Source organism: Solea solea, chromosome 14 (assembly GCF_958295425.1).
Source record: "Solea solea chromosome 14, fSolSol10.1, whole genome shotgun sequence".
Taxonomy (NCBI): Eukaryota; Metazoa; Chordata; class Actinopteri; order Pleuronectiformes; family Soleidae; genus Solea; species Solea solea.
In genome coordinates, this window is record NC_081147.1 from 10,880,171 (window position 1) to 11,415,170 (window position 535,000).

A 535,000-nucleotide genomic window follows, 5' to 3' on the forward strand; every position below is an offset into this window, starting at 1 on the left:
GGTTATGAACTGCAGCTAAACACAAAGTGAGGGTTTCTTATCTGTTTGGATAAAGGCGCACAATCTTTTCTCACCGAAACAATGCTGTGAAACATGTACAGTATAGAAATGCAGGTACAATTTTTTGATAACCAGAAAGACAGATTTACTGTCTAATAGTGTGCTACTGGCTTACTAATATTCACAACATCTCCAGAAAACTGCAACCTGATCTGAAGCAATTAGTCATTGATCTTAGTCTGCTATCAAGTGCTCTTCTCCACATTACACAATACTATAATATACACAGGGGAACAGCAAAAGCATGCACACAGAGGTCTATTGGTATGACAGCTGACTCGACATGATTTAATAGATGCCTATAATCAGTTTTGTTTAAGTCCGCTTAAGCAAGTGTGTTTAGTATTAGTACAAAATTTAACTGACGGAGAGAGCCAACGGGAGGTCCAGAAAATGGTTTTCTGCCATTTTAATGATCATTTGTGAAAGAAGAAGAATTTATTTCTACCTGTGGATGGAGAGCTGTTGCTCCGACAACTTGGCATGATCCAGAAGTGTCAAGTTGACTTTAATGTAACCAAAGATGATCCCAGCTTGAATATGCTACACGGTTCACCTTAAGTGACGGAGATCAATTTCGTTTATATACCATTGTGTATTTATTTTTGGACAGCTATTAACTTCTCCTGAATCATTCTGTTTAATGATTACCAGTTGAATATTAGTGAACAAGTGGTTTATTGTTCTCACCTATCATATATGTTGACTGTCAATCTTACTCGCACAGAAGAAGGAAATTCAATCCCTAACAGCAGTCTGTGTTGAAATGGAGAGATAGTTCAATGCCGGCTTCTAGCCCTGCATCAGATTGTATGGAGCAAAGGGGTGAGGGGACGATGTAGATAAGGTTGAGTGGAGGGGGATGGTGGTAATGAAATCTCTTCATGTATCCCCCTGGGAAGGTCACTGCACAGCACAAGTCCCACTCCATGAGTCTGCTGTCTGACAGGTCTGTGCAATTTATCTGTGTGCTCTCCTCTTCCACTGCTGCCTTAAAGTGACATTGCCTCACTGGAGAGGTGGCTGTTCTCATGCGCACTGAAGCTTGCCCCTCCAGTGCTTGTTTAGGTGAAATACGGTAATGCACTCTGCAGTCACTCAGCACAGCCAGAAAAACGGCTTCTCATTCCTGCCTCAGATGTTGTCAGAGCAGTCTGTGAGGAGGTGTGTGTGTGCGTGGAGGTGGTGCATCCACCTTGACCACTGCTTGTCCTGGAGTACTGAGTCTCTATAGCTGGAGAGGGAGGCTGTTTCACCCAAGCCTCAGTCAGATGCTGAATCATGGGCTGTTCTGGCAGCAGAGCATGCCTTAGTGCTCCCTGCGCTGCAGAGAGGGTAACTGGCTTCTACACTGTTATATTCTGCAGTGACTTGAGATGCACATCTGGTGACAAGTAGGACATGGTGTAATATATTTTCTTTTGTAAACTGAATAGTGTATGGTGTTTGACTTTTGTGTGGTTGTTTTGTTTTTTTGTTTAAAATTTGAATGTTGCATGCTATAGTGTATGATGTATGCTGAGTATGATATTGTAGGTGTGAATCAGTGTAGTTTGAAGAAAGGTGCTAGACCAGAATGAAACAATTTCTAGAAAGACTATGCATCAGTGTCAAGTCTAGCAAGAGCACTGCAGCCTCTTGTTTACTACAAAAATGAGACAGTAAAGAGATTTGGCGACCAGAATGTATGTGGTGTAACTGAAACAGGAATTTGAATGTCAAGTTTTCCTTTTAATTCGATTCTCCTTATCCCTCCTAACGTTTTCTTTGCTAGCTGCTGCTTTGCCTTCAGAGTATTTACACAATATGCTAGTTGGAAAACTGGAATTAAGTAATGAATATTTGTTTAGGGTGTTCCTCAAACTTCCAGTTCACACTGCTGTAATGTTGACTGATGATTGGGGTATGAAAAAAAACAAATATTTAAAGAAAAAAAAAAAAGAAAAATTATGTATGAATGAAATCTACAGATACTACCAATAATTAGGGAAGGTAAGGTTGTTGTTTTCTGATATGACATGTGTAAGATTCATAGGAAACATCTGACTGTAGGTTTGCTGGCTTGCTTTGGGCCATATCTTAAACCAGTCGCACAATTGTCATTCCATTGTATCTGTAATCCGCAGAAAAATGTTTTTTCTTACTCACTGGCAGTCTGCCAAGATGTAAGCACTCCTGGCTTTGAAAGAGAATAGGATATTGATCTTTTGCATGTTTTGCCTATACAACACGCACATGATTAATTAAGAGACTAATGACAACCGTTTTTAACCATGCACTGTGTGCCAGTGACCTATTGTCTGCCATTAGATTAACAAATCTGGATTTTGACACACCCTAGTAAAAAGAGTTCATTAGCTTTTAGTTTGATTAACTACATAATTTAATTATTTAAAGAGAAAAGGCTCGAGGGATCTCTTAGGTTTTCAGGGACATTAGGAATGTTTGACTGGTAAATGCAAAAGTTGTTTGTCTGGTCATTTTACTAAAAGTTACTAGACAAATTTTAGTAGACACTTTTTAAAGGTTCCTAGTTTTCAGTTTTTACTGATACTGTATATTGGGATTTTTTACACCTTCTGTGTGGCTTAAAACACCTGAGGGAGAGATTTTTTTTCCCTCCCCATCAATGAATACCAGGTGAGGGAATGACTATTGCAAGAGCAGTGTTGGTCTCACCAGTAGAACAGAGTGGACATGGAACACCGAAGATGTTCTTGGAGGCCTGTGGTGTAACACCACTTTATCAAAGTCTTTGGGGGTTTATGTCTTTTAATTTGTCCCCCATCTGTTTATGACATTTTACATTTTTTACTGCAGCGAGATGAAGCCACGCGACAATGCAGGGAGCTGTCCCAGGAGCTGGTCAGCCTTCGGGGAGATCTGGGTAAGTAAGGTCACCTTCGTCTCACTGGTTTTGTTTACAGTGGTTATCACCAAAGTACAAACTCCTGGCTGACGATTTGAGTCAAATGTTTCTTTCATGGTTTTGTCTTTGAGAATTATTCTGTTTGAACATTGTGGATTTCACTAATATAGACTAGTGTTTCCAAAACTTTGTTTATGGAGACCCACTTTTTTAAAGATGGCAGAAGTATTGTGATCAAAATCATGAGAAGAGTAGATTTGTGCATAGTGTAGAGACTTTTTTACAGTCTGAAAAAATCTAAAATAATTTTGAATTGTATACAAATATTTGGAAGAGATGATTGATAAATGAATTACAACTTAACTTTATGCATGTCATTTAAAGCATATACATGTACATATAAACTGAAAGGTTGGGAAAATGTTGCAAAAATATTTGAGGACCCAAAAAATTGTCTCATGACACATCTGTGGGTCACAAACCACAGGGAATCACTACTGTAGACAATTAGGGAAAGAAAGTTTATCTGTTGTAGCTGTTGGTCTTTTTGTCACTTATATCTGGCTTTGTGCTTGATGCATGTAATAGCTACTGTGGTCTAGTGCAGTTATTTTTCATTCATTGCTTTATTGGTAACTCTTATGATGATAATAATAATAATATTTATTTTATTGATTGAGTGTATCCCAAAACAATGGACAAAATGATTTAATAATGCAAAAAAATAAATCCTTGACAAAATATAGGAACAATAAAATCAAATAAAAAAACAGTCAAGAGAGGTAAAATTGGCAGCCAGCTAAGTAAAACTCTTGCAAGAAACCAGACACTATTTAATCCGATAAAATGTGAATAAGCTAGTGTGTTTTAAAGCGGAACTTAAAAGAAGACACTGACTCAGACAGCCGTATTTCCTCAGACAGGTCATTCCAGATCCTCACAGCCCTTGTAGCAAAGGCTCCGTCTTCCTTGGTTTTAAACCAGGTATGACAGGAAGGCTGGTGCCAGAGGATCTCAAAATGTGCAAGTGTATGAGGAATTCAAAGGTCTAAAATATAGTTAGGAGCCAGACCATGGAGATCTTTAAAATCAAATTGGGAGCAATGGAAGGAGGCTAAAAGCATAGATAAGCGTTTTCCACAATGAAAATGTTCAACTAATATTGAAATCATTAAATTTAAGAAATCTAGATTGATATTCTTGCTTTTCAGTTTGTTTTATTCAATACTAATTAACTAGTCATCCCTTTGAAAGATTCAGTGTCTGATTAAATAGAAATGTTGTCAACATTACATCATAAATGTTATAATTTCAATTTGCAGTGTCACTTTGCAGATGACTCTTGTTTGCTTTTCTTCCTTTTTTTCTTTTTCCTGTTAATTGCTTTGTGTTTGACAGAAAATGAGACATGAACGTGTGTGCGCGCGCGCGTGCACGCGTGTTTTTCTTAATCATTGCTGTGTGAGTGTTGTTGGCCTGTTCCCAAGGGGGTGGCAGGCTGATCTCTGACCCCACACAGGAGGGGCTCCCCCTGGTAGAATGCCACACCACCTGAGGCCTCACAAAGGCTTAGAGATGGTGACCCATGTTTTATGTGACGCCTAAGTGCTGTCACAGAGGCGCATGTACTCACAAAGGAACTTTCGTTTTTTTCTTAAGCACAGTAGTAATGTGACTCCTCCCCTCACGTACAGCCTCGGAACTTCCACATGACTGCTCTTACATGCTGAGCTGGGTTATATCTGCTTTTCAACACATTCTTCTCCTCAGGCAGGCTGCAAAAATAGTGTCCTCAGATGGACCTTTTGTATTTAACATTTTACTTACAAGTATCAGAATGTCCAGAGGCTTTCTTAGAAGTCTGTTGTTTGTTTCCTCCTCAGACGTATTCCTTCATTCATCTACCGCTCATTCAGCAATTAACTCAAGGCTTTGGCCACAGCCAAACATATGATTCAACAACAGTCCTTGGTTATCGTCTTCAAAAATAAAGTTACTCCCCAGGATCCTGTTTGAGCATCTGTATCATGAAATGTCTTCAAATCTCATCGCCCTGCTGACTCTGGGCCAAAGTGCAGCCAACTTTATATCAACTAGACGCTCCTTTTTTGTGGGTGGATTTGGACTAGAAAGGCTCATATGACCAGATTTCTGTTACACATGGTTGTGGAATGTTGAACTCAGTTTGTTGAGCTGTACATGCCAACGTATGATGGATAGTCCCTATGTTAGCTTGGCCTCTGTTCCTGGATCTGCTACTGTTATTCCACTCTGGGTAAGGTTAATCTTATTGTTGTTCACTCATACTGCAGCTCTGTATGTAACTGTGCAAAGGAAGACACAGAAGAGACCAAACATCAACAGGGATTGTCATTTTGACAAATTAGTAAGAATTTTAACTATTTTTCAAGCTGTGTTTCTAATTTTTTGTCAAGCATTTCTAATGCTGCATGTGGCCGTCATACACATGGGTCTGAACAATACCTTTTATTGTTTCCTGACTATTTGTGAGAGGGATGAATGAGAAAATTTACAGATCATTTAAGCTGCAGCATTCCAAAGCTGCATCTGTATTTGGTATAGAATGAACGCAATTGAACTTCAAAGTTTCAAGTTCTAAACAGTTGTGGTTTGCTGTCGAACCCTGCATTTGATATCAACTTTTTTCACGGAGAGTCACCTGTTAAACACATGAGTTTCTCGTCTCTCTGACTGTGGACCATCACTTTGTCTTCACGGCTGAGCTGAGGTCCAATGCCAGCTGCTGGGTGTATCTAGTGTTTGTGCAGAGCCATTTTAAGTGGAGGCATGTTATGGAGTTAGTCACCATCACATACTTCAGAGCAGATATAAACACTTAGGAAATGGTCAGACCAGTTCACAGAACAGAAAGCACAAAAAGATTTTAAAAGAAATTCTGATGGTTTTAAGAGATGTTAACTATGCTACCGCTTACAAAATATTGGGAAAGAATTGAAGGTTGTTAGTGCCGTCTTAATTTGTCTATAAATAGCTGTGTTGTAGTTGTGTTTAAGTGCAGGAGGCGCGTCACCTTGAAAAGTTTTCCATTACTTTTGGTAGTGCGTTGTCTCACACATACTCATAGACACTTGCTTCAAGAATGACTTTGCTTAACAGATGTTCTTCACTTGACAGATTCCCTACAGAGGTGGCTACTAATATACTTTTTTTAAATTCAAAATGCTGTTCTCCATGGCCGGTTACACTCACTTAACACCTTCTAAGATAAAATTATTTCTCTTTGTTTTTATTTCTAGTTTCCTACATCAATTCATCTGAGCGTTTGGAGAAAGAGAAGGAGCTGCGTGTTTCTCTGGAGGCTTCTCTGCAGAAACTACAGGAGCAGCACCAGAAGGATGTGTCTGAGCTGGAGCAGAGGTTGCAGGCCTTCTACCAGGCTGAGTGGGACAAGGTCCACCTCACCTACCAAGAGGAGGCAGACAAGTGCAACACTCTCATGCAACAGCAGGTGTGTATGCAGCAAGATATCACATATTCTACATTTATTCATTGCATTGCTATTTTCTATAAGGATCTGAACCTTACGTTTTGTTTACAGCATTTATCATTTAGTTTGAATTTCAACATAAATTCTTCCTGCAAAATATCTAAATGTGAAAGTATATCATCCTATTTCTAAAGATGGGGGAGCTCAGAGATAATCATGAAGCCTTGAAGCTGGAACTACAGAGCAGCCATGAAGAACAGCTGCAGTGTGTGAAACAGCAGTATGAAGAGTCACTGGAAGGTGAGTGAACAGCACAAACGGCAACTATTCAAAACACAGAACTTCCATCTCATGAAGCGCCTTTATGAGCTTATTAGAAATGGACTTGGCTAAGGTTGCTTCACTTATTCTGCCTTGGTTAACAAAAGTATGCACATTGTAAACATGTTTTATTGCATTGAAATATGAAGTTGTGATTAGCCTTTTACAGGTTTGCATTTTTTAATGTTTCAACATGTGTATATTTGTTAGAACTCACAAAAGTTCACCATCAGGAGCTGCAGTCTTTGGACAAAATGTTGAAAGACGCAGAATCTTCTCTATTGGTAAATACAATTTCCTTTTTGTGTAATGAATTGAAATATTCTTGTGATTTGATGACTTAATGTAGAACTTCACAAATTGACCCTGTGTGCAATCACAGGGACAGATTCAGGAGCTGACAGTAGAGAACAATGCCCTCATAGAGAAGCTAACGGCAGAGGAGAAGAGGAGGAAGGCGTTGGCTGACAAGAGTCAGGTACTCTTATCTGTGTGCTTATTTTAGCAGAGATCCACTTGGAAACATCTCATGACTCTGAGGGTGTTAAACCCCGAGGTGGGAAAACCATGACACCAGTGATAACCAAGCAGATGTAAATCAATAAAAGCAAAAATCAATATGTTTACTTGAAAGACTTCATTCTTAAGTGGTCCATAGTTTTCTATAATGCCAGTCAGCCATTAACCATTCTTTAACAGCCTCTTTGTTGAGGTTGTATCATTTAATTTTCCCAGAGTGCTTTTGTACAGTGAGGCTGCCACTGCTCATCAGTGTGAAGTGGCTGCCACATGTACTCAGCAGTCTGGCCTGAAACAGTGGAGTCATTAACTGCCTCACATTACTCTGCCACTCCGTGTCTGTTATTCATAGATAATTGATAAGCATTAGCAGCAGATCAGCAATATATATTGATCATGTATAGACTTTGATCAGTTCAACTGTCTTAATGCAGAACACATCATTTTCATGATAGTAATGAGTCATGTTATGACTCATTACTCAGTCATGTTATGACTCCCCTTGAGTCTCAAGCAGTAAAAATCTTGTGTGTGATGCATGGCGCCCTCTGTTGTGTGGTCCTGGATTTAGGGCAGCACGATATTTATGTGGCTAACGGTATAAATTATTTTGACAGTCATAATAGTTCCTGAACACGTTGACATCACTCATTTGCCCCTGCAGAAGGACTCCCACAGCTTGTACCTGGAGCAGGAGCTGGACAGCCTCAAAGTGGTGCTGGATATCAAAAACAAACAGCTCCACCAGCAGGAGAAAAAGCTGATGGAGATAGAAAAACTGGTGAGACCCAAGGAAGATCAACATTAATTCTGGGCATGAAGACAATCAAGGTTTTGGAATTAAAAAAAACAGCATGTCAATCATTCTGTTTTTTTTCTCTTCCAGATGGAGAAAAATGTTAAGTTGGATGAGAACCTTAAGAAGGTCCAGCAGGAGAATGAGGACCTCAAAGCTCGCATGGAACGACATGCTGCCGTGTCAAGGTAAGACTTCATCTCTGAGCTCCTGTGAAGTCATGGAAACTCATCTTCATGCATTTTATAGACTTGATAAACTGCTGGTAAAGTGAATGCTCCTGCATGACAGTCATTGATTTCCATAAAACAAATATTCATATTACATATTATATTATTATTCATATTATATGTATTCAGTTCCTGCTGCATTGAATACTCACTAAACCTGCAAAGGTGTATGAATTCATGCCAGAGAATAGTCCCCAACAAATGACAACAATGTTGTGATACAGTATATTGTTCACTTATTGTGCTTTGAACAAGGTAGCACTTTGAACACACGCTTTACACTGTACATTCCTGTGTCACATTTCTTAAAACCTACAATTTGTCGCTGTTATCCAAATCATTTCTAAATTAAACTTTTTTTTTTTTTTTTAAATAATTTAATTGTTAGCAAGAACCATTGGGTTTAGGGCGCAGTTTCATCCTTTAAGCTTTTTAAATAAAGACTTGTATGATGTCAGCTTTATTTGAAAAAGATAACCATGTGCAAATAGTTTGATAAACAATATGAACACACAGTTTGTTTGACATTTTAGCTGTCGGTCATTTCTGAGCTGTTTGTTGTGTTGACGCTCCACAGACAACTGTCCACAGAGCAGGCCATGCTGCAGGAGTCTCTTCAGAAAGAATCCAAGGTGAACAAGCGTTTGTCCATGGAGAACGAGGAGCTGCTGTGGAAGCTTCATAACGGAGACCTGAGTAGCCCCCGCAAGGTGTCGCCCACCTCCACCTCCACCTCCCCCTCCCACTCCTTCAACTTCCAGTCACCTCGCAGCTCCGGCCTCTTCTCCAGTCCTCCTCTCTCACCAAGATAACGATAGGCCCCTGCTTCCGGGAAGCAGAGCGTCACATTTGAGTTATCCCTCCAGAACATGGAGCCATGTTTGCTTCCTGTTTGCTTAGCCACACAGCAGTCTGACTTTGGCTCCTGCAGGATAAGTTGAACTCTGACAATTTCTGTACAGAAGCGAGAGACTTGAAAATTGTTGCACAGAAGCACTTATAAGCAAGGCCACCACGTTTGTTTGCCTTTCACATCTGAAACTTTGGGTGAGGGGAAAAAGAAAACTCAGGACTTCTATGAAATAAATCACTATTTTTGTCACTTTTGTTTGTTGGAGGAGGCTTTTTTTTTTCCCTGAAGCTCACATACAATATATGCTGTAAAGAAATGCATGCACATGTATACACCTGTGCAGATTCAGCACTGCAGTGAGAAAGGACTTCTGTGTGTCTCCACAGATCACAGCTGAGAAAGGTCTGATTTAGTACAGCTTTGAATGCAGAGGACTCTGTCCCTCCTCAGGGTGTGTTTTTATTTTAAATGTGTTGAATTCCTGCACCATTTCTCACAGCTAAGTGCCGTCATATTACCAACATCCCACTGCTACTCGGTCATTAAACCAGTTTTGCTCAAAAGGGAATTTTCATACTGAGTCAAGTTCAGAAATCTTTAATCTCAGTATTTGTTCATACCAACAGTTAAAATCCTCTTTGGCCTCAGGTTCATTCATTTGTGTGTTTGACTGATTGACAAAGGGACCAGTCCAAGTCTTTGTGCATGTGTTTGAGTCTATCATCTTTCACTGAACCCTCCTTTACATTGCAGCTTTAAATGTGGGGTCTTTGCAAAGATTTGACCAGAAGAAGCCTTGCTTTCACAGGTCAGATACACTGCATCTTGGAATTGTCTCAAAAAGAGTATTTTGTGTGGAACTGATAATATTGGTGTGTTGGCCCTGTTTGAAATATGCAATTAAAGTCTTGTATTAAAATATGTTAGTTACATATGAATTTATTCAGGTATAATGCTACAAAGGAACCAGATTTTTCTGGAACAATTACATGTTCTTTTTTCCCCTCTGATGTTAATATTCCCCATCAGTCCAGTCTTGTTACTGTTGTTCAAGTCAAAAAGCCTTGAACATTTTTTTTTTTAACCACACAACAGTTTAAGCCAAAATCACAACAACCAGCAACTATTCAGCAAAGTGGAAACTGCAGCAAGTGTTGCATTGGACCAAAATAAGTTCTGGGCCGGCCCATCACATTCCACATATGGAGCACATTAGGACACCGGCCTGGTGCACTGCTAAGCTTCAAACCAGGTTCTGACTTGTTTTTGTGCAAGTCTCACTGCTCCACTAAAAGTTAATTTTTAGCTTCAACCTTGTAATTGTAAAAGACAAAAAGAACTCTTCAGTCAAGAACATAACAAATCTTTATTCTTGTCAACGTTTGTCATCTAAAAAATACATCCATTTTAAGTACATGTGGATTTGATTTGCTCCCACTGGTCTGTGTGTTAGAGTTGCATATTAATATGTGAAAAGCTCTGGAATATACCACGGGGCCTGTTGTTGGACTACTGAATGTTGATTCTAACGACTGTTTCACCATTTGGGTTTTTGGCTTTACAGACGTAGGCTCCAAAGTCAATGGTCTCCATGTCCTCTACAGTCAGGACACTGTGGGTGAGCCGCGTGGTGTGACCCATTCCTCTGTTAACCAGCCGCCACGAAGTTTGGATGTGAACAGGACGGAGATCCTACACAGTAAAACAAAACATAGATACTGTTTTTTATGTTCCTACAGATGTGACTGGTCATTTATCACGTATCATCGTATTTATTTCTGAGACTTTGTGAGCGCTTCTTTGTGTTTTCAGTCATACTCCAAACTGATCTGAAATCTGTCTTGACAAGAAACAAATGACTTCCTGCATGCAGAGCAGCAGATATCGCGGGGTGACAACAACTAAACACCACTATCCTGAGAAATACAGAGTCGTGTGGCGCTGAAAGCCTTAATCAGCACTGTGAGAACAATGGTCTGAATGTATCAGACATTTGTTCATATGTAAGAGTTTTGCACTACAGTTTTAATATCAAGTAATAACTTGATGCTAATCTAAAAATAATAAAAAAGCTTAAAATCCTTTAATAACTAATAAACAAATCGCAGATTTAAGTGTGAATTTGACCTTGTTTTATTCCTCTTACCTGACCAGGATAAGACCACATGAAGCTCACGTCCACGTCCGGCTCTCCCAGCACGGTGCACGTGACATTCAGGTTGTCTCCTCCTCTCAACGACTCTGGAGACGAGTGCAGGCTCACAAACGGTGGACCACTGGGAACTAACAACACGAGAAAGGCTAAGAATGATTTTTGGAATATCTCTTTATATTCATGTTAATATCTGTTGGTGTAGTCAACAAGCTCAGGCTCACAAATGTAAGTCATTTTGAGTTGTCAAACATGATGCTGATGCCGTCAAACATGCGCTGACAACTTAATTTAACGCTCCACTTTGGAACTTCTTTTGCCCCCTCCCAGTTTTCGCCTCCCCTTGACCACCCTCTCTTGGTGTGTGAGAGACAGAACATTTATTCTGCAGTATTTCGGTAATTCATGTTGTATATCTTTCTTTTAATGAGTGTTTACTTGTTTAGACTGTGTCCAGGAAACTTAATTGGAGCTGCGTGGTGAAGGGAACAGCAGCAGCTGTGTTTGAACGTGCAGGCACATATTCAGGCAGGTGTTCGAGGAGTGGTTGATTGCGGTTCGCAGAGGACGTATTTTCAATATTGCATAATCGTGTTCGTGTGAAGCCAACATCGTGAATAAGGTACGATTGTGAAGTCCTAGTCAATGTTCTGGTTTATTTTTAGCAGTGGAATCCACTTCTAAAACTTCTTATAGGCAGTTTCGTCCATAGTGCCGTTGTATAAAGCTGTTTCCTTCCGCTGTGTGCTTTGTCTGCCTCGCCTGCTCAGTTTTCCTTCAGATATTCCTACATATTTAAATGTTACAAACTGCAGCTTTAAGCTAAAATATTCAAATTAAATGTTATAATGTTATATCATCCAGATCGTATGTTTTTTTCAACTCAAATGACAAGCCTCTGACTCTGAAATACAACCTTCTTCTAAGGAGCTGACGAGGCAAAGCCGGCACTTGATTCATGACTTTGTGAAAATGCTTCTCATGGCGGTTCTTCCCTTTTTGTGAGTAATTTCAGTGACGTGCTCTGTGGTCATGTTGAAATTGAATGAGCAGCCTGTCACGCCTTTTACTCTATTTCTAGCCATAATGATGTGTTGTGTGATTGCCGTGTCCGTACCCTCCACGTAGAGCAGCTGGTACTTTATGGAGATCTGAGGTGTGCTCTTGGCCACGGCCTTGCAGTAGAAGACTCCCTGCCGATCTTTAGTGGGGCTCTGGAAGACGAAGCCTTTCGTGGGGTCGTAGGTGACCAGGGTCTCATTGGTGAGGATCTCCTCAGCAGGAACTTCTCTGTGCAGGCTCACTTTGGCCTGTGGGTCAGTGACACGACACGGCAGCACAGCAGATCTGTCAGGCCGCAGGTACACGATCTCAAAGTGGATGGCAGAGGGGACGAAGAGGTTGTCCTTGTCTGGTGAGACAGAGGAAATACAACCAGTTGGTTCTCTTTCACTAGAATAGTGACTGTATTTATATACTGATAATTCAGGTTTTTGGCTTCTATTTATGTATCTTCAAAATGTTTCATTTTATAATAAAAATGGTCAAACATTATGGCAAACTTTCTTCAGAGCTGGAAACCCTTAAAGTTAGTTTACCAAACAGTAAAAAACAGTTTAAAACTAATAGCAGAATAGCTACTGCTGGTGCAGTGTCTGTACTGTGAGATATTTAAATCAACATCAGCTGTGAGTTCTACAAAACATGACATGAAACCTATGACTCATTTTAAAGCATAGCACAACCTTTCAGTTGATATGAGGGGTTTTAAAAAGACACCGATGCTGATCAACCAAGCCTGCATTTTTCTTTCATTCCAGTAACTAAAGATTGTGCAACTCCTTGATGTTTGTTGTTAACGTAAGCTAGAATGTATATTGTCACTATATGAACCTAATAGAGCTAAAGGAATAATACACTTGCATCTGTCAACACAGAACCTTTGCTTGTCTCCAATATTCACTCTGGTTTTGGTCTCTTCACAAATCTGCTCTCTAAGTATGTGTGCGTGCGGCTTGGTGTTGGGCAGGTATTGCATACTTGAGCTTTTTCAGAGGTTTGAGGTTTCAGTGACCCATTAAAATTCTATTGAAACTCTTATATGAAGTAAAAAAAACAAAAAAAACAAAGTTGCATGGTGTGACTTTTAAGAAGCTGAATAACTGAAGAACTGAGCTAATGTGTCACCATGATCAACACAGGCAGCAAAGGCCACTGTACAAACATGGTGGTACGATATAGAAAGGCTCATTCCACACTAACACTTCTCAATTTTCAGGACATAATAAACTAATGAAACCATCATTATAAATATGCTCTCCGATTTCTGATGATCGAACCCCACTAAATCTTGCACACTGGTCCTTTAATCACCTGTGAAATAGATGTATGAGTCATAGGAGCGTTCGTGGTCCTTCTCACAGTCGGTGCCATCACACACAATCACCCAGCAGCTGTAGGGCCCGGTGTCAGCCGCAGACGGTGACGTCAGGATCAGCTGACTGTACTTGTCACTCTGCTTGATGCTGGAGACGGAGGAGACGAAATGTAACACCTTCACATTCACATCAGCTAATGGTTAGATGTTAAGAAAACAACGGATGAGTATAACCTGAGGCGTGAGTCGTTGAAGGTGTCCAGGTAGGCCGGGTAGGACCATCCGATGCTGTTGCCTTTGCAGCGCAGCTCCATGTTCTTCCCAGGAGTCAGAGTTGTGCTCTGGCCCAGGCGAAGGAAGCGGCCCTTATCCAGCACCTGGGTCAGAAGGGACTGGCCTTTCCCGCCTACATCCTTGGGTTTGGGTTGTCGCAGCTTCACCCGTTTTCCCCCTGGCCTGATACGATTCTCTCCTGTGTCTTTTCTTCGCTTGACTTGCTGGCAGTCGCCTGAATTAATAATAATAATAATAATTGATCAGAACGTCTGTGACTGCACTTGTACAGGAAGTGTGAACTCCTTGTTATTGGTACAAAGTGTGAAGAATCCATACTTTGTTTGGACAGACTGTTTTTTTTTTTTTTTTTCTCAGTGGGCAAAGAAACCAAGAAGAGAAAGTGACATGTGTGTTGTTTTATTCCTCAGATCAGCACTAAGGCCAGTTAATTACAAACACCTGTCTGTTTCAAACAGGCCTCTTACAAACGCATACATCTTAATGCAAATCTTAAGCAAAGTGACCAGTTTACACACGTTGTATATAATTCAAATGTGACAGACTGATGGTATTTTTTCTGCCTGGGGACAAAGAAACTGCTGACAGTGTTTATCGTTGTCGTTTATGGCTAAGAATGACCTCACTGTGAATTCACCTCCCACTCCACAGCCTGGTCCCCCTCCACCCCCACCCAGACAGTATTTAAACAAGCCTCTCATACTTCCAGGTTGCACACCATGTCCTCATGGTGAAATCCGCAGCAACTTCGCTTCACTCAGAAATCTACTCGGCACAGATGTGGAGACTTTACTCACCGCCATGGAGCTCGAACCAAAGCAGTGCCAGGCAAAGCACAACCCAGAACTTCATGGTATGTGTCGATGTGAAGATTAATGCAGGGGCTGCTCCGAAGGGTCAGAGAGGTGAGAGCTCCGGAGGAGAGAGGGTCAGGCTCGGAGCTTCGCTGGAACTCTGCAGGCTCCAGCTGCTCTGTTTAGATTTGCAGCTCCATCCTCGTCACAGACGCAGAGGAAAAAAGAAAAGAACTATTTAAGAGCCACTCTGTTCTTGCTCTCTCTCTCTCTCTCTCTCTCTTTCTCTCTCTCTCTCTGTCCTCAGATACCAAGAGAGGAGATGCATAATCTAGAGCCCTCTGCTGGAATAAATGTGAAGCATACTGTGCTTTAAAGGGCCATTCCACTAAGCCCACAGCTGAACTGTGGGGGTTTCACATGTGCTGCACATCTGGCATCCTGGTTTGTGATGTAACAGCAGGTGTTTGCATCCAAATACTCCTTGAAAGCACATGACATCATGTAAAATGATTGCAAGATGGTCAATTTTCTTTATTTTTTCTTTATACAGTATAGGGAATTAAGAGTCTTGTGGTTATAAAACATAGCATTGTATCTCAATTAAGAATATTCTTCTTTTGTTTTACTGCAGTGCTAATTCTATTCATATTTTGATATATATTATTTTATTCTATTTTGTTCCCATAGTGTACCTCTGACCCTTTTGATACAGTAAACTCCCCTAGCGTGGGCTCAACCAAGTTAAATCTAGTCTAATAATTGGCCACATGGTGGCAGCACTGTCTTGAAAAATAATCATCAGCTCTTCATCGACAGTTTTTCTACTAACGTTCAGTCTAGCATAAACAAAACATGTGTATGATAAAAAAGGAAACATGTCAGTCTCTCTTTGAAAATAAATGTATTGTATTTGTCTTTTTATTGCAGTTGGAAACAAGTGACACTTTTATGAGTTTAATTCTGCAACTTCACGGGAAGTTGAACCTTTAGTCTGGTACATGTAGAGCACCCACCTCACTCCTCACTGCTGACTTCATCATTTAGACTCCTGCACTGCACACACACACACACACACATTTATGTATCCTTATAATTTTAATCATAACCGTCACCAGAAATGAGGTTCTGCCTCATTAGGAGGAGGTTTTGGTCTCCATGAGGACTAGCGGTCCTGACAAGGTCAGAGTTTATGCCAGAAAAGGTCATAAAAAGATACACACACACACACACACATACACACCAATCAGCGCGTCATATCAGCTGCAGTGTCTGATCTCTCCAAAAATGTGTCTCCACTTCAAATGGAGTAAAACCTTATCAGTCAGGTTCTTCTGTAAACCAGAGCTGAGTCTTTCTCTTCATAGTACCAGAAAAACATGGATGGATTTTTTCAAACTGGTTAAGAGGCAACGCAGACGGTGGTCATAGAGGAGAAAGAGAAAAAAACAAGCATTTTTCTTTTCTCCATTAATACTTCAATTTGAAACAGGTTGTTTTGCATCGTGTTAGGTGGTAAACAAACAGATATAATAACAGCTCTCATAATGATATCAACAGCCAGTCTGTCACTGTTTCCAAACAGCCTGAACGTATGACACACATGAAAATACAGCGTGATATAGAAAGAAACTACAAATACTGTCTGAGCAGAGTTCTGACTCTGTAACAGATGCTACCAGTTCATAGATGTAACACGTGTAAAAAAACAAACAGCCAAGCTGAATAAAACCAGCACTTAATACTTAATAACTACAGTAAATATTGTTGTGATTTGTTAGATTATACAGTATCTACTGAAGCCTGAATATCGCTACACTTTCAGGTCACTGACAGTCGAATGCCTACAAGAATATTTGACATATTGTACACTGGTCTAAATATGTCAGTGTTTTTAGAATCATGTTATATTATATATCTCAATTTCACATTAATGCATGTATCATAGACCGACTCTGAATGTGTGAACATCGCTGCCATCTTAGGAACATCACTTATTTCAAACACAATCTTATGGAATTAGTAGCCTACTGCTCGTATACAATATAAAAACAATTAATCAGAACGAGTTAAATGTCAACGTTAGTGTGTTTTATTCGGAAGTTTCCATGTCTGCGTGTATTGGTTTACACGGTGGACCTGCCCAAACCAAGATGGCAGAAACGCTGACGTATTTATGTCTATAATAATTCCACCTCTTACACTCATGTAAGAGAACAAGTGCTTTTTTTTTTTTTTATATGCCACAAACCAACATTACTAATAATACAAACACATTAACTGATGTATCAAAGTCTAATGATGTTCTGGACACACAGAGAAAGACATAAAAACATATGATTCAAAAAAACAAAACAAAACAAAACTGGAGTTCATACTGAAACAGGAATTCCTTGCTTCAGTGTTCGAGGAAGTGAGCCTCACTCTCCAGTGTTACCGTTCTGTTCACTTCTGCCTCAATGCTGTCCATGAAGTACAATGAGACGTAACAGGACCAATCACGGTGACGGAGCATCTCTCCATCATACAGAATACTGACTTTGCCTCTTGCTGGCTGAATGTGCTTGTGACTGAAGCACATGCGGTGAAACAGTGGATTGAAGTGCATGGAGGCAGAGCTGCAGTGTGCTTTTAAATGCAGAGTCTGTTGCCTCACAGAGTCTGTAGCTGAGCCGGTAAACTCTAACACCGGCTCGTCTTCTCTGGGATGATGAATTGCTCCTGGTCTTTTCCTTCTGTGCCCACACCGACCTGCTTCTCCTTGCTGCTGTTGCTCTTTTCCTGGGTGGTGTTGCTGCTGCTGCTGGTGTTTTGGGGATTCTGGAGTAGGCGCTGGCGCTCAACACTGTGCCATATGCCATAGCCAAAGTAGATCAGGAAGCCTGAGAAGGGGAAGTGATGGGAAAGATGCTGACAAACACACAGGCTGCACATTCAGGGAAATGTTAACCTTCTAGTCTGTGAAGATTCTCATTTATCCAGGTCATGTGATTCTCAGAACAAGGGCCTGTCTGCATGGACTATGCATGTTCTCCCCGTGTGTGTGGGTTTTCTCCAGTTTCTCCAGTTTCCAATCATCCAATGTTGATATTTAGCTCTTGTGTGGGTGATCATGGGTAAAAAAATAAGTATCCAATGCGTCCATTAATGGGATCACTGACTTTTACATTATCTGACCTGGTCTGGCTCTCGACCTGGAGACAGTTTTTAATGTTGTCCCCCTCTGTAACTGAGTTTAACACCTCTGCAATACAGTATCTACACTCCTGGGGATTTGCTTTTTAATTTAGTTGGTGTGATTAGAAAATAAATATCAGTCTCAAATGTTTGGATTCACCAACCATACCAGTATCTCCTCATTTATTACTTGCTCATATTGTTTATGTTTTCATTTTTCTTAACATTTTTAAACGTTCCTTATATCTTCTCTATGAGCCCTTGATTTGTCTAGGAGAACCAGTTCTGCAGTTCTGCAGTTGTATTTGTTTGACATCATTATGATGTTAAACATATTTGTGTTATTGTTAATAAAAGGTTTGTGAATGTGGTTCTACAATGTGGACTGGAGTGGAACAGCTTGTCACGATTGTGGTTTCATTTTCACGTCATGATGTTAATGTTCCTATTGTAACCTGGTCTTTCACCATGGTGGACATACAGACAACAGTGGTCTTCAGGTCCCTGGTGGTTTCTGGTCCCTGGTGGTTTAATTCCCTAATATGTTGCAGCGGAAAAGCTTTGTATGTTTGAAATATAAACATGACAGGAATCATAATTGTTTGGACCTGTAATGAAAAGACACTCACCCACAGCCATCCACACAGAGAAACGTATCCAGGTATCTCCACTCAGCTGAACCATGAGGTAAATATTCACAAATATACTCAGAATGGGCAGAAATGGCAGAAGAGGCACCTGTGATGACAACAAGTAAACAAGAGTACTTGTTGAGAAGCTGAATCAACGCCATTCCTTGCTGCAGGATTGGGTGTAAACAGGAGAAGACATATTGAGTGTGTACACACCATGAAGGAGACCTTCTTGTTAGTCTGAGGCTGCCTGCACACCATGAAGGTGCAGCCGCTGAAGATGAGGAGACACACGCACAACAACGCCAGGATCCACACTTCCATACCAAGGATGGAGCTGATGTGGTATGTGGTGAGGTAGCTGATCACGCACACGACCAGCACTGCGACAGGTTATCAAATATTTAGCAGGCTGCACTCTTTCAATACGTTATTAACATAAATGCATGAAATAAGCCAATAAGCTTGTCTACCAAGGACACTGATGGACATGTTGACCACACTGGAGGAATGCTCTGAAGGTGAGACAGGAGGGTGAAGGACAGTCTGCAGGGTGGAGCTGCCGCTCTTCAGCATGTGGAGGTGGGACTCTGACTCTGTCAGCTCTGACTCGCCCTCTTCAGAGGACAGGTAATCCCTCTCTCCGGTACCTGCACGCGGCACCAGAGCGTCTGGCTGATACCTGCAGGAGAGACGCAGCGAAGGTTAAAGGTGGGTAAGTAGCTGCTGTTTCTTTAAATGCTGCATCCCAAACATCCCACAAGTCAAGATTTCCTACATATCTATAAGATTATGAGATGTACAACTGAAATGTTACACAACTGCATTCCATTACTTGTTAGAGTTAACACTTTTACACACATTTCTGTGAGAAAAGAGGCTGTTTTCTAACTGTTGTCTAATCACTGCTCTGCTTCCAGGGTTTAGTTGTTGTTTTTGTTGTTGTGTTTGTTGTGTTTGCCATAAATAGTTTTGGGCAGATTTTAAACTTTTCAAAACAAGTGAGGCCTGAAAATCTAGTTCAAACCAGAAAATGAACACTGTGCCAGTGTCTGCCTTGGCTGTGGTGATGAGTTAAGCAAGTACACGCACCTTAGTAAACATGTTCATACAATGTGAGCATTCAGAGCTCTTACATCACCAGTATGATGCCACGACCTGATGTGTACATTTCATAAACCGAGAATCATACCTGTGGGCTCATAGAGAGGCAGCCAGGAAAGCTGTTTCCAAATACTGCACAGATTTATGTCTTTACATAGTGACTTTTAATAAATGTACCCACCTGAGAATGAGAACACACGCAGCAACCAGCGAGTAGGCCAGCAGAGTTCCAATGGACATCATGTCAACAAGGGCTTTGAGGTCAAACAGGAAAGCCATGATGGCTACAGCAAGCAAAAAAAATAAGGAAACTGGTAAAATATCAGCATTGACGATTACAAGAGCAATCATATTACATTCCAAAACAATTACACACACATCCATAAGTGCAACAATAATATTCTTACAATTACAAATGGAGACATTAACACGATCAGGAGCAGATTAAACGTCATGCAGTAATGTTCTCACAAGGAAGGACAGGCAAGAGCCGACAGCTGTGATCATCTCCATAGCATGTGTCGTTTGATGTGAGATACACTGTGGTGCTGACGCTCTTGTATCTCAGCACCTGACTCCAGTGTGGAGCTGATCTCAGCGGTGCAGCTCAGACTAAGAGCAGTGGTATGTCCGCTGCTCCTCACAATAACATGAATTAACAACAACAATAACAGAGAAAGATTGCCTGGACAGTAATGCCAGGTGTTCAGCACATGTGATACAGCCACTACAGCAGGTCATGAACCCCCCGCTGAGTACAGTGAGTACTGCGCACCTGGGTCCTACTGAGCAGGTAAGCTTTATGGGCACGTATGTTTGTACAAGTGTATGATTGCTTTTGAGATAAGCTTTGGGCCTGGGCCTTGCTTCACAGAGGCCGCCATCTTGTGCCAACAAGTTCCCACAACAGCTCAAATGGGCAAACCAGCTGCATGTTGCTTTTCCTGCTGTGAAGCAACTCTACTACACAAATGAGAGAAAACAGCTCCACCCTCTAAACCAGATGCCAGAGGGAAAGTTGAAGAGTTGGGAGAATTCAAAGAATTCAAAGGGAAATAAGTCCCTTCTGGTATGTGAGGGCCACTGTAGTTGCCTGGCATGCTTTCCTGCATTTGATGTCACTAATTCTTTAACACCTTTAAAGTATCAACTTCAAAATACCTTGCAATCAAAATGAATGTAATAGAACTCCAGTCGCTAACATCACACAACCACGCTGTTCTAATCCATAGATTTATATACTAGGTACACGGTGAAGGCTCTTGTGCTCCGAGATACAAAGTGAAGGTTTGACAGTAATCAAGTCAATCACAAGCACAACTGTCAGCAACTCAAATCTATTATGCTACCATTAGCTCCTGGTTGTTTACTGAGGCGAGTATAGCTCACCAACCACACAGTGCATATGGTGATGTACTTTCCAGTTGTTAACTTTTTCTTGAACTAAAATAACATTCTTGGACGTTTCTTGGAGGTTGTCGCACCACGATGAGCTCAATGAGGTTTATTTGAAATGTTGATTTATTTGATTTAAAATGAATAATGAGTGTAATGTTTTGCGGCATGCTTTGAGAAACACCATCACTGAGATTTACATGCAGCCATCACCACCTGACGACATGTGCAAAGATACAAATTAAAAACCCAGAGCAAGGCCACGCACCACAACCCCAACGACAGACGGGACCTTGTCACGGCAGCTTACCCGCAGTGGTACCTGCTGCCATGGTGGCAGCCACAGGCGACTGGCGCTTACTCACTTGGGACATAAATTTGAACAGAATACCATCTCGTGCCATGGCAAAGAGAATGCGTGGCAGAGGGAACATGGAGCCCAACAGGCTACAGGGAGAAGAGGGTTCATGGTTAAGTTGAGAGCATTCTGGGATATAAAACATGACCTGTATGACTGTGAAAGACCAACGCGTCAGTGACTGGAAAAACTCCAACAAAGTGGTTCAATTAAGGCAGAACATTTGATAATGATTTTGTTTGTTGGTTTTTTCCAGAAAATATTTAACAGGCAGAGAAAAAAGCAAATGATTTATGTGCAAACTTGACTGCGTCTTTCACAGTTTATCGGTGGGGAAAAAAAATAAGCATTAGTGATCTCACTTGGACGCTCCCCTGGCTCTCACCTGCTACTACACCGGAGCTCATAGTGGCAATAAGTGGGGTCTTCGTCTTAGGATTGATTCGGGCTAAGGCTTTGAAAAGCACCCCATCCTCTGCCATAGCATAGATTACACGAGGCATAGGGAAAATGGAGCCCAGCAGGCTGCGTGAAACAGCAGAGACATGCAAGGCCAACACATTAGTCCAGAGTCACAGAGAGAGAGAGTCACATATCTTTAAAGCTTCAGAGCATGATTACATTCATTCAATCACAGTGTCTTTCTTTCCTGTGGTATCATCATTCCCTTACATCCATTCAAAACTGTATATGTGCCACTTAATCTAGTGTTTATGTCTAAAAGTAGGTTTCCAGGACGTTTTTCTCAGGATTCTGACAAAAGACGATGTTTTTGCACAACACTTTGCAGCAACATCAACTGCAGAAATGGATTATCTGAAATCGAACTGATTTGATGTGTTGTGAAATTTGATAATACGCATGAGGGAAGATCATGGGATGAGTTAGTCAACGACATCCAGCAGAATTTGTTGACTGAAATCTGAGCCCGCGCTGAAACCCTCAGGAAAGAAAGACTAAGATTAAGATACACCAGACACAAACTTACCCACTGTGTTTATGATATTTGAATTATAAATAATGCATTAAAAAGACATGCCGGTATGTCCAAAGAGAGCGAACGAAGCACTGCACACGCTACACCTCATTAAGCAACAGGAATCAATCCAGTTACAAGACAATGACAGAAATATGGTCACATTTTTGACCAGATCTCATTGCCATTTTCACACATCGCTTGTATGAATTAAAGTAACAATCTGCTGACTGTAATACGGTAAATCTAACATGAATATGAGTTAATCTGTCGTGAATACTGATGTGCTGTCTCAACGTAAACATATCTTGTTAGAACACTTACCTGGTAGAAAGGGCACAGAGTGAACCCACAGCCACTACGTATTTGGCGGGGGACCATCCCACATATTCAAAGGCCATGGGCAGAGGGCTCTTCTCATCCAGCAGGTAATAGGGCATCATGAGGGTGAGTGCGGCAGACACACCAAAGTACGCCAGGAAACACACGGTCAGTGACACGACGATGCCAATGGGAATGGCCCTCTGCGGGTTTTTAACCTCCTCACCTGTCACACGGACACGCAGAAACATTTACATTAAGCTCATGAGGGATAAATAAAACCACCCTCACTCTAAGACTCACCTGTTGTCGCAATGCAGTCAAAACCAACAAAAGCATAGAAGCAGGTGGCGGCTCCAGCTAAAGTGCCACTGAAGCCATAGGGCATGAATCCACCGACGCCATAATCGCTGCTCACGTTTGCTGTGACTGACAAGTTCCTGAAACATGTGCACTGGTATTTAAAAACAACACGGGGATGAAGAATGTGGATGATTAAAACAATGCTAAGCTCAGCTAAGCTTCCACTTCCACTACCACGTCACTGTAGAACATGGTGGATTTAAATCAATTCAGAATTGCATTAATATACCTGCTTCTTATCAGTTACACACATATATTATATATCTATATACCTGAGTGTGTTGTTATAAGTAGATGAAATGAATTACCTTGTAACGATGGTGACATTTATGAGAGATTCTTCAGTTATCTTCCAGTTGTACGTGTCTCCTTTGACAAAGCCAGAGATGATGACAAACAAGAGCACGAGCACATTGACTGAGGTGAAGACTTTATTGACCCAGGCTGATTCCTTCACCCCAAACGACAGGAGCCCTGGACAAGCACAAAGACAACGGTCATGCTGAGGATGAGCAGTAGTGCTGTACACGAGACTGGTCTCAAGACTGGACTCAAGACCACTGACCCGTCTTTACTCTTAGACTGATTTATTTATAACTGGATGGGAAACATCCATGTTTAAATGAAACCAACAACATTATTAGTTTTCAGTGCAAACATTAAATGGAGGAACATTAGGTTCATGGAAACAAGAGAGGGTTTCATCATAACATTCTGACCATTAGATGAAAAAGTCTATTAAAAATCATTGTAATAAAATAACTATCAATGCAATGTTACGGTTATTATGAGTCATTTGATGTAAATCATTAGAAAATATGCTTTGTGGAAGTGAATTTAAGGTCTTCCATAAATCCTTGTCTTCTTGGGTCACAATTATCTAGTTAGATAATGTGTGTGGTCACAAATCTGACCATGAGTAATGAAAATGATGCACTCTGGGTCATTAACAGCTAACCCTAAATGACATGAACTTGCCATTCCCACTTGTGACTGTGGGAAAGAGGGTGCTGCTATGACCATAAAAATGATTAAGGGATTTTTATTTTTATTAAAGGATGGGGGTGAATGTGTTCTCCCAGTGGACTGACAAATCTGTAGCCTCCAGGGAGCATGTGCCCCGCTCCATAAACCTCATACTCAACCATCTTTTTTTGCTTTGAGCTTATCAAAGTCGGCTTTTTAAAAATAAAATGCACTCACTCTAATTCCCATTCTTTCCCTTAAGGTTTTTTTTCTCATGTCAGGCTAAGTTGTATTATTCATTATTTGCTGCCTTACCAGAGAGAAGCAGAATCAGACAGACGGCAAAGAAGTCAGGGTACTGAGCCAGACCAGGGGAGTTCATGCTGAAGTAGGTTTTACAGAAGGTCTCTATGTGTCCTCCTATCATTTCATCAAATGTGCCACTCCAGGCTCTGGCAACTGAGGAGGTGCCTGTGAGGAAAATGAACAACAGTCTCCATGAAGACACATTTCCATCATCTGGAAAATAAGGTGTGAATCGGCCACTTTTCAGAAACTCACCAATCACATAGGACAGAATCAGATTCCACCCAGTGATGAAGGCCCAGATCTCGCCCACAGTTACATAACTGTAAAGGTAAGCAGAGCCTGTTTTGGGGACACGGGCCCCAAACTCAGCGTAACACAAACCCGCCATGACAGAGGCCAGGGCAGCAATTAGAAAAGAGATGACAATGCTGGGGCCAGAATTTCCCTTTGCAACCTCACCGGCCAGCACATAAACGCCGGCGCCCAGGGTGCTGCCCACTCCCAGAGCGATGAGGTCGACGGTTCCCAGGCAGCGGCAGAGCTTAGAGTCCTCCAGGCTGTTCAGGTCGACCACTTTCCTGCGCACCAGGGAGCGGCCAAATGACAGAACTTGCTCCAGCATGTTGACTCTGAAGAGGGAGAGCCCAAAGAACTGAAAATACTTGCGGTGCAGTTCACCTGCTCATTTTAGTCTACAAACTGGTTTACCCACACATGCTGTTTCTTGCATTCCACAATTAAGTGGTGAATTTGGCTTGGTGTGTGTGTTTGTGTAGGTGCAAAGACTGCTTTACTGTCATCAATATTTGCACGTTTTCTAGCATTCACTAGAAGGTGCAAGGTCAGTAAAAATCAAAGCTGTGTGAGTGTCGTGTGTTCGCCCCAATGTATAATTTCAGCAGCTTTTGCAGATTGTTCAGAAAAGTCAGTTGCACAATGTGTTAAGATGAAACAGAGGTGGGGTTAGAACTGTTGACAGACATGTTAAACCTACACATTATGACATTTAGGAATGCCACACTGCAGCGTGGTGAAGTTCACAGTGTAAGAATTGTATTTGAATCTATTGTTTGGTGTTACGGTGCAATTCTAAGTAATCAAAGGCCTGCATTCATAAGCGGACCATGAATGCACCGACACGGCACAATAAAGACATTCCAGTAGCTTTCTCTCCTAATTACATATTCAAAAAAGGATTCATAAAGGGAAACAAATGCAGTTTTGATTGTCTTGATTATAAAATGTTCCTTCTTCTGGAGACTGAGGGGCCAGCATGAATTGCATGATTATAATGTCATTATATGATAAAATGTGTCTGTCGTAATAGTTTCTAGCTTGATTTTGAAGCCAAGGCTCCATCTTTGAACTGAAACTTTGATTTTCTTTATCCCAAATTTGCACTGACAACCGTCCAAATCTGCACTGATCTCCATTTAAGTGTGAATTTTTCGACCCAAGGGAAATGACAGCTCATTAACATGACAATGTGGACTGAATTACAGCATCTGACAGCAACACAGCGTATTAAAAACTGGATCTCTCATAGACCTGGATAAAATTCAAATGAAAATCACGTTTTGGAAAAAGCTACATTTATACAAATTGCTAAAGTCATTCAGTTTGTCAGGTATGATCATGTCAGACAGTCATGTACAGTACCCTGAATATTCTACACTGTACAGTCATAGCAACAGAAAGCACTCTGCATCTACTGCAAATGCCTCACTGTTAAATTAATTATTCTGAAAGTATATGTAGATTAATTGTAGCAAAGGTATTTTCTGTTTCATTGGAGACATGCACCTACCTGTTAGACTGGCTCTGTGTGGATATGACACTGAAACAAGAAAGCTGTCAGAAGAGCTTCTCTTCCTGCTTTCTCCTGCAGGGAGTCCTTCAGAAGATCAGCTGCACATGTAGCGCAGGTAAAAGTCAAATTACATGCACTGATCCCATGAACTGCAGCAGTAAAACTCCACTTGTCCGGTCAACTCTAATTCACTATGCTGGCATGCACAAGCACAGTGTGCAGAGCAGTATTTTTACTCCTCCCCTCTATGTCCCCACTGTTCCTTCATAGGAGCTCCAGTCCCGCCTCAGCCAGGGGAGTGACGTGCCCCAGGGAGGGACACAAGGGGGCAATAGGGTGGTGGTGGTGGTAGTAGTAGTGGTGGGGTGATGAGGGAGTATTTCACCTCCATGCTTGTGGCTTTGGTGCAGTTTTACCCCGTGGAGACAACAGTGCACCATGAGCTCTTGCTGTGGTATTACACAACAGAACAGAGAGGAGGAAAGGCAGAAACTGGAACTTCTAATGTTCACTCAGGTCAAATAGATCCCAGCTGCCCAGATGCTTACTGCACACTGATAAATGGTTAGGCAACTGGCGTAGACAAACATTGAGGCAGAACAGTGTTTACCCAGTGCAGTGCCGAGGAGTGCTGCTAAAAGCATGGGTGCTGATTGGTCAATGAAGGGTGGACAAGCTACAGTACTGGGGGTTAAGTCCCCTTAATGGAAGACAGATATTGCTCAATTTTCCCTGAACTATTGGAGCCATGGACATAACAAAATCAATACCCCAGCTTTCTGTGGTAGAACACCAAAAGCCCACATTCTCTATAGCAACCTCTGTTCCAGGTTTGAGCTCCTGGAGTCACATTTTTCAGGCAAGTCACAACTGAGGCTGAGTGTGCAGCAGACAGTGTTTCTGCCAAAACCAGCTCAAACCAGCTTCAGACCTCAGTGGGAAGGTGGCAGCTGAGCCATAGAAACACCATCCAACTCACTGACCAGAGAAGTAACAGCATGACAACAGTCAGTCCTCTCTGTTTGTCCATCCAGACGGCCAGCCAAATATCATGGCCGATCGCCCACCAAAGCTTGGCTGCAGGGGCTGATTATCTGACCTGCATGCTGATGGGAAAGCAAATGCATTCTTTAATGGTGGGCTGACTGGAGACACAAACACACACACACACACACACACACTCTACTGTACTTTATTGTATTAAAACAGCCAAGGGTTTGTACACACAGGAGAATATGGCTACCATGAAAGCCAGAAAACGTTTAAAATGTCACATTGGAGGTTTAAGTGTAGTCATATTTTGCTTCTATACCTAAGTATGCTAAAAATTAATGAATTCATACATTCATTCATTATCTACTGCTTTATCCTCCACGTGAGGGCTGCGGGGAACTGGAACCAATCCCAGCTGACATCGGACAAAAGGCGGGTTACACCGTGGACAGGTCACCAGTCTATCGCAGGTACAACATACAGAGACGAACAACCATTCTCTCTCACCTATGGTCAGTTGCAGCTATTGTGGATGGAAAAACAGTTGGTCAGTGGTCAGTGATGGTGAATCAGTTAATCCAATTGTGAAGCTAATATAGTTGAGCATATTTCACACATATTTGCACTATTTGGACAAAACGAACAACATAAAACATTCACTTTGTTCCAATGACACCATTATATCCTTACTTTCGGAATGGGCATTAAGTGTCTTCACATTCAGGTCGTCACTGTAACCATGGTGAGGGTGGAAAGGAATCACCGGCTCACCGTATTTCTTTGTTGACCTGCACTAATTGTGTGAAGCCAATTGAATGCATTTGCCCTCCAATGGTTGAGTGACCTAGCTCCAAAAACGTGGATATGGTCAACAGATTGAGTGTTGTTTGCCTTACGGACAGCAGCACTGCTCGCTCCAGTTAACACTGGTGTCACCAGGAAATGTTAGAGTGAACAATTACAGATAAGACAGACAACAGCCAGAGTGGACACTGGCTCAAAAACAGCAGCAATGGTTTGGCCTGGAGGACACTTCAAAACAGCAAGTGATGAACAAGATGAACTAAGGTCAGAGATGACTTGCAATGATGAACCAAAATCCCTTTTGTGGAATAATAATGAAAATACAGACTAATAAACATGAGATAAGAGACAAAAAGCAGCGTATAATCCACATGACATGGCCAAACTGGATATGTAAACCAAATCAACTTTATCATCAAAGATCTATGTAAACATAAGCAGCTCTCTATATTGTGTGTTTTATGATGTCAGTATGAGCCACAGTTTAAATGCTGTACCTCTTGAATTTAATATAATGATACAAAGCCTCTTCATATTACATTTTAATAACAGTCTGGAGACTGAGCCTGAAGACATTACCTGTTCTTAGTTTGACTTAATTCTCTTTTTATTAGGTAGGAGGATGAAGCATTATCTTTGGATGTATTGATTGTCATTAGGTAAAACCCTCCCTCCTACCTGTTCATCCAGAAGTGATTTCCTGTCAGGTCACTGCAGGTTTCTGTGTGGAGGGTCTGTTTACATTCAGGTCAGTAGCATTAATGTTGCAGTCACTGTGTGTTCAGAGCTTTCCATCTTTTGTTGCGACACATCTGGGAACAGAAACAGATTCCTTTACATATGATCTGATCTGTCCAAGTATCTGTTGGGCTGTTGATTAATTATGACCATTTATGGCCACATGTGCTTCTAGTCCCTCGGGATACAACTCCTCTTTCTCCTTTTACTAAGAAAGATAAAGTGTGGAGTACAGTAAAGCTGTATGACCACAGGACATTTCTCAGATTTACAACTCTAAATAAATATTTGCTTTCAAAACTTCCTCTTACACTGTCTAGCTCATTTCATATCTCTTTCTAGCCCTTTATACGAGGTAATTACTGTAGCTATGTACCAGTGATAAAACATACAATCTTGTAAGGATGATAGGATTTCTCCTCTCAGCTAGGCCAAGTGATTTTATAGAATTTAGGGTTCCTCATATGTGAATACGGCACAGTAGGAGTGTGAGTGTGTACGGCAGAGCTGCCAGGCGTCAGTAAGTCAATCACTTCTGCTTAGTTTAACTAACCACTTTTTATTGTTTTCTTTCTGTCAACTTGCCTGCAGCAGATGGCTGCTCTGCTCAGTGATGAACAAAATATTGCAGAATATATTCAATCATAACTTCTCTTTATGTCACTCACCAAAACAATGGACCTTTTTCACAGCAAGCATATCGACAGCTTTTAGCAATGAGAGCACAGATGAAAATAACAATGGCTCTGTTCAGTTCCAGTAAATCAGGACAGTGTGAGCCAACATGTACACCAAAACTGACAAAGCTAAATGGAACCCAGCCATTTTTCATTTGATTATTTACACTTGTTATTTTCCTACTGTGACCTGTCAAAAAATGTTTAAAAAGTTTTATGAACTTGAGAAACACTAAAACATGTTGGGGGTGGAGTGGCTCAGTGGTTAAGACATCGTGGTCACAAGGGTCACAAGTTCAACACCACCCCTGGCTGATTGTACTCAATGCCATTGTAAGTCGCTTTGGATAAAAGCGTCTGCTAAATGACATGTAATGTTACATACAAGTGACGCATGTTAAAAGTTAAATGTGTGTGTGCCCATATGGGATTCTCATGTGTTAACAAATGACAGCAATATTGACAAGTGTACTGTTAAAATGTCTCAATATAACGTGGGAATCTGCTACAAGATGAAAAACGGCTTTAAAATTAATTTCATGTCATGTACCTGCTCTGTTTTTCTAGAGTGACAGCAATATGTTTTTAAAATAACTGTCTTAGTCCATAAAATGTCCATAAACAAGTGTTAGCCATGTTTTTACAAGGACATTTATGACAAAATGGGTAAACGGTCCACTCACAGCAACAAGCTCATTTGACTCACAGGACATACTCAGTCTGGGTTATTTAATCAATTTAATAGAAAGTGAAACCAGAGGTCAAACCTTGTGGTGGTGCAGTGGTTAGTGTGGTTGCCTTATAGCAAGAAGTTGTAGGACAGAGCGCTACCGAAAGTCCTTCATCCCCACTGCCGTTCGGATATTTAACTCCTCGTAAATGTCCACTCACTTTCCCTGATAATACTCTATATTAGAGTGTAATTTTATCTTTTTTACTTTTTATCTTTTGGTAATTGTCTTACTATTGTATTGTATTGTATTGTATTTTTATTTTATCTTATTTTTATTTTTATTCTATATTTTTATTCTTATTTTTACTTTTATTCTATTCTCACCTTTCTTAACTGAGCTGTTGTAAATGTGTGTTTCCCCCCTGGGGGAGGAATAAAGTCATTCAATTCAATTCAATTCAATTCAAGTTTTCTGGTTCAGATCCAGGTTTGACCGAAGGCTTTTCCTTTTGCATGTTCTACAGGGCAGAGGCGCACTGATCGGACAGGCATACCAGGCAACTGGTACACCAACCCCCCGGGGCAGCTGATGGCAGCCTTTGCTCCAAAAGTTGCTAAAGCAGCACATTTAGATTCACTGTTTCTGGTCAGCAACAGAGTTAAGACCAACCCAACAACTGTGTTTTATTTGCGTGTGTATGTGGTATAGAGAATATTTCATTATTTCATATGTGAAAGTGTATATAGTTTTAAGGTATTCATATTTTTATGAGGGCTTAAGCCTTAGGGTGTACAGGTGATGAGGGTGGGGAGGGATGGTGAAGGGCCCCAATTAGCTTCTTTGCCTGGGGCCTCCCAGAGTCTAGGATCGCCTCAGTTACCTGTCCAGGGTCTACCCTGCCTTTTGCCCTATGTCAGCTGGAATTGGCTCCATGCTGCATGAAAACAGACAGGGAGTCAAACAAACACGACCACAACCACGAATGTGCTATGAAGCCTTTTCTCTTAAATGATCCGAGTTAAATGAAAGCTTTGGTCTTAGTTTTCTGTGAAGAACCAGTCAAACCTGCAGGTTAGCTGCCTGAAATGCCCTTAAACATTTGGTTCAGGCCCCGACTTGGGTACGAGGCGGGCATTAGGACCCCGCGGTGCTGCTGTGAAGACAGGCAGTTGAGCCCAGAGCAATGTTATGGTGACGGTCTGGACACGGTCTAACCTGAGCTGAGCGTCACTGACCAACAACCACAACCCGAACCAGTGAACCTGAGCCCGGACACAGCGAAGCACGGCTGCCCGCTCACATGCGGTAGTGTTTGTGCTCTGTGGGAGGTTCGGTGGCTCTTCTCTCTGCTGCTGATGGAGCACATCCGTCTACCAAAGGTAACCAAAGCGGAACTGTTAGCACTGATTAACGACGACGTTTCACAGTCAGTCCCGACACAAACCTGCTCATAATACACGCTGAATGTGGACAATGAAGCAAACACACAGGTTTAATGGGAATATGTTGTGTGTGTGTGTGTGTGTGTGTGAGCCACGTAGGCAGTCAGCGTTCCTGCTGTTATCAGCCACATCACAGCAGGGTGTGTGCCCTCATAATGTTGTGGTATCAGTGCAGTTATGTCTCAGCTGCCATGTAAACAGATGTTCATGTGCTGAGGATGATGAGGATGATGATGATGATGATGATGATACTCTCCATCTTCCTCCTGCCTCCAGGTGGAGAATGTCAAGCTTCTGGACAGAGTCTCATCCAGGAGGAGGAGGGTGGGCACCCTCTACCTGACAGCCACACACTCCATCTTTGTGGAGAGTGAGGCTGGAGTGCGCAATGAAACATGGGTAAGCCCCAGCACACTTCACTGATGTGGAACAATTTTTTGAAAGAGGGTCCTGGATTTATTACCAGGGGACAGGGTGAAAACATGGACAGCACTATCAATAAAATCTCTGATTTCACAATATTACAAATGTTGGGCTGGTTTGCCTTCAGAATTGCCTTAAGCTGGGGACACACTACACCAGTCGTTCAGTCATCATAAACAAATCTGCTGAAACCAGTGGGTTAGTGTGAACTCCAAGTCTTTTCAAAATCAACTGGGAAAGTTGTGTATTGTGTCCTCAGCATTAGGGGCCGTTCACATGCAGTGTCTTTTACGTGCACCAATACATACAAACAAGAGTTACACCGTCACACCGAACGTGCATCCCTCGACGTGCACCTGAGTTTCTGGGCTCATCCCTATCGCACCAAGATGAAAATATCATCATTTTTGTAATGTACTGGGTGTTTTCAGCGTCTCTTTTGATATTTGGGCTAAAACAATTGGTCAAATTGTTTCTTTTTTCCCCTCCACACATGCATCTGACAGCAAAACTGGTGTTTAACATGGTCTTTGTTATTATTTATTTTCCTTCACTCATTAATGCAGCTCCCAGGTTCTTTTTACTCAGTAAATGACAGACATGAAAGAATCCCAACCCCATAAGCACCTTGGATAAAACACCTCTCGCGTCCTCTATGTGTTTTTTGCCAACCATTTTAGATGCTGTGTGTATCTAGTGACATCTAATATACTACTTGTTATTCTGCAGATTGCAACAAATGGATGACTCCTCCACTTGACCACACCCCTCTCTTACCTAAGCTAATCAGGGAACAACTATGACCCTTTGTATACCATAAAGGATCATTATATTCATTTTGGTAGTTGGCTTTCCCTTCAAAATGGAAGTGAAAGGTTTGGCAGAAACCAGACGCCCCTTCCTTCCCCTTCCATATAAAGAGCTTATGTCGTAAAGCTATGAAAACTAAACCATTTTTTATATTTCCTTTGGAGTAAATAAACCCTTAAACCTTTAATGTGTATGGTATTGACTGAATAGGATGTTGGAAATGTATTCCTCAGAGATTTTGGTGCATACTGACATGATAGCATTACAGAGTTGCTGCAGATTTGTGGGCTGCACATCCATGATGCCAATCTCACATTCCACCACGTCCCAAAGCTGGTTCTGGATGAAGATCCAGTGACTTTAGAGGCCATTTGAGAACTCATTTTCATGTTTGGGATGTTTTCAGCTTCGTGACATGGGATCTGAACCCACTGGAAGTAGCCTTTGAAAGACTGGAACACTGTGATCAAAAAGGAGTAAACATGGTCAGCAACAATGCTCAAGTGGGTTGTAGCATTTAAATTATTCTCTGTTGGTACTAAGGGCCCAAAAACTGCAAATATCCCCCCGCATCACACCACATCACCACCACCATAAGTCTGCCGACAGAATAACTCTGTTATATATAAGTTATGGTCATCCAGGGATCACATTTTCAATGTCAACATGGTAAATAATCCCATATTATTGTCTTCCATTCATCTGTAGGTGCTTCACAGTTTGGTGTGCAGTGTGGAGAAACAAGCTGCCACAGCCTCAGGGTGTTCTCTGCTCATTCGCTGTAAGAACTTCCAGGTTCTTCATCTTGTCATTCCTCGAGAGCAGGAGTGCCAGGATGTCCTTCTGTCCCTGCAGCGTCTCTCTCAGCCAGGTCAGCTGTGGTGTGAATAGTACTGATTTGGTGATGTAATTTACAATAGAGCACAGCCGGTATATTAGAGGGTTATAATGTCCATTTTACAACTACATACATATCAGTGCTGGATTAAACATGATCTCCTGATATGACATTATGAGAAATTGTGTCAAAATTGAGTCCAGTTCAGGTTCCACTTTTCCTCTCTTTTGTTTTGTTACACCATGGTTGATTTAACTCATGCTAACTGGAGTTTATTCCCCAAACCTTAGCTGTAAGCTTGTACTGTGCTTTGCAGAGAGTTATGCTGAGCTGTATTGCTTCTCCTACAAGCCAAACATTGATGAAGAGGAGCGGCGCCAGGAATGGGACTTTTTGGACCTCAAGGCTGATTACAGCAGAATGGGACTCCCAAACTCCCTGTGGAAGCTCTCCCCCATCAATCGACACTACAAGGTCAGTGAGCTGACATCTACAACCAGTTTCAGCTTTTCATCCAAATAAGGACATCACTGTAGCTTAGACTTTTGTATTGTCTGTTTTTTTTAAGGTGAGCGACACATATCCTGCTGACCTCTTTGTCCCCGAGTCTGCCACACCTCCAGTCATTGTGGGGAGCTCCAAGTTCAGAAGTAGAGGCAGATTCCCCACTCTCTCCTACTACTCCAAAGAAAATCAGGTATGTTAACTCCAGTCCATTGTCTCCGTTTTCCATATGCTTCCTGTGATAACCAATGTTAACAATGACAAAGTACACACTGATAGAAGCAGCCTCTCTGACTTTGCACAGGAATGGTATGATCTGCCACTTTTTGTTTCCTCATCAAACATCTAAATGTTTTTGTTTCAGAGTAGGATAGAAGTTGGATTTTATCATCACAAATCTGTGCTGTTGACTCACTGATGCTGCCTGCAAATGTTTGCTGGACTTTTTTAAGCATTAAGAGAGAATGAAAGGAAAATAAACATAGATGTGAACCTCACACACAAAGACTAGGGTGTCTCTCCAATGACCACTGTTCCACTGTCACACTGACAGTCATAGAACATGAAGTGTACACATAGAAATAGTGCCCTGTTGTTGTTAGCATGTGGGTAGTAAAGGCCTGTTAATTCTCCATTCTATTTTCCGCCTGTACATCTGATATAAACACTAAGCCCTAAATGTAAATGGGCTATATGTATGTAGTGCTCTATGCAGTTCAGCAACGTTCATTCACAATCATCCATGCAGCCCCTCTGTATGCATCACTGCTCTCACATTAACATCAGAATTGGATTTCAGTACGTTACACAGACTGATGCTGCTGTGATGCAACAGAAGTAGCACAAATACTCTAATTTCTCATTATGAAGACGGGCTATTCCAAGTAATATTCTACTGTTTTATGGAAGCATAAGAAAAGGTTGTTAATACATTTGTTCTCCAGAAGCAGTGAAGTTCAATGTCTTTTCATCTAAAAATGATCATCTCTAATATTGCACCTCTGATACAAGATAGCAGAGGTACATGACAATGATGGTAATAATAATATCAAATACTAGATTAAAAAAGTGAAAGCTATTTGAATAAAGAATTGGCCTGAACCTCCATTATTCCTCCCATTAATCCCTGACTGGACAATTGGGAGAGCATTATGAATGTGAGGTCAAATTCCCAGGGTGGATTGTCTTTTGTGTGGATATGGGCTCTGACTGAGGAGGCTCAGAAGAGAGAATCCTTAATGACCTCTGGTTCCTTCCCTCATGGCTCTTAAATGGAAATATAGGGGGTTAAAAATACTGTGAATTTGCATTTGTCCTGATTCTCATGCAGATTTTTTTTAATGTTCTAAATGTCATGCAAAGTAATAATTGACTAAAAATGTGTGCGTGAAATGTCCTCCCAGGCTGCCATCTGCCGCAGCAGCCAGCCGCTGTCAGGTTTCAGCGCTCGCTGCCTAGAGGACGAACAGATGCTGGAGGCCATATTGAGGTCCAATCCCCGCAGTGACTTCATGTATGTGGTGGACACCAGGCCTAAGGTGAGCCCTCTGTGCCTAAAGAACGCTCTGCAAAAATACAACTTGTCCAGTTCTGGGCTGTATGTTCAGGTGTGCTTTATTTTTCACACTGCGTTTTGCCAGCTGGACGTGTTCCAGCAATGTATTTCAAAACATCCTGCCTCTGCAAGAGCTGAACCATGATCACAATTATATAACGGCAAAGTTGTATTAAACTACATGATTTCATTTTATTTATTGTTTGTGGTTCACTGACAGTCATTTGTGTTTCCAGCTGAATGCGATTGCAAACCGAGCTGCAGGAAAAGGATATGAAAATGAAGACAACTATAACAACATCAAATTTCAGTTTATGGGCATCGAGAACATCCATGTCATGAGAAACAGCCAACAAAAAATGCTGGAAGGTAATTATCATGTCCCATTAAGACAATTTATCCCCCTTATTTAAAATTGATGTACTGTAGAAACAGTTTGCTGACCGCATTAGTTTTTATGGAGCAAAAACTATATTTTTTGGCATTGTCTGTTTAAATTCCCTGCTTCTTCCGTTACTACAGCCGGGCGGAACCCTGCGCTACCCCTGCAGCGTTCATAATGTACTCATGCAGACTAGACTCTGCTGCAATCAGACCTCAAATGAGGCCACATGATAATTTCTGGGTATTATACTGGGGTGCTCCTAGGAAGACTTTGAATCCATCTGGATTTTATTTCAGAGCTATTTTGGCTTCCCAGAGTGGACAATCCAGGACCTTATCCCCCAAAGAGAGACCGGGGGCGTGAGAATGATGTGATTTTGAGTTTGAAAAGTTATAGCTGTTCTTAGTTGTGATAACTCTTTGCCCCCTGGCAGCACTAGGAAAGTCTTTAAATCCTGGAAACAGCACCTACCCTTTGGAGCTTGCTGCGCTCCCTCTTCCCCATTGTACACTTCAATGAGATTTAGAGGACCACCTGCCTGGCAGCATTAGTTCAAATATTTCTTCCAAGAGGTAGTACACTCCTCTAAGTGTTGCAAAACCAAAGGTTTGAACCTGTTCACCTGCACGCTCTCCTATCAGTGGCCTCACGGTGCTTTTACGGGTCAGCAAACTGATGCAGTGTCAGCAAAATACACTTTGTCACCTCTGAGAGCGCCTTAATGAGAGAGGGCGGAGCAGATGTTTTCATCCAAGAGTCTGAATTATGAGTGTTTATGTGATAAATTGCCCTCTGCAAATAGAATGTCAGCCGTGGAGAAATGGGCTCATGTCACTCTGCCTCTCCGTGACCTTGCAGATATTTATGTTGAACCATGAAGATGGAAAGAAAGATAAATGTTTGTCTCTGTTTTACAAGATAAACAAACATAATGCAGGAAGCTTCATGCAGCAGGAACGGGGCTTTTTCAGTTGTCCCTTTTGTGTTCTTGCATTTGATATGACTTTGTCTTGTGTTAATATTCAAAATTGCACAATAACAGAATTAAGCCAAGTTTGTGGGACTGCATCGGGGGCCTGTTGCACAAAAGTAGAGTTAAGAGATCCAGGGTATCTGAGAAAGCTGGCCTTAATAGCTACTAAATTCATCCTGGCTTAGAAAGTACATTGAATGTTCTACTTCAGATGAGTGAAAGGTTTTTAAAAAGGTGTTTTCTGTGTATAAATAAGCCTAAAACCACGTCACATGTTTCTTTGGCTTACTATTACGAGTCACAAACTATCCATTCATCACACTAATTATAGGTATCGACTAATACTCATGTTTCTCTGATGAAAACCCTTTTTGTCCAGACTGATATTAATATGCATACCTAAGCAGACATGGTATTTATTTGGTTCTGTGATGATAGATCTTTTTAGCACAATGGGCAGTATTTAGCACTGGTAGTGGTTAGCACTGATACCTCACAGCAAGAAGGTGCTGGATTCCCTTTTTGTGTGGAGTTTGCATGTTCTTTTCAAGCCTGTATAACATTCACACAGACACATTTAATCACATTTAGTTAGAGGGTAGCTCTGATCAACCCTCTATCTGACACTGCTATTTTGGTTGTATAATGATAACAATTCTTTCCTTACAAATGATTGATTAACACTTAACTCCAAGTACAACTGAGGCTGATGGTTATGTCATCAATTTTGCTGGTAATTTGGTCATAAATCCAAGAATTGGACAAATTAGCATCTCGATAACAGCATTGACAGGGGTATAGTGAAAGAATTATCCTGATAAAGGAAACATAGTCTCTGAATCGACAAGTGTTTGTACCAAATGTCATGACAATCTGTCACTGAAAAGATCTTTTACTAAGAAATCAACCTAAATTTAGTAGGAGCTATTCTCTAGTGACCATTATTGTTTCTACAATGGTTAATGGCAAAATACATCCAAGGTTCTGTTGGGATATTTCAGTCTAGAGTGAATGCTAGTGTGACTAAAATCACTGACAGGGTCCTAGCTGTCACACAAGAATCTGAAGGAAGAAGGAAAAAAAAAAGTGCCCCCATGACCCACATTTTCCATTCCATGCACAGATTCCCCTCAGTCATGGATGGTTTCTTTATAATGAAAGTGAATGTGAGGTTTAATTAAGTTCTGTGATCAGGTATGCTCCATGTTTCCTGCCAGTCAGACAGCTGTGTTGTGGTTACAGTGTGTGAGCTGCGTTCTCCCTCCATGTCGGACTTCCTGGAGGGTCTGGAGAGCTCAGGCTGGCTGAAACACATCAAAGCTGTTTTGGATGCAGGTATCTTCATCGCCAAGGTCAGTCTGGAGGTCAATCCCTGCTGTCTGCCTCACTCAATATTATCTTAGTTGTGTGTGTGTGAACTTGTATTTGTTACCTCTGTAGGACCTTTAGTGACATAAACACTGACTTTGTCAGGACCAGTTGTTCTCAAAACCTAATCATAATGAGGCAGGACCTCATTTCTGAGGAACTGGTTAATATTAGAGTGAAGATTTGAATTGTGGTTAGGTTAAGATTAGGTTTAGATATCATGTCCTACATATGATGTGAGATGGTGTCTTTGCAAATACAATTAGAATACTGTATATGATAGGTTTAAATCTTGTGCTGACATAAATAATTAATAAGTAAATAGTTATAGTCACGATTTTTAACAGTTACAAACAGGAAAAACTGCAACATCTCACAGCATCATCTCAAATATGATAAAATGTATGTTTATTTTAGTATGTTTATTTGCTTGCTTAGTCCTCGTTTTACCCTTATATTTGTAGGAAAGTCACTGCCTCCGGCTTCATCAGTGGAATAGCGTGAAATGAGCAGTGGAGGAAATTTGGCATCACAAGAGTGTGTTGGGGCAAAATTGGGACTCAGTCTCTCTTAAAATGTTGCTCTGGAAAATCATGTGGAGACAGAAACTGTCCACACTTGGGTAACAAACCCTTAGGATTTCAAGGATGAATTCTACTTCAAAGCACTGAGACTGTTGGTGTTCTATCTACTACAAATTATTTACATGGATATAGGGCCAAAAAAAAAGTTGACATTTTTAAATAATTAGACACGGACAAACTATAATCCATCAGAGGCAGCAGAGCTGGTTTTTTCAGAGATTTTCCAGTTTTAAAGAACAAGGACTTGGTCTGTGTTCATGTTTGCTCTTACAATATCTGAATAATGACAATGTGTGGTTTTCTTGTTACAATTCACAACCTTGTCTGACATGAATGATGAGTAGTGTTCGTGTGTGTACAGGCTGTTGCAGAGGAGGGTGTCAGTGTCCTTGTTCACTGTTCAGACGGTTGGGATCGCACGGCTCAGGTGTGTTCAGTGGCCTGTGTGCTGCTGGATCCCTACTACAGGACGCTCCGAGGACTCATGGTAGATATGGAGTCTTGTCCTGTGTATGTCTGTGTATGTGTATGTATAAATAGGACTGTGAATGTCACATAACCTCTGTAGCATATTAATATATCTCGTTACACTCTGGCTCTGGCTGGCAAGAGTCCATGCTGGGCCCTCCAGGCGTGTTCCTTTGATCAGAAAGATTTGCAGAGGATTACTTAGAATCTGATGTTAAATAAATATGACACAGAGGCATGTTTTGTGAATTTGAAGCGATTAGAGAATGACTCCACTCACTGTGTCTGATCCTTTTAATCATGGTGTACTGGGTTTACATATTTAGATAGCTATAGCTAACTTTGTGTTTTTTGTGTGTGTGTCTTCAGTATCTCATCGAAAGAGAGTGGATCTCATTTGGACACAAGTTCTCTCATAGGTTTGTCTTGTGAAACGTAACTTTCAAGGCACCTGTGATTCAGAGGCAGTATTTTGATCGAAATGCACTCCCCTCTTCTCCAGGTGCAACCACCGGGTTGGAGACCCTAAGGAGGTGTCTCCCATCCTCGACCAGTTCCTGGAGTGTGTGTGGCAGCTGATGGAGCAGTTCCCATGTGCCTTTGAGTTCAGTGAGAGGTTCCTCTGCACCATTCACAGCCACATCTACTCCTGCCAGTATGGCAACTTCATTGGCAACAACCAGCGGGAGAGGATCGAGCTGGGGTGAGATTTAAACCTGCTGCTACCATCAGTTCTCTTTTCCTTTTCACAGAACAGACATGTGAGAAGACTGAGGAGAAGTGATGGTCAGTAATGTATTAGATCACTGGTCTTATGTAACATCTTGTTTGGACAACTATGTGCTAGAAACAAAACAAAAAGAACTGATGATTGTTTGTCTTTATCTGCCGTTTGACACAGACTGCGTGAGAGAACTCACTCTTTGTGGAATTATCTATGGACGAATCGTTCAGACTTCATCAACCCTCTGTACAGACCAGACCACAGCCAGACTCAGGGGCTCCTCCGGCCGTCTACTGCCCCCTATTGCTTTAAGTAGGTCTTCACCAGCAGCAGTTTGTTTGTCAGAGAAATGCTCAGACAAAAGTGAAGCCATTATAGGTTATTATTGCATCATGGGTTATTTCTCACTTTGTATAGATTTTGGAGTGGCCTGTACAACCATTTTGACCGAGGAATTCATCCGCGACAGTCTGTAGAGGATTACCTGCGCGTCATCCAAGATGAGACACAACAGCTGGAGGAGCAGCTGGCATCACACAAGCAGGTAGGACAAGCACTGTCAAAAATGCAACTCCTGTATATTTCCTGGTTTTGATCAACAAATGTGGTCTTAATGGCTTATATTATCAACAGAAAATTGAGCATCTAGTGCAGCAGCAGGAGTGGAGAGACACCCAGAAGGCAACCAACTTTGATAAAAGCCCCACAGCATGGGTACTCAGCCATGACCTCACTGTGGCCAACACTCCTCAGGACTACACTGGGGATTTCCTCACCAGCAGCCCCTGTCAGCCCAAAGCAGCGGACGACAGCCTGATCCTTCCGCAGCAAGACTTGAACAAAACATCTGAAGCCAACCTCTCCAACGGCAGCGACCAGGAGTCAGGGATCGCAGACCTGAGCTGTCGCTCACCTCTCAGTGAGGACAGCATCAGGGATCCAGACTCGGATGAAGCTGCCTACTCTGCCGCCTGAGCAAATGTAATGGGGGACACCACAGCATGGCCACAGAACAAACTCCACCTGTACACTATAGTCACCTGTCTGCTGACTAACTTTGTTGAAAAGGTTCATATTGTGCTGTGGTCCCTCCTTCTTGCTACATACATATTTACTTGTCTGTTGTAGCTAAGGGATTTTTATTTTTACCCCAGTGAAAAAAGGTCTGAAAGGCTTAGTGATGTTGAACACACAATCATTTACTTGTTAACTGTAACACTTCCATCTTCCGTACATTTCATTTAGCCATTAAGCTTTTAGCTTTGCAATATGAACAATTTAAAAAAAGGAAAACGCTGCTATAAGATTAGATCACAACAGCTTTATTCCCAAAACGAAAAGCATCGTCAGGTATAAAACAAATATGTGACAGGACATTTAATCTAACAACAAACACATCACCAGTTCTACTTGTAGGCTACTTTTCCATAAATAATAATAATCTGAATATGAAAAACTGTTTTTGCTGATGACCAATGCTACTCGCAGACAGTCAGGGTTCAGGATTTCAGTCTGGCCTGCAGAAGCAATAATCCAATTCTTTATATCATGAACTAGGCCACAGTGACCTCAGCTGGGTTTTGGAGTCATTACACTGTTAGTTGTGCTTGATTGACACTGTGTGATCTACACCTGTGTATTCTAACTCGGTACATGATACCAAATGATATTAACTCTAAATAAGCTTTTAGATTTTATTGTAGACAAAACAACTTTATACATTCCTGCACACAATATCTCAGTGCTGATTTATTGGGATTTACCAAAGGGAATCATGAACCAGCAGACGAGCATGAGAACACACATATTTAAGAAAGCAATTTACTGACTGACCTTTTTATTATTTTGTGCCATCTTAAGTGTGAAATTAGGATTTGAACTGAATTAGTGTAGTAGGCATTACTGTATAGATGCACTCTAGTACTGCAAAGGAACAATGTACAGATTATTCAGGAAAGCATGTTAACATATTTTTGTAATTTTTTCTTTTGATGCATGTTTTTATTTGTATCACAGGGCTTAAAATGTCTGGTCATACGGACGTTTGAAAATGTGTAAAAGAGAGCTTTATTTTGCCGAGTTTGTTTTTTCTGTCCGAAAGATTTCTCCAAAACTGTGTCAACATTCTTGTGAAATAAATAAATAGACGAATAAATAATGAAATACACTGCTGTCAGTCATATATTCCAATAAATATTGATTGTGTTATTGTTTGACCTTTGAGGAGTCTGTTTATTCAGTTGAATTGATATCTATCTTTGCAGATCATTTGACCTTTTTGGATAATCTATAAATACTTGAATGAGTGTACCCTTTAAAGCAATTCTCACCACTTGTATTTTTTGTCAACAACAGGCAAAATATAGACTGTTGTGTATAATTCAACAGTTCTTATCAAATGAGTAAATGTATTATCTCAAAATAAGCTTGAGCCTCCATTTTGATGTACTTCTTTATGTGTAAAATGCTGCTATTTAATTTATAAGAATGCTGAGTCAACACAAATGTATCTGCATTCATTAATGTATACCTGCGACTGGAATTACTAATTCAAAATCAGCAGAGATTAATCCCATCTGCAAAACAAACCTGTTTCCCTTTGTTCACCTTACATTTGCCTTCATACATAAAAGAGGCAACTTATAGGACTGACCTAACTGTATATACTGTGTTATTATTTGTAACTGGTATATAATGTGAAGTATCAGTTATTATGGACGTGATTTGACTAAACACAGTGGAAAAGTTTACATTCACTTGACTAGAACAACATAAAAGCACTGATTTTTATAGTTTGTTGTGGTTTTTTGGTGCGTGCGTGTGGGTTTTTTTTTACGCACATACGTAAGTGACCCTGCGTCTTCAGTTGTACGTGATGACGTCGCGTTGGAGGCTCAGCTATCATGGCAGCCGTAGGTTGACATCGATGCAATTCTCCATATAAACTCTTCAAAAGTTAGCGGAACAGCCCCGACACAGTAACGTGCAGCACAGTAACAGTTTTCAGATAGCACACGCTTTAAACACACACACCCGCCCCGGCTGGCAACGGTAAGTTTACCAGGCTACAGGAGCTTTGCCCGGTGCTCACTCACACATGTATACACATGTATGTGTGTGTTGTGCTGCTAGTTGCTTTGACTCTATGGTTTGCACACTGATGAGCCGCATGTCTGCTGCCGCTGCTGGACTCAGCTGAACCGAGACACTTTCACTGTTGTGCTTGTGTGAAACACAGCTGAGCCTGAAGCCTGCTAATGTGGCTACAGGCGACTGAAGCTAACACCCAGAGCTGCTGCTGGAAGCTGTCTGTGACGGTGTTAGCTTCAACAGTCTGCGAATGCTGCTGTTTCCCACGCCGGTTTAGCAAATAATAACTCAATCTGACCATGTTTAATTAATATAAAAAGGTGTCAGCATCTGAATTGTCACTAGTCGTTATTATATTTGGACTAGTCACAATGACCAGACTTTAACTAGGCAGAATCTCCAATTAGATTTATCCAATCCTAATTATTTTTAATAGAAATGTATAGTCGATATAGATAAACTATACGTATAGTATCCAATATCAATTAAATATTTACAACTTAATTGTGACTACTCACAATCCCAGATCAAGGTATCTACAATCAAGTTATTGAATTTGGATATCTACAAAGGACAAAATACCTTTTTAATTAAGAGGAATTAATCTAATCATGAACTGGAATAATGACAAGGCAGTATTGAGTTGTAGATATTGCATACTGGAATCATGGATATGATTTATTTTTATTTAAATAATCTGCAGAACCACCTTCATTCCTCATGGAATAGATCCAGCAAGGTGCTGGAAACATATTGCTCCACATTGACATGATGGCATCATGTAGTTGTTGCAGATGTGTTGGCTGCACTGCTTTGATGCAAATCGTCCTTTATTGAATTGAGATCTGGTGAGTCATATTAGCCAGTTGCATGACACTAGTCTGAGGAGTCTTGAGCTTTGTTGTCCTGGCATCAGTTGTCATCAGTTCAGAGTTGAGTCCACTCTGGTCATAAAAGAATGGATATGATCAGCAACTAGAGCTGCAACTAACGATTATTTCCAAAACCAATTAATCTGTTGATTATGTTCTCGAATAATCGTTTGGTCCATAAAATATCCGAAAACCTTAAAAAATGTTGATCGTTGTTCGTCAAACCTGGAAATGATGATGTTCTCAAATGTCATGTTTTGTCCACAAACCAAAATGATTGACTTTTAATGATTTCTTTGTTATCCAGAGCAAAGAAATGAAACAAATATTCACATTTAAGAACCTTAAACGATCGGAAATCTTGTTTTAATCATGAAAAAAGGTTCAAACCAATTCATCGATTATCAAAATAGTTGTCGACTAATTTAGTCATCGATTAATAATCGATTCATCAATTAATCGTTTCAGCTCTATCAGCAACAATATGAACCAAATGATGGCAAGCAGACTAAAGTGAGCAAAGAAAATGTCCCTCCAAACTATAACACCACCACCAGCATGAGCACTGTGACACCATCATTCCAAACATTGCAGTAGGCTCATCAGACCTGGCAACATTTTCTAATCTTCTGTCATCCAACATGTTGAGTCTATTAGAACTGTAGCTTCAGTTTCCTGTTCTTAACTGACATGAATAGAACCTGGTGAGGTCTTCTACTATGACTTCTACTGGTTGTAAGAAGTGGTTATTTGAGTTACTGTTCTCTTTCTGTCATCTCAAACCAGTTTGATCATTCTCTGACCTCTGGCATCAACAATGTACACTGCCATTGGATATTTTCTTTTTCTTTCTGACAATTTTCTGTGACCTTGATGGATTAGTGTGAAAATCCCAGCAGCAGTTTCCTAAATGAGACCATCCTGTCTGTCGGCATCAACCACGCCACTTCATAGTCACTTAAATCACCTGTCTTCTCTATTCTAAAGCCTGGTTTGAACTTCAGCAGGTCATCTCAACGTTGTCCATATATGCAATGAGTTGCTGCCAAGTGATATTTGTGTTAACAAGCAGTTGAGGTGCACATAATAACGTAGCTGGTCAGCAGGCATTGCTGCGGTTTGTTAAAAACATGTATGAGAAACAGGGTCGTGTCTCTGTCAACTGTCTTCTTGATGCTTCTCAGGATTCATTCATCATCCGTCCATCTTCTGCCGCCTTATCAAGTTTCCTTTATTTTAATTTTTCTCTGTCTACTTCCATACATTAGAGAACGCAATTTGGTTCCCTTTAAGAGACACAATCCATTAATTCATTCATCGTCTACCACTTTTTCCTCCACATGAGGGTCGCAGGGCTGCTGGTGCCAATCCCAGCTGGTTGCCAGTCCATCACAGGGCAAGAGACACAATTAAGTAGTGCAAATAAAAATGTAGTAATAGCAATTAAATGGATGGACTTAGATAAAAAGCAGTCCTAATTAAAAGGATGTCATAAATTGCAAGGAAAACCATACAGTGCAATGTGAAAGACCTCTGTCATGTGTCCATTTAAAGAGCAAACAGTGAAGGTTGGATTGAGGTTAGTAGGGCAAGGCATGCATATGTTAAGGAATCTAACAGTCTGTCTTCTTCCTGGTGCATGGTGAAGTGGCACTATGCCCGCAGCTACTGTGGATCACAGTCAAAGAATATGTGAGGTTTGGGCCAACAACCTGGAGGAGGAGCTGAAGAGGATCCGACATGTCATTCGCAAATACAACTACATCGCTATGGTGAGTGGTGCTCATAGAAAAAACTGCCAATTCATGTTTGATTGAGTATATCAAACTCCTTAGAGCGGAACCAAAATATCAAATTTATAGGCTGATGTGGACCAGGTTCAGGTTTTTACGTAGATGATGTCATTTCCATAATAAATGGACCGACCAACAACCTGTCAATCCACAATCGAAGATTATTGGTTCAAGATTTTTACTTCTAAAATCAGCTCCTTGTTCGTGGTCCAGTTCCCACTGTGCGTACTTACTTGTGTTCTTGCAGGACACAGAGTTTCCAGGTGTCGTAGCCAGACCAATCGGAGAGTTCAGAAGCAACGCGGACTATCAGTACCAGCTACTGCGCTGCAATGTGGATTTGCTCAAGATCATCCAGCTGGGCCTCACGTTTATGAACGAACAAGGGGAATACCCTCCAGGAACATCAACGTGGCAGTTCAATTTTAAGTTTAACCTCACGTAAGTGTTCACATTCAAATGTAATCCGAACTTCAATATAAAATTGGTAGAAATAGTGATGGGGATCAGTTTCAGCAGACTTTTTTATTTACCAGAGTAGGGACATTTCACATTAATGAACATCAACATATTATAGCTTTTGGCTGATTTACATCTGTAGTTACTTGGCAGATTGATGGAACAAGACAAAGTACTCCAGTACGTTCACCAAAAAGTAGGGTAAGGCAATAATTCAATAACAGAATATATTGCAGTATAATTTTCTTCTTTATCGATCTAATGAAGGTTCAGTATATATCAATATAATGTTTATGCACTGTGTAAACATATCTCCAGACAGAACATTTTTCTGAATGTTTTGCCTTTCTCTGCTTAATAAGTGTTTTCTGTCCATAAATAATTTAAATTTGGTCTTCAACTTTCCCCTAATTTTTTATTATCTATCATTTATTGTGATAATTATCTATATCAACTGATTAGAAGTTAAACTGCCTGGCCAAAAAAAAGTTGCCACCTGGATTTAACTAGTGAAGTGATGCACCCATCATGCCTAGTGCCTACTGTACAAGCCTGTGGGGGCAGTGCTAGTGCTATGATCTGGGGTTGCTGCAGTTGGTCAGGTCTAGGTTCAGCAACATTTATGTGCCCAAAGAATGAGGTCAGCTGGATAACTGAATATACTGAATGACCAGATTATTCCGTCAATGGATTTTTTTCTTCCCTGATGACACGGGCATATTCCAAGATGACAATGCCAGGATTCATTGGGCTCAAATTGTGAAAGAGTGGTTCAGGGAGCATGAGACATCATTTTCACACATGGATTGGCCACCACAGAGTCCAGACACTAAACCCCATTGAGAATCTTTGGGATGTGCTGGAGAAGGCTTGGTCCCAATCTCCCATCATCAATACAAGATATTTGTGAAAAATGAATGCAACACTGGACGGAAATAAATTTTGAGATCGAAACAATTCCACAGTGAATGAGTGCCGTAATCAAAGCTAAAGGCGGTCCAATGAAATAGAGCGTGTGACCCTTTTTCTTTTTAGCCAGGCAGTGTATATTGATGTTTTTGGACATATTGGCCCACTAAAAGTAACAAAAAACATGTATATGTATGTATAAACATGACAATCTCAGTAAGTAAGCAGCATAGGCTGTGTTCCCGTAGTAACGATATAACATTTGCGATGTAGCGTGGTAAACCATGAAGTAAGGATGACAAACTTTGATTCAACTTTTCAAATTGAAATGCACTAAAGTAAATATGTGTGTGTGTCCTCAGAGAGGACATGTACGCACAGGACTCCATTGAGCTCCTGACCACTTCAGGGATTCAATTCAAGAAGCACGAGGACGAAGGCATCGAGACGCTGTACTTTGCAGAGCTGCTGATGACGTCAGGAGTGGTGCTCTGTGATGGGGTGAAGTGGCTGTCTTTTCACAGGTATTCTGCTTTTATTGTGGTTTGTTTTTGTAGAATCTCTAATTAAGTTGGATGCAAAACATTTTTCCCTCTTTGTAATGAAAGGTAAAGATGTTACGCAGAGCGACGATTGTTGTGCTACAAACAAATAACCTGTTACATTTACTATAAAAATGGCTGAAGTGAAACTATTGGTGGCAAAGCAACACTTAACCCCCAGTGTCTACAATCTGCTGCTTAACATCTTCATTTTGTACTCAGTTTCCCACTGTGTCTCCATGGCAAACTAAGGCTAAAGATAACCAGGCTCTGGATATTAAACAAAGCTTGTTTAATATCCAGGTTTGAAACTTCACTGTCATCTTCTTCAGGTATTTAGATCACACACTAAAAAGGCTTACATGTCATTGTTATATACTGTATATTCTTGTTGTTTTTGCTGTTTTCTTTCATAATATAAATTTGAAGCCCATTGTATATTGTATGTCTTGTGAATTTATCTTAGTGGAAAAACCTTTTGTCTCTGCTTTTATTAGCTACACTGTAGTTGTAATCGTTTTTGAGCACAATGCATTGGCTTTGTGTAGTTATTTGCCCTTGTGTGTATGTGATGTATGGACATAATGGAGGCTCCAGGCAGAAGAAAAATGTCGTTACCTTTTGGCCTCTTTATATCTGAGATTGACCTCTGTTCTCTTTTTGGTGTTTCTGAATGCACCCAATTTGTCCTGAATCCATCTTTAGATCTGATCACTGTAACTCATTTTTACAGTGCATTTCACACAACTTTCTCAGTTTCATAGTGAATTGAGTGAATGTTTTACACTTGTAAGAGCTTCTGTTGATTTAAATGATCCATATTTACACTCAACAACACATAATTTGTTAAAACAAACATTTGTGTTACAGCAGCATGAGAAGGGCTTTTGATTCATCAGTTCCTCTATTCTCTCTCTCTCTCTCTCTCTTTCTTCCTTCCTCTCTCTACCTGTCACTACTGCAGATATTCACACACACACAAACACGGTGACATCTGCACAAACCCATGAAAAACATAATTTTGTCCTCATGATTCTTTCGTCTTACATGCAAACACATAATTATGATCATTCAGACGAACATCATTACAATACATTAATTTACATGTCATTTAGCAGACGCTTTTATCCAAAGCGACTTACATCACATCACAGTCCACTTGTGATCGAATTACACCTAACCTCTTGATTTGTGTGTTTTTTGTGTGCGTGCGTGCGCGTGTGTGTGTGTGTGTGTGTTGCAGCGGCTATGACTTTGGATACCTGATCAAGATTTTGTCCAACGCTAACCTGCCCGAGGAGGAGGTGGACTTTTTTGAGATTCTTCGCTTGTACTTTCCCATCATCTATGACGTGAAGTACCTGATGAAGAGCTGTAAAAACCTCAAGGTACTTTGACAAAATGTCCCAGCAGGTTGTAATTCGAACCGTCTGATTTATTTATTTAAAGTTTCACAGCTGAGCTGCTTTTAGGATTGATTTTTGCCTGGTTTTCAGGGCGGCCTGCAGGAAGTAGCTGAACAGCTGGAGCTGGAGAGGATTGGACCACAGCATCAGGCCGGCTCTGACTCTTTACTCACAGGCATGGCTTTCTTCAAGATGAGGGAGGTAGGCACCTGGAGTCAATGAAAGGATTTATGTTTTATTAACATGGTGAAACTTGCACCACACAAAGCCAGCTCAAAGTATTGCCAATGATCCCTCATTACTTTTAAACCTTTAGTTTGATCTACTAGAAATGTACAATGTTTGTATCATGGGAAAAAACACTGAAGCTGAAAGTGTTAACAGAGCTTGTTGTTCACAGCTGACTGTCGACATATGGATGATGAATACCACTCCAATTCATTTTCTGTCCATGCAGATTAAAATACAGACCCAGTTTTAAAGAATAATGCGTTTTCAAACGTAGCGTGGCTCAGTCCTCTCTTAACAAGCACTTTTCAGTTCTTTCCATCTGTCGTTTTGTTTGTTGCTCACACACAGCACTGAGAATGAAACGCTGGCGCAGAGTTGACAAATTAGCATACTCCACTGAAAAAATATAATTAGTAGTTTGATTTTCTTATTATGAATGTGTTAATAGATGCTTTGATTGACGGGATTATCACTGCACTAGTCAATTAGGAACCAGTCACGCCTCAAATTTTAGTTTTGTAAAACATAAGTGCGCGCACACACACACTCGTGGGTTTGCACAGCTATTCCTCTTAGGACACTACATTGACCTCCATTCCAATCTTAACCTAACCACAATTCAAATCTTAGTCCTATACTTAACCAGTTCCTCAGAAATGAGGTTCTGCCTCTTGAGGACCAGGTTTTGGTCTCCATGAGGACTATTGGTCCTGACAAGGTCAGTGTTTCAAACCTAAAACAGCTCCTAAAGGTCCTAACCTTTAATTATTTAACTTGACATTTAATAATATGACAAGAAAAGAACATGCCACGTGTCATTTTCAGAGTGTCTTTTGCTTTAATCTTTTCTCCTGCAGATGTTCTTTGAAGACCATATCGATGATGCAAAGTACTGTGGTCACTTGTACGGTCTGGGCTCGGGCTCCGCCTACGTCCAGAACGGAACAGGAAATGCTTACGAAGAGGAAGCAAACAAACAGCAGTCATGACGTCTCTGAAAAGTCTCCCACCCTACAGTTCACCTCCACAATCACACAGCTGGATGACAATTGCATTGGACGAACAAGAAGCATATCCACATCTTTCAGTAACCTGTTTCTCATTGGCTCTGCTCACCTTAGACAACGGAGTATGATGGTCAAAAAAAAAAAATGTCACAACTGCCCTCACACATGTCACTGCTGCATGTGTGTGAGTTCAGTGTTTTTGGTTCAGTTACATCTGACATGCTTGAAAAGTTGGGATTTTAGTTTTCCTCAAGTGTTCTGTAGAAATGTTTTGCACTTTAAAGCTCTAACCTGATTTTATAAGGAAAGCTGAAATGTTCCTGGTGTGTCTCTCTCCTCTTTGTTGCCTTCGCCATGTTCCCGTTTTACATTTCGCAATCATTGAACTCTTTATTATCACAACAACTGCTTCCACCATGCTCGGCCTTAACATTAGCTGCATTCTTATATTTTAAACTTTTATTTATTGTGCTAATTAGCCGACAACATAGAGTCGCCCCGTTCAACACTACAGCAGTAAAGGTCTTTGTGCTCACTGGGGTTCTCCTCGGAGTGTTTACGTGCACATGAAAGCCCAATTGTTTTTCATTTGTTCATAGAAGTATGTTTATATTGTCCTTGAATAAGCTCTATTCCAACTGTGTGGAGCCTCTAAAGCTGGTGTATTGTGGATGGGATGCTGAAGCAAAAGAACACTGTGTCCTCTGTATTAGTTGCTGTTTTTGTTTGTTTGTTTGTATTCATATTAATGTTTCGAATAGTTGCATACAAGGATATTTATAGTATGTACCGAGGTGCATACAACTGGTTTTCATTGTGAGAAAGTGTTGTATGTGTATGTAAACGCTCTCATTGACACAAGCACATACAAGAACAGGAAATCATCTCTCAACATGGTCATCGACTACAAAAAAAAAGAAAAAGAATGAAACCCTGACCTGCTTCAGGACATGCAGACAAGAGGCTTCCTTAAACTACTCTGTTGAGTGTCATTTTTCATTTTTAATTGAATTTAAGCATTTGTAGAGTTTTAGTGTTGTGATAAAATTAGAGAAACATAACTTTTACTCATTGGTGGGAAAAATAACGTTGCTTTTTAACATTTCCTCTCCAGTGCAGTTGATTTCACATGTAGTTCTGGCCTTTGACCTTTGTGCTGTTTTTGTTTTCCTTATTGCCTTCCATAGTCATGCTGCTTAGATCAGTCGCATGTACTAAGATGTTTGAATAAATGCTGTTTAATAGTATCCTTGAACTTCCATAGGTTTGTGTTGAAGTGTAGGTCCATGACTCCTCCCCCTTTCAACGCTAAAACATGTTTCATTTCACATCTTACACTGCAAAATGAGAAAGACAAGTATGCAATATAAAAGAGAATTGTTTTTAGATTATTTTGTTAATAAAGGCTTGAAACTTTTCTACCGTCAAACACTCTCCGCCGTTACATGACTCCGTAAAGAGGTGAACGAGAACAGCAACTGATGAGCTCTTTTTATTCTCATAAGGCATCACAACAGTACAGTACTTGGCCTCACACGTCAGGTTTGTCTCAACAGACAGAATAAAAAAATATAAATTGACACCAGCAATCACCATGAAGCTTTTTTTTTCTCCTTTTTTTTTTAAACAGGCATAGATTCTTTACATAAATGTACAGTTCATTTCCAGCACTAGACGAGAATAGACAAATTCCTCAGAAGGTGAAAATAGAGTACAAAGTGGGTGGAACTGACTTTTTTTTTTTTTTTTGGGGGGGGGTATTACATTCACAACATAACATTTCTTAACAAAAACACTCAACGTTATCAGCATTACGCCAAGGTTTCTTTTTGATGGTGGCCAGTGAGCTGAACCTCCACTCCGGGAGTCATGGTCATGCTATAACCAGTCAGAAGAGCCCTTATTCAAAAAACATGATTACTAATATTATACTTTCAAGCAAAGGAGAGAACGTCATGTACAGTTCACTACAGCAAGGTTGTGACATCCTGAGATGAGAGCATGCATCATTTGACCTTCCACAACACAACAAAACAAAACGAAAAAAAAAAAAGAAAAAGCAAATACTGAAGGAATGTAATTTACACCACATTAACACCATCACTAATTTATTTACTCCATGTGCAAATGTTTGGCAGCCATAGCTACATTTGCTGATGCGCTAAGCTACGCATGTGGTGTCAGTCGTGGAAAACTCAGTGCAATAACGAAAACAACAGACGACGATGATGATGATGATGATGACATCAGCGCCATGTCACGTCCTGATAGGCACGATCAATGAGGAGACCTGTGAGGTGAGACACACACGCGCGTTAACTTTAAATCTTGAGATATCTTCCATGATTGTAAACATACTCACCTGGATTAGAGATGTCACTTCTAACTGTGGTTACGCCTCATTTTCTATGGTCAGGCCATCATTGTTAGCACCTGAAAAAAATACACACAGGTTTAAAAATAATAATAATAAAGAAATCCTTAATTTACATCTTTTTTTAAAGATAGATAAATGAAGACTTGGTAATGGTCTGTATTTACAGTATGTTGTGCTTTTCTGTCTTGATGAGCTTGATCTTTCATACCCATTCACACGCTGTAACATGGGGTTAAGTGTCTTGCTCAAGGACACATATAGACTAACAAAGCCAGGAATTGAACCCACAACTTTCAAGTTGAAAGAGAATTCACCCTACCACTGAGCCACCATGGCTCAATCCTAAATCTGCTTCAAAACAAGTACATTTTATATCAGAAAATGACTTTTGATACTTAAGTACTGTAAATGTCATATACTTTAAGACTTTTATTTAAGTAATATCATTAAAAAGTCACTTCAACTTCAACCAAAGTCATTTTCTGGTAAGATACTTGTACTTTTACCGAAGTAACCCTTTCAGGTACTTTATACACGACTGATATATAGATGGATAAAAAGCCTATCAGCTTCACACAAATCTCTCTGTGTTTTGATCTCATGTCACCCAGCGGCATTCCCATGCTGCACACAGGAAGTGACTCGTTTCACATCAAGAAGCACCAACAACAAAAGGTTTCTGAAGTAAATTCTACTCAAAAAACATTCATCAGTTCTTGTCTCTGTGCTGATTTTTAGATGAAGGCTGCAGCATAAAAGTAATCACCAAAATGCTTTAAATCTTTAAACGTGTCTTGTACTCAAGCATCTGAAGAAGAACCTTTAGCTCACCTTTCTTGTTTTTCTCTGTTGCACTGTCATTCTCTGTCCAGGAGGGGGTGCTGGTGAGCAGTCGACTCTGACTCTCTCTCAGTGGCTTGGAGGGGAACTGGCGACCCTCTGCTGCACTGCAAACACACACAAAACCACCAGGAGGGTTTTCATCACTACATCTGTCTTTTAACATAAACATATCTTAACTACTGTAAATCAATGATCACAGAACAATCACTGCCAGGAACTGGATTGTGGAAGATTTTATTTTGGGTTGCCAAATCAGTTTGCGAAATTCTCATGACTCATGATGCTTTGTCATCTTTGGAAAGTGGGTCACCATAATAAAAAGTCTGGGAAACACGAGTCCAAAAGGATTCACGTTAACCTGCAACTGATTTTCCTGCATACTAAGCACCACTCTCATTTTAATGTCTGTATCTTCTATTTTTCACTCACCCTTTGTTGACAAGGTTGGAGCCAGAGGGTGAAGAAGGCTGTTCAGGGTCCAGATTCACCAGACAGGATGGGAATGAGCAACCGTCACCTAAACTGTAAACCAAAGGATATTATAAACATCAGATTATTATCAGATTATTATGTTATGAATCAAAGCCAATGTATTCTCCTTTTCTTATTTGTTACTTATTCTGTACTGATGTGTGGAAGGTTGTGTGACCACTCACAGACGGATATGCTATGGGTGGAGCATTTTTTTATTTAAGTTCATCATTAAAGGTTTGAAAGGAGATGAAGTTAATTGTTGAATTAATGAATTGTGATGCTGAGTGAGAGTGTGCTGTTGCTGAAATATGAACCTGTACTGTACCACAGAGACAAATGAAGCTACAAGAGGCAAATGCTGAATCATCTCAATGTCTGCATGTAATTGTAGAACAGCTGTAAATTCTAACATCATTAATTCTAACAAAATGAATGAGTCATTAATGGAGAAGTGGAGTTTCGACATTAAACCTCAGTTCTGACGGTGATGACTGTTATGTCATATGACTGATGACTTTTATCAGGGTTCACCAAACTGAAGGGAAATACGCGTTCACCACGAGCAAAAACCAAAAACCTAAAAACTGCATGTCATCTGTGAGTAACACAACCAAGAAAAACAATTACAAATACAACAATTCTAATTATGACACTTACAAAACAGAAAGGTCACTTTAACCGTTTACAACATTATTTATAATCGCTAAATAAATATATTTAGTCAAATATAAATTCTTTGAAATCGACAACCATAAAAAGTGTGAAATCGGTAGTTCTCTCTTGTGTGTGGTTTTAAATATGCAACAAATGAATTTGTTAAATCATATTGAACATTAATAGATTGGCCTCACATAGATAGATTAATAGAACCAAAGCAATGAAACTAGTGGCACTGGGCCCAGTTTGGGGATTTTCACCCATGTGTCATGGCCGTCTCCTAAAGCCAATCATTAAAATTTAAGGAGGTTCTTCTAAAGTTTTGTTGCTATGGACTAATGTAATGAAAAATAACTCTCTGGCCTCTGGTGTCCTTTCTCAGCTCAGGGCTGCAGGCCGTTACTTGCTTTGCTTCCCCTGTTCCAATGTCCTTGAAGACAAAATATAGTTCAAATACAAGCAACTCCACTGCTTACAAGTTGGATTTCAGTGTTTACAGATCTAAAATTAGCCACACTGAAGAGCTGTGGCTCACGGAGCAGAATCTCAAGTTTTTTTGACCTATAACTGTCCTTCAGTCTAGACTTAAAATTATACTGAAGTAAAAAATAATCTGCCTGGGGAAAACAAATGATTCCTTCATTATTTCTGTAAACACTGACTTGTTTTATTGGGACTGTTACCTTTAATTTAAGGACCTTTCTTTTAAACCTAAGGCTTTTTTTATTTGACTTTTGAAACACCTCAGACAAGATGAACACACCTGGAGAATATGGGAACAGGCCAGTATTTCACTTCATCACCAAAGACCTGATGGAAGTTCTTACTGAAGCCCAGACTGAAACCGTTCTTGTCTGTGCCGTGACGGAACACCGGAGCACGTACAGCCTCTGAGGAGAAGAAGAAGAAGAAGAATGCTGTCTAGTAAATAAATAAATAAATAAATACACACCTTCATCATTCAGATCATAGACTAACACATGAATGTGAACGTCTGCATCAATGAAACAACACTGAATCAAAGTGCCTTTTGTCGTGCAGGAAAAGCAGTCCACAAACGGCTCCACCAGGTGTGACTTCTCTTCCTGCCAGTGTCTGTTACTAAGCCGATTAATGCTGCGAGCCTTGTGTCTTTGCATTACATTGTAACATACTCTGGATAATCCACTCCCCTCAACACACACAGACAAGTGTACCAGTGTGCACACATAATGAGAAAGTGCTCCGTCTGATTACAGCCCAGAGAGGCTCATCATGGTGACCGGCGGCGGGAGAAAACACATCCTTCATCATTAGTGCGGAGATGACGACGTGTCAACAATGAACACACTGAAAACGTACTCTCGATGCACAAAAGAAAAGAGTGAGCTGCTGTCCAGGTAAACACTGCAGCTACTGACACAACACACACACACACACACACACTCGGAGGTTTGATGTGCGCCACCTACCGAGTGTTGATCTGTTCTTGCAGACGAGCCAGCAGTGATAGATGAAGAGCGAGGCGAGGCTGACTGAGAACATGGAGGCCGAGAAGAAGAGGAACAGGATGTGGAACTTGGCCTGAGTGTCTGGGAGGCCGTTCTGATGGAAAACAACACGTCAACACACCTGCACAAGCACAGAGTGGACACTAAGATCTGGACACGAAGGAGGCGCTGAGAGATGTCTACTCTGCTTTTCTTTTCTAGAGGGACGCTTTCTATTTCCGTGCCACTAACTAGTTGGCTGATTCGTACCAGGTATTCTTTCAGACGGAAGTGTGCTCTACCTCCAGCCTTGAGGGAGAAAAAGAATCAAATACCAAACACGACATGTGCCATGTTGTATCGCACGTCCGTTAACATTTCTTCAGAGATATTCTGTGCAAATAATACAACATGAAAGTTATATTTACCGTCCAGAATTTTATGAAGTATTGAAGATCTGTCGCAGTTATAAAAAGGCAATAGAGGAGCGAATATGCCAAGAACAGCATGAAATGTTTGTAGTTGGAGAATCCCACACAGTTGTTCACCCTGTGACAAGAAGGAAAAAGAACAAGGCCCAGGAATCACAATCGGAATATTCTTTTTTTTCCCTCATAACTGAGTGCAATAAAATACATGTGACAATGTTTTTCTTTTCTATTAAACAAGTTGAAGTTAAGAGTTATCTTCAACTTTCAGCAGCAACGTACATTATAGTACAGTAACAATGTGGTAATGATGTAGTAGTGAAATATTAAAAAAAAAATGAAAGTTAGTATATTTTAACACTAGCTTATTTCTATAGTAATATCAGAGTGATAGCTTTTGAAACATATTTGTTTTGTGCAGATCTGAACCAACATCACGCCATAATCATTTCATAGGTTTTTTCAATGAAAATGAGAATAATTCCCTCTAATAATGTGAATCATATAATCATTCGCAATTTCAATCAAAATAATCGCAATTACATATTTATTCAGCCTTATCTCACAGTCCGTCATTTTTTCTTCCTGGTTCCTCCTTGGTTAAAAAGACAAAAGGAAACACAGAGTAGAAAAAAAGAACAAAAAGGACTATGTTTGGCAGAAAGAATGAGGACTGGATTTAGATTTGTTTTGTCTCCCTCTGCTGCCAAAATCTGTCGTTTGGCAAAGTGAGATGTTCAGTTGTGTCCAGTGAACGAGTTATTTATGCATCTACACAATGTCTGTGTACAAATCATCCTGTTGTAAAAGATTGTTAAGAGAAAAACACTGTTTTACACTGATTCTGTATAAAATAACATATAGAACTAGAAAATTTCGCAGCGAAATTTCGAGCGTGCCTGCTGTGTCTAAATACTTGAAGTATTTAGACAAAGTGGATTTTGGTGGAATCACCCTTTAAAAGAGACTAACTCTTAACTGTGAGGATCCAAACTGGGCTGGGTTGTTGCTCGAGGCGCTTAGAAAAGTAATAGCCCGCCATTCTCGATCAAACTGCATGTTTTGACATAGGATGTGTAGGGGTTTTCTCAAAACTGTTAAACTATGACATTTTTGTCAAATTTTGCACAGCATACTATTTGTACATATTTAGTCAAGACTTACTAACTACTATGCCACAATGCCACTCAGGTCTTACAGTAAAATGTCATAGTTTAGTATGTCGTCCAAAATGTGACAAAAATTTCATAGTTTAGTATGTTGTCCAAAGTTTAGTATGTCGTCCAAAATTTGACAGAGATGTCATAATTTAGTATGTCGTCCGATATTTGAAAAAAAAAGTCATAGGTAAGTATGTTGTCCGAAATATGACAAAAAAGTCATAGTACAGTATGTCGTCGAAACATTTGACCAAAATGTCATAGTTTAGTATGTCGTCCAAAATTGATCAAAATGTCATAGTTTAGTATGTCGTCCAAAATTTAAAAAAAATGTCATAGTTTAGTGTGTCGTCCAAAATATGACAAAAAAAGTTAATGGTTAGTATGTCGTCCAAAATTTGGCAAAAATGTCATAGGTTAGTATGTCGTCCGATATTTGAAAAAAAAAGTCATAGGTAAGTATGTTGTCCGAAATATGACAAAAAAGTCATAGTACAGTATGTCGTCGAAAAATTTGACCAAAATGTCATAGTTTAGTATGTAGTCCAAAATTGATCAAAATGTCATAGTTTAGTATGTCGTCCAAAATTTAAAAAAAATGTCATAGTTTAGTGTGTCGTCCAAAATATGACAAAAAAAGTTAATGGTTAGTATGTCGTCCAAAATTTGGCAAAAATGTCATAGTTAACTATGTCGTCCAAAATCTGACAAAAATATCATAGGTTAGTATGTCGTCCAAAATATGACAAAAATATCATAGGTTAGTATGTCGTCCAAAATATGACAAAAATGTCATAGGTTAGTATGTCGTCCAAAATATGACAAAAATATCATAGTTTAGTATGTCGTCCAAAATATGACAAAAATGTCATAGTTTAGTATGTTGTCCAAATTGTGACAAAAAAGTCATAGTTTACTATGTCGTCCAAAATCTGACAAAAATATCATAGGTTAGTATGTCGTCCAAAATATGACAAAAATGTCATAGGTTAGTATGTCGTCCAAAATCTGACAAAAATGTCATAGGTTAGTATGTCGTCCAAAATCTGACAAAAATGTCATAGGTTAGTATGTCGTCCAAAATCTGACAAAAATGTCATAGGTTAGTATGTCGTCCAAAATATGACAAAAATGTCATAGGTTAGTATGTCGTCCAAAATATGACAAAAATGTCATAGTTTAGTATGTTGTCCAAAATTAGTCAAAAAAGTCATAGGTTTGTATGTCGTCCAAAATATGACAAAAAGTCATTGGTTAGTATGTCACCCAAAATGTGAAAATAAACTCATAGTTTAGTATGTCGTCCAAAATCTAACAAAAATGTCATAGTTTACTTTGTCGTCCAAAATCTGACAAAAACATCATAGGTTAGTATGTTGTCCAAAATACAACAAAAAAGTCATAGGTTAGTATGTTGTCCGAAATGTGACAAAAAAGTCATAGATTAGTATGTCGACTGAAATGTGACAAATAAGTCATAGTAAAGTATGCCCTCTAAAATATGACAAAAAGTCATCTGTAAGTTTGTCGACCGAAATGTGACAAAAAAGTCATAGGTTAGTATGTCGTCCAAAATGAGTCAAAAAAGTCATCGGTAAGTAAGTCGACCGAAATATGACAAAAAAGTCATAGGTTAGTATGTCGTCCAAAATATGACAAAAAAGTCATAGGTTAGTCTGTCGACCGAAATATGACAAAAAAGTCATAGGTTAGTATGTCGTCCAAAATATGACAAAAAAGTCATAGGTTAGTATGTCGTCCAAAATATGACAAAAAAGTCATAGGTTAGTATGTCGTCCAAAATATGACAAAAAAGTCATAGGTTAGTATGTCGTCCAAAATATGACAAAAAAGTCATAGGTTTGTATGTCGTCCAAAATATGACAAAAAGTCATTGGTTAGTATGTCACCCAAAATGTGAAAATAAAGTCATAGTATAGTATGTTGTCCAAAATGTGACAAATAGTCATTAGTATGTCGTCCAAAATGAGTCAAAAAAGTCATAGGTTAGTATGTCGACCAAAATATGACAAAAAAAGTCATAGGTTAGTATGTCGTCCAAAATGAGTCAAAAAAGTCATAGGTTAGTATGTCGTCCAAAATATGACAAAAAAAGTCATAGGTTAGTATGTCGTCCAAAATATGACAAAAAAGTCATAGGTAAGTATGTCGTCCAAAATATGACAAAAAAGTCATAGGTTAGTCTGTCGACCGAAATATGACAAAAAAGTCATAGGTTAGTATGTCGTCCAAAATATGACAAAAAAGTCATAGGTTAGTATGTCGTCCAAAATATGACAAAAAAGTCATAGGTTAGTATGTCTTCCAAAATATGACAAAAAAAGTAAATGGTTAGTATGTCATCCAAAATGTGAAAAAAAAGTCAATGGTTAGTATGTCATCCGAAATGTGACAAAAAAGTTATAGGTTAGTGTGTCGTCCAAAATATGACAAAAAAGTCACAGGTTAGTAAGTTGCCCGAAATGTGACAAAAAAGTAATCGGTAAGTATGTCGCCCAAAATGTGAAAAAAAAGTCATAGTATAGTATGTTGTCCAAAATGTGACAAAAAAAGTTATTAGTATGTCATCCAAAATGAGTCAAAAAAGTCATAGGTTAGTATGTCGACCGAAATGTGTCAAAAAAGTCATAGGTTAGTATGTCGTCCAAAATGAGTCAAAAAAGTCATCGGTAAGTATGTCGACCGAAATATGACAAAAAAGTCATAGGTTAGTATGTCGACCGAAATATGACAAAAAGTCATAGGTTAGTATGTCGTCCAAAATGAGTCAAAAAAGTCATCGGTAAGTATGTCGACCGAAATATGACAAAAAAGTCATAGGTTAGTATGTCGACCGAAATATGACAAAAAGTCATAGGTTAGTATGTCGTCCAAAATTAGTCAAAAAAGTCATAGGTTAGTATGTCGACCGAAATATGACAAAAAGTCATAGGTTAGTATGTCGTCCAAAATGAGTCAAAAAATCATAGGTTAGTATGTCGTCCAAAATGAGTCAAAAAAGTCATAGGTTAGTATGTCGACCGAAATGTGACAAAAAAGTCATAGGTTAGTATGTCGACCAAAATGAGTCAAAAAAGTCATAGGTTAGTATGTCGTCCAAAATGAGTCAAAAAAGTCATCGGTAAGTATGTCGACCGAAATATGACAAAAAGTCATAGGTAAGTATGTCGACCGAAATATGACAAAAAAGTCATAGTTTAGTATGTTGTCCAAATTGTGACAAAAAAGTCAATGGTTAGTATGTCGTCCGAAATGTGACAAAAAAGTAATCAGTTAGTATGTCGCCCGAAATGTGAAAAAAAGTCATAGTATAGTATGTCGTCCAAAATGAGTCAAAAAGGTCATAGGTCAAACACGTCATAATGACAAAAATGAAATAACCTAACCTATGACAAAAAAGTTATAGCTTAGTATGTCGTCCATTTGGGACGACATACTAAACTATGACATTTTTGTCACATTTTGGACGACGTACTAAACTATGACATTTTTGTCACATTTTGGACGACATACTAAACTATGACATTTTTGTCACATTTTGGACGACGTACTAAACTATGACATTTTTGTCACATTTTGGACGATTTTGGACGACGTACTAAACTATGACATTTTTGTCACATTTTGGACAACATACTAAACTATGACATTTTTGTCACATTTTGGACGACGTACTAAACTATGACATTTTTGTCACATTTTGGACGACATACTAAACTATGACATTTTTGTCACATTTTGGACGACATACTAAACTATGACATTTTTGTCACATTTTGGACAAGATAGTAAACTATGACATTTTTGTCAAATTTTGGATGACATACTTAATTTTGGGCAACATACTAAACTATGACATTTTGTCGCCATGGTCACTCAAAATGCTTAGAAAAGTCATAGAACACCATTTCCCATCAAGCCACACTTTTTGGTATAACATGTGTGAGGGTCTTCTCAAAACTGTGGGAGGAGTTACGCGGCAAACTTTTGGCGGAAGAGGAAACAGAATAAACGTGTAGAATAACAATTGATGCTTGCGCTGCAAGGTATGCCTTACAGCAGCAGGCACTAATTACAGACCATGTGAGTGAGCTGATACACACTGACTAAGTAAACTCCACTTTTTAAAACAGAAGTGTCACTAGTACGTACCATGGGCAGTGATGATCCATCTTCAGGATGCATCTGTAACACGGCAGAGTCAGATGTCAGAGCTATCAAACCTCCCTCTGCCTGACACAGTGCAACACAATATATACAGTATGGTGTTGACTTTCCTCTGCAGGTGAATGAGCACAGAGACGTACCTATCACAGACTGAACAATGGTGACATCGATCAGGCTTCAGCAGCTGGCAGCGGTCACAGAAGCGGATTGCTGAGGAGACACAGTCCGAGACACAGTCCGAGTCAGTCACACAGACAAAGACATCATCATCGTAATCATCTTCATCAGCTGCAGCAGCCTCTCCAAACACCTGACCACAAACTTGGGGTGACGAGTCCAACTCTTACACTTGTAAAAATGTTTGGGTTTTTTTATGTTCATGTGTGGATTCATAGTAGTGAGAGTTCAAGTCATTTAAAGTCTGTCTTGTAAGTGTGGCTGGACCACTAACAAATATTCAAATATTCAATAACTAATCATGGCAAAGAATAGCATTTTTGCTTGAAATGCCCATCCCTATTCGACATGTGTTGTTTGGTATCTTATTTGGACACTGAATGAGTCACATGATCAGAAAACTTAGGTAAAGAGGATTTGTGGGTCAGAGTCACACTCATTGTCCCTGAAAACAAACAAAATAACCAAACTTATTCATTAATTTAAGCTAATTTTAGTTAATACAAATAAATTACATCAGATTTGTATATGAATTTACACATGAAATAAAATGTTACTGTGATGTTATAATGTTTTGGGACTTTGCATGGGCACTATGGTACTTGTTTTCTGTTTTGCTCATAGTTCTGTTGCTCTACTCTAATGGAGACTTTGAAAACTGGAAACTAAAACTTGAATACTTATTTTTATTGTTTTGCAGTTTTCAGAGAGATAAATACACGTTCAAAGACGTCATTTTGAAGCAAGGGCCATTATTTCATTGGACCTGTGGATTTATAACAAGGATGAAATGAACTGTGAAGTCTGCACTTCAGTCAAGACCAACCGTTCCCAAACTTAACACTGAAGTGCGTAACTTTGTTGATTTTGGTTGTTGTTGATGTTATTATGCCTCCTCTGTCTGGTCGTCTTGAACAGAAAGAATAAACGATATAGCAACAAATTGCTGAACGGCTGCAAGTGATGGAATTCACATCTGGACACTTCATTGTGTTTTCAGTCATACTCCAACCTGTTTGTAGCCGTCTCTGTCTTTCCTGACAAAACGAATCACTTCCTGTGTGTGCAACATGGGAGTATTACTGGGCGACATGAGCTCTAAACACAGCGATACCGAGAAACACAGTCAGTCGTGTGTTGCTGACAGACTTCATCAGCGTTGTGAGAACTTTGAATGTAACATACATTTGTTTATATTTAAAAGTTCCACATTGGTTATCCCAATATTGTCATTAAGAATACATACGACTGTAACTAGCCACTTTTAACAATATTTTGAAGCCAAGTTAGAAATCTGAATAGTGCAGTGATGTACCTCCAGAGTTGGTGCGGGTGTAGATGGGAAGATCCTTGGCTATTCTCCTCAGGATCTCCTGCTGAGACTCTCCCCGGTCTTCACGCTCCAGCAGCTCCTTGTCAGAGTAGGACAGGTGAAACTATGTAGGGCAGAAACAAAGAGAGGAAAGACAAATAACATGTGAGATTTTAAAAAAAAGAAGAAAGGAGAACAGATCAGAGAGCAGTATTTTTCATTTCTAACAAATCATATCTTTCCATTGATCAAAACAATCACATATGATGTTTATTTTGTGTTTGTTGTGAATCTGCAGCTCAGTGGTGAAGAGAGTCTGTTTCTGATTCTTCCACTTGTTTCTTCAGCGCTTTCTGCATCACCAAGCACACGGGGGCAAAGCGGCACAGAGCTGAGATATTACATTCAGCCATTCAGGCGATTTATGAAACAAATAACTGTAATGATGACAAGCGGTACAGCACCTATGAAACCTGACTCTTATCTTTCACAATCACACAACCTCAAGTGATCCAGAGATCACATTTAATAAAGGATACGCTTTCAGTGTGATACGTGTGCGTCCTCATACAAGATGTATGCATGTGTGCATTCGCCCTGCAGAATTGTGCGCTGTGGCCAAATACAGAGCCATTAGAGTGCAGCTTCAGGCCTCTCGACTGGAAAGTGTTATTAGTCTAAATGCAGCGCTCAATCATACGGTGAAGGCTGCACTTGCCTCATCATCTCAGCCGAGTGGAGCGCCGTGTCGCAGACACACTCACCTCCTTCAGGGGGTTCATGGGCCTGGTGAAGATGGTTTGCCAGTATGCCCACACAAACATGATGAAAACAGCATGGTACACCAGCAGGTACACCACTGGAATAAGAAAGATGAAACAAACAATTTGTCGTCATCGTCCTCTGCGTTCTGTGCAAATAACAATATGAGGAGAGGAAGATGGGATTTCGCTCCATAAGTGTTTGTTACAAAATGTATAAAAGTGAGCGATAGCATCTCTATATCTAGAAACTGGATAAAAGCCTGACTCTCAACATAAAGCTGCTTTAGTTGAACAAAAATGTGATGACACACTTCCTGTGTGCAGATGCAAGCTGAGTGTAGTGTTTTCGAGTGTTTTCGAGCCACCTCTGCTCAGGTCCTCCCCCCTCTGACCCAAACCTCTGCTCAGCACTGACAGTCATAAAAGAGCAGGACACACAGAAATGAAGTGAAGACAAGTTCACAAAACACTCACCCTTTTGTCCCGTGTCTTCAATGGACTCTGAAAAATGACAAATGAAAAGACACACATGGTCACGTCTGTGCTGAATTACAAAAAGTGAAACACACTGTGTTCCAGTATGTGTGTATATATACATATGTATATATATATACATATGTATATATATATATACATATATATATATATATATAGGTCAGTGAAGAGGATGAAGGTTTTATTTTACTTTTAAATCACTCACACACAGAGAGCAGTGTCTGACAGTCTGTGCAAATTCAAATCAGCAAATATGAAAAATGCTGAGAGTGTAAACTTACACATAGTGGTCAGTACCACAACATCCACAAAATAAATACACAGCACACTACCAGTCAAAGGCGTGTGTGCGTGTGTTTGTATCAATGTGGGGAGGTTTTTGAGGGTTAAGACCTGCTTTTAAGGTTAGGGTTAGGCACTTAGTTGTGATGGTTAAGGTTAAAGTGTCTATGAGGTTTCCTAATGGAGATGGAAAAACGAATGTGTATGTACATGCCTTCTTGTTCCTCCTTCTATATCAAATCAATTACTACTATTATCATAGAACTGTGACTCAGTCTGACTCGCCATTCAAGCATTTCTGCACAATCTTTCAAATTCTAACCCAAAATCAATCAAATGTGTAACATATAAAACACACACACATATAAACAAGCGTTATAGATCACCTATGAGGACACTACATTGACAAGACTCACCTTAACTATAATATTAACCTCTGACCCAAGTAGGATGTAGCGTCTTCAAGTAGGATTTGACAAGCTGTCCCTATAATTACCTGATCTTCAGTATGAAATGTGTACCCAGAGGTAGCTAACAACACACACACACGCACACTTAAAGCAGGTACTGACGAAAGGTGAGCCAAGAAGATACGGCCAAAAATCACGTACTTTACCTTGCCAGCAGTGTGGACACATACATGTGCACGAGTGTGTGTGTGTGTGTGTGTGTGTGTAAAATGTCTGTGAGAGTCAACAACCATGCATCCAACGTTGCTCTTTGCATTCTTACCACAAAGAGGTAAAAGTCTGACAACGCAGGAAGACAAAGGTCACCTGATTTCACATTTTTAAGATGAGAATCAGTTGTTGGGTGCTTAAAAGACAAAAAAGTAGGTCAATCACAGATTGCTTGGGGTGAATTATATGAGCCAGACAATGGGATTAAACAAAGCTGCTGAACAGGAGGAATATCAGCTGATGATACTTTCATACAGCTGTCTCTGTGTCTGTGAGCAGAGCACATGCTGACTCTCCCGCCCTACTGCTGCTGCTGCTGCTGCTGCTGCTGCTGCTGCTGTTTTCATACCATGTGACTGAGACCATCACAATGTCTTTCTTGTTCTGCAGCCTGTAAAACAGGGAGCTCCATAAAAACCATGACCAGACGCTGTTTTTGCTTTTCTCTTTTTGAACGATGGGTCAGACTGAGCCACAGTTCCATAGAAGGAGGACTCACAGTTATACTTAACATGCATTACATTGTTTTCAGTGTAACAAGTCAGTTATCAAAATAAAACTATGCTGATATAAAATAACATTAACATTCTCCCTGAACAAGGGATCGTACAGATTGACTGGTGTCACTTTGTGGTCATTTCCCATGCTTTTATAACATTTGTCTCCAGATCTGTCTCCATATAATGTAATTAACATTGTAAATGTTTTCCACATACTTTTCTTTTATCTCTGTGGTATTTCAGCATCTTGATTTACATCTGTTTATGGTAGTTTCTTGATCGTTTTTGATTGTCTTGAATCTCTTAGTCAATATTTGTCTCTGTGGTTGTTTTGTCTTTTCTTTCTTGGGTCTTTCTGTGTATCTCTAGCAGTTTTCTCGTAGTAGTTTTTGGGTCACTGTGGTAATTTTAGTTTTCAGACCCATTTGTCTGTCTGTCTGTCACATCTCTTTTAGTCTGCTTTTGGTGTTTTTCAACTTTGTATTGTTTTACATCTCTTTGACATTAATATTATTTATTTGCTGTTGTTTAACTCATACAGAGGATCCAGTCCAGGTCTAGCTGACTATATGATAATAATGATACTACATATGGTATCACATTTGTTAAGATATATGGGAGATACAGTAATTCCACCCATGTGACCTGAACTGACCCCACTGGTGATAGTGCACCCAATAAAGTTGCACCATTTGACTTTGCACCATTTGACTGCATATGTGGCTTAATCTAAAGAAAAGGGTAAAAAAAAACAGGACATTCCTCACTATCCAGGTCAACCCAACTCTGTTCACCATCCAGTGAGGAGGTTCACTGTCTGTGGACGCTACATCCAACCTTCAGCAGCCAGAGTGAGTGTGAAGGGAGGAGGCAGGCCTGTCTCAAAATCCATTACAGTCAGACGTGTTGCCAAAAGATAATGCTGGTCATGCTGTGGTAGTGGATATAAATTAAGATAATGAAGATCAGCCACTACATGAGCTTGAAGCCATTACAGTAAGTCTAGAGAGTGCTGAGAGAGTGGTAGTGGTGGAGTCAGATAATTCATGTGAGACACATGGTCTAATCCCATATTCTGTCCATATCCTGTGATGCTGTGTCATGAAAATGCAACTAATGTGCCTTCACAATAAAATCAGTCTGTCAAAATCTGTCTGATCCTGTTGTGACCTAAAATAATTAGATTCCATTCACAAATGCACGTTATATATCCCTCTGTCCCCAAATATACAAACAGTCTGGTTTCACACACACACACGCACACACACACGCGCACACACACACTGCGTAAACAACAAGACAGTCTTCTGCAGAAATAAATAATAACAATCAGCCTGGATCACCATCTGCTAAAGCGCGCGCGCGCACACACACACACACACGCGCGCGCGCGCGGTGTCCTCACACTACCCAGACAGCTGGTCTCTTACCAATGCAAAGCTGTAAAACATAGGCGTAGTATGACCACGCCACTATGAGGGCGATGAAGAGAACTGGGATCCAGTACAAAACTCTCTGACAGCCCCGCTTGATACTACGCGAGCCCGACGGTGCCATAGTCTAGGAGAGGAGCATTTCTCGTGCGCATTCGTGTGTGACTCTGCCTCCCCACGCGCTGCTCAGTCAGTCAGTGTGTGTGTCTTCCTGTGTAGACTGTCACTGCATCGTAGCTCCGGCTGTGATCAGTCTAAATAATAGGCAGCTCAGACGCAACATGGTACAACCAGCCGTCCTCCTCCTCCTCCTCCTCTTCTTCTGCTGCTGCTGCTGCTGCTGCTCTGATCGTCCTGCTCAGCCTCTGGCACAGACTATCACATAATATCAGACAGCTCACACACACTTGTGCAAATACACTGGGAGAGAGCGAGAGAGAGAGAGAGAGATTTGCGCAGCTTGTTGGGACACTGCACGGATTTCCATTCATTAAGACGCCCTAAACGAGACCATTTCCCTTAACTTAACTATGACCAGGACTTAACCAAACCTTATGCAATGCACACCTTACTCCTCACTTAAACCACAGTAGAAATGAGATTCTACCTCATGAGGATGACATGTCCTTACAAGGTCAGTATTTATACAGGAGAAGGTCCTAAAGAGGTACAAAAACCAGAATACACACACTATTCTTCTTCTTAAGACACTGCATTGACGTCCATTCATTTTAACAAAGCATTATCTCTAACCTTAACCATGAGCAGTTAATACCTAACCCTGATCTTATAACCTAACCACAATTCAAATCTTTGCACAAAACTTATCCAGTTCCTCAGAAATTAGGTTTTTGTCTCATTAGGACCAGGTTTTGGTCTCCATGAGGACTTCTGGTCCTGACAAGGTCAGTGTTTAATTCAGAAAATGTCCTAAAGAGGTAATTAAACACAAACACACACACACACACACCATAGAGTCAGCAGCACCTCTCTGCTGCTTCCCCACAGGTTGCCATGACGTCCGTGGATGCTGCAAGCCTGGCACATTTTTCACCACGAGCAGATGGGTTCAATAAGTTCATACTCACCAGTGTTCAAACAGGGTTCTCTCTCTCTCTCTCCCTCTCTCTCTCGCACTCTCTCTCTCCCCCTCTCTCTCGCTCTCTCACACACATACTGCAGATACACATTTGTTATTGGAGCACTGAGTTCAGCTCAAGATTTTTTCAAGTTTGAGTGTTTTATTCTAATCTCTCTCCTTTATCCTGGTAGCTATAGTGTGTGCCTTAAAGGAATAGTTTGTGAGTCAGCACTGCGCCAAAAATCTGCCATGAGACGCAGACATTAGCTCTGTCAGCAGGGACACGAGGAAAAACAGGTCGTAGCCACTTAACAAAAGACTCACCTAATACAATCCACCCTCGCTTAAGTCTGTGATGTCTTACGGTTATCCAGTTCACCTCTGAAGTCAGGCTCACTCCATGTACCAAAGTCCATAGAAAAAATCAGTGATTTTACATCCTGCCACACAGGAGTCGTTGATCCACTTGTGCTTCCACAGTGAAATCTTGTGACTTAGGTGTGTGAAATCCTTTGTTTGGATTTTCCAAGGTGACACAGACATACAGTATCAAAGTAGGCAGCGGTAGAGCAGCAGCTCATGTGTTTTAAACAGCTAAATATGTTGAGAATTAGCGGCTGACAAATTACAGTTTGTAAATAATGTTTTTTTGTCGTGTGACATCACTGGAAGCCTTGTCTTTAGTGAAAGTGAGTGTCCATGTCTTAGGCTAGTTCTGAACGACAGTGTTGCACTGATTGCATGCACTGTAAAGTCAGTGTCAGTATGTAGACTGTTTTCTCTTGCTTTATGTGGTTTATAAAGTGCTAGTGTGAGAGGAGAATGTGGCATTTTATCATTACCTGACAGTAGCTGGAGGTCTGCACAATCCACCTGCTTCTGCTGTTTCACACCCAAGTGCACCTGCCATCCTGCGGTTCATCCTGCAGTCTGAAGCTGCTGTAACCATTATATTCTGTAGCTTTTATACTCGTTTGCTGTTTGTATGTGGGAAAGAATCAAACTGGGATTAAGCACATGTCGTCTGTTGGTGTTTGTGTGTGGGTGCCATGCTGCAGCACACGGGCAGTATGCACTTCATGTAAGGATAGACGGAAATGGTTTCCATGTTAGTTTAAAGCCTTATACGAGCAACAGTCTTATCTTAAGTGATCAAAACGGACAATAAAATACAACTCACTTCAGACAATCTTCATTCTGATTACGTTCTCTAACACATCTGAAAAAAAGAGCTAAGCTTCTGATAAATAATGAGTAAAAAAAATAATTTATACAATAATGCATTTACAAATAAACACATAGCAGCTTCATGCCCTTGTTGCCACCTCTCAAACCTCTCAAACCAATTAAAGACTGCAGAAAAAAAGAAATCAGAAAACCTATTCACTGTATCACATCCACAATCAAACCAAATCTGTATAAAAGCCATTAAAGAGCTCATGTGACCGTGTTTCCTGAAGGAGGTAAAACTCGATGCCTTCATGGAAGCTCATTAAAATCATCGTGCAGAGGGTGCGAGGAGTCCAGCGGGACAACCGGAGATTTCTGTGAGTCTCAGACTTCACACACAAGCCAAAGATAATTAAAACTGCCACGAGTGTCTTCACAGATTGATTTACTTGTCATTAAAGGTTCCATTCAACCTGTATAATGTTCTCAGAGGGAGCTCTTACCCCAGTGATCTCATGAAAAAAAACTGATGTGTTGAGGTATTGAGCAGGGAGGATTAAAGGAAAAGCAAAACAGGGAATTGTAGGATCTGGTTTCTGAGTTTACCCCATAGGAACAAAAATAGCTGGGGTGTCTTTGTCTTTGTTCTCCTGCTTCAAATTTGAGCAGCTCTTTTATCTTGTGCTAAATCCAGTGGATTATTCATATTGTAATCCTGGTAACAGACATTTTAGATCATTTAGGGCAGGCACACAAATTCTCCTCCTGTAATAATGAACATTCTCTGTCTTCAGTTATCCAGATCATGATGTTTCATCAAATAAAATCAGCTCAAAGATCATGAAACTGAACATCTACAGAACCTCTATGAAAAGTGGCTAACAACATTGTCTGAGGGCATAATAATCAATTCTGAATATGAGTTTCTATGAGTTATAAAGTCATAGATTCAGGGTCTCACAATGTAATATAATCAGAAAGACACTTTTGTGCATTAGTCCGTCCTAAAATGACAAACTTAAATCAAACAAGGTGAATGCATTTATCTCTCTTTGCTGCGATTGTTCTGTGTGTTTAATTATAATAGGTGGGCAATAATGTGGGCAAACCTATTCTGCAATTAATTGCGTTATAATGTCTTTGAATGTGTTTTGTGTGATATTGCTAATGAAGCTGAAGTGGCATTTGTCCAAATATTTAAGTGTTTATTTAACCCTCAATCCCTAATTATTTATAAATAAAGTTGGATCAAAAATAAATGTGAAAGAGGATGTAAGTCTCAAAACCTCAGGCTAAACTAAATATACTAACTCAAACAGAGACACTTTCACCTCATTTCATTTCCTATTATAACTGTGTTTATGCCAAGTAGTTCCTGATTTAATACATGCAACAAAAGAATGTTGATCATTAATAATTATATATATATATATATATATATATGTATATATATATATATATATATGTATATATATATATATATATATACATATATATATATATATATATACAGTTCCTCAATAGATCTGAGAGAGAAATAGAAATAAATCTCATATTACAACACAAGCATGAAAGTGAAACCTATGAAAACAGGGTAGACCTTGACCACAGTGGCTGACAGCTCTCCATAATATTGACTGATGTTACCAATGTGTGAACATGGTGAGTAAACAAGTGCAGGTTTGTAGGTTTTTCTTTAACTGAGCTGAAAAAAGAAAAAACTTCCCCCTAAATCACAAACAAATAGTGCCAATTCATAAAATAATGCTGCGTCACTTAAAAAAAACAAGATTCCTCATTATAGACATGGTAAAAGTCTAAAGTCTGGACCCACTGTTGTGCAACAGATGGAGCAAAAAGCAGCGTATATTTCTCTGTGTGCACCAGATAAACCAGATTGCCACATTGAACAGATTAACACTGAAATTAAACTTTCTTTAGTTTTCAGGGATCTGTTCAGTAGGTGCTGACTGCAGATTATTACCCTGCTGAATTAATAATTTAAAGATAAGAAAGAAAAGCTCCTGATTAGAGTGTGGGACACCCACACAGCCGCAGGTTCCCAGTGATTAATACTGTTAATGATTTGCTTTCTGGTTGAGGATAAAACAGCTCATTTATTCCACAGTGGACCTGCCATCAGCCTTAGTTAAAGGACAGAGGATCAGCTGACATTTGTGAACAAAATGATTTCTGATATGATACTGACACAGAGCAAAAAAATAACCACGAAGACAAATATTTTGTCTCATATTTATTGCACCATGTCATAATAAACGTAACATCAGAAGGCGAGGCCTACTTTTAAACATGGGGAGTAGCTTCCAAAACGTCCCAAAACGAGGTAGACTAATCTAAACGATCAATATTTAAACAGAAAGTGGTGTGGAACATAAATGCACTGGGTCTGGTTAATATTAGAGTCTGTAACATGTTGATCTTCAGACTATTTCAGCACATAATTCCACCCAAAGCAAACATCACACCAGGAAACAACAGTCACGGAGAATTCCTCAGGATTTCTGTGGAGGAGATTTGTAAACTCCTCCTCACAGAGTCTAAAGGGAAGGTCAGTTTAATCCACTGCTCATTAAAATCAACACTAATTTAAATTGAGTGTCCCGAGAGTGGAAACAAACATATGGCTTTGCTTTGATATATATATATGTGTATATATATATATATATATATATATATATATATACACATATATATATATATGTACATTACATTTTTTTGCATATACTTATAAAGAGGTCATCTCTGCCAGTGGCATAAAAATAGCACTTGGGTTTTACTCGCCAACAAATGATTAACACAGTTAGCTGCCTGTAGTTAAACAGTGAAAATGCACCAGACTTGAGTGCGTGCTTTCAGGCCTGTAAGCTCTGGGGACCCTGGAAGATTTTAGCTGCAGAGCTTTTGGGGGAGGAGGAGAGGAGGAAGTGGAGGAGGAAGGGAAGGGGACTACACTGATCTGTGCAGGCGGCTGCAGAGCCAACAAACAATTCAAGAACATATAAATATCAGTTAACAAGCTTTTATGGATAAATATATTCACAAGTAGATAAATCAATAAATAGTTCTGAGCAGGCGGAGGAGGTTACACATACGGATCAGTGCAATTTAGAGTCCTGCAACCTGGTTGAGTGCATTTTCTTGGTGAGTTCCTAATGGGTCACTTGTTTTTTTGTTTAAACACTTGCAAGAGCTTCGTGTTAGTTTGACTACTTCCTGTTCGCGCCACATCCTGTTTATTTTGAACTTGTAGCATTAAGACGCTGCTGCAGCATGCATTAACCCTTCTGCCCCGGTGGAGAGAACACAGCAGGCAGAACTCGTCCAGGTTGTGCAGACATGCAGTGACGGGGCCGTCTTCGCCTGGAGACAGAAACACAAGAGAATATTATGTAAAGTACGTCCAGTGTGATTAAATGTAAACAAACAGAGACTGACAAATATGACTGTTGTAGACCCAACTAAAGCATTCCTGAACAGAAGACTGGAGAGAAACTGTTTTCAACCTTTTACTCCACAGTTCTTAACATCACTTTTGTTTTTCACATGTAACATATATATAGTGAGTGAAGAGGAGAAACTTTGCATTTGCTTTACTCGTTCTTTACAGATGAGACCGTTGGGAATGTCAGGCATAAGCAGTTATAAAAAGATGAAGAAAACCTTCGTCATTATGTCACCATAACTATGAATTGTTTTATACTTCAGGTTATCATCGTCTCCATATGACATACAGATTTCTCCATCCATTTTGAAACATCACAAGTGTTACCTCTGATCAGAGGAAGGCTCGCTTTCACACTGCTTCCATTCTACTAACACTATGAAAACAAAAGTGATTCCCAAAACATAACTGCTGACATGGTTATATAAAGTCCAATAACTCTATTTTCTAACAAAACAGAGATATTGTTCACGTTGCCACGTGATTTAATCAAATCCTTCCCCAAGTTTGTTATGTGGAATGATGGAGCCCTCGCTCCACAGAGAGGAGCATTTCCTTTGAAACATTTATACAGCTTTAAACTGCACTGCTCACTGTTCATGGGTGCAGGCTTAAGCTGGTATCTGGTGACAGTTAATATTACAGTGTAACTCAATGCTGGGTGCCAGGAGAGAAGAGTGTGGGCCTCAGATAACACATGAGAAGACTGGCTGTGTACCACTGCAGGAGAAGAACGCTGCATGTTTGACTGTGCAACACATCAAGACATCTCATCGATCACATGAGTGAGGAAAGACTTTTACCTATTTGTTTGAAAGCTCCTTCTTCAGGCAGGACTTGAAGCAGGTGAACTTCTCCTCCGCTCGTACGCCCTGCCAGTGTGTGTGCATGTGAGAGACAGGGAGAGAGCGAGAGAGAGAGAGGATGAAAAACATTGATGAGGCCACTTTCCTGATGTCTCACTAGATGGCACTAGAACCTCACACAGCCACTAATCAAAGACAAAGAGGTGAAATGTGTTTCAGTAATGAAAAGTGGCAGCAGTGTAATTTGGACATGATGGCACGGAGGTGTTTTAAGTGTACAATTACCTAAAGAAAAAAAAAGATTCAAATTAGTGCTAACTTGACAGTGTAATTAAAGTGGAAAGCTGGTGTTTGTGTTGATAATAGTCCTTAAGCAGGACTAATTGTGTTTAAACACCCTGTTTTGAAAATAAACATGGATTTCTGAGCTCAGCATATACCCATATTTGCCTGTTTGTCTTTCAGATTAAATGTGACTTTGCATTAATGTGTTCATATCTGAGCTTTTCATTGAGCCTGTGCTGCTCTGGAGTCTGGCATTTTTCCGTGGCTGTCACAAGAGGAGGAGAGTGGACACATCTTAACTGTCACGGTGTCATAGAGTGTTTCAATGATCTGTGGCGTCTCACCCCGTTACCGCGGTGCAGACGGTCCTTCATGACGCCAATGAACTCCTTATGGCTGAGTTTGCCGTCGTGATCCTCGTCGAAGATCTTGAAGACGGTGTTGACCAAATGGTGGGTCAGCTTGATGCCCGTAGCCACATAGACAGCTCGGGCAAACTCCTCTGGATATGACAAAAATCTTTTTAATGTCGCTGCATGCAGCCACATGATGAGTTTTACTCTGTTCATGGATATCTTTGAGTTCAACAAGCTCGTCTTTCCTTCTTTGGTGATTAACTTTCAAATTAAAACCACCGGATCATGAACTGTGTCCCCTCAGACTTCAGAAATGAAGACCAGCCAAGGTCAAGGTTGAGAGGAGAGACAGATGACATTAAAAACAAAACTGTTTAACTGTATTTTCACTGAGTAAAGTATATCAAATCCTCATTGGCGTGACAAGAGAAGCAAAGTAAGTACAGTTTTGACAGTTCACATTCTTAACCACGAGTATTGAAGCGGAAGATACGTAAGATAATTCAAGATAAGATCATATGTACCTCTCTTGATTTACTATGGGGAAATTCAGAAACTGAATCCATCACAGAGAATCTCTGAGTGAGATTTGGCTCGAGAGGATGACATTTTATCCTCCATTGATAATTGATTTTTTCTCCACAGTGCAGGTCACTGATGTCAACACTGGATTGTGATAATTGACATTAATATCAACAAGCTGCTATTTACAGGACGAGAACAGTCACAGGAACCAAACAGTGTTCCTGAGTGACCAACAGCTTCTGGAATACAAAGAGGGCTTTAACAAATAAAGTGGCACTCCATTGATTAGTGGGGGTCAAGGAGGTCAGAGCTCCACTCAGACTGTGAGAAGAACTGCGTAATGTCTCCTGCAACCCATCTACAAAGGTTGAAAAATTGACCTTATTGGTTTTGTGAAATTTTACCTCTATGGTGGACAAAGCCAGTGCCAGAGGTGTTCAATATGTGAGACGCCCTGCTACTCAGAGAACTAATGTTTTTGAGCAATAAAATTCACTTCTGTAACTTTTTGTGAGCAAACTTTCCGTCAATGTTGCCTCCGTCTGTCTTGATGTAAAATAAATCACTTCCTAAGTGCAGGAACTCTTGTGTGAGGACACCTGACAATGGTTTGGATGTCATGGACATGCATCAATATGATGACTAGATATTTGATGTTCAATGTACCATATTACAATATTTTTGTTCTATCAAATGAAGCACCTATCCATGAACTTAACTGACGTCAGTGCAAACAAAAGTCAAATGTATGTTGTTGTACAGCGAGTATGTGACCGAGTCCTTACCCTGACCAACGGAGCGGTTTGCAAAGTTGTACATCTGCATGGCGATGGTGAAATCCTCCAGGTTGTTTAAGAACTGGAAGAAGGACCTGAACTCATCAAAGGTGATTCCCTGCAACATTCAAACTTTATTAATGAAACATGGACCTTGTGAAACATAACATAAGGAAATGTAAAACGCCATGTGACAACACTCCCGCTAAGGCTACTGCTACAATAGAATCAGCTTCCTTTCATCCTGTGGGGAAATCCTTTAGTGTGTGTGTGGGACCTTGAAGGCATCAGATAGATAACACACCCAAACAGACAAAGTATACACTGCTGGATTTTCCCTGCGCAGTATGGACACGCTGAGCTGTCAGCAGTGGGGGGAGGACGGCAGCTTTTGGGAAGAGGTCAGGCCGTTTGCAAACGTTTTCTAAGGCAGATTAACCTGATACCTGCATAAACAAAAACAAAAGTGATGAATCCCCAAACATCTCAGGCTTGGCTGATGACTCAAACACTGAGCCTATTGATGTCCACTCAACCATCGCGCGGCTACTAGTTCCTCCTCTCGCCAGGGCCCCCGTCGAACAGGCAACACACACAGCCTGACAAGGAGTAATGACTAATCTGTGACGCTTTGCTGTTTTAACAAGGCGAGGGCCATAAAATATCTCTTAGGCTAATGATGAGACCCACTTGATTATCAATGGAGATCTAGCAACAGGCTACTCGAGGTGGCTGAGGAGCTGCCGGCGCCTTTTCATGCGGGTCAGCGTGCCAAGAGCAAAAACAAATTAAAGCTCAAATGAGGATGCTTCACTCAACAGTTAACTCACACAGCGCTACTGAAAAGAAACAGGGACATAAAATACTACAAATGAAGCACATGTGCAGGAGCCAAATGCCTCCTCAGAATAAGACTTTGGCGACATGGCTGAACATCTATAACAATTCTATCTTACAAATAAACATTTAACAATTTAATAGTGATTTTTTTTTTGCTTCTGATTAATTCTGGATTTCAAACTTTCCTCTTTTTGAGGAAAAAGTTTCAAAATTATTTTATGTGGTTACATCTCAAAGTGTGTAATACATAAATATTATATCCATATATACTGGACATTTGTGATGCTATTAAAGAAGATTATACTGCAGTAGTATATATGTGTACATAGATGTTTATACATGAGTGTGTGTATGAGGGAGAGAGAGAGAGAGCCTTCTCGTGTTTAAAAGCTATACTGTATAGCCAGCATGCACATTCATCAAGTTACCTCAAATGAAATGTGGACTTTGAAAACACAGAGCGGGAACCAGAGGGGGGTTATAAGGGGGCTCAGTCCCTCATTTGTATTTGGATCTAGTAAAAACTATTGAGTACAGCAAATTATTGGCTCAGTACTTATTATTGTACATGTGACTATAGGCCTGTTTGTGCTGTTCTACTGAAATACTGAAATCAGGCAAAACGGATGGAAATGGTCAATGGAAAATCTTTTGTTTGGAAGTTGTTGTTATTTGACCTCCTCTGGCCCTCGACTTGGACACTGTTTTTAATTTGACCCCCTCTGTTACTGAGTTTAGACATCCCTGGTCTAAAATCTCAATATTTAACAGAGGAGTCGGGTATATTCAGTGACAGCACTGCCGAAAGCCAGGGTCTTACAACAATGAAGAAATGGCAGCTGTGAGTTGTACCGTGATGATAAAAACTGCACCTTTTCATCCGGCATTGTGTGTCGCACGTTGTCCAAGTAACCGCTGACGTCGTCTACGTTGGTGTAACGGAGGAGGATGCGGGCAAAGTCTTCCTCGCTGATGGTGGACATGCCTTTGGAGGAGGAGAGGAACTCTATCTCAAGCACCTCTGTCTGCAGGTTGTCCATGAACCTGGAGGAGTGAGACGGCAGCTGCTGACAAGAACCACCAGGAACTCACACGCACAAAGAAACACTTAGTCACTACTGAAGGTTTAGCTGCTGCAGGTTCAACAAGGGAAGGAAATGATTAACGATAATACAGTGTTAGATAAGAATTTTCTGAGGGGCATCGTGATTGATTTCAGGGCAAACAAAACACCTCTCAACTCACTTGTAAAATTCTTCAAATTTCAATTCAGCTTTGCCCCTTTTCCCAAAGAAATGCACCAGCAGAGTAGTTTCTGTTTTTTCACCCACGTGCTATGAAGAGGATAAAGAGTTAACGCGTGTATCTTATTACAGATTTGTAAAAGCAACAGCACATACATCCACAAAGCACAGTCTATTACTGCAACACGTCTGCCCAAACGCCGTCTACATTTGCACAACGTCTCGGTCACAGCAGCCAGGATAAGCTGCTCTGTCACACAGGCTACACGGGCTGTGTCATGGCAACAGCAGGTAAACATTAACAATGACATTTATTTAACCATGTTGAAAGTTTAAGTAAAGATGTTAGTTAATAGCCATACCCAGATTGTGCTTTTCAATAATTACTCAGAGTTAATGGTTAATTTTCACTGTGCCTGAAACCAAACAGTGGGCCAGCATTTCTCATTTCGTCATGATACAAACACAGAACATGCAACAGACTGAGTAAACATGCTACACCCCTTTGTTACAGATGCTGCTTCTGTTTGAGGAAACATTAGAGGAGCTCTCTGAGGATTTACTCCACTGTTCCACTGTAAACACAGTCAGCAGCACCGGCTGAGAAGTATGTCAGGGTAAATATAATAGTCAGCGGTGAGGAAGCATCTTAATGACTGCTCACTACCTCAGTTAGATCGGAAAACAGAACTTGACTTGTGCCATGTCTGAGAACATCCCACATGCCCCGGGCCTCGACATGCTCACTGTCTTTTTCACGAACCTGTGGTAGCAAGTGAAGCAGAGCTATTAGAAGACAAAATACATTTGGCACATGTTAGGAAGCTTAGAGATATGAACATGGATGAAAAAAACACAAACACACACATGCACAGGTTAGAAACAGGATGAGGAGTCAGACAGGTACACTCACCAGACACTTTATGAGTCTATTCTATTCTGACCTCTGGCATCTAGGAGGTATTGTCTCCCAGTGAACTGCTGCTCACTGGATATTTTCTCTTTAGAAAACCATTCTCTGTAAAGCCTACACATTTATCAGCAGTTGTTTCTGAACCACTCAAACTGGCACCATCAACCACACCACATTCAAAATCACTTAAATCAACTTTGTCCATCATTCTGATGCTCGGTGTGAACTTCAGCAGGTCGTCTTTCCCATGTCTACATGCCTAAAATCACTGTGGTGCTCTCATGTGATTCAGCTGACTACATATTTGCATTGAGAAGCAGTTGAACAATTGTTGTTCCTAATAAAGTTGCTGGTGAGTGTATAACAGAGGACAGACAGACAGACAGACAGACAGACAGACAGACAGACAGGTGAGCGTGCGATGCACAGACTTACAATCTGACATCCATCCGTACTCAAAGAGGCAGAGACAGAGCGTGGCTGACAGCAGTGTATCTGAGGCCCTGACATGAGTCTGCTCTGCAGCCATGCATGCAGCTTCTTGGCAGGACACTGAGCCGACACTGCTAACACATGTCCAAAAGCATGCAGGTCGTAAGACCTGGGGCGTGATTCATGCCAGGTTAACAACGTAACCAATCCCTCCGACTACATCACCATTTCATAATAAGCTGTAAGGTAAACACAAGTTATCAGACGCCTGCCATTCACCTTCACAGCGCTGCTCCTGCTGCTGTAATAAAAGAGCTTCAGACTTTTTATTTGACACGGCACATTTTCAGGAAAGTGTTTTGCCCGAGTCACGTTTGCTGCTTGACGTTGTTTGGAACAAAACTACTCTTTTACTTTCTTACTGAAAGCACACACACACACACACACACACACACACACTTGTTTCTCCAGTTTCCAATGCTGCTTTCCCTTTCTCCTTCACTGTGGGACGAAATAACTAACACACTGAATCACACATGTCAACAACATTTTCTTGTAATCAGTGCTGTGCACATTAAAATAACAACAGCAAATCTGTCATCCAGGTAGTTAAGAAGCACTTCTTCTCACTCCCAGTTATAACCCAACCCATGTTTGTGTCTCACTCTTATCCTGCTTCGTAAACCAATCATTGCCAGTCAAGTCTCGACATCACCTCACCGAAAAGCACACAGCCAACCAGAAACCACCAGCTGCCATTGACACGTGTTCTCATGTATGGCTTGACTCGTTTCATAATATTTATTTATCTTATTCCTTTCTTTTTTCTGTCTGGAACCCGAGGGGGAATGTGAGACAGCTGATAAAACAGCTTCTCCTCTCAGCCTCGCTGCTTTGCACCAGTGAGGGAGATTTACGACGTGGTCCCACCTCTAATTAGTGAACAACTCTTTAATGCGCCGCGCTTGTCTCATGTCATTCCATGAAAAGATCCCGTACGACAAAAATCGGGGAAAGTCCGACCGCAGCGCTGATGACACGTCTGTTGTGTTTTTTAACTTTGTGCTGGAACAGTACCTACAGTGCAGCAGCAGCAGCAGCAGGAATCAAAACAAAACAGACACACCTAAAGGTAAAGTCTTCAAACAGTGCACTGAAAAGAAAAGGAAGCTCTGTCCCTGTGTGTGTGCGTGTGTTGTCGAGTGCTGCTTCTCCTGTCTAACTGGCATCTTCATGGTCAAACCCACCTCAAAAGGTAACCTGAGCCCAAATACCACTACTCAAGAAACTGTAAAAATAAAACATGAGGGTCTGGGTGAAAAAGTTGTCAGTCTTCAGCTAAGTGGAATCTCTCACCAGCACTAACATAAGACACGTACATAAATCATCTGCACTGCTCTGCCTCCACTGCCTCACACACACACACACACAAAATCAATTTGTCAGACAATACACAGTAATGTGTTTCAATCCAGTGAATGTGAACGAGGTGATGTGGTGTTAACGGTGGTGTCAGCCCGTGGGATGCTTGTGTTTTCTGTGCTGAGTGTTGTTTCAGGGAGACTGCGTGCCAGAAGGACATGCACCGAGCAGAACTGAGAAAAGAACAATACGTACATTGTGCGGATGGTATCTGCGGTGACCGTAAAGCTGCAGGATCTGAAACGCAAGAGAGAGAAGGTGCATGCATGACAGAAGACCCATTCATAAATAACACACTACCATAGAATAGGAAAACGAGTTTGGAAACTATCAATTTATCTGTGTGTGACATTTAAAAGGGATTACGGGTGAATAATTGCTTTAAAATAAAACGTGCTTGGTTTTCGTAGCCTTAGAATAAGCCTTTCATATGTACTGAAGGGAAGGGCCGTGTTTCATGGAGGAAACTTGTGCTGCCATGTTTCTACATCAGCTCAACCACACGTGCATTTTTATGTTTTGAAGCAGAAGCTTGCAACACAAACAAAGAAGATCAACATCCTCTCTGAAAGGTGTTTCCATCATTTCTGTAGTTCTCTGACACAGTTGGAAAAGGGAAGATCGAGTGGACGAGTTCTCTGTTTGTTGCAGATGTGACAAATGTTTACTCACTGGACCTTCATGTCAAAATTGTCCTGTTTAATGCAAGACTCCTCCTCTTTTCCTGAAGCCTTGATGAATGCACCCAGTCTTAAAGCTCAACTTTGTCTTCTTGCAAGGCATCATTATACTTCCACATCTAGAGTACCCATTCTGATGATCTTTTTGATGGTTATACGGGCGTCAGATTAATTCAAGACTGTCCAGAGATGCTAACGTCTGTCCCAGCGGAGTAAGCTCCTCCATGTTGTGTTTGTGTGATAAGACCTCAAAGAGTCGCTCTTATCGCTCAGCTAAGCTCTGCATGTTTACATCCACCTGCATGCGGCACAAGACAGCTCTGAAGAGATGAAAGCGTCAGGCATGTTTCACCTTGTACGACCACATTCACCTATGTGCACTTCTCTCGAGGAACACTGCAAGTGCTGCAAGCAAAAACCCTCCATGTTGCATTTTGAGATTCAGTTTGATGTCACAGAGTTGTTTTTTGGGGCTAATGAGAGTGACAGGATTTTACCAATTTTTCTTTTTGTTGGTTTTCTCTAAATGAGTTCTTTGCTGGCTAGTTGTTATCACTGTCAGACAATTCTTAGTCAAACATTCATTATATTTCCATGCCATTCAATTGGACGTCTGTCCTTGTCTCAGTGTACAAGCACTAGTGGGAAATGACATCTCCACTCAGCTAAGTGACAATATGTCAGCTTCTATCTTTCTAGTTGGTTTCCAGTTTAGCAAGCAGCCAGCACGTCAAGCACCGTTCCAATTCTTCCAACCATCCATACCCTTTAAAATATTCAATTATTTAACATGATACAGCATAAAATCAGTCTCCACATCACTCCAAAAAATGTACCAGCCTGATTTTCACCACGTTTTTCTCACTGTTGTTATTTTTCTGTGCATTAGCTTCTTTTGGCGGAATAGGGCACATGTATGGGGCCAGCATGAGTTTGACTAAACATACACGTAAATAGTAATTTGACTCCCACTTGCAATATCTGAGTGTGTTAGTCCAACTTTGGGCCATTTCAGTTGGACTGACACGTACAAGTAAAAGTACAGTTTGCTCTTCTTCGTTCTCACTTGCCATAATGTAAGTTCACGATATCTGTCACCTCATTCTGGCAAGTTTAAACTGAATTTAGAATATGTAAAAAGGCCGATCTCTTGTTCTGAGGAGTTCTGATATATGCACATACCCACAGAATGTCATGGATATCTGCAACTGCATTTTACATATATATATATATATATATATATATATATATATATATATATATATATACATATATATATATATATATATATATATATATATATAATATGAAACCCCATACACATGAACAGCAATGCCTCATAAAACGTGGTTAAGGATGTCTTTAAGCTTCATACTGCTTTATCAAAATAAACTTACAGATATCTTGAATAATAGCATTGCTGTTAGCAGAATGATGTTGTATATATCAGTATGTTGATGAGAGAACCCTGCAGACTGGAAATCCAAAAACAACTAAGTTAAAAGATGCTAAAGAGACTCCATAAAGCTGAGAGGAAATGAACAACGAGGTGAAAATCAAGCACGGCCATGTGGTCCACCAATACATACACGGTACACTCTTACCTCCTGCTCCAGTCTTTGAACATCGTCACTGATGTCTTTTCTGTCCTTTTTCTTGCGGAATATTTCTTCCAGCTGTAGAGGACGACATGTTATCACACAGAATGCAACATGTGATCAAATGCATTCCATTAAATCACATTATTAAGATGTGCGACACAGTTCATACCACCAAGAACTCTCTTTTGTCCACCATTTCATTCCCGTCTGCATCAAACATGTTGAAAGCAATCCTGAAGCCTGCATGAGGCTCTGAAATCAAATAAAGGTGAAAAACACTCTACAGTCTCTGATCAATTTCAAAATAAGTCAGTAGCAGTCAGTTAAAATATCGACCTACTTGTTAAAATGCAGAGCAGGAAAAGATACTCTGTGTAACTGATGACACCTGGGAAAAAGAAAAAAACAAAGCTGAGAAACAAAAAACCAAAAATGTCCTTTTCCATACAAGACAGCATCAAATAACATTAACGACAAGGTGTTTACAGATGTTCAAAGTCACGCGGCCGAGGTGAATAAGCCATCCACAGAAACAGAGCATGCCTTTAGACAAGAGTAATCTTCTCGCGCTCACTGATAACATCTTAAAAGGTGCCTTTTACTTCATGCTTGGTGTTCCTCTCACACAAACACGGGCTTTACAACTGAGCTGACCTATCTGGACACAAACCCAAACAAATTTAAAGCCTACGGCTTCTGATCGTGTTTGGGTAACAAGGTGTAATACATTCTCAAGTGATCTGTCACTGATTGAGAAAGGCTGATTCAGGTTTTTGTGTCCCTGTCCTTCAGCTCCCTTTGTTGTGAGACACGGAGAAGGGAAGAGTAAGTGTTGGGCGACATCTCAGCCGACTCTGGAGTCTTCTCCCCTCTGACTCTGAAAGCATTCCCAAGCCTTTGTTTGCCCGGGGAGATAGAGAATTGAGCTCAGATAGTTCTGGGTGACTGCTCTGGATGTTCTGGGAAAAGAACTCAGGTACAGGATTTGCTGCAGGGAGATATATTCAGAAAGAGGGAACAAACTGAGGCAGAATTTTTAGTCTAACTTACATTTCCCTTAAAGAGAAGAGAAGTATGGCACAAAAAAAAACAACAACTGAAAAACATGTACAAGCTGAGGTGTGAAAAGAGAATTAGTGATGCGTGCCATTAGACAAAGATCATTGAAAAAGTCCCCATGACAAAGTGAGAACATGTTCTCACTCTAGGTCTCACAGTTTGGCAGGTACGGCCTTATAATGACAACAGATCACAGCTTCAAAGCCTTTTAAGCTTAAATGGGTTGAGGAGGGAGAAAAAAAAACTTTTAAGATTCCAGCCATGTTTCACCAATACCACACACCTTCACTCCTGGAGGGAGAGCCCCCCCCCCCCCCCGCAGCTCAGCCTCTGAGCTCAAGTAGATGTTGTTAGACAATACAAAGAATTCCACAGAAACACTTCATACAGAGTGGCAGTCCCACAGATGTAATCCAATGCCATTCTTAGGCTTCATAATGTCCGCGGTGATCAGGGGGGTGGCCAGTGGGACATGTCTCAACATAGTTGGGTTCAAACAGCTCCCTCACTCTCTAAAGCGACGCTTTGTTCACAGATCAATCCGGTGCTTTTTTCCCCTGACAAAGCCGCAAAGTTTAACAGCAGGATTAAAAGCCTCAAATCCCAGCACTGGCACTTAGCTAAAGCAACAGAGGAGAGAGCAGAACAGTGAGATCTGATGCTCCACTGGCTCGCCTGACCCACGGAGCACGAGAATGTATGTGAGAATGTCCAGGTGGGAAAATGAGAGAGAGACATGCGCTCAAAAGATTGTTAGTGTGAGCTGAGGTTTAAGAGAGCGATCATTTCACGGTCGAGTCAAATCAGATTCTCCTTTAAAACACACCAATGAGGATCACATGTGCTAATATAATATAATATAATATAATATAATATTCACATATATATGTATATATATATATATACATATGTAGATATATAGATATATCAAGTGTTTGAAGTCTTCAGTGTTGCTGATGCGTCCCAATTTGCAGATATATAGACATATCTATATTAACCAAAACGAAGAAGTTGCAAATGACTCCAAAAGAGACCAGCTTTAATTGTCTTTGAAAATATTCAATGCTTAGAATTACAGGGAAAATAGAGAAGGCAATTGGTAACGTTTATTAAATTACTTTGGCACAGTCATTAAACAGCATGACAGCTAAAAAGCCTAAAGTATTATTTATGATTCATCTACTTATTTTTTAAAGGAAATTCCAAAAGTGCCTACATTTCTATTCTGTCGAGTATTTTTGTTATTTGATTCTTTATTGGACAAACAAGGCGGATGTTTCTGTATATTATAATGGACAAGGCCCATCTACAAAGGTTACCTGAGACTAAATCTACAACATGTTACCAGGCTGATGGAGAGATAAGATAGCATTCACAGCACACCCTTTCTGCTCACACATGCACGACAAAGCACGCTCTGAGCACACATGGAAGGCCTTAATATGACAGCTTAAAGAACCACAGCATTACGGGGAATTACGTATATTCAAGGGATTTACAGTATGTGCACATCTCTAATACATCTGTGGAGTGGGCTCCTTACCTCCTTCACGAAGATTCCTAAACAAATTAGATGATCCTTTCCAAACAGGCGGGGTATCAGCCAGCATCTTGTCTAATTCCTGAGAGTGTGCAGAAAAATCCCAAATCACTCGTTCATTTCTAAATACTCACAGCAGAACACAATGTTTGCTGTCATTGCAGGAATTACAGAGGTAAGGTGGAGATTCATCCTTAAACAAGCATGAAAGATTGTAATAAACAGCATTTATTACAATCACTTATTGTCGAGTGTAAAGCAGCAGTAGGTGCACTGACAAGAGAAGAACTCACCTTTTTTGTAAGTGACCTCCAAACTCTTCTTCCTAAAACACACGATTAACTGTTAGCAACTTTGAATTGTCTGTTGAAACTGTGTCCAATAAACGTCAGTAAAACGATTTGAATCAAACAGTTAGCAGCTGATATGTCTGTGGGTTCTGCATCTATTCTGTGATACATATAAAACTGCTGTTTACGTGGAAGGCAACACAAGCTGCGTATCACCATGAGCACATTCCGATGGTCAATAAAGCAGAAGATAAGACGGGTGCATCATAAAAAACACTTGGCAGGGGAATCACATCAATAGCAGTGACAATAACCCTCCAATGACACATTTTAATGCCGGGATTATTATTTCAAAGTAATGGCTTGCACTCAAAATAAAAGACCACTATCCTCAATGCAGACGAGCGTCTGATGCTTTCAATTAATGTTTCATGACCTGCAACATGTCTGGATGTCATATGAATAATTTACATAACAGCACATTAGGTTTTGACTCAGACCGTTCACTGCTAAGAGAAGTCCCTTTTTTGCTGCGTCTGAAATCAAACCTCAGCTATGATGCGTCACATTCATGGCCAAGGTCGACCTAGACAACCACAGGAATGGCAAAACTCTCTTTTAGAGCCACAATAAAACCATAAATCACCATGATTGCCATTTTGCAACACATTAGCCATTATCAACCAGCCGGTAATGTCAGGTGCCATTCCACTGGTGCTTCTTGTTTATCTTCCTCATTAGATGATCAGTGAAACCATGTTGAAAACATTACATCGGGCCACACACACCACATCATAATCAATCACTGTAATCACAGCGTGTTATCATTGCACCGATGAAATCCACGGGAGGTCGTTTGGTCTCTCAGGGTCTCTGTGTGTTTGTTGCCACATAAATGAGCCATAAAAGTGGGGTTGCTGGTAAAGATGTCTATCTTTATGCAGGTGTTATGACTGAAGCACTTCAAGCTGCAACTTATTGTCTGATGACACTTCCCAGGCCCTCAGCAACAAGGTTCCAGGAAACAGTGAGGGAGAAAAAAACGGGGAGTAATGGTAAGATGAAGTTGGCAGGATTTATCTGATGGCTTGATGGAAGGGCAATTAAGCAAATGGCCACTGACAAATGAAGCTGTTTCACCACAGAGCTGCATCGAGGCTGGGCTGCATCTGCAGTGCAGCATCTAACTACAGCAAAGAGAGAATATGCTTCCACTTCATATGAAATAATAACAGGTTGATAAATTAGCCACATTATTAGTCTTTTTCCTAAAGAAAATGATAATAACCTGACATTTTTTGTTGGTTGGTTTGGACTTTTGGCTGCACATTTTTACCACACAGTATGTCATTTCTGCCACTAGGGGGCTCTCAAGCAAATCAGAAACAAAAGTTTGATGATGTCGGGAAGCAGCGGGATCATGGGAAATGTTGTCTTGTCTGGTCAGAACGGACAGCTAATGGCAATGAGTAGTGACAAACACACACACAATAAAATGAACAATAAAAACAACTCACCGGCTAAGTACAATAAAAGACACATTTTGAGGAGTGCTGGAAACATGTAAGTACACTAATCAACAAAATAAAGAACATCGGTCTTGTAATTTTCAGATATTCAAACGCAGAAATGCAGAAATCTTAAAATAATATTATCAAAGTTGGTCTCAGTGAGTGTAGTTTAACAGCTCTATATTCTGGAGTTATTGCCGATCTATAGGCTACATCCATCAATTCAGCCAATACTCATTCTTCTAAAGGTCCAAGATGTAAAATTTAGGTGAAACTATTTTTCATTGAATATTTATTTCACTTAAAGGTGTACAATCACATTATTGTATGATATTATTTTTTTTTCATTAGCCAGAATTAACCTTTTATATTCATATCAGTAGCTGGGTCAGCTTGGATCAGCTGCATCACGTGACCATTCAGGTACCACGACACTGCTAAAAACAGTTTTGAATAAAAATATTTCACTGATAACAGCTTTAATGAGTTGATTATCCGTTTTATGACTCACTAATATTTTTTTAGTTGGAGTCAAAGATCATCCACTGCTCTAAGAACCTCTCATGTGTTAACAGAAGAAGTGAACTCACTTTTTTGGTCATTCAGAGTGACCGACTCAATAAAGTTGAGTGGAGTCATGTAGAGCTGGCCCTCGTACTCCACTGAGCTGAACTGGCGAAATCTGTTCTCATTGGACGACATGTACACGTCTCCATCATCCAGACCATACGTCCTGCCCTGTGAACACACACACACACACACACACACACACACACACACACGGTGTGGTTTCCACATTACATTGATTTATTGACATTCATTTCCTGGAGACATAATGACTACTAGCCTAACCTCAACCTCAACCTAACCATACAACATGTCTTCACTTAAAAATGTAATAATTTACATGATGAGGACTTGCTTTTTGTCCCCATAAGGAAGGCAAGTCCTAATAATGTGATCTATGTCCCCACAACATGAGTAATACCTGGAAGACACACACACGTCACCATGAATTCTGTAAATCACATCAACAGCGATAATACTGTCTGAAAGATGCTTTTCATGAAATCCACGGAACTTTTCTTGTCACGAAAAGCCGTGCGCTCTCATGAAACAACAAAGAGGCCCGTGCTTTAATTCAGTAATGGGGCACATGTTATGTCAGTCCTATTTTTCATCCCTGTTCACCAGATAATGTCCCGACAACTGTTCAGACCCAGTCAGATAAGGAGGCCGGATTGGTGAAGACAGAGTCGATCTCTCCGTCCCATGGCACAGTGCCAGGTCCACTGGGCACAGAGCAAAACACCCAGGGAATGTGTGCCCCCCTCTGCTTAACCATTAAACCCCCTCTATCTGCCCCCACCTCTCATCGAATGTCAGGTCCAGGGTCCAGTTTCCTGTGTCCCTGAATTCCTGCTGCCTGTGGACACCAGTTAGGTTACCCCCCCCCCCCCCCCCACCTGCAGATATCAAACAAGGAATCTTCTGTAGCAAGAGAGGTGCACGAGCCTCTAAGGTTATTATTTACATGTATGTTTAAAGGGAGACAAAATATTTAAAAAAGCATCTCCTCAGGAAATTGTGCTAAATGTGCTAATCAAAGGTTGATTAACTGTCAGAATATCTTCTTTTGATGCCAATATCCAAAAAGCATTGATCTCACAATAGAGTCTGGACTACTTAATATAATTGAATTCCTGCACCTGGACGTTTCCTGCTTTGTGTTTTTTACTGGTTTAATCTTAAAATGTACTCATTTACTGTATATTTCAGTAAATTAAGATTACTAATGAATTGAGACGTGTCCACCAGGTTCTGATTAAGGTAAATGTCAAATTATTTAATTATTTGAATAAACAATTTAAAGTCAAGTTTTCATCTACTCATTTAAGTGAGAGTAGAACCGAGTTTGGTTTAACCTCCTGAATGTGACCCTGATATCAAAGATCTACGAGTTGAGTGCACAATAAACTGTTATTTATTGTTTTTATTCCATTTACCCTCCTTGTCTCTGAGAACATCTATCCATCAACAACACAAATACTTGGCCGTGTATTCATAATAATGATTTGATAACAAAGCAGGTAAGACTTATAACTATGTCAGCCATTATGTCATGAGCCTTTTGCCACTTCAGCACCAAAGGTCGCGGATAGCTCCTGACGGTGACGACACATCATCATCATCATCATTACTAACAGGCTTGTACTGTAGTTTCACGCGTCCCCATGACAACAGGGATGTCATCTCTGACAACAAACACAGACACTAAAGTTTAAGCTCTTTTTTTTGGTTTGTTTACCTTCTCGGTGGCAGACACTGATGGAAGCACCAGATGCGAGAGTCGAGCCTCGACATGGCTCCTCAGACCTGAGCTGCCGCGGCAGTTATGATGATAATAAAAATAATAACAATAAGCGGCTGCACCGGCGGCGGTGACACACGCTCCAGCTGCGACAACTTTCAGGAGAGACGTCCGCTGCTGCCGCGCAGTGAAAAACGCCCCTGCTGTCGTGGAGACACCGCGAAATGAACGGATGAGCCTGCGCACGGCAGCCATGACTGTTGATGAATGCACACGGCACATGCAAGAGAGAGCGAGAGAGAGAGGGAAAGAGAGGGAGAGAGGGAGAGAGAGAGAGAGAGACGATGCTTCAAGCTCGCGAGAAAAGCCGCGGTTACAGCTCTGCACAGTCTGCAGAGATCAAATTAGTGAGAGTGAAGACAAATGTTACAATAAAGATGGAAACTGATGTAATCATGATCAGCCATGACCTGCTTCATTCATTAGTGTTTCAGGTCCTTTTTGAATTAATTTTCTACATTAAACATTTAACATGCAGACAAAGACAAAAGACACAAATGAATATCTTTGATTGAACTTGTTTATTTCTGTATAAGACAATGGCAACTTTGAATTATTGTATCGTGAAGCCAATGTACCAAACCTGAAATGGATGAGATTGTGTCTGTGTAATAATTCTAATAATATATTTCCAGTTTGCATTTGTACTTAACTACTCTCAGCTGAGGGTGTCACCCTGTATGACCTGCCCAATGATGGGCTCCATTCTATATTTAATATCTGTCCATATATTAGTAAAAAAAATGCAACCAGAGCCAGCAAATGGAATCTTAAAGCCACAGTTTTAGCAACATTGGTAAAGTTGTATGTTGCAGGTGAATCTCACCTCACCCTGCAAGTTCAAGTGCTTTTGGAGAATTGATGTAGCATTCAGTAAGCATCAAGACGCAAAATGTGTTTCATTTGTCTATTGTGGGCTATTGTAAAAACATATGATGGTCCAAAATGTCCTGAGTTGTCCTGAAAAGCATCATCTGGATTGTGTTTCCTTATGACTTATTAGCACAAAATTGAAGGTCAGCCAATACTTAGGTTGATGGTCAAACACTGGTAGAAGAGGGGGCACTTAGCCAAGGCTGACATAGGGCGAAAGGCGGGGTACACCCTGGACAGATCGCCCATCCATCACAGGGCCACCTAGAGACAAACAACCATCCACGCTCACACTCACTTCAAGAGTCCAATTTACCTAGCAAACGTTAACAAACAGTAGAAATGAAACTATGTTAAAGGTACAGTGTGTAAAATGTGGCAACATGTACTGGTGAAGTTGCATGTTGTAGCTGAATATCCCTCACCTCACATTTCCCTTTCAAGTGTTTCTGAGGACATAACCATCGATGCTCAAAATGTGTTTATTAATTTGTTTATTGTGGGCTATTATAAAAACAAAACATGGTGGTCCAAAATGTCAGGCTCTATAGAGCTTACTCATGTCCTGATATAATATAAAAGGTTCATTCTGGGTTAATGAAAAAAAAAATAAAAAATTCATATGAAAAATGAAGTCTAATTATTTTTATCTTCAATTTTTCTTTGCCTAATGAAACAATTTTAACCTAAATGTTACACATTGTACCTTTAATATCGTTGCAGTCGAAGTCCACTAAACCTCCAACATATTCCACGTGGATACAAAGTGTTATGGCACAAAAAATGACACAAGAAAGTCAAATCTCTGTGTGTGTGTGTCTCTCTCTCTCTCTCTCTCTCTCTCTCTCTCTCTCAGCGGAGGAGGAAAAAAAAATCGTGCCGGGGCACGTCTGAACTGTGACAGCCCCGCCCATTTCTAGTCCTGTGGTTTTGCACCTGCACACTGCCACTTAGAGCGCAAAACCCTCCTGGAGAAGCTGCTGTACCTGCACTGCAGCAGCGCGCGACCCCTCTGCTCCTCCGAGGCATCACCATCCATCCATCCATCCCTCCCTCCGCCGGGAACAGGTATATGCACTGTGAGGACTCTGTGATAGTGAAGCGCAGCTGCAGGCAGAGCACCTCCAACTGATGAAGACGCAGCGCCAGGACGAGAGAGATCAGGAAGAAATCGGTGCAGCGCACAATTTGCTGAGTGTTTGATGAAAGCTGAGCGGAGAGGAAACCCGTGCGTCAGCGTGTCCTTGCACCGCGGGGACGTGCGCTAAGTAACGGGGGAGGAGGTGGACGGAAACATGCAACATAAGTGACAGTGGAAAGCAGGTAGTCTACTACGCAAGAGCGCGCTCCCTCCGGACCTCCTCACTGAACTTTACCCGCTGAGCTCTGACGCGATGGCTGCTGCTGCTGCCGCCGCCGCCGCTGGTGGTGTTAGTACTCTGGGAGAAGTTGGAGGCGTCTTGCACGGCATCGATGGTGTCGCACACGTCGGGTCCCATTTCCTGCTGAGCCCACTTGGGGACAGTCCGACGCTGCTGGGAGGAGAGCACCTCATACTTGGGGACAGACTCTCCCGCAGCACCGCGGCGGATTTAACGCACCTGAAGGGGATTCTGAGGAGAAGACAGCTGTACTGCAGGACTGGATTTCATCTAGAAATACTTCCGGATGGCACGGTGCAAGGGACGAGGAAAGACCACAGTCGATTTGGTAAAACATTCACCTTTTTTCAATTATTAATATTATAAGAAAATAAAGTATTGTGAAGTGATGATAAAACACGTAGACTATGCATAAAAAGCAGCAGTGGAAGAAAGTAAGTGTAAATAAAGTGTAAATAAAATCCTCTAACCATAACTGGACCAACACCAAAATTGAACATTTGCATCTAAATCCGTTACTTTTACTTTTTAAGTTATGCTGCTCACAAACAAACGCGCTTACAAACGTGTCAGAGGTAATAACACAGTGAGAGTGGGCTGGACAATAATTCAATGACATTATTTATAGTGATGCAAACACTTTGAGATGAAACACATAATTGTTATTTTGCCTCACATTTGTAAAAGTATTTTTTTTTTTACATATTTGTTGTTTTCTGTCAAATAATACATAAAAAAAACCCACTTATTTTAACATTTTTGGCTCCATCCCACTGCCCCATAAGTGAGATTATGTATTATATTTATATGTATTAGAATGCATTGATTGTTATATGTAGTGTTGTGCCAATAGGGTTGAATCTGGACTTTTAAAGAAAGTGTACTGAACAACTGTGTTATTCTTCTCCAGGTATTTTGGAATTCATAAGCCTTGCTGTTGGCTTGATAAGCATTCGAGGAGTGGACAGTGGACTCTACCTGGGGATGAACAACAAGGGAGAGTTGTATGGCTCTGTAAGTACCATCTTTGCTTGTTCATGTTGCCACAAATCCTCATTTTATAACACCAGACTTCATATATTTGGACAATTTAATTTCCAGGAAGATACAAAAAGTAATGCTGACACGTGTCATCTCTTCTTTCCTTCTCTTCACATATTGTCTTTTTGTTTTCAGGAGAAGCTCTCGGCAGAATGTGTCTTCAGGGAGCAGTTTGAGGAGAACTGGTACAACACATACTCGTCCAACCTCTACAAACACGGAGACAAAGGGACACGTTATTTTGTGGCATTAAATAAAGACGGGACGCCAAGGGATGGGACTAAATCGAGGCGGCACCAAAAATTTACACACTTCTTGCCCAGACCCGTGGATCCTGACCGTGTTCCAGAACTGTACAGAGACATCCTGGGACACAGTTGAGACCTGGGAAGCCTGCTGCAGATCAGGAATAGCTGCTAAAACCCTGGCAAGCAGGGAGCAGAGAAGAGAAAGAGGGACGCATGCAGGGATGTGGCCGATGCAGGCTGGTGGACAGCAGTCCGCCCAGCGGGGATAAAGGTGCCGGGGCCTCTTGTAGGAATGCATGGTTCATCTCTCAGCAGCCAGGAAGACAGGTTAGAATGTCTGCACGCTTGGCATGAGGGGGTCATTTGTTTCAGTGGCCGGACGACCCTCAAACTTACCTGCGCGAGGACAGGAGACGGATCAGAAACAGAGCTGAATGGTCAGGGAGCATCTCCTCTGTTGTCTGTTGGACAGATGTGGATGTGGAGTCTGTGGGAGTCTGTAGTATCACATGGTACTGGTACTTTTTATTTGGGTACTGTGTCAGAAAAGCCACAGTTTGTTCAGAAGGACTTTGAAGGAAATCTGTTTTGGTTTTTTTGTTGTTTTTTTCATATCAGCGTTTGAACCTTTTTAAAAAGAGCAAAGTGTATCAATTTATTTATTCCTTTTAGATACATATATTTATGTTATATATATATTTATTTATTTGAGAATATATTTTTACACTTAGATACATGAACTATAGAAAAACCACTAGAAATTGTATCGATTACATAAAGACTGAGACACTGTACCGTTCAATCTTTTATTTTGAAAAATGCCCAGACAGTGATATACTGTAACATGGCCAAAAATATAAAACATATAAGCAACATTTGGAAATCATCCCCTCACCTGAAATGTATTTTATTACAATAAGATAACTATGAATCCATTAAAAGATATTATTTGTCTGTTTGACACAGTGATTACAACCATACTACTGTTACATGTGTTATAATCAGCATCTGAAGTTGACATACTGGCAATACAAACAATAAATCTTTTTAAAAATGACCGAAAGCCTGTTTTTGTCCGCCTGTACGAGCGGAGACGATACTTTCTTGGTTTGCTGTTTGTGTGTCCGCTCATAACCAACATTCCTTTAAATAACTTGAACTTTAAAGAGCACAATATTTGTAAAGACATACTTTACTGGTTGCCCTTATCTTCTCGAGTTTGAACGTATAAACCTGCTTACGAGATCAGTGTTGTCTTTCTTTATTGACGCCATTATACCAAGGGATGAGTCGTAGAATTGATGCACGCATAAAACTTCAAAGCGTCTCTCCTCAGTGCTGCAAGGCTGCAAAACGACGCGATCAGGGCCAAATAAAATCTGACCTTTTGCTCAGGCCCTGTGACTTTAGCAGCTGTGTAAAAGTGGAGGTCAGAATGATAAGGTTTAAGTAACCTCTGCTGACAGTTTGTGGTTTGCTGGTTGTTCAAATGTCTTATTAAACTATTGAACACAAAGGTGACCGAGGCATCTTTAAGTGTATGAGTGTGATATTTCCTTCTACTTTGTATTGAAAAACATTATTTCACCGTCCCATCTTTGTATAGTTGGGTCTTGGAGACACAAAGCAGCTGAATGTCTGAGAGCCACTATCATATGTGTGCACAGTTTCCTCCACGGTTGGGAGCAGATCTGTGTTGAAGCATGAAAGCTGCAGTCTGTGATCTCAGTGACTGTGTGTGATGGTGAGCCAGTGGGGGAGTCTCGATACGGGGAGTCAACTCTGCTGCCAACTCTCTCCCGTCTGCAGCGAGACATAGAGGGACTTTCCCACCTGCACACCTTGAACATCAACACATTTCTGTCGTCGATTAATGACAGCATCCCAGAGTGTATTATAACCTGCGTGCACGCGGACATCCCCTGTCCACTGGGTAAACACACGCAACCCTATTACAAAATGAAAAAGGATCCTGATGCTTTTTTTTTGTTGTTTTTTGTTTTTTTTGAAAGATGCTGTCACTGCTCGTCTTTCTCTAGCTTCTCAGGAAAGTTAACAAGCATGAAAATGATGGACGGGGTGTGCTCCATTCCTGTCTTGTCCCATCTTTCCATGCTAAAGAATGTGTTGCCATAATAGTTTATCCATGACTGTGACCTGCAGACTTTTTTGTGGCAATAGAGACTAATGTTTCAGCACAGGGCTCATCCCCATTACCTTTGTGGCCATGAAAAGCAGACTTTGTGCAAGTCTAAAAGCATAACCTCCTCTGCTCCCCCCTTGACATTTTGAAGGTCATGTCTCTGAACAGGCTGGAAATCCTGGCTTGTGATACCTGATGCCCAGAAGTGCTCTTTGGCACTTGTTTAACTGATGTTTCTGTCTCCCTTGCCCTTAGACAGGTGCTTTTGTTGCAGCTACTCTGCCTGCTCCAGGTGGTCTATGAGTCCCCTGCTGAAGACACTTCAACCCCTCGTCCAAACCCACTCTGCATGAGCGTCTGACACGTTTAATGGACACTCCTTGACTTTCACCACCTTCTCAGCAGCAGCAGCAGCCTTAAAGGGCTCTCAGGGAAACCCAGTCAAGTGTGTGTGTGTTTGTGTGTGAGTGTGTGTGGCAGGTGTGGAAGTCAGTGATCTTCCACGTCTATCTTCACAGTCCAGTCAGACAGTGCAGGTGCTCCCTCAGCACTCAAGCTCACACACTCTGATCTCGGTCCTGCTGTTTAACAGCTGGGGATGTAACTTACCAGCACCAGGACGGAGAGGAGGAGGAGAAGGAGGAGGAGGGTGGAAATATGGCTGGCTTTGTTGTTTGGCCCCAATTATCAGAGAGCATAATTTCTATATTTAGAAGGCTGCATTGGTGAAGACAAGGGAGGTGCCGAGAAACTCACCTGTTGCTGTAAAGCTGAGGCCTGTTTGCGTAGGGTTGGTGCCTGCAGCTTTGTGTCATTTGAATCCTGCAACTATTGATTTCAGGCTCTTTGTTGTTTGTTTATTCCTTAGTAAATTGCCGTGCGCACAAATTATGAGCTGCATGCGTGTTTATAGGGATTACAGCAGAAGTGTAAGTATAGCGTTATCCACTTGATACTTTTGGGCTTTCATCTGAGTCCAGAGCGAGAGAGAGAGAGAGACAGTGAGTGAGAGAGAGACACTTTGGACAAATATGCAGCTGGTGGTCCCACTCATCTATCCCTCCATCATTCATGTATTGTGGCCTGACAAAAATATAATCCTTCACACCTGATGCATAATACCCAATTTTACTTCAGTAATTTAGTGTTATGGCTAAGAAGATTTTGTGTTGCACTTTTTTTTTTTGCAAGCAGCATTTAGCTGAACATACCTGATTTACTGACACTTCACATGTCAGGCTGTCATCTCCAGCTCGGAAAATATGCTTCTGTGTTTCCATCTCCATGGAGACGTTAACAGCCATGTTTAGGTGTTGTGCCGTCCGCATAGTGAGCGCCACTGTTCCACCTTTTCAGTGACTGACAGTGTTTTGTTTTGCTAAAGGAGATGTGAACACACAGAGCTGTGGCTGGAGGAAAGTGAGCAGACGAATCTTCACTAACTGTTACAACAAACACGCCGCTGCCAAGTGTAGATATGTATACATTAATATAATATCAAACAGTTAGAGTTAAGAAAACACTTTTGGTAGCAGTTGGAAAGTTGTACTTTTTACTCATCACATTTTGACAGCTTTACTTTTAAACTTTACAAAATATAATGAAATATTATATGTATATTAAAAAAATCCAGCAGTAAGTTACACTAGACTCATGTAAATGACGTGACGTCCACCATGTTCACCATTGATGGTCCAAAAGCTCCATTTGGGCTGTGTAGTGTTTGAGCTAAACGTTAGACATAATTTGATTGGATAGCACCTGTGCTGGAATATTTGCATAACGCCTGGAAAGTTGAAAGTTTCTCGACTTGAGCAAAGCAAGAAGAACTGAAGTTAGGGGAAGGTGACGCAAAGTGAATGAGAAGTGTCTCAGTTAGGGGTGTGTCAAAATATATAATTTTTGGTGATATATCGTCATCCTACGATAATCATACGCCAGCGCAGATATCGATATTTAGACTAAGAAATGAAGGAGCTCTAAAGTAAACAGTCACTGCCAGTTTCACTCGCTGGGCAATGCTAGCGGCGCTGCTCAAATGAATGAGGGAAACTTTAGTAGAAGAGGGAGTTTACAGCAGGATAATGGTGGAGAAAGCTACCATCCGCATAAGAGATGCCCCATCCACGTTCAACACATAGACATTATGCACTTTGTTCTCCATGTTGTGAATAAATAGACTGCACTTTTAACTTTTCATTTTCTTTTCTTCAGTTAGACAGATATGGTGATGTATCGCTATATGATTGTCTTGCAATATATTGATTATCAGAGAATCATCGTATCGTGATATTATTGGTATCGTTGACCATGTATCGTGTATCATATTGTGATTCCCCACTGTGAGTTCAGGCAACAGAGAACTTTCATGCAGTTCCTATTTTTCACTGTCTTAAAGACACAGCAATAGCAGGATGCTGGTAAAGACACTGGTACTTTTCCTCAAAGCCAGTGATTAATTCTGTCATAATAAACAGTCCTGTGTGAAAAACATGATAGATACTGAGTAAACACTATTCTTTTCATTTTTTGGAATACAGCATATAAGAGAATAACAGCGTGAAAGCCAAGCTGATGGGTGGATGGTGTCATTTTTTGTTGCCATTACACTGTGCAATCAGTTTTATCGCCATAATGACACGTTTAAGACAAACGTTTTCCATTTCACTTGTAAGTTATTTGCATTTACGTGCCTATTAGTCTCCTTCCACAGAGTTTGATCTCTTCCAACCTCTGGGTTTAGCTCCCACTCACATCTGCTGACCAAAGCAGTGCCTGAGCTGCTGCTGTGTCACCCCATCCCCTGGCCCATGGCTCCACATTACAGAGTCACAAATTAGGTCTTGACATTTGGGAGCTGTAATTGCCCCCTGAAAAGCATGAGGCATCAATTAGGCTCTCAGCGCCATGACAAGTTATCCCTACAGGACATAATCGCTGTGCTGGACGGCCCAACAGGGCACACACACACACACACACACGCACACACATCACACCCTCATAGACCGTTTGCTGGTGGACTTTTGGGGAGGAAATGTACCAACATGGTCTATAAATAGTTTGTCATTGTCAATATGAAATTAAATCCTGGTGTTTGCTGTGTGTGTGTGTGTGTGTGTGTGTAGGCCATGCTGGAGGAGTGGCAGTAGGTCTCACGGTGCTGCTGCTGCACTAATAACAGCATAGATCCCTTTGATTTCCCGACTCTGGTGCCGCCTGACAGTTTCTGCTCCCACGGGGCGTGGAGCTCTTTAGGGTCAGAAAAAGGGTCAATTGGTTCATTTCCATAGCTTCCACTTTAAACATTCTTGTTGGCTTTGGAAGCAATTCAATCAGCAGTGAAAACACTGGTTAGCAGAGAGGAATGACCAGCCGACGCTAACGATTCAGCACACTCGTAAACAAGATGGATGTATCCCACGAAGAAATACGACGTAAACTGTGTGTGATGATTTTCGGTGGTGGAACCTGTGAGACATGATGAGAATACTGTGCACCACGGAATAAAAAAGCTTTAAAAACTGAGCATCAGTTTAAAGACGAACATTCATACATTCATGTATTAATGATTCATATGCTGACTGAAAAAAGAAAAACTGACGGACAAGCCGATGCTAAGTAATCATTTAAAAAAAACTGAAATTGAAGAAGGTATCATACAAAAACAGTATTATTTGTTCATAAAAAAAAATATATATGATGATTTTCCAATCCAAAGAATTTTGAAATGAATCAAAGAAATGGCTTACTTGAATAAATACTGACGCATTAGACCTTATAACAAAAGCTCAGTCGTGTAATTGATGCAGATTTGTGACAAACAGTTAGAGAAAAGAGAAAAGACGTACTGTAATGTTGTACGTTAGATAGCAAAGGCTACTTAAATAGAGAAATATTTAGATTAAACGGAAACACTTTGTACTCTCTCGATCAACAGTGATGTGTAACACTGTCATTGTCTGCTTAAAGAGCATGACAGAGAAAGACTGTACTCTTTCTTCTTACAGGTGAAAGTGGAAATGTGCTTTGTTGCCCCTCAATCAGGCGGAAAATTGCAATCCCATTTGTCATTGTGTGCCAAGATGCAGAGGTCAGTCAATAGATTCCTTCATGACAAGCTTACGGAATCGAATGTTTTTCCACGGCCTCACCCTTTCACACCTGCACCTTCAGGTAAAATAACAAAACAAGGAGAGAAAGAGAGAAAAGAGGGCTTAGCGCGAGCGACTTAAAGACAGGAGGGAGAAAAACGATATGTGAGAAGAATGTGCCGTGAAACCCTTGCACGTCTATTGGCCATTTCAGCTCATTTGAACCCAATATACATTTAGCTCACAGTGGCGGATGAAATGCCAGGTTTTGGCTTACGTCCAAACCTGGAGAATATCGTTAATTATTCCTGCCTGTGACTTCAGAACATTCTTACAGGCTCAAAGGGATGTTGTTTCTTATCTTCTTGGGCTGAACAGAAACTGCTTGATTTGGAGAAATAACTCAACTTTTCCACTCCTTGAGTGACTGCTGAAGTCTGCAGAGGTTCCAGGCTGCAGCGGTGATTCCCAAACATCTGATGCACAAAAGCACTCAAGACAGGGTTGTTGTTTTTTAAATGATCCTGCATTCATGTGATTCCGAAGGCATCAGTCACTTTGACATGTTTAACAGTTTGAGTTGTGTGAGTCTCAATGTGTGGAACAGGTGAACAATGAAAATCAGTATCAAAATCAAATAGTAGAGAACTGAGTGCAACAGAAGTCATACTTACAACTTTTTATGCTTCTTGATGCTGTGATTTTGAATGAAGAGTCAATTTAAGATTACTTTCTTGTAACAGTGATCTATGTGACCAAAAGTGGTAAATATTAAATTCTCCTTCTCTCCAAGCCATCAGTTTTGGTAAAACAAACAAAAAAAAAAACGGACATATTTATTCAAAGTGACCACAAGTAGGATTAGCAAGATCACAGCAGGAATTCATTCATGCAGCTGGTCATTGAGTGTAGTGGCAATTAGTTCTCTGTATTTCTTTCTGTCCATGTTCTTAATGAAGCCACATTTGTGTGTGGCAGTGTATCTACTTTACACTGCTCATTGAATCTAACTGAAGGTCTGTTGTTCTCGTTATTGTTTAGAAAAAATGGTAAAGAGCGGAGCGACCATGGTTGTTACCACTCCATTATCTCGAGATCACAAGGCTTGTTTACTCGTGATAACGATATAAATGAATGCATTATCATCGGGATAATAATGCTGGTTTTCTCATAATAGCGACATAATACTGTGGAGACTGAATAGTGTCAGGTTCATAATCACATGGTCTGGCCCCTAAAGTACTGCTAACTTGTAAACAGCCCGAATTTGATAATCAGAGTGGTTTCGGTAACAGGAAAGGACGTCCGGTAATCACGCTACTACCTACTACTAATAACTGCACAGTTCTCTGAGCGCAAAAACATCCATGACGTACAGGTGGCAAGACACACAGATTCATCTCCACCAAAAATATAGTAGCAATCATGGCTGCTCTTGGCTTCCGTTCAAAAGCCTTCAGCTTCCAAAACTCTTTGCAAACACCAATCATAAAAGAAATCCCCAAGATTTGACCCTTTAGATCAGAGGTGTCAAAACTCAAATGACCTGGGGGCCAATGAGCGTCTAGTCTGGTCTGAAGAACAAAGCGGGGGGGAAAACAACAACTGTTCAGTAGCACAAGCGTAAAATTAAAACACAATATTGCATCATGACATCACACTTATGTCCGACGCAAATGTCCCCCATGCAAATCAGGGAGTGGAGCAGTTCCCTCACCTCGACAATTTTCGACTTTGATGTGTCTCGCTCATTTAAGTGCAAATCACCATAATGGATGTCAAAATTCAATTAGGCAGACTTCCTGTGGAGTTGAGGCCATGGTTACTATAACATCTTCCCACCAAGTTTTGGGAAATTTGGTGGAACTCAATGTATGCCGAAGTTATAGGGCACTTCCTGTTTCGTGGCGAATGGTCGTAATTCAGGAAAGCGCAGAGGGTTGCCATGGCCACACCGTTTTGAATCCACAAAAAAACCTTTCCACAACTATTCACCTTTGATGTGTCAAGTACAAAGTTGGCTCATTTACATGACCGGAAAGCCACGGATATAATAATAATCTGAAGGATAACAATAGCTTCCTCACACAAATTTGTGCCAGGAGCCATTTAAGCTCATTTATATATGTAATTGAATGTTGTATGTAATGCATTTAGTATTGTGATAATTATGACCGAATATCTTATTATTACTGTTATGAAAACATTGCAAACATATATTATATTATATTCTATCACTGTCATAGCTGTGCCTCAGCTACACAATGTGTTTAAAAGAAGGTGAGGTTGTGGACAATGTTTTTATTATAACAGGATATTAAGTGTGTGTGTTAAGTTTTCCCTTTAAGGTACTAAGACTGCACCAGAGTCATCAATGTAGAGTCTGATTGGGAAACATACTATCTATGAAGTATATGGTATACTAACAATAACAGACCATCACACCACTGGAACACATACATCAACATATGAATGAAACTGAAAAAATAGGATTATGCGAGATACATTCATTCATCTCAAGCAGTAAAATATTTATATGTCTCATTGTGATGTAAGATATTAACTTTTGTTTAAATTTTTCCATAATAACATGTTTATTTGTGACATGCTCAAGTGTTTACCAAGTATAAACAAATGGATACAACTCCTGTGTATTGAGAGAAATGATCTACACTTCTTTAAAAAACAATCCATTTTAATTTGTGGTATTTCTTCCCTCCAGTGGTGAACTAATCCTTAAATTAAACTAAATCAATTTTCCTTTCCATTCCCGTGTGTTTAGTAGCTGTAAATAGGATATCTCTTAAGATAGTAACATGCAGAACGTTTAAACAGGGCTTTGCCCAATAGTACATTAATCTGTAGTTCTTACAAAGTCAACTTGTATAAATCACAGGGCTAAACATGAACAAGTCCCAGCTAGTTCCAAAGCGCGAGTGATCCAAGAGTGCCGCTCGATTCCCAGTTGTTTTTGAGAACTGAAAGGAACCTGAGCCAACACATGAAACCACTTCAGAGGAATCAATGTGAATCAATAGACCTGTAATCAGTTGCTTTCTAAACGCTACATTCAATCCATAATTACATCATTTATACACATACAGTAGATGTGTCTATGATATAAAAGGTGCATGACAGGGAACTCAAACAGTTTATACAACTGTCATTAGGATTGTTACCTCAGACCGCATTAAATTAGACTTATATGAAGAGTAAAAAAGACATTATTGACTTCCCAGTGTGAGCTCAGTGCTGCTGTGGCTACTCTCGCTGTGATCTCTGGGAGTGTTAACAGTGCACAGTGTTGTGGGGGGGACTTCAAACAGACACATCCTCCTCCACAGTAATAACTTTGAGTGCTTCTGGAAGGAGGAAATCCCCTGGCCAGGAAAGACACATCACTCCACTACAGAGGCAACGAGCCGAGAGGTTTAACACAGCCAACCCACAGAAACCACCCTGAAATAACAACACACAAGACATCTGGACGGGACAAAAAACGTTCTTCTGGTGATGCAGTACAGGGTAACTCACGCATCATGCTCCCAAATTGAAACAATGTAAATCAAAACACAAAGCTGTATACATTTAATACAGCTTACATTATCTACACAGCTAAACTTGACCAAATGATATTCACCTGCTGGCCACTATATAAGGTACACCTGTTCAGGTGCTCATTAATGCAAATATCTAACCAGCCAATCACATGGCAGCAACTAAGAGGATTAGGGAACGTAAACATGGTTACAAGATTACCTGCTGAAGTTCAAATCAAACATCAGATTGAGGAAGAAAGGAGATTTAAGTGACTTTTTGTTTATATGGCATGGTTGTTGGACCCACACAGTCTGAGTATTTCAGAAACTGTTGATCTACTGGGATTTATATGTGCAACCATCGCCAGGGTTTAGAGAGATTTGTCCAAAAAAGAGGTCAGAGGTCGGTGGAGATTGACCAGCTTGTTTCGGAGAAGACCATCTCCGAACACAAGACAAAAATTCAAATTGTGGGCTACATCAGCAAGAGACCACACCAGGTGCCACTCCACTTTATTGGATGTCCTTTGTACCTAATAAAGTGAAGTGGGGCAAAGTAACCGATGAGGTTAAGCAACAGAATTTGTAGCAAACCTCTTCCAGTCCCATATCAATCGGAATGTGCTGATTCCTGCATCTTATCACAGATTCAGAGGTTAATCAGTATAGACTGGAGTGGTACGTTATTTTGCTAAAGCCTGCATTTCACCCAGAATCAAAGGCTTCATGAAAAACCTGAGCTCGGTGAACAGGAGCAGATAATATGCTGCTTCTTCCACAGAATGAAATACATTGTCCCTTTTTAGACACCGTCACATCTGTTTATCACACATTAATACATACAGATCCATTAGACCACAATGCAGTGGGAAGTTTTGATTTTAGAACAAATGGGAGATGAAAATAATTATATTTGACTCTTATAAGTGTACAATCAAACCTTGTATTCATTGTTTTTTACTGACCAGAATGAGCTTTTTATATTTATTTTAGGAGCTGGTTCAGCTCTGTAGAGGCTGTCATTTTGGACCACCATGTTATTACAATAGACCACAATAAACATATTTTGAGTTTTGATGCCGATTGAAGGCTACATATGTTATCAGAAACACTTGAAGTGAAGTGTGAGGTGAAGGATATTCAGCTGCAACATGCAAACCTTTATCATTGTTTAATTTGTATAGACATCACTTAGACTACCAGTGTTTGATCATAAACCAAAATAATGGATGACCTTTAATTTTGTGCTAAAAATCATCTGATGCTTTTCAAGACCACTCAGAAACATCATATTTGAAGAGAAATCACTAAAATGTCAGCAGACTTTTGAGGGCCAAACATTCCATATCATTCACTTAAAAGTTGTTGAATATATTATTTGTTGAAATTGACAAAGTGTCATTGCATTTGATATGAGGTCTTCTTGAAAGTCACAGACGTTTGAATGGAAAGTAACATTTCCTATCACTGGATGATGAATCATTTTTAGTACCCTGAAGAGCAACATCCATAACCTTTATTCTTGTGCTTAAATATTTTCTGATACAAGGTTGATGATGATTTGGCCTCCTCCTCTTCCTCCTGCTCATAAGCCATGCATACCTTTCCACGTCCCAGTAACTAATCATCATGCAGATCTGGCCAAGAATAGAGTGGCTGGACACAGGAAATATCATATTCATGCTTGCTAGAGTTTCAGTAGTGTTTAAGTTCATTTCCCATGCCTTTACCAAGAAGATAGCACTATTGTCTGCTTCAGTGGGCAGAAGTGAGACTTCAAAGCCTCGAGACCAAGAGAATAGTTTGTGGAGTTGTTCAAATGTTCCAGTGTTGGAGTGGAGAGCCCTTTATTTCCTCTCAATAATGGTTACTTTGCAGGCTCACATTATTCTGTCTGGTTGGCTCCAGTCCTTCACTAACCCAGGTGTGTTTTCACTGGGTTCAGACTTATCAGCGAGGTGATCAGAGACGTGTTGCCAACTAAGCAGTGCAACCTCTTTGTGTTATGAAACCAGAAACATTTGTGGGCGAAAAGAAGGATATGACTACGACAAGATGTGCTTAGTAAGAAGTATAAAGTATAGTCAAAGGTATAGAGTGTAAAATGAGTGCCATATATGACATTTGAAGCTTCAGTCGTAGTTTAATGTGACAAAGTTGCCTTTAAGAGAAATGAGTCAGAGCGAGCCGTGGCCCCCGTCTCTCAGATAGCTGACACCCACCTGCTCGGGAGGATCAAAGTGCTTCTTTGAGCACATTAGGAAAATACAAGGGACTCATTTCGGGCCCTCAGAGCACCACGTAGATGCTTAGCAACACATTCCCGCTGTCAGAGACAAACAAAGACAGTTTTCTGAGAGGAGAAAGGCATGTTGTATCCCCAACATGCCTCACCTGTGGTGACCAATCACAAAATACGTTACAATCCCAAGCCCCGAAGGAAGATAGGTGAGGGTTTATGTTGTCATTCGTGGATGCTTTACAATTGGTGTGGAATACATCTCGCAGTTAATGTTTATTTTCACAGGGACAAGCTCATTCCTTTGGTCTGACCCAGAAAGACGTAGTGTGTAATCATAACAGCATTGATAGGAGCATGTTAAAATGTCTGCAGACGTTACGCATTTCGAGCTTCTGCTGTGTCAACAAGCAAGCTGTCATGCAGGAGATGTAAAATGTTAAAGTAAAACACAGAATGGTCGACTGCAAGTAAATGTCCCGCATTCACAACACCACTAATGACAGGCCACAGGAGGGAAAACACATGTGAAAGGATTTCAAACTTTCAAAATAAATTTGGACCATAAAATTAATGATGGCTGAGTTCCATTGTGCTTCCTTGGTGTTTAGGTGCATGCTGGATCACTGAGCCGTTAAAAATATGATTAGTAATAATACCTGTGAAAATGTCCACCATGAAAAAAGACCACGTCTTTGAGACACTTCACTGTGTACTGCAGAAATGGCACCACTATTGTAACAACATAACATAAAAATGGGTTAGTTAACATCACAAGGATTGTGTTTAAGGTTGGAGAGAGTAAATCCACTGGCTGCTGCCCTGGCATTGCTGCTCGGGACGTCACTGCAACTCACAAATCACAGCCAGCTTGGAACTCAGGGCCTCGTGGAATCAGCCGAAATCTGACAGAGCAGATGATCAATGGTAAAATATTAGACTTTCAGCCTTAAACTATGAGCTGTCCAGTGGCCGTATAATAGTTGATGATTGTGCACATACACACATGGTTGGAATGGATCTGACAATGAGATTAGCCAATGAGGTCAATAAATATGGGAGCAGACGTCTGCATAGCCTGAGTGAAACATCATACTTCCTCAATAAAGCCGCTGTGACTCTGTTTTGGCCCTGAAAAGCCGTAACATCCACAAGTATCGTCAGTGCACTGTGTTGTGATGTTGTTGGGCACAAAAGAGGAGAAGAAAAAAGCTGATGACAGGGCACTTTCATGTTACTTATCATGACACACTATCAGGCTGATCAAGATGGGCCAGACAAAGTACCACCAGGTCCCGTAGCTTTGAGCTGAATTTCATCTGTTTCATCATATCTCTCTGTCTTTACTCCTCGGGGGAGATGAGGTTGGTGGTCCATGCGTTTAGACCACAGTGAAAAAAGAGAGGGAGCCTGAATGACAGATAAGTCTAAGGCATCTGTGTTGTAAGAAGAACATACAAATATGGAGCTGGATGAAAAGAGAGCGAGAAACGCTCTGATAAACTACACACACATCATCTCACGCAACACTTGTCAAGAGGTGATGTCCCAGAACAAACGCTCCCTTTGAGAGTTTAGATCCAATTGGATTCAAAAGTTTAAAAAAAAAAAATGTAGATGTTATGCATAGATGTTTTGATGTATATTGTTTGCACAATAACAATAAACAGCAACATGGCACCACCACAACTAGACATGTAATTAATGCAGATACTCAGACTGGGGTAGTTTCTTATGAGGGTCTGTCTATCTCTGACTGTGACGTAAAACAGTCAATCAGCATATGCTGTGTAGTTTCCACACGTCACGTTGATATCAAATACAGACAGGGAGGCATTAACGCAGGAAAGTGTGCAGGCCTTTCTTCACGTTGGAACAAGCCACTGTGGAGGATTTTAAAAGATATCTTAATATTCACCTGTAAATTAAATCTAAAATCCATTTTGGTCAGTGGGATTTCTATGTGAGAACTGTGGACATTTTCTGTGTTTGATCGACCCAGGTCATCCTGAATATCCTTAGCAAGAATCTGGTGATACGATACATAAAACCGTGGGATATACAAGATGCAAGACCAAAATAACATCGGTGGTGCCGTGTATAAGTACAGTGCTAATGCAGAACACCGTACAAGGTCCTTGCTTCACTTTGTTATTTCTGTTCAAAGTGGCACCACTGAAATCCTAACAGTGATAATGACTACCAGCTCAGAAGGGTGCAGGTATTGGCAATGAAGGTATATAATTTCCTCTTATAGCTCTTGTTCAGTGCTTGTTCCTGCATGGAGCTGCGGTGGGAAAACCCAGCTCCCCCGGACAGAGTACACTGCTCATCTGGAACAAGGCTGCCAGGTGTTAGCCTGTGACACCACGATGATAAAAAAAAAAACATGATAATCTACTGTGGTAATGTCTATAAATAACTTGCTCGCTGGCTTGATTTGTTTGTTCTTTCATTGTTGGGAGTCTATTCTAAAAGAAGGTCAGTGTGTGTGATGTGTCCTGCAGTGATAGATTTGGAGCGATTTAGACACATCTTCAGAACCTGTCATCTTTTATCACACCTCTTTACAGTTAAATATAGCATGGTGGTTGTAAATTCAGCTTCACAGAGTCAGACGCAACAGTAAATAAGGCACATTTTTAGACATTTCTTAGATTCAAAAGCTTTAGACACTGCAGAGGAGGAATTCTTCTAGAGATAAGGACAGGCTGCTCTATTTGTCAGTGCATGGGGCCCCTTAAGAGCCCAGAGACTCTGATGTCCACATAATCTTTCTCTTGCACTCTGATATTTTCTCAGCAGTATGAGGTTACATATGAAGGAAAAGACATCGACATCCTCAAGCTCTGTTTTCTGCAAACAGAACAGCCTCTCACTTCTGGTCCCGCTGACACTGGGACCAAATGTTAAAAGTTCCTAAAAGATTGTGAGTGAAACTAAATATTCTCCATTGAGAATGGACCGGAGCCAGCATTTTTAGATGACCTATCAGTGGCTATTTTTATCCACAGCTTCAGTTTGGTGCCCTGACCTGTGACCTGTTAGGGTCTGACTGAATTTTAGGAAAGGGCAAAGAGCACAAAGTGTACTGAAGTACATCCCCAGGATTACAAGCGTTTCAGGGTGAGGTTTTGCAGCCTGTGGTGGCTGCAGGCTAGTGGGGTCACAGCCCACCCATGGGGGGAGGGAAGACACGGTCACAAAGGCTGAGGAGGATGCAGTTCCCAGACACAAACTCCAGCGCCTAATCGCTGAACAGGAAAACACTGGCAGATACCATTCAGCAAGAACACGTACATAGGCTTCATTAGATTCAAGTTTTAAAATAGAAATACAATAAATGTTACAACATGATGAAACCAAACTCGGGTCAGATCAAGTTGCTGATGAATTGTGAGTGTTTGAAAGTGCTTGAGCAGTGATGAAAATATAAACATGGGATAGTACAAGCAAAAAGAAAAAGCAACCACAACAATAATCTCTTATACTTGAATGTAGCAAGGCCCCTCGAGAAGAAAGCGTTATTGGAGCTCTAAAAAGGCGGCCATTGTTCATCATTTCCAGCAAAATGACTTAGTAAAATTGAGAGGAAGAAAGGCACACCACTGCACCACGGTGATAGCAGCCTCTGAAAGTGGAGAGCACTGATGCATGAGTGAAAAGCACCTTATGTCAAATATAATTGTCCTGCTCTGAAAAACACACTCGCTAGTGATGTCTGATTTGATTCCCTCCTGTTTGGCTCAAGTTACTTCCTGTCTGCTTTAACCATGACAATGAAGCTTCTGAGGGGATTTGGGCATTTTATGATTTCTTTGTCCACCAAGGCTAACTTTATTGACCTGTCCGCTTTTTGTTTGATTTAAAGGCCCAGTGAGTGAAATTACGAGGGTTTACTGGCAAAAATCAAACATGTTTACATGTTTCGATGTATGCCAAGTATGTTTGTTTGCGTGTATTTTTTTATTTACTATAAAAAACAAGCCTTTTTTAAGTACCTAAGTGCTGTGCTCTAACACGGTCCGCCATCTCATGAGCATGCATTTCCTGTAGAAGCACATGTTTCCTGCACAAATGAAGAGCAGCTCTGTCTTCCATGACTCTGGATCTTTACAAATTAAATGAATAGTTCACTAGTGTTAATAAATGAATACTTTAAAGCCTCAGTCTCTATGGGAACCTCATCCATGTGGAGGCCACCATACTGTAGTTCCATGAAAGGGGGGGTGAGCAGCTGACCAGGCCTGTGTTACAATCTGCTGTCTCACCATTAGATGTCAGTAATTTGTTCACACTGGAGCTTTAAGTCCATAAAAATAGTTTTGTAGTTTCTTTTGCAAAATTTAAAAGTAAACACTATGAAATGATCAGCAGACAAAACAGCTTACATGGTTCTGTCCGAGGATAATTTGCCTGGTAGCGTCTCTCAAGCAAACACATTACATGTTTTGATTGTCTGAAGAGTGAAAAAAGAGCAGATATAATGTGTTACTTTTATTAGTGAACAGCAACAGATCTGTCGTTGCCTCTGTCTTTGTGCTGCGCTAATTGAAAATTGCTTAATATTTGCCATATGGGAGTGGTGGCAGTTTCAGTCTTTGCAATCACATTTAATTAGGAGAGACTTGTGTCGACGTCCAGAAAAATAATGGGATCATCAAGGCTTTTGGCACTTGGACCCCTTGCAATATCAGTGTGAGAACAGAAGGGTTAAAGGCTGTGTGTAGACAAGGAAACCCACCTTAAAGCTGAAATAAACAACTTTTAAAGTGTAATGTGACAGAAAAAAATAAGCCATCATTAGTGTCAATTGGTGACAATTCCCTTTAATGTTACTTTTGCAATGTTATTCTTCCAGTCACCATGATGGGGTTTTGCAAAACAATTATGATTTACTATTTACGACACAAAGGAACTGCACTTTGCTGTATGTAAAGTAAGGAATAATAATAATTCATCACCCAGACACTAGCATGTTTTTCACAAAGGGGGCTTTATGAATATCATATTACACTAATTCTGGATATTATTAAAGCTGTAGTGCATAGCTTTGCTGATCAATCAGCTGCACATTACTCTGTGAACCCAGCACACAGTGAAGCATTCTACATCACAACAAAGTAAGCTAAGTGTACCAGGTGGATTCCACTGCTAAAATAAATAACTTGGACTTTAATTAGGACTTCACAATCACATTTTAGTCTCAATCACAATTTTTGCTTCTCACTAATGTGAAAATGAAAGGCTGAAAATGTGTGCTGGGCAAAGAAGAACATCAAATCAAGCCCTTCCCTGAAAACAGCTTGCATGTGCCAAACACAACACACCTGCTACTGTTCACTGCACCATGCAGCTCCAACTTTACAGTATGACGTCTGTATGTGAGTCATGCTACTTTAAAAAACAGACATACAGCGCACAATCTGTGGAAGCAGTGAAGAAATGAAAATCTGATGCGTTTCCCAAAGCCACAATGAGGTTTAGACACAATAACTTTAGTCTGACGCAAATCCCAGAAGGTGTAATCCAGTTAAAAACGTTTAAAAAAGAAAACAAAGTTCAAATTACACAGTAGAAAAACTAAGTGCTCCCTTACCTGATGCACTGACTGCACACTGTAAAAAGTAAAAAGTGTTGCAGTGTGTAGTAAAGCCCAAGTTACATTACCCTCTCACATCTTTTATGTTGTTCATGTTAACATAAAACTATAAAATAATAATTATGCATGCAATTTAACTATACTTAAATGTTACTAAATGTGTGAAATAGAAGTTACACACTGGACCTTTAAGATACAATATCAGCTCTGAGGAAAGGTGCGTGTGTTTTTACTGGAGTCTTACTACGATTGCTACTCTTTACGTTACACTCTAACATCAAGTGGACACGTCGATGTTTAGCTGGTATAATTTAATAATGTTCACCAAAATAGTCGGAGTCCTCCAGTTGCAAATCGAACTTGAAGTTAATTGAAGGTGACTGAGACCATTAACACTGATGCTATAAATCAAGTGGGAAATAGGCCAATTTTCCCATAGACTTTCATTCAAATTGTTCTTTTTGGAACCCAAAGAGACAAAAGACTTTATTACCTTTGCAGCTATTTGAGGATTAACTGAATTGTTGTTCGTCTCTGTGTGCTTGCCCTGTGATGGACTGGTGTCAGCTGGGATTGGCTCTGGAGCCCCCTGTGACCCTCATATGGAGGATAGAGTAGTAGACAATGAATTAGTGAATGAATTAATTAATTAAATTGTTGGATAAAGTGACATTGTTTCTCTTTTTTGAGGATAATGGTTTTAATATGTATTTGTTTATTTTATTTCTTCAGTGTGGACTGAGGTTGTACATCAACCTACCAACTAAAAATGCTCCATAGAGCTATGAATATTTTATGTCACAGAGAGCTCAGTGACTCAGATGCAGTTAAGGTGAAAGAGGTGGACTTTTCCTGTGGGACTTGTCGCTCTCCGTTCTTCTCAGGCCCTGCTGTCCTTGCTGCTGGCTTGTTGGCTGTGTTATGGGATGTTTGCAGTGTCCCTTCTCCTGGCTTTTCTTTTTGCCCCTTGCTGCTGCCCTGGAAGTATGTCCAGCTGTCCCATCATTCTGTCAGCACCACTGTCTCCCTCAGCCTCAGATTAAAAATGCAAAAGGGGCCGCCAGGAAAAGTGGCTTGCCCTCGTCTCTCAGGACTTATGTCAAAAATGTTTCAGTCCTCAGGTAATTTGCTACAGTCTGGGATCCTTTCACTATTTACTTCAAAGAACCTCGCAAAGAGAAGAGAGCGAGAGAGAGAGAGAAATGAAAGGGAGGAAAAATGATATTTAGTTGTGGGTAGTGACAGATCTACATTCTTGAGTATTGACATGTCGTGAGGATTCTGACTGAGTCTGCAGTAGCCCTTAAATCTGCCTGATAAAAGCAATGAATCCACGGATTGTCTTCCAAAATAGAGCTAAGTCAAACAAATTGACTCAACTCCAAAAGAATGCACAGTCACTCCTTCACAAACAGACAAGTTAGCAGGCACTTTAAAGTTCAAGGTTTCAAAAATCACCCAAAGCATCGCATGCAAATTGCAGTGATTTGCTTTTGTTACCCACATGTTAGGAGTCACACTTTAGATTGTAATCTCGCCCCGAGACACAGCTATCTTAATCTGGAACTTGCCCAAATCTGAAATGGTGTTGTAAAAATGCACTATTCCTCTTTATTCAAATGTCAAGAAGTTCTGCCCTCGGTGTAAGATTATCTCCTGCTTTTCGACTTACATGCAAACTGGTTAAGACCTTTGGAATGAGGAAGGGAAACCAGAAAATGTCAATTTCATTACTCCAACTTGGAAAAGCTCACAGAATTTTTATTTAATATAAAAGATCCCACTCAGAAAAAGAATGTTTGCATTTCTTAGTTCACTGTTGTCTTGTTCTTTTAATACAGAGTTTGTTTTTTCTTTGTTTCTTTGTTTGTCGGTCTTTTGCTTGTTTAGTAATAATAGTCGTCTTCATCTTGTTGTTATCATTTTTATTATGACGATGATGACCTACAAATCATACTCCTTTGAACAAGTTTGCTTCATTGTACCATGTTTTTCTGGCCTGAATACATACTATACTTTACAGCTTGAGAATGGGACATGTCATTTTTTAAAAGGTTTCGCAAAAAGGTGAAGAGGACCATGTAGATCTGTCTAAGTAATGATGACAACTGTTGGATCTGAGCATTTTAGATCTGGCTTAACGGAATACAACAACAGTTTACTAGCACGCAGCCCTGACAAGGATGTCATTTCAGGACCAGCCATGATAACCACCTGTCCTGCACATACCAGCACAGAACAATATGCTCTCTTGCGACTTGCGTGTGTACTTTCAAGCCATACAAGTGTGCACATGTGCGATGAAAAGGTTTGACACCTATCCCGTCCTCAGCATTTAGAGATTTTGAACGAAAGAATTCACAGCTCCTCAAACCCGTGACATCTCCGCAGAACAACATCTTGGGTTTTCAAGTCCAAATCAGGAATGCATGGGCTCATTCATGGCAAACAAAAACAGTGATTAAAGAGGGTAACAGGATCAGCTCTAATCAGCGTGTCCTGAGAAAATGCCAAGGAGTTTTCAACCATTGTCAGGTCATTCCAAGAGGTGATCTCTTTCCCTATTAATTATGTGCCGTGCCGCAGCAGTCATCCTCTCCAGCAGGAGCGACCTTCTCTGCTTTCATACGTCTGTGCAGAATGATCAAAACATGCAGAGGCAGTGGGGAGAATCAAGCTTCCCCATGATGTGCCTGCCCTCTCATTTCTCTGACAAAGAATAATGGCCACCTCATAACTAATGGCCCTCTAACACAGAGAGAGAGAGAGATAGAGAGAGAGAGAGAGATAGAGAGAGCAAAAGAGGAGAAAAGAGGGGGCGAAATAATCATTATCCAAAGACATGTTCTATCATGTGATAAATTCTGTTTTCTCGAGTCAAATCCTCTTGTGTCTTTCTGCTGAAGATGTTCAGGGCTTGTAATAGACACGTAATCGTCAGATAAATAATGGGTTCTTCCTGGAAGGCAGAAGGCGAGAAGAAGAATGATCGTGCATCACGGGCTCATCGATGATGGAATAGTTCAATAACATCCTTTATTTGACAGCCTCACTTCTCTAATCCTCAGTGTGAAAGGTCAGGGAGGGATGGAGTCCACCAAACTATACACCATGTCAATGCTGCCCCCTGCTGAGCACAAGTCAGAACATCTTCACTGAGCTGACTTAACATGACCCTACAAATCAACTCAATATTCTTAAGGACACCATGGTAACAGTATTGACTTTGTAAACCTGAATAATAAAGAGTTCTTGTAAGTCTGTTGATTTAATTTAATTTCTGCTGAAATCCCTTGGATAACCATGTGTTTGGGTGTTCTGGTCTCACAGCTGCAAAGGAAGTTCTGAAGTGGGATTGTTGGAGTAGATCACTCATTGTGGGGCTATGGGGGGAGTGGAGGGGGGGGGGTCATAGTTCATGGCTGACATTGTGTGTCCGCATGTTTCCATGCAAGATGAAGAATTATGAATTATAAACTATTTAAATGTACTCATTGTTTGTACTTTGTGTATTTTCACACAGTTTATTTGTATCCTTTGTTTTTAGGTATATGACATAAACAATGACATAGTTTGATCTGGAATGTGTCTATCAGGGTTTTTTTTCCCCTTCCTATTACAACACACTCCTCATTCATTCCCATTAAGTCATTAACAAGACAATGAAACAAATACAACCATTGTTTTCAGGAGTCACAGTCTATACACACTGACAACGCAACACAACAAATACTACAGCATATCTGGCAGATGAATCTCATTAAGTGCTGTACAAAGTCACAGATTCTTTTTGACATCAGGGCAGAATATATAGCTACTGTGAGATTTTCACTGTGTTTACTTGATTTGCTCATGAGTGGGGGCCTAATTCCAGGCAAATCCTACTGAATCATGTAGTCCCCTAATTACCTTACCTTATCTTTTACAGGCCTTAACATGTTGCCTGCAGCCTTCAAAAATAACAATAATCAAAGCTGTGTAGGTTTAATTATAGCTCATAACTCTTACTTTGGTTAAAAAATCTACACCAAATTTATAAGCACTGAGTTCATGCATTCAGAGTTTACTGCCTTTCACTTTCACATATTATCCTTAATTATACAGGATTCCATTTCATAACAAGACATCCAGTGATATACGCTCATCAGCTATTTCATTATGTACAGAGGACACTTAATAAAGTCTGTCTGATCATTCACCTCTGACCTCTGGCATCCACATTATTTTTCGGACCATTCTCTGTGAACTCTGTGAAAATCCCACTATATCAGCACTTTCTGAAATTCTCAGAACAGCCCATCTAGCACCAACCACCAGAGTTTCTTAAATCACCTTTCTTCTTTATTCCGATGCTCTGTTTAAACCTCAGCTATAATGTGATTAACTGATTAGATATTTGCTTTAAAAAAAGCAGTTGACCCCTCATCCCTGTTCATGTGCATATACAGACTTTAAAGCACACAACTGAGTTGTATTTTGTAGAGGGAACATTAAGAAGAACACTGTTTGGCAACAAATAATGTGTTAACACATGAAATAAAGCAAAGCAGTGCACAATTCTACTCAAAATGCTATGCGGCACATTCTCCACAGTTGTGATGCTAATGTTCAGTGTTTGTGTTTTATTATCTACAGCGCAGAGGATGGTGGATGTTCCCAGTTATAAGCTGCTCAGAGGAAGCGTTTGGTCTTTTCTAAAGGCTGGAGCAGTGAGATTCATTCACCAGCTGCAGTGTTTACAACAGGACATAGATATGGGCTGCTTGTGAAAGTTACACTTAAACTACATGTATATCCAGGAGTGGAAAGTAATGAATTGCATTTACTTGTGTTACTGTAATTGACTAGGTTTTTTGTGTATTTGTACTTTTAAAAGTATTTGTACTTTTTAAAATGTTGACCTGAGTTTAAAAAATAAATAAAAAATCACGCACGGGGAAAGGAGAAAGGAGGAAGTTGAAGCATTTGTGACCTTTGACCCATTTTGACTGATACATTGTGTGTTTACATATTATATTTTCACTTAGGCACTTTAATTTGTAAAAGTTTGCCTTTAATTAAAAACAATTCATATGAGATTTGTGTCCCCTTGTCCTTTTTGCACAACACAAGAAAGAACCCTAACCTTGTTAAAAATGTAACTAATAAACAAGCTACTTTTTATTACTTTAATTGGGTACATTTTTAGACCAGTACTTTTACTTGTACTTAAGTAAAATGTTATCAAAAATAGTGGCACTTTTACTTTTGCTTACTGTCAACATAACAGTGTGGAGAGAGAATGAGTAAATAAAAATGATACGATGCCTCAGCTGACATTAACCTAACATGAAACCATCGTTTGTCATATGGAAATAATGTCTACATTATTAGGGCCCGAGCCACGAACAACCTATTGTTAGCCTTCAGATTATATTACTAAATCCGTGGCTTTCCGGTCATTTTTGAGGCGGTTAACATGCATAAAAACTCCTGAATCTTGGTATGGAGGTCAGCTCTGGTTTATAGTTTGTTTCGAGTTTTCATCAAATATTAAAAAAAAATCAATTCAGTCCAAACCACAGACATCCTTTTTTTTACCCCTCACATTCTTGTTCACAGTGAAGCTTCACTGTCTCACATCTTCAGGTGTAGTTATGAGCGTCAAGCATAGACGAGGAGTCAGTATAAACCTGCAGTTCGACCCATGCTGACTCAAGGCTGACATCACTGAAGGCAATGTATCCGTCTTAACACTGCTTCACTGAGGCTTGTGGGAGGAGCTGGAGGCAATCCTCACTGATGTTGGACAAGAGGCAGGTTACATCATTAACAGGTCACTAACACAGGACCCACATACTGAGAGAAACAACCATTCACACTCGCATTCACACCTACGATCAACCTCGCGTCAACAATCAACCTAATTCCAATGTGAATGTCTTTGGACTGTGGGAACAAGTCGAAGTAACGGAGAAAACACACAAATACACATGGGGAGTTCAAACCAGTGACCTTTTCTTGCTCTGAGGCTGTAAACAGACTCTTATAAAAAGATTAAAAAAAATTGTAATATCAATGCATAATTAAAGGCATTTTTGCCTCCACATTCCAGAGGTAATGAAATTAAGATTACCTATCTTAATTTCTCCAGAATCTGATTCTAATCAGCTTTATTGACCAAGTATGAGTGCACACCCTAGGAATAAGGCATTTAACACATTTGTCCAACTTAATTGTTTAAATGCTTACCTGGAAAAACATCTTAAAAGGCTTTTATTGTATAAGACATACTATATAAAGGCAGATCTGACCGTTAGTGAGCTGCTATAGAGCAGAGCCATCAGTGCTGTAATTATTTATTTAATTTATTATTATAGTGGAGTGAACATAAAACGTGAAATGTGAAGTGTGTTTAAGCCGCAGTCAAACAATGCAGAGACTGAGGCTTTGTAAGGTTTAAGAACATATTTATTTATAAGACAAATACAAAATATAAGACAATTTATATCATATATACACTGTACATTGTAGGAGAGTCATTCCTCTCCTATAGGTAGAGTTTGAGCCCACGTGGCTCTGCTGTTTTCAGTTTTTCAGTCTCTGCACAATCTCGTCAAAACCAAGGTCTCCACATGGTCGAAGAAGAGTTTGGTTGTGACGCCTCCCTCGGTGCAAGGTGTGGAGAGGATCTCAGGGAAGTTGCTGGGGGGAAGTGGAGGCCGGGAGGGCCAGTGTGAGGGGCTGTGGGCGAGAAACTGAAGAAGGAGTTGTTGGAAGACGGAGGTGACAGGCTGGGGGGGAAGGAGAAGTGAGAGGCAAATGACGGGAAAGGAGGCGACGAGGCATATGTGGAGAAAGAAGGAGAGAACCAGGGGGAGGAGGGAGGGGAGAGGTAGTCATGGCAGGGTGTGGAGCAAGACTGAGGCTGAAACGGGGAATGGGATGGAAACAGAAGCTTGGACGAGTCGTCTTTTGTGTCAGATGTTGAGACTGCATCCGCACATGCTGTACCAGGGACTCGCAGGTTGAAGTCTGATATGAGCTGCTGTGTCTCCGTGTGATGCTTCAGTCCATCGATCAGGCTGCTTCTCTGTGCCGGTGTTATTTTGTGCATGTAGTTGGTGAGCTGAGCCATGCACTGCTGAAAACCTGCACTCTGAATGGTGAAGAGAGGAGGACTTGACTCTGGGTGATGAAGGCTTACCACAGAAGCATGAGTCTTCGTTTGACTATTAGTAGAATCTGCAACAGGAGGTAGGGAGACATGAGGGCGAGAGACAAAGGCACAAGTGTGAGATTTCAACACAAGCAGGATTATGTCACATTTAAATGGCTAATAAACTATTTTGTTTAATTTACCATCACTCAGTGTCTTTCCATCTGTCCACTTTTGAAGATATTCCACAGCCAAGTCCAGAATTTCCGCTTTCTCTATTTTGGGATTCTGTAGCCGCTTTAAATGAGAACAGGGAAACATGGGAGAAATTAACATCACCATTATAAAGTTACAATATTTAGACAAACATCCATGTGTGTGATTGTTTTAACAAGACTCACTGCATCCGACGTGTGATTCAACAGCAAACTTCTCAGTTCAGCAAGACTTTGGTTTATTCGATCTCTTCTCTTCTTCTCAACAACTGGCTTCAAAATCTAAAAAGACAAGATAATAAAATTGGGTTCATCAAAATGTTTTTGCAGCTTCTTTGAAATCATTTTGCTTTTGATATTGTATATGGAATGAAATGGCTCATAAAGCATCACCATTGAAACCCATTATTGTAAACCTATTCATTCATCATCATTTTCCGCTGTTTGGCATTGATGTAAATGTCCTGGTAATCCCACAGGTTGCTAGATTAATGCAAATTGTATAATAAATGGCCAGTGGAAATATTCAGAAAATACTGAAAATAAATGTAATCAGTGGCATATTGCAGGCCATGTTATCCATGCTTGACCCTTTTAGGAGGGTCAATCATTGACTCAATATTAATTATGTATTAATTATTATTCATCATTTAGCAATGTTTTATATGAGCAGTTATAAGACACTAATAACAACAATGTTAGTGTTTGATGATTTTAGGTTCTCGTGCACACATTTTTTAGAGAAAAAAGTAAATGATAAAAGTCACTGTTTCTTTCTGCTTTATTTATTTATTTACCTTTAAAGCCTTTGCTTAGTTTTAAAAAGTCAAAAATGAAATGAGGCTCACTGTTGACCTCAGGAGAATTAAAAAGACAAACTTTGATGCTAATAGAAAGTGCTCATGAGTCTACATTTGCATAAATGAGTATATTGCCACTTATCAACCACAAGAATGTAAAGCGGTGGAATAAAAAAAGAAATAGATCCATGTTCTTACCCTCTTTCTACTCTTGGCATCATCCAGAGTGGGGTTCTGTAGTTTCCTGGTCATGTTGCTTGGTGTCTTTAAGTCCAAATGTCGTGACTCTGAGCTGCAGCTGCTGTTAAAAAGGCCTCTGATGCACGAGGATTTCATTGGACCTGTTGTTGCTTCTGATTGGCTGACAGGTGCCAGTGACGTCACTTCACTGGACGATGTTTGATTGGTTCAGATTGAAAGTCACAATTTACTATCTTTACCTACATAAATAAATATATAAACATCACTAAAAGATGTACCAAGTAAGTTTCTATTTTAGGCAGCCTGCATTTAGAGGAGGAGCTCAATACGTTTCTAAACGTTTTACTTCTTTTTAGCTTTTGTTTACTTCCAAAAACAAATCACACACAATTGTCATTTTATTTTAATGTTCTACATGAATCACAATAACAAACATGAGCCGCATTCCTGATCAACACTCCTCTAATTTTATCAGTATGTGACACATGTGAAGTGAGACCATGGGAACCTTGCGATTTTCTCGTGGGAACAGAAACGAAGTGAGAGAGTGGGCAGCTATGAGGACTTTTATGACGTGTGAGATATCGACACTTTGCACTAAAAAGCCATGAAAAGAACCAAATGAGAGGTGACGGTCACGATACACAAGTGACCTCGGTTTGTTTACATTTGGAGTTTGTTTATGTGGGTTTAAAATGGGCATTTAAGATGTTTTTAAGTTGTTGTAAATAAGAATTGTGTTTTGTAATCATTCTTATTTTCTTATTTTATAGCAAATATGCTTTGTTTATTAAAAAACATTGGACAAAAGGAAGAAGAGCGGGTTTGTCTGCTGCTGTGATGAAGTGTGAGGTGATCATTACACATGAGTGTTAAGTGTGCGCTGCGTCAGGCCAGCTTCACACACTCACACACACACACTCAGTATACGCAACCTCAGTATAAAACATGTCCACCTTAAAATGTAACTTATATTATGGGACTTTTTTATCCCATAAGGAAGAGATAAAGATAAAGTGACTGCGTAAACAAATGTAGGTCAACATAAGGAATACACACACCCTCCTCTCTCTCTTTCTTCTTCTTCTTGGTGTGTGGCTGATTCACCCGAGGAGCCTCAATATTACAAGTGAACGCTCTGTTTCTCTCCTTCCAAAAGGCGCATTTCAAACTAATTAGTTTCTGTCCAAAGCTCAACACAGTTATTTATGGGGCGAGTCCACGTGTCCTAAATCCTTGTATCTACTCATGAACCACCGTGGGTGTGTGGTTCCTATAACTACCTTTACTATTATTGTCATATATAATACTTAAAAAAAAAAGTTTATACTGGGTATTCATTAATTCATCGTTGCCGTGGTTGCCATGGTGACCCCTGGGCCTCCATTGATCACCCTCTCTTTGATTTTAAACGGAAGTTTCATTGCCTCTGAAAAGCCTCCTAATCTCTCTGGGATCCCCGTGATCCGATCATCCCTGTGTTATCTCCACACTTTAGCCAATTATGGGGATCAGCATTCAGTGGTGACCATAAATCCAGTCCCCATAAAGCTACCCCCGCCCCCCACCACATACACACTATTTAAAAATAAAAAAAGTCCCACTCTGACCCCACTCTGTGAAAGGAGAGAGACAGTGGACATGAGGCAGCTGAGGTGAGCTGTGGAGGACACACCCACTGAAGATTAAACACGAGCGCTGAGGTGTGAAGCAGGCAATTTGGCTCCACGACACCAGGCGAACTGCTGCTGTAACGAGCCAGGAGTGTGTGTGTGTGTGTGTGTGTGAGAGAGAGAGAGAGAGAGAGAACGTGTGTGAGAGTGTTAGGTGGATGGAGGGTGAGGAGGAGGAAAAATGGACTCAACACTCAAATCTGTCAATATAATAAAAATAATTGGGGGAAAAAATGAACTTTGAAAATGTTCACATGAAAAAATAGCTAGAACGAAAGAAAGAGCCCCAAGCTCCAGTCTAAGTTCAGTCTAGATAAAACAAAAGCTATAACATGACATCAAATATTAGCACTGACTCTAAGAACATACACCACAACCAGAAATACAATAAATAATAGAATTAGACTGCAACGGTGTATCAATGAAGGTTTACTTTAAAAGAACGAACACACCTTTTAATTATTGGAAAGAACTGACCCTTTAACAGACAAGGAAACTAACCATATCAGGTAAAACATGGGACACTGTTTTAATTTTAAGCTACACTTTGTTCTCTGGTCTCTTTATGTTCACTTTACAGAGTGCGAAATAAATAATACCAAGTCTTTCAGGGAATTCAGTTCAATTCTCCTCATTGTCACAGTCGCTGGTTGATTGGAAAGGCGTGGGTGTGGGCGTGTCCAACCGGGGTGTGGTCGTGTGCAAAGAAATCAACAAATTCTAACAAGAACGCAAACGTGTGCCATGTTCACTTTGGATCCACAGTGAGGACAAACAGACATCATGAAGGCTTTATCTTCACCAGAGTCTCCCAGGAAGAGATCCATGAGAAAGGTAAGATGCTGCTGCTGCTGCTGAACTCTGGATGTGAGGATCAGTTTTATGAAGAAAATACAGTTTATATTCTAATGTTGTATTCCTATAAGGTGCCCAAACCTCTGATGGAGAAGCGCAGACGGGAGCGCATCAACCACAGTCTGGAGACACTGAGACGTCTGATGATGGAGAACACTCGCAATGAGGTATCTATCTATCTATCTATCTATCTATCTATCTATCTATTATTGACGAGTTTAGGTATTGAAGATAGTAGGATTAAATTATAGGTACATTAAATGTGAAATAGTCATATCAAAATATCTTTAATGACAAACCTTATACATGTGAATGGACAATAGTATGGTCTGTACGTGCAATACATAACATACAGTAATGTGAAATGTCCAAGGCTGGAATAATATGAATTCTGGTTTCCTTGATGTAGAAGCTGAAAAACCCAAAGGTGGAGAAGGCAGAGATTCTGGAGAGCGTGGTCCAGTTCCTGCAAACTGAGAAGGAGGTTCTGTCCAGGGATCAGACATGTGTCCGGCAGAACAACTACCATGACGGGATGAGGTCGTGTCTGCTGAGGGTCAGCCATTTCATAGCCAAGAGCCAGGACTTGGAGGAAACTGGTGCAGAGATGGTCCAGGGTTCTGCTGCTTCTCCTGAGCCTCTTAATCAAACTTCCTCCCTCGGACACATGCACAACAAGGCACTGATCCCCGCACCTTCTCGTGACTCTGCTCCTCTGGCTGCTCAACATCTGCCCCGCCAGCACCGCCGGCACGGTATCTCTCACCCGTACCTCAGCCAGAGAACTGGCCTCCACACCTGTGAGACCAGGAAGCTGCTCTCCAGTCCCTCATCGTGCACGCACATCACTGATCCAGTGTGGAGGCCATGGCCTCAGTAAGACACACCTGGACACATGCGGACTGTGTAAATATCTGTTTCATTGTACAGCCTGAAATCTCTTGTACAGTTAGAGAACATTTTCTATGAAATATGTCACGTGTAAGATGATATTTTCCACTTTACTGTGGTGCCCCCCCCCCCCCCCCCCATACCTTTTAAGATCGTGCTTTTAGCGCGCATCACGTGTTATCCCTTTTAGATTTTACGTGTAAATATTACATTTTTCAGACAGACTCTTTAAGGTCTATTTTTCTTTTTTCTTTTTTAGATTTTACGTGTACATATTAGATGTTTTAGACGCCGCATTTAAAGGACATATGGTGATTAACGCGTCCATAGGCGTGCGTAAAATCTGCCTTGAATTGGATTGATCAGGAGCGCTCTTCGTTTTTTTGCCTCGTTTTGAGATGTAAATTAAGCTTTCTGAAATCCTGTTTCCAATCTACAATAAAGGTACAATTTCCCGATCTCCAGTTCAATGAAGTGGCCTATTTGCTGTGTGAATAGCTTGTACTTGAGCAGACTTTGGAGCTGTCCTTTATGTCAGAAAATGGGGCAACTGCAGGACCGTTAGCACATACTCTATCCAGTCTGGACAGCAGTTATGGCACATTCTGCCTATTGAAATGTTGATGCTTTGGAGATGCTTCTTTGAGACTGATAGAAGTTTTTCAAATGTAGAAAAGAAAGCAAAGAGATCATTCACACTCTGTGAACACAGCCTCCAGACTACATCCAATATACAAAGCACATGGACGCTTTATTTATCTTACAGTAGGGTCACGTAAATCAGTCGCATTAAAAAATGACTCCAGGCCAGAGATGTGTGGGACACATCACAGATGCTTGTTGAAAGCACACACTTCGGTTTACAGGCTGTGGCTACAGTTTCAGACGTTGTGTCAGGTGGCTTTGTGTATTAGATGAAAAGTGCATGGCTTTTACAGATGTGCAGAAATTATTCACTGTCACGTGCTTCTGTATTTGAAAGAAACAGGATTAATCACTATGGATTATGCCCTCACTGTTGTTCTCTGTCCTGTTTATTTTTTGTGTGTTATCATTTATGTTTTCAAATGTTTGAAAATGAAAATGAAGCCTGGTTCTGATCTTTTTCTTATTTTTTTGTCTGGGCAATTATAGCAACCTTGCTGATAAGACCAATAAAAGCAATTGACGAATGAAAGCACATGTTTCGCTCTTTAAATAAAGCTACATAGTTCAAGCCTTTTATTGTGATAAACTGCATTCATCTATTGGTTTGGTCCAGCCTGCACATTCCCTCAGAGTCACTATCAAAGGAGGTGTTAGTCCCGCTGAGCTGATCCTGGTCAGGATGCTTCTATTGTGTGCCTTTAAGTTAAAGCACCCAGGTGAAAAGGCTACAGGACTAAGTAAATCAATTAAAGTTGGAATCAGATTAGGGTTCATCCGTCTCAATGAGGTTTAATCTGGCATATAGTGGCATATTAGTATTGTCAGTTTAAAATGGATGCTTAGTTCGGTGCGGATGTGTCTGCTTAGCTTTCCAGTTTGTTTACTATAAACAAAAGCACGCGGTCTGGGTCTCAGGGTGACTGAAGACTGACCTTTAACATCACCAAATTTTTCAACCCGCAGTGTTTTCTTTTACCACATCAGCGCGAACACACCGTGGACGCACTTAAATCACCGTTTGGCCTCATCGATAAACATTTGATCACTTCCCACGAGCCAAATCACGATATGGTATCCACGTTGTTCCCATTTACACCTGTAGTTATTTAAAGTTTGTGTGAACAGTATCAGTCTCTGGTTTGGTCAGTCAATGAAAACTACACATTAACCGTGGTGCTTTCATATGACTTCCGCTGAACTTTGTAAATTTAAACTCATGTTGTTTTGTTTTGTTTTAAAGAAAACGTGTGGCCACGTGTCGGACAGTTTTACGATAGCAGCTGGTCTTTACTGTAAAAACACTGCACCTCAGGGTGTTAATGGTTTTGCTGCCTCGTACCCACGCGCCAGAGGTGACAGGTTCGCGCGCTGCAGGTCCACATCACTGGTTATAAAACATTTCCAGGTGACCTACTGACCTAGGCATGTGACTACAGCACTGTTTTCGTTTTTATCTCAATGGTGTGTTGATTTCATGTTATTCTAAAAGAAAATGACCTGCTTAAACTACAACCTTATTTGAAACACCTGCAGCTATAACATTGTACTTTATAAATTTACCAACACAAAACCCCCAGAAAAAACAGCAAATTGCCAAATAAATAACATTTGTAGGTTTAAACACATTTTTGAAAAAAATATTCATGTCTTCTCAAAAATGTGTTCACAATTAAGGTTTAAAGACTTGTGCTAAGAATTACAAGTAAAGCATTCACCAATTCCCCTTAAACACCTCAATTAAATGCATAACTACAATCAAGCCTGCATGCCTCTACTCTTGTCAGTCAGATATCAACCGTGTACCCTAACATTTGTTAATTTGTTCTCATGTATTACTTTACAGTGTAAGAAACTTATTTGCCTCCAAAATTGTCAGCAAACATAAGCTGCTTCCAGTGAATGTAAATTTAACAATTAGGTTAAGTAAGTTTCCATTCTTAGAAGACTTTGTTTTTGATTATTCATGTTGCCTAAATCCTCCACTGGTGGTAAATGGCAGGGAAATTCATTTAAGTGAACAATGCTCCACTGCTGAGCCTCTTTTCACTGCTGAGCTGTGGGGCGGGTCTGTGATAGAACAACATCTGCTCTGGTGGTCACAGGGCCTGCCTCGGTGATTAAAGCAAATGTTAAACAGTAGGACACACACACACACACGCACACGCTCTCAGTTCAAAATAACTGCTACTCACAATTAAAACTAAAAGAAAACTTTTGACCTTTAATGAAAAACATTTTTTAATTAATAACAAGAGAAAGGTCACAGTAAACTGCAAAGCAATGAAAGGATAGAAGCAGAATTCACCCGATGAAGTAGATTTACACTAAAAGTCTGACTATTCTCTTCTACTTTCTGCAGTGTGTGGGAGCATGTGTGCGGCTTCATCACTCGGTCAGGCTTTGCCGGCAGCGATGCCCTGAGCTTTCTGAAACTCCTGCTGTAAACTGGACAAGAGTTCTCGCTGTTGTTCAGATTTCTTCTCCAAGTCTTTCAGGAGTGTCTCATACCTGTGACTGAATACAGAAGCAAAAACAACACATTGTTAATTTCACATTGTTAAAGACAGATCTGAATACACACAAGTTGTGTAGACGTCTATTTCTAATATTTATATCATAGTTTGATTCAATGATAATCCATTTTTTTTCATGAATGACAACGAATCAATTGCACAAACAAATCTACATAATGGGACTTTTGTGAAAAATACAACAAGGCACCACATAAAGCTGATAAATGTCAGAAAATAAAAGACCGCTCTTAAGTGAAAATTGAGAAAACTGTTCATTGCAGTATACAATTTCATCATGAGCAGAAAACAACAAACACTGTTGTGTGTTTATGCAATGCAGATACATTCTAACAATATACATATTCAACATTTATTATATCAATAAAGAAGAATATTATATTGCAATATAATATGTAGTTATTGAATTATTGCCAACTGCCAAGACTTAGTACCACAAATTAACCATAACATTCACTCAAATTTGTCTTTCTCATTGTCCATAATTGTGGTGTAAAACACAAAATAAAAGACATTAAGGTCATGTGTCCAGAATAAAACCTGTGTATATAAACACCTGATCTGAGCACAGTAACAAAACTGTGGTCTGTCCCATTTAGCACATCAGAGCTATTGATAAGTATTCAACTATGAGAATGTATACTTGAGTTTCTCTTAATAATTCTCTCTTTACCTATGTTTTCAGAACACAGTGATTCACAATTTTTCATTCAAGGTCAAACTCCAACCAGGACTTTTTTGGCCATTTCTGATGTAATCTATATATAATAGATGTTGAGTTGGATATCCTAGAATTAGGTCACAATATCTGAATCTGAGTTGAACAACTGTGCATGGAGCACAGGATATTATATTGCATGTTGACAATCTTAAGAACCTGGAGATACTATATTGCTTTCTTCTTTGCCTGATGGCAAGGGAAGAACCGCATAATGATAACTTGTGACTCATAACTGCAGTCTAGTTACACAATATATACCAGCAAACGTATCTTCTCATAGCCAAAAAATATAATTATCCATTTTATGTTCCAGTTTTTATGAGTCTGTTGTCTCATAACTCTCACCTTGGGCTGAACACATTCATTTTCAAATCAAAATCACAATTTGAAGCAAGAATAAGTCTCAGGCAACACCAGCTTTGTTATTTTTATAACTGTCAAAGTCAGTGATCATGGACATTGATGTGAATGAAAGTTGGTCTTATATATTAGCAATCTGTCAATGAGTTGAATTCATACATTAGGGGTGGGAATAACAGGCTACCTCATGATATGATACGAGACACATGGTCCACGATACCAATGATATCATGATAAGATTCTGTGATATTCAATATATTGCAAGACAATCATATAGCGTGTAACACATCACAATATCTGTCTAACTGAAAAAAAAAACACATCTGTGAAAAGTGCAGAATTTCTCTATTTATTCACAACATGAGAACAAAGTGCATGATTTTTTTAAATATATATATATATATATATACACGGTATATATATATATATATATATATACACACATATATATTTATACTATAAATATATATACTTTATTAATCCACTAGGGAAATTATTTCTCTGCATTTGACCCATCCTAGAATTAGGAGCAGTGGGCAGCCACACTGAGTAGCGCCCAGGGAGCAATGGGGGTTGGGTACCTTGCTCAGGGGTACCCCAGCTCTTTTGGCCTGGTGGTGCAACCCTCCGGTTACAAGCCAAGTTCCCTTTCCACTTGGTCACGGGCTGCCCTAACCCTGAAGTCTATGTATTGAACGTGGATGGAGCACCTCTAAACATATCTTAACATAGCTTTCTCCACCATTATCGCTGTAAATGCTCTCTTCTTCGATCAGGTAACTTCCACCAGTTTCCCTCATGAAATTGAGCAGCGCCACAGCGAGGAAACATGACGTAGTGATGCCCGGTGAGTGAAACTGGCAGGGCTGGTTACTGTAGAACGCCTTCATTTATTAATTAAAATATCGAAATTTGGGCTGGTGTATCGAGTATCATATTGCACAAGGAAGAACAACGATATATCACCAAATTGATATTTTGACCCACCCCTATAGAACCTGAATATACCTGATGTAGGGAACCTTTGTCACAGCAGATATTTGTCAATGTATTATATGGTCATTATAGCATTTCTAAAACAACAAACCTAATGGTTAGCTACATTTATTACTACCACTCTTTGCGATGTGTAAATGTACTGCAAGTCTTGTATTATTAGTACTACCGTGTAGGCTGATATCACAGGGGAGATACATTTTTCCTGTCCAATACCGCTATCCCAAACTCGAGCATCTGCTGATACGGATATCAATCATTTTAGACCTTTTAAACTATGAAGCCGTTACCGAAATCAACAGGTATTTAAACCCATTTCAAAAACATAATTTTCCAACTGTGTAAAAAATATTCTTCTCCCATGAAGAACAAATAAACAGTCCACAGCATGACTCAGCTAAAATGCTATTGCTGATTTTCATTTACTGTTTACCTTTATGTAGGATTTTGGGACTGTATTCGATTTCAGATTTCAGACTTTGCCCGTATCAGACCTATACCAATACAGAGTATCATAACGGCTCATCCCTAATACATTTTCAACATATTGTGCATTCTAATATGTAATGTTATGTAAAGACATTTTGATGATGACTATGATCAACAGTGGGAAGCCCAAAAGGAAAATCCTTCCACTTATCATACAACTTTGAAAGCATGAGGACGTAAACATACAGAATTTATATTTACAGCGAATATGGACATATATCTATATACTAATGCTATTCTCATGAATATCAAAGTTGTCTTATCTATAGCTCATTAAAAGTATACCATACACATTTCGGAGATCAACAATGCAAAATGGGTTTTATGAGACTACAGATATGAACGTAACTTAAGTGACTCACATTTCTCCGTTAATATACTCCAGTCTTTTGGCAACTGTGGCTTTGGCCTCATCTGGATCTTGCTTCACTAATACAGGACCAATAAGTTTATAAACTGTGTTTGCACTGTCCAGAATATCCAGCTCCTAGAAAGTGGGAAAGAGAATAAGATCATATGTTTAACACTACCGTAATGCGACATTTAATGATCCAAAAACAAGGAAAACGGCAAAAAAAATAATAATAATAGTAACGAGATTTCAAATTACCTCTTTAACAATGTTGTTCTCTGTCAGCTGCGTCTCCAGCTTCTGTCTCGCGCCCATGCTCTTGCTAACATCTGAACAAAATACATGTCATATGATAAACAATTCAAGGTACACACTGATGTAAACATAAATAAACATATTAATACATATTAATACAGGAAATATTAAACTCTGTATGTACGGCTAGCTGTCCTTATGTGGTCATGTGCACGTTCAGCCCAACATGGCACGATATCATTAAAAAAAACCTACCTTTCTGCATTTGTGTATATTTTTCTAATTCCGCCTTTAGTTTCTTTTGAATGGCTTCTGCCATGTTTGTATTCGCTCAAGTAGAAACTATTAAATGGGTAAATATAACCAAGAGTAGTTAGCTGAGGGCGGTTGCACATGAATCGCTACTTTAGCTAACCGGAAAGGACCGCGGAAAGAGCGGAAGTTTGCTGGTAACTTCAAAGTAAGAGCCCTCACTTCTTTCACAGGGTCTGTTGTGGACATTTCTTTATCCATTACAGGAACAATAACAATCGTAATAACAATAATTATTTCAACCAGAAGTCACAATTAACACACATGTTTTATCCTGCTGTCTTCCTTCTTGAGGTGTTATGCCCTGCTTTTTTCATTCTTCTTGTTTAGTTTTTATTAATTTATGTTTTTACTTTATTATTAATCAATTTTAATATTTGTATTATAAGTTAGTACAATTAATAATAATTAAGAAATTAGTGCAACTCAAATGTCAAAATTTGGAGAAAAAAAAAAGTTAGCAGGTCTCTGAATATGATTCACAAAACACAACAAAAAAAACACTCGGTGTGTAAATCTAAATTAAATATGTTGTAAATATTCGCCAGTTGGTGATGAATTCTGACAGTCACGGTTGCGGCTGTTTACGACACTGTTTTACGGCAGTGCACTCAGTTCCTCATCGCTCTGGTGCAAGATGGCCTCGTCGTTTTGGAAAGGTGTTGTCGGCGTCGGACTGTTTGCTTTAGCTCACGCAGCTTTCTCAGCGGCACAGCGTGAGTATTAGAACGCGGGCTCAATGCAGCTCTGTGTCAGTTATTTTCATCCCGGGCGGAGACTTTGCTCTCTCCTAATATTTTAATAAAACGGCTAAATGGGCCTTTCGGCTACACAGGAAGCTAACCATATGCTATCGCCTTTTTGCTCAGCTGACAAAGCTTCTGTTGTGTCCGGACTTGCTGTCAGAACAGCAGATATATTAGTATGTCAAGGTGTTTGCAAACAGTATAATCTGAAGCCGTGTCACTTCAATCCATTTTATTTGTCCCCATCAGATCGAGCGTACATGCGACTCACAGAGAAGGAGAACGAGACACTACCTATTGATGTGAGTGACTTTCATCGTGGAAATGCACATTTTCTGCATTTCTGTTGAAACTATGTTCAGTTAGTGTTTATCTACCCCATTTCTTTCTTGGAAATTTCTAATATTTACCTCCACCCCCATTTTATCTAATCATCTCTAGTATTTATTCTGTCAAATAATTTCCTCCATTCATCTTTACAGATTATCTCTATTTACCTGGCCCCTTTTCCACGTCAACTAACTCTGCTACATTTTAATTGTGTATAAAAAATTTCAATTCAATTCAGGTACTATTCATATTACATTAAAATCAAAATTCAAGATATTATACTTAACATCCCAAAAGCAAAAACAATTATTTTTATAGAGAGGTACCAAACTGATAGATTTTACTTCTGTGCTTTTATTTTTTAGCTTTTGCTATTATTGCATCTCAAGTCTTCTCATAAACAGCATGTTCTTGATGTCTATATGTACATATTTGCACTGTATATTTGTGTGTGTGTACATTTGTTTATATGCTTGCTTTATATACACTTTTGAACCCACTCATTCTCACTCATCTTCTAACGCTTTATCCTCCACATGAGGGTCACGTGGGCACTGGTGCCAATCCGAGCTGACATAGGGTTTGACCTGACAGGTCACCAGTCCATCTTAGGGCCACATAGAGACAAACAACTATTCACTCTCACACTCACACCTACATTCAATTTAGAGTCTCTAATTTGCCTAATCCCTAAATCTGCATGTTTTGGGGCTGTTAATGGTATTTTTAATGTTTGAACGTTGGAAAGCATTTTGCATATATGCTGAAATTGCTCTATTAATACGTATTATAATTTTTTATCTTTCATTCTATTGCAGATTGTATTACAGACTCTGTTATCATTTGTGATGACCTGTTATGGTATTGCCCACATTGCTGGAGAGTTCAAAGACATGGATGCTTCCTCAGAGCTGAAAAACAAGTAGGTTAAATTTGCCTGCAGCACCTGAAACTCCCCTGATGCAGTGGTTGTTTGTTACCTGTGCCACAGAGGGAAATATGCAGTTCACCTCATGCACAGTGTTTATGACAATGTTAGACACACAATCATCCCCCAGAGGCTGGTATGCTGTGGCGTGATTGTCGTGATCAGCAGCTTCTCCAATAGTGTTATTGTTTAACATGCAAGTTAATGTTTGATGGATTGCTGTATCATTTTGTACACAGGTTAATATAAACAAACGGGTAAATAGTGTTAACAGTTTCTCAGAAGACACAATAGTGTCTGATTTGTTGCAGTTCAATGTGTACAGTATGCTCAACCAACGCACAACAATACAACAAGGAGGCACTTTCCTTACTGCAAAACCAGGCCAAAAAATGCTACACGTCTGCCCAACCTAACAAGAACAAACAAGCTCAATCATTCAGAGATGACATGTATGAACACTAAATAAACACAGAGTACCCACAACTTATTCAGCAGTAACTTAACATTCTGGCAATCAGAATTTAAAACAATACAGATAAGAAAACAACACAGTCAAGACCCATTTTATGCAGTAAAAGATTGTAACACATCACCCAAACCTTTGTGTTTAATTCATATACGAATTATAATACATGTTTTAGAAGCTAAAAATTAGAAAATGAGGTGACATATTCAGTGTATTGTAGAAATGTTTACTCAAATGACAATAAGATATTTTTCTCTGTATTACTTTCACAAAGGCCACACGGTTTGAGTTCCAGGTTTCACCACTTTCTTTCTGCTATGTAGTTTTTGTATTTTCTAAACGTCACCTGTGTTTCAAATGGGTTCCATGTGAAATCACAAATGTAGGAAGTCAGTTCCTTAGAACATCTTAGAGTGCAGTACGAGATAAATGACTGTGTCATAACATGAAGCTATTTACCTGCTACTGGTAAAAACTAATGTTCAGATCTTATGGTCTATAACAAATTGTATTTGCTTAAGTTGCACAGGGTTCTGAGCGATGTTTTATGACGAGCAGATGTTGCATTTACTGCCAAGATTAAAATGTTTGTGGGCGTAACATGCAGTATAATACACCTGCTTCAGTCAGTGTCTAACATGTCATAACTGGCTTGCCATCTTTCTGAAAGCAGCACCATATTTGTGTCCTACCACTCTTTCACAACGTGCGTCTTAATTTTTTTTTTCCAGAACATTTGATACACTGAGGAACCACCCATCCTTTTACCTTTTCAATCACCGGGGTCGGGTGCTTTTCCGCTCGCCGGAGGAGGAACCCTCCTCTGCACGCAACCAGCAAGCTCTTCCCAACCCCATACGACTACGCAAGCTGGAGCATTTGCACTGAGACTGGCCTTTTCCCTCTTGTAACACTATCTACGTCAGATAAGATTTGTTTTTGTTAGACAGAGGGGGGAAAGTGAGAATCCATCTTCCTCTTCTTTTCTATGTTATTAACTCATGCTGTCCAAACTTGCATCTGCCCATAGAAGCGGTCACTACCATGTTCAACACTGACTGTGCCAACCCTTCAGTTTTTCAAGCAGATTTGTTTGTATATACAGTATGACAATGCTTTGGAGTCTTAAGATACTCAGACATGTTCCTCTTCTGTCTCCTCTGAACTGAAGTGGGATATTGCTGTTGTTTGTATATCCTACATGTGAGGGGCATAAAAGCGCCTGTTGAATTTCTGTTTCATTTCAACCACGTGTCAGAATCGTTTAACTAAAAAAAGTGTTTTGATGTAGGAACTGAGGACACGTTTACTTCCTTGTTGATTTCCTAGAAGCATAAAGGCTCATCTGTACAACCTGTATGCAATAAAAAGGTTTGCCACAGGAAATCAGCCTAAGTTTAGAGACGTGAACAGAAACCATCAGACAGCCGTTCTTCTGATACTGTGAACAACGAGGCAAAGCTGAACATAAATGGTACATTCGTTTGGGTGAAGTTCATTTTTTCTCTTCATTTTGCATTTTGTTAGGATTTAAGAGATCATTTTTAATTTAATAAAAAGGCGTACTGATTTTACAAGCTGTGTCGGTATCCGTTTTGTTATTTTACCCCTGAGCTCATCATCGGGGTGAAATTATGGCTTTTCAGACCAGTAATTAAAGGTCCAATATGTGAAAATGAGTGGCATCCAATGGTGAGACTGCAGATGGTATCAAATGGAGAATTTCACTCACTTCTGCTTTACCCAAGACTGTCAAGGTTACTACGGTGGCCTGCACATACCAGAAAGGATCTTGTTCTTAGTTTGCACAGTAAGTTTCTGCTTCAAATTGTGAAACACTCGCCCGAGCTGGTTTGTCCATTCAGGCTGCTGCACCAAAAGCAAGGCCTTCGTCTGCTGTACATAGACAATAGGTTGGTATTTGTATTCCAAGGGTATGTGTAAAGCTGTGTGCAGTATATTCAGTTTCTGCTAATAAACCCTCTAAAATGTTACACACTGGATCTTTAAATGCCTGGACCACAAACTGTAGGGCTGTTAATAGGGAAAAAAAACAATGCATCGAATTCACTCATTAACTTCTGGCATCTTGTTTCAGTTAATGTTCAATATTTTGACAGAAATACCAACGGTATCACATGAAAGCACTAAAAACTGTAAGGGTCACCTTGCAGCTTTAGTGCTGCATCACTAAGAAAAAAAATCCATCTAATCAAAAGACATGCAGTGGTTCATGTTGGCCTGTAGGCGTCAGCAGAGACTGAACTTTGGTTCTGAGAATTTAGGAGGCCTCACATGCTTGTTACAAAAAACAGTATGAAAGTACACTTTCTGTCCACATCAGCTTTCTGTTGGATTTCATGGATATATTTGTGGTTAGTTCTAGATAGAAGTTATTTCTGGTGGATTTATATGAAAGTTAAAATGCTGCCTTTAGTACACGGTGGTTAATGTTTTCTAGATTGTGCAGAATACAGAGAAAGTCTTCTGTTATTGAGGTTGGAAGGTTTAGGAAATTGGTTGTACTTGATCGTGTGGTTCCAGTTAGTCACAGGGTTAATCAGAGGCAGTCATCAGATTAGTATAACTGTTTGTTTGTTGTTTTCTTGGGAGAACTGATGACGTTTCCTTCTCATCTGAGACGACGTACACTTGCACTGCAGTACCCGGGTATACAAACCTGCACCAACACTGCAGGCGGTGACCGTGGGCTGTAGACACACACAGCTGTCGTTGATGCAGTCATAGTCTGTGCACTCACAAAACCACTACAGGTGTGTCTGACACACAAGGTTAATTATAAAAACTGTATATCATCAGATTCAGTAAACACATCTGTAGATAAACCTAATTGATCAATTTTTAGACGATAAATATTTTAAATAAAGTGAGGAAGCAGGTTGCATGGAATTAGATTTGTGTCAATATTTTCAAACAAATAAAATACAATATTTTTGAATGATTAAATCGATATTTTATTTGTGTATTCTGATTTTGTGGTTCATTTTTGTTTGCTCAATTCATAAAGTGTTGCTTGCTTCGTGAAAAGTGTTGTTTGAAAATATTGACACAAATCTATTTCCATATAAAGGCTGCTGTGTGGAAATAAACACAGTGACACGCTGACAGATCCCATTCTATGTGGGGGGGGTTTTTGTAGAAAAAAAAGGAGCAGGTTCATAAAATTTTACACTTTGTATACATATTTAACAGCTTACAAAATTGGCTTTAAACATGTTTTCCAAAATAGTTCTTATACTCTGAAATAAACAAATTCACAAAAATAGTCTATCTTCCTTATCAACATTAAAAAGTAGTGTACAGCTGTCGTAAAAACAATGAGAACAGAGGAGGAGGCTCACTGTAGAGCAGCAGAGGGCAGAGAATCAAAATGTTGCACATCAACAATGCATGATCGTCCACTGGGCACCGACACATGCAGAAACTCCTCTGAATCAAGTTTTGATTGTGGGAGACAATGGAGTGTTTGTTGTGCTGAGAGGAGGAAGAGATGTTGTGTGTGTGAGTGTGTGTGTGGTTGCAGCTGCATTCACTGAACCCATGTTGTATTGCTTTACGGCAGGTACTGACGGAGGACGCTGATGCTCAGTCACTACACCAGTAAACACATCTGCCATCTGCGTTTTCAGGGATGTGATGAGTCCATTTACAGTCCAACACACTGATGCATAACAAAGACACGTAATACTTCTATATTCTATATCACTTTCAGTTTTACAAAGCTCTGTCTGTGTGACCTCGATACAACTGTGATTTAGAGACAAAATGGGCCCAGTGTGAAAGTGACTTAACCAGAAGGCAGGTGTGTGAGTGTGTGTGTGTGAAGACTCACACACACACACTCACACACACGCCTGTATTTAAGGGTGGGCAACATGGCAGTTGTGGTGTGAGGTGAGAGAAGTTTGACAACCGCTCAACACTTAGCTTTACAGTTTATAAAGGGATCATTGTAGATACAGTAATTATGTATCATCTTTTTCTCCTTGTTGGTTTTGACGTCATGCAAGGCCACTGCTGCATACGACCACAGCTAAACCTGGACGTGGAGTCAGTTTTTAAGGACATTTCCACTGATAGCTGCCTTTGAACCCACTCTCTCAAAGCTTTCTGTCTCGTGTGCCATTGTTTGTACTTAAGTATTATTGTTCTCCTGCTGTTGTTTGTGCATTGTTTGTCATTACTCTTGCTCTCTTCCCTCACGCTGTTATTGTGTGATAGACTGCATGTAGTTTACAAAATGTCCCATGTTATGCTTTTATGCTTTGACTGTGTTTTTTTTTTCTCTCCCTTTTTTGGATATGTGCTGCTGTTCTTGATGCTCTACTGTAAATGTGAATGACTAGTTAAATAAAGGTTCATTCACATCTGGGAACACACATTTGCACCAGGATAATTTGTCAGAAAAGTGACAGTATATCACAATAAACAGTAAACTGCTACTGCAACATAAAAGGACATACTCACAGCCTGAATCCATGTTGCCCACCTTCAATATTAATGAATACAAACATTATCCTATGAGAACAGGATTATCCCAGTGAACATATCAGGTAACACTATCAACATCTGTGCATTATCTATGCAGATATAACACTAAAATCAGAGGGGTAACCGACTGAACAGGTTACTCCTGTCAGCCTTTCAGCAACATTAACTTATTTACTGTATAAAAAAGGTTTTCAGTCTTACACTTTTCAGACCAGCTGAACAAATGTCTGTCTTTGAAGAATATAGGAATCATCCATCCTTTGCTCTGCCATTAACTGAGCAGTCAGCTTATTGTGTGTCTGTTTAACATAGTGATTGTGTGAGTGTGTGTGTGTGCATGTCTTTTGAACAATGTGCTGATACAGACAAAAGCCATATATGGTTTAAGGCATCAGTCAATATGAAGAGGATTATTTTTTAAGTCTCTTTAGTCGTCGGCACTGGATCTACACTGAAGGCCCCTCCTCCAGCTAAACCCCTTATGCTCCACCTCTAACAGGATGTGATGTAAGAGCACGGGGACTGTAGGAGCATCTGCTTTCAGTGCATTCTTCTTTTTTATGCCTCAACTTCCTCAGTTAGTCTTTTTTGAGGCTGCACAATGTGGACATCTCTGTTTCCAGTGGTGATATTCAGCAGGGAATGACACACACTTCAGTCACAAATCAAAGATGCCTTTGTCACTATCTGCCATGATCGTTGGGGAGCTGCAGGGACGTTGCATGTTTCAGCTCCAAGTCAGCAAGGGCCAACTCCAGCTGCTCGATCAGTACCCTCTTCTTGAACCTGGCACAGATGCAAAAGAAATTAGAGGAAGCAGGGACTAAAATAGGTAACAGTAAAAGTAATTATGCTTAAGTCAAGGGAACAAGCTTGCGGAAATAAGTCAGGGGAGATTTATCAAGGTGAACCTGCTTTAAGAAGCAAAAGAGATCATACTGTAAATCTGAGTCAAAGACAGGATGGCTGCAGTACTTTAAAAAAAATCACACACTTCCATTTCCACTTAATCCTATAAGGAAACTCTGGAACCTGGATCTACAACATATTTGATCTGCTCATAGATAATAATATGCCAGACTTTTGTAACTATTGTAATTATCTTGAGTAATTAACAGAAATGCTCCATCTTGCTATGTTGCCACTGTAAAAGTTAATGGGTTCTTTCTTGGGTCATGCATTTCCCACACTGCAACCAAATTTCACAAAATTCAGTTCAATAGTTATTGCATAAAAACATCACAAAACAGACACACGTGACAGAAAAAACCTCCTTGGCAGAAGCTTCTTACCTGATGGCCTCTTTGATAGCGTGTTGGATGAAGTACCTTTGAACGTTAAGTGGCCCTTTCACCTGCTGCAGTAGTGACAGTATGGCCTCATAATCTGAGAGAAAGCACAGACACAGATATGTTTCCAACATATCTAGCATACAAGACTTACTAACACTGCAATGCATAACTGTTAAATATAAACAAGGGTTAGGGAATGTTTAGATCTTGTGTCGCCTGGCAACATTCCTGCGCTGCACACAGGCAGTGATTAGTTTTAAGTCAAGACAGATTAAGGAAACAGCGACACTGTGCTAATAACGATAATATTCCATCATATCCATTCACATGCACGAAACAGGGGCAGAATAATAACATTAACGACAAAAGAAATCACCGATAGTTACACACTGCAGCTTTAAATCTGCAACGTAATACACTGCATCTGCTCACACTCACTTCGCCCAGGCTTGCGGACCTCCTTTATGACCCGCGTCCTCAGCTCGGCTTGGCTTCCATCTAGTGGTGCTATGAAAATGGTCTCAAGCATGGCATCGTCGGCCTCAGAGCCGTCGAGCTGGCTCTGCGGACTGAGCCGTTCACAGTTGTGTTTCTCCTCCTGCGGCTGCTCGTTCAGACAGTCCTCCACTAGTCTCTCCTCCGTCATGTTGACATCCTCTCCCCCGTCCACTGGTCCCATGCTGGCTTGCTCCTCAAGGGTCAGCGAAGCTGGGTTTCCAACTACAGAGTCCATCTCAGTGGGCCAGACTTCCCCAGATTCAGGCTCAAGAACCCCATCACCATTACTGTCAGGGACAGCCACATTGTTTTCATCCACTACTGCAGGGGAAACAACAACAGCAGCAATCAGAGTCAGATTAACGTTGTTAGGAAGTGGCCACCCATTACTGACACAGATTCCTAATGAATTTGATTTGCAGAATCAACAGCCAGAAAAGAGAGGAAAAAGGACACCATCAACATCACCACTGTTCTTTCTTCAACACTGCCATGTTTCACTAAAGTTCTGTGTAATACAGTAATATCTCAGGAACAAGGGCCCGCAACCCTCATGTGGAGGATAAAGCAGTAGACAATGGATGTATATGAACTCAACAAGTGCATCACAAGCAGGACATTGTCCAGTTTTTGTTGTCAAACACACAAAACTGGCAAAAGAACAGTACTACACACTCTTAGGAACATGTGCATCAAAGGTCCAGTGTGTAACTGCATATACTACGCATAAATATGTTTGCAACAGCCTACAAATCGCTTTACAATGATAACAATTCGATTATTACAGAATATGAAATAATATTAGAATGGGGCTTGAATCAGCCATTTTGCACCGACATGTTTCTACAGCAGCCCAAACAGACAAACTAATGTGAGTTCTGCATTTCTGCTTACAACACGTACAACATAGAAAATGTGCTTGTTGCTGAGTTCATCCTTTTTGGTATGTGAAGGCCACCGTAGTTCCTTGATACATGGAGTTGATGTCATGTGGTGGTGACGGCACAGCAATAACAGTGGACTGCTTACTTCCTGTACTTTGCAGGATTTGTGTATAGTCTCACCTTTGTTCACTGGAATGGGTTTGATGAGGTTCTGCTGCCCCTGAACCCCGGCTGGAATCTTTCCCACTGGCACATGGTTGGTGTTTCCTGGTGGAGTCTGTGGCCGCCGCAGCAGCGGGGACATACTTCGCCTTCTCTTCACAGTAGAACCCGAGTTGGAATCACTGGAATTTCCTCTCTTCTTGTTTTGAGGACCTGCGACAAACTCATCAGCCTCATCGATCATCATGCCCTAAAACAAACAAGCCACATATCAGGAGGGATACAAGATGCTGATTAATGAGTGAAAAACATTGTGTATGGTATTATTTTTGGACCAGCCAGCGTTATTGTTACCTTCTTATCCTGTTTGAAAGGATTCCCAAACGTGTGCAGACGTTTTGGTTGGTCTGGGTCAATTTCCCTCAGAGGAGATGGCTTCATTTTTAGGTACTCCTGGTAGTTTCCCATCTGAGCTACTGGAATGCTGTGTAGATAGTCTAACAACCACAGGATGTTTAATAAATTACTGACCTTAATGTTGGTGTTTTGGTTAAGTATCATTAGTGTAGTCATACACACTACAGTGTGTTCTTGAAGACATAATTAAAAATGTACTGTATATATTTTTACACTGTGTTATGATAGCAATGCAAACTGTCAAACTCAAACATATCCCACCTTCATCTTGTCCTCGAATCAGTTTCTGCGACGTCCGTAATATATTAGAGCGCATGCGGGTGAGCTGATCCAGAAGGTTCCGTCTTGGGATGTCATAGGCATTTCGATAAGCTTGAGGTTTTAAATCCTGTGAACATATTAGTATATGAAGTCAGAGGAAAACATTGCAAAACTTCTCCATCGCCATTAAGTGTGTCACCGTTTTCAGTGTCCTAAATCTACCTTGTTGGGCAGAGCAATCTGGAAGCCAGCAAACTCTTTGAAATTGATGTCAACCGGTCGAAGAGGCCCTTCCCCAGTGATTCCCTGCAGCAACTGCTTGAAATCGCGTCGATGGGCCAGTGAGAGAGAACTGGAGTGGTTCTTCACCTTTATGCCAGTTTCTTGTGGAGCCTTTTTCCCCACAGACACTATAAAACGGTCTGATTCAATCTTCGCCTTCATTGCAATAAAAAAAGAAGACAAAAAACACACATTTACTTATGTCAGTAGGAGAAACTGAAAATATGAAGTGTCACTTCTCTAGCCATGACAGAAAAAACATTGTCTTCAGTCAAATCAATTACAACTGATGGAAACACTAAGTGTGTATCACAGCTTGAGCTTTTTTCCATTCTGCCTGGAACAGTCCTTACCTGTTGACTGAGCTTCTTTAAATATGAGATGACACTGTAACTCAGGCCACAGTCCATTGTGTCTGCTATGAGATTAGGTGCGCCCATCATCCTCAATGCCTTTTTTAAGGGCTGTTAGATAATAGCAAGGACAAAAATTAGACCATAATTGCAAGTGCAACAACAAAATAGTATAGTAGTAATAGAGTAGTCAAACATTTAGTAACATAGCTTTAGTTTACCAAGAGGAAGTATGGCGGCATTGTCTTCAGGTACATCTCTAAGGCCTGTCGCCACTTGAGGTTTGGTTTTAGTTTGTGCACTTTAAACAAATCATCTGAGAGAAGAAAAAGAAGAGAAGGGCGTCTGAGGAAAAACAAATATTTCTGTGACAGTGACCAGTCAGCTGTCCATCTGCAGCTCCTGCTGCTGCTGCTGCTGCTGCACTGCTAACACACAACATACAAACAGCCCAGAAAAGGCACTGAAAATATTCATCCTTGTTAATATATCATTATCAAAAAATGTTCTGCATGATATAAATAAAGAAAAATAAAGTGAGACAGTGGCTGCAAACAGACTGGAGCATGAAAGAAGCAACCACAAAAATGGTTCACAAGTTCCACTGCTCAAAAAAAACCTCATCATTCAACAGTTTCACTGGATAAATGCTTTTTTAACATCAACAGCAACAACAATCACCAAACGTTATGCACAGCAAATATTGCAGAAGATGGAAAGCTGTAGATGAAATGAGGTTTGACAAACGGAGGCCTTATGGAACAGTAAACTGCCATACGTCTTACCGAGGAGTGGGAGAAGGACTGGGTAGTTGTAAGGCATGACAAACAGGTTGACACAGGTGAGAGAGGTGCTGGCTTTAAGGTAGCCAAATGGATGTCCCAGGTCATTTTGCTTCGCGCTGCTGTTAACAAACACCTAAAGACAACAAAGGAAAATGCAGCTTGTAGAACTGCCAAACACAAGTGACAGTGGAAACAGGTCGAGCTCAGAGGTGTGTGAACATGTGACCTACCTGCCAGCACATGTGGGGAGATTTCCTTTCTAGAATGAATTGGGTGAGTGGAGAGGGCTCCAGCTCATACTTGTCAAAGGGAAGTTTGTCAATCACCATGGGCTCACAGTCCACACAAGAGAAACGCACCATTGGATGAGCAGAGCGAGGTGGCTGAGAACAGAAGATGGAGATTGTCAGACGTCACTATTCGTGGTAGAGACCCATGTAATAACTGTGGAACAGCAACACATACATGAAGATCTACAGTATATGATTGTCTTTGAGTTGAAAACTTGACAAAAGAAGAATAATGACGTTGTGACAGTTAAATTGATGTATGTATTCAGGCAGCACTGAACAGGTGAGGTTTTTCTAAGAGTCTGTCAGCTCACCAGCGTCGGAGAATTCTGGTCCGGCCAGAAGGACTCTGGTATGGGCCAGTGTCCGACTGGCACTCCTGTCTTTGGGTTCGGCCGCACGTAGATGAGTTTGTGACAACTGTGCCACGGCTGAAGACTGAAGGAGGACACGGGACGACTTGATTCCACTGCAATATCTGTAAAACAAAAGAAGATTATAAATAAAATACAGATAAATGAATGTAACTATAAGGGAAACAACTGTTGAACAAGGTGAGCACCATGTATTTCTTTGTGTCTAAAAAGCACCCATTAAAATCCTACTTTTCAAATAGAAATTAATGACCTTTACAATCAAGCCATTGCCACATATCTCTCAGTATTTCTCAATCTCAAAATAGCAGTGTTTGGTTAACCCAGCAACATTTGCTCTGCACACTGGAAGCGATGACAGATGGAGGCGATAACAGCAACAAAGCACTAGTAAAGAGCAAATGGTTGACATACCTAGACGTACGCCATGTAGAGATACCAGCAGTGTTTCGGTTTTTACTCACAATTCCTCATGGGGCTGACAGATGTTACGCACTGGGACTTAAAGAAACACAATATGCTGTCTGTCCTTTCACAACTTAAATGATGTGCAACTAATCTCAGTGCTTTTCTTTTCATAGCTTTGTTTGTTTTATGCCTCTCTATACGCACTCGGTTCTGCTTTCAATGTGGTGATCCTCTCCTGCTAATACTGCTTATAATGCCCCATGTCTTACCTCCGACTGTATGAAATGTAATGAGATGATGCACTCAGAAAAACTGCAAAAATATACTTGACTTCTTTCAGACGGCCTACGTGGATTTATTCATGTTTGATTCACTGTGCTCAAGAGTTTTTAAAACATTTTGTGTATACCAGGCACGAAAATATGAATGAAGAGTGTCAAAGCGGTTATTTGCAGTCACTTACCTTCCCCAGTGAGAGGCGGATCTGGCCCTGTCTTCTCAAAATTAATCACCACGCCGCTTTGAACTTTTTGGACCAGAGATTCCAGACACTGGTTCAACATCCTCTGTGTCCGTACACAGTATGATCGCCCTGAGAAGAAAAGGAAGCACATGTATAGTGGGATGAATATAACAGAATGATTCAGTGATTGATGACTTAAAGAGTATAGACACACAGAGAAAATGTTCTGGTGCCAAAATAAAGGAAAATGTCAAACCTCCAGTGACTTCACACATCTGGGTGATAGCAGACTCATCCGTGGGGACGCTACCGAGCTGCTCAGTATCTGGTGCTGCTGCTCCTGGCAGCCTCAGCACCAAAGCAAACAGACGCTGGTCCCAACGAAAAGGCTCTTTGGTTAGTTCACTGCCTGACAGAGGGGAGTTCAGAGGCAGGTGCAGCTGGACAACAGACAGGAGAGCAGTTAACATTCCATTAAACCAACTAACTCATTAAACGACAGGAAATACTTAGATAATCATAGATAATAAAACAGCTGACAGTATCAGTGGGTGCAGTACATAGTGGTGCTAACATATTTTTAATGGTCTCACCTCATCTGGCACCCCAGAGCTGTGTGTTAGCTTGTTCCCATCAGTGATAGTGATGATCAAAGATGGCTCGAGGAAGAAGGGGTTACGTCCCTGAGTGGGGAATGATAACAGTCAGTAATTAAATCCCAGTGCGAGCAAACAGTGACCCTATTTCTCTCTCACAAGCACAACTTCCTTTCTCTATGCTCAAGAGAGCTCATGTTTACTCTGGTGTCTCAGAAAACATGCACAGTTAAACACAACATGTGAGGATAAAAAAAAGCAGGATACTATATTGTTAAATCACCACAGTAATAAGCATCACGTTCAAGAGCCACTGGATATTTTGACAGGTATTGCAATTACTGATTTTTTAAAAGCATTACCACAAAACACCGTAACAACATTAAAGGACCAGTGTGTAGGATTTAGTGGCATCTAGGGGTGAAGTTTCTATTCTGAAACCCACTGAATGAATCCCTGTACAAAATAGCAGACTTCATCAAAGAGATGCCCCTCAAATATACACAGCGACCGGTCTTCTAATGAAAGGTTGAGAACCTGGACATGTAAAATACTTCCAACATGTAAACATTTGTAGAGAAAACATACAACAATCAAATATTGACTGATTGATTTGCAGGGCGAAGCTGAAAGAAGAAGCAATTTTCTAATTGTGTTGTTTTAAATTGCAATTTAGCTTTGAAAACAATTAATACATTCCTTTTCCTCCCTAAACCTAAATTAAATGATACATTTCTTGAGAAAATAACCCACAAGTCATATTTCCAAAATCAATACACATCACATGTAGGTCAATCTGACATTGATCAAAATTGAATGTGACAGTGGTGTATAATATGATCAACAGAATGCTTTTTAAAGTGAACTGCTACAGCTGTTAATAATGAAATAAAAACAATCAAGCCAAATAGGAAATCAAGTGTTTTTTTGTTTTAGTTTTGCCAGCTCAGTGTTCACTGAGCTAGTGCTGCAATAAAATAAAATAAACATGCTGAGCCAAAATGAATAGAGCCTCTAAAAATAGGACACAGCAAAAATGCGAGTTTTCATATTAACATGCTTGAAACTGAAACTGAAACAGGTCTATTCAAAACTGGATTACAGAAAACACAGACGCCCAATTCTTTCTAAAAAAAAATCCCATTTTTTTCTGATTCGATTTTTCTCCCACCCCTAAAGCACAGTGTTCTTTTTTTCTTCTACAAATTACACACAGAGGCCCCTCTCATTGTAGTGTAAGGGTCAGCATCATCTAATTCAAGTACACAACAAATGATATAGTAGATTCAGAAAGTGGCTGTTTGTACTGTAAACTATCTCTGTGTTCAAACATGGCTTTGGGGAAAAGAGTGTGAGGAGGGAATGAAAGTGATTGCAGAGCTGAGATGTGGTGGATTAAGCTGCCATTAACTCAGTCCTACAGCGCACTGGTGATGGAACATTCAGAACATTTAAGATAACATTTACCACACATTTTAATCACCTTAGCAGCATGTATCCAATGTTACTGTATGCAATACATAAGTTCATAGGTTTTTTCGACATTTTAAGTAACACAAATCTTTCAAACATACACTATTGTGCAAAAATCTTGGGCCATCATTAGATTTGTTGTTTCAGCAACGCTGTAATGATTCAAATGGAAAACGTCTTGCACATTCTAACGCCATAGGCATACATTTGTACTGAAAGTGATTATATCACAATCACAACAATTAACTCCCACCTGTTAGAAGGGAGCTATCAATCAAGGGTAAAAATAGAATACAGCAATACAAAAAATATTTCTAATAGAAGTACAGGAAAGGTTAGTTAGAAACCTAGTTTTTAAAATAACACCAAAAACCCAGCTTCTACAAGTTTACGTGTTTAGTATTTAGTGTGACCTACGCTTATACTTGAACAATAATTAATGTTAGTGGTAAAACCTACTGTATGTTTGTCCAACTGTTTCATGTCAACAAATATCTGCTGTGAAACAGGTTCACTTAACACATGCTTGAGCATTACGTACACATGTTGTATGAGTTTGAATGACTAATATATTAGACCAACTTGAGTCGCATCATTCCGATCCAAATACCGATGATCGCAGAATTTGACAGACATAAAAACAACAAAGCTCTGGGTGCCCTAAGACCTCTGCACAGCACTGTATATTAAAATATTCTACAAAAATTCTACTATTCTCTCATAGCAACAGGTGAGACTGCTGCCAGAGTAATACATAATAGGATTCCAGGGTCAAATACCTGTCCATAGTTGTCAATGCCTGAGACGAGGCGGTTGAGGTTAAGCAGGTCAAAGGCTGTGCGAAGTGCGTGACCTAGAGTGGTCAGACCAAATGCCTGCAAGTTCTTTAGCTCACACATGAAGGTTGCATGGTTCTCCTTCCAGCCTGCCTGAAATACACATGTCAACAGATGGATGAATACAAAGCACAGCAAATAAACGTCCAGCACAGTGGCAGAGGAGGCGAAAAGCCACAAACCAAAACAGCTCCAGTAACCAGTTACACAGAAAAACAGACAAGGTTTAGTTCAGTGACAAGGACAAACAAGATTGTTGTCAAACATATGCCTGCCACATTTTGGTAAGTGGAATTTAAAGAAATTAAATTCCACTTAATACCACTAAATTAATGATTCTGGGCCATATTCCATAAAACTATTAAATGAGTTACCCACATTTGAGCTGCATCATGCTGTTATTGTAAGTCGCTTAGAATAAAAGTGTCTGCTAAATGACACGTAATAATAATGTCTTCTGTGATGGAGACCTCCTCCCACAGGAGAGGATGTGGGCGTGTATCTGCTCAGACTTTTCTCTAGTGAGGTCAAGTATCTTACTGCTGCAGCTTCATGCTTAATCTAAGGATGAACTGCAAGCTTACCACTTCCTTTACTGGGAGGGGTTGGAGGACTGAATACACAGAATGAGAAAAGATGGAGTGGAAGGTGCAGGGTGTTCAATGAATGACATCAGAAAAAAAATGTGATGCACTCGTACGGACAAACTCTCTGAGCAGCTGAAGCAAAAACTCAAGTAGAAACACACACTCATGGGGGCAGTAGCAAAGACACAAACCAGACAGACTCTTGTGTAGGCAAGCAGAAATGTAAGGCTTAGCTTGCATTCAATAATTCAGTCGACAGAACATTTGTGTTTTCTTCCTGCCTAACCTCTTATCTCTCCCTCTACATCAACATTTTACAGCCTGTGTAAATGTGCAATCAGAGTATCCCCATTCAGTATAACCTTGTCCTTTCATCATAATCCTCAGTTCACAAAGCAGGCAGAGACAACAAAGGAGAAGCCAATGAGGACAAAGAGAGGAAGAGCAGGAGGAAGAGAAGTTAATGACAGAATTTACAACAAGGAAAAAACATTTTTTTATTTAAAAAAAAATAATAATAATTTTGCATTATTTGGCAAAGTTGTTAAGCACATGACAGACGGACGCATGTGTGGTGAATACCAAAAGATCAGTGACTAAATTAGAAAACATTTACATTCTTCAAGAACCACTCATCACCATCTGTTTTACTAATATAATAAAAAATCAGAATACAATGAAAATGACATAGATCTTTTAAGGAAGTGCTGAGACTCGGAGATGCCAGCTGTTCTTTTTCCCTTTTTAATATAAAGGTCAATAAAAAGTCAGATATAGCCTGTGTTTGTTTGTTTTTATTCCTGCACAGATTTTAACATCTGCACTAAGCAAGACTGTACATTTACTAATCAATAATTAACACATTATATAATGTAGATTAAGTTAAAGATATACTGTGTATGAGGCCTCAGAAATAAGAAATAACACTAACAACAGACCGGTTTAATGATCCACATAAATCATAGCAATATGATTATGTGTACACAAGCACACACATACACAAACACAGATACAGATTATATAGATTTAATAATTTCCCATTTTCTTAAGTGGGTGTAAGATAAAAGAATTGCATTCATAATGCAAGGGCATATAACTGTATATTATGTGTTATTATTTCATATTATCATTACATCATCATATACTATTGCAATTCATAGTCTCGGGCTCTTTAAAAGCTGCAGCAGATGTGTAGGTGCAGCAAAGTACTGAACGTGAAATGTCAAGGTTACAAAAAACAAAACAAATAGGAACTATGGGATACACAAGTGATTACAAGTAACTTTTTACTTGCACTGTACCTTCAGACATACGTTATACCTCTGTATATTCAAAACCTCATCACTTTACATTGATGAAATAAAAAAATAAAAAAATATGAAAGGCAAGCAAAGTGATTTCTATGCATAAAGAGTCTTATTCATATGGGGCAAAGGAAAGTACTGGGTATTGTTGTTTGTAGACATTGTTAGGCAAACCAGGACGTTTGTAATTCTGACAAGAGCATCATCCTCTGAGGCAGATCTAAGACTTCAGGTGATCACATGATTTAATTTTATTGGGTAAGATGAGCTCAGAGAGAGAGAGAGATGTGTGTGTATCTGGTCACACAACATGTCAACAGATTAGTAAAGTATCTTGTTGACTTGAAGCCCATGAAAAACAAATATTGCAGTGATTCACATTGTGCCTGGATGTGTGTGTGTGGTATATTTTATTATATTGTATTTCATATTTTGTATAGTATCGTCATGGAAAATAAATATATTATTGATAAATTCTAATTTATTCCAGCAAACTCACATAAATATATGTAAAAAAATCTGGGCGACTAGAGCTTATCAACTTTCAGACCTGATTGACCAATAGTAACACGGGGATGTCATTGGGGGCGGAGTATAAAATGATTGACAGGTTCTTTGACCAATCGTGACGCCGTATGGTCGAAAAAAGGGCGACGACATTGGTGATAATAAATCTCTCCGCCTCCATCTCAACGCCCGAGACTTTTCTCAACACAAAAGCAAAATGTCCGCTGGATGTTCGGAGGTCGTACATCTCCGGGTCTGCGGGTATTTGGAGCAAAAAGATACCGTTTTTCCGCCACGGAGAAGCCGCCCAACACTGACTACACACCAGAAGGATAATAAAATCTCCCTGACAGAGAAAAACGTTCGTTCCTGTCAAATGTAAAAATGGTATCATTTGCTAATTACCTTCACTCCGTATGGTGGATCATCGAATGTAACTAGCATGTACCTGTCGCCTCTACTAGCCGGGTCTCGGGCACGCAGCTGTCAAAAAAAGAAAACCAAAACAACATATATTAATTTCGACCGACCGTGCTCAAGGAGCCCTATGCACGCCAAGGGTGCATATTTCTCTTAATAAGTCGGGGTAAAATCATTCTTTACCTTCATAAAGACCTCAACCGCGCCTTTAGCAACGTCCAGATACGTCGTACCCAAATAAGTGCGCTGATTCATAGAGGCGGACGTGTCTAACAGGAAAAGTAAAATAGGCATTTTAGATGTAAAGCCGCGGTGGTATGCTTTACTAAAATAACCGTTATCCACATATGACCTATAGTGCGGCCAAACAGCTCACACATGTGTGTGTATATTTGTTATAATAAGCCCCCCCCCCTCCAGAAGAGGGCCGTTGCCTCTGCCCTCTCTCCGTCTGCCTATCTAGAGCTCTGCCCGGACTCGCGCTCTTCAACTTCTGCTCCTAACACCGAATACCGCCCCTCTGCCTCAGCTGCAACGCCATTGGCTGAAAATCATTAGTGTTTCCCCCCCCCCCCCCCCTCATTTAAATGAATATATAATGAGGTCGCGGTGGCTCGCGCATGCTGTGTGTACGTCTACTCCGCCAACCCTGCACACTTGTGATGATAGTGATGACTTCTGCAGGTATTATAGGAAGTCTTTTGCTGGTGTTGTTAATGGAGACACCGATATTGCTTTAAGACGAAGACGGGGAGCCACAGAGAGCAGCTTGTCACAGGTTTGTGATTGCGGTTCTGTATGTGCATAATCAGCTTCATGATGTTGCATTACTGCCATCGTCCTGACTTAGAAAACTCCTGCACCCCCACATTCACACCGTGTGAGGTACTTTATACTGACAGAGGGTATGGTGGAGCAAGTTGTCTCCTTTCATATTAATGTGACGTCATTAAAGTGATTTGGAATCAACGTCTTTCACGAGAAGAGCAATAAACCCTCAGGAACAAAGACGAAGAAGGAATACAGGAAGACTAAGAGTGGCCGGGGACAAAAATCATATTTATACAAGGTCACTGACATTAAGGTATGGCGTTTCCATCACATATTCAACCTTACATTGTGTATTTTAGCTGTAACCAAACTGTATTCAATTAATTTTGTGATTTAAAATGGTCTTCGGCAGACTTTGATCATAACAAGTGGTTACTTTTGCAACTGGATATTTTCATTATTCGATCATTCTAAATATTTTGGATGAACAGGAAAACCTAAAGAAGTGTCAAAGAAGGCACACAGTGCATAAATGCATGCATACATGCTTGGACCCCAAAGGAAGGGTCCTCAAATTAATGGCAATTTTGAAAATATATGGTTGTCATGTATTTCAACTTCAAGGTGAACACATTAACACATTAACACATTACATTACTGTGTACTGGGACGACTGTAGTGCATGATGGCTGCATCTGTATGACTTACATATATAGTCATAAAAAGAGTAGCAGTAAATAGGACATTGTCAAATTTCTGAAACATTGATTGAAATAGCATATTTATAGGCACCTGTGATGATTGTCTATTGCGTTCTATACCATTGTTCATCTATGGCCTGTTTCTACCTGTTTGCTTCAACTCCATTAACATCTAAAAAGTGAAAAATGAAGAGCTGAATGATAATTCAGTCTAAAGTACTAAGTATACTGTTGTGTTACCATTGTGTTTTCATATTATTGACATTTAATACACTATAGCATCCATTTTTGGCTTGAAGTGAGACAATATTATGACAATGTGATATTTATAGCTGCTTTTAGACCATAGAGTGTGAACATCCTTGCAAATTCAACCACCCACACACACCTGTTAAATACACATCCTATCTCATCAGCACACACATACAAAACCTTTGAGGTCAGGTTCCTCCCATGACGCTCTTGCTGCATTCATTCCTCAGAAGCTCCACTTATCTTCATTTTGTAATTACAAAATAAATACATTAAAAATTTAGAAAACAGAGCCACCCAGAAACTACAAGCAACGTCAACCTCCACAGGGCTTCTATAAGCAGGGGTGAAAATTAAAAGGGCATCACTAGTATATAATTTTGCTTTCATGTAGGAGCAGTAGGGAACTTAACTCATTGGCTGCCAGCCATTTTCAGAGCAGTGGTTGAATTGATGTCTATAGCAGTCAATGGCAGCCAATGAATAATGGCACCCTTTTTGATTGGAAGGGCACCAATAGGAAACAAAGTTGAAAGGACAAGTAAGGCACTCCTTTAGAAACTATCTTTCTTCTTCTTTTTAAAAAAAAAAATGTGTATATTTTGCTTAAGAGGCCAAAGATGAATGGCAGCCATAGGGCACTTGCGTGGAACTGTTCATTAAATCAAAGTTGCATTTGGAGCACATGGGCAGTGTTTTTATGGATTTTCTGATACAGAAGTCAGACAAAGTTTTTAAATATAGCTCTGCCTCTTGATTTAGGCACAAATGACCTTTAAGAACAAGAAATTGTCAACATTTGAGCTCAGCATCAAAACACCTAGTGTGAGTAACGGTATAATGTGCGTGTTATTGAGTGGTTAGTAAACACTCTGTTTCCGCTTCTGTTGACGTGCTGCACATACTCTCTCTCTCTCTCTCTCTCTCTCTCCGCCGTCCCATCATGCACCGCGAGGTCTGCAGTATATTATTGACAAAGAAAAGCGGTTGGAGAGGAATAACAACAGGGTGGGATCACACACTCAAACACACTCAGTGACACGAACCAGTGTGCTGACAACTAGGTAAAGTATCCCGCTTTGGTTTATCTTGAAATAAGACAACTCTCTGTCATGTTTGCTGTCATGTCATTGCGCGTACACCATGTTAAAAGGCTATCAGCTAACAAATGCTAGCCAGCGTCATCGGTGCTGTACCGTGTTAGCATTTCACTGTAACAACTGCTGGGTTAAAAAGGCAGCAAATGTTATAACATCACAGAGATCGAGTGGATATGAACAGCAAACATGACACTTTTCATAAATTACCCTGTTGTTATGGACACGTTCATTAAAACCTCCTTTGTGACGTCTGTTTACATCGTCACCCACGATTACGCTGCAGTTTACGGGCAGCTCACAGTACATGTTTGGATATAAATATAAAGTTGGCTAACCAGTTTAAAATCGAAACAAGACGTCTCTGCTGCGTGCACAGCGACGTCACCACAACGTTGTTGGCATTAAAGTTGTTTTATCGGGATTTATACGGGAACAAAAAGTGACATCATTCTCGTTCCTCCAGCTCCCCCGTAACCATGTAAACAGCCACGTGACCAGCTACACAGACTCAAGATATGTTTAAAAAAGGTTTGAAACTATCAAATGATTTAAAATTAGTTAATAATTCAAGGCTGGGTTTTCTGAGTGTAAGTTGAAGAAACCAGTGTTTTGTGGCTTTTTAAAAAAAAAAGATAGGCACAAACACTTGTTAAACCACCATCATGTAGAGGATACGCTGGATGGATGGCATACATAATGCAACTTAAACATACCATCAATAAATATTTGTTATATAGTGGTATTTAATTATGATTACTGCCCAGCCCTAGTCATACTCAAGGTGTTTTCGCCAACTGCCGCTCACTAGAGATGATCTCTTTCTCTTTAAACATCTTTAGAGATGACTGTATGTGAAAATCCATGTAGACTAGTAGCAAATGCCAAGTTCAAGATCAATTAAATCACTTTTCCATGGTCAAAGTTTATGCCCCTGCCTTTACTAGCACTGTGTAACAACAAACAAGAAGCTGTTTGTTCAATAAATTGTGTAACAAATGTATTATGCTACTATAAAATGTAGTGGAATAAAACCAGAGTATGATAGAATGTAAATATGTTGTGTGACACTTGAGTAACTGTGCCTCTGTCACTTTACAGTGTCATGTCATGGCCCCAAGAAGCTGAGAGCGTGAAGTGCCATTTCCTTCAATATTGAGTTTACACAGCGTGATCGTGTGGTAGTGGGGGTTCCAGCGCAGGCACACCGTGGACGGAGAAGAGCTCAGCGGGAGCCAATGCAGCAGCATCATCATCGACAGCCTGAGCTGGTGGAAGGAAGCCTTCCCGTGTTCGTGTTCCCCACTGAACTCGTCTTCTACGCAGATGAGCAGACGTCTCACAAGCAGGTGCTCACCCTCTACAATCCCTATGAGTTCGCCCTCAAGTTTAAAGGTCAGTAGAGAGAGGAAAACACAACTTATCTTGGACTTTCGTGTGTACTGTGTCATTGTACATTTTTTCTTCTGGACAGGATGTATAATTTGCGTGTATTTTCCTTCTTTGTCAGTGCTGTGCACAGCGCCAAACAAGTACAGTGTGGTGGATGCCACTGGAGCCGTCAAGCCACAATGTTGTGTTGACATGTAAGTTTGTTTTCATGGGGGTGGCTGTTGTCTTTCATATATGGTATGGTGTACTTCTCATTTAGTACCTATTATGCTATTATTGTCTGTAAAGTACTGGCTGCAATAGTCATAGCGCTGATGTCACTGCTGTCATCAGGAAACAGCCTGAGACATGAATGTTCACCCTCACTGAAACCATGGCTACCAAGGAAAAACTGATTGGAACCACTTCACAAAGTGCTCACCTTATAAAATCTATGTTAAGAATGTATTAACTGCTTTTCTTGCCATTAGACAGCCTTTTCTAAATGGAAAGTGATGATTTGCTCACTCCCTGACCCAATGTTCAGAAAAACAGTAATTTTACATTATGGCACACAGGAGATGTTGATCCAGTGCTGCCTTAAGATGTAATGTTAAATCGGTTCCCTCGTGAATTTGGTGTTTGAAATCGTTCACACAAACTTACCAAACACGGCAGCAGTAGCCCTGCAGGTCCTGTGTCCCCATCAGCTCAAAAAGCTTGATTTTCTCTATGACGTTTGGTGCAGAAGAGTGAGCAGTTCACATCACAAACGTAAGAAATTAAATACTAAAGCAGGTGTTTTTTTTGTTTGTTTTTTGCTCTGTTCTCACAGAGTAATCAGACACAAAGATGTGCGGGCATGCCATTATGGTGTGTATGACAAGTTCCGGCTGCAGGTGTCGGAGCAGAGTCAGCGCAAAGCTCTGGGTCGCAAAGAGGTGACGGCAACGCTCCGCCCCTCTGCCTCACAGGAGACGCCCAGCCCCCGGCCCCAAGATGAGGAACGCAGAATCAAAGAGCAGTTCGCAGAAAGCGAGTTTTTTGAGCAGACTGCATATCAGTCAGGTAGGAACATCTAGTGGTGCTACCACTAGATGGGGCCAAATGCTTATTAAAGTAAAATCTCTGAATTTCTAACTATTTTCAGGACACAGTACGTTCCATGTTTTTATTCACATGTATGTGTTTACTGATATCAAGTTCACCTGCTACACATTCAGATTGTGTACATATTTGTTGGAGGGTAACACTTCTGCTAGTCATTTAAAGGTGAAACACAAGTGGTGTAACGCATATTTTTATTCAATGTTTATGCTAAAACTGCATTTACTAATGCAGTTATCACTATTCACTTGTGTCTATTGTGTGCATAGTGCAGTCATTGTATAATTTCAACAGCTCCAGTGTCATAAACCTAGTCTGACCCAGGGTTGTTTAGCCTCTACATTCTTTGAGGTCGAGCTTCTTCTCTCTCATTTCCAAGGCAAATAAGCTGGAATTTTCTTTTGCCATAGAATGATGTGTTGACGGAGACAATTTAGATTAGTCTGTATGTTGTGTATTATCAACATAACCAGATAAAAGAACCAAAGAAGCATTATCCTTTCACCAAGTGCAGTCTTCAGACAGTCATATACTGTACTGGATTGATTTTATTCTGGCTCTGCCGATGTGGTTTAAAGATCCATCAGTGAGTACCACATTTGCATGGTCAGTAGTTTATTTCAAATCAAACCCACACACTGCTCTTAATACTCACTACTGCAATATTTCTAAAATAGTCTGAGCAGTGTTTGCCACAGCTGATAAAGAATGTAGGCCCTTTCAATATTCTAGTACAATTTTATTACCATGTTATTGCTTTTTACTTTCCCAGGATTAGATTGACCATATTTCTAAATTTTAAATAGTTTCTTATTTATTGGTGTTAATTTTGTGCTCTTTATGAAACATGTCGTTATGTGGGTTTTGAGAATTGCTCTGTAAATAAATACCAGCCACTGGATTTAGGGCCAACAACCACAGGCAGATTGGGAAAGTTGAGCCGTTAGCTTTTGGTCTTTTCATGGGATTTTTTTGACATGTTTTAAATAATATGTAAAGTATTCTTAGTGGTGTATCTAATTGCAGTGTATGCTTGTGTGTGTGTGTGCCTGACAGAGAGCCGTCCTGTTGCTGGGGGGCCCAGTCTGCTGACGGTGCTGCTTGGGCTGGTGTGTATGGCCGCCCTGATGCTCCCGACACTAGGGGAGCAAGAATCTACTGTGCCTGTCTACCTCCACTTAAGTGTTAACAAGAAACTTGTAGCTGCTTATGTTCTTGGTAAGTAAAGATTGTTCAAATTACATCATTTACAGGTCAGATTTGATGGTTCACATTCAAACAGCAGGCGTGTGCTCAAATATTGTTTTGTATGCTTTAACAACAACATTGTTATCTGAGAAGATGTTTAAGTTAAGATAAGATGTACTGTACTTTTACTGAACCCCCATAGGGGAAATTCATAAGATGAAACTATCACAGTATAATATGTGGGTGAGGTTTAGCTCTAGAGGACAACACTTTCCTCCACTGCTGTTTGATTTTGCGGCGCAGCCTTGGTGCAGGTCGACCAAAAAACACAAATCAAGTTGCGTGGCCACATATTAAATATTTATATGATCTTGGACCATTCACTGAAGTGACACAGACCCAATTTGAAAGTTATAACAGATGATCAGTGAGACAGATGATTTGTGTGTCCACTCGACTAGATCTTAGATATTAGATTAGATATTACTCTCACTGTGGAGAAAAATCAGATATGAGACACTTTCCGCCTAATCTAAATGTAGCCAATGTGACCAGAATGGTACAGGATCACATTTCAAATTAAACCTGTTCTGCTTAAACCTCTGTTCATGAAATCATAGTGTTTGTGTGTGTGTGTGTTTCTTGTAATATTTTAGGTCTTCTAACAATGGTCATCCTGCGCACATGAAATGCTGTGAGCTGAGCTGAGGAGGGAAAATGACCTCTAAGACTCGAGAGAACATTCTCACACCAGAGGCTACACCTCAGTGTGTAGAGCTGACAGCAAGGGAGACGGTGCGTTTCTTGAATCCGCCCCTCCCCTCTGTGGAGGATTCATTTAAGCATACTTGTTTTCAAACACACACATTTGTGTTGATACATAGTTACACACAACTGACCTGATGCAAAGAGCAGAAACCTCTGGTGTGGAAGTCCAAATGAATGCTTGATGTAAGAGGAGCTGTCCCTGAATGGGGCCATGAGGTGAAGAAACATGAGGCTGGTCAAAGTGTTTTTGGCCTCATTTTTTCCTGTATTGATATTTCTGTTGCCATTATGTGACAAAGTGGTGAACTCAAGTGTGAAGAATCTACTTGCAAAAATGTATATAAAGCCATTAAGGTTTTGTAATGGTACTCACATGTAACCCTCATTATATTGATGTTTTAACACATTTTTAGCATAGACTCTGAGGACTTCATGCAGTTTGCATGTATGGATGACCTATTTGATATCTGAATGAGTCTTTTTTTTTTTTTTAGTAGTATGTTACTTTTACATTTCAAAGGAAAGATCTTCCTTTTGTTTGCCGTATTATATCAGTGCTCCATCAAATGATAAATAAAGTCTAAACAAGTCTGTCTGGAATAATGTTCATAGATGAAATCGGACTATTTTTCTACACTTTCCATTTTTGATCAAGAGGTTGCAATGCACACTAAAAGTACATTAAGGCCTTTTGTTAGTCGATAGGTTGGTTACTGAGATAATTCAACTTTCTTTTAGGTTTGACCAGGGAGATTTAGGTGATTTGTTACCATTTGTTTACCACTCATTTCCAGAGATTCTGGCTATCATGGTGAAGCCGAGTTCATGGTCAGAAACACCATGTTGAATCCTTAATAGCTACACAAACCTTAGAAATAATAATTTCCTGACATCTACTACCATGGCAAATCACAAGAGATGACAAGGTGTTAAGATAGCTTGGCAAATTGCAGCCTTTTTAGGCAGATCTGTTCAATTAATGCCCTGAATGTATTACAACTTGGTAATGAAAACATCTTGTTCCTCAGGGTAAACTAACTTTTTAAAAATGTTTGTTTAAGAAAAAAACAAACAAACAAAAAAAAAAAAACCTGCAATAACTGCAACTAAAGTTCTATATAAATAAAATGTTTCTGTGAGGAAATACAATCACTCCCTTTCATACATTAACCCTCAGGGATTCAGACATGTCTTAGTTCCACAAGAGGTATGGAGGTCAGCATTGCTATGACAGCAAAGCAAAGGCCCAACCTCGAGCTGCTGCATCTCATTAGTTCCTTGAGAAAACAGACATTTGTGTCACAATTTAAAAGATTAAAGGTGTGCGTATCCTGTGCAAAAAAGCTTTTAATAAATGTAACATCACAGCAGAAACAGCAGTCTTCCACTTACAATATCATGGTGCCATTTTGTTTTTGCTGCGTATTCCAACAGTCAGCTGATTTGGTGGAAATTACAACACAAATGGGTTTTTTTTTTCTGGGGATAGAAACCTATCACCATCCAATTTTATAATAAACATTTTTTTCCATAAATAAACATTTTTGTCAGAGGGAAAAAAACAAAACATGTCTATACTTTGCTTATCTACAAAAATATATCCCATTAAGAACACAGGATACAGAGGAACTGTTAGTGTTGAAAGACCACCAGCTCACTGCTAGATGCATTCACTGCAAACTAGGTAATTTGCAGTAAGTCATGGGGAGGGGCAAACATAACCCAAACCATTTATAAAAAAAAAAAAAAAACACTTCTCAGCCTCACAAAAATATTCAGATCTGCTGAAATGATAACTTCAGCAACAGTACAAGTCAGAAAAAAATCCATAATTGTACTAACAGTTGCTGTTGAAGACCTGTGCCCATATTAACCTCACAGCCAAACTTAAAATATGTACGACATTTGACATGTTCATATGTACATAATTACAAACAAAAACAGGAAAATAATAAGTTAGATTCTCTTACAAACTCTGCAGACTGTGTACATACAAAGTCCTGTGGACAGATGACTTCCAGCACAAAAATGGGGGAAGATGTACACATCCAATAGTCAGGGTTTTTTTGTCCAGTGCTCAACGTCTCTCCAGTGAGGAGAACTGGTAGGACAGCGACTTATAAAACACTATGAAGCCAAGCACCATCCAAGATCCTCTAGTAGCAGCTGATGCTCAGTGTCTTCTATCCCAGTTTCACTGGGTTCAACTTCTTCAACATAGACCTCCTCCATGGCTTTGGTTTCCTTAATTCAAACATCTAGACCCTCCAGAGTAAAGCCACGAAAAACAGCCATTCAGAAGCAAATACATGGAAAATTTAGCTAAGTCTAGGTGACGGTGAAGTGGAGGGTCTGGGAAGGAAACAGATTTCTTCTGCACTCCCATAATCATTTTGGGGACAAGTCCTGGAGAGAGGTAAAGGGCGAGTTGCTGGACGAGGAGGGGGACACTCCCTCCATTTTGCCTGGGGAGTCAGTCAAGGAGCTGACGCTGCTGAGGCTGCCATCCAGTAAATCTGGAGAGTGACTGTAACAAAGTAAATCTAGTTCAGTTAAGTCTGCTAACTGTGGCAAACATCTGCTCTATGACTGTATATTACTGTCACTCTGGCAGAGAGAACATTTAAAAATAAAAATCACATTTCCTTCATTTACCATGACATCATCTTCCTATTGAATGAATACACTACACATTACATTTAAATGTAAATGTTTGTCCTATATTCTGTCATCATCCCACTCCTTCCCAAAACAGTCTGAACTGAATGCTGACACAAAAGTCAACACACAGCACAGTAAAGAGGGAAAATGTGCAATAGTAATGGAAAATTCAGATGTAGCTGCAATATAAAAGTACAACTGCACAGCAGGTTATCCCACAAATTTCAATCTCCAACTAGAAAAGTATCCTCTACCAAAGCCATTTAGTTTCACACACTGTCATTAACCAATCTATCTCACAAGGGTAACAGTTTATATATAATTTAATGTCATCCCAACGCGTAGTTTACTTTACGCTTGTGCTACTGGCAGTCAGAGGCAGCCACAGACGTCGCCTCCTTGGCCGAGTTATTTATGTTTTAACACATGAAAAGTATATTTTTAATTTAACCATAGCTCTTGCGGCTCAAAGTATGTGGACTCCTAAATGAGTCTTACCAAGAACTGATATCCGACAGGTTGGAGACATCGGAGGACAACATGTTGGTGGTTCCCTGGAAGAGCCTCTTGGGTTGACTCTCGGTCTCCATCTCTCCTGCACAATGAAAAGAGACTAACAAACTTTACATGGCCATATCCAACATATAAACAAGTGACAGTGTTTGTGTTGTTACAATCCTAATCTGATACTGTATGAATTACAGATTTTAGGCAATCTCTGCATGAGATGAAATTCTACAGAGAATTGAGTGAGCGAATAGTAGAGGCAGAGCCACTCATTCCTTCAGTGCCTGAAACAACCTTGAGTCTATACAAGACTGTCTTAAGGGTCTAACTGTACACAACTGTGTGTGTGTGTGTGTGTGTGTGTGTGTGCGAGAGCGATTCGTGTTCATGCAAATCAGGGACGTGAGAACGTCATCAAACAACTTGCGAATGTGGTTTGTGATCGGACATGAGGACGTGTTCAGACCTGAATATAGTCTGATCTGGACAGGATTGGATCACTCCAGACAGATGTGAACAGAGGCGAAGCATGTCATTTATCCATTCATTGGTTCTTGTGACGATTCCTTTATACATTTAGGATTTCAGGGTGTCTCACCTTTGCGTTTAATTGGCCCAAGCATGCTGGCTCTGATGCAGTTGATTGGGCTTTGACTCCTTCGGCTGAGGAACAGAAAATTCACATTGTCGAACAAGAATATTTAAAATTCCAAAAGTTACTAATTCTGATTTGATCATCTTTCCTGGAAATGCAAAGAAAAGGGCAATAAATAATTATTTTATATTCTACTAGGACTCGTACGATGACATTTCATGTTACTAGAGGGAAATATTACAGTAACAACACATCTAGTGCTTGTGCAGCTGTAACCAGTTGTTGTTGTGCAGCCAACAATGATAGTATAAAAGAATAAAATAACTATGCCTGATGATCATGATTTTCATTTCAGGTTAGTTGGTCCTCACCTGAAGCGTCGTGTTGGGCTGGGTACTGGACTGGGTGTTAGACCATTGCTGCTCACAAGGATTTGTAACGAAGGAGAGAAACACTGCTGCTCACAAGAAAAGGAAAAGAGGACAATGATTTGTCGAGACACTGAAATGTGCATAGATGCCCTTTTTATTATCACTGGTTCCAGTATTAAGGCAATACTATGCCATTGAATTAAAAAATGCAATCACATTAGGACTCTATGTATGTATGTATGTATGTATGTATGTATGTATGTATGTATATATATATATATATATATATATATATATATATATATATAAAAAAAATACACACACATACCTCTATCTATCTATCTATATGTACACAGAAATAGATGTTGAGGCTTCAGCAAGCTGAAAGCTCAGCAGAAACAAAGCTCTAGTGTTAATAAACTGCCTCTGGTAGACTACTGCACAGACTTCCATTCATTTGCCTGATTGTAGGTTATTTGTAAAATCAGGTTACCACAAACCATGAAACTGCTCTAACTTTTACCTTCACTTGGTTACTGGCAGCATAATTGTGTTATGGTGTGCATGCAAACATACTGAGTTCAGATGTACCTTTTTTCCAATCCCTCTGGTTGGGGATGGGGCAGGCGACACAGGTACAAAGTCAATTCGCTTTGGAGACGAAGATACTGATTTCTCCACGTCATTGTCACTCTATGAACAGAGATTTACCAAAGACATTTAACATCACTTTGTGCCAGTCCATATAAATACACCCTGAAGTGAGGTAGTAAGAGCAAGTAAGAATGTGGGAGTTTTATACTACCAAATCAGCCTGACCTTGGAGACTGCTGGCCCTGTTAACTCCCATATGTTTCAAATGTTAATCTAGCATGTTTGCACTTGTCCACTCTACAGAAATAGAGAGGCAAACCGTGGCCTGGGGCCAAAACATGCAGTGGGAATACACAGCAATGCTGACATTCAAGGATACTGAGCTACAGAACAAATCAACACCACAGATGGGGGTTGAGCAAGCTGTAACAGAATAGTTGTTTTTACCAGATTAAGACTTTCTTCCCAGGACTGGCTCATCTGCATGGCAGCTTGAACCTCCCTGTATATACAAAAACAGATGGCAAAGAAATAGGTTTATGACTTCGTATTTTACCCACAACCAAGCAACACTTGAAAGAGACCTCGTCATCCAACTACTTCACTCAAACACACAAATTACCGCTCATGAGCAGTTTCCCTGTTCATCACGTCCACACCCTCTTCCTGCAAAAGCACATTACTGGGTTAATAGCTATAAAGTCTTAGTTTACCAAGTTATAAACTTAAAAATACACTTTCTTCCAGTGGGTTTTCATATGAAAACGATGCTGGTCCATTAGATAACCAGTTCTGTTGGAGTCTGATACTACCAGTTGACCAACTCTGTAAGATCGATGGCCTGTGAACTCCAAAAACTGATACTCTGGCATGTTTATAAAACACCATCACTCCCTATGGCTTGAGAGGGAGATGGTGGTCTGACATGCTCAGTCTCCAAATTAAACATTAGCCAACACATGAAGAAGTTTGCTGCTCTTGCTTACTTGTTTTATTTGATGGAGTCTGGTGCTGGGGACGCGAATGGGCGACGATGGGACCTGTGAAGGAAAATGTGAATGGAGTGCGTTCAATACAGAACAAGGCAAACACGCGTTACTGTAGTAAACATGTTTAATAAGACATTTATACCATGTTGGGCCTGTTGACAACGGTAGTGCTATTTCTCCGGCTGCGCAGGACCTCCCTCTGAAACACTTGGGAGTTATCACTGCAATGATAATTTTACATTAAAACATGTGTCTTCGAGCCACGAGGACAGAGAAAGTCATTTACTTCAGTGTGATTAAAATTGAAGATAGATTAGTAAAACGTTGCAACTATGTAGGACCTTAAGCCATTTATCATGGGTGCACTGTTGGATCTTCTCAAGTGCCCATCGGTCTGAACTAACGAGGATGGGATTTCCAGATCCAGCTCCATCTTTTCTTGGGGCATGACTCCCGAGTTGTTCATTTTGACTGCTGCCCGTCACTAAATCATAAACCTAAAGATGGTCAACTATCTTAACTCCGTCACATATTTGCGCTGCAAACTTCGCTAACTATATACGTTTTAAAGAAACGCCATGAATCAGGCAACTGAGCAGACGTGAGGCACACTAACAGACGTGATGTAGATAAGCCACAGTCAGCTGCAAGGCCCAACACAGGCTGTTCATCACAACCATGCTAACACTACAATACAACGACTGTGTGGTCAGACACAAGTTTCAACAACATTCTTCATCTTATGATTAATCACCAACTTTTCAGATGGATGGTTAGCATGCCATAGCTACATACCGCACAGTGCCCGGTAGCTGTACACTGCCGAGCCGTTAGTCTGCTGGAGCAAGGCAGCAGTGGTCGGCGACTGAAACTCGACTACACTACTCCTGCATTATAGCGTTTAGCTAACTTGGCTAACGTTAGCCACTCTAGCCATCTGCTTCCTTTAGGTGCAAAATCAACGTTCACCACAATTCTAACGTGAGAGAGAAGACGCTGTTGGTAAGTTATCCTCAAAACATAACTTTCACCATCCAGTTAAGGCAGCGCAGCTGCTTAATATTAGTGATAATCCGCTGCTTGCTCGCTAGCAATCGTTTCAGTCAACTACTGCCAACCTAGCCCAATGAGGTAACTAGCCAAGTTAGCATTAACGCCAATGGTCACAATGCCGTGTCCAGAGAGAGAGGCCGAACCTCCATTTTACTGATAGTTCCCGTCTGTTATCCTGAAAAAACGACCACGGCTCACGGACTTAAAGGCGCCTTTGTAGCGAGTATTGTGCGGTCTATAATGTCGCTTTTTCGTTTCTGCAGGGCGCCAACAAGAATGGACGAGATCCCAGGTGATAGCGCAGCAGTAGCTAACTGCTAGCAGCCAACTCCACGCCCCCTTTTTAACGTAATCAGAGCTGACCAATCATATAGCAGCTTCTGCCGGCGTGCTCAGGCGGAATGTGGCGGCCTGTATCCTCTCAAGCCTGGATTCACTCCTATAACAGATAACTCCATGCTTTATGGAACATATTAGCAAACATTTCCGCTTAATAAAGTTATATTTGACTTTTTATTTAATGGCTCCTCGATACATTTATGGGGCTGCCCATAGCCAAGAGGAAAGGAATTGGGCTCATAACATTATCTCTTGGTGTGCAAAAATAACTTATTTCTAATGAGGATGTAGGTCAGGATGAAATCGCTGACCATATAACCATAGAATGGGTCTCTCTTGAAGTTAAATACACATTAGTTGGAGTTTTTATTTATGAAACACAATCACACGTGTGCTCCTACTGTATGTTACACACATTTCATTCGTTCAACAACTTTGTTTTTCTCTAATACTTTGTCAATGCGTTACACTTATACAGAGAACTCATAAAACACAAAAGCTTGCTGTGCCCTCTTGGCCCGGGGCCTGATGTACGTGTAATGTATTTTCTCTTTCCTTCAGTTATTTTGAGCAGCTGATGATGTTATATTCTCCAATGTGTAGTCCTTCATAAAATCTAGTCTACTATTTCAATTGTTGATTATATACTTCCTACTTATAATACTTATTCTTAAAAAAATATGTATATTTAAAATAATACAAGATAAACAAAAATATTTTATTTGTAAATCCTTTAGATGAAAAATAAAAAAAAATTGCAATCATTTGTTTAGAAAAACTGTTTAATTGCAGGTATTAAATTCAGTCGGTTTGTTACCCCTCGTCCTTCAATTTATGGTGATACAGTAAACAAGTAGATGGCAATAATTTATAAGGTCAAATTACAAATTAATAATACAAATTATAAATACAGAAAGCATTTGTAGTAAAATCCTGGAGTCACAGGAGGGGTGAGAACATTTAATGGCTGGTATTGCAAACCTCAGTTAACAAAGGCTGACAGTAATAGCACCACTTATTTAGAGCAAATATAGTTTAATTCAAAATGCAAATTACATCACACTAATAATAACTAATAATGATACATACAGATAATGTGACTGAATAACTTTTTACATCAGCTGGATTATCAATTTAACCTTTACAGATCTAGAAATATTTTCCAGCATACGGAAGGAATTGTCATTTATGTTACTCAAATAAAGGGTTCAATAACTCTTAAGAATAAGATATTTTATGATCAGTATGCCAACATATTTAAATAGGGAAAGCCACCATCATTTTGTCACTTGTATCATATAGAATCTTCAGAAAATTCTGCCACACATAACTGGAAAATAATAGAAAAATGTTTTGCCCCAAAATATAAACAGAGACCTCAAGAGAATGCGACATTTTCTTTGAGTCTCAGTATTGATTGCCCACTGGTAAAAGAACAATTACAATTAAAAGCAATACATTACGAAATATGAGGTTGTCAAATCCAAACAGCTGGGATATAGTACTTAAACTTAGCAGCATTGCTTTTATTACATTACTTAATCACTTAGAATCTGTGTGGAGGTACAGAAACATGATTCTACTTTCAGTCACAGCTGGACTCCATTGCTGTTCCATATACTGTAGATATGGTTCAATCAAAACAATCAATTCTAAGTGTGGTTGAGTAAAAACCTTTTGTGGTTGAATATAGCATACATGTGTATCACAGCTAAGACAGCAAATGCAACTGTAATATACAGGTTTATACTCAGGGACCCTGAGTAATTTTCTTTTTTTTTTTTCAAATGTGAAGTGATAAAATACAAAATAAACTGCAAAAAGAAAATGTATAACAATCCATGTTACATTGTTATCAAGTGCTCTTCATGCCTTGTACTTCTCCTTCCCCGTTTCACTTATGACGCAGATATGCTGAAACAGAAAAGGATTCATTGAGGGTCTTTACCTGGACATTACTTAAAACATACATTGTACAAACACTGATGAGCATGTAGTATAGGCTTCTTCACTCATTATGGTTCTTAATTTACCTCAAAATACTTACATTTAGATCTCTAAAGTACTCATTGTAGTCTAGTGCGTATCCCACCACAAACTTGTCAGGGACCTCGAATCCTACATCTACAAAGAGAAAAGGCAAATAAATTACGTTCTTATCTTCATAATGGTGATCTAATAATACCAACATTAAAATTGTGCACAGTGTTTGGCAAATACACTGTATAATACACAGTTGTATATTCCATAAACTACAGAATTACATTAAAAAAAAAAAAACATTTGTTGTCTTTAACTCACAGTCTGGTCTGTAGCCAACACTTCTTGGTGTTCTCTTCACCAACAAACTGTGGACAGAATTAGGCTTATTATGATGTTTTAAAGGATATAGACATGTCTATTTGAAAAGAAGTTACAAAGAGGTCAAGTTACCTTGCTACTTTAACCATTTTGGGATTGTACTGTTTGAGGAGCTCTAATAGCGTCTTCATCGTCTTCCCTGTGTCAATAATGTCCTTGAAACCCAACATGAGAAAAATGCATTTTAGTGACGTTGGAATTCAGACTTTCATACTTGAATATAGTAAAACTGCACATACCTCCACAATCAAGACATTCTGTGTGAAAGCAAAAGAAAGAAAACATTATTTTAGTGAGAGACAGGATCTTCCTCAGCATTTTTAATAATCTTGTCAATTAAGTTGTTTCCAATATTCCATATTAATAAATGATAGCCTTCCAGTTCAATTACATTGTTTGTTTGTGTTGAAAAATCTTTTTAACAATAAAAAAAATATTATTTTAAGTTATTATCATTATTATGATTATTAATACCATTTATTATAATTTGAACAAGGATTGTTTTAGTCATAACATCCATACTCCTTACCTTGCCTGTCAGTGTAGATAAGTCATCTCCACCGATAACTTTGATTTCACCTGTCGACTGGTCGTTCTGTCAAGACAAGAATGTGAAGATGACCATGAAGTACTGCAGACATGTGCATCAGGGAACAAAGCTACACAAAAAATTGTAGTTTATATATTTTATTCTTTATAAAAACATGTTTTAAATTATTATTTACATCCACAGCTACTCTGGCCCATCACTTAACTTCTTAGCAGCATAAAATGTTAGAGGAAAAGCATAACACTCCTCATGGTCAAAATCTTGCTTGGTATATTTAAAGCAGCAATCCGCATATTTTGTTGATTTTTGTTGATTATTCTGCCTGATCTTCATGAACAGAAACACTGTAACATAATTTGTTTGCCGCATCCTCTGAAAAAAGGCTCTGTCAAGAAATACTATCAGACCTGACTGAGTGAGCGTTTGTGTGTATACAGCAGCACAGAGGAGCGAGAGGCAACAAGCATTTATCTCATCCAACTGCGGAATTACCAGTTTTTTTCGCAGTAGAATACACGTCTGAAACCCTTTTACTGGCTCTCCTTTGTGTTTCGTATTCAGCGCGGGAATCTAAACACCTCTATACTGAGAAACAGAGACAGGGCCGTGAAGAGCTGACTCGCTGAATTAGCATTACAGTATGTAAACTCATGACAAGAGTTTGAATGTCACAGACGTTCGGTTTCAAGTAAAAGCTAAATGGTTCAGTTTTAAGTGCAAGTGTTATTTATACAAAGAATGTAAATATTTTAAACAAACGAAGGGAATAGAAAGTGGGTTTCTTAAAGTGAACATTAATACAGAAGATCTAAAGAAATACAGTTACAAGGTATAAAGAGAAAAGTGTTTTTTTTTACACAGTAGCTCTTGAGGCGAATAAAGTCCACTGTCATTGGGATGGAGCGATCGCTGTTCCGGTTCAGGGCCTTGATGTAATCCAGCAGGTCTGCAAAGAACTTGTAACCCCCTTTAAGCACACATAGGGCCACAATGTGGTGTCCACCCATTTCCTTCATGATTTCTCTGGCCAGTCTCTCTGTCCTGGGGTCAAGTGAGAGAGTAAACAGAGATGGGGTGAGGGGGAGAGGGGGGGAGAGGGGGGGAGAGAGAGAGAGAATGACAGGGGTAGGGTGGAGATAGTCAGCCCAGTTTTCTGCAACTGTCAGCAGTAGTTTCCATTTCCTCTCCATTTGCGTCAGCAGCCATCACGGTTTTTCCAAACACTGCTGTCAGTGATATCTTGTAGCTTCCTTCATCATCCCATGAACATGTTTAGTGAGGGGTTAATTTAAAATGTGTATTTTAAAGTGTTCTCCTATTTATGATCAGAGCCCGGAATCTGAGACCAATGAGTCAATGAGTATAATATTTTAATTTAAGCATTTCACCTACAGCACATTCATATGGCCTTCATATCTGCATTAATGTTGACATCAATATCCAAATGAAGATACAAATGTCTTGATTACTGATTTATAGACTCTGTTGCTCTACACTTGATAACGGTTTCTCGCTAAAACTCAACAAATCATATGTTTTCAATGGGCGATTTGTGGGTTTAGTTTGTCTCCATGTAACTGCTTTTTGTGCCCAGTTCACTGTATAACTCTGTGATCTGTGCTGTCAGCTTATGTGTTCGTGTCCATATCTGTGCTACCCTTTCTTCATTTCGATAATGAATGGATTTGATGAAAATAAATGGGAGGAAGAAAGGAGATTTTGATTTTTATTGAGAGGACAAGAGTAGCTCAAGCTAAGAAGGTGATCAGTGCACCAGACAAAATCAAGAGGGCAACGAGAAGAGTTTATTTTGGTGCATTTATTGAAGATGAAAAATCTACATGAGAAAGTTGCTGTCACTCACACTATGTAAAAGAATATTGTTAAGGTGTCAAGTGACACTTTTTTTCCGGTTTTCTTCTGTGAACCAACAGATTTAAACGTGACAGTTGATGCACACCTTATTGCCATGACAATACTTCACTTTAACTACTGAAGACAACCCATGTTACCTGACAATTACTTCACACATAGTTCACAAATCTGCAACAAGCCTCTAAAAATGCCACAACCCACCTGTCCTGGATGAGTCCATGGGGGATGTAGACCCTCTCCAGGTCAGACGCATAGTGCTTTGGTATGCAGAAAAGGTCCAGGTCATAGCCCTGCTCGTCATCACTGATCTGAAATAAAACATCACACAAAAGGGGATAGAAATATCAGTGCTATTACCTAACATGGTCCACAGAGCATTCATCGGATACATAGCGGTACAAGGATCAGTGGAGGTTGATGTTCCCGTCGACTCCCTCCATGTATTTCACAGTCTCAAAAAACCACACTGAAATGGCAAAATCTGAATCTGTACAGCAAACAGTGGGGATGTGCACATTGGTGTTAAATACAAACGTGAGATTCTAAAAAAAAAAAAAGAAAGACTAAAATGTCCCTTTGCTGGTGTAGAATGTTTCCTCTAAGTTAAATCTAAAAGCAGCTCTCCACCATGCTAAACTCTGCAAAAATGTTTTAAGTAAAATCTGATTTTCTGCTCCAATGTACAATGCATGCCACATGAAGCTAGACAGCATAACTGGTATCATGTGACAGTGAGAGGCTGGTGTGGTCCTTTACGTGCTGTGGGGATAACATGAGTGACCACAGGCAGGCTTGTTGCTTTACTAAACATTGGATTGCAAAGTACCCATCCTCACAATGTGGGTGAACTAGAACAAAGCATTTGCCACACACTTGCTGAAATGCAATAACAAGTCCATCTGTTTGGGCTACATCCATTCAAATATGATTAACACGATTGACTCAACCAGATGTTCCCAAGTTCACCGTCATGTGTAGCTTTGTTATCTGTTATTTCAGGAAAGAACTTTGAAACTTCGAATCTACAACACAACAAAGAAACAAATGAACTAGTCTGAGACCAGTGGGGGTTTGGGAATTACCAGTTGTTCTTAAACCTTTGCAGGTCTACCCATTTATAGCTCTATGTGCATTTGGCTTTGTTACTGTATCTATGTCAGAGCGTGGACTTGGCAGTCTGACAATTGACAGTAAAACTGTGGTATTTACATTCTGGTACTAAAGTCCATGGAGTCATCTTATCTCTTGTCCTTGTGTTTACTACATTACAAAATGCACACATGACATAACCACGTACATAAATCCTGCTTCTTAAAACACAGAAATGCCTGTTCAGCTGGGAGACAACTTAGAAAAGGAATTGGAGTCAAATTCAAGGTTTCACTAGGAAAAGTGAATTTACTCAGTATATAGTAAGTTCTTAACAGTTTTATTGTTTAAAAAGGGGTAAAATACCATATTGTGCTGATATTTGTATATCTGAGAGATGTTCCATATGTCATCCAATTAATTGCATTTTGATTGTCCTTAATTGTGAGGCGTACCAAAATTACAAATTGGCACTTTCCCACTGTCTTCAGTTGGGATACCCACTGACCTACCACAGCAGTCCAGCACTAACTGGTTTGAGTTTGAACACAATGCAGTACATGGACTGAAAAAGAGCAGCATTTTTAAATATATCGTGCATTAAGACAGAGTGGATTCACAGTGGTTTTTGTTTCTTTTGCAACAAACAATATCAGTCTGCAGCAGTGTTTACTGTGGTTCATTCTTCTTCATTCAATTTACAGAAGCTTTACACTAACTCGGGCTGGTATGACGTCACACTCTCTTTGAGAGTGACACAGCTTTTTGTCATCTAGCCAACACACCTCACTGCAGAAAAGAAAACCGGATCACCATTCCATACCAGTGTATCGTGGTCGTGCAGACTGAACTGCACTGTACCTCCTTTATGCCATTCTTTTATTATTGCACTATTTTTTTCCTCACTGTTGTACATTTTACATTTTATGTTTAAAATATTGTTTTGTATTGTATTGCTGCTATGTTAAAACAATTTCCCCTTGGGGATGAATAAAGTATTTCTATTTTATTCTACACCACTTGGTGAAAGCACAGCTATACTATACTATACTATACTATACTATAGTATACTATGGTATCCCTACAATTTGGAACTCGCAAACCTATGTTTCAGTCAACAAACAAATACCAAGGAACGTGAATACAGAATTTTACCAATATCCAAATCCCCACCTACATTCTATATTCATTACAAGTGTAGGTATTGCTAAAGTCACCTAACTTGCTCAGTTTGAACTCGAGCAAGAGTTTCTTGTGAAGTGGACGTGAGTGTAAACTGAGCCCCCTCCCTGTTAGCCAAAAGCCGTTATTTACATACATGAACACAATGCTAGTACCGATCACTGTTGTTGTTCGTAACCGTTACAAAAAAGACGTTTTTGAAAAGCCCTGTATTGCCGTATAATTACGCTAACACGCTGACACAGACCTCCACACGAGCTCTTTAGTGTCCGTGCTGTCGACACGGATCTCGCCTCACGTACACCTAGCGTAAAGAGCGCGTGTTTCTGTGGCCACAGGCCACGCGACTTGACGTGGATTTCACAGTTAAGTTGTATGTCCAGACTGCACACACTCACCAACAGAACACACTGCGTACAGTAAATGGAGATTTTATGTCGGAACAGTAGCTTATTTCATCCAGGTGTCGTATGAGCTCCGTCCATCTTGTGCGTTTAAAGTCGTTGCGGCTGCTGCAGCAGCTGCGGCGGCGGCAGTGGCGGTGAGAGTGTGTGTGGGTGAAATACTCACCACAACACAGGAGCTGGATGTCGCCATGTCCGTTGCGGTGTTGGTCCTTCAGTCCTCTGAAGCCAGCCGTGTCCACACACACACACACACACACTCAGGTCAGTGACAGCAGCGCACACATGAGGCGGAGGAGCTGCGTCGCTACAAAGGCGTAGATCTTCTTCCGGGATGTGTGTCGTGACGCTACGTCGGCGGCGGGCAAACTGAACGCGCTAGACGGGGTTAGCCCCGCCCACCACCACCCTCCACACCCTTCTGTCCGCGAGACAGAACTATGTGAATGTCAAGTTTGCAGTGGTTTAAGGGAAGATCCACGTCTACAGCTGGTTATTCCTCCTTGCACTGACAAAATTACAATGTCATGTCATGATTTATTAATACATGTATTTATTCTTCTTTTAAAAAACAACAACAACAAAAAAACTGTTGGTTTTTTTTGAAAGTCAGGATTGATTGACAGTGAACCATCATGTACCTTGACAGTGAGGAACATAATTGTAACTCCAGCCATGATCATTCCTTGACTTACGTCTGTGATTTTATTATTTTGTGCCAGAACCAGGGCTGTTTATAGCTTTGTGTGGGTGGGGGGCCTATGCAATATGCTGTTTTGGGGCCCCTAGTTTGCAAAATTACGATGGAGAGATTTCTTAAGGCCCTGGTGTACTTTCGCACACAGCGCATGGACCCAGCGTGCACCGTGTACACCGAATTGCGTCATCAACACGCAGGCTTTTGGAGATTTTGGAACCACAAAGAAAGAGTGCGTTGGGTGTGCATGGACAGTGCATGCACAAACTGAACTTCTGCTCCACTGAAAGGTGGAGTATAAGCCCCACTCACCAAGCAGAAAAAAATGCTTCGGCAACAGAAGAAGTAGTCGCCAAGGATAGTCATCCGATCCTCTCCTTCTGTTCTCTCCTTCTTTGGTAGGAATGCGTCCTATTCCCTGCGTCCAGACTTGAACCGCCACCTGATGGTAAAGTGGGATATTACAGGATTCTGACGCGTGATTATACCAGGGTCCTAACCTTTTAGGTGATCTTCAAAGATGCCACAATCTATCACACTTCATGAGCAAAACAGGCTCCAGTCATGATAACCTATCAAATTAAAATTTAAAGTGACTGAAACAACAATCCTCTGTACGTCTATATGGCTGTGCAGATGAGAACAGAGAGAAGTATGATCACACCCATCTCCACAGACCAGACTAAAAACTAAAGTGCAGGTCTTTATGACCATGGACTGCATGGTAATTATATATAGTTTGTATGGCTACAATGAGAACAAAGCAGCCATTGAGTACAGTTGTTTACACTATGGAGTAATCTCACTACATTCCAGATTAAGAGGCAAATTGCTTGTTGTTTTTCATAATCACCATCTCAATGACTGAGGCACATCCATCCTGCCTGTGCAACAGATTTAGCAACTCCAGAACCAGGAAACATTTGAGCACAATTTCTGTTGGTCAGCTCATCGATTAGTCAACCACACAAATGTTATATGAAGTATTCATTTGTAAAGTATGTAGACATATTTTGGAAACAAAACAATAACAAACAGTGGAGCCCATCAGTATGATATGAGAAAAATAGAGTGGGGAATTGACAGATGCTTTTTTGACGTGGTTAGCTATTATTCAGCTATATTCGGCTATGTGATGGACTGGCCAGGGTGTATCCCGCCTTTTGCCCTATGTCACCTGGGATTGGCACCAGCGCCCCTGCAACCCTCATGTGGAGGATGAAGCGGTAGATGAATTAATGAATGGCATTGTGTTATCTGACATGAGCAGAGGTCTGCAACCTCTAGTTTCAGAAGAGCCACTCCTCTCCACCCAGAGAAGGATCAAAGATCAATTTGAGTCCTTCCAATATTTGTGGAAAATTACAAAGAACCCTCATGTGGTTCTACAGCTTTGTACTTTGATCACTAGGATTCTGATTTTAACCTGGCTAAGGCAACAGTCTGTTGTCACGTACAGATCATTCATAAGAAAGTACCCCATATTCTGATTGTACCAGCATTATAGAGACATATATGCCATCATCAGATTACAACATCATATACTGTAGCAGTTTTTTAATAGTGGATGTAGACAATTATCTGAGATTATTCTTTTTATCATGTAAAAGGGACCATGAAAGGAATAATCTATTAGTATCTAATAGTGCTTCAGCTCATACTGTATTCCTTTTTTCGGTTATTGGCATAATTGTGTTAAATGATCTCGCTTTATGTTTACTTGTTACATGAATGTAACTGAAATAAAGATATTCTTTAAAAAAAAAAAAAAAAAGATTTGAATTAGGTTGCACAGCAGGACAGGAAGGTTCTCCAGCATGTAATTAAAACCAGAGTCAATCCCAAAGCTGTAGCTACCCAAATCATATCTTCTCCTGTACTTGAATTTTAGTTTAATATTATATTAAAATGTATGACAAATGTTATTGTTTTGTGTATAGGGGAACTGGCAGAGTATGAGTTCCATTGCAAACTGCTGTTTTTTTGTTTTTCAATGCAATGTCAATAAACTCCATTTGACGTATTCTGACATAAAGCCAGTATTTGGATTACAGATGTTGAAGTAAACATATTCACTGTCACCATTAGGAAACTTGAATGGGACCAAACAGTTTAAAGGTTATTACGATCACCTTTTTTCCTTTTCCAGTGTTGGTTGATTGGTGCTTTATTCTGGGTTTCCGTCATATTCTGATTCTAATAAAAGAATCTTGAAGTTGGACACAAAGCTGTGCAGCAGTGTAATGTCATCTTTGTTAGATTCTTATTCCCCTTCATCTACAAAGGGACTCTCATGTATGAAAGACTGCTATCATAATGTACTTTTTTTAATGGATATCTTGATTTAAAAAAAAAATTTCATTAAAAACTATTAGAAATGGAAGAGTTCACTGATGAAAAGTTTCTTACCTGATTACGATATTCACAATGTTTTATTTGATTAACCAAGGCTTTAATATAAACATTATTGCTCACACACTTCACCAAGACTTAGTGGGAATCTGTGGGTGATATTTTTTCTTCTGAACAAATATTTAAAGATAAACGTATGCAGAGCAAGTGTTCCAAAGGAAAGCACAGGAGGCTTCTCTCTGTGAATGGAGTGTGTACAGTCGATAGGTGCATGGTCCTCGCAGCTTGTGTGACATTCCTCACTCTTCGTGAGCTGCCATGAGTCAGTCGTCTTTTCAGTTTCCAGAACAAACACGTGCATTCAAATGAGACTCTGTTCAGTCGGTAAATGTGTAAAATAAAATATTTTCTGTTTCCAATCGTCCATGGATACATTTGCTGAGATACAAGTAACAGTACATCAAACAAAGTCAAGCCAACTCTTCTAAAGAGCTCTACTTTGCTCCTTAGTAGCTAAATAAAAAATGCCTCCTATAACGGTTGGTAAATCCATATGCATGCTGGCAAAACTTGGAATAGTGACTGTTCAAAATCCAGATATTCAAAATTACTCATGGTGATAATAATACAGTAGCAAAATATTACATATCAAGAAAGAAAGGCTAACATGAAAAGAGTATTCTTAAGACATGATTACAGAAACAAGGTAATCAAACGGCACAACTTCATAGAGACTAGTAACAAACAGACTGCTCTTAAAAGTGAGTCCTTCAGAAGCTAAGGAAGAGGACGAAGGTACCAATTTTCAGCAAGTGGGGGTCATGTAATCTGTGGGGACATGGGCACTGAGTGAAAATCAAAACATCAGCTCTTGTCTGCGGCAATAATACATGGATTTGAAACTATGCCCGTGACGGACTCTTGTGAAAGGTCGGCCGTTGCTTTTTCAGTTTGCGGCAGCAGCAGCTTCGTGCTCTGCTCGGTACCACCAGTCTGTAGAAAGCTCAGAACAGGGTTTCATGGAGAAGACGCCTGGTGCTCATCAGGACACCGTGTCCATTGACTGGAAGAAATGATGTGAAGGACTCGTGGGAGCTTTTAAACCACGCTTTGTGAGTTGGCTAAAAGTTAGTATAAAAAATATCTCCCTCGTCTTTGAGTTCTTCAGTTTTCTCCCAAAGTCACATCAGAACCTGTTAAAAATAAAAAGACACGGGGACATTACACTTCCTCATTTTTTACACATGGAAAATCAGAGTTTTTAAAAAGCAGTTCCTTGTTTGTAACAACCTAGTTGCCGTTCACTTGTGTCGATGGTGTTCCTCCATGGTTGTTAGCTGCCCTCTCTCTACTGCGATTCTCTCGTTCTTCATCTTCCTCATCTCTCTCTTCATTGCCACTGTGGTTCTTACAGTATAGTCTAAAAAACATACACACAAACAAATTCAAGTACAATACAATACAAATACCAGTGTAAGCCATTACTGGTTGTGCCAGAGGTCACTTTAAAAAGTCTGACATGGCTCTTTAAAGGGTACGGGTTGGTGTTGAAGGTAAACTATGGAGTTTTTACACAAAGCTTTAATGAGTGGGTCCACGTTTATCTATTAGCATGTCACGACAACAACATGCCTTTACTGCACTGCTAACAGATCATCACCACCATCAGATCAAGACTTTGTTTTTCTTTTAGGTTGATAAATACAGTCAAAGACAGACATGAACGATGGCGAGAGAGGAAGGAAATGGTCCAAACCATTGACCTGGTCAACACATGCATCCATGTAGACCGAGGGTATCCAAACTATTTTTAACGAGGGCCTGTTTTCATAATGTGAAGATTTCCAGGGGCCAATGGTCACTTCAAACCTTTTTTTTTTTTTTTAACAGTATCATTTATATACACATGCACTGTTTTATAATCATTTAATTTTCATTGTGATAAATAAAGTTGTCCAAGCTGAAGAAACAACTTGTGTGGCAACATCTAACCACTGTCTACTGCTTTATCCTCCACTTGAGGGTCGCAGTGGCAACAATGATGGTAAATATAAAGAGTGTGCATTAAAAGCCAGCAGAGATACAGTGATGTTAGAGACTGTTCTAGAGTGAAAGGAAATGTGCTGATCTGTAGAAACTGAGCTCACTTGTAGATGCCGCGCGCCATGTTTTCGATGTACTTGGCTTTGTCCTGCAGGCCACAGTGATAGTGGTAGGTCTTCACACACGCTTTGATTTCACAGCCAATGGTAGCACCCAACTGAGAGCACAGAGTACATTTCTGGGCGAAAAAACAGAACCAACGATTTAGTTCATCATTTGGAAAGTGCTTCTTTTAAAAGATGCTTAACGAAACAAAATGTGCTACCATTCTTTTCCCTCTCTTTATTTCCTGGATGACTGTTTTCACGTCGAAGTTTCCAAACTCAGCCCGCGATGTGGTGGTCAGCTGGACTGTGCCCGAAGAAAACAGCTGGAAGGAATCAGAGATCACAGAAAGATACACATGGATGAACCGCTGTATAGAGCTCTGGTAGCAAAGATAATTATATAATTTTGGCAGGAAGCTGCACTGTTGAAATCGATAAATGTATATATACCAGGCAGCATGTATACCAGGTATGAAGGTGGGGAATAGCTGTTGTGCAGCAGGATATCAAAAACAGTCCAGGACAAATCACTGCCATAAAACATGCTCAAAGTGACCATAGAAGACCGAGTGATGGGAATCCACAGGCAACAGATTCTGCTCATGTAGTGATCACTTCATATCAGGTACAGAATCCAATGCTACCCAACTTAAATATCTTTTTATTTGACATGCTTTTATTGTAAATGTGAAAGCATTCTCTGGAGAAAAAGTTCATCAGAAAGGTTCAGATGTCAGAATACTGGAATAACGTCCACTCTGGCTAGTTCAATACAGCGTAAAGCACTACAGGGGCAATATATGGGTCAGATATATTCAGTCTGTCCAATTCTGTGATTATATTGCTCAGTGTCTGTGAATTTAAATAACTTTTTGGTTTATTTTTGCAGATTTTCCTGCCACCATGGCGTTGTAAACAAACATACACTTACTGTTTAGTGTATTGCACAAACACACCAACATCTTACCATGCACTTGTAGTGTGCAGCCACTTTTTTGGAGTTGTCAGTGTGAAGCATGCCCCTCGTTACGTTCTCTTCCTCGCCAGCGTGACAAAAGCCACAGCGCTGGCCGCCGTCTCCTGGGCTGGACCGAAGAGGTGACCTGTCCCGCTGGAGCAGACGGGACAACACTCAAAACCAGGAGCCACATACAGTACAGCTATAGCCAACAGACTATTCACACAAATATCTACAGACTACACTTATGAACAAGTGCGTTGCCTTACGTGAGAAGAGCTCTCCTCGTCCGCAGCCTGTGAGGAGGTGGAGCGAGTTTCTTCTGATTGGCCACGGGATCCTGCTTTGGCCCTCACCTTCTCAAACCGACCTCTGCCCCTGCTTTGTGGAGGTGACGAGTCCGAATCATTGGCCACACCTTCATCGTCATCTGTGAACAGTGGTTTTTTTCATAGAAAATGAATCAAAGCAATGTACATGTGATTTGTCATGACAATTGACTATATGCACGGTCTCCTCCTGGTTTTCAATAAGCCAGCCCGACTATTTCCAGTAAGCCGACAACCAACCACGCAGGGATGTTCTTCAGTGAGTGTCTGCAGGAGTTACCAAGAGTATTTAGCGACAAACTATAGATTTTAGCAGAGGCTGTGCCCAGAGGGATGGAGCAGTGCTCTGCTGTTGTCTACTGAAATCTAAACGCCTTTTTCATTTTAGGCCATTATGAATCCCTCAAGGACATTTCCCTTTACAACAACTGATCGGAAATAAAGGAGCTAATAATAATATTCTGCCTGCGGTTCAAAGAAAAGAACAGACTCCTCTGTCATCTGACTGTACTGCTGCTGCCGCTGCTGGTAGAGAGAGGGAGAGGGTGCGGGCATCACCAACTCTCTGTTCGCTCAACCAGCACAGTGTTTGCATACAACATGTTGTTATACTGAAACCAAAATAATGAAAATATCGCTTCTCCACATGTTTGTTTAACAGGTTGCTTGGTACCAAAGCATTTATGTTCATATTCTGTACAAACACAGATGGGTGTCGTAATTGTAAACTTCAAATACAGCTATGTTCACCCACGGCGTGCGTGTCTCTGTGTACTTGTATTTGTTACCTCTTAAGGACCGTTTATGTTTAGGGCTAAGATTTTAATTGTGTTTATGCTAATTGTGGTTTTGGTTCAGTGTGGCGGTGTGTTGCTGTGCCAGAGCTCAGGGCGGAGACGACAGGATCCCTATTTGTCCCATGCAACATTTTCCACAATAAAATATGAACAAGACAACATTGGTGTGACATGTTTGAGCATACTCTACCTTGAATGCCATCTTGAGAAGCATCTCTGTGTTTGCGACAGTAAACGCTACAAACATACAGACGCAAAAAAGAGAAAAATGTTAAAAATATACTTGTTCATGATCATGAAATGTAAGAGCAGTACAAACAGAAAATGACTTGCATGTAAATTCCTTGTGAGGGATTCTCTTTGATCTGAGCTTTGTCCTTCAAAGCACAGTAATAGTGATACGTCCTTCGGCACGTTTTCACGTCACAGCCGATAGTTGCGCCCGATCGGTGACATGAAGAACACATCTGAAGGGGAAAATCACAGAGCAGCATCCTTCAGAAAAACACCAGTCTAACAACCTTTTATGTTCCCTCAAACAGCTAACAGATGGTAATGTGATTTGTTATTTAGTAATGTGAAATGTTATTTTCACACGTGGATCAGAATAATGATTTATTTCCCAAAGATCCATGAGGCTGTGAAAGACACAACAGAAGGGAAGTTTGATAAAACAAATAAGGGAGAATTGGTTCACTGCTGAATTAAATGCATTAAATGCAGCAGGAAAAATGGAAAGTTAACATGGAGGCAGATAAAACAGCTAAATTTAACATACATTTAATATACTGTACATTGTCAGTATGTACTATTATTTATTATTTGTGAGCATTATAAAGAAAGTGCTCCGGTTTTAAAAATAGAAAACTTTCATGTAGGTCAGAATGAAAGAATGCAACACACAAAGTAAATGTAATGAGATTCCACTTGACAGTAAATATAGCAATTTTTGGTGAAAGATTGTGGAAAAACAATCAACAGTAAATGTGTGAAACTGACAATAACTCATGGCTGTGTTCATGTTGTGCAAATTAAATCAGAAATGCTCATCAATATTCAGCCGTTCATTTCACTGAGGAATGAAGCAACAAACTAATCATTCTGTCATTTTGATATGTTCTTTAACATCTTTTATTTGCTAGAAAAGGAAGGCACAAATGTGTCCTCACATAAAGCAACACACACACACACGACTACGCTCTTGAAAGCAGCAGTCAAACAAGCCCACTTCCTCATCATTTTTTATTATTAGTTCAGTGAAGCAGCTAAAAGCAAAGTGACAAAAGCTGAATGAATAACAATGTGCTCATTTCATTTGAAAAGGTCATTTATAATTATTACACAGCACACTTCTCCTCTACTCATTAATGCTACATTAACAGACCAGTGAATACTTACCAGTTTATTCCCTCTCTTGATCTCCTTCTTCACGTCATCGATGGAAAATCCTCCGATGTTGTCGTTGTCTGCGGGAGATGTGACCAGCGCAGAGGAGAAAAGCTGCAGAGGGGAATGTTGTTTGTGGTCATTTCTGATTAAAAAAACACTTGTCATGAACTATATCGAGAGGTTAAATTCTCTTTACTGTTTTCCATCTCACTGGCAGTTAATCTGATAATTGTGTCATCAGAGCTGATTTCCTGTGACACAATCTTACACTTTTATTCCATTGTACAAGATTCTTCCATTTTTATTTTGCCAGGTTTTTGTAATAACATGTTTGAGGTGATGTATGTAAAATATGTGCAACAGTGACCTTTAGTGTTTAAAACGGTTACTGCAACATCAGTACAAACATTAGAGGCTACCAGATTTTGACAAATTACGTAAATACTGTACGTATGTAAGTGTAACATAACTGTCCCACTGTCAGTTTTGTTTTGTTTTATAAAAGTCAAAACTATATTATCTGTATATTATCACAGCTCCACTGCAGACCCTTGTTTTTCTTCTCTTCTGGTCCAGACTTTTGTGGTATCATAACTTTAAAAGGTCTAGTATTGTTCAGTATTTCCAACACAGCTGCTAACTAGCTGCTAACTAGCTGCTGACATCTCATGTGTTCACATGCTACTAGCTGCAGTATTGGGTGGTTGGCAGCAGACAAAGGAAAGTGTTTGGAAAGTGTGTTTTGTGAATGAACTGGCTGCGTGATTGTTATCAGTGAAGAGAGTATTTCAGTCTTATATGTTTCCCCTCTTATGACATACATTATACATTATATCTTAATAAAATAGTATGTAAATTGTCTTCAACAATCAAAGGTAAAACAAAAAAACCTGTTGAGAACTACCAAACATGCTTTTCTCACCATGCACTTGTGGTGGGCTGCCAATGACTGGCTGTCCGACTTCAGCAACTGTCCGCACTCCTTGTCTCGGCTGGTTCTGCAGAAGGCACATTTCGACAGTCGTGCTGCAGCTCCTTTCTTCTGTCCTGACATGGTCAAAGGCTTTAAGGTTTGCCCAAGAGCCCAATGAAAAAAAAACAAACACAGAGGAAATGATGAAGTGAGAAGGAAAAGATCAACTTTTAATTACACTGACTGCAACGCTGCAAAAACATTACCGGTGAATCATCCCCTGACACGACTACAATGCTAACTGTAGAGCTGAATCGATGAATCGATTATTAATCGATTACTAAATTAATCGATTACTTAATTAATCGACAACTATTTTGATAATCGAACAATCGGTTTCAATCTTTTTTCCATGATTAAAACAAGATTTCCGATTGTCTAAGCTTCTTAAATGTGAATATTTTCTTCATTTCTTTGCTCTGGATAACAAAGAAATCATTAAAAGTCAATGATTTTGTTTTGTGGACAAAACATGACATTTGAGAACATCATCATTTCCAGGTTTGACGAACATCGATCAACATTTTTTAAGGTTTTCTGATATTCTGAACACCAAACGATTAATCGAGAAAATAATCGACAGACTAATCGATTATGAAAATGCAGCTCTAGTATACGGTACATAATGTGGATGATGCCTACAGTCAATGAAAAATGTAAATAAAAAGCGACCGGTAAACACAAATGATCCCAAATGTAACTTTGTATAGTGTAAATCCTTGACACATCATCTTCAGCCACTTATCCAGCCTAGGGTCCAGGTCACAAGCGCAACAGTCCAAGCAGAGAAGCCCAGACACTCCCCTCAGACACTTTCATCAGCTCTTCTGAGCTGTCTGAGCTCCTCACCCTCTCTCAAGAAGAGGCAAGAACCAAAACTTCTGTGTTAACTTCTACTTTAAGAAGTTCCAAACTAGAAGAACAGCCCAAACACTCAGACATCTGTTCTTATTGAAGTGTCTGATGATAAAGACACACACAGAGAATAAGCTACTGAAGTATATCTAAAAACTATCTGTATATCTAAAACCTATCGGTGCTAGAATTTCAGGATATTGTGATTTTGTTTGATGATTGCAGTAAAGAACAGTGCTGATGTGTCATGTTTGAAGTCAATATCAGTGAACCACAGGCCAAAAATGAGCAACCTTCACCAGTCATCACAGGCCTTAATCACATCAACCAGGAACAGAGGAGGACACCAGCAGAAGCTGGAGATAATCTGATGCATCTCCATATTCACTGTTCCCCCATATAATACTGCCCTAAATTCTCAAAAACTATATAATTATGTATTATATTTGTATTAAATGTGCAATTTTAGGCTGTAAAAACTAGGGCTTCAACTCAATAATTGGCTGTTTACGAGAGAATTATCCATTATTAGTCCCATGAGGTGAGATTTGTACACCTTTGTAAAATAGATAAAGGTAATGAACAGCAATAAGCATTTATTACGAACATCACAACCTATATACAAAATATTATTAAGATGATTAAAAATAAACAGCGTGTAACTTGAATGCATAAAGCGTGGGTATATTATGTACAGTCGTGTAAAGGTGAAAAATATGATGACTTTTAAATAATAATTATGATAATAATAAAAAACACAATGAAATGATATTGATTATTAAAATAGATGGTTATTCATTTTGTGAGTGATTCATTGTTGCAGCCCCAGTGAAGATGCACATGAACAGGAAAAGGAGTGGTTATATATTTCAATAATTGTATTATTATTATTATTACTATTATTACTGTATCATTTCAATTAAAAATAATGTATCATCAAAATAAAGCATGACTGGTTGCTGTGCTCTTTGGAGTAGAGGAGATCAAACCAAATTGAAGAGATGGTCTGATGTTTGTTCATAATAGCACATATAATATTAATACAATGAGAATTAAGTGTTTTTTTGTTTTTTGTTTGGTTTTAAATCACAATAGCAGTGAGGAGCTGCTGCTGCTGCTGCTACGCCTTGATAGAGCCATTACAGCCATGATCGCAGGGCCAGGCTTTGACTGCGGCGGAGCCAGTGAGCAAACACGCAACAGCGCTGCTGCCTGTGTTAAATATCTCTAAATATCCTTCATTTCAGCCTATGCTCTTCACTTAATGCTCTCTTTATCTCCACACCATTCAAACACACTGCGACGACGTGCCCCGTTTATGACAAGAGCACGATATTCTGTTATAAAACGCGCTTGGAATTTGTGCTACAAAGTTTTGAATTAAAAGGGGGTGTGTGTCTTCTTTCGCCACCAAACTAGCTTTGAGTGAAAACTATTTCCACTGAGAACAAATCAACGCCCGCGAAATCTCTCCCCAGGCCCCTTTTTAATGCAAGGAAATAAAGGTCGATGAGGTAAATGTGAGGTTTGGCGATGATGCTAAGGCTGAAAACACAGGAAATACAATATTTCCCTTTAAGTGTGGGGAAATGATCATGACAGGCGCGGGTGTTTGCGAACCGTTTCGAAGGAAAGAGCGCCATACGTGATGAATCCCATCGAAAAGAGAGCAGCTCGGCTCTACGACAGCAGCAGCAGGAGCAGCATGAGCAGCTCGGCCTGGAGCGACAACAGGCCAGAAAAGAGAGCAGCTGTGCGGCAGCAGCGGACACACAGCTCACATCTTACCTGCTCAGATCAACACGAAACACAAGCGATGCCACTAAAGATGGGAAAGGGTGCCGGGCAGCGACCGTGCTTCTTTCCGTCCTTCTCAAGTGATCGTGTGTTTTTCACACTGGAATCAAGCTAGCTGTGACGTACCGAACAAGACCCACTTCCGGCTGCGCCCATCAAAATAAGAGTCGCGCCGGCGATCCTGTCTTGAAATGTTTCAAGCGTGAAAAGACACAGGAGGAGGTCCCGGTGTGTGAGGGAAACGAAAGTGAATTACAAAAAAATACCTCATGGAAATTATTCTCGAGTATCATTATCCCACAAACAGGTATGACGGAAGGAAGGGCTGGGCAATCATTCATCAGCAATATACATACATTCATTCAATATCTATGTAAAGGTTCAATACATAACAATATAATGTTTATACTGTGTGAAAACAGTTTGAGAAATAACACATTTGCTTTTTGATGTTTTACCTCAGACGTGAAATGTTTCTCTGTTTAATAAGTGTTTCTGTCAATGCATAATTCCAAAACCACACATGTAACTGCAACTCACTCACACTGATAGCTACTGTCTTTTTATAAGTAGATATTGGAATGTTCTGTAATGTTTTAGCCATGTTGACCAGCAAAAACCTAGAGATTGCAAGGAATATATAAAACACACACACACACACACATATACATATATATTAATAATATAACAGAGACTTGTGTGAACAAGCAGCAACAACAAAAAGTAAATAAATAAAACCAACCAATTAAAAATAAATAACTATTTTTTTTAAAAAAGAGAAAAGAAAAGAAAAATATAACAACATTAAACGAAAATAATACATTTGGAACACATATTCAGTGTATTATAGGTCTTTCAACACTTCAAAAATCGTATTATTTTCTATAACAAACAATACACACCTCAAACAGAGGGCTGCGGCCCACTGGTGGATCTTGCAGGTGTTGCAGGTGGGTATCGGACTGCACTTCAAAAATTCTACCACTTACCAACTCAACTGAAACATGCATTCATTCATGCATATGTTTGTACATATAAACATATATATATATATATGTATATATGTACACATACATATATATATTTATGTAGATATATATGTATATATGTATACAAAGCCTCAAGATGATTGTGTGTGAAAATCCCAGTAGACCATGACACACTGTCATTTAAATCTTTATTCTGTGGGAGAAAATACAATCTTTATTAAAGCACATAGCACATGTCTAATAGAATTTTGTTATTCTCATTTTAATGGTATATGTTAATTTTATTTCTCAACAAGACACAGGGCTTGTTAGTTTCAGCCAAAATGAGAGCCACAATTGTTTTATATTATTATTATGATTTATGAATATTGATTATGAATGTGATTATATTAACATATATAATTTATTTCGCATCCCCTGTACAATTCATGAATTATTCCAGAATTCAGCAATATGAAAGAGAAAAAAACAAGGGAAAAATTGTAAAAAAAAAAAAAAAATAGACAAATATTACTCATTAACTACTATTTGTTTAATTTCCCAGCTTTTTTGAATCTCCACAGCTCCCAAAACTGGTATGTATTGTATCTTAACATGTTTCAAGGTAAATAATAGGAAGAGGAACAAATCTTTTAATTCCAGTGATATCTGTTTACTTCACTGTGATGCTGCATTCCTTCAAATGCACAAATGTGGGTGTGGGTCTCAGACGTTGTGCAGATGTTTTGGTGGAGTCAAACCTCTGAAGTTTGGGAAGTTCTGATCAAGCACAACACAAACACTCACAATTATCACGTACTTTTATTTAATAATTACGCTCATTTAAAGTCTTGTGTTTCACTCATAGTCTTATGTTGTTATATCTGCACAACACAGTGGATATTTTAAACTCGCTGAACGAACATACAACGACAATAAATGCATATTTTTTTTAGATTCGTGAGACATTCATCATTTCCTTAACGTTTTTTGTCTCATTTTTTCGTGAGAAATTGGGTGCACTTACTTACAATTACGGAGCAGTCCGGTGGAGGCGGGCTCACGTTTAGTCTTCGGTGTGTACGCCGGCAGGGAATACACGAGAGGAATAAAACAAGCGCACTTACAACGGAGGGGGCGTCACCGCGTTGAAAAAATCGAGTTTCGGTAAAAGTGATTGGCTAAAGTCGGTATCAGTCATGTCGTAGAGCAAAAACATACCCGCCCAGGCCCAGCGTCCCTGGGATGAGGGTAGAGAGTTGTTTCAACAGCAGAGAACAGGGAAATGAAGTTGTCAGATAGGCCAGCCCAGACTCTCGCTCTTCACAACTAGGCAGCTAGCAAGTTAGGTGACAGTTGGTCACGAGTACAGGGGTTTTCATGAAATATTACAGCTATGAAGGTCGTCCCTTTGATCTTTTAAGTTTAAATAGACACGGCTACAGATAACGACACAGGCGTTTCAAAGTAACGCTGCACTGGGAGAAGAAAAGTGGAGACAACTTGCTAGCCTGCTAGCTAACCTTTAGCCGCCGAGCCTCCTTCAACTTCAGAAGTAGATTTCAGTCGGTGAGTCGTGACAGGATGAGCCCAGTGTCTCTGCTCTGTCCTCTCTTGTCTTCTGTGTGTGACTTCTCCACAGCGCTGTCACTAGTTTGCCTGTCTCTCGTCATAGCTAACTAGGTCACAAGCTAGCTGAAGTTCGTTGGGGAACATCGCTTTGAAGTTGATGTCTTTACCGTCTTGTTGTCCCTTTCGTAAAGTTAGCATTATATGCATCTGTGTCCATGTAAATGTCAAGAAAGTGAGGTAAACGTTCACGTACGAGTTTTCACCCCTGTTGTTGCCTCACTAGCTTTCATAACTAACGAATACTTTGGCTACACTAGCTAGCTGTGTTGGTTAATGGGGTCTTTAAAGCTGCAATTCATCATTTTACATTTGAGTGTCGAGTTACAGTCAGACAGTGGCACTAACGTGTCCTCCACGCTTTCTTCAGGTGAGACACTTTTCAGCCATTTCCTGATGCAGAGAGGTACAGGAAGCGGAGCTGCTTTACTTCTTGCACACGATAGTCTGTTGAAACGGTGTTTTATTTCATCAGAGATTTGGGCTTGGATTACCTCTCTCCAGTCATGCCTTTTCCTTTTGGGAAGTCGCAGAAGAGTCCAGCTGATATAGTGAGGAGCTTAAAGGAGAATGTGGCATACATGGAAAAGCTGGACGCTGCAGACAGCAAAAAGTGCGAAAAGGTCAGCAAAGTTTTTTTCCCCCTCTAATGTCTGATATGAGGATATATGGGTTTTACACTTAAAATTAGAGGTCAGCTGAAAGGCCTTACTTATGGCCAATGCAAATGTTAAGAAACTCAGGGCAGCCTAAGACCAATATACTTTATAATGCCTTTTTTTTTGGCTGGTCTGTTCGGTAGTGATTGCTAAATACTATTTTTTCATGTCTTAAATGACTCTGGTATCGCAACCATAATATCATTCCTTTACAGTCTTATTATTTTTTTTTTACATCCTTTAAAGGTCCATTGTGTAAGAAATACTGACACCTAATGGTGAGAATGCTGAATGCTAAAAGAGTTCCACTCGCCCCTCCCTTTACCAAATGTGTTGGAACTACGGTGTCCCTCGCAGAAAGGATGTTGTTTTTTGTTTTCGCAGTAGGTTTCTGTAAGGGCCTTAACTTAAATACATATAAAACAAAAGTGTTTTAATTTTAAATTAAATCTTGCACTTATATAAACATCCATATGGGTGACATTTATGCCAATATAAACCCTCTTAAGTGCTTCTCAATGGACCTTTAAATAACTTGGTAGTCACACATTATTGCTGATGCATTAACCACCAAGCCACAGCCAGAATTTTCAACAACACAACACTCCCACAGTGTACATGTGTTCATTTGTGTCCTGTTCATGACAGTGTGGCTCACCTCACTTAACAGCCGGTTGCCTGTTTTTAGTGATATTTAGGGTTAGCGGTCATATCAGATTCTTATTTTTTTTTTCCAATATCCAATCTGGTGATTTTGCCAATATCAGCGTGGCACATCCCTACTGTTTAGCCAGTTTTCTTTTTAATCCTTATCTGAAAAAATACACAAGTTTTATGAAAATAAAGACACACATAATGGCTTAACCTAAATAAAAATTAATGTGAGAACAATTATAGTCTGTATCTCTCCAATTTGCACTTTCTGTCTGCATTGCACTTGTATATTATAAATAGAAATTTAAACTATATGTTAAATATTTAAAACAGGAAATTGAAAAAAAGTCAAGTACGTTTTGGGATGAAAAGTTTTCTTACACTTTGCAGCATTTATCAAATTTCTGAGAACACAAATGTTTAAACTTTGCATAAATGAGTAATAATAATGGGACAAAAATTGGCACATTTAATCAGCCAACACATTTTCTCTATATAAAACCTACTCATGGACATGGGCATATAATATTTTTAACTGTTTTTTTCACAATTCAGGTTGCAGAGGAGGTGTCAAAAAATCTGGCAACACTGAAGGATGTAATTTGTGGCACAAGCGACAAGGAGCCTCAGACCGAGGCAGTGGCTCAGCTCGCACAAGAGCTGTACAATACCAACCTCCTCATTGCACTCATCGCAAACCTGCAGAGGATTGATTTTGAAGTGGGTAAAATTTACTTACAGTGTTTCGGCAATGAGTGTATGTGCTTAATAGGTATTGATTACTTTATATGGAAAACAAATGGACAGTGGAAGTGGGCATGCTTGATATCAACATTGTTGCCCAAAGCAAACATGTCTTTGCATATCATCATTAGCCAGTCAGCCATTTACCTCTGAGTGTTTTTTGTCACAGGGGAAGAAGTATGTGGTTCATTTGTTCAGCAATGTTGTCAGACGTCAGATTGGCACTCGCACGCCCACAGTAGAGTACATCTCTACACACCCAGAGATCCTCTTCATGCTTCTGAAAGGGTAAGTTCATCTTTTCAGGTAACAGGAACTCAGTATTTAAACAGATACTTGTTATTTGTCCACTTGCAGGTAGTAAATCTGTTAGACACTCCTTTAATGGTAAACATAATCAGCAAATGAATGTTATTTTTTTTTGTATTATGTCAAAATGTTTGCCCTAAAATCACCTCCTGTCGTTCTCCGCCTCGTGATTTTCTACATTACACAGTATGTGTTTCAACAACTCCCAGAGGAACAAGTGTGAACTTGTTGTACATGTGGGTTACACATTTAGATGAAGAGAGTGATAGTTGAGTGCTGATTTTACAGCCTGAAAAGTTTGAAGAAAAACTTGAAGAAAAACAAAAAAAAACTGAGTCATCCCACTTACTCAAAGAGTGACCTTGTCTGGTGGCTGCATTGCATTATGATCTGTTCAGGCTGCTGCCAGTGGATCAAATACTGTCTTTGCAAACTGCCACTTCTGTGAAGGATTTTTTTTGTGCAGTGTTTTAAACTTTATTCAGCAGGCTGTCCACATATACAGAGCTATTTTCAGGAACCACAGCTTGTAAAATGAGGCTTAGAAGTGTAATGTTTATCAATTCTAAAAACAAATTTACTGCCAAATAAACAGTGTTTATGGTGGCTTCTCCTTTATATGATGTTTTTTTTTAGAGGTTTTCAGTTACAGTAACTGATTGAATGCAGCATGTATGACCCTACCTGACTGTGTTAATGACACAGATATGAGAGTGCAGAGGTGGCTCTGAACTGTGGGATGATGCTGAGGGAGTGTCTGCGTCACGAGCCTTTGGCAAAGATGGTGCTCACCTCTGATGATTTCTACTGCTTCTTCCATTATGTCGAGCTCTCGACCTTCGACATTGCCTCAGACGCATTTGCCTCATTCAAGGTACATTGAAATTATTTTTATTCTAATTGCAGCATCTTCATGCAAACATACATCAATCTAATATGTTGGTCTCCACTGTTTTCTCTCAGGATCTCCTCACAAGACATAAGATTTTGTGTGCGGTTTTCCTGGAGAACAATTATGACAAGGTGAGTTTTGTCCTGTTGGTTTTGATCGTTAATTGAAAACATGCTCATGCTGTGCCTAACCTAGTTTCAAATAATCTGTCAGGTGTTTATAGCGTATGAGAAGCTCCTGCATTCTGACAACTATGTTACCAAACGACAGTCTTTGAAGGTAAAAGTTCTGCGCTGTCAAACCAAACTCCCTGATATGAGTCACAGACTTGAGTGTAACTGACACTTTTTTTTCAATGATGCACTCTTTTTCAGCTCCTTGGGGAACTTCTCCTGGATAGGCACAACTTCACTGTCATGACAAAGTACATCAGTCGTGCAGAGAACTTGAAGCTGATGATGAACTTGTTAAGAGACAACAGCCGAAACATCCAATTTGAAGCCTTTCATGTCTTCAAGGTGTGCACATAACATGCAGCTGAGTTAAAAAAAAATGATGATATACTGACAGTTATCAGTCACTGTCAAATAAAGGCAAACCTTTAGGAAACACGCATTTCAGATCACATCATCTTTCTCTTTTCGCAGGTTTTTGTTGCAAATCCCAACAAGACTCAGCCTGTGCTGGACATACTGCTGAAGAACCAGGCCAAACTGGTGGACTTCCTGAGCCATTTCCAGACGGACAGATCTGAGGACGAGCAGTTCTGCGATGAGAAGAATTATCTGATTAAGCAGATCCGGGACCTGAAGAGGCCCACGGCACCGGAAGAAGCTTAAAAGCCTCAGTGATGACTGCTCCATCAGGTGGTAGATTTTAGAGGTAGTGGAGAGGGCTAAGTGCGAGTCTAAGAGACATGCTTCATTAAGATTTAATATTAACTTCAAAATATTGGAAAAAAAGTAAACTTGCTTCATTTTCTGTTTTAAGTGTGGATATGGAGGTGATTTCTATCCAGAAACCTGAGTGGGCCAAGAACTGTTATTTAAACCATAGTGTTTCTTCTTCAGTCATAAAATGCATTTAGTCTGTTTTAGTAATGGTGAACTTTAAACTGTTACCCTTCCACATTCTTTGTTGCTGGCAGAGACCTTTAGAATGATAGAAACATCTCCCCATTCACAGCCAACACAAATTGTGAGGAAGTCTTGAATGAATTTAATTTCTTGAAACTATATTTTAGAGGTTGGCATAAATATATTATTTTTCTAATCTATCTTTGTGGTAAACATTTGAAATCATGGAGTAACCTTTCTCACAGAAAACAGTGCTTAGCCTAACAAGGCACACAGTTTGTTTTGTTGCCTTATTTAAAGCTGGTGTATTGCACAGGGACTTAAATGATCTTTATAATATAACTTTGAGATGTTCGGTCGTTCATGCCGGTTCAGCACACGGGGGGATTGCGTAGTGCTTTGTCCTTTTGGTCAAGGTTTGAAATGATCCTGCTGTGCTGTACTGTGCTGATGATGTATTAGCTGGCACAGGAAGACACAATCTAAACCATAGAGGAATCCATTTATTGTTCTGCCTTTTTGGGCTGTGTTCACTGAGGCTTATATGACTGAAATAGACATACAGCATCAGATAATGCTGCAGGGTAGTAGCCACCCATTCAGTGCTAACATGAACAGCCAGGATATACAAATTGATGTCACTTGGAACACTCCATTTCATCTGTACATACTGACTGAGCACAGAAAGCAATAAGTCCTTTGAAATAATAATTTAACAAGTACCTGATTCATGTTGTTGTAGCCATTTCTCTATTACAGTATAAGCACTGTCTAAAACAAGGAATAATACTGCAGACTACACTGAGGCGTTGTGTTAGGATGCATCATAGGTATGTTACACATACACGATATGTAATTCATGTTATTTGTTGACATGGCAACATGTGAGACTTTGTACTAACTTGTTGTCTTTCTTTAACTTCAGAACTGAGCAGAGTGTAGGAAATGGACATTGATTTAACTGAAATTTTCTACTAAAACTAATGAGAATAAAATCCTTTAAAAAAGAAAATAGAGGGATGCACACACATTATTTTGAATATCATATTCTCTTCTGATATTGTTGTAATAACACATTCTAATATTCACTGTAACATAACTGTGATGCATCAGAAAGCACTTTCCTGTCATCACTTTCTCAAAAAAAAAAAACTCCACATGCACTGTTAAACCCTGAACAAGTGTGTTTTGGATGATGAGCACTGGATTCATTCCTCACATACATTACTGAACAGTTAGACTTCTTAAAAATACTTTTGTTAATAGAATTGGCTTACTTCTGCCGTTCTGTCACAGAAATGGCATATTAGAAATTTCAAGATGTGTTGTCTGAGCGCACACGCAGTTTTCTTCGTACATACCTCATGGGGTTTGAGTTCTTTCCTTCATAGACATATTTTATTTGACATTTTATATTCAAACTTGAACAGGGACTGCAACCTGGTTTTCACAATGGAAAACTAGATTTTTAAACTTAAATATTTCATTGGGTGGTGCCACACAAATGTTAATTCATAATGAATTGCAGTTTGGTGCCCTGAAATGAATGTTGCCTTATTTAAAGACATTTAAGGGATTGTAATAATACATTATTCCACACCTCTTCATTTGTTTTTAATCCAAAGTCAGTTTAAAATGTTAAAAATGCACATGATGGTGCAGTTAAGGTTTATTATCAATCTGCACCATAGTCTCCTAGTGTGACCCTGTGAGTTTAGGGCTACACTCTGCACCAGATACTCAGTCTAATGTGAATGTGGTACATTATGCAGACTGAACAGGTGTCCTGCACAGCGCACACTCATGTCTCCAGGTCGCGACAGAACGTTAGTTTCTTACAATAATCGGATGGTGATCAACATTTCATCTTCTACCCTCGTCCACGATCAAACTGTGATTTTACAAAAAAATAATGTCTGTGTTCAGCAGAAATACCCTAATGTTTCCACCGCGTGTGCAGATGTGTAGTACATTCAGACACCCTTGAAATGTGAGTTCAGACATGTTGTGCACTGTGTAAAGGACGTGCTGTACACAGACACCCCACCAGAGGGAGCAGTTGGCAACAATTTGCATCTTGCATCAATTGTACAAACAAAGCATTTCATGTTTCTATAACCCTACCTCTAATTTTAAGTATATAAATCACTGACAATATTATACAGACATTGACACAAATCCCTCAAGATCAATACTATATATATATATATATGTATGTATATACATACATATATGTATCATGATTTAAAGTTCTCTGTTTAAGTATTTGTTGTGCTTTACTATATTTTATCCTATTGCCTTTTTTTTCCCTGTCTTTTTCCACACTCTGAATATTCTCTTTATTTACCATGGGAGTGAATTATGTGTACATAACTTTATAAAGGGTAAAATTGTAAAAGCATTCATGACAATAAAACTTTATTGCAATTAATTTTTGTTTTGCTTCAGCCGTTAAGAGCACGCAACTCTTGAGACTTTGTCCGTGACTGTTCACGGGCAGTAGCTGGTGTCGGGTTCAGACACAGTGTTCTCCACGGACACTGACATCTGCCTGACTTTGTCTTGTTGTGCTGGTACGTGTAGTTTGACGTCATGTAGACACTGCCACTGATCCAACTAATGTCAATATCATCAGCCACAAGTGGATTGGATGAACTTTCAATTTCAGTGTTACTCTGCAAACTTTTCTTAGGGGTGTTTTGTATGTTTAATCAATGGGTTACAACTGAAATTAATCACCGCTTTTGTCTGGGTGAATAGGTCGTAAGACTCCGCTAAACCTCATGTAGACCATTCTGATGAAATGTTATTCTTTTGCTCAGTTGTAGAGAAAAATAGCCACCTTACCTAATAGATGAAGTCTCCTGCACATCAGCTTTTCATGAACTGTGCTGTCTTCTCTAGTTTAACCATGACCCCATGCTAACAATCTTTCAAAGGTAATTCTGAGGATCTTTTTCTCCTCTACGTGTTTGCTTGCCAACTGAATAGGTTATACTTGCCCTCTGTCAAGAGTTATGGTTGCACTCTAAAGGATTTTAGACTATTATTTGTAGAAAATAAGGACCTTGGGCTCTAACAAAGTCTGGAAGCCATTCTTTACTCTTCATTTATCGTGTTTAATAAAAGAAAAATAATTAGTAGTTGCCGGGCCTGTAGAACCTGTAGTTTCACTGCAGCACATAGAAAACACATTAATCATTTTAGATATACATCTATGGCTAGACAATGTAGCAGCAAAGTAGTTTGTCATTATTGCCTGTAAACAACGTGTGATTTGAAGTGTAAACACTGACAATGTTTTCATGGACAACATTCCAATATGAAGCAGATGAGGTAAGACCAGGGGTCTGTAACCTATGGCTCTAGAGCTGCATGTGGCTCTTCAGCCTTTCTGCTGTAGCTCCCTGTAGTTTTGGAAGAAAAAGAAATGTAGAGATCAAGGTGATGAATGTAACTGTTTTAATATTTCATCAACTCAAAATGTGCGTCGCATCCCATGTCTACGTCAAATGTGATATTGAAAACCGTCTCTAAACTCAACAACACACCTGTGTTTGAAATGTTGAACACTTAAATAAGGTACACATTTGGATCCACATACTTATCAAACATGAGCTACATTAAAGCCAAACATTGTTTTATTTATTTTAAAGTGGGTCACTTTTAATTTTATCAGGTCAACATAGTTCTGTTATATAACCTACCCCATTCCTATTACACACAACTCACTGTATATGCTACTTCAGTTCCATCGCCATATATTTACATATTTACAGTATTTTATACAATGTTCTTAATGTTGTGAGTACCACACAAGAATACTTCTGGCTTTAAACACAAGGAGGAGAGACGATCATCCTGGCTATAAACAGCAGTGAAGTGTCAACAGTTTTCTTTTTACAGTTCTTAATGCAACAAACTCATTATTTCGTATGTAGTTTATTTGAATAAAAATCTTAATTTTATGGGTCAAATGGGTTTTGCGGCTCCAGATGAATTGTATTTGGGTGGAGAGGGAACATAAATGTCTCTTCTCTTACTAAAGGTTGCAGACCCATGTAGTAGACAATAAATTGTACTTGGATGAGGAATAGTTTAAGCAGATTAAGGCACAGTAAACTGAATTTAGTTATACTATGTTGACATGTAGATAATAGGAGCTGCTAATACATCCTCACAATGGTTTTGAACCAAAACATGCCCTCACTAAACAAACAAACTGTGTTTATCTTCATTTAACCTCAGATTTGTCCAAAATGAGCTCAGTGTGTCACTGGCCGAGATTAACCCTCTGTTATCAGCAGCAGCCTCCACCACATCAAATACAACCCAATGAAATGAATGAAGTCATAAAGTGCAGCTGCAATCTTCTCCTACTTCAACTGCAGCCAATCAGAGGCCGCAGGCGCCGAGTAAAGGCTGCATGGGAAAATAGGTTAAAGTTCACTCAGGAAAGGAGGCAAGTGAGGCTCCACTTCACCACCGCGTCCACACAGCCGAGGACGGGATTCAAACCTCTGATGGTGGAGCTCTGAGTTACAACAAGGAAAGGTCTGAGTGAGTGAGTGAGTGTGAATAAGTGAGTGAATGCATGTGAGGCGGGATGACTGCGGCCCTGCAGATTCTGCTACTCACATGTGGGGGCAGGGTTTACTGGGGTTACAGGTCACGAGCCTCCTGGGTTTCTTTGGCCAGCGCCGCGTTGAGTGGAGGAGCGGGATGGGTTCATAACAGCAGTCTGCACAGATTATCACTCTGAGGAGAGAAGTTCTGCAAGAAGACGCAGCAGATCCACAGAGAGGGAGAAGGAGAGAGAGAGAGAGAGAGATAAGGTTAACATTTGATGTCAGCGCGTGAGGGAAACCGTGTTTGTGAGGGTTAGGGTGAGATCAGAGGAAGATGATCGTCTCTCCTCCTTCCCCACCCCCACAAAGAGAGGAAAGCCTACAAAAAGGAAGGAAGGAAAGAAAGAAAGAAGGGATGCGCTCACTATAACATGCATGCAAAACAAGTGTTTTGTGCAGAGGACACACGTGAGGACCAAGGTACGTAGTTACGTGTGTGTGTGTTTGTAACTCAAAAGTCTGTTAGTGTTTGTGCTGCTGCTGCTTCTACTGAGAGAGTAAACATCCCAGATGAAAGCATGTGGTCACGCTCGCGCCTAAAGTGTTTTGTTTTTTTGATCATAAAAGTTATGTAAACACCACAAAACACGCCAATGTGTTTAGTCATTAAGTCAAATGTAAATATGCACGAGATCAGTTTGTTTTAATGTTTGTAAAAGACTTTTTTTCCTCCCCGCACATCGTATTATTGTTGTTTGTTGCTCATGTGGGTCTCTGTTATTTTGGGTTTACTCACAATAGTGTCGTTTGTTTATGCAGGAGTATCTGTGTGTGTGTGTGTGTGTGTGTGTGTGTGTTGCACATGAGACTTTTTCAAGTTCTTCTTTAATGATAATAACGATGATATTAATATTAATAATAACAAGAGTAGTAATAGTAATACTGATGATAATAATAGCTGTGGGTCCAGGTGCATCCACCATGCTGCTCTGTTACGTGGTTGAATCAAAGGCGGATGTGATCATCGCATTTTTTAATCGACGTTAGTCGACGCAATAAGTTTCATCAGCATCACGATGATGACGCTGTTGGCGCCACTTTCAGACGCAGCACGCGGTGCGTCCTGAGCGCGTTCTTTGTTTTGACCTCGCTGCTGTAAAAGTGACCGGTTTCAGATCATCGTAGACGGAAATAAGAAGTGATTTCGGTGCAAGAACGTGTGAAATGGTCTTTGTTTCCGTAATGGAGCGAAAGCATTTCATCTTTTTTATCTGTTGTTACTTGGACACGAATCATTGTTTTCAGAGGCTGATCAGTGTCCACGTGTCTCCACACTGAGACCTCAGATGAACTCACTAATATTTAACCACCTAGTTCACATAGTCTTTATTACTGTGGACTAAGTTGGTGCTTTAACATATATTTATTGAAGTGGTTACTTTCTTGATCGACATTGTTTCTTACATCATTCAATCAGTGTCTGTTAATAACTACTTTATTATCTATCTTCCCAACATTAAAACTGTTAACTGAATCATCTAATATTGTGGCAGACTGAGGTTTATAAACATTAACAATGTGGTTGAAGAATTAGAATGTTTTATGTTTTCCATTGTTTCATAGTTTGACCAACTTTCAGAGCTGAATTATGTGTGGTAATAGTTGTGTTTATGAACACTTATCACTGCAGATCTGTTCAAAATGTGATCATAAAATTGTATGTATCATGTCAGTGCAAAGAAAACAAACACAGACTTGAGTGAAACTTGTTCTGCTGGGTCTTGTTTTAAAGGTACAGTGTGTAAAACTGAGCAACATTTAGTGTTTATGTTGCACCTGCAGCTTCTCTACTAAATGTGTGTTGCAGCACTTATGTAGCCTTCACTTAGCATCAACAAAAAGATGTGTAGTTTGTCCATTGTGGGCTTCTGTAAAACCATGGTAGTCCAAAATGGCGGCTTCTGTAGAGCTGACCCAGCTCCTGATATATATACATTTAAAATGCTCATTCTGAGCAACAATTTATAAAATCAAGTGATTGTACACTTATATAATATTAAGTATAATTTCATTTTCAATATCTGCCAAATGAAAAATAATTTCACAGAGATTTAACACACTGCACCTTTTAAAACTCCTCCCTCAAATGTGAAGATGACAGTGTGCTTTAGATTTGTTTGACATCAACATGTTTGTATAATCGCCAGAGACATCAGGATATGATATTTTCAATATATTTGAGTCAAGATATTGCAAAATTACTAAGTATTTGCACACAACAGCTCTAGTAAGAGTCAGCACTTGGCATCTCCTAGTGGACAGAGTTTTATTAATGCTAATCCACAAAAAGTTAGTAAATATATGCTAAAAAAATCGATTCTTGTCTCAAAAGTCATATATCGCCACTCATAATATGGCGATATTTCACTGTACTGACTTTTATTGTTTTGTTTTATGGTGTTTCCTCACACTGCAGTGAGTTACAGGATCATGTTTAATATTTGTCCGTTGTGACTTGATCAGTTGATGTTGTTGTGTTTCAGATGGTCCAGACTGGAGGTGTCTTTCCTGGAGCAGTTGGAAATGACCGAGTTCATCAGCCCCCTCCATCTCCTCTGCACTTTATGGTTCTCCAGCTAAGGTGCATCTAGTGTAGTTAGTGAAGTAACTCAGTATCTACTGCCCTAGTTGCTCCTTCTGGCTGGAGGGCTTGTTATTCAGGGTGTGAATTATATATCTTTTTTTAAACAACATTTCCCATGAAGGAGTCTTGTGATTAAATGCTTCATGGCTTTCTTTTAATAACCTTTATACCAGGGGTCTCAAACTCAAATGACCTGGGGGCCACTGAGTGTCTAGTTTGGTCAGTAGGAGGCCGGGTCAAGTGAAAGCCTTTTGAGAAAAAGACATTGAAATAATATTTATGATGATATTTAGCATCGTTTCAAAATAGAAGTGTTTGTTTTGATATGGAACGATAAATAGTTCACAATATAAATAAATATAAATATATAAAAACAACTCATCGTAACTCCATATTATGTTAGCCCGCACGACTTTGATTGGAAGGCATGAAACACATGTGGTCCGTAGGCCACGAGTTTGAGACCTCTGCTTTCCATGTGTTCCTACTAATCAGTATGTGTTAGCTTTAATTTACGTAAATAATTTTAAGAAATATTCACTGGAAAATTGGAGAGGAAGAACAAAGTGTCCCTGTGTGGATGAGACAACAGTGTCTCTAATGGAACAATTCATTCAGTAATTTAAGGTTTAACGATGTTTCGTGGAAGAACGGGGAGTTGTTGTGCGACGCTTGTTTCTCAGTGTGTGTTTGACTTGGCCGTTCAAAAGTGCTCACAGTGCAGGTAGTTCACACTCATCTACTGCAGTTTGTGCACTTCAGGTACTGCTGGTCTCCTCCTCCTCCTCCTCCTCCTCCTCCTCCACCGTCACTATCACCCTGTAACAGCCACAGACTTTGTTACAAGAGTCTGAAGATAATCCTTTATAGTCCCACAACTGGGAACTTTACGGTGTCAGGTGAAAGGTGAAAGTCATCTGGGTTTACAGGGAGTTTTGTTGGTTTGCTCTCAGCTTCTGTCAGTCTCTGCTGTGCAAATCCATGCAAAGCTCATTGTTTCCCAGACACACAGTCAAAATAAAGAGATTTGTTGTCTTTTTTTTTTCTTTTTCTGCCGTTTCAAGCATTGATGAACACTTAAACGTCTAAAACTCTCCTTCAACTGAGGCAAGAAGAGAGCAGCTGTTGTTGTTTTTTTTCACCCCACTCCACTGCAGACGCGTTTGACTCAACAGGCTTTACGTTTCCTTGACACTGCTGTCTGTCTGGCTGTCTTCGGGTGGATGCATCCGCAATTTCATTACTTGACACATTGAAAGAAATTGCACAGTATCCATCTGCAATCTGCCAGATGTTGGGAACAGCCACACATTTCTAGGCAGTGTATATTTCTTTTAGGGGGAAGTTTAGTTGTCTCTGATTTAATGAGCATTTTCCAGTCTGCAGTCAGAGTGAGTTACAATCTCTTCCTCTGTGGTGTGCACATTCACCACTAGATGGCACCAGTTCAGCTTAATTGGCCTATAGGAGCTGAGTGTAAGTTAAATATATCTACTTAAATATCTGCACTTTATGTGCACTTAATGTTCTCAGCATGTTTTGTATTTCTACATCTTCCTTGCCCTCTGTTGTGTGCGACATTACATTCCCTTGTAATGAAATGTGAATATACATACATTTGCCATTAAAAGTGTAAAATGAGGTGCAGCCAGTTAATGTTACTGGTTTAAAAGATTATTGAAGATGAGTTTGTACCTATTAAGTTCTTCAGAATGTGTTTTCTCCACGTGACTGAATAATAAATAAATATTCATCTTATATGTACCGTGTGTGTGTGTGTGTGTTATTTACATTATAATGTATATGTGCAAACACAGTGGCCACATAGACGCCTCTGTTGTGTGAGTGGAGAAGTACTGCGCTCTAATTGCATCCCATAACATACAGTGGGTTATCCATCTAACATGACAGCAGCTCGTGGTGCACCACACGAATCCCCTCTTTACATCATCACTCCCGCAGCCACACAGGACCAATGTATCTGCTCACATCACTATATAACACGAGAGCGGGGATCTTTACACGCGCAGGTCCACGGCGTGGCGCGCGATTCTTGAGCGCGCACACGAAGCTCGGAGCTCTTAGTCTGTGCAGCTCTTTGACAGAGCCGTGTCTGAGGTAAAGAGGGACTCAGTCCGAACTTCTTAACGCCGGGGGAGTCTCACCAAGAGCCGGAGCTTTCCAGGTGGACGAAGTAGAGAAGGAGAGAAAACAGAAGAAGAGCGGAAGGATGCTGAGCCGAGCCGAGCCAGGAGCCACAGCGTCACCTCTTCATCACCAGAGCGGGATCCTCCTCTAACTTTTAATCTGCTCAAGTTGAATTCATCCATTTGTTTATTTATTACGTCCCGTCCCTCTCAGTGCTCGCCTGCCTGCCATGGTTGCTTTGTCGCGCCACGGCGCGCTCTTCCTGTGCGCCTTCCTCCAGCTCTTCTCTCTGCCCTGCGGACAGGTGTTAAACTGCCAGGAGGTGCGCACCATGTTCCAGACTCTGCACCCGGGATCCAAGTGGGTCCCCGAAACCCCGGTGTCAGGTAAATGTCCTCACGTTCATTCTCCCAGTCAAAAGTGTGTCTTTCTGCTTTACGCACATCATGTCTGTTAAATTGTCTGCGCTTCTTGATGATAAAGCTGATCTATGCAATTTCAGCTCTAACTGAAAACACTCCAACTCCTTTGTTATGCTGAAACAGATCTTTTTTTTTTTTTTTTTTAAATCAAGGCTGCTGATACACACACATGTTTGTGCAGCAACTCTTCTCAGGACACTGCATTGACTTGCATTTATTTGGACAGCCTAAACAAAGTGTAATCCCTCACCAGTTAATGTCTAACCTAACCTAAACACAATTCAGCCCTAATTTAAACAGTGTTACTCAGAAATAAGGTTCTGCCTCATTAAGACCAGGTTTTGACTACTGGTCTTGGCAAAGTCAGTGTTTTATACCAGAAAAGGTTCCAAAGAGCTGAAAATACACACACGCACGCACACACACACACACACACACACACCATCCATCCCTCTGGCTAATAACATAACTAACCTGCTCTGATAAATCGACTCGGCCATGACGATTATAGCTTGTTATAAGTGCAGGTTGATTTACATAAACCCCACGTTAACAAACCTACACGGTCGATTTGTTCTATTGATCCAGTTTTACAGCCAAGTAACCTCTCCTCTAACCCAGCTTTGATTTGCTCAGTGTTCAGGTGTTTGTCCTGCGTGTGTGTTTGTGCTGTGTGTGTGTGTGTGTGTGTTTGTCCTGTGTGTGTGTGTGTGTGTGTGTGTTTGAATGTGCTGCTAAGTTTGAGACGTGATGGAGTTCACTCCACGCAGAGAGAAAGATCAGCACTCTACCTGCGTGAAGGCTGATTTATGATCCAGGCTGGTTCTTGGCAGCGTCTCCTCCTCTGCCACATTGTCACAGAATTCTGATTAACGGTGTGATATGAATTGTGACCGTGCACTCCGAGAAAACTGTTTTGTTAAAGAAGCAATTATCCCAGCTGGGTAATTACAGTTCCCCGGAGCTCAAATGTCACTGACTTTGTTTCTGATGAGTAAGGTGTCAAAGTGAATTTCAGTGAAACAGCTCAGGTCTTTGTGTGATAGAAAAACAACTCCCTGCCCACAGCACAGCACATCTGTGTGCTGCTGGAGCCTGTTGCATCCATTCTGATTCAGTACATAAAGGGAGATCCCTCTCATGTGGCTGATCACCGCCAGCTGTAAATGTTAATTGAGTGTTTTAGTGTCATGTCAGCAGTGGGAAGTGCTCCAGGTAAACTGTTCACTCCCCATTCTCTCTTCAGTGCATGTACAGGAGTGCAACCAATCGCAACATGCTTCAATCAAACAGCAGGAGTGATGTGGAATGCACTTTTAAGCATGATTCGGTCATGCTCCCGTGGCCACGTATTAATCTGCCAACTGTGGGCGCGTTCAGCTCCAACCAGCCCAGTGAGCTTCATGCATCCGTCTTCAGTCACACACCCTCCATCTATACACCATCGAGCCTTTGATCTGCCAGCCGAAGGAGGGAGTCGACCTAACAGGCCGGGAGAAACACACACAGTCTGGTTTTTCATGACTTCAGAGGACCTTACATGGACCATAACTACTACTGGCCTAACCTTAATGTGCATGCAGAGTGGGTCCCCAGGACCAGGATTGAGAGACCCTGGTGTAAACAGATTTAGGTTTATGAATCTCCATTCATTTGGACAGCCTATTCAAAGCCTTATCCCAAACTTTAACCATAAACAGTTCATGACTAACCTTTAATTTAGCCACAATTCAAATCTCGGCCTAATCAGTTCCTCAGAAATGAGGCTCTGCCTCATTGTGGTCTCCATGAGGACTACTGGTCCAGGGGAGGTCAGTGTAAAGAGGTAACAAATACAAGAACACGCACGTGCACAGACACAGGAAAATCAATTCACTAGTGAGCCAAAAGACATCCATCCTGGCCAGTTAAGGCATAGTTGGATTTACACATTCCCCTGATGCCAGTGGACGCTTGTTTTCAGAGTAACTGTGGCTTTTATAGGTGAGATGTTTGTGCAGCACCTGATTCATGCATGTGCAAGGAAGACTTCTCTTATCATTTCTCACATGATAATAGTGTTTGGACTCGTGGAGATGTGAAGCTCTCAGTCACACTTTTGAATAAAATACCTGATCATTGATTTACCAACGTGTTACTGCTGGTGATGAAATCAGCGATGATTGCTGTAAAAACTGCAAATTAGTGCACTGCAGAAAATATTTTTAACTGACACTAAACACAGAGATTTGTAATCACGCATACTTAGCGACCGTATCTAAAATAATTGGAAAGCCTGTTTTATTCAATATTCTGTATTTAATCACCTTCATTTGCTCAATATATTTCCACACTGACTTTCAAAAAGATCAAAAGCAAAACTAGAAAACAAAATGGTTGATTTCTCAGTTATAATTATAATTATTATTACTGCTGTTAAACAATAGGATTCCATACACTAAAAAAAATGGATATTGACAGCAATGTATTGATGTGAGGAATCCAATGAACAAAGGCTACATATTGTTAAAACTATGAGATGGGTTTTACATTTCATTGAGTCAAGACATGTATATTTTATGCCAAAAACAGAGGCTGAAATGTGACATAAACTAACAAAGAAACCAAAATGAACCAACTACAGACATTGAGGAGCACAGAGACTAGGGGGAGGCGGGGACAATCAGACACAGGTGTGACAAACAAGACACAGGTGAAACACATGAGGGCAGGGCAGACAATCAGGGAAGCAAAACTGGACGAGGTACACACACGGAAAACTTCAAGAGGAAACGGGAAGCAAAGAAAACAGAAAACCAGGAACAGAAATAAGAACTCAAGGTAAAGATAAACAACAAAAAGTCCAAACTGAATAAATGTTCAAAGGGAAGCGAAAATCCAGCGACTGTGAACTCTTACACTAAAGTGCGTCATGTGTGTATGAACTAGAGGCACCATTACAACATGTTCACATGGTCTCCGGACGATTGTTTTTGTTGTAGATAATATATGTAGGTAAAGGTCAGAGGTTAGGCAGTTTGGCAGACAGGGCAGTAGTACAGGATGACAGAGTTTAGAGTTAGATGAAGAGTTTTGCATGATTGTTAAGGTTTGTTAAGGTTTATGTTGACTGACGTGTTCATGTTAATGTCCTCTCCAGATGTTAAATTGCTGTGTTTTTCAGTCTGACATTTTCAGTTTGTAAGCTCTGCTGCCAGGAAGAGTTGTGTGATATGTTTTTACAGACAGAGCCAGGAATACTGGGTCACGCTGACCCAGAGACTGGTTCCATCTGCTTGTTACACACACTCACGTTAAACACACATGCAGGGATAGTTGCATACACTTGTGCATAAATATGGGTTGAAACATTTGGGGGAGGGCGGCTAGTCTGACTTGAGCTCCACTGCTACTGTAGCCTGTACTTTGCCTCACATTTAAAGCCATAATATTTCACATCTGTCTTAATTGTCAGTTATTTTCTCCACAACATTTAAAAAAAATAAAAAATACGAGGCACATCTATTCCCACTATAGGTATTGGAGTAAAACAACACGGAAATGAAACAAATTAAAGTGAAGCCTTGTAGTCCCAGAGCGATCTCAGGACCTCCCTTTATGAAGCACTGCAGTAAAAGAGAATGGGATGTGATTTCAGGTGCCAAAACAAAGACCTGTAAATAAAAGAGGAGGTGATAGATTTATCACATGCAAAATGCTCTTTTGAATGAGAAGAAAGAAACATCCCAACAATCGCACACACAGTTTTGGATTTGTTTTTTCCACTCTTGCGTTGTATGAATTATTTTCCGTGATAAATACATAATCAGGCAGAAATAGAGGATGATCTGATAAGACAAACAGTTGTTTGTAGCACGAGCATCTTGTTTCTGTCCCTCCCGTCTTCGGTCGTTTCTAACCCTCCTCAATCCTCTTGAGGCCTCCTACAGGAGTTCTTGCCTCGACTGGAATAATATAATATTGATTGTTTTTCAGTGTGTGCTGAATAGTTCCATTTCCAAAAGGTTACACCATGAACAATAATCATGTTCTCTGCTTTCATTCCTTCCAACATGTGATAGCATATTCTGTTTTTTGTGGATTATTTTTCACTGTCATTCTGCATCTTCACATACTGGAGGTAAAGGAAGAGAAGATAAGACGGTGTTTTATTATTTTTCACATTTCTAAATAAATTGTATCTTTTTTTACTAAAAATGTGGCATGTATCAAGCTCTCCAGAACTGTTTCCAGTGTTTTTATATCTTTTTTTTTAATATCCTCCAATGACATACACTTCTCCATCATGAATGATCCTTGACAACATTCAAGCTCTGTATAAAAAGTTGAAAATTAATATCATTTCGAGTTAAGGGGCAGTAAATGCAGTGTAGGGACGATTTCCACTGTGAACACTTTGACTTCCTTTGTTTCACAAAGCATGAAATATGCTGCTCCTCTTCTTAAATTCGGTACATTCTTAGTCTTATTTGCCTGAATTATAATATATCCTTGTCATTAACTCATACAGAATAGAAGGAGCAGGTTGTCAGTTACAGTTACGTATATCAACTTTAATTATTCTGAACTTTGCGCTCGCTCAGAGTTTGGCATGTGAACGCGGAACAGAGTCTCGATTGTAATACCAGATATTTATCGAGGCATAGAGCAAATGAGAGATTGATGAAATTAAACGTGGAGAAAGGCTGTGATTTAACTGGGGAAGTATAGCTCTCTCTCTCTCACAATGTCTCCACTCTTCCTGTATCACTCTCTCTTTTTTTTTTCTCTCTGTGTGTGGTTGGAAGATGTGAAGTATAGCCTGCACTGATATGGAGCATTATGTGGGGGAGGTGGCTGATTCAGGGAGATGTCCTGAGGAACACGGAGCAGATTTCTAATATCACTGCATGTGGTGCCAGGGGAGCGAAACAGTAAAAAAAAAACAAAAAAAAAACAACTCAAGTTTTCTCTCCACCAGCATGATTCAGGAGACATGAGAGCAGAGAAACAACATCAGAAGAGTCCAAAACCCAACACAGTTGTAGGAGTAGTACCACTAGTCTTTGTAGTGGCTGTTGCTGTGGGTGGTTCTAGTGTCTGAAGGTGAAGCGGAGGCTGCGGTGTCAGTTCACTCCATCCAGTTGTCCTGCGTGTGTGTGCATGCGTGTGCGTGTGTGCGTGCGCAAGAAGGACACGGGCAGAGCCGAGCACTTTTCCCCGGGACATGAGAGTGAAAGCATCATCAGCGTCAGCAGCGTTTTTAGTGGAGGACGTGGAGAATTATTTCACCACAGCAACTCACCTCTTTCCTATGAGGGGCCTCTGGCTACATCCATGCTACAAAACTGTGTTTTTAGATAAAGGAGAACTGTGTCCAGATGGGCTTTCAGCTGAATATCAGATGTAATCTGCATTCGTACTAAAAAGTAGGCCTGGCATGTGCTCGCTGGTGTAAAGACGAAGCGGATTCTCTCAGGGAGTAGCAGAAAGAACAAAAACAGGGAAAAGTAAGAGCAAGGATTTCTGTTATGGGACCCACAATGACATAATGTGAAACTGTGGTTTGTTGTGAAGGTCATACCCGAGTTATGGTCTTAAAGAAATTATGAATGTGGGTTACATTGTTTTCAAAGGTCTCTATGAATGCCCGAACAAACAAAAATAGAGCAATGTTTTCAGGGCTTGAAACGCTGGGGTAATGTGGTCGGCAGGTGAATCCAGAGCAGGATTAATGCACTGTTGAGTAAAAAGTAGTACTAGTATTGATGTAGACGTAGATTCACTTTTAATAAAAAAGCATTAGGTGATGGCTGCTGTTTACTTAAAAAGAAAATCCTGCAGGTTTTCACCTGCAAGCGACTGTGAGCTCAAGCTTTTATAGGTTTGATTTTTCTCAGGAGAAAGGCCCAAAAAAAGAAAAGGTCCTGGAGATGTGGTCTCCTCAGTAATTAGCTGCAGGGTCAGATCGCACTGGCTTGTTGTTTATCATAAAACACTAAACAAAGACCAAGCACTTCTTCTGTTTTAATGACACCAAACACAACTGATAAGTGGATCCATTTGACCCGTGGCAAGAGCTCTTTTTGTCTAATTAAGCAGGTACTTGTGTTTTGTTTAATCAGTTTTCTGAAAAATCCATCATCCCTTTTTAATGAAAGGCCCTTGTGTTTTGTGCACACGATGGAAAAAAAACTCTTTCACATTCATGCTTCCAGCTTTCAGAATTATTGCTTCATCAAACAAGTTCTAAAGTAGAGCAGTGCAAAGCACTAAAAATACTTGAAACAATTGTAATCCCCAGCAGCTAATGATGTTATTATTCCTTAGGTTGGTTGTAAATTGCAGTATCGTCATATTGTCTCTACAAAGTGACACAGACTTATTTTGCCCTGGAGAGGAAGTCATGGATTCCCACATGCTCCCACTTGACAGTGGTAGCTGATGTATAATTTATGCTCATAATGAACAGCTTTTAAGATATTCTATATCTTAAAACAACTTGTTTTCCTACCGTGCTCTCCAAAATGAAGCTTACATGGTGATATCTTTCTAATTGGTGCAGGGAAACTCAGAGTTAGACTCGGAGTTTGTGGCTGTCCCCGTTGCCTGGGCTTGTTGAAGTCCCCGAGCTTGTTAGAGATGTGAGCACAGCGAGTTGTCTTGTCGCGTTCACAGGACTGTTCCAGCAGCTGCTTGAGTTTTCACCCCGTGGCATTTTAACTCAAACTTTCTGTCTTGAGAGAAGCGGCTCAGGACTGTCAGATAAGGCGGTGACAAAGTGAAGGGCAATCAATGCCTCTTTTAAAAGGCATTCAAAGACCCTGAGTGTCATGGAAACTGCAGCTGTTGTGCATGTTGAATTGTCTGGCTTCACCGTTTCACAGTATTGACCGCGAAAGTGCGTAATAATGCAAATGCGTCACCTTGAGCTGAGATTGTGTGTTTGGGAAATTTACATCTAAATTGCTCTGAGCTCGCACCTTGTCTTTCTTCATTTTGCTTGAGAGAATTGGCCACCAGGACACAAATAAAGACTAATTAAGCATTAACGCACGGATAGAAAGGTGCTCTCAGTGCCTGATGGCTATTAAGCTCAAGGAAGGTGAAGTGAAACAAATTCTGTGCAAAACTGCACAGATGACAAGAAATTAAGAAAAAAAAAAAGCAAGGGGAGGAAATAGAGAGCTGAGCCTAAAGCAGAAGAGAGAAGTAAGAAGCTTATTCCCAAAGGATCTGTCAGTCACAGAGAAGGCTTTATTTAGACAGTGTGATTTCATTATTTTTGAAAGTCAATGGGGAATTATTTCCCAAGCTGAATCCTTCACTTATTCTACACCACGCTGTAACTTCTGTAATGAAACACATTTATCATCCGCAAAACGACAAATGTGCAGATGAAACTATCTGTTCTGCCATAGATAATTGCTAAATCCCCGTCTCACCTCACCTACGGTGCTGTTGACAGCTTAATAATTTTGCCCCCGCAGTCTGAAATTAACTTGATCTTATCTGTCACGAGTCTTTTGTCGTTATTGATTTAAGATATTAGGTCTGTCAGTTTGCATACAAAAGGTGCTTTCTGACACTTTCATTGTCTGTTTCCCTCACTCACGCTGTGCACCTTAAACCATGATGGGTGTCAGGACTGAGCGGAAGCCTTTCTCACTTTGACTCCCCCCAGTACTTATTAATTATCAAGACTGTCACTCTGTCACTTATCATGCTAGTTTAACTTCCCTCCGTGCCTGCTGGCGTCAGAGCTCTGTTTCTGTAAATCATTGTTTGAAGATCTCAAAGAGACAAAGCCGGTGGAGATTTTCACATTGAGATAAAACCCAGAGTCTCCACAAAAGCATTTCCTCTCTCTGTTGGTGATCAAGACTTTTCTGATATGTGTACACTTACAATCCGCGCCCTCCCTCCAAATGAATCGCTCTGCTCCCGTCTCTTCATCCCACGCACCACAAGCAGCAAAAGCTGGCAGATTCCCCTGACACTTGTTTACCATGCCATCAATCAGGCCCTTGTCACGATGCCTCTCAGGCAGCAGATCCTGCAGACAACTCCTCGGCACAGCTTGCCATGTTACTACTGCAGCCGCATGGGACAGAACGACAGAGAGGAGGAATCACCAAGGAGAGTGATTTTCACACTTTCAGCGCTCCTCTTTGTGTTTAAACACCAGGTGTTTTTGTCCTATTTGTGTCCATCTCAACATCATTTTAAAGAATTGATTTGGGGATAAAGTGAGCATTTATGGCTTGTGTACAAAAACTTTTCTTTAAATGAAGAGGTTGTAGCACAAAACCCCCCCCATTAGTTTTAGTGTTTTCATTGAGCTTGTACGTGCATGTTCATGTTTTAAAATGAGAGTAGCTCTTTTTAGAACGTGTCCTTCAATGCGTGATCACAAATAACGGCAGTTCATTCACCATCGCAGCTGCACCAGCTGAGGGTCCTTCTCTATCCTTGATCAGACTTTATCTTCCTCCTGCTGAAATTGTTTTTAAATAAAATGGATTTCTTTATTCCTTTCCTTTTGGTTTGTTTCTTTGACACAGTTGTTGTAAGGCTACAACTCCCCAAACAAAGAAGAGCTGAAAATCCAATTATTTTTCATTTGTGTAAACAACCATTAGTGTCTGCGGCCAGGTGCAAAAATGTTGCATCTTCACCTTCAATATTACTCATGGTTGTTTTTTCTATGTCATGTAATGAGTGTGTGTTCTTTAGTCTGTATGCTGCACCGCTCCCTGCCTCCATCTTTGCACCTAAGAAGTAAAACAGGAAACATTTTTGATCCTTGGTGTGAAACATTCAGCCTTGTGTGGTGGGAAGGTTGTTGTTGACCAAACTCATCACAGCACAGCTTGGTGTTTTGCTCAAATGAACATCAAATGACGATTTCTGACTCCAGCTTTGTTAAATAACACAGTGTCACCATAATAACCACGTCCTCATTACGGCTACGGTGTTTAACACACTGACGATGCTGCTGAATCTTTTTGTGTGAGCAAAGGAAGAGGTTTCTATAAACAAAAGTGGCTTTTCCGGCTCCTTCCCACTTGCTCACTGACACTCCTGTCCTCTCTGTGCTGATTTCCTGCCAGGTTCGGATCTGCAGGTTTGCCAAACAAAAGGCCCGACCTGCTGTTCCAAGAAGATGGAGGAGCGGTATCAGGTAGCCGCACGCAGCAACATGGAGTCTGGTCTGCAGGTTGTCAGCGCTCAACTCAAACGCCTCATCATCCAGAACGCTGCCATATTTCAAGGTAAGCAGGTTGTTTTTTTGTTTTTTTTTACAGTTAAAACAATCTCATACTCACACTTTCAAACTCATAATGATGCCCTGAAATCAACACAGTCTGTATCTGCGTTCTTGGCCCCATATCCCTGTTCACGTCAGCAGCTCTCTCCTCAAAACAGTGAGTCATATATGAATAAAGTAAAAACATAATACATGCTGACAGGGATGAGACGTTCAGCTGCTGTTCCACTAAATGCCAGAATAGCACAGACGCGTAGGCCTGCGTGGTGTGAGGGACTTCAGATGTGGTTGTTGGTGGCAGACGTGTAGCTCCAGAGAGTGACAACCTCCTGAGATGTTGGCGGTGATGACTGTCATTCACGGAGAGTGAAAAACGCCAGACAGCAGTGGATGTGGAAAGCACTCACAGATGAGAGGTCAGAGGAGACTCGCTGGTTCAAGCCCAACAGATATATTTGACATAACAGCTCTGTGATGAGAAATCTAGCAAGAACTGAGGTTTAACTCAACTTAAGATGATGGTTCAGGAGGCTGTTTGTCAAGAGTTGTTAAAAATGAAGAATGAATTGACTGTGGGTGGAAAAGACCGGGTCATGAACCCGGGTCTTCTTGCTGCCCTTATCTTAATATGAATTGAAATGTTCATGTGACTGGGATGCATGCGCACTGTGCGGACACGGAATACGGAAAGTATGGAGAATAATTCATTCTGTAATGTCCCAAAATAATAATCAATTCTTTTAAAAAATGTATTTGGCACTTTGCAGCGCTTTTTGTCTCTGACAGAATTACAGGGCTAAAAAGTTGTTCAAATAAAGCAACAGCAGAATGAATGACGAAAATCTTAAAGTAAGATTATGAAAACATGGGACTTGGATCTGTCTCCAAGTATATATTTTTTTCCACTATACAGTTTTAGCACGACTCAGCTCCACTTTTACTTGCTTTTCCATTACTGATAGTACCTAGTTCCATGCTAGCTGACGTTACCAAAATGTGACGTCGACAGAATGCCGTCAATTCGATGGTCAGAGAGTGTCGTCACTGGAAGAGTCATGAACGCAACGTCCGACACAAGAATCAAACCAAACAATACTGAACTGTAGATCAATTAAAAATACTTTAAAATCCTGAAAACGTGTTAATCTCCAACATTTACCAAAGAAATGTCTCAAATCTAAATCTAGTTTCTTGCAGCCATGCTATGACGACTCCGCCCATGATGAGGAGGTACTACAGTAATGGAAAACAATGTGTCTGATACCAAACTGAGTAGTTTCGAGCCGAGTCGTGCTTGAACTGTATAATGGAAAAGCACCAATAGAATATTGTTAGTGATTTAGCTGCTATAGTGGTATCACCTGATAGTCATTTCTGTTGTGTAATTTTCACTTGTGCTACAGTTAGTCTAGTTTTGATGTGTTTAATTTATTGCAGACTAAACAGAAGAGGCCACTTAAAAAAAACATACATTTGAACCAGTTGCAAAGTTCAGGAGCTGTTTTTTTTTTTTAGTAAATTCCCGAATGGGTCCACAACTTTTCTTTCCCAGTGCAGTCATATTAACAACAATTGCTGTGTAATCTCCCTTTAACATCTGATGTTTAGCTTTTGTTATTTTCACCGCACGTGGTCTGTTCAGAGGAGAGCAGCAGCTCTGTTTACTGTCTCACGGTTTCCACTTGAAGAGAGATGTGTGGACTCACTGGGGCCAACTTTTCTTGCAAACGCACACTCATGGGTAGTGAAATGCAGCACCGTCCTGACATGCTAATTAAAACTTGAGGTTTAATGGGGACCGAGGGGTTTGACTTGGTTGTTACACACTAACTATGTTAGAGACTGCTGCTGTGGTTTGGCTGCCGTTTCCAAGAAGGGGTTCGATACTAATTGCTTTAGCATAGGACTTGAGAGAACTCTCCAAACAGCCCGCGGACTTGAATCCTTTTAACATCCTGGTCTTATCTGTTTCCATCTACTTCATTTTTATCCTCTCACTCTCTTCTCCTCTCTTCTTCTCCATCTCTAGCTCCCTCAGACCCTGTCATCCTCCCTCGCCATGTCTGTCTTACTCAGTCTACTTTCTTTCTCCTTCTGTCTTCCTTTCTTTCTCTGTCTCTCCCTCTCGTGTTCGGGCTACTATTGGGAATTGAGTGCATGCCTTGTTTGCAGTATTCTTTGCTGCTCTCTCTCTCTCTCTCTCTCTCTCTTTTCTTCAACATTCACTTTTGCTTGAGATCAAAGGGCTTCCCTCTTCCACTCCTCCATCTCCCATCTCTCAGCGCTCCCCCTTTCTCCTGCATCTCCTCTCCTCCCAGCTCCACCTGCACTGCTCAGCTTTCTCAAGCCTCCGACTACACCAGAGGTTTCCACCCTTTTGAAGTCAACTTCTCCAAACAATAGAAAAAGTAAAAGCTCTTCCTGTCTTTGCTTTTTAAGCAGTGATATGACGGGCAGCTTTACATTAGGCTTCTTCAAGATCAATACCAGGAAATAGGTGAGGCATTAGGAATTTCTAATGATGCGTGGCTCTCATATGCTATTTGGCAATCTAATGAGCCTTAGCTGATCTCTTTATAGTATACCAGGGAAATACCGTGTAATGGGTAAATGGCAGCATCCACTTCGATGTGTGACAGACTCTTGGATTTCATTTTGATTCACATTAGCGAGATGATAACACCATCTTCCCCCGCGTGCTGTGATCACGCCTCGTGTTCAGTAGCCTGATGTTGTCAATTTCGTTCAGAATGAGAATGTGCAAACCTGTGCAGGATGCTCATCTTTAAATCATATTTTTAAATGAGGCACTGGTCTTGTGCATGCTGGGAATTTAATTTAGTAAATAAATTATGGAGTCCAATATTTCTGAAGACTTTATTAGTATGTGATGCTGCAATTCACATAACACGGTGCATGTTTTTTAATGCAGAATTGGCATGAAGAAAAAAATAAGAAAACTTAAACTCAACAGTTTTTTACATGCAAGGTCAGTCCAATCATTACAAGATCAACATAGTAGTAGAACACTTATCAGTTTACTTTACTAATTACCCATCAGCAAAAGTAATTGCATCGCTCACCATATTACTTCACATTATTCAATTTGTCAAAGACACTTAGAGTTCGTGCAAGCAGCATAATCACATATGGTTTAGATTTGATTTAAGCCTAAAATCTGTTGCAAAATAGCTACAAAAGGTGGCAAATAACAATCATAACATTATAAATAAAATAATCACGCCATTATTTTTTCCATTTGTCATTTGTTTGTAGAAACCACTTTAAAGTTACCCATTATTTTTACTTAAATATTATCTCTAAACTAACTGCATTTTGCATCTTACTGATGAAAACATCTCTCAATATTAAGCAGTATTTTATAATCTTTCAAAACGTTGATGCTCTAATTGATGCTAATTAGTAATTCAATATATTATCAAAAATAAGTGTCATTTCTGGGGACATATTTTGCAAATTGCCTGGTTTGTCTAATTCATTTTACAATAATATGAAATAAAAAGGTGGGAACCTTTTGTTTAGTAAATGATTGAAACAAAAGCTCTTGAGTAACGGGTGCTTTTCAATGTAGTTTTACACTATAGTGAGAACGATGCCACAAGGACAGTTTTTGTTGTAAACCCTCTGTAATACTTCTGATTCCAGAGCATTATCCTAAGACTGAGATTCAGCAGACTGAGGCACATATTTGTTTGTGGTGTGGGTATACTTCACATGTCATCCTCTCTCTCTCACCCATCCTCTGCGTCTACAGTATATTCCCTCTATAACTGTCTGACAAAGCAAAATGTGCCTTCTTCTGGCATTCTGGGTGATTGGCAGCTGAAATTGTCTTTATTTCCCCAGTGATGTGTCCTTCAGAGATGTGCTGCTGCTGCTGTTGTGATGCTCAGCTTCAGTCTGCAGATTAGAAATGATGTTATCCTCCTTTGTTAATGAGACAAACTTTTATTTAACTGCCTGGAAAAATGATTTGTTAATGCTGTTGTGGTGTAAAAAGTCACTGTGGCTGAGAGGCTGCCGAGGCAGGATCTGGGCACTCTGTGTTGTGCAGTGCTTGTGTAAAATGACCCATCACAATCTAAGCCTCTCATGACTGCAGTGCTGGTGGAGAGAACACGACCACACTGCCGTCCACTCAGGTTCATCATAGCTCTGTGCTCCTCTGCAGCTCCGAGGAACAGGCTTTTCCCAGAGGGGAGTCACTCTCAAGTCCAAAGAGCAAACCCAATTAATAAACATGAGAGGATGGGATTGACCTGATTGCTTATAAAGTCAAATATGTGTGGTGGGGGGTTGCAGAGTGTGTGTGTGTGTGTGTGTGTGTGTGTGGGCAGATATCGTAGTCTGTGTGATATCAGCTGAAAAAGTGGGACAGTCAGCTTGGTGCTCCTGGAATGACTCAGTGAGTCCTTAGAAGGCTGGCACAGTGGGGTGTTCACAAACAGGTCTGACTTGGACTAGTTTCCATCTGCATGTTGCAAAGGGAACTTTCTCTACTTTGCTGTGCACTCACAGGGCCAACACACTTCTAATGATCGGGAGTTTGGAGGGACTTGAAAGAATACCTCTCTAGATTTAAGGTACATAAAGGTACTGGCTCAACAAACTTTCCGAATATCCGCGAGCACATATGCATGAAGTGCGAATAAATCTTCTTTTGTGTCCTTGAGTTCCTCATAGCTTATTCCTAGTGGGGTAACAAATTAGCATCTCATTAGTAGTCTCACAAAATTCCATCGACTTCCCCTGCTTCTTCTGGATGGGTTTTAATTACTCTAAGTGTATAAGGAATTAGAGTGGCATACCCCCTGTGGCCCCCTTTGGAGTTGGTTGTTGACCTTGAGATGTGTTTGCCCTCATTTGTCTCCAGTACTGCTGAATGGACATTTGCTGTGGCAGTAACACAAACGAGATGTGGCAGGCAGTGGGTGATGCAGAACCTGGCAGGCCTGAGCTGCCTCTCCATACAGCAGCCAATAATCAAAATCAGACCTGGCTGCCCTCGGTATCCGTTCCCTGTCTCCCGCTCGTTAGCCGATACGCTCAATCCTAAGTGCTCCGGGCGTCTGACCTGAGCGGGCCTCTCCTCTGTTCTTCTCATCATCTGCTTTCCAATAATCATCCCCTGCCTCAAATTCTACATGGAGTCATTTTGTCTTCTGGAGAAGTTTTCCCTGAGTAATCCAATAACAGGGGAGACTGGTGGGATGTGTGCCTGCTGCGAGATGTCTGAAGTTGTTTATTTGCTGCCCCAGGCTAATCTAATAACTTAATGATGGGGAAAGGCAGTTTTCTTATGTCCAATGGGCTCCTTCGAGCATCGTTTAGCAGACACGATGGGGTATATCAGCCATTACCACATCTTCTTCTATCAGCTCGTAATTTGGTGTTAGCTTAATTGCCGTGTTTTATCATTATGCGTCACTTATTCGTTTGCTTGTAATGAGATTTTGGGGACCGTCTGAGAACTCTGCTGGGCTGGCAGAATGTTCCGTAGATTCTTACTCGATCATGCAGCGTACTTCTGACGAGTACCGTCTGTAAGAGTTCTGTGGTTTTTCTCAATGGTCTGGAGCCACAAAGGGAAAAACAGTCAGGATGTCTCTCTGCAGAGAACAGCCTGTGAGAACATTTTAGTGTTTGTGAGCCTGAGGAGGAAACATCAGCTGCAAAGACACAAGCACAACACACCCAGGTACAGAAAATGCATCACCAGTGCTGCCTGTCTTATTATTTCCTCTCATTATCCACTCTGTTGTGGAGACAGTCCAATAAAAAAACTGTTTATTTCCTGGAGGTAAATATAAGGTGGATGTTTAGATGCAGTTTTCCATTGAAAAGATGGTTTGCATGTAAATAGATTGTCACATTTTCACCAGCAATCTCCATGTGGTTCCTTTTACAAACTTAAAGCTTCGCTCTTTAATGTGTTTCCTGAAAAACTTAATGACCTATGGAGGCGGAGTCAGACGCACTCCTCCCCATGTATACTCGAACTTGGCAAGTTGTCTTAGTCGGACTATGTCCTTAGCTTAATTAATCTGTGCATGTAAATGTACTGACTGCCTCAAACGTGCCGAGAACACACACTGTAAGGAACGCTCTATCGACAACATCATGGCTGAATCACCTGTAAAAAAAACATTATTATAATGAACCACACAGTCAGGCAGTTAGTGACAGGTCCCCCTGTGATTGGTCATGTTTCTTATGAAACAGTATTGACAGATTTCGCGGGTCACAGTGGCCCTCGCACATAGTAATGCTGCGTTCGAGACAGTAGGAATTTTCCAACCTCCTAATATAAAAGTACAGTGGAACTCCGCTCAAAGTCGGAGTCCTTACTTGTGAACTCGGCACAAATCCATCTACCCCGACTTCACGGAGAATCAGTTATGTGACGCCACACAACAATGGGAATGACATGCATCTGGAAATTTCAACTGGGAAATTCCGACCTCTGATTTTGTCTTTGAAGGTCCGCCCCGGGAAAAATCAAAGGTGCATGTGGAATACCTACAATGTTTGTATCAAGATGGATCTTCCAAATGTTGTTTATTTCACAGATAAGCCTATAGGCCTAGATGTGTGTCCTTTGCTAATTCTGTCAATCGATTGCGTTTGCTGTAACATTACTGTGCGATACTCGCATGATGTTGCAGGACTGTTTTCCCTGACATTTACCCAGTGCTGAAAATATCAAGTAAGCTTAAAGTTTCTCGCTGCACCTTCCCCAAACCTGGCGCTAATGTTACCTCCGTTTTGGTGTTTGATAAGAGACGGCACAGAGTGGCGGCCCGCCACTGTTACGTGCATATAGGGGAATCACTGAATACATTCAGTGATTCTGAAGAGCAAACTTAGAGACATTTTTAAATATGGGTCAGGGGTGTTTTTACTGCCAGTGGTTTGTGGAGTCTACAGGGCTGCACCTGGAACTCTAATAACTAAAATGTATTTTATGCCTGTAGTTTGTCAAATTGTCACAGTTATCAGACAATGGATTTCTTTTGTTCAGATCTATAGTTAAGTATTTACTTCCTTTTCAAGTCTCATCTTCAAGTAGCAGCATTTTTCAATCAATACCAGAATCTCCTGCCTCCTGGAAGAACATGGCAAACAGAAATCCAAACGATTTCTCTTTAGAAAAGAAAACTGTCTGCTCAAAGCTTTGAGAGGTGACTAACAGTCCTGGTCTTTTTTCAGTGAGAGGAGGTCAAACAAGATGAAGCAGTACATATTGTTACCACATGGGCATGGTTGCCTTTTATTTACATTTATTTATTTAGCAGAATTTTTAATCCAAAGCGACTTTCAAAAGAGGAATAAGCTACATAGAAGAAGTCTTGGAAAGAAATCCACTAGATAGGAACAGTGGACTGACAGAGGGTGCAGTGCAGAGGTGGATCCAAGTGCAGAAGGAGATTGTGCAGGGGAGGGGCTAAGGTAAGTTCTAGGACAGAAGATGCTCTTGGAAGAGCTGGGTTTTCAGGAGCTTCTTAAACATAGACAGGGACGCCCCCTGTTCTGGTTGCTCTCGGTAGGTCATTCCACCAGCGTGGAACGACACATGAAAAGAGTCTGGATTGTCTTGTGTGGGGTGTTGGCACCTTCAGACCACAATCCATTGATGAACGTTGATGAGTAGTCGAGGGGTAACATAAGCCTTTAGGAGAGCATTTAAGTAGGTGGGAGCAGACCCATGAAGCACTTTGTAGGCCAGCAATCAGTGATTTGAATGTAATGCAGGCGGCTAAGGGTAGCCAGTGGAGCTCAATGAACAGAGGGGTGACATGTGCCCTTTTAGACTGATTGAAGACCAGACGTGCTGCTGCATTCTGGACCATCTGTAGCAGTTTCACGAGGTGGGAGCTGGGTAGCCTGTTGGGTTAGGTACGGCCTTTTCTGGATTTTACTTATATTGATAGTGCATAGCGACATGATCTGTAAAGGTCAACTGGTCATCAATCATGACTGCCAAGTTTCTTGCTATCTTGGAAGGATCCAGATGGGGATATTTAATGCAGATGTTATGATGTATCGTTGACTTGGCTGGGAAGACCAGCAGCTCAGTATTGGAGAGGTTTCGCTGGAGGTGATGATTTCATCCATGCAGATATGTCAGAGACAATCTGAGATCTTTTGTTATTTGTTTCATGTTCCAACAAATTGTTAACATGGTGTGAGTTGTAGTAATAATTAATGACTCATGGCAGAGCTGGCCAATGATCCAATAACCATCGTTTTTTTAACAGCAACACAACAGGAGTTTTAATATATATAATAATGCATTCTGCAAGCACACTTTGAGAATATAACACATGTAACTGCTTTGAAATGGATCTGCAACTAGGTCGATAATCAATTGTTTTGAGTTTTTAGATTTCTTTCAAATTTTCTTAAATGTGAATATTTTCTGGTTTCTTTGCTCCATTTAACAAAGAAATCATTCAAACTGAATCATTTTGGTTTTTTGGACAAAACAAGACATTTAAGAACATAATTTCCAGGTTTGAAAAACACTGATCAACATTTTTCTACATTTAATGGACCAAACAATTACTCGATGAATTGGGAAAATAATCAGATTTAATAACAGATTATGAAAAAAATTGCTAGTTGCAGCCCAAGTATAGATATATTATGTTGCTCCTAAGGCAGAAATTCACAAGAAAGTGATAAAGCACATATGAATATGTATAGTCATTCATAAAGTATACCCTTTTCAGGTAAATAATAACAGCTGCAAGTGCAACTCACTTGTAAAAGTCACTTGTAAACCAGAAGAGGAGAGTAATCACCATGTCTGTGTCTCACAGCCTCACAGGACAGAAAAGAAAGATTGTTGAAAAGTTGAACATGAAGTTACCTCATCCTGGGACTTATTTCACTTCTTATTCACCCAGAAAAACCATTGTTTTCATTTTTGCATGCTTTCAGTTTTCATTGTTTGGCTTCCCAAACTGTCTGTCTCGTCTGTCTGGCAGTCTTTATGTAGGTTGCCAAACACTCCTGTCTCCACAGGATGCCTCGGCATTCTATTCCCAACAGGGCTGGCTTCCTGTTTAAAGTGCTCCTGTTGTCTCGCCTGCTTCTCAGTACACCTTTTTAATCGCGCCTCTGTCTTTTGATTTGACCACACTCAAACCCAGAAACGCGACGTCTGTCTCTATGCTGATAATATGTCAGCCAGTCAGCACCCCATGGGGTGGATATTTCCATATTATTTCAGCTGTGGCTCTAGAAATCTTCAATAGCAGGATTATCACCAGCGGGGGGAGAAAAAAACAAAGCCAACACTTTCAGACTTGCACTTTGGGCTGTTCGTCTTCTGCATTTCCACTATATTTGAACAAAGGCTGATTTGGCCACTGAGATTGAGACTTGGTTGTATCATATTTATTCTCCTGTGGAGAGCACGACTGTACTGTATGCTTTGCTTTCAGGAAATGAAGGGGAACAAAGATAAGAAAGCAAATTGACTTAAATTTCTTTGTTTCATTGTTGCTTGTTTCATTTAGTGTCTTTGAATGTTTTCTTCTGAACACTGATGTTGCGCTTGATAAAGGAAACCTTTCATGAATTCTAAATGAAGTTTGTTTTTGTTGTTGCATTTGTATCTCCAAATATGCTCTGCTACTTTCTTCTTTAGCTTCAAATAGGGAATTTGGGATGTGCTCCTCTCAGGACAGAGACATAGCATAGCTCTGACACATCTGCCTCATTAGATTGATTTATTCCCATTCAGTGTTTGCAGGTTTGGAATCTGCGTTGGTGTCACCTGAGCAGAAGATCTGCCGGGAGAGAACATGGTTTTTGTTCATCTTTACAATTCCTATGCCACCTACCACGTCCTGTTCTGTACAATATGACAAGAGTTGTCAAGACTGCTTTCTTAGGACGAGTGTGGCTCTTTGTGTTTGAGCCATATTTTAATGATGTGCCCTGTTGCATGCCTCTCGAGCTGAATTTCATCATCGGGGAAAAACAAACAGTGCAGAGTGAGGATCAAAGTGTCATTTGAAATGCTATCATCAAACAGGGCTGAAGGGACTGACAGCTCCTCCCAGCTCCAGCTGAGAGAAGAAGCCTTTGTGTCTTTCGTAGTCTGATGACTAGTGCATCAGCCGGGACACGGAGAGGAGAGGAGAGGAGAGGAGAGGAGAGGAGAGGAGAGGAGAGGAGAGGAGAAAGGGAAAAGGCAGAGGGTAAAGAGTGAAAGCAGCATATTGACATGAACACATCCCATACTGAGCTAATGAGCTCCTTTAAATGAATCACCCAACATCTTCATACATCATGTGAGACTGTTTTTTTCACCTTAATGGATGATAACAAATCTGCTTTTCAGAAAGGCCCACAGTTCTATTTAATCAAAGGCGGCTCCGCGAGCTAAATCAATGCAAATGCAAAATCACATTTGAACAGCCACATCTATTAACAAGACATGTTCGAGAAAGTACAATTTGTCTTCGTCGTAGCCCAAATGGCAGCTATTCTTAGATGTCACTTTGCTTATAAATGTCCCTGCTGCTTAGTCTGAAGGATTCTAATCAGCTAATTCTTGCTAGACTTCCATTTACTACCTTTTGCTAGTAAAGGTAGACTGTTTTCAGTGAGTAATTCATGAATTCTGCTCTGGATACACCCGAGTCCTGAAAACAGAAGCTTAACGCTCAATCTGTTGTCTTTTTAGAACTCTGAGGCAGAGTTTTAGTCAGGACGAACAGAAACTCAAGGCAAAGACCTACTGGTTTCTCCTGCATTGACTTCCCAATTGATTTGTATGGGCCACAGTTCTACTATCAGCTGTACTTACTTTGAGTTTCACCGACCTTTCACTACTGTTGTTTCTCATCTGGAGTGAATTCTGAGTCAAAGCCAACTGCAGATGACAGAACATCTTACTGTTCACAGCAGCTTGTGCATGGTCAGTACACATGAATGGCCTGGAGTTGTGCTTATGTTACATTTTAAGGTGGTTTGCTGAAACACATCTAGATGCAGATAGTTTAAAACCATTTTCAAATGTTTGTAACTTTTGTGAAGCTATTTGAGTTCAGCTCTTTGGGGGGAACTCTAGCAAGAACTAAAGGTGTTTGCTTGTCACTCTTTTTCTTTGTGCGCAGCGTTTGGCAGGTTGTGGCAGGGGACACCCGCTCTTTAATAAATTTCCTTTTGGTCTTGTTTATTAAAAGCATCCCCGCTCTGGCACTCTGCCGTCAATAACTTTCACAGACCTGAGTTGTTTGAACATAGTTAATTCAGCACTATATCCACACAGATATTCTCTGAATAGAAAGATTGTGGGACACAGTCAAAGTGCTGAGAAAAGACTCAATTATCTCTGCTCATTCTCTGTATTGTCATAGTTCTTCACCTCGCGACCCCAACAGCATGTTCCTCTTCCTACCCGAGCCTTGCACTTGCAGTTTACAGGGAAGCATTTTTCATTTCAGCCTATGAAATATTGAAATGCTTACACAACATGTGCTCAGCGATGCAGACATAACAAGCGTGTCAGGTCAGGGTAGAGCAGGGCACAAGGCCTGGTCTTACATCTTTGGGATCTCATGGCTTATTTAGAGCAAGATGAATATGTAACACCAATTAACCAAATTTAACTTTGTCCAGGAGAGACAGACTGTCCTTATCTGAATAATAACTCTGACCATCCATGTGTTGCACAAACACCTTTGATGACCTGTGTGTGACCCTGTCATCAGAGTTATTTTGATCTAGTCTTACTGCACTTTAGGAAACTTTCTTTTGCTTTTTATGCTTTTGTGGTGTTTCTGTTGGAGTCTGTGTTGTGCTGGGAGTTTTGTTGACATTAACGTACCTACAAAAACAACTCACTCAGTGCTTCAGTAATGGCAGACTGGAGGCATTCATTGACACAAGAATAAAGAAAGTTTAATGCATGGGTAATCTTGCTCACAGCCCCTTCTTTGTTTGTTAGGCTGTTTTCTTTTGTTATGCACTTTTTTACAAGTAGGTACGAGTACTGTAATGCTCTTGTCTCTTAAGGTTTCTAGCATCATATTGCTATGTATCCATTTGACATTTTCTTGACCTTGATAATGGTCATATTCTCACATGCTCGTCTAAAAACAGAATCACTGTCACTGTTTAGGCTGCAGCTACGAATGCAGTTGTCCTTATTAAAGAGATTGACCCTTGGAATTATTGATGAACTCGGGAAGCATGTTTGCCCAGCAGGAGAGTGTGTAGAGTATCAGCAGCATCAGCCAAGGCTGAGGCCGGGACTGAATATCTTACCCAAAGTACGAGGGAAGGTTGGTGGATGGAGCTGCCGCCGCCGCTGCCGCTGCTGCACGCTTCTATGCTCGCATGGTGTGACTGATGTGAGGAGAAATGTTTGGGTGGTGAGGAGTCTGCTTCGATTCCTGGCGGAGTCTCATCAGTGGAGCACCTCACCCTAACCCCCACCTTCCTTTATATTCCTATACCTCCAACCACTCTGGCTGGACAAGGGGGTAAGTGGTGTGAAGCAGGGAGCTCTCCGACAAGCTCCATTACTCCTCCACAGCCAATTCCCCTGCCTCGCCTGTCAGTGGAGAGGTGATGGGGTGGGTGTTGGAGAGTGGTGGGTCGATCAAAGGAGGTAAAAATGAGTAGAGTCATTCATTCATTTACTAGCTCTTCAGCTGTGTGTGTTATTAACTTAATAATGATGGCTGTAGTAGTTAATTCTGCATTGTTGGCTTTACTTTTTAGCCTTCATTAAAAGATTGGTCTTTCATTCCCCTTCTTCTGAGAGGCAGCATGACAAACGAGTGGCAAGAAGAAGCAAAGTAAAAACAGAGAAGCAAACTGATTCATGGCTAACTCAGACCTTGTTAGTATTGATCCCTCAGATTGAGCACCCTTTCATATATAATTCATCTCTGTCTGATGGGCACAGATGAAGGCCGGAGAGGCAGGATGAACTGTGTTTTAGTATGTTTTCATTAGCAGTCGAAAATGCTTTCTCATAATGGCACTGATAAGAATGAGCCACATGGGACTTGTGTTGGGGTTTATGTGCAGGGTGTATCTGAGGGTGCGAGTCTCAGGTCTGATCCCTGCTCCGTCAGGTGTGATGGGGACTGTGGGGCGGCTCCAGTGGCCCCCACTGCATAACAAGTGTCTGGGAAATCTGCTCCTTATTGCAGCACTGTTGTCCACTTCAGGGAATGTCAGTTTGAACAAGGCGAGTGGAGGGGATCACTCCCCATTAATATTTGAGGAGCTCTCGTCACCACAGCTGTTTACTTAACAGAACACGCTCCGGGGCTCCTCAGAAAGCACCGCACTGAGGAGTTGACAGTGTCACCCTGTCACTCTCGTCCTCTACCCTGCACCTTCCCCCTTGTCCCTCATAGGCATTGTACTACCTGTCTCTCTCCCCCAAACTCACTCTCTTTCCTCATCCATCACAATCCCATCACGCCGCTTCCTACCTGTCAACCTCTATAGTGCCTGTCATTATTTTTCATTTGTGCAGCCATGTTGTACGAGGTAAGTGCACACGCTTGCTCAGTGAATGATTTCATTGTTTTTCCTCCTGCGTCTACTTTATATTATTTGTAAACATTTCTGTAACTGTGATCTGCTCCATCATGGTCTGTCACAGCACTGGTTGTTTGTCATCTCCGAGAAGCACAAAAGGACTCCGTCTGCCTGTTAAGATCATGCTCCATCCTCCAGTGACGTGCGGTGATGTCCATGAGGCACTCGTCAGATGTACAAATACATGAACCCAAAATAGAAGCTTATATTTCAATTTTGACCTTAATTTAAACATTTAGTTTTATAAGCTTTAATCAATTCCATACTGTTCAACAATATGATGTGTAACCAAACGTGTGTATTGGCAGTATAAAGCGTAAGGCACAGCTCATCGCTGCCTTACCTCACGGCTCCCCTGCGTATTTGAACAGGAAATACGTAAATTCAGCGATTTCGACCTTAGAAATGTTGAAATCATACAGAAAACTAATTTATAGAACAATTAAGTGGACAAATTGATTTTCTTTTATCATTGTATTTTACTTGTCATGCTGACGTGATGATGCCTCCCCTGACCACACGTCACTGCCATCCTCCAAGCACTCACCCATGTAGGCCATGGGCCTCCCAGCATCATTCGCCTTGTGTGTATCACTGCTCTCAAGTAAGTCAGAGTTCAGAAGTTCATGCAACTTTAATAACTGAGAGCAGTTCTCTTAATTTATCCCTTCCCATGTGTGCACACATGACACAGTTCACACTATTTAAAAGAACGAAAAATTGACATTTATGAAAATGTGCTGTAAAATATTTCCACATTTGGCCACACAGAAATGGAACGAAAACATAAACAATCTTCAACAAGTTTCCCTGCAACGTTTGAGGAAATGTCTCCATCCACCCCCAAAATGACTCAAACCGCTGTACATATGCAGGGCCTGTAACTGGTGCTGCTACACCAAAGACAGAAGAAGACATTGTACACATTACAATGTATAAAGTCAGAACCGGAGACGGAATTAACCGAGCCCGGGGAAAGAAAGGGAAATAAAGAAAGAAAATAAAAGTTGTCATAAAGGAAACAGACCAAACAACAGTGTTGCCAACTTGGTGACCCATGGCTACGTTTTTCAAAAAGCAACTAGCGACAAATCTCACGACTTCCTGACGTAATCCTAACTACATTCCGAGAAGGAAAAGTCCAGTTCTGAGCATAGATGTATTGTAAGAATACATCCACGGTTCTGCTGCACGAGTGAGCTTCATCTAACTGTATTTACTGCGGGCGGAGAGTCGGTCTGGCTGTAGACACAGAGAGGGAGAAACAATGTGTGACGGCACATATAGCACGAGCTGTGGATGTGCAGCTGACCGTGTGCGGGACAATCACTCCTCTGTTCATTCAAGTAAAAATAGTGTCTGTGAAAATAGGTTTTGACCCCCCCCCCCCTTTATGACTCAGTTTCACTGTTAATCTTCAACACTTTTTATTTTATTCACACTCGTGTCTGAAGTCTCTGAGGACAGGACGTGTCTTTTCAGGCAGACTTTAGTTACTTTTCATTGAAAGTAAATCTCCAAACACAAGAGTGTGATGGTGACGATGAGGATCGTGACAGTGAATGCCAGCGTAAGAGAGAGGTGGGACTATGACTATGATTATCGGTTTCCCAAAGTATGTGTATTTGTATTTGTTTTCTATACAAAAACACAAAAGGGTGTTTTGAGATTTTCCTCCTAAAAAAATACAGTTTCAGGGCTTCCGAAACGCTGTTTCCTTGTTGGCTCTTAAACAAGAAAAAAATACCAACTTGTGGAGCCTGTGCAGCCAGCAGCTCATTAGCTAAGCTTAAAGGAAATAGAAACTCATGAATTAAAAATGTATATTGTGCCCTGGCATTCCAAACAAAAAGCCAGGGTGTACAAATGTGGAAAAGTTGTCCATAACAGGCGACACTGTAAAAATGCAACTGATTTTAACAAACTCTCCAGTATGGGAGTATGAGCGAGTTAAACTGTCTGTCTTCTGTGGGAAATAAAAACGGTCGGTTCACAGAACAGAAATATATCATAATGAACCCTGCATGTGAGCAGGTCAGTTAGCAACACCACCAGCAAATCTGTTCAGATTTGTTTTTTTTACAGTATTGACTGTTCCATCAGAACATTGAGAAGATTTCAGCAAATACAATCAACATTGTTTCAGAAGCAAATAATGGACTCAGTTTTAGGATTATTTTGCAGTTGGTCTCTATGTGATGTAAGAGATGTAAGAAAACAAATCCCAAGATGTCAAAGAGTTCCTTTACTTTAAATGATTATCTGGCGGCTTTGTGTTCGTCTCAGTTGAGTGGGATTTGTTACAGGCGTAAAGGCCCTGGTATACTTCCCAAGCCATCCGAACCCCAACTCCCCTGCCCGACAGACTTTTTCATCTGATCAAACCAATGTCCGAGGGAGATGAAGCATTATTTTCTTCTTCTTTGGTAGAAATGCTTCCTATTTCCGGCGTCCAGACTTGTACCACCACCCGATGGTCAAGTGAGATACCATGACACGCGACTATACCAGGGTCCATGATATGCGACACGCACTTTGGCACACACGGCATGTGCCTGGAAGTATACCAGGGCCTTAATGGCACTTTTGCAGTACTGTCACTAAATACACCTGACTCCTCTGTTAAATGATGAGATTTTAGACATTTCCTTGCTAAATGTTGATTAATGCAGGTTTTCAGGATTTTTAGTTTTCAGTGATGACACTCTGACCAATCAGTGGCCGGCAGTCTGATGATGTCATGCATAGTATTGGCTCAGCTTGCTTGCAACCTGCCAGAGCAGGTACTAAAACAAGTACCAGGTACTATCGCTAATGGAAAAGCAAAAAAAGCCGCGCCGAGGCGAGTTGAGTGGTGCCAGGACTACGTAGTGGAAAAGGTGCATAAGTGGGAAGCTCTCGTTCCCATTAAACCACCGTCTTCTCCTGTCCTGCTTTAAACCATGCTTAATTTATGCACTCTTGATGCTTGCAGAAGGATCACAGAAGCTTAATGGTCAATTTCATATCAGGCTGAGAAGTAAGGTGTGTGTGTGTGTGTGTATGATGCACCCCATTAATTGAGAGAACAAGAGTTTCCGTTTCTTTCAGCCATGTGGCGCATTTTCCTTTTATGTAGAGCTTCTGCGTGTGAAGCCTTACTTGTTTGCCCTGATGTGTTTTTCCTTTGATCGCGGGCATCAAATATTCGTCTCATTTGTTGAGCAAAACTGCAAATTCAGACGCATCAGGAAAAGTTTAAAGGCACTTAGTGTATGTACAAGTTTGCTTGGTTTTGGATTGTTGTTCACCCATGTACACATGTTTGTCACATTGTGCCTCATGAAACATCTGTAATTTGAAAGGTTAACGTTTAACATTAGTTCTGTATAGGCAGCATAAAACAGAAGGAAGGGAAGTGAAAAGAGAAAATGTTTCATGAGCTGCACAGAGTGAATATGAGTGTGAAAGTGACATGAAGGACGCTCTAATGTCATTAAATACATGGGGGTCATTCTCCATTTTTGTTAAAGGTAAACGAAGGACACTTCCTTTTTCCTGACAAAAGAAACCTCATTTTGCTGTTTTGAATGTTCAATTTCCACCTTTTTGTTCTGTGTTTTCACCCTTTTGATTTTTAATAGGTTTTCATAACTGACCGCACTGAACATGACTAAATTGTAGTCATGCGAGGTATGCTTTTATATAAAACATGAAAATTCATTGAATGATTAGATGCTGTGTTCAACGAGGAACCTTGCTCCGATGGCAAATTGTATTCATTTTAGTAGTAGTTTGTAAAGAGCTCTGTCTCTCTCTCTCTCTCTCTCTGTCTCTCTCTCTCACTCTTTCACACACACACACACACACACACACACACACACTCATCACAATAAAAACTATCCAGACCCTGATCAAACCCCATGAGAGGTGTTGAATTTAACCACGACTTTTCAGCGCAAACTGTAGACAAGACCCAGGGGTGCAGCAGGGACTGGATCTCCTTACATCGCCCCACTGCAAGTGCAGATGCCCTCGTGAGATTAAGACTGTAAAAAAAATGAGATGAGTGCAAGTGCAGGATATTTACTGACTCAGGAGAAAACATGTTCTGCAGAGAGGAAAGTAAAGCAGGCAGGTTATAAGACAGCTGCATAAAAAACAAGTGGTTGATAAAGAACATGTATCTTCTCAGGCTGCATCAATCAATATTTTTGTATTAACAATAGAGCACATGATGTAATGTGAAAGGTATTGCTGGTGTCAGGAACCCACTGAGAATTGCTAACTAACTCTGCAGTTCACCAGATCTCTGCAGAGCATCTCGGCCTCTTAAAAAATAACAGTTTGGGGTTTTCTGGCCTGTAAAATATTCTCTTTCTATTCTTTTCACATCTGAACTCCCTGTCTGCTCCCTGTTGGCACTAAATGTTAGAACGAGCCAGGCAACCAGCGAGTGGAGTATATCTAGAAACAACGTATGTTCCCACACAACTAAATTGAATTCCTTTAATTATGTTTTGTAAGGAACGTATTTTCTCCCAGATTGCTCTCCCAGACGTGATGTGACGTTCACAAGTGTTTGAGGTGGACATTTTCTCCTAGAGTTGGTGGCGCTATGTAACAAAGTGAGGAGAGCGAGACATTTGAAAACCAGCAGACCACAGTTCAAGACATAATAAACAATGCAATTTAGTTGTGTGAGAAGCACTAGATGGCACAAGTAAAGCAAAACAGCTGCATGCAGTTGGACTATGGCTAAATATGTTATGAAGCCCCAATTTTTATAAGTGGTTACCACTGCAGATGTCATGGGAAAATTAACATTATAAGTAGAACGCAAAGCAAATCAATAGCTCCCTTAACCACCGCCGGACGAAATGTCTAAAGGCACTTTTCAGCTCTACTCTACTCTTTTCTACCCAGTAATCTTCCATTACTATAGAACAATATAGTACCTCCTCAACATGGGCGAGGTCGTCATAGCACGGCTGCATGAAACTGCTGTCGCTTTATACACAAACACACAAACTAGTGACGAGCAAAGCAGATTTTTCCGATGTAACTGGATCAGTTAATTAAAAATATTAATTCAGTAACTGAACTGGTTCCACCCGGCTGTACGGGTTGTGATTCGGCTCACAAAAACAAGCAGAGTCGAGCCGAGTCATGTTAGAAGTGTATTGTGGAAAAGCACCATAAATGTGCCGATCAAAGCTGCTGCTGTTCCTGTATTATGTAGCTCCAGGTTCCCTGCATATAGTCTAGATAAGTAATTGAAATAACACTCTTTTTTGTCATTTTCTGAACTGCTCTGTTATCTTATTGGTTAAAATCGTCTGACAGGTTTAGTTTGGAATCTGTAAACTGAGGACAGTGGAGGTGCACAAGTGTCTTTCTCTCTCAGAACACTTGATTTACATGATGCTGAAAGATTACTGAGGAATTATGTGAAGATCCAGCCTACTGTAATAAACTTGATACGATAAAGTATTTTGTTGTGTGTGTCTTCATGACATGAGACTGAAAGGTCTTCATTGCTAAGCAGCTTCACATGGCAATAACTCATTTACTGTGCATTAATTAACTTAAATGGCCAGTCATTTAAAGTCATTAACATTACCTAATCAAACCGGTAACTGCTTGTCATCCATTGTTATTATGTTGATTCACCCAAAAAAAGAATTCATTCATTCATTCATTCATTCATTAATCTTGTTCATCTGCTTCATCCTCCACATGAGAGTAGTGGGGGCGCTGGTGTCGATCTCAGCTGACATAGGACAAAGGTGGTGTACACCCTGGACAGGTCTTCAGTCCATCACAGGGACACATAGAGACCATTCACTCTCACATGCCTAATCCCCAAATCAGCATGACTTTGGGAGGAAACCAGAGAACCCGGAGAAAACATCGCACACACAGGGAGAATATGCTAACTCGTTCAGAAAGGCCAACCCAAAAAATGAAAAAAAAAACAATTAACGTTTTAAATGATGTGGCAGATCTTTTGACCACTCGGATAATATGAAATAAGAGAAAGTCAGTGATTCTTCACCAGTGAGTTCAAATATAATTTCTTGTGCCTTAGTTCAAGTTTACCGAAGCATCTCCTGTTTCCCTCTGAGCTAACACTGATGTTCTCCAAAGGCTTTGGTGTGGGAGAGTGAGCAGTTTACTATGTGAAGTTTCCAGTGGGAAAAGTCTGTCTAACAGCCAGAAACACCCCCCGCCCCACCGCACCCCCCCGGTGTGTTTCACCTGTGCTTCATTATTGCTGCCTCCCTCTGTGCTCCCCAGTAGTCAATGGATTGTTTCTTCAATTGTGTCTATTCTTGCTTATCTTCCAGTGTTTGTTGCTCTTGTTCTCTAGTGAATTTCAAATTTTTCCGGGGGAAAAGGTGGATTGAAGTAACAGACATAATTATAAACAGAATAAAATGACATTTAAATAATAAAATATATAACAACTGGTGCTAAATTGACACTATAGATAGAAGAATGTGAAGATGGATGATGTATATGATTCTGTTGATGTGTAGATTAAATTTATCAGTGGAGGTGACGCCGTGGTTGAATTCCATCGCCAACGAACCTTGTGTTCTTGGCTGCAGAAAACAAGGGTTGTCTGTGGCTGGTTGTAGATATTGGTCCTGGCCAGCTCTTCTGCGTCTTTCTTTGGTTCATTCTGGCAGAATGCTTGTCTGTTCTTTTGAAAAATAATAGGCAGCCTTGGGAATGAACTGAAATGAAAGTACAAGACAAGGCATGTCAGAAAATTACTTTCCCTCTAAATTATTATATATTTTAAAAAACAGAAAGGATAAAGTGGTAGAAGATGAGTGAGTGAGAAAAAGAATTCACTTCTTAAAAGCAATGTCTCCCTACTGGCCGTTTCCCTTTGGGTCCTTTTCTTTTTTCTCACTTTCTTTGTGTCCAACATAAAATAATAAAAATAATAAAAAAACTCAAATTGAATGAAACTGGAATGGAAAAAGTGTCCTTTAAAGAGAACATAATCAATAGCTGTTGCCTTCATTTGCTTGGCAGGGAAGTCTTTGTCTGTCAATGTCATTTGAAAGTCTGCACAGTTTGAATGGCAGCGGGGACGCAGCTGCTTTGAGGCTCGCAGTGAGACACTGAAGCGAAGAACAGAGAAATTATATCTGCGACGCAGAGCTGCAGTCTGCTGACTGACGACGGCTGTCACTTCACCTGTGACTCTCTTTCACACAACGTGTGGTGCTGCACTGAGATACGCACCGTAAATTACACTCTCGGCGGGAGTAAGATAAATAAGTTTAGTTGTATGTAATAATATGAGTGACTGTGTGTAAGTGTGATCTATGTCTGCACAGTTGGTCTCAAAATAATCTAAATCATGTGCGATATCCAATTAAGATAAAATGTCATTTGACAGTAGGATGAAATTCTGCAGTGCTGCAGGAATTTGACGCCGCTAAAATATAAAGGAAAAAAAATGTTTTTGTTTGTTGACAGATGCCAAAAAATGCCAATTCATCATGATTTCATAATATTAACCCTTTAACACCTCAGCCTAAAAATATCCGTCTGGACATTCAATACCTTTCAATATCTGGCAGTTATTTACAATTTACTGCCTGTTAAAATAGTATATTAACAATTATAAATGAAGAAAAACCAAAGGTTTTATGTCTATAAATGTGACATTTTAACGGTAAAACATATTTAAAATAAGTAACAAATATATTTGTTTGAGTCTTTGTCTCAATGTCCAAAAATGGGCCAAAAAATGGAAACTATGTACGGCATTTTTCCAACTCTCTCCTCTCTGGTGACAAAGACACTGATTTGCTGGCTTCCTGAAACAGCGTGAGTGAAATTACCTCATGCACAACTTCTCAGCTTTCAGTAACCGTTATTAGCTATTTTTCCGATCACAAATCGTCGCGTAACTACGGTGATGCAAAGTGCGCTTGTGCAAATGTGTCATCTGCGATATGCTTGGTGTTAAAGGGTTAATTCTCATGGAAAATTACAGTTCAGAGGCAAAAAAAGATCAGTTGCACCAATTATGAATCATGTTACAATTGTAATATCAGTCAAAAATAATAAGATTTTATTTTGACTGTTTCATGCAGCTCTGTGTGTCCTGCTCCTGTGGTTTGGGTCTAATTAACAGGCCTCAGATGGGGCTCCAGGCCAACAGGTGTGTGTGTGTGTGTGTGTGTGTGAAGGAGGCTGCTCTGGATCAAAGCCAGTGAAAATAATTACACACGCCATCTCTGTCCTCTTAGATAAGAATAACTGCCTGCTGCCTCGCACTCAGACACACTCACACTAACCACAGACCACACATTTTTTTCTTTTTTACGCGGAAGCAAAAAATGAGTCTTGCGTTACAGCTCTGTGTGGTGGTGCAGTGATGATGAGCACACGGACGGGCGGACACTCTCATCCCCCCGTGTTTGCACATATGTCTGGGTGCACATGCAGCGCTACAGGCAGACAGATGCACAGTAGTGCCACTCAGTTGAATATTTTATCTGCTCATCATTAACACGCAGCAAGGAAGCCAAGAGCACACATTAAAGGACAGACGCACGCTCCACCAGTGCTCTGCCATTTTCATGGCCTGGTTTCAAAGTGCCTCTTTGAAGTCCGTTAACTACAACTACATTTGGGTCGCGTTTATCTGAAACTACAGTGCGACAATAAAACTGATCAATTAATCAAGAAGAAAAAGGGAAAGGCTTTGATTTGGTTAAGCAGCGTCCTGTGACTAACCTTGGCTTAGACTGATTAGGTTTTTAGTCAGACTGATAAAAGGTTTCCAACTGCGTCTTGAAAATAGCACATCAAAGTTTTGGAAAGCTCAATTATTGAAATAGCATGATGTACTGGAAAACTGGAGCTGATACACTGAGGTAAATAAAGCTAAAATTAAATTTAATTAAATCATTAACCCAGTCACTTTATTAGGTACACCTGTTCAACCGATTGTTTCCAAACATCTAATCAGCAGCATCTGAGTGCATGAAGGCATGAAGGCATGGTCAGCATGATCTGCTGAAATTTAAACCACGGATCAGACTGAGGGGGAAAAGAAGTCATTTATGTGATTTTAAACATGGCACGGTTGGTGGTGCCAGACAGGCTGGTCTGAGGTTGATCTACTGGGATTTTCTCACTCGACCATCTCTAGGATTTACAGAGAATGATCCAAAAAAGAGAAAATGTCCAGTGAGCAGCAGTTCAGCGGTCAGAGGAAATAGACCACTCGTTATAATTAAGGTATGCAGAGGACCGGCTCTGAAAGCACAGCATGTTGAACCTTGAAGCAGATGGGCTGCAGCAGCAGCAGAAGACCACAGCGGGTGACACTCCTGCCACTTTATTAGGTTTCCTGTAGACGCCTAATAAAGTGACTGGTGAGTGCAGTTTAAAATTGTATGTGACAGGAACAAACAGTAGGAGAATAAATCTTTTCTGTTTATCCCAAGCAAACCACTGTTTCTGCAGCTGAATGCCATTTCCACCACTCCTTAATTACCACAGTGTTTTAATGACGCTTAGAAAAAGCTTCTAAATTAGGGTCGCGTCAACCTGCAGCTTCAAGGTTTATCACGTCAGCTTTGCACAAAAGTGCAGGAGTTATCTTTCACATGCCTGTCCCACAGCATCACTTCAAACACTGCAGTTCCACATGGGGGTTCAGGGCGTCTGTCAAGATGTAAATGAGTCATGTCTGCCTTTACATTTCCAAGCTGACTGCCATCCTCGTGACATTAAACTCTTGCTCACCAGTTTTGCAAAGATGAATGTATGTTTACTTCTGTATCACAAACACACAATATAAAGTTAGTAGTGTGGTGGTGTTAAAGAGCAATAACTGTATTTCATCAGTGGTTTGCAGAACCGCGTCACACTCCTGACATCCCTCCTCGCCTGAGTGTCACCTGTGACAAATGCTGCAGTGTTTGACACAAAAACATGTTTTCCGTGTTTTTCATCCTAATGTGCAGTGACATCTGACCAAGGACAGATATATCTGGTTACAAAGGCTGTTTTTGTAAAAATTATGATTTTTTTTTAAGCTTAAGAGGTGTAAACAGGTGTAAAAGACAGTCAGATATGTAGGGTGTGCTGTTGGCAGGCTTGTGGCACCACATCAGATTAATCAAACCTGATTATCAAGGATTAACCATGATATAGTGAGCAGCTCTAAGAGACCCTGGAAAGCAGCCTAGGTCATGGCCTCCAGTTTGCTGTGGTGTCATAAGAGGCCCTTCATACTTGTAGAGCCCACATACTTAAACAACTCAACACAATCTCAAATTAATACAGATACCAGTGTTGTCTTGAATGTTAAACTGGATCAGGTATCAGTAAAGGTCCTGGTATACTTCCCGTATACAGTGCATGCGGACCCAAAGCGCACTGTGCGCATGGCGGGATTTGCTCCACAACCACGTGCAAAGAGCGAGTTGGGTGGGCATGCACAGCGCATGCGGCAACTAAACTTCTGCCCCACCAATAGGTGGAGTATAAGCGCCGCTCAGCATTAAGCATTAAAAAACATTTCGACAACAGAACAAGAAGTCGCCAACGATAGTCATCCGAGCCTCGACCTGACTGACACCGCAGCTCCCCTGCCCGACGGGCCTTTCATCTGGGAACCAGACGCGTCCGAGTGAGCTGTAGCATTGTTCTCTTCTTCTTTGGAGGAATGCGTCCTATCCTGCGTCCAGACTTGTACCGCCACCCGATGGTAAAGTGGGATACTACAGGACCCTGACGCGCGAGTATACCAGGGTCCGCTATGCGCCATGTGCAGGGAAGTATGCCAGGGCCTTAATGGTCGCAAAGACCTGGCATCGTTCACTGTATTTTAGCCCTTAGGGTTGTAACGGATACATTTTACATATTTGCACAACTTTCTTTGTGTTTTTGCTGAGTCATCTGTACATGTTGTGTGTATGTGGCTTATGGTTCTATTATGGGGTTTATATTTCCAGATCTAGTGGAGAAATATACATTACTTTCTGTTTCTATTTTTATAAGTCACCTCGTGTGACACTGTTGGATGTTTTTGACCTAACGTTCCTGGATAAACACTGACCTGACAAAGACGGATTTATTTTTTGCATTTGCTGCTCTAAATACCAGGAACAAACTGGAGCATAGACTGAAGCCCGACGCTGCAAGAGCAGTGGGACAATTCAGTAATCTAACTAGAATGTCAGTGAATAGAACACATGCCTCCATCAAGGCCAAACAATCTAACACATCTGTCAAGCTCTTATAACCGAAAGATGAATGGAAAAAAACCAAGGTCTCTGATTTTCAGCACCAAATTGTACAAACTCATACATCTGAGCAACATCGAGAGCTACAGTATATGTTACTCCTAGATACACAAATCCGTCTATTATCTCCATGCCAGAGAAAAAATAACTGTTTTGAATCATTACTTAAAATGCACACATGTAACAGTAACAATATAACTTTTGAATAAGGAGGTTATATTATAATCCCATCTTTTTCCAAATGTTATTTCCAACTTGGTAGTAACAGTGGTAAGTGTGAAAATGTGAATCAGAACTGATAATTATTAGGTTTGAATTTATCCTCCCTTATTTTTTCCATTATCATATTACTTGGTCATTACTATTGAAATGAAGAATTTAATTTATCCCCTTAGGGAAAGTATTCCTCTGCATTTGACCCATCCTAGAATTAGGAGCAGTGGGCTGCCACACTGAGTCGTGCCCAGGGAGCATTGGGGGTTGGGTACCTTGCTCAGGGGTACCCCAGCCCTTTTATGGCCGGGTGTGGATTTGAACCGTTATGACCATGCACTAACCACACTGGTGTACATGTTACCGATGTATCCATTGACACTTTATGAGCGTGTGTTCCTCAGAAGTTGTAAAAAAGGTAAGGTGTGTGTGTGTGTGAAGTGTCGTCCTGTAGTCTGTCCTGCCTGAAACTGGAACAGAGCGGCTCTCACCTCACAGTGAAAGTTAGTGGCAGTGCCGTGTGTCACAGGCATCACTGGAGGCTCCGGCTCAGCTGCCTGATCTGACCATGAGCCACAGTCCCTCCCCGCAGTCGGACTGCCAGTCTCAGTGCGGACTGTGTGACAGACAAACGGCTGTCAGGGCCAGTTCACAGTGGACCTGAGGAAAACGAGGAGCGGGGCACAATAGGTGTGTGTGTGTGTGTGTGTGTGCGTGTGTGTGTGTGTGTGTGTGTGTGTGTGTGGCTGGGCTCTGTCTAAGCTACTTAAAAATGGGGCAGAAATATGACGGCCCCCCCGGTGAGACCTGCACTCAGCCCCAGAGACTGTCAAGGCAAGGGACTGCTCTCATGTCCCTGTGCTCTATGATCATATGATCAGAGCTGCACACAGTTCCATAATGTTCTTTTCAAGTGGAAATATGCTTAACTAAATAACAGGCGAGGAAATACAAACTTCAGTGTTTCATATATTTGAAGTTACATTCATTTTCTACCAGATTGCAGGGGGAGCTGGAGCAAATCCCAGCTGACGTAATGATAGGCGTGGTAAACTCTGGACAGGTCGCCAGTCACAGGGCTTTCACACTCACACTCCTGACACCTACAGTTAATTTACAGGGTCAATTTTACCTCCAGGATTTACAGTTAACATCACTTACAAACTATTATGTAAGATCAGAAGTGGAAACTCTCTAAATCGTCGATGAAAAGGCGCAACGTGTCCACCCTGCCCACGTGTAAATGATGTACTGAGTGTGTTAAGCTCAGCACATTTCTCTCTTTCTCTTTGTGTGTGTGTTTGATGATCTCTTAAAGAGTCTATCCATGTGTGTGTGTGTGTGAAATGAATCTGTGCATCAAGGAGGAGTGTGCTCAAACCGTTTCTTTAGTGTTTGCTTGATCTTACTAATTATTACTCATTATCTTATTGATTCTTGCCTGTTTGTGTGTCAGCGACTGTGTCAGACTGTGGTGATCACATGACTTGAGTGAACATGGTCCAGTGAAAACCAATTATCTCCAAATGTTGTGATTCTAAATGAACAGATTCTTACTCCTCTCGCATAAAGAAATGAATGGAGACAAAGAGCGCCCTCATCTTCTTGTGATCTGTAGGGTTGGCGTGGCAACCGTGGTAGTAAACTGAAGATAACTGAAAATAAGAGGGATTTTCACAATAATCGGAGCTTATCTCTTATCCTTCTCTGCTCCAACCACAATTACCATAATTAATTACCATGACCAGAGGTTGCCTAACAATAACACATAACTAACTAGAGTAAGTGCTTGAGCATATATACGTCCAACAAGGCAGCTCAGTTTCTCCCTGTGTCGGTACACTCCGCTGTCTCCTAAAGTTAACCTTTTTTAAAAAAGAAAATGTTGAACCTGGATGGATCACCACCAACATCTAATCATTTCTTCGTTGATCCATAACCTACCTCCCCAGAAAATGTAATCAAAATCCGTCCTTTACTTTTTTACGCTGCTCACAGACAAAGTGACTCGCAGACAGACGGACGTGACTGAAAACACAACTTCCTCGTGTCAATCAATCAACCTACCAACGTGTTTGCTTTCACACTGCAGACCACAGTAATGATGCACAACACACCGTATTTGTTACCAATGTAACAATCTCTCAAAAGTACAGTAGTAAAAAGAAATGCAACGGAAAGATTTGAGTTTTTTTTATTCAAAATATGTATTTCTTATTTTTTACACATCATCCTGGTTTGTTTACTACGTGTGATGTTTGATGGTTGACCCACTTAACTCGTCAGTGCCGCCTGCAGCCTGTCAGTGACACACACCACAGTACCTGTCATATGTGACACATGTGTTGACTGTTTACCTGTGTGTTTATCACTTCAGCTGTGAATAATACATGTGGTGCTGAAGTGATACGGTTGCATGTTTATTGCTGTTCGGCAGCAGAGGTGGAAGAAATCCACATAAACTTCATGATTACACCTCATGGTGAAGGGAAAATGATAAAGCAGCCTTTGTTGCTGTTAAGCACTTCATTTTTCATAATAATAATAATTTCATCTTCTTCGTAAGTGGCACAGTTTGTGTCTACATACAGCGTCTCACCTCAAGGAGATGCATCCATGCATTATTTCTCCTCTTGTGCTGATGATGGGATTTGTTTAGGTGGAACATTTTAATGATGACTGTAAAGACAAATCTCACTTGGTTAATTGATCTGTGGCTTGTGTTCTTCTATTTGTTCAGATGATTGAATACAAGCATGATGTTTCTTTTGCACGGTCACATTTTATTTTGATCAACTCGGCTGTCTGTGCTCCGCTGTGTCTTTGAAAAAATGTCTATGATAAACTCAGACACTTAGAATCTTTCTCAGTGAAACTATAAAGTAGTTTCTGATAATCAGCCCGAGTTTCTGCAACTACAAAATAAAATTCACATGGAGAACAATGATAAGGAGATGCAATGAAGTCGATTTATCCTCCCAAGATGAAGACATTGTTGATAAAGTGTTACATTACATCAATTGTGCACAAATTATATCCCAAAAGTGATGAGGAGCAGATTAAGCTTGTCCGCAAAATATGGCTCGACTCTACACAGTTATTTTATACGCGACACACACAAACTAGTGACTAGTGGCTTGTAAAGCGGTTGTTTTCGGTGTAACTGAATCATTAGAATCAGTAAATTTTCAGATTAGTTCACATAATCGTTCAGTACTTCCTGCATGACCGGAGTCTGTGTCTTGTATTTACACACAATGTATATGTGTGTGTATATATATATATATATATATATATAGATAGATTCTTATTGTGCTAAGAATCTATGTTAATCTATGTTTTTTTGCTGTCGCTAAACACACTGTTAACATAATGTGTTCCTTCTCTCACTGATATTCACTCTGATGCAGCTTCATTCCGCAATTATACTTCCTGTGTCATGTTGTCTTTCTTTTAGTTACCGACTTTTCTTAGACTAAGAGTAGTGATCAATCTTTGAAATAAAGGGACAATATTTACCTTGGAAAAAGCTTTTTGACAAGACAAGTTCTAAGCACAAGGTCTTTCTTAGCTTTTTTCACGCAATGTCTTTTCTCAAAGCACAGTTTGACTTAATGCCAAGCCAGATTTATTGATATAGCACATTAAAACAGCAAAAGTTGAGCCAAGGGCTTTACAGTCAAGGCAAAAAAAGAAAGAAAAGATGAAATAATAATCACAAACCACACAGTGTAGTGTATAAACTGTAGTGCACCTTTAAATATAAATGAATGTCCATTACACTCAAGAGAAAGTCAAATGAGTTCACACAATGCTGATTAAGACGGTCAGCTCCACACGACTCTGTCTGTATTTGTCAGTATATGAGGCTACATCGTGTGAATAAAGAAACTGCTGTAAACCAGTATAAGAATCAGAATCTTTTATATTGTCATTGCACAATGTACAACGAAATTATAGGCAAGTTAATTAAAAAGTAATTAGTTATAATTACTAGTTACTTCTCCCAAAGGGGTTAACTGAGTTACTGCATTGTAAAAGTAACTTGTTACCATGGATAATAACTATTGCGTTAGTTTAAAATTTCAAGAGAATTTTGATTTCCCCCCACCTTAATGAAACTTTAAATTCAACTGTATGTTCAATAATTTATAATTGATATATGATATAATATATAACTGAATATTAACTATGTTTAATGAATAAAATGGGCACTTAATAGAATGAACTATTAACAGAAAACATTGTACAAGTCCATCAAATGTAATACATTATTGTAGATATTATCATTATTACTATGTTTACAATAGTAAAACAATAAAGTGCTTTGATAAAGATATGCATTCTTGCCTTTTATTTCAATGGGAAAATTTCTGTCTGTACTTTTACAGTTTGAATTCTACCTTAGAATTTGCTGCCATCTGTACTTGACAATTGTGTGTCTCTTGGTTGTTTGTGTGTGTTTGTGTGTCAACACCTGCTCACCCAACTCTGCTCCTGATTGGCTTACCAGGAAATGTTATTCTACCTTAGTCAATCATCATTACCCACGATTCCTCAGCAGAAACTAGAAGTTCCTTACTGGAATGTCACTCACTCACTCATTCATTGTCTAGTGCTTTATCCTCCACACGAGGGTCACTGGGCTGACACAGGTGCGGCACACCCTGGACATGTTGCCAGTCCATCACAGAGCCTACTGGAACTTTAACGCAGTGTTTTACTGACTGATATTACACTGACAGTTGCTTTTTTCCAAATGGACTACCAATAAATTGAGTGATTACTCCATTACCCAGTATTACTTCTTAAGGATTGATGGGTTCACATTACAACAAAGGCTCTTAGATCAAACCATAGAGAATGCGATGATTAATGCACTCACATGGTTGAACGGGGCAGAGATGTGTGCGTTAATGGAATTATTCCTCTTGTTTTTGTCATCTGTCTTCTGACACTGCCCTGGGTTTTATTTGGTTTAAAAGCTGCTGAGAAAACACTGTGCTCTAAATTAATAAACCAAAATGTCAGTTTTATTGTCAGAAATAAAGTCAAACTTAAGCTGTAATTCAATATTATATTCACACCACTACATCAGTAACAACTCGAAGCACTCGGAGAGCACAAGCCTCCTCCAGGGCCGCTCACGACTGACATTTGGGTGGTGATATGTCATCAAAATTCATTGTTTACTTTTTGATTTATGCTGCTCACGTACAGAGAAACATAACCTCCTTGGCAGAGGTAATAAAGGCAATATTATCATATTGAAAGTATGAGAACACTGTGGGAAATTAGCTTTTATCATAACTTCAAATGAGGAGCACCACAGGAATAAAATGAAATGAATGAAAAAGCTAACATCAGTTTCTATCAGGAGACACAAGTTGATGAAAAATAATATTATTTTAACTGATTTAAAAGAATGATGTGATGATAGTCAGCGTATTGGTGTTATAACGGGGGTGTGGTCTGGTGCATTGTTGGCACATTATTATCTTGAGGCAGCAGAAAGCCACTGCGTCATTGACCAACAAAAACCTGGTCTAAAGTTAATGGTGCAGTGTTTCCATGCTTATTTAACAGCGATGTGCCTACATCGGCGGTTTGTGACGCACAGAGACGCTTCAGCACTCTTCCCGCTCCCCTTCCTCGTCATTTACATGCAGGTTGAATGTAGGTGCAATTCCTACATTTGGTAGAGGGCAGATGCAGAGAGTCCACCAACCATAGGACCACGTATTCATTAGCATGGGAAGTCGGGTTCTGCACCGTTTTTATGCGGAAACTTTTCATGTAAGTCTTTTTAAGTTTAATCAGTTTGCCCCTCTCCCCGCTCTCACCTTACATATACTTTCCTCCACACCTTAGCATCTGATTACTCATCCCCTGCGTCCCCTGCCACTCCTCCACCTTTCACCACCATCCACCCAGAGATGCATCCTCCTCTTCTGTCTCTCACTCCTCCCTCACATTTTCTTTTCATCTCTCTCTCTCTCTCTCTCTCTCTCTCCCTCTCTCTCCATCTCCCTCCTTTCAGCCTTTTAATGTCATAGACATTAAAGAGCTTTCCTGGAATGATTAATGTTTTATTAGGCCTCACTCGCTCTTTTTTGAAGGGTAAATACAAAGAGGAAGTGAAGGAAAAGTTGGTATCTCTGTCTCCCTCTTGACTTTATTTCCATATCTGTCAGTCTGCTCGCGCCTCCGCTGTGACCTCATCTCTGCTCTTCCCGCCTCGCCTCTCTTTCATCCAGTTGCTCCATTTCAGTCCCTCATCCCAACGCACCGGAACATGTTACACACATGCTTCATAAAGGTCTGGTAAGCTCCACTGAATTAAAAAAAAAGAAAGTCCCAAGTTGGTTAAAACTAGGGAGAATCCGTCTTTTTAGCCTCTTTACACTTAGCTGTTGTCAACATTTGTCCTCAATCCGTGGACCAGTTCCTTTGATCACACCTTCAAGCAGCTCAAATGCATTCAGGAGTGAGCATAGGGGTTGCTGGTTGGGCATACAAAAAAGATCTAACTTCTCTGCTGCACTGTTGCTAAATCTTACATTTAGCCTCTAGGCTCGTAGATGATTGTATTCCGTGTGCTGTAATAGCTGTCTGTCCTCTGGGACTGCGTGTGTGCTCCATCTCCCTGGCACCCTCTCGGCTATGCTGCTGATTGCTCCTCCTTTTCTGAAAAATTGGGTCATGTTATTTGTGCTACAGCATGACACCTACTTCTACCTGAATTCAGGACAGCAGACGACTATCGCTCGATGAAAGCTGCTGCTGAGTAACGCTGCGTCTGAGGACGACCAATGGAAACAGAGTGTCTGTGGCTCCAGTGATTGCCTGAAAATGTGTACAAACATTTCTTGTATCCAGACAGTGTGTCCCTGATGACTTCACCTCTATCTAATATACCAGGTGAACCTTTAGTGGATAAAATCTGATTGGTTCCCAATGACGTACTTGACAAATTGAACTATATGTTTGTATTAGAAATTTGAATATCCATTGAGGGGGAAAGTTCAAAATCAAACTATGGAAAACCCATTTTAGGTCAGATTATACAGCCTAGAAATGCACAGTCAAACTGTCCTTCTGAGCAGACAATCATGATAATAATCAAAAAGATAAAGTGCAGAAGTATTTTGGGTTTCACGCCATAGGGAGGCATCACCAGAATATCTTTGAAGAGATCGCATCGCAAAAAGTGACCGCTCTATTCAGTAACTCATACAACCAGATTAAAAACAGTTATGTAATTATCAGAGGTGATTGCTGTTTGACAGCAAGGGAAGCTCCGCCTCCTCTAAAATATCATAAAATAAATGGTCAAATATGTACTGATGCATTTACATTTCATTAAAGTTTGGTAGAACTTGATCAACTCTATGACTAGTTTATTCAGAGCTTGTTATCACAGATCATCTGACGTGATTTTCTCTTCGTACATTCCCACAGCAGCACAGTGCATTAAAACCTCTCTACGAGGCAGCACAGAATAGGGTTTTTTTCCACTATGGTGAGCAAGATGCTGATTGGATAAATGCAAAAACGTCCCTTCCAGGAAAGCTCAGCTTCTCTGGGAGTCAATGGAGCAGTGGGCAGAAATGTACTGTCGTGACTGTTGTGTTAGGCTCAGAAAAAGTGAAGTCAAATCAATTTATAATCAGGACAAAAAACTTCAAGTTAGAGGCAATTTAGGACCACGAGTTCTCCAAAATCCACTTACACACATTTATTAACTACTACTTCTATTAACTAGGCCCAGTCATTAATTATATTTTGTTAGTTAATAACTCGAGAGCACTTTAACTTTTATTCTGAACAAGTTCAAGAACCATTTTCTGTGTCGTTCACCTTTTATTTAAGGCACAAAAAAATTGGCTGGTAAAAAGCCACTGTGGCGGGTGGAAAAAAAAGTTAACTTCAGGCCCTGACTATAAATAAAAACACTATATTATAGCATTTCCTTTACGTGATTTATATGGTTTGGTCATTGGGGAAGAGGCGCAGAATTTATGTATAAATAAATGCGCCTGAAATTTGCTTCCCCTGTTTCACAGACCAGCAACCGCCACTTGTAATTATGATACATCATATGTCATTATGTTATTGTGAGTATGTGAACATGCTCATGTTAATGTTTATTTAAAATATACATTATCAGTCTCTCAGTGATTCCACAGAACAGGACCGCATGTGTCTTATCTGTGTAAGTGAAACATCCCAGAACAAGCAAGCACTCTTAAAAGCGGCCTGATCTGTCAGTGACCCCCCTCCACTTCTATGAGCACTCACACATCCTCCACATATTTTTCCTGTTCTATCTCAGCTGTGTTACATTCAGTCCTGGTAGGTTGACATCTTTCCAGCCTCACTTGTGCCATAATTGCTTCAGACTCATCCACTAATACTCACACACAAAAACCCGGGAGACCACACACTCAGAGCGGCTCTACGGCATTAAAACCATTTCCTCCATTTCCCCTCAGCTATCACTTTAGGATGCAGGGATGGGTGATTGGTATGCTTGCTATGCCTGGACTAATGATGCATGGAGCTGGAGCCTCTGGATAGACGTGGAGGAACTGAGCCAGGCGCTTGTGTATGGGTGTTTCACGCTGCACTTCAATCGGTCTTCCCCCAAAACATTAAACACGTCAGAGTGGGTAATAGATTGGTCCAATTAAGATGAGCTCTGATGGAAAACGCACCTGTTAATACACCCAACACCCACATATCTTTCTCTTCTTTCTCGGCTGTCTGCGAGTCTCTTATCAAGTTCAACTTAATTTGGAAGCTGAGTCCTCCCTGCCGTATGTAATTACAGTTTAGTGATTATTTGGAGGAACAGCACCAACAATGAATTTTCACACACAAAGGAGCTGAAATTTGGCTCACATCCCCCTCACGGCCAAGCTCCAGATCTGTGTGTGTGTGTGTGTGTGTGTGTTCCTGTGCCTGCATGGCTGTTTTAGTGTGTTTGACCCCAGAGTTCAAGGACAGTCTTGAATGTGGTGCCTCTGGCTGCTGCTGTCTGTACCCAAGTGGTGTTTATTTAAGGAGCTCATCTACCCCCTCACACACACACACACACACACACACACACACACACACACACACAGTCCTAACCTTGTGCTCTGCACCTGAGGTTCTACACATTTACAAAACTCTGTCTGGAGTTTCTATCCTCTTTTTCTAATACTGTGCTCTTGTACATGCACCCAACACCCCCTCCCCTCCCCTCTCCTCCACCTCCAACACACACACACACAGGTTTGCACAGCTATTCCTCTTAGGACACTGCACTGACTTCTGTTCATTTCAAAGTATTATCCATAACCTTAAGCATAGCCAGTTAATGACTCACCCTCATCGTAACCGAAGCACTGTTTCTAAACTGGACCAAGACCTTAGAAATGAGGTTCTGCCTCATTGGGACCTGGTTTCCCCCTCTCCATGAGGACTAGTGGTCCTGACACGGTCAGTGTTTATATCAAAAAAAGCCCTGAAGTGGTAACAAATACAAGAACCCGCACACACAGAGTGACCTGAAGCTCACAGTGTGTCCTGCAACCCTGGATTAATTACTCTCCTCCCTGCCTGTGATCCCCAAGAGCGTCTGCACTGCATCGGTCGGCCTCTGCCTCTCGCTGGTAGGCACAGAGATGGCAGCGTTCACCCATTCATCACTGTGACTTTGGGAAGGGAGACACAAGGGATGGGGTGCGTGGGTGAGAGAGAGAGAGGGTAGAAGTGAAGGTGACAGAAAGGTGATGTGAGAAGGGGACTGGAAAAAGCCAGGTCCCCTCTGACGGAGGCCCTGATTAAAAATTAAAAGTGTTGCCATTTTGCTGTTTCCTGAGGTGAAGGTGTAATGTATGGATTGCCGAGGAGATTCGCAGCGGAGGGGGAAATGGAGGGGCAGGGTAGAGGGGGCGAGATGGCTGAAGAGGAGCATGGGGGCTGTGGGAGTATAGGATTAGGAAGGGGGTTGGAGTAAAAACGGAATGAGACACATCTTTACCTGGAGAAAAATAACCCCATTGTTTCCCCACCAAGAAAAAGAATGGTCACGTTCATTTTTTATTCAGCTGGAGATGTCTCTTTCACAGTAGATGGATGGAGGCTGGTGCAGGAGTGACGACGGGGAGGAGGAAGAGGAGGGCAGTGCCGAAGGTTAGAGCAGCTCTAATTAATGGAGACAAAAATAAAAGTAAAGACAGATGGAGGAGAGAAAGACGAACTCCGTGTGTGTGTGTGTGTGTGTGTGTGTGTGTGTGTGTTGACATTTGATCAAACCAGGAACTTGTCAGGTTGTTTGTGAGTGTGAGCCCTATTTGTGCCTTTGTGTCTCTCATTTGTGTTCTTTGTGACTGAGGCGTAGACCACGCAAGACTGGCATCAACCGACAAATCTGTTTGTGTGTGTGTGTGTGTGTGTGTGTGTGTGTGTGTGTGTGTGTGTGTGTGTCAGGTGCAAGCATATGAGGAGAGCAAACAAGGGAGTCCTGTTCTGTTTGTGGGATGAGGGAGAAGAAGGGAGTCAGTGAAGACGAGAGGGGGGAATGGGGTGAGGGGATGCGAGGTGTGTCTCATTCACTGCGTAGGCGTTTGTCTTTCATCTCCTTTCTCACACAAACAACAAAGAGATGCTGAGAGCCCCCCCCCCACCTCCATCATGTACAATGCCCTTTCTTAACGTTCACCTATTTATAGTAGCACAGGTTGAGAGGTGTCATATACTTTATGGCATCATTTAATTTGGCTCTCGTTTGGCAACAGATCTTTAAATGATTTGACAGGTAAAAATGTAGAATAAAAAGTTAGTTTTTCTAGGAGTGTAATTATAGCAGTTTTCTGGGCTTCCTCTTCTTTACAACCTTGCCATAATTCATACAGAGGGAACACAAAAGCAGACGATACAGGGAATAAGTCATGTTACGCTTGGTATAAAGTCACAAACCTGTAGAAGGTAGCTATTGATGCTTATTTACATAAAGTCGGTAAGGGATATTATTTCCATTTATTTTATATTTCTTTGCAACCCATGTTCATGTGTGTCAAATGTGTCATGACGTGTGTGTGTGTGTGGTTTTTGAGGAACAGGCTGTCTTTGTTTTTTTTTTATTGTTTTTTTAAGAGTCAAGTCACTTTGATTTGAGGTTACCCACGACAAGGCAAATGAAACAGATATATGGTGTGTGCCGACAGGTGGATTGATCAAACTGACAGCACATCTGCAGTTGACATGAGAGCGATGTCTGAAAAAAAGCCTCCATGTTAACATGTAGCTTCATGTACGCCCATGATCAGAGTAGTGAGACTTATTTATGTTTTAATAAAGAGTATCTATCTTTCTTTTGCTTCTGCACAGAACCTGCACTGGTTGCCAGAAATTGTCGTGGTGTTGTCAAGACTCTGGGAAGACACTGTGACCCCATAGTTTTTACAACGGTTTGTGTCTGATTAAAAAAGATGCAGTTATGTTAATTAATGAGCCCAAAGGCTCAGTGAAGACATTTCAAAAGTGTTTAACATGTTTATGGCATCAGTTCATCTAACTGCTGGTTAAACAGGTTGGTGTTTCTTTATTAGGGCTGAACAATTCATTTGATCCACTACACTGTTCCAGCACAGCTTGAGTCTACTCGTTTTGTTTTTGCTTTTCCATTAGCGATAGTACCTGGTACTGAGGTTCCAAGTGAGGTGAGCCGATTATTAAAATGTGACATTGACAGACTGCCAGGCACTGATCTACAGTAGATCAGTTAAAACAACTTAAAAATCCTGAAAACATGCGTTAATCTCCATCATTTATCAAAGGAAATGTCTAAAATCTCAATTTTTAAGAGGAGGCTGGTGTATTTAGTGACAGCACACAGCGATTGTGAGCCAAATCACAACCCTTTCTGCTGTATTTCAGAACTGAACTAATCTTTTTGAATTAGCTGATCCTAATGTTTCAGATGACTCCGCCCATGTTGAGGAGGTACTATAGTACTAAAAATGATACCAAACCGAGTAGAGTCTAGTGGTGCCAAGCAGAGTCGTGCTCAAACTGCTTTGTAGAAAAGTGCCAAAAATGTGTGTGTTAGATTAACTATTGTTCTTCACATCATATTTTACAGACTGAAGAAAACATCTTTGTTTTTCACAGATCTGCACAAATACCACACAGTAATCGTTTCAAATATGTTATTCAAATGAAAAGGAGATTAAACTCAATTATGTAAAAAACCATTCCCACAAATTCAGTGAAAATAATCACAATTAGATATTTATTCAAAATCGTTCAGCCCTAATGTTTATGTGATCATCAGAATGCCACGGTCTGTGCAGGCATCCTAATTCCTTAACATCTCAGCCACTAATTTCTGTGCTGTTGTGCTTGATTTACCTCAACAATGGGAGAATAAGCACAGATTATTCTCTTCTGCATGTGTTATTCTGCTGGATACGGCCTCTTCAGTTTATCACTGCTGATGGAGAGCAGGAGTGACACTGCATTTCATGAACTGCATAGCCAAATGATACTTTGCCTCTCAGTGGATTCATCATTATTACATCATTTACCGTGTTATTTTAATTTTTTTGTGACTGACTAAATATATAACTCATATAGTAGAAATAGTGGCTCACCCAGGTGTCTGAAACAGGATAAGCTGTTTAAACGTAATCCTGTTCCTCTCTGATGCCCTAATTTATACGATAACATTTCCCCTTTTTCTTGTGTTGAGGAAGTGAATTAATTCATGCTGAATATCAAAACGAGATTATTCAATGCACCATAATGACAGTTTTTAGAAGATCCAATGCTGATGTAAATTGCAGCAGTGAAATGCATTTATATCATATATACTGGTGTTGGACAGTTAGTTGGAAGTACTGGCTCATTATAATTTACCAACAACTGGGCCGACATGCCTGAGGAAATATTTACCTCAAGATTAAAAGGGCTTTTGGGCACTGCGGGAATGTTTTTGTCGACAGTCCTTCCGTTTTAAATTCCTCCTTCTGTTCTCCAGCCAAGAGAGCGTCTCTCTCTTTTGTTTCACAAACTGATATAATCCCCAAATCCCCAGGACATCTGCTGTGCTTGTAGGTTGAGTCACCGGGGCGTTGTGAAACTCATTTGCTGGGTATGGTGCCATATCAATATTTTACTGTGCCACAGTAAAACAGTCCTGGAAAGTAAATACTGTGTTGTATCATGTCCAACAACATGCCACTTGCAAGTGGAGCCAATTTTTTGGATGATAACGACAAACTGTGACTGACTGTGGGATTCATTGAGCTGGTCACTGACTCTGAATAATTAATCCCACTGGTCACAGTTGCAATCACATTTTCAAACTCGCATGACTGCACGGTACTGTAAGTAAACACCTGATTTTATGTGGGGGTGGTAAATCTGACCTGATAAAATATATTCACTGCTACTGATGACTGCATTAAGTCTTTGTTATAGAAACATGTTATAATGAATTCACATATCTGCAAACATGTACATAATAATATAAGTCAGAGATTGTTTTTGATTGATTGACATGACACCGCCCTCAGCTGCTGCCCACTACACTGGTAACTGTCTGATTGCGAGTAGTGCTAAACGACAATAAAAATGAATACATTAATTAATAAAGTCCTAATATGTTTTCAGTTTGGCAGACATTTGCATACACAGCAGCATGACATAGTAAATAATGAATGAATCAAGTAATAAGCTAGTTTTAGTGACTGTTTTCCTGGCAGCCACTTTGACGGTTAAAAACACTTGGTCTGTTTAGATACAGAGATGTAATAATGTAATCAGTAACACCCGTGTTTACCTGCCGATTTATGTCAAAATGTATTAAAAAAAAATACAACGTTGACACAAGTCGTGTATTTTCACTATTTGCACTCTTCAAAAAATATATTGTTAAACTGGCAAAAAAACAAAAGTTAGTTTGTGTGTTTTTTTTTTGAAGACAGTATATCAAGTGTATTGTTGACCATTGAAGGTGATATGGTGGCAGACAGAGGCAAACACACTGCAACGACCCAAAACACATGCAGGAGGCGAAACGAGCTGCATATTCACAAACGCTGCGGTGTCCCAAAACACCAGCAAGTCCCAAAACACCAGCAAGTCCTAAAATGCCAGCAAGTCCTAAAACGCCAGCAAGTCCCAAAACACCAGCAAGTCCTAAAACGCCAGCATGTTCCAAAACACCAGCAAGTCCCAAAACACAAGCAAGTCCTAAAACACCAGCAAGTTCTAAAACGACAGCAAGTTCTAAAACGCCAGCAAGTCCCAAAACACTAGCAAGTCCTAAAACACCAGCAAGTCCTAAAACGCCACCAAGTCCCAAAACGCTAGCAAGTCCTAAAATGCCATTAAGTCCCAAAAAGTCAGACTCAAAAACGGAAGTGCTCGGGTGTGTGGGAGCTTTAGTTTTCATGCAGCTACACGACCAGCTGTTACGACGTTTGTGAATATGCAGCTTGTTTCTCCTCCTGCATGTGTTTTGGGTCGTTGCAGTGCATTTGCCCCTGTCGGCCACCATAAGGTGACCTTCACTCTTCCATCTGATCACTGTTGTGTAAGAATCTCAAATGGTGAACACACCCACCACACACAACATGAAAAGAACCCTTGTATGGTCAGGCTTTATTCTCAGCACTGGAACATGGAACAAGCAGATGATGTTGTCTTCTAAGTTTGCTGCATGTTGGTAATCCTCACACGTAAAGCCAAACACACTTATCACTTTCTGTAATAAATGCATCGCATGTCATTTCTGCTGCTCGGTGTCTCTCAGTAAAGACAAGAACAAAAGACTTAGTTTGATGGCATTTGGAAGCAGCACAGGCTCATGGGGGAAATACGGCTTTCCTCACTCTGATGTTTCAGAGGGGGTTTGCCCCGTAATTTACAGCACATAAAAGGTGGATGACATCATTAAAAGGCAAACTAAAACTGAAATACAGATCTCTGTGCATTTAAAGAGTGCAAATGTAAATACACTACTCAAAATATGTAACATTAATCTTTGTTTTTAATTATCTTAATGCAGAAATTGATTCGGAAACAGTATGAATACATCATAAGCTCCTTTTGGAAACACTATTTAATCATGTTCAACATGTTGTGTTATGTTGTTATCCGATCAGTGTGACTGACTCTGCACCTTTCTTTGTGTTGTGACATTTGACACTGTCAGGCTGAATATGGCTGTATATGATTGATCATAAAATAAGACAATGCAGTATTTGTGCAGGTCTCCTGATGTGTGTTTCAATAATGAAGACTTCACTTGTGTGTGTGCAGTTTGTGTGTTCTTTCTGTGTGTGTGTGTGTGTAGGTTCTCTCCTGGTACTCTGGCTTCCTGCTACAGTCCAAAGACATTAAGATTGTGTTTAGTGTGACAGGGAAATTCTGAATTGACAGTAGGTGAAATAGGAGCAAATAATGAGTTCATGAATGGTTGGTTCAGAGTGCAATGGCTTCCCAGCTTCTCCCTCAACCCTCAAAGGATAAGCAGTATAGATAATGGATGGACGAATGGATGGTGTGATGTGTTCTTGATTGCATTTTATATGAACCTTGTAAAATGCAAACCTTAAATCATTTCCTGCCGTTGTTTCTTCCTGGCATCTTCAGTAGCCGGCAGCTTGTTGAGGATTTCATCGGTTATCAGCCCTTCATTGCTACGTTCTCTATCATCTTCGGAAATCTGGCTTTGCGAGCTTGTTGATTGCACTCCCTGTTCGACTTGTTGCTGTTTCCACAATTGTCTTCAGACAGCTGCTTCCTTTCCTCTCACAAACTCCAGAGTCTGTCTGTGCTGCATCTTCACTCTGAAATCTCTGCCGCTTCCTCACTCGGTCGACTGAAAAAGAAAGTCAGCATGAGTCAATTCCTGCCCGCTTGTTTTTGTATTAGCCTCTGGCTAGTTACGTTGTTTCCTGCTGATCTTTTTTCACCTCAGCCTGACCTCTTTGTCCTCCTGACCATGAAGTTTAGTCCTGATTCCTCCGTCCTTGGTAACAACTATACAATATCCTGTGAGCTGCAGTTTGCAGCCTGTGTCTGACCACCAGGTCTGTAATGTTTTCTCTACCTGAACTGTCAGATTTACTTTCTGTCTGCTGAAGCAAACTTTACTGTTCTTTGCCACTTTATTTTTTTTATCTGCTGCTGGTTAAAAAAATGCTGCAGCTCCACATCAATATGTGTTTGCACATTAGTTTTTTTTTTTTCCAGAGGCCATTCTGTATTTAAGTTAATGATCTGGTGCATCAAACAACAAACACTGTTTCAGTGCTTTGATTTGCATTTGTCACAAGGAGGAGATACAGTAAACACTGAGGCCCTCAGTCTGTTCTCTGCTGCTCTGTAATGAAACTGACATTGATGCCCTTCAAACCTCAGGGGCTCAGGCAGTCAATTACAAACACAATTGCTCACCAACACACACACACACACACACACACACACACACATCCATCTCATGGAAGTCATTCTCAAGCAGTCTCGCACTGTAACTGAGTAAACATAGTATACTATAATATATTGCAATAAAAATAATCAAAATGGCAGTTAATATTAAATATTATTTATGCTGTATATTTAACACTTTTCAAAACAGGTTTACAAAGCACTTTACAGCATGCAGGAAAATATAAAAAATACTGAGTAAAAACAACCAATCGATGAAAATGAATAATGAAATCTACTTTTTTTAAACATCAGAACTTAGATGCAGTGAGAGCACACTTGCAGAGTTCACAGAGATAATTAGGGGAATGCACTGAGGTCTGTGAACAGATGGATGACGACGCTGGAGGAAAGGCTGCGGCTGAGGCTGAATGAGGCATGGATTCTCCCCGGAGTTTAAAAACGCTGCCAGCTACGTTTTTGTTTGAAAACCCACGAGTTGCGTTTTGGTATGGACGGGCAAAAACTGAGACTTTTGTGAACGATGGCACAGTTTTCCTTCACTGGTTCTTCTCGGCCACAACATCTCCTTCACTTATTTGCCACGCTCGGCCGCACGGCCCCAACTGCATTCTGGAACAAGTGTAATGTGAATATGTTCCTCACCCTCTCTGTTGTGACAACCATGAAGAAGGAGTCTTATTGTTGTCCAGGTGGTAACAAATGATTTACACAGCAAGGTACTGGGAGTCATGGAAGTCCAGACCCTCTGTGGCTTTTGTTACATATAAAATGACAACAAAGATTGAAAAAGTGAGAGAAAGAAACTGACCAAAAAAAATGGCCAGACCACAGCGTGAGTGTAATGCTCTGGCACACACGAACATTGTAGACGCTGAGCTTATAAATTGTGTTCTGCAGTGCACTTTGATATGATGAGATCACAGTCAGTCCAAGTTTACATCCATGTTAAATGTCAGATTTTAGTCAGGCTTAGACATATGTTTTCTTAATGTCATTAAACAGGTTAGTCAAAACAAGCTGGTCATAATCGGACTAACGTATTCATAGTCCGATTACTCCTGCGTGAATAGGCTCAGTCAGACTAGAGTCGAACTTGGCTTCTGCGCATGCACCAAAATGTCCTCCTCGGTCTATGACACAGAAGTAGAAGGACATTTCATATAAACTGCAGTATTGTTGCCAGAAATCATCTGGTATCAGCAGGTACGAGACATACAGCGTCAATCTCGCCATTTAATTTTCTGTGACATAACAGGAAACTGATTCTATATGCACTAGCCTATAGCGAGATACAGCAGCACCTACGGAGGCGGAGTCAGACATTCATGGCCAATAAATCTCCTCTGCATGTATACTCAGTCTCAGTAAGTTGTCCGATTGCCTTGTCTTAGTCAGACTACGGCTTTAGCTCAATTAAACTGTGACTAAAATCAGTGTGTAGAGCAGCAGAGTGATCTGACCCAGGTCACACACAGAAATCACAACTTCTAATCCACTCAAACTTCTTTGCATTGTTGCAACTCTGGAGCCTTACAGTCGCAGTTAAGGCATCTACAGCTATCCCTCCTCTCTCTCTCTCTCCCTCTCTCCCTCTCTCTATCTCTGTCTATCTTCACACTCCTTGTGTCGCTCTTCATCTCACACTGTGCACCCATCTGTTTCAAGAAAGTTGAAAAAAACCCTCTGTTCCCCCTCGCTGCTTTTCTTTAGTAAGTTCGCCGCAGTTCAGTCCATTGCACTTTTATCTTTCCTATGTTTCCTACGGCCGACTGTAAAAAAAAAGAAGAGAAAAAAGATCTTTTTGCTATATTAGCATTGGCAGTGCAAATATTTCTCCGATACCATTTGTTTGTGTTTGAAAGAGGCGATGTGAAACTGAGCCGATGCATGGTTGTGATGTGCTGCGAGGCTTCCAGCACGGTTACAGTGTGAGAATTAAAGACAGACTCAGGGTGAATGAGTGGGAGTGTATTCATGTTAAACCACAGGACCTACTTAAATATGCATATTGAATTAACAGAGCTAGGATTCTTGATTTAGAGAGGACTACTTAAGCTGTGTTCATCATGACCTCTCTCATCTCTGGATGGGCTGCCGGCTTTATATCCTCATCCTCAAATCACAACCCCCGAGAGCAACAAGAGCTCCGCTTGTGTGCGTGTGTGTGTGTGTGTGTGTGTGTGTGTGTGTGCATTGGTCTGTGTTTGTGTGTCCTGTCTCTATGTCTCGGTCTGTGTGCTGGAAAGTAATCCATTATTGGAAAAGCATTTCACTCAAGTATCACTTTTCGGAGTGGTAGGATTCCTCAGAGTGCGCAGATGTATCTACTGTATGTGGACCTTCGTCTGCCAGGCGAGCGTTTGATTGGAGTGTCAGCTCCTCTCTCACCCGTGGCTGAGTTTTGGCGAGAGGTGTGCGATGTGTCTCACAGTTCTGGCATTGCATGACTCCAGCTGCCTTTGAATGGAGCTTCAAAGACTGCCTTGCTGAATGTTTCTCTCCACACGTTCTGGCACTATTCACAAACCCCCTCCTCCTCCTCCTCCTCATTCTCCTCCTCTTCCTCCCCTCCAGCTCTCTGCCGTGTTTTTTTCCAGTTCTCTTTTGCCCTTGTGTCCTTCCCAACTCAGTGTGTCCTCTTTTTGCTACACCGTGCCCTGAGACAGTGCCAGTTTGCCTGCTGGAGATAGAGCATGACTTCACTTTGACCTCGGGAAGGACCTCAGCTCCAGAGATCAATGGAGTTGGTGTTGAAGGACAGAAATATGGAGGCAGAGGAAACAGTCTGGCATATTCTGTATCAGCTAGAAACCACAGTATTGGTCTTCCTGGTTTTTTTTTAAATGAGGAAACAAGGAGACAGGAGTTAAATTTGCTCTGGCTCATTATTCCTGGGTTTATTTAATGAGGTCATGGGTTTTGCAATATATAGATATCCAAAGTGACATATTCAAGCCAAAATGGAAGAGTCGCCTAGGGAGACTATGTGGGACATTCATGTATTCTTGTAGTTTCTGAGCAATCGTGGGGATCTGCAATACACAGTTACTTCATGGTGTGGCACAAAGTTAATTGTTTCAGAATATTGTGGTTCAATTTTGACCTTTTACTAACAGCAATTAGTGATTGTCACCAACTTTCCAAATCAATGCAGATAGAAAGGAAATCTGCTGTGGCAAACCCAAATTGGGAGCAGATAGATGAAGAAGACTAATAATAAGACATGCTGCGTATTTGCTCACTTTCAGTGTGAACTGAAGATGTTAAGATAATCCTAATTACAACCTGTCAAATAATCAAACTGCTCGTGTTTCTTGCTCTATTGTATGTTCAGTTCTGTCCTATAACGGGTGGAAATTACAGTGTTAACCAAACGGTCATTAAATCATCAGAACAGAAGTGTGATACTGTCGGAAATTAATCAAAGTCACTGTGACTTTCTGTGTGAGAATGAGAATATGTTAATGGGAAGTGATTAACAGGTAATACAAAATAAGAAACAATGAAAATGTGTGTGTGTGTCTGTTTAGTTGTGTGTGTGTGTGTGTGTGTGTGAGAGACTCTAGTCGATACACCCTGCCCTCCCACTAAGGTTTGCCAAATGTTCACCTACACTATCACCACCTGGCTACTGCTGTGCGCTGTGTGACTGCATTGTGTTTGTTTGTGTGTCTGCATATATGTGTGTGTGTGTGTGTGTGTGTGTGTGAGTGCTCTCTAACAGATGGAGTAACCTAATACATGTCTCATTTCTGCCCTGCTGTCCATTGGCCCTCATGGTCTGCTGGTGATGCTAAGTGGGCCTTACCAGCATCCTGTCTGTTTTATTCCTGGAAACGGCCAACCCCACCCTGCCCTTTGCCGCCACCGCCGTCCCATAATCCCCAGGCATCCACACTCAAACGCACACCGCTGGTCCCGAAAGAGCAGCCGGTCAGGTGGAGCAAATCTCAGGTTACCTGGGACAGGTTGTTTTGAGAGGGGTGATTGAAATGTGTCAGGAAAAACAACATTGTCTACAGTCAGTGAGCAGATGCTACTTTTATTATAGACAGGGCTGAAATTATAACGGAACATGTGAATGCAGAGGCTGCTGGGAGTTTTGTGTGCCCGCTTCTGAACATCTGCATATTATACTCATAAACAAAAACATAAAACTCAGCTGCTGGTGATCTTGCATGATGAGACCTCCGTCATCTTATAAAGACAAAAAGTCCACATTTGCTGGATCAACAAGTTTAAAAGTGGCTCTTTTTTTTTTACTGCCACTGTCCCACTATTCCCCTTTTTCACCAGGACCAGGTGGCAGCAGCTCCATCTGTCTCTGTGGCGGCTAGAGGTGACACTCCATCAGCCAAATGGATTAGTCTCATTGGCTGCTTAATTTATTGATGTTTGCCTCTCCTGGGGATAATGGGTGCATGGGCTTCTGATTGATGAGTGTCCATGTCTGCCTTTGTGGCACATTCAGCCACAGTCAGCGGTCAGTCCATCAGTTTGGTGTGTTGTGAGCCGCAGAGTTGTCTTATGTAACACCCAGTCTGGTCTCATGAACATCAAATATGTTCATTTGACAGGCTGCTCATAGATTACATGAAAAGCCCGTTTGATGTCAGTGCTGAAGTCTCCGAGTTTAAAGACGTCAGAAATAAGTGACCTCACTGTCTGGCAGATTTATTAGATTTCTTTTATTCTTCAGATAACCTGAATTCTGCAGCCAATGATCGTGGTGTAATTAGTGTGTTTGATTGATGACTTGATATGCAGAGGGAAATTTATATGATGATATAAGACTGGGGTTCATTTAAAGGTTCCAACTGAAAGAATTGGGTCATACTTATCACGTACAAGAACACAGTTCCGATAATACAGTCTAGTGTTCCACACATGCAGTCGATCTCACATTCCTTTTCAGTAGCAGAGATTTCCATTTGTATGTCCTTGTTTTCTTTGAGCACTGATTCTAAACGAGTGTGTACCATCGAACCGCCTCAAATAATCTCAAGCAAGTTTCCAGGGTTATTGTCTCTCATCTCTTTTGTGGTCTGATTTGACCAAAACACGGTGTGGACAGAAAATGGAGTTACATGGAGCATGCACAGCCAGCATGGACTCAAACTGGAGGTGCGGTCGCGTTCTGTGCGTGTAGGGTTCACGTTGGACCACTGCGTAAATGAGCAGAAGACAAATTTGATGTCATCTGGATTCTCTGTGTTTGCCTTTGCATATCATAAAATATATAATTCTCCACTTACATAAATAGTATATTCATAAAACATGGCCCTGACCTAAAGTACATGGATAAGGCTTATTCTAAGGCTAAGAAAACCAACCTTTTTTTTCTTGTCTTTTTTTAAATCAATTATGCATTCATGCAAACATACTTGACGGGTTGTATATTTAGTTTCTTTCCAAAATGTTACACACTGGACCTTTAATGTATCTGATTTCTATATTTGAGTGCCCAAGGAAGCAGAGATGCCCAGAATCCTTGGAGTGAACTTTATCTGGCTGTACACCAGGTGGACAGAGGTAAATGAGCAGATGCAGAGACATGTCTGTGTGCCATGTACCACTGACCTGTGTGTGAAAATCCTTAAGTCTCAGAGGAAGTATACTTTTCCAGCAGTCTGTCCTCTGCCTCCATCTGTGACGCTGACAAAATAAATGCTACAGCTAATTTTAAGCATGACCCAGTATGTTTCTGTCGGCTGCTGCTCTCTGGTAATGTGTGCTCTTGACCTGCTGCAGTAGTATCCAGAATGTCACAGGTCCCTGACATACAGCGCCTCTTCCCTCCATTAGAGGATACCTGATCCCGCTCAGGCTTTCACTGATGAAAGGGAGCGAGCAGCATGCACAGGAAATGGACTCACATTGGTTCTTATCATGACCCTGGTACTTAGAGCCATTGAATTGCATTCATGAAGAGCCCTCTTGTCTTTCTCTTTACCATTACAAAGTGTCTCTCCTCTTTGTGGTGTAAGAGATACTACAGGTACTAGTTGAATTACAGGGTTTGACGTAAGAGCCTTTCATCGAAACAAACAAAAAAGGCAGATGGATGAGTATTTTCGCACTGCCTTCAAATTCCAGTCAACACCTCGGCTTGCATCTCACCAGAAATGTTCCGTGTGTGTTTGTGAGGGCGTGTCTTCCCTCCTCGCTCTCTCTGTCTCCCTGTCTCGACTGGCAATCTGCACATCTGTCTGCTCATTGATCACAGAGGGAAGTGCTCCGCAGACACAGTAGGACGGCCGCAGCCCGAAGATCTAAACAGATGTTCGCTGCTCCCCCCAGCGTCCTCGCTCACTCTCTGACTCACCCAAACACCCTCAAATGTTTTTTTCCTTAACCTTTATTCACTCAGCAGCTCTTCCTCCATGCAAGCAAGCTGTTTTGCTCTCTGTTTCATATATTTATACACTCACTGTGTGCCAGAGATTACCGCTGAAGTAGTGTGGGGATTAATGGCCTGCTCAACCCTGCGCTATGTAAATTCTGCTGAACCGTATCCTTTGTGGTAACTATGTGGTTAATACAGTAAAGATTCTCTCAGTGAATATAAAAACATCACCTTTTCTTTTTTCTATTCTTTTTTCCTAAAAATACATTTAAATTAAGACATACAGCCTTAAAGAAATTCTAGTTTGCAGTAATTATTTTCTCTTTTGTAAATGACGTTGTCTTTGACATTAAAATGAGCTAACATAACTATTCCGGTAAACATACACCTTAAACCAGATTTGAGGTGTTGCTTAGTAGCAGTGTTACAGATGAGATAAGATACACTATGCAATATTTATCTCTCTCCTTTTAAAATCTGAAACTTATGTTATGGACATGTTTTGCTCTTGAGGATGTGACTTCCCCTTAAATGGCAGCTCCCAGAGTCATGTATTGACATTATTGTGAAATGCCTGCATTCACCTTTCAGCCTCTTTCGGACATAAATCACATCACAGGGCGAGGTAGGGAATGAAACGCTCACTGTGCTCCTTTGTACTTTCACTTATTATTCTGATCTTTCCTTTTAGACATCAAGAAATCACAAGAAGTGCTCTGTGAAGGCAGCAGTATGAGAGAAAAAGCAAAAAGCACTCAAATAAGTCAAATATGAACCGACATGAAACATATAGTGATAGGATTTAGGGGCCATGATCCATAAATCTGCTGATTCATTCAACACAAATATATGCTCGAGAATTTCCTTCAACATCATTGTTTTCCAGTATTTTCCTTGATTCATTATAAACAGAACTCACTGATTGTTAATATGGCAACATTTCAGTGTTGCCAGTTTGCGGCAAGTGTAAACAAATAAAAGCTAACAATGTATCAAAAGGAAATAGTAGCAAAACAGCCCATTCATTCAGCTTTTACAGGGTCGTGCTCTCCAAAGACGTTTACTTTTTCCATTATGATATTAAAGGTTGTTTTTGTACTTAAGTGAAGTTGAAGGACAAACACTTACAGAGCTTTACTTTAGGATACTACGATAGTGCTTCACACAGGAGAGGAGGAAAAACAGATGTAGCTGAGGGCCAATGCAGGTGATGTTAAAATTCAACTACTCCTCCTCCTCCTCCTCCTCCTCCCATAGAGACATAAATCCACTTTAAAAGAGACAACCTCCCGGTGAGATGTTCCCGTTAATGATGAAAGTATTAAAATATGATTCTTTGATGTGCTGAAATGGGGAGTTTAAGTTGGACTGACACAGTTTTTCTGTAGTTATACATCAGCGATCATAAGCTACTGGTGTGTGTTTGTACGTGCTTGTACTTCTTTCTGGCATAAACACTGACCTTGTCAGGACTAGTAGTCCTCATGGAGACCAAAACCTGGTCTTAATGAGACAGAACGTAATTTCTGAGGAGCTGGTTAAGTTTAAGGCCAAGAAGGTTAATGTTAGACATTGTGTGGTTATGGTTAATGCCAGGGATGATGCTTTGTCAATGAATTGAAATTGATAAAATGATGAGGTAATCAAAACTGTATTGATTCATGGTGTCTCAGCATCGTTACAGGTGTGACCCACAGCTTATATCGATTGAAAACAGTGTCTGCTCCTGACAGTGATGGTACCATGATGCCATGAAGGCAGTAAATGAGGTCATACAAATGAAATAATGTGTGTTTTAGATTATATCATATTAGAAAAGCTTCATTAATCATAAGTTGGGAAACCACTATAATTTTAACAATACAAACAATACAGTTGAATGAATTAACGGATGAATAAGAAACATGATCTACAGCAATAGATCAGTGTAGGGCTATGGGTGATACTCCAATAATAATATATGCTGTGGTATAATTTTCATAAATATCAATACACAAAAGTTCAATAAAGATAAGTGTTCTGTCTATAAAGGATTTTAGAACCAGCTATAAAAGGGGTTTTATCATGTTTCCCCTCACAAAGAAGACGGAGCTGTCACGTTGCATTTCAGTGTCGTCCAAGGACCCAAATCCTTGTGAGGGCTGACGAGCTTCATTTGACCTAAATGAAACATGTAGAAAAACAAATAAAAAAAATGAAATAACAGAGATGAAATGGTGAATGCCGCTGTAGCACACGAACCAATCACTTCGTCTAATGTCCCCCTGCTTCCCTGCTTCCCCCCCTTGACCTCATGAAACAGCTGGGGCATCACACTCAACAAAGTGATGTGGAAGACTCGCTGTGGTATAAATAGGATTTCAGCATTCTTAGCTGCTCTTCTGTCCACAGCTTCATTTCACTCTCTGTGATGCTCCCCTGCTAAGTTCAGTAATGGAGCTTTAAATCCCCATGTTGTTGTGTCCTCACTTATTTTGCTATCGGGTTGATGATAGAGCTTTCGCTTCTTGTGCTACCTTGGTGATAAGACTTCAATTTGTGCCTTGAAATGCCACTGATTATTTTCCCTCCTCACGATGGCCACGCACCACTTCCTCTTGTGCCTTTTGTTTCTTGAAAACAAGCCAATCCTAATGGCTCAGCTTCTCCCACATGATGGCCTAATATATTCTCTTTTCAGAGCTCTTTTCTTGTCTGCTCTTTTGTTGTATGGAAAGGTAAAACCCCAAATCTTGCTTTTAATCTGTGGGAGAAGCTTTGTTTTCATCATATTTCAAATCATCACACCTTATTGCGATATTTTGCGGATGTCTGTGTTTTTTCTCGTGTGTGTCAGAAAACAACAGATTGATTAAAAACTAGGTAAAGGGAGAGAGAGACGGTGTGTGGGACGTTTCTCAGGCACTGACACCATAAAGGAAGAGTTGTGTGTTTGGGGAAAATGTATCTATTTGAGTGTTTCATGTTTTGGAGCTAAATTGCTTCCTCTTTTTGACAGCTTGGTGCAGTTTGTGTGATAACTGAGACGTATCGTCACTTACTGAACACAACAGCACTCTAAAGTTTGCCTTCCTTTGGACTGACTTTTCGTCTGTTGCTTTGTTTCTTTCCTGCAGAGGCTTTTGACCTGGTGCTGCGTCATGGCCGTAACTCCACCCTCTCCATGCTGAAGTCCGAGTTCCCAGGTCTCGGCAGTGCAGCCCAGAGCTCCGTTGGGCAGTTCTTCCTGGACATGGCGCTCTACATCCTTGGCTCAGACTCCTCCGTGGACCACATGGTGGCAGTGCTCTTCGGTCGCCTCTTCCCCCTCACGTACCGCCGTCTCCTGGGAGGCAGCGTGTCCTCTGTGTCTGAGGAGTGTGTGAGAGGAGCCTGGAAGGACTCAGTAGCATTTGGCCCTTATCCCAAACTCATGATGACCCGTCTGTCTCGCTCCCTGCTGGCCACGCGGGTCTTCCTGCAGGCGCTGAACCTGGGCATTGAGGTTGTCAACACAACTGACCACCTGCGGCCCAGCCGTGATTGCAGCCGGGGGCTGCTGAGGCTGTGGTATTGCCCGTACTGCCAAAGCATGCTGGGCCCACCAGCCTGCAAAGGCTTCTGTCAGGCAGTGATGCACGGTTGCCTGGGAGGAGCGGCCGAGGTCCAGCCCCACTGGAGGAGCTATGTAGATGGACTGGGGAAGCTGGCTGGTTCCATGAGGGGAGAGCAGGACATGGAGGCTGTTGTTCTAAGAGTGCCTTCGATGATCAGACTGGCTCTGAAGCATGCTGTAAACGCACGTACCCGCCTCAACGCCCTGGTGAGTCTACAGACTAACACACAGGCTACATCCATACCACTATAGCCCTGTTTTCATCATGTCCATATTAGATGAAATCTGCATCCACACTAACACAAGTGAAAATGTGACCATTCAGGAACACTGGCAGTGTAAAGCTGATTCTCTCCTGTAGTTGTTTGCTTAGTATGAGAAAATACTAGAGCAAAAGTCAGAGCATGGATCTCTGTAATGAGTACGAGCTGAGACTGGAGAGACCTTTTCAAAGTTGTGTAGTGTGAACTCTGGGTGAAGGAAAATACTTTTGTGCTGTAGAATTATGTGAGTCACTCCACCAAAGAAGACATTACCTCATAATAAGAATTTACCCACAAGCAGATACAGCTCAGCTGACCAACCACATATTACTGGGGGGGGCGGGGGTTGCAAAGCAGATGGAACCAGTCTGTGGGTCAGCATGATCCAATATTCCTGGCTCTTCCTGCAAAAACACATCACAAAACTATCCCTGGTAACTGAGCTTAATAACTGGAACATGGACATGACACTGACATTAACACTTCAGTCAACATTCCAAAACCTTAACACTCACTCATTCATCTTCTGCCGCTTTATCCTTCACATTAGGGTCACAGGGGTCGCTGGTGCCAATTCCAGTTGACATAGGGCGAGGTCACCAGTCCATCACAGGGACACATCGAGACAAACAACCATTCACTCTCACACTCACACCTACGATCAATTTAGAGTGTCCAATTGATCTAATCCCCAAATGTGCATGTTTTTGGACTGTGGAAGGAAACCTGGAGAACCTGGAGAGAACACACACACACACACACACACACACACACACACACACACACAGGGAGAACGTGCAAACTGAAGACCAAACCTTAACAATCATCCAAAATTCTGCAAGTCACGCTGATACTTGCAAACACATACATCTTTTTTTTTTTACCACACACTCCTCAATAGCACTGAGCCGTTATGTGTGGTTTCTACTGTAATAACACAGTCGAGTTGTTCATATCCCATATGTGAAGTCACACAGAAGTGCTCATGAAATATAAAGGCCTTTCTCTTTCTTCAGAGTTACAGAGATGGATGGATGGAGCTTTTGCTCCATGTCTATCTGCTGAACTTTTCACTCTTACACCCCCAGTCCCCACAGTGACCAAGTTTCTACTCAGAACACATCATTTATTAACACACAGGTTGACCTCACTTACTCTGCAGCGCGAGGGTGTGTCTGCACTGATGTTTTGCTGACTTAAGGGAACATTTCTCTCTTTCTCTCTCTCTCTGCCTCTCTGAGATCCTTATCCAAAATCAAATAAAGACCGTGTAGGTTTATTTAAGACTGCACTTCCTGTCACCACAGATGACTTCAGTCTGTTTATGGCTCTGTGTCTGGTTCCGGTGAATAGGATTATAGGTGCAGTGGCAATGCATTGTTCAGCACTGTCACACGGCTGTGTGTGTGTGTGTGTGTGTGTGTGTGTGTGTGTGTGTGTGTGTGTGTAATCGTGTCTCTCCTCTGCTGTGTCATTGAAGGAACAGACACATTGTCTCCCTCAAGGCTAATATCATCTCACTGCAGAGTCATGAATGGAAGATGAACTGAAATTAAACAGCACCCGATCACCTCACCTCACCTCAGCAGTGCAGCCCTGACACTTGAGTGTTAAAGGACCTCTACAGTGTTTCATTAAGACAATTAACCATAAATTGTCTGTACACTGTAATAAAACTTGAAGAGTGAACACTTTTAGTTGAATCAATGGACTGAGATGTTCCCTTTCACGATATTAAAGAAATAAAATATGATTATTTGAGGGGCTGAAATGTAGTGTTTAAGTTGGGTTGACTCACGCGTGTGTGCGTGATTTGGTTTTTGAGTGTTTGGACTTTTTCTGGCAGAAACACTGACCTTGTCAGGACCAGTAGGCCTCATTGAGACCAAAACCTGGTCCTAATGAAGCAGGGCAAAAGAGAGAGAGACTAAATAAGCTATTTATAGGTGGATGGGAAGTGATTGTTCAGAGGTTCTGAGTCTCTTTGAAATCACACATTTCAATGTGTAGCTCTGTTTTTAAAAAGATGGTTTGTCTCTACTGTTGGAGCAGCTGAAAATTGGGTAGTTTCTTCATTAATTCCTGGAAATCATTGTCTAAATTTAGACTAAACTGTGTTCAACACAAAAGCAAGTAGAAAACTGGTAAGAGAGCATGCATTCAAAGTGCTTGCTCACATTCGATACTTCTCCAGAATCGTTGATAGCCACTTTTTCCCCGCATTTGGTTTTGTTCTGTTTACACGTACAACACTTCACATCTCACTATGTTCACTCAGCCACATTTACATTACTGCTGATAGTGACTGACACACTCCATCTGCCATTGCGCTTCTTTGTTGATTGCTTTCTTTATTTTAATGAATATTTACTTCAAAGCCATCATTATCACGGTCTTAGAGCCAAGTCATGACACACTCAGTACATTTACACAACGTTAGGAAAAAAGAATGGAGTTATTGCATTAGTTAGTTCAAATGAAACTGCACTTTTAAAAGCCAAATTAAATTGTACTAAATTGAATTTCGGAAAATCGATCACTCAGTGGTTGGGAGTCAAATTGCTGCTGTAGATACAGTACATGCTGCACATGTCCCACACTTCCTGCCCTCTGGCTTTGATGAGGAAATAATAGAAGAAGCCAAGACACAGACGAAGACAGGAATTAAACCCACAACCTTCCAGTTGAAAGACATCGCCTCCTCCCACTGAGCTACCGTGGCTCAATCCTAACTCCTCACGTAATTTAAGTACATTTTATATCTGACAATTACTTTTGATACAAGTACAGTAAATAATCATAATACCCTTTAATTAAGTAATATTAAAAAACGTGACTTCAACTTCTACCAAAGTCATTTTCTTGTAAGATACTTTACTTTACTCAAGTATCATTTTAAGGTACTTTATACAAGACTGGTTTTTGCACTGATGAAGAGACCAATTTTATGCTCTTTCAGCTTAAATAATTAAACATTTTGAAGTTAATGGATGGTAGAAAGAAAAGGAACGGCGCTTGACACACGACCAACTACCCAGGAAACCCAGGAAGATTCCTAGTACTAACAATGTGAAAGTGGAAATATTGCCACCTAACATACTGTAGCAGAGTCGGACACATCTCATTTAATAAAGCTATTCCCCACTCGTGCTTGTATACTGGGACAGGAACGATGAAGTCAAGCTACAGCTCAGGCTAACAGTGTGGAAACCCTCTGAGAGAAGACACTGACACATTCTCTCTGTGGATCAGACCAGTCCTCCTGTGGCTTTTCCCACCACAGACTGACAGCTCACAGCACGACATTTGTCGCGGTGCATTGACACACAAACAAATCTGTAAAAGTTGAATCATGTGGGTTATCACTCACTCTGGAGCCTGATCTCATTCTCCCACACATTTATTTCATTTTCTGTGTAAATGTACAGAGCCACGTGGCGACGTTGTGGCTAGCACTGTTACCTTACAGCAAAAATGACCGACTGAGGGCCTTTCTGTGTGCAGTATGCATGTTCTGTGTGTGTGTGGGGGGGGGGGGTTTCTTCGTGTTCTCCGGTTTCCTCTCACACTCCAACAACGTGTAAATTGACAGTAGGTGTGAATGTGAGAGTGAACGCTTGTTTTTCGCCTCTGTGTGTTGGCCCTGCGATTGGACTGACAACCTCTCCAGGGTGTACCGCTGACACACGGGCCACAGACTGGACTAACACACTCACATTCACACCTACGGTCAATTAAACGCCTCGTCTGTACTCAGGCGAGATACTGAGGATCAGTATACCCCCAAATCACTGGACTGCGTACAAAGAAGAAGCTCGTCTAGATAAGCAGGAAGTAATCAAGATAGCAACATCTGCATCTGCTGATGCATATATTTGATATTAGATGTAACATAGAATAGATACAGTGAATCACTTTTTGTCCAACTGTCTTATTTAAACATTTGGGTTCGGTTTTCACACCTCAACCTTTAATGAGCTTCATTAAAGCAGTAACAGATGGTAATGAGATGGAGTGGCAAGTCTCCGTGTCTCACACTTAAACCTACATTTACATGTAACTTCTTCATTGTGTTGCTTTGTTAATGACACCATAAATACTCCTCTTTGAGACTCCAGAGCTTTGTGATCATCTTTGTGGGCTTAAGATGAGACTCTTCATGAAAAGTAAAAAAAACAAAACAACTAATACTGATAACATGTTATAAATGAGTCCACTTGTGTATATGTATCTATATGTGTATAATAATTTAGTTTTCTGTATGATAGAGTTTATATGGATTTTAAGCTACAAATATGTGACATCACCTCTCTGGTCAAAGAAATAGTTTAATACTGTGTTGTAACAGGTGTTTTACCTGAGGGAAAAGCAGAAAACAACACCTGCAAAAGGAATGGTGATTTAGAGGCTTCCCCTCGTTTGCAAATCCTCTGTATAGCAACTCATTTTAGTAAGACAGAGGCTTTAGTGATACATCAGTGTTTTGGATGTGCTGCTGTCTTGTTTTTACATAGTTACAGCATTGGCTCTCAGAGTCTCTCACTTAACCTCTGCTCTCGTGAAAGTGCACACTCCTGCTCCGTAGGGTGACCGACAGATCCACTCTGAGAGAAAGTGTCCTGCAGGTGTGAGGGAGACATCTTTTCTCCTCTCTGCAGACTTGAAACATGTTACTCTGCCGCCGAGATGACCATTCATTGTCTGCCAACCTCCTCCCCGGCAAGTTAACATCCATTTCCTCCCATCCAGCACAACTCCAGCACAAATTTACCAGTGTTCAGAGAGATGAAGAGGGCAGCCAAGAGCCCCGCAGCTCCAATCTATTCCCCTGTCAACTTCACACCCCACTGCTGGAGTTTGATGTCATCCACCTTCGTCTCTACTCCTCATCCCCAACATTCTTCTCTCTCTTTCATCCCCCCATTTATTTCTCATTCTTCTCGCTCTTATGTGCTGCTGTAAGAAGAAGATGCATGATTTATGAAGCTCTATTTTTATCAGTTACCGAGGAGAAAGAGAGGGGGAAAATGGCGACAAAGCGGGGGGAAGAAAATGAAAAGTGGAAAGGAGAGTGTGAAGAGCGAGCCCAAGGTGAAGGGGACAGGAGAGAGTGGAGTAGACATCCATCACCCTTCGACCCCTAGGCTGAACATGAAGATGAGAAGTAGGTTGAGACAGAAATATGATGGATCTGGCCAAGTTAGAGAAGATACACTCACAACACAGCTGCATACTTCATTAGGAGTCTAATATAGTTTCCCTTTGTGACCCTGTGACATTGTCAGAAACACACTTTCATGCGCTCTCTTTTTTCTTCTTCTTTTGTCCCAAAAATAACTCAAATCCAATTACATCCAAACTGTTGTTTTACTAAGGAAACAAGCTCTAATTAAATCTCTGCTGCTTTTTCTTACATATGAATCCATTCAAAAAATATGAGGCCAGTGTGGACGCAGAGATCAGATATAAAAGCCACTTGAGGTTTGAGAACACACTTGAGAAGAAAATGCAATAAACCGTGTTTCTAAGTGCTGTAACATATCATCTTATCTATTATTTCATAGGTCTCACAAACCCTCATTGTCTATAATAAGCAGTTTGTTTGACCATGTAAATGATAAAAAGTAAGCATATGTTTGTGTATCTGGTTATTACTGAATAAAAAAAACATTATTTTAGTCTTTCTACACAAAAACATTTAAGAAAAAAATCTGATAGCATTGCATTCAGTCATTTGTAATAAAGAGCCATTTCCTCTGTTAAAAAACATTTATTTCTTGTTGCACCTTCTTAGTAAATCTATCACATTAGACTTCAGTTTCCTATCTCACTTTAGAGAAAAAAATGTGTTCTTAATTATGATAATTCATACTCAGTAATTGTCTTTCTTTCATTTGCATCTCTCACACATGCCTTTGACAGATTTTTACAGCTCTGAATGAAACTGTGAATGAGACATTTGAAATTAATTTTTCTCGTCATGTCATCTGCATCTTGTAGTTTTGATATTTCTGTGTTTTTTCATCACGTTGGACTAAAATATGAATCATTTGTGCTGAGATACTATTACAATAATATTTGGAAAAGATTTCTGAGTTGGTAAATTTACCTAAAGATTCTGAGTCAGTGTGTGTGAATACATGAGTGTATTTCACTGCTATTCACAACTGCACACACATCCTGACGTTATGTTATTGTGACGGATGAACAGTTTCCTAGATAAACATTCAATTCAATTTTTTAGCTAAAATACAGATCAACTAAGCAACATGACTTTTTCACTCTTCAGTTTTTTTGTTTTTTATTATTGATGTTATTCATGTTTATTCATTGTCTCCAATATACATGAACATTTATTTATATATTTTAAAGATTTAAAGACTTGTTAAAATGTACATTTCAAAGTGTTGCGAGCTGGAAAAGTAAAAGTAAAACTCTAACTTATGAATGATTGGTTGTCTGTTCTTCCCGTGTGTGTGTGTGTGTGTGTGTGTGTGTGTGTGTGTGTGTTTCCTCCAGGTGTGTTTCCTCCAGGTTCTCCAGTTTCCTCCCACATTTCAAAAACATGCAATATGGGGATTAGGTAAATTGCAAGAATCAGCCTGACTCTGCAAAAAAGAAAGAAAAACACATTCAAATTATTTCGGGGAAGGTCAGAGGTCAAGGGTTTTGGCAGGCAGGAATACAGGGGATGCAGAATTTTGGATGATTGTTAAGGTTTTGGTCTTTCTGCATGGAGTTTGCATGTTCTCCCCGTGTGTGTGGGTTTTCTCCAGGTTCTCCAGTTTCCTCACAGTCCAAAAACATACAATATGGGGATTAGTTAAATTAGACACTCTAAATTTGGTAGGTGTGAGTGTGAGAGTGAAATGTTATTTGTCTTCATGTGTCTCTGTGATGGACATGATGACCTGTCCAGGGTGTACCCCACGTTTCGCCCCTTGTCTGCTGGGATTGGCACCAGCATCCCCTGCAAACCGTGGAGGATAAAGCAGTAGAAGATGAATGAGTGAATGCAAATGTGAACAAACTCACCGGACCATGAACAAAGTGTTTATTGAGTAGTGCATGAGCTCATCTGTGTGAGCAGTGGTTCATGAGGCAAAAAATGTTTGGAACAATTGACCTAAACAATAGTTGTTTAACACTTTTGAATGCTTCATGTCCTGATAGCCATCAATAAATAAAATAGTGCCGGACACACACACACAAACTTCACTCATTGAATCAGACACAATGTCGTCCGTATCAGTGGAGCTGTCCCCACAGTGCTACCAACTCCACTCTGCCTGAGCCAGTGAGTTCTCTTCTATACTGGATTTATGACCAGTTATCCAGACGTAAAGAACATTTCAATAAATAACGAAAAATTGTTTTATGTTCAACAAATTACAGACTAAAAACACTACATATCAGTTTCAAGTCTCAAAGTCAAATCAAGACATTGTCAAACAAGTAATATCATGTTGTGGAATCTCCTGGTTTATTAAAAGCTGGAAAAAAGACCTGTAGTGTTTCACCAGAAGGCTCCTACATGCTGGTGACAACAGTGCAGGGGGGAAAGTGGAGGAAGGCTAGGTGCTGACTCAGTCTCTCCCCCTGAGCCTGAAACACACATTACTCTCCATATAGTCTCCAGTATGTTGTTCTAGCTGTGTATGGCCCCCTGCCACCTTTGCCACACTGATAGTATCATCTTTCCTCCTGGAAATGTTTGTTTATTAATAACTCATTGTCATCAAGATGAATGTGTAAGCCGATTATACGTTTAGAGCGCCAGGATCCACGCGCATCAATATAGATTTGTTTGGAATTTATCTTTCCACTCTGTTTGCACAAGCAGATCACCACATGGAGCCTTGAGATGCAGGTGTGCAAGTGCACGCTCGTGTAAGCCAAGACGTTTGTGTAAGAGTGTGTGTCGGATTACAGGCCGTCAGCACAGTTCTCTCTCAGTGAGACAGGCTGTTCAGTGCAGATAAATGTGTACAGATACTTCCATGCTGAGGCATGGCTTTATCTGCACACTCTCCTGTTGGTTGTGTTAGTCCAGCCCGGGGTGATATTAATACCCCGCTAATAAGCCCCTGCCTTTAAGAATCCAGGAACAATCAACGTGCGGAGGTGGGGGTTTGGGGTTGGAGCAGTGGTGGCAGTGGTGGGGAATCAGTTAGTGGTGGGGAATCAGTTAGTCCCTTGTGCCACAACTCCCCTACGGCTTCCAGGGGAAAAAGAGGGGAGCCCAGCTCCAATCACATTAATCATGGCCTGTGGGAGCAGCGGCATTCGCTCGAAGCGAAGAAGAACAAGAGAGTTAGAGGAGGAAGATGTGGAGGGAGAACGTGGCGCGGCTAAGACAATGGGCTGAAGTGTGTGTGCGTGTTTCTTGCAGGAGGGGAGTATTAGTGAAGATGGCTAGTCAGCGATGTTGGGTATCAGTGAATTAGTATCTCTGGTGTGGGAGAACTAAACCATCTGTGACTCTGTGTGTGTGTGTGTGTGTGTGTGTGTGTGTGTGTGTGTGTGTGTGCACGTTGTGGCTATCGCTGTACCCTTGGATGACAAAGCTGTATTGATTAACCCTGATGATTCTGTTTTACAACTAATCAGCATTTCTGTGTGTCAGCATACAAGCACCAATCAAGTGTGTGTGTGTGTGTGTGTTGGCAGTGAGGCTATTATGTAGGAGTGCTTGTTCATCATATTAATGGGCTAAGGTGCATTATATTCAAATGAATAATAACATTAAATGATTCATTTTTTTTGTTTATGCTGAAAATTCTTCAGCGAGTGTTTGTTTCTGTCTGTGCGCGTGTGCGTGTGTGTGTTTGTGCATGTGTGTGTGTGAGTGATTTTGGCCTCAGTAACCACCAGATGAAGATGTCCATTCTGCTGCTCTATCAGGCTCCATCAGTATTCAGCAGCAGTGGTGCCAGCCTATTCACTTAAACAGGAGCTGGGCACAATTAGCTGTTAACATTACATGGCAGAAATAAACCTCGGCCAGTATCCCGCAGGGAAATTAAACCTACGGCAAATCGTTAAACCACAAGCTAAACATTAACAGCCATTTGCATTTTTATTGCACCTGAAAAGAATGTGTCAGGTCCATTATCTCTGAGATACAGAGAGGGACGGTTTATTTATTATTGTTGTGTCACCCGCGTGGAAACACAATGGCGTTTATGTGGGGACAGAAGAAGCCAAACGAGAGGCCTTTTTCCCGCTCACAGTTTTGGAGTGTTATGATTAGAAACAAGGCGTAAACGGCTGGCAGAGGATACAATGACTTGTTTGTTATGCAAATCCCCCATGCATTCATCCCTCCCCAAAAATAAACAAACAAAAACAGATGACAATGTGCAGAGGGGCTCAGCTGACTGTGGCCGGCAGTTTGGCTGTTGACAGGTTCTCACTGTCTGCTGTGTCATTGATATTAAGAGGCTGAATAAACAGCCACAGGACCATGAATGAAGCACCAGTGGGATGAAGAGTTTTTTGGAGTTCCCTCATTCATGACCGCTGTCTGATCTTCTCCTCTCTCCTCTGTCGTTTATAGGTGAACGGGATGTGTGCACACACTCCTCAGCGGGCCTCGCGCTCCGTCGTATCTGCTCCTCCACAGACTCCCGTGGCCTCCACAGCCCGCGGTGCACAGCCTTCACCCTCAGACTCTGATGAGACTTTGGCCGGCCTCCGCAGGTGAGGAGATCTGGGACTGTGGTCCAGACTGAGACCCAAACTCCCAGCTGATTGTTGTTATATAGTCCCTGACACTGTGGACAGGTTTCCTTTCTTTTCTTTTTTTACCTTGTGACACCCTTTTCTCCACTCACCAGGCCTAATGCAGTAACAGGCTTAAATGAACAGTGCACTTTTGCCTCACGGGCCTCTGGACTTGGCAGCAAAATGGGGAGATTAATGTCAATTACAAATGGAGACAGCGCTTATTCCAGCTCCTTTACTCCTTCCTTCCTGAGGGGAATTCATCAGCACACTTTTCACTGTTCCAACTTTGAATTCCCCTTTCTTTTTCTATCTCTGCCTTTTCCATCTTTGTCTTATGTTGTCCTTTTTTTCAATAGGACAACTTGTACCTGCAGGCAAATATGACTCAGTGAAAAGTTTTATTCTCCGTCACTCTCTATTAAACATTTCCTTTCTTGTTCTTCCTCAGGGAGTTCATTTCTAACCTGTGGGGCTTCAGCTCCTTCTACAGTGGACTTGGAGAAGCGTTATGCAACCGTGAGCCTGCTCCAGCAAACCACTCCCTCTGCTGGAATGGGCAGGAGATGACAGACAAGTAAGACACCCACAGACAAATCCACCCTTCTAACACACACACACACACACACACACACACACACCACACTGCCGGACGTTTCTGCTGAGATTTACAGACCTACTAAATGATCAGCTATCGGCTATAGTCTGTTCCAATCCCTCAGTTCCCAACACTCCAGCTGCACATCCAGGAGAGGTGTAGGTGAGCTGAAGGGTAAGTTTGCCCAGAGCTGATGAGCTTCACACGAAGCTAACCCCCCTTCTTCTGAGAGTGAGTGTAAATCTTGACTTTGGCTCTGTGGGATGTTATTAATGTCAGGCTTGCTGTCACCTTCTTCTTGCTTAGTTAATTGCAGTTTCGATCGAGCTCTCCTCCTTCATCCGACATCTCCTGTGCACCCTGTAGAACCTCATTTGGTTTTCGCAATATTTCACTTGCCCCCTGTCCTCTGGCCATACAAATCATAACTTCCTACTGTTCAGCACACCCAGTCAACTGGCCCCAATTTCAATTTGGCTTAGATCGTCACAGATATCATCCATTTCCGTGCCTTGTAAATTGTATGTAGAGTTTAATTATTGTCAAGGCACACATGTCAGGCGCGATGTGCTGCAGGTTAATGTTTTAAAAGTGCTTTCCGTGGACTGTGAATAATTTGTGTGCTTTCTCAAACTGCCCGAAAAAAGAGTCACTCTCAAAGGAGGAAGAGCCTCAATCTGAGCAGGAGACATCAGTTTGGCAAGGAGCAAAGCGGTCCTGAGGGAATGATTACAAGCTGGACCACACTCTGATAGGAAGGTGCAGAGAGGCGCGGAAGGAGTGCAAATGATGAGGAGATTAGAATGTCTCGCGGCAAGCAATTCTCCATGTCATCTGTGAGGGCATATGCCTGCAAATTCACTCTGGGTACATTTTCACTCTACGATTTGCTTTGGATCAGCTTCCATTTATCCTCCAGATAGAACCTTCTCTGGAGCCAAACATGGCATTCATTCAGACATTGTCTGATGCAGATAAATTTAGATTGGCTGTTTGGAGGGGATAAGTGCCACAGGGGTTGCCTACTAAATTTCTCTGATACCCGAGGAGTGATCTTTGGAGCTAAATGTGGGGCATTTTATCAGGCATATTATTTTCCCACCTGCAGCCAAGATCAGGGAGCAACACTTTTCCATTAAAAAAATAAATAAAAAAGAGATAGCTGTGATAACAGATGTGACATTTCAAAATATTACATCCTCTTTTGGATGTAATGACAGTGTGAGGTTATGTGTGTGTGTGAGAGAGAGAGCTGATAAATGATCCGGTGCTGTGTCAACTGTGAACATTTCATTTAGGAGCTGTACATACATTGATAAAGCAGAAAAGTTCAAAAAACAGGAATTAGACTTTTCCTTTAGTTGGAGTTAGTATAGTTCAACTTTGTGTTTAACATTATTTCAGCCTTCTTTTCCAGTATACAGCACTTATTAACCTTGTTCAGGGGTCTGCAACCTGCGGCTCCAGAGCTGCATGCGGTTCTTCAACACCGCTGCAGTAGCTCACTGTAGCTTTGGAAAGTTATGTTTATCTTTATTTTCTTTATTTCTTTCGTTATCTCTTTCAAAGTGAACACTTTTAGGGATCAAGGCGATTAATGAAAGGGGTTTAATATTCCGTCCACTAAAATATGCGTCTAAATGTCAAATGCTATATTGAAAACATCCCAGAACCCGATAAACTTGTGCAAGAAATCAAATCCTAGCACTTCAATGAAGTCATTTGTACATGACAACGTACACAGTCCTGTCAATCTTTGGATCCACATAATTAGGTTTTATGTTTTCTCATGGATGAAGTATATAAATTCCAAATCATTTTCAATATTTATTTTATGGCTCAATTAGGTTTTGCGGCTCCAGATTACATTTATTTGGGTGGAGAAGGGACAAAAATGGCTCTTTTAATACAGAAGGTTGCAGACGCCTGGCTTAGAGTGTGAAACTTTTCTGCTTCTGCTGTGGTGATTTCTTTAGTTTTGTATATTTCTACTTCATTTTGTGTATGCATGTTGCACGCATTTTCAAATTTATGCTAATATTTTCTCCATTTTTTTGTTATTTATTTGTTGGTATGTGCTCATGAAGATGCATGATCATGCTTTGCACGTGTTTTCTGAAGTTGCAGCGTATTGAGCTCTCTGTACTCACTGAAGGTGCACGTCGTTACATCCAGGGAACACGACTATCTCCAACACGACTATCTCCACCACATTGCACAATGACCCTTTTCAATAATTTAAACCTTGCGGTAATAGTGAAGGAGAAGTCAGGCAATCACAAGTGACACTGCAGGGATTTATCGTGTGGACACTGTGGACATCTTTGATAAATGTTTCAGGCCAGTCCATTTAATAGATGTTCAGATATTTCATTCAAGACAAAGGTATTAAGTTATAAATAACTATGTCCTCTTCAGATGAAAATATCATGCATATATATATATCTGACAATTTGTCATTTGACATCAGATAACATCAGTCTTAGCTTTTACGAAATAAAAGCTCCTCCTGCACATTTTACCCTTAATATTTTTCAAATATCCAATAATGCCAAGATTTTTGGTTGGGAGTGACGAGAATGGACAGGATTAGAAATGAGCTTATTCCAGGGGGCAGCACAGGTTGGACAGTTTGAAAATAAAGTAAGAGAGTCCAGGTTGAGATGGTTTGGTCACGTGCAGAGGAGGGACAGTGATTATATTGGACAACGGACGTTGAAGATGGAGCTGCAGGGCAGGAGGAAGAGAAGAAGACCACAGAGAAGGTTCATGTCATCTGTGGTGACCCGTAAAGGGAGAAGAAGTATCACATGCATATACTTCATATGTGCATTTCTGGTCTTGTCTATGAACACAACTGCAGCAATAATGCTCATCATGATATGACACAGAGTAACAGCTCCACTGATTACACACCACATCATGTCATACCTCTCCTTGTGATCCTGACTGGAGTTGTCATCCATTAAGCAGTGTGACTCTGACTACAACTCCCCCCCCCAATGTTTATTCTCGCTTTCAGACTGGACCTAATAGCATGGTAATTGGTGTCAGATTAGATTAGGTTATCATTGTAGCCAACCAATCTGATCAGCAAACAATAACAGGGAAACGATCAGATAACAAACTGACAACTGAGACTATCAGCAGTTCGAGGGGTTTAGGGGTGATACGTCTAAAATGTAGTCTCCGTAAAATGATCCTGCATTTGTAGCATGAAACACTAACCTGCCTCAGCTCCTTATCCTCACTCAAATCTCTCTCTCTCTCTCTCTCTCTCTCAAATCCACCTTCCTCTTACCATATTTCCTCTGTTCTCCTCCTTAATGGATCGTACATCTCTTTCCATTATTAATGTGATAATTAGCAGCAGAGAGGGGGTGAGATCATGGCTAATAAGAAGAATAAATAGCCAGGAAATGTAATTTGAGTTTAATAAAAAGTCAGACTTTGGGGACAGGGGGAAAGTGATGAATGGAGAAGGCAGGTGAAAGTGTGTGTGTGTGTGTGTGTGTGTGTGTGTGTGTGTGTGTGTGTGTGTGTGTGTGTGTGTGTGTGTGTGTGTGTGTGTGTGTGTGTGTGTGTGTGTGTGTGTGTGTGTGTGTGTGCTCACAGCAATGTCAAAAAATAGAGCAGAGTATGACCTCATGCTTTTCACGTACACACGCATGTGCACGCTTGCACACATACTCAAAAGGGTCTGTTTGCTTTGTTTTTTCTCGGCCATTTTATCCTTCATTTTGCCAACGCCTTATAGCTGATGATGTTTACACTGCTTCCTGCTCATATCACTGTGTCTAGGGAAGATAATGCTATTCAATCATACTGTAGCTACACTCCATTTGCGTCATGTGCACAGAAGAAGCTGTTTTTCTCCTCCTCTTTAGCTGCACTTGTTTGTCTGGTAGGGGTTAATTATCAGAGCAGTGTCAGAAGATCAAGCAGCACCTGCAGGGACATTTTGACATGAGAGACAACAAATGAAGAGAAATGTGCCTTTCTGTCTCACCAGCTCCTCCTCTTGATAACATACACTGCTGTCAACAGAGCGGCGTCTCCTAAGATACTCATAAAGTCATGTAAGAACCTGCCTGCGAGCTGCTCGTTCCTAAACATGCTGCCAGAGCAGGACAAACGCACATCTCTGCTAATGTCCTCTCATTAACAGCAAATATGATTAAAAAGCCACTAATTACTCGGTTTAATGTGCATGAAATTAATCACCAGGCAGACTTTACATAATAGTTTAACTCCTTTGAGGATGTTGTCGCCTCCAAGTTAAACTCATAATTGTAAAACCTATTATACCAGCAGCTTCTTTGTGCTGACTGAAAGTCCACAAGTTTTATTCACAACGGTAGTTCTAAATTATCTGGACATATAAGAAATACTGTCTTTGTGCACAAGAGGAGCCTCTTTAATGTTTATTAAAGCTGTCTTTCAATTTCAGCTGTTGGTAAAAAAAGGGTCATCCCTCTTTAACTATACAAATAATGTCTCCACTACTGGAAAAGTAAGTTCTTTGGTCAGTGTTACATTTCAAATGAACTTTCCAGCCTCACAAGTTTGGCACATAAACTAAAAACCAGAAGTGCTGCCATTCCTCTTATCAACACTAGATGGCAGTAAATGCCTTGCTTGCACTGAAGGAGCATTGGTCACTTCATTGTGTATTTCCCTCAAAAAAGGTTCGATCTAAGCTTTCTTTGACACTCTTTTAAAAAAGACTCCACAACAAAAGAAATGAGTCAGTTCTTCTTATTCTCTGTGCTGACAGGTTTCCTGGGCCCGGTCTGAAGCGACTACACCCAGCCTCTGAGTCCAAGAGCAACAAGCCGCCCGAGCCAATCATCAGCCAGATCATAGACAAACTCAAACACATTAACCAGGTGAGCAGAGAGAGTGTATGTGTGTGTGTGTGTGTGTATTCTCTATGTGCCCACTCCCCTGTGGTCTCCTGTGAATGGGGTCTGGATGGAGATGCTGCTGCTGACATCTTCACTTGTAAACGTTGGGGAAAAGTGAGAATGTTGCTGTTCTCTCTCATATTTAAGATAAACTCCACTGGGAACTCGTGTTCAAGGTGATGTCAAATCCTTGTTCTTTTTCAAACACGGCAAAAGAGTGTTGACAGGAAACTTCTGAGAAGACTTTATTTTTGGTCTCAGCTGCTCTGCTGCTGCAAAAAGAACAAAAAAAAAGAAAACAAAGACAAGAAACCGCTGCCTTATTCACCAGTGTCACCACCTGACAGAACCACATTCTCTGACGGGGACAGGATTTGTTGCCTGTGATAGGCAGGAACATTTTTGTCCATCCATCCACAGTAAGCCCTCCCAAAGCTGTGTTTAAGGCCAAAGAAACCCTTTTTACTGCCGCCATCACCATGGAAACCACCTTTTGGAGTGGGCTGTCTGAGCCCAGAGACACTTGCACGGAGGTTCAAAGGCAGCCTCGGTAGGTTGATATATCAGCCCACAGATCTCCTTGTAGTTCCTGGTTCTTGGTGGTTGCACTTGTAGCTGTCAACACGTTGCCGTCGACCACCTTTAACGACCTCCCCCCTCCCAAACGTGTACACACACACACACCAAAAAGTGTGTTTGCGTGTGTTCGTCTATGAGCAGGAGCGTCTGAGTGCTGCAGGTCTGTCTCAGTGGATTACCAACCTCCTCTCCTGTTTAAACACCCCAAGAGATCTTAAGAACAACTATGGAGCCTTCCTCCCCTCCCCACTCTGACAACCAGAGGCCCTCAAGAAAAACAGAAACACAGGGTTGTGGGTTGAGACGCTGTAATTTTCTTATTACCCGGGCTGTATTACCTCATGCACGCTGGTCATGCTCTAAGCAGGAACAGCAGGATTGTGAGGTGTTCCGCCCCCCCCGCCCGCCCGCCCTCCTCAAACCCCTGACTGTGTGTTTGTCTTTTTCCTCTGACTTCTTCTCCAGCTGTGTCGTTCAATGTTTTCACCAATCGCTGCGACGGCCAAACCCACATACAGTTATAATGAACCAAATCCATCCTTTAATCATAAAAAGACAGGACAAGTACACACTCTCGCTCTAATGCAATAAGCCTTTCAAAACTTCCTGCTCTGACAGGGACCAACATTTGTACCCGATTGATTGGAAGCAGGGTGGCTGCAGCGCAGACTGTTTACCGTGTGGCTCGTCTTGATGAGATTTAGAGGGAAAATGCATTTGGTTGAAATGACGTTGCTTCATAACATGTTCAGAGTCAAATCAGAGGCTGGCCAGTGATGACGTGGCACACATGTGGTCGTTTAATCCTGTTTACATAAATGCCTAATATTTATGCAGATTTTCTCTTCTCGTGGGAGCTATTAATCCCATATCTGATGACCATACAACAGAATGAAGCACATTTCTGCCCGACCTCCAACTTCCCTTCTGATCCTGACTTCAATGGGCTGGATTAACATCTGACAAAAACTGGCTGTGTTTTGATTGCATATTTCACATGCAGTTAAACTGCCTATGACTCATAGCTGTGCCTTTTTTCAGTTTCTGCAGAAATTGGATTACACACATTTTCTTTTTTTTTTCACCACAAATCATTTCTACATTTTAGGTGCACAAAATAACAGAAACGCCTCAAAATGTGATGCAATATAATACAATAGCCGTGCAATGAATTTCACCCTTTGCGAAGTCTAAAATATTGCATTTTTGTTGCCAGACTGCTCACAGAGGAAATGTTTGTGGCCTTAATTTATGGTGTTTGTGTTTCATGTTTTTCACAAACATGTCTCAACAAGACAGAAATCCCTCCCTGTTTACTTTATAGTGCACAGTGTTTACCACCCATCTTTTGAATTTTAAAAATTCCTCTAAATGTGTCACATTTTTATTGATTTAGTGTCTGAAATAACACTAAATCAAGTTGAATCTTAGCAAATGTCATTGTAATCCATCCAGTAGTTGTCAAAAGAAGGGGTTACGGTTAAGGTTGTTATTGTAGTTAGTTAGTATATGAGGGCAATCCTTGGAGACAACACTAACGTGAACAAATGGGCTGTCAAATGTCATATTTCACCAAAGAGACAGAGCTTTAAAGTCACATTATAACGCTGCTAAATGTCCATTGACTCGACACCGTACTTCATGGTCTGAGCTGCTCTGCTCTCAACTGATGTGTTGTTAACAACCTCTGAAGGCACCAGAGAAAGTGATGTTGTTTAGTTAAAGGCGCTTTTACGAGATCTCCGCCTCCTCGCCATTTGAAAGGCCACCAGCCCTGGATGTTGCAGGTCTAACAGCAAATGCACCAATTAGCCGTCTAATATGAGAAAGTAGGCCACAACTCACAGATAATTACTTTCATCTGCCCTGTTTATATGCATGTGGTGTATGAAGACGTTCCTGGAAGTCCACCAGCTCACTGCCATGCAGATAAATAAACTCTGTGTTTCAGTCACTTGATGTGTGTTGTGTGTGAGCGTGTTATACAGAATGTTCAGAGCTCCAGGCTAACAGAATATTGTCCTTCAGCTCTACTTGCACACTAGTCTTTACAAGTCCTGTAAGGCTCTTTTATCCTGCAAACATTTTCCCCGAGAATGAATATCGTCCTCCTCTTGTGAACAGTGAATGAAAGCAACAGTTCTTCCAGCTTGAAATGACCCACTTTTTAAAGTATGAATGTGTCCCAGCCTCGCAGTACGTGAGATTGTTTCATAAAATATAAGGTCTGCTACACACTCCAACAGTGAAGGGGGAACATGGGACCCCTCCAAAGAATCTGCTTCCTTCCAACTTTAATCCCCCTGATGTTACATTTCTCCACTCTTAAGTGTTCTGTGATGATGGTCCTGTGAAATGCAGCTATGCGGCGGAAATGTGTCATTTCTCACGTTGTCAGTGTTGATCAGAGTATCAGCAGATACAGAGACAGTCTGGCAGGGAGACCCTTGCCTTTGTGCCTCTGTGTTGTGGCTAAACTAAACACCAAGGAGAAGAAAAACTCATGAAGCCGGTCGCCTGTGCTCATAAAACAGCATTTTCTCACGCCTAAAGCAGCTGATGTCATGACAGAGCTGCGGCCAAGTTTAAAGTGAGCTGTGTGCTGTAAATGATGAAGAGAAATGGCTCTGTGCTGTGGTTATTGCTCGTTGACTTGGAATCTTTAAACAGTGCAGGGCTGTGAGGAGCCACGGACATTTTAACATGTGCATGCTTACACTGTGTCACAAATTCTCGTGTGAGGTCCCGTCTGTGCGCTACGCCTTGTTTACGCAGCCTGGTGAGGCCGATTATCTCAACACGCTCTCTCCACGACTGTGTCATCAAGTCCATGGTACTCCGCGATGCAGTTTTCTCGACGGGAACTTCACTGTTTGTTGTTTCCTGTGTAGAAGGACGAACGTGAGCCTCCCAAATTAGAGCATATTATTTTGATGATGTGTTCTTGTTGTAGAGGCATGAGTTTGTTTTTCTGAACATCTGTTTAACTTCCCAGAGTATTGGGTTTCTCCTCCGAACAGCTAATCTCACAGGAGATGGTTGAGCTAGTGGCAAAATAGGCCAATTATGTGATTGGTCTTTGATTACAGAGAGTTTCCCACTCATTTGTCCGATGAGTTTGCCATTTGTTGGGTCAGACCTCCTGGGATTATTCTGACAGCCTCTTTTTTAGTTCAATTTAGTCTCTTTCACACCAAAATTAGTGGGTACACCTGGGATTTTTAAACATTTTTAAACTGCCAAAAAAAGGCATTTAACACCATTCTCATTACCAGTGATGAATTATGATGTCACAGATGTTTAGGTTTTAAAAAGTAAGGATTGCTGCAAACATTAATGCTACAGCTACGCTAAAGATGAACGCGCATCATACAGTTGTACTGAAGTGAAACATTTCTGGCAAAAACGGAACAGATGGAGATGGAATGAGTGCGTTCACTTGGGTTTTATGTTTCCATCGACGCTGCCCGGAGCTGAGGCCGATGAAAACATGCGTGCATTGCAGGAGTTATTTGACCTGCGAGTTAATGCAGATTAAACATATTCCCACTGGTGAAAAACCCACATAAACCTGGGATTGACCAGTTGAAGTGGAGTATAAGCCTATTTGAAGGAAAACATCTACACTACCACAAGCAAGAAAAATATTTTTTGGGCAAAAAAACACATAATTTCATATAGGCCAGTAAAATTGCTCTTGCATGGAAAGAATAACAAACATCTACAAAATGCATGAGTGTTTTTTAGCACCTTCTTTTATTGGCATAGCTTTCATGTCTATCATTCTCTATCTCTCCCCGTTCACTGCCTCCCTCTCCATCCACCCAGCTGTGCTGAGTTGTGTGTGACAGATTCCAGTTCTGTCGCCCTTCCCTCCTCTAGCCACCCACCCTCCTCATCCTCCTCCTCCCCCCTCTCCTAAACTCCTAGATCCCCTCCCACTCCTCCCCAGCTTCCCAGCCTAATTGAAGCCAGAACCTGGGAAAATCCTGCAGGTAGGACAGGAATCCAAGGTGGAAAATAAACCAGAACCTGAGCACCACAAATTCCATCACGCAGTCTCACTTCCTGTGAGCCACAAACGCCTGGGTGGTGTGCGCTCGACACCTTGTGCACGCTCGCACCGAATACTCTCGCTGATATATAACTCTCACACTAAAGCACTTTTTTTTTACTGTGAACACATATTTAGAGAACATGTGTACAGATACATGCAGCTGTGGCACAGAATGTGCACGTAAAATCAACAACACTTCAAACACATGAATAGATACAGTGATAAAATATAGCACTAGTTATATCATTGTAACTAATGCTGGACAAGCTCTTTTCCTACTGGCTGTGCTTATAATCAGACTAATAGACACCATGGGTGACAGACTAGGCCTGCTGTTTCATAAACTTACACTTGCTAACCTAGGCACTATGGTCACTGCAGTCGAAGGGACTGACCACTGTTTGATGTTATTTACTGAAGGGTCTTGAAGCGTTATTTAATACACCCCTCAGGGCCTCTGTCCTCTTGCCCTCCTGGTTTTTATGTGTGGAGTTGAACTGCTCTGGAAGTGAAGGAGGAGAGATGTCTGTTATGCTGACATGTTTGTGAGTTGGGATTAGCCATGAGGGTTCTGTAAATGAAGTGTGACACTGGGTGTAAACCTCTGACAAGCTGTGGGGCGCTTGTATAGGCAGCGTTGCACATATGTATGTTATCCTTTCATTTTCCGGAGCCTCCTGACTTCATGGCAAGTTGAGGATTTGAGGAGTTATGCTTCCTTAACTTTTGGAATCCGACTATGAGATACCACCCCCTCCCCCCATCTCCAGACTCACACACATTCTCCCACACCCCTCTCCCACCGTGGCTTTCTCCCCTGCTGACTGGGAGGTCAGACAGAGCATGTGAGTGCCTTTTCCCTTCCAATTAGTCTGCCTGCTAATGAGGCCCAACCTTCCCCTCTACCACTGCCACCCATTTCTTCTTACCTCCATACCTCCACCTCTCGCTGCCTCCTTGTCCTCTCCTCCTCCATCCTTCCACCATCAACCCTGAGGCCCCTCTCAGGGTCACCTCTCCCCCCCCCCCCCCCCTTTCACTCCCACACCTCTACCACCCCACTGGGCGCAATTATCACACAGCCTCCATTTAAAAGCCATGCACCAGGCTTACTTATCAGGGACCATGACACACACACAGTTTCCATCCGTGTGTCTCCAGTGTGCGTTTTATTCTCTGAAATTAATTTGCTAAAATCGTTTGATTTTTGTTGAACTGTCAGCGATTCATAGTCACGAGCAGCCGATGCTTCGCCTCAAGTCTCTGAGCTGATCCACACATCCTGGTTTTGATGTCACTGGGCACAGTCATGTGTTGCTGAGGTGATTCTGTAACAGAATCACCTCTTCCCCCACCCCCCAAAAAGGAGGTCAGGGGTCACACTTCCTGTTTCCTGTCTCTGCTGGGTCATCAGAGGGTCTCCTTGTGAGGGTCAGAGACCTCCTCTGTTTCTTCTCTGCCTTTTGTTTGGGACTTCAGTTCTCTGGGGCCGTCTCTCCTCCTGTCAAAGTTACTTTATCTTACCCACACATCCTGCCAGCTCCATATACTTTTGCAATATGTGGTAGTTCATTTCCAGTGGGGTTTTTTCTTTTCTTTTCTTTTTTCTTTGTTCACCTCTTCCTCCTTGCTGCCAAGTTTGTTGTTGTATAACACTCCTTGTAAGCCACCAGCTGAACTATTCATCAGCAGGACAAGTTCAGCCCAGTGTTTGGGCTGTCCAAGATAAAAGATGACAATTGCAGGTTGCTGTGTTTTTTTTTTTTTTTTATCATGGCTCCTTAACAGCAGTGATTCTCTCAGTCTTGCAACAAAGCTGAAATTTCCTAAAGATGTTTGGATGACCTCACGGTGTGTATGCTGCTACAACCTACAGTACGTCTATCATCTAGTCTATGAAAATAGAACATGAATTGAAGTGTTAGAGGCCGTTCACTTCACATGGAGCAACTTTTGTGCACACATATTCCTTATTTTCATTTGAGACAGGTGTGATGCACCTGTTTTTCAGCGCTCTGGAATCGAAATGTACATTTGTTTTAATAAGCACTTTTAGGCCAAAGATGTAGTCAGTTAATTCATTGTGCATTCTGAAATCATGTCTGAACCTCCATCATCTATGAAACTCCTGAATTAGTTGGTGAAGGAGAGGATGCACAAAGACAGGAAACTGGCATTGGTGATCTATTGTCTTTGGGGTTAGGGTGACTTTCTAGGGTGATTTTTTTTCCTTAGTTGAATGTGTTGATTAATTCAGTAAAGCTGCAGTGACTTCGTTCATCTCGGCAGCTCCCACATTTTGGTTGCTTCGTAACAACAGGTGCAACAGAAGCAATTTGTTGAAAGTTAAAAACACCTCTGACTTCAAAATTTTCAAAAGCAACATTTTGATCTATTTGGCATAGCCTGAGATTGCTAAAGGAGGCAGTAGTTGCAGTCTAATGTCCTGCTGAAGCAAACTGGTGACTCATTCAGTATGTTTCAATATAAGTTGAGTTACGGTTGTAGAGGACAGAAGGGCCAGGCAAGAGGGAAGCAGATGATCCGCTGTGGTGAAGCCAAACGAAGACAAAAACTTTATGTAGTTTCCGGTTAAGCTGGCTTCCTACCATCCAACTTAAAAGTATTTAGTTCTTTGAGCTGATAAAGCAAAAACTTAGTCTCGCCGTCAGTCCAAACAAATGTATCGGCCTGGATTTCACCATGTTTTTCTCTCTGTTGTCTTCATCTTCTTCTTAATATCAGCTTCCTCTATTAGAATAGGTCACAGTTGGCTGGGAATTAGGGAGTAACACACATCATGTAACTAGAGATGCACCGAAAGTCCGAAAGACTTATAAGACCGAAACAACATGACCAAAACAGGATGTTGTCATGACAAAATTGCAGCCAGCTTATTATTATTATATTATTATTCCGCTTAGAGTCTGTCAGTTTGGAACACAAATAATAAGATGTGAATACACGGTGGAACAGCACCTTAAATGCTGGAAAGTCTCTTTGCGCAAAAGTGCATCCATAATATAAACACACTGAATCAGCACCTGTGTCAATAAAAGGTCAGTTCATTATTCTAATAGAAACTCTACCTCCCATATCCAGTCAAGCATCCTCCAGCTGCAGTGAGGTGCGATCATGGGACATGCAGTGATGGTCTGCTGATGTCAAAATGGAGGATTTCCTCGCAACACATGACTCTGGGAACCGTGGCAATAACGTGTCAAACAGACAGGCAGCAGACAAAAAGAGATTGTCTGAGGGGCATAATCAGATTTAGCATCTAGTGGTCTGTGCAGGAATGGGACTTTTGAACTATTAAACCCCATGCAAGACAATCGGGCACATTCACAGACATAAGTCAAGATTTTCATTTGGTTAGGTTACAAAAAAAGAAAAAGAAAAAAGAAAAGATTGAAAATTGTTGTCATACCAGATATATTTAATGCTAGGAGGAGTTTAGGAGCCTTCTGCCTTCATGTGCTGCCTGGATCTGAGGATGTCTGACTAAACAAGACGTTATGTTTTGTTCTTTAACAAGATAAACTTTCAGCAGTTTATTTAATCTGCTGTTTTAAATGTATGTAGGTGGATCAGGAGTTTTCTTTAGCTTTAAAAGATTATCTACCAGAGCAGCAAAGTCCCCGCCAACAACATCCATCCAGGTTTCAGTCTAAACTAAATCTGGAAATAGCCTTATGTGCTTAGTCAGAAAGGTGGAGTGAACATACGCCCAGTTTAATACTGGACTGGAGAGCTACTTTTTTCCCTCTGTGTGTTCTGTTCCAACTGGAATTAACATCAGGAAATTAATCTTCCTGCATTAACTGTCTGAGGCTGAGCTCCTGTAGCGTGACATACTTAACCGTGCACAGATACAGGAAGACTAGAGGGGGAGAGAGAAAACAGAGAGAAGAAGGAGGAGGAGGCATCATTTACATTTCATATTCAATAAACGTTGAATAATGAGTCAGGGAGAACGGGCGACACTGCAGGGCAAACTGTGTCGTCCTAAATGCTGCTCAGTCTGTCAGTGTGCTGCTGAGGAGCTTTCCATGACTCACTCTGTGGAAAGTGTCTGCTGTCATTCCTCCGTCTGTCCCTCTAGCTGTCTCCCATGGTCTCTCACTCATTCCCACCCTCTTTCCTCTGCTCTTGGCCCATTCGTCTGCACTCTTTACACAGACGCAGCAGCTCAGAGTGCATGTGGGGATTAGGTGCAGGGAAAGTCCATTTCCTTCATTTTTAAAGAAAAACAGTCTGTGCTGAAAAGTCAGAGTTGGATTTTTCTAACACAGTGACCAGTTTCTCTTCAGCTTTATAAATATACTATCTGTCATGCAGGTCAGGTTTGGTTTCATAGAGTAAAACCACAGTGAGAAACATAGTTCTTTTTTTTCCTCCACTGAACGCACATTATTTTGTTTGTTGCAACAATTAACAAAGTCTGGTTAATAGTAGTTTGGATCCCTTTTTTTTTTTTAACATTTTATCGTTATACTCAAATGTGGGAAGACAGCATTATTGATAAAAGACGTCAACTGGGGTGAAAAAGTCTGACAGTGTGACGTTCAAATGCAGACTCAAATGTGATTTGTTTGTTTTGTGTGACATAATTATATCAATTTGTTTCATTTGATTGTTTGAACAGTTGTATCTGACTTTGCCACAGCAGCATCATTGAATATGGGAGGGTGTACAGGACTCAGGCAAAACCAACTGTAACAGCTAATGTGTTAGCATTTTTCCTTTCACCTGATGAATTTAACTCCAATATCTGCCTCTTCATCTCCTACATGATTCACTATGTTCTCCAGCTAGTTGTTAAAGGTAGGGTTAGAGATCCTGAAAAAACAGTTTTACCAGGCCCAAGCCCCTTTCTTCAGACTTCCCTCCGAAGCTACGCCTCCAGAGCACAGAAATGCGCGACGAACATGGATTCACGAGCAAAGCACAGCATCTCTCTGTAACTTTCGGTACGTTTTGGTGATGCTAACTTTTTTGGATACTTGTTCAAATGTCAACAACAAATACTCTCAAAAGATCTTGAAGACATAACGTGAACCTGCCGGCCCAGTAGAAACAGAGCCGCCATGGCATCATTTTGCAGCCCTTTCTGTCGCCAACGTTCAAACACAGTTGTTCTGAAGTGCAGGCTACGGTCTGGCAGAGAAGAACCCAAAAGCACGACAGAGACAGAAATCAGTCTAAAGGAGAACTCAGTTTACTTGTATCACAAAACATTAGGCAAACAAATCCAATAAACAGCAGGATAGAATCCAGGGGTCAGAACATGAAACAAGTCAGATCAGGTAGACTATAGAACTAAGAACACAGGACAATACATTACATACAGGGGAACTTTTTAACTGCGGGTGAGGAACAGTAGGTGAGGGGAATGAGCTGATTGCATTGGAGCGCAGGATGTGAAATGACATGATTAGTGAGATGGGAAACAGGGAACCAAAAGCTGTGCATCAGAAGGCGGAGACAATGAGCTCAAAGGTGAAGCTCCGTGGAACTGAGGGTAATAATACAGACATGTTGATTTGTGAAAACAGTCTGCGATGTCAGTGTGCATTTTAATCCTGTAGCCCTGAGCGTTTGTAGAAACCGTCGACATTAGATGGTGAAGCATTGTTTTTTTGTTATGAGCTTGTGGTAAGCAGTAGTCTGTTTGGGACGTTAAGCTTCAGGTTCTGTAGATTAGATTTATAGACCAGATGTGTTGAGGCATTGAGAGAAACATTCAGAGCTGCAGATTCCGTCTAGGCCGAGTCATGAGTAGCTTGTGCAGACAAGTCCTTGCGTGGAGAGGAGGACATAACACAGGCCCTGATCCCAATCACACACACACACACACACACACACTGACAAAAACCTTCTTTTTTTTCTTCATTACTCATCCTCTCCTAGTTTCAGTGCAAACACCACTACATTAACTTCCACAGTGTCTACATTTATGCTGAGATTGTTCCTTGGTTTAACCCTTTTAGCTTTTTATTAGCTCTCTGCCTGTGAGTTACAGTGTGACGTACAGTATCATGTACGAGAGCACAGCTGACGACCAGTGAGGGCACGTTGTTTTCTGTTGCTGCAGGTCAACCAGTGGCTGGTCTCTGGGGCTCGGCAGCAGCTGTCGTGTCAAACAGAGTGACCCTGTGTGGAGTTCATGTCATGTGTGGGAGGCAGTGACAGACTTGTGGTTTCTATGTCTCTGTCTGGACTGGCCTGCACTGAGCAATCTGCCACATGTTTGGGCTTTGTGTGCAGCCTTTGAGCCTGTGTTTCCTTGGTGTGACTTGTGCTTTTGTGTTAAAGGGAGGTGAATCCTGTGGCTTGCGGGATGCCCATAGCTGCACTGATTACATGTTCTGTGTGTCCTGCTGTCTGTGCAAGACGGCCCACAATGCAACTCTCAAAACACACAGGAGAGAGCGTAGGGAATAGTAAGAGCACCAGATTTCTTCTCTTAATGGGAAACATACACAGAGCATTTCTTCAGGAGAAAAAATGTCTTTTTTATTTGTTTCCTCCCCTGCTTCCTTTTGCTTTGAGTTTTTTTTAATTGGAGTAGATTCCAGCCTACAGCAACTCGGTTTCTCCCTCTTGTGGTAAATCTCGAGGCTCCTGCTGGATCACGCTGTGGCGGCTCAGCCATGCCAAAAGCGCAGCGTCACTTTTCGACACAAGCGTACATCCCACCCCTCCCTGCTACCGCAGCTGTGGCAGAGGCAGCCAGCCAGCGGGCACAAGCCACAGCGCCCTGCCACAGAGGCACATGCAGTACTGCCCTGCCACCCACTGTAAGAAAAAAAATAAAAAATCATCTGTTGTTCATTCGACGCTATTTATAGTTGGTATGTTCCTAATCCTTTGATCTACAAGTGTCTGAAACCGGATTTTCATTCCAAAATGTAAAACTGTTTTTAGTCTTGTGAGTAGTTGGCAATGTCAGTCAGTCGCTTCACTGCTCTGAGTGAAATAACTCAACAACTATCACCTGGAAGATTTTGTACATTCATTAAAATCCCACTGATCAAAAAAGCAATGGATCAATGGATTTATGGAGCAACTGAAGTAAAACAACTGTTGTTGTTTCTTCTTCTGACTGGTTTTGTTTCTGGAGTACAGGTCATGCAGGGGTGAAAAAAAAGCAATAGTAATGGCGTAGGGCAGTGGTCAGCAATTGGTGGTCCATGGGCCAAAACGGGCACGCCAGCATCGGTATCTGGCCCGCCAGATGATTTAACAAATCTGATCTGATCTTAAATTATTTGCTTATCTTCACAGTTTTTTTTTTTATTATTTCATATTGAGTTCAGAGCTTTTATTGTATACTAAATTTTTGGTTTGAAAACTAAACATACTGCTGTTGTCATGGAAATACAGGTTTGGGGGCTAAATGTCTGTAAACTACTCAAAGAAAGAGCAGTAATTCTTAAAACTGAAGTGATGCACCATAAATATGAACAATACGCGTACGTATCTCACACGCATTTGTCTTCACAACAACAAGCTGGTGATTAAAGCTCACATTATTGTTAGCTTAAGGCAGCAAACATGGGTTTTTGTCCTGACTGAAGACGTTTTAAGGCACATTGCCTGATGAAGATACGATCTTTTGGCCCAATATTCAATTGCTCACAAAAGAATTGACCCTCGACCACATTTGCTTGCTGATTCCTGGTTTAGAAGCTTCACCTGTGTTCAGAAACTACAGGTACGCCCACTAATTTCAGTGTTAAATAGGCTCTACTGTCTCTGAGCATCACCATAAATGTAATATTTGTGACTTTCATGTTAATCAGCACCACTTATAGAATGATATGGTCACGGAATTCTGTGCAACTGCTCAGGGTCCTCAGAGAATAACCACACGACTGTGGTGATCCACAGATGTTTCTTGTGGCGTCATCATCAGATGTTTTTCCCTGATAATGTGAAATACCTCAACATCTACCTGAAAGACTGGCACAAAACTTTGTGCAGACATTCATGGTGCCCAGATGAGGATGATTATCTCCATGTTATGTTGTTTCTATGTAGACATGACTCATTGCACAGTGAATCAGAGCACAGCCTGTTTGTTTATGTGTTAAGGAGAGTGTGTGTGGTGTGTATGTTAGTGGTACACTTAGCTCTAAATAAGGGTATGACATTCAGTGTTTCCCCCCTCACTCCCCATACAATTTTTTTGTAAGGATTTGTTCTAAAATACCCTCCAAAATACCACATCTTCCTCCTTATGCTTTACTAGTGTTTGTTTGCCTTTTAATTGCTCCACAAGACACCGCTCCCCTCCCAAAGTGTGACTGTGTTGCCGGGATACAGACCATGAGGAGGAATTCCTCTGGAGGACTTCAGGCAAACACAGTTCTGTGGCCCAGTACATTAAAGTTCCATTTATCACGGTTGAATGTGTGTCTGGGAAATAACACAGGATTTGAGTGCGCCGCCTGATGGCTTGGCTCTGTCAACAGGTGGCGCTAGACAGAGGACAGAGGTGAAATATTCCTCTGGGTCTGGATTGTCCATCCCTGTGTCTGAGTGACCAAGGTTGATGAAATGTTTGGGTCATCCTCTGTGTATGGCCTCAGTGTTGGTAAATGAATGGAGGTTTGTTTCGTCAGCCATGCTGGGAACAAGCTTATGTGTGTTCCCTGTCTAAACTTAAGAGTTTATGTCACTTGTAAAACTCAGATTGACTGGTGTGTATATGCAGGCGGAGGGAACCGAGTTGTTTATCCTCTGACTGACGTAACTCTGTGATTAGACCTGGGTTTTTTTTTTTACCTCCGCTTTCTGTCTCCCACAAATACAAACACACACATTCTGATCCCAGGCAGATGTCACAGCCGACCTGAAACAGGGCCCATGTGAACTCAATTTTCTCCCATAGACAAAAACAACCACTAACAAAAAAATGCATTCTGACACATGCAGATAGGAAGTAAATCAATAAAAAAACAAACAAGAAGGAGGCCGAGCTGTGAGATGAAAGGACAATTGGCGGGCAGGCGGCTGGAATTTAGCACATCTGTTATCTTGGCAGGACCCTCAATCATGTGTGATGCTGTGGAGGCTGAAAGATGGTCTCCAAGCTCACATGTTTTTACCACTGGATACAAGACAGGATAGATCTGTTTCCATCTATGGGCTGCTCTAAAACTACACACCCAAACTGTTGCCATGAACAAAGTTTTTCAATTTGCCATGGTTCAGTCACTTTTCGTGATTATAAAGTTTGCTATTTCCCCTCTTTTACTTTTGGTCAAGAGGAATTTCTTCACAGTTCAACATTTTTTTTATTATTATTATTATTATTGTTTATGCATTGATGAGTTTACCACAGTCCTCCACTAACTCCTGTGGTATGTGTTGCACAACATATTATGAGCTTCTGTAAATCACTTGGAAAAATATTGGAAGTCGAACAACCCAGAAGCAAAACTGAATTTAGGCTCTTTTCCAAATGATAATATTTTAAGCCTTCTCAGTATTGTTGTCTGTTTGTCTCCTGTGCCTGATCTTTTTATGTAAAGCACGTGGAGTTGCCCTTGTGTATGAAATGTGCTATACAAATAACTCTGCCTTGCCTTGCCTTGATCTTGTTTATGTGGCCATCATGGCCAAGTCTCCGTCACAGGAGAGGCATTCAAAGTTATTATTTAAGCTATTAAATGAACTTACTTTTAGTAACACGTAAAAGAGTTAAGTTCAAAAAACGTATGATGACAACTTACTTTTAATTAACTTCATTCCTGTTGGCGTTACCAACTGAAGAATCTTTTTTGAAGTTCGTCAAATATTTTTTCAGTGTGGTTAAAACAAAGAGAAAATAGAAAAAGTCATAATAAAAACAAAACAAACATTAACATCATTATCTTTCTTGTTTTAGATCTTGGGGTTTGATGTCCACAGGGACAGTTCTGTGGTATTATTGTATCCTCGTTGCCCTAAGACACCCACTCAGGAGAACACTGTTTGCCAGTAACAACACCATCACACCAGTCTGCTTACCCCACTGTTTCTTTTTCTACCAGTAAATTACATGGAGCCACAGCCACAGCCCTTTGAATGAATCACTTTTAGGCAAAAATAACAAAACTGGCACCGATAACAAACTGTTTTCCTGCCCGGTGATTATGATTCGAGTTTGTTAAAAACCTGCACTTTTCAAGCTTCTGTCAGGAATTTCCCCTCATACTGTTATTATCATTCTGCACACAGTCAAATCAGGAGACAGCCCTTATTTATTTTCACAGCTTAGTTAAACCATTAATGCACACAGGCGCATTCCGGCCACAGAATGATTCATGAAGAGGCTGAGTGCGTTTAAATGTCATTACCTTTAACCATTTCCTGTTTGTCCCACAGTTACTGCGGCTTGTGACCATATCGGAGAAGCGCTGGAGAGCCCGCTCTCGTGGCGGTGGAGTGGATGGGTGGAGCGACGACGGGGAAGAAGGATTCCAGAGTGGTGACTGCGACGATGAGGACGAGTGCACCGGCGTGTCAGGGCTGGGGCCGCCACCTAGACGCAAACGGCTACGGATATTTGCAGGTTGGAGGCTCCTCATAATTCTTACTGTATCTGCAAATCAACTTCAAAGACTGTGGTTTCAAATGAGGTGTTGCATCCTCACTGATGACTTCAAATCACCTTAAATTGCATTTACCAGAGGGGCCAAGAAAATATGTTGGGCATAACCCATTAAGTTGTTTACATGTATGTCCGCTGACCAAGGTGTAGCTCCACTGGAGTTGGATTGGAAAGTACATAGATTTGGCCTCTTCAGCAGTGAGTCAGAGCCGTCACAGTCCAAACACAGGTGGTGGGCACAGCAGAGAGGTGTTTACATGACTACTGTACATGTTGACACCACCATGACACTATGCCACAGGAGACGTGAGACTTCCTCAGGTAGCTGCTTCGCCTCGACTTTTTGACCTCCCCGCTGTCAATCCCATGAAAAATGTCAGCTGTGCCCCCTCGAAGGCAAACATAGAACAAACGAAGCTACAAACTGGTGGAAGAAAAGAAACCAAACAGAAAAAGAGGAGAAAACAGACAGGGAGCAGGAACAAGTGGATTTGATCGTTCCATACACAGACACAAAGCCAACGCAGCTGAGCAAACACTGCGCTGGGAGTAGTCCTCCTGTTGAGAGTGTTGTGGCAGAGATTTGGGTTCGTCAGCCAGAGAGCAAGAGCAGAAACCTGGGGATAGCACAGAAATCCTTCAGGGGCCATCGCTGCTGTTAACCTGTCTGAGCAGCTCCGCTTCTCTTAAATATAAACAAATGTCTGTTACATTCAAGCCATTGTCAAATTAGTTCACAACATTGCAACATTGTGCTCGTCAGGTTGGAGTATGACTGAAAACTCAAAGAAGTGCCCACAAAAGTTTCAGAAGTGAATTCCGTTGCTCAAAAGAAACCTGGTCGTTCAGCAGTTTGAATAATAACACCTCAGCACTTTATTATTTTTCTGTGAATTGCTTGTTTATCTCGTGCACCTCATGTGCACTCGTGGCTGTGTCTGCAGGCACATATGCGCCTGTTTGTGCTTGTTAGTACACGAGCTAGTAATGTTTGCAGACCTTGGAGAGTCACTGCCCATTGACAGATAAACAGATAGCCACTGATAGCCTGTGATGACCCAGAAAAACGCTGACCTAGCAAGTCCACTCAGCCCATTTTGGTCAAACAGGGGGCCTGCGGTTCAAAGGTCAACCTAGGGTATGTGGCCTATTGCGCTGCCTGTCTGTGCTCTGCTGCACTGAGATGGACGAGTCAGATCTGCTTTCACAAAGCCCCAAGTGGAGCAATGGTGAAGCACGCACACGCACGCACACACACAGACACACACAGACAGAAAGGAGCTGGGAAAAGGTGACAGGAGCTTCAACAACAAGGTGCAGACAGGAGCGAGTCAGGAGTGAGACCCCCACACAGTCCAGCTGTCACCCTGCTGACCACACAGAGGATGTTCCCAAGTGTGCGTAATGATTGATCTGTCCTCGCTCTTTCTCTACACAGATTCCATAACCTCCTGATCACTGACGTTACTCACTCACAACACACACACACACACACACACACACACAGACACACAGACACATGCTTACCCTCCTGACCAGTCAAACCCTGCGTCGCACATTCCCCAGAGAATTCCAGGCCAGTAGAGCTATTCCAGGACAGGGACCCCCCCCCCCCCAACACACATGCACACAAAACCACATTACCCCCAGGGTAAGGGACCGGACTGGTTACAGCTTACAATAGATATAATATTATTCAGAGACTTGAGTTGAGTTGAGTTTACCACCATCACACCAGCTTTAGTCATTTACAACTTCACACGCATAAAAAAGCACGATGAACTAGTGATGGTTGGATGGTTTATATAATGATAAAATGTTTGGTGGCCCCCAACAATATAAGATCGTACATCTCAGGGACCTTTTTGTATGGTATAATCTATGATGTATGTGTTCTGGTAGAGACTGATGATGTGGATTCACCTGTGTGTCAGTGCTTTTATGCACACCTGGACTCAGACTGTAACTCCTCTGTGAGAAACTACGAACCTGCCACATCGACTCCTACATTTCTCTCAAAGCCTCTCTTCATTCACTTGTCCGCACGTCACTTTTTTTTTCCTCCCGTTTTTACTATTTCAAATTTGCACTGCCGAGTTGTCAGACTGCAGCCTTGCCAAAAAAAAACCTCTTAATGCTGAGTAGTGTTTCTTCCCTCGTAAAAGTGAAAACCTGCCAGTGAGGTGAATCACTTGTTTCAAGCTGAGTTACAGTCCTTGTTGATTTCGGGGGAAAGAATGGCAACGTGATGAAACACACACTGGTCAGACTCACTCCACATTAAAACACCGTTAACCCATTTTAATGCTGTGTCTGATCAATGTTCAAATCACTTCACTGATCTGGAGGAAATGTTCGTTTCACTTAAAGTAAAGATGGAATTACTCCATAGAAACGTCCACTCAATCCTAAGCCACTTATAAAGATGGCTTTTTAAGAGTCTTACTGCTAACTGCTAGACTGAACGACATGTTAAAGTGGGCTGCAGTTGCAGTTTGGAAACATTCATCAGTCTGAAAGCTGTGCAACCCCCGAGCTCTGCCTTGTGTGTCTTCTTGGTGAGTTGGACGGGCTTGTACTGTACCTCACTGCTGTTCTCAGCAGGAGCCGCGTGAATAGACCTGTTGTTATGTCTCCTGTGCTCAGACGTTTGGTCACTGCAAGCACTTTGCAGGAAAGCTTGTCTTTTTTTTTCTAAGCTTACAAGCATTTTATTATTGCCAGGGGTTAGCAAAATACGAAGTAGAAATATTCTTGTTATGTGAAACACGCAGCTTATGATGAGAGGCTGGGCCAGGCTCACCTTTCAGTTCTGCTGCAAATTTTGTGGCTGGAACAAAGGGGCGAGTAAAAGAACGAAAGAGGTGATGAAAGAATGTGGGGGGAGAGAACAGAGAGAGACAAAAACACCTTTGATAACTCTAAAGGTTGATACACTGGGGAATCCAAACATATTTTACTCCGTTTGTCGGTTGAATTTGCAGCAATATGTGCTGCAGATACGAGATCCTTGTATGTTAATTAACTGAAGCTGTAACCTCTGACCTGCGGCACCTGATAGCTGAGTCACATGGCGCCAGTGGTCCACAGCAGTGTTTGCCACATGTCTTCATCATCAAAGTAGCCATAACCCAGACCCTGTTGACTTAAGCTCATGCAATGTTGCATATGTCCACCATGTATGTTGTTTCCTCCTTGTTAAGGTTTCATAGAGCTGATAATCTCAGCTACTGCACTCGTGAATGTGCCCTCAGTTACAGAGTTGCCCACATGTGGTTGCCAGGTACAGGGTTAGCGTGAGACAGACGGAGATGGGCTCAGACGTTGCAGATGTGCAAGGATGAGTGCAGGTGTTTGCCCACATGTCCTGAGTCTTCTTTTGGACTTCGGCAGCAGGCAGATGATGATACCAGCTGGATGGTACAACATGCTGACCTCACCACAGAATCATTGTGTGAGGCCTGCCTCCACCACCTGCTGAAAAGAAAAGAATGTTTAGCCCATGTTTCATCTGACATGCTGAGGAGTTATTGATCCACTGTCCTCCATTTGTAAATTCAGTTATTATTTTGTGTGTGGCCCTCCAATCGATTTCATGTGGCCCTCCAAACAATATTAAGTTGTAACGAGTCATTTCTATATGTTTTTAATTTTAAATGAATAGATTAATTTTGTATCATAAATGTTTTTTTTATTGTTGCATATTAAAACAACCACTTATATTTTGAAATTATCCAATCCAACTTTATTTGTAAAGCACTTATGATTAACGTTCACTGCAACTGTTGGGCTTTTTTTAACTTGACTGGCCCCCGACTGACCTGAGGAGACCGTCAGTGGCCCACAGGTCATTTGAGTTTGAGACCCCTGCTATAAACCTAAGGTCCTGCTTGTTTGTAAGCAGTCCCATGTGTGTTTGATCACTTATTTGAATATGGCACATTATCAACACGGCCACACGGTGGTGTAGTGGTTAGCACTCTCGCCTGGCAGCGAGAAGACCTGGGTTCGAGCCCCGGTTGGAACAAGGGCCTTTCTGCATGAAGTTTGCATGTTCTCCCCGTGTGTGCGTGGGTTCTCTCCGGGTTCTCCGGCTTCCTCCCACAGTCCAAAAACATGCAATGTGGGGGTAGGTAAATTGGACACTCCAAATTGACCATAGGAGTGAGTGTGAGAGTGAATGGTTGTTTGTCTCTATCTGTGTGTGGCCCTGCGATGGACTGGCGAACTGTCCAGGGTGTACCCCGCCTATCGCCCGATGTAGCTGAGATTGGCACAGCACCCCCCGCGACCCTCTGGCAGAGGATAAAGCGGTAGATGATGACTGACATTATCAACACGCATTTTGATTAGTTAGATGAGAAAAAAAACTGGCGAACGAATCGCCTCAATATCGCTCACCATTGACTGTATGCAGGTTCAATTGATATTATTAATGTATGAATCAATCACATGAAAAATACATGCATTTGTGTAAAATCTAATAAGCATGGTGTTGACTTTATGAGGTGAGCCTTTTATTGAATGGTTAAAATCAGTTTTTCTCCTGATGACCGTGCTGTCAGCCATGTTTTTATTGAGTTTGTGCCTGTTTGGCTGGTGGTGGTTCTAGGCACAGGGAGCAGTGTGCACCGCAGTCAGGACTGACTATGAGTCTGTGTCTTATTCAACCACAAGTGAAAAAAACTCAAATATGACTTAAAAGTGAATATGCAGTACTGTTACAGTATATACTCAACTGTATTTAGTTTAAAGTGCCACAGCTGAAATTACAAACCTACAAAAAGTACTTTTAACAAAGATTCCATTGGTTGTGATTATATATATTTTCATTTCTGCAACAAAACCTGATTTCCAGAAGCAAATAAATAAATATAGATGTAAGAACAGATTATGTTGCTAAGTTTATGGTGATTTGCAGCCTCATTGAAAATAATTCCTAAACGTTTTAGAGGGGGAGAAAAAAATCACTGCTACTCTTACGCCGGTTCTGTGGCTGAATGTAGTGGCAATTGAGGGGATGATGGGAAAGAAAAAGGGGAGAAAGAGGGAGGAGAGGCACAGGGGGATGAGGTTACACTCTTATTGGACCCTCGTTGGTCTTCCGCCATCAGTCCAGGAGATAAAACCCTTAGATTGGCCAGAAGGCAGGAAGAAGAGCCCTGGTTTTAATTTCAGTGGATACAAGCACACAGAGCTGACTGGGTTCTCACCATCTCCATAAGGGGGGCCCACCAGCGTTTGATTCATTTTGTGGGCCTGTGCATTTTTCTGTGTTTGTGTCTGCTTCTTGGAAAAGCGTTTGTTTGCCCAAGAGCTTTATTTACATTCACAGGCACTTTTTGGACGCACTAAATTGATTCCAGGCCTGTTCCTGGGTCGTGTCCATCAGCTCAGCCACAGTCCACAAACACTCTGCACACAGCGGGGCCATTCTCGAGGCCTGCTGCTCTGCTGCTTGCCGCTGCTGTGACACACAGCAGCCATTTTGTGGGAATGTCTTAAAAGCCCAGTTGAGAATTTGGGTGATTTGCATTTTACATGTTAACCCTCTGCTCCCACCCTCACTCTCTTTAATTCTCCCTCTCGCCAACATATTTTTTCCAGCAGCCTGCTCTAGTTCTGTTTTTCTAACCCATTCTTGAAAGAAGCTCAACAATGCAGTGAACATTGCAGGAGTCCTGCTGTCGATAGACTCTGAGCTGCTGGAGAAAACCACAGGCTAACCACTAGAAAGAGCTGAGAGAGATAGAGAACTGCTCAACAGGCGCTCACTGCATGTACAGTCAAACCAGCCAAGTTGTCACTCTTGGCTGTATTTCTATTCTGCCTCTCTATGACAGGAATGTAGGGAAAGTTCTGCTTGTTTGTCAGCAGGGACATTTGCACAACACACACAGATCTCAAACTGCCAGCTACATTTCCGTCACTGCACACACTGCTGGACCCAGGAGGAGAATGTTAACAGATCTGTGTGGGATACTAGTTTTCCTCATTATTAGAAGATAAAGACAGCATCCGAAGAATGTTTTCCTCAGAGGCTCCTTGACCAAAACCATGTCCCCCAGGCCAATCTGAAAAATTGACCCTCCGGTCATCAGTTCAGCTCTGTGCACGACTGCTTCTTCCTCTCTCCCCCTGATAAGAACCGCCATTGTCCGGTCTTTTCAGAAACACCCTTAACCGGCGCTCCCTACCAACCTCTGACCCTCCATCAGCACCGACCTCTAAGTTGCCGAGGTTCACAGGCCTCCTCTGTACACAGCAAAGCTCCCCACCCTGAACAAGCCCCTTTGCCCTCAGCACAGAATCACCTCTTTGTATGTTTGATTTGTTATGGTTTTTTACCTCTCTCACTTACTCACACATTTTCCACCCTCACAGTGCCGGCACTAGGAGGAATTCTTGGTTAAAATTTATGTCCCTGTTTCAAGCTTTTATTTCTCTTCACTCTCCTCTTTCTACTATGACATTAGTAACTGGAAATGGAGACTATAAATACATCAGAGTAAATTTCATTTGGAGAGGCCAGCAGGTTCCAAGTGCGGGTTGTCTACTTACCTACACCACTTCCCTTCACTGACCATGTTAATTAATAGGCATGGACTTGCACTTATCCCACAAAGCAACAATTCAGAAAGTGTCAGGGAGGGTTGTTTTCCCCTTTGACAGCTGGGTGTATTCCTTTCTTATCAGAGCAAAGCCACACATTCAGGACTTCCAGATTAAGATTCACTCAGATGTTTTCCCTTTTCTCCATGTGGGTTCTTGTTGTGTCTTGCTTTTTTACCCGTATGCCTGCTTACCTACATGTTTTTTTTCAAAACTCTATTATCTCTGTTTGTGTCCTCAGTCCTCTTTGGCATCACATCTCCTTGTCTTACACGGTTGCACTTTGTGTGGGAGGGTCCCTCATCCTAGAATAACAGTGAGTGTTGTGGAGGCTGGAAGGTCAGAGCAGCGTAAAGAGCGGTGCTGTTGCTAAGGTCTGGGGAAGGGCCTCCTCAAGGTGTTGGCCTGACATTCCCAGCCTCTCCAAGTGCCCCTGTGGTCAGCCTGTGGGTGTGGAGGCAGACGTTCACATTCCCACCAGCCTGTGGACAGAAGCATCTTGCTCAGCTCTGCTCTCAATCAGCAAACCAGCCTTGTCCAAGTTGCTAAAGTTGGAGAATGCGACCAAGGAGCCAGTAATTACAACCCCGGCATCTTATCTGTTAACCTCCAAGATAAGACCCAATCAATCAATCATGTTACTACACACACACACACTCACACAGATGTGCACATCTGTTCATTACATTATTTATACATTAATATTCATCTTAGGACAATATTGATTCCATTTATTTGGACAGTCTATAGCTTGACCATGACTGGTTTTGGTCTCCATGAGGTCTACTGGTCCTGACAAGGTCAGTGTTTATGCCAGAAAAGATGCAAAAGAGATCACAAATACAAATACAAGTACACATACCACAGCTGCCCTAACCCTAACCTCATCCTAACCATACAACATGTCTTCACCTTTAAATGTCATAATTTACATTGCTTTTTTCCCACACGGATCGACAAGTCCGCATAACGTGACTGTGTAAACAGATTTAAGTCCCCACAACATGAGTAATACCTGGAACAGTCACACACACACACTTGCCACACACCCATATGCAAACTCTAGCTCCTCAATTTCTAAACGTGCTCAGTTTAATATCCAAGTGAATAGTTTGTTCTGTACAAATGAGACGAGTGATAAAATATTTGCTTCACTTTGGAAATCTTCAATCTATAATATTAAGCGGTTGAATTTTGGAAACCTAGATCAAATTTGACCAGAGTAAGTGTGTGTGTTGTGCACACACCGTCTGCCAATGTAGCAGCAATCTAAACCATCGCTCCTGTTTCATAAGGAGCACCTGTGTTTGGAGACTTAACATTCCACATACTTATCTGACCAAAAAAGGCCTTTGTGCATAGCACACATGTACTGAATAAACTGTACTGGACCATGAAGGTACACACTCGCCTGAGAGATTATTATAATATCTCGACTGGCTACCGATGTGCATCTTCTCCCAAAATTTCAACGTCTTAAAGTTGGATGCATCTTCAGATTGAGATTCATGTAATGCGGCACAAGTGACTGTGCTTGTTGTGCATCACAACAATAGTTGTGCGCTTTTCTCTCACTGTTGCAGTTTTCCTACATAGTTTGCTTGTTGTGACAACTGCAGCTGGAAACGACGAGCCTCAGGCACAGACGACTGGTGGACTGTTCCCTGCAGACACACATGCAGAATATACAGAAATGCACACACACTGCAGCCACTGCTGCCACTGAATAAAAGGTATTTATTTCCCTTCTCTCCTGAGGAAAGGCAGCTTAATCTACAGGGAACATAAAGTAAAGGCCTGAAAACATCCCAGGCTGTCAACTTACGTGTGACTGCGCTGTCTGCTCACAGTGTTCAGTGTAACCAATCAATGGTTGGACTCTTGACCTCTCCCCTTGGTCGTAACTCGAGATCATAAGGCTACGACAAAGCTAGCAGGGGTATGTTAGCAAGGTGGTGTCCTTTGAGGAGTGATCGCCTGAAAATGGAAGGTCTCAATGAACAGGAGGAGGAGGAGGAGGAGGGCTTGGCTCCATTGAAAGCCTCAAGGGCCCATGTTGTTTACATTATTCACAGCCTGGATTGTGGCTCTATTTATAGCAAGGAGTTATCCATCTATTTGGCTAATTGTCCCTGCCGCTCTACTGTCCTGGCTCCTCCCTAAAGGGCCCCAAAAGGAAAGGAAAAAGACTCAGAACACTGAATCTGGATTAGTCCTGTCTGTGTTGTCTACTCTTTCACTCTCGCTCTGTCTATACTTTGCTGCTCCTGCAGGCACAGGTGTTCATCACTAATTATACCAGGATATTATTAGTCCCAGCCCTGTGTAGGCGTGTTAGGGGATCTAAGTTTGCATAGTGTTCTGTCCCTATTGGGTTGTTTTTCAAGCCTATAGAACAAGGCCCCTCTGTGGTGCTGCTCATGTCGAAGTGTTTAAACTAGCAAGAAAGACCCTTTTTTTTGGCCTCCATGGTTTGAGGAATTTTTTTTTAACAGCCAGGGACCTTTTTTCACTCTCATTATTGACGCTGTAAAGCACACCAACACAATGCTCTCCCACTTTGTCTCTCGCTTTTTCACAAACACACACACACACACACACAGGGACGGGTGCACACATAGCACACTCAATCATCCGCACACAAACACACAAATGTAGACGCGCATGCCCCCCGCCCTCCCTCTTATCCACAGTGTATATAAAAGCTGTATCGAATTGCACCTTGAGCTTAATTGGCTCGGCAGTACAGTGCACTGCTGTCGACAGTGACAAATCGTTCTTTCAGAGCCCTGAAGAATGTCTGCCCACTGCCATGTCTGAGGACACAGGAGGAGGAAAAAGTTAATTGTCCCCTGGCCGCCATTCAAACGATGTCGTAACCACATAGAAATTTGGAGATGTAGTTCGGAGCTTTGGAGGTTTATTTGTTTGCCTCCTTCCTCTGTTTGAGATGGTGCCTGGCCGCTGTGGGCACCAGGGACCCAAGAGGAAGGGCCCCATTCTCTGTGTTTCCACTCACAGAGCTGGACGAAGCTTTGCTTGGACTCCTGACTGCTCCCCCTGTGATCGCGCCGAGGCTCAGAGCAGCCACTTCCTCCCACTGGGGAGGACAGTAGACGGATCAGATGAGACAGCTAATTCAATTTGGAGCTATCTGTTATTTTAAGAGTTCAGATGTGACAGTGTGTACAGCGTGTGTGTGTGTACAGAAGAGAAAGTAATTGTGTATGTGCACAGCCCCCAAGACTATGTGAGGGAGGGGTATGTCAGAAATGCACCAGCATGGTTGTGTGTGTGTGTGTCTGGAGAGGTCTGCTGCATCTGGCTTGACAGGGGACACCTCAGCTCATAGCTGGCGTTCCTAACCATAGATGTGCTTTATTACTGATATCCTCCTGCCCTCTCTCATAACTCAGCCTTCTTATTCCAGTCTCCCTCACAGAGTAGCACACACACACACACACACACACACATAGGGAAAAAGTGCTCTGCTCAGCGTCAGCAGCAGAACAGCTGTGGATGCAGGTCAGTAAGACGGCAGTAAGTAAAAGCAGAGCAGCAGGTGACTATAAAGTCACTGCAGTGCACATAACAGATGTAGGATAACGGGGGAAATACAGGAGTGAGTGTATAATTCAGAATTCAGGTAGAAACATAAAGAGCTGTTCACTGTTTTAAGCTTGTATTTATCCAACTAGGGATTTCTAGACCTGTGTTCAAGAAAACCTCTGCCTCATATCAATATAATAAAACACTAACACCTGGGAGTTTCCCTGTCTAACCACAGTCTGCTGTTAAATGAACAGCCTCATTGCAGCAAATGAGTTAAGTGTCATGCTTGAGGGTATCTTACCAGTGGTTGTGGCGGAAGAGGTGAAAGTTAAGGATGATGGGCTGGCTGCAGTGGACGATGTCACCGGTGCTGTACAGAGCACAAACCCACAGCACTGTAATTATCTCCACACCGTCCCCGAAGTCCCAGAGAATCTCTCTGCAGACACGAAACAACACGTATGATAAATGACACAGTGAAAACAAAAGTGTAACCCACAGAAATAAATAATTACTGTATGTGGGAGGGATTGAATTAACGTCTCCTGACAGTACAGCCGCAAGACTTAGGAGCCAAACCTCTCTGCAAACGTGATGCACTCTAGTCAGTGATGATTATATGCACCCAGAGTCTAGACTCAGAGGTAAAATCATAATCAGATTCAAGAGGGTGCATTTTATACTACTTTTATTTTTGACACAAATACTTTTCATCTGTTTGTCAAAAGATTCATTTAGCTTTCACATGGATTAAATACCGGCAGCTAAACATTTTTGTTCATGTAAAGAAATGTAGACACTGTTTACTCAGTCTCCCTGCAGGAAATTAATATTATTGTAGGAATAGTGTAATATTCTGGGAAAATGTGTTTTCATTTTCTCACCTAGAGTTACACGAGGACATGCCATGTGCCCATGTGAACCTAATAATTGCAGTTGAGCACATGCTTCTGTATCTTCTTTGTTTAATTACCAAAAATGTAAAAATATCAACATCACCCAGAAAACCACAACATTTAGAAGCATATCAAACAAACAAGTTGTTTATATGCTTGAAGTGGTAGGTGGGTGTATTTTTGAATCTCAGAGAGAGAGCAAGGCTGGGTTAAGCTCAACTCACTGACTCCTGGGTTCAAATCATCTCATCTTTAACGCACAGACACACTGACAGATCTTTGAATGAGTAGCTTGTTACATCTGGAAACAAAATGTCTGCAGGTTCGTTTGTTGGTCACATGATCCCAGTCCTATTTGTCCATATCATACATTATATATCTATTTGATGCCTGAAATGAAGCCAGTGAACCATAAAACCAAAAAGACAGAGGCAGTGGATTTTATGTATTATGTCATGTCATAAAACAATGACATTTACCTCTTTTATTCAACAATGAAGTGATATTCTCTTGAAGACAGATGACATGCGCCGATTCAATGTTTCGGTTGTTTCAGATTTCGGAACATGATTTCAAACAGCTTCTGTGGTTTTATTTATTTTTATTTTTTTATATTTGTTTTCAGCATCTTTCCGTTTAAATGCACATTTCAACACTCACTGCCAGTAAAGTATATGTCTGTGTGATTTAACATGTGCCTACAGCAATAACATGTGACATCTGGTTAAATGTAGAGGTCGGGTTTCTCATTCTCCCAATGTAACATTGTTGGAACAGCTGTGTAAGACATCATGCAGAAGGACAGACGTACCACACATGTTTTTCAACTTTTGTGACCTTGTTTCTTCTAATTGTCTCCATCTTTCCTCCTGCTACTTATTCTTCGCCTCCTCTCGCTATCTCCCATCCATCTCTACTGTGCCTGCTTCTGTCTGCCTCCTGCTCAGATCTTGCAGATAACCTGCCAATGGACGACTTCACCTTCCAGGAGCAGCTGCTGACTCCTCGGTTGGCCACAGCCGGTGTTGGAGGCGTCTCCTCACCTGCAGCTCCGCTCTGGAGGAGCAACTTGGTACCGATGCTCCTTGTGACACTCACTCTGGTCCAACTTTGTCACCACTGACCATTGAGGAACTTTGTGGAACATGAAAACCTTCTGTGGGAAGCATGAACGACAAAAAAACGGTACATTTTTCTTTATGTGTCTCAACATGAATGTTTTGTTTGACTCAACAGACCTATAGAAGCACACCTTGGCATTGTGTAAATAAGAAACAGAAGCTCTCTGGTCCACTCCCACTATTGTAGCTATTTTAGCTTCATCTCTTCTTTGCTCTCTAACTGACTTCTGTGTATTTATAAAGTGACCCCCATCATTAGTCAATTATGTCGCGGGCCTGTTACAAGGAAAACAGACACACAACTGAATTCCCTCTCCCAGTCTCCAACAAGTTATTGCCCAGCGGGAACTCTAGCTGGAAGAAGAGGAAAGCTTTGTCTACTTTCTTCTGTGGCAGTAAATGATGTCCTGCCAGGGCTGGACTTCAGCCAGCCGCTCGTTTTAGTGAACTCCTTATCCCAGAAGGCTGAGGTGAATCCTTAATTTAAAGACACACTGTAACTTCAAATGTTCTCTCTACTTTAACCTCCTATTTTCTCTCTCATTGTGTCCTTGCGATGGCTAAGTTATTTCAGAATGGCTCCCTCAACGTGAAGGTTTTCACTGATGCCATTAATGTTTGCTTTATTTAGTAATGCTGCTGATTTTTAAACAGTAACAGCCCTGTGATGTAGAAAACAATAAAAGAGAGAGTGTCAGTCTCCAAATCAGACAGATTACTGTACAGATGTGTGTTTATATGTGTTGGTGCCATGTTTACAAAGAAATGTGTTGATTTACAATGTTAACATATTTATTTCATAAGACAGTTTGGTTTGTGGTCTAAACTGTTGGACTGTGATTTTAGGTTATTCTTTAGCACTGTGGGTAAAGCAAGGAGGATTATGAAATATAAATATGTAGATAAATGTATAAATTGACTTGTTTTATTTGTATTTTGACTCATACGAATATTACCTTTGTGTTTCATTATTTGTTCTTTGAAGTTCTGTTCAAACCAGAAGCTTTTTTTTTCTTTTTTTTTTACTGTTTGTTTGATTTTGTTTGATTCTTGTGGTGAAAACTAAATTCCAGCTCCCTTGTTAAGACTGGAGAACATGTGATGGATGTGTGGAAACAAGCTAATTAGAGGGTGGAACTGTATCTGCTGCTGACTTCACAGCTGTAAGAGTTGACTGTATTCACTCCAGACTATCTGACGAGTCATATCAGGAGAAGCACAGGTGTTTAACAGTCACAGAAACAATGGCTGTGTTCTATTAAGATATGCCAGTGAGTCACAGCAGTGGTCCGACATGTTGAGCATCAGGGTCCTGGCGCTGGAACACCCAAATAGAATGTGGTCATCATTGTTGTACTTTCATTGTTGTCACCCATCCAACTCCCGGCCCAGTGGCAGATCCAGGAATAGAGGATGCTAGAAATTCTGATGCCCAACAACATGTTCCTTTCATGTGCTTAATATTAATGGGAAAGTACAATGTAAAATAAACTAATTTAATAATAATAATTGATTGTTTTGTGACAATTTTTTGATGTGGATATTAATATTAGAGATGGGCATTAGCCAAACCATAAACATTATTCCTTCATACATGTTTTTGATTGTCAAAATGTTCATGAAAACTTTAATGTTTAAGGAGGAAAACATTACATGTTTCAAACAGAATAAGCAACAGACTAAACAAGTTTTAAACAAGAGACTAAACACAAAGGTCTGTGTGAGTGCACTTGATCACATCTGATTTACTATTGCTCTGCGGGCAACATAATCTTTGCAACAGTAGTCAGCTGTAAAGTTGAAGTTACAGAGTCTGGATTTGACTAGAGCGAGTCAGTTACAGCACCGAGCTCTGACGGTGGGGGGAGGGTGCAGCCTATACTCATCTACATCATCTCTGGAGACCATTTCAAATAAGAAAAATGCTTGAAGTAAAGTTTGTTTTCCTCAGCGAGGAAGTCGGTCTATCGGTGCTCTTGGGAAATTCACATTTGGTGTGAACTCAGCATTATTCAGTGCAGAAACAACAAAAATAGTTACCTAGTTACTTTTATGAAAGTACAAAAACAAAATGGTGGTGAGCGTGGATAAGCTGTGTTTTATTCTCATTAAAGAAATCATTTTTTGCTTTTATGTGAAGTGTAATGTAATGCTGAGAGTGCTAGTTGCCACAGATTCCATGTCAACAGTAAATCAGCTAACGTGAACACAAGGTCGGGCTGAAAGAATGAATTCATTCAGCATTCAGTCTGTCATTTCATCCTCCACATTTGGGTTGCAGGGCTGCTGGAGTCAATCAGGGGGGTTCAGGGGGGTACAGGCGGGGGCACACCCTGGACAGGACGTTGGCCCCTCACAGGGCCAACATACAGTGACTATTCACGCTCACACTCACACCTATGGTCAATTTAGAGTGTCCAATTAACCTCTGTGTGTTTTTTTTTGACTGTGGGTAGAAACCAGAGTACAAAAACCCACACACACAAACTTCACAAACCTGGGCCTTTTTGCTGTAAGGCAACAATACTAGCCATGTTGCCCACCGTGGATGAATGAATTAAGTAACATTACATACTTTTTGTTAAATTGTGGGAGTAATTTTACAATATCATATAGAGGATGAGAAAATCTGTTGTGAGACCGATGCCTTTAAAGGTCTTTAAAGTTCACAAAAACATGAAAAAGATTAAATGGATGGTTTGCTACAGAGATTATGAATAGTTCTCACAATGTTGCAAGTATATATATGTTACATTAAGTGCCTTTTACCCTTTGATCTTCTTCAAAAGCTCTTCCTCCATAATCTTATGATTTATGTATCTCTGAACTGTGCATGTTCTCAGAATTCTCAAAGCAGCATCTGAGTCGTGTGTTTCTCCAAATCTGTATTCCTCACTCCCAGCAGATAATGTACCAGCCCCCGGGTGGTTCCACACATTTAACCCCATTAGTTTTCCCCCAGTGTCACCTATCCAGGTAACAGACTCTTTGTCCGCAGCTTCACAATTAAATGAGGTTCATTAGGCCTAATTGTTTGTGTTTTGTCTCGGTTTTTAAAGCATGTATATATTATCAAGGCCAATCACTCACAGCTCCTCACATCAACATGTCTGTCAATGTAAACACACCTTAAAAAACCCTGTTTTCTTGTGCTCTGCTGTAAGTATTTACACCCATGCACCCTCTGCTCTCCAGGTTCCAGTTTAAAATGCCATTGTTATCCAGCTGTGCCTTTCTTTTCTGAACTAGATTGCAGCTTTAGAGATGGAAAAGAGAGGCTGATTATTAGGAGATGAGCAAACGCTGTCTGCAGAGAGAGCAGAGAGCTAACCCGGGGTGGTGGGGGGTTATACTCTGAATGCTAATGCGAGGCTGGAGAAAGGGCAAATAGGCCTATTGAAATGCAGAGTTCACATGTTTTCTTAGGGTAATATTGGGGCAATGTTGAAACAGCAAGCATTATGAGAGTGAAAGGTCAATTTGATGTTAGTCAGCAGACACAGAAAGAATAGCTGACTATCAGGAATTGTTACATTTTCTGCCTGAGTGATTGACTACCAATGAATATGTATTTCAGCACGGTTTCACGGGGCACACAAAGATGTTTGGGCTTGGGTGCAAACCTGAGAGGTCATCAAACCACGCGTGTAAATTAAAATAACAATTTAGTTCAGGTGCAACGACTGTGAATGGGCACCATAGTCCAGTCCACTTTTTAACCAAGCTGGATGGAGAAATTCCTCCACCAGAGAGAAAGGTCTGAGACATGTCACGTCGTTCAAAGCTCATTCATGTCTAATTACCATGGCACTTGACCATTTTTCTTACTTTTTGTTGGCCTATTGAGAGGAGTGCCGGGCCCACGCTCTCCCATGCACACAGCTCCGGCATCCTGCTCCTCACTCAGCAAACCCTGGCTTCTCCTGCAGCAGCCGCAGTCACACAGATTGAATGGAGCCGCCTGAGGAATGTGGACACAAAAGGAAGAATGTCACTTTACTGAGTGCTGCCCCCCCCCCCCCACATCCCAAACCTAATGGACATGCACACACACATATAGAAGCACCCCACAAGTCGGGGCATGTTCAAACACAGGGGGCACAAAGTCTTGTTATGATTTTTTTTTGTTCATTCAAGGATTTAATTAAAGGAGCAAATCTCACCACACTTGTTTAGAATGATATATGGTAGAAGAGGAGGCCTGTGATTTGAGGAGTAAGGGCGATTTGAAAACCTATACTTTGTTCATTTACTTTGTTCAACTGTCTTATCAGAAATCTGAATTTAAATCTCTGTTTTCCAGTGTTACAAGAAGCAACAGGCAACAAAATGCACACATGTTTTTCAACTTTTGTGATCTTGTTTCTTCTAATTGTCTCTATCTCTATGCACTGGGCCTGGGAAGAGAATACAGATTCAGATTCAAATAGATTATCGCCATATTTGCAGTAAGAAAACATGTTTCTCTGTGCAATGAAATTCTTTCTTTGCTCATACAAATGCAGAGTTAAATTACTAGTTAAAAGTAATAAAAGGACACACAATAAGGGCGGTATAACTAGAAATGCAATAGAAAAAAATAAATACTGTTGAAATACCATGTGCAGATGAAGAAAAGAACATTAGCTGTACATTCGGTTCTGCAAACCGATGTGCAAAAGAAACTTAATGTGTAAAATGATATAAAACAGTAGGAACAAAATATGAGAGAAACAGACTAGAGATATTCTTAGCAAGCAGAGGACATATGACATTTTCCTGGATCTCAGTGTGTATATGATGTATTCAGTAAAGGCTTCTTTCCTTTTTTTTTACTATTATTTTAAATGTACATCACATCAGCAGGGCGTTCGACAGGCTCCTGTCGAAAATCTCATGTGTTTCCAAGTTACTTTCGAGAAACTGATTGTCCTAAATTAATTTTGACTGTTTTATGCATTTCCTGTTCCTTTTTTTGTCATCAACTATCGGCTTACACAGCTCGAGCATGCTTCCATTCCACTGTTTACTGTAGTTTACAACACTGGCCGCGCTATGTGACAGGCAGCTGTGTATTAAAAACACCACTGCCCTGTTGCTAACAGGACACAGGCTGACCTGTGTTTGTGTAAGGAACAGGCCTGTAATTTTGCCTCCATGGTTACTGTAACACTAGCCAGGTTTTAACCCAAGGCTTTTAAACAAACCAAGATCCATTGGATTATAATGGCTGAACAGAAATAACACATTTGGATAAAATATGTGTTTTGTGTCATGTCCTCACTCCTTGTATAAATCATTGTCATGCAATGAAATGATTTGGAAAACGAAATTATTAAAATACTTTCTTTTTTTTTTTAAATGGTCTGCACAGTGATGGTTAGCAGATTGGTGTTATTGGTGTTAGGTTAGGTTATGTTGGCTCTCTGATGGACTGGTGACCTGTCTCTTGCCCAATGTCAGATGAAACTGGATCAATTCCAAATGATAAGCAATAGATAATGAATGGAAACGTTAATAATGATTCAGTATAAAAGCTTATCATTTATTGCCATTTCCCCCCCCCATCATGGACCACTTAAAAATGAATGCTTGCCAACATGGGGCCTGAGATCCACGTGGGGTTATTCCCATGGCTTCATCACTAATTGTTTTATATGTTAGGACAGTGAGAGCTTCAGGAGGGACATCTGTTTACTTGAAAGGTTTTTTATCTCCTCGCCAGCAGATAGGAAACCCTCACAAAACACAGGTCAAACAGGGGTCTGCAATAAAAAAAGATTTGATTTTCAGTACCATTAGGTTTTCTAACGATTCTTTTCTTTTATGTCATGTGGACCAATACAAATTGCCAGGCTCACTGTTTCATGCTGCTTCAGTTCCAATGCAGTACAAATGAGATTTAACGGTTCATAACTACAGGAACATGACTGTCCTCTAAAGAGCTCACTTATGCACTCCATCTTGGATGACTGAATTGCCCCTATTGATTCTCCAACGTTGACATATATTCACCCACTGCTATCACTAATTTCCTCCATTATTGTTTGGACCGTAATGTTTATCCCCATGAGAACCGATGAGAAGTGGACAGTTATTAGTTATATATGACCATTTACACCTGTCATTAAAATGTATCTCCTGTGACCACATGTGATCAGATCTCACATCCATGCAAATACACGTGGATGTCATTTCTCTTTTTAAGAACAAAAACAAATGTTTTAATGGGTCTGGCAGCACGATGTGTCTGCTGTCAATGTGTTTGTGTGAGTCTGTGTTTCTGCAAGTGACAAAAAAGAGGAGCTGAGTCAATCAAGCTTGACACTAGAGCAACATGAAATAAGATTTTAACAACTAGCAAAAATAAATAATGTGTCAATCAAAGTAAAAAAAAAAATGTGGTGGCTGTAAATAATTAAAACCTCTATGTGGTTCTCACAGGATTCTGAGGACACACTGGGTGAGTTTATAAGTGTGCTTAGTGCTGTCTTCATGAGATCAGTTCACTCAAGGAAGGATGTTAATACCAGGTCTGAATGAGGTCATTGAAGTGGATTTGGGGATCAGATATCTGTGTCCACACACAGAAAGATCTGAATCAGAAATCAGATAGGAGTCACTTCAGCCTGGTAATGTAAAGGTAGTCATAGCTCCACCCTCAGCTCCGGTCCTGATTTTCAAACCTGGTTACTTTGCAGACAGTGATTTGAGGGGTTGAAGTCCGTACTCCACGCTCCACCCCTGGTGTTTCTGATTTCCAGGTCTTTGTCCCCGGAACTTGCTCTCTCTCATTCCTGAGTGTCCACCAGGATTTTCTCCTCGCATCTGGATCTCCGTTACGGTCAGCACATACACACACACTCAGAGTCCGAGTCCCGGTCTCAAACAAACCACATTTGGCTAAAAGAAGCGAGAAAAGAAGGGAAGACAGAAGACGACAAAACACATTCCCGGCAACTTTCAACCGTCTGCGCTCCTGTCGTGTTTTTTTTTTTTACCCTGTTGTCGAAGACACTCTGGTACTCTTGGCAGAAGTCGAAGAAAGAGGGAGAAAGTTTTTACTTGTTTCAAAGTTGTTCTTCTGTCGCGTCTACGCTTTTCTTCAAGTGAGCGCTGGAGGCATAAGCTGACCTAACCTTGAAGTGGAGGACTTTGTCGTCGTGTTTGTGGTTTTACGTCGGTGTTTTCAGAGTCAGAGCTGCTACTGCTGCTCCTGCTGCTGCTGTGAATGAAGTGTTGAGCCGAAGAAAGCAGCGCTTCTGTCTCCATGAGGAAACTCAGCGTGGGAGTCACTGAAACTTTGTCCTAGCTTACGCGCACCTGAGCGTCCACCGTCGGTTTTTTTCTTTATTGTTTTTTAATTGTGTGTTTTTTGTAGCTGACTCAAAATGAAGACACTACTGGTGCTGTGTGTGGTTTGCACGCTGGTTGTGTTGTCTGTATCGGGAACCGCGGAGCAAAAGTTGAAAAACTGTAACGACGTCCGTGCTGCTTACAGCTCCAAAGGCTTCAACGTTAACGACGTCCCCAACAAAGGAATCAATGGTGAGTGTGGTTTTTTTTTTTAAGTGTTAAACACTCGTTTATGTGGCTCAGAATTGTGTGTTTCTACAGTCTGAGTGGAGGACGACGACACGGTGGGTCCTGGAGAAGTCCAAGTGTCCCAGTGGTCTCCCGAAACTTTTGAAGCTAGCAAAGTTAGCATTCAAGACACTGGGTTAAAATCAACAAAATGTCTTCACGTGTTTTTGGTTTGGCCATCACTGGCTACAAACTTACTACAGGCAGTTTTTCTCACCAATCACCACTCGCCTTAAACATTATATTTTGAGCAAACATTAGTGGTAGTAAGTGTTCAAACTTTTTTTTAACCAGCATCAAGATGAAGTGAGTAGGGGGACTTTTAAAACTTATTTTTGTAACAAATTAATAGATTCAACCATTTGTTCCAGAAAGGCCGAATATCATTATAACACCGTTTAAAGTTCAAAGACCCATTCATTTTTAGTATGTGCTACCCCCAAAAGAACATGAAGGTACCAGAGCATTAGGTAATCTGGTTTTTATCAGTGTTAATCCCTCAACATCAGCAGGGAGAGGCCTGTAAAGGTGGGTTTCTATCAGCCTTTGCATATGTGCTTTTTCAATTTTTATATAGAAACTAAATGGGATAAACAAACTTTTCAAACTTGAGGGAGGTGGACAAGTTGACATATCTATAAAAGATAAAATATAAGTAATTGAAACAGAAGGAGATTCAGCAAACAAAGGCTGACGTTTATAAATCACAACTGAAATGTCACTTCAGCTTTCTCATTGCACTGAAGTAGATAAATGGCAGACGAGAGGAGGTATATGTGGACTACTGATTAGGAAACCACAACATTCCTCAATTTAGTGCAAGAAGCAACATTTTCTACAATAATACATGGGAAGCAGCAAAGAAATGCAACCATGTAATGACAGCTACTGGCACACATTATTTACATGATGAAGTTGCACCCTCTTACCTTTTTTGTGGTTTTCAAATGCTTATCGTGGTGATTAACTCCCATTATCCCTGAAACAGCAGTCGATGGAAATGCAGTTTCCATTTTGCAAAATTTTTGAAAAGATAGTTAAGTTTATTTTATCAGAAGCTGAGTTACAATCAATCATACAGACAAAGTGACTGTTTCCATGTGTTAAAAGTTGCAATACACTGTGAAGAGGCAGTAGTGCAACATTATGGTTACCAACTGCCATAAAACACTACCACCAATACCAACCAATGTAAGTGTGTGGAAGGAAGGAAGGAAGGAAAAATTCTTCAGGCTACTCTGTGTCTGACAGCCATTGACTACTACAGCTGGTAAATATAGTCTTCAGCAAGGAAATACTTGTAGGTAATTCATAACAATAAAGAGGTATAATCAACACACAAGCTGGGCTCCCCACTGAAATAAGACAGGCCTGTGTTTATTTCTGGGCTTCCTTAGTTGAGACTCTGATGGCTGTGAAGTGCAGGCAGCCGGCAGTGATTTAGTAAACATTGCCGTGCATTGTGAACAAGACTTATGCTTCCCCCTTTCACTCTCCCTCTCTGGATTTGTGTGATTTTTTTTTTGTGGTTTTAACATTTTCTGTGAAGGCACACGTTGTACTCGGAGTTCTGTCTGTGGAACAGGAGGGAAGGCTGCTTGGTCATAAATAAGCGTTGTTTCATTAACAGTTAGACTGAGGTGAGAAGGCATATAAATGAAGCTAACCATGAGTTAAACCCAAGTAATGGAAACTTCTGTAGAGGGGCTTTTACTTTGGAGGCTTGAGGGGAACAGGGGACGGGGGTTGGGGTTTGCAAATTCCACTGTGTCCTGCATACTTTAAATCCCTCCCTTCTCTAATTTCCTTCTCAGTTTTATTGTGGTTAAAATGAACACATATATTAAAATCCTTAAATTCAGTCCAGTTTCTTGGTGGCTTCAGAACACTGTCTTTTGTTTGTAGACGTGTGTCATCCAGACATGGTTACTGTCATGTTACTTGTACATGTTAGTGTCTTGTTTACCTCTTTTTTGATTTAATGGCCATCTTAATCAGGTATTTTAACACATTTAAGTGTTTTCCCCTCTTTTATCAATAATCTTTTCACGCCCAAGCTGTTTTGTTTTTGGACATGTCTTTTTGTTATCTGACCAGAGTGACAAATGTATACATGTTCTCTTTATTATACTGATGTCCATGAGTTTAGAGGATTTTCAGACCATCCTTTAATGTTAGCGCCACAACAGCTCATTAGAATTTGAGGTGGACCCAACCATCAGAGAGGCACAGAACTTATTTTCTCCCGGGATTTCACACAAGTCTATAGGTCCTTTTGTTTTCGGTCTGTCTGTCTGTCTTTGTGATGCTAAATGTCATTGAGTGCAGCCCAACATGTCTGCATTTGTCAGATCTGATTGTCTTGACTCTCTGGATTTTGAAAGAAGGAATGAATGAAGGCAGTTTTATTGTGCAAGTTTGTGTTGTACACACACACACACACACACACACACACACACACACACACACACGTGCCTTTTACTTACAATAGAATCCTGGTGTATGTCTGAGCCTTAAACCGACCAACCTCAATAAGCTATTTTTTGTCATTGATGGAGACTGAGATAATTGATCCATAGAAAGCAACAGGGTCTACTGTCATTGAACAGTGTTGGGGGTCTGCAGAAAGCAGATACAATAGTTCTTTGCTCTTGTAATGTTTGGTTTTGCTGGGGAGAAATGGTTCCAAAGGTTCAGTGTGACTGAACTTCAGTTATTTTTGTTAGAGCTTTGTGTCCTCTCTTTGCAGCAGGTCAAACTCCAAACATTAATTCTGTCCTTAACCATAACAGTGTTTCTGTAAGTTTAGACCATTTTGGTGCATAAACATTTCACAGTTTATGTTTCGACTGTTGGGTGTCAAGTTATTAGATATAACATCTGCAGTAGTGAAGAGTTTAAAAATAATGAAAATACCTAGTATATGACGTAAAAGCTTTTTTACGAAGTAAAAAGTTTGCAGTCATAATATAGACCACTTACATTTTGCCTGTGTGGCTGCTGAGACATCATTTGAAATTATATGGTTTCTACCAATTGCCTGACAAGTAGTTTTTGAAATGTTTACCTTCTTTGATATATGCATCATTAAATCAGATTGGTCCTTTCTGAGACATGTAGGGCTAAAATGGCCTCTTCTAACCACAAACATTGTCTTATTGTTGGCAGGACAGAGATAAGAATGTTTGCAACTGTCAAAATTCCAACAAGCTCAGCTGAAATCAGACTTCGGTTTTGATGCAGATGTTTAATGCAGTAAAACTGAAATGAAAACCCCGATTGCCTGAATGTAGTCAGAATTAAGTGATGCAGAGGAACAGCAGGCTTGGTCGGTAAATTCCTTGTTGATCCCATGGTATCAATCTTTTACCACTCACGTGGAAGCTGTTCAAGACTTTTCCAAGGTTCTTGTCTGATTTGTTCAGAGCTTGTGGTTGAATACCTCACATAAATGGGAAAGAAATTATGCTCACATTTGTAATTATGACAGCTAAACATTGTAAGCAACCGTACCACATGTAAATGGTGGTTTTGCTGTTTGCTAATAGCAGGTAGGGTTTGTTATCTAACAGTTATATTAGATTGGATGGTCTTATATCTGCTTAGTGCTGCTGCACAGTTGCAACATGGTCCAGCTCTTTAAGCTTATTCTGAGAACAGAATCATTTACTCTGACCAGATTGGTATGTCAAAGGCTACTTACAGGGCTGGATGCTGCACTTCCCATTTTGTGCATTTTCAAGCAAAATCTGTTTTGGTTTACTCTGACAGTCACGCTTGACGTCATGAATCAGGCATGGGACAATGGCAAAGATCAAAAAGAAGAGGGTCGTTTTCCCTCCCTTCTGCATGAGGAACGTCCCTCCCTCATAATCAGTTTAGTGCATTATGACTGAAACTCAAAGCGTGCATGACCTCAGCGCTGTGGCTTCTCCGTATGCTCCAGACATTCTGCTCTTTCACATTGTGAGGGCTTCTTCCCTCTTAGCTGGTGGCTGCATGCCCTGCATCGTTATGGTTTGGGAAATAACAGGTTGTGTTATTGCAGTGACATTCAGCAGATAAGATAAGAGCAGGGAACTGGGGCGTAGCACAGTCTAAGGGAGCTTTTAAAACTCAAAGACCAATAGTTGAGTGGCTTTGCTATGCAGGACTGACCGTGGCCTGGTGTTTTAACACTTGTAATAATTAACTAATAAACTACCAACCAAGTGTCTTACTTGCCTCTCAAGGTCAATCCCATAAAATTCAAATGACTTGCTTTGTTTAGTGCCATGCTTTGTAATGGAGATTAACTTCAAGTAATCGGAGAAACTGGCATAAAAACACTCTTGTGAGGTTTAATAAATTGTTGCATTTTGATGTGATCTTTATCCAGCTGTTGCAGTCTGTAGAGTCAGTAATCCAAAACCTCCCTAAATATCTCTCGGTATGTTTACATGGCATTAGAAAAAAATAGGGTGCTTGTTCATCTAATACTGGGTTTATAAAATACATGTAAACATGCTAATCTGACTGAATTTGTACTACATTAAATTTCTGAAAGTTGGACTAGCCCACAAAATCCGGTTGGGATTCAAACTACGACTGCATGTATACCTTCAGTCAGACCAGAGTCGGACCCAAGCTGGCCTGGGCACTCTGGACATAAGCCACGGTTCTGATCCCTGGCTAATATATACAATAATAAGACAACAGCAACAACAAATATTGTGAGATTTAGGCTGGTGCAGTTTTTTTTACAGAATTTAGTTTAGTTTAAAGTCTGAAAAGTTATCTGCGTGCTAAGAACTAAATGCAAGCTAAATCAGAAACCAATTAATACTAACAAGCTGAAAAGGGGAATCTAGCGGAGGTGGACACACTTCAGGCAATAAATCCACTCCACACTAGTGGTTGTATTGTGGGACAAGGACAGTAGTCCAAATGAAAGGCTGTAGTCAAGCTACAACTGTAGCTTGTCTCGAATGGAAACATACTGGAAACATATTGAAACATACTGACTGGAAAGAGCACATGTTATTACTAAAACGCTCTATGTTCTTTACACCGAAGAAGAGACATAAAAATACACATGTTAAACAGTGACAGCAAAAAAAGGTTACAGTGATTACTTTACATGTCTTAATTAGTGTCATGCAGCCACACACTCATAGACTTGGGAAAACTTTTAAGCAACTACTAACATGTATGTACTTCATATTATTTTAGAAGTTGACAGTTTGTTTAGTTTTTATTGAAAAAAAGAAAAGAAAAAAAAAGATTAAATTTAACTTCTTTCTGGAAGTAGTACCTTGTATCGTCCAGCTTAATGCAAACCCCCAACTGATTAAATTTTGGTCTACTTTTTGATGATTTAATTAAAAATGTTATTGGCAGAAAAACATCTTGTCCCAAGAGGAATACCTACGCAAGTACAGTATAGTCACAAGAAACAACAGCTCCTTGTTTCTGTAGTGTTCTTTTTCTTGCTTGCAATGTGTGCATCCACAAAGCTTTTATGATCTGTGCAGATACTCAAGCGTCATTGTTGCAGCTGCAGCCATGTGCATACCTGTAATTAGTATGCAATGCAGTTCTCTATCACAAACAAATTCCTTCCACTCCTTGATAATGTTAGGGGAGTAATTAAACATTATATATTTTCACTTCCAAATCTTATGGCACTGGGCTCTTTGGAGACCAGTTAAAATGGTGATAATGTGATGGTTCCTGTTGCTTTCTGCCCTGTATATGTGACTTGTACCCTGAAACTGTTGGTGAGCCTCCAGGATAATTGAGTTAAGGTGTCATGAGGTTTAAGTCTTCTACCAGCATCCAGATGGGGTCAGTGGAGGGAGGAACAGTGGGTGCCTACATTTGCCTGCCGGTTCTGTGATATCTTGCCTCTTATCTGCTTCCTATGATCAAAGCACAGCAGCTGTGTGTTTTGGCTTTCTCGCAGCTTCACTTTTGGCTTTGTTAGCATTTGCTAAGTTATTAATTGGTCCAAAACTAATCAGTTTACCACAGTTAATGAAAAAAACATTACAAGAAAATACCTGATTTAGGAATCCAGCAGGCTTTTTTTGGTTGGACACGATTTGTAGCTTGTGCAGCACCTTCTTCAACAACTGTGGAATGTTAAGTTCCCCTCTTACACTTGTTTAGTATGCTACAAGTGTAGTATAAATTCAAATGCTTTGTGTGTGTGTGTGTGGACTAAGCATTCGTATTTCCATCACTCTGCATCCTCTGCTTTGGCCCACTCCCCCCAAATGGCCAAGTGAGCGACAGATCAGTGGGGGGTGGATGCTGTGTGTGGGAACAATCGGGCACCCCCTTTTAGGTTGGCTGGCCTCCCCCCCTCCTTACCACATTCCACACTGGACCACCAAGACCTGCATGCAGGGAACCCCAGACCTGGGAACACATGGCAACAAAGCGAGCTGGAGGGACTAACTGTGGCATACAGAGAAAGAGAGGGGGATTTGACTGACACGAAAAGAGTTTTGTACGATTACATGTTTAACAGAATATCCAAGAGAAGTGGTGGGCCAGGCAGGGAGCAAGTGAACGACTTTGTGTGTGTATGTGTGACACAGGCTTAGGGAATCTGGTGAGGTAACATACATACATGCACTGTGACTCATCTTCACTAGGACATAAAGGCCATATATGCAGCCTGTTCTTCCTTATAACTCCTGTAAGCATACATCTGTCAATCACAATACAAGGATTTTAACACAAGTTTTATACCGAGGTGTAGTCACAGTTTGAATCTGTTTTTTTTTCCTTTTCCTCTGCTTGAATATATCATGTCATATGCTGTTAAAGTGTTCAATTCTGCTCCATTCTGTCTGACATATCACTTAATTTCTTTCTCCTCAGCTTGCTCTTAAACAGCCCTTGTGGGAGGTTCTCATTCATTCTTGGTCCTTTCTTTCTCATCTCAGAGTTGTTTCTACCTTTTCACCATCATAAGTGGTATTTTCTTGACCTGCTGCATTCAGTCCACCAACTCTCAATATCCCAAGCCTTTTTCTGTTTTTGTCTGTTAACACACATCTTCCTAAAGCTTTGATATCTCTTATAACTGTTTGGAGGCACCAATTTGTATTTCTCCTAAATGAAAATATACAGTTCATTGTGAGGCAACTTTGAAAGGCCTCTTAAAAAGTAAATGTTAAGAAAACCTGTGGTCTGAATAACATGTTTAATTTACTTGGTACCAAATTGAACCTTTTTACAACCACACTGTCCTCTATCGTCCAATTTTTCTGGCTGCTGAAGTCCATTTGTGCAACTGGTTGTTGGTGGTGTAATGTTTTTGTCTCTGATATTTGATCTGCTGTGCTTCTCCTTTGTGTTGATCACCTCACCACTGGTGTCACCCAGCCAGCTGTGAGGAGTGTGGCGAATGGCTGTGGGCTCTGATCCCAAACTGCAGGGGTGGGGTATACCCTCAAGCCCCCCGTCACCCACTTTCTCTGCCGAAGCCATCTCGATGCCTCACTGCTAATGGGGCAGTGTGGTTATGATTTACTTGTAACTCAACCTTTTTTAATTGATTTCCAATGAATCTGCAGGGTTGATGTCTGTTTTGATAGTAATGATCATCATTTGGTCTGACTCTTGAGAGGCTGATGTGGTTAGGGAGAACAGAGAGTGTGTGAGTGAAGACAGGGACTTGACTCAGGGTTTGGGCTCCAACTCCAGTGCTGGATGCTGGCCAGAGAGGCTGTAATCCCTGCTAATTAATCCCAAGGCCTACATCAAGACTCACACTGATGAGGCAGTCACTCACACCTAGCTCACTTTTCCAAACTGTTGTCAGCATAATAGGTTTCCTAATATTTTTCTAATCCCTCTGTGTGCTGCTTACTCTTGGATTATTTTCATATAGATTATGTTGTTTAGGATCAAAACCCAAGGTTTTTCCATTTTTGCTTTTGGAAAGTCCTTTATTCTCTGGAACAGAGAAGCAGTAGGCGGTTCCTTGGCTGCTTCACACAGCCCTGTGAATTTGACTGACGTGTTGATGCCATGTGTTAAAAGCAGGTCATCAAAATCCAAATTTAAAACATGATGAAAACAATGCCAGACGTCGTGCTGGTTAGTGGTCGATAAGGAAGGGAGAAAGAAAATCATCAAAGCATTAAATACTTTTCAAAATGATGGCTTCAAAGCTGCAACGTATTTGGGCAGTGTTCTGAGGGTGGTTTCTGCTGGTAGAGACAAAAGTTTGTTATTATATGGCAATGCAAGTCAAAGCATCAAGGCTTGAAAACATCGTATATCATCATAATGAGAAGTGGTTCCGATTAACATTCAGTATCTCATTTGGAAGGGACTGAGCCATCCATGACTGAGGCCCATTAAACCATTGTACTGCTAGTTTTAGACTTTACAGTGCCTGTGATGGTCAGCTATGAGGGGTTCCCTTCCCACCGCCTTTGCTGGTGTCCAGTTTCTCAAGGCCCAACAGGTATATCAGAATCTTTGTTGCCCTTTTACATCTTTCAGCTTCCAGAAACCTGATCTTGTACCTGACCTCATTCTGCCTGGGGGGCTTCGTCAGGCCCCGTCCTGCCTCAACATCTGGTGGAGTTCAGCTGCTTCTGAGAGGCTGATATAAACATTGTTGGAGCTCCCTGTCCTAAGGAGGGGCTCGTTGGCTTTTACTGGCAACGACGAAACGTATTGTTTGTGTGCCTTTTTTAAAAGATCTCGTATGTTTCAACAAAGCCGGATTTTTTGAATTCTTTTATTGTGACGTCGGAGGGAGGGATGTGATATTCTGTTATGTGGAATTTGCTCATGATAACCATGCATCAAGTTCTCCTTAGACTGGTGTCGAGGAGCTGTGCTGAGCATGTGCTTAACTGCTGTCAGTGTTGGTCACATTAGACAATAGGTGTGAGAAAGGACAACTCTGAGAATAGCTACTGTAACTAACCAACTAACTACTTTAATCAACAAAAAAGCCTTTGTGTAACCGCAGATATACTAGAGCTGAACAATTTGAGGGAAATATCTAATTGTGATTTTTCTGACTGAGAATGCAGTTGCATTCACAACACCATCAAAATATTAACTTCTCTAAATTATATTGCAAGGATGAGAACTGAATATTCCCCCCACAGTCCAAGAACTTGCAATATCGGGATTAGATAAATTGGACACTCTAAATTGACTATAGGTGTGAGAGAAACACAGGATTACTATGACAACCTGTATACAGAGTATACAGGTTGATCTTACTAGTTTGTGGCTCTTGGGCAGTTTGTGAAGAACTTCATAGGACCTATTGCTAAACAGTAGTCTATTTCTCTGACAGCACACCAGTGTTTGCGCAGTGTCCCATGGTAAAGCACTTGGCCTTTAAGTAAAGAGTGTTTTTCATTTTCTCCTTTTAAAGTCTGTTTTCATTTGTGTGCCATGAGTCAGTGGAAAGATGGAGGGCTGGTGTGGAAGGAAAGGCCAAAAAGGTCTTTTGTACCTTTTTTATTCTCCCCATCTCTTCTTCCCTTATGATAAACATGGTGTGCTGTAACTTGTTCAGTCTTTTTGTCTGAAAAGCCTCTGCCTGTCTCTGCAAATCTTAAAACAGCACAAACTTGCTCTCTTTCACTCAAAATTTCCTGACCGCACACGCATCCTGCTCAAGCATAAAGGTGGTATGTGTATAAAAGCACCCGATCAAACACTGCAACACAGCGGCTCATCAAAAGGCACATAACCTTAGAGAGAATGATTAGACAAGCTGTTAATGTAAATCATTGCCCCCAACTCCCTCTTGTAGATAGAGCAGTTGTTATGTAAAGGGTCCCAGCAGACTGATGGATGGAAGGAAAGTTTATTGATATACATTTAAATATTATTTTAACTTTTATGGATTCATTCTGACACAGGCACTGAAGTTGAAACCAAGTGGCTGAATGTTGGGGTTTGAACTACAGTGAATGTCTGAATGGCTGGCAGACCAGTCACCAGTGGTTGATTTAATTACCAGAAGGAAATCAAACATAAATGCAGAAATGTTGCCCAGAGCTCACTATGAATGTGGCCCAAATTCAGTCTCCTCCTAAAGCAAACTGACTCGTGGCCTCCCGCTTCCCTAGTTAAAGGCCAATCTTGTGCAGATTTTGCTGATTCAACCTTTCTTTTATATGATCTAATTTATTCAATACTTTGCTGATGTATTACTTGACCCTGACAGTGGAAGTGCTTCTTTTGGACCATTTTTGTACCTATGAGGGAAACTGCATTCATAGGATCATAGGATTGCCTGCTGTAGTAAGCAATTACTATTAACTAAACTACTACTAACTAAATTTCTAGGTGAGTGACCTGCATGTCCGACTTAACACATCAGACCTTACATAGGTTATCTCTGAGAGGATTTGCAAAATCGCAATTACACATCTACTTGTAGAGCCTGTGTTCAGAAGTTTTATTTGCATCAGGCTATTTTGCATGCAGAGATCAAAGAGTCAATCTCAGTCCTTCACATTATTTTGACCACAAGAGTTGATGTAAATTGTACAGCAGGAGAATTTTGATAACAGTCGCAGCAGATGGAATTTGGTTTGTGACTTGTTGGGATGTGCAGGAGCAAGTTGAAACCCCGACAAAGCAGTGACCTGGGAAGTGGTGTAGGCAGGGAGCTTTTGTGTAGGGAGACAAAGCCGGAGATGCAGGGCTGGGACAAGAGAGGGAATCGGACCGAGTCAGAGGCCGGGGCAATGTTGTTGAATCTCCCCAGGGGCTTCTGGGTAAATGTTCATGGATGACAGCGTTTTGGAATGTTCACAAATGGAGAGTTTTAATTGGCCACAGGCTCCGACTGGTTTAGTAATCAGAAATGGACTCCAGTGGCAGAGGGCGCTGCTTTGTGGATCCCAGTGTGTGCAGTGTGTTGGACTAAGTACATTTTAGAAAACAATTTGCATATTGATTAACAATTATTAAGAGTTGCTATTTTGAATAGTATAATATGAACATTCAACTTTGTATTTCAAAATGTCACTGCTGCACTCATGTGCCCCTCACTGTTTGACTGGGGATATACTCTTTCAGGTGCTTTTCTTGAGGTGGTTAATGTGTTTGTTGTGTTTCCATCAGACATGCAAACTCAGTTTTTTTTTTGTTTTTTTTAATCTAGCATAGAACTGTGTTTTAGTGTTTGAAAAGCCAAATCAGTTCCATATTTCAGATCTTAAGTTCTTTCTATACACCAACTCATCTGTGTTTTCAGACTTATGCTAGAAGGGACGAACTCCAGGTGTTTCTTGTCAAGATATTGGCTATTGAATATAGTGGACAAACTGGCATTTGATGTGTATTGTGAACTACAAGTGAATCCCTTCAATGAAAACAATTGCAGAAACATTTAAATCGTTCATCTAATGTCTAAGGTGCATGATACAGAGGCTGTGCCCCTCAGTTTTTCTGTGACACTGAAGTTCTCCTGTGTACATACATTCAGTGCTAATGGGGGTGTTTTCAGAGCACCCCTGTTCCACAGGTAACAGCGTGTCTTCATAGAACACCCCCCTTGTTTTCGGTATTTTGGATTAGCCCAACCCACAGGAGACTGAAAGATTTAAGAATGTCCGGTGGTTATATTTAATTTTGAGTGTTTCATTGTAGGCAACAGTCAGTCCTCTAACATCCATGTCAAAGACATCGGCAGTGTGGCAGCATTTTACAAAAATAGATGGCGACATGCAAAGTTTGCCAGTTTGCATATCACAGCTCGACTACAAACATGGCATATCATATAAAAACGGTAAGCTAGCTTGTCTTTGTTATGTTGCTCCGTCCGTTTTGAGTACATGAACATATCAGAATTTACATATTTCAATGTTTTAGTCTAATCATTGATTCATTGAACTGCAGGCGCACTCGCCCGCAACAATGGCAGCAGTCTATTTTGTCACAGAGACTAATAATCTAAATATTCCTCAACAGTTGATAATCACGCTGATATCAACGTAGTACAGTATAGTATATAGTATATTTTCAGAAATCATGCGCTATGATATTGCGCAGATGCACATGATCCGAAGCGCTTTCAGAGCAGTCAGCCTCCTCTTGACTAGTCGATTTTGAGTCGAAATTTTAGGGCTTCAGTCGACCAAGAATTTCTTTGGTTGGCTACAGCACTAGTGACCATGGCATTTTTCAAGAAACGTTTGGCAGTTTGGTGTTTTGATGGTTGTATTTGAATAGATTTTATTCCTGATTCATTAAAGGATACATCATTTTACATAGACATTATCCAAATCCCTGTGTCTGCCTGTGCAGCTAAAAATAATCCCTCCAGAGACTGCTTTCCTAAACCAAAACTTCCTGCCTCATAAATGGATGGTGAGCATTGTTCTAAATGGAGTAAATCTGTCATGTCACACTTGGAGCTGGCGTTTCCCAAGCTCACAGCTACGGGGTGGCTTCCTCCCAGTCATAGAGCTGCTTATTTGTGGCTGTTGCAGTTGGTCTGTGTGATTGTTCTTTTCACATTATTCTATTACACTCAATGCTGAATCAAAGGTCAAATCAAGATGAGTGTTGTGGCTGCGTTCTGATCAGCTGACAACATTATGTACTTAAACGCATGTTATTGTCACATTTTTATTAAAATAGATTTGCATGCAGTCAAAAACCTAGTTTAACACGTGATCAGTTATGGTGATCCATATGGGGGAGGGTTCTTTTGTTGCAGAAATAGAATGAATAAAAAGAATAGTTACAGCCTCAAATACAGACAATCTGCAAAATTGTCATCACACTGATAAAAAAAAAGTATATCATGTATGCTTTATGCCCTATCAATTCAAATAGTAGCACAATGACATGATGTGACAGAGGTCCACTGCAAATGTTTCAGTTACGATTCCCATAAAATATTTTACTGCTTAACTTTGAATAGCCCTCAACAGTAACATCCTTTACAGACTATTGGCTAGTTATGAGTGCAGCGTAATGTCTGACTTACGGAGCCACACACTAAAGACTGTTTGCACACAGAGCGCGTTTTGCAACGTCCCTCTTAATGTTCAGGTTATTGTAGCACCTGGTGTTTTTTTGGAAGAGTGTTATTTATGTGCAAACACTGGGATCCTCTTGAGCTCAGCCAGCATTAACATTACAAAGATGCTGAAAAGTAATGTTCATTACCTTGTCTTTTCTGTGTAGGTCCTCAATAGTGAATGTTGTTTGTCAAGTCTGTACACCGAACCTAATATACACCAAACAATTACCATAACAACTTTAGCTATACAGTTTGTCCTTCATCATTTGTGCATCTTTGCCTTTTGAGCAGCAGTCAAGTGAAACTCTTGGAGCATTAGAGCAAAGCAACAGACACGATCTGCCACTGCTACCAACACTTTATTTTAAACACTTCAGTCATAGTCAGATATCCTCTGCCAGCACATTTCAGTCTCTTGGACTTTCCTTATGAACTGCGAGTTGAAATGCATGATTGGTTTGGCCAAAACTGCTATAAACTTGTCATTACTCTATTTTTGTAAGGGTCTTAAGTGTGGAAACAGAGTAGGTGGAAGTAGCGCTCTGCCCTGATTATCTCCATATGAACTGCAGAGCCTTTAATAATGGTTTCCGCTTACAGCATAATCTTGTTGAATATTTTCTCCTTTTGCGGTGACTCATCCGTAGCTAAGAGTACACCCATGTTCGCAGGATACTGAAGTGTCAAATGAGTTTAAAGTATGAAAGGGTGTTTATCATTTATCTTGGCTTTAATCATTTGAATTCAAATTGTTTTTAGTTTTTAAAGTGACAGTTTTAAAGGCATTCACTTTTAAACTTAGTTGTATAACTTTTAATTATATTGCTTGATTTGCCAGAACAGTGTGTTCCTGTTGTCAAATGTGTCTGTAGTAGTAGTAGTGCAATTTCTATGCACTTATGGCAGTAGAGTAATGTTTATGTTGTCTGGGATGTCTCTGGTTTGAGTCGTCAAAGATGAGCTAGGAAAATCTGGATAGGGAAAGTGAACAAGACACACTTTCCCTTCACCTAAATTACTACTGGCATGATGCCCTGAAGCAGGAGTCTGTGGCTGCACCGAGCAGCAGCAGCCTCATATGAATGTGTGGATGTTTGTAACATTCCCTTTCCCAAAAGTTACTCCTCCAGGTTGTAAATAAGATGGAGCTCTTACTTAGCCTGCTAAGTTAAGTGATTTCTGGTAATGTGAGAAAAAAAAGTAAATGCTTGAGCAATTTTCCTTTTGGACTATGAAAATATGAGATATAATATTATAGATAGATAGACCATAGTAGGGATACCAGTGTTTTTTTTGTCATCAGACTAGCGCCTTATGTGAGATGTTCCTGCTAAACCCTGCACAGTCATGAAACATTTTTCAGTTACAATTGTTTATGCAGTATAAACACTAGTAACGTTATTAACACAAACAAAAAATAGAGAAGACAGCTTTAATGAGAATGTTGCTAGGGACTAATCATACCAAGAGCCTCGGCTGTATAAATGCACAGAAGTCCTGTCATTTTTCCAATGTGTAACTCATCAGAGACATCTCGGAATATTTTTCTAATATTGAAGTAAATATGAGGAGAGTGGGACATGCTTTCATTCTTTAAGGTCAAAGACCGTGGACAAGGATCACAGAGTGACTTATGAACCTCATTTATATCCACTTAGAATATTTGTGTGTTATAAAGGTTTGCTAGCTTCACATCTAAGCACTGTCGCTCTCATTAATTACTTGTGGTGACTTTTTATTCTTGCTCCCTGCAGCAGTGCGATATACCCCTGACAAGCCCACATTGAGGACATACAATAAGCCCACAGACTGTATTTTTGGTAGAAACATGTATGTTGATGTGAGAGACTTCCAGTTTGGCATTTCCAGTCAGTAGTTGTGTTGCATTATGTAACAGGCAGTTGGTTTAAGGAAAAGGAGCAGTCTTAGTAGGTGAAATGGGCCTACTACACCCAGCACTTCCCGTAGCGCATCGTAGTCATTGACCGTTTTCTGCCAGATCTGCTGTTCAGCGTCGACAATAAAATTATTATATATTTTAATGATGATTTATCATTGCAACCCTACTGAAAAAAAAAAACATTTAATCCATCATCTTGAATGGATGTGTGTGTGGGTTTACTTTCAAAATGACACATCCAACATTTGAACAAAATGGTGTGGTTACAAAATTATTGGTGAAAGATGACAAAAGCAAAAATTATGAGACTGTTGCTAACAAACAAGAGATTTTTTTAGTTATTCAAGACCATATTATCTGAATTGTTTGGCTGGAAGAGTAATTGGAAATGTTGCTTTGAACAAAAAATAACTATAAATAATACTTTTTTATTTTTCATATATAGACCTCAACTCAAGACTCTATGGAAGAAAGGCACTAAAAGTAGTGATTTGACAACATGCTTTAACAAGAAGGAATTTGAAAGGAATGATCTAGAAATTGCTATGATTTTGAAAGTGAAATTTGGTTCTCTTTGCCTTCTTTTTATCTCGTTTCACTCGTAGCGTCACCACATTTCCTTTCCTTTGCCTCTTTGAAGCAGTCCACACATTATTACGCCTCCTATCACAAACAACATGTCTATTAGAAACCGTAAAAAGAAAAATTGTGGCCTCCTCAGAAGACCACAGGTTCAGCTCATGTGATTGTGCATGACAGGATGTTGAACAGAACAGAAAAGTTACCCAACAAATGGCACCAATCCCTTAACCCCCCAGGATAATTACACCCTAGGCAGAGGTGACGAGCAGGAGGAGAATGTTATGGCTGCAGGGCATGCAAATTTACAACAGTCTGTGTAAAAATACTCTGTAGACTAACTGCACACTTATTTACGTGTTACAACAGAGAGAACCATACTGAATGCCAATTAATAGTCAATCGTTATATTGTAGCATTGTTTCACATATTTCACACAAGTGAGAATGTTTAGAGTTGAGTTATATAGCTTGGACGAAGATTAAACAGTGACCTAGAATATTTTCACATGTTTTTCATGTTTAGAAATGCCAGTGTCCACCGTCTCGCATTACAATGATTCCTCTGGGATTGAAATAGTATGTACATAAAAAATAAGCTCCATACAGTTAAACATGTAATAATTTAGATATGTTGATAGTAGTGTGAGAACCCAGGTTTGGTTCAGTTGCAGAACACCAGGCTCCAATTAGTGACAGACGTTGGTGAATGGTTCATGGCATGTAGTACCCCATGGCTTCCTTTTATGACTCTCTGTGCAGTTTTTAGTTTTAGGCTTTAGGAGTATACAGAAATCATTCATTAACAACCTTAATGAATTAAACTGAAACAATCATGTTTTCTATTGACATATTTTCGATTTGTCTGTGGCTTTTGAGTCTTTTAACTGCCTGAATATAGGTATATGGCCTTTTTTGTATTTGTGTTGGTGGTGTTATTGAAGTGATTGGGGAGTGGGGGGTCATTTACTGTGTGTGGTGGATGTGCTGGCTGGTGGACAGGGGGGGTCAGAGGACAGGACCTTTCTCAGAGGAGTGGCTGTTAACCCTTGACCTCACTGGTTAGGCCTGCAGGGTGGTGGCAGTGTAGGCGAAGCTGGGTGGGCGGGTGGGGGGCACCCTGAGGTCCGTCTGGTTCAGGGGCACATGATGGCAGGCAGAGGGGGTGGTGAGATGTCTAATCTGGTTTTTGTCTGTGAGGCATTTTCTCCTCCCCCACCATCCTTCCTCTGAGAACAGAGTTTGAGAGGCAGGACAATGTCAAAGGGAAGTGACTTATTTTATGAGCCATTTAAAGGGGATGGTGGTCCCCTAACAAAGGCAAGTCAGAGAAGAAGCAGCAAACTGATAAATACCATGACTCACAGTCACATGCTTGTTTACAAGATGCTGCTCTCTTGTTTTGTGTACCATAAATGGTGGTTTTTCTTGTCCTAGTGACACTTAATCAATGTTCTGTCTCTGTGTTACTACATTTTTGAAGTACTTAAGGACGCTTAAGGACTGAGAGAGGCTTCCTAAAAGAACTCTGGACAACAGAGAGCCAGTTCCCTCATCACACAAAGACCAGTCATGGTAGAGAAATGACTGATGCATTAACTGACATAGCTTATTTTAAAACAGTGAGGCTCAAACATGTCACGCACACTCGGACATGATGTTGATTTTGATAGGATCTAACTGGTCTCGTTAGCTGCTTATTCTCTTTCTCACAGTGGTTTTAGAAATTGGCTGCCAAAATGTTTTCACAAAGTATGCATTAGGTAAGAATCTTTAGTTTTCTGAGACTTAATCCTTTTAGCTAACAATGTGGCATTCATATTGACGTTCCTGTGAAATATTTACCATCTCACTTGTATTTGTGTACTTTGGTAACCAGGGCTATTTTCCATATGGATATAGCTGTTTTAATTGTGCGCCTCTGCTGTAGGCAAACAGGGGGCCCTGCTGGAGGAGAGACTGGATGGCTTTTTTACCTAAAAGTTCAGCCTGTGTGAGTGTGCCTGCGCATGTGCGCTGCTCCCTGTACCTCCAATCATGCTGGTACAAAGAGCCATGTGTTGAGCAGTGATGTGATGTGTGAATATGTTTAGGTTGGGGCTGCCAACTGTGCCTGGGTATGTGTGAGTGTGTCTGTGTGTATGTGTTGAGAAGGGGATCGGTTGTACGGGGGGAGAGGAGGACTGTGAGAAAAGGAGTGACTTGAGGGATATTTGGACTTGATCCCAGACAGAGGGGTCCAGTTTATGGCGCCAGGGTGCATCTCTCCCTCTGGTGCACTGTTGATAATTGTATTGCTGCGAGTTACTTTTAAATTTTTAACCCTTTTGTGTGTGTGTGTGTATATGTATATACATATCTATGTATATATTAAACCAGAGGTCATTGATTTTGCTTGCTGGGTGACTAGCCTAACAGTTCCATGTGTACTCATTCATTTCTTAAAATTGTAGGAAATATCAAAATTTGCATCTCTGTCAATCTATATAGTGGTTTACTGTATGTTGATGATCAAGTTACTGGCAACCCAATAAGATGCATAAGAGTATGAAACTGCACAATTAGTATCAATCTTTGACAAATGCTCTCAACACACTTCCAAGAAATAGCTTGTCCTTGAGTTTGTATTAATCAAAGGGTGATGAAAAATCAAACAAAATACCAGGGAAGAAATTAATAGCTGAGTATTATCAATGCTGCATTACCCATTTTACACCTGTTTTGTGTCTCCTGGAGCTTACAATAAAATACAGATGCTGTTAATGCATGATAATGTGTATAACACTTTCACTACACATACAAAATGCTTTAAAATAGTCTTTCAATAACAATAAAAAATATGATGTCTTTCAATAAATGCAGGGAAATTTTACAGATAATTTAAGGCACCCGGTCCATCAGGCCAGACATACAAAGCCACTCATGTTGCTGTAACTTGTACTCAAGTCAGTGAACACGAGCTGGTGGGGAAAACCAAACAGGCCGTTGGTACCTGAATGCAGTGAAAGGATTTCTGTGTTCCCCCAAATTCCAGCAGCTACTTTTAAAACAAAACATTATTGCAGCTGCAACTTTGCATTCGTCTACTTCTCACCCTCCTTTTAATGGGATGGCAACTCACTTAACAAAGTTGACAGGAGCTGTTTTATTGATGGTGTTTGGTTCACTTCATACTAGAGCTGCAACTAACGATTATTTTCATAATCGATTAATCTGTTGATTATTTTCTCGATTAATCGTTTGGTCCATAAAATAACAGAAAACCTTAAAAAATGTTGATCAATGTTCGTCAGACCTGAAAATGATGATGTTCTCAAATGTCTTGTTTTGTCCACAAACCAAAATGATTAACTTTTAATGATTTCTTTGTTGTCCAGAGCAAAGAAATTAAGAAAATATTCACATTTAAGAAGCTTAAACAGGAAAATCTTGTTTTAATCATGAAAAAAGCTTCAAACCGATTAATTGATTATCATAATATTGATATTCGATTAATTTAGTTATGGATTAATAAGCGATTAATTGTTTCAGCCCTACTTCATACCAGTGTCTCTGCTAATGCCAATCAATGGAAACTTATCAACAGCTTGCATTTCCACGTGTTAACTATATTGAAAATTCAAAACCATAAAATATGTCACATCTCTGCTATGAGCGGCATGTAATTTACCAGCTTTACACTATTTATGGCAACTGGCTTTTTCTTGTTTTGAAAATATTTGCTTACAGAGAAGGTATCAAAAAAAGAGTTCAAAGCATCACGTGACTTTAAGAAAGGTCATGTGGAAAGGGCCCCTTTCACGTGACAACAAATAAGAAATCACTGTTGTCCTGTGTGTCATCTAACTTTAGACCCCTTAAAACAAATGATTGTGGTTGAAATGCTCTGCTCTATAAGGTTGCAAAGCCAGGCTGACCTCAAAATGCTTTTGCAGGTTTATTCGCCTGAATGCTCATGGCTTAAGTCAGCCATCTTACCTGCAAACTGACTGAAGAGTTAATCCTCTACTTTTAAAGTTTGTGTTTTAGAGGGCAGTCAGCACTCGGCCCCCAGTGAAAGATACAGAGCTAAACTATCAATCAGGACAAGAGAGTGCCAGGATAAAGGGGCCAGCCAAAGACTGCTCCGAGCTAAGTGTTGCAATTAATCCACTGAAGTGCAGTTGAGGGGGTTTTCACAGCCAAGGTGCATTTAATTTAGTGAGAGGATGAGCTCCTTGCTTAACAGATGGTTTTACTCCAAAGAAATGAAGAAAATTGTTTTAATGATCGATGTGTTTGTTTTAATATCCACTGAAACTGGCCATTTGTCCAGTTCCAGTCATTTGGAAAACTAACCCATGTTTGCGGTCACTTTCTTTTATGTTAGTTACAGGACCAGCCAAGCAGATTTGTATTCTGACGTGTCTATTGTGTTCACAACTGATCTTTTTTCTAACAGATTGCATGTTGAATGTACTTTGAGATGTGACTCATGATGACAGATTCCTGTCGCAGATGTTTAACAGTGTGTTGTCCTCATCTTCTCCAGGAGCCCCGCTGAAAGTGTGTCCACAGGGTTTCTCCTGCTGCACAGTGGAGATGGAGGAGAAGCTGAGCCAGCAGAGCCACTCAGACATGAAAGCTCCCGTCTCCAGGCTAAGCTCCAACCTACAATCCACCTTCAAACAGAAACATGAGCATTTTGATAGTAAGCAAATAAACAAACCCACACAGTCACTTTTCAGACTTAACTGTGCCAGTGGCCATAGGGTCTTCACATTAGCACTTGTGCTGCATGATTTTTGACGGACGCTCCCACCTGCCATTGCACTGCCTGGAGTGGAGACAGTCAGTCTGTGTCTGTCGGCCTGTCCACCTGTCTCTCAGTGTCTCAGCTCCCTGCCTCATCATCCCCCCTCGTTGCCTGGTCCCCAACAGCCTGCTTCACTTCTCTCCAGAGAGATGTGCACACTTCCAGGCGGACCACACACATCATCAGATTTAGTCTTCTCTGTACTTCCTGTTCCTGTGTGTGTGTGTGTGTGTGTGTGTGTGTGTGTGTGTGTGTGAGCACGTGTGTATGCCTGTAAATATTGGGATCGGGTTTCTCTTGTTGAGGTTGGGAGTGCATGGGAACATGAAACACTGCTGAGTCACCAAGGAACTGGGTGGTTTTAAATAACCCAAACTAACCATGCCACCACCACCACAGCTCTGTTAGAAAGTTTGCTCTGACAAAGGGCAGAGGATGAGAAGCTTTCAGCAGTAGACCAACTCAGGAAAACGGTTATATCTGGATTTTAAAGATTCTACATACACTGGAGGGCTTTTGGTTTTTAGAGGACAGTTATATGCAAGGTGTGATGGTTGTGTATGTACAGTACACATGCATGCACATGCGTGTACACAGGTCAGGGGCCTTTAGATCTTATGCGTCTGTGAAATGCAGCGAGGGATAGTCAGTAACAGGAAGCGTATGTATTGCAGCCAGATGTGAACAGGAATGTGACGTGTCGGAATGCAGTCGCTGCTCAAGCCATCCGCCCCTCTTTTTCTCTTCTCTTTTTGCCCTTTGTCCCCATCCTATGCCTCACTCTCAAAAAAACTCTTTGCCCATCAGATCCTTCTTTCTCTTTCCATCTCTCTCTTTTCTGTGTCTCACAGAATGGTCATGTTTCTGAATAATGAATCTTTAATAGGTATTTGTTTTTCAACTCCACTGTTGCTTTCCATTATATATTGCTTTAGGGCTCTTCACTGTTTAATTTAATCAACAAAAAACTAAACTAGAGATCCCTTGTGCTATTTTAAAAAGTGTACACCATAGCTTTGGTTCATTATGACACTTTTGTAGGACAAGGATCAGAATATGGCAGGCTGCACAGTCTAGAAGGGATTCACTAGGTTACCTTAAAGTAAAATAAGAGTGTAGTATATAATTATAGTGTCCCCAAAACTGTGTATTATTTGACAAATTAATTAAGAAAAAAATTCTGTTATAATACATATGTAACCCTTCCCTACTGTATTATATTTAATAATTCAAATTGATAATACATTTATTGTCTGCAAACTTGAACATAATAAAAAACAAATCCTAAGTGTAGGTACATACATTTTGACCAGAGTGCATATAAAATGAGACACAAAATAATAAATTAAATAATAATAATAATTGGTCACCTTATCTCTTGCTCCAGCTTAATCCAATGTGAGTATACCAGTGTGTGAAGTATATGTGAGGAAGAGGAGGATGATGAGAGAGCGCCAATGATCTTATTGAGAATAAATCTGCCTCCTGTGAAAAGTCTGTTGCTGGCTTTGCTCGGCCTATTTACACCACTGTATTTTAACGTTGGTGATAATGATGTTACTTTGAGAGCTCAATATTTTCTCAGGTGGTACCTGGTATAAATAGTTTGACAACCACTGATCTAAAAGATATAAGGGGAACAAAGTAAAAGATGTAAAATAGTAACAGGTGGTGTTTTTTCTTCCCCCGACTTGTTTCGGTTCCGTCACGTCTGTGACACAATTCATGCAGGGGTGACACAGGGATAAAAAAACACCACTGTCAATGGGAATGGTGTTAATTGCCTTTGTTTAGCGGCTTCACATAGGTTTAAAAGTCCTGGGCAAACCTGCTAATTTTATGTGAAAGAGCCTGTACAGGGATTAGATACCCAAACAAGTTTATCAAGTTGGCCAACAGGGGGCAGCTCTCATGCTTACAGTGAAACTCGCTCCACTTCCTTTACCATGTGTGCTCCCCCTTCATCACTGCAGACTGGTTGTTGCTGTCTCTGAACTGTTAGATGTGGGATCTCTTTACAATGGCCTGCTGTGCCTTTTTTTCCACTAAGGCCATTAGACCTTCTCTCTCACTGGATACGGTGACAGGCTCAGGTTGCCGTCCTATTATTTAGTGTTTTTACATTGAGACACTCAAGAGTAAGCACATCCCTTCAATGAAACCCACACAGGAAGTGCTTATCATTGTGTTTTTTCTGTATAAGACGGTCACTGTGATGGCATCAGCTAACTTGTCCTTAGTGGGATAAGTATGTGAATAAAATCAGTTACAAGCGCAGATAAAGACACTGCCGACCCAATAACATGCACTCACTCACATACTAGCAAACTCAGGAAGTGGTGTATGTGATTAGGCAGGCTCTCATCATGCGCCTGGAGCTAGGAGTCATGGCCAATTAAGACCAGAGACAGAAATAGTTTTCTCCTCTCTGTGTCTCCTCATTGTGTGTTTGTCCTGGCCTCAGTTTGTCTGTCCTGCTGCATTGACCCTGTCCAGCAGAGCAAGCCTATGTCTGGGATTTAAGCACTTGGATTAAGGCCCCTTGCCTCCACACACACACAAATCAAGAGACATCATCCGAAGCTCCGAACTTCAGCAGCAGGAGGGACAGAATCCCATCCCGTTAAAAAAGGGAGAAGTGCAGGGACTAATTGTCACAAATAGGATGCAATTACTGCCTGGTCTGGGATTGGGAGGAGCAGAGTTTGTGGGGACAGGGGTGGGGGTATAGGGGAGACGGGGGGGGGGGGGAGCTCCTTGGTGGAGGAAGTGGGAGGGAGTAGCGGGAGGAGATCACTCAGCTCCTCTGTTTGTGTGATGGATTGGGCCTTATATTGCTCATAATTTAGGGCCCTCTCTGCAACATGTGGAAATGGTGTCATAATGAGGTAAGGGAGGAAGGAAAAGATAGATACAGAGAGAGTGAGAGTCGGGAGTCGTTGCTGTTTTACATTTCACTGCAGATTACACACTGTCTCTCTCCCAGTACCATGTAACCTCTCACCCAGATTCTCTCAGACCATTGGCTGAGCGACAGGCGCATTTTTTAATGGAAAATCCTAAGGGAGTGTTCAGCTCCTCGGCCTGTTGGCAGACGGCTGCGTGTCATAAACTGTTTTTAATGACAATGCAAGATGCCTGTGTAATGCTGCTCATACTTCAGAGTCTCAGCTCTGGGCCAGAGAGCTTCCATGAAGCCCACCACCACTACCACAACTGCTGCTGCTGCCACTGCTCACACACACCCTTCACAGTCCGCTCTTTCTAACCAGTGGGCTTGTCCAAACTCATTACAGGGCTTATCTGTTCAGTATACAGGCGTTACCACTCTTAATAAAGTGTAGAGGAAGTAGAAAAGTTTAGAGCTGTCCTTCTTGCCGTTACCTCCTCCTCCTCCTCACCTCCTCTGTCTCCTTTCACTGACTTTAAACTTGTGGCTACTATGACATTCCAGGGGTGGGGGTGGACCTTTTGTTTTAATCTCTGTCAATGGAGCGTGGAACTCGGTGCCCTCTCGCCCGGCTTTGTGTGTGTCTGTATGTGTGTGTGTTGGAGGGGAGGTAAATGAAGGGGCTGCAGTGTTTCCGGTATCCTTGGTGACACAGTGGGAATTTGGAGTTAAAAAAGCCCTCAATTTAACCCGCCCCAAGCCGCCCTCACCCCTCCCCTACCTCATTTTTTCTTTTTAGTGTGTCAGTCTGAAGTGGAAGTGACAGCACTTCTTGGGGACTGTGTGTTAGTGTGCGTGCGTGTGTGTGTGTGTGTGTGTGTGTGTGTGCGTGCGTGTGTGCATGCGTGCTGGTGGCAGGGAGCATTTAGTGACTCCCCTTGTGAGAGCAAGAGAACTTTACATTTCAAAGACCAAGCGGAGGGCACCCAGAGAAACTTCAGCAGGACAGAGGTTTTGTGCACACGGGGCAGCAAGGGGGGTACGAAGAGAGGAGAAGGAAAAAAGAGGGAGAGTAATGAAAGGGGTCAAGTGTATGCTTGCATGAACGCAGGACTGTAGATGAAGCATTTTTTAGAGACTCTAAGGAATTCTCATTTTGTTCAGATTAAGAAAGTTGGGGGGTGGGGGGGGGGGTGTCCGTGGGAGAGGGGGCCTGGATTATTGGGGGTGGAGGTGAAGGAGGGGGGTGATGAACATTCCTCAGGATGAAGTAGGTCATTGTTCCCTGTCTCTCGTGAAGAGAGCTCTCTGAAGGAACTGATGAAGTGAAAGCAGCAGAGGGAGGGAGATGCAAAGCTGGATGGGGGGTACAGGTCCATATACGGGAGGGCAGGGGGGTCACATTATTCAGTAATCCTATTGAAAATGCCTCTGAAGGACAGTCGAAGAGAAGCTGGGAGAAAGGAAAACGAATGGAATGTGACAACAGAAAAATGCCATTGATGGTGGTCAGTTTGAAGCGGCTTGATGTGGAGAGACGTCTCAGCTGAATGGGAAGTCCACGGAGACGAGGAGCAGCGGCGCTCGTTCAGCCTGACAGAGATGCTCCGACTCCACCTTTCACCCCTCCTGCTCCTCTCGTCTCCTCATTCCCAGCAGACTCCCTTCACATAGGGCATTCCTTTGCCTTTCATCCAAGTTTTTGTTGAGACGCTCGAAATGCCAATAATTTAACCTCGGGTTCAGCAGAATAACTTCATATGGTGGCAGCAGCTGAGGCATGAAGATGGAGTGCTCTGCATGTCACAGATGTGCTATAGCACTGTCATTCAGTCTGAAGTTTAACCACAGAAATATCTCAGTCATTTGCTGTACATACACTGAGGTCATGGGGGAATGTGTTTGTTCAGTAACCTGATGAAAATGTGTTTGCCTGATGTTTTAAACGTGATACCCACAAAATCTGAGCGTGTTGTGCCCAAACATTTAGAATCAAAGGGAACCGTTTTGTTCATAACATCCCAGCATTTAGTCATCACTCTAACCCCCCCCCCCCCTTCCTTTTTTTCTTTTCTCCACAGAGTTTTTCCGAGAGCTTTTGAAGAATGCAGAGGTCTCGCTGCACAGCATGTTTGTGCGAACATATGGGATGATGTACGTGCAGAATGCTGAGCTGTTCAAGAACTTTTTCGTGTCCCTGACGCGGTACTACGTGTCTGGCAGCGCTGCCGTCAACCTGGACTCCATGCTGTCAGAGTTCTGGGCCGAGCTGCTGGAGAGGATGTTCCGGCTGGTCAACGTACAGTATGAATTCAGTGACGCCTACATGGAGTGCGTCAGTCGGCACACTGAACAGCTGCAGCCATTTGGCGACGTGCCGCGGAAGCTCCGCATCCAGCTTACACGGGCCTTCGTCGCAGCACGCACCTTTGTACGAGGCTTGGCACTCATTCCAGAGGTTGTCAATAAAGTTTCAACAGTAAGTGACATACGCTTGTGAAGCTTTTATCTTTTCCAAACAAGGCTGGAGCAGTAGACACTGAGAAATGTCTTTCAAATGTTTCCTCCATCACTCCCTCCTGTGTTTCTGGCTTTTATCTGTCATGGAAAACCTGGCTGTGGTTCCACTTCATTGTCTTTGATGAGATAAAGCACTCCTCTAGCATGGCATGTTTTTCTAGTTTAGTGAGTGTTTGACTGATGATTAGATTATTCTGATTTGTGGTGTGTGATTATATTGCTCATGCTTTTTCATTGTCTAAGTATGCGTCTATGTTGCCGTTGGATGAGTTGATGATGTTTTTGCTGTGGTGCAATGTTGCTATGTTAGCAGTCTGGTAACAGCCTCCTCCCTTTTCCAGGTCAGTGCATCTCCCAGCTGTGTGCGAGCGGTCATGAAGATGATGTACTGTCCCTACTGCTCAGGCCAAGTGGCCCTGAAACCCTGCCAGAATTACTGTCTGAATGTGATGCGTGGGTGTTTGGCCAACCAGGCCGACTTGGACACAGAATGGAACAACTTCCTTGGTAAGCAACCATCATGTGAACAAGGACACTTTCTGCTGCCGTTATCTAACAAACCTGACCGAGAATGTTCTCTGCTTCAACCATAATGACTTGAAGTGTTTGATTTGGCAACAGACCATATTTCTACTGTTCCACACTTCATTCTGCATTCTTTAAATGTTACCACTGCAGTGCTCATTTTTCAACAAAGATCATTTAGGTTTTATCTAATCTAGACCAGTTTTATCTTTTTCCCTTGTGGGCATGAAACCACAGTGACATCACATGATTGGTGGAATGATCAAACTGAGGTAATCGGATGAAAGATATACAGTATATTTCCCCCAGTTTAGAGCAAAGCTGTAGGGCAGGAATGGGTGTAACGAAGAAACATGGTATTGTAAAAAAACAAAAAAAAAACATGTACAAACGTGTCCCTCATTCTTTAGTATCTCGTATAAGTAAAGGGAGAGTGGGAGGAGGGAATGTACGTGCTGTAAGTGTTGTAGCCCACAGAGGGAGAACAGCTCTGATGTTATGTAAACACACCCAGGTTAGTTTCCCTATTTTCAGGGTGGCACACAGGTCACACTTATGTGGTATACATATATATTATTTATTCCACATAACCAGGTTGTATGTTTTTGAACCACCATTACATGCGTCTTTCCCACACCAAGGACATGCTCACTGGTTTGTGCTTCCACCTAGTGGCAGTCCTTTGCAACTAACTCCTCAGGCTGAAAATAAATGTATTCATTTTATTCTCTCCTTTGCTTTTCAGATGCCATGCTTAGTCTCGATGAGAGGCTCGAAGGTCCCTTTAATTTTGAGTCTGTCATGGACCCCATCGATGTGAAGATATCGGATGCCATCATGAACATGCAGGAAAACAGCATGCAAGTGTCTCAGAAAGTCAGTATCATTTGACTTTATTTCTTGAAATAAAGGATTCAGCTTCTCTTGATTCTCATTGACTCACTCACTCACTTCTCTTGTGATAGGTTTTCCAGGGCTGTGGGCAGCCTAAACCAAGCGCAGCCTTCCGATCTAAGCGTTCACTCAAAGAAACAGGCTTTACTGGCCGTTTCCACCCCTACAGTCCTGATGCAAGGCCCACCACGGCAGCTGGCACCAGTCTAGATCGATTGGTAAGACAACTTAAGACAACTGGAGTGTTGGACGACTGTTGCTTTGTTTCTAGTTGTGTTTGACTGGTTATTTGCTTGTTTATTGCATAGACAAGTGATGTGAAGAAGAAGCTGAAACATGCAAAGAAGTTCTGGTCCACATTGCCAGAGACTGTCTGTGTAGGTGAAAGGATTGCGTCTGGTGATGAGTGTTGGAACGGAACTGCAAAGAGCAGGTAAGATTAACACACCAAATCTGTAGATTTTAACTCTAAATGTACATCATCCAACAACTTGACTGAAACTGACTCTTATTCTTCATAGGTACGAATCGGTTGTCATTGGCAACGGATTAGCCAATCAGGTATCAAACCCCGATGTGGTTGTGGACATAACAAAGCCAGACATTGTAATTCGCAGTCAGATCGCAGCTTTAAAGGAAATGACAAGTTGGCTCAAAGCTGCTCACAGCGGCAATGACATCTCTGTTGAAAATGGTAAGGATTGTTATCGTTTTATATGATTTCCCTCATGATATAATGTCGTAGTTGCACACATCTGACCCTCTGGGTGTCTCTTCTTTCAGATGAGGATGGCAGTGGAGAGGAGAGCGGTAGCGGTTGTGACTCCGGATCCTGTGACACAGACATATACTTCTCCACTCCACCAAACCCCGGCAATCCCCGGATTAATCAGGTGGTGGACAAATCTTCAGGAAGGATTTCCACACAAGGAAGCATGGCGCTGGCGCTCTGCGGGGTGGTCCTTGCCCTGCTCGCTCCCCACTTGAGATAAAACTGTTTGGGCACAGAGAGGACAAGAATGACCAGGAATGATGGAGCGAAAGGGGGGAACTGTCTGAGAGACTTTAGAAAGACTGCCTTCAGGACATTGGACTGTCCACCAGTGGGGGAGACTCTTCTTAATATTATAATAACTTCACTTTTAATTATTTGTTTGTATGTTTTTAAGGACGTCAGTGTACAGCAATATCGTTTTCTTTCCAAGAAATCCACATTTCTCCCCGATAAACCTTTTACACCTTATGGCTCTTTTGGAGCCCCACTATGGTTCTGCTTGTAGCATTACAAACATTATATAATTGTCTTATTTAGGCAATTTAATTGCATAATTCATTTGTGTGTCTCCTTCAGTGATTGCCACCACTTAATAGTAAGCAAGATGCTTAGTTGAACATTGAGTGCTTGTGGTGGGACACATTTGACTTCATATTCCCGAGGAGTGTTTATCTTTCCATTATCCAGAGATCAACAAATCATGTAATGTTGTTATGAAATTCCATAACAACAACTTTGCACATCACCAGTGTGCACACTGTGAATGTTTGTGTCTGTGCATATATACATTTACATACACCTGTCAGGCAAAACTTATGAAGCTACCTGTTGATCTCCACTTACAGTTTGCATTTTAGTTGAGTTTGCTTTAAAAGAGAACCGCACAACGCAGCATTTTTCTCACAAATCCAGAGAGAGAAATTTCAGCACAGGTATTTATGTTTCACCAGGAGATGGACTCAGCCTTCAGAAGAGCTTCTTAGGGTGCTCTGTGAGCCCAAACATGCATAATGTATGTCAACTATGAGCATTATCACATCTTAACTTTTAATTTACACATTATGTTTTTAGTTTTCAAGCTTAAACATGTCCGTAGTAAGGTCATACCTCATGCATGCTCTCATTGCCAATGCAATCAAGTGAGTTTATGGTGTCTGATGGAGATGAGATTAGTGGCTGGCAACCTGGTAAAAGGTAACTAGTGTGGAAGGAAGAAGGACTCTCATGGCATTACCCCGAAAGTAGGCAAGGCTGACAAACCCGAAAAGCCCTTTTTGGTACTGTAAGCGCAGCACAGAAGATCTGACTCTTTACAGTCCTGTTTGAAAAGAAAAGGTGTTGACATGTATGTTCAGAACATTTCACATCAAACTAGGGAGGAGGAACAAAAGTCAGTACTTTGATCAAAAGAAATCATGAAAAGATTATTTTAATACAGGGTTTAATGTTGAAGAGGTGTTGTAATTTTTAGCTATTTTTGGTATGAACATATGTTTTAGGTACTACAGTGGAATTTACTGCTGGTTTTAGGTGGTGGAAGAGGTCGGTGTGCACAGAACATGGGGCCACATTTGCTCATTGTTCAGTGTTTTGGGGGCCTTTTTTTCTATTTTAATAATTTTTTGGCCACATCCCCACCGCTCTGTGAGTATGAATGCACTCATCCTGAACCATTTGATCTACTTATCCTCATCGCCAAGTTCTTGTCATTTCGACTTGACTCGAATGTTGAAGTATTGTCACAAGTGCCACCAAAATTAGCCAATATACAAAGAAAAACGGTAAAGAATGTCATTGTTGATGGTTTTTATATATCTTCTCAGATTCCCAAAAGGGTGTTTGAGTTTGCTGTTACCAGCTTAAGAGCACAACATAAAAAAATGATCAGTTTTCTAATTTGATGAGCGGGTCTGTAAATTCTATTACTTGGCCATTTCATCTTTAACATGATTCTGCCTCATGTAGCCTCTGTACAGTAATTTATGCATGTATTTTAATGTGATTTCAAACATGCTTTTAGAACTGATTTTCAAAAAAAAAAAACAGTATTCAAGAGGTTCTGATATGCAACATTAATTGAAAACTGTTCATTTCTACTGCAAGGCTTTCACAATTGGGGTTTTTTAAAAGTTTTAAACATGTTTTATGTTCAATGGCAAGTCTCAAACAGTTGGCTGCAGTGACTAAAACAGCCTCTTGTTTGGCTTTTAGATAAAAATTTAAATATTCTCCAGACAAAGTGATCAACTAGGACATCTGACTTTGAAGGATTTGATGAAACATCTATGCAACCTTTTTAAAATGCTGCAGCCTGATTTGAATTAATGACGATGGGCACCAGCAGCTCAAGTTTGGCATCGCTTCTTAATTTAACTGGTTAAAGTTCCCTGTTTTTATCTCTCTTTTTTCTTTTTTTTTTTATTTGCCGCCAACATTTCTACAAGGGCTTGTGCATTTGTCCGTGGCATGTGGAAGCAGTGTGTCGAGTGTGAAGAAACCCAGCTTTCTGAGAGTCAAAGGAAGTGTTTGGGGTGATGATGGCAAATGTCTGTGCTTGCGGGCCAGGGCAGCAACACTTCAGTAGCTGGAAGTAGTTGGTCCTGCTGCTGGGTGATGTTCTTTCCATCCACAGTTTAACTTCAGTCTAGTGACTATGAAGTTAAGTTGGACGGTTGTTGAAACCCTTTGGCCCACAAGAACAGAGTGGATTCACTTTCTGAGGAGAGAGTGAGTGACGTGACTGAAAAGAGTAAAAAAAAAAATATATGTAAATAAAGAGCAGCCGTTTTTAGATGTCTCTAAAAGAGGCCATAACATTACACCAGATTTTTACTTGTCAGAGTATCTCCTAAATGCTATGGAAAAACAAGATGAGATAGATGTTAAATTGTAAGAGAAAATGTATATTAAACAACATTTCTTAGTCTTGTTGAAATAAAGACTGCCAATATTTAAACACTTGTGAATGTCTTCATTTTCTCAACACTCCAGTGCCTCTTATCACCTATTTTACACTTTAAAGGGTTCGATTTTATTAAATCATTAAAAATGTTTCTATGTGATCTAAAGGAATGTCTAGATTGTATGTCTATATTTCTATAAGAAAAACACCATGTGCTCCCATAACCTAAACGTACCAACTTTTCCCTCGCCTGTGATTGTTTTCCACCTCACTGACACCACCTGTCCATATTTCCCTATCAATCACATACATATGTAGCTAAACACCACCATCTAGTGATCAAAACTGTTTTTATCTATTACTATGTAATCAAATAATATATACCCGGCTAATTAATGACTCCTATAAATGTGTTTTGTATTTAATCTCATTTTATTATTTGTCATCTATGCCTGTATCATCTAAAACTCTATATTTAGGGTGCACATTTGGGGAACAAAGCAAATTAACCTTAATGTCAGGATGACTTAAATATTTTCTCAGCACGAGGCATATTATGCATTCATCTGAAAAATGAACAAGATAACAAGAAGCGTGCATTCCCATGTCATGTCTCCACATGATCTATACAAGAATAATTGAAAGCTCAAAGTGTGGGATTTAGTCAGATCTATCAAAAATCATGACATGTATTATTATTATTATTATTATTATAATAGTATACGCAAGTGAAAATGATTGCTATTTTTATGTGCCTCAGTTTCCTGAGGCACACACTGATGAATATGAGCTAAAAGATTAATATTTCAGCTTTTACTTCAAGGTATTTACATCTGGATCTGATACACAACTTGTATATATCATGTTTTGTTTGAACCCACCCATTTTTCATGTGAGCAAAAGTATTGGAACATGCGACTGACGGGTGTGTTGTGTTGCCCAGGTGTGTCCTATTACATTGTTTATTCAAACAATAAATATTACTGAATGTCTACGCTCAGTTTCAGATTGGGTAGGATAGGTTTTGCATGTGCAGACTGCATTTAGAAGTGGAACCAACATGAAAACCAGAGAGTTGTCTATGGGTGAAAAACAAGCAATTGTGAAATCAATCAGAGACATTGCACAAACATTGGCCATAGCCAGTTCAACCATTTGGAATGTCCTGAAGAAGCAAGAAACTACTGGTGTACAAAATGAACTCAGAAGTCTACAGAAACATTTTGTCTGCCAATCTGAAGAAAAATGCAACCAAACTGATTGGGAGATCCTCCATCATCCAGCAAGATAACGACCCCAAACACACAGGAGTTCATCAGGGGCAAGAAGTGGTAGGTTTTAGACTGGCCAAGTCTATCTCCACACTTAAACCCTATAGAGCATGCATTTTACCTGCTAACCCCCAAAACAACAACTGAAAGAGGCTGTGGTGAAAGCCTGGGAGAGCATCACAGCAGAAGAATGCAAAAGGTTGGTGATGTCCGTGCGCCACAGGCTTGATGCAGTTATTGAAATCAAAGGATTTGCAACTAAACATTAAGTCTCATTCACTTTAATCCTTTTCAAATCTCTCTGTTCCAATACTATTGCTCACATGAAAAATGGGTGCGATCAAACAAAAGGTGCTATCTTCTATGTTATGTATCAGATCCAGATGTAAATACCTGGAAGTAAAAGGTGAAATGTTCATCTTTGGGCCCATATTCATCTTTCGATGTCAAACCCAAATGGTTTCAGTCTATGGCAAAAAATAAAACAATTGGCCTCACTGTTCCAATACTATAGGAGGGTACTGTATAGTGCACTGGTTTTGGTCCTGACTCATGGTTCATTCTGGTCTGGGTCAGTTTGTGAGGTCTTGACTACAATCACATGTGATTCAGATGATCCTTAATTTAAGTGGACCCACAGCAAAACAGAGAAATTACCTCTGTATGTGACACAATAAACACATTTATAGAAATGGTCTGCTAGTAGATTAGTAATATTTAATAAACATATTCAATTTGGGGCACACTGTCAACGTTTTTTTTGCTTTTGAGTTTCAGGGGGAAAAGACAGATTTTGCTTCCTTCAGAGTAACTCGGAATCACAACAGTGGGGGGGAATAAAGTGTGTACAGCGTGTCACACTCAAACCCGTCCGGCGGAAGATGTGCTCAGGGCCTTGTCACAAAGGAAATGGCGAGCGGTGTCGGCAGTGAGTAATATTTTCTGCCCAAAAGGCTGTAACTTCTTCTTCATTATTTACAGCAAACACTAAAACCACACCTGTAACGTATATCGTAATTCCGCCAACCTAACTGGCCCTATCTGCGTCGTTATTTGACAAAATGTTGCACCGTGTGGCTGTGTGTGTCTCATGAATGGGTCCCCCGTAAGCGACTGTGCTAAGCTAATGCTACTATTCAGACATTATCCAACTGCAGTTATTGTATTTTTAACTGTTCTTGATTTAAGCTGTCTGGTTTTCATTCATGTAACGAACAATATTGGTGTGCTGTATTAATGCACCATATCAGCTCTCACTGAGTAGGATACATGCTAATAACCGAAGTGTAGCTAAACGTAGCAGCTAAATGCTAACATTGATAACAACAGAAGTGAGATCATATAGCGCTGCTGTGTTTACTTAATGTCACGTCGCCAAGACTTCGCAGACCATAGGATCTATTTTGATGTGGACAAGACATTATCAAACTGACTAGTTAGAACAAAACACACTAATTTATGTCTTGTACTTGTTTATTATTGTCTATTTGCATAAGAATTGTGACTGGTGCTCTCGGTAATATTGATGGGACGATATATGATAGTTTTACACTTGTGTCATTTTTGTCATTAATGGGGAAAATCATTAATGTTTTTGTCTGTGTGACTTGGTGTTTAGCTCGCCAAGTAATTTATTTTGAAGTGCCACAGGGGGAGCGTTTATCTTACCAGTCATTCCACGATCTTATGATTTATAGCAATCTTAGTCATCATTCTTGGGTTTCACTTTGCTTTTTGTAACATTAATTAATCCATTTGAAATTGTAAAAGTGTAAAGCATCTTATTACAATTATCACAATACAGTGAATCACAATCATTCATACTGTGTTATTCTGTCAGAACTTTGTTTCAAGATTCAACTTTGTGGACATGTTGTAGTATTCCTTATTTGTACTGTTTTCTTCTTCCACAGAACACAAGATACTAAATGTTGGACCTACAGAGCCCTGGTCAGTCAGGGAAAAACTGTGTCTGGCCTCCTCTGTTATGAGAAGTGGCGACCAAAACTGGTAAGGAAAAACAAATACAGAAAATACAGCACACTATAGGTAGATTTCTGGCTATTTTATTTGAAACATTAAGGTTAGAGGAGCAGTGAGAAGCAGGCAATTGGGTGTGAGAGTTATGCTTTCAGCTACTGTCTACCATATTGTCTCCATTACATCTCTTTTTTAGCCGTGTTGCCATGACCTGTACAGTTGTGGAATGTTCAACAGAGGGAGAAACAAATCTGAAATGGCAAACAAACCATTCATAAGATTAGTCATCTCCAACCCTTTAAAAGAAGAAGTTTTTTGTCCTGTTTGAGCCATCATATGACTTAATTACAGTGAGCATGATCATCATCAACCCACTGTAAAGCTGTGTTTCCACCAAGTGGCATGGTTTGGTCCAGTAAAGTGCATACATTTTTTTGGTGTTTATAAATGGTTAAAAAATAACCAGCCCCATCTGTTCCATTTTTGGGTACCAGTGTAAATGGTGTTGTATGGTCAGGGTGGAGCTAGACTGGCTCCACTCACGACAGTCAGCTGATTGAAGCAACAGTATAACGTGACTACCTTTGCAACCTTTGTGTTTCTTCAACGCCCACAGTCTGTTCTTATACAAACCCTGACGTCTTGTTGAGACATACACCCATAAACTGAGCAGGAAAAACAGCTAATGGATGTCTGTTGTGTCACACAGTTTCTGTATTCTGAGGGTTTAGTTTAGAGCTGCAACTAACGATTATTTTCATAATCAATTTATCTGTCGATTATTTTCTCGATTGATCGGTTGGTCCATAAAATATCAGAAAACCTTAAAAAATATTGATCGGTGTTCGTCAAACCTTGAAATGATGATGTTCTCAATTGTCTTGGTTTGTCCACAAACCAAAATGATTAACTGTTGATGATTTCTTTGTTATCCAGAGCAAAGAAATTAAGAAAATATTCACATTTAAGAAGCTTTAACAATCGAAAATCTTGTTTTAATCATAAAAAAGCTTCAAACCGATTAATTGATTATCAAAATAGTTGTCGATTAATTTAGTAATGGATTAATAATCAATCCATTGTTTCAGCTCTAGTTTAGTCTGTGCTCCTCTTAATCACGTGAAGCCTCTATCTAATTATGTTATTCTAGTGGTTAAATTTATCATCATGATTTAGGATGAGCTTTTGACCAACCATCTGGCCTCCCATGTCACTTGTTTGTCCCACACCATTCTGATGATGTTATACAGTACTACTTACCTGTAAATCGTCAAAAAAAATTGTGATGCCTCTGGGGAACTTTCTGTATTACATTTCAAGACCTAATTCACTTCTACTGTGTTCAATTTAATTTCTTCAATAATGGTTTATCCCTCATGTATCGCTAATATGAATGCAATGTCACCACTTGTGTCGCCACATGTCTTTTCAGATAGTCTTCCAACAAGTGTGTTAATTCTCTTTGTCTTCCAGGGTGTCTGTAAGTAGAGCCATCAAGCCTTTCTCAGAGACTGGTCGTCCACCAGACTGGTTCTCTCAGAAGGTGAGAATGTTGCAAACCTACACAGTGTTGTTTCTCTAATTACTCAGATCTATGTGTTATGTTTGTTTTGAGTGTTGTTGTTATTTAAAGATAATAATTCTTCTCTTTTGTCAGCACTGTGCTTCACAATACTCTGAGCTGCTGGAAGCCACAGAAGCACCAAAGTTAGTGCTGCAGCACTCACACCTCTGTGGAGAAGAGTCACAATAAGTTGAACCTTCTTTTCAATGTTAGTGAATAAATATTTAAAACAGTTTTGTATTATTACTTTCCCCAGGCGTAAGCGTGGTGAGAAGGGCGAGGTGGTTGAGACCATTGAAGATGTCATTGTTCGTAGACTGACCACTGAGAGGATAGAGGAGCTGAAGAAACTTCTGCGAGACACACAAGAGCAATACAGGTACATATTCACCGGTAAGAAAAATGTTTGAGGAACTGTGTTACTTGACCTCTGAACACCCTGTGATTTTTGTTCTGACAGGAAGTTGAAGAAGGAGGTGGATCTGATACAGGCGGGTCACATGGACTCCCAGTTGAAGGAGCTGTGGGCAGATATCGCACTGTAAGACTGGTTCATGTTAACTGTTGTGACTCATCTGTTACTAAGATTGTAATACCCCATGTGTATCAGTCTAATCATTGCTTTTAACAAATATTCCATGATTTAGGTTACAGTCATTTCGAAATAAGAATTAGCTCAATTGTAGCCTTTTTAAATTGCTACCTTTTCTTGTCTGTATTTGGAACTTTTGTCATGGTTTTTTGTGTCTCGGTCCTCATGTTTTCAGCTACTGTTTGCTTGCTTGTGTTTTTCAAACACCAGAAAGAAGAAGCAGGAGGAGGAGGAGGCAGAACAAAAGAGGAAAGCAACAGAAATGGCTTACCAAGGTAAGTTTTTTTGTTTTGTTTTTTTTCTATGCATGCATTAGACAGGATATCAGAATTAACCACTTTTTACTGTATTTACGTTAGCATATAAATATCTGTTTCACGTCTTCTCTCTTTCTTTGTTACAGCTCGTCAGGCGATGAAGAACACACCTAAGCGTTTGCCCAGTGTGACTGTACGTTCTCCACTGGGTGCCAGTCCGCCAATGCTGGATTCTCAGCCCGACTCTTCTGTTCCCACACCACCCATGGATACGGGAGGCAGTGCTTCTGATGACACCACCACCCACTCAGTTGTAAGAACATGCTAAGTTAACAGTGATAAAATGGCACAAGAATACAAAGGCTAAGGGAAGAATGCACTAATTAAGGTTTTCTTCAGCCAGCATAGACTTTTTTCAATACAACCCTTTACCATGTTACTGTTGTACTGTACTTGTAACTTCAGATGTATTCTAGATCACAGGTATTTCAGTTTGTAATACAATTCAGGGTTTATTGAAATTGATTGACTGTACACTGTAAGAGAGTATATTAATAATCCATGACTTTGAATTCAGCACCAACTAAACTTGCTTCTCTGTATATCTAGCTTGCTCTTGTCTCATTATGAGTGAGAGGACAAATCTTAAATGACAATGTTATTATTTAGGTATTATTTCTAATATTATGGCTGACAGTTCCTGACACTCTCACTGATCCTTTGCTGCCTCTGTCAGGCTCAGGGGGTCGGTGTGTTTCTACCAGTGACAGACGCTCCAGGTCCGGGGCCCAAAGATGGAGGTCTGGCAGCTCTAGTAGACGACTCGTCACAGAAGAGGCTCCTGACCCAGAAATCCACACCACCACCTTCTCCTCTTCTCTCAGAACTGCTGAAAAAAGGCAACCTCATCTCAGCAAGCCCCCGCCTGGTGAGCTGCACTCTGATTAAAACATCCAAAGCTAAAAGAATACCAAGAAATTAATAGCTTAATAAATTAATACTTAGTATACACATTACATTATGAATAGTGGTGCAACGGATCATCATTGATCTGTGATCCGTTCGGATCAATATCTTCGGTTCGGCACACACGTGATCCGCGGATTTATTTATGAAAAAAAAAAAAAAGTTGTGCGCATGTTCAGAGCGTGGTCCCTCCGCGGAGGAATGGAGGAGCTTGAACGCCCCGCGTTATTTAAATCCCCTGTATGGGAGCATTTTGGCTTTCCTGTCAAATATAATGATGATTGTTAGTGGATAAAACCGTGACGGTGTGTCGGCACTGTGGCACAAGAAAGCCATATGATAGTGGAAACACATCGAGCATGGCCACGCATTTGAAGCAACATCACCCCTGCGTTTCACTGACAGGAGTGAAAACAAAGGCTGCTCGACAACCGCGTATCACCGCGGCATTTAAGCAGCCCCTTGTTGCACAATCAGACCGGGCTAAAGCCATCACAAACGCTATCGGTGTGTTTATAGGTGCAGGTGAGGCCATATTCGCTTGTGCAAAACAAGGGCTTTAAACACATGCTGAAAGTGATTGAGCCACGTTACGACGGTGCTCCGTCGTGCACCCACTTCAGCGAAAAGATTGTGACAGACTTTTATTGCTGATCCGAAAAATGATCCGATCCATGACTCTGATCCGCGGAACGATCCGACCCGTGAGTTTTTTGATCCGTTGCACCCCTAATTATGAAATGTTATGGAGAATTTCTATTCAACAAGACTGTATTTCTACATAGGCATATCCAGTCAAGTGTTGTTTTTTGTAAAGAATTAAAGTACCTTTATTTTGTGTTTGTTACGGTCAGGTTGCAGAGGGAGACTCTCCTGGAAACCTCACCAATGGTCTACAGACAGTCACTGCAGCCACTGCCTTACCAACGGGTCATGATGTCCTCACAGGTACATACTGGACTTTTACCACATCACATTTGCTGCTTTTTAAAAAAGTTCAATTGAATAATGTTTCACTCACTTTCAAAACATACAGTATGTCCCTTCAGACATACAGTTGATCGTGTGTGATCACAATGCACCTACGCTGATGCTTGTCTCATATTGCTGTTTATTGTGCGCTTGTTCTTATTTACTCTGCTCTGTGTGTTTACAGAGGGTGAAGCTGAAGCTGCAGTAAAGGCAGAACTGGGTGAGGAGACGGGACTAGTAGAAGAGGATCTTGTCGCTGTGTCGTATATGGGAGACGAGCTGGACCTTGAGACAGTGGGAGACATCATTGCCATCATAGAGGAGAAGGTAGGGTAGATGTCTGTCATCTTTTCCCAGTACAGAAAACATGAACATATAATTAAATCATGGATAAAACATGATTTAATACAGCAACATTAGCTTAATCATTAAGATTATTATTATAATTAGGGATGGGCATGATTATCCAAGTTTTCATCTGATTATAAAAAGTGAATCAGTTGCTGTAACTATTTGTAATTGTATTAAAAAGACATAAAACTGAAAAATGTATTCTACTCAATTAACTAAGGGGAATATATAATATAATATAATATAATATAATATAATATATTACCTCAAGGTGGCAGCATCAGCCTTTAGTTAGAGGACTGTATGTGTGCTTGCACAAGTGATGGAATAATCCTGTCAAATATTCAAAGAGCATTTTTGCTTGAAATGATCACCCAATGTAAGTACTTGATCATCTCTTATATTTATCTTTTTTTTTTGTCTCAATCCTTCTCTCTCTCTCTGTCCTCTCGTCCTTCTTAGGTGGACGACTCTGTGGAGGCTTTGGATGCAGCAGCGGTGGAAGCAGCACTGTCTCTGTGTGAAGAGGCTGTTTCAGAGGGGCACACCCTCCCTGGTCCCTGGGAGACCCAGGAGCTGGAACCTTCTGATCCTACACCCACAATCCAAGACTCTAACCAAACACAGGAGCCTCAGGATGTGACCACAATGTCAGCCCCAACACCTGTGAGCACAGAGAGCCACAACCGACCAGAGACTTTAAGAGAAGAGCAGCTTAAGGGAAACTGTGAGGGAGCAGAGGTGACGGGGTGTGATGTGACTTCTTCTGTCACCTCTGATGATGGTGCCACAGGAAGTGAGGTTACAGAGGAGGCAGTGACGGGGAAGGAGGCCACTGAAGCTACTGTAAAAATTGAAAGAGAGGAATGGAGCCAACCTGAGCCCAACCCACCTTGTTTAGGTCGGGAACAAACACACACACAGGACACTGCATTGATTTCCATGTATTTCAACAACATAAAGAGTTATCGCTAACCATAACCAGTTAATGGCTAACTTGATCAATTCAAGTCATGTGTTTGTTTTTTAACCCTGTGTAATTTCTTCCCAACAGACTCTGAGGATAGCTCTGTGTCTGGCAAAGAGTCCAAGGTAACACACTAATGCAAATGTAAAGGGACAGTTTGTGTTTTTCAAGTAGGAATATGAATCCAAATACATTATTTTTGGACACACACCCTCTGACTGCTGCATTGGTCTTTATTTGATATTAATGTGTAAAAGGCTTTATTCACATGAACATGCTTTGTAAATTGCAGTCATTTCACTTTATATCCTTATTTCTTTATTCTGGAGGTAAAGGAGGAGGAGGTGGGCAGTGAGGGTGACCCTGAAGAAGGGATGGAGCTGAAGGAGGAGTGTGGGGAGGGGCCCTATCTATCAGAGGTGGAGCGGGCAGCCAGCGAAAGTGAAGACGGCTATGGCCCACCATCTCAGCGCTACACAGCAGATTCGCTGGCCAGCAGCCCGGCCTCTTCTTCCCAGCTGTATGTATCATTCATATTTGGTTGAATAATGTGATAATTGTGTCATAGTGATTGTGTAACTACCCATAACTGCGCTGCTTTAACATGACGGGGGCAAATCAATCCAGGGCAATGTCCTGAGATGATCTTCTGCCAACAGCAACTACATTTAAAGTGCACTGCTGCATTAAAACTAAATGAAGCTTAACTGGCATTTGTCATGAATGCTGATGCCATGACCTGTGAATCAGATTATGTTTCCCTGAGCTAAGCAGTCTGTGACTGCTGACATCACAATTGTAACAGTCTGGACTTCTGTATCTCTGCCACTTGGGGTTTCTCTTCTGCTTTCTAAATCATTTCACCGTGGACTTCACATTAATTTCTTCATTTCCCACTCACCTTCTCTCTGCCCTCCTTTTCTGCTCTGTCTTTCTGCATCAGATCAACATGTGGTGAGGACCAGGAGGCGGTGCAGGCACAAAAGATCTGGAAGAAAGCCATTATGTTGGTGTGGAGAGCTGCGGCCAACCACAGGTGGAGCGTCTCAATAATCATTGGGGCTTTTGTTTAAAATTAAAAAAAAAAAAAGAGTCTAATTTACAGAGTGTTTTATTTTGGGTTCTTTAAGTTAAAAGCATCATGGCTGCATTGAGAACTTTCTGTATCATGTATCCAGTTTCATACAATACTTGGAGCTATTTCCCAGTCACTAATTTCTTTAGCCAAGGAATTATAAATAATATAATCTGATTTCTGTGTTTCATTTCTAATTGTAATGTACTGTGATTCAAACTGTGGGCTTCTAAAAGAAATGATAAAAAACGGCAACATTCTCTGAAACATTACGAGCAGCATGACCTGGATGCGCTTGTTGCCCTGATGTTGAACTGTACTTAAATATTCTCATGGCCTCTGTTGTAAAGGGTAATGTGTTTTACTGCTGCTGTTGTCTTTCAGGTATGCCAGTGTCTTCCTGCAGCCTGTGTCAGATGACATCGCCCCCGGTTACCACAGCATTGTACACAGGTCTGACCATCTCCACGGGCACACTCACTGACTCACTTGATTTTATTTTGTGAAACAACATTAACTTAACCTCGCTTTACTGGCACATTATTGCAGTGGCCTCTATCTTGACCTAAAATGAATCCCCCCTTGTCTTCTGTGCAGTGTTACTGGGCAACATAAGATTTAACACCACTATTCTGAGAAACACAGAGTCATGTTGAGTTGATAGGCTTGTTACACATTGTGTGAACTCATTTGACAATGGTTTGAATGTAATGGACATTACATAAAAGTTATCCACTACAGCTTTGAGTTAAAACATGTCTGTCTGCCCCATGTTCCAGACCCATGGACCTGTCGGCAATAAAGAAGAACATCGAGTCAGGTGTGATCCGTACCACAGCTGAGTTCCAGCGAGACATCATGCTCATGTTTCAGAATGCTGTCATGTACAACTCGTCAGACCATGATGTGTACCACATGGCACTAGAGATGCAGCGTGATGTCCTGGAGCACGTCCAGCAGTTCCTGGCCACCCAGCTCATCATGCAGACCTCGGAGAACGCCATCTCTGCCAAGAGCCTCCGTGGCAGAGAAGGAAATCGTAAGCCGGGAGAGCCAGCTGAGAAGGTGGGTGTGACATTAGGATTTCCCTCAAAGTGTTGAACTGATTGTCTCAATTTCATAAAGAACTTTTTAAAAAATGCCCACAAAATCTCAGAAGTACCTACTTAATGTCCTTAAAAGTCAACTGTCTCTGACTGAGCCTGTGTGATGTTTGCAGTCTTGTCTGCCTTTCCTTGTTTATAGGCCAGAATTCTGAATTCAGTTTACATATGTAACTGGTTTAAGAGTTGATGTGCAGTGTGGAAAATAAAGTTATCAACACATTCACAGAAACTTGTGAAAGTCCACTTCTTCACTTATCCATGTGTCTGTACTGACCTTGGGAACAAGAACATGCATTGATTTGCTCTCTGCTGCTTCTGCTCCATATCTTGATAAACTGTGATCATGACCTTACAACTCACCCTGGGAGCTGATTATAGATGAGCACCACTTAAATGCAGATCAGGACTTTTTGTTTTTACGGTCAGCTGTTCTTTTCTCAAACAGTTGCATGTGACTTGTAAAATTCAGAATGTGCAATTATAACCTGTTAACATTACAGTTTATACCTGATTCGCTGATTAAGTTCTGTTTGTGTTTCATTTTTTTTAAATGGCAAGCACATTTGTAAAAAAAACAACATAAAAAGGTATTTGAATAAAAATTGATCCTCAGTTTTGCATAGGATGAGCCTCCATAGAAAAATCTTTAACATTCTGACACATTGGCTTTTTGGTTTCATGTAGACTTGTAATGATGTGTTTATCTCGGAGTGTGCTCATTTTAAATGAACACATAGTTAGTGCTGCCATTTATGTCATTTACACAAAGCTTAATGTATAAAACCAACATGGTGTTTGAACCTCTGCAAATGTCATGAAGGCAGGTGCTGAAAATCCAAGCAAAAATCACGCTTTTACATTAATGACATTATTCTATATTTCAGGATCGATGTGCTGCCACTCTTATTTAAGAGTGAATCCACGGGGGAATAATGTGAAATATTCGTATTATCATATACACAGGCAGTCTACAGAAGACACAATTATATGCACGGGACAAATAAGACGCTTAATCAACATTTTCCTCCGCTCGCTGTGTTGTGCTTCAGTGGAATGATTCGTGGTCACGTCTCCATAGTTGGTTCCTGCCTTGCATGCTGTCTGTACCTCTCCTCACTAACTACTGTCTGTCACTGAGTCAGCCGTCTGCCTGTTGTCAGTCAACACTGAATTTTCTTATGTGCCATTCATTGTGTGTATGTGACTTGACTGCATGGAAGTGTGAGTGGATCCTTACTTCTTTTTTTTTTTTTTCTTTGTTTTTTAAAGATGATGTGGGCTTTTGCTGTGTATTTTCTCCATCTGGGGAAAATCTTGGATTGTGCTACACTGGCTTCATTTTCTTGAAAAATTCAAAACTATGTTTGAATTTTACTTTACAGCTAATATTTATGAAGGCACACAATGTATTAATCTATATCTGGCTGGATATGAGATTGGAGCCACGTTATTTTCACAGCTTCACGCTCCAGTGTGTCCGATTTTAGTGATGTGTAACGGTGAGACTGCAGATTGTAACAGATGGAGGACTCCTCCACTCGCCGTTCCCTTTCCCACCTGCGTCAGGGAACTACAATGGCAGAAAGGAAGTCGTACGCTATCGCTTCTAAATGCATGCTCTGGCTGGTTTGTCTGTTCTGGCTGCTGTAGCAACAAGGTGGTACAAGGTTGTTGCCTCTGCAAAGCAAGGCCCTTGCCTACAGCACATATATGAGGCTTATTCTAAAGATATAATAAACAGATTATTTTATTATTAAAGCAATTTTATACAAACATACTCATGGGTGGTTTGTTCAATTTCTGACAATAAACTCCATTTTACCCACTGGACCTTGAAGGCAGCTGACCAATGTTTAAGTATAGCATTTGAAGTTCATGGGACTGAATGAACGTCATATTTTTCACGAGCTGTGATGGAAACAGTTTGGTGTTTGTGAGCCGTGTTGGGGAGTGTCTGCCTTCTTGTGTCTGTTTGTGTCATTTCTCTCAGTATTAACAATCTGCAAATGCGTGCTTGTGTGTCGAGTGTGTGTGTGTGTGTGTCGAGTGTGTGTGTGTGAGAGAGACGAGTGTGTTTTGTGCAGCAGCGGTCAGTTGGACTCCTGTCCCTCGGTGTGCATCCGTGTTGACGCAGACTTGTTTGGAACTTGCTTCACATGCACGTGTGTCTTTTTCTCTCTTTCTCACTCCAATGTTTGTCCTCCTACAGGACAGTGTCCCAATGGCCTCTCCTGCTTTCCTTCTCTCTCTCTTTGTAAGTATTCAGGTCCTCCCTAAGATTTCACCAGAACCAGGACATGCTCTGCATACACTCGATGCAAACACACATACACACACCACACATCACATCGTCTTTTACCTCTGATCTCGGCTTCCTTTAATTCCATTCAAATACACTTGAAAAGGGAAGAGTCCTCCATCCCAGTGTAGACTTAAAAGTTTAAAAAAAAAAAAAAAACCTTTGTAACTCAAGGTATTTATTGATGGTTGAATTCACTATAATAATTTTTATCATAATAACCCTGTCTAAAAGAAGCACAGTTGTTTTAATGGTTTGTATCTTTTTAAACAAAATGTAATTCCCTTAAAATCATTACACATGACATGTCCCTTTTGTCTTTATTTCTTATTTTCCGGGCAGTTCTAATCTAGTCTGTCCATTGTGCTCCGCTGAATTCAGTTTCAGAATGTATGTACACAACTATACTAGGCTCTATAGATTTGTATTGTGGAAAATACCTAAAGGTCACCTCACTGTTTACTGCAGTGATACATGCACACTCTTCACACATCACTGTCTTTGTCATCCTCATAAACATTTTTTTGGACACAATATTCTCACCACACACACACACACACACACACACAGGCTCCTTTCATCACCCCAGCTTCGTCGACCTTCGGTCAATGACTCCATACCAGTTTCCTGTGTTTTTATGTTTATGTGTTTGTCCGTGTCTTTGCATGTTCTAATTTCTTTTCTCCTTCTTTTATTTTTAATTCCTTTTGTTTTTCATCATTATTTTATGTTCTTCATTTGGGGAGGAAGCCTTCCGAAAGTGGACAGTGCTGTGTTTTTGTGCGGAGCTCAATCACGTGAGGAGTTTCCACCACATGGCCTCCTTACACGCTGTCCAAGTGACCACTGCCTTTTCCACTCCTGTCTTAATTCCTTCTCTCTTTTTTTCTTTTTCCCTGTTTCTCCTCACTTGTCTCTCCGCTGCAGGACGGAGGCACCAGAGGTCGCCGCAGTGCCATGGAGGCAGACCTCAAAATGAAAAAATAGACTGAGATATCAGAGAGCGAAACACAGAGAGACTGAGAGCCTCTTTTATAATCAGAAGAGTTGGCGCTAAATACTAACTGGTCACTTTGGTTGTTTTGTGATGAGGACTGTAGACTGTGCGTACCTGGTCTCTGTGTGTATACACACTTAGTCATCTGTGCTTTGGCATAGATGAGGGTATATGTGTTGGTGTATGTCTGTCAGTGAACTGGAGAGAGCTGCATCAAGCTTCTGCCTCTCCACTATGAATGATTTGTTCATGTGAAGTACTTCACTTAAGGACAAATAAGCCAATGCACCCCCTCCCCCAAGTATCACTTCACCAGTGAAGGTTGTAGGTTAACGTTTCCTCCAGCCGAGGTGGAACAGCAGAGAACACCATGAGAAAAACTTTTTCACCAGCAAATGCTTGTTTGGGACCAGGTGATGAAGTATGGGTGAGTTCGGCTTGCCAGGTTGTTATCATGATGAGTCACGGATGCATTAATACTAATCAGCTGGTTGTTAATTTGAGTTTGAGTGTCCTGCACCAAACTGACCAGATATGGGCTGAGAGGGCATGAAATGGCAACAACAACATAATGTACAGGTTTCACAAAATAAACATGTCATGAGTGCTAAAGGAAACAAACCACATTCACTGCTGAGGTTTTATCAGTGTGACAACGATCGTGGCTTGCATGATGTTACTGAACAGCTTGTTTATCTTTAAAGGAACACTGCTGTTTTGGGCACATTTATCACTTCGCATTCATGCTGAATGTCTTCAAAAACACAGGTTGACTTCTAACTAACAATTTAAGGGTATACGGTGGTGCAGTGGCTAGCATTGTTGCCTAACAGCTAAAAAAAAGTCACTGGTTTAGATCTCTGTTCAAATGAGGGCCTTCCTGTGTGGAGTTTGCGTGATGTTCTCCCCGTCTGTGTGTGGGGGTTTTCTCCAGACACTCACAGTCCAAAAACATGCAGAGGTTAACTGGACGCTCTAAATTGACCGTAGGTGTGAGTGGGAGTGTGAATCGTCGTTCCTGTGTTTTGGCCTTTCGCCCCATGTCACCTGGAATTAGCTCCAGCTCCCCACAACCCTCATGAGGATGATCAAGCGGTAGAAAATTCATGAATGAAAAAAACAATTTGAAAACAAACTTCACCATGTGCAGACAGGTGTAAGATGTTTGAGTGACCTTGTTAGTAAATGTATTTTGTTAAGAGTGATCTTGTGTTTTCAATTTGGTTCCGTGTTCAGCTACATTATTACATCTTAGTTTATAGTCGATTGGTCTGTCCAAGCCCAGAAAATAATCGTTTCTCAAGGAGTGGAGAATAAATTGGCTCCTTGTGCATGTAAAAACGTGTGAACCAGATGTTCACCTCTCAGATGAAAAGACACTGACATTAGTTTTGTTCAACAGTTCTTTGAAATTAACAGAGCCCAGTCAGTCCGTGAAAGTAGGAAGTTTAAGCATTTGTTTGCTTTGTGAAATGTCGGGTCGTCGTGTAATCTCCTGGTTGTGCTGCGTTAAAATGGCTGAAATAGCATTGCATCTGTATTTAAGATGGAGCCAGTGTGTGTGTTGTGTAAAAAGCATAGGAAACCTGTTTGTAATGTTGGTGTGTTAGCCGGAGAACAGAATCAATTGGTCAGATAGTTTTGTGTTTGGGTAGCTGATACATGTATTATTTTCTGTTGTACATTTGTTAAATAAAAAGATTTGATTTAAACCTAAAGCAGGTCGTCTTTTGGCCACTAACTGGTAAATCTACCTGGTTAATGGATTTCAGGCATAATGTGTGAAAATAAGTAGCCAAACACTAATGGAAGCATGGAACTAAGGTGGGACATCATTTATTTTACAATGACATAAATAAATGTAACAAAGTACAGCAGCAGATGTCTGGAGTGAGACCTGCCCACTCCCAGCAGGAAGTCATTTATACACAGTGTACATGTACACATTCAGCAACTCACTACAGAATACTGCAGTCATTGGTTATAAAGTGGAAAAACTATTTAGACATTTAAACGTAAAAGCAAATATGCTGCTACAGAGAAACTACAGTGTGGTTCAGTGCATGTTGGGGCAAACTGAATGTAGCCCAACATTTTAAAAACAACTACATTCAAATACAAAAAAAAATAAAAAATCAAACAGTGAAACAGGGGTTTATCAAGTTAACTTCACCCCGATCTGAAATCATGGATAACAGGAGTGGCAGAGGAGTAGAGCTTCCTTTTCACCAGCCGGTACTCTGGCCTCAGCTTCATCACTTTGTTGGATTCAAAGATGTGTGTGAGTGACGGCCAGCCGTCATTCTTCTCCGCCTTGAAGATCACAGACAGTTCAAACGTTGGAGTGACACTCGCGTCTGGGAGGATGGTCCCCACAGACTTGAGGTCATCTTTACACTCCACGTACACCTTGATGGATGCACCGCGAAGCCCGCAAGGCTCATCGATTGATGACGTCACCACGTCCTGACCGACCCTGGCAGTCATCTGACGTGGCAGCAGCAGCACCTGGCACTGAAGGCAGGACGCCTTGGCCTCTGTCAGACAGCGCTCCATCTGCCGCGTCACATCCTGCTGAAGTAACCGCTCTTCAAACTCCAAACCAGCATCCAGGTTGAAAACTGTGGGAAGAGACCAAAAGTTTTGTTAGAATACGGATCAATAATTCATCATCACTGCAAGTAAACATAAAAAACCTCATTGTCTCAGCCTTTTCTGTAAATATGTAATTTAATGTCTTATAATTGACCTGACTCTACGTCAATGACATGTATCATATGACCACTCGTCATGTTTTAGAATCTGCAATACAGGAAGTGACCTGAATATTGCTGAGTGATGTGGTCAAAAAAAAAAAAATCAAGACAATTTTATTTTTTTATTTTATTAAATTAAGGTCCGCTTACATGTCGTCTACTTAAGTTTCTTTTTTGGAAAACAAATAGTTAGGAAATGAAAACACTTTAAATGAGCAGCAGCAGTTAACAGGTGATCGTGTAAACACCTGAACCAGTTACAGACACCTCCCCATCAGGGTAATTAATGTTAATTAATGTTTCTTCCGCCAGAAAGTATAGTTTCTCCTGCTAGTTTTGTTTGATTTTAAAACTTTTATTAAACAACTTACATGACGAGCTGTTCTCCCTCTCGTCGCAGCTGTCGACGCTCCCCCGCCGGGCAGAGCTGCTTTGTGAGCCCGGCGATGTGAACTGGAGCAGGTACTTTCCTATCATGTCAACGACGCTTTCCTCCTCCGTCAGGACGGACGTAGAGTGTCCAAAGAGCAGAGCCGGGGTATAGACCATCCTAATTCTTGATTGCACGGCTCCGGTGTCTCCTCCAATCGTTTGTTCTGCGTTTTCTCCATGTATGAGGTTAGTGAAGTCTGAGAACACTGAGCGCGGAGCTTTTATATCAGAGGAGCAGTGGGTTGGTGGGTTGGGTTGCATCAGCTGAGCTGTGTCACGTGTGGGCGGGGCTTAGTGGTTTAATCGAGAAAGTTCCTCACGCAACATGTCCGGGCATTGCAGCGGTGACGAAGCCGATCTGTGTTGATCGATCCCGGTCACGTATCATGATCGCGGTCAACTATTTCACCATATTTGTATTTTTATCCAAACTGTGAAAAAACTGTCGAGACCAAATTCACAAAATAACAAATGACAATAGTACATTTTATACTGTAATAAATGTAATACTGTATGTAACTGTTAGTGATTTTGTCTTTGTTATTATTATTATTCTGCCTCTCCAGAACCAATGTAACATGGTTTGTATGCTGCATCATTCATCTGACACTGGGCTTTGTCAAGCAATATCCACACAGGAACAGAACAAAACGTAAGGTAACGTATATTTTTCCTTGACGTTTTGAAAAGGTTTTGTGTAAATAAGGCATCATTTCAGGAAGTCTTCATCCACTTGGGTTTGGTACAGTATATAATGGTAAAGCTCTGGGTCAGGCTTGTGTTTCGACTGAGAACGGTACCTTTACTTGGTTGGTGGGGTGTGGTCTGTGCCCGATGATCGAACGCAACACAACAGACAACAATGGAGGACATCAGTTTGTGGCTGTTTGTGTCAACAAGGTCTGGCTTTGTGTGAGAATACACTGCAGTCATCGAAGAAACACCGGTGGCAAGGGAAGCTTTTCTGTTGCCCAGTCAGCTGACTGTTGTGGGTGGTCTAACTCCCCCTGGATTGTAATGTACCATTTTATGGTCGGTGACAGTTATTTTGATACTATTCTGAATGGAAACACAAAAAATACGTACCGTACCGTACTGAACCATTCCCCTCGGCTTCTGCGGCAGCTGTAGTGCTGCTACACCAAAACCAAGACATTGAGTATGCACATACAGCATGTGTGCTGTGTACAAACCTGTTTTTATAAAATAAAACTAGGAAGAAAATAAAAGTTATCAGCCCCTCAAGGTCTTTACACAGCTATACTGAGAAACACAGAGATAACAGACACTGTCAGTACTGTGTGAACTCATTTGACAGTGGTTTGAAAGTAATGGACATTTGTTTGTATTTAAGAGTTGTGCGCTACAGTTTTAATTCATTAAGAAAGTATGAGTTCCATATCTTTTTTTTCCTGCTTAGAACAACCAAATGAATTTGTAGCCTGAATGTCTGTGAGCACATCAAGTCTAGACACGGTGGCATGAGCTCTGCCTTACTCACAGGTGAGTAAGACACACGCCATTCAGACACATACACACACCTGGTGGAGCATCAGACGCGTGTCCATTCAACACAGGAGTGTGTTTTGATCCTTCATTGACTGCATAATGTTTGTTCACTGTAACTCCCTTAACAAAGAAAATATTTACCCCAAATAGATTCACTTGTGGTTGACAACCTGATATTAGAAAATGTAGAAAATGTAGAAAATGTAGACAATCACTCCACTTAACACATTTTTTCATACTCACACAAATTCTTGTATAGCAGGACACTCATTGCCCTTTACTCCTTAACCTTTAAAATCACACCTAAATACTGAACCTAAACCTAATTCTAACCCTAACCCTCATTTTCAGTGTGACAGAACATGAGACCATATAATGTCTTCTCTTTCTGTGGTTAACAGGTTTTTTGGTCCTCACAAAGATGCCTGAACAGGGTTAGGTTCACACAGCTTTCCATTCATTTGGAGAGGGTTAGGGTTAATCAAAGCACAATCAAAGCATAATCTATAACCTTAACCATAACCATAGCCTTAAATTTAACCAGTTAATCAGAAATGAGATTCTGACTCTTTTGGACCACGTTTTGTTCTCCATGAGGACTACTAGTCCTGACAAGGTCGGTGTTTGTGCCAGAAAAGAGTGACTAATCCAAATACACACATATACGCACACATATGTATATATGCTACGTGCTGGTTGGCTAAATGTCATGACGTGAGAGCAGACACTCCTAAGGAAGTTGCACATTAACAATTCGTCTTTGTAAAAACCCTAACTGTTGCATCACACCTGCCAACCAATCATGTTCAGGCTACATAGTGTCATCAGAAAGTGTTGTCACTGTAGTGTCATTGTATGGAGCTGTGGGGGAATTACAGAATGTGGTGATGGCATACACTCACTACTTTCTCATAGTGTGTTTAACTTATGTGCTATTATTCATGTATTATTTAATGTTAACTGTTGATCCTCTCACTTTAGCCTGTCTGCATCAAAAAAGCAACGTTGTTCATCTTACATTGTACACACATTATAAATTGTGTGGATGGTCACAGGTAAAGGAACCGAGTAGTGCCCCTAAGATAGTGTTATTCAAAATTCAAATCCTCCGTGTGTCAGCTGATGTCGGCTGGATGAAGTGTTTTTGGTAGAGAACAGGATCAACCAGTATCCGTAGCCTGAGGCCACAGCTCCAACTCACATGTCTGTAAACAAGAGTCAGTGTTGATCTAAACACACACTCATCATATCAAGCACAGCTTATTGTGTTGCTTTCTACAGCAATTAATATTACTGTCCACAGGTTCATGTTGATCTGAAACTTGATTTTGTTCTAGATTATCGACTAAAATGTTTTATTTAATAAAAGGTTGTTACTGTTACACATTGTTTATCTCAGCTCCTTCAGTGTGGAGCAAAGTAAATGAACTACAAACTTGTTAAAAACCCTGGAGCAGTTTCTTTTTCAGTCAGTCAGAGCTTGCATCAGCCTGTGGAAATGAAGGAGAAAAACAATACTGACAACAGAATCCACCTAATTTGTGCATGAACAGAATCAAGCTTATAAAGGCTGTAATTCCTGTAATTCCTCATTACTGGGACTGACCTTTGTTTTTTTTTTAATTAATAGTCAATATCTCCTTTATTTTACATTCTTAGATGTTAAAATACATGTTTATTATTTATTACCGTTTCCCTGACTGTCCTTGCTGCTGTAACAATGTGAATTTCCCCATTGTGGGACTAATAATTAACTCTATCTTGTGTGGAGGTGAGGTGTAGTTGTTTTTCTCCACCACCTCTGTTTCAGTACAGTTAAAAGTGAAAAATCCCCCATAAGAAACAAAGAAAACCAAATGTCTTCCCTTTACAGATGAGGAACAGTAACTGCCAAATTGACTCCATACACAGTGGAGTTTATGTTCAAACAATGCTGCTTTATTTCCATCTACATGCTGCAATTACACACAGACACGTTATACGTGTTAAGCACGTGTTAAAATGCAGAGTTTATGAATAGACGTTAACATGATGAGGTTTGAATCTGAAGATAGAGAAAACATCTGATGCAACCTCAGGGAGCTGTTTCAGCTGCCGCTCGGTACGTGTGTGTGTGTGTGTGTGTGTGTGCGCGGGCACGTGTCAGGTGTGCATGTGTCACATGTATGAACAGGGTGTCAGGTGTCTTGTGACTGCTTGTTTTGTTGATCGCTGTAAAACATACTGGTGTTGACCCCGCCCCACACCAAGCACACAGGTTTGCACACTACATTGACTTCCATATAGGACAGCCTATTAACCATAACCAGTTAATATCTAACACTAACTGTATCCAAACCACAATCTTAGCCCTAAACAGTCAACAAGAAATGAAGTTCTGGTCTCTATGAGGACTACTGGTCCTGACAAGGTCAGTGTTTTTGCTCAAAAAGAAGAGGTGATAAATATAAGTACACAAACACTTTTTGTTTTTCCTCATGGAATAAGCCTTTTTAGACGAGGAGCTTCATTGAGAGCAGATCTGGATTAAACCAAAGCACATACACTTATGTTTGAATTCAAAATAATGATATTACTGAACCTTGTTTAACATTTCATTGGAGGCGTTGAAACAGGCAGGTGTAAAGATAGCTGAAGAGTAGCATTTATTTGTTTTATGTGATTTGAATGTTGTTGAGGATGAATTTCATGTTCTGCTCCACTGCCATGAATACAATAAACAAGAGGGACATATAGTTAGAAATAGTCCAGGGGGAGAACCCGGATTTATTTTGGCTTTGTGATCGTGATATGTTGCTTTAGTTTGTAGACAATGTGTGGTTAATGACAAAGAGAATATTATACCAAACCTGTTTTTTCCAGGGGAACTATCATTATGAAATTGTGAACGTGTTTATTATGGGGTCATCTTTGTTTGGTGTCTTATAAGCCCTTATGTGCTGGACACTATTGAGTGCATGACATTTAAATAAACAAATCAATCAATTTATCAATCCTTTATGGAGGCCCGATGTTTTTACAGCAACCTGCATTTCGTGCTTATTATGCAAATCAAATCCACAAATAAGTCATTCATTTGTTGCCCTCTACAGTCTCACCGAGATCACACTAATTCACACTAATTCTTACACACTTGTTTTTATTGCAGTCAATGACAGTTATATTTCACTTACATTATTCTGACGCCACGAAAACCAAATGATTTTAAAGCAATTACACACAAACATATTTATGGATAGCATGTTCACATTTTTGATAGTTAACCTTCCTATACACTATATGGACAAAAGTATTTGGACATATTGTAGTATTTGACCATTACACCAACAGTGACTGTAATGATGTATTCAAACACACATGCAGGACTTTAATATTCTGGGAGAGAGTTGTTCTCTCTTTTAGAGCTATAGCAGCTTCCACACTTTTAAAGTTTTTTAAAGCAACATTTTAAAGTGTTTCTATGTGAATTTGTGTCCTCTCATTCTGTAGAGCATTAATGAGGTCAGGCCCTGATGTTGGACGAGAAGGACTGGCTCTCAATCTCTGCTCAGTTCATCCCAAAGGCGCTCGATGGGGTTGAGGTCCGGACTCTGTGGTGGTCAGTCAAGTTCTTCCACACCATGTCTTTATATGACCATGACCATGGCTTTGTGCACTGAGGTGAGTCTTGTTATGCTGAGGTGTTCTCCTTCATTGGAGATAAGATGAAGCCTGTTTGAAAGACCTGGATTCAGTACTTCATACTTTGGTCCATGTACAGGTGTATGGTACACATTTGACTTTTAAGGTGAGGCTAAGGGGTGAGGGAATGCGTTATGTCTACTTGTGTCCTCACTAAGAACACTGCACAAGAATGTGTGTGTGTCTTCTTGTATGGGTCACTTTGTGAGGACCAAAAAAACGTATAAACCATAGGGAGTGAGGCCATTTTGGGAAAGTGAGGACATTTTTGGCTGGTCCTCACGTTCTGTCTAGTTAAGACATGGTTAGGCTTAGGTTGGTTAAGGAATGCATTATGTCTAAGCGTGTCCTCACTATGAATACTGTGCAAACGTGTGTGTGTGTGTGTGTTTATAGTATGTGTTTATTATGGTGCCTCTTGGAAATGGTCAGTGATCTCAATAGGTTCCTTCAGAGGTTGAGGTTTATCCAGACTGAACATGAGCGTGGGCTCCCTGCTCTCTGCCTCTATGTGCTGCCAGTCACCGTGTGGAACACAAGGCCGGACACCTGCTAATGGGTGCCCCGTGTCCTGCTGAGGAGGTGTTGTGAGGCAGAACTCCTCTTTCTCCTGCTGCCGCAGGTGTCCGAGGATGGTCTTGGACAAGTAGTGAGGGTCGTCATCATGTTCATCTGGAGGAAAGGAAAATATTACATTTTTACGTTTATTTTTTGATTGTTTTACCAGGTTCGTCCCTCTGAGCTTTAAGCAGCAGCAGCACAGTTACAGTAAAAACAATTTCTTTTAGTTTGACCGTTACAGGTGTCCAAAGAAGTTTGTTAAAACAGGCTACTTCTTTCCAAATTTAACAAAGATATATAAGATTTGCACAAGTTCCCAGCACTGACCTTCACTCTTCATTTTAGGTTTTTTTTACAGTGCAGAATATTTCTGCTGTGTAAGAAAAACTTTAACACATAAATTGCAAAACAAATCTATTAAAAGAAACGTCCCGATTGTCAAACTAAAATGAAAAGTGGAATCCCCTTGAAACAGTTTGACACACACTGGGCTGCTCTCTGACCCTTGAGCAGGATGAGCCTGTAGCGGTTTCGACACTCCAGCGACTGATCCAGAATGTTCTGCAGGGTTCTGTAGAAGAGCAGGACCTGCTGCCTGCGCTCAGGCTCCCCAAATCCTGCACTGCTCTCCTGGGACATGTTGTAGAATGTCAGCAAAGGTGTGGCATACTCTGCCACACAGTCATGAGCCTGTCAGCACACACACACACACACACACACACACAAAGACAAACATTAAATAAAGATATAGTGCATTTTCCTGACAGATAATCCTTCAAAAGCACCAGAAATGCTTCATTACCACATTTTACCGATAGATGGCGCAGTTACTCTACCGGTGAATTCTCATACGTAGCCAGAAGGTGGTGCTCATGATGTGTACCGAAAGGGAAAGAATAGGCTGCAGCTGCTGTACTTAATATTAAGTAATATTAAATATTTCTCTTAATGCGTCTCAGTGTGATACTTGGCTTTGTTGAAAAAACAGCACAGGTCCGTGTAGTTCTAGAGACGTTCAAGACAACAGAACTCTGATGTTTACACTGTAATATTTAGAGTAAAAGTAATTATTATCAATCAATGTATCAGTCATTCAGTAAAATACAGGGTTAGACATCATAATCATCATCATAGGCATCAAGAGAATGCCCTACTATTAAAAATGTGCTTTAGTAATAAAGGTTAGTGTACGTGTTTATTTAAAGTAATACTATGTAACATTTGCTGAATAGGACCATCGGTCACACCAGACCAATCAATGTTCAATCAGTCAATTTTAGTTGTATGGCCCAAGTAGCTTCATAGGACTTATCATGGTGTGATATTCTCTGACCTTTTTAGCAGTGGAATAAATGCTGAAACCTCAGGGAGAGTCTAAAAGTTACACACTCGCACTTCAAATATACCAAAACCAATCCAAGTGAAATATGTGGCCAGGTGTGCAGATTGTATTTACCTTATCTATCTAAAAAGGGCAACACACATGTTAATGTCAATGATCTGATACAGTAACATTCATGTTTTTTAGGGTCCTGGCATGAGTTTGTGTGAGGAGCCCATTGTTTTCCCTCAGATTATTGTTATAATTGCATGACTTTGCTGTCATTTCACATGCAAAAATGCGAAAATGCAATATTGGCATAGGGCCCGAACCTGTGCGTTGCTCCAGGGCTCTATAGCGCCCCCTAAGGCGAAACATGGAAGGAGCAAGCCAAGATTAAGTTGCACCGAATTTCACGAAACTTGGTGGGAACTTGTTAAAGCACAAGACGAACAAAAAGTCCATTGGGACCATGGCCTCAACTCAACAGTCTGAGTGCGTTTATTTTTTCTTTAATCAGTAGTTACGCAGCAACATTCCAGGCCATACTGTACATATTCTGGTAACTGTCTATAATGTACATTCTATTTTAACTTTTTATAGTGTAATGTTAATATCTTTCTATGTTGTACTTTCACACATGTGGAAATGCATGTTTATTATTTATTACCTTTATCTTTACTGTCTTTGCTGCTGTGACTAATATAGGTCTTGTCTTATCGTATCGCATCGTATCGTATCTTATCTTATATCATACATGCGTGTCATTGGAGTGTATTTTATAAATACAATGGAATAAATGACAAAAGTTAAACATTCATTATCAACTTGCACCTATAAAATACTAGATTTTTATGTTGCCCTCGACTCCAGTCAGAGTGAAATCTCTATTAGATTTACTGGATATTAAACACACTGATGTGTCATCTTGAAATGCTGAAAAACAATCTAGAGAAACCGTCCCCTGAGTGTCACTTTACTGTGACTCCCTCTCTCTCTGTCTTTACAAATCTTATCAAAGCAGAAAATATCAGCACACGGAGTCTCTGAACCCACACTGGCAATAAGAACTGAATTACAGCACAAGAAGTTTAGCACTGAAGCTGCAGCTTCTCTGGGAGATATATGCATCCGCCTGTAATCTCATACACATGAACTTAGATCAACTTAAAGTGGAACCTGTAACTCTGCTATATTACATTCACACCTACCTTCCCATCCTCGCCCAGAACTCTGTAGACGCTGTGCTTGTAGACCCGGCCGCGGACTCCTGCCCTGTCTATCTCAGTGTTTGGGAGGTTGTCGTAGAAACGAATGTTGTCGTCCTCGTCTTCCAGCTTGTGAGCGATGTTGGCGTTAAGAGGAATCAGGATGAGCAGCTTCCTGGAGCCGCGGCCCCAGCAGGGACTGCTCGACTGATGAGTGGCACAAAATGATTTGATTGAATCCTTCAAACCTGACACACAGACAGACACAGGGACACATTTGAATCATTTATATATGTTCCTATTCATTCATAGGTCTTAAGTCACAGCTACAAATATGGTACTTATGCAGAGTTATAGTAGACAGTGTTCAGCTGAGTACCTGTTTAGAGAGGGAACCACGATACCACGTGTTGTTCGTGTGAATGAGGACAGAAGATGAAAATTCAACATCCAACTGAGAAAATAAGTAACATCCCCACTGTTCACCATATGTTTAATATTTCACTAGATTTAACATGCTGTCAAGAGGCCTAGACATCCATGCAGAGGTGGAAAATGATCAATTGCATTTACTCGTGTTACTGTAATTGCGTAGGTTTTTTGTGTACTTGTACTTTTTCATTTTACAAATTTTTACTTGGAAGTACTGTACTTGTAAAAATGATAATGGTGAGGACAGGTGAATGTACTCTTCCACCTCTGCATGCGCATAAGTGCAAAAACACTGAGTCTGTGTTACGATGCAGCAGATCAGCCTGGTAAACCAGTGACAGTATTTCAAATACAACAGTTATTAAGTTGTTTTTTCCAAAACAGGCTGACACTCTACCTCAAAAACCCTGAACTATCCCTTTAGTGTGGACATAAGATCGTAAACACAGACATAGTATAGAGTATAATATAGCGTTGTGTGAGTGTCATTACTGACGTGGCAGCACCAGTCGTAAGTAACCCAGGTAGAAGGACCAGGCCAGGCCGTGGGCCACGTTCATCTTCCTCCCCTCACAGATGTCCGACACCTCCACCTCCGATGGACCCTGCACACCGAGCACACAGACAGCACAACACCTCACCCTCTGCTCAGGAGCTGCCTAACACCTGTCTAAAGGTGCGCGGCAGAGAAAAGGGGACATCCCTGCAGCCAAACTGGACAAATGTCTTCCCAACAAACACACAGAACAAAGCCTGGCTTGCTGTAAAGAGTCTGAGGGGAGTTGATACAATTCTCTGAGGACAGTGTGATTATCATGATGAAGATGAACACTGAGTCTATTTTTACTCCAGAAATGACATATCAATGACAGGTGTTTCAACACAGGGACTCTTCTGTCGGAAGTGAAGTCCTCCTTTGCTGAATCACAGCTATTTTTCAACTCTAACTCAAAACTCTATGACCTATCCTCTTAATATGATCTAAATGTAAACCGTGTGACAGTAGGACTGGATGATAAATGTTATAACTATATACAATTTTCACATCAGTCGATATTGACAATTATCATGATTAATGTGAAAGTTGAAGACGCCTGTTAAATTTGCTTTTTAAAACTTTATTATTATTTTTATTTCTATTATTATTATTGTTGTATTTATTTATTATATAATGTAAACTATTATTAATAATTAGTACTAAATGACTCCATGGTTGCCATGTGAGATTCAATTTTCTAAATGACACTGCTTTAATATTATAACGACTATTATCTAAAACATACTGTATGTTTATAATTGATTTCCAGTGGTTAAGAAGGGCCACACGGTGGAGTCGTGGCTAACACTGTTGCCTCACAGCAAGTTTCTGTTTTTCTACATTGTGGCACATTTCCTACACTCGTACGTTTTTCTTTGTAACATTTCAAACTCGTGTTTTTGGTGTGTGTGCTCTACAGTGGAAGGAGGAAAATCAAAGTTGTTCTGCGTGCATCTGCAGTCTGGATCTTACCAGGACGCCCAGGCTTTTGAGCAGCGCGTACAGAATGGGCACTAGGAAGACGAGTGTCCAGGACTGGCCACTGTCGGGCAGAGGAGATCCAACCACGTAGAGGAGGAGGATCCCCAACGCTGCAGCCAGCAGAGTCTTTCCCCCCAAACCACAGGCTGAAGGCACACGACTCAGCCTCCCTTGATACCTGGGTAACACAATACTGTTGAATGCTCATTTAAATTATACTGTTAGCAAATATTTAATCAAAATAGTCCTACAACAATGAGTTTATACTGAAAACTGTTTTACTCTGAGAGAGTAAACTAAAACTTTGATATTGAAAGACCTAAAAGTAGAACATTGAGCTGTGAGATGCTGAGGGAGGTTGTAATTGTCTGTGTGGATGTTACTTACTCGTACACACCGGCACTTATGCATAGTTAATAACCAGAGGCATTCTTTCCTCTTTACTCCATCTCATATCTCACCTTGTGTTTGAGTGGTGCAGCATCTCCTCTGCCAGCAGACAGAGCCCGTGCAGCAGAGGGCCAAGGGTCAAGACAAGTGTTGCCATAGCAACCCAGCCAAATAACCTTTCAGGAGACAGAAACATGATGCCTCCTATTGTTATGGCAGCCAGCGTCGCAGCGCACACCTTAGGTAAATTCCCCCGAGACCGCGGGATGAGAGCATCTTGTTGGCTTTGCATCTGTCAGGGAACAGAAAGTCAGTGTCACTCTCACATGTGACGCTGATGGGTAAACTTTCTCAGACCTGTTTCATTTCAAATCTTAACCAGTGTGTCTTAAGGAAAACATCAGGAAAAACGTAACAAAAGCACAACGATATCTTCTGTTTCTCTATGAGCGGTGTGCTTTGTTTCTAAATGCTTTAGTTTTTGATGGTGTCGTGTTTCTACATTCCAGAAATAAATTGCACTCAACACACTGTGGTTTTTTCGCTGTCTCTGACTCTGACAGTGACAGTGTAAGAAAACCCGTATTTGCTGTCGCTGTTCAAAGACTGCAGACGAGCAAGTGGCTGAGAGGCAAGACAAGTCGTGATAAAAGCATGAATAAGACTTTCAAAAATATTAAGAACTGGATAGGATCATAGAATATATCTGTGTCTAATATAGTCTTCATCAAATTTGTATTTCAAAATAAAAAAGAGATAAAGTAATACAGGTACTAACCTTGTTGTGACTTCCTTTACTTCTGTTCTTACTCTGCCTCTGACACTCCACCCTTTCTCTAGCAGTCCAATACTTTCAATTTTGATTTCCTGGAAGTTTGCTATCTTTGTCTGTACATGCACACACACGCACACACACTCAGACATTCATGACTTGAGGGGACATTGCATTGACTTACATTCATTTCTTGGAGACTTACTCTAACCGTAACCACAATTACTACTGGCCTAATCCTAATCCTAACCCTAACCCTAACCCTAACCCTAACCCTAACCTCAACCTAACCATGAAACATATCTTCACCTTAAAATGTAGTAATTTACGTTATGGGGACTAGCTTTTTGTCCCCACAAGGAGGACAAGTCCCCATAATGTGACTGTGTAAACAGGTTTTGGTCCCCACAACATTAGTAATACCTGGTACACGCATACACGCACACGCACACACACGCACACACACACACACACACACACCACACACACAGACCATTATTGAGCATTTGTTTTTGTTTTTGTTTTTATTGTTTTTTAAAACAAGTGCGAGAGAGACAAATGAAAAAGTTTTTTTCTCATCATAAAACTTTATATTTCGTAATGATTTGTACTTTATAGCAAGTGTCACCGTGGCTACCTGTCAAATTGCATTTCACTGTGGAAGAGCTGTTAATAACTGTTTGTTGCACAAATTCAATAAAAATACCCTTTATTTTCCTCCTCAGGGGCAATTCAATGGCTCATAAAGGACGTTTAAGCAAAAACACCATGTACACAAGCAAATATACATGTATGTAGTACGACTGTATGTTAAATCAAGTCCAAAAATTCACTTGTGTTGGATTTACATGTGTTATTCTGCTCTCTCTCGTTCTGTCTGCAGGGGTTTCCTGGGATCAGTGTTGTCATGGTGGCTCGTGTTGTTGACAAGGACCAAACCAACTGTCATCTCAGGTTGGAAATGAGTTGTGTTGTGTTGCTTAGTTTGTTTTTTTGTGTGATGAAATGTCAACATTGACATCGTCTTTTAGAAAGATGAACTACTGCACGTACACTTTCAACTCCTCAAGCCTTTTCTGTCGCGGCCGCCTCTGTTTGTGCAGATGTTATTGTCAGTCAGTATACTTCGTGGATGTCAGGTGGTTTTTGAATGTTAGTGGAGGGGAATCCATGTCTCTCATGACTTCTGATGCGGTTTCGTCCTCTTGGTCATTAGTTTTAACCACAGAAACTTAGAGCTGGGCCCATATCCATACACCTTAGAAGCCTTTTTTTACTCCAGCATGCACATACCAGCTGACAGAAAATGAAGTGGCACCATTTAATTTATCTATTTATTAAAGAGAAATGCAAACATAGCTTCTCAAATGCACATATTTGCTATTTTTGTGAGAAAGTTGGTCCACCAGTGGTACACGTGCTTCCTTTGGTGGTACTAGGAGGAAAAAAACTGAAATACTGTTCTACTGTATAAACCAGGGTATGTGATTGGAGTGGAGCACCAGAGTGTGTAGAAATAGGAACAAATAACAGAAGAATTATAATAAATTAAAGGAATACTTCACCAATTTGCATTTAGCTTTGTATGACAAGAATAGTCACTGGTGAGCACGTAACAAAGAAAAGAATGAAGATATTTCTCGACTCAGGGGAAAATGATGTTGGGAAGTACCATTTTTCAAAAATACTACCCAAATGCAAATCGGTGAAGTGTTCCTTTAAATGTCAATAATTAGAATGACCTTATCTCTCACTCCATCTTAATTTAATTTCACTAAACCAGTGTGTGAAGTGTGTGTGAGGAAGAGGAAGATGATGATTACTGGGAATAAATCTACCTCCTGTGAAAAGTCTGTAGCTGACTTTGCTCGACATATTTACACCTTAACGTTGGTGATAATGGCTCAATATCATCTCAGCAGGAACTGAGTATAAACAGTTTGAGAACCACTGCGTTAGAACATTCCCAAACAGTGTTAAATAAACAACAATCCTGTGCCACTGCGTTTTTCCATGTACCTTCTATCATCAAAGGTCTATATGCAAATGATGAATGAAGTCACTAAAGCTTCCTCATTTTCAGGGCGCGTGCTGCTTCAATGTCACACCGTCCAGAGCTTGTTAATGCGATCACTTACGCCTGTACTTTGTACTTGTACTTTGCAAAGGGCGCTTTGTATATCATGAAAATATCATGAAAATAGTTTTCCTATTTCTTATATTTATCTTCTTCTATTCTGATTTGGTGTGTGTCACTGTCACTACCCTCTGACCTCTGCTATAACAAGTGACGTTCTCTGGTGAGGAATCATAACAGCTCCTCTCTAATCTTCTTCACTTCACTTAAGTTAATTTATTAAGTTAATTAGCTCTAATTCAAGTGTTTTAAAATGTTATTGTTGTATTGTTACATTTACTCCTCGAGCGATAAATCTGATTATACGAGTTACATGCTCACATCTTTAAAGTGACTCTGAGGAAACACTGAGCAAAGCATATTAGCCAGCGATACACTGACTGGGATTTAGGTGATGAGAACATGTTGTTATTGAGCAGCTCTATAACTGGTCCTGTCAGTCCAACCGGCTTTGATAGCGTGTGTGCGTGCGTGTGTGTGCGCGTGTGTACGTGTGCATGTGCGTGCGTGTGCGTGCGTGTGTGGAGGTAGAAAGTAATGAATCACATTTACTCACGTTACTGTAATTGCGAAGGTTATTTGTAATTTTACTTTTACTTAAGTATGAAGTTCCTTACTTCACTATGTTTTATGGCGTTAATTAAGATCCCTGAGTGAGTGAGAAAGTTGAAGCATTTGTGACCTTTGACCCATTTTGACTGATACATTATGCGTTTACATACTTTATTTTGTCATCACTTTAATTTGTAAAGGTTTGCCTTTAATTATAAAATAATTAACGTGAGATTAGTGTCCTCTCATCCGTTTTGCACGACGCAAGAAAGACGCCCAACCTTGTTAAAAAACTGTAACTTTTAAGCTACTCTAACTTGAGTACATTTTTAGACCAGTACTTTTACTTGCAATAGTGGTACTTTTTGTTGAGTAGAATATTTCAGTACTGTGTGTGTGTGTGTGTGTGTGTGTCCACGCTCACTCTTACAGATAAAAAGCACAGTATCCATACCAAAGGTTCATGCATATTTTATTCAAGAGTAAAAAAGTGGATCGTCCCATGGGGCATGCTTACAGTGTTAGTGACTGGGGGAGTCAAAACAGAAAGAGAGTGAGGGGCAGAGAGAGAGAGAAAGAGAAAACAAGAAAGAGAGAGTGGGAAACAGGGAGTCAAAACAGAAAGAGAGTGAGCGACAGAGAGAAAGAGAGAGAGAGAGAGAGAGAGAGAGAGAGAGAGAGTCAGAACCGTGGCACAATTTCAATGGCACAGGGTCTCCCAGGGGGGTTCACCTCTCCCAAAGAAGCACAACAAGATCAACCAAGGAGCAACGCAACATGAAGAGCAACCAGCAGAGAGAGAGAGAGAGAGAGAGAGAGAGAGAGAGCTTAAATATTAAGAATAATGTCTATAATAAATAGAATCATAATAATCATAGAATCATAAATATCATCAAATAACAAGAGGAATCATCAAGAATTATGATCAGAGAGATTACACTTTTTTTCCTTTAAACTGTGATGGCAACACACTGGATCTTCTGTTAAAATGTTTCTTGCTGCGTTTTTGCTTTGAACAGCGCAAGTTTTAACCATGCAATCATGCGTCTGGCTGCCTGAATGCCTGTGCCTCTGTATATAGTATGGTCATTCATCGATGCTAGTTTAATATTTGTTTGTCATTAGTCATATTTATCGTCTTTAAAAACAACTCCTGTACACTGACAAAGAAGAGGAGGAGAGAACGTCGACTCGACACGTTGAGTAGATGTGTGCACCGTCATTCTGTACAGCGTCGACAGAAACCGCCAAACACAGGTCGTGGAAAAGAAAACACAAAAACTAAAACATGGGGAGGAAAGAAAAAAATAGAGAACGCAAAATGAATACAAAAAAATAAATTAACATTATGTACAAAATAAATAATTCATTATTCCTCAGTTCATTTATATTAACCAGAAAAACAAAAAGAAAATGTCCTACCATAGTGAAACACAGAGCACAAATATAATCTTCACATTATTATCAAAGAACTTAACTCTGCATGCACTGATGCGTTAATATAAATGCTTTACAAAGACCTTTTCTTCTGATTTCTCCTTGTTGTCTGGACTGCTACCTTCACCAGAAGAGTTTGTTTCCTCTGTGAAATTTCAATTCCTGTTTTTTGTTTTTTTTTTGAGGCCAGAGATTCCCGACCGTTGCTGCTGTTTGGCAGCCGACAGCAACACAGGAAGAAAGGAGGATGTAGAAAGAGAATGAATAGAGTATGACTTCACATTTCAATCCCAACTCTCTCACGTACATACTGTAAAGCATGTTAATGCCACTATACTGCATCGGGCATCACGTGACCATATGCATCAGATGTGCAATAGAGCCTCTTAATGTATGCTATTTACACACAACAGGTCGGGAGGAACACTTGGTGGAATCTGATCCGGCCCCCAGTCTCAGGGCTTTTTCTGGCATGGGATCAGAGTATTTCAGGAGGTGGGTGGGGGTTGAGAGCCTCCACTTGGCTTCAGGCTGCAGGACGGGTGCAGTGCAGTGCTACAAAAGCAAACGGGAATCTCCTTCCGAGAAGAAAAGGTCAGCGAGGGCTCAGATTACACTGCAGCTGAAATTATCTCACACCACCACACCACACGTCCCAAAACGTTTTCTTTCTGTCGCCCGGTCGACGGCAACGTCATCAGTCTGTGTTTTGCCAAACGAAAACACTTTTTCAAATATAACCGCACGGACATTTACATGTTGAAGCATGTGCACGCAGGCAGGAGAACGTGTTACTTTACAAAATCATCCCGTCGCAAATCTGCTTTCACCTCCTGTTTGTGGGACAGTCACAGGAAAAACAACCACGCATATCTTAAACGCCCCCCCAACCCTTGATCGTCACAACCCCCCCCCACCCCCAAACTCCACGTGCAAACACCTGACCCCCCCCCACCTGACAAAACACACACACTGACACAGCCACATCATGCCTACACTGGTGATCCCAACACACATGAACAGCAGCTCGTCCTGTTTTGCATGGGGGAGCAGTTTCCCCCCCCCCCCTGTCGTTGTTGTGCAGATACATGGGAGTTGTAGTTCTCTAAATATGGCCGATCAGTACAATGAGGAGATTCAGCCTTTGGTGGTAAAGTCCAGGTACGCTCATGCCTTTAGATACAGCTGAGGGCAACAGGAAAAGGAGTAGGTAATCATGTGTGTGTGTATTTGCATATGTGTGTCGTCTGTAGCCGTGTATGAAATACTGTGTGTGAGATGCTGTTTTTTAATATGCCTATATACACGTATCTATAAATATGGTACCGTGTCAGTGTGGTAACTGTAGGTATGTGTCAGAGCATGTGGGAGTGTAAGTCCATCACTGGATATTGCTGTTGCTGTCGGTGCCATTGGGCTCTCCCATGTTCATGCGGCCCATTGACAGGCCCACGCTGTTGACGCCGTCGCGCCGCGGTGGCATCCTCTCGTTGATCCGGTCCAGACCTTTGGCCTCCTCAAAACTGCTGATCCGATGCTGCGGGGAGAAGCCTCTGATGGCTGCAAAGATAACACACACGCACACACACACACACAGACAGACACACACACACACAGACAGACACAAGCATACACGACTTAATATCCAAAAATACATTCAGTAGAGTCGTGTGTATCCAAACCCCGTGGCAACTTTGAAGGGCAGATTCAGATCACACTGAACTCGACTGAAATTCCAAACCATATTTTAGTAGCTTGAATATGCAAACATTCCCAAAGCACACATTGTGCTCAAATTCAAATGTTAAAGGCTTTCATTTGAGTTCACCAGAAAGAACATTTGGATAATCTGGTTTGTGATGCTCCCTTAAGCTGAAGGCCATCAGTGGTTTGGATAAACAGAGTTCAGTAATGTACGCACTAGGAATGGGACAATACACGATTTTATCAGGACTGGAAAATACTGTCCTGTTTGCCAACATACAGTCCTAGAGATTTATTTTGAAGCACCACACGGGGCAGTCTGCATCTCTGCAGCCATTTCAGTACCTCTTGAATTATAATCAGGGTTCCCACACCTTGGTTGACATCAAATTCAAGGACTTTTCAAGGACTGAATGTGCTGACACACCTTAAGATGGGACTGTTATTGATTTGCTCTGCATCTGGACAAGGGATTGTCCTTGGATTCTTGGGCAAAGTCAGTCTTTGAAGTTTTGTTAAGATAATGGAATTTACATTTCCCAGGCATGACGTCGTCATTTGCTCTCTCTTGCTTCACGTTACTCGCTCACTGTTCTGCCTAGGCCTAGTCTACGTACTTTAAGCCATGCAGGGCTTGAAAACAAACAAATATCAACTTCACTTCTCTTCCACAAAACGCTTTCAATGACCCATGTCTATTTAGGGTGATTTTCAAAAACTTTAAAGGGCCTTTTTTCCAATTTCACAACTTTTTTTCCTTAACTTTCAAGGACCTGTGGGAACCCTGTATAATGATCTTTATAAGACTCCAGTTTTTCAAGATATATTCTCTCACTGCACTAGAAGATGAAGGGATTCCAATGTGTTTACAGGCATTTTAAGAGTTGTCAGCAGATTTCTACAATTATCGCAACTAGAACTGCAGTTATTTAGGTCAGAATAATCCTAATATGAAATTGTGGGATCGTCCCATGCCTAATGTGCACATCTACACTTTTCCTACACCAACGTCCACACACACATCAGCCAGTGTTCATCTGTTGTCAGAAAGCTGAGCTAGGATTAGTTTGGTCATTGCACCATTGATCCTAGATCAGTAGTCTGAGACACCTGGTATATTAAGAGACAGACACAGAGACTGAACATAACACAGTAGATCCTTAAAACCTCTCTCACCTCTCATGTTTGAGCCAATTTTTTATTGTCAGTTATTTCAATATTCCAGTCATTATAATATTTACCTGAGGAGTTACCTGAGGAGTTACCTGTCAAGCAAAACTATCAGACATGACAACCCCTCAAACTGATTTTTCAGCAGTAGAAAACCTTTCATGGACGCTTCTTTGTGTTTTCAGTCGTACTCTGACCTGTTTGCAGTCGTCTCACTTTACTCGCCCAGTGTTGCTGTTGCCTCTGAAACGGATCACTTCCTGTGTGCAGCGTGGGAATCACACCCCACAACACCAGATCTAAACATTATGCTGAGTCTTGTGGAGCGATTTAGGCTTAATTAGCATCGTGTGAATGAATTTGACAATGGTTTGAATGTAAGAGACACTTTTTCTACAGTTTCTGAACATTTTGAAATCAGTGTTCTTCACCTTTATATTAGATATGTAGCAGAGGAAAGCATGGAGCAGATGACAAGTATGATTTCTTAGAGAATTTGTCATGAACACCATGATGTTTGAGTTTCATACTTTAAAATCAGCTAAAATTGTGGAGGGACTGACGGCCCTTTTGAAAGAAAAACGACTACCTTTACACTCACGTACCTCCTCACAAACTGCTGCTGTGTTACACAGCAGACATCCAACATATCATATTACAGAACAGTAAAACAGAACACAGGACACAGCCATCATTTAAACAAATTATGGACTGTAAGCCAAAGACAGCGCTAAGGGTACAAACACAGAAACTACAGTTAACTACGCATGCAGATTAATAACTCAGTCTATGGACACAGAATAAACACAAACACCATCCATGACCACAATCTGTTCACACGAGAACCTGTCTGTCAAATTCTGTCTCTTTTCTTTACACTATGGATTTAGATTTGGTGATTCATTCTTATCCATGTATCCGGACATGCATGCTCAACTGCGATGCTCAAGTATTGCATATTGGAACTTTTCACTAAATCTTACTCGCAAAAATCATAGGGGTTTTTGACCATGTCCCACACTCTTCTTCAGCAAATGACCTCAGAACATCACCTTCTGTACTAAAGGTGACGCTTCTCCTGGAGAAGAATGGAATTTGGTCAAAAGCTCTTTGAAAAACTGAATTGAATTTTGAATTTAGAATATTTTACCATCCGATTTGGTTTGTTAGTAGAAAAATGTGAGTTTTACAGGTGAGTGGTGAGAAACAGATTGATTGCATGTTCATCCTCTACAGAACTACAGCTCCTATGAAATATAGAGAGAAGGACAGTAGCACACTGCAGACGAGGAGAGGTCTGAGCGACCCTGCCCACCCCCACAACACCCACTCCCACCCACACTCCCGCTCTTCTTCTACACTCTGTGTAAGACGTGTGATGTATGTTGGACTTGAATGGGACTGAAAATAAATGATTGTGTGTGTGTGTGTGTGTGTGTGTGTGTGTTGGCAGCGAAGGTGTAATTCCTGTTTTAGCTGAAGCAAATGTGTGTTCATGTTGGTGTGTTTGAGTGTGGCGACGTTAGCGTGCAACAGGGTTTAGTTTTGTTGTGAGCGCTGATGTGGTTAGAAGAGCTTAGTGCATCGTGGGTAAGGAAAATCTATGATCTTATGAGCATGGGTGGCTGAGAGCGCAGCCATGCTGCACACGCACACACGCACGCACGCACACACACACACACACAGTGAGATGAGTGAGGTTTTACCTTCGGCGTCCTTAACTGTCTCGATGGCTTCTATGGCCTCAATGGTAGCTGAAGGATGGGCAGAGAGAAAAGTAAAGAGGTAGGAGGAGAGGAAGAGAGAGAGAGAAGACGACAGCCCCAGAGGGAAGATGAAGTGCAAAGAAAGGAGGAGGAGGAGGAGAAGAAAGGGGTGAAGGCTGAAACATGCTTCTGTGCAGTTATGTATAAATGTGAGGCTTGAGGAGGCAAAGAAGCGGTTATGGGAAATTGCAGCTTGAGGAGGATCCTCCAAAATCTCAAGATGGATGAAATAATCACTTTGGTTGGTCCATCACAAAAAAAAAGTCATTAGCCAGAAAAGACTGCCGGCAGGAAATGAAGCAGATTCAGGAGTGAAGTGCAGTCAGGGAAGATTTCTGTATACAATTTTCTCAGACATGATAAGAGCGATGAATTATTGATTAAATGTAAAACCCTCCTCTCTCACTTGTCACACTTTCCTGTCTGCCTCGTGACTTCACATTAGTAAAAAGTGTCAATGTCGTGGTTTAGTAAATGAACATAATCACCCGTCACACACACTGACGCTGTGTGTCGTTTTGTGTCGACTGACAGAAACGAGCTGAACGGACCACGTTCACTTAATTTGTCGACTCAAAAGAACGTTTCAGGCTTCGGTCATGTGATGAAGTTAGGGCGCGGTCAGAGTTCGCAGTAGCTGGTGTTAACTCACACACACTGGGACTGCATGTCCACTCACGGCCTGTCTTTGCACCGCTGGACTTTACAAGAAACAGTTCCGCTTCTTTGAAGAGTTGCTGTATGAGGCACTGACACATGAGTCAGCGCTGATATTTTAGCCACTTAACAAAAGGCTTACCTGGTAAAAATCTACTCCCACTTAACTCCTGCACACTGCTAGACAGACTTTTCCAACTAGACACTGAAGATTGTGTTGCTTTGTCAGCCATTTTACACCACAGCGCACGGAAGTTGTTGATTCACTGCTGCCTCTATCAGTAAGTTTGCAAATAGTTCCGCTTACTCGACGCACTTACTTACTTCTAGCTCTTGTTTGTACCCAAATGTTGAAATTCACTTATTGTAAGTCGCTTTGGATAAAAACGTCTGCTAAATGACATGTAATGTAATGTAATGTAATGTAATGTAAAAATGTGTTATTTGTGACTTGAGTGTTGTAAATACTTCATTCACATTAACCAAACTGACACAAATGTATTAATGAGGCAGCAGAACAGCAGCTCCTGTGTCCCCGTCTAAAAGCAGGGACCAGCTGTCATACGACAAGTTTCTTGAAGATAAGGTAGCCTTCAACAGATATAGATTTTATTTGGCGAGCTCGCGTTTACATGCATGTTAAAAGACAGATTTCAGTCAGACTAAGACAATTATTTGGTTTTCCTAATGGCACATAAGCACGTTAGTCTGACTAAAATCGAGCTAGTCTTGGACTAACACACCTATATAATGCGATTCATAGTCTGATTACTCATGCATATAGGATCAGCTGGACACGGAAGTAGAATGAGATGACGTATAAACTGTCGCACTGTTGCTGGAAATCATGCGGAGGCGGCGTCATCAGGATTTACATGTACAGCAGGTACAAAACATATAGAACCAATACGCAAACTGATTCAATACGCACTAGCTTATAGAGAGATACAGCGCCACCTACGGAGGCGGAGTCAGACGTACACGGCCAATAAATCGATTTCCTCCTCCACATGTATACTCGGACTCAGCAAGTTGTCCGATTGCCTGTCTTAGTCAGACTATGACCGTAGCTCGATTAAACTGTGCACGTCTACGTATTGAGTGAGTATAAGCATTGACTACTGTGTGTGTGTGTGTCAGCACCTCATACAACCGCTCTCGGAAAAACGGAACTTAAATAAATAATCAGGACATTCCGTATCGCTCTCTCTGTCTCTCACACGCACACTCACACAACCAGCAGGCTGTTAGTGTCCTCAGCACTGGTGAGGTGAGGTGGAGAGAGTGAGTGTGACTGAGTCAGAAGAATGACAAGAGGACGGGAAGGAACTGGAAGATGGTCCAAAGCAGAGAGTCAGCCTGTGTCTACGTGTGTGTGTGTGTGTCCTTTGAATCTGTTCTGAAAGGTGTGTGTGTGTATGTACAGTATGTGTGTGTGTGTGTGTGTGTGTGTGTGTGCACACGTGTGAAACACTCACCACTCTGCAGAGTCTGTTTGCCCCCAGACAGCACTCCGCTGGGCAGCATGCCTGTAGGAGTCAGTCCCTTCAGGGTCAACACATTCTCACTCTCCTCCCTGAGAGACAGACAGAGATGGTATGTATATGTGGGTGTGAGACAGGTGTGTGTGTGTGTGTGTGAGTGTGTGGAATAAAAAGAGAGAAGAGGTGATAAAGAGAGACATGCAGAGAATTACACACCGTCCCACAATGGACATCTGCAAAAACAGTAAAACACTCTTGTGGGTTTAAACATGGTATCAAGGGACTGACAATCTGATGACTGCTGATTAATTTCTGCAGAGCTTAAATGAAATACGCGAACACACACACACACACACACTGTTTTCCATGACTTCAGAGGATAATGCATTGACGTATGCAGTGTTTCCACTACATGGTCCCTGCTCGCCTCACCTCAACCGGTTTGGTTGGTTTTCCATTACAATATACTGTATAGTACCTCCTCAACGTGGGCGGAGTCATCACAGCACGGCTGCACGAAACTGCCGTGACTTCGTTTAACACGCGACGCACACAAACTTGTGACTTGTAAAGCAGTTGTTTTCAGTGTAACTGAATCATTAGAATCAGTTATAAAGATTTGTTCAGCACTTCCTGCATGACCGGAGCACAGACTCCGTCTGACACAGTCACTGGACTGAAATACAGCGGCAGGGTTTGTGATGCCGCTCACCATCGCAGACTCCTCTGTTAAATATTGAGGTTTTAGACATTTCCATGGTAATTGTTGGAGATTAACCCACAGTTTTAGGATTGTTTAGTATTTTTAATTGATCTACAGTTTTGACATTGTACCAGGTACTATCACTAATGGAAACACGCAGAGACGAGGGCTTTACACACGTATGTCTAAACCCACCGTAGAACAGAGAACATTTTGGCCATCTTCCCAATAGCTCGGATCTTGTTTTTGATCACCTCTTTTCTTGCTGCAGCTGCACTGGCTGTAAGGCGATCAAGCACAAACGTCATCATTAATCAAAACACAGCAAATGTACGCAAAAACGTATTTACAAGCACATATTAGCTGTTTCCTCTCACCGTCAAAGATCTCCTCTCCGTCGTTCATGAGTTCGTCGTCAGAGCAGATGCTCAGGACGTTCACCAGCATCTCAGTGACTGTAGCACAAAGAGACCATCATGTGTCTACCATCATTATCTCTCCTTGGCATCACCAAAAATGACTTGACCTAATTATGTTTGAAGGCTTGTGAACACAAAAATGTATTTAAGACAATCTGCAAAACAAGCTGTCCCAGAGTAGAAAACTCTTACAACACCAACGAATATACAACTTTGGCAAAACAATAAAGTCACAGCTCCACCTCTCTAACCTAACCTTTAACCCCACTAGATGTTATGTTCATGGCACAGCTTTATGCAAAGGCTCCTGTGAGACCATTTTTTGTGTATTTTTGTGTACAGCACCACATACAGGCCTGGCAAAAACAGTTTTAGGGTCATTTTGGGCAGTTTTTTGATTTGTGAAATGACGCCGTGTTTAATTTTTAGGAGTTAATTATCACTTATGTAAGAATTGATTTAAGAATGAAAAAAGAAAATTATCGTATAAGGAAAGTTATGGCTCTGTGTGGATTAGGCCTTACTGTGTGTGTGTGTTCGTCTTCAAAAAGAGGACATTCTGGCTTTAAAGAGTGTTTTGGTGGTATTAGGGTTAGGCATTTAGTTGTGATGGTTACAATTAGGGTAAGGGTCTATGATGTCTTCACTGTGAATGAAGCGCAAACGTGTGTGTGTGTGTGTGTGTGTGTGTGTGTGTGTGTTACCCTTCTCCCCCACGAAAGGCAGAGACCAGGTGAAGACGTCCATGAAGTTTGGAAGCCAGTAAGGATGAGGAGAACAGTTGAACTGACGGATGTTCATCACATTATTCTCATACTTCAGCACTGCCGCTGTGCACACACACACATACAGAGAGAGAGATGAGCCATTTACCTTAAACTGTTACAATCACAAAGTAGTGAAGATAAAAGTACAAATGAATATACTGTAAATGTTTCCCGTTTAGAGTTGGCTGAAAAATATCAGCACAACAGTGCTCGCATATATGTTTATTATGTGTGTATTTCAGTGTGTGTGTGTGTGTGTGTCAGACCTTTGTTGTTGTACACATCCAGGTAGTTTGGAGCAGAGAAGATGGTGATGAGGGAGGGGAAACCTGTAGTCTGACTCTTCCTGTACATACGGTACCTGAAGAAAAAGAGACACAAACAGACGCCCACATTATTCAGATAAAAACATACTCTGTGGACAAAAACTGACCGTCTGCTTCAGAGCAAGAAGAGGGAGAGGCTGAAGAGGAGACAAAAGAAGGAGAAACAGGATCCCACACATAGATCTGTGTGTGTGTGTGTGTAAACGTGCCACTGAGCAGGTTTTGAAGGACCCTGAAGTGTCAGCACCGTAGTCACAGGAAGATTTAAGTCTAGTTCCGGTGGCTAAATGACGTAGCACCTGCTCATGGAAGAAGCAGGATATTGGTGGAACTTCTCGCTGGTTTAAAGACATCATCACATTGCACTTTGCTGTAGAAAGTAAAAATAAGGATGAACCTAATAACAAGTTTTGGAAGAGTTTGACTCTATGGAACATAACAATATAACAAAAGGATGGATTAATGGTCTGATTTAGCTACTATTAGGGCTGCATCTTTTAAAAATAATGAATTTATTGTGTAATTAAAAAAAGTATGTGTATCTTTATAAACAGAAAATGTCTCGGTACAATTGTGTTTCCTGAGATGACGCATGATATTTGACTCAAGCACACGAGTCATTAGTTCCCACAAAGATAAGACCGCATGATAGCACAGTCTCGTAAAGGTTACAGAACTCAATGACTAATCTGGATTTCCAGGTAAAAGCACAGAAGCTCAGTCGACTAAAATGATGTTTTCTTTTTAACCTGCCCTTTTGCCAAGAGCAGCACGGCTCTGGATGATTACGCAGACTATTGTGCAGCAGGACAGACAAAATGCTGTTAATGGGTTCACAAACAGTACAACTCAGAATAGCACTGCCTTAATTGCAGCATTACAGTTAGAGGATTTTCACTGAGTTAACAGATGCCATTAATGGATTTGTATTTGGGCACCAGATATTGTGTTTGTCTCCCTCTGTCTTTATTTAGAAAAGTAGTGTAAGCCTCACATGGCCCTTTGCCTTAACATGCTGTTTTGAAGAAGTGTGCGACCGTAGTTTAAGACAACGCAAACAACACAGTTTCAGGGTGACAGAGGGACAAAAATGTGGAGTGTGTTTCTCTTATTGTGCCAATTCCCACACAAAGCAAAGTCACAGCCCAGCACATGAAACGTCAAGGTAGGCCATTAAATTAAGTGGTGATCCCTTTTAAGCCGAGAGGAGAGACTGAGCTGTGACAGTCAGTCAGCTTACCCAGCATCCTGTGCTTCGTGCGCTCTGATGATTGACAGCAGGTTGTTGGTCTGTAGGAACTCGCACACTGCTGGGTAACTGGGGACACAAGGAGCGACACAGAGAGAACGAGTGAGAGCGAGCACGTAATGTACGTCTGAAACAGGAATAATGCAAAAACAGTTATCATGTGTCATTATATTATATATTAAGCCTGATTTATAAACCACAACACAGATGGAAGTGTTTAAAGTTGAACAGAGTGAGATGAGTAGGCCTCTTGTTTTCTAATGTCACGTCACGCTGGGACCAGCAGGGGGCATCAACGAGCACAGGCAGGACTGAGCTATGGCCGCCTCAGTGGTACACTGAGTCAGGACGATTGATGCTGTGTCTGCTAAACATAGAAAACACAGTGTTCTCCTCAGATAACATGTCATAACACCAACTTTTACACGCGAGGAACCCAAGTACCACTGCACCGGCTCTCCGTCTGTGCTCCAGCTTCAGCTCGTCGTCTTTACATTCCTCCATAATTATTTTTTAACGTCCCAGCTTTCATCTTCTACCCGAACACCACCACCACCACCACCACCATCACCCTCCTTCTGTGTTGCTCTCCCTCTTTCTCTCACTGTATCTTAATATCACTTCATATCTGGCAGGAGTAGCCAGTCGTCATAGCAACAGAACCGTGCAGTCTCCCTGGGGATTGTGGGATATCGTTTCATGCTGAAACGGAACTGTGTGTATGTGTTTGTGAATGTGCTGTGTTTATGTACACTTTGTGTGTGTGTGTGTGTGTGTGTGTGTGTGTGTGTGTGTGAGAGAGAAAGAGAGAGAGAGTGAGAGAGAGAAGAGGCCAAGATTTTCTGTCTCTTGTACAAGTCCCAATCACTGTTGTATCTTGGACGTGATGTAACCAGCCAGGACGTATCTCTCCTCTCATAATCAACATCCTGTACACAAACTCGTATTACATTTGTGATTAGTAAATAAAAGGCAAATTGCAATAACACACAGAAAAGAACACATCTGAGAGTAGCAGTCTTATTTCTGACTGCACAATTCACATGTACTGTGATCACAGTCAACCTTCAATATCCACAAGCTTCACAAGTGCAGGGATCTGTGATTAAATCCACTCCAATTTGGGCTGTTCCCCCTCTATAATAAGTTGCCACTACTCTTATGTAATATATCCTTTTGTCGGTGTTACTATGAGGACTTGTTTTGTCCTGTACCTGTAGAAGTAGGAGCAGCCTCTGACTGTGTTGTGGCCAAAATACTCCTGGGTCTTCTCATTGCCAAAGTCTTCCAGGGGGTCCGCCCACAGCAGGTCGCACATGGGCCCAAAGGCCGGCGGCTCCTTGAATCGGTCCAACTAGGACATAGGACGCACACACACACACACAAATACACACAAAGAAACACACTAAATATAATCATCATTAGAAGCCAATGTATACACAGAAAGTTACACAGAAACAACTATATGTATATATATGTATGTATATATATATATCTATATCTATATCTATATCTACATATATATACATATATATCTATATATATATAGATATATATATCTATATATCTATATATATATACACATACCTTCATACAAGTCAAAAGGTTCAGTCTTCAGTCATATCAAGCACACTCATATGCATAAATCAATACTGTATAAATCAGAGGAGGAAGAAAGGCGCACACAAATGCACACAAACACATACTGTCAGAGCAGAGCATCTCCATGGCAACCCTCACCACACAGGAGGGAGAAGATGTCACACCAGCAGATTCACCATGGAAACATTGCCATTAGATGAGGAAGTGTGTGCTCTCATGTCACTGTGCTTGTGTGTGTGTGTGTGTGTGGGGGGGGGGGGGGGCTTTGTATTCTGTATTAACTGTAAACACAGCGTGTGTGTATGTGTGTATATATTATCTGTTTCTTATGAACTCTCTGCTTTTACAGTGGCGGCTGGTTTAATGGCATAATGTGGGTTGGTCAGTGCTCACAGATGTGTTTCAGTATTGCTCACACAGTAGGTCAATCCAGATGTTAGTGTTTCTCTCAGCGTGTATTTATTATACTGTTCATAGGGTCAAGGAAATGCATATGAATCAGCAGTAACTCCAGTAAAGTGGAAGAACTAAAGAAACTCTTGCACTGTTTTCAGGTTTTTCTACTTTACTTAAAACATAACTGTAAGAGAACATTAGTCATTCTACAAACACAGATATTGAACTGAACTATTGAACTAGTTTCTTTGAGAAAATTAACCTTTCATATTTAATTTAAGACAAATATATCTCTGTTTGCACGCTGCCTGTACTTTTACTGCTAATATTTATAATTAAAGCTTTGCACTTTTTATTGTTCTTGAGGTTATTATTCTGCCTCTGTTTGGTCTTTGGGAACTGAAACAACAATTCCATCTGTCACGTAATACAATCAGACCACAATGAGGGAGCGCTTTTATGTGTACAGCAGCAGCGCAGGGTCAAACTGCTGAATGCTCCTTTGTGTTTTCAGTCATACGCTAACCAGTGCAATGTTGCCATTTCCTTCATCTGTCTTGACGTAAAACCCTTCACTTCCTGTGTGCAGCACAGCAACGTGATCTAAATGCGTCCACACAGAGAGAGTCGTGAGGAGCTGAAAGGCTCAATCAGCTTCCTGTGAGGTCACATGACGATAGTTTGAATGTAACTATGCTTTTATTTACAATTTAATTGAATTTATTTTGTAATTAAAGGAAACATATGAGCCGGTGTGGCGGTGCCTTTAAGTTGGACTCGTGTTTACAACATGGAAAGTTTTGAAGACAGCATGCTTGGTGCTCAAATGGTAAAGTCGTGAGAAGACTGTTGCCAGGCAACAGCAACCTCACCTAACATGCAGGTAATGATAGCGTAATACAGAGTATAGACAGAGAATAAATAGTCCATTGGGAACCTTTTGGAAGACAAATTAAACAATTCTGAACTTTATAATTACACAATACTACGCTCCACAAAAGATAACTTGATTTAAAAATGTTTTAATAAGTCCTGACGCCTCTGAAAACCTCTGTGAATAAGACAGAGTGACTGGACTTTAACTATTGATTTATTTAGTGACACAGAATAAAAAAAATACTAAATAACTTTTCTTTCACAAGTAGGGAAGAATGAAAATGTACATTTAGTTTAGCTCTGGCTAGTTTTATGTCACCATAAGTCTCTCGCTTCAGTTAAGGCTGATGGTGCAGTGAGTGTGACCACACCAGATTGTTACATACTCAACATTTAATAAGCTTTTCCCTACATAAGTTATGCTTTTCGGTATAGACTTTTATTTATATGGCCCGTTTGTGTCCCACTTGCATGTGTGTGTGTGTGTTGTGTCTTACTGTACCTTTTTGATGTCGTCCAGTGTGTGGATCTCTGGTGAAAGGCCCCCATGCACACAGAGGAACTGCTGGTTCATCAGGGCTGCCAGCGGCAGGCAATCAAACGCCTCCATGCAGGATTCGTACACCTGCTCCGAGTACTTGATCTTACCTGGAGGTGGATGGAGGAGTGAGAGAAAGAGAGAGAGAGAGAGAGTACAAGGCTTGAGACAAAGGAAGTGTTCTAACATGCTTTGAACAGCCACTATCCCTGCAAACATACAGCCAGTCGCTGTCACATGGGGTGGGTTTGTTTCATATCACACACAAACACATTGTGCAACAAGAAATCAAACACATGAAGCCTTTACATGGACAGATCTGAAGAAACTCGGTCTTAAGGCCTTAGACTGACTCTATACGCGAGTATAAAGTATAAAGTATAAAATGCTATTTCCCAGAGAAGAAATGTATGTTGGTGAGAAAACACACATTATTCTTTCAGGCAACACATGGATGGAAAGACTCCATTTATTTTCCCTGTGAACAAAATGGGACTAAAACATAAACAAGAAGCAGCGTAGAGGCAAAATCTTTGCTTAAAGAAAAATGATTTATGATTTGGCAGTGGTGTCAGTAAAGACGCCCAACACACACACACACACACTGGCCAAACAATACATCTGACACGGAACAACATCACATGATTTAAATGGCTGAGGGAGAGAGACAGGAGAAGACGGAGGAAGAACGGTGGTTTTTGGATCACAGCGAGCAGGGAGGAGAATGATCGTTTTATAAAGAGGAAAGGATGGAGTGACTGATGGGAGGAGACAGGAGAGGGAGGAGAGGTTACATGTGATGAGGGGAGGAGAGGAAGCAAGGGGTAACGATGAGGGGAGAGGGAAGAGAGTAAGAAGAGGACGTGAGAACAAAATGTACACAAATCGAAGCCAGTATTGTGGAGCAATTATGTGTGTGTGTGTGTGTGTGTGTGTGTGTGACGGTGAGGAGTGTGTTTGTCAACCTCTCCATCTGCCTTGTGTAGAGCAAGAGCTCATTATTGCACCAGTTGTGAGCTCCTTACACACACACACACACACACACACACTCAAACATTTATAAAGACACTCTTGCACACACATGCAGTCATAGTACGTGTACTTATACACACACACACACACACACACACAGCAGATGGTAATTGAGGGCGACCACTATTCGCCATGAGCACCAGGGGAAATTAGCTTCCTCGTCCCTTGGCCAATCAGACACAGAGGAGTAAGTCCCTGAGCCAATCATTACAAGCCAAATTAATTTGCTGCTAATCACCCACTCTCACTCAGGACGGTAAAACTCACTGGCAGAGGAGAGAGTCAGGGAGAGAGAGAGAGAGAGAGAGAGAGAGAGAGAGGAGAGGGAGGTAGAGATGGAGGAGAAGTAGAAAGGAAGTGTAGGAAAGGAGGGAGGATGCAACCTACCAGTAAAAGACAAAGACGATGAGGAGGAGGGAGGAAGTGAAGATGTCTACAGTTGTGTTGATAAGATGATGAATGTGTAACATTTGATTCTGAATTTGAATTCCTCCACATGTTGAAACAGTGTGCAAACATTACATGAGTGATACTGAATATCTGATACGTTTGGACACAGGTGACAATTGTGTTGTATTATTTTTGTAAATCCAAAAATACAATTATAATAATAATAATAATAACACTTATTATAATAATAATAAGCACTGGATGAAATTGGGTGCTCGGAACATTCAGTTTAAACAAGTGAAAGTTGTTTTTTAACCATTTCATGGCATGGTCGCTAGTTAGCTGACATACTGCTGCAAATGTAGCTACTTACAGTTGCCATTTTCAACGTGACGTTACTGTATCAGCAGGGAAGGATTGTATTTAACTACCTCTGATTATCAAAGTCCCCTTTTTCAAATCATACAGAAAAACTGCATTTTCCAACAAATAGTTGGAAAATGTGATTTAAGCTACAGGAAACTGAGTTTCATTTTATTTTAACAAGGTACATATGCTATGCTATGATATGATACGCAGACATAAGATCACAAGAGTTACTCACATTCTTGTTTGAAGGTAAAATATTCCGTCAGATGTCTACATTCATGGTTTCCCCGTAGAAGAAAGAGCGTCTTTGGGTAGAGGATTTTCAGTGACCACAGGTACAACACACACTGAAAGTTTAGCCATGGATGAGAAAAGACAACCTAGTTAGCAAGAGAAGCTCAACTGTGGAAAAAACAACAACACAACAGCAGTAAGTTGATGTATTTTTTGAGTAATGCATTGGTTTATAGTAGTTATCATGTAGATACTGTACACAGCAGGACTAGTCGAACACATATACAGGACTTTAATATGGAGTTCCTTTTAGATCTATAACAGCTTCCACACATCTTGGCAGACTTTCCTCAAGATTTTGAAGTGTTTCTAAGTGAAATTGTGTCCATTCCTTCTGTAGAGCATTTATGAGGTCAGGCACTGATGTTGGATGAGAAAGCCTGGCTCACGATCTCTGTTCCAGTTCATCCCAAAGGTGCTCGATGGGGTTGAGGTCAGAGCTCTGTGCGGGTCAGTTAAACTCGTCAAACCATGACTAAACCATGTCAAACTAGTGCCCTTGCTTTGTGAACTGGGGCACAGTCATGTTGGAATAGAAAAGCGTCTTCCTCAAACTGCTGGAAGCATAACATTGTCCAAAATATCTAAAGTGTTAAGATTGTCCTTCATTGGAAATAAGGGGCCTAGACCAAGTGTATATTTACTGTACAGACATTAGAGTGATATCATTATGTTCCATTTACAGGACAAAATTACAAAATGAGCTCTTTAGCACATAATTAAACATTATAAATAATAGTATGAGAGGCAGAGTTTCACTTTCAGTTCCCTTCATTTAATCATTTCAAACTGAAAATTCAAATCACAACTCAGAAAATCATGATGGAGCCAGGAATTCCATCTGTGAATGAATCATCTACTGCCCAAATGAATTGAGTTGAAAGCAAATTGATCTGTGCTCCAGACTACACATGGACATAAAGAGGGTTGTGACCAGAATCATCCCAAATCAGTGTTGATTAAGTTAGAAGGAAAACAATAAAGTGATAACAGACGTGCGGTTGTCGCATCTTACATGCTTTTACCGTTATCATTGTATTAACCCTACAAATGGCTGGGGAGAGTGTTCTCTCACCTTTAATCCATCCCTGCTCTACATTGATTTCTCTGTGCCCTTGAAGTGTGTGTTAGGAAGGTGGCCTAAAAACTGCTCCCACTGCTCCAAACTCACTCAGGCCTCCTGCCATGGTCGCTTCAGAACACATTCACCATGTGTATAACGGATTTAAAGGTGAAGTGTGTAACATTTCAGAGGGATTGTTGAATATATAATACTCAGACTATACTCTGGGCAAGGGATTTGCTTTAAAGACTATGCCATCTTGCACCACTTTTGGCGCTTTTCCACTGTACAGTTATATCACGACGCCACTCGAATCGTTTTTTATTCGCTTTTCCATTACAGATTGTACCTGGTGCTACTTTTTTGGTACCTGCTCTGACGATACAGAAATGTAACGTGGACAGAGAGTGTCGTCACTGGAAGAGTCATGAGTGCAACGTCCGACACAAGAATCAAACCGAACAATACCGAACTGTAGATCAATTAAAACATTTTAAAAATTCTGAAAACATGCGTTAATCTCCAACATTTAGCAAGGAAATGTCTGAAATTTCAATATTTAACAGAGGAGTGTGGTGTATTTAGCGACAGCTCTGCTGAAAGCTTACGATCGTGAGCACAAGTCTGTGCTCCGGTCATGGAGGAAGTACTAAGTCTAATGATTCGTTATAGCAAAAATAACTGCTTTACAAGTCACTAGTTTGTCGCGTGTAAAACAAAGTCACGGCAGTTTCATGCAGCTGTGCTATGACAACTCCCCCCGCATTGAGGAGGTACTTTAGTAATGGAAAACCAACCAAACCGAGTAGAGTCAAGCCGAGTCGTGCTAGAACTGTACAGTATAAAATGGCCATATGTGTCTACAGCACTCCAAATGAACAAACCAGACGGCGTGTGCAATTTGCATTTTATATACAGACATACATATAATGCAAACAAAGACGAATGACATTCTGTCTGGTAAGTGAAGGCCACTGTAGTTTCCTTCAGCAGAGGAGTTCACTTACTTCGTTACAATCCGACTAATTCTCACAGACTGGACCTTTAATTTGCTCTGCTTGTCTCTGCTGCAGTTCAGTCACGTCAAAGTATCACAGTAATACTTCACTGCACTCACATCCAAAGAATCAAACGTCCAAACTGCCCTCTGGATGAGGTTCTATATCTCCACTCAGCTTCCATGCATATTTCAGTGAGCAGTAGATTATACTCCTGTCAGTGATTACAGACCTTGAATCATGCTCCGTCCACTGTGTCCTATTGGAAAAGCTCTGGCTACTAAATGTGAATAGTGCGTGAAAGCTGATCTTAATAATGAGACTCCCTGTCCATGAATTTTAAATTACATCACCTTGGTTTATGTACAGACACACATTGTGTGTGTGTGTGTGTGTCTGTGTTTTATCAGTGCTACACTGAAGTACCTTTTGTGCATGTGTGTACATTAAATATTGCACAGTGTAACTGTATACCTCAGCAGTGAAATCAATCTCACCCCTTGAAAAGGTGCAAGACCCCAAGGCAACACTGTGTGTTCATTATATGCAATATTTCTACAGACTGAAGTTGATGAGTGTCCATCGTTACCTCGATGCTGAAGTAGCCCCTGTCCACATAGTCCCCAAGGAAGAGGTAGCGTGTGTTGGCGGGAGAACCTCCCACTTCAAACAACTTCATCAGGTCGAAGAACTGGCCGTGGATATCTCCACACACTGTGGAAACAACACACAACACTGTTACAGTCGCAGACACCACAGCTCGCAGCTGCCACATGTTTAGTTTCCACAACTCAGTGGACAAATGTGGGGACCATGTTTGCTTCAGTGGCTCCATATGGCCTGATTTGCATCTACAGAGGTATATCTGTCCTTTGTGCTGATCTAGAAATGCCGCTCATCTGTCTGCTGAAGAAATAAAACAACAAAACAAAGCAGACAGAATCTGGCTCTATCGCTGTGAGGATTAAATACTACAGTCAGTATAAGAGTGCAACAAAGATTTACACGCAACGCACAATAAATCAATCAAGTCTTTCTCACACTGAGCATCACAATCCTCATCTAAATCATCTGAAACGTTGTGTAATATGTATATTTACTATCCAGACCTGAAACTGTTTGTTGATAGAAATTAACTGAAAGCTAAAAAAAATTCTTTCTGATATTTTGTCTTTCAAACTGAATATTTTTCACCTTTTTTCAGAATTCTGTAAATAAAACAGATCAGAACAACATAATGAGATGAATTGATAATGAAATAAAAATGCATTATAGATAGATAGATAGATACTTTATTCATCTCACAGAGAAATTCACAGTTCAGCAGCTCCAGAATATGTTATGACTTTTGGTTGAACACTTTAAGTTGGGTCTCATAAGGTCAGATTTTGGAACAATTCAGATCAGGAGACCGTGAATGATCTGCGAGTAAACATCTTCCAATCCACTTCCCTCACCCTCACCCTCACCATCTGTCTGGCCTCTCCTTTTACCCGTGTCACCAGTCGATGTCATAGATGCCCCTCCACAGCCATTTTAAGACGGCCATTTCACATCCATTTAGAGTCTGTCTCCCGATCTGCTCGCCAAATTAATGTCTGTTTTTCTGTCTTCTCCTAAGCCTTCACTTTAATTTGAAGTGGGATTTGGGAATACAAAAAAATGGCATGAATGAAACGGATCTGTAGCTGTCGTCCTCCTCAGACCTGTCTCTTCCAGACGCCTTCATGTGAACCCTTAAAAGCCTGTCAGTTTTGATTGTAGCATCCACCTGCCTGTCTGTTCAATAGTTTGCCTTTATCTTAGAGCATTTCCACAGAGACCGCATCAAAGTGCACAAACTATTTTCTAATGATCTTCTTAAAGTTAGTCCTAGTCCTAACCACCTGATCTGCTCTTTTTTCTGGAATGTAATTTCCAATCACAGACAAACACTAAAGCGCTCTCAAATGTTTCTGGGTCAGATTCTCTGTCGGAAAAAAACTTAGAAACAATGATCAATACGTAGCTCCATGGGAATGAGAAGGCTGGAGAACCTCTGCACTTAGCTGCTCATGATTGACTGTCTCTCCAACTGCCTGTCTATCTGTCTTTGTCCCCAGGGATCTGTACCTGTGAAAACTGAGCATTGTTCCCACACGGCGTGGGCCTGACAACCCACACAACATGGTCTCGCTGCTTGCACTTGCATAAATGCAGGCAGAGATGCGCAGGTACATTCACCAAGCGGTGTCAATAGGTTGCGAGTGTCTGAGTCTGTCTTCCTGTTTGTCTGTAATCGCCTCAGAATCTTGTTTTCCATTTTGTTTCTCAATCTCCTCCTCCTCCACCTCCACATACTCCACAGTTCCATTTCTCTGGCAAGGGAATACGAGCACATATCACCAAACCCGGCACCCGCTATTGTGAGGTACACGAGTGCCAACTGGTTCTCTCAGTGAACTGCGACCACATAGCGTTTCATATTAAGAGTGTGACAGGTAAGTGTGGCAGATTAATGAATTGACAAATAGAATCTGATTAATACATAATTAAAAATCTTTCTGTCTTTTGCTCTGCAGCTCCATTTCTCTGTTTGTTACTATCTGTGTCCTCGCTGTGAAAGGAAGTGTGTGTTCGACTGTCACTCATGTATATGTACACACACACCTCTTTTTTCAATAGGAGAATTGCAAACCATTTGAAAAAAACACACTTTGACACTTTAGGAAATTCACATTTCCACTTTTTTTAGATGAATACCACTCCTGTTTTGTCAAGAGCCAGCAGCTCATTAGCATAGCTTTAGCATATTGAGTATAGAAACAGGGGGAAATGTCTTGGCTGGCTCTGTGCAGAGGTAAAACTAAATCTGCTGAGGTAAAAGCTAAACCATTAACACATGTGCCAGGGTTAGTCTTGGCTAATCACCACGTGATCAGCAGTCATTCCAACATTGGGAACAGCACAGAAAATAGTAGTCGTGACAAATACATACTTCCTATCACGTTTGTCTCGCAATGCAGAGACGATTAAAGAGGATGAAGCCATTAAAATGAATTGAAATATTGATTTCTATGGTTTTACAAATCTTTTGGCTAACGCGAGTACACTAGTCAACAAGATACATAACGTTAGTCTTGTTGTTTTTAGATATTTTAATCCAGAAATGTTACGTGTGTAAGTGTGAAATACTCAGAGACACAGCTCGTAGAGACCTGCCCACACTCACTAATGTAGTGTGAACTCACAGAAGCAGCAGAGATTCACAATCACATGACAACATGCCACACATTGGATGCAACTCCCAGCCAATAACTAGTCTGGTATATAATTTAAAAATGAGATATTAAAGGCCTATTTACAAACCAGCTGGTCCTCGTCCTCGTGCTAAGCTAAGCTGTTTGTGAGTTGTCTAAGCAGGTTGTATTGTTGTGTACCATCTAACTCTTTGTTTTCTTTTTTATAATCAGTATTGACTTTCCTGTAATTCTTCATTAAATTACCGACTCATCCAGCAGCCCCTCCCATTTCCTTACCCGTGACTGGCGCCTCAATGTCCAACATGGTGCGCTCTTGGCGCAGGATGGCGGCGCCCTCATCGATGATGCGCAGGGCCACAGCCTCCTCCAGCCGGCCCTCCTTGGTGAGATGAGCTTTGAGCAGGTCAACGCGCGGCCGACCCTCGGCATCGAACACCTCCTTCATGGTCAGCCGGTGGGCCAGGGGGAAGGGGACCGCTACAGAGGGATGGTGGGTGATGGAGTGATGGAGGGGATTGCAGGCAGATGGAAGTAAGAAGAGAAATTGAGTCAGAGGAGAATCAGTGATGGAGGGAAATGAATCATATTTGAGATTAAGGAAAAGGAGAGTTTAAGAATGTGAATGCACATATGGATGGAGGGAGAAATGGATTGTAGCGGGAATGAGAGAGGTTGGTGGAGGAAAGAGAAGAGAATTTATTATAATGCAGAATTTGATTTATTGACATTTCTTGTATACCACACTAAGCAGGCCACAAACATCAGCAGCTCTCAATCTTCACCATTATCCTGATCACACTTCTGCTGCAGGCTCCGAGCGTGTGTGTGTGTGTGTGTGTGTGTGTGTTTCTGTTTTATGGAGAGAGCTATATGTGTTGTATTGAAGCAGGAGCTGCCAGCGTTACCACGGCTGCCTGCCTCTGTTCTGCAGCAATGTCTCTCTGCCTCTGTTCTGCAGTAATGTCTTTCTTACATAATGAAGGCCCCCAGGGCTCTGCTGGAGCGGGGGGTTGACTGTCAACGGGGGGGTGATACAGCAAGAGAGCACAGCTGCACGTGAGCAGTCAGACACACACACACACACACACACACACACACACATATAAAGACACACTCGACAAAACGCAGACACGCACACAAGTGTTCTTAAACAGGAACAAACTCAGTGGCAAGATACATAAAGCAGAGGCACAGGAGCGCATGCGCATATTATGTATGGCAAAATGGCAATACCATGCATGAATACTCAAGTGTGGCACTGTAGTGGAACACTCTCACACACGCACACACACACACACACACACAAAACACATACACATACACGACACAACACAACACAACATACAAGCTTATAAAAGGTATTGTTATGCAGGATCCACAGAGTCTGTTGGAGCCCCACCAGTGCTAACACAGATAATGGCCTAGATTATACACTAAAACTAGGCCTAGCTCTCTCACTCTCTCACTACACACACTCTTTCATTCTCTGTCACTTTGTCTCTCCCTCTCTCTCTCGCTCTCTCCCTCAGTTCTGTCTCTCCTGCTGCATCTCTCTCTTCCCACAGTCTTAGCTTTACACTGGTGGCCGTCATTAAATTTTAATTGTTGTGCATTAATGTCACTCAACAACCACATACACCCATAATGCATGGTTTGTAAAATCATCAGCACCATTTGACCAGTAACAGCGACAGAGCTTGTGTTTGCTGTTTTACAAGAACTGGATAAAAATGAACCTCTGGCCTCTCAATGAGTTATTATTGAACGGCTGCAAAGGTTTCCAGATATTTTCTATCCCTGATCAAACCAATGATGTCGAACAAACGCCCATCTCTGATTACCCACAACTTTACAAAGACAAACTGAACGACACGTTTGGACACCCTAAATTATTTAACGGCACCTACCACAAACCAAGAAGGTTTGCCAAAGCTCAAGACTCAACCCAACACGCTTGAACACCCTGAGATGTCCCAGAACACCGTGAGCTGCCAAGCTGCCAGGTCTGTTTTCTATCTTGTGAGAACAGAAGTTGTACAAGTAACAACAACCAGTTGTGTTTTTCAGGTTGGGTTTAGTGTAAATGGTTTTTTTGCACCTCAGGCTGTGAGAGAAAAAACCCCAGAAAAGAGTTACTCATGCATGTCGGTATTTACTGTATATGACTTCATTTCTACGTATCAAACAAAAACAAATGAACCCAGCCAGTATAAAGGTATAAACCTCCTCCTTCATTTTACTATATTGAACAAAAAAACTGCAAGTATGTGCAAGTGTACATGAACTTTGTGCATTCTATGTGCTGTATGTATATCTCTGGTTTGAGGTAAAACTCAGGCTTGTGTGTGAAAGAGAAAGGTGGGGGGTGTGAAACTCGTAAATTGTGAGAGCAGTGTGAAAGTAGGGCAGGTATGAGAGGGAGAGTGGAGAGTGGCAGAGACACTGAGCTCAGGGAAAGGAACTATAGTTGGCAGTTGTAAAAGAGAGAGAGGAGAAGTTTGGTACTGACACAGTCAAACCACAAAGTTGTTTTACGCCTGACCACCGATGCTGACAACTGACGGGTTGATGAGTGCACACTACAAGGTTCAAGCATGAATGGAAACGCTGAAGACTTAAAGATTCCTGTTTAAAGCTGTGAATTATGTAGAAACTATGTCTGAATTTAAATTTGTAACACTGACATTCATCTTTTTCTTCCTCAAACCAGGTAAAAATAGTCATTTTCTCCCCCATTAATGAGAGCATTAATTCATATTTAGGTGTAATCTATCATTCAAAGAACTGAACTGTTTTATATGAATTGAAGAGACAGAGAGAAATAAAGGTGGATAAAGCAAAGGGGGGGGGGGGGGGGCTTTTTCGTGACAGCCCTGAGAGACGACACTTAATGCACGGCTGTGCTTTGCTAAATGCTGACATTAGAATGCTATCAAGCTGACAGTGGCACAATACTAACATGCTGATGATGAGCAGGTATATTGTTTACCATGTCCATTGTCTTTTTAGGGTTAGTGCAGTGTCATTTGAATCTGGGAACACTCTGTATGGGGAGATTGCAGGTTCCTCCACAGTCTGTGTGGCTTATTTGAAGATTCAGTAAAATGACCATGGGTGTAAATGTGATCATGGATGGTTGTGTGTCTCTGCATGTTGGTCCTGTGATAGACTGGAAAACCTGCCCAAGGTCAGCTGGAAATGTCTCCAACTCCCCTTCGGCCATCTGAGGATAAGTGGTAACTAAGCGCAGGCTACTAGGAAATTTAATTTGATTAAAAACAAAGCAATCACCTAATTGAACATTTTACGTATGGACAACCAGTGGTGACTTTGGTTTTTATTGATGTTACTTTTATGCAGTGCAGGGGCACGCAGCAGAAATCAAATATGAATCTATTCATAGGAGTTTCTTTGCATTTTCACCCTGTTTGTAGCCGCTTCGTTTCACTAAGGCATGTTGCCTCTATCTGTCACCAGATGACATGAGAACTGAACAATGCTACATTGAAGTGGTGTTTCCATCACGGTACACTTTGGTTTAGAACAGTAAAGCCCTCGGTCAGGCTTGCTCGACTGAGAACAGTGCCTTCACTTGGTAATGGCCCCATCAGTGTAACATGTTGCGTGTCGTTGTACCAGTGCAACGACAACGAACAACAAACAACGACATCGAACACAACACAACAGACAAAAGTGGAGGACATCCACCAGCTCATTTTTATCTGCTCAGTTTGTGGCTGTTTGAACCGGTCGTACTGTACCATTACTCATTACTCTACCATTTCTCGGCACCAAGGTTTATTTTGGTTCTATTCCTAATGGAAACCTAAAAAAATACATGCCGTACCAAACCAAACCAAAGCATTTCACTCAGTGGAAACACACCATGAGAAACACAGAGAGTTGTGCGCAGCTGATTTAATCAGATTACTTTGAACTCACTTGACAGTAGTTAGGATGTAACAGACCGATCGCCAGTGCACAGCTGTGTTTTGCTAAATGCTGACATTAGAATGCTATCAAGCTGACATTGGCGCAGTACTAACATGCTGATGTTTAGCAGGTATATTGTTTCCCATGTCCATTGTCTTTTTAGGGGTAGTGCAGTGTCATTTGAATTGCCAAACCAGAAACAGGTATTGAGATATTTCATTCTAAAGCTCTTGAAAACCCAACTCTTCCAAAAACATCTTCTGTCCGAGCACTTACCCTACCACTCCCCCCTACCACTGCACTATCTGTCTGCTAAATGCTTAAATGTCAATGTAAAGTTGCGGAGCCACTCAGAGACTGGCTGTCATACGTACTACATACTCACAAGCGTGGCTTAAAAGACACTTCAGACATCAAATTTCTCACATAAAAAGATGGAATATTTTTGTTGTCCTTCTATGTTAATTGACCTGTTGTATCCTGGTGAGTTTATCCCAGAACGTTTAGCGTGTAAGTGATTGTTATGGTCATGTCTATCAAGAGTAAGAGAGAGAGAGAAGAATACACTTTCAGGCAAACAAAACCTGAGCTCCTGATGAGCATGAGGTAAAAACTACACACACGAAACACACTTAAGTAAACTTATGACAATGGTGTGACACACAAACACAATAGATCAACGTTTGTAAAGCGGTACTTCAGACATCACTTAAGTTTGGGTTCCCGACAAAGGCTCATCTGACAAGAACAAGTTGTACACATTCAGTAGTTGACCTTGTGCAGAACAAAAGCACCCACTGACGATTCAATACATTTTAGTAGTTTCAAGTAGTCTAGTGGAGCCAGTCTACTTAGAGTCTCTGTGTGAGAGCAGAGATAGTTGCAGCATGGGAAATGAAGAAAGCCACATCATCCACCGAGTGTTTGGAACAGTTTAAATAATCTGCTATTTGCTAAAGAAGGTGGTTATTGATGGGACTGTTTCTACTTCAAAAGCACAAACAGAACTCTGCTATTTTTACCAATAATATCTTTGTGTCTTTGCAAGTCAAAGCCCTTGCAAAACAAATTTCCACATGGCACTCAACCTCTAAAGGTTCTGTATCTATATGACGCAAAAACTGTGTATGCTCCAGGAAATGAAAATATTTTAGAATTGAACGTAGGATCACGTACACCAGAGTGATGTGGATCCTCATTTCAGTATGAATGGAATCACAGGTGTGTATGCATGAATGAAGGAGGAATGAATGGAGAGGCTGTTGCACTTTTCTGATCAAACTATGTCCCACGCCTACTCTTTTTATTTTTTATTTCTCTTCCCCAATGTACAATTCAAAATAAGCCATCTGCGAGTAATGATAAGTTAGTTATTTTATGCAATACAATCACGGTGAATTATTATGATTGGCATCTAGGACCTACTTTAAATTGGTCAGGCACTTGTATCAGTGGGACCTGAATACAGTCAGTGGCACTGACACTGTAAAGACTTTTTCACACATGAACTCTCAATAATGTCTAGAAAATGGGCTTTGACATTGACATATGTCAAACGCCACAGGACACATGTTCACAACAGCAGCTGGATCTCTGGAGGATCCAGGCAAAACACGCTTGAGGATGCAGGAGGCAGGACACTCGCTAATTTCATTCTCACATGAGCTCACTCGGACATTATCCAGAGATTAGACTAAGGAGCAGCCATTTTCATTCATTCACACATACAGCCCGTCTGGACAATCTCCAGAGTACCTCCAGAGTTCAGTGCATGTCTGAGAGCAGCTTAAGGTTAACACTGGATACGTGTACCGTAAAATGTCTTGCTATTTCCTTTGGCACAAATATGAACTGATTTCCATATTGCCCACATATTGCGGCACACACATCACAGCAAAAATGATCTTTTTTCACAGGTTCAGTATCTACATCTGTCACAAACGCCACGCGTCCTGCTCCTGTTTCAAAGTAAAAAGCACTCTCATGTTTCAGTTCCCTGATTCCATCAATGTGTTGAGTTCCAAAGGCAAATCCATGTTAAACATTGTAGAAGCTCTGCGGCAGGCACGCTCCCTGAGTGAACAACAGAACTGTGTGAGAAGCAGCGGATCAGCAGATTAGATCTGCACACACATGCAGTGTGAACCTGGCCTAAGACACAGGGTAACACACTTAAACGAGCTGGACGTGTAGGTTTCTTGAAGATGCCTCATCTCTCATCCAAGAGGCTTCTTCAGTTCTGAAAGCTGTTGGTGAGACCTCTTGGTCGAAAGGTGAAACGTCTTCAAGAAATCTACAGCTGACTTTTAGAGAACTATGAATGACAATTTCTAGTTGTTTTTGCAGTGTAGTAACAGAATGGGTGCTGATGAGAGCTTCATGCTGATGAATGCAATCTTTAAGCCTCTGATGTTACATAATGCAACAGTAATGTTGGAAAAATCTAAGTATAAAGATGACAAACACGTCAAAACCTAAACTGCTCAAATACACACCAACCTACTAGGAAGACCGGAAGGATGTAACCAGAGCTAGAGATGGCACTATGCACCATGACAGCTTTTTATCAGCTAACAGTTACTTTTTAATTAGTAACTGTTGGGGAGATTTCTGTTACCAGGGCTTTGGGATCAGTGATAAAATCTCTGGAGTCAGTGATGAATTAAGGTGGAAGAATTTATTGAAGACAGCTCAGTACTGAGAAGGCAAAGCCAGAGATGAACTGCAGGGCGTCATCTCAGATTCTGACGAGCACCTTGCCCGGGTTGATACATACACAAACCATCCTTGAAACAGTGCACAAGGCCAAGATGCCTGGCACCGTCTCTCTCTCTCTCTCTCTCTTTGAGGTTCAACTGTGGCAAACTACTCACTATCAGTTTCTGTGGCGACAACCTTGACCATGCATCGTTTCTCTGTTTTACATCCTCTTTCCCCGGAGAATTTCAGAATCAGAATCGGAACAACAGGCCTTCGGTATGAAAACCTCTGTGTGAAACGACATATATATATATATATATATATATATATATATATATACATATATATGTAAATAAATAATCCCATTAGTGTAATACATACAGAAAACTAATTACAAAGGTTGATTTGTCATCAGCCAGGCTTAATTAATGCATAATAACGGTAATGCGACCTATGGGTAAACTGAATGTGAATTGATTACACCATCCCATGCATGGCAAACATCCATAATACTAGATCAAATTGATGAAACAGTGTCACATTGAACAGAAAGATCAACAGTGAAGTCAGTTAATAAATCCTGCACTTCTTGACTAAAGTGATTGTTGTGATGAACGCAGTGAACTCCACTCCCTCAAGTGGAGACAAGTGCAATGAAAAAACATGTCATTCATCCAGAGCTGTCCTTTTCACTGAGTCAACCGATCACATGAATCGCGCTTGTGATTTGAGATGGACCAAATGGTGTGAGATGAGCAAAGAGGTGAAAAGCAATTTCAGCTTCCCCTAATGTAGTTTATACTGTTTTTGTCTCCTGGCCCTTTCCCCATAGCTAAACTCCCCAGTGTGGAATTTATTAGGCACCAAAGCTGCCAGCTCAGCCAAAAATCTCCACATCACAGAGCAGTGAGAGGAAGCTTGAGAGGAAATCTATGACATAGCTTTCAACCAAATCTCTGTAATTTGTTTGGGCTGGCCTAATAGCCTAACTGGAGCAGAATCTGATCAGAATCATCTTGTTATTGTGTGCACCCTTCATCCCTAATGGCTAAAGTTAATTATGGGAATATTTCATCAGTTTTAATAACTCTGGGACACCTTTCGCATCCAGAAATGACAATTGCAGAAATGACGGTAGAAGTCAGTCATGATCCATCAGCACTTGTTTGTGCCTGTCGCCTGAATGCTGCAAAATATGGCAAAATAGGTACGAAACAAAACAAGCTGGTGCTTCTCCATCAACTGCTTGTCAGATTTAGAGAAGATAAACAGAAATGGCCTTTGGGGCCTAGCTGTAAATATGTCAGAAGTTAAACTGCATCAGTTCTCAAGGTAAAAATGATACACAAACATTTATCACAAACGCCTGACAGACAGCTGTGTAGGCTGTGAATGAAATTATTACAATGCAAAACTGTGTCTGCAACTCCAGACTGTATCTGACTACTGTTTATCCAGTGACATCGACCAGATGTGATGGCATTCCGGTATGTGTGTGTGCGTGTGTGTGTGCTATGTTAGGTATGTTGCCCACAACAGGACTTAATCTAAAGTGATTACACACACACACATCACCAAAGATCAGTTCATCCCACTGCCTGTCTCAGCAGGAACAAATGAAGAAGGGACAAACTGAGGGAGGAAAGAACAGAAATTGGGGAGTATGAGAGTTTTTCTACCATCTTTGACCCAGATCAGCTAACACAGATCCATGGGTCTTTGAAGGTGGTAGTGTGTATGTGTGTGTGTGTGTGGGGGGGGGGGGGGGGGGGGGGGGCAACAAAAGGGGCGTTTGAAGTCATTCAATTAATGCACAGTACACACATGAAGCACCATCTGTGCACGCACGCACACACACACTTGCACATACAGAAACAGCGACCCAACCCCTAACAATCTGCCCTCATTAGACACTCCCCCCCCCCCCCCAACCCCCCCCCCCCCACCTCCTCTGGAGTACTTCTATATAAATAGCCATTGTCCTGCCACCCTCCACACCATGTGCACAGAGACCTGTCAAGGTGGGACCCCTGCTTCAAAAAATAACACCAGACTCCAAAATACACGTGCACACACACACACACAGGGAGAGAGAGAGAGAGAGCTCTAGGGGACCATGGAGGAACGGGACAGCATGCTGCACTAAAAAGAAATATGCCCAGTGTGCCTCAAGCCTTGCCAGGGGTAGTGCGTATGCGTGTGTGTGTATGTGGGTGTGTGTGCGTGTGTATGTGTGTGTTTGTCATGAATACTACATAATTGCATGTGTGCTTATTGGACATGTGTCCACTCTGTTTCTGTGAAAACTCGTCTCTTTCACTGATATGTTTAAAGGCAAACAATTACAAAAGACCTCTTTGCACTATTTGCATGACAATGTTTCATGGAGAGGACTTTGTTGTGTTGAAGCCGGGGGGGAAGTCCCACTATGATAACATAGAATGATATGATAGAAATATCAATAGTCAATAAAAAACATAATAACTTTAGTCCATTGTGCACAACACAGACATGTGATCACTGCGTGTATGTTAGCAGAGGTCGTCCACTCTGTGGCAAAATTATAAAAAGACAGGAACCGAAACAGAGGCTGAAACTATACTGGTGGCCAAATAATTAAATGGTGTCTACAGTTGCAATGGACACAACATAGCACAAAAATAACCTTTTTTTCTACAAATACATAAATCAAACCCAATTTTGGAAAACTTAAGGTCCTTTAATATACCTTAGATTATCTTATTCCCTTGCAATTTGACCCAGTTTGAACAGTTACTTAATGAATCACCCACTGAGTTCCCGCTCTTATTACATAAACCCATACAATACACCGTACACTTTAAAGTATATAATTAAAATTGCTTTGGTATTAATGTGGCATCAGAAAGGTCATTTTAGAGCCTTTCTCTGTCTGTACTGTATGATTTGTCACAGCGGTGTAACTAACTGTGAATAATAATGTTCTTTTTCCATTTAGATTAACCAGTAAGCCATGACAATGAAGCAGTGTGCACATTACAGACACCTAAATGAAACACCTCACAGGAGCACACACGGGCATGATTAATGCTGTTAGTCACACGAATGTTCGACAAGCCAAGCTATCCACCAAAATGTTCTATCCTTTTTACTCCTCAGTATTTCGTCCATTCACCTGCACAGGGAGTATTCACCTTTAACTTGTGCTGACTCAGAGGTCACACTAACCCACACATTTTGGAAGCCGTGTCCATAAATGCCTACTTGTTTCCGTGTCCAACAGACTGTCCTTCACACTAGACATTTTGATATATGTCGTGAAAGGAAACGTACAAATGTAACTAACAACATAAAGCATGGTTCCTTTCCATGTCAGTGACTCAGCGTGCACAGTACCAGGCCAATGACACTGGCTGGACAGCAGCCATCAATAATGTTATTAATTAAATCTGTGTGCAGGAGTACAGGAGTATACGTTTGTTTTTGTTTCATATTTGGAACTCCAGTTTAGTCTAATATCACACTTTGCTTGGTTTTATTGAATAAGACGACATTTGTGTGAATTACACACCCTAGGTGCTAAAGGGGTAGCAAAAGGCAGTCGGAAGCATTTAATTAATTTAATTCATCTTTCGGCTCATGGTTGTTCTGCAGCAGTGAGATTTGGCCATTTCCAGTGGGTCTGTCCTTATCGGGACCTGGTTTTTGAACCTTAGTTAAGGATTCTAAGAAACTGTAACTTCAGAACTACAGAGCCAAGCTCCATGTCTGTGTTGTGCACAAGTATTCCAGTATTCCATTGTCTATATCATGAGTAGCACTAAGTGACTTCACCATTTAATAAGAATAATGTTCTTGTCCCAGTACACAAACACCAGCAGGGAATTGATTTATTGAATATAACGTGTTCAACTCTGCTACACAACATATACATATATATATATATATATATATATATATATATATATATATATATATATACATATATATATATTATAATAATTAATATATATTTAATTATTTTACACTGAAAGAGCATAAATGTGTCCTGCTTGTCAGTCCAAAAAGCCATTGTTTATTTCATGCACAATAGCTTCTTCTTTTGTTTGTGTTTTTGTTGTTTTGACTTTTGTCTACTTGTACAGCAACCTTGGTTTTTGTGAAAGGCACTTTATAAATAATGTTATTATTATTGTTATTATTTTTCTATCACTTCCAACTCCAAGCTCATTTGTGGGAACTATAGGCCAATTTCAGTCCAATTAAATGTAAATGTGAAGTAGTTATTCAACTCCAAACTGTATTATTACCTGACTGAGTTAGTCCTACTTTGAGAAATTTGATTTAGTATAGTAAGTCGGACTAATTAACAAAATAATCCAACATTTTGCTTGTCTATTGTCCCAAAAAATAAGTGCAGTTTTCCTTATTGTATCTTTAATGCTGCAGGATGTCCCTCTGTGAGCAGAGAATACAAGGAGACTGACAGCATAATATCTTTTTACTGTTACAGATGGTAAATTAGGATCCACTTTGACCAGCTGTATTTACAGTTATCAGTCTGGCAACTTACATTGTGTTCCTGCAAAGTGTTGTGTTCTGTTCTGACCAACTCGGGTCTGTACAACACATACAGATCAGTGAATCAAAAAGGGTGTGAGAGGTCCATTGGTTCAGGAACAGAAAGCTGTCCTGCCGCTCTGCAGCGTGTGAAACACACTATGTCCCCTGTATTTTTCTCGTTTCTCTCTCACTCCAGTTACTTCACCTCCTTCGTGGCCTTGTCACATTCTCTCCTTCCCTCTCCCTCACCTCGCCCCCACACTCTCTGCCTCTCTGTCCCTTCGTCTCCGTGTGCTTTGTCTTTTGGCTCCATCTCTGTGCTTTTCTCACAGCAATCTATAACGTGGGGGAACTACCTGGCACAGTCCATCCTTTAGAGGTGACGTCTCTTTGAATGATGCCCCTGATACACTCTCTAAATCATTCTCACCAGTTGTTTTTGCTACGTGTGAGAGAAGAAGCACGTATGTGTGTGTTTGAGTGCACCGTGTGACCATCAATATAGGGCACTTGGTTTGCGCGGTGTTGAGGTGGCGTTTGGGTTTAGATGACCCGGCTGCAACGACACGCATGCAAACAGAAATTATGATGTAGACTGACACAGTGCATGTGAGGAGGAGGCAGAGAACAGATGGAATGGGTGGTGAGGTGGGGGTCACTTAGTTGCAGTCAATGTTTCCCCTCCGGGAGCCTAGATTTACTAGCACCGCCCCTGCACAGCTGCATCCATGTATGCTAGTAGCATAGTTGTACTGTAGGCATATGCAAATGCAGTGCTCGAGTCCTGTACGTGCAAAAACTGCAAGAGCCCCCAACGCCCCCCAGCCCACCCCTCCCCCTTCCAAGCACGACGCACGCACGCACGCACACACGGAATACCGGGGCATGCCCGAGCGGCGCATCCAACTGTCAGCTCCACTTCTTCCGGCAGAGAGACCTCGTGAGTTTGTTAAGCGGAGCCAGTGGGAGAGGACAGTCCGCCAGGCGTCGTCGCATGTGACAGGCTGCGTGCGTGGAAGCCGTGCCAGCCTGGTTGTGACCCGATACACACGACAATCTGTGCAAGCTCCGCGGATCCTGACCCGAGCGGGAGCCCCTCCTTTACCTCCCCCTATAGCCGCCCACGCGTGAAGCAGAAACAGACACTCGCATAAACACATTAAATATTCCATAATCCAATGATTCACTAACACTATTAAGGCGACATCCTTGTCAGGGACGAGGCTCACATGTATGCGCGGCCCAGCATCCTTAAAAACACCATTTTGTCTCTCAGTAGAGTGTGAGGGAAACCAGAGGGAAGGGGAAGCCTTTACGGAGCCGTGGAACAGGGATACGCACGAGAGAGAGGCACAGTCACCCACTGACATTCAGGCCTTTCTGACAGAAGCCACGGATCACAACCACTCACAGATCCATCATGTGTGAACACTGGGTCACATCAGCAAACACGGGGACGATTTCATGTCACGCACAGGCTGGAAAACTCAATTTAAACTCGCGGGTACGGTGATGCGCACTCGGCCTGCAAAGTTGTCTGCCTACCTGCCGATTAGACCAATCGATTACACGACTTTGGCTCAGATTTGTCTAAAAATAAAACTAGATCGCTAATGTAGGCCACTCATGTGGAAGTGGTCAGCACATCCGAGCAGAGGCACGGCCACCGCGACGCACGCATACACGCGCACTACAACATGAAGGCAAAGACAGAGAAGATGAAAAATCCTTGAATCTCCGAGTGATGAGTCTTCTATAGCATCCTTCCCTCCCTCTCTCCTTCTCTCCTCTCCTCTGCTTACATCGTTGCTTTCATGCAACATCATCCCGTGACACCAAGCACATCCACAGCAGAAGCACAACACCAAAGATCGCAGGTTATGCGTAACATTTATTTACCTTTATGTCTGCCTTTCGCTGTCATCGTCACACTGCTTGATGTTTCATTGGAACAAGATGCTCATCTCCCCTCTCTCTCTCTCTCTCTCTCTCTCTCTCTCTCTCTCTCTCTCTCTCTCTCTCTCTCTCTGTGCTTCCCCTCCTCTCTATCACTCTCAGTTGTGTCTCTATAGGGTTTTACTATTCAGTAACACGAAACCACCGCTAGGAGTGGATGGTGTAAACGGAGCTCATGCAGCACTGAGTGTCGCACATTAGCTTTGGTGATACATGGAGGCAGAGACTTCCCCTTGTTAGAAAATGGGGTAATGCCTCGGTGAGGGGGTGAATTCTAATAGAATAACGAGGGAAGACCCTGATTATGGCGTATCGTGCTGGGTTAACCCCCTCTCCACCACCACCTCCGCCTCCCTCCATCATCACCTCCCTCCCCTAAAAGGTTAAGAGGCACATGCATGGTGACTCGCCGGTCAAATGGGCTTATTTCTTTCTTTTATTATTCATAAATTACAAGATTAAACACACGGCCATGGACTTCAAATAAAACCAGAGCAAGAAAAGAAAGAAACGTGCGAATCAAAGAGAGATACCGGTGCAAGCCGAACAGAACGATGATGAGTGACAGGCAGCACAATCATTGGCACAGAGGAAGCGCTCAGTGGCCGTGCAGGGTCTGGCATGCCTACATTTGATCACCCGGTCGCCGGGACGGTCGGCGCTGCAGTCGGACATCCTGGAGTCGGGACGGGAGCAGAGCCGCGGGGGGGAGGGGGGGGAGTAGTGGGGGGAGGCTCTCTCTCTCTATCTCTCACTCTCCCTCTCTCTTCTGTCAAGGGCCGAGTCTTTGGTGTCTAGTCCTCCGGCAGCAGCAGCAGCAGCAGGCGTCAAAGATGTGCGCGGTCGCTGGCTGCTGGTCTCGCCGCAGCAGTAGCATCACTCGGTGGAGTCTCCGTGCTCTCTCGGACGGGGGAAGCCCGCTGCGGCGCCTGCGGTGACTTTGGGAGAGGATAGGCGGACACCTATAACTGCTGTTGTGGCATGCTTGAATCCCCGAATTTGTTCTTTAAAAGGAGGCGCGAGGGCGGGGGGTTGCTGGTGTGGCGGTGCTGATGGTGGAGTATATAGGGGAGGTGAGGATGGGGTGGAGCGGGGGGTAAACTGTGGAGGTTGGAGGGCGAAGAGACGCCTTGGAGAGAGGAGAGACGCGCAGGCTCTGCCTCCCTCTGTGAGAGCGAGCGTGCGCTGCTGTTATGCAGCTGGCAACACCCCGGAATGGCGAGAGAAGGAACTCCCACGCAGAGTCACGCACACGCACACACGCAGACACGCTTCTACACTACGATGACTTCTGACTTTAACCATTCATGTAAACAGCCTAAACTAAGTGTTACCCCTAACCTCAACCATAACCAGTTAATGTCAAACCCTAATTTTAACCTAACCACAATTTAAATCTTCAATCTAAACTTAACCAGTTCCTCAGAAATTAGGTTCTGCCTCGTTAGGACCAGGTTTTGGTCTCTATGAGGACTATTGGCCCTGACATGGTCAGTGTTTATACCATAAAAGAAGAGGTAACAAGTACACACACATACATGTGTACACACACGCAATGTATGCTGCATTCTTTTCACTCTGCCACTTACTGCCATCATGTGGAGGCAGTGATGACAGCACTTTCCACTGTGATAATCCCATTCAGTTGTTACATGCAGTTCAGTTAAAATAATTATTGTTCCGCAGTATGAAATCAATCAAAACAATTAAAGAAACGCAGTTCACAAAGACACAGGACACACACTCACAGCCAAACTCGACTTAGGTCTGTATGGCTTAACAGAGAAAAAAGGAATTAATTCATCCAAAAGAATGGATGGTCACAATTGGTGGACAGGATGGAGCAAATCTTCATCGTATATTTGGTGAGAGTTGCTGTACGCTAATCACTCTATAGGCTTCCTTGACAATTTTGTACAGATCACATATGTCTACTTTGTACTTCGAAATTGCCATAAAATGAGATTGAACAAAAGGTTAAAACTGTCTCAGTACATTTAAAATTAACATGAGTTAATACATTTTTAAAAGTTACACTTATACTTATCTATTTTCTTGTCCTAGTGGTCAACATTCATGTAACTCATGCCTGTAGGTTTTGAGGTTAAAAAAAGCAAAAAAAAAAACTGAAGTAATATTCAGATGACAGAAAATAGTGGGTGTAACATTGTTCTGGTTCAAATACATTTTTGTATGTGAATAAATGAGCCATTTTGTGTCCCATACCGATACGGATATTAGTCCGATACAGTCATTTTAGACCATTTATGAACTATGAAGCAGTTAACAACACATTTATGCTGAGTCATTTCAAAGACATAATTCTCCAACTGTGTAACAAATATTGTTGTAATAAACAGCACAAACATGACTCAGCTAAGATTTACATCTTTACAGTTGTATGCATAATGAAGCATGTGACATATGATTTTTGGATATCGGATTTGACCTTTTTCTCTGTCCGATATCCAATCCAGTGATTTTGACCAGTACCGGACCGATACTGATACTGACCGAAACCAATACCCATCCCCATTCAGAAATACATGAATCAAACAGAGCCATTGTTCTGATCAGTGTCACATGTGCTTCTCCTTTTAAAACATGTCAAAATGGCTGCTGTGCAAAAGGCCCATCAATAGAACAAATCAGAAAAACACTGAAGTATAGAATACATTTAAAAACTAGTACCGCAAGCGGTTCTGAGCGGGTTCGAGCTCGAGGGCTTGGAAGTCTCCGTGCGCCGCACCGAGTTTTAAGGTGATCACACAAAAGCTGTAGGACAAGTTTGTTCAAATACCATTGGTGCGAAATGGCCAAAATCGCTTCCGATTTGGCGTGCAATCCAAGATGGCGGCCTTCCTGTAGGAGTCACAGGAAAGTCGTCATCGACTTTTTTGACCGTCCCCACCTAATGAATGTGTGTACCAAGTTTCGTTCATGTACGTTAAACCCGACAGCAGATTACCTAACTAACTTTGTCGAAGCATGTCGCTTCTCCAGGTGCTTCAGCAGATTGCTGTTGCTGTAGAAAGTATTTTTGAACCGGGACACAGTCTACAAGTTACCGAAATCTTGTTTTTCCCTCTGCTCTCCAGTTGAAAATAATGTAAATACCTCCTCTCGCTCGCCATCATGCCGTGCCCTGACCTGTCCAGTCCTCTTCATGGCGCGTGTTCGATTACGTGTGGGACGCTAGAGGGCGCCAGTGCTTTTTTTTGAGAACTGTGTGCTGTTGTAAAACCTCACCGAAAAGGAACGGAGTAACGCAGCGTTTGGTAACGGAAACAGAGTTACTGAATAAAATTTTTTTTTTTACATTATTAGTTACTGAATAAAGTAACGATGTTACGTAACGGCGTTACTAATAATCAGTGGCGATTTCGGTCTGGAAATTCTGGTGGGGCCATGCAGGTGAATCTTACTTTATAATGCAATCCAGAAATACCACATATTACATTTGCATATTTTTTTAAATATTAGCACGCGCAGTTCACGCGCAGTTCAGCAATACACAACTCTGCAGGGCTGGGAGGATATCTCGGCCGGGCCCCACCCACCAGAAACAGACCAACCAACAACCAACTATTCACATACAACTACACGATGTGTCAACAGTTGAAATTGCGTTCATTAAATGAAAACTGCGGACATTTTATTGGGGACAATGTTGAATTTATTATTAACTTGTGCTCCACGACATTTTTGACACAGGAAAACTTAAAAGCTCATAATCCTCCCCCTGCACAGCAGCGCCCTCTGGTGGGGCACAGAAATGAACAGCATCATTAAACAAAAACTAAAGGAGAGATGGGCAAAAACAATGGGAGGAGGAGAGGAAGGAAGATAGTTTGACAGTATCCAAAGAAAAGTGAGAGCGGTTAGTCACACGGAAAGAAGCAGGAGAGAGGAAAATATAATATCGAGGATCAGATTTGGCCATACAGGATTGAACAACACATTATTTCTCATCAATAAACACAATACAGACAGATGTGATCACTGTGGGCAGGAGGAATCCATTCATCATGTTATAATACAATGTCAGAAATACCAAAGGGAGAGAGAAGAAATGATTAAAAAGTTGAGAGATATTGATGAGGAATTGGAGTTGGTAGATGTATTGCGGAAGAACCGGAGTGAGTATATATATGTATGTGTATATATATATATACCTATATGTATATATATATTATTATTATTATTATTATTATTGCTATTGTTTATTTTTACTTTTAAGTAATAGTTCAGTTAGATCAACATTTCGATCCACACTCCATACCAGATGGTGGCGGTAATGCACCAAATCGTTGTTTGCCAACCGCCATAAAACCTCAGGAAAGCTTGATTCGTGATTCCACACACCTGCTGGTCTTCACGCAGGTGTTTGCTGATTGCTTCCTCCTCCTCTTCCTATTTAATCTCCAGCCAACAGTTCCGTGATGTTACTTTGAAGAGAAGCTGCACGAGCCGTGGAACGAAAAAAAAAAAGACGCGAAAAGAAGTGTCGCTGCGTAACTACTGAAACTGTTCCGGGAGGAGGGAACTTGTGACGGTAATGCTCCAACCGCCACAAAACCTCAAAAAAGATGGAGGGAACTTTTAGAAAAAAAACAAAAACAAAGAGAAAACAACCCAGCGTGACATCAGACGCCGAAAATGTGGTCGCGTGCATCAGCTCCTGTATAAAAACGCAGCAAGGCGCGCCAGGATGGCGCGTTCGACCTGGTCCAGATTGGTGGCCCGTACAGAATAGTGAGTAACTTATCGTCGGAGTGTCGAACGTTCGGCCATCTTGCCACAGTCAGCTCGCTCACCCATAACATGTGTTGTAGTGGTACATGGACTTTTTAAATAACCATAATTTGCTCAATTTTCGACCGACTTCCAAACGGTTTGGTTTGTTATAAACGTCAGAGATGTAGTCATTATGACACTGCATATTTATGAATAATTATAACCTTGGGCTTCAAATAACATTAAACAGAACAGAAAGGTGCAAAGAATACATACACACACAAGGTATTTATGTTAAATCAATATATGGCCTACTAAAACTCAGGATACAGAATGGCATGAGATATATGTATACTTTTATAAAAGGAATATTACTAATATAAACCAATAATTTTAATAATTACTTGTTTAAATGAAACATGTAATAATTTAAATGCTTTTAATAGGAATATTACTAATATAATCCAATCATTTGAATTATTACATGTTTACTTTAAACAAGTAATAATTATTAAATACATTATTTATTATTCAGTGTTTTCATGTTTGGTCCATAAAATCTTAAATGTTGTTCACTGTTTCTAAATTCAGTTATATTCTTAAATTATTTGGGTTCAATAATTGCTTGAATAGAGCAAAGCAATAAGGAAGTATTCACATTTTAACAAAATAAAAAAAATCTGAAACTCAAATACTTAAACCAATCCATTATCAAAATAGACAAAACAAGACTAAAAACAGGTTAAAATGGTTGCTGTGCTATGTTAACTCATTATTCCACGCATGGTCATTACTATTGAGTTTTTCACTGGAAAGACTTATTTGTTTTTTTATGTTAAATGTTTAAAAACAGATTCAGGATTATACATGTCTTTTATAATTCTGAACCTTAAATGTAGTAATTTAAATACAAACCTTTTTTTTAAAGGAACAACCTGCTTCCTGCTCACGGAGACCTGGTCGGACCCGCCATATACAAAAGCCTGAGGATGTCAAAAAAAGGTGAGTGACACCTTTAGAGATAATTTACTACATCATTGAAAATGTTATGGCTAAATTTCATAATGTATTTAACTGAAGGCAATATATCATATTAATTTAATCACACATGTATAATATAAGTTGTTTGTGTTTTTAAAGAGTATGGCTGTATGACCTCATACAACCACACTCTTTGACATTTCTATACTTGAACTTAAAGGCATTCCTTAAATCTTAATCAACTTTATTCTACATCACTTGTGATTATGTTAATTTCTTTGTTTCACTGTTAGAATAGAATTTGTGCTGGCAGCAATGTTTTCACTGAAAGTGAGTCTTTATATCTCAGGCTGGGTGAACCATGTCTGTACCTCATACAAACACATTGTAGAACACCTTACCTAGTTATTTTACACCTGTAACGGTATGAACTTGAACATTGTCAAGGCTGGAGACTGGACTAAACATTTTTTTTGTTTTTTTTTGTTTTTTTCCACCCAGATTGATCTTCATGAAGGTCGTCAAATAGTAGGTGTCATGATTTAATTCTGGGTGGCCGCCGTGTCCCCACTCTCTCTTGGCCGCTGTGCCTACATCTCTCTGCATTGTCCAACATGGCCACGTTCTTTCTATTCTCCTGCTTTCCATCTGTCAAATAGCTGAGGGTTGTACATGGAGCATTTGCCACAGGTTGGTTTTGTATGTTCCTGTCCACTTTATTGGGTGCTCTGAAATCTGGTCCTTGTTGGTTATATTTTTGTGGAACTGCTGAGCGAGTGATTTGAAAGAATGAGGTGATGGAGTGTTTGAAATTCTCTCTCTGAATGAACGGCTTGTGTGTGACTGAGATGCCTGGATTGAATAGTTAAGATGGTCTGAGAATATGATTATGTTCAGCAGTTCACATTAAAGTAGATATGGTGTCTTGAAGGGCTTAGATGCTTGATAAGTTATAATGCACTAACATTTCCTTTTTAGGTCTGTCTACAAAGGGTGAGTCCATATTTTTTTATTTCTTTTGCAGAGTAGGGGAATAAACAAAAGAAAACTTGTGTGCTGTGTTTTTTGAAAATGAAGGTACTTAGATGTCGGCAACTGACTTGCTAGTCTAGCTGCCCACAGCTAACTACAGAATCACACTAACAATTTGTTAATTTACATTTACGTAAAAACACACCTCTCTATGGAGGCGTTTTCTTACCTTGCCACTGTACCCTTAACAACTTTTTCTTTCCAACTGTTTCTTAGGACGGTAAGTGACACGCAGGCCGCGGGCCATCGCTCTTCCGGCCGCCGTGTCGATCTGTCCTGGCCCTCCTCTTGCCTTTCCTCACTTTAATGAAAACGTGTCTCTAAAAGGAAAAAAACTGAACTGTTTTCTTTAGCACTAAAATATAGTGATGTTGGAGGACCAGATCTTTAATATGAGGTTTAAATGGATGTTGGTGTACAGTTAAAGCTAGATGATAGGAATAAAATTAATGTTGTGCCTTGTACACTTGTCACAAGGCTTAGTCTTCTTGGCCGCTGTGCCTTTTTTTTTTTTTTTCCATCGTGGCCATTAATCTACCGTTAGCCCTAGAACGTTAAAATAGATCCTGGTGATCTAAAAACACAGTACCTGGCTTTGGATGGCAGCCGTGCCATTGCCTTTGTATGGCCATACGTCCTATAATTGCAAGTAGGCCATGATCGCTAACTGTGCCCGCGCCTTCGTAGCCTACTTGTGTTATTGTACGTCTGGCCTTGCGCGTATAGTCATTTTACATAGACAAACATGGGTGCCTTCCGCGTCCATGCACAGTAAGTGAACTAACCTGTACTTTTCTTTTAGCATCAGTCAAGAGGAGCACCGACATCACTGCATGTCCATCCTAATTAGCGTTTTAGTTGCGATAAAATTTCAAATGTTAAGTGCAGTTTTTCTTTCTTGCTTGGCCCCTGTGCCATTACTATACCTGCTCTGACCTGAATCTTGATTCTTCATGGCCACTGTGTCATGACTGTACTTGATCTTGGTGTTCATGCCAGTCTATAATTTCTGATCTGTTTTTCCTACTAAGTTTTTGTGTGCGTGTGTGTGTGTGTTACTGCACCAGAAAGGTGAACAAAATGTATGCTGCAAGACTGGCAAGATGCACACTAATTAGACAACAAGCAAATTCTTTCAAAAACAGGAACATTTTTTACCTTTCAAGTAAGTATTAAATGCCTTTGCCACATGATCTTTGTGGGTAAATCGTGTCCACTCAATTTATAAAGGTAATTTGCATCTAAACATTTACAATGCCTGACACATTACAATAATCTAATTTTTGTTTTGCGTTACTGAGTGCAAAGGCCTTTATTTACACACTGACACATGCCAAGACTGCCGTCATGGCATGTGTCACTGTCTCTTTCGCTGTTCTGTTTGTCTCTCGCTGGTCTGTCTGTCCTGTGTGTCTTTCTGTCTGGTCTCTGTCTTTCTGTCCTGTGTCGGATTTAGTCACCTTTTTAGTCTTAACTTAAATGGATGATTTTAAAGTTGATTAGTCTTGAGGCATCTGATTTCTGCAGGAAATTATAGTACCTTATTTTTAAATGGCTTTGATTTAAAAATAAATTTTTTGTCTTGAAGCTCAGTTATAGTTGCAACTTGGACTGTTGACAAACGTGGAAGCTGATGAATCATGTAGTAAATGCATCATAGTTTACTGTAGCTAGTCTAAAGTTCTTTCAAAGTGCTGTAAAAATGTAGTAATTGATTACGATGAGCTAGAGCAGGTCCTCCTTTATTCTCAACTGTTAATTGCTTTGTTAAGATAACTGGATCCTGATTTGATTATGAAGCTAAACTTTTGATTTATATGCAAGTGTAGTCACATTAGATTGTAGGTGTTATTCAGTCCATGGATAATGTTATGATATACTTTAGATCTGGCATTTGTTGAAACACTTGATATCTATTTAAGTCATAAATTTTACGCACTGCCATCAGCCTTTTGTAGTTGCTAACTAAAATCAAATTTAATATTAATGCTGACTTGTCTTACTCTGCCAAGTTTATTTCCCTCTAAAGGAGTTGAACTTTTTTGTGTTCATAGTCTTTTTGCGCGTCATGTTGGGAGGCCTCCCAGCAGGGGATTTTTAACTTCCCCTGCAAAACTATGCGTTACTCGCCTTAGGGATGCAGGGCTATCCTGCATAGTTTCTTTCATAAATGGGATTGTAGGTTGCAGGTTTAGAGCGTGTTTCTTTTCTTTAGGAGGACACAAACTTGGCAGAGAGACAACTCGGATTATTTAAGTGAAAGTTGCGCCAAATGTTCAAACTTTTTATCTTTCGATACGATGACTTGAAATAAAACCTTTATTCTGTGAGCTGAATACCAGGAGTCATGATGTTTAGAAAATCAGACAGAATTTGACTTCATGTTAAAGACTGTTGTGCAAGTACCCTCTTGTAGCAGGAGTGAGCAGCTGCAGCTTTTTAATTTATTTTTCGTTATTTGATTTGTTTCTTGGATTGACTTGGTGTCTGGAGCTTTGTGGTTAACAGTGATCATGTAAACGTGTAAACACAAATGGTCTTTTGCCTCTTATTTGTGAAGCTGGCAGCTGGTTGAAATGATAGGACTTTATGGCTTGCCCAAAGTGGGATTTTTGATAGAGCATAGGGTTAACACCTCACCATACACTAGCTATTTCGGTGAACAAGTGTCTGTAGTCCATGTTGGACACCACAACCTGGAGAAGTCCTGCCCTGGATGGCTGCGGTGATGACCTCGCCCAAGATGAACCGACCCTTCTACGACGAGGACTTTGCCCAAGATGAACCCACCCTTCTACGACGAGGACTTTGCCCAAGATGAACCCACCCTTCTACGATGACGCCTCTTTTCCATGGGATGTCTTCAGGTACGTTCTTTCAGATGGTACTCAATATGTTTAATCCATATTTAATTAATACTAAAGTGTGCTGACTCTTATTTATTTTATCTTTTTTGTTAGATATTGGACCTTGCCAAACTGTACACATGCCTCAATGGCTGCTACGTCACCCGTCGCCCAACAGGACATGGTCACTGAAATTTTTTTTTTTTTTAAATGGACCCACAACCACACATGACAAAACATTGTACATGTGATGCATCACCACACTAAAATACAGACTCTGCTACTTTCAGCCTGTAATGTTTGACATTGAGAACTTGTATTTATTGCCTTCTTTATATCAAGTAAAACTTTTGTTCTTAACTTTATGGTTGACTTTTTTCAGTGAATCTGTGATGAGTGTAATTTTGACAAGTTCGTGGTTTGAACTTAAATATGTGGAATTATTTTAATACAATTTGCATTGACCTGTTACTGTAGACTTGGCACCTTTTGGCACTGCTCCAAGTGTTCAGTTGATCTTAACCAGAAAACTCAAACCTACAGGTCCTTTATAATCATAGATGTCAACATTTTTTACTTTTATATTCACCAGATCTCCTAGTTTTAAGACACTTTTAAGATCACGATTGTATTACTACTCCAATTATTGGTAGAAAGAAAATGTGACCCTTGAACTCTGAATGCCAACTTGTGTATCAAGATTAATGGTAGAAGTTGTGTTGACCCTGAGGAGCTGTTTAACTGCTGGCATTCAAACTAAACAATGATCACAACTGCAGTTAAATGCAGTGAGTGCTTTGTATTCAAGTGCATCGGCATCAGTTGCAAAAACAACTTAACATTGAGGATTGGTCCCCTATATAGATTTGTACAAGGTTTTAAAGGGTTTATAATAAATTGGACTCTAGAGCAGGGAATGCTACAGTGGATGGTGATGCTGCTACTTGCCCCCATCTCACAACTTCCTCACTAGCCACTAATACTAAATATGGCTAATGCATAAAAATATGCCACTGAACATTAGACTACATTGCTTTAAAATGCCTTCTTTTAACTACAGATGTATTTTTATAATTTTATTTCATCTGGCTTTTCATTTTATCTTTTAACTCTGTCTTTCCCATTTTACGCTTAAAGGTTTTTAACAATGAAAACAAGTTAATATATGTAAGTAGACCTCCATAACTAACATATATGTGCGATACAAGCATTCGATGTCACCTTTAAACACCAAAGTGTGAGGCACAGATGTACAAGATGTTTCCCAAAGTAAAGATCAGACTTGGAACAACCGAGCAAGTCAGTGGCTTGTTGCAAGCTGCAAACACTGGTGACCCAAGATGGAGAGACGGCCGAGGAGACGATTCTTCCAGTCTCGGCATCCAGTGCATCATGAATTCGACAGGAAAAAGAGATGACTGACATTTTGGTTGTGTGATGATGCTTTTGTGGAGAGGGGGGCTTATTTTTTTATAATCAATTCACCATTCATTATTTTTTTCAATTGCTTGGACCAGAAAATGTTGATCATTGTTTCTCAAACCTGGAAATTATGTTTTCAAAAGTCTTGTTTTGTCCACAAAATGAATTGGTTTTAATGATTTGTGTTATATGGAACAAAGAAATTTAAAAACTAGTACTCAAGCGGTTCTGAACGGGTTGGAGCTCGAGGGCTCGCAAGTCTCCGTGTGCCCACCTTAGACTTTACTTCCTATTTCTGGCTTCTACTTCCTGTGGGGAGGTAATCTTTTACGTACATGTTCAGGACAGTTCTGGGGTCTCACATATCAAGTTTCAGGTGGAGACAACAATCCCTGTGAGAGCAGCATCTAAAACTGTAAGTGTAATTCTGTCTGCCGTCACCAGGGGGCGCAGTTTTCAAAATTTAATATTTTCATACAGGCAGCTATCATCAATCCTAGCAAGTTTGGTTCAGATTGGACCAGGATTTGCTAAAGGTTGTAACAGTTTGTTACAACCTTTAGCAAATTAAGCTCGACAACTTGTCCACAGTGACCTTGGCAAGTTTGAAGGTGATCTCCCAAAGCTGCATTCAAATACCAAACGTTATATTGTCTGCTGTCACCACCAGGGGGCGCTGTTTTGGAAATTAAATACTTTTATATAGACATCTTCGGGACCTAACTATCATCAATCCTAGCAAGTTTGGTCCCGATTGGACCAGGATTCACAAAGTTGTGACAGTTTGTTTTTTGTTGCAAAAATCCGACGTTGTATCGTTGCCATGGCAACGCGTTATACGATCCGTCATCATATTCAGCACACATCATCTACCATGCGTTGTCAGTGTTTTCACCAATTTTGAGTTTGATACGATAATCTCTGTAAAGTTATTCCTGAAATCGTAAAGTAACTTTTTTTATGTTAATTTTCTGCCACCACCAGGAGACGATGTTTTTAAACTTTAAACAGTTTTTGCATAGACATCTCTAGCAATGGCCCATCATCGATCATCGCAAGTTTGGTTGAGATCGGACCTTCCATCACGAAGTTATAAGAGTTTTGTTGTGTGGCAAGAAATTTGATATTTTTGCCAACTTTGCCGCCCGTGTTCTCGTACGCCACGTGACATTTTTACTAACCATAAGCATCGTAAGCTCCTTAACTTGTGCACAGTAACTGCACCAAGTTTAAAGGCTTAACACCAAAACTCTAGGACAAGTTTGTTCAAATACCATTGGTGCGATATGGCCAAAATCGCCTCGTTTTGGTGTGCAATCCAAGATGGCGGCCTTCCTGTAGGATTCACCGCAAAGTCATCAGCGACTTTTTTGACCATCCTCACCTAATGAACGTGTGTACCAAGTTTCGTTCATGTATGTTAAACCCGACAGCAGATGACCTAATACAAGTTTTGTGCATCAGTTTTTAGCTCCGCCCACTTTATCCTGACACGCATACCCCCAAACCACATCATTTTTCACCAGGCCTGATGCGGTTGCAAAAATTGGTGAGTTTTGGGGTATGTTCAGGGCCTCAAAAACGCGATTCATTTGGCGGGCTGAGGAATCAGAAGAATAAGAATAACTCCTTCAGTTTCAATAGGGTTCTATGCACTTGTGATCCTCACCTCCCATATATACTCCACCTTTTTTCATTCAATAAAATAATTGGTTTAACTGTAAAATAGCTTCAGAAAAGATAAATAACATTAAAATACTTTTTTAAATTTAAATACACATTGAGTGGATTATAGGCAACCTATAAAAGTAATGAAACAGCACAGCAATACATATTGCCTTGTATTTATGAATGACTTTCAGTCAAAAGCAAGCAGAGGAAACTCATCTCTCCCAACTCTGTTTCAGCTATACAGCATGGTGCTATAGTCACATGAGTCCACTTACGCCCCCTTGTGGAACTCAACTTGCTTGATCAATGTGACAAAACGGGTACAAAATATTGTCAATTGTTAATCAAAATGTGTTTGCTCCAGAAACACTGATCTGGAAACAGTATTTTTCAAATAACACTAAGCAGAGGGCAATATAAATTGTTATTCTCTTTGAGAATAATTTATTTTAGAGTAATCACAGTTTGGATGAGCTGGGGCTGTTCCATTTTTTTTGGACTACAGCAGTCTAGCCCTGAATAGAACAACGTTTCTAGCCACAAACTGCTCATATTCTTTCTGTGAAACACTTGAAGACACAAGTTGTACCCTCTGCATCTGCACAGCTGCACTGTAAATCTTATCACCATGTGTCATTTTATTTGCTTCACGTTTGATAGGCTCTGCTGGAGTTTGTGACATTCAGTCTGATTTGAGCCACTGATGACTGCTGACATTCGCAGCTGCTCATAAACCCAGCATGAAACAAATAACATAAAGAAGTGAGTATTTATTGTGACCTACCCTTATACAAACAATAACACGACCCTGGCTCTCTTAAACCTGAAGTGGAACCCTAATTAATGGTAACCTGTGTTTGTCCAACTATTTCATGTCAAGAAATATCAAAATGTCTATTACGCCAGGTTGTATTAAGACATGAGCATTACATACACATGTTGTATGAGATACTCATTGAAAACTTGCTAATATACTGTATAGCACCGACTTTCACTCACATCATTCCAATCAAAATGCCAAAGATCAGAGAATTTGACATAAAAACAACAAAGACTTTTGCACGTCTGCATATTGTCTTGTGCCATTAAAGGACTTCAGCAGAGGCTTACAGGAATTGGCTGTGTGGATAAATACTCATACAAGAAGGATGGTTTACTAGGCTTCTTAATGTAGAGAGATAAGAACAGTGAGGTTCACTTTTTTTCTATTTTTGTATGTACTGTAGTTGAATGTTTTCCTCAGAACATTACAACAATACAGCTATGCACAGATACCCTGGAGTCTAATTCAGTATTCTAATAATTGAATAACATAAAATACTAACATTAGAAGTGGTATAATGTGAAAAGTAAATATGTGTTTATGTAATATGTTTTGGTTTGACAAAGAGGGTTGTCATTTTGTGAATTTCTCTGGTATGTCTGGAAAAAGCTGCACGTAAACATGTGTAGTGACCAGTGAGAGCATACAGTGTTTGCTCTTCTGTAACTGTAAATTCAAACTTAATGCTGTGGCTTCACCCTCTGTATGCTAATAAACGTATCGTACAGTAGATATCGCGATGACAGCCGTTACAATCACACCACCACTCAGTGCTTGAGTCGTAGACACAGGCACCACATTTGTCTTATACCGACAGTTTGTCTGTCAGCGACAGATGCAGAAAATAAATCACATCCCGCTGACTGTAAATATACAAACGACGCTGTATCGGTGACAGTAAATCGTCTTTAACATAACTAACCTATGACGTTAGCTAATGCTCAGTTCGCACATGGAGGACATTTCGGCTCTGTCCGGCCCATGTAAACAGAGCCGCGCCGCCGCGTGCACGGAACCACAATGATGCCAGTTGCAGCAGTACGCTGCATGTGCGCGCGCATGGCGAGGGCTTCAGCGGTAGTATATAGAGGGGACAGACCGCAGGCTCCGACAATAAAATGTCCGGTTTTTGTGCAGACTTTCATAATAAAAGAGAGCTGATCACACAATTATTTGAGAGAAATAATTGTCATTTTACCCAATTGTTTAAAAATGTATTTGCATTAGCACTGAAAAATTACCAGATATAAATCGCAAATTAAAACAAATGAACAAATCGCAAAGGTTACAAATTATTTATTTCAATACATTTGACTTACTCCCCTGCTGTAAAATCCAGTAGAATACCATTAGAAAAACAAACAAACATTAGGAACCACGAGAAACCAATAGAATATGCTGAATGTTTTCTCTGACTTTTTAACAAAGTACTGTAAATACTGCAAGGATAAGAAGTTATATTGTCTGTATTTGTATACGCGGGTGATTTTGTACTCCCTGCGTCTAAGATCTAAAATATATGTTTATATTTATCATGTGATTGGATTCTTTGACACACATAATGACTGCATTTATTTATTATTATTTTATTTCAATCTCATCATTAACAATTCTCTGAACGGAATCACATGTTCTATAGATGTCCCAGTTTGACCCAAACCAGTGATGTTCCCGAGGACCTAATCCTCATGTCTTTACCGAACGGATCTTTTATTGTGAATAATTGGACTGGATCCGGTGTGTGCTGGTTGTCGGTGCTGGCTGCTGCTGTTGGAAGAGCACAGGCCGCAGTGATTTGGTAGCCGCTGCAGTAGGAGGAAGGACCGCGGTTCTACCACCTCTATCTTTCACTTTCGCCTCGAAACCTTTTCGGTGGTTCCCTGTTGTAGTGACCAGTAAACTGAATACACAGCAACGTGTTCTATGATCACGAAGTCGTAGTCTTACCGACGGACAGTGATACCAATCGCCATTTTAATCGCACGTTTCCCCCTGACAGAAGCGCTAGCACAACAATGGCTCTGAAAAGAATTCACAAGGTAAGGAAATGAACGACGAGGCCCGGGATTTCGCAGTTCGTTGGGGGTTTTAACACAATTGTTGGTTATATAATGCTAATCTGGTGGGTTTAGTAGACTGTGAACACTTCAACGATATTGTCTTTAATAATCAGGAGAGGTTTCGTCTGCCAGCTAACGGTCTGTGAATAGCAAGTGACGACAGTGAGAGCAGCAATGCGCCGCTTTTCTGTGTTCTCCAGAGCCGTTATAAACGGCCCAAGTCATCCGTTGACTTGCATATTACCGTTATGTTAGCGGTTATTAATTTACGCCACACGGGTTTACCCCGCTATATATTTATAAACACTGGATGTGATGAGAAATGTAAATGATCGTAACTGCCGCGATTAAGTGATATTAGCGGTGTTGGCTGTAGTGCCCAACGTTATCTGCCCCGGTGGCTGGCTAACTCGGGTAGCTACTTGTTCTATAGAAGCTTGCTAATAACTACATTAATGGTCTATATTTACAATAAAGCGAGCACAAGCACGTCATGTTTACGACTCTCTCTTCAAGTATGAGTCTCAAACACGACACCACACGCAACTAACATTGTGTATTACAGCTATTAAGTTATAACCCAACTCGCTCCTTGATTTGACAGATAAGTTAACCAGCTAGTATGCAAGCTACCGTTAGCTTGGACACTTGCGCTTAGTTTATCAACGACTTGTCGTTTAATTTCTCATCTTTCTGCTTGTCTACATGGATGTTGTTAATGTTATGGATTTAGTATTGACACGGCACGAACACACGGCTGTGATAATGTGTTATCATTTGCAACATCACAGTCCTTTCGCAGTGCACAAACCGTGTGTTTAAACTAGCTGTGACATAATAGACGTGTTGTTCTAGTATTTATTTGACAACATCATTGTGTACGGTCTTCAAGACTAAAGAGCAATAATAGAGGTAACTCTTTTAATAATGTTAGCATTTTGTCGCTGTGGTATAAACGGGCCCCACGCGTTGCTCGCCTTTTATGTCATGTTGCTGACAGCAAGCAGAAGCTACCGCGTATTGTTAATTTGTTTGTTAGATTAATGTGCTTTGTGTCGGTGCTTTTTCTTCAGTCACTGTTGCATGTGTCAGGCGGTTGCACCAGCATACAGTTGGACACATCGTGCTGTTGTCTTGTCTTGTCTTGAGCACTTAGCATTTACTGCTAACATTCCCACCGCAACAGTACACTGGGCTACACATACCTTATTTTCAGGTCACCAGACGATGTAGTGTCTTTGGATCGAATACAACCTTTGCTGTCGATAATAGTGGTTATTTTAGTAACCAGTTCTGTGGTTGTCAGTTGATGCAGTGATATTTGAGAGCAGTAATTGCACCTGCTTTAAGGGGTTGTTTACAGAGTAATGTAGAATGGTATTTTAAAATCATTATAATCTTTATTAATGAGGTTTCAATCACATTATTCATTTTGCAGGTATTTTGGTTGGTGTTGGTTGCCATTCCCACTTAGGACATGGATTTTATTATTTGGGTGATATTAGGGCTGCTATTAACAACTATTTTGTCCATACATCAGAAATTGTTGAAAAATACTGACCAGAGTTTGGAAATCCACATTATGACAATGTTTTCAGATGTCTTGTTTTGTCCACAAACCCAAAGACATTCTGTTTATGTTCAACGACCAAATAAACCAGAACGTTTCTGTATATAAAGATCCAGTGTTTTAGTGACATCTACTCCCCCTCTCCTTTTCCACAAAAGTCAGGAAACAGCAGCGACTTGCATTTATGTGAAAGATGTCATTTGTGTAGTAACTTTAAAATTTTCTTTTCGCTTAAAATGCGAAAAGTATGCTCTGGTTGGTTTGTCCGTTCAGGCTGCTCTGGAAACGTAGCGGCACAAGATGGCAGACTATAAAGCAAGGCCCTCACCTGAAGTACATATGAAAAGCTTATTGTAAGGCCATGAAAACCATATTTTTTTGGTTCTGATTTTTATTACAAAGTGATTATACATTTATATAAACATACCTATGGTTAGTACAGTCAGTTTCCACCCATAAACCCTAATGTTATGCACTGAACGTTTAAAAAAGCTGAAACCAAAAATTACATTTTTACCAAAAAAAAACTCAAACGATCATCAAAGTTGTTATTGCAATTAATGAAACAGTCAATTATTCATCGGTTAATCAATTAGTTGTGTCAGCCCTAATGTATTTTGAAATATTAAAAATACTATACCATACTGCAGGGTCTTTCAATTGACTTGTCATTTGTTTGTGTCAGGAATTGAATGACTTGGCACGGGACCCACCAGCCCAGTGTTCTGCAGGACCAGTAGGAGATGACAGTAAGTGAACATCAGAACATGACTGTCCTGTTAAAAATTTACTAAATATGTGTTTATTTGACAGAGCATTTACAATTACACAAATGTGTTTATTAAATTAAATTTAATTAAATTAAATTAAATTAAATTAAATTAAATTAAATGTATGATTGACTACCCCTTCAGTTGTAAGTTTGATATAAATTGTGTGGAAAAAAAATCACGGTGAAGGTGTCAACTAAACGTGGGTTAATGAGTGGAGTGAAATTTTTACTAAATTAAGGAAGTCCTCTGTGTTTTTCTTTTATTTCTGTCTTCTCAGTTAGGTACAGGAAATTCCTGTCCTGGACTGTTTCATTGAAAATGACGAGAAAATACTGGTCATTACAGAATTGTAATATTCCCGACATTGCTACATCCAACTATTCTTTGTTGAATTTTATTGCTTTTTAATGTAATAGAGAAGTAAATCTGCTCTCTGATATTTAATCTTAACTAAATGAATTCCAATGCATGATAATAATAATCAAGTCAAACATATACTATATATAGTTCTGAAGAAAAAAAACTTAACTTGTAACATTGTCAGGTAAAGCACCACAGCGATACAAAGCAACTATCATTAACTGCAGTAATATTAATATGAATAGATTTTTCTTGATACATTTATCACATTTGTAGCATCTTGGCATAATTTTAATACCATCAAAACAAGTGCATGGTTTTAAAATGAGAGATTAGCATCAATACTTGGCATTGTGTGTTGACAAATAATTGACTTTAAAAAAAAAAAAACACTTGCTTGGATCAGTTCATTTTTAGGAACCTTTAAAATTGCTTGGTGTAGAAAGTAGGGATGGCACACAACTTCAGCACTGGTCATGTAATTATCAGTTAGGCTGGTATGTGTGCTAAGGTGAACTGTTTTATTCAATCATGTGATAAGAGTTATGCATGATAGTAGGCATTATCATTCATTAATATTTCTACCTGATATTCAAAGGTGACATACTATACAGCCTATCACCCCTCCGTCGTTACTATAAATGTTGGAGATGATTGTATTAACATTCTTATGATGCAGGCTTACGGTGAATAATTTAGGCCAATAGAGATATGTAGGTGCCACTCACCATTTGTTCATGCAAGTTTTCAGAGACTAAATGAATAACTTCGCAGTTGTCCTTTTATTGTGACACAGTTCCATTTGTGTTATTTGGTTAAGATTAATTTATCAATTTGTCACTGGAAGATGAATTGTGTGTATTATGGATGCAACTAATAATTATTTTAGAGGAATCTGCCAGTTATTTTACTCAATTTGTTTGAGCACAAAATGGTTAAAACTACAGTTTTCCCTAATTTCTTAATTTGCCCATTTCGCAAATAGCAAAGCAAATACTATTTAGTTTACTCTCATAGAGGAACAATAAAATGGAACATATTCACATTCAAGTAGCTTAAATCACAAAACTCTTTTTGTTAATGAAGAAAATAATATTCAAAGAATTCATTGGTTAATCAATGTTGCAGCACTTGTGTGTTTTATACATTACTTTGTATGTATAAGCAACAATGCATTTGTTGAGTACTATTTTTATTACATGTAAGCACAGTATAACACAGTGTCACAAGCACCAGGACAGTCTAATGAGGTTCAGAACTATTGCCCTAAAATAAATACCACCTTTGGGAACCTTGTGATGATAATTTTGTTGGCTCTCTGCTGGAAAGTTCTTGGTTTCTGTGCTTAATCCTGGTGCTGTGTTTGATTGCATTACAGTGAAAGATTAATATATCCTCTAACTGAACGTAGGGGATATATAACTGAACTTTTCTAGCCCATCTGCCACCACAGTTGTCTATATCAGGATTTAAAGGCTTTAAGCCAAAAAATAAATTCTGCAGCACTTGTTTATTCGTTCTAATTAAAACCAATTAACAGGAAGATTGATCTTTGCATCATTTTCTCATTCATATCCGTTGGTTAAAACACCATTTATCCGCAGTGCTAAGTGTTTTTACAGTTTTTAAACTTGTTTGTGTTTGGGATCTCAGTGTTGTTAGTGGCTATTTTAAGACTCTTCTCCTCTGTTAATCCTCAGCAAACCACTAATGAGTCAATGTTTGTTTATACAGACAGGTACATTACTGTTCATTGGTGTATTTTTTTTGTTAAGTGTTAGAACTTAATCCAAACGTTTGAGCCCCTGATTTTCCTGTCTCCACTGTGAGTCAGTTTTTTTTTGTTTTGTTTTTTTGTTACTTTCTCATTTTTTTGGTCCATAAAATGACAGAAAATTGCAAAAAAAGGTGGTTTCCCATACCTCAAAGTAATGGATTTCCTGGAGTTCTTGTTCTGTCCACAAACCAAATATATTATGTTTAGAGAAGCAAAGAAAGCAGCAAATGTATTCACATTTAGGAAGATCATATCACAGAACCAATACTTCAATTAATCAATTATCATAATAGTGGGCAGTTCACACAGTGATGTTAATGATATCAACATCCTGTATTACATTGATTGTGGTCACTTCAGTGTGGTGACAGTTGTGAGATTTTAAAACAGGGTAGTGCATGCTAACCAGGCGAGCAGAGTAGCAGGAGCACTTAACCACATGAAATAAGCTGCCATTTTGGATTAGTGGTTGTTGTACTTGCATGTGTCATTAGAATTAATGTAGAATATGTTTATGTGTTCATGGGACCATAACAATAGTTTATCAGTTAGCAATATGTTTATATTAATCTCTGTGTGAAAAAAGATTTATTCTTCAATGTGTAGATTTCACTTCTGGATTCATATTGCAATTGTATCTAGAGCTGAAACAATTACTCTATTAATCGATTATCGGTTTGAACCTTTTATCATTTATTAAAACAAGATTTATGATTGTTTCAGCTTCTTAAATGTGAATATTTCTTAATTTCTTTGCTCCTTATAACAAAGAAATCATTAGAACTGAATCATTTGGTTTGTGGACAAAACAAGTCATTCGAGAACATCATCATTTCCAGGTTTGACAAACACTGATCAAAGTTTTCTGACATTTTATGGACCAAACGATTAATCGAGAAAATAATCGACAAATGAATCGATTATTAGAATAATCGTTAGTTGCAGATCTAATTGTATCATTGTCCAATTACAGGGTACAATAATGGTATAGCTTCCAACAAAGGGGATGGGCCAATGCTTATCATGTCTGCAGCACCTGGTTTTCAAAAGAGACCAACACCACACAGTATCTCATGTTTTATGTTTGTGACATATACGCGTGTACATACATGTTAATGGATCATCAGGACTTTGTACCTAATAGAGGAAATTCAAGTATTTGTGTACAATTTGGCATTTTGACACATAAAAAAGTACAAATCTTGCTTTGTGTTTATCAAGTCCGAGCTTGTAGATATATATATATATACATACATATAATCATTTATTACATGATTCTTTGATTAAAAATTATGTTAAAGAAGCACTTGTCACTGTAGTCTTGATGTGTTATCATAGACAAGAAAAAAAAAAAACTAAATTAGGTCACATTATAATAACAAACGTACTAATATTTAAAGGGGCAACAAATGCAGCTCTTCTGAAGTTCAGTACTGGCTATAAATGTTGAACCACATGAGTGTTATCAGCATATGGGTTTGAAAACAGTTCATGTGTATCTATACAAGAGGATATTTGGATGATATTATATCCATATTTTAGATAATTCCTGCTCAAATATAAGGAATTATAATTTGATTGTTAAGAACTTGGGTAAAATGGGAACCAGGTCGTACTGTATACAGGCATGTTTTGACACGAAAACAGCACCATGGGAAAAATTGGTAGCACTGGAGGCCTCTGTGGACATCACTTCCTGCCAACCAACATCACATAAACCACTTGACGATAAGGAGCAAGAAAGTGTTTCTTGTAATCTGTGATTACCGTGGTTGACTTTGTAACATGACATTTGTCATCAGACCTCCACAGGATGCTTGAATCTGATCATGTATACATACTCCTCAATCAAATTCTACTGGTTTAAAGTAGCGAAACACGTTTTTATCACACCAGGATATGTCAGGATAACATTTTCTTTAAAGCTGTACTTTCAGTAGTGTCCATGAAGAGCATTTTCTGAATGTTCTTGTGAATTAACTGTTTCAAACAGTATTTGTCATCAGATGCCTCTTAAGGTAGCAGCCAGTTTCTCAGCTTTGCAAACTTAATTTTATGACATTATATTATGATATTTTAAGTGTTTCATAACCTTTTTATCTGGTGTATTTTCAGTGTTTCACTGGCAAGCCACAATAATGGGACCTGTAAGTATTAACTTGGTTATAGCCTCATCAGTCGCATGTTTGTTTGTTTGTTTGTTTGTTTGTTTGTTTTTTCATTGGTAATACGTTGCTCTTTAATTGGTGCTTAACCAGTGCTGAATCAGATTTGCCAATGTTAACTGAACTTACTGCTTGCCTCATTGGGTTTATTCAGATAGAATGTCTAATGTATAGTCTACTAACATTTTCTCGGGTGACAAAAGCCCTAGTGTTTCATTTTATATTCTATTTATGTTCTCTTTGTCATGAACATAAATCAGTAACCGATTACTTTTTCCCGGCATTAGAATGACAGTCCTTACCAGGGTGGGGTTTTCTTCTTGACTATACACTTCCCCACAGACTACCCCTTCAAACCGCCAAAGGTAAGTTTGACGTAGCTACACACAGTGTACAAAGTAGCAGCATACATTATAAATAAATATAAAATCGGAGGGAGACACTGAGCGTTTCAACATGCTGCAGCTTTATGTTATTCAGTTTCCTGTAGTTCCTTTCATATGCTTCTCTTTCTTACCCTCCACATTTTCTCTGTGTTTTCAGGTTGCATTTACCACAAGAATCTACCATCCAAATATCAACAGCAACGGCAGCATTTGTCTTGACATCCTGCGATCACAGTGGTCTCCAGCTCTCACCATCTCCAAAGGTAGGCATTCAAGCCTAATTTATACTCTATTTCTCGACAGTTTTGACAGGTGTCGCCCGACAATACTTACTCATACATTTTCGATTTATGCCCTCACTAAAGGTTTCATTTGTCTCTGTGTAACCACCCGTCTCCAGCTGTATTTTCAGCAACTGGTTTACATCGTATTATCCGGACCTGTACAGTCAGCCTGTTTAATTCTATCCATCTGTGCTGCTTTTTCCTCATTTGGATTTTTGAAGTTGTTGATCAAATTTAGATTTTGAATTTACTTTGACTGAGAGGACAAGAATCAGGTGATCAGTGGAAGCAAACAAACAAGAGCAACAGGAAGAATATGGAAGGTGACACCTGATCACGTTGCACAACATAATATGACGGTGTCTGTGACATAAGAAAGGTTAATGATTAAAACTTCTGCCTTTGTAAACCACATGTTAAGGGTGTAAGTGAAGAGGGGAAGCACATTGATTTTCCTGTAAATACAACTTCCTACAAATGGTACACAATCCTCTCACAGGAGTTGTAGTACCAACTGTGTAAATGTCAGTTTTAGCTCTTTTCATCAGCGGTGACCTGTTAGTGTGTGTGTGACAGATGTATAGCTGTGACCTACAGTCATAATTTTAGTCATCTGAATGAAAATGATGAGTGACTCTTAACGTTTCCATTCCAGTCCTCCTGTCCATCTGCTCTCTGCTGTGTGACCCCAACCCAGATGACCCCTTAGTACCCGAGATCGCTCGCATCTACAAGACGGACAGGGACAAGTAAGTGATTTGTTCACAGGCACCATGCCTGTGGGAGCCTGAGATCCCATTGAATCCTGTTGAATTAAAAAACTAGCTATTGGTGAGCATAAGAATGTAACAAGCATGGATCCTATATCGTCATATGTCTGCAGAGCACAGTCAAGGCTGATGTATTGAATAGGGCTGTTCCCTTTTAATCGAAATTTGATAATAGTTTGAACATGGGGTGTAATGACCTGTTCAAAAATCCATGCTGCAGTCTCATAGACCATTTTAAGTCGTACCCCTTAGGATCCAGCAGAGGGTGCTTGTAAGGTTTCCTCGTCATATGACAGGGATTGTCCTTGAGAGGGACAGTCTGAATGCCTACATTAGGCACACTCCTCTCTCTCTGATAGCCAGCCACTGGTTTTGTGGAGAGACATGGGGTGGACAGAGTAACCGCAGCGCTCTGTAATCTGGCTCATAAATATCTCTTGTGTTCTAGGGACATATCTGTGTAGTCGGAGTGTGTGTTCTCATCCATAGGTGATGGAAATAAAGAGAGCTGTATTGATCCCTGATCAGGTTGATGGACATATGTTTCTGCCAAATAATATTAGATATTTTATTATGATGTTTGCCTTGACTGAAACTTCCTCATGTTGATTTCCCATTCATGGAGTGTTTGTTCCATCCTACTCTACTGAATGCTGTGTTATGAAATGTTTTAATCTCTGTCTGAAAAAATTCTAACAACAATACTTTGTGTCAATAATCAATCTGGCCTTGAACCAGTGCCGCTACTCCCTTACTGCAGTGAGTGTCACTTTTGAGTGTGTGTTTTTTGTTTTAACCATAGTTGGGAGTAGAAAAATAAAAAGAGTAACTTTTTTGCCTGGAACATGTTGAAGTGCACACCTTGGCCTTCATCAACAGCAGCATGCCATTACAACGGCTGTAAGGAAGGAAGTGCCTCAAACATTGTAGCAGTCAGCTGGTGTTTTCCTTTCTGTTATGTGCAGTGTCTGTTATCTGTCCACTTTAGTGACAGGCTGCCTGCCCACACTGCACTGTCAGGGATTTTCAGTTATTTGTGTCATCATGTTCTATTTAGAATAACTAATAATCAGAAAAGCCCCGCTTGTACTTTCTTTTACAGAGGCTGTTTTTACCTTTATTTTGTTACTGTTATAATATTTTGGTATGATTACCATATAGATGTTTTCATAACCACTACAGTGGGAATCACTGTTATGTTGGTTTTGCTCAATTGCTTTGATTGCTGATGGGGTGACAGCAGTGTTTTTTTTGGTAGTTGCTACGGTGACAATAACATCAAAATTATAATAAATAACCAGCTGAAATAGCAGCGCAGAATTGTGTTCTCCTGTAGAGTCTTTGCCTGCTGGGCTCTGTGCTGCTGCTGTCAGGTTAAGTAATGGAGGTAACGGTAGCTACTGTCATACAGTCTGTTAAAGGCTGGATCACAAAAACACTTTCAGCGGTGGTTTGAGAAGGTGTTTATCCACTTTCATGAGCTTGTGAACACAATCCATCCTCAGATTGGATAAGAGACCACCTCCTCGGCTACAGTCCTCTGACCCACTGCAGTTAAACAGTATATTTGCATCTTTATTTGTAGACACTACAACAATATTAACTAACTTGTTGCCAGAATTTCTTTTGAGCAGTTTTGTTATTGCAAACAGTCATACGACATAAGGAAGTGATATCTTAACACATGATCACAGGAGAAGCATCCAAGATGGATGTCAATTACATTATCCTTAGAACTGTCCATTTAGGATTAGATACCAGGACTGAAAAGACTTTTTAAACCCATTAAATTCCATTACCAGTGGTTGGTCTAACCTTTAGTGGGTTTTTTTGTTCCGTTTCTCTTTTTTTTTCTTTTTTCTTTTTTTTTACCCCTTTGTCACCCATGCATTGCTTTAGATGTCACAGATGTACCGGAAACAAAACAAGTCAGAGGCAGAAAAAACAACCATAACCCTTTAGTGATGATGTTTCTTATATCTCTCTCTTTGTCGTATGTTAAGATGATGTTATTGGTGGCTAACTTCTACATGAATTGTAGTGTTGCCCCAGAAGTGGTTCATTGTTGGCAAAAAATAGAGCAGATCAACAGGAAATTGGCGTGTTCCCCTAGTCTGATTTTGGAAGCTAATAAAAAACAATTTTATATAAATATCTAATTGATATTATCACCAGTATTGAAATTGCAATATGATTTGCAATATAAGAGGAAATTATATCTTACATAATTATTCTAATTTTCATTTGATGCCATGATTACTTTGTGATATTTGTGCAGATCTGTGAGAAACAAAGATGTTTTATTCAGTCTGTGGAGTAGGATGTGTATAGATCAGGACAATATTTCATCTGATTCATCTTTGGCCCACATTGTGGCTTGAAGAAATATTGCGATTTTGATTAAATTTAAATCAGCCCTAATAAAAGCCTGGCTGGTTAAACACATGTTCCAAAATCCTACAATGTTTGTTTTACAAGGCTTAACAACTAACCATTCCCTTTCTCTGTCTGTTTGTCCACAGATACAACAAAATAGCTCGGGAATGGACACAAAAGTATGCAATGTAGTGTTGGAGTAGAAACATGGCCAACCACCTCTACGACAAGGTTAGGGGAGCTTCAGATGTAAAGAGAAAACAAACAAAAAAACCATACAAACAAATGAAAAGTTAAAAACAAGATCATGTTGGTTTTCATTGGAGTGCATTACTTTGAGCCACGCCTCCCCTTCACCAGAGTACCTGTAAAACGCCCTCTGCCCCAACTCCCCACAGTCTCTCCCTCCCTCACTGTTTTACTCTGCCCTCCCTCCCCCCTCTCGCCTCTCAGCTCACCTGCCCACCCTCCAGTGTACATATTGTCCACTTGCAATGATAACATCCATCTCTGCCTACTTCTTATTTAAACCTCCTCCCATCCTTGTGACCTCTAACCTCATCTCTTAACTTTGCTATTCCGTTACATTTTGTCTCAATGCAGGTTGGGCTGTTGTTCCAACCCCCCAGACTTCCTCCTGTTCCCTATATACCCGCATCCTCACCCACCCCCCCCCCGGACGTTAAATCACTAAAAGCATTCCTTTGAGTATCTGTAAAACTTTGAGGGGACCTTTTTCTTTATTTACCTTCTGTGTTTGTTTGTTTTTTAAAGGGGAAGGGGGACAATAATATGGAGGGATTTTTACACTCTGCTCCCTTTCTTGTTTTGTTGTCAATGTAATACCCATCCGTTGAGGTGACAATTCAGGAAAGCAGTTTTAGCACGCGAGCCGAAGGGCACTCTGTATTTTATACAATAAATACTTTAAAACATTGTAGGCTATTTGAAATGGCCTTTACTGGTCTTTTGTTGGAAAGGACTTGAATTTATTCCCAACCCACACCTCCTGTGTCTCCCCCCAGCCTCAAACCACCTTACCCAAGTTGACCCCTTTGTGCACACACACACACACACACACACATATGCACGCACAACTATAACCCCATGTCACCACCTATTCTTTATTCACAAAGTGGAGGGTCTGGACCAGGTATTTAAGCAATTCATTTTTCTTAGTTTAACCTGTGTTTAATTCCCCACCCCATAACTCTTTAGGTTGCTTTTTTTTTTTTTTTTTCTTTTTTTTTGCTATTGTTGAATTAGAAGCTAACATCTTAAAAGGCTATGGGACTGGCTTGGGCTCTGGGTGCGAGGAGAACCCACTCTTCTTGCACAAAACCTCTGTATATTGAATTACCTGAGAGGCTCATTGAGCTTTGTGTTGATTAAACTGTGTAATAAAAACCATTGACTCATGTGTTGACTCATTTTCAGGTCCTTTTAGAGGACATGCCAGGGGTAAAAGAAAGGGACATGAAGTCGGGTCACATTAACCATAACAATTATAAGTTTAACCTTAAGTCTACAAACCTTTAGTTCACAAATCAACACTCAGGGGGCCCTCTGGTGGAGCAGTAATGTACTTTCATTTGAAGTCCATTACATGTGAAGACAGCGATTCTGTGTTTGTGCATCAATGAGCAATGCAGAGCTACTTTGTTAGAATTAATGTATCAAATTAAATCTAGAATGTTTGGTTGGTTCGTTATTGCATTTACTGGGTTCAAAACCCATTTGAAAGGGTAATGGGGCATTCAGGTGATTCTTCCAACTTCACATGCACAAAAAACCCTAATAGGATAGCATCTCATAGCAATGAGAAGGACCATAGACTAACCAATAAGAGTTTTGAATGGGCTATATTACTTGATCACTTCAAGTATTATTGAAGTTATTGAGTTTAAATACTCACATGAACAATTTATCGTTTATATTTTTCAGGAGCTATGGAACATGTTTGTCACATACATAGAAAGACTTTTGGTTGATATATTACATTACATGTCATTTAGCAGACGCTTTTATCCAAAACGACTTACAATGGAATTGAGTACAATCAGTCAGGGGTGGAATCGAACTTGCGACCATGATGTCTTTCGCACACAGGGTACCGGTCTTAACCACTGAGCCACCCCATATACGATATAAACCTGCAGGTTCAATGTCGTAGCAGATTTTATTTGCAGGCTGGAAGAGAAGGTTAATGTCCATCCATCTTCTACTGCTTTATTCTCCACATGAGGGTCACAGCTGGTGCTGGAGCCAATCCCAGCTGATATAGGGCAAAGGGCGGGGTACATCCTGGACAGGTCACCATTCCGTCACAGGGCCACATAAAGACAAACAACCATTCACTCTCACACCTATGGTCAATTTAGAGTGTCCAGCTTAGAAGGTTAATGTTTTTGTTTCATAACAATAATTTAACTTTTGTAATGAAATATTACATGAACTGCAGCAACTGTATTTTTGTGGTGACTTGGAAACACACAAAAGTATCAGTAGTCAATCATATATCAAATCAAGAAAAAATATCAAATTTTACAATCAGATTTGGCCCAAGAGCACTCAACACGACATAAGAGAGCATTTTTGTAAAAGTCTGCAGCATCCAATCCAACTTTATTTGTAAAGTGTTTTAAAACAACCACAGTGGACTATACAAAATAATAAATAAAAGATACAATAAATAAAATGCATAGAAGCTCACATGAGGTGATAAGATACATCTAAAACAACTTGCTCAAGGACACATAGACTAGCAGAGTCAGAAACTGAACTTACAACCTAATTTATTTTTGATTTATTTATTTGCACAAAGATAATTTACAACTGTAAATAAAAACCTGTGAGGGCTTATATGAAAACCTCTCCCATGAAGACCCCATTTGATGCAAACAAAGACAAAAGAATAAACTTCCAGTTGAAAGACCACTTGTGCTACCACTGAGCTACCATGGCTCAGTCTTCACTATTTTAATACTTTTACTTCTAAAACTTAAGTACATTTTATATCAGAAAATTACATTTGACACTTAAGTACAGGAAATGTCATATACTTTAAGACTTTTACTTAAGTAATATGATAAAAAGTGACTTCTACCAAATTAATATTCTGGTAAGATACTTGTACTTTTACTCAAGTATCGCTTGTAGGTACTTTATGCAACACTGGTGATAATATTGAGCTTGGCTTGTGTCGGCTTTGTTCCGCATGTCTTGGCAGTTGAGGCGAAACAGGAAATCAACTGAAGGCGCGGGTGAAGCATCTTGTCGTCGCAGACGCTCCTCGGGCTCTGATTGGCTGCTGATATAGACGCCACAGTGACGTAGTGATCTCAGCGCGGCGCTGCTGCTGGTTGTCGGACTGTGAGTTCAGTAACGCTAACGGTTGACCTTGTTGTCGAGTGCATAACACGAACAGCAGCACACCGACCAGGAGAAAGTATGACAACCCCAGGTTTACCTGCCATGCCAGTGTCTTCTACACCCGCTGTGCCCAGCGCGGGTTTCAGGTTCACGAAAGGTAAAGTATGCAAGTTATCTGATAGCACGCTAGCATGAAGTGACTGTTTCTTTTGCGCTGCTCAACGTACACATATCCGAGCTAATCATGCTCCAGACAGGAAACCGCGTGCGTCTTGTAAAGAAGATACACGGCTCTTAAAACTGTAGTTTTATTTTATTTAGTGAGTCACTTAATCCCTGTGATGTCATAAACAGTTTGGTTGGCCAGCAGCCATTTAGAGAGCTGAGTGGCTGGTTGTGTTTCCAACTTTAGAGTGTGTCACTCAGACAGTGTCAGCTGAGGCCACAGTTAAAGCGGCTTCACAGCATCTTTTCTTAAAGGGTGCTTTTGTGTTTTGTGTGGGTCAGTCGCTGCCACGGGGATCCCGCAGATTGTCCTGCGACTCTGCATCATGTGACGCTCACTACACTCAGATAATCCTCCTCATTGTCTCGCAAAAGAGTGGCAAGCTTTCAATCAGTTGTAAGGATGTAAAATTGTCCCTTTTCTCTAAACAGGCATGGTCCTGTTCAGAAGAAATCATCCTTCAATCCTCTGATGCACCATGACTAAGCTGAAGGAAGGGCCGCGTTACTAACTTGGTTGTTAAGTTTGGCCATTTAGGGCTGCATTTAACGATTATTTTCAAAATCAATTAATCTGTCGATAAAAATTCAGAAAATGTTGATCGGTGTTTACACAACATGGAAATGATGACGTTCTCGAATGTCTTGTTTTGTCCACAAACCACAATGATTCAGTTTTAATGATTTCCTTTGTTACATGGAGCAAAGAAACCAGAAAATATTCACACTCACGAAGCTGAAGAATCAGTTGTGACAATTAATTTAGTAATCGATTAATAATCAAATAGATTGTTTAGTCCAGTGTTTCCCAACCCTGGCCCTGCACTGTTAGATGTTGCCCTGCTCCAACACACCTGATTCAGATGAACAGCTCATTACCAGGCTTCTGCAGAGCTTGTTGATGAACTGACCATCTGAATCAGGTGTGTTGGAGCAGGACAACATCTAAAACATGCAGGACCAGGGTTGGGAAACACTGGTTTAGTCTATGGTGCAAACTTAAAAACATATGACATAAAAATGAGAGCTCCTGATAATAAAAGGTAGAATAAATAATCTTAATTGGAGTGTGTAGCAGCATGACCGTATGGAACCCGTCTCACTGCATCTTGTGCAAATAGCTTTGGGGTGAATTAATTAGACTAAACATTAAGACAATGAGCAAACACAGCTGACACGAAAGATCATCAACCTGAACCTGTAGAGCAAATACTAAAAATATTTATGCCTTTTTAGTCTTCGCAGTCTTGATCAGTAGAAATGTTCAAAAGCAAATGAATGCTTCTACAGAATAGTTGAAGCAACTTGAACTTAAATAAGCTGTGGGGAACCATAAACCCTCTTTAGTCTCACTCACAGGTGCACCTGTATAATCCAGTGGAGAAAACCTACGTGTTCGTGTGTGCCCACAGTGTACACAACAGTGTTTATTGACTGTGGACATTTTTGAGGGCATGGTTACTGATAGTGTGGCTCTAATTACTTTCCCTTTTGATTGTGGTATACATGTCTAAACATAGGTTGTAATGTCTTCACCAGATGACTCAATGTTGTGCTCTTACTTATCTATGCTCAACATGTGCCTGTTACTCCACAGAGCATTTGGTGGTCGCGGTGCCGGTTGCCGTGGTTGCAGCTGTCGGGGGCTTTCTAGTCAGCCATTACCTGTCATCTGGACGGAGCTGTAAAAAGGGACAGGTGAACACGACTGTGAGCAAAGACAGTCCCAAAGTGGTCCACAGCTTTGACATGGAGGACATCGGCACCAAGGCCGTGTACTGCCGCTGCTGGAAGTCAAAGAAGGTCACTCTTGTTCGACGCCACTGATTTCTGCATGTTAGCACAGTGTTTGCGTGCCTGGAATTAATAAGCCAGCACATTAACATGGATCATATGAAGATGAAACTCCACAGTGTCCCTCACCATTTGTGCTAAAGAGTAATACAGCAAACACACACCTTTTGGAATGCTGTCTCTGTGCCGCCACCACACCTCAAACATGACTACAGGAAAATAAATCATGTGTTATGTCAAGTACAAAGGTCTTGAATCAGATAAAAGTGATTTTTCTTTTTCTCTCCTCTCAATGCTGTGTGCTCTCCTTGCAGTTCCCGTACTGTGACGGAGCCCACGCCAAACACAACGAAGCGACCGGGGACAACGTGGGGCCCCTCATCATCAAGAAGAAGGATGCTTAAACCCACTAATCTCAGACCTCTCTCTACGCCTCATACCCCCCCTCCCAGTTTTTCCACTGTGCTGTCCTCTCCACTGGTATACTCAGAGCCCACAATAGAGACTCTTAATGCTGCAAATAGTCTACATTTTGATCTCAGTTTTTCAACCCCATTTCTGCATCAGATGACATGACATGAGAATCGCAGGTCGTTAGAGGAGCGACATCAGCAGTGTCAAACAGGGAGGTGCTCTGTTTGACACTGTCACGTTTTGAAGTATTAACAAAGTATTTTGGGCAAAATTGTTTCCACCCCCGACACCAGTAGAGTATTTCAGTGGGTGGACATTGTATCCTCACGCCTGGTGTCTCCCTTTCTTCCCCACTCCTCCAGGTGTGGAGCAGGTGGTTGAGACATAATGACCTGGCAGCTCTTTGCCTCAGTCAGCCCAGGGTTTCATTGAAATTCAGCACAGGACTTATATTCAAATCAGCAGCCCCGTGACTAAACACACACACACACACACAAATAAATGTTCCATGTTTTGATTTCTGCTCATATTAGAGGAAGCTTGTCAGTTACTGTTTCCTCTGCACTGATCAGAGGAAGCAGAAGTTTAGTTCTGTCTTAAATGAAATAATCACGTCTTGTCTTGAGAGGTGTTAAAACACCTATCGGCTACTGGTGACCAGGTAACATTGTATTCAATCATCTGTGTATCAAAGGATATATTTTGCTTTTTCATTAGATTAATTTTCTACTGGCTGCAGTGTGTCTGACTTGATTATTTGTGGTTTATGTATATTGTGAATAAAACTTGTTGATTGCTCAGATTATTTTCCTTCTTTTTTTTTTTTTTTAAACCTACTTTTTGGGTGCATTTGGGGCCAAACTCTGCATGTGTTTGTTTTTTCAGTCACAGGATCATTTTACCACTTCACCTCTCGGCAGAAAGGCAGTGCGGTGTATTTATGGATTAACAGCGGACACGGAGATAATAAGTAAACAGGGCCCCAGTGTGTGTGTGTGTGTGTGTCGACTGCAGTGGAACCAGTTTGTTGTTCTTGTTTTTGTTACATCCTGAGGACCTTTTCTGGCAGAAACACTGACCTTGTCAGGACCAGCAGGAGACCAAATCCTAGTTTTAGTGAGGCAGAACCTCCTTTCTGAGGAGATGGTTAAAGTTAGAGGTCGCATGTTAAAGGTGGTTAGGTTAGGGTTAGGCATTAACTGGTTATGGTGTGGCCTTGTTTATGCTGTCCTTTTAAATCAAAGTCAGTGCCGTGTCCTAACAAGATCGTCTGTGCGAGCCTGTGTGTGAATGAGTGAGTGAGTCGTGGGTTGGGAGGGTGTGGAGGAGGGAGGACGCCGTGCTGCAGTGTCCACCGGCACGAGTGGCCATTTTAAGATGCGGCGCTATTTGCGGTGGCCGCTAGAAGACGCTGTGTTTACACGGATAGTCCGGGCCAGACAGTGTGGGCCCCTGCTCCCGTGGTGACACGCGCACGCATACACGCACAAACACACAGACACGCACGAGGTATCTGGCTGCGTGCCAGATGCAACGCAGGACTCTCACAAGAGGTGGAGTGGACTCAGCTGTCCCCGCGTGAGGAGTCACCTTCTACCAGGCAGCCAGAGGCTGCCGTAAACAATGCTTCTTTTTACGACGCACGTGCTCAAAAACCAGGGAAACAACAAACAACAGGATGTTAATGACGGAACATGCTAACCTACTTTTTTATTTTTATTTCTATTCAACTTTGCACAGCACACTATTTTTCAGTTTTGTTGTCTATTTGGTTTAATGGCGGAATTATACAATTTATAAAAAAGGAGAAAATGTCAAAATAATGGGGGTGAATCACAGAATGTGTTATAACATATATATTCTATCTATACTATTCTCTCTTTTTTTTTTTTTTTACAAATATGCAATTCTTCTTTACTGTGTTTTGTCAATGCAAAACAAAGTTGATGATGGGGTCATGACAGGGCAGGGATAACTGCTGACACAGGCCTTACATACACCTTAGTCGCCAGAATTCTCATGTATTAATATGCATTACTGTGACATTAGTCTGCTGTCATAAATAATGAATGATGCTCTCCTGATTAAACACACTAGAATAAATATTCAGCGACATGGGGCCAATCAAAGTACTGGCTTTTAAAAATGTTTATACATGGTTTGCCTATAAGTATATGTATTATACAGAATACTTAAAAAAAACAGAAAAGTTAAGAAGTGATACATTATATAATCTGCAGACAGTGATGTAACTATAGGATAAAACCCATCATTTAATGATAAAAACAAGGAACATCACAGCTCCGTTTCATAAACAAACGGCATCACACTGTATGTAACAATGATATTTTAAATAAAGGTAAGTAAATCAGACCTGCAGCATGATGGCAGACATGTGCTGCGACACTACATTATTTACAATAGGGTTCCCAGATTTGATGAAATGTGTGTTTTTTTTAGTTGTTTTATTTGCCACCAAATCAAATAGTCATCTGATATATCTATACAATTACATAAGTACATATTATTTTCTGTATATTACACTATTATAAACTATAATAGTGTAATATAACTATACTATAGTAGTGATTAAGTATAGTTAGTTTTTTATGATATCGTGAAACAATAGTGACTTTGTGTCTGACGCCTGTGCTCAGTGTTGTCACGCTGAGTGGGTCTGACGGATGTGAAATGATGTGTGTAATTAGTTATTATCCTACAGTATTCACGCTGGCTGCCGAGCCACTCTTCCCGTGGATATTATGGGATGTCGTGGGGTCGCTCTGACCACGCTCTCGGCCGCAGAGTCCACTTCGCATTTTGAGCGACGCCCCCAAATTCCGTGCAGAGTGTTTGCAGACCCTCCGGGACGGAGAGGTGGAGGAGGAATCGGCAGCTCCACCGTCCACATTCACCACAATCAGCACGCCATTACTTCATGACTTCATCATATCTTTGACAGCGGGAGTTTGGACCGTGTTGTGAAGGTAAGACGAGGCGTTTCGCGGACACTTCCGGTTTATTTGTGCTATGTTTTTTTTGTGTTGTCGCCGTTTTCCTGCGCGCTGCGCCGTGTCGCAGCAGCGACCACTCGGACTGTGGTCAGTTCTCCGTGGCGTCGCACGAGCACCGTCTTCTTAGGTAACGTTAGCCACGGCGGCCAAGGGATCGATCGCTAATCCACACCAGACCCGTTTAAATGTCTCCACACGCGTCCTCTATCAACATTTATATCCGGAGTTTAAGCAGCGGAACTGTTTTTCCTGTCTCGTGGACACGGAATATAGCCTGCTCTCTTTTTTTTATCCACAGCAACCGCATCGTTGCGCACCTCGCTCCTCGTCGTCGATACCAGACAAAAGACAGCCTGTTTTTTTTACCGTCCACTATTTGGTGTTTGTCCGTGGAGCTTCGGCTTTGGCTGGCACACATAACAGCAGTCGTCAAAATGTATTTGAAAAGCGCGCTCCACATTTGACCTGCGCATATGCGCATATCTTTGCATATTGTTGTCGCTCTGTTATTGATTGCATTGATATACCGTGAAATTCTTAAAGGGATAGTCTACTGCCTGCTGTATGCGGAAATCACTGGCCGGGCACTCACTGTGTGTGATGATAGATGGCTCTGTTCCTCCCTGATGGAGCTCTTTTATTTTTAAATCATCTACATATATGTTATATTTGTTTTTAAGTGCAGATTCACTGCACACACTCTGACTCTGTGTGCACCAGCTGACAGATGTCTCCCCGTCTTACCTCCTGTCCGTTTCTCTCTGTATTATCTCCTTTTAATATGTCTTTTCTCAACCCTCCTCTCTTATTCCCCTCTTCGTGTCTAGCTCTTCGGGACTCCAGTTCTGCTGCAGAGAATGGAAATAGGGACACAGGCCAAGGCTTGCCATTTTGGCTGAAGTAACAGCAAGGACGGTTGTCAACCCTGCATCAGCGTCAATCCCCTTCTCCCTCACCTCTCCTCCCACACACACACACACACACACACACACACACAGAGAGACACACACACAAGGACAGACACCCCCACACAGCCACTGCTATGTCCACCGCCGTAGACATCGCTGGCCCTTCCTCCCCAGATCAGGCCCACAGCAGCGCTAAAATCCCTAATGAGCCCCTGAGACCCAGCCTAAAGCGCTCCAACCACCCCTACAGCCTCTCTCATTACATCTCCACCCCTTCCCAGGCCGTGGATGTCAAAGGACTGATCCAGCCCTCCCCGGCCCAGCAGCGGGCCGCTCAGCCTGCACACGCTAAGCCTCGCCGGGCCCCTTCCTGGCCCGACATGTGGGAGTCACCCAGCGGGCTCCACCTGGCCCATGCCGCAGAGCTGCTGATGCGCGCCGGGCTCCTGGCTCTGACACCTGCCGCCACAGAGCAGGCCAGCCTGGGTGCACAGAGCAGCCAACCAGCTAAAAGGGAGGCTGCAGAGGCAAAGACGGGGAAGGGGGATGGGGAAGGTGGTGGTGGTGGTTCTGGGCCTGAGGAAGAGGAAGAGGACTCCTCTGGCTGTGGCACTGATTTCCAACCCTTCCTGGGTGCGTGGTTCCCCTTCAGCCCTGCTCTGTTTCCTTTGGCAGGTTTCCAGATGGGGGGAGGCCACTGGAGAAGTGCAGCCATGGGAGCAGAGGGCATTGAGGGCCTGGTGGCTGAGGGCTACTCTCCTGGCTCTCTGGGCACCAGCAGTGGAGGCAAGAGGAAGAGGAAGAGGTGCGGGGAGTGTGTACCTTGTCGGCGACAGACAAACTGCGAACAGTGCAGCAGCTGCCGCAATCGCAAGAGGGGACACCAGATCTGTAAATACAGGAAGTGTGAGGAGCTGAAGAGGAAGCCGGGAGGCCCCGGGTTTGAGAGCAGAGTGTCTGGGTTTGACCTCAGGGGGTCCGATTTTACTTTGGGTCTGGCGCAGGAGAGAAGCAATGGAGCCTTGGATGGATAGTAACGTCTGCAGTGGCAGCATTTGTCAGAGGAATCCTGGTTGGATTGTTGATTGTTGAGGAGCTGCATTTTCACAAAAACACACAGGACACGATGTTAACATGCTCGGACTGTGGTTCAAAGATCTTGGCATCTTGTGGTTAGGAAGGAGCTGCAGCTCTCGTTAAAGAATGTCCACACTTGTTCCCATCCTTCCTTTTGACAATCAGTGAAACAGGAGAGGAGAGAAAGAAGGATACCAATGCGTGTCAATATTTAGATGATGACATAAAATGCTGTAAATAGCCTGTAAATATCTGGAAAACATTATGTCTTTTTTACATCCCTTTGCAGTTTGGATGTCTTGTGTTTCAACATTTCAAAGAAAAAAAAAAAAAAAAAAAGGAGCCAAGTGTTTTGTTTCTAATGGGGAGTTATGATTCTGTTGTTCTGACGTCACTGCATCAGCAAGAAATGAATGAGTTCAGCCTAGGCTAAATTATTTCCTGTGCAGCTTGTACTGTAAAACTCTGTTTGCCCTTTTGAAATAAACAAAATTGGCCATGTGCACTTGTCTATAGGCTGGGTTTATACTACATTTGTGTCTTTCTGTGTGTATACAGTGTTCACACCTAATTGGGTGTATGTGTCTGTTCGCAGCCACGTTTCTCTATGTGTGTGTGTGTGTGTGACGTTGTGTGGATTATGAGTCACCTAATGGTGTGGCTGAGAGCCTTATCACAACCCCACAGACACACAAACACACGGACACGCTGCCTTGGCAAGTCCAGAGCATGCACTGGAACACACCTCACCTGACATGCACACATAATCACAAAGACTCTCTTCTGTTTCCACACACTGACACTATTTCTTTTTTTATTCACAAGTATAGATCATACACACACACACACACACACACACACATAATAAGCCAAGTACATAGCCAGCTGGACTGAGGCTACAGGGTGGGTTTTTGCTTGTTGCCGTAACGATGGCTGATGTGATAAGACCTTCTTCCTCGGCGCCACACTCCAGGGGACCGCAGGGAAGACGTAACCATGGCAACGGCCGGCCCGAGGTGTCACGCTATAATTGGGCCACGGCTGCACTTCCTGTGCGCCTTCAGTCAGGGGATCGCAGAGGGACTTTTGTGTGTGTGTGTGTGTGAGTGCATGCGTGTGTGTGCGTGTGTGCATCTGTGGGGGATGTGTGCGTGTGTGTGTGCGTGTTTGTCAGGCAGGGCGAGAGTGAGGCAGAGGGAGAGGGAGAAAGCGCAGCACGCCAGCCAACACAGGACTCTGCCAACTCATGGAGAAAAGCAGTGAGCTCCAACATCATGCTATTACAACGCTCACACTGAATGAGAAACACACAGTCTTTTAGTTTAAGTTCACAGTCTAGTGTTTCTTCATCTCCCACACAAAGGGGGAATTTCAAATTCTTGGATCTACAGCTTTTTTTTTTCCTCCTACGCCCCCCCTTTTTCTCTCGTCTTTGCCTTTCTAGTGATTTGGAGCTTAATCCCCCCTCCCTGTTTTCGTCACGCATGCACACACATACACACACACGCACAAGCACACACACACACACACCGGAAATCTATGTCACCCGCTGCCCAGCAGGTCCAGTGACTCCCTGAACGCCTGCAGTCTGGCTCCACTGGCCTGCAAGATGGCAGGAGAGAAAGGGAGGAGGAGGGAGGGAGGGATTGAACGGAGGACAGAGAAGAGTAGGAGGGGGGAGGGTTGGGAGAGAGTTGGGGGGGTGGAGGAGGAGTGGGGGGGTGGAAAGCGGATCCCAGGCTAGGGGGTTGTGGTGGTGGTGGTGGGGTGAAATGTGGTGAAGGGCAGAGAAGGAAAAGGGAGGAAGGGGGAGTGTAAGGGGTGTAAGAGAGAGTGGGTGAAACGGGGAGAGATGAAAAGCAGGCCACAGGGGGAGAAAAGAGAAAGAGAGAGATATGCGGGGAGGAGGACGGGGAGATGGACAGCAGGGGATGAAGATAACGTGGGCCAAACAAAGAGAGTAGAGATGAGTGTGAGATCCAGTGAGTAGTGTGATGGAGGCCGACAGAAATGCAGCAAGACAGAGATGCAGGGACACTGAGGTTAATGACGGATGCATTGTCCAGATAGCTGGAGTGTGTCGTTGCAGACTCCTGTGGAGCTTACATATGTTACAGCACCAACGGCCCAGCCCACTCTGGAGAAAAACTCCTCTCAAACACACTGCAGTGGAACAACCTGCCAGCCCAAGGCAACCTGCGCTGAAGCTGGGCGGACCCTCACTCACGAGCCAGACCTTTGAAATTTTGGCCACTGCGTCTGCTTGGAGACACTGTGTCTCATTGTGAATTTTTTCTCCCTCCATTGGCAGTAACCTCAGTGTTAGAAAATGTCTAACAGCTTTGCAGAAACAGCATCTTTCTGAGATCACAGCTCATTACGCCTCTGTTATCCATTTGTGTTCACTTTTATAGACATGGAAAACACGCTACTCCCAAACAATCCTCACATCCTTAAAAAGCTCGGGCTCATCTGCCCTGAGGTATTTTTGGTGACACCGGGGTCAAAGGGAACTCTTGACCTTTGACCCATAAAGCTGTTAAAGGTGCAGGCGTCTAAAAACAGCTCCATCGACCTCTGGTTTGGTCTCATGCTACCAGTTGCTATTAAGCTGACGAATCCATGTAGAAAATAAAGTAGTTCACAGTTCGATCCTGCGGGCATTTTCACGTGCTGTTAGTTTATTTCTGAGCTAATGTGTACTTAAAGTTCTGTTAATCTTTACCTTGCTGCTGATGTCAAAAGGCCCAGTAGTTCCAGGAAGTTAGGCAAAGCCCACTGATAAAGTCTGTTGGCCTACAGTGTTATTTCATCATGTCTTCTTCTCACACTACTTTGGTTGTTGTCATACTGTATCAAGCCAGAGGCTTTTTCCACACAAAAGCTACACTATTACATTGTGCTAAAGAGTTTACTGATACTGACATCAATGTTTTCTGGTCGTAGAGCAGTTACTGCTTTGTAAATGTTAAACATTCAGTCTTATTTTGCTGTTTAAGTTACTTAAACATTAGCATGCGCCTCAGGCTACATGCTAATGTTTAAGTAAGCATGCTAACATGGCCATCATGACAAGGCTAAACTGGTGATGCTAGCTAGGAGTAATACTCACCATGTTCACCACCTTGATGAGTGTTCATGCTAATGTTTGCTAAGTACCACAAAATATGAAGTATTGCTGATGCTACAATAGAGTTTAAGAGAAAAGAGTGAGTTTTCAGCCTTCAAAACAAAAGCAGGGGCCTCAATGTCTCAGTTTCTGAGAGAAAGACGTAGTAATAATAACGCTTATGATGATATGTCACATCATTTCAAAATTTGTTTTGATATAGAATGATAAATAGTTCACAATATAAACATGTTTATTATGATGCAAAATGAATCTATTAATAAAAAACCCACACACATAAATAACTCATATCTTGATATTAAGTGGTGGACCGCAAGTTTAAGACCTCTGGTCTAAAAAGTCTCTTCAGGCTTATGAAGACTGTGAAAATAACCTATGTCACCAAGACTATTTTAGTGAATACATTTTAAAGCTATACTGTGTAGAATTTAGCAACATTTAACATTCAAAACTCCAATTATGTTCAGTTTATCTATTGTGGGCTACTGTAAAAAACATGGTGGCTCAAAATGGCGTTTTCCATAGAGATAGCTTACCCAGCTCCTGATGCAAATATAAAAGGAAAAACAACAATTCATATATATTGTTATTGGTGTATTCAATTTCTGCCAAATGAAAATAATCTCACCTACACTTGACACACTGGACCTTGAAAAGATGTGGGTGAAACACAGGCTGGCCAAACAAAACATGCTCTTGGTTACATTCTAGGAAATGTGGTGTTTTTTTACCTGGACCCATAATAGGGGACTACAGGTCAACATCTTTAGTTTGTCTTCACACCAACTAATTCATAATCGTGCCATATTACACGTCAGGCATTTTACCAGATGAGTTGTGTTGATTATAGTTAGTGAGAGGAAAACAAGTAGCAGACATAAAACATGATGTATTTTCGGTTAAAAATTGATTTTTCTGTCTGATGGACTGGAAGTTTGTTTGACCTACTTGTCAAAATGACAAATGACTTGTTTTACACATTTTGTAACAAGTCTCTTGAATTTCATGTGAACACTAAACTGCTTTGTTGTAACCTAACATTTGACACATTAACTCACCATTGTTGTCTTGTCGCCTGTGTCTAATCCTCCTTGTTATTATTCTTGAACTTTACTGTCATACAGGCTCGTGGGCAAAATATGAAGAACCCCACATTGTCTGAGGTCACCTCCTGGTCTAAACAGAAAATAAACACAATCACACAGTAAACTCTAAGCACCTTTAGGGGACAGAATACATCACAAGTCATTGACATGCACTTTATTGTTGGACTAAGATGAACAGACTCCTACAATGCTTTGCAGAGAAACCCAACACTGTCCTACTATATATAGCGGGGTTTTTCACACTGTGTGCATGACTGCTCGTGTCAAGTCACATGATGCAAGATATACGGGTGGACAGACACAGGCACGTACACTCTCCGCTCACACACAGAGGCCGAGGGTGTGGAGGTGGTGAGAGAATGCGGAGGGGTTTATTGAGTTGACTGTGACGTGTTGCTTCCCGTGACCTAACTCCCTTTTGCGCCGTCTCCCCATGTGTCTCGCCCTCTGTCTCAGCCCAAACCACATGCTAATCAGCTTTCTGTGCTCTGTGTTTGATCTCCGATGGACTGTTTTCTGATGCATCCCCCCCCCCTGAATAGATTATCACTGTGTAAGGGATCACTATCAACAACTTCTGTGTTTACTCCTGTCAGCAGCGCCACCTCCCCCAACTGAAAGCAAGCCATGAACAGGCACAACTTTGTTAAATGCAAAAACACATAATTAAGCCAGTCTTTGTCTTTTCAACTTCTTCATTTAACATTTAAATCTATTAAGGGCACATTGAACACGAGTGGAAGGTGAAATACAAACGTTGACGTGTCAGCAGGAGAGAGCGCTTAAACAAGGAGTTAGTGAACAAGTAAAGGGAACATGTGGCCAAATAGTTAGATAGTAACTCCAGATCAAACACCACAAACCTTCAAAATAAAGCAGTAAATAAAAATGTTTTTACATGTGCAGCTTCAGTGGAGTCAAAAAGCCTTGATATCTGTTTCACCACTGATGAGTCAAACAGTGACCAGCAGTGACTCAAGCAGAAACACTCCCTTTAATGTTGTGACCACAGGTCTGTCATCCTGAGCACAGCAGGGTTTAAAGGCCAGAAATCTTAATTTCTCCACTCAAGTCAGTCTCCTGACCCCCGTCAGCTGATCTCAGAACAAGTGGTCCTGTGTTCCATTTTTTGTTGTCGACTAGAATGAAGTCAAAAATCCCCCCAAAACAAAACGAGAACAAAGGCTGACGTCTGTGGGTCAGTATTGATTACAGAGAATTTCCTATCAAATATTAAATATGATGTTTGATTAAACAATTTGAAAGCAAAGTCCACTTATTAGGTTCAGAGTTCAGCCAGTAACTTAGCTCAGCTCAATTCATTTTCTTTCCATTAGTGATAGTGCCTGACACCTGGTACTCTTTCTAGTGCCTGCTCTGGCGAGGTTCCAGGCGAGCTGAGGCCATACTAAAATGTGACGTCGACAGACTGCCGGCCACTGATTGGTCAGAGAGTGTCGTCACTGGAAGAGTCATGAACGCTACGTCCGACACAAGAATCAAACAATGCCGGACTGTAGATCGGTTAAAAAGACTTAAAAATCCTGAAATCATGCGCTAATCTCCAACATTTAGCAAAGGAATTCTAAAATCTCAATATTTAACACAGGAGTCTGGTGTATTTAGCGACAGCACTGTTGAAAGCCTGCGACCGTGAGCCGAATCACAACCTGTTCAGTCGTATTTTAGTTCAGTGACTGTGTCAGACGGAGTTCAGGAAGTACTGAACTAAATCCTTTTTATTCACTGATTCCCCCGTCAATAGAGGGCGCTAGGGCACTGCCCCACCAGTCTCACATGAAGAAGAAGAAGAAGATAGAAATCGCTGGCAACTATTCCCCAAGCTAGAAGTTCCGAAGTTTTCACTACAATAGAGGATTTTGAGAGAAATCTCATAAAAGAGGAAGAAGAGAAGGCTTCTAAGTATATCACCTACAAGAAACAACTCAATTTCGGCATGGAGAAGAAGTGAGGTTAGGGTTAGAGCAAAGATGACCTGGTAAGGCCATATAAGTACAAAAATGTCACATTTCCTAGGCGTCGACAGCTATATTATTCATCTAAATCCTTAGTTACTGCAGCCTCAGTATGTCACTACTGGCACCACAGCCCTCCGAGACAAGTGATGACGAGTCAATCATGTCTCTATAAACGTTTGTGAACGTCACACTAGTTTGAAACAATATCATGAGCAGAGCCAGGAATGAAACCCACTCTACCATGGCTCAATCCTAACCCCTCACTTTTTAATACTTTTACTCCTAAAACTACAGTACATTTTGGAAAAAATCAGAAAATTACTTTTGATACTTAAGTACATTAAATGTCTTATACTTTAAGACTTTTATATTTATATTGTAAAAAGTGACTTTGTGAAAGTGAAAATAACTTTTTTAAGTCTCCCTTTTAAGTGCTTTATATAAGACTGGTTAAATAGAGGATCTCTATTTACCTGTGGAAACAGACTTTCATGACAATCCATGCCACAGTTAAGAGATATTTAACACTGACTGTGTGCCACGGATGGAACAATACCACTTTCTAGTGTCTGATACTGATACATATATCACAAACTACCTATAGGTATAAATCTACCTATACCGACATTAGTCCGATACAGTCATTTTAGACCATTTACGAATGATAAAGCTGTTAGCAACACATTTATGCTGAGTCATTTCAAAGACATAATTCTCCAACTGTGTAACAAGTATTGTTGTCATAAACAGCCCAAACATGACTCAGCTAAAATGCTTTATTTACATCTTTACAGTCTGTGCATAGTGAAGCAGGCGACATATACAGTATGTGATTTTTGGGTCCTATCGGATTTGGCATTTTTATCTGTCCGATATCCGATCCAGTGATGGATACTGGGCCGATACCGATTCCCTTCCCTACTCTTATAGCCTCATAATCACTGATTCTTTTTGTACAGTTTGTGTCACTGTCCAAAAACTGCTCTGCAGATACATTCAGTGATTTTTCACAATTTCTGTAAAACAGTCTGTGATGCCATTGTAATCTGGTCACTCATTCACATGAAGAAGAATGCAAATTATATTAAATGTAGATCGTTAAAGGGGGATTTTAGTTCCGCTATAGACAATATGAGCAAGTCGGGTAGTAATTTGTTAACGGACGCTTTATTTCTTCTTTATTTCTTTGTTCTGACATATAAACACACATTGACCGGTCACCAAGAATACAGTGCTGTTATTTCATCTACAAGTTCCTACACCAAAGTGACTGTTGACTGTTTGAAGACGTTACCAACACTGATGATAGTCAGTGTCGTTACAACAGCACAGTAACAAGTTACACAAGTCCATAAAACAAACAAACAAAAACAAACTATTAGAGCCTGTTAAAAGCACAGAAAGTAACTATTTTTTAGCAAATCCACATTTTGATTGCCCTCCCATGACAGTTTAATAATAATAACAATAATAATACACAGTCATTTAAAAAAGTGAAGCACAGTGCAGTGTTAAGTGTTTTCCACTTAAAGTCAGTGGTCTATGTACAACTCTGGACAACTCGCTCTGAGTCTGTCTGTTATTAACAAAAGCCATGTGAGTGTATTTGAACTCAGCAACATCAAAGCTGCTTCATTTTATAACGCAGGAAGCTTTCAAGTCTTTCTTCCACTCCAACATCCACAGATTTCTCTCCGTCTGTGGGTCGGTCCGTGTGCTGGTCTATTTCAGTTCATCGTCCAGGTTTATGTCAGGACCTTCATCCTCCACATGTATTTGGCTGCAGCCTGGTCCATTAGCGTGTAACAGCTCTCTCTCGCTCTCTCTCTCTGTGTTTTTCTGGGGTCAAATGTTATCCTCGAGCAGGGTGGAACGATCTGGAGCCCTAACGGATCAACGGTGTGTTTCTTTTTTGTAGGTGAGCAGGTTTGGCAGGTAGAAGAGGTTTGCTGTAGGCAGGTGTCGTGCCGTTAAGATCACTTGAAAATGTCTTCCTGAGCTGAGCAACACGACCCCTGTTCTCGTCACAATGCACAGTCCCTGAGAAGAAAAGAAGATAAGAAGATAAAACAGTCTGACTTCATTTGTACTGTTGTACTTTTCATTACTCCAGAATAAGCCTTTTATATTTATATCGACATCTTTATGTGAAGGCGACACACTTCACACTTGGAACTGTAACCAACTGTGTGTGTTGCTAAAGTGTATACACCAGTGGCATTTCAAACCTTCAACACAACAGTTACCCTTTCAGATTAGTCTCCTTAAATGTAGAGACACATGGATTTCATTACATACATGAGCAGGAAGACACATTTCTTTAGAATGACTGTATATGATGGAACATCTTTTTTGTCAATCCAAGCTTTGTGACATTCTATAGGTGCGTTTTCTGTTCCAGTTCAGGTTATAATTATGATATTAAGATTGAACAAAAAAGCAACGGTGTATTCAAGAATATATCCCACTACACACAACAGAAAATAAGGACAATATATATTGTTTGTTACCATATTTTTATTTAGTCATTATTGTTTTTTTTTTTCATATATATATAATTTTGGCCTGTAGTTGTGGTTCTACAATAACTGTCCATAAAACTCTGTAAATGATTATCATGGACTTTAATGTTTGGACACAAAAACGCACCGATCAGGTTTTCCTCCACCTCTCCTTTCCTCTTTCCTTTCTTTTTTTCTCACCTCTCTCTTGTCGGTTGGCGATCTCTGCATCTGACAGTTGGGCTTTGAGCGGCGGCTGGTTGCCATGGCTACTAAAATTGGGCCTGCAGAGAGGAGCCCAGTCGCTGAGATTGTCTGAGTTGTTGCCTGATTCACTGTCACTGTCCTCCACAGGGTCCTTCAGGTCGTCATCGACGCTGCAGGAGTCCACGTCCTCCTCAGATGACGTCTGGTCACTGGGTGAAGCTGAATAATCCTAAATGTGAGTGGGGACATTATTCGATGGTGAGACTGTAATACATTTTACCTTCTAAACTTCAAAGACTCATGCAAAAACATTCATTCATGCTCACATCTGCGAGGGGCAAGTGGATTTCTTGTGTAAAGCCGAGCTCTCGGGCCTCTCTTCCTGGCAGAAAGTCCACTGTCTGGATGCCATTCATATTATCACTGTGGAGTCTGGAAGACAAAGACGTCCATTTTTAGTCCCACAGACACAGACAGACGTCCCAAACTTTGACTCCGTCCCTCAGTTCGTCATTTAGAGAAAAACTGCTATAATCAATTTGGCGAGCTGACTGAAACTCTTCAGTTCAGTGTTTATCAAAGCTGTGGAACACAATGAGGGCATCTTAAAGGTGACAAAGGGATGTCAAATGTGCTGCTAATGGAATTATGTTGTAGGTGAGCTGACCTGAAATGGCAGAATGGGTGTCAGTCATTCACCAAACAATTTGCTCTTAAAAATGAACCTTGTACGTCATCTAGAAATCTAATTTTTACCAGAAAAAATAATAAAATATTTCATGTCAGGATCAATAAGCCTGGATGAGTCAGTTCCTGACACTGTGTAAAAGTCTGCCCGGCATCCTTAGATATGTGCGTCTACCAAGGTTATTCTAGTTGATAAAAACTAATTAAATAACGAAAACTAGTTTAAAAAAGCACTATGATGCACATTTTGGATTTCAGTCTCATTTCTTCTGTTATATTTGATACAGGGATGATTTTTCATCTGTCCTAATATCATTTTTTAAATAGCATCTACTCCACATTACAAAAAAACAAACTAAAACTAATAAGAACAAAACTAAGAATTGACAAAAAAATAAAAACAAATGATCTCTCGCTCCCTCTTGCCTTATTAAAATGAACACATTTTAAAAACATAATAATAAAATCCCAAACTAGTATAGCCTTGGCATCTACCTGTTGTTAAGGAGTCTCTGGAGGAGTTTGGAGGAGCGGAATTCATCCATCTCTCCAATGACAGTGACGCTCACGTCTCCGTCCCGACCGAGCAGCCACCTCACATGTTTCCTGGAGACTGGAGAGAGGAAATAATAATAATAATAATGATTGTTAAAAAAAAGAGAGAAACATTATGATGTGAGATGAGATGAGAGTACATGTTGTCACCACAGAATTATCTGAACATCACCTGATGTTAACATGTGTCTTGAGAGACCTGATCACAAGTGGACACATCTGAGTTCACCAGTGTTTCACCTGCTTGTGTCTCCTGTGACCACATGTAATCTAATTTTACTTCCTCGCTCTATATGCAAATAAGCACACACACACACCATTCATAAGTACTGTGTTTGTGTGTGTGTGTGTGAGAGAGAGAGAGAGAGAGAAAAGAGTGTGTATGAGGTTTTTCTAATTTGAAATGGTAAAAGAAAAAAAGTTACATCAGCTGAGTGGGCAGTCCTTCACAGTGCTCCAGGACACATTTGTGTTCACACTGCTCAAAGAATGTGGTCACATGAGGCCCAGACAACCTCTGTAATCTGCATGTGGTCTGAGTGACGCGGGAGCCGTGTGTTCTCCGAGTGAGTCGTGCGCGTTCACACCTGCACTTACAACGAACCAAACATGATCCAGCCACTGAGGACAAATGTAAATGGCAGCTACATTTATATACTGAAGTGGGATTCTGATAGCACACTGTGAAGCCATGTGAGGTGTTATTCTGGAGTTTGTCCAGAAGGTGGTGCTGTCCTATAAGGCTTGGACAGTGGACTTGGTTGCCCTGTTACTGTTGAACTATTATTTATTCTTCCACTTCTAGTTTTATGCTTTTTTTTCTTTCTTTTTTTATCTGTGTTTGCAGTTACACATGAAACTAACCTGGGTCACTTTACCAGAAACTCTCTTTGATTTTTGAACTGGACACCGCCTGCATGTCGAGTCACTGTTTAGTTTTAAAACATTGAGTGTCACCCGATCTCAGGGGCCATTTAGTTTGTAATCTGTTATTTTAACGTTCATTTATTTTGTCAAAGTCAAAAACGTTCACACACTTGGGTGACAATCTCTTTCGTTAGGTAACCTTCACGTCATCGAAGACACAAATAAATTCCAATGTCAACGCGCTTTTCTTTCCATGACCTTTCAAACACATATGTGTGATTGACAGCAGGTGTTTTCCATGACAGCGCGGTACCTGATAAAGATAAAACACCTGCCATGACGTCACTTTATTAGGACATAGCTTTACATTTAAAAAAAAAAAAAAAAAAAAGCAGCTGTATTACTTCACCTGTATTTCGAAGTGGATTTATCACTGTAAAGATACAACACACCAGTGTTGTAATGGAACAAAGTACAAATACTTGTTACAAAATTCACATATCTGTACTATTTCTAGCAACTTTTACTTTTACTACACTACATTTCCTCTAACTATCTCTGTTACTCATTACTATACCAAATGAAATCAGAAGAAGAAGAATTGGTATTATGGTCTGTATTTATATAGAGGTTTTGCTCTATATAGAGAGGCTTGATGAGCTGCTTTACACTATAGTTTGTAGTAAATAAGACTTTTACTTGAGTAATATTACAAAAGTGACTTCAACTTCTACCAAAGTAATTTTCTGGTGAGATACTTGTACTTTTATTATATAAGTATGCCCTTTAGGTACTCTGTCTCTGCTCAAATATTTGACTTGTATTTCAGTCACACAGCATTATCATTTATTCTCTTGATTCATTGATTTGTTGTTTTGTCCATAAAATGTCATAAAATGTCATATAATGTCGGAGAATGTTGATTAGTGTTTGCCTAACTTCAAAATGATGATTTCTCAAAAGTCTGTTTTGTCAACAAAGCAAAATTAAGCAGCTTTAATGATTTTATTTGTTAAATAGAGCAAAGAAAGGTGAACATATTCACTTATAAGAAGCTGGAAAAGCTCAAAACTAATTAATGGACAATCAAAATTGTTGGTGATTTATTTGATTAATAATCATTTGCAGCCCTAGTGTCACTCTGATTTTTGTCGTTTTCCAGTCCAAAATGTGTCTACACCTCTGGTAACAAGTCTCACAGGCTATTTTTCTATCGCAGAACTACGACTTTATTCCCAGGTTTGGATTAAGTATTTAATTGTTTGAGATTAACAGGCCGGTGTACACGTGTAATGACCGCCTTAACCAGCACAGTGAACAAAGAACGAAAGAATGAAAAGACGCCTAACCGGACTGTATGTTGTGTAACCAAAACACATGCAGACAACACACACTCCACTCTCAGGTGACACGGCAGAGATTGGGTAAACAAAGACAGAAACTTAATATGTGGTTTGAAGTGGGACAGAGGGACGGAGAATGATTCCAGCAGCTGTGATAAAAGCCATCTATCACACACACACACACACACACACACACACACAAACATAATCCATCTTTGTGTAGGGTGAACCAGTGGAGTCTGATAAACACTGTGAATGGACCAAGGCTGAATGAAATGAGTGCGACGCATAATTGTTTGGCTATAATCTAAACACATTAATGTGATTGGTAACCTGAGAGGGTGTTACTACACAGCTCGTGTGTCTGGGTCTCATTACTCATGTGCACTCAGAGTTTCACAGATTTCGTCAGCGTTAAATCTTTGTTTACGAAAGAGTGATTATTCTCAATAAAGCACATTGGTAAAAAGAATTTTACCAATGAGTGAATCTAAATGTCTCTGAAACTCTCAAATTTCATTTGTCGTCCACAGTTATTATTCCCAGGATTCAGCATTCAAATCCCACCACAGTTAAATAAATAAAAAACCTAAAAGAAAAAATACCAGAGTTTGATCTGATGTCAAACTGAGATTAAAGCTCCTTTTGACATTTTTCTAGAAGTTTGACATTTACAAATGTTTGCAGTTAATGTGTAAATGCCTTGCAATCTGTGATTATGTCACAGTTTCGTTGTCAAACGTGTTAGAGAGGTTTCAGATATTTGCAAGGAGGAGACACCCTGCTTTCTTATTTCGGTAATCTCTATAATCTCTATATTCACCCATACTGTTTGTTTCTGATGGATGATGCTTAGTCAGGATTTTGTTTAACTGTTGGTGTGGTCATGTATTATTAACTTGTGTACGGTATGTATTATTAAACTCTGTGTTGTATAGAAGCACGAGCAAAACACAAAGAGATGCACCTTTTTTGTTTTTTTACATTTCCTCGTGTCAGACAATTAATTGTGATTCTCCGGATATTAAACAATGGCAAAACTTGACTGGGTCAAAGACGTTAATGGCTTTAACCTCAGTTGAGAGTGATGTGAGTGTATTTGTGAAAAAGGGAAGGTCACATTTCCCGAAAGAGAACGTGATAAATATCTTTTGTTCCTTTATGGGTGAGTTTCTGTTCTAGTTTTCTATAAATAACAATCGTAATTATGTGTTGTGTAACTGAGTTACAGACCTACATGTGCAGGTGTGTTCTGTGTAGCAACATGTCGTACCAGTAAAACCAGTTGAAACAAAACAAAACAAAACAAAAGAAAAAACGCTCTACCTTTCTCTGGCCTGTTGTTGGTGTTGCCGTCTCCTCCATCCCCCTCCTCCCTCTCTCTCCAGCGGCGTACCTGCTCCTCTCTCATCTTCAGGAACAGGATTCTCTTCTGATCCTCACTGAGGGCCTCCAGCACCTCCGGCTCCACCCACATGTCCTGAAGGATTTTAGCCAGCATCCTGCCTCTGTTTCCCAGCTGCCACAGATGGCCGCCTGCCCCTCAGTCCCTCTGTCCGGTGGGTCGTGTTACAGCAGTGGGGTACGATCGCTCCTTCCTTCCTTCCCTCGTTTCTCAGAGTCAGGTTCCCTTTTCTTTGTGGATTAGGTAGAGTCTGACTGCTGGAGGTCACTGCAGTGTTCTTTGTCAAGTGGCCTTTTCTCTGGGCAGGAGGAGAGTGTCAGGCTGCCTGGAGGTGAAGGTGCTGTGTGTCTGCTCTGAGAGAGAGAGAGCGAGAGAGAGAGAGAGATATATTATATCTACTATATTGCATTCAACCCTGTTGTGGCTGATGGTACACAATAGGGCCATTAGTAAATATGCCAAGTGTGTGTGTGTGTGAGCAATGTTTACTATGCATACAGTGAGCAGTGAGAATGCGGCTGCGCTTTCAAACACAGAAAGGTAAACAGAGGTAGGGTTCCACACAAACACAGGTTTGCACAACTAAGGACTCCCACTGACATCTATTCATGTGGACAGCCTAAAACCAGGGGTCTGCAACCTGTGGCTCTCGGGCCACATGTGGTTCTTCAGCCCTCCTGTAGTGGCTCCTTGTATTCTTTTTTTTAATTTCATTTGAATTTTCCTCTTTCAAAGTGAACCACCTCTTATTTAGAGATCAAGGCGATAAATACAAGGGTTTTAATATTGTGTCCACAAAACCTTGTTTGAAATGTGGTACGCCATTTGGACTCCTGTCCATCTTTGGATCCACACAGTTACTGTATTTCTCAAGCAGGAACTACATAAAATCCAAATATTGCTTTATTTATTTCAAAGTGGGTTATTTTAATATCATTTATTTCCACAAACAATGGAAGTACTAGGTCTACATAATTTGGTGTTTCATTTCAAAGTAGTTTTTTTCTCCACTTGATAAAACGTTGCAGCAATGGAATGTGAACAGTTTTTTTTTGTAGTTCTTCATGCAACGATCATTATTTTGTATAAAGTACAATGTATATGTATTATTATCTTCATTTTATGGGTTTTGTGGCTCCAGATTAATTTTATTTGGATGTAGAGGGGAAATAAAATGACTCTTTTCATAGTAAATTTTGCAGACCCCTGGCTTATAAGCAATAACCAATTAATACCCTAACCTAACCAAAATTCAAATATTAGCCCTAAGCTAAGGTCCTGCCTCATAAGGACCAGGTTTTGGTCTCCATGAGGACTAGTGCGTGGTCCTGACAAGGCCAGTATTTCCGCCTACAGAGGTGACAAATACAAGTATACACACTGACAAAGGGTGGGGTGTTAGACTACATGATATCTGGATGCAACAGACACAGGCACAGACATTAGTGGACGGCTATAGTTCTGTTCTGTATCAGTACAGACAGCTGCTTTCTCTCTCTCTCCCACACACACACACACACACACAGAAACAAACATATTTTTATAACTCAGTCGGGAAGTCCTGTGAATTCCCACCTTCACCTTTAATCTACATGTGTGCTCTATAAAAGCCCCCGGCTTGTAAACACAAAGATTTGAAACTATGTGCAGCTGAGCGAGAGCCAATAGGGTTTGAGTGTGTGATAAGGATTCACCAATCTCCTGCTGAGGTTTGCGCTGATGTGACAGTAAACCAGCAGGAGGTGGAGTCAGAGGGGAAATATCAGCTTTTTATAGTAAGAGCTCCAGGTGTGGCCATGTGTTGAATCACTGGATGATACTGGACTGAATGTAGCATGGTGCCAACTGTATCTCTAAACTTAGGATAAATGATGAATTAAAACAGCAAAACAAGATAAAACTTTAACCACCTGTTTCTAAGTCCACTGTATCTAAGCTGCTTACTTGTGTCATTTATTCTTTCAAATTAACATACAGCTTAGTTTTCTTAATACTCTATTCATTCACTAACTGAGCAGCACTTCTTCAGGTCTACACAGAGGTTTCTGTGATTCACGCTCTGGTCCATAGTGTGTCTATTGTCTGCAGATGGAAGAGGAAGTGTTTGTATTCATTATGCACGAGCTGTAAGAGTCTGTGATTGAGAGCAATGCACGCGGACAAGAGCTGACCACTAATCTGCTCAAGCTTTCTGCCACAACAACAACAGCAACAGCAACAACAGCAGCAGCAGCAGCAGCAGCAGCAGCAGCAGCAGAAGCCTTCAACCTGCATCACAGCTCCTGTCATTAACAATACACGTTTGAACTTGGGCACAAAGGAGATCAACAAACAGAAACCCATGCAAACGCATCACAGACAATAACAACACACACACACACAAATGAACATGGAGTAGATGAACATATGATTCCAGCTCTGGCTCCGTGCCAACATGCAAATAAGTGAGGGATTTGTTTTCTGCGTCTCCTCACATGCACAGAAGAGAAAGAAAAGGGAGCAGAGAGCGAAGGGGACAAGGTATGTGCCCGGCATACTGAGAGAAAAGTCTGAAAAGTCTCTCAGTCTGAGGAAACACTGGTCATTTCACAGCGACAGAGGAGATAAATGAGTGTGAGACAAGCCTGAAGAATGGCAGCCACGACAAAGACACAGAGAGGTGGACAGAAAAAAGAAAGAAAGAAAGAGAAGGAAGAAAGAGAAGGAGAGAGAGAGAGAGAGTGGACTTACTCAGTGTGTGCCAGCCGCTCGCATCTCCCTTCACTGGTGTGGAGTTTCAGTGCTGCTGTGAGTGAGTGAGTGAGTGAGTGTATGGTGTGATGAGTGTGTGACGTGACAGAGTATGAGTGTGTGCCTTTGTGTGTGTGTGTGTGGGATCAGGTCAGTCGTCAGCAGCAGTGGTATGCACACTCAGCTCTCATCTGTGGCATTTGTACTGAATAGGAGTGGGACGGACTGACATCACTGACATCACTTACTGTTTTCTCTCTCCACCTTCTTCTTTCCCTCTCCTCCTCCTCCTCCTTCTTCTCCTGTCTCCTCTTCCTTTCGCCTGTGAACATAAAAAAGTCAAAAAGTAAAAACCCTGTTGTAACTTTGAAATAAGCTAAAAATGCAAATAAAACACCACACAGGGTGGAATAAAAAAGGATCTAGTTAAAGGCTAGAGTAAAAAGATAAGTTTAAAGTCTAGCTGGCTTCCCTATACCTGATGTCAATGCTGATCTGTGACATCCTGACATAAATTACATAGCATATAGGTTTGTTCTGCATTTTGTGTCTGCACTTAATCATTTTATTATTAAAAGGGCTGAAATTGGTCTGAAACTTTGTCCCGACAATGATTTGTAATGCCCTCGTCCCTGGTCATCTGCAATTTTTTTTTATTATTGTTATGTTTTCCATATGTAGTAGATTTGGACACACAAGTGATTATTTCTGTTTCTACAGTTTTAATTCTCTCTGCACAGCCGTGTTTTTTTTCTTGTGTGTTTTCTCTTCCTTCCTCCAGGAAGTCCTGCTGATTTTACCATAAACGACAACACCACATGTGCAGGAGATGGAATGTGGATATTTCACAGAACAACTTTTCCGTCAACAGGTTGTGGCCACACTTATCATACCAGCGTTGTCATTGTTCTGTGCTCACTCCTCCTCTTCCTCCTCCTCCTCCTCCTCCTCCCAGTTCCAGATCAGCCTTTGAGTAATTATTGCTAAAATTGCCACACAAGTGTCTTTAGTTAATGTGAAGCTGACTCACCTGTGGCCTCATTTCTCTCACCTGTCAGGACTGTGTGTTGTGGTGTGACCTTCAAAGCGTGTTTACAGTAAATTAAATCTGGCTGTAGGATTAGAAAACTTCCTAACTTCCTCCTACTCAAATACTGAATGGCTATTATTTGTTTATGTTTTAATGTAGTTGTTATCTATATGTTTATATTTTAGCTGCTTATATATTTTATTTATTTAATTATTTTATCGTGTTTGAATAAACTAAAATAAATTAGTTGCACCTTGCTCTCTGTTGTTTATATACACTGTATATTTGTATGATGTCAATAATGACATAATTAATCAATAATGAAGATCTTCTGGATCTTGTGTCGCCCACTGACATTCCCACACTGCTCACAGGAAGTGATTTGTTTTATGTCACAATCATCCAACACTTCTTCATTTTACTATTTTACAACTTTATTTGTGCACTTTTCACGAGATTGTTGGTGCTCTGTTTAATATGTTCTGTCCAATTAATTATTATGGCCCAGAATAATCATCTCTCAGGATGCACTATGTGACGTTCACAAGTCTAATGCTTGTTTCTAGAGTCTGGAGACTTTTTTTATTGCTAAACAAGAACAGTGTTCTGATTTCTCAGCTTCCTAAATGTGAATATTTGCTGGTTCCTTTGCTCCATATAACAAAGAAATCAGCAGATTTATTCATTATGAAAATAATCATTAGTTGGCCAAATGTAAAACATAATTCCAGTTTTTAGAACAATATCGCTTACATCTTCTGGTATCGTTTATTTATTGAAGATTTTCATAATTTAGTGTTTCATGATTTAGTAATACTGACAGAGATACAGGCCTCACATGGATAAGGGTAGCACTGGCAGTTATTTGTTTCCCACTTCACAAAATAGACAATAAATAAATTGTGCTGGTAAAGTGAGACACAAACAGGTTGGAGTATGACTGAAAACACTAAGACGTGTCTGAGAAAAGTTCAGAAGTGCATTCTGCTGCTCAAAAAACCCCAGTCATTCAGCAGCTTGATGGGATAGACACTTGTTAACCGCAGCTGCACCTGTGCTGTATACATACAAACAGTCCCTCAGTCAGAGATGATATTGATTGACAGAACGTACGGAAACCCCGGCTGAATTCACCTGGTTTTCCAAACAAAACTAGTGTTTCAGTGATACCAGACAGCTGTTTGTCTTTCTGTTATCAGAGCAGAGAGCTCAAGGTCTACACGGTCTACTGTACACACTGACACACAGTGACAAACCTTAGATTTAAGATGAACTCAACACTGCCCCAGCCTCACTCTGAGCCTCAAGTTAACCTCTAACCTCACATCTGAACCTAATGTTAAAGTCCAACTTTACTAGACCTATATAGTGTAAACCTTTCCGTCTGAACTAGATTTACAGTAATATGGTTGTTGTCACCTGTTCATTTCCTCATGGTAATATTGTACTGAGGAATTTAGATTTTTGGGAAATGTACAAACAAAAGAAAGGTCAGAGGTCAGGTCAACAACAACAAAGCAGTGACCTACATACAGCAGGTAAACGTGAGTGATCAGTCAAGTATCTGTGGCAGAATGTCGTTATTTAATTATACACATTCACATTAATCTTCTCTAATCACCATGGGGCCACACCTTTCTGAAAGCATGGTGCTGTTACAGGAATCACAGAGTGACCGGAAAGCTGTGAGACAAACAGCAAGACGCCTGTCTTTGTCACCTGTTGCATTTTATGTCCTTCACAGGACACACCCTGGAAAGTCCTGACTGTTAACACTGCTCAATCCACGTGGAGAGGATTAGAAATGTGGTCACCTTTAAATGGCATTTTATGCTTGAACAGCGCCCTCTGCTGGTGACAAGCAAAACAGAACTTACCAGAAAAGGTTTGTCCATTAAAATGATCATAAATGCTTCAACAGATTGAATATCAATGAATATTAGTTTCCAATTGAATAATTTATCATAAAACGATTTCAAGGGATTGTTTTTAGTCTTTAGGGAGTAATTGACTGAGAAAATAATATGTCAATATCTGAGCTGTAAAGCATTACTGTGATAGAAGTATTTGTTTTCAAAAAAACTGTTTATGTTCCACAGAATGTTTTCTTTATTTTTATTTGAATAGATCTGTAGAATATACATCTAACTATTCCATTTTGTGTTGTTTTTGGACCAATAAAGAGACAGGAAGAAAGGAGATGTGTGTGTTTGGTGCCAGTGATCTTATGAGGCCTTGTGAAATTAGTTTAATTGCTCATGGAGACAAAAACCTGGTCCTAATGAGGCAGAACCTGATTTCTGGCTACGATTGGAGTTGTGGTAAGATTAAGGTTAGGGTTAATATCTTTTTAAGGCAAAACATGTAAACCATAAAGAGTGTGGGGCATTTTTAGAATGTGAGGATATTTTGACTTTGAAGGGACGTTGGGGATCGAGACCTGGTGTTAGGGTTAGGGTTAGAATGTGTTTAAAGCTGGGGACGCACAAGATTCTTTGCACCAGTCTACACTAGTTAAGACAGTCAGCATGGCTAGTTGTCACATAAATCTACAGACCTGAAACTACCTCAGTCGTAGTCAATCAAACATGTAATGGAGTAGTGATTACTGATTGTTGACCCAACTGCAAACACATGTTGCCAACAGCCAATGAAAAAGAGTACATGGGACACAGGAAGTAGCGTCAGAAGACGACAGGAAGTTTGTTTACCCTTTAAACTGTTGATCTTGTAGCCGTGGTCGCCCTCGCGAGAGTTTGATGTGTTCAGTTGGTTGGACAAATCGTGTAGTCTGTGATCCCCAGTCTTTCAGTCGTCATAAATAAAATCTGCTGAAACCAAAAACAGTAACGACTGTGTGAGTTTTAGATATTGTTTAGGCAATTACTTGGCATACATCACGTTGCTTTATTTCCCTATAGGATTTAATCATCCAAAATGTTTTTTTCTGGTTCTAGATCTTATCTCCTGCTTTGATTCTTCTTCATCTTCTTCTTTTTATAACGTCCAGCAGGCCGTACACCATGAGGTGTAACGCTGCCCTCCTCAGTTCAAAGCTCCCTGTCACAGTTCAAAGCTCTTTATCCACATTTCAAAGTCCTTTAACAAAGTTCAAAGTTCCTTCAGTGCAGTTCAGTGAAACACATAACAAGGAGCTTACACACTTTGATCCTTTGTATTCAAATGAGGGAAGGAGAAAAAAAAGAGTAAGGGGTAAGTAAGTAAAGCATCAACAAAGAAGAAGAAGAAGAAGAAGAAGAAGAAGAAGAAGAAGGGTTTCAAGAAATTATTTGAAAGAATCTGCTCAATCTACAAGCCATATCGCTGAAGGTACTGTGTTTACTTTGATCTTTATATACCTTATATATCTTGCATTGACTTCTGTTAATTTGGACAGCCTAAACAAAGTCTTATCCCTCACCTTAACCACCAAAACTAAATGCCTGACCCTAAAATAAACCTAACCCTAACCCTAATTGAATTGGTTCTTAATAAAGCTGATTTCGGGAAACCCGCCCCGTTCTCATCAGAGTGCTGCGCTTTAACCTAATCTAACCCAAAAACCAACCTTAATCCTGAAAAAGCCCTTTATAAGTGTGATGACCAGCCAAACATGTCCTCACTCTCCCAAAATGTCCTTGCTTCCTATGTGGTTTGTACTGTTTTTGGTCCTTCCTCCCAAAGACACACACAGACACACACAAATACAACAGAAAGTGTCTCAACACACACGGCACATTCTGTCATCATGTTGGCAAACCCAGCAGTGTTGTTTGGTGGTCTTTATCTCGCAGCACACAGACATGTGAACACAAATAAATACCACTGGTTTCTCCATAAATTATCCATATAAATAAGCAAAAACGATAAAAAAAAAAAAAAAATCAATTTGTTGTTATGTTTTCCTAAAACAAGATGTTCATTGACAGATACATTTACACATAGATTCCTCAGCGTTGTATGAAGATGTGCGGACAGAGGTGTTTGTGTCCACACACTTCAGCCTCTCGTCTCTCTGGGGAAATTTTGAGGAATATGGTGGCGATCAATTCTTCTTCTTCTGCAGCTTCATGTCAAGCACATGCACGCGTGCACACACACACACACACACACACGTACCTTGACAAGTGGTCACAGGTGGAAATGACTGATGCTCATATAAAGACCCTCCCCCACTGTATTTGTCTCTGTCACATGAAGAGATGTGTGTCATTGTAAACCGCTTTTTCATGCCTGTGGATAGAATGACCCAGATGAAACACACACACTGTGTCCTCCTCCTCTTTATGGTAATGAAAGCTGATGAGGTAGTCAAGGGAAACGCTGGAGTCCAGCTAAATAATAATGTCCGACATGTCCTGTCAGTACAAGTGCTAAACTATCTCATGCTGCTCTCCCTTGCCCAGATGTGAATACACACTTGATTTTAATGGTGGCATTTACTGTAACGCGGTGCCTATAAAAACTGACAGCTTGAACAGTGATACATTTTAATGTCGCCAGTGTAAAATCCACAGGTTAGTAGTGAGCGCACAGTTTGTCTGCCATGTTGATTTGGTAAAATCACACTTACCGGCTTTAGCTGAGAATATTTAAGTGAAATTAGATGGATTCTGTCTGAGTTATAGCCAGCAGTGATTAGATGCAGTACATAGTATGTTGTACATAGTGCATACAAAAATAATGATTTGTGGTTTAAGAAAATGTTAGGTGGTGACACTTTTATGAATGTACAGCAGCTTGGAAATAAATGTCTGGGCGATTAAGTGTTGAATAGTGAATTTGAAGTATTAGTAGAAAGCCGTTGTCCAGTTGCATGTATGACATTTATGACTTTTCTTGGTCTTTTGTTGATCATACTAATCCTTTGCCCTTCCATTCACTCTCTTTTGTTCTCTACCCACTGTACTCCTGAAGGAAGTATGCGACTCTAAATGCTGCTAAATGCTCAACAGTCAACTCATCACTAATTGTCTCCAGAACAATCATATATATAAAAATATATATATGTTAAAAACAAATTGGTTATGAGGATTAGGCAAATTGGACACACTAAATAGACACGATCTGTCCAGGGTGAACCCCGCCTTTCGCCCTATGTCAGCTGGGATTGGCACCAGCAGCCCCCGTGACCCTCATGTGGAGGATAAAACGTTAGAAGATGGATGGACTCACAGGTTGTAAATTTATGATTCCCTCCAGGCACGACAGACACCTGTGGCTTTCTTTAACTCATTTAATGAAGCGTCCAAATCTTCATTAGCACCGTGAAAACTGTACACATAAAATATTACAATTAGCACAAATAATAAAGTAAAACCAGACCAGACCAAACGTAGGCTACACACGTAGCTAGCAATACAATTTGATACAAACCAAAAATAATATTATACAGCAACAAAAAATACCTCGTTGGCTGCTGCCACAAATGAGGGAATAGCAGGGTCCTTGAAACTTGTCCTCAATGTCTTTGCGAAGAACGTAAACCTTATAAAGCTCGGGAACCAGAAAAGACTGTTAAGTTGTCTAACAGTTAGAGCATCTTGTCAATTTCCGTCAGGAAGAACCGGAAGTTAATAACCGGAAGTGAGCAACCAAACTACGTCTCCACAATAAGGCGAGATCAGGGTAGTAGATAATGTACATAAGAATAATCACATAAATCAAATCATGCGTCACTCAATATCATGAAACCAAACATTAATATGAAATGTAAACATGTAAATATATAAATGGAAATAACTATGAATTATGGATATAAATGAATTATATCAATGAACTGTATGCACCATCATGGATGGATTTACAAAATTGATTATATTACATTCAATTCAAGTTAAAGAGACGATATTTTACTCCAGGCCATCCAGTTATCTCTGTAAAATCTCAAGTATTGCTCTTAACACAGGACAAGTTTACCACATTGCTTCTTTTAACATTGCACAACTGAGTATCTCATTTTTACATGGTTCATTTGGTTTTATGGCCAACTATTAGGTTAGGTTTTCTTAGGTCGCCCTAAGAACAATAGCTGCGTAAACCAATGTATATGTGTGTGTGTGTGTGAGAGAGAGAGAGTGAGCGAGAGAGAGAGTGTGTGTGTGTGCTGTGTGTCTGAGCACGAGTGTACCCCAGCTGTCTCTCTGTCCCCTGTTGTTTGCCCTGCTGTGGCAGACAGAGCCACTGCCGTAAACTCTGTGGATCGATGCTCATTTAGAGGATTTCTTTATTTAATTCTGCCTCACTCAGCAGGAGTGCATCATTTCTTGTTTGTGAGTGAGTGTGTGTGTCTGTATGTGCACTTGGTTGTAGAAACAAAGTTGATCCTCGAGTGTGTGTGTGTGTGTGTGTGTGTACCTTTGTATCTATCTTTACATTGAGTTGCCTGTATAAGCATGTGCAGAGGCTTGCTGCATGAGGTTTGTGTGTAGCCAAATACGTGTTTGTGTGTGTGTGTGTGTGTGTGCACTTCTATCGCTTACAGACAAACAAACACAAACAAACACACAGCCTACTGAGTCTATAAGGCGTGAGACACACACACACCACCGGTCTGTCGTGCTCCTCCCCCTCACAATGTTATAATTTCACCACACCAACATCAGCATATTGATTAATCTTCATACACACACACACACACACACACACACACACACACTATCCTAGTGTGATTTACGCATGATTGCCCCCACACACACACTTGTTTTTATATCTTAGTGAGGACACATCATAATGCATTCCCAAACCCCTTACCCTAACCTTAACCATCACATCGAAGTACCTAACCTTAACCCTTACCCTTACCTAAAACCAATTCTAACCCTAACACTAAAACCAGACAAAATGTCCCCACAAGGTCAAAAACGTCTCCACAAAGATAGCTTTTTTGGACTTCACAAAGATATAAATATAGGTATACACACACACACACACACACACAGGTAAATGCATGCATGATGGCACACATACATATACATATTGTGACACCACTGCCCTGCACATTAACATGCTTATGTGCTCCATCAGAGGAGACCACCCACACCAACAAACCAAAATACAAGCTGTTAGCTTCTCTCCTCATCGCAACCCCCCCCCCCAACCCCCCCCCCCCCCCTCCTTTGTCACATCAGGGATTTCTAGTGTTCCCAACACATTGCTGCCATCACGGCCCCACAGATGTCACTTAGCTGCAGACACACCTCTTTATTTCTCTATCCATCCATCGCTCAGCTTCTCGTGGGACATGGAGGAGGGACAGAGCAAGAAGCAGTGAATGCATATGGGGTGTATGTGTGTGTGTGTGTGTGTGTGTGTGTGTGTGTGTGTGTGTGTGGCTGAATAGGGGGAAGGGAGCTGGGCAGGTTAATGAATTAGTAATTAGGATTGACTTAGCGTCTGCAGAGGGTTTCCCCCAAACTATTTCCATCATCCTCTCCACCTCTCTCTGCTCATCTGTGCACCCTCTGAACTCTCTTTGTCATCTCCAACCCTCTGCACCCTCCCCCCCCTCCCCTCTCCTCCTCTCCTCTCTCTCATAGCACAACCTCCTTTACCTGTCGAGCTGCCTCTAACCTTCTGCTCCCCTTGTCTTCAAACAAACACCATGCAGCTCCTTTTGTTTTGCCCACATCATCATCTTTGCTTTATGCTTATCTCTCTCTCTCTCTTCCTCCTCTCTCTTTATATCCTTTCAACCACTCCCCTCTTATTTTGTCCTCTTCTGATGTTCTATTGATCACTGGAGATCAGTGGATTTGAGGCCAAGGCTCAGTCCATGCAGATGTTACAGTGAAGCCAGGAAATCTCGTGCCTTTTAAGCGCAGAATTCAAGTCCCACAAGAAAACACTGTAAAATGTTGGCAGCAGAGAGAGCAGAGCCATATGTTTGATTGTGTGGCTGCTGTCCTTCTGTGTATGACCTTGAGTGTGGAATATTACTGTGAGAAGAAACTCCCAAAACACCTTTCAACAGCCACCTCTAACCGTAGGACAACAACATGGTTGGAACTGGCTCTTGGACTGATTTTAGTTTCCTGGTTTTACACAGGGATGGTTAGTCAATGTTTTGTCATTACGAGCCCAGAGCAGACATTGTCATTTCAACCTCACACTCTTTTTTTTTTCATCTCTCATGTACTTCACCAGAAATCGACATCCAAACAATTCCTGAGCTTGCCAGAGAGGCAAACAGCATGTATGTAAGGTGTAATAGGAACTTTTATTTTTATCCTTGTTCTCCAGCCAACATGATTTATTCACTAGTACTTCTCTTTTGGATAGTCTCCTCCAGAAGGACTTGTACCTTTAGAAAAGAGGAACTGACACAGATCAGCAGGGAATAATGTGGTCAGAATATGGCCATAGGCTCTCTTCAATCATCAAAGCTCAACAACAAACTGTGTTTACTATGACATAGCTAGTAATGTAAGGTAGTGGTCAGCTGCTTGTAGTCACCAATATTACAGTAAACACACAGTGGGCCACATGGTCGGTGTAGTTGTAAGCACTCTTGCCTTTGGCCAGTCAGAACAAGGGTCTTTCTTCATGGAGTTTGCATGTTCTCCCTGTGTGTGCGTGGGTTTTCTCCAGGTTCTCCAGTTTCCTCCCACAGTCCAAAAACTTGCAGAATAGGGGATTAGACAAAGCGGACACTCTAAATTGACCGTAGGTGTGAGTGTGAGAGTGGGTGGTTGTTTGTGTCTATGTGGCCCTGTGATAGACTGGTGACCTGTCCAGGGTGTACCCCACCTTTTGTCCTGGGATTGGCACCAGTGCCACTGTGACCCTCATGTGGAGGATACAGCGGTAGAAGATGGATGGATGGACAAACACAGGTTCAAGGTCAAGGCAATGGCAACCAGTCGAGATGACACCCATAACATTTGGGATTTGATCAGTGCCATCTTGAGATTTTGCAATGGGAAATTCTGGAGTGACCTACAAACAGGCTCCAATTGAAAAAACCAGCTCTCAGTCAAAGTGGTTTCCACTGGTGCCTACTTTGTTGTCTAATTTCATCTAAATAGAAACATAATTTACTAAATTTACATCATGAAACTAGGGGATATTCTAAAAAGCTTAACACAGCTTAATGTCTGAAAACAGTGCTCAATCATCACCTAATTTCTCATGGACATTTCTAGTCATGTCCACTTTAATCTCTCCAAATCTCTAAGCTGAAACCCCAATAATATGGATGCTGTCTACATTAAGTATCTGTGGATCTTTGTTTCTTACAGACACACTCTGACACTAAGCTACACTAAGCTTTTTCACGTTAAACAAAGTAGCGATTGAGATCATTAGCTCTTCTGCATAAATGTTCACTGAGGTTATAAATCAAGCGAGAAGTGGGCTAATTTACCCATAGACTTCCATTCAAGGAGCTCTTTTTGCGAACCAATGGAGCCGCCCCCTGGTGGCTATTTAGGATGCTTACTTCCGGTCAGTTGCTGTGATGATGAAAATGCTAGTGGAACAAAATGTAAGCCTCCAAATTTGAAACCGTTTCCATCATATTCAAGTCAAACTGAGTATAAACTCTGTAATTTATATCCGGCAAGTTTTTGGGCTGAGATATTTTATTGATCACAGTTACCCAGCAGCAGATACAACAGGATATTGACAGTTTCATGGACCATGTTTTCCCTTACACGCATCAAATTCCTAACTAAACCAAACTGAAGCATAACCAATTCTCAGTGCTACATCCAAGATATGACAGCTGCAGGACTTTAGACCTTGGACAACACTGTAATCTGACTGTCTGTAAATCATCTGCATGCTTTTTTTGCTCAATTCCCAAAATGGTCATTCCCTCCCCAACAAGCAGGAGTATCTGAAAACAAAATCCATTCTTCTGAGGCAATACTGGGACCTTCTCCAGGTGATTTGTGTCCCTGGACAGTGTCAGTTAAACACAGCACATTCAACTGATAATCAGCTCCTCTGATAAAGATTCAGGGGTTTTAATGATAATCAATGACACTCCAGGTCTGTTAAATATTTGATTGGACATTTTATCTGAAATTTTCTCACAGAAAGTTACTCACAGTAATGTTGTTAAAAATGATTACTCAAGGGTCAAGTAAAGCATTTTTAAAACGTTTATGCCTGCATTCAAACTGTAAAAGTAGTTAGAACACATTTAGGGTTCCCGCACATTAGAAAACAAATGCGAAAAGGTGCTGAAAGTATCAGTGTCATGTTTTGTGTTAACCTTGTTTAAAACGTTCTATACAACAAAGAGAATCCAAAACTGACATAAATGTATACAAACACATGTGGTTTACAGGAGATTAAATGTAGTGATTGGTGTTTTGATTAAAATAAAAAGCTATAGCCATGCATTTTTTGATTTGCATACACTATCATGTCAAATATGTGACGTTTAGGAGGGTTTCTTGGTAGAAATTGAATACTCTACCCATATTTTTGTATGAGATGAGAATTACTTTTGGTTTTTGTAGCCATAGATTAAATCTTTTAAATGCACCTTAGGGAGGGCCTTGCTTTATGGAGACCACCATCTTGGGTCACCATGTTTCTAAAGCTGCCTGAATGGACAAACCATCAAAGAACGACAGCCTTTCTGGATGCGAAGGTCCGACATGTTTGTTGGTGACAGTGGATCAGTGGTAGACCAAGTCGTTCTGGTTTTGATTCCTGGCTCCACTAGTCTACATGTCGATGTGTCCTTGGGCAAGACACTTGCCCCTGACAGCTGTGCCAGCAGCTTGTGAATGGGTATGAAAGATGTGCTGCACATAGATGCGTTGTATGAATGTATGAATGGGTGAATGGTAAAACTGTGGTCATCAAGACTAGAAAAGCATGATATAAATGCATCCATTTATATCCATTAACCATTCTTGGGAAAGGAAGGAGTGCTTTGTTTCTTTGTTCAGCCCATGGACAAGTGGAAAGGGAACATGCTTGTGACCGGAGAGTTGCCGGTTTGAGTCCCCACAGGTAAAAAAAAAAAGCTTGGTTACCCCTGTGCAGGGTACCCAACCCATATTGCTCCCCAGGCACGGCTCAGTGGCTGCCCACTGCTCCTTATTCTATAGGAAGGTTAGTAGTAGAGGATGGGTAAATGCAGAGAAGGATACTGATAAAGGACTAATCTATTATTTATTTAAATGTTCTGCAATCTGCAGTCTCACCATTAGATGTCACTACTTCTTACACAGCTGACCTTTGAGTAAAGTGCACAAAAGTGAGTAAAATGAATCTAGAAATTGCCAGAAAAGGTTGCTTGTGTACTTCTGATGAAGCAGAATCCACTTGAAATCACCCTGAGTAAAATTGAGTCAAGAATGTCTGCGTAAATATTGTTACCTTGCTTCTTCTAGAAAAGCAAATACCCCTCTGTGATTGACATTTACACAACTGTCAGAGCTAATCTTCACTGACTGATAAAAACAGGCCCACAGTACATGTCCAGCTCACGCGCCACGGGAGAGTGAAGGTGGACTGGATTCACCATTTCTCAGCTGCCACACACACACACACACACACACACACACACGCTGGTTCCGCGGAGAGGAGGAGACGTGGAGGACTCCGTCTCAGTTCTTCCATCCATTCATCAGTCAGTCCGCCCAGGAACCGTTCTCGACCAGCGTCCCACGGCCAGTCTGCGCGAGACTCTCCACCTCGAGCTGTGGTCCACGGTCGCACGCGCACAAGGGAGGGAGGAGGGCAGCAGCAGCAGTGGGGAAGGACGTGGAGAGAAAGAAGAGCCAGTCTGTCAGTGTTATTCCCCCGGTGATGATGTGGAGACGCGGCGGGGCACAGAGGAGCTACGTCCGCCGCTTAACTCTCACTATCAGCCGCTGACTGACCGCACGACTCTGACCGGTGAGTGCGTTCATTTCCCCAAACTACCACGTTGATCATTTTAAGCTAAACGGTTCAATCTTGCGTTAACGCGTAAATAAACGCAGCAGTTTGTAATAACGGAGCCGCTGCTCCTCTGGTATCATGTGTTTTTAGTTTATTACTGTGGAGAGTCTGTGGTGAGGACTGACCTCACGTCCTGCTTTTCTTGGCTAATCTGTCACCAAACGTATGCTCTCGCACTATCTACGGGATTTAGGACAGCGTGTGTGTATGTGTGTGTGTGTGTGTGTGTGGAGTTAGTGTAGCCTGAGAGATGTGCACCGTGCGGGCCGTGGGATTTGACGGAGGTGTGTGTGTGTGTGTTTGTGTGTGAAAAGCGGTCAGTTAGTTCCTTCCGCTTTTAGGAGGACAAGTCGATCTTGAAACGCGACCAAGGTCTATTTTGGAGGAAAAGAAAGACACCGGCCTCAATTGAGCTTGAACCGTGTCTCCCAGCCATCCTGTTGTCATGGTTACTAGCTCGAGGAGGCTGGGAGAACATGGCTGTCGCGCGCTCCCCCTCCCTTCCTCCCTCCCTCTCTCTCTCTCTCTCTCTCTCTCTCTCTCTCACTCTCACTTATACACAGAAGGCTATTGCCTTGTCCATCTTCTGTTTGTTTATGTCTTTCTAAGTGTACAGAGAGACACGTTAGACAGGCAGGCAGGCGCATTGTATTCTCCGTGCACACTTTAAAGGGACAGTTCATGTTTTTTTGAAGTGTGTTTTCATGAGGTATTGACACATTGTAAACACAGACTTTGCCATGTACACTGCTGCTGAATGCTGAGTCTCTAAAAAAACAGAGCTTGGTGGTCTCGCCGGAAAAAAATGGCTGCCAGCAGGGACACCAGGAAAAACTGATTTAATTAAAGTCTGACAGTATAAACAAATCGTCTTCTGCTTAAGGTAATAGTGAAGGAGCCATATATTTATTTGTATTTTCTGGGTTTATTCCTCCTGAACATCAGGGGGTGTAAAGGTAAAGGCCGAGGCTGGCCAGGAGAAATGTTGCTGCTAATCTTGGGGAAGCAAACAATTTTTGACTGTTGTTGTTGTTTAAGGTTTAAAGACTGTATAGAAAAGTTATCGGAAGTCGCAACAGAGTGTGGACAGTGTGCAAATAAATGTATTTTGAGTTTATCGGTTTCTCCGAGTTACACGTAAACACGATTTACCAATTAGCAATCAGTAATAAATGGGACTTGGCCACTACTATGAGAATATGTTTACCACTTTTCCTCATCATGAGATCCACCCTTTCCAGCTGTAAACTGAATTTTATTGAAAGCTCACCAAAATAAAATCTCTGTCTTCTTAAAGGCCCTTATACTTCTGCACGCATTGTGCGTCTCATATCGAATACTCGCACATCAGGGTCCTGTAGTATCCCACTTCACCATCGGGTGGCAGTAAAAGTCTGGACACAGGAGATACTACGACGTTGGGAAGTATATCATGACCTTACAGTATCTACAGTATCTTAATGGTATGTCCGCTGCATTATATTATTGTTAGACTGCATTTTTATTTTCTATAGAGAAAATCAACAGTTCTTTCCTTCTGTCCCTGATGGTAACCATGTTATCAGTGAGAGTGTCTGTCTCAGGCTGGTGCTGGGAGACAGTGGTGCACTCTGCAAAGTCACAGCTGACAATATGTCAATACCTCATGAAACCATGCTTGGAAAAAAACATCCATCCATTTTCTACCACTTCATCGTCCACTTAAGGGTTGCAGGGGGAGCTAGAGGCAATCTCAACTGACCTAAGCCACATCCTGGACAGGTCGCTAGTCCATCACAAGGCCAACAACCATTCACTCTCACACTCATACTCACAGTCAATGACAGTGTCCAATCTGGATCTGCATGTGTTTTGGACTGCGGGAAGAAGCCAGAGTACCTGGAGAGACCCCACAAGCACATCATTGGTGCTTTTCCACTATACAGTTCTAGCGCGACTTGGCTGTACTTGTGTTTTTTTTGCTAGAACCTGGTACTTGGTGCATTTCTGTAGTAGGTTCCAAGCGAGCTGGGCCGATACTAAAATGTGACGTCGACAGACTGCCGGCCACTGATTGGTCAGAGAGTGTCATGACATGAGTCATGAGCACGACGTCTGACACAAGAATCAAACCGAACAAGGTTTAGCAAAGGAAACGTCTAAAATCTAAAATCTAAATCTAAAATTTAACAGAGGAGTCTGGTGTATTTAGTGACAGCACTGCTGAAAGCCGGCGATCGTGAGCCAAATCACAACCTGTTCAGCCGTATTTTATTTCATTGACTGTGTCAGATGGCGTGTGAGCTCTGGTCATGAAGGAAGTACTGAACAAATCTTTTTAATTCACTGATTCTAATGATTCACTACACTGAAAACAACTGCTTTGCTCGTCACTAGTTTGTATGTTTGTGTCACGTATAGAACGACAGATTTGTGCAGCCATGCTATGACGGGCCTGCCCACATTGTGCCTCAATGTCTGGCTCAACAAACCAGACTTTGTTGAGCCAGATTCGAACCAGTGACCTGTGAGGCAACAATGCTAGCTACTGCATCGCCGCGTGGTCCCTGAACGACTCCTTTAAAGCAAAAATAATGAATCACTCACCGATAGCACACAACTCAAACGACATTACGTTGACAGTGAACCCTGGATAACCACACACACACTTTAGCCCTCATTTATGTGAATATTACAACAATACATTGATTTTCTTTGGCAGTAAAAGAGGGTGAGCTTTGGGCAGAGACTTGCTGCATCTGTGCTCCTTTAGGATGTGGGTGGCTTCTTTAAACAGGTGTTCGATAGCAGCTTATTTTTCATCTCAAGCGCAAAGTCATTATTATCTTAATTATAGACATTTACACGTCTCGTCTAGGTTCATTGTTGTTAATTCCCCCAATACAACTGTGGGCTCTCCCAGGCTAAAGTGCAGCTCCTTCTCCAATGTAATCAACTTGGACTGAGTGTCAGACGTCCAGACACTCCAGCAGCAGGCGCCGCACATAACTGTCTATCACGTTTGTCTTCCTTCTTCTCACCGCCTTTCTCTTTTTTTAATCTTTATTAGCTACTACTGTACCAAATATGGTAAGCAATCTCAGTGCATGTTAAACTATGTTAAGAAAATAGGTTATCTGAAACAAAATAATGTTGTTTTTTCCATGTGTCAGAAAGGGTATGTTATTTTCTGTTTGTGTGTGTGTGAGAGAGATTATATCTGAATTTGCATGACAAAATGGAGGTGCCTAGGGAGACAGATCACCACATTACTGTGAGCATGAATTTAGACGTAAGCATTTAGGGGGACAAACTGAGAGTGGATGGTTGACCTCGATGACACAGAAGGGACATAGTGGGGTGCTTTGGGGGAGCTGGCGGAGCTGCTCCGCTCCAGTAGGCTGGTGTGGTTTAGTTGCAGGCTCTGTGGTCATGCTATTGTGACCTGAAGGCAGGCAGAGAGCCTCAGCTAGGAAAACACTCTGGACGTCTTCCAAGTCCAGATTTTCCTGCTTTCCTGTTGCCAGCTAACAACCAGGAAATGATTCTTCTTCCTCCCTGTCTGCATCTGTGTTTGTAACACAACAGTATTTTTGAAAGGTGACTCCTTATCTGGACTCTCTCGCTCTGTGTGTGTGTGTGTGTGTGTGCGCGGGCTACAGTGTCAGTGCTGCACTGGGTCTGCACATTATGAACAGGGTCAGTGGTTCATTAGCAGTGTAAGACTGTTCTGCTTCATAACATAAGTGGGATGAGGAGCATGAAGAGCTGATTATCATTGATCATTTCAGCGCATATCTTCATATTACTAACTGGCTCTTAATGAAAAGCATTTGTTAGGGTATCCTGATGGTTTTATAGTAGTTGAAGTGATTTAAAGTGTGGTTGTATATGGTATACTGACACATAGTCAGCACTACTGAGAACCCGCCTGGGATAATGAAGCTCACACTCACTGATAGTATGCACACCTGCATACATACAATACTGTTTGTATGCAGGTGTCTTATTAATGTGTTCACTGCTTTTTCTTGCTATTAGCACGACTTTTAGGTAGATACAGACGTCTATAAACTGTTTACTCTCCCGCACCAAAGTCCAGAGAGAATAAAAATCATAATGTTTTGCTTGTGAGACACTGGAGCAGCTGGTCTGCTGCTGCTTTGTTTGGTAAATGTGTCGCTTATGGAAATTGGAACATAGGTTTCAAACACTGATGTCACAAAATATCAAATGTAAACTTACTGAGTGAGGCAGCAGTGTGTCAGCAACTCCTGTGGTCTGTTATGTAACATTTTCTCCATAGACATTGGTGTGGGGGGGAGTGAGTCGATTACAAAGCATTGGAATTCTTAGCCTCCAGTCAGAAAAGGCTGTCTGTCTAACAGTGAGAAAATGTTTCTTATGATACTAAAGATATAAGTGAGTTTTAGTACGTGAGCCTTTTTTGTCAAGCAGCTAAAATCAGTTTTCTTTGTGTCCCTGCTGCAAGAGCAAGCTTTTGTGTCCCAAGCTGGTGATTTGGCACAGGTGCATCAGGGGGCACATGTGTCAGTATCTCATGCCAATACGCTTCAAAACACCTGGCCCGTGCTTTTAAGCTAGTACCTATTATACTATCCTTAGTGTTCGTTTAACAACTGACATTTTAGAGAGTGAGCTAATTAACTTTCATTCAATGGTTGCAGTGAAGTTTGTCCTTCACACCTCTTGTGTCTTTCAGTAAGAAACCCCTGATGGTGGTACACAGAACAATAAAGCTGCACAAATGGTTCAGATTAAAATGAGTGCCAGCAGCATTACAAATGTAATGAGGCTAGACAAGTTAATGTGGTTAATGAGCTGTCTGTTCACCTCTTACTCCCAGTGAAGGATTGTGCATCATCAAAAAAAGTGTCTGCACTGCAGGATAGATAGATAGATAGATAGATAGATAGATAGATAGATAGATAGATAGATAGATAGATAGATAGATAGATAGATAGAGAGATAGATAGATAGATAGATAGATAGATAGATAGATAGATAGATAGATAGATAGATAGATAGATAGATAGATAGATAGATAGATAGATAGAGAGATAGATAGATAGATATGAAGGAGATTCACTTCATTTTTCTGATTGTGTGACATTTGTTAACTCTCAGGGAATCCTGGGTAATCCTCTCCACTGCATCATCTTACATTCAATAACGGCCAATAACATCTGGCCGCGGTGCAACTCCACTCAAAACAGGAAGGGCGTTAAGTGCCATGCTTAAAGGCACAACATGCTTAAGTGTCCAGCTGTTGTGTGTTTGTGTGTGTACAAGACGAAGCCATGGTTTGCCAGTTTGAGTTTGAAGAGCAGGGGCTGTACACTGGCAGGTGGCATGTGATGAATGCAGATGGATGAACAGGAAAACAGGATTTCAGACACAATTTCAAGTGTCTTGAACCCAGATACTTGTATCACTTGTTAGTCAGTGTTTTTATTTTCAGAACACAAAGCAGAAAAAGATGCTTGAGGTGCAACAGAGCAAATCCTATCATCTTTATTAATAATCAATAATCTACATACAACAACCTACTGTAGAACATGTGTTGGTAATGAAACCATTACATGACTGTAACATTTTGTAATGTTGTTGGTTATGTAAGTCATGTTTTATGCAACATTTATAACATTGGTTCATTTGGTCCGTCCATATTGGTGGCTCTTTGAAGCATATTCTTAAAATGATTGCACCACTGTTGTGACTCGCAATAAATAACGATCATTATGTCAGAAAAACAATTGTTTTTCCTGTATTTGTGAAGCCTCCAGTCAGACTATACCTTTTTCTCTTTCTTTGGCTTCCAGATCAGCCATGCTTATCTCTGGAGAGTCCCTGCGGACTGCGGCTCTGTGTCTCAGGGAATCAATGAATTACGCCATAGCGGGTGTCTGTGTGCTCTGTCTTTGCAGCGCGTGTGTGTGTGTGTTTATGTCTGAGTTAGAAAGACAGAGAGAGATATAAAAAGCACAAGAGACAGCGAAGAGCTATTTAATGGTGACTGGCCTTTTATCCAGCATCATCCTCACTGGATTGATGGTTTACATGCCTGGGTTGGCAAGATTTCAAATGTGTGTGTGTGTTTGTGTGCCTGTATTTGTTGCCTTTTTAGGACCTTTTCTGACATAAACACTGACCTTTTCAGGACCAGTTGTCCTCTTTAGGACCAAACCTGGTATTAACTGGTTATGGTTAAGGTTATGGATAACTATATCCAAATAAATAGAAGTCAGTGTCCTAAGAAGGATAGCTGTGCAAATCTATATACATCTTTGTGAGGACCAATAAACGTATGAGCCACTGGAAGGGAGGTCATTTTGGCTTTTTAAGGGGTTTCAGGGTTAGAGTTAGGTTTATGTAAAACTTCGGTTAAAGGTTGGGGTTAACCATGTAGTTGTGATGGTTAAGATTACGGTGAGGGGGTTAGCGAATGCATAGCGAATGCATTGTTTCTATATGAGTGTCCTCACCGAGATTGCTGTACAAATGTGTGTGTGTGTGTGTGTGCGCTCACATGATTGGCAGATGGTCTGATCGCAATTAAAGGAAATTGATAAGGCTTAAGAACCCCAGTGTTCTGCTGACAAAAGTAGAATGCAATACGTCTCTCTGCTGATAGCAATTGTATACACAAAGACACAAAGACATACCCACTCTGAGCACACACACACACACACACTGGCTGTGTTTCGTCTGGGTGTCTGAGCATGTCTGCCTTCTCGCCTTCAGCCTCTTCACAGAGCTGCTGCTCACTTTATACCGTCTTGCTGTTTTTCTGCTGGCTAAGACCCATTTACCTCAGAGAAAGGCAGCGCTCTGTTAGACTGTAAGAAAGAGATGGAAAGAGAGAAGTGAAAACAGGATGGCGGGGACAAAGACAGAGACAGAAAGCGAGAGTGAGCGACCTGTTCAGTGTTTCCATTTTTAGAGATCCGTCACAATTTTGTTTGTGTGTGTGTGTGCGTGCATGTACTTGTCGACGTGTTAAATTGAGCACAGGCGTCTTTGTGTAATTGCTTGAATGGATGCAAATTGTGCTTGTTCGCATATGCAGAGTCCATGCGCATGAACATGAGCTGCCAACAACTCAGGTGGAAATGTGTTGCAAATATTCACGAGCTGCGTTCAGGATTATTTGAGCTCATGCTAATCCCCCAATCATTTATGCAGAAACATTTTTCAGTGCACGTTCCACTGTGATGATGCAGTATAATATACTACAATGCTGCATGATGGAGCTAAATAATGAATTGTATTCAAATCAAAATTGCACTTGCAATTATCAAACTGCATAGGCCGCAATGATTCTATTTTTGTTTGTTTGTCCTTTGTTTTGTGCCAGTTATTATTTTCATAGTGCCTTATGTAAAAACTCAACCATGTATTTAATCACAATATCTGTCAGGAAGAATTCATGCCAGAATCTTCTCTCTGATGCCATACATCACAGAACAAGATGCATTGTTTTTCTCAGTGTCTCCTCTCTCAGAGAACAAACAAACACATTCAAAACTGAACCATGAGTTGGCTGAAATGAATTTATTGAGGGATCAGTCAGAGCAGCCTTTAAGATTATCACTCTTTCAGCAGCAGTTAGAGTAAGAGGGATTAGAGGCACAGAGGCTGATGATGCTGCACTGTATTTTTTAAAGCTTTACTTCTTCTTACGTATTTTAATGTGTGAAGGACAGTAAGTTCACTTAGCTAAGGAGTGTGCTGGCTTACTCTTGGTTTTGTTGTTGTTTGCTTCATCAGTATCAGTATCTGTGAACACTCAGCAACAACGTAATGGCCTAAAAAAAGGGAGTAATTCACTGACATGTCTGAAATCCAGAGGTTTGAAATACTGTGACAACCTTCCTGGCTGTGTGGGTTTTGCATCATCCTGTTGGAGCTCTGATGAAACATTTATTGGACCTGTGGCGTCCTCCTGTACAGGACCCAAGCCAAAGCACTTGTAACATCATAGAAACAGATTTGGCTCACATCCTAACCTGCCACACATCTTCCCTCTCGTGTCATTGATCCTGTTTTTCTGCAGCTTGTTGTCTAAATCAAGGATAATACTGGGCTGAACCCCTGTAAATATTTTACTGCAGTTGTGCTGCCGATGATTCAGCAGGGCAGAGATCTGGAGTGTTTGAGGACGCTGTTTGGACCCGACAGACAACAGAGACAGTACTTCACCAGTGCAGGGATACACTTTGTAAAATCTGCACCATTAGTTCTTCTTTTACTTAAATTGATACCACATTGAAATAATGTAAAACTTAAAAATCCCAGTGAAGTGCAATATTTTGTCTCCAACTGTGTCATGCATACTATTATTATTAAGTATTTCTTTATTATTAGAATAATACAGGTTTATGATGATAGGATGGTTATAAATCCTCATACTAAATTCAATGGAAGTAATCAATATTTTGCAGTCAGAAAGACTAAAACTATTAATCCTCCATCAAAACTGTTGTTACATTTTTGGGCTGTCTGTCTGTCTGATTACACTTAAATGAATTCTTCACACAGTTCTTGAAAATGATTTTTCTCACGCATAATCTGCCTCATTTTTCCGAGAAATAAAAGAACAACAAATCAAAAGCCAACATTAATTCACGTATAACCAGCTCAGCAGAACAGTAATTGAGAGCGGCTCATTAGCATTTGCCCTTGAGTCTGAGTGAGGAGCTCAGTGTACCTGCTGCACAGAGAAGGTCTTCACAGTGCAGGGAGTCACAGAGGCTCTGTGTTCAGAACTCACACTACTCATTTAGAAAAAACACATAATCAGTGCAGAGCTGAAAAAATCATTTTGACTTCTTCTTCTACTCTATGTCTGCCTGTGTCTCTGCTCCTCTGCTTTCTCTATTTACCTTCTCCTTCCTGTCTTTCAGAGGTGTTTTCGGATCATATGGTGCAGAGGACACAGTGTTCCAGCCATATGTATCTCTGTATCTGTACCACACACACACCTTGAAGCACACAGCTGCTCTTTAGTTCAAGGTGACCTCTGTGACTCTCAATTTAGGCTATATCATTATCTGCTACAGTTAATGTAGTCATTTATAAAACTGCCTCCCCTCCTCCTCTATGTGTCTAGGCGCTTTGTCTTTTAATTTTTTGCTGATTTTTTTTTTCTCTCTCAGGTTGCTGATCTGACGCTACCGCTTCTCAAAGCCTGAGTGGACAGGCACCTCCTCCCAGTGTGAAGACCACCATGACCCAGGAGGGGCAGGATCTGCCCTCTCCCACCCCACCAGAGAACCAAGCGGAGGCCAGTACATCCACCACTGCCGCCAGTGACTCACCTACAGAGACCCACCACTACAAGCTGGGGGTCACAGTGAAGGACGACACAGAGGAGGGGAAACTACAAGACGAGATCAGAGAGGGCGATGAGGAGGCACAGGGGGAGACGTGTGGGGATGGAGAGGGGAGCGCAACGGGAGGAGAGCTTGAGATGAAAACGGAGAGGGTAGGAGGCAGTGGAGATGAAGCTCAACAGGCAGACGAAGGGGTGAAAGGAGAGAGTGATGGCACAAGAGGGGAAGGATGTATGAATCCAGAGGTGGAGGAGGGCGCAACACATGTGGAGATGAAAGAGGAAGAGGAGGGCAAAGAAAATGAGGAGATGCTACAATCTACGGAGGAGATAACACACCCTCAACCAGCTGGGCGGTTAGTACACCGTCCTTACTGTTACTGTTGCACTCCATCACTGTCAGGGTGTGAAAATCTTTAGGTGTCAAAGTGATCTAAAGTTAAAACGCGAGCCTTTAGTTTAATCAATAGAGTACAATCACCACATAAATGTAGTCTCAACCTTTTTAAGGCTCTTTTTTAATAACATAGGACTTAATTTGTGTGTGGGCAGACTGTGTTTATGTTTTCCACTGGTTTCTCCAAACTGAATACTTTTAATGGCGTGGCATTGTGTGGTTCTCTAGTACATAATTAGTCTAATGTGCTTTACCAGCATTTTACAAAATGAAAAAGGCAAAAAGCCTCAAATGAATGGAAAACAAACATCATCTCATTTTTAAAGGAGCTGGACGAGCCAATAAATTTTCTAACCGCTGTAAAAAGTGTGTGTGATGTACATGTGTATAGATACTGTATGCAGTTCTTTTCACACATACACACATAAACATACCCTAATATGCCGTCATTGTTATTGATTTACATACTTTTTTGTTAGAACTCATTTTATGGGTTATTCTTGTCCATCAGCAGCAAACCCACATCGCTTCAGTAGATTCATATTCTTTTTAATAAAAGGGATGAAACGCTAGAGGGGACAAAAGCTTCCATCCATTCACAGTTGCAAATTGGACTGTGCTTTTTCATTTTTCCTCTTGCTTCACTTGTCACTGTGGCCATCCAACCTGAAATATCTGCCCATTGTCCACACAATACTCCTGAATAAAACCCTTCTTTATAATGTGCACAGACCTCAACAAAAGTGACTGCCGTATGTTTAAGTCGTAAGCTAAATATAATCTCACACTTTCCTCTGCTTCCTGTTGATACAGACTGGCTAATGGAATAGGTGAGAATGACGACGAGGACGGCGCTGTTGAGGAAGACGAGGAAGGCGATGAAGGTGTTACTCATGCACACCTGGACACTTTCAGCTCCAACTTTGAGATGAATGTAGAACAAGCTGATACAGAGGTGGAGGACGAAGAGGAAGAAGAGGAGCAGACAGAGGGAGAGGGAAGAGGAAACCAGGACAGTTTCAGCTCGGCGTTTGAACAGATTGTTGAGCAGGTTGATGTTCAGGAGGAAGAGGAGGAGGAGGAGGAGGAGAGGGAAAGAAGCAAGGTGGACAACAAAGATGGCTTCAGCTCCACATTCGAGCGCATCGTAGAGTCTGCCCTGCTGAGGGGCGGGACCTGCTACAGCAGCCTGGACTCCCTGGATGTGCTTTCACTCACAGATGAGACGGACAGTTGTGTCAGCTTTGAGGCTCCACTGACGCCGCTCATCCAACAGAGGGCACTGTTACAGGGTCCGGAACCTTTGGAGCTGGAGCTGGAAACTGTTCAGGAGCAAGAAGGGGCTGAGGCTGGACCAGACGCCCCAGGTGCTGATCTAAACACAGGGGAGAGCAAGGTCCCTGGAGCTGGAGCCATGGCTGGAGGAGGAGTAGGAGGAAGCCCACTGAGGACCACCATACCAGGGAGCAGGTCAGAGTTTGTACTGAGCCAGCCTGGACGCTGGGCCATCCCTAACGGATACCACGCAGACTCTCAGGAAGCCATGGACAGCTGTGGAGCCATGGTCAACTCTGTCAGGTAAGACAAGAAAACAATTGTAGGTCTTGTAATTTCCTGAACTATTATTTTTTTACGCCCATAAAGGTCCAGTGAGTAAAATTGAGGTGACATTATTTTCATTTCACAGAAATGGAAAATAAAATAGTTATTATGTGTACAATCACCTGATTGTATGGAGTGTTGTTTTCCCTTAGCCCATAATGAGACTTTTATATTTATACTCAAAGGTAGGTCAGCTCTATGAAGGTACAATTTTGTACAATAGCCTGTAATGGAAAAACTAAACACCTAATTGAAGGCGTCATAGGTTTTCCAATACACGTGGAAGGGAAATGTGAGGTGAGAGAAGTTCAGCTGCAACATGTGACTTCAGCAAAATCCTGGTGACCACAGACACAGTTCAGATACTTGCATGGGACTGCTCGGATTCATTGGCGTGGGTTCTGACTGTGACCTTTTTGACGTTACCCTAAATAGTGAAGGGAAATGGTTGGTGTTAAAAAAGACCAGGCACTCTTTGGAAATGACAGTCATTTTCCAACTCGAGCCGACAGGGATCCAAAGAACATCAGCTGATCTTAAGACGTGTTCAGAAGAAACTAATGGGGCAGCCCGTGGCCAAGTGGAAAGGGAACTTGACTTGTAACCGGAGGGTCGCCGGTTGAAATCCCCACCCGGCCCCAACCCCCAATGCTCCCCGGGCGCTACTCAGTGTGGCAGCCCACTGCTCCTAATTCTAGGATGGGTCAAATGCAGAGGAAAACTTTCCCTAAGTGGATTAATAAAAATTAATCTTAAATCTTTAATGGAGTCTAGGTTTGAACGAACATTACATGGTATGATGAAATTGAGATTTAATTGTCTGTTACTGTTATTGTACCTTGGGATATTTTTAATATAATGAAATCTATCACGTTTCCTGTTCAGTTTTACTCACTTTTATTTTCAGATTAGAAATACTCGTCTTTTTCATTCAAACTCTAAACGACGTGCATTGAACAGTGTCTCACAATCGTCTCGATCAATAGTGTCTTGATGTCAGAGGCAACCACTGCAGCATGTTTTATTTTATAATTACTTTAAATGAATGTGGAGTTAATAGATTGCATCGTGTCCTGCTGCTTCCCAGGTCAACTGAAGCTTTGCTTTCTATGTTATGGTGTGACCTTGGTTTAACCAGCAGGTGGCGTGAGCACCAGCTGTGAGTTCAGAGTGGGGTGGTTTAATGTGGTAATCTGGCTCTTCAAAATGAAGTTTGTTGTGTAAATATACAATATCAGTGGTCAGACACTGTTGCACCTGTGAAAATAAAATTAACAACAAAAAAAATAAAGAAGGAGAATCTAAGCTGTTGACACTCAGCTTAAAATCTGTCGTGTGTCTGGAAAAAGAAAAGTGGGAATGAAGTGCACGGCTGGATAACTCGGTGCACTTCAGCATGAACATCACATTTGCCCAACGCACTTCAACAGCAACAAGCAAACAGCAGGCTGTTTACATTTTAATGGAGTCAGCGGGACTGTTTAGGTTGAACTGTTGTGTATATATGAAACGAAACAACTCCTTCCAATGTTTGTCTTCATAGTCGAGGGTCTGATAAACTCAAACAGCAATTCAGTGCTGCTGAATTGCAAGAGGTTTATCCTTGAACGTACACACAGACAGACACTGTATTGGTTTCATATTATTTCAAATGTATCCAGGCCCTTTGGTGTCAATATAACGTATCACATCAGTGGACTGAACGGCAAACGCATCGTCTGCTTAGTCTCGGAATAACCGGCTGACATTTATGACGGTGAGGATTTTATGACACGGCCATCCGTAACTCATTCACTCTATTTGTCATGTGCTGGGACCCCAAGGAATTCTGGGAGTACGGCAACAGCTGACACTGCTTTCCTACATCTAATTACCTTAATAGCACCAAGGAGACAAAAGAAGACAGTGCTGAGCCACTGGAGTTGAACATGGTTGCGGGGAGAACGCCATGAAGCCTGAACTGCATCTGTGTGCAATCCATGTGGCGCTGCTCTTTTTTCTCCACCACTAACCCCCCGCACAGTTTCTACAGTTACACAACGACTGGAATGTCAAATAGATGCACAGACCTACAACATGATCTGTTCAGTTAACCACTGGGATTTGTTCTTAGACTCTCCTGGTGCTTCCACAGCTCAGTCAGAGTTATGAGGTGAATGGAGGGTTTTTGGACGTCGGCTCCCCTTCTCCTTTTTTTTTCTCGCCTCAGGCTACAGATGTTGTCCTTTAAGCACGGTCTTGTTTCCTGACCACCATCGCCAAGCTGAATGAGCTATTGTTTTTGTCATGACATCATCGTCTTCAGCTTTCCTCTGCCCAGAAAGGCCTTAGAGTGAATGTGTTTGAATGTGTGTGTGTGTGTGTGTGTGTGTGTGTTCTTGTATGGAAATCTTTGTGAGGACCAAAATACTTAGAAACCATAGGGAAAGTGAGGACATTAGGCATTTAGTTGTGCTGTGTAAGGCTTGAGTAAAGAGCTAGGGAATGCATTATGTCTATGAGTGTCCTCAGTATGAATGCTTCACAAACGTGTGTGTGTGTGCGTGTGTGTAAGTAAGTGATCATTACTTGTTACCAGCCGGCTTGCCAGGCTTCTGAGCACTTAAATATCTTGAGTGGATACATCTGCTGGTCCTTCTTAAAGTGATAGTCATGCGTTGAAGACACTTGAAATGTCCAATTTATCCATTAAACATGTTTGAGGATTTAAAAAAAGGCAGAAGTGAGAAGCTTTAGCACGTCAATCACAGCTGAAGCACAAGCATGTTTTTTCTCCTATATCTTCTGGAGGATGACGGCAGTGTTAGTAAAAAGCTCAGCATAACTGGATTCTTTTTTTCTCATTCTAAGGACTCTGGAGAAGCCAGCTAATAGTGAAAAGACAAACAGGCAGTTAAATTGCATTTAATCCAAACCTCAGAAGCTGTTAGTGATTTATTGCATCCATGAAACAGAAGTGTCAACGCGCAATTATTCATAAAAGCAATAAAAGCTGCCAACCTTGCTGTTTTTCACCTTAATGTCTACTTACTACACGGAGTACATTATCTCATCCATGTTAGTCTGTTCTGTCTTTCATGTCTTTTTCCCTCCTTCACGCTGTCCCTTCATCCCTTTGTTTTCTCCGTCTCACCTCCTTCCTCCACTCGTTCCTCCACTTTTATCTGTCTCATCTCCCGTTGTCCCCCTCCTTTCTTTTTAGCATCACCTCCTTTTCCATTTCCCCTGCTTGGCTGTCGTGCTGCTGCCTCTTATCGCTCATTTCTCTCCTCTGCCGTCCTCCATTCTTGCCTGTGGGTCGCCACAGAAGTGTCACAGTGAGACATTTTGGCACCACGTCGTCATGGACAACTCGTCTTTTTCACTGCAGGGCAGAGCAGCTGCTGATGGACAGATTTTAAAAAGGGCAAGTTAGTCACTTGTCAGTCAGTCAGCTGGGCAGACGGACATTTATTTGGTTTATGGGTTAGGGTTTTTGCCCTTAAAAATAAACTTTTCCTTTAATAGTTTCTCCCTTTTTTTCTTTTTTTTTGGCTACAACCACTTTTACCACTTTTAACCTGAAAAGGTTGAAACTCATGGATTGATTAATGTTATTACAGTTCTCTCTGACATGTATGTGAGAACAAAACTGAATCTATCCAATAAATGTTTAGATATTGTGTTTTTCTGGATGCTCCCGTTTCCTCCGACCATCAAAACACGTGTCATGGTAATAATGCTCTTGTCAGTTGGTCCCTGGGCGCTGCTCTGTGGCTTCCTTCTACTTCTAGTTTTAGGAAGGTTGGGTAAAATGCAGAGGATGAATTTTCACATGGGCATTAATTAAGTTTCCTTAACTTATATTTCAGTCTGGACCAAACTGGAGGAGTACCAGATCAACATTGTCGTCTTTACAGCTCAAGTCTGCCTTATGCTCTCACTGTGTTTTTAACAAAGATGGTGAGCTTGCAAGACATTAGTCTTTGCAACATTATGAAATATCACCGGGTTCCATCAAACCCAAATATTCAGACAGATTTCGATGGCTTGCATTAATGTGTTCTTACAGCCCCAGTGAATGCACACATTCAGGCTGCAACTATATTAATAACCCTCAGAGCTGTGATGATGCACTGGCTGGGGATTTTATAATATTACCTCAGTCAACTACTTCCTGTTGATTCTCCTCCTGCTGATTATTCTGACATCAGTGGATAAGGCATGTAAAGTAGGCAGCTGGTCACGGGGATGTTTTGCTGACATGTAACACGAGGGAATAAGAGGTGGAAGTTGTCCCTCAAACGTTCAGCAATCCACCATTTTAGTTCTCAGGTGTCTCAGTCTGTATAGTGTAGTTTATCAGTGTGACTGTAGATTAGAGTGTCAGTCTCATTTGGTTCATTAGTCCCACAGAGATGGTCCCTGTGGGATTGTTACTGAGGTTAAAGTTGAACAAAGCTGCTTAAACTTTGTTTCTGTCTCTTAGGGATCAACTAATATGGTTTTCAGTGGTCTGATTCAGGTCAAACTCACTGGATCAGTTTAAGAAAAGCAAAATTCTACCTATCAAAAAACCCTAAATATCACTTAAATTCCTCCTTAAGCAGAGGCTGTTAAGAGAGACATATGCCATTAATGTCACGTCACCAGAATGTGAATAAGAGACGTGTGTGAGAGCTATGTGCACTCATTTTAAGACAAAAGCAAAACAGATCAGTGTTATTCTGTAAAGACACTGATTTCAGTGTGAGTAGTACTGGACACAAAAAAGTGGTCTTAACCCTGTCTGTCTATCTGTCTGTCTGTCTGTCTCATGACTGTCTATAGTCGGCTAGTTGAGGCTCACACACACACTCAGAAATGCTGAGTTAAGAAAGCGCACCGACACTAATGATGACTATTTTACACATCGGAGCACAAACACAATCAAAAGTCACAGTATACAGTACGTAGGATATTTATACAATCATTACACATACAATTTATTCATATATGTGTGAGCAGTGTATATAGCTGCACACGTACAGTATATGTGTAGGGGTGAACATGCTGTGTGTGTGTGTGTGTGTGTGTGTATGGTCCTCCCCATGGCTTCTAAGCTCACCACATCTAAGCCCAGCTGATAAAAGGCAGAGGCAGATTTTTCCATATCAGAGAAGCAGCTCCGCTCTGAGCACTAATCTCTTTCATATACACTGTGTCGAGTGCAGGCGCTCTCACACACATGGACCAGCAGCATGCATGTGTAAACAAAACTAATGCTTACTCGATGACACGGATACTTGGAGGTCTTCATATCCAGCTCTCACACTGTGAGAGACACTGTTTTCTGTTCGTCTCTGTGTGTGTGTCTCTCAAACACACACACACATACACTCTCTTTCAGGATGTCACTGTGGGAATAAAACCCTCAGCGTGGTTCTATAACGCTGCTGAAACATCCTGCAGATTATCCTCTCCTGGCTCTCACTCAAGCAGTGATATGGACACACACACACACACTCATAATCACACATGCAACACAAGCAGAAACACACACACACACACACCTCTTCTTTTTTGTTTCACCCTCACCACAGACACACAAAACAGTAACTGAATCATTTCAGCATGGACAGATTTATCCCCGTATATTATTTATAGCTCACCACAGTGCTTTATGACACATCCCATGCACTGTGTTACTGTTCCACCAACGCTGTTGTTGAACGCGGCTCCTCTGACCACAGGCTTCACTCCTCTGAGGCGTCTGTCAACACACGCTGCATAGACACACTCTGTGCAACATTTGTGTCACATTTCTTATTTGTTGTTACCTGTTCCGCCTGTGTGAATCAGCCTTGTCAGATGAAGTTGTTTGTTTTTGTGTTCCATCAAATACAGTCCCACACCTGAACGCAGTTGGTCTCACCCTGCTCAAAACGGTCACCATTGTTCATTGTCTGATGTTGAGTAGGTGGTTTTATTTTGTTATGTCTCACTAAATCCAGAGAATTATCTTTAGTTGGATGTTTGGACTGCTTTTAACGTGCTTTTCATTATTACTCGTTGTATCTATTGCTGCGTTCAAGGTCATAAATAGGATGGGGGTGAGTGTTTGAATTGGCTCATCTTGGGAACATGGTAAACAACCTAATTTCAAGCCATCAATAAATGAAACTTTATTTATATAGCACTTCTCATACAAGGCAATGCAACTCAATGTGCTTCACGGGAGAAACATAATAATGAAGGTAAAAACAACCTACTAATAGACGTGTCATGGAGGATTGCCCCATGACACTATCAAAATATGAACTATTTATGAATTGTTTTCAACATATAAAAAATTAATTACATTTTTAATTGGCACAGAGCAATCAATGCAGTCATCACATTTTTGCTAAATGCATTGTTTCAAATTGTGATTTCAGTTTTTTAAAACAATTCATTGTTCAGCCCTTTTGATCATTTCTTATGTTTTATGGGTGTATTTTGGGGTCAGTCTATGCTGATTGATTTGAGAACATGGCGACTGACATAGAATTACAAATGTAAAGCCTTTCTTTTAATATCCTGCAAAAAGGCGCCTGTATCTCGTCTCGTGTCTCCTCTTCTAGGTAACTACAGCGGCTAAATCAGTTTTTCCCTTGTGTTGGCTGCTGGGACAAGATCACATCTGTTCAAGAAGAGGTTTATAAATGATGCTGTGCTTTGTGTGTTCATGATAAAGGTTGTCCATGAGTCATGGCAGTAAGCTGCTCAAAAACACAGATGTTTGACCAGTTTTTTTCAGCAGAGAATTATTGGTACAAATAAAAAAAAAAAACAATTCCAGTCCCATTGCTGGCTGAAAATCTGTAAAAACAAGGCTTTGAGTCAGGTTACAGTAAGGACATCATCACAGGTCTGTTAATACTAATCAAACATGATCTTTATTTTCATTTACCACCTTCAAGTATTACACTTGTGACCCAAGAGCTGTTTATATATGTCCTCTGTCTTCTTCTGCTTTCCACTATATTAGAAAGAGGAAGGAGAGATGTAGTTGTTCAATTAAAAATCAGCGTGTTTGCATTTTAGCTTCTTCCTTAGGACATTTTCTGCTACAAACACACAGTTTTTCAGGTCCTGTAGACGGCATGTGGGCCAAAACCTGGTCTGAGGCCCTGGTATTGTCAGGGGTTAGATGTGAATTGTGGTTGGGTTAAGATTTTGGCATTATGGTTTAGGTTATGGATAGGGTTTTTGGTGAAGCTGTTCATGTAAATGGAGGGTTAGGGTGTGTGCATGTGTGTCATGGGACAGTTAAATTTCATTTAACAAAATTACAAAACCAGGTCATTTAACAGGATACAATATTATAATGTTATAATGTTGAAAATTGACAAACCATTCAGAATCAGCACACATACAGTTACAGGCACCGTTTCATGTTCATTCAGATCAGATAGTTTGGATGCGACCTTGACCCAGAATCTGACAGAAGCAGATGCAAAGATATGCGGCCATCTGCCTCGACCAATTGGGGTGAAAGGAAAAATGGGGGACAGAAGAGAGGAAGGGGAGAGATAGAGCAAAGGACAAGAGGGAGGTGAGGTAGAGATAGAAGAGATACCAGCAAGCCCGTTAACCTGCTTTGTTTTTATGCTGCCTTCACATGCTATCGGAAAGATGATACTTAGGCATAATCGGAGTGTGTAGGGCTGAACAATTCATCCAAACGATATCAAAATCGCAATTCAGCCTACTGCAGTTTTCAAATTGCAGGAGGTGCAATATTTGTGAGTCAAAATAGCATTTTAGATGAATTATTGTCAAGGGGAGAGAAAGGGTGGAGAGAAAGGACAAGAGGGAGGTGAGATAGAAGAGAGAGAATACAGTTGTAGACGATTAATTGATTGGATGGATGGAAGAGACTCGAGGGATCTGTGGACACAGAAATCCAATCATCAATTCTGATTTTCAAATCAGATAAGTGTCACTTCAGAATGTGGTCCTAGATCAGATATATGCCTGAGATGTGGCCATGTGAAAACGGTCTTATCAAGATCCATGTGGCTTTTTGCCTACACTCATGCACTTGGGGGTTTATGAGTGTGACTTGTCCAATCTGATCTGTATTAAATCGGAATTGTACATTCTGGTCTGCTAATGTGAACGTAGCCTCGCACACCCCCCCACTTAAAAAAAAAAAAAAAAGGCCCAACTATCCCTTTAAAGCAGAGGAAGTCGGGGCCATTGTGGAGCTGCCAGCAGCAGCAGCAGTGTAATTCATCAGGAAAAGTCTCAGGCTCCGCCCCTCACATCCGCTCGCTCTCCTCTGAGCTTCCAGTCAAACTTTGAGGAAAAAAAACTTGTGTGTGTGTGAGTGTGTTGACACTGAGGTGGAGAAATAACGCAACCTTCCCCATTTACACTGTAATTATATGATGATCAGACTTCCGCTTTGAAGTAATCAGATTGGGGTCGAGGTGGAGCAACGAGCGGGGGACGATGCAGACTGTAGCGGCTGCTGGATGATGAGGCGGTGGGAGAGAAGCGCGCCTTTCACCGCTGCTTTCCGAGACCTGAGCGACGATGTGGAAAGAGGAATACGATGCTCACTTCGACTTTTTGCTGCATCTCCTGTAAGTGTCGTTATTTCTTCCGTAGAGCAGAGCTGCTGTGGAGGATTTTGCCTCTGAATGGGTGGGAACAGTTAATGTTATGCTGCGTGGCAACATGGAAATAGTGAGGAAGCTGCAACTTTACCCTGGCGAAGACATCCCGGTGGTCCTTCTATACCTGTGGGGACTTTATCACACTAAAGTCTGTGTAAAAAAGACTTAAGACACTGTTTGATTTGTCCATGTGAACAGAAGTTAACACAAAATCACCAAAAATCTTTATTTTACCTCTTAAATTGTATGTAATGACTTATAAGAATGGTGTACTTCTTTCACTAGTCAGTCATCACTACCTGTATTAGGTTAAATGTAACTAACCATTATTTTCATTGCCTTTAATTAGTTGACTTTATTCATTGGGGGGTTAATGAACTGATGGTCATGACATATTCCTGGAGCTTAAAAGGTTCACGTTGCTAATGTAAACAGTCCAACAGTCCAACATGTACCCTGTTTATAATGACTGGTCAGAATAATTCAATACGGACAGTTTATTTGTCATGACTTTATCCGATGTCCTGTCACCGTGTCAGTTCTTAAAAACATACGAAACAAATACACACAAGTGAGTGAAAATGTGCTAGTTAACGTTTTTGCTCCAGTTATGGTGGATCACCAGTGAATAAGGAAAGTAACAGTGCAACTGTAAATTTAAGATGTCTCTGTCCATGAATTTGTCTTCTTTCTAATTGTACATTTTCATGCTCAGTCCAGTGTTGCCACAGAAATACTGCACTTCCCTTATTTACTGACTTGTGTGTATGGAAACAGAAGAAACGTCAGAATTTCCAGTTAATCCCATAAATGAGGGTTACCTGTCCAGACTGTACCACCTCCACCTCCTTAACCCCCCCAAACACACACACACAGACACACACCTCACAGTGCAGACACACCTTATAGATTTGGGTGGTGAAGAACCAAAACGATTAGTATGTGACTCACTGGCATGCACCATCATGCTCCCTATGGCTGACACTCCTGCAGACAGAGTGCTGGTCACAGAGTGTGGCCTGAGGATATACAATTGTGCCTTTGGATAGACCAATAGTTTTACTGTGTGCCACATGGCCCAGCCTCGATGTCTTTGACTTTTAATTTGTGTTGTTTTTTGTGTCAGATGTTGTTTTATTTAAAAGAAATAGAATAAAATAAAATAATAATAATAAAAAATCATATAAATATAGATTTTTGCTCCTGAGTTAAAGAAATTCTTTGTAAATTCTTTGCTTTATGCTGCCTTCACTTTCTCTCAGGAAGATGATTGAGTGTGTTACGTTCAAGTGTAGGGCTGAGCGAAATCACAATCCAGCCTACTGCAATTTACACATCTTGTTCTACAGGCTGAAGAGAACATCTTTGTTTCTCACACATCTGCACAAGTAATCATTTTAAATATGTTTTGTCAATGAAACTGAGCATAATCATAATTCCTGTCAAAATAATCACAATTAGATATTTATTCAAAATCCTTCAGCCATATTCAAGTGCTTGTGAAATGCACAGTCCACCCTAAACTGCTTGTTTTGGGACTCCCTAAAACATCTTGAAAGAGCGCTACAGGAAGTGTTTTAATCAGATCCCCAAACCACCTTAGCTGGCGTCTTCTTTACAGTAAGGACCAGTGGTTTTACTCCTTCCGGATATACAGTCCATGCCCCCCACCCTGTCCCTAAGGATGAGCTCTGGTGTACTGCAAGTCAAACAGCTTTCACTTGACTCGTTGTCATTCTGGGCAGCTGTGCTCTGTCACAATAAGGTGAAGGAGTTGAGCTGAGGGGTTTACATGACCCTGTGACCCTGGGAACTGTGTGGTTGGGGGGCGGTGATGCTTCGCAGGGTCATGCATCAGATGAGGAGTCATTCTTAGAGCTTAATGTATCAGCTCAGACAGCAAAGTGTAACCTTGCCGAGAGCAGAGCAGCCAGAGCTCTTTGAAGAGTTCAGCTGTGTGGAGGTCGGACACAGTCAGCCACTCAGCATGTGAAGAATTAGCTGACTACTGATTGAAACTGGCTGTCTTTGGGTATTTGCAGCTTTTTTTGGTCTCTCTTATTAGCTCATGAAAGACACCCTTGAGGTAGCCTACGTTCATAGCACAGGACACTTGGCTTCCGCTGTATCCATGGTAACTGGCAAGCCCTTACAACAACAGTGCGTAATGTATTGCATTTGTGAGGGTAATGCAATTGGTGCTTATGAGATTATGCAAAAAAAACATCTGAATCATCAGGCGAGGACGCTGACTGAGCGACACAGATGCTCCCAGAGAAGAAAAATGAGGAAATGGATTTAGACTGATGAAAGTGAATGATTTTGCACTTTCCTCAGAAACATAACAGAAGTAGTCGGCTGTGTTTTTGTTTGTTGGAGTTCTGTATCTAGGAAGTGTTTTTATATCGTATATCTAACGTTTTTTTACATGACAAGACATTTGAGAACATCATCATTTCCAGGTTTGAAAAACATCTGACATTGTCTGGACCAAACGATTACTAGATTAATCTAGAAAGTAACCAACAAATCAAACGATTATGACAATAACCACCACAGTTGCAGATCTATTTTACAGTTTGGTTACATGACATTACTTTAATATTTGGTTATTTTAATTGGGAAATATGAATATATAATACAAAGTAAAGCAATTGAAGTTACACTTGCAATCAAAAACAAACCTTCAACCATGTGGATTTAAAGTCAACTAAAAAAGCTAATTATCTCCCCACTGAATGTCTCAAGTGTGCAGCAGTTTGCAAAAATATTACATTACATTACATGTCATTTAGCAGACGCTTTTATCCAAAGCGACTACAATAAGTGCATTTAAACATTTGGCTACAAATAAGAGCTAGACGTAAGTAAGAGCTTCAAGTAAGCCAAACTATGAAGTGCAATACACAGAGCAGTGGACACAACTCAGTGTCTTAATCAAAGTACGTCTGTACATCATAAATAAATAAGCAGGGCACTAATTGATACCAGTCTGCATTGATCTCCTCTCCTCTGTCGAAGAGTGTGTCGTCTCACTGCAGTTAGAAGGTTCTAATTGAGTTTAAACCGTTTGATGTCTTCAGTGGATCTCAGTTGTGTTTTTTGATGTTGGAGAAAAACACACAGGTCGTGGATTGGACTGTAAAAATTGTGTGTTGGCTTTGGGGCATTAGGGATCTAATCAAGTAATATTAGAGACTGGAACCTGAATGGAGGCTGTTGGCCGCTGGATAGGGAGAGCCCGCTTGGAGATCCACTCAAAACGTAACGTTAGCTTACTACTCCTTGGCCGGCTCGCAAGCCCAAACAAGTGTGTTTCCGGTCTAGCTAGATCTGGTGTGGTGTTGTTGTTTTTCTAACGATACTAGTTGTTGCAACAGCATGTGAAAAAAAGTTTGCTCCAAAAAGAACGTTAATCTCGCAATATGAAATTGATGCTGTTGAAATGCGTTTACGCTAACGCCGTTAATTACGCGTTTAACTGACAGCACTAATTTGGAGTTTTGGTTGTTGATAAACTAAGTATGACGTGTTGGAGAAAACCAAGACTCCTCAACCTTAGCTAATGCTACAGGGACAACTGAGTTCATTCAGTCTTTTGCAGGAATGCCCTGCTTCACACTCACACAGACACACACAGACTCACACAGACACACACAGACACACACACAGACTCACACAGACTCACACAGACTCACACAGACACACACAGACACACACAAACACACACAGACTCACACAGACACACACAGACTCACACAGACACACACACAGACACACCCATTCACAGCTGGGACAGACAACTAAGTCATGGCCGCTCATTGCCACAAAAACATCTTTACCTGTTTACCACCACTACGGGGACCTTACGTATGTAATGCTTACTTTTCCAACCATTACTTGGAATTGGGGATTGGAGGGATTGAATAGAGCCATTACTGTTGATATCAGCACTAACATTCAAATGATGTTGGAGATTAGTGGAGCTTTTCTGGAGAGACTGGGGCAGTATTATAATATTACAATCAGCCTTAGGATTCACTGCATTAAAGTAAGTGACAGTGAAAGTGGGTCAAAACACTTTTGTTTTTGTCTGTGAACATATGTTCATGTCATTATGCTCAGATGTTGAGTTTCCTTTGTCCAGTGTAGTTTAAAAATGAGTGGGTGTGTTGCTGGAGACATGTGTTCTGTTCATTAACCTGGACACTTGTGTGTGTGTGTGTGTGTATGTTCTCCTCCCCAGTGATGCCAACCTCACAGATGTCCTGTCGGACTCAGAAGAGTGTGATTTGGGCAGTCTGGAGCGTTTGGAGCGTGGCAGCACCGACACTTTGGCTAATGGCTGCCGGGCCGACTGTGAAGCCGCCAAGAGGCTGGCCAAGCGCCTCTATCACCTCGAGGGCTTCAAACGCTGTGATGTGGCCAGACACCTGGGAAAGAAGTAAGTATGCACCCACCCACACACACACACACACACACACAGAAACACAAACTTTGTGCTGATGGACCAATAACTCACTGGAAATAAGACACAGGAAAACATGTTTGAATTGTTAAATACAGTAACTTCACCACATATGAGACACAAAAACAAAGACAAAGGTATCACATGTAAACTGATGAACCCTTAGAACAGTGGTTCCCAACCCCTTTTCCTTGAAGCCCCCCCCTTGCATGTGTCCAGGACAAACCAGGCCCAAAACTGTCCCGTGCTTCCATTCAAACCTTGGTATTAGCCGCTGGGTTAGGGTTAGGGTTGTTTTCCATTACTTTGTTAGAACAAATTTACAGAGGCTATAACAATGTGCAATATATAGTGTCAAAAAACACTCAAAATCTTGAAAATCTTGAAAGTATTGAATTTGCGATTAAATTTCAAAGTTCACTTGGCTACTTTGTGACTTCTGCGCAATTATCGCTACTCCTGTTTATTTCAATTATATTATAAAGTGATATAATAGGAATCATAAGTTTCACTCAACAACACATAAGAAGAAGGAAAAAAAGGCATTTTGTGAAGCCTGAAGATGTGACCTATAAACACACAGCCCAGGATGTGCATATAAGAATTTGTGTGTTATGTAATTTACCAACGGTGCACCTGTGGCACAGATCTGCTTAAATTGTCAAGAGGAGGGTGAAAAGATTAATGCAACACATGCATGCATCCTCACTATGACTCTGATGTCTCTGATGCTCTCTTTCTCTCTTTTTTTTCTCCCTGCAGTAATGAGTTCAGCCAGTTGGTGGCCTCAGAGTACCTGAATTTCTTTGACTTCTCCGGCCTGTCGCTAGATCGAGCCCTGAGGTAATGCAGAGTCTGCACTCCCGCACACATAACACACACACATCCGTGCTCTTCACTTTCCTTCCTCACGAGGCATTAACTTTGTGCTAATCAAGCCAACTGACGGCGCTGGAGTAGATCAGCCGACATTCAAGATCAGCCTTTTTTCAAACTGCCGTCATTAGTGTAGAGTTGTCATCAGGTCTGCTCTTCACACTTGTCCCTATTACATATAAATGATTATATACTGTGTATATATATAAAATGATAAATAGGATACAACACCAGACCTTGTGCACAGAGACAAAATAAGTCACAGGCAGTACACACTCTGTTATCTTTCACAAATCCTATTTACAGCCAATAGGTTTACAGTCTTCTCTGTTTTATGCAGAGGGACATGACTGTGTTGTTGTTGTTGTTGTTTTAAGGAGCTTCTTGAAGGCCTTCCCACTAATGGGGGAGACCCAGGAGAGAGAGCGGGTGCTGGTCCACTTCTCCAGACGCTTCTGCCTCTGCAACCCCCAGACGCTCACCATCTCTGAGGGTCAGAGCCACGAGGGCGACGACAGCGATGAAGACAACGGTAACAGGACATGGAGTTTAAAAGACATCAAATGTGAAACCATAATGTGTTCCAATTTAAAATCAATATTGTCGATCTACACACTGTATTGATTCACATTAACCAAACATTACTATGCAAGCAATTAATTCAAAAGTATTAGTGACAACACGGTCTTCATCTCTGCAGTGTGTGTGTGTGTGTGTGCGTGTAGAAGCATCATAGATGGCTTTTTCATGTGGGAGTTCATTTACTGAGCGTCTGGCTCTTGGTGCTGGAGAGCCAGACTCCTGAAAAGCTTTCAACACAGAAAAGTCCCACACACAGAACAATGATATGAACTCAATGTGTTTTTCATACTCGCCTAAAAAATTCAAATGACTCAGCACATGTGCAGTGCAGGTTGCACTAGTTTAGTTTGTACCTTGTGTAAGAAGGCAACTCATCACACGACCAGGCTAATAATAGAACCTTGTTTGATCTTTTTTTTGGTGCACATTTTGCTGGCAAAACAAAAATGTATGTGTGCACCTTTTTCTTTTTTAAGAAGTGATCACTTTTTATCACATAATTGACGCTGACTCAAAAGTGGTGACTCACTCATTTGTGAAAGCAAAACTAACATGTTTGCGTCATTTAGTGAAAAGCACATATTTGCTTATTAATAAAGGAAGACACACAAACGACTTAAGAACAAAAGAAACATTTAAACGACTATCCTGTAGGAAAGGTGTGTAGGTCTACTACTTCTGCCCAGTGGTTTGACCAGCTGCTACACACACACACACACACACACACACTCCTGCATGTGCTTATTTGTTTGTGTGCGTGTGGTTGGGTCACCTTCTTTTTAATGTAAGAGCCTGTCAGTGCAGAATAACAATGAACCCATTTTGTGAAACATGTGAATGTGTAAAGTGCAAACGCTGATAAACGTCCGCTGCAGCTCCGCGGATGTGATTTGTCTCTGTAGTTACCAGAGAGGAATGCGTGACAGTGCATTTTCGTGTGAGTGTGAGAGAGTGACATTTCTCTGACCTCAGCCTTGTGTATTGTCCCACTGCAGATGGAGCCCACACGTTAACCTGTGCTCTCATGTTGCTCAACACCGATCTACACGGACATGTATGTACTCAAGTTCTTTATCTTACTGATGCAGCAGCACTTCCTGTCCTCTATTCCAACAATATATAAAGACAGTCCTTTGTCAGAAATGGCATGTCTCCATTTACATGCTCTTTTCCATATTGTCCCTGTTTTCTCCCTGTGTCTTTCCACCATTCTCTCTCTCCCTCCCTCTCTCTCTCTCTCTCTCTCTCTCTCTCTCTCTCTCTCCTTTTCCCTCTCCTCTCTGTGGCCTACTTTCTGACCTGTTTCTGTCTCTTCTCTCCTCAAATAGTCTCATCTGTTCAGTTTTAAACTGGATCACTGTGGTACAAGCAACAAAACACTTCATTATCCTGGTTCCGGCTCTTTTGCTTTTCCTTGACTCTCCTGCTCAACTCCACCTCGAGTTCTTGCTAGTAGTGATACTTGTAGAGTAATGTCCCTACTTCTAAATAATATCCTTTCTCTCTCTCCTTAATTTCCTTTTCCTCCTTTTCACATCCTTCCCCTGCTAACCAAATATGGCCCCCTGGTCTCTGTGTGCCCTCGCAGGTGGTAAGTACATATACATATACATATACATATACATATATATTACTAACACTGAACTTACTACTCTTAAGTGATGCATAGTAAAGCTTTTTTCACTCAGTTACATTGGAATATGATCAGTAGTTGATTTTGTTGTTCTGTTATTATGATATGATTGATGATATAATACAATATAAGGGCACTGGTATAACAAGCATACCATATCCTGAAGAATAACTGCGTTTGTATTTATCCAGTTGAATTGAGAAACTGCTTGTGATGATAAACTGGATATTTTCTATAAACTCAGCATAAAACCTTTTGTCAGCAAAGAAAATAACCTTTTGAATCCATCCATTGTTAGATTTGGTTGCAGAGGTGAATTCATGCAAGAAGAGGCAACAATACAGAAGCACCTCTATGCTCTCCTCTAATAATGCATCATAATTAGAGGTTAAAGCACAGGGAAAGTTGTTAAAGCTGAAACACACTAAGATCTACTGGAGGTGAAACCTCACTTAGCGTCACTGCTTGTAAAGCTCGCTCCGGCAGTATGACAGTGCCACCCAGTGGATGCTTGCAAAACTACATAAATGAGTCAAAATCATCAGCGGCTTTGTTTTGGATGCACATGCAGGCTGACAGATAAATGTTTGAACAAAGTGAAATTTAATTTTAATTCCATTGTTTGTTTTCTTCTCTTCTCCAGAACATCGGGAAGAAGATGTCTTGCCAGCAGTTTATTAGTAATCTTGACGGCCTCAACAATGGCAAAGACTATCCCAAAGACTTATTAAAGGTACAGATTTATTCCAGAGAGAAAACAGGTGGAGCAATGTCCGTTTCTTTCATCTTTATATTCTTAGAAGGAACGCTGTCTTCACATAATCAATTACTGGCCTTGTCTACACAGGTTCTGTACAACTCAATCAAGAACGAGAAGCTTGAATGGGCAGTGTGAGTATCCACAAGGAAAAGTGTGTGTTAATCGGCAAGTTTTCAGGGGTGTGTGCCCTTGAATATGTGCTGCTCAGGTTTGTCTGAATGACTGTTGGTGTGTCTGCAGTGAGGAGGAGGAGCTGAGGAAGAGCTTGTCGGAGCTGGTGGAGGAGCAGTGCGAGGGCGGGTGCAAACGTGTTGCTAGGGTAACGGACGGCAGTAACCCTTTCATCGCAATTCCCATTCTCTTAAACGCCATTACCTACAAACATGGCGTGCTGACCCGCAAGAGCCATGCTGATATGGACGGCAAACGCAGTGAGCTGAGGCGCACACACACACACACACACACACACACACACACTGTGGCTTCAGTTACAGTAAAGTTATTGTAAAAAAGTCGACAAAGTCAAAGTTTTTTTTATCTCCACTCTGTGCTCTCTCACAGCTCCGAGGGGTCGGCGTGGTTGGAAGAAGTTCTATGCAGTTCTGAAGGGGATGATCTTGTATCTCCAGAAGGTACCGCATCACGTCCTCTGCTCTGTTACCATAGAAACACACATCCACCACCGCAGCGACAGTGCTGCTTGCTGCTCAGCTGTGTGTGTGTGCCTGTGTGCGTGAGAGAGAGAAAGAGAGAGGGGGGGAATGAGGCACGGCTGCTGTAGTGTGTGTTTGTCTCCCCCTGCTAGTGGGAAGTTGTCACTGCACACATTCTAAACCATGTAACATTTTCATTACTTTTGTTAATTGATAACATTCTATTTGTATATTTGTGTCATGCTCTGATGTTGTTATATTTCAGTCACCTTGTCATGACTAAAACAAAACACCTTTCTACCGACACATGCCTACAGTTTCTCCTCTTACTTGTCACTTACCTAGGATGAGTACAAACCCGACACGGACATTTCGGAGGTGGACCTGAAGAACGCAGTGCGGATCCATCACGCTTTAGCCACCCGCGCCACCGACTACAGCAAGAGAGCCAATGTCCTGAAGCTCAAGACGTCAGACTGGAGAGTCTTTCTGCTGCATGCCTCGTGAGTAACTGGCGTCATTACACTGCAGAGCATCAAAACTGAAAATGTGCTGGAAGTAAGACAAATATGAATGAATATTAACTTTAATCACAAGCTTCTGAATTTTGGCTTCACCCACAGATCATAAAACATACTGAACAAACCCCTACTATTTTAATTATTTTTCCATAGCATGCTCTTAAATGGAAGAATCTGAACTTGTTATATACATACTGTGTTTGTGTGCATTTAACAGATAGAATCCCACTCAATAACAACATAGTAGGTCTTTTATGATGATTAGCATTGTATTTGTTGAGTTGATTGACAGGTATGCCTGTGAACGTGTACAAACTTTCCTGACCTTGTTTTATGATCTCTGAACTCTCCTGCTTCTCTGTCTCTCTCCTTTTCCTCCCTTCAGGAGTGAGGAGGAGATGATGTCTTGGATCTTCAGGATAAACCTGGTGGCAGCACTGTTCTCAGCTCCAGCCTTTCCCGCTGCCATCGGCTCCATGAAGAACTTCTGCCGGCCCATCCTTCCATCTTCATCCACCAGACTCAGCCAGGTAACCAGCAGCAGTCACACTCTGCTGGTTTATATTTGAGAAACACGTTCAATCAACTATGACATTGTATTTAAATTCTCATTGCACAGTCCTCCTACATTAAAACCTTGACGCAGGGATGGACAATTTGACATATTCTGTTTGCGTATGCTCACATCTGATGTCTGTCTGTGCTGTGATTGGTGCAGGAGCAACAGCTGCTGAGTCACGAGAGCAAGCTAAAGCAGATGAGCCTGGAGCTGGAGGAGCACCGCAAGAACCCGCCCGCAGTCGACCACAAAAGCCGCGAGTGGGAGGAGTACAGGCTCAAAGAGCACTACCTAACGTACGAGGTACAAACTCTTTTGCTTTTTTTTTTGTATATATATATATATATGTGTATATATATAGCATCTGCTGTTATGTGTTGATATACAATTTGTGCAAGTCCCATTTCCATTTCCACCTTCTAAAAGTGCAATAAAAACTTTTTGTCAAAAATAAATAAACATAAATTGACACTTGAAACACACTAAAAAAAAAAGCTTGCAAGACTCCAAAGATTAGGGAAATATTCCACATGCAGCACTGTTATAATTATAATCTTTAATTTCCAAACAGATACTTAAGTGTTATTAAATGAGTGTAAGTTAATTAAGTGTAATAAAAAGAGAAGGTGATGCGACCCAGTGGTAAACTTTCCTCTACCCCAACTTTTCTGTATGATGCAGACATCAATTTGTAAATTGGCTTCTATTTAACAAGTAGACCAACTTGTTATTTCCTTTTTATTATGAAATAAAGGTTTAAGTGAAATAAGAAAATATCAGTATGTAGGGATTTGTACATACAGTATTTTTTAAGGTTAGTATAAATTGTAAAATTCGAACATCATTTGGTTGCTGTGTCAAAATAGCATGGTCTTATGCCTTGTCTGGATTTGTAATCAGGCATAAATCAAAGCATCAAGTCACTGGTCTCCTCATTTTGACTTTTGATTCCTTTACATCCTAAAACATGTGTTTTCCTCTCCTCCCTCCGTCTCTCTGAGCAGAAGACCCGGTATGAGACGTACATCAGCCTCCTTCAGGCTAAAATCCGCGCTGAGACAGACGACCTTGAGAAGATTGAGGCAAGTGTGATGGGCAACTTGTTCATGGAGGGAGGCCTGGCCGGCCGCGAGTGCCTCCTCCGTAAGACGCAGTCCTCTCCGTCCATCAGCCAGGCTCACGGTGGGCTGAACGGGAGGCCCACTGAATGCACTACCACAGGACAGAGGAGCTAAGGGGGGGAGGAAGGAGAACCAGACGCCATGTCGCTCTGAGCCAAAGTAGCTTAATCCTCTGACTCCTCACTGGGGACTTAATCAGTGTTTTGTGTTTTGGGCTCATTTATTCCTCCTGTTGTGCTCACTGATAGAGAGCGTGCAGCAACAGGAGAGATGTCTGTGACTGTCTATAGCAGCTTATCATAGCTCCCTACATTGTTGCATGCCGGTGAACTCTTTGACGGGATGTAAACACTTCACACACCTTGGTTTGCTGTGATTTATTGCGGCATCAGTGTAGCTGGTTGTACGAACAGGATAGTAGTGTCAGTCCTGCCCCTAACCCACAGAACGGCACGGTCAAAAACCACAACTTCACCTGAATACCCTACTTCCTGCTTATATGTGATTTCCCCTTAATGACACCCAGTGGCAACAATGTGGTACTACAACAAAACAAGTTTCGCAGACACAGAAATGGCTCTAACACTGTCCTTTTCAGAATGTATCCACCCCAGTGATTAGTTAGTGTCCTTGAGCAATAGTTGAAGATGAAGAGACTCTGACAAGCCTCAGTTCTTTGAACATTTTTTTTGTTGTTATTATTATTATTATTATTATTATTGCACATTAAAATGATCATAACTGTGATCTCAACCTTCATCAGTATTATTTTGAAAACGTTTTAGCTGAAACTCGATTTTGGTGATGAGCAGTGTAATGAGCAGTCTTTGGGTGTTTTATTAGTTACAGGCCAGAAAGAGAACAAAGAGACATGGACTGCTTTGCCTGTGTCCTCTCTGTCCTGTCTTTGTCAGACAGGGACTGGGATGGACATGGTGGAGATGGTACTACTGTAGCATTTTGGCCTTTTTTTTTTTTTCCCCCATTCATGTTTATACACTCATGTACACTTACAGGCTCGTGTGTATGGACCTACATGTGGCTGGAGTCTGGTGTGTATGAACATAAAAACATGTCTATCCCGGATTAACGTAAACTCTCTCTGAAGGATCACGTCTCTGCCGTGTACAGCATATTTATTTATTTATTTAACTGTCCTTTATTCACCCCTGGGAGGTTTTACACAGAGTGGACATGCTCTGTTTCTTTCAGCAGATTCCCGCATGACAGCCATTCACGTACACACATTATATTCCCGAGCATAAAGGAGCTTAGCTGCCAAGTGGAGAAAATTGTTGCAAATGTTGACCTAAGCTTCTCCACCAGAGAAACTGGACGGTGAGTGCCTTACTCAAGGGCACCTCGACACGTGCTGTTGAGGGTTTGAAAGTCTCACTTTTCACACGTCTGCTTCGGTGAATTTTGAGCCGCCGCTACTCCAAATACTGACACAGCAAAAAAAGAAAATATATAACAGTATGTGTCTGAATGGAAGCACTGTGCCATTTCTTTCCACAAACTACTCTTCTTACCGCGTCCTGACAGGGTGCACCACTACGTAACATGTGGTTGGGTATGCGGTATATGAAGAGAGTAGTGAAGGACAGAAGAGGAAAGTGTGGGTGGATGGAAGGTCTACAGTCTGACTGTGTGTGTGTGTGTGTGTGAGAGATTGAGCGAATGCGTTAGTGCTTGCTTTTTAAAGTGGTTCAAGTTGACATGTTGAAGGTGTATGCAGCAGGGAGATAAATATTGCAGGGTCATGTCTGTATGAAGAATTGTTCTGCTTAATAAGACTGCCATCAAAGCCAGACGTGCATCTTTCAAAAGCGTCCTCCGTACAAAGGCAGCCATCATCCTGGTGAGAAAAGCTGTACGTTCACATCTTATGTCAGAAAAATCTTAACAAACTCACCATTGCTCTTAATTTGTAACACGTTCCATGGACCTATTGTTAATTGTTTTGCATTATATCGAGTATTTATGTGTGTATTTCCTTCACTGCAGTCATTCCCATCAGATGGAGATGTTTTGAGAAAGCAGGTCCTGGTCTATCTAAGGCAGAGACAGGCTGATTGGAGGGTGAAGCAGCAGGACTGCTCGGGATTAGAGAACTGAAGTCAAGAAACTTGTCAGGGAGAGAGGAACAGCAGCAAAACAACTCCACATGGGTGAGAAGGAGGAGGCAGAGAGCCTTGTTTTCTAAGAAGAGGCTGGTTAGGTTTTCTGAGTAAGACCATCCCTGCCAGCAAAGAACAGGCAGCACACATTTGTCCAGGCAGAGGAAGACAATATGTTAAAGCCTGTTTCTCAATGAAGGAGGACTTGTTTTAATATTCTGAGGTTGGCAACACCTTAATTGATCCGTATCCACCCAAACCCACACACACACACTTTCTGCATAACTTGTTTGTGACACAACTGTAGATGAGTGAGTTCAGTGCCCCCTCACACAGCCTCAATGTGGCACAGACGCATGTTGACATGACCAGAGCTGTGCAGCAACAGTAGGAATAATTGTATCTTTGGCTTTGGACACAGTGCTTCTGCTGCTTTTGTGTATCACATTAATAGTGACTGATGGGATCTGAGATTCTTTAGAGACTTGGCTGGAAACCTGGAATCACAGCTGGAATCCTGGAACTGGATCCTTGTACAGACCTAATGCTGAAACAGAGCTGAGTTTTGAGTGAAAAAGTACTCTTTTTATAACGCTGTATTGATAAGTGAAAACTGCTTTCTTACAGGGAGACTTATAGACCCGTATAGTCACTTTGCCTGTCGTGCTAACCATTGTTTCCCCAATGTTCTAGGGTAGGCCTGTGCTGTAATATAGGATTGTAGGATTGTGACAAAAAACATTTGTTGATTGTTATGTTTTATTTAAAAAAAAAAAAAGAAGACAACTTCGGCACTTTGATGTCAGCAGTGGATCTTTTTGTTTGTTTCATTTGTATATCTGAACTGTTTTTGACAGGATGCTCATACTATGTAAAGGACATATTTACTGAATATTTAGTCTGTGCTTCATAAAGTAAGCTTTTATACACTTGATTGTGGTTGTGGTTTATTGAAATTTGTAGCTGTAGTGTTGAAATAGGTTTGCTCATCTGGCAGCTATTTACACCGCTGATATTGTGTAATATGTTGAGACATTTAGCTCCATTGACTTGGCAATGGGTAAATACACACTTTTGAAAGATGATCACTCAACAGCTATTGTAGGTTAGTCCATTGGTCAAAACATCTGTGAATGACCACAGAGAATAAGACACATTTGTAGGAGCATACTGCACATCACTGTAATACGATGTAACTCTGTGGCAGACTGTAACCAAAGTCAGAACACAACACTGTCCCATTTTCTTTGAATGCGTCAAATCCAACACATCACCTTCTCCACCACTTAAATCCTCCCCTCGGGTGTCTTCAGCATTTCTCCTGCATCAGCAGACAAGTTTAGCTACAGAATCTGAAGAAACACTGATTGCAAGTTCATGATACTAAATACTGATCCATCACAGTGTCACAATGGAGAATATTATTTGTGAAACAAAAATGGGGGACCAACATAGACAACTGTCTGCCTTTAACTGAATGCTCTCTCTTTTTATAGATTAATTTTTTTTATCATAATCCTAAATGTGTACATGTATTGTTACTACTACTCATTCATATTGTCCTTTAACACTCTTCTTCCTGAAAAATCACTAACTTGTTACAAGCTGTTGTCCGCAATGACATCACTCAACTTGGATGTACATACTGTATATATTATTGTGATTTATAATAGAAGAGGTGGTTTGTATGTTACAGAAAATGTGGAATTAACACAAAAACAAAATACAGCACTTCTACATTAAGCAACACCTTCAAAAATCGGCTAGTGTTACTTTAAGAGTGTTGCATTTTGGGTTGTTTGTAGCAATACTGTTGCTAGGCTAGCCCGTTTTTCCACACTCATTGTGGGACCTGCTGAAATGTTTTAACCCTATGTGCACAGAAAGTTCTATATCATTTACAAAGTTGTTTTTTGGGGCTCTTGTCCTAAGAAAAAAAAACATTTCTCCAAAATACTTAATGACTACAAAACCACGTCCAAGTCTTAAGTGAAACTAGACGTTTTAACATAAAGCAAAAAAAACAAACACATGTGCTGGATGTCAGTCAGAAGATAATGGCTCCAAGACAACTGCTGTGTGTGAATGAAGAAACCCCACATAAAGGTAAGATTAATACTTTATCATCTTACGTTAAAAAACAATATGTTTGTAGTTTTGACTAAAGAACCAGTTTGTACAAGCAGGAGGTAAACTAATACTTCTTTACGACGCTGAAGTTAGCCTCAACTAATTAGTACTCAATGATTATGGGAAGTCAAATTTTTAATATGCTGGCCTATGTGGATGATGATGAAGAATTAAAAGGTTTTTCATTGGAGTATATAGGAGATGGCCCTGTTCTGTTGTTGTGACTGTGAAGACCTGAACCTAAAGCATAATGAAAGTGAAAACCTCCTCTTTAGAAAAAGAGAAGGGGTTAAATTAAACTAATCGTTTTCATTATTCTTACTACGACACACTAAAATTAAGTATATAATGCTTTTTGTGTGTGTGTGTGTGTGTGTGAGAGAGAGCACATCCCTCAATATGGAGCACTGTTTTTATTTGGCAATAATTTTATTTCCGTAACGCTGTGTAGTGTCATCTATGTTCACATAAATCAATGTCCGCATCTGGCTGATGATAACTGATATTACGCCACAGCTCATCCTTTCCTGCACTGGCAAAAGCACCCTTATTTTCACGTGACAGAAAATTCAAAAGCAGATGTCTGAAACACTTGGATCTTTGTAGTCATCGGCTGAAATCCCCCTGCTGTGTATGTCTGTACAGTTTTATTCCAGAATACATAAAGAAGCTTTCCGTGGAAAACTTTAAATCACTGCAGCACATTCATAGTCATGAAATATTAAATAAACTCATAGAACTAACGTATGTGGATGTATGTATGAACGTAGGCAGAACTGTGTCATTTTAAAGCTATATTGTGTGACTTATATAAACAAATGTCGGTTATACTGAAGTTATTGTCAGTTGAGTTCATACAATCCTGATGAAGTCCATCAGCTCTGCACGACTCCCTCTGTGTCTCTCGGTACAGCGATATTCAGATCTTGTGTCGCCCGGTGACATGATGACTCGATCAGGCAGCGACTTCTGTTATGGCAGGACAGACGGAGCGACAGCCAAGCTGTGCAAGTAAAACCAGGCAACTGCAAACATATTTTAGTATGACTGAAAACACATAGAAGCACCAACAAAACGTTTCAGAAGTGAATTCTACTGCTCAAAAACTCTCAGTCAGGTCTAATAGTTTAGCTCGACAGAGCCTGTTTTCAGATGGAAGTAGCATACAAATAGTGTTACATCATTTCTGTTCTCAAAGACCAAACACAGGCAGGAAAATAATAACAAAAATCACCAAAAGTTACATTTTGCGGCTTTATGTAGGAATGAATGTGTGGATGTCTGTAAATTGTCTCTGAAACACTTTCTTAATGCTGTTAGTTAAATTCCTCCTCACGTCCACATTGCCATAAATAAATAAAGTTGTCTGAGGAAAAAAAAGGAAAAAAGAAGTAGTAGTAAGGTTTCAATAGCAGACTACACTGCAACTATTACAGTATTTCAAGAAATAACATAGAAATAGGACTTCAACCAGAGGTGGGAGAAGTACTGAAATATTCTACTCAAGTAAATGTACCACTATTTTTGATAGCATTTTACTGAAGTACAAGTAAAAGTACTGGTCTAAAAATGTACTCAAGTTAAAGTAAAAAAGTCGTGTGTTTAAAATGTACTCTGAGTAAAAGTTACTTAGTTACTTAATGTAATTCATTCATTACTTTGCACCTCTGGCTGCAACTAACGATTATTTAATTATCAAATAATCTCTCGATTAATTGAGTAATCATTTGATCCATAAAGTGTTTCTCAAACCTGGAAATTATGTTCTGAAATGTCTTCTTTCGCTTTATCCTCCAAATGGGTCACGGGGGGATCTGGTGTCAATCCCAGCTGACATTGGGTGAAAGGCAGGGTACACCCTGGACAGGTCGCCAGTCCATCACAGGACCACATGGAGACAAACAACCATCCACTCTCAAAGTGTGTGTCCAATTTGTCTAATCCTGTAAATCTGCATGTTTTTGGAGTGGGAGGAAACTGGAAATAGTTCACGATTATTTAGTTATTAATAATCAATGAATTGAGTAATTGTATCAGCCCTACATAGAAACTAACTATGGACTACAGCAGGGATCAGCAAGTAAATGTGGTCGAGGGCCAACGTTTTTGTAAGCAATTGAATATTGGGCCAAACATTTAGTTTAGTTTAAATGTACATAAAAACATAATTTATTTGAATAAGTTCATAGATTTTCATGAGATATGAAATTTAAATGTTTTGTGTAGATAAACAAATAATTTACGATCAGATTTGTTAAATCATCTGCCGGGCCAGATACTGATGCTGGCGGGCCAGTTTTGGCCCAACGGCCACCAATTGCTGAACACTGGACTACAGCTTTAACTGTATATGACTGGATAGTGTTGAGACATTTGTGCAGAGACGGCAGCATGTGGAATGACTTTTTATTGCGCAGTTAGTCATTTTCCAGACAACAAGGCTCCTCAACATTAAAACAAACAGCAATGTACAAAACAGCACACCTTTTTTTTGCCATCAACAGAAATTTATTAAGGTAGCGAGAGTACATAACAGAAAGTAACGAAGTCTGAGGACGTGAGTTATGGTGATGTTGAGATGTATAGGATGAGCTTGATGTCAAAGCCAAAGTAAGCACCATCATCATGTAGTCAGGAAAGGCCATATTTCAGTTAGAAATATTCTAGAAGGGGCGAGGAGAGGTTAAACATGATACAAGAGGGTTGTTATCACAGTTTTCATACATCTTTAACAACTAAAAAAAAGAACAATAACGGTGTAGCACTACTTTATCATGCAATTTACTTTAGTAAACCTTCTGACACACAGACAAAATATACTTCAATAAGTAGAACTCAATACATCTCTGTCCAGCAATAGTCACAAAGCCTGTAATTTATATTCTTTGAATGTGAGATCCCTATCAAAAATAATATGCAGATTTTTATTCTTCTTAATATATCTAAAGTGCAAGTATTTATCCATTTTTATTCAATGCTTTATGTAAGTATAAAATACAAAGGAAAAAAACGGCAATATGTTTTTCCTATTTACGTTATATTTTTTCTGAAAGGAGGAGCATCATATATAACAAACCATATATATATATTTATATATATATATATATATTTATACACACACGCACGCACACACACTCACACACCACAGATAAAATATTTTTAAAAGATACAACATATTATCTCATATGGGGGAATGGTAAAGGGATATAGACCAAAATGTGACATGGGATATGTTTATTGTGCATTGACCCCACCCCTTAAATTCCAGGATCCAGTTCCAAAAATCTTCTAAACATCTGAATGAACATCTTCATAAATAGACACAACAGTAGCCTTTGTAATCTGCAAACATGGTGGACCCTACTGCTCGGTGCATGTGCAAACACAAGATGTGGTGAATGAGCTCCCCTGTCATTGGTGTCTGATGAGCCGTTATACCGTCGTGCTAGGTTTTGACCAGAGGCTGTGATTGGCCGGGTAAATAACCAGGGACTCTGAATGGCCAATGCAAGACTACAACACTGAAATCAGAAATGGAGCGGATTTGGTTGTCTGAGACACCTTAATGGAAGAAGCGACCGTTGACATTTTGTGTGTGGAAGTTTGCCGTTAAAGGTTGTACATGTACATGAATGCAGTCAGAAACAGGAATAATCTCCCTCTTTGAGACAGAAGGAGCAAGCAGACAAATCACCTACAGCTGGAGCCATCATAGCAATCTGACACTGAGTACATGCAACAGTTTAACAAAGCAGTGAACAGCAGCAACTGTCGCAACATCTACAATTTTTTAGTTTTGTCATCTATTTCCGTAGGTTAATATGTGTAAGGAATGATCTGGTCACTTTGAGCGTCAGGTGGATTGAGCAACAAAACATGTGTCCTTTTGAAAAAAACAAAAACAAAAAAACCCCAGTAAAATAACAATGTGATTCAGGACTGCTACGATGGCAACCACTATGTAACAGTTCAAGACGTCATTCTCATCAATGCTAACAGCTTCAGTACGCTATTGCTGGACTAACCAGAGCCACTGAAGACGGCACACGACTGCAACACTGACGTCACACATGGAAAATGAGACAAAACACATCTGCCTAGCATTTTGTGTTTGAGTCCCAGACATGGGTGATAATGTGGGCCCAACATGGCTGCAAGGTCATCCCAAGTTTTACTGTGACACTGGGTGAACTCTCATGAACTGAGAAATCAGATTAGATCACGCAGTTTCCGGCAAAACCATTACTGCCCTCTCCTCGACCCAAAATGGATGAGTCATGCTTCACAACCAGGATCAGTTTTGCAGTAAAAACTCAAACTGTGCAGTAGCACCTGGCAATTACTGTCCGTAACAAAGCAACACGTCTTTAACTGTCTGAAAAAAAGTGTGCGTTTTACAGATTGAGGCATTCACAACGTGAACTTGCTGTTCTAATATTTGGCTATTGAAGAAAGAGCGAAAGGAAATGTTATATTTCCAGTCTTCATGTAGCATGGGCCTCCTGGAGGCCTAAATGGATCTTAGCTCAAGCTAGAACTTTGGGTGTAGTAAGTGCTGTTTCACAACAATGTAATCATAATAATGTTGAACTCAAGGTGAACTCATGTTGACCTCAGATGTGCTTTGCCAAGCATATAGTCATAGGTGGCTCCCACATCTGTTTAATGGAGATGAGCTCTTTATCATTCAAGTCAGTGTGAGGAAAAGAATCATCTGTGCAAGAGGAGAAAGAGATTTCCTGTTCCACTCTTGAATGGAGAGAAAAGTCCTAACTGGGTCTGTTTAACGCCAGGTCAGTAGGTCATGGTGGAATGCTGTTGCTAAGCCCCTACAGTGCAGTGCCAGGCTTCATCAGGCCTCTCACCAACACTCTGAGACAAACCTGGGACAAAAAGTCTGGCGTAGAACAGATGGGATTTTCTGGAACATTTTTCTTGGCTCTACTGCCACAGACATGAGCAATTTAACACAGATCAAGTAGAGCTCAACACAGAATTCTGTAGAGCAAAGCCTCGGTAAGATGCCCAGGTGAGCTTTGCGTAATTCTGCCCCTGTTTAGCTGCAGTTATCCCACATGTCTGTGAGACTTGGACTGCAAAGCTGCAGTCTGTGTAGTCTGTGTTTCCCTCCATGCCTCTCTGACAGTACCAGTGACCAGGTTCAGTCTCTTTGTAGGGCAACATGATTTAAAATAAAGCTTATAGGTGATCTATCCATGAGGCATGTTGATTGTGAGCTAGCAGTTCAATGTAAGCCTAGAGGTCAATCAGGTCAAAATGAAGGAATGGACTGTGTTTCTGAGTGTGGAAATGAGCTGGGGCATTCTTTACAAACTGAGGGGGATTATAATCTTTGTTGAAAATACAAATACATCAAACTCCTCAAGTCAAAATAAGGTTTCAGTTCACCTGTCCTGTCATCAGCAGTCCCAAGCAAGAGAGGGGTCGCACTCAGGCTCCAAACTCACAGTTTCCTGGCTGCTAATGACAGGAGGCCTTGTGCAGCTCTAGACGCCATTCAGAATACTTCAGAGGCCTCGCAAACACTCAGATAGCAACAGGAGGCCTTAACAGGGGGAGACTGTGTGTTTGGATGTGTGTATGTCAGCCACCACTGGACCTAATCGCCGACATATCATTCAGCTTCAGTGTGTGCCACTGCAGAGACAGTTAAAGGTTGCTGATAGTCTGACTGCCTGTGCTGCATATGTATGTTCGGGGGGAGAAACAGGGAGGGAATTGTTTTTCTCTGGGGTGATTCCACAGACGTTAAACACCCAAGCTAGTCTAAACGCACTGAGAGACAGACAAGGAAGCTTACTGGTTCACAGACCATGACAGGAAAAATACCTCACTACTAGTCTGACTTTTTTTTTCCACTTTAAGCAGGTGCTTGAGAAGAAAGACTTCACGTTTTTGAAATATAATGCAAATGCGTCAACCTCATTATCATGCTTTCATATTATCTACTGATCACATAGCCTATACATTTTTTCGTCTTTTTAAAAGTCTATACAATGCCACGATTGGCACGTACACAATATTGCACACTAAGATGAAATGTCCTCCACTAGTCAGCATCGTCTTCTCTGCCTGGGAGGGAGAAACCGAACACGTCTTGGACAATGTAATGTGGAGAAAAGAACTTTGACAGAAAAGAGAGGAGCATAAGAGGAAAAGTGATGCAAAAGTGACGTATTCTGAGTGGGAAGGCCCCCAAGGAGCGATCAAGGGGCTGTAGCACCATAAAGAGATAGATACTGCCTCGGCCCGTCTTCGATGGGCCTCCACATCACTGGACTGCACTCAGACTGACTGCATGGGACCAGCTGACTGACTGACTGCCTGTCTCTTTAACGGCATCCATCTCAGCTTTGACAAAAAAATCTTTTTACTGGTTTCTAATATCATGGTGCATATGGTGTTCAAAGCCACCCATATCATCTCCAGATGAATCTCCATGCTGGTCGTTTCTTATGTCGAGGAGATGCATCTCCACTCTGTGACAGGCCACCCAGCCAGGTGTGCTGCTAGGGATTCTGGGCTCCAGGGGGTCATATCACACTGTGGTCCCCACCCTCAAAGTGCACATACAGTAGAACCTTGTCTCTCTTTTTTGGGCCTGCTCCAGCCTGGAGCATTGTTTCTGCCCTTTACCACTGTTGGTCCCCCTCCCCCATGCTCCCAGTGGCCCTCCACCTTACATTTGGTGTTTCCACCCATGCTCCATGCACTGCAGGGAAGTAAATCCTGCCGGCCTGGTGGGTATATATAATTCTGCCTATATTACAGCACTCGTAAAATGAAAACGTACAGCGGTCGAGGTCACAGACCATCCACGTGAGAACACGTAAACGAGTGGAGTGTATAAGGCACGGGTTGTAATGACGTCAGAGAGGATGCTTCGCCTCGCCACGTGCTGGCGTGTCTCTTTTTTTTGTTTGTTACCGCGCCTTGCGATCTCACAAGTGGACCTTACCCTTTTGCATCCCCAAACCACCACCACCCCCCACCCCCCAGAGGAAAAAACAACAAAGTAACAAAGAAAAAACTTTACCCACAGAAAACGTGGGTATCTTAATAAGGATTCTTTTTTACAGCTGATTCACAAAATCATAATTAGTACATCTAAGTTAGCACTTTTTTTTCATTTAAGTTTATATGGACATGGTGCAAGAGGGTTGATATTCAGTATAGTAGCTCAAAGATTGATTTATCCCATTTATTTGAGGTGGACAAAATAGGCTATTTCATGTAGAGTCCCAACCTTTTCCTTAATGGCATGACAGAAATGCTTTAATCAGCCTATGTGTTTTAGGTCAAATTAAAGACTACAGCCTACTTTGCCAAACTTCTTTTGAAAACATGAGTCTACACGCATGCTGACAGGTGTTTACAGGCCTGCAGTGCGTTCTGCAATTCACACACTTATGAGCACTTTGATATTTATTTTGCGTACCTTTTTTTAAAATAAACTATACATCTGGTATTCTGATTTTGGTTTCATAAAGTCTATAATATATTCTCTTTGTGCTGATGTCAAATATTCGTTCTACATGAAGACTGCCATTTAATATAATAGACCTCTGGTTTTTATTGTTGATTCAATTTTAGCATATCACCACTTTGAAAACATTTAAACATTTTTTTTTTTTCGAAATAGCTTTGATGTGTGCAAAATCTGTCATTGATAGAGATATAAACACTCTGTTCATTGTCATTTAAATCAAGTAAGAAACAGTTCATATCTTACAGTTCAATCCTTGATAGCAGCGGCTTACTGTTACATGGTGGTAAGTGGGGGTGTCATCCGGTACAATGAGCGAGGAGACAGCTGAGGTGCTGCTATGTCTGTGGAGGTTGTGTGTGTGGGTGATTCCCTTGGAAATTATCTCTCTATTTTACAGTTAAAAGTCAGTTGTTTCATGAAGTGCTCTCCAAACATCCGCGTCAGTCGTCGTCGCCTTCTTCTCCGCCTTGCGGGCCCTCAGGTAGCAGTTCGGAGGCCCGCTTCTCTCTACTCCTTTCCTGGATCTTCCTCATCTCCTCCGCGTATTTACAGAAGGTGTTGCCGAATTTGGACCACACTTTGCACGGAACCGTGATGGAGTTCCGGTACGTGGGCTTCACTTCGCTCACACGCATGAAGACCCCGTACTTGTTGGAGCCCACGTCAAAGAAGAAGCGCTTGTTGTCGACGGTGAGCGACGTGCCCTCCGGCAGCTCCGCCGGCTCCTCGTCTACGCCGTAGTCGTCGATGAGTTTGGCCAAAGCGTCGCGGAACTCGATGAGACCCTGAGCCGGCAGAGCGATGGTCTGGCCTTGCGCGCTTCCCAGTCCGGGCCCCCGATTAACGGTCTGTCGGATCCTCAGGAACCGCCCCCTCTGATTCTCTTTCAGATCCATGTAATATTTCCGATTCTCCCGGACCAGGAATTCGCTCTTGAGCGCCCGCCGGGGCTCATCCTGCACCATGTCCGGGTTGCTCGGACCCAGCTGTGCGTAATGTTCGATAAAGTCCCCGAGATAATCGCGGAACTCCACGGCAACAGACATGGAGAGAGTGAGGCGGCTCTTGTTTCCCCCAGCCCCGACCTCCGCTATCTTTAGGAAGCGGCCTTTCACATTCTGCTTCACGTCAAGGTAGAAGCGCTTGTTCTGGATGTCGACACGCTTGGAGGCGAGCTCCTCGGTGTCGTGCTGCAGCCGGGACATGACGCCCATCGCACCCGGGGGCAGCGAGCCGGGGCCTGCGGTGGGCCCTCCGTGGTCACTGCCACTGTCTCTGTCCGCCATGATGCTGCCTCCCTACTTTACCTTCCACCGTCTCCCTCTGCCTGCTGCAACCTCGACTGCCCGTCAAACCACTCCGCCGCTCTATCGCGAGACCAGGAAGAGAATTAAAAAAAATAAAAAATTAAAGTAACTGTAATTGGTGTTACTGTAGTGCTTCGAGCAGGCTGCGTTCAAGACACTCGCGATGTTTTTGCAACGTTTCACAAGATCTTCACTGAGGGGTGTAACAGTATAAGTTAACCCCCACCCACGTGAGCATAAAACACTGCAGTACCAACATCAACAGTCAACACGGACATAGATAGATAGATAGATAGATAGATAGATAGATAGATAGATAGATAGATAGATAGATAGATAGATAGAGCGATAGAGCGCCTACACGTCTAAACAATTAAAGATCAAAACTAGTCAAGGAGCTGTGGCTGTTGAATTGGGTCTTTCAGCACCACGGACAGTTATTTGGGTCGTTTTCAGCACCACGGAGAGCAAACCCCAAGGATGTTCCAGACAGTCACATTGAAATTAACATCTTTTATGAGTGAATCCATATCAGAATATCAGAAAAACAATAGGTACAAATAGTACAGTCAGCAATAACTAGGCATACATGTATCAGCTAATTAAAGCAGCTGCACTTCTGAGTAACTAATTCATTCTATGTTTAAAACCATTTACAGGGATGAGGATTTCCAGTTATACATAGTGAAGTACAGTAAATGTTTTGCTTGGCTCACAATTTATCTGTGACTCTCCAATATCTAATAACAGTGAACAAGTTATCAGGATCAAATACAAACTGAGGTTATTCAAACAATACTGTGTGAATAATTTTGGTTTAATGCAAGTATGATAAAAAAAATATATAACTATACATTCTACAGTGACAAATGATTATTTATAAATCCATATATAAATGTGTATTTCTGTAAATTAATATTTTCAATCACACCAATTTGAAAGTGCTACTCGTTTTTTTAAAAAGACAAATTGAATGGAGCATTAGACATCTGAATTCTGCTGTTGAGGGTCATCTAAGGTTAGAGGAAACTATATATACGAACTCAGACTAGTCAGCATCAGTGTCTACAAAGACTGAGGTTATGATCAGATCAGAGTTATGATGTGGCAGATTTGATGGATGTCAAATGGGATAAAGACGTGAGAGCTCTGTATGAATCATTTCACTAATGAAACCCTTACATGTAATGCTCAACAGGTGAGGCCTGGTGTGTCCTTACCAACAGTATATAGGTTCTCCTGGAATATACATATATATGTATATATGTATATGTATATATATATATATATATATGTGTGTGTGTGTGTGCCTATGTATATATAACCTATCATCCAAAACAGCTGCAGGTTCATTGTGAGCACCAGAGTCATGGAGGCATTTGGTGACACTTCTATCCAGGTTAGCCAGCAGGAAATTGGTTTCCACTCCCCCTCACTTTGTCAACAAATGATTTGCTTTCAGGACTAATTTGGAAATTCCTTAATTGTGTGCAAGGTACCTGAATGGAGGCCTCCAATTAATACATGACTGATGGAGTGATTGAAGGGAGAGAAGGATCGGTGAGTGGGTGGGCAGTGGGTGGAGAAAGGAAAAAAAGGCGGAGTCAACCTTAAAATGAGGTTGACTCCTTGACTCCAAGGTCAATATATGACAGTGAAGGAGGACATGTGAGGAGAGGAGATGAGGAGACAGACCTTCTGTAGCTGCCCTCATGCAGTCCATATGAGGCATCACATGATTGGTCTGTTGGGACTCAGCACTAAACCTGTCAAGGCTTTCAGCACCATGGACAGAGACTTGCCCCTGATGGTGAAACCAAGGAATGAGGCCACGATGGGTGCACAACACACACACACACACACACACACACACACACACACACACACACACACACACACACACGGCCTTCTGAGATAAAATTGCCTCATATACATTTTCTTTATCATCCCTGTCATCTACAGTGAACAGACCTGTCATATGTCCCCTATAAGACATTATATTTTATATCACTTTCTCAGGATGGACAATGGGGGGGCTTTCGACCTCTAGGAAGGGCGCACAGTTCGTCACAGAGAGGTAAAGTCGAATCTTATGAATGACTTGATTGATGGATTCAGGGGTGGAGGCAGGGACTGGTTTGCTGATAGGAGGAGGGGGATACTTGTGGTCACCATAAAAGCCTGAGCATATTGTGCAAAGCTCTCGTTTCATTGGTGGAGGTGTATTTAATGAAAAAGTGGTTTTGTACCTGTAGCTGCAAGGTTGGCAAAAATATTGAGGGGCAGACTGTTTTTTCCACCGTGACACATGTAGTCGTTTAACTGCAGACAATATTGGTGAACTGCAATAACTTGCGTAACAGTGTATAAAATGTCAGGTGTGGGGTGTGCTCTCCTCAAACACGCAGTGTCTGAGAGGGTTTGAGGTGAAGTCTTGGAAAAACTCGCCATGCTGAGGAATCCATTGAGAGAATTTCGCAGCGTTAGTCATCGCAACAACTATCCGCAGTGTGTGTACTAGTCGCCTATAGCCTCTCTGAGTTGCACCTCTTGTACTGGAGATCCACAGTTGGCGCCTGTGCGGGGCTTGGCTGCAGACGCACTCTCTTGCTGCGTGTCTGTGCTCTGCGTGCGTGATTCCTCCTGCACCCACACACGGAGAGGTTTGCACAGTTGGCCGGCATGGTCACACGCCGGTTGAGGCGGTGGTGGTGTGCCGGTGAGTGCCCGGGTCATTAGGGTGTTTGCGCAGGACGCGGCGAGCAGACGCCATTGACCGGGCAGGTGATGTTTGCTCACGTAAGTCGCTCGCGTTTGATGAGGGGCGCAGCTGGGGACGCGACTGCTGGAGGCTGCGCGCTACTGTTGCATCGCCTCACCGGATAATAACCGCTGCTATCTCAGCCTGTTACTCTGTTCCGCCCAGGTTTATCGCTCTCCTTTTATGCTGCTTACCGACTAACGGATTTGCAGGAGCGGGACTCTTTGGAACCTCGAGAGAAAAAAAGTGGATAAAGGACCCGACCTTGCCTGTGCGTGTGCGTGGAGAGCGTATCGTTTCTTGTGAATTCCCTGTACGCGCAAGATGCTTTTTTCTTTCCAGAGAGGCAATGCGCCCACCCATGCGATGCTAGCCTATTAGCTCGAGAGAGAGAAAGAGAGAGAGAGAGAGAGGGAGAGAGAGCAAGAGAGAGGGAGAGAGATAGAAAGAAAGAGAGAGAGAGAGAGAGAGGTTTCAGCCTTGGATTCGAGAGGAGGCTAATTTACGAGTCTTGTTTTGCCTTTCAGGAAAAAGGGAGATAAGAGGGGGAGGGTGGTTGGTGAAGGAGAATGCAGCAATCACATTTTTAAGCATGCAGAAGTGGGCCGTTTCCGGTTCCTAGGCTGGTGTGTCCCCCCCATCCGAGGCCAGCAGCCGTATGGGGAAAGCAGCGGCAGACACAGATGGCATGGACACTTCCACACGGTCTGCCGCTCTGCCCTGCCTGCTCTGCCGGAGCCCGTTCACCGCTGTCTCTCTCTTCCAGCTCGCTCCGCCGCCCAGCAGCACTGCAGCACAGCACAGGCTGACGGCATGAGGCTTGATCCAGTGCATTTCTCCATGCTGGTCATCGGGGTCTCCTTCGCCTGTTACGCCCCGAGTCTCAACTCCCTCCAGGACCAGGCGTACCGATCAGCCGTGGTCATCGAGGGCGAGGTGCGCTCCTCCCCGGAGAACATCTCCTCCCGGGAGCCCTACAGTGTGAATGTCAAAGTGCTGGACGTGTGGCCCGTCAACAGCGGCGGCCTCGAGAGGGAGCAGCTCGTGACCGTCGGTGACTTCGGTTCCGAGGCCCCGTGCACCACGGTGGAGAAGGACCACAGATATATCTTTTTCATGGACCCGACCACCGAGCCCTTGGTATTCAAGGTATCCTACGCCCCCGTGGACGCTAGCGAGCCGGAGTCCAAGAAGGATGTGGAGAGAGTATTGTGCGAGGACTGCGGTAAGTTGAAGGCTTCCCCCCCCGTTATACCTGCCATACACTCACTCCGCACCATAAGGGCCACTGGAGCTACCATGGTGATGTAAGAAGACAGTCACTGCTCTCTGTCTGCGCGTGCACGCTTGTAGTCTATACAGTGTGACAGCATATGCATGCACGCGTGGAAAATGACACTTCCTCCATAACCCGGTCACCCATAATGAAACAAGAAGCGTGGCAGAAAAATGTGTGTATGCGCGTGGCGTGAGTCAGCGTGCGTAAGACAGAAGGGGGAGACAGGTGAACATGTCAGATGTCAGATCTGAGATAAATTCAGCCTCAAACAGCAGAAGCCTCCTGAAAACGTGAAGCTGTGGGAATCAGTGGATCCTGAAACTTCAGTGGTGCCTGCTGGTTTCCAGCAAGATCTGCATCATCACATCGTGTGCTTGTGTGTGTGTGTGTGTGTGAGTCAGAGAGAGATTTGGTGAGATAGGAATCAGGGACAGCAACCTTGTCTTGACATAACCTCCTTTCCAAACTTTATATTGTTGTCCACATGCAGGCAGTATTAGATGTCCGATAAGCAGATGCCGCTTATATCAGATTTGTGATTCTCGTGCAGAATCCTGACAGTGTCAGTGTTGACTGCAGTGACAGTCTGTGGGTGGTACAGAAGTAATGGCTCAAATCTCCCAACTTGTCTTGCAACTTCTTGCTACTACAACATAAACACGTTTACCACTTGCCTTGTCAAAGGTCCCTCAGAATCTGAGTCAGATCCCCACCAAGCTGTTAGACGTTGTCATTTATGCCTATTGTACATTATTTAATGTGCTAATTGAAATGGAACTTTTACCTTCAACTATATTCCGCCAAAAAACAACTTCTATTTTTTTGGCAAACCATCTCTGTAATCCACTCCACCTGTATTCTCAGCATTGGAAGTGCTTCACTGCTTACAAGACAATGTATCTACAATTTGCATTATCTACCTTGGCGTTACAGCGACAGACAGGAAGTGCAAGTTTCCCCTGCTGCAGAAATTAGAAAGTAATGAGGTCTTAACTATGGGTTGCAACACAGTTATCATATAGAAACTTCAAGGCCCTCACAGTAAAACTTGATGTGAAGGTTGAAAAATCCTTGAAATAAAGAAACACCAAAGCTCATGTGCCTTTTTAGAGCTTTTCAAGGGAAATATAATTCCTGCATGCAAGTCAATGATGTCAAGAGAAGCTCAAATCAAATTAGAAAGTAAGATCAGACCAGTTTGAAATGAAATTTGACCTCACAGCCTACAGACATGAACACACACACACACGGAGATTCAAATGTAACCTAATTGGATAGTTCATGTTGAAACTGCATAGCCGTGTCCAAATGCAGCGTCATAAAACCACCCATGTCTGTTCCGAATATTAAACATCAGAAATAGTCCTGATGTCAAAGGAACACGTTTAACTTTTTAAGAAAACAAATTATTTGTCAAATTATTTGTTGTCAGTTCATTCAGGCACACGTGCGACGGTGAATCGAGCAGGGCCCTGGGTTAAAGGTGTGTAAGAATTATACCCCATTCCCACTGATCACCTGGGTTCAGAAATCCCACGTAAACTCTCTCAGTTTAGTATGAGAGAGGCTTTTGTGACATTGAACATTAAAAAAAACATACAAATGGCGATAAACAGAAGAATCCTTCGCTCACTCTTCCCTTACCCAAATGCATCAGAGAAATTCAGTGTTCTTCACATTCCAGAAAGGATGTTCCTTCTAAAGCTACGAAAACCAAACTTGAAAGTGATTATACACTTATACAAACAAAGTTATGGGCAATATATTCAATCTTTGTCAATAAAGCCTCCTAAATGCTACACACTGGCTATTTAAAGCAGTAGTTGGTAATTGGTTACATATGTAGATACATATGTACGTACAGCTCAGTCAAGTATAAGGAACTAATCCACCTCTGTAAAATGGCTGTTTATTGACCGTAACGTCCACTGAGTTGTAACTCACTCACTGGCTCTTCTGTGGGCTTGATGCAGTAAAGTCAGAGTCACCAGTGAAGGAGCAATAGTCCAATGAGTTTCCTGACCAGTGGTCAGTCTCGCATGAAAGGACAAAGCATTAAAGTTGAATTTGTGACGGAGGGAACTGCAGCTCACACATTGGAAGGTGGACTTGCTTAGCAGACACACACCCCGAGTCTAACCAATCAAAATCCAAGTCTGAACACAGCCGGCCAATCACAGCCAAGCTGTTGTAAAGTCCCACATCTGTACTCACCCTACTACACCATTTGTCAAAATCTAGCAGCATCTTTTGGATCTATTTGTCAAAAGCTGATCTGCATTATTAATATTATACTGTAAAAAGCTGTGTTTGTGTTGTACTCAGCAGAACACTTCACTTCTACATTTTTTGTGAAAGCAGCGGTTAAAGTTTGGCCTCCCAAACAGGATGAGGGCACCATACAACTCTAAAAACCTGCCAAAAAAGTTTCTGTACTATGCTGAGAAACGGATGTGGAAAGATAAAAGACCCAGCTGTCACACTTCCTTATCTTATTTTACTTTATTCCACTACGACCGTGAACACACTGATGTCTACTAATGCAGTACAATGTAAATGTTACCTTAATATCTGTTTAAGACAACTGGTTATTGAGTTACTATCTCAAACATTCGATAAAAACGTTTTTTTGTTCAGTGAATGTTGACATTTACAGCAAGCTACGATTGTGCAGTTTTGTTAGGAAAACGGACTCTTGGCTGTGAGTGAAATTATGAGACAGTAAATCTTTTTTCACTATAAAAGATAGCAGAGCCAGTATCCATCTTTCCAAAAGCAGAGCCAATGTTGATTAAATGGTAAGGGTGGCCAGGTTCCCTCTCACTGTTTATGTTATTGAGTCAGACACAGCTGCTCCAATAACTTCATCCCCCAACCCCACACCTCCTGACCAAGACACAACACACAGCTCTCGTGAAGTCCTTTACGTGACCGTTGCTGGGACGCAAAAATCCAACCAAAGCAGTTTCATTCGGATAGTGCCAAATCACAGTATACATAAATCAGAAATCACACAAAAAAGTGTTTTAATCTTCCTCAAACAACTAGACTAGTCTAAACAACTACCACATATGTATACAGTGATCTCACCTGGCCTTTGCTGCATTCCCTCTCTCCTCCCTCTCTCTTCTGCTGTGTGAAAGTTTAGAGTGAGCACTGCGAGAATGATTCTTCGTTCTCTCCTGTTAAAAACTACAAAACTGATCCTATCTTACATCTCAGACAGTCTGAAGTGCAGACATGTCAACTCATTACGACATGTCTTTTGAGATACATTGAGGGTCTCTTCCTAAAATAGCTTTATCTGCTGGCAAAACATGCTCCTGTCACTGATACTGTACGGTATGTTGTGCTGCACGCATCAACTCTCAGGCTCTCTGTCTCTCTGTCTTGCTGTAGGTGACAGAGACTCTCTCAGACTCGTTCTCTCTCTCTGCTGTAGGTGACTGTAGTTTGAAGGTGTGGTTCAGCCGATGCCTGTTGGCCTTTTCAGTCACCCACACCGAGGATGAGAGAGACACAGCAGAGGGGTAGTAGGGGAGGCTGAGATCTTTGCCGTTAAGGTTACAAGTAGATGCTGCAATAATGCACGCTGTAAAACTTACAGTAATCGCCTGCATGGGCCTTTTTTTCACCTCACTGAGTTCCAGGATAGTTTTATTGTACCTTGAATGTCTAAAAATGGATTTACTGCTTTTCTGTAAAACAATCTAGTGTAAGCCCCCTTCCATCTTAAATTATCTAGCTTATAGTGCAGGTGTACCTAATAGCAGTTAAAGAATACAGTAGGTCAACAGTTAAGGATTGTATCCCTGAAGATTGCTTTCAGTCTATATCAGATTGGACGTGGCTGCAGGCTAAATGCACGAGGTGGCTAGCCTAGTTCAGCATAAAGATTGAATGCATTTGGACAGTTATGTGATTAACAGATTGACATTCTTTGCATTTATATATAGATATACTCTATTTCTTTATTTAATTTAATTTAATTATATATTGTTTCTAAATAGATGTAGAATCACATTTTCTCTGGATAAGAACACAACAACATTTACATTTCTGAAACAATTTTGGTGAGTCATTTTTATATTCCAGGTGGATTAGGTGTGTATAAATGTCAGCAGTTACTGATCACCACTCTATACTATCTCTAGATTCTATAGAATTATCTCGAACTATGGAAAATAACAGTAAAAAAGTTTACCATATTTGCATGACATGGTAGAAATATATTAAGCTACAGTAAAAATACTATTGAACATACAACATCAGCATTTAAATTTCTAGCTGTGATACCAGCGTGTCCATGAAATCTATAGGTAACTTGTTTGCAGACCTACTTCACATACATGTGGATCACAAACCCCTCAAATATTTTAGTGACTCACTGATAAATAAATGTAAATGTTATCTTTCTTTTTATCCAGAAACAAAGTCATTTTCTCGTTTACTTCTATTTGATTATGTTCTAGTCTTTTCGGGACGAGTGTCGCTGCAACGTCGACGTACGATTCAAGGACCAATGCAACGTATATATACTGTGTGTCTGTGTTTTTATGCTAAGCTTGGCTAATCATGTGTTCAGCTCTCGTCCTCACACAAGACTGATCTAACAACCACCGTGTCATCTCTCTCTTACTCTAGAAGATAAGCATTCTTTCCAAAATATGGAACTATACTCTAAACATGTGGACTAAGCTAAAGTGACACAACTGATTGAACTAACTCATTTCTCAGTTTCTGCATTATGTTAGAATGTACAGTATTTGCACCTGTGTGTGTGTGTGTGTGTGTGACCTTTTGCAGTATAAACACTGACCTTTTCAGTAGTAATATGTGAATTCAGATTCAAGGTTAAGTTTAGGCCTTAAATGGTGATGGTTAAGGTTAGGGATAAGGTGTTGGTTGCACTGTCCAAATGAATAGAAATCAATACAAATTAAAACACAAATAATTAAATCATGTATCAAACTGGGCTTAACTGTGGGTACATACACACATACATGTGAGACTAAGTACCTGACTATGTCCTTGTCATTATAAGATCTTTTAGCTTGTATGCATGCTGTCTCTCAGCTCAGTTCAGTCTCACATCAGTGTATACAGAAGCTGGAGGGCAGAATGACTGTGGCATTGATTTCCAAATCCCAGAATTATTATAAAGATTTTGGCTCTCGGAGAGACCATCAAATCAACGGGAAACATATCACATTCCACAATCTCAAACAAGTCATGAGTCAAAGCACATTTATGCTATGTTTACATGATGAATGATGATGTCTGAACAGAAGATGCAAAAGTGGCGTTGCGTCTTCACTTTTTATTCCGCGTTTAGACGAGCGTTTTCGGGAGGAAATCTGCGTGCATACGGTGACGCAAAAGTGTGTGGAATTCGATTGGGTATGCTCCCAGGTCTCGTCCAAAGCCGTCTGGCTCGCCTCCGACGAATTGGTGCATCCAAAATTTGAGAGAGGTAATTACAGATCCTTCTCTGTTCAGTAATATTATCTGTAAATATCCTGTACATTTCGTGGAAAGACTCCTGTACGTTTATTAGAGCTGCCAGAGCAGCTTGAAGGTCTTTCCCATGGAAATAATCCAACATGTTTGTTTATTTCCCTGTACTGGTGCATGTATGTGACGTAAACGCGTACGCGACGCGAGCAGACCTGAGCAGAGTTTTGCATCTTGGCAGTGTAGACGGAGACGCTACGGCAGAGCACCGTCTAAATGAAAGGCACTTCCGATAAAATATTTTGTCGTTTTTACCCGCAAGCGTCCTCGTGTGAACGGGGCCTTAGTCTTTCACTGTGCCTTTCTGTGGTGTCAGCACATCCAGGGATCCAGGGACAGGGATGACAGTGTTTGTAGATGTTCTGGCACGTGTCATGTTTTAAGCACATGTGAATCACATTCTCACACATAAGATAATATATAAATCCTATTTGACCGAAATAATTGCAGTTCACAAAAGTATTGTGATCATTGTGAAGACATGTATACCAGTAATAATACCATTTATATACAGATTCATCAATAGAGCCTTCTGCATGTACTCTTCCATCATTTATGTCTGTAAGCTTTCAGAAAATGCGTATATATATGGACAAATGGCAGTTTTTGTGCAGCTTGAATATACAGAGGAAACAAGTGAACTGATGTCACTCCTACGCTGGGTCTCTTCCTTTAGCGGTCGCCACAGTGGATCATCTGGTGTCACAAAAAACATTACTTACTTTTACAAAGATGTTACAAAAATGTGACCGAGGATACGTCTTTTTTTTTTTATTTGAGAGTGGAAAACAAGAATCTTAAAACACAAGGTCCTGGAATCACGACGTCTTGGAATGACCTGGAAAGATGCAGGACTGCATGCTCATGAGGTAGACAACATTTCAAAGTCACTCAGGTGAAATGTTAATAATTCTCCCCTTTCACGATTATCTCGATAATATAATTCACCACAATCAACTATTGTGACTGCTTTCGAATAAACACATATTCGTTATATTTTATAATTGTTAGGGTTAGACACAAAAATGGACGATGTTTCAGTCTGAGCTCCCCCTCAATGTCTTAAAGTAAACTTTCAGGTGAGCTTGTGTCCTATTCAGGGGAGCCAAGCTTGTTCAAACCCTGGCTGCACGAACCTGTGTGTGTGCAAGAGGTCTCTCACCTGTCTGTCTCATCCTTTCCCTCTCTTTGTGTTGTTATCTGTGTCTATTTCTGTGAGTCTCTCTCATTGTCCTTGTCTCAACAAAGTGTTATACCTGTACACACACACACACACACACACAGGTTTGTTTAGCTGTTCTTCTTAGGACACTACATTCACTTACTTTCATGTGGACCATCTAAACAAAGCCTTACCCCTAACCTTAACCTTAACCAGTTCATACCTAACCCTGGCCTTAACTTAACCACTGTTCCAATCTTAGACTTAAACTTAACCAGTTCCTCAGAAATGAGGTTCTGCCTCATTAGGACCAGGTTTTGGTCTCCATGAGGACTGCTGGTCCTGACAATGTCAGAAAAGGTCCTAAAGAGGTAACACACACATGCCAGTTAGCTGTTGCTGTTGCTGCTGTGCTGCAGATGCCCTAGTGTGCTGTCATTAGCAGGGAGATCTGGAGCTGCTATAAATTATGCACACTGAAAAACAGAGGGCTGAGGATTTCTCCCCACTGCTGCCTGCATATACTGTACATACATATATGTGTGTGTGTGTATACAGGTCTTTGCTCATTTATGTTATTTCAACATTACACTGATCAACTTTACTTTACTGTACTTTTCTGTGCCAAGCTTTCTCATGACTGCCTGACTCAAGTGCATGGCCTTCAGTTATGTACCGTGTGTGAAAGTGGCTGTATATATGTGTGTGTGTGTGTGTGTGTGTGTGTGTGTGTGTGCGTGCGTGTGTGTGTCCTTGCTTGTGAATAATGTATCAACACTTATCTTTTCAAGCAGTCAGCCTTAGTAGAAAACTCAGACACATGCCTCTTAAAGGGACGAGGTCATGGCACATGGCTCAGTTTGTGAATGAGGGAGGTCTTATTGTATGTAACCCTCCCACCCCCCACCTCTCTCTCGCTCTCTCTCTCTCTCACACACACACGTGCACGCGCGCACACACACACACCACCCACACACTAATGCGGCTGCTGCTGCACACACCCTCCTCACTGCATCAGCAAATTGCCTGTTTCAGACAGGATGGATTTCATTGACGCTCCCTCTGTTTCTCAATTTTATTTCCACAGGATTAGATTAGACGTCAAATTCTGACTTCAATAATTAGAGATGTTTGCGCCAATAATTTGTCAGTTTGTATTCCAGATAAAACATTGGAAAATTATGAGTTTGCTAGTACACAGTTTTGATAAATCTGAGGCGTCCCACTCTTTTCTTGGAAAGCCATTTTGGTCCTTGGCATACGTCTCTATAAGTAGCCCGAGTGTGCCATAATGTAAGGGCTTGGCATGCAGTCAGTGACCACCTGATATTCAAAAGTTGTAAAATGACATTTTCAACTGTCACTCTGGGAAACAGTTTATGAAGAAGAATTGCACTCTCTCCCTCCCCTTCACTCTCTCGCTCTCTCTCACACGCACACCTCCAAGGAGATTTTTTAAACTGCATTTCCATCATGAAATCTGTTTCACATGATGGTCAGTACAACACTGTGGCTTCCTGAGTTACCTTCCATGCAAACATGTGAAGTAGTATAACTGAAAGAGAGAAGCAGAAATAAATCCTCTGCAAACCTTTCTTGGGAAAGAATAAGGTTAAAACATCCCTTTGGTTACACCAGGCTATCTTTGGCTCACAAAGGTGGGCTATCTTTATCTCCCTTTGTTGTGGCGATCTTTGATGGTGACAAGTAGAGTATCTTCATCTGTCTTCCAGATGTCCTCTTCCGCCTCCCTAGATGTTATCACGGAACTATTATAGGTTTGCGGCTGATAGTATTGTATATACAGTATAAAACGGTGTGTTCGTTTTGTGCTCGTTTTGCCACGTTGGGCCGTATTTCTCAGTAAGGAAATTATTCTTTTGAATAATCCTCATGCTCATTAATTGGAAAGATGCTGCAACATTTTCACTAATTCTAAGTAATAAAAAAAATTAATTTTTGCTTCTGTTGTCAACTTGCATCAAGATTTTGAGTTATATTATTTGTTTTCTAGCAACTCTTGTGATTCATTTGGACTCATTTCTCTCCACACCAAAGTAAAATAGTGCATATCTCTGGTGGTGTACATGGGAAATGCATCAGAACTTCTAAAACTATGAGTTTGTAAAATGATATGACATGCTCCTTTTTAGCTAATAACAGTTAGGCAGAGAAAACATGATTCCTCTAATAACGTGGCAGGTTTTGTCTATATGTTTGTATTTCGTACATGAAATGATGCATTAGTCCATCTGCTGGTTCTTTGGATTGTCTCTGTGTACATGGCAAGCCTGTTGGTTCCTACCGAGGATGAGAATCGTTCAACACACTTCACAAAAACATGGAAAACGACTCAGTAATTTAGGTACAAAAACCTTCGGACACTGACATTTTCTAGGGAAAACCAAGTCAGTCAACAGAAACAAAGCTATACCATAAAAAACTGGTATGTTGACTATATAAATGATCTCCACAGATGTAAAATAACAGAAGCTTATTGTGGCATTTTACTACAATGTGTTCAGGGTTGTAGTCCTTGTCAATGCCTTTATTAACCCCGTTCGCTAAGGTCTACTGTCCGTCTTTATTAGTGTCAACCATTTATCTGGCATGTGTCACTTGGAAACCGGTATAACACTGTATATTTCAGCTGTGGGTATGGATTTGTGCTGCCACTGTTTGACTCCACTGCTCTTCACTAGTTATATTATCTTTGATTATAATCATGTTGTAAAATCAGCCGTAGCTGTCCAAGATAGGCTGCATTTGACTGAACTAGGGATGTGAGTGCAGTTATCTCTACTCTTGTTCTCCGTATCACTCAGAGTTTTATAAATGATTACTGAAAGCTGATAATTTTAATTAATTTTACAGTAGCTAGCAATTGTAGCACCCCGGTTTCTCTGAGCAGGATCAAGAGGACGTCAGAAGTCAAATTACTCCTTTAACCATAAACCAGCAATACCTTATCAGTCTAGAAGAGAAAAAAGGATGGTCTCAACTCAGCAAGAGAAAATGACAAAACAAAGTTAATAAGAGTGACATACAAAGCACTCTGAGCACTCTGTCCCATTACATGTTTGGTTCAATCATAATAAATCTTTGGTTGCATTTCTGACTGGCAGGATGCAGGGATCAGCTTACCGCGGTTACATTACAGCTTTAAACATCACAAACTGGGTCCTGTCACCACTGTTTGGTGCTGCCAACATGCAAAGTTGCCAAGTGCAGATTTAATCCTCAATAAACCTTTGTCAGTGCACTCTGTGGGTTCGAGTGGATATGGGAAAGCCAGTGGGACTTCAATGCACAGTAGTGCCAATCAAGGAAAAAGTCCAAGAGGATTGTGACACTGTTTTTATCGGAGGCATTTCTGCTCCAGTGAACATGCAAACTAGAAATAGGTCAAACTCAAATGCACCCGTTGTATGTGAAATTTAAAAGGTAAAGTCTGCAAGAAATATATTGTATGAAGTCATCCAATGATCACAGTATGTCATCAGGGATTAAGGAAACATGAAATACTGAAATACTGGCTTCTGTGATGACAGTAGTACAGCCAGTTTCTTCACATGTTCCACTGTAATGTTTGGCCTCGATACCCCCTAAAAAATGTCTCTCTCTCTCATAATTGTCTTTGGATATTTAAAGCACGTTATGTAAATTATACACTCCGTTATTGTCACTTTTCTCTCGTGATGTGATAATCTCCGCCTGTTGCTAACGCATGCAAATTTACCAAATAGGGTTTGGTAAAAAATTAAAACACACGGCTATACATTTATACATGTGTATGTGCATCAGTACGGCTCTTTGTTTCCATCTTTCAGAAAACAACAAGGGCAACGCTCCCCAAACACTATGGCTGCAGTGTTATGTAACTTATATATAGCCCTTTTAAATTGAGCCCCCCCTCACTGTAAACAGTAGTTGTCTCACTGTTTACTATGCCCATGTAGTGAGACAAATCAAGCCAAACAGACAAATAATCTAAGTGATTTGTGCAAAGCTGGAACACATTGTATGAAGTAAACTGAAATTGGGCTGATAGATTAGGAGTTAACAGCACAGAGCTTCACTGTAACATCTGACTTGTGACCCGTCACTTGTTTTTACATGTATTAAGGACTGCGTTATGAAGGCACAAAATTCTCCCAAATGATCTCAAAGAAAATAAAAAGAAAGATGCCTGCTCTTTTAGATGCAGTCTTACAGGCCACATTAGAAGTAGTCAGTAAAAGCAAGAAAAGGTTTCAGTCGCTGGGACTTGTGAAAGAAAAAGAAACACTAATCAGTCGGTTAGTGTTGTAAGAAAAAGCACATACTGCATTTCTACAGGGGTTTGTATGCACTTAACTCGAGCTCTGATCTGTGAAGCCTGTTGCAGAAACACTGCATGGGTTATTACAACTTGGCTTTTATTTCAAAGAAGCGCTTTGTTCTGTGTGTTAACAACACTGTATTTAGCCCTGCTGAGATCTTACTGTAACCCTTACCCATCAAGATATCTCAGTTTCAGTAAATAAGAGCGGTTTCATTTAATATACTCGTACTACATCCAACCTCAATCATGTATGTAAGGTCAGAGGTCCCTACGATTGTTTGTGCAACATTAAGCACACGTAACATATTCATGAGTGTAGATTTTAGGTGTGTCCAACATGTCTAGTTGTGTAACATTTCAGAAAGCATCAGTACGTTCAGTTGTCTACCAGCTATACTCATGGAGATACTATGACCTGGATGACTCAGAGCCCTACAGACACAGTTAAATGTTTATAATGGTCATGGTCAAAGGAAGCAACATTGACTAGATTATGTGTTTTGAAGACCCAGCCTTACAGACTAATTATGTCACCTGACTTCCTCCTTCACTCTCATCAGTTACTGTAGTCACAGGAA

At 41.0% G+C, this 535,000-nt stretch overlaps 31 protein-coding genes, 3 long non-coding RNA genes and 1 other non-coding gene across 59 annotated transcripts in view; 18 read left to right on the forward strand and 17 right to left on the reverse strand.

Moving 5' to 3' along the window:
• Positions 1 to 10,036, forward strand: part of mtus1a (microtubule associated tumor suppressor 1a) — a 30,174-nt gene extending 20,138 nt beyond the window's left edge. For all 4 annotated transcript variants that reach the window (XM_058649446.1, XM_058649449.1, XM_058649448.1 and 1 more), the window contains 8 exons: positions 2,881 to 2,947; positions 6,208 to 6,419; positions 6,593 to 6,698; positions 6,930 to 7,003; positions 7,102 to 7,197; positions 7,903 to 8,019; positions 8,125 to 8,222; positions 8,842 to 10,036. In XM_058649446.1, coding sequence (XP_058505429.1) covers positions 2,881 to 2,947; positions 6,208 to 6,419; positions 6,593 to 6,698; positions 6,930 to 7,003; positions 7,102 to 7,197; positions 7,903 to 8,019; positions 8,125 to 8,222; positions 8,842 to 9,076 — 1,005 coding nt within the window. In that variant the 3' untranslated portion in view covers positions 9,077 to 10,036. The remainder of the gene's footprint in view (positions 1 to 2,880; positions 2,948 to 6,207; positions 6,420 to 6,592; positions 6,699 to 6,929; positions 7,004 to 7,101; positions 7,198 to 7,902; positions 8,020 to 8,124; positions 8,223 to 8,841) is intronic.
• A 428-nt stretch (positions 10,037 to 10,464) lies between these two features.
• On the reverse strand, positions 10,465 to 14,986 carry pdgfrl (platelet-derived growth factor receptor-like). Its single transcript, XM_058649450.1, has 6 exons — positions 14,738 to 14,986; positions 13,881 to 14,154; positions 13,643 to 13,794; positions 12,387 to 12,680; positions 11,264 to 11,400; positions 10,465 to 10,809 (listed from the first exon to the last, which is right to left on the reverse strand). The coding sequence occupies exons 1-6, from the start codon at positions 14,790 to 14,792 to the stop codon at positions 10,627 to 10,629; spliced, it is 1,095 nt and encodes a 364-aa protein (XP_058505433.1). The 5' UTR covers positions 14,793 to 14,986; the 3' UTR covers positions 10,465 to 10,626.
• A 653-nt stretch (positions 14,987 to 15,639) lies between these two features.
• On the reverse strand, positions 15,640 to 26,519 carry slc7a2 (solute carrier family 7 member 2). Of its 2 annotated transcripts, none has more exons than XM_058650315.1 (12): positions 26,143 to 26,519; positions 24,588 to 24,964; positions 24,342 to 24,497; positions 23,369 to 23,534; positions 23,001 to 23,137; positions 22,701 to 22,923; positions 21,353 to 21,489; positions 19,829 to 19,931; positions 19,017 to 19,225; positions 18,760 to 18,926; positions 18,541 to 18,649; positions 15,640 to 17,616 (listed from the first exon to the last, which is right to left on the reverse strand). In XM_058650315.1, exons 2-12 carry the CDS (start codon positions 24,955 to 24,957, stop codon positions 17,417 to 17,419), a joined length of 1,977 nt encoding a protein of 658 aa, XP_058506298.1. In that variant the 5' UTR covers positions 24,958 to 24,964; positions 26,143 to 26,519; the 3' UTR covers positions 15,640 to 17,416. The 2 variants fall into 2 exon arrangements, with proteins under 2 accessions (XP_058506298.1, XP_058506297.1); XM_058650314.1 differs by lacking the exon at positions 21,353 to 21,489 and adding an exon at positions 21,786 to 21,925 and having other exon boundaries at positions 26,143 to 26,512.
• A 4,670-nt stretch (positions 26,520 to 31,189) lies between these two features.
• On the forward strand, positions 31,190 to 42,272 carry mtmr7a (myotubularin related protein 7a). Its single transcript, XM_058650547.1, has 14 exons — positions 31,190 to 31,410; positions 31,750 to 31,872; positions 33,415 to 33,577; positions 33,861 to 34,018; positions 34,113 to 34,241; positions 35,452 to 35,586; positions 35,840 to 35,972; positions 38,204 to 38,313; positions 39,275 to 39,400; positions 39,751 to 39,800; positions 39,884 to 40,084; positions 40,283 to 40,417; positions 40,523 to 40,649; positions 40,739 to 42,272. The coding sequence occupies exons 1-14, from the start codon at positions 31,387 to 31,389 to the stop codon at positions 41,078 to 41,080; spliced, it is 1,956 nt and encodes a 651-aa protein (XP_058506530.1). The 5' UTR covers positions 31,190 to 31,386; the 3' UTR covers positions 41,081 to 42,272.
• Positions 42,273 to 42,986: 714 nt separating this feature from the next.
• On the forward strand, positions 42,987 to 51,843 carry cnot7 (CCR4-NOT transcription complex, subunit 7). The gene is made up of 7 exons (XM_058650275.1): positions 42,987 to 43,156; positions 45,716 to 45,839; positions 46,108 to 46,301; positions 47,591 to 47,752; positions 49,014 to 49,158; positions 49,267 to 49,377; positions 50,265 to 51,843. Exons 2-7 carry the CDS (start codon positions 45,723 to 45,725, stop codon positions 50,394 to 50,396), a joined length of 861 nt encoding a protein of 286 aa, XP_058506258.1. The 5' UTR covers positions 42,987 to 43,156; positions 45,716 to 45,722; the 3' UTR covers positions 50,397 to 51,843.
• Positions 51,844 to 51,890: 47 nt separating this feature from the next.
• Positions 51,891 to 68,016, reverse strand: zdhhc2 (zinc finger DHHC-type palmitoyltransferase 2). Of its 2 annotated transcripts, XM_058650272.1 has the most exons (14): positions 67,651 to 68,016; positions 64,738 to 64,764; positions 64,264 to 64,358; positions 63,503 to 63,623; positions 62,151 to 62,220; positions 61,996 to 62,028; positions 56,663 to 56,783; positions 56,505 to 56,543; positions 56,217 to 56,349; positions 55,529 to 55,655; positions 54,064 to 54,156; positions 53,623 to 53,738; positions 52,777 to 52,847; positions 51,891 to 52,704 (listed from the first exon to the last, which is right to left on the reverse strand). In XM_058650272.1, the coding sequence occupies exons 1-13, from the start codon at positions 67,775 to 67,777 to the stop codon at positions 52,807 to 52,809; spliced, it is 1,143 nt and encodes a 380-aa protein (XP_058506255.1). In that variant the 5' UTR covers positions 67,778 to 68,016; the 3' UTR covers positions 51,891 to 52,704; positions 52,777 to 52,806. The 2 variants fall into 2 exon arrangements, with proteins under 2 accessions (XP_058506255.1, XP_058506256.1); XM_058650273.1 differs by lacking the exon at positions 56,505 to 56,543.
• A 4,135-nt stretch (positions 68,017 to 72,151) lies between these two features.
• micu3b (mitochondrial calcium uptake family, member 3b) lies at positions 72,152 to 90,228 on the reverse strand. Of its 2 annotated transcripts, XM_058650463.1 has the most exons (15): positions 89,956 to 90,228; positions 88,238 to 88,385; positions 86,140 to 86,171; positions 85,850 to 85,928; positions 83,588 to 83,635; positions 83,417 to 83,499; positions 83,251 to 83,322; positions 81,162 to 81,203; positions 78,867 to 78,962; positions 78,201 to 78,289; positions 77,828 to 77,999; positions 76,125 to 76,233; positions 74,803 to 74,960; positions 74,171 to 74,239; positions 72,152 to 73,285 (listed from the first exon to the last, which is right to left on the reverse strand). In XM_058650463.1, the coding sequence occupies exons 1-14, from the start codon at positions 90,211 to 90,213 to the stop codon at positions 74,171 to 74,173; spliced, it is 1,455 nt and encodes a 484-aa protein (XP_058506446.1). In that variant the 5' UTR covers positions 90,214 to 90,228; the 3' UTR covers positions 72,152 to 73,285. The 2 variants fall into 2 exon arrangements, with proteins under 2 accessions (XP_058506446.1, XP_058506447.1); XM_058650464.1 differs by lacking the exon at positions 78,867 to 78,962.
• A 1,275-nt stretch (positions 90,229 to 91,503) lies between these two features.
• fgf20b (fibroblast growth factor 20b) lies at positions 91,504 to 94,582 on the forward strand. The gene is made up of 3 exons (XM_058650175.1): positions 91,504 to 92,601; positions 93,184 to 93,287; positions 93,450 to 94,582. Exons 1-3 carry the CDS (start codon positions 92,286 to 92,288, stop codon positions 93,693 to 93,695), a joined length of 666 nt encoding a protein of 221 aa, XP_058506158.1. The 5' UTR covers positions 91,504 to 92,285; the 3' UTR covers positions 93,696 to 94,582.
• Positions 94,583 to 117,604: 23,022 nt separating this feature from the next.
• her11 (hairy-related 11) lies at positions 117,605 to 119,615 on the reverse strand. Its single transcript, XM_058650249.1, has 4 exons — positions 119,528 to 119,615; positions 118,716 to 118,811; positions 118,518 to 118,611; positions 117,605 to 118,400 (listed from the first exon to the last, which is right to left on the reverse strand). Exons 1-4 carry the CDS (start codon positions 119,579 to 119,581, stop codon positions 117,772 to 117,774), a joined length of 873 nt encoding a protein of 290 aa, XP_058506232.1. The 5' UTR covers positions 119,582 to 119,615; the 3' UTR covers positions 117,605 to 117,771.
• A 2,135-nt stretch (positions 119,616 to 121,750) lies between these two features.
• Positions 121,751 to 123,076, forward strand: her5 (hairy-related 5). The gene is made up of 3 exons (XM_058650248.1): positions 121,751 to 122,037; positions 122,130 to 122,225; positions 122,468 to 123,076. Exons 1-3 carry the CDS (start codon positions 121,987 to 121,989, stop codon positions 122,936 to 122,938), a joined length of 618 nt encoding a protein of 205 aa, XP_058506231.1. The 5' UTR covers positions 121,751 to 121,986; the 3' UTR covers positions 122,939 to 123,076.
• Positions 123,077 to 125,798: 2,722 nt separating this feature from the next.
• pfdn6 (prefoldin subunit 6) lies at positions 125,799 to 129,740 on the reverse strand. Its single transcript, XM_058650047.1, has 4 exons — positions 129,557 to 129,740; positions 129,305 to 129,375; positions 129,057 to 129,181; positions 125,799 to 126,111 (listed from the first exon to the last, which is right to left on the reverse strand). The coding sequence occupies exons 1-4, from the start codon at positions 129,618 to 129,620 to the stop codon at positions 125,991 to 125,993; spliced, it is 381 nt and encodes a 126-aa protein (XP_058506030.1). The 5' UTR covers positions 129,621 to 129,740; the 3' UTR covers positions 125,799 to 125,990.
• A 454-nt stretch (positions 129,741 to 130,194) lies between these two features.
• On the forward strand, positions 130,195 to 133,663 carry mmgt1 (membrane magnesium transporter 1). The gene is made up of 4 exons (XM_058649976.1): positions 130,195 to 130,329; positions 130,609 to 130,661; positions 131,508 to 131,611; positions 132,818 to 133,663. The coding sequence occupies exons 1-4, from the start codon at positions 130,251 to 130,253 to the stop codon at positions 132,972 to 132,974; spliced, it is 393 nt and encodes a 130-aa protein (XP_058505959.1). The 5' UTR covers positions 130,195 to 130,250; the 3' UTR covers positions 132,975 to 133,663.
• Positions 133,664 to 135,266: 1,603 nt separating this feature from the next.
• Positions 135,267 to 149,295, reverse strand: ints6l (integrator complex subunit 6 like). Of its 2 annotated transcripts, none has more exons than XM_058650516.1 (18): positions 148,974 to 149,295; positions 148,776 to 148,853; positions 145,916 to 146,065; positions 143,661 to 143,750; positions 143,324 to 143,507; positions 143,068 to 143,196; positions 142,137 to 142,300; positions 141,763 to 141,915; positions 141,533 to 141,665; positions 140,969 to 141,063; positions 140,748 to 140,858; positions 140,335 to 140,550; positions 140,113 to 140,239; positions 139,789 to 139,931; positions 139,453 to 139,684; positions 138,329 to 138,706; positions 137,891 to 137,984; positions 135,267 to 137,384 (listed from the first exon to the last, which is right to left on the reverse strand). In XM_058650516.1, exons 1-18 carry the CDS (start codon positions 149,082 to 149,084, stop codon positions 137,282 to 137,284), a joined length of 2,691 nt encoding a protein of 896 aa, XP_058506499.1. In that variant the 5' UTR covers positions 149,085 to 149,295; the 3' UTR covers positions 135,267 to 137,281. The 2 variants fall into 2 exon arrangements, with proteins under 2 accessions (XP_058506499.1, XP_058506498.1); XM_058650515.1 differs by having other exon boundaries at positions 138,329 to 138,709; positions 148,974 to 149,293.
• A 488-nt stretch (positions 149,296 to 149,783) lies between these two features.
• Positions 149,784 to 156,638, forward strand: mospd1 (motile sperm domain containing 1). Of its 4 annotated transcripts, none has more exons than XM_058649717.1 (7): positions 149,834 to 149,874; positions 151,478 to 151,578; positions 152,713 to 153,006; positions 153,122 to 153,197; positions 153,818 to 154,050; positions 155,146 to 155,307; positions 155,934 to 156,638. In XM_058649717.1, exons 3-7 carry the CDS (start codon positions 152,850 to 152,852, stop codon positions 155,963 to 155,965), a joined length of 660 nt encoding a protein of 219 aa, XP_058505700.1. In that variant the 5' UTR covers positions 149,834 to 149,874; positions 151,478 to 151,578; positions 152,713 to 152,849; the 3' UTR covers positions 155,966 to 156,638. The 4 variants fall into 4 exon arrangements, with proteins under 4 accessions (XP_058505702.1, XP_058505700.1, XP_058505701.1 ...); XM_058649718.1 differs by lacking the exon at positions 149,834 to 149,874 and adding an exon at positions 152,078 to 152,142 and having other exon boundaries at positions 149,917 to 151,578; XM_058649719.1 differs by lacking the exon at positions 151,478 to 151,578 and having other exon boundaries at positions 149,784 to 149,874.
• Positions 156,639 to 157,374: 736 nt separating this feature from the next.
• pabir2 (PABIR family member 2) lies at positions 157,375 to 163,159 on the reverse strand. Of its 2 annotated transcripts, none has more exons than XM_058649714.1 (10): positions 162,104 to 163,159; positions 161,905 to 161,983; positions 161,760 to 161,813; positions 161,396 to 161,439; positions 161,221 to 161,275; positions 160,771 to 160,872; positions 160,180 to 160,265; positions 159,812 to 159,876; positions 159,205 to 159,301; positions 157,375 to 158,572 (listed from the first exon to the last, which is right to left on the reverse strand). In XM_058649714.1, the coding sequence occupies exons 1-10, from the start codon at positions 162,226 to 162,228 to the stop codon at positions 158,434 to 158,436; spliced, it is 846 nt and encodes a 281-aa protein (XP_058505697.1). In that variant the 5' UTR covers positions 162,229 to 163,159; the 3' UTR covers positions 157,375 to 158,433. The 2 variants fall into 2 exon arrangements, with proteins under 2 accessions (XP_058505697.1, XP_058505698.1); XM_058649715.1 differs by having other exon boundaries at positions 162,558 to 163,158.
• Positions 160,963 to 161,117, reverse strand: LOC131473129 (small nucleolar RNA U109). The gene has a single exon (XR_009242169.1). It is a non-coding gene; the product is annotated as a small nucleolar RNA U109 (small nucleolar RNA).
• A 934-nt stretch (positions 163,160 to 164,093) lies between the features above and the next one.
• On the reverse strand, positions 164,094 to 170,956 carry hprt1 (hypoxanthine phosphoribosyltransferase 1). Its single transcript, XM_058650237.1, has 9 exons — positions 170,782 to 170,956; positions 168,142 to 168,248; positions 166,923 to 167,106; positions 166,045 to 166,110; positions 165,755 to 165,772; positions 165,588 to 165,670; positions 165,456 to 165,502; positions 165,202 to 165,278; positions 164,094 to 165,068 (listed from the first exon to the last, which is right to left on the reverse strand). The coding sequence occupies exons 1-9, from the start codon at positions 170,806 to 170,808 to the stop codon at positions 165,021 to 165,023; spliced, it is 657 nt and encodes a 218-aa protein (XP_058506220.1). The 5' UTR covers positions 170,809 to 170,956; the 3' UTR covers positions 164,094 to 165,020.
• Positions 170,957 to 173,725: 2,769 nt separating this feature from the next.
• phf6 (PHD finger protein 6) lies at positions 173,726 to 183,054 on the reverse strand. The gene is made up of 11 exons (XM_058650236.1): positions 182,904 to 183,054; positions 180,210 to 180,350; positions 179,297 to 179,398; positions 178,232 to 178,365; positions 178,089 to 178,135; positions 177,042 to 177,202; positions 176,782 to 176,925; positions 176,033 to 176,137; positions 175,812 to 175,945; positions 174,955 to 175,084; positions 173,726 to 174,857 (listed from the first exon to the last, which is right to left on the reverse strand). The coding sequence occupies exons 2-10, from the start codon at positions 180,339 to 180,341 to the stop codon at positions 174,955 to 174,957; spliced, it is 1,089 nt and encodes a 362-aa protein (XP_058506219.1). The 5' UTR covers positions 180,342 to 180,350; positions 182,904 to 183,054; the 3' UTR covers positions 173,726 to 174,857.
• A 2,070-nt stretch (positions 183,055 to 185,124) lies between these two features.
• Positions 185,125 to 192,274, forward strand: cab39l1 (calcium binding protein 39, like 1). Of its 2 annotated transcripts, none has more exons than XM_058650323.1 (9): positions 185,125 to 185,449; positions 185,985 to 186,132; positions 187,378 to 187,542; positions 187,736 to 187,854; positions 188,581 to 188,749; positions 188,839 to 188,898; positions 188,981 to 189,046; positions 189,142 to 189,285; positions 189,415 to 192,274. In XM_058650323.1, exons 2-9 carry the CDS (start codon positions 186,016 to 186,018, stop codon positions 189,604 to 189,606), a joined length of 1,032 nt encoding a protein of 343 aa, XP_058506306.1. In that variant the 5' UTR covers positions 185,125 to 185,449; positions 185,985 to 186,015; the 3' UTR covers positions 189,607 to 192,274. The 2 variants fall into 2 exon arrangements, with proteins under 2 accessions (XP_058506306.1, XP_058506307.1); XM_058650324.1 differs by lacking the exon at positions 185,125 to 185,449 and adding an exon at positions 185,483 to 185,879.
• Positions 192,275 to 193,466: 1,192 nt separating this feature from the next.
• Positions 193,467 to 194,862, reverse strand: LOC131472849 (uncharacterized). Its single transcript, XR_009242138.1, has 2 exons — positions 194,482 to 194,862; positions 193,467 to 194,377 (listed from the first exon to the last, which is right to left on the reverse strand). It is a non-coding gene; the product is annotated as an uncharacterized LOC131472849 (long non-coding RNA).
• Positions 194,863 to 199,000: 4,138 nt separating this feature from the next.
• gpc3 (glypican 3) lies at positions 199,001 to 304,767 on the forward strand. The gene is made up of 8 exons (XM_058650466.1): positions 199,001 to 199,589; positions 208,718 to 208,879; positions 259,872 to 260,557; positions 270,173 to 270,315; positions 270,791 to 270,916; positions 275,715 to 275,826; positions 290,858 to 291,044; positions 303,091 to 304,767. Exons 1-8 carry the CDS (start codon positions 199,433 to 199,435, stop codon positions 303,264 to 303,266), a joined length of 1,749 nt encoding a protein of 582 aa, XP_058506449.1. The 5' UTR covers positions 199,001 to 199,432; the 3' UTR covers positions 303,267 to 304,767.
• A 5,217-nt stretch (positions 304,768 to 309,984) lies between these two features.
• Positions 309,985 to 341,675, forward strand: gpc4 (glypican 4). The gene is made up of 9 exons (XM_058649883.1): positions 309,985 to 310,791; positions 330,852 to 331,010; positions 336,087 to 336,484; positions 336,867 to 337,032; positions 337,796 to 337,926; positions 338,016 to 338,162; positions 338,253 to 338,377; positions 338,466 to 338,638; positions 338,728 to 341,675. Exons 1-9 carry the CDS (start codon positions 310,635 to 310,637, stop codon positions 338,934 to 338,936), a joined length of 1,665 nt encoding a protein of 554 aa, XP_058505866.1. The 5' UTR covers positions 309,985 to 310,634; the 3' UTR covers positions 338,937 to 341,675.
• Positions 341,676 to 343,743: 2,068 nt separating this feature from the next.
• On the forward strand, positions 343,744 to 357,736 carry brd8b (bromodomain containing 8b). Of its 5 annotated transcripts, XM_058649563.1 has the most exons (19): positions 343,744 to 343,820; positions 344,806 to 344,902; positions 346,346 to 346,415; positions 346,530 to 346,579; positions 346,693 to 346,815; positions 346,897 to 346,977; positions 347,239 to 347,303; positions 347,432 to 347,598; positions 348,022 to 348,213; positions 349,106 to 349,199; positions 349,408 to 349,550; positions 350,037 to 350,475; positions 350,629 to 350,665; positions 350,867 to 351,061; positions 351,485 to 351,577; positions 352,001 to 352,069; positions 352,396 to 352,681; positions 354,932 to 354,976; positions 355,949 to 357,736. In XM_058649563.1, the coding sequence occupies exons 1-19, from the start codon at positions 343,802 to 343,804 to the stop codon at positions 356,006 to 356,008; spliced, it is 2,325 nt and encodes a 774-aa protein (XP_058505546.1). In that variant the 5' UTR covers positions 343,744 to 343,801; the 3' UTR covers positions 356,009 to 357,736. The 5 variants fall into 5 exon arrangements, with proteins under 5 accessions (XP_058505546.1, XP_058505547.1, XP_058505543.1 ...); XM_058649564.1 differs by lacking the exon at positions 354,932 to 354,976; XM_058649560.1 differs by lacking the exon at positions 355,949 to 357,736 and having other exon boundaries at positions 354,932 to 355,940.
• Positions 357,737 to 357,838: 102 nt separating this feature from the next.
• On the reverse strand, positions 357,839 to 359,413 carry si:ch211-39i2.2 (DNA damage-inducible transcript 4-like protein-like). Its single transcript, XM_058649566.1, has 2 exons — positions 359,146 to 359,413; positions 357,839 to 358,639 (listed from the first exon to the last, which is right to left on the reverse strand). The coding sequence occupies exons 1-2, from the start codon at positions 359,321 to 359,323 to the stop codon at positions 358,188 to 358,190; spliced, it is 630 nt and encodes a 209-aa protein (XP_058505549.1). The 5' UTR covers positions 359,324 to 359,413; the 3' UTR covers positions 357,839 to 358,187.
• A 4,424-nt stretch (positions 359,414 to 363,837) lies between these two features.
• Positions 363,838 to 370,680, reverse strand: sting1 (stimulator of interferon response cGAMP interactor 1). The gene is made up of 7 exons (XM_058649751.1): positions 370,606 to 370,680; positions 369,899 to 370,119; positions 369,429 to 369,615; positions 368,415 to 368,523; positions 367,490 to 367,734; positions 365,461 to 365,647; positions 363,838 to 365,068 (listed from the first exon to the last, which is right to left on the reverse strand). Exons 2-7 carry the CDS (start codon positions 370,117 to 370,119, stop codon positions 364,803 to 364,805), a joined length of 1,215 nt encoding a protein of 404 aa, XP_058505734.1. The 5' UTR covers positions 370,606 to 370,680; the 3' UTR covers positions 363,838 to 364,802.
• Positions 369,543 to 371,533, forward strand: LOC131472493 (uncharacterized). Its single transcript, XR_009242102.1, has 3 exons — positions 369,543 to 369,619; positions 371,325 to 371,389; positions 371,483 to 371,533. It is a non-coding gene; the product is annotated as an uncharacterized LOC131472493 (long non-coding RNA).
• A 4,124-nt stretch (positions 371,534 to 375,657) lies between these two features.
• Positions 375,658 to 410,057, reverse strand: ppp3cb (protein phosphatase 3, catalytic subunit, beta isozyme). 3 transcript variants are annotated; one of them, XM_058649747.1, is made up of 14 exons: positions 409,531 to 410,057; positions 396,047 to 396,247; positions 393,118 to 393,242; positions 390,409 to 390,520; positions 388,347 to 388,492; positions 386,185 to 386,324; positions 384,962 to 385,039; positions 383,662 to 383,756; positions 383,333 to 383,458; positions 382,587 to 382,664; positions 382,405 to 382,489; positions 381,501 to 381,598; positions 379,306 to 379,353; positions 375,658 to 376,285 (listed from the first exon to the last, which is right to left on the reverse strand). In XM_058649747.1, exons 1-14 carry the CDS (start codon positions 409,574 to 409,576, stop codon positions 376,107 to 376,109), a joined length of 1,557 nt encoding a protein of 518 aa, XP_058505730.1. In that variant the 5' UTR covers positions 409,577 to 410,057; the 3' UTR covers positions 375,658 to 376,106. The 3 variants fall into 3 exon arrangements, with proteins under 3 accessions (XP_058505730.1, XP_058505731.1, XP_058505732.1); XM_058649748.1 differs by lacking the exon at positions 409,531 to 410,057 and adding an exon at positions 408,845 to 408,972; XM_058649749.1 differs by lacking the exon at positions 379,306 to 379,353.
• A 3,240-nt stretch (positions 410,058 to 413,297) lies between these two features.
• Positions 413,298 to 418,816, forward strand: LOC131472492 (uncharacterized). The gene is made up of 4 exons (XR_009242101.1): positions 413,298 to 413,656; positions 414,567 to 414,640; positions 415,121 to 418,518; positions 418,612 to 418,816. It is a non-coding gene; the product is annotated as an uncharacterized LOC131472492 (long non-coding RNA).
• Positions 418,817 to 424,159: 5,343 nt separating this feature from the next.
• On the forward strand, positions 424,160 to 436,342 carry ube2d2 (ubiquitin-conjugating enzyme E2D 2 (UBC4/5 homolog, yeast)). Its single transcript, XM_058649752.1, has 7 exons — positions 424,160 to 424,452; positions 426,729 to 426,792; positions 431,069 to 431,100; positions 431,406 to 431,483; positions 431,662 to 431,767; positions 432,444 to 432,537; positions 435,081 to 436,342. Exons 1-7 carry the CDS (start codon positions 424,429 to 424,431, stop codon positions 435,124 to 435,126), a joined length of 444 nt encoding a protein of 147 aa, XP_058505735.1. The 5' UTR covers positions 424,160 to 424,428; the 3' UTR covers positions 435,127 to 436,342.
• A 1,930-nt stretch (positions 436,343 to 438,272) lies between these two features.
• On the forward strand, positions 438,273 to 441,539 carry zgc:110843 (uncharacterized protein LOC541492 homolog). The gene is made up of 3 exons (XM_058649753.1): positions 438,273 to 438,463; positions 440,129 to 440,334; positions 440,640 to 441,539. The coding sequence occupies exons 1-3, from the start codon at positions 438,385 to 438,387 to the stop codon at positions 440,727 to 440,729; spliced, it is 375 nt and encodes a 124-aa protein (XP_058505736.1). The 5' UTR covers positions 438,273 to 438,384; the 3' UTR covers positions 440,730 to 441,539.
• A 1,968-nt stretch (positions 441,540 to 443,507) lies between these two features.
• Positions 443,508 to 446,241, forward strand: cxxc5b (CXXC finger protein 5b). Of its 2 annotated transcripts, none has more exons than XM_058649754.1 (2): positions 443,508 to 443,726; positions 444,581 to 446,241. In XM_058649754.1, the coding sequence occupies exon 2, from the start codon at positions 444,796 to 444,798 to the stop codon at positions 445,693 to 445,695; it is 900 nt and encodes a 299-aa protein (XP_058505737.1). In that variant the 5' UTR covers positions 443,508 to 443,726; positions 444,581 to 444,795; the 3' UTR covers positions 445,696 to 446,241. The 2 variants fall into 2 exon arrangements, with proteins under 2 accessions (XP_058505737.1, XP_058505738.1); XM_058649755.1 differs by lacking the exon at positions 443,508 to 443,726 and adding an exon at positions 443,789 to 443,880.
• A 6,860-nt stretch (positions 446,242 to 453,101) lies between these two features.
• Positions 453,102 to 462,570, reverse strand: zgc:92242 (uncharacterized protein LOC436899 homolog). 2 transcript variants are annotated; one of them, XM_058649116.1, is made up of 6 exons: positions 462,497 to 462,570; positions 459,440 to 459,871; positions 455,844 to 455,961; positions 454,988 to 455,093; positions 454,656 to 454,890; positions 453,102 to 453,993 (listed from the first exon to the last, which is right to left on the reverse strand). In XM_058649116.1, exons 2-6 carry the CDS (start codon positions 459,612 to 459,614, stop codon positions 453,839 to 453,841), a joined length of 789 nt encoding a protein of 262 aa, XP_058505099.1. In that variant the 5' UTR covers positions 459,615 to 459,871; positions 462,497 to 462,570; the 3' UTR covers positions 453,102 to 453,838. The 2 variants fall into 2 exon arrangements, with proteins under 2 accessions (XP_058505099.1, XP_058505098.1); XM_058649115.1 differs by lacking the exon at positions 462,497 to 462,570 and adding an exon at positions 462,249 to 462,437.
• Positions 462,571 to 466,449: 3,879 nt separating this feature from the next.
• Positions 466,450 to 509,364, forward strand: psd2 (pleckstrin and Sec7 domain containing 2). Of its 3 annotated transcripts, XM_058649114.1 has the most exons (16): positions 474,555 to 475,140; positions 484,344 to 484,875; positions 485,730 to 486,494; positions 499,389 to 499,586; positions 500,373 to 500,453; positions 500,864 to 501,018; positions 502,064 to 502,124; positions 503,344 to 503,434; positions 503,549 to 503,592; positions 503,702 to 503,892; positions 504,023 to 504,093; positions 504,460 to 504,617; positions 505,021 to 505,165; positions 505,354 to 505,497; positions 506,199 to 506,276; positions 508,323 to 509,364. In XM_058649114.1, exons 2-16 carry the CDS (start codon positions 484,415 to 484,417, stop codon positions 508,431 to 508,433), a joined length of 2,754 nt encoding a protein of 917 aa, XP_058505097.1. In that variant the 5' UTR covers positions 474,555 to 475,140; positions 484,344 to 484,414; the 3' UTR covers positions 508,434 to 509,364. The 3 variants fall into 3 exon arrangements, with proteins under 3 accessions (XP_058505095.1, XP_058505097.1, XP_058505096.1); XM_058649112.1 differs by lacking the exon at positions 474,555 to 475,140 and adding an exon at positions 466,450 to 466,608 and having other exon boundaries at positions 506,199 to 509,364; XM_058649113.1 differs by having other exon boundaries at positions 474,566 to 475,140; positions 502,064 to 502,122; positions 503,345 to 503,434; positions 506,199 to 509,364.
• A 3,593-nt stretch (positions 509,365 to 512,957) lies between these two features.
• Positions 512,958 to 519,507, reverse strand: purab (purine-rich element binding protein Ab). Its single transcript, XM_058650224.1, has one exon. The coding sequence runs from the start codon at positions 519,359 to 519,361 to the stop codon at positions 518,516 to 518,518; it is 846 nt and encodes a 281-aa protein (XP_058506207.1). The 5' UTR covers positions 519,362 to 519,507; the 3' UTR covers positions 512,958 to 518,515.
• A 2,697-nt stretch (positions 519,508 to 522,204) lies between these two features.
• The window catches only part of nrg2b (neuregulin 2b), a 48,783-nt gene continuing 35,987 nt past the window's right edge, over positions 522,205 to 535,000 (forward strand). For all 3 annotated transcript variants that reach the window (XM_058650084.1, XM_058650083.1, XM_058650085.1), the window contains exon 1: positions 522,205 to 523,368. In XM_058650084.1, the coding sequence (XP_058506067.1) occupies positions 522,957 to 523,368 (412 nt within the window). In that variant the 5' untranslated portion in view covers positions 522,205 to 522,956. The remainder of the gene's footprint in view (positions 523,369 to 535,000) is intronic.

Excerpts from the sequence above, each read along its gene's own strand:
- pdgfrl (XM_058649450.1), bottom strand. The coding sequence starts at position 14,792 with ATGAAGTTCTGGGTTGTGCTTTGCCTGGCACTGCTTTGGTTCGAGCTC. Across the intron at positions 14,155-14,737 it reads TTGGTTCGAGCTCCATGGCG|GCGACTGCCAGCAAGTCAAG; the intron begins GTGAGTAAAGTC and ends TTATTAATTCAG. Across the intron at positions 11,401-12,386 it reads CCAGCTGCTCTACGTGGAGG|TTCCCAGTGGTCCACCGTTT; the intron begins GTACGGACACGG and ends TCGTGTTGTTAG.
- slc7a2 (XM_058650314.1), bottom strand. The coding sequence starts at position 24,957 with ATGCTGGAGCAAGTTCTGTCATTTGGCCGCTCCCTGGTGCGCAGGAAA. Across the intron at positions 22,924-23,000 it reads TGACTGCATTGCGACAACAG|GTGAGGAGGTTAAAAACCCG; the intron begins GTGAGTCTTAGA and ends TCCGTGTGACAG. Across the intron at positions 19,226-19,828 it reads GCGTGTGTTCTCATTCTCAG|GTATCAGCCAGACGCTCTGG; the intron begins GTGGGTACATTT and ends TCTCTCCTGCAG.
- mtmr7a (XM_058650547.1), top strand. The coding sequence starts at position 31,387 with ATGGAGCACATCCGTCTACCAAAG. Across the intron at positions 34,019-34,112 it reads CCATCAATCGACACTACAAG|GTGAGCGACACATATCCTGC; the intron begins GTCAGTGAGCTG and ends GTTTTTTTTAAG. Across the intron at positions 35,587-35,839 it reads TGGTGGACACCAGGCCTAAG|CTGAATGCGATTGCAAACCG; the intron begins GTGAGCCCTCTG and ends TTGTGTTTCCAG.
- cnot7 (XM_058650275.1), top strand. The coding sequence starts at position 45,723 with ATGCCCGCAGCTACTGTGGATCACAGTCAAAGAATATGTGAGGTTTGG. Across the intron at positions 47,753-49,013 it reads AAGTGGCTGTCTTTTCACAG|CGGCTATGACTTTGGATACC; the intron begins GTATTCTGCTTT and ends TGTGTGTTGCAG. Across the intron at positions 49,378-50,264 it reads CTTTCTTCAAGATGAGGGAG|ATGTTCTTTGAAGACCATAT; the intron begins GTAGGCACCTGG and ends TTTCTCCTGCAG.
- zdhhc2 (XM_058650272.1), bottom strand. The coding sequence starts at position 67,777 with ATGGCACCGTCGGGCTCGCGTAGTATCAAGCGGGGCTGTCAGAGAGTT. Across the intron at positions 62,221-63,502 it reads CACCCGCACCAACTCTGGAG|CAATCCGCTTCTGTGACCGC; the intron begins GTACATCACTGC and ends GTGTCTCCTCAG. Across the intron at positions 62,029-62,150 it reads CATTGTTCAGTCTGTGATAG|ATGCATCCTGAAGATGGATC; the intron begins GTACGTCTCTGT and ends GCCGTGTTACAG.
- micu3b (XM_058650463.1), bottom strand. The coding sequence starts at position 90,213 with ATGGCTGCCGTGCGCAGGCTCATCCGTTCATTTCGCGGTGTCTCCACG. Across the intron at positions 85,929-86,139 it reads GGAGGTCACTTACAAAAAAG|GAATTAGACAAGATGCTGGC; the intron begins GTGAGTTCTTCT and ends GCACACTCTCAG. Across the intron at positions 78,963-81,161 it reads GCAGATACCATCCGCACAAT|GTTCGTGAAAAAGACAGTGA; the intron begins GTACGTATTGTT and ends TTGCTACCACAG.
- fgf20b (XM_058650175.1), top strand. The coding sequence starts at position 92,286 with ATGGCTGCTGCTGCTGCCGCCGCCGCCGCTGGTGGTGTTAGTACTCTG. Across the intron at positions 92,602-93,183 it reads GAAAGACCACAGTCGATTTG|GTATTTTGGAATTCATAAGC; the intron begins GTAAAACATTCA and ends ATTCTTCTCCAG. Across the intron at positions 93,288-93,449 it reads AGGGAGAGTTGTATGGCTCT|GAGAAGCTCTCGGCAGAATG; the intron begins GTAAGTACCATC and ends TTTTGTTTTCAG.
- her11 (XM_058650249.1), bottom strand. The coding sequence starts at position 119,581 with ATGACCAGGAAACTACAGAACCCCACTCTGGATGATGCCAAGAGTAGA. Across the intron at positions 118,612-118,715 it reads TGAATCACACGTCGGATGCA|CGGCTACAGAATCCCAAAAT; the intron begins GTGAGTCTTGTT and ends TCTCATTTAAAG. Across the intron at positions 118,401-118,517 it reads TGGAAAGACACTGAGTGATG|ATTCTACTAATAGTCAAACG; the intron begins GTAAATTAAACA and ends CTCCTGTTGCAG.
- her5 (XM_058650248.1), top strand. The coding sequence starts at position 121,987 with ATGAAGGCTTTATCTTCACCAGAGTCTCCCAGGAAGAGATCCATGAGA. Across the intron at positions 122,038-122,129 it reads GGAAGAGATCCATGAGAAAG|GTGCCCAAACCTCTGATGGA; the intron begins GTAAGATGCTGC and ends TATTCCTATAAG. Across the intron at positions 122,226-122,467 it reads TGGAGAACACTCGCAATGAG|AAGCTGAAAAACCCAAAGGT; the intron begins GTATCTATCTAT and ends TCCTTGATGTAG.
- pfdn6 (XM_058650047.1), bottom strand. The coding sequence starts at position 129,620 with ATGGCAGAAGCCATTCAAAAGAAACTAAAGGCGGAATTAGAAAAATAT. Across the intron at positions 129,376-129,556 it reads ATATACACAAATGCAGAAAG|ATGTTAGCAAGAGCATGGGC; the intron begins GTAGGTTTTTTT and ends TATTTTGTTCAG. Across the intron at positions 129,182-129,304 it reads AGAACAACATTGTTAAAGAG|GAGCTGGATATTCTGGACAG; the intron begins GTAATTTGAAAT and ends CCCACTTTCTAG.
- mmgt1 (XM_058649976.1), top strand. The coding sequence starts at position 130,251 with ATGGCCTCGTCGTTTTGGAAAGGTGTTGTCGGCGTCGGACTGTTTGCT. Across the intron at positions 130,662-131,507 it reads ACGAGACACTACCTATTGAT|ATTGTATTACAGACTCTGTT; the intron begins GTGAGTGACTTT and ends ATTCTATTGCAG. Across the intron at positions 131,612-132,817 it reads TCCTCAGAGCTGAAAAACAA|AACATTTGATACACTGAGGA; the intron begins GTAGGTTAAATT and ends TTTTTTTTCCAG.
- ints6l (XM_058650515.1), bottom strand. The coding sequence starts at position 149,084 with ATGCCTATTTTACTTTTCCTGTTAGACACGTCCGCCTCTATGAATCAG. Across the intron at positions 148,854-148,973 it reads CGGTTGAGGTCTTTATGAAG|CTGCGTGCCCGAGACCCGGC; the intron begins GTAAAGAATGAT and ends TTTTTTTGACAG. Across the intron at positions 143,508-143,660 it reads GCTCTGGGGTGCCAGATGAG|CTGCACCTGCCTCTGAACTC; the intron begins GTGAGACCATTA and ends TCTGTTGTCCAG.
- mospd1 (XM_058649719.1), top strand. The coding sequence starts at position 152,850 with ATGCAGCAGCATCATCATCGACAGCCTGAGCTGGTGGAAGGAAGCCTT. Across the intron at positions 153,198-153,817 it reads CCACAATGTTGTGTTGACAT|AGTAATCAGACACAAAGATG; the intron begins GTAAGTTTGTTT and ends CTGTTCTCACAG. Across the intron at positions 154,051-155,145 it reads GCAGACTGCATATCAGTCAG|AGAGCCGTCCTGTTGCTGGG; the intron begins GTAGGAACATCT and ends TGTGCCTGACAG.
- pabir2 (XM_058649714.1), bottom strand. The coding sequence starts at position 162,228 with ATGAACAACTCGGGAGTCATGCCCCAAGAAAAGATGGAGCTGGATCTG. Across the intron at positions 160,873-161,220 it reads GGGAAGAAAGTCTTAATCTG|AGTGACAATGACGTGGAGAA; the intron begins GTAAAAACAACT and ends CTCTGTTCATAG. Across the intron at positions 159,877-160,179 it reads AGCCCAACACGACGCTTCAG|CCGAAGGAGTCAAAGCCCAA; the intron begins GTGAGGACCAAC and ends TCTGTTCCTCAG.
- hprt1 (XM_058650237.1), bottom strand. The coding sequence starts at position 170,808 with ATGGCGACATCCAGCTCCTGTGTTGTG. Across the intron at positions 166,111-166,922 it reads TTCGCCTCAAGAGCTACTGT|AACGACCAGTCGACAGGTGA; the intron begins GTAAAAAAAAAC and ends TTGTCTTGACAG. Across the intron at positions 165,503-165,587 it reads AAAATGGTTAAAGTAGCAAG|TTTGTTGGTGAAGAGAACAC; the intron begins GTAACTTGACCT and ends TTCTGTCCACAG.
- phf6 (XM_058650236.1), bottom strand. The coding sequence starts at position 180,341 with ATGTCAGGACAGAAGAAAGGAGCTGCAGCACGACTGTCGAAATGTGCC. Across the intron at positions 179,399-180,209 it reads CAGCCCACCACAAGTGCATG|CTTTTCTCCTCTGCGCTGGT; the intron begins GTGAGAAAAGCA and ends TCCCCTCTGCAG. Across the intron at positions 178,136-178,231 it reads CCCTCACAAGGAATTTACAT|CGTTTACTGTCGCAAACACA; the intron begins GCAAGTCATTTT and ends GTATGTTTGTAG.
- cab39l1 (XM_058650323.1), top strand. The coding sequence starts at position 186,016 with ATGCCTTTTCCTTTTGGGAAGTCGCAGAAGAGTCCAGCTGATATAGTG. Across the intron at positions 187,855-188,580 it reads CTCTTCATGCTTCTGAAAGG|ATATGAGAGTGCAGAGGTGG; the intron begins GTAAGTTCATCT and ends TTAATGACACAG. Across the intron at positions 189,047-189,141 it reads CCAAACGACAGTCTTTGAAG|CTCCTTGGGGAACTTCTCCT; the intron begins GTAAAAGTTCTG and ends ACTCTTTTTCAG.
- gpc3 (XM_058650466.1), top strand. The coding sequence starts at position 199,433 with ATGGTTGCTTTGTCGCGCCACGGCGCGCTCTTCCTGTGCGCCTTCCTC. Across the intron at positions 270,316-270,790 it reads ACTTTGGCCGGCCTCCGCAG|GGAGTTCATTTCTAACCTGT; the intron begins GTGAGGAGATCT and ends GTTCTTCCTCAG. Across the intron at positions 270,917-275,714 it reads GGGCAGGAGATGACAGACAA|GTTTCCTGGGCCCGGTCTGA; the intron begins GTAAGACACCCA and ends CTGTGCTGACAG.
- gpc4 (XM_058649883.1), top strand. The coding sequence starts at position 310,635 with ATGAAGACACTACTGGTGCTGTGTGTGGTTTGCACGCTGGTTGTGTTG. Across the intron at positions 337,927-338,015 it reads GCATGCAAGTGTCTCAGAAA|GTTTTCCAGGGCTGTGGGCA; the intron begins GTCAGTATCATT and ends CTCTTGTGATAG. Across the intron at positions 338,639-338,727 it reads TGACATCTCTGTTGAAAATG|ATGAGGATGGCAGTGGAGAG; the intron begins GTAAGGATTGTT and ends CTCTTCTTTCAG.
- brd8b (XM_058649560.1), top strand. Across the intron at positions 346,978-347,238 it reads CTGTGGGCAGATATCGCACT|AAAGAAGAAGCAGGAGGAGG; the intron begins GTAAGACTGGTT and ends TTCAAACACCAG. Across the intron at positions 352,682-354,931 it reads CGGGAGAGCCAGCTGAGAAG|GACAGTGTCCCAATGGCCTC; the intron begins GTGGGTGTGACA and ends GTCCTCCTACAG.
- si:ch211-39i2.2 (XM_058649566.1), bottom strand. The coding sequence starts at position 359,323 with ATGGTCTATACCCCGGCTCTGCTCTTTGGACACTCTACGTCCGTCCTG. Across the intron at positions 358,640-359,145 it reads GAGGGAGAACAGCTCGTCAT|TTTTCAACCTGGATGCTGGT; the intron begins GTAAGTTGTTTA and ends CTCTTCCCACAG.
- sting1 (XM_058649751.1), bottom strand. The coding sequence starts at position 370,119 with ATGCAAAGCCAACAAGATGCTCTCATCCCGCGGTCTCGGGGGAATTTA. Across the intron at positions 367,735-368,414 it reads CTTACGACTGGTGCTGCCAC|GTTTGAAGGATTCAATCAAA; the intron begins GTCAGTAATGAC and ends TCTGTGTGTCAG. Across the intron at positions 365,069-365,460 it reads CAGGCTCATCCTGCTCAAGG|ATGAACATGATGACGACCCT; the intron begins GTCAGAGAGCAG and ends CCTTTCCTCCAG.
- ppp3cb (XM_058649747.1), bottom strand. The coding sequence starts at position 409,576 with ATGTCCGACTGCAGCGCCGACCGTCCCGGCGACCGGGTGATCAAAT. Across the intron at positions 390,521-393,117 it reads GGGGCTACTTCAGCATCGAG|TGTGTGTTGTACCTGTGGTC; the intron begins GTAACGATGGAC and ends CTAAACTTTCAG. Across the intron at positions 381,599-382,404 it reads AAAATGTTCTCTGTTCTACG|GGAGGAGAGTGAGAATGTGT; the intron begins GTGGGTTTAGAC and ends TCTGTCTCTCAG.
- ube2d2 (XM_058649752.1), top strand. The coding sequence starts at position 424,429 with ATGGCTCTGAAAAGAATTCACAAG. Across the intron at positions 424,453-426,728 it reads CTCTGAAAAGAATTCACAAG|GAATTGAATGACTTGGCACG; the intron begins GTAAGGAAATGA and ends TGTTTGTGTCAG. Across the intron at positions 431,484-431,661 it reads ACCCCTTCAAACCGCCAAAG|GTTGCATTTACCACAAGAAT; the intron begins GTAAGTTTGACG and ends CTGTGTTTTCAG.
- zgc:110843 (XM_058649753.1), top strand. The coding sequence starts at position 438,385 with ATGACAACCCCAGGTTTACCTGCCATGCCAGTGTCTTCTACACCCGCT. Across the intron at positions 438,464-440,128 it reads GGGTTTCAGGTTCACGAAAG|AGCATTTGGTGGTCGCGGTG; the intron begins GTAAAGTATGCA and ends GTTACTCCACAG. Across the intron at positions 440,335-440,639 it reads GCTGCTGGAAGTCAAAGAAG|TTCCCGTACTGTGACGGAGC; the intron begins GTCACTCTTGTT and ends CTCTCCTTGCAG.
- cxxc5b (XM_058649754.1), top strand. The coding sequence starts at position 444,796 with ATGTCCACCGCCGTAGACATCGCTGGCCCTTCCTCCCCAGATCAGGCC.
- zgc:92242 (XM_058649116.1), bottom strand. The coding sequence starts at position 459,614 with ATGCTGGCTAAAATCCTTCAGGACATGTGGGTGGAGCCGGAGGTGCTG. Across the intron at positions 455,962-459,439 it reads CAACAACAGGCCAGAGAAAG|TCTCCAGGAAACATGTGAGG; the intron begins GTAGAGCGTTTT and ends TCCTCTCTCCAG. Across the intron at positions 453,994-454,655 it reads CGCCAACCGACAAGAGAGAG|GGACTGTGCATTGTGACGAG; the intron begins GTGAGAAAAAAA and ends TTTTCTTCTCAG.
- psd2 (XM_058649112.1), top strand. The coding sequence starts at position 484,415 with ATGACCCAGGAGGGGCAGGATCTGCCCTCTCCCACCCCACCAGAGAAC. Across the intron at positions 501,019-502,063 it reads CGACAGCGATGAAGACAACG|ATGGAGCCCACACGTTAACC; the intron begins GTAACAGGACAT and ends GTCCCACTGCAG. Across the intron at positions 502,125-503,343 it reads ACCGATCTACACGGACATGT|GAACATCGGGAAGAAGATGT; the intron begins ATGTACTCAAGT and ends TTCTCTTCTCCA.
- purab (XM_058650224.1), bottom strand. The coding sequence starts at position 519,361 with ATGGCGGACAGAGACAGTGGCAGTGACCACGGAGGGCCCACCGCAGGC.